The sequence below is a fragment of the Dicentrarchus labrax genome, unplaced genomic scaffold (genome assembly GCF_905237075.1).
Source record: "Dicentrarchus labrax unplaced genomic scaffold, dlabrax2021, whole genome shotgun sequence".
Taxonomy (NCBI): Eukaryota; Metazoa; Chordata; class Actinopteri; family Moronidae; genus Dicentrarchus; species Dicentrarchus labrax.
Genome location: NW_026136720.1, coordinates 4,602,059 through 5,129,047, shown reverse-complemented (window position 1 = coordinate 5,129,047; position 526,989 = coordinate 4,602,059). Strand labels below are relative to the sequence as shown.

At 40.3% G+C, this 526,989-nt stretch overlaps 5 protein-coding genes across 8 annotated transcripts; 2 read left to right on the top strand and 3 right to left on the bottom strand.

Moving 5' to 3' along the window:
- Positions 1 to 24,711: 24,711 nt before the first annotated feature.
- si:dkey-246g23.2 (solute carrier family 66 member 2) lies at positions 24,712 to 71,285 on the bottom strand. The gene is made up of 5 exons (XM_051381589.1): positions 71,112 to 71,285; positions 66,502 to 66,758; positions 65,850 to 65,983; positions 42,063 to 42,279; positions 24,712 to 28,537 (listed from the first exon to the last, which is right to left on the bottom strand). Exons 2-5 carry the CDS (start codon positions 66,708 to 66,710, stop codon positions 28,363 to 28,365), a joined length of 735 nt encoding a protein of 244 aa, XP_051237549.1. The 5' UTR covers positions 66,711 to 66,758; positions 71,112 to 71,285; the 3' UTR covers positions 24,712 to 28,362.
- Positions 71,286 to 71,576: 291 nt separating this feature from the next.
- On the top strand, positions 71,577 to 74,014 carry hsbp1b (heat shock factor binding protein 1b). Its single transcript, XM_051381595.1, has 4 exons — positions 71,577 to 71,778; positions 72,835 to 72,901; positions 73,133 to 73,259; positions 73,503 to 74,014. Exons 1-3 carry the CDS (start codon positions 71,734 to 71,736, stop codon positions 73,252 to 73,254), a joined length of 234 nt encoding a protein of 77 aa, XP_051237555.1. The 5' UTR covers positions 71,577 to 71,733; the 3' UTR covers positions 73,255 to 73,259; positions 73,503 to 74,014.
- Positions 74,015 to 74,376: 362 nt separating this feature from the next.
- Positions 74,377 to 106,544, bottom strand: zgc:173742 (DNA topoisomerase I, mitochondrial). Of its 4 annotated transcripts, none has more exons than XM_051381553.1 (20): positions 106,423 to 106,544; positions 101,211 to 101,351; positions 99,834 to 99,891; positions 99,158 to 99,204; positions 95,985 to 96,101; positions 95,747 to 95,834; positions 95,491 to 95,618; positions 95,213 to 95,328; positions 94,175 to 94,296; positions 91,921 to 92,043; positions 91,606 to 91,793; positions 90,975 to 91,119; positions 88,930 to 89,073; positions 88,239 to 88,424; positions 83,856 to 83,924; positions 77,786 to 77,900; positions 76,909 to 77,036; positions 76,610 to 76,710; positions 75,520 to 75,669; positions 74,377 to 74,761 (listed from the first exon to the last, which is right to left on the bottom strand). In XM_051381553.1, exons 2-20 carry the CDS (start codon positions 101,324 to 101,326, stop codon positions 74,659 to 74,661), a joined length of 2,244 nt encoding a protein of 747 aa, XP_051237513.1. In that variant the 5' UTR covers positions 101,327 to 101,351; positions 106,423 to 106,544; the 3' UTR covers positions 74,377 to 74,658. The 4 variants fall into 4 exon arrangements, with proteins under 4 accessions (XP_051237513.1, XP_051237512.1, XP_051237515.1 ...); XM_051381552.1 differs by lacking the exon at positions 106,423 to 106,544 and adding an exon at positions 101,620 to 101,835; XM_051381555.1 differs by lacking the exon at positions 106,423 to 106,544 and adding an exon at positions 101,711 to 101,729.
- mlycd (malonyl-CoA decarboxylase) lies at positions 106,445 to 118,664 on the top strand. Its single transcript, XM_051381578.1, has 5 exons — positions 106,445 to 107,076; positions 111,224 to 111,336; positions 112,359 to 112,515; positions 112,929 to 113,081; positions 117,530 to 118,664. Exons 1-5 carry the CDS (start codon positions 106,531 to 106,533, stop codon positions 118,073 to 118,075), a joined length of 1,515 nt encoding a protein of 504 aa, XP_051237538.1. The 5' UTR covers positions 106,445 to 106,530; the 3' UTR covers positions 118,076 to 118,664.
- A 62,139-nt stretch (positions 118,665 to 180,803) lies between these two features.
- cdh13 (cadherin 13, H-cadherin (heart)) lies at positions 180,804 to 499,200 on the bottom strand. The gene is made up of 15 exons (XM_051381597.1): positions 498,941 to 499,200; positions 420,275 to 420,395; positions 394,916 to 395,127; positions 383,027 to 383,140; positions 368,516 to 368,521; positions 367,730 to 367,882; positions 347,963 to 348,107; positions 311,718 to 311,896; positions 271,374 to 271,514; positions 256,857 to 257,039; positions 256,518 to 256,771; positions 236,670 to 236,812; positions 217,766 to 217,999; positions 213,617 to 213,838; positions 180,804 to 181,393 (listed from the first exon to the last, which is right to left on the bottom strand). Exons 1-15 carry the CDS (start codon positions 498,983 to 498,985, stop codon positions 181,362 to 181,364), a joined length of 2,184 nt encoding a protein of 727 aa, XP_051237557.1. The 5' UTR covers positions 498,986 to 499,200; the 3' UTR covers positions 180,804 to 181,361.
- Positions 499,201 to 526,989: the final 27,789 nt, after the last annotated feature.

The following is a 526,989-nucleotide window of genomic DNA, read 5'->3' as shown; positions in this document are numbered from 1 at the left end:
GGTATTGAGATGGATATCAGTTGCATGTCTGTGTGTCCTATGCACATGTCCACATAATGAACTAAACTTTTATTAAACTAAATTTGAAATTATCTTAGATTGACTAACTACTTTTCTTACAGCTTAACCCCAAAATCACAAATCTGGGTCAAAATGTTTTATGGTTCAGGTATATGTCTTCTTCTATGAATTTCTTAATACAAAAACTGGCAAATTCCCTCCAAAGCTAAAATGGAATACAAGACAAGTTTAACCCAAATCTGATGGAGGAAGCCTGCTGACTCAAGCAGTAGACTCATCGCTCGCACTCATCCCACACTCATTTACTGGCTTTGAAAGGTTAATGTTGGAATCTTTTGTAATAGCTTAGCCGGCAGTTACTGTTCTTCTTTACTTAATCACTTACTTTAACTATTCACACTAAAAACCTCTAAAAGCCACAGTCGCATTTTAATCCTTGCCTCAGTATTAGTATTAGTTTTGCATCTTATTTTTTTGTATGCAAGACTCTTAAAAAAGGTTTACCCTAAAGAAAAACTAATTTATTAAAGGGGTACTCCAGTGATTTAGTATTGCACTTCCATAAAGTTTTGGAGTTTATGAGAGACAGATTATTTTGTAAAATGGCCAAATCATCGCAGAAGAGGGAAAGATTTTCTGACTTTTTATATCCGGTATGAGTCAAGTTCCAAACTTACTAGAGCCTACATTTCCTATAATGCAACTCAACAGCATCTTTCAAATCATACATTTTGTAGCACAGGTGCACAACTTTTCTGTTCAGTACATATCTTAACATACTGTTCAAGATGATATACCTCTGATAGCATCATCAACTACTAATGCTTGTTCCATTATGTTTTGCCTTCATACGGTATAGTGATAAATAACTCTGGATTTCACGAGTCAGCCTTTCATTATACCATTGAGCAACCTATTATCCTACATTTGCTTACACTGACTAACTGTTAGCTACAGCTATTAGTTAGCCATCTAATTGATCTGATCCAGCAAACTGGAAAAAACAAGAAAGAAATTTCAATATTTGGCCGCCACTGTGCTGGAAAAACGAATTAAAAAACCTTAGCCTTGGACAAAATCCTGGGTTTGCAACATTATCCAGCACTTATGTTTTAATCTGGAGAGTGGGTCAGCTGTTTCTGTGTTCAAACTGGACAAAACTGCATGAAGGGCTGGAGCTACAATAGCAGCATTCTGATAAATAATCATCAGTCTCCTCAGTTTTTATAATGATGAACGAATGCTGATTTACAGAATCCAAATGGCTACTGTTAACGTAAAAATATTCAGGACTGCACACCCTTCAATGAGTTATATCAGCTCCAAATGAGTCAGCGTCATATACGCTGCTCAGGGTGAAATAATTCATATTCAAAGCAGGTTCACAGCGTATCAACAAGGCTCCCTACTGACTTCAAAATCCCTTTCAGCATAAAAGGAATCCTATACAGCAGGCTGCAGGCTACCAGGTGGGCAGCACTGACTGCTGTCTCAGTCTTCTCAGTTTGTCCATTCCTGTCATTCATTTGAATTTCTTCTTTTCATCCTAGTATGATCCCATCTATTTCAAGATTAAAGTTTAACATACTTAAATCTCTCTTCTTCTGGACTCCGCCCATACCATGCATACATACTTTAAGTTCCTCTCCACTCAAAAAGTCTGTTTTCCTACAGTTCAATGTTTGAGCTTCACTGTGCAGAATGATGTATGTGCAGTTTGACACTAAAAAGATCTTTTCACATCTCATCTGCTGAAAGATTCTCTGTGCTCATTAAAAATGAGATTTTAGGGAGCAAGGCCTATGAGCAAGTATTTTGGAATAGTTTGGAAGCCAATCCTGGTCCAGTATGCAACTTATACAAGTGTAATGTAGGAACTCGAAGCCACCGATGCACATACACTAAGAATGAACTTCACAGTGAAGTAGGAGACATCTTGTGTCCAGCAGGAAAACTTTAGAAATGAACACAATTAGCATATTCTTAGATTCTGGAGTAGTTGTCTCTTTAAGGATTTTAAGGTGGAAATTATTCTTATTTTTGCAGAAATGCATTAGACACACATTATTGCTTCAAGCAGACTCTGTATAAATGTCTTAATAGACGTCTGGAGGGGATCTTTAAATTTAGTAAAACAATTTGCTTTGTGAAAGCATTCAGATTCAAACTTGCTGATACGAACTGGAGGGTGGTGCTGACTGTCCTATTTCAGTTCACTTAAAGAAATAAATGGAAATAAAATGAGCAGTCCACCCTCTGCTCCCCTCTCTATCCATCTCAGAGGTCAGGTATCTTTAAGAGGACTGGTCCAAAACTATCAAGCAACCACTGGAAAAACACTCAACACTCAATTTGTGTCTCAGCTTTTGGCTGAAAGCTTTACTGCTGCATTTTATACAAGCCTAAAGATGTGAGAAGCTCTTTACTGAGGCAGGAATAAAGGGAGCTGCCATCACCCAAAAGAGGAGATATAAAAATATATAAATATAAAAAGTTTCTCTACTTCGCCAAGTGAGATTAATGATCTCAGTCTGGAGAGATTCCTCAGCTAAAGAAGGCAAAGTTGAGAAAATACTCTTCATCAAGTCTTGGATTACATTACAATATTACAACTAAATTCCAGACTTCTCAGATCCTAACAAATCACACAAGAGTTATTGCGAACCCAAAGTCAGTCCCACCCAAAGGTGCCTGGATTAAAAGCACTGTTGAAGTACTGTACACATAATCTAAGGGCTTCAATAGATGTTTAGTCAGAGGTTACTTGGAGCGTTTTTCCTCCACACTGCCCTGATTTGATTGTGTAAGTTTCTTTTCTATAACAAGACAAAGGAAACTCAAGCCGGACAACTAGAAAAACGATCCTTGCTGACTCTCATTACACTCTCAAGTTCTCACTCAGGTATGCTTCTCTCCTTCTCTATCTCATTACAGGTAACAGAATACACAGTTTCGTGCCCTGGGATCAAAATAGAGCTCTTGATAGAGTGATAATATCGCTGGCGAGAAGAAGAAGAACCTAATCTCACCAGGTGATCAGCAGTGGCAACCAATTTATCAGCATTACATTAATTGGATAGATATTGATTCTCTTGATTGAGCAGGCTGCATTCATTGGTTTCACTCTGCAGGGCAGCTTGCTGTGGTTCTTACTTAACATTCCCATGCATTTGATTTTCTCGGAGTGCGACTGTGTGTGTGTGTGTGTGTGTGTGTGTGTGTGTGTGTGTGTGTGTGTGTGTGTGTGTGTGTGTGTGTGTGTGTGTGTGTGTTCAGGCACATGTGTGTAAGATGATTTGGTATCGGTGTATATACACAGTCGACAATGCAGATTAATTTGTAACGATACAGTACATTGTGAATCCATACAATTCAATTCAGCTGCAATTCTTTTTCCCTTTTAATTAATAGTAAAAATGTGACAGAAATGTATTTTTATTTATTTTTCCTTTCCAATTCTCAATCAGAAACATCCTCCAAATAAATATGTAATCTGCAACATGACTAATAGTAAACCAGAGCAGTAGTACAGTGGATAACATTATAGTCAGTCCTTTTAGCAGGGGGAAAACACATTAGGGGTGGCTGGAAGTAGCACCAGCATTACTGGCCTTGTGGTGAGCAATGGTGCTCCTGTCAGTAACTTTACTGTCGGTTTTTTAAGGGTGTTTTCGCCTTTATTGGCTGAAGATAGACAGGAAAACATGGAGAGAGAACGGGGATGACACGCAGCAAAGGGCCACAGGTCAGACTCAAACACATGGCCGCTGCAGCTCAAGGCCTCAGCCTTGGTTTAATGCGGCCCCAGCTCTACTACATGAGCTACCCACCACCGTATTTTTGGTTTGTGTAGAAGACACAATTATCCTGTTGATAGTGGATAGCTAGAAGCTGGTTAGGCTATCCATTCAGCACTCAGTATGCTACTCTGTGATTTGGTCACAATCACAAACCTAGAGGAAAAGGCAAAAACTTATTTTTTTTTTTTTTGAATGAGATCACAAACATTCCAGCCTTGAAAGCAAAACATTGTTTTAATTTCCACCTACACTGCATCGCTGTAGAAAATGTAAAATTAATAAATTAACTGCCACACTAAAATCAAATCACAACATTCACAAAAAAGTTAATGGGTGTATTGCATTTCAGTGTTGTCCAGCAGAGGGCAGAATACCTGACCTGACTGCCATTAGTTTCAATGAGGAGATGAGAGGGAGCTTTTTCATTTTTAGACAGACAGGCATCATCAATGGCAAAATTAAAAACAATTAACTATCCAATCACAGCACTGCTGTGCTTTGAAGCTAATTTGACATAGTGGTCAAAGTGTGTCACTACAACTCTGTCATGTAATGCACACCGCACAGAATAAATATATAATAATTTTTAAGCATCGCAGTTTGAAAAGTCTAGAAGAGCTGCACTACTAAATCATTTTATCCTCATTCAGGTTACATCGGAGGGCTAAACCAGAAGTCAACCGAAAGTCTCTCCTATGCGGCGGCACACTCTGGCACTGGGGCCCATTGTACCCGCGCAGTATGCATTCATCCAGGTAATTTCTGTAGGAAATGGCTTTTTTTGGCTTTATGCGCCACTGAGTGGTGGCCGAAGCACGGAGGAACATTCTGAGTGCTCAGGCGACAAATGGGGCGACACACAGGTTTGTGTATGCCACAGACGGAGAGACAGAGAGACTTGAGAGATCGATTTCTGACGGCCATATAGATATCTTTTCTACATTCATGCAGACTTTGGAACCAGTGGTTGTGAATTGATGAGTCAAACCTTTAACCGTTGTAGCGTCTTTTTCAAAACATATGGTTTGAGCTTCACACCACTAGTTTAAAATTCCATCTCTTTTTTCCTTTGAATGTGAAATGTCCATGCATAAACATCCCTCTGTCTGCACATGTTGCGTTATGCTAATATGCCAGCATGTTAGCCAGTGGCTGTGGTGCGTGCCGCTGTGTCTTGCCAGTGTTTGCACTTTTCCCTGTTTAATCTGGGCAGTCTGGTGTGTGAGAGTCAGCTGCCCTCATTGTTAATCAGAGCATCCCCTCCAAACATGTCAGCATGCTATAATGCATGTCGAGTGGTCATTCTTTACCCTAAATGCCCCTGGGTTTCTGGGTGGTGGGGGAGTGCAGCAATGCTTTCACTGCCAGAGGTATGCAGCCAATCAGTCTCTATGACAGAAGGAGAAATAGAGAAGGAGTGAGGGCACTGAGAATGTGCTAACAGGAGGTGAGGGCAGAGGCAATTTGGCCTTATTGAATCTCTCTATCACTACAGGCTGGCCTACAATAGAGAGCATATGCCCATGGCTGGTTAGTATGACAGTGATCACACACACTGGCCTGTTAGTTCTCACTCATTTGATGTTTCAGTCACCACTGAAATGGATTAGCTGGCCTGCAGTCTGCCTCGCTGTGACAACAATGACTCGGCCAGTATGTCGTCTACCTTATCAGTCTGTGGCTCTGCTGCTGCCCATTTCTCTTTTCATCTGCTCAAACACAATACCTTAAAATGAAAACAGGTGATTTGCAAACAACCTGTCTCTAACACTTTTGGTGTATTTTCATTTGATAGTGTTGAACGCCTACATCATCTCAGGACGCAAAAAAAGATAAAGTAAGTGAGTCATCAGAAACACCAACGCCACCAGCATCTCTGTTATCATCATCATGATGATGGGGACGATGCTCAGTTACAGCCACCACTGTAATATCTATAACCGTTTTTAGTGTTGTGTAAAAGTACTATTTAAAGAAAAGAAGGGGAGAAAATATTTCCAAAGAAGCAATTTTGAGCTTGTTCCTCTCATATTTTGGAGGCTTGGCAGAGTTGTAGCTTGTACGCTCATTGCTCATTTGGACTCATCCTGGACTGCTTGCTGCTTGTTAGTCTGGAGCACAGGTGCTTGGGTGACAACAGAAACAACTGGAGCCTCAGCAGGGTGACGGAAAGACTGTGACGAAAGTGGGGTGTGAAGGAAAAAGGAAAGGCATAGAAACGTACAACTCTAAACCTCTAAACGCTAAATCTCAAATATACTGTAAGAACTATACAAAATACAAAGCTTGTAGACTGAGCCTCATGGAACGTCACAGAAGCTCAGTGTTGAGTATGATTATCACACTGTAGCTGCTCTCATAGGACGGCAGAAAGCAGTGAAGCAGCGAATACAAATACACCTTTTGAGAACTCAGCGAGAGAGGAAAATGTCACAAAAGTGGCACAATTTATGTCTAACTGCTGCATTTGCTGCTGCGCTGAATGAAGGAATATTTGGAGCTGTGCTTAATATCTAAAGCAGGGATTTTCAAAGTCTGAGACTGCGGGCACCCCCTCAGACAAAACTGAGACAACAGCTTAATTACATTAAATACATTTTTAATTATGGACTTTCTTTGTCTATATGTCCACAGGTTTTCTACACCGGAAAAATAAGTGTATGAGAATAGATATTGGAGAGAACATGATTAACATTGTTCTGATATTCCTGGCACACTACGTACAGTTCCCACACTTTTAGGGCTTTGGGGGATGTAAACAGGAGGTATAATGTTGCCAATTAGTTAGCTGCAGGCAGGTACGGATCTGGAGAAATATTCATGAGTGGCCAGAGGGTGGCATGGAGACTTTAAGAGGTGGTAGAAATATATGCAGAATTTTCAAACATAGCCCTTATCAATATTTGCTTGGAAAAGCCCCCAGAAACATTATGTTTTTGTGGCACATCAGTAAAGGATTATTTTCAAATCTGTCACTGAGTTTAAAATGTAGCCATAACAGATCATTTAATTACATGTGTTAATTTTCTTATTAATATGTTATTTTGAAAATTAATGTAAAAATGTGGTAAATTTGATAGCAATCAAACTGGGTGGCAATTGGGGTGACCCCTCTAGATTCGCCCCTGGCTGTAGGCTACAACTGTGGGCTACAGCAAATTGGCATAATTAAAAATATTTTGAATAAGCTAGTAGCACTTCCTCTTTGAAATATACCCATGGATGTACAGACAAGTATTACTGCATCATTTGTTGTTAAAAGGACTATATTTTTTCCATGACTGCTAAGCAGATTTATGAACATTTGTTTTGAATGGACAAATGGACAGAATCATAAAATATGCGTATCATGTCTGTGTGTTATGACTCAGTGAAGGAATATACATTTTGATGCAAACCGCACCCCCCTCCGACTCTCCCACGACCCCCTGGGGATGCATGCTTCACAGTTTGAAAAATAATTTTTGGGAAATATGTTTGGGAAATGTGTAAATGTTTCTTGCCAGGAATTAGATGAGAAGATTGACACCACTCTCATGTAGTTGGAGCCAGAAGCCGCTTAGCTTAGCTTAGCATAGCATAAAGACTGGAAACAAGGGGAAACAGCTAGCCCGGCTCTGTCCGAAGGTAACTAAAATACACATAACAGCACCTCTGAATCTCATTAATTAACAGCTTCAAATTGCCATACAGATGTGAGAGTGGTTTCGTCCTTCTAATCTAACCTTCAGCAAGATAAGCGTGTTTCCTAAAATGTTCTTTAAAGTCGAGGCAAAGAATTAAGAGAAGATTAAGAGAGTGGCTATTAGATTAATTAAAGGTGAGTCTGAACATTTCAGGGGGAGTTTGACCCAAGGTAAGGCTCAGATTTTCCATCACACGCACACACACACACACACACACACAAACACACACACACACACACACACACACACACACACACACAGAGTCTCCAGAGTCTACTAAGTGAAGGTGTGTGTGTTTGCTGGCTAAAGAACACACACACACACACACACACACACACACACATGCACCCATCCACATCATACATTCTCATCAAATCCCTCTCCACATCCCCAGCTCCCTCTCCAGCCTCACTCCCGACCCGAGCTCAAACAGCAGCACTACTTAATTCCCACCCTAGAACACGACACGAGGAGTGGAGTGGAGTGAGGGGGGGGGCAGCGTCAGCCGCAAGCAGAATAATAAGAAGCGAGGGAAAAAAAACATGAAATTGGCATTCTCTCCATCATTCTTGCACTTTCTTTGTGGCCCTGATGGCCTCTCACACAAACTGTCATCAGTCGGATAAGCTGCGGCTTTGACAATGTGGACAACAATTAACCCTTTGCAATACAAGCAATGTTCATTCAATACAGCAGGCTTCTCTTTGAGTGAACTGCAGGAGGTCCCTCATGAACTACCCATCAATAATGTATCATACCTTGCATCTATAGCTCTGTTTCCCAATTGATTCAGATTAATGGAGCAAACAGAAAACCATGAGAGGAAACTGGAGAGCGGAAACCATTGATCCCTGTGTTGTCTATATAGAGAATCTACCTGAGCAAGCAGGTTTTTCCTCTATGTTCCTCAGCTGTACTGTATGGTTCTGTACTGCACTGTATATATTTTCATGTAGGTGTTTGAAATTTTGGAAAATATGTTTATTTGCTTTCTTGCGGAGAGTTAGATGAAGCAGCAACCAACAAATGAAGCCACCACAGAAGTGCTTAAAGCTGCAGTTCCTCTAAGGGCCATTTGAGGCTGGCTACAGAAGTGAGTCAATCACCATGAGGCCCCAACTGTACAAGGGGTGAATTTGTATATTACTCACCCGTTTTTGGATTGGCCGTGAACTCACATAAGATCTTCAGGAACCTATGGGGGACTTCTTGGGGACTAAGTCTTAACCCTTTTTAATTGTACAGTCTATGAGTTTGATTAAAACAAATCGACACCACTCTCATGTCTGCACTGTAAATTTGAAGATACCGCCAGTTTCCAGTTTAGCATAAGACTATTACCTTTGGACAGAGCTAGCTGTCAAAACAGGTTTAGAGGTGTTGGTAGGCAGATTTTGTCACCTACGGACTCAGCTAAGCTAAAAAGCTGCTGGCTTGTAGCTTCAAATTTAGTGTACAGACATGAGAGTGACATTGATCTTCTCAACTAAACCTCAACAAGAGAGTGAATGAACATATTTCCTACAATGTCAAACTATTCTGTAATGAGCTATGTGGTGACTGGTTATTCATTTTCCTGGACAGTGAAATTCATGCACAAAAGCTCAGTTGAAAAACAACAGATTCTATTCTTTTACATGGATATCCACCTGGTTGTGTGTTTATGCATCACAGTAGCATGAATAAGTGAAGGGGACAATCATTGTTGTTGTTTGAAGTGTGCTCTTCTGACCTCAGGCTCTGGAATCTGTTCAAAGCTAGCCAGAGCTGTTTGACAGAGAAAAAAGTGTGTGCTTGCATGCATGTGTCTGAGAGAGCGCGAGCGAGTGATGAAACATGACTTGAATTTATTAAGGGCCCAAAGGAAAGCCTACAGAAAAATATACCGTGGTGAGATCCCACTCCATCCTTTCATCAGTCTTTCTTCTTTAATGTCATCCCAACACGTCTACCTTCTTTCTTCTCTTGCTTTCCAGGTTTCTTTTCTCTCTTTGACCACCTCTCGCTCACTCCGCTCTTGTTCTCATACTCAATTAGTGTGCACACAACAATGAAGGGGGCATATTAAATAGCCATTAACCTACAATCATTGTTCACTGTTGAATGGTGCAGAGATGTTGTGTGGTGCATCAACATATGGATGGGCAGAGCTGTTCTGGGAGGCAGAAAAGGCCAACTGTTCTCTCTAATTGTCACGCAAGACTCTTAACAAGGGAACACAGTGCTGCAGGCAAGCTAGCTGGTTCATGAGAGAAAGGGAGGACATACTGTACTGTAACGCAATGAGTTTAGAAAGAAAGATAGAAAAGGAAACGGAAGAGCGTTTTAATAAGTCATTGACTTTCACCAGCTTTCTGATTTTTTTTTCAGCCAGCCGCTTTCCATAATTTCCCATCCCTTCATTCTTATTCATAAAACAAATAAGCTCTTTTTCTTATTCAAAACACATAAAGTAAACAATATCTCAGAGTTAATCTTGCAGACCACAGTAATTGGCTCATTTGTAACTTTCTGGTTTACATCTTTGTTCTTGTGCCTTGTGTTTGTGTTGTTTGCAACCCTCTGGAATACAGTTATTACCATCTCACAAATTAAAGTGTAATATTGCTGTACTCTAATCGGCAGACTAGCTCTTTTTAGTTTTCTCAGCTGTTATGTTTGAGGACATTATATAAATGATAAACAAGCTGGCTAAAAGCCATGTTTGTGTGCCAGTGTATTTCCCATCAATGTGCGATTCGCAACTTTTCACTTTGAGGAAGAAGGTATATTTAGTCCTGCCCTCCTCCCCCTCAGATGGTCAAGTTTCTGCCCCAGCGTTTGTCACTCATCATGATGAGCTGTCTACCTTGAATAAGCATCTAGCCTGAGGCAGAAGTAACGGGCGTCCCTTGGGAACAACAAAAGAAATGAAGCACAAACACAGGGAATGAGTAATTTGAAAAAGAAAAAAAAAGAGCATTTTTGAGGTCTTGTCTCCTACATCTTTAACCACATCTGCATGAAATGGTATGCATCCATCACAGAAACATCACAGAAAACTGAGCATTTGAGGCAACAAGATCTTAGTAGGCTTACAAAAACCATGTAGTTCATATACAGACAGGTGACAAATTAAAGAACTAACCTTCATAAATGAGTGGAGAAACATTCCACACTGCATGGTACAATTAAGAAGATAACATCCAATCATTCTCTGTGGCATATATAAAATGGATATTATAATATGGTTGCAGTGCATAAACCACTCATTACAAAGATGAAAGCATATTTGAGAGTTCAGTGGTGCAAAAACCATACAGGTCTACAGAGATGTGGAAAAAAGTGTTATGGTGATGAGTCATCCTTCACCAGCTGGGCAAGTGCATGTGTGGATTGCTTGATCCCTACAGCGAGGGGATCCAATAGCTCTGTTATGCTGTGGGGGACATTTTGCTGGCATGGTTTAGGTCCACTTGCCCTCTTAGAAGAAATATTCACTGGAAATCAATACAAAGTTGTTCTGAGTGATCACCTTTATCCTACGATAAAACCTTTCTATCCTGATGGGAGTGCTCTCTTCCAGCATCACAATGCCCCCCATCCATAGGGCACGAGGGGTGACGAGGTTTGATGAGTACGAAAATGACATGAACCATATGATATGGCCTTTGCAGTCACCAGATCTCAACCCAGTTAAACACTTTCAGCCCCAGTAAGCCATGACAGTGTGACAGTGAGCCAACATGAACAATAACACCCAGAAACTGAAACGGCTCAAAGGAATTCATTCATTTCATCATTTACACCTATGATTTTCCTGTTGTGACATGTCATAATGTCTTCCATGATGAAGGTCTATTGTTTTCTACAAAGACAACATATAAAACAAATATCAATGAAAAATATCTTTGTAAAAACAGTCAGCAACATGTGGCAATAAAGCTAAAATCTAAAAGAACAACTGTATTAAAATTCATATTATTCATGTTATTGCAACCACGGTTGCTCTCGGCTTCCATACAGCCATGCAGATATTTTTTATTTTATGTGCCCAGGTTTTTCCATGTCCATGAGAATTCAGCATCCAGCCCTCAACAATGGAGGTGACCATAATTTTGCTTGTGGTGCTCACTACAATGATATGAGTGTAAACTAAAATGTCACTTTTTCCACAGAACATGCTGTCATCAGTTTTTTTAGGGCCTATTTTTTTCTTTAGGAAGTTGTGAATTCACTTCCATTGTAATGGAGTCTGGTATATCAAAACCTCGGCACATACAGTAAAAACCAAAGTGACCATTCTTAAGCAGAACCAGCCAACTTGCCTATTATTGTCTGTGAGTCATGTCTATATCCAGCCCCTCTCCTTGATTATTCAAGGCTATCAGTGAACAGACAAAGGAGTCACATATCACACGCTTGAAATGATACGTTGAAAGGAACTGGGGATCCATAATAATAGGATGATCAAATGATTTCCGCTCTCTGACTCACAGGCTCGCTGTGACATACAGTAAATGCAGCGTTTGCACTTTATGGCCACGGTTCATGGAGGCTCGATGGAGCTGTCTCTTCTTGTCTTACAAGCTGATGTCTTCACACTGTCAGTTCCTTGCATGCATTTCAGGAATATAATGTCATACATACAACCTGCGCTATCGTTCCTTTGCCGGAAGCTGGATTTTTAGTCACGTTCAAGACATTTTGGGACATTTGCTGTGGTCGCAGTGAGCAAAGAGCTGGGTTTTGATACATCCATCCCTAAGAAGTCAGAGCTAAAACAGCATGACAGAAGCTGTAAAGAAGATCAGAAACCCACTCAACCTATTCCTCAGCATGTCGAGTGTCTGGTGCTGGAAGAGCTTAAAGAAACCAGAGACTAAAGCTTTAAATCAGTGTAACACAAGCACACGAACACACACGTGCAAGGGAGCACACACGCACACCTGCCAGAATTCTCATTGATTTTTGTCTCTTGTATCAGCTAGCATTAGGGTTCGTCTTACACACCATTCATTATTGACAGCAAAAGTAGAGAAAGATGCTACTGTGTAGTTTATGAGCAGACAGTAATGGAGCAGACAACTCTGTGCAGATTTTCCACAAGTGTTTGCGTGGCTGGCTAGGAAGTGAGAGGGAAGCGCTGCTAAAAACAAAAGTGAAGTTCTCTTCTTTTAAGCTGAGTGTTCGAGAGCTGCTCTCCTCTCCACTAGCCTGTCTGGGCTTGTGGAGCTATAGTTAATAATTCACACTGGGAATGAGAGGTCCATAAAGGCTTGCAATGATACAGGAGAGAAGAGGAGAGGAGCCTGTTTTAGAAAGCTAGGTGTGTGGGAGGAGAAAAGTCTACTCTCTACAGCTCACTCACCCTCTCTTTCTTTCTCTGCCATGTATCTGAAAGCAACAGAGACAGTAAGAGAGAGAAGACAAAGACTGTTTCTGTGTGCATGTGTGTGTGTGTGTGTGTGTGTGTGTGTGTGTGTGTGTGTGTGTTGCACACATGATGCAACCATGCTAGCTCTCCATGTGGGCAGATAAGTCACACAGAGGATGTGAGAGTGGAAAAAGGTCGAGGAGTTGTTTGCCAGCAGAGAGGAGATGCAGTGGGCATCCCCTGTGTGATGGTGTGTGTGTAGCCTTGTTTATGTACTGTGACTAAGTGTGCATTTGTGTTTGTCTGTGTCACATTGTTCTGCACGTATATGATATGAATGTAGTATCAGTGAGTTGGTATGCTCTGATGAAGGTCAGATAGATTGAAAAGCTTGCTAAATAAAGTGATACATTGCATTGATCTAAGTGTGCAGAAATCTTTATTTGAAGACATAAAATACACGTGAAAATCTGTTTAAAGCAACTCTATCAACAATGTCAGTATTTTACCATTCTGCAAAACCTTATATTGTGCTCTTTTTTTGGCCAACTTTTACAAAATTCTTGCTTTCTAGAGTACAACATTGGCATATAGAAACTAAGATGTGGTTAAGGCTCAATATAAGATGTAATATCTTATTATAAGATTATCTTTCTAATGCAAAACATGGTTGACAAGTTTATTTACTACCAGAAACAAGGCTTTTTTACTTTCTTGAGATTCCTTATTCACAGTGCATTTACCACCCAATCCTCCAGCCTTTCTTTCTGCCCCTCTACACATAAGTCACACTATTTCCTGCACTGGCACTGTCCTTTGGTTTTGGCATAAATTGTGAGGTGTAGATTTATGTCATTTGCACACATACTGGGCTAATTTAGACAGTTTACATACAATACCATATTCATGACTCTACATTTTCCGTGCAAATCTACTGATGATAACAACATCCTCTCTCCCTGAGGAGACTCTTTTTTTCTTTGCTACTGTTCTAACTCATTGAGAGCATCCTGGTTAGCACAAGCACAAAGCCACTTTGCTGTGCTCATCACGCCAATCAAGGTAATGGTATGGTCAATGGAGAACAAGGCTTTGCTAACAGCTTTTCAGTGTAGTCATATTTTACCTTCCTGCTGCCAGTCTTCTCAACACAAGACTGCGTGTTGTAGTTAGTAAAACTGTCAGTGACAGTAAAATGTGAAATTCACTATTCCCTGGTGTATAATTTATTGTAAGTGCTCCATTATTTGACTATTTTAAATCCCTTACCCTTCTATGTTGGTTTTTGTTTCACTTCTTTATTAAACGCTTCTGCAAGATACTTGTTACAGATATACGTAAATGTTATAAACCTGCTTGCTATTCTACTATTTTCTGCCTCAGCTTGGTTTTGTTATCACACATTACATAGTTTCAAACAAAAGGGATTCACTGCAGGGTACAGAACTCTTTTTCACCACCACTGTTCATACACCAAAACTGACAGAAGCAAAGTAATTGAAATGCTTTAGATCTCTTCTTACCATTTCCTCTCAGTGTTGATCTGACTGCCTTTCATTGCCTTCTTTCTCTCTATCCTTTTGTCGACGTAATCCATTCTCTTTCTTGCTTCTCCTTCAGCTTTGTTGTCTCTTTTAAACTCTCATGTCGTTGTTACCAATAGAAGCATTCTGAGCTTACCTTCCCTTACATTGTCATGTCTCAGAGAAGGTATCTAATGAGGTGGGAAAATTGTGTAGAGATTAGATCCATTTAGGCAGTCCAACTCTCACAGAGGTGAGAGGCATCCAGGTCATTCAGAAATGCAGAATGTGCATGTAAATGTTGCATTTATGAGGATAAAAGTAGTAAAAGTTGTTTGTTTTCTGTTTTTCTGTTTTCATATGGTCAGGTAAGTCCATTATAAATGTTTGTTATGAGCCTACGTTAGCCCAAAGGCTTTATTTTTATCTCTTGTCACTAGCTATGTATATTTCAATACATTCAAAAGCATTACAGGATGAGTCAAAGGCAAACTGATGTAGCAATAATTCATCTGTGTTTTGGGCTTTTTGTTTGCTGATGAGATTGTGCAGTTAAGGCTGCACCATTATTTTCTTACAGTAAAACCCCCAAAATATCTTAAATCTTAAACCTGCATCAAATGACTTTTCAGCAACTTGGAGGCAGTGCAGCAAGCTGGTGGATGTGTTAGCAAACAGTTAGCATTCATTTTGTGTTGTGTCTCAACTGATGCATCTAAGTCCAATGTTTACTCTCCTTTCAACAGTTTTTGGGCCCCATCTACTCCTGAGGGAAATATCTGGCTCTTTCTCTTTATCTGCTCCACTCTTGTCACCAGCTAGTTGCTAACTTTGTCTGGCTGCCGTTTGGTGCTGGGCAGGTATTATCTATTGGAATTTTTTAGAACTATATTGCTGAAAATGAGATTTGATGACAGCTTTGAGACAGAACCAACACTTTGGTTTGGATTTGATATTGATAGATAGTGGCACCCCTCCCATGGATGTATGATGGGAAGACCTCCCCCAGTAAACAACATAAGAAACCATCCAACGACTGTCATCATACTTTGATCCAAATGGTGCATGAAGGTATGTAACAACACATTATGTAATAAATCCGCATTATGTAACAACTCGACAAAATGTGATATATTTTCTCTTCATTTGCATTTTGTAATAAATATCAGGAGTGCAATATGTAATACATTTCCCCACGTTTTGTTAGAAATTATTGCATATTGTGGTGGTTATTCCAAAATGCAGGAGTTGCTGAAGGATGATGTAATGTAATGTAATATGGTGCATTATGTAATAACCAACCAAATGTATGCCTTCATCTGTACATATATTCTATTTTTTACAATTAACTTTAATTTAACTTCAATATTAAATTAGACTCATATGACCTGTGTTTCCCCCCTTTGGCATTATAGTTCACTCTGAATAGTCACATAGCCAATAGCTTGTTAATACAAATACAGGCAAACTCAGGGACTTAATGTTAAATGCCGACCGTGACAATCTCTTACCTGCTTTTATTTCTAGCAGGGTTTACTACTGTAATGGTCTTTTACCAGGGCTCCCCAAACAGACCATCAGAAAGCTTTTTCAAAATGTAGTGCAAAGAAAAAGTGCAACTCTCACATTGTTACATAATGAAGTGAAAATGTATTACATGTTTTAAATGACATCATCTTTTTACAACTGCGCCCTTTCAAACCAGTAAGAAGAGCAAAGACAAAAACAAAGGAATCTTTCATGTGAAATAACCAAAACTTTGTAAGAAAATGCTGCGTTGGTGTAGCACTACATTCCTCATAGAAAGAAGCTGAGAGAGAAAATTGCTTTTCAGGGCCTTTTAAATCCTTTCCCCTCCTCTCTCTATTTTCTTCCCTCTTTCACCCTTTTCACCACTCCACAGCGCACCCAAGGTCAATCAGCGAGCGTCCGTATTGTCCGCGGATCACACAAAACTCCTTTCAGCCAACCACAGGGTGTGCTGTGGACACAAAGCACTGATGGACTGAGTTGAACTGCTCAGAAATAATGCAGAAACTGACATTTGAGCACTAATGAGAAATATACAAATACATTACATTTCCAACACTGTAAATGGTCACAGACTGTGATACATACAGTGCAGAGTGGAAGTGACTTCCTGACAGACGTAAACTGTTAACATAAACTGTGACAGCTGTACAAACTTCCACGTCAGCTATGTACGAAAGAAAAGTGTGATTCGGCATGAAACCGCAGTATTAAAGGCTTCACACACTGCACAGCTGCTATATACAAGGCTTAAGTTATTCTGTCCTCATATTGCCAGAATAAGCATTTACTGTGATGGAAAGGCCGTTATCGCCAGCAGACTTCCATCACCTTTTCTTACATCCCAGCACACTCTGAGGAATAATTAGAAGGCAGCACGCATGCTAAATATCCTTATACTCCTCTTCATAGCCTTTAAACTCTCATTCTTTTCATCATCTTTTCCATCCTCCCATCCCTGTCACGCAACCTCTCCTAAGTCTTTTTCTTCACAGTCAAAATCCCCCATCCTCTCCCCATGTCTTTCCTCATCCTCCTCCTCCTCTTCCTCCCTTCTCATCTCCTCGTCTGTCCTCTCACCCTCCAGCCATCAGTTATCTCCCTCCGGGTGAGGGAGGGGATGACACCGCTGCCCTTGGATCTCAACAGCACTGCCAACATCTGTGCCTGGATTTTTAACTTTCCCACAGAGGAAGGTGACACACAGCAAACTCACTGCACTGTGAAACATTGCAAAACACTGAGCCCCCAAAACGGTCAGTTTCAGGAATTTTTCAGTACATGTTACGTTTTTGGTGGTGTAAGTTATTTATGGTGCAGGTCTGTTGATTTATAATTTGTGTAGCCACATATGAAATATAGTAGTATTGCTGGGCAAGATAATAGGTAAGGCTACTTTGCAATGCTAGCATTACCATGTAATGTATGTAAGATAGGCAAATTTGATAACCTTAGTCTCATCTGCCATAGTGGTGTGCGGATGTTATATTAACTACCTCCTTTATGGCGGTTATGGCACAAATGATGGGTTTAAACTAGCCTGTGTGGGCAGCTTACGCTATAAATGTTAATTTTGTTAACCATTCAAATGGAGTTGAGTGGTTGTCAGCAGCGAAAAAATAACTTAACTCGATTGACTTTACAGGATTAAAGGCTTTGTCACTGCGTTGCCTCTCCTGAGACACTTGTCCGAGGATCTGATATTTAGCATTCAGCACTTAATGAGCTTTGCAGTAACATTTTTCTGCTGATATTCACCGTCTCTCCTCGTTATCCAGAGAGTACCTCATGAAGTTCAGTTTAATGAGCTTGTTGTGTATCTACGTTCTTTTCCAGCTTGTAACTAACGACAATCTACGCTGTAGAAGTTGATGTTGTCTTGGCATGCACATCACACAGATGACCTTTGGTTATTTCCCCATCAGCCACATGCTCTGAGTTGTGCTTTAAAGCCTGAGCTCATCAAGTTAATGCAGTACCATAACATGCAAATGACCCCTGGTTCAATACCTGTTAGTAGTCAGGAATGGTGCGTAGACCCTATGGGCTGTGAAAGATTGCGGATGGAGGTTCTGCCTTCTACTCCTGAGGTAATTGTGGGAGGAAATGGGTTTGCCGCCGATGGCAATGAGGGTTATGGCCCATATTATCATCTTCATCATGATAGTGTTTGTCATTGTCTGCATCATCATCATTAGCCCCTCCTGCTCACATCACCTGTCCAATAGATCGTCTGGGGCATGGTGATGGTGTTCAGTGGTACGTGCAGCCCCTTTGTGTCATAAACTTCTTTCCATAAAAAAGACATTATAATTACCTCACCTGAGAGCAGAAAATAGCTTCCACCAGGAGATTAATAGTCCAAGAAGCTACAATAGAGTCCCAGTGTTCACTTTAACTGCCAGATTAGAGGTTTAATTTGAATCTAAACTGAGGCGTAAAAAAAGAAGGAGGAAGGTGAAAAAGAAACTTGCTTCACAGAGAAAGGAATTGGAATTGATTAAAATGTTACACAAAATGGGAACGCAATGGAGTTGATATAATCCTGAGCTAATTACTGAGGGAGTGGAGGAATTGGATGTGTGAGACCGTGAAAAGGATTGTAAAAAAGTCGTTTCGCAGTCTAACCCTAACTGGTGCCTGTGCAAGGGCAGAGGACTTTACCTTAAACATGCCGCTGAGGTTTTCAGTGAGCTTTCCTGTCGGCTGCTTTTGCTGCAGCAGTTTGTCTTAGTGCGGAGAAAACAGCTGGTGTGTGTGTGTGTGTGTGTGTGTGTGTGTGTGTGTGTGTGTGTGTGTGTGTGTGTGTATGTGTCTGTGTGTGTGTGAATTATGTGTGTGTGGGTGGATGAGTAGATCTGTTTATATGAGTGTGCTGTGTGCGTGACCTTACATGCCAACGAGTGAACAGAGGAGAGAAAGCAGCAGAGTGCTGCTGAGGCAAATATGAGGCAAAAGGGGATGTGGACTGAAAACACACACACACACACACACACACACACACACACACACACACACACACACACACACACACACTGTTTTGAGCCACAGAACATATGGGCAAACAACACAAAATTCTGGCTATTCTGTTTCAATTTATGGACCAGCTGTGGCACAGTGACAAGTATTTTACTCTTGGACTGCACTCCCCTGTATTGAACCAACTTATGGAGTCATTTACCGTCACTGATGAGAGGGGATCTGCAGAGAAAGAGAGAAAATGTGAAAATAAGTGAAACAAGAAGCAGTCATGATGAGTGTTTGGGTGTATGAGCCTTGTACAGCTCTTTAACTGGCTTTTAGATGCCTGATAATGATGAGGTCATTCATAGCTACAGCTTTGACTAACGATTATTTTCATTATCAATTCATATTTTTTTTATGATTTTATGATTATGTTTTAATAACTGAGTAATCTTTTGGTCTATAAAATGTCAGAAAATAGTGAAAATGCCCATCACTAGTCTTCACATTGCTAGTTTGGTCCAACTAACAGACGAAAACCAACAGATATACAATAATATAAACAGAACAAATTTAAAGACAAGGATGTTGATATTGGATAATTCTGCACAGCCCAGGTTTACGTTCAATGACAATGATCGCGGTTATGGCAAATAAACAACGGTTAAAAGAGTACTCCGCTGATTTAACAAACATTTTTTACATCCAGAGTTTTTAAAAAAACTTGCTTTCTACGTTGGCAGCCGCTACATGGTTACGGTTAGGAAAGGGTTGGGGTTATGGTAAATAAACATAACCAACGTTATCAATCATACAAAATAGCACTCATCCTTAATAAGGGATTAAATAAATAACATTGGGAATAACTAACCTTCAGTAAATACCCCCTTTTTCCCTTTCCCCAACCATTCACTCCCACTGAGTCTCACTCTCACCAGAACAATTAGTCCTTTTTATTTGACTCCCTCAATTTTATGTTGTTTTGAGCTGTTGCAGCTCTGTTTAGGTTCATGAATCACTGTTTTGTGGGAAGTGTGAAGCTTCCAGTATAACAATAAAATGAAATGAAACTCAGAGGAATGTATATTAAAGTCAATGTCATACACTTTCTCTTTGAGAGACATTGTTGTTATGTGCATTGGTCTTATGCAGTAAACCCCACTGAGCTGATATTCTCTGCAAGTTGAATTCTCTCCACTGTTCTAGCTGGTGTAGACTTCTCCTGTCATCTTCCCTTGCCCGAAGTTCGATCTTTGTCACTGCTTATCTGTTTACTGGCCGGCTGGCATGTCGTCTGGCTCCACTGTAACAACAGCAGCTAATGTCATCCTTCCAGGTAACATGACACTTGCTGTGCTGCATTCTCCGTCATGACAGACAGCATGTAAACACCCACGCACATACAAGCAGCAGTCTATATGAGCAGATACACAGTGTGTGGTTGACAGTTGCACACGCTCCAAACAGAAAATTTGGCATCACAGATTGAAGAACCTGTCCCCCTTTCTCAGAACTAATGCTTCCAAACCTGAGCCAGAACAACATGATGCAAAAAGAGCTATTTGGCCATCTGTGGACTTGATCTTCAGATAGAGAAATGTCAGTGAAAGCAAAGGAAAACATGCACTCCACAGGGGAGCAGTTGGTGAAATAAGGGCATCCTCAAGGAGACTTGGAAAACGTTCCTGTTCCTCTACAGTTACAGCGACTGCAGGAGGCTCAAACAAACGTTGTGTTGCAGATTTACTGCAGCAGCGTCCCGTCTGTAGAACACCTCATTCTGATGTCAGAACGTATAGCTTCATTTATAAATTGTCTCAGCTGTTATGCGTGTCCTTTACGTTTAGCCTGTGTTGTGATGTATGACCTGTGATGGTCTGCTCTGATCTCTGATGGTTGGAGTTGTAGGCCAGATGAGACCATCCATCAGAGGGGTTTGATCTTCATCCTGCTGGGTCGTTCCCTCCTCTTCATGCTGCGTGAAGCTGCACTGAGCCTCTACACCATCTGCCCCCTTCAGGCCTGGTTCACTCCTTCCACAGTCATTAAGCATTGCTTAAAGAGGAAAATAATTACCTAAATGAAAAGTCTTCTGTAGCTTTTTTGCTTGCTTGGTTCTAAAAACTTTATAGCTTTCCCACTATGGCAAACAGTGTTTTTTTTTTTATGTCTTTCTTCCCAGGAAACGCACCTACTGATGGATATGAGTAATCTTAGCTATGGCTTAGGAAAATTAGGGCTGCAACTAACGATTGTTTTCATTTTTGATTAATCTTTTGGTCTATAAAATGACACTGAATGTTGGGCATTTTTGGCAGCTCCACTATGTTCCCCAGCTTTGTCTGGCTGCCACTTGGTGCTGGACAGGTAGCGTACAGTGGGTTTATCAAAGCTTTCCACTGAAAACAACTGCCGCTGGAAGCAAGGCTGATGAGAGCCATGAGACTGAACCAAAGCTGTAAAATGTCCATAAAACCAAAACAATGAGCTGAAAAAGGCTGAAAAGCTCAGTAAAGCTGAGGGGGAATTTGATTATAATTCTCTGTGGGATCAGTGACTCGTTTCACATCACATATTATTTGATCCATTGTTGATATTAAAATATTGAATAGAGCAGCTTTAAACATATTTGCTGAAACTACAATCTGAAGTGGAAATGATCAAGCAAAGAACAGGAACAACAATGATCACTGCCTCTGCTATGTTAGGTAGAGAGAAAGCTGCTGAGGTGTGCAGAATGAGTCTCTCTTTGATGGATTCTCTGCATTCATAAAACAGCAAACGCCCTTGTCCATACAGTGCATTTCCTATTCCCTATACAGCCCCTATACATGATGGATGCACAAGGTGTCTACATCCAGAAGCTTCGGGACTGTAATAGAAAACCATGTAAAGCAATGTGACTTCATGCTTGTTATGTAAAATGCTGAAGTGAAGGCTTCAAATGAGACGTTTTGCACAATAGTTCAGCAACCGACCACAGTGAAGCTATGACACGGTTTAAAAGTGCACCGTGGTCAAATTGGAAACGTGTCCTTTTTGCCCTTATTCTCAAACATCTGAATTTTTAAAGATACCTGAGTCTTCCTTACACTACACTCCCTCTGGGCACTTTGTCCTTCTCCTCCTCCCTGCACCTCTTTGTTCTCTGCAGTCTGTGACCTAGGAAAGAACTCATCCATCTTGAGAGTTTGATCCTGTCCCGCTGTGCCCGGCCTGTCACTACATGCCTGGGGGAGGTGGGAGTGGGGGGGTGTTGACTGTCCTGGACTGTGGGACCATGAGACCGCTCTAAGCCCAGAGCCATCTGGTTACGCTACATTTCCCAAAAGCATACAGTTTGAGTTGCACTTTGTCTTTCCCTCTGGTGCCCGTTTGTGTTGTGCTTTCATTGTTAACCCTTTCACCCCCACACTAACACTGGCATTTATTGTAATAATATAAGCTGCATAGTTCTGCACCTTCTTTTCTACATTATGTCTCCCTGGCTCCTCTCCTGCTTTCTCCCTCTTCATTTGGGAGCTCCAACTTATGCTTGCGAGGCTACAGAACATCACTGGATCGGAAGACCATCTGGTTGTCAAATTCCCAAAACACAAGTAGTTTTTTTTCCTCTGTTTGTCCTCCCTTCTGTCACCAGAGCATCTCCTCTCCTCCTCCCTGTGCTCTAGCATCCACTTTTTGTTGAAAAGGTTGAAAGGTCCATTTTAGAAGAGGTTCCTACTAGAAATGAGCAGTAAAATGTTTTTATTAGTTTTTATGACAAGATAAGAGATCAATTTCTTTCACGTTCTCCAGCTGAAGAGCTTTTAGAGTGGCTCTGCTGCTTACCTGGGCCCATTAATATAAGACCATCTGTCTGCTTCGGGCCTGGATTCCCAAATATAAAATGAGTTTGATCTCTCTTTCTATCTCTCTCCGGCGCTCAGTTTTTCCTTTTATTAGTGGTGATTCTGCCTCCATTAAAGGAGGAAAATGGATGGCCATATGTCTACTTTAATAACTAAAGTGTTGGTAAAATAAAAAGTTCCCACGAACTGTAGCTATTGGTGGAAACATGAGTAAGAGATGGATGAGGTCCATTTTCCAAGTTGCCCTTATAGGGATTAAGGTGAATTGATGTTAGACTGATTTTTCAAACGATACACATGTACAAGGTTATACAATGGGATGAACTGTTTTTGGAAAGAAGTCATTAATACAACTGAAGGCAATTTGGAAGCAAATCAGGTTTAATTTTTCACTAAAGCTGTATTACATCGGCCACAGTTGAGGAAGCAGCAAAGTGCTGTGGTCAACTGTTAAACATGTGAGCTCTGTTTAGGTTGCGTTCGATTACAGTGTGACAGACAATAAAGTTTTACAAGCTATCAAACAATTGCGCTGTGATTTATAAGTGTTTATAGCTGTGTTGGGCAGGTTGTCAGAGCTGCTCCTGAGATAAAAGTTGCAGCCTTTTGAGAGACTGCTAATATCGTGTTTTGGAACTTTTGGAATGTGTGGAGGAAAGACTATTATAATAAATAATTAACAAATTGTGCACGGAAATATGTGACAACCAAGGACATGAACACCAATTGAAATAACGAAAACTTAAGGTGTGTTCATGACCCCATAGCTCACTGTAAGAAGCTGATTTCATGCCCTTAAAGATCTGACAGTCTATTGTTTATAAAAGAATAAAGAGGCTCAGTGTCTGTGTCTAAAATTGGTTTGCTTATGAACTGAAGTTTGGAACACTCAACGGGGATGAAAAGTGAACATTACTGTCTTTCACAGCATGACGACACACTATCATTAATAAATGGAGCAGGACAAGAGGACAGGCCAGTACAGCTTCACAGTGCAGGTGGACTATTTTAACCCATCTCATCTATCATTAAAACACGGTATGGACAGACATGTGGGATGATCACCTGCTGGATGGATGGACAGAATACTATGGAATACGATGAAAAATTCACAGGCAAAGTCTTGTGTCTTTGGCTTTGGCTGAACAAAAGCAAACTGTACAGCTGCGGCTACGACATATTACCATCAGATACACAGACAGGCTCCAGTCTGACTTGTAGTCAGCTTATTATTAATGGATGTACAGGCCGGGAAAGGAGATGAGTACAGTAAAGGCACCAACAGGTGCAGCACACAGTTTGTCCTTGTCCATCTCATCTATAAACCATAAAGAGCCTCCCATTATCTACTGTATCCATTTTAATATTTTACAATCTATGATGAAGTGCTCCTCGGTACTGCTGACTATCAGTGGTCTTACCCTGAGATGATGTGTGCATTGCATCTGTGTGTGATGATGCGTTAGCCAGAGGGGATTAAATCCTTGAAGCAATACGCACCTTAATTAACCCCCACTCATTAATTTCCCTTTCATGTGTCCAGCAGCAAGCACAGTCCGGCTCGGCCTCAATCTTTCTCATAATTTATTTGGTGCATAGGTCGTAATCTTTTCAAACTATATTCATTTTCCCAGGACGACTTGCAGACAGTTGCTATAACACAGCTCTGTGTGATAGCTGCTGTGGGGATTGCTTTACAGAAAGGATTTATATACAGAGGTATACAAGCATGGTTTTATCCTTTTGTGATTTAGGTCTGATATTCCTGGTTGAGCTTGCTCAAACTCAAAGGGTTCACATGAGGGTTCAGATCAGATTTTAGGTAAAAAGAAATCTAAATCCAGGTGTAAATCACAGTAGCAACCTGCTGGGCTCGGATCCGATTTTTTTTGTTTTCTTTTTCAAAGTCAGTGTCAAACTTGCTCTAAGACATGTATTTATTTCAAAACACACAGCCAGTAACAACACAAGACCACATGCTGAAATATAAATAGTTTATATTTGAGAAAATAACATGATACATATTTCACATACATACAATTTCCATGAAACTATTTGGACAGTAACATTTTGGAGTATGGAGTATAATGTCACTAGTGTATATTATCACTTATCACTTCTGGTAGCCATCATAGTGTTGAGATTATGACTAATAATGAGCAGTTTGTTCAGGTAAAATACTTTAAAGGCAACTATTACTTTTGGTTTCGCAGAACGAGGGTAAATACATTACCTGAGGAAACATCAGTGAACATTAAAACAGTAACTCAAATTCATGGGAATCCTTTTAAAGGACCAGTGTGTGAGATTTGGTGGCATCTAGTGGTGAAGTTTCAAACGGCAACTAACTGAACACCTGTGAACATCTGTATTTAACCACCCGAGAATGAGAACGAGCTGTGAAGTGTGTAGGACAATCTTTGGTTTGTCCATTCTGGGCTACTGTAGAAACATGGCAGTTCAACATGGAGTCGTCTGTAGATAAAAACTATGGTAATAAAAACTATTCTTATTTCCAGGTGATTACACACTAATGAAGTTAGTTATAGTATTATATTCTGTTCCTGAAAATAGATCCACCTAACTGTAACACACTGGACCTTTAAGGCTTCTCTTTCTTGTTGCAACTGATAATTAATGAATGGTTTCATGATACACATATATACCTCAAAAGTAATGTCATTTCCCTCCACAGAAATGACAAACCATCTATTTCTTATCAGTGCTGTAGTGGTAAGGCAACAGTACGTTTACCATAATGTGAACCTGGTTGAGGTATTATTATCACAACCAGGCAGTTTGTTTGCTAATCTGTCCTACTGCCCTTCAGCAGAAAAGGCTACAGGGAGCCCAAATGTTAAATTAAATCCAGCAAAGGTGTAGTTCTGAGCCTCTGCTGAGAGAAACAATATAAAGATACACATCTGGTGATAAGAGCATATAGAATACAAAAATAATGCAATTGCAATCCAGCTGTGGTGTGCAGGGTGCAGACGATAAGCCACATTCGTCTTACAATATGGTAACAGATGTAATGTAAGATAACTGGAAGTGAAGAATGCATGTATACCCAACATTGCATACCCACAATAGAAGGTCACAGAACAACAAAGCTGACAGCCTGCAGTATTAGCTGGACATCAGAAACGTTTGTCAGCAACCCTCGATAAATGTCATTGTGACCAATCCCAAAAATATTTGGCGTGTATTACAGCACCAGCAGAGACGCTTTAACGGATGCATAGACTCATACATGATGTGGCAAAGTGAGGCGCATCCATCAACACATAATGCCGAGATATTCCAACATTCGTTTGTTGTTTTCATATGTACACATACACATATACATGACATAAACTGACACAGAAAACAGAAGGAAGTGCTTCTCCTTTGGCCTGTGACCTTATAATGCCTGTAAAGACTGATAATATAATATATTTCTGAAGGATACATGAGAGGACTGATACCACTCTCATGTTTGTACAGTGAATATGAAGCTCCAGCCAGCAGGCCGTTAGCTTAGCTTAGCATAAAGACTGGAAACGGGGGAAGCAGCCAGCTTGCACTGCAGTGTGTAGTTTAAACGAGATGTTTACTGGAGAGAAACTAAAGACAGACAGGTATTGATTAAGAGACGGACACAAATTGGCTGCTAAGTAAAAAGGTGACTGAAAGACTTCGTAAGCAGGTACAGTGGCTGTATTACTTAATTAAATCATGGCTAAGGAGAGGAAAAAAGAAACCTGTGCGGACTACTGATCAGCTGCTGCTGCTGTGTTTTAGCCTGCAGTGCTTTGGTAAGACGGAACTATCAAGAAACGGGTGAAACTACTTTCCATGAGACTATATTGGTAGATTAGTGTTTCGATTATAAACAGAACTTCTTAATAAAATATTTGTTCATTTTGGAAGGCTGGAATGGATAAATAAGGTTTTAATGTTTCTGTAATGGCATGCATTACATAAACTGTCCTCTGTTTAATGGGGCATTTTGGGGTGAATGAAGACATTTCAAAGTTTGTTTACTACTTTAGATGGCCTGTCTAGGAATGACTAAACATGCAATGAAAGGGAAACTAAATATTCTAATCTAAAGGCACCGTCTGAGAATTGATTTGGGGAAAAGGGGAGGGTACTTTTTCTTTTGGCTAATTGGAGGAGTAGTTTCTTCTCTTGACTGGAATATTTAATATTTTGTGCCATAAATTTGGCACTTCCACTTCAAATGTGTGTGTGTGGGAGGCTAAAGCATAGTTACATAAATATATTAAGGTTTAAATTGCGGTACACACTTTAACAAGTTGCACCAAATCAATATCGTTCAATATTATTTTTCAGATATTGGGATATTGTTACAGATGTCTTTTAATTCAAGGAGAAAGAAAATATTAATAATGTGGAACATAAGATTTAGAGCCCTCTGGATGGCAATAACTTTTATAAAGTCCCTAAAAGTAAGTTAAAGTTTTTTTTAGCACTTTTTTTTAATTTAACCTTTATTTAACCAGGAAGTCCCTTGAGATTTAAATCTCTTCTGTAAAACTAAACCAAGTCTCACTTGGTTGACTTTTCATTCATACGTTTTCTACACATTCAAGTCTTTTCCTGTTTAGTTGAGTGTTAACACTAAATGTGTTCAATAACTGAAGGTAAAATACAGCCTACTGTAATATTCCTGCTCAGCATGTTGATTTAACCATCGCTTATCGACCATGCTTATGACTGGTTCTTTGAGACCATTTGGAAGAGCAAAAAGACGTCAAAGAATCAGCAGACGATGGGACACTAGAGAACGCCACAAATATTCCATAACACTGTTAATTAGTTACATAGTTTGACCTTAAGTCTGACGTGTTCTTTGGTGTATACAAAAGATTCTGTGACTGAGGTACAGTGCAAAGCATTGCAGCATGGCCACATTTCTTCATGGTTTTCACACACCCCGTGGAAGACTTGCATTTCAATTAAACCACAAAGTAGAGTCATAACACACAGATTGATGTTCTTAGTAGTTACCATTACTTGGTGTACATTCTGTGGCCTTGGCTTGGCGCTGGCTGCCAACGGCAAAAATCAATTTCAGCTGCACAGACACACCAGCAAGCGTGTCACTCTCACACACACACACACACACACACACACACACACACACACACACACTCTCTCTCTGTGTATCATGAGAACAGTCCAGTGACGTGTGGAGTGTGAAGAGGGAGACTCATCAGTCAGGCAGTAGATTCCAGTGCAGGGCTACCAGTGTAGGACTGGCTGTTACAGCTGCCATTACAGCAGCACACACCTTCTGTTAGTGAGCTGCCAACGTGAGTAATGTTTCCCTCTTACAGTTTCTATGTCCACTACGCTTCAGGATCCAAGTTACGTTCAACACAGAACAAATAAATAGTATAAAATGCACCAAACTACTTCTTTATCTCACTAACAATTTAAAGTAAAATGTGTTTTGTTATTTGTAATTTGTTCAAGGTTATAAATGTTTGCTTAATTGCACTTTTAAAATGTTTGGCTCTGCATGATACCCACGATACTTTGGCTGAAGGCTGAACACAAAAAAAAAAAAAAAAGATTAGACTCATTGAAATTCACACAGAAGCCCTGATTTTTACGTCACGTTCAACCTAGCTTGACCCGTGTGTCTTGGCTGTAGAAAAGGACCTGCAGCAGGATGGCCACGTCGATTAGGATCTGGACCAAACCGCAAACCCAGAACTGAGCCGGGCTTTCGTTCATCACGAAGTAGGTGGTCTTGAAGATGTCACCGGCTGTCCACAGCAGCACCATCTTCACACTAGAGCAAAGAGAGACACAGAGAGACACGGTGAGAATTAAGGAGTTTTCTCTTTCAAGAATATTTTGACATTTGGGAAATACACTTAGCATAATGACTGGAAACAGCAACAGCTTGACTCTGTCCAAAAGCAAGAGGGTTAGGAGCTATTTCTTAGCCTGGACCAGCGTCCAAGCGACCAGCTGAGATGGAGCCAGGCTATCCAGTTTCCCCCTGTTTCAAGTCTATGCTATACTAAGCTAATAGTCTACTGGCTTCAGCTAAATACTTCTCAGGAAAGAGGCAAATTAATTAGTAAATTTTGCAAAATGTCAAACTATTCTTTTACATATTTTATCTTTTTTACAAAGAACACATAGTAAAAAAACTGGAGTAAAAGAAAAATATCAGCAGTCTGCTCCCTTTCCGCCTTACAATTGCAAACCTTTAACTGGTTTTGAAAGTGTTCTGGTCTTGATTTTGTTCCTGCTGTATAAGAAACAGCAGGGAGACAGTTAAAAAGTCAATGAAGAGGGTGAAGTAAACTACCAATTGATCACACCAATTAAGAGACGGTGATGAAAAGAGACATTGAGGCTGAGAAGAAAGACCTTGAAGAAGATACGAGTCTTACCATGCCAATCCACCCCTCACCCCCATACTTTTACGTTTACGGCCCCTGCCATCACTCCTACTCCAGCGACTCTCTGCTCCCTCTTCTATCCCCTATCTGGACAGTGTCCCATAGGTATGAATGTAATATGAGTTTATTATTTTTATTGGGGATCAGTGGGCCTGGGGACGGAGCAGGACCATCAGTCATCAATGAGACATACTGTAAGGGTCAGAGTGGTGAGGGAGAAAGGAAAGGAGAGAGACAGAGACAGAGAGCCTGCAGAGGACAGCATTTATCTAGCATACAGTAAGAGAGACAGGGCTAAGACAACAAAACCACCAGAGAGAAAGAGAGGGACCTCTGTGAATGGGGAGAAGACCTCTGTGAGAAAGATATGGATGATGAGTGCATATGGGGGTAGAGGCAGCCTAATGACTATAGGGAAAGATGTCCTGTACTATCCTTGAGCTCCCCTTGCAGAGTCATGTCAAACTCCTAACTCTCCCCTGGGCTCTCACCAGGCCCTGATGAGGAACCGAAACAATCCTGTCCTGGCATGGAAATAAGGACATTCTTATTCAGCCTACCTGGGAATGTACTAAATCTAGACACTGCATTGCAGTATTGAAATGTGATTAATAACCCAAAATGATGCAGGCTGCCAACATGGGCTGTGCTGGAGAGCTACAGGATGTGTAATGATGGAAGTTAAACTCACAGCTGTTACTATACAGTGCAGTCAGGCTGCACATCTGGACACTTTTATATGCAATCATATGTGGATTCATTACCTGTAATCCAATAGACTGATCATCACCGTAGGGGAAGTTGTTCAATATATTCAAGTTGTATTTTTTTGATTGGTCCAATATCTGTAAGGTGGGACATCATCAGATGTTAGTTGTGATTTGAGCACTTCATACATTATTCTGTGGCTCCGTACACTATTACTCCATGGTGCGATTCCACGGGGTAAGAGTATCTGATCACAGGACGCATTTGCTGTCACTGCAACTGGACCTAAGAAAGAAAGACAGCTTAAGCCAGGTACTACACCCACTTAGTATAATGTGGGACAAAAACAACAGTGTGTGTGCAGATGCTGCCAATGACTCAGCAGGTGTTGAAATAAAACGAATAACGTGACATTAAGTGGGAATCAGTGCTAATGCTAGCAAGCTAGGCCATAAGCTGCATAAACTGAGTGGACTGTCAGATGTCAGTCAGCCGTTTGCTTTTGAGAAATGAAGAAATGTACGCAACAGCTACACTTTTAAAAGAAGAAACGACATTCTTCCTCTTTTGCTGCTTACTTGGTGCCAAAGTGTTTTCCCCTCGATGGCCTACTCTGCCTCTGATTGGCTAGTACTTGTTGCCTTCGTTGGTTGGGTGAGTGAGCGCCAGGAGCTTATTGAGGCTTATCTACTTGGGCTGGCGTGACACTTTATTTTATTATTTACCCATATCCTGTAATTGTCTCTTGTGCCTATAGTGGCCCATGTTCAGAAAAATATTGCATACTCTTGTTTTTAATCGATTTATTTCAATCCAAAGCCAGAATAGACATAACCTGAATGTGAGATGGAAAGAAAAATCTGCTTCAGACAACATAGCTCCCTATCTCTTCACTCTTTGGTCCAACTGCTCTTCCCACCTTCAATTTAACCATCTCAGGCTTTAGTATGAATCAGGCTATTTCCACCTCTCCCAAAGGCTGGCCAAGGAGTGCTTGTTAAGAGCAAACCGGAGTCTCAATGATGTGTTCTGCTCCCCTAACAATTCAAACTTTTGGGGTAAACACTCCAGGGTTTTATTGAACTGCTCCAAAAATAAGTGTGTTAAAGAATTTTAAATCGTCGTGCTTTTCCTTCTTTCTCTCTAAGCTGCCAGTATTCCTCAAGGAAAATACTTGCTTTTTAGTCCAATGAAGTTTTTTTTTCCTCAGAGAGTATCCTTCGCTGAACTTCAGAATTCTTGTTTCATCTCTCGCCTTATCTTTTCCTTTCACTGCGTCACTTTCTTCTTTTCTCTGTTGTCCCGCTCAACTGTCATCTTTACTTTTATGGCCTCTATCTTTGCCTTTACTTTGCGTCTCGCTTCTCTATAAAAGGGAATAAAGTTAGTGACTTTTATCAGCTCCTACCAGGAGTCAAATAATTGTTGCATTTTACAGCACAGTAAGCTAGCTTGTTGAAACAAATCCTCCACAAAACAAATGCTGAAGAGCATTTAAGATAAATAAATAAAAATAATAGTGTCGTTTTTTTTATTCAAAATTCAAGCTACCATTTAAACATGTCCAATTTTTACACATTGGACATGTGTTGTTGTCAAAAATCTTTGCAGAGCACAGCCTCTGTCCCTGTTGGAAATATTGGCTTTTCTCTGCGTGATGTCGGACTTGTGCTTTTGGTGTGAAAGCACTGATAGTTCGAACATGATTTCTTGAAAGAGTGACACCCCTGATACTTGTTGGTCGTTTTCTTACTGAACTTTTTCAACAAAACAACTCTTGTAACAAATATTGAGTGAATGTAGCCATATGCCGTCTGTTATAGGGCTATGGGACAGAAATTGAAAAAAGATAGGCAGAAATTGTAGCACACAGCTACCCTATAAAGCACATTAATCATATTTTCATACTTGGGGTCAGTTTTCACCATATAACCATATCAATCTCAGTAGTAGTAGAAGAAGTAGATTAGTGTATACATGCACACAAAGCTGGTTTGAGTTGCAAATCAGTGAATAATGATGAAGAGGAGGAAGAAAAAGCAGAAAAATAGAACTCTACAAAGAGAAAATCCCCTTTGCTGGTCAAAATGTCAAAGCTACAAAATCCCTTTAAATTCGCACTTGACTTATTTTTTAACATTATCTCCTCTGTCCTTCTCCGCAGCCCTGACCTTCACTTATTGCTCATCGTCCTCTCAGCCTCTGTCTGTCTCTGCTATCCTCTCTGCCTAATCTTCCCTCCCTTACTTCGCCCTCCCTCCCTCACCCTCTCAAATTCTCCGCTCCAACCTTTGGCTAATTTCTTTGCTCAAGAGACGGCAAACATCATTAACGAGGATGAGTCATTAACAGTGTAATTAAGGAGGGCGGGTCATCTGTACAAAAGCAGTCTCTACAGCAGTGCAGCGGAATGGAGACAAAAACATCGGTTTGAGGTCGTTCATCTCTGGCAGGCACACGCGCGTGCGCACACACACACACACACACACACACACACACGTAGCTCTATCTGGCAGTGATACCGTTAATCAGGGGACTGGTGGCTCAGTTGACAGGTGATGAAAGACACATAGAACAAACAATTGAACTTGGTCCTCGGTGGGGCTTTGAGTGTCCACAGGGAGAAGGAGTTATTACGGTATTGATTGAGAATATTGACTGACTGACTACCAGCCAAACACACAGCCACACACACACACACACACACACACACACACACACACACACTACCCAGCATGTGTGCAATCTTGCTTTTTTTGCACAAAAACACACAGAAATACAGAGAAACACCATAAGATTGCTCGACTGCTTCATGTTCTCACCAAAGCATGCACACACACACACACACACACACACACACACACACACACACACACTGACGCACACGCATGCACTTACGGTGACTCAGTGCAGGCTCTCATTGATTACTACTGACCTGCCACCTTCATCTGAGCCAAGTGGCAAGAGGTGAGAGAGAGGAAAGGGTGATATGGTGAACTGCGTACTTCGGGGACTGAAAGGAAAAGGCGAGAGCTAGGAGATAGATGAAGGGGGGTGGAGGTAAAAGGAAAATGATGAGAGACCGATGACAATGTCCCTGGGCAGGGGGGATGATAAATCTAGAGAGGGGTGAGAAACGAAGCCACCCTGATAGTTGTTGGAGAATGACAGGACAGGAGAGAGTGGTGGAGAAAGTGAGAGGGGGGTCTGATTGCACGGTGTGATGGCTGTGCCGTATGTGGGCCAGGCAGTAATTGTGCGATGTATTGAATGAGTGCTGTCAGGCTGGCTATTAGCTACTCTCAGTGGCTGGAGTGGACGAGTGGAACACTACTACAGGAAACAGGGCTGAGTGACATTTAGAAAGAGAGAGGGAGACATGTGAGAGGCAGAGAAAGAGAGAGAGAGAGAGAGAGAGAGAGAGAGAGAGAGAGAGAGAGGTGGTGTGTGTGCAATTTTGTGATTTCACGTCCCAAATATTTGCAAAGTTGCGTGATGCATCTTTAAAAAGAGCATCTTATAGCAGGTCTAGAACTATACTATAAACTATAACAACAAACCCTCTTGTAAACCTTTGCTTTATCCCTTCAATAACTTCAATTACACAAGCCGTGCATTACATTATATCATGACAGACACTTGTTTTTCCTCAGATAATGTTCAAGGACGATGTTTTTAAATGGCCTATGCAAAAATTATTTATCCCTCCAAAGTTAGCACATCTAGTATGGTTAGATTTAGGCAACTTAAAGGTACTCAGCTGACTTCCTGCAGTGGAGCAGTGCTATGGAGCAATGTTTTTATGAGTTGGTCTTTGCTTCGCTTGTATCGATTCCTCACACAAGCACAAGGCCAACGCAATACACATTCCTGAGACATAACTTTGTATGTTTACAAGAAAACTCCACGGGGACCTTTAAAAGCTTGGTTGGGGAGAGATCATGTTCATTGTAAAAACAGCAGCATATTTCTTTTCTGACTTCCAGAGCCAAGCATTGACCACACACGTAGATCCTCATTTTTTTATTCTAGTCAAGTTCCTGAGGTTTCTTTAGTAGCCCAATATCTCCATCTGGATAGCAAGGATGTGAAACGTTGCACAAAACAACTAGCAAGTTCCATTAAACATTTCCAATTGCTGTTGTGGAAGTAAGTAGGCAGCTGATCATGAATTAAACCTAGTGCAGGCTTTAATCTTTATGAGGGGAATCACACTTTGTATATGAGATTTAAAGAGTCTCCAAAGGAGCATTAGACAGTCCTCGTAATTGCTTGATAATACTAATACACATCTCCATGGGAAGAGACACACTTGAGCAGCAGGGGTTGATGTTTAAAGCTTCAAAGAGCTTCAATCACACTTTTCTATCTCTATTTCAGCACTATGTGTGCGTCCGCACTTGCAAATTTTGGTATGTATGTGCGCCCACACATGAGGGTGTGTGTGTGTGCGTGAGGTGATTTAGCAGCAGGGCTGTAGCTCTACCCAAGGGGGGCAGATAGAGAGACGAAAATCAAAGGGCCCAGCTAGAGAGAAGCCGAGCTGCTCTTAACCCACTAACTATGAATTATGCATGTTGATCGATTGCACACAGGCAAACAATGAAAAGTTCCCAACCTGCCAGAAAAAGATGGATTCTGCTTCACCAAACGAAGCGGAGGGGAGGTGAGGAGAGAAACGAGTACCACACAGAGTTTGCCTAAGGATATTTTAGATGCTTTTTTGGGGAATGTAAACAAGCCAGAGTAGATGAGATGGCCTGTTGGTGATGGCTATTTCAGTATATTTATTACATCTATAATCTTATGTAATCTAAAACATCTCTGTATATGCTCCTAGAAAACCAAATAAAAGCATATTACACAAGGTTTCACAGTCTTCTAAAACTTCAAAAAGGTATTTCAATAAGCCAATATGAAATTAAATTCCCCTCAGACTTTTAATTCCTGACAGGAACATTTCAGGCAGGACCGTTCTTCAGCGTGTAGTGGTTTCCAGTAGTGGTTGAAAACTGACTTACTACTGAAATTGAACCAGTGCGTAGGATTTTGTAGCATCTAGCAGTGAAGTTGCAGATTGCAACTAAATGCACACCGCTCATGTCTGTATTTGATGACATGGGAATGAGAATGGGCTGTGAAGTGTGTAGGAGAAACTATGGTGGCTGTGAAACTAAAATCATAGCAGTTCAAAACGGTATTCTGCATGGAAGGCGACCTGCGGTGTCTGTAGCAAAAAACGTCTCATTCTAAGGTCACCAAAACACAATTCCTATATTCAGGTGATTAAACACTAATGAAAACAATGAGAAACAGAATATAATATTCATAGGTATATGGTATAGGTATTCATTAATATATAATAATCACCTGAAAATAACATTTTTTGTTACCTTAGAATGAGCTTCTTTTATTTACAGAGGGAGCAGGTCCTCTTCTACGGAGTCGGCCATGTCGAACCGCCATGTTTCTACAGAAGCCCAGAATGGACAAACCAAACACTGGCTCTAGATAGGGTAGTTTGTCCTACATGCTTGGAACGGGAGGGTAAGCCAGGCTGTTACAATAAGCACCTACACTGAATAACAACAACAATAGAACAAAAGTTGTACTGCGTGGTTTTTGTTGTTGTTTTCTGCTGCCTTAAGTCTAAACCTAACCCTGCCACAATATAAAAATAATAGAAAGCAAATAAAGAGAATCTGCAGAGTAGCCTTCTGTTCAGGGCTTTTTGTGTGTTATTTCACTTGATTTCCCTTCATAAAGAGTGACTGTATGGCTATTTTACTTTATCTCTGAAAAGCCTGGGCTGTGGGTTGACGGGGGCCAGATTTTTCTTTACCTCAACAATAAGTTTCTCACACAACAATAAGTGTCTGGACAAAAATACTGAAAATAATGGGCATAGATGTCACCAGTGCGCTTCAGGCTTTTCATAGCTCCGCTTCAGTTTTGCCCTGAGTAGGTACAACAGGGCCTTGACATTTAAAATAAGTTTGTAGCCTTTGTGGAAAAGAACATGTTATTGGAAGAGTGATTACTTGTGTAAATGTGCTTCCAAATGCACCCATATTTTGCATGATTTCTTACCTTACTTGTTTATTCAAAATATGAGAAGTACAACCACAAGACTACATAGCAAAAACACACAGAACTGCTCCTGTCCAAACCCCTACACTATAAAAATAAAAGAAAATGTGAGGATAACACAATCTCCTGTGTGGTCTTGCCCCAGGACAGACAGGACTCTAATGTAACAGTGAGAGCTACTGCACTGCCTTACACAATGGATTTGATTGTATTAACTATACTCTAGCAAACACTATTATGTGTGCTTTCCTTACACAGTATACTATGTAAGCATGGGATGCATGCACACAGACATGCATACATACACATATCTCAGACAGACACAAATACAATCAAAGGGCTAATCCCTGAATATACACTGGAGAAGAAATCATTTGCTAATGTCAGTGATGGAGGTAGATGGTTCATAGAGAAAATCCAATGATCTTGTCAAATTGTATTTATATGATTAAGCTTCTCCACTGTACATCTATCACACTTCATGTTCTCAGCTCCTGTAAAGACTTGGTTTCATTTATATGCACAGTAACATGTCAGAAATACTCAGGATCTTTGAGTACTGCACTCGCGAAATGCCGCATATAAACACCACCTTTAATAGGATCAAAATATGGCTGCAATTAAGGATAATTACCTATCAAATGTATAGGCTAACCATTTAATTACAGTGTTTATGGTTTAGTCTAAAAAATATGGAACATTTTGTGAAAATACCCACAAAGAGTCCATCACGACTTCCCAGAGCTCAAGGTGAAATCTCCAGATTGCTTGTTTTATTTGACCAACAGCTCAAAACCCAAGATATTGAATATACAATGACACAAAAAGCAACAAACTCTCACAATGAAGGAGTGAATGTTATTAATAAACCATTATAAAAACTGTTACAATGTTACAACAAACTGGAACAAAGCACTTGGAGTTATTATATTATACTGACACATACAACGTATAGGTGGCTTCTGTATGTGAATCTGAATGATGTCGCCTCTGAGTTGCCAGTTTTAAAAGGGTCATTTCGAGGTTATCACGGTGTCTGCACGATATTTTCCAGGGGCCAGACTGTAAAGGTACTGGCCCTTTGTCCGAAATGGCCCGTGAGGTAATGGCTGCCTCAAGAGAAATGTGAAACCACCATTACGCTGCTATTGAAAGGACATGGCAATAGAGCCACCATTAGTGCTCGAAGGGTGTTACACAGAACTGAGAGAAAGGAACAAGCTGCTAGTTGTGAAGGTGTGAGCGAAACAGAGTAACAAGGAGCAGAATGTGCAGCCGACACACAATAATGTGACAGGCGTTTACTCTCTTTGCTGGACTCAATTGTATGTACGTAGCTTGACTCTTGTCACATTCATGACAATAAAGAACAATAAATTGTATTGAAAAAGACAAAGAGGAAGGACAGAGAAGAACAGCAGAGGAGCTGTCTAAGGAAAGGAAACTAACAGAGATATGTATCCATTGACACGCTGTATTTGTCTGCATACTTTTTAGTCAGTGTGGCAGACAGACTGCCACCGTCAGTGTCCCCTCCACTGTCACTGAGTGACATTGTGAAGGTTGGACGCGTTGGTGCAGAGCTGAGAGAGGAAAACTGGAGAGGAGGCAAAATAGATAAAGTTTAATGAGAGGGAAGAGGAAAACAGGCGTGCTCCCCAGGCAGCCGAGCAGAGAGCGCTGAGCAATCACTCACACACAAAAAACACATTGTGGCTCAAATAAACAAATCACAACTTTAGCATTCAACTGTAGGCTCCACCTGAGTAATCAGTGCTTTCAAATGCTGTCAGATGAAAGCCTGGCATCTCCATAAAGTCAGTGTTTAATGAATCGCTAAAAACAGCTTTATTCTGACTGAACAGTGTGTGATACTCTAAGTAGTGTATGTTTTTGGAATAATATGAGGTTATGGAAATTAGCTGGAGGGCTAAATGTGCAAAATAGTAAATTCATTCAGTTTCACACCTGTAGTTTGGCTCACTCAGTCCACAACAAAGAAGCTCTGATTTGCTTTATGTTGGTAAGTGTCATCCTGCATTATCAGTGATACATCAACCCGTGGGGGACAATCAAACCCAGTTTACTCAGTCGAATGACAGCTAACTCATGCTGCACTTTACTGCGCCTATGCTTTTATCTTCTGGTGGTCACAAAGCTCACAGAGAAATGATCGATTATGAGTTCATTTTTTAATCCTTTTATATATTCAGGGATGTTTCACCGAGAGTAATACTTATGCAGGAATGCACTGTTCACACTCACACAGTAGCACACATTCACATTTGGAAGCTGCCACAGCGATCCGATGGAGCAAAATGGAGCATTTGGGGTTTTGGGCTTTGCTCAAGGGCACCTCAGCTGTGGCAATGAGGGAGAGACAACCGCTGCTTTTCCACTTTCCCCACCCAAGTTCAGGGGCCGGCAACTTTCTGGTCACAGACCCAAACTGATGACAGGGAGGTATAAACAGGGACAGATATTAGGTGTACCTGTACTACTGGGGGATTGCTGCTGCATGATTGCTTATTCAGTAACAGTCAAAGTACATGGAGAACACAAGCTCAACACATCTCACACATCTTTTTCACTTGATATATGAGGGGAAATACCTGCACTTTGATACTGATCCGCATATGTGTTACCATGGTTACTAAGTTATCTAGCAATAAAACATGAAAATTTCAAATGTTTAATTTGGAAATGTTTTCATTTATCATTGTTGTAAGCCTAAAGTGATTCTTACATTCTCCAATTGTTAAAACCTCTACAGCAGTGGCTAGTAGTCTTGAGTCTCCCTTCAAAAAATAAAAGTCTCTAGCTATGGACTCCAAATCCAAAAAAATAAAAGTCCTGGAGGAAAATAGAGAATTTCTGTGCTGCTGGCTTACTGGTAAACTTAATTTGCAGTGAGAAATTAGCATTAGAAGACTCAAATATGTTTTGCGGCTCCAGACACATTTTGTTTTTCCCTTGGCCAAAAATGTCTCTTTTGACAGAAAAAGTTGCCGACCCCAGATCTAGCATAATCCTATTTATTGCTTAGGAGATTGTTTCCTTCACGGTTTGAGTGACAGAATTTACACCATCTGAACAAACCAAACAAACCAGAGTTTGTTTGAGCCACACCACACAGCTTAGGTGTGAAAGCACCCTGAAGTACAAGTACAGAAAGGAGGCTAGAAATAAGGGAGCTCATTTTCAGATAGGACTTCTCTACATTCTTGCATTTACTTCCTTTTCTATCACACCCTTCTTGCCTCTCTAGCTCTCTCTCACACTATCCCTTTTATTGCATTTTTCCATTACCACTCAGTCCCTTCCTCGGTTTCCCAGGAGTAGTGGTATGAGTGTGAATGTGTGTGCACACACATGCACACATACAACGTGTCAATAATGACCAGGAAGCATAATTACACTGAGTACACTGTCTCTCTGGTTTTTCCACAACATGCGTCCATTTGGGTGACCAGGAAAAGGTGAGCCGTCCTTGATGAAATGCATCCACACACTCATAATCACATCTCAGTAATAGGACTCCGGGGGAATCTGACTGAACAACAACTAGTTTCACATGGGATGATATGAGAGGAAGTGCAGACAACATGCTGCATCATCATATCTGGAAAACAGTTTGCTCAAGCTTAAATGAACAAATGGAAGAATCTTAAGTACATGTGATCAGGGTCAAATGATCTGAAACATGTTATATACGTAGAGACAGAAGTGCTGAATGGGCTGTTTCGATCCTCAGGGTCATTCGTCCAATTAGGCTGCAGAGATCGATAGTGAGGTTGGAAAATATTCATGTTGAAATTACAGTATTCCCTAAGACAAAGAGTCACTGAGTATTAAGAAGTATTTTCCAGCAGCTGTATTGTTTTTTGGTGGCTTGTATTATATTATTACATTACTGAGTATGCAGGGACTTTGCCACAGATCTGAGTTTAGTGTATTGATGTTTCTAACTCATTCATCAGTCAGCCTGGAGACCTAATGTAGTGTTATTGTGTATTTAATCTTTGGCGTGATATTCACTGGAAGTGCTAGCCCAGATGTATATCCTGAGGACACTTTATGTGAAATGGGGCATATTATCAAGGAAGGACGTCTTGCCATTCAAACAGTAAATCAACTATATTGCAGCATATTTACATACACTACTACATTACTTATTTCTTGTGTTTATGGGTGCACGTGTGGCAAAATATGAGCCAGCTTGACTGAGCAGCATAAAATGTACTGTGACAGTTAATCCAAAGAAAACACGGAGTGGGACTTGAAGAAGAATAGTGGATATACAGTGAAGACTGCTGCATGTGGATAATCTATACAGTAGATGCCACCTCTGTCACCTCTGCTGTGAAAAGAATTGTCTCTCATAGGGAATAACACACACACCACCATCATGAATCTTCTCACCTCCTCTTTTTCCTGTGTGTATGATATTTCTATGGTATTCTTATACTTTGGGGAATCAACAAAAAAGTAAACATAATATAGCAAACAATAGCAAAAAAAAAAAAACCCACCAGCAACAACAGCCTGGCTCTAGGGATAGCAATGTCAGACTTCCTCACTGTCCACCACTTTGGTCCAGGCTGAAATATCTCAACAGCTACTGAATGGATTTCCCTAAAAACATTGACAGTCATGTCAAGGTCAGGATGAACTGATGAACTGAACAACTGAAAAACTCTAACTTTTTATCTACCAAATAAAAAATTCCTTAAGAATTCTAGCATTGTCATTGTGAGTATGTTAACATGCATAAAGCTCAAAGAACCACTGTGCCCAGAGTCCAGCCTCACAGAGCTGCTAGCATTAATATAGACTCTTAATCTTGTTCAAGCTAAAATAGTAAACACTCCCAAGTTGGAGGATTTGAAGCTAATCTGTGTTATATGACAGTAAACTGAAAATCTTAAGGCTGCTTGGAAAAAATAATATACAATTTAATATAGACCAAATGATAACTTGATCATAAAAAAAAAAATAATGATGAAAATAATCGATAGTTGCAGCACTTAGTCACATATATTTTGTGATTGTGCATTTGTGTATGAAGGAATTGTGAGTCGAGAACTGGGAAACAAAACCACCCCCAATCCCAGGGAGGACTGCTGAATCCATCTAACGTCACTGCTCCATGTTTTTAGGATCATGATATTTGCCTGCTGTGCACGTTAATTTAGGTCTGACCTGTATACTTGCTGGATATCTACTGAAAACAAACGGCGGTGGTTGTGTCCTCGAAAAAAAGAAAAAGTCAAATGTTTTGTTTTGTCTCTACGGGCTTTTTGCAGATGACCGACCAGCAAAGCATGTGACAACACTACACACACGGACGCTGCACGCATGGATTTTGCACTGATGACAGACAAGACACATAATGAGGAAATAATGATCATAATTAGTATGAGGTTCTGTGCCATTAGGGGTGTAATTGATCTTACATTCCTCTACCTGAGAGGCTAATCAGTATACACATCGACCTTCTTACACTTTGACATAATCTTAACAAGAAAAACATTTTTAATGCAAGCTAAGCTTTTTGTTTGTCCCCCCTTCCTGCCACTCTCTACTCCCTACTGACCTTGAATTTAACGTGGGTACCTCAGGAATTACCTTAAAATGTGGCATGTGTTGACAGTATTGAGAACATTTCTTAGAGGAGGATATGCTGATTCTTTCAAATCATTTTAGATGGCATATTACAGTATTATCATCAGTTTTTTCTACTGAGACCTGAAAGAAGGGATTGTATGGAAAATCCATCTTTAAGATGAATTAGTGTATCACTATTCATCATAAAACATTGACCGTCAATGAAACAGATAGATAACTGCTAGATAATTGTTTAAGATTCAGTTTGGGTTCATCCAAAACTTCATGTTGCCTCCAATGATTATAAATGGCCTTATTAGCATATTTTGTTCATGAGAATATAAATTACTGGCACTCCCTCAACCTTAAGGTTAATGAGAGTAGTTTCCATGTGGTGTTAGTAGCACTATTTAAGTCCTGTGGGAGTGTGCCGCTGTATGCCAGTGTGAGTACAGTGAGTTATGAGCTTTCTCCGCTTGACCTCAAAGTGTGCTGTACCTCATGCCTTTGGTGGAGCGGTTGTGGAAGTTTTGCAGCAGCTGCGGGAGACCCAGCATGGCCTCAAACATCACGGCCAGGGAACCCAGTGTCTCCACAAACACAGCAGAGTCCAGCAGCAGCAAGGTGACAACTGCACACAGCACAGTGAAGCCGAAGCAGAAGAGCAGGTAGTCCTCGAACACGCTCCACTTCCAGAAGTAGCGAAAGTCCAAGTCTGGAGGGGGGAGAAAATAAAAGAGATACAGCGAAACAATTTAACTTTGGCTCAGTAGTTGCCATCAGTAGTTTACAGTGTGGAAAAGCTCAATTGAATAGATTTGACAGGTAGAGGAGAGAGGAAACCTGGAGAAAAGTGAAGATTGGGAAAAAGCGTGGGAGAACTTAAAGGAAAGAAAGCAGACAGAAGAGCCTGTAGAGATGATCGAATAAAGAAGCAGAGTTAGAGCCAGGAAGGGTGTGTGTGTGTGTGTGTGTGTGTGTGTGTGTGTGTGTGTGTAGTGCTGGAGAGTGAAAAGGTGCTCACAGTATGTGAAGATGGAAACAGAAGAGCAATAGTGACAGGCAGAGATTGAAAGAGCGATATACAGTGGTGGGGAAAAAGACAGGAGGAGGAAAGAGCAGGAATAAGAGCGTTTCATTAGAGGATGCATAGAAATTCTGCAAAGACAGCACTCTTAAATCAATAGTGTGCACATGCATAAGTGAATGGAACAAAGATAAATGAGATACTCCAAAGCTTTTACATTTCTATTACTTTGGAATAACATGGTCTTTGGTGAGGCCAGGCTATACATTTAGAAAGTTTATTACCTTTGGTATAAAGCTATCCTTCCACTGACACAACTCTATTTATCATGTGTGCCTTTTACAATTCACTAATAAATAGAAAGAACACCTCTATCTAAAGCCATTTACTACTCAACCTGAATGGGTGGGGTGGCACACACCAGGGACTGACTTAAAAATTTAGAGTGTGATTTTGAATCATTATAATAGTCACAGTGGTCCAGCAACCTAAAACAATGCCTCTCCCATCGGCTTCAGAGGGACACAGCTCGGAGGCTGGTCCAGGAGCTGCCAAGGAAAGCTTATAGCTTGTGAGGGGAAACATTAGATATACTACATCTACTTCCCGTCACCATCAGCCATTTCCTCAATGGACCATAATGTGAGATGATCGACAAGCTCTCATTGCTTATGTATGGCCATGGAGCTGTGGAAAGCAGCTGACATCAGCTAAAGAGGATTGATGGCTAAATAAGAGCACATTAGCTAGTGTGGGGACTCAAGTGTGACACTGCGTACTGCGAGGCACCTGACTTCAACATGTGCTGCTGTTACCTTTCACACTGACTGAACAGTCTAAATCGTGTGGACTGTGCATTTGCATGTGTGTGTATGTGTGTCCTTGAATTTCTATACAGATGAGAGACAAATGTTGACAGCAAAGACTAATGATACATCTTTTTAGGGGCGTTTTCTCTATTCATTTATCAATACATTTTTATTATTAACCATTTAAAATGTTATACAATGGGGAATCCTTGTGGACCACACGCATACGATGCAATCGCAACATTCCAACTGAGCCCGTTGTTGCATGTCATCCCTCTTTTTCTCTCCCTACATTTCCTGTCCTGTATTCACTGTCAACTTTTGAATAAAGTTAAATTAAAAAAATAATTAAAAAAGTCAAGAGCTCCAGAGCCCAAGGTGATTCTACAAATCCATTTAAGTCCAAAAAGTCAGATGATTCAAAATGACAAAATTGAGGAATGCACATTCTTATATTGAAAAGGTGGAACCAGAGAATGTTTTGCATTTTTGGTGATAAATCCCTTAAATGACTGTGGAGGTGGGCCATGTGTTTAACATTCAGCTGCAGGACGGAGAGAGGTGTGGAGATGGCTTTGGAGAACAGCGCCAGGTGAGTTGATTGTCCCAGCTGGCGCTCAGTGATCACTCTCATTTCAAACGCATTAGCGTGCCAGACCTCTGACAGCTGCTGGACACACACGGACGAACTGGGGGACTTAAGAGATGCCCGCTGGAGAAGTTGAGTCTAAAAAGGAGCTGAGTATTTGTGTTAAAGTAAGTGTGTGTGTGTGTGTGTGTGTGTGTGTGTGTGTGTGTGTGTGTGTGTGTGCAGCGAATCTGGTTGCAAATCAATATTAAGTTGCATCCGGTCCTCAACGCATTTACCACCTATTGGAGATGGACCGATGTTAGACAGTGCTCTCCACTATCGTCAATAAATGAAGGAATATCTTTTGTAAGAACGGTGTTCATCCCTCCAGTTGAGTTCTGGAGACTTGTAGAATCAATGCCAAGGTGCACTGAAGCTGTTGTGGTGGCATGTGGTGGCCCGACACCTTACTAAGACACCATGTTGGTTTTTACTTTTTACTTTGTCACGCAAAATATTCAGTAAGCACACACACACACGCCCAACACCAGGCTGGGACGTTTCCATTTCCACTCCAGTGAGCTGCATCTTCTGCTGCATCCTGGGACAGACAGAGTGAGACATCTTGCAGTGAGTGGTAAACAGAGAATGTGATTAATGGCTTTATCAAACGGGGCCGCTGAAGACACATCGCCCACAGCTGACAACAGACATGCGAGGTGGGAAAGGAGAGCAACACAAGACAAACACGCTTCATACCTCTCTCTCTCACACACACACACACACACACACACACACACACACACACACACACACACACACACACACACACACACACACACAAAGACTCTCAAAGTTTGACTTATGTCTGCAAACTATGACACTGACAGAACCTAAAGAGCTGAAGAGAGACAGAGCCTGGCACACTCCAGCACTTATTCCCAAGTCCCATCTTACTCCTGATGCCCCTTTACTTCAAACCTGAGTCATTGCAGCCACTGGCGGCTGGCAGAGGGAGACTGGAGCGTCAGGAGAGGCTGCCCTTTATCAGCAACATAAAAGCCCTTTCATTTCCGTTTGAATGAGGCCAAGGTGGTGAAGTATAAACATGCTGACAGCAGCAACAATGAGAGTAGTGGTATTTCAAAACTACTGTCAACGTTTCAGTGTATAAAGCCTCCCGCTGAGCCTTACCTCTCCATTCTTAATTCGGCTCCCCCTCCCTCTCTCCCGCTTATCGGCAGCACACACACACACACAAACACACACAGGCAGACTCAGACAACACTCTTCTCTTGTCCTCTTACCAGGCAATCCAATCTATTTTCATGCATAAAGCAACACACCCACTTCCCCCCCTCTAATCCCCGCTCCCTCTCTATCGCTCTATCCCATTTCATCTCTCACTTATACAGCCTTGCATGTTTACCTGCATAATCAAATTGCCCGGAAGAGCATAATGAAGAGAGAAAGCTATGCATCATTCATGGAGTCATCCCTTTTATTTGTCCTCCTCTCATATCATGCATCATCCCTGGCTTCCTTTCCCTGACCAGCTCACTTCTTTGCTCTTACTGTTTCAGTCGTTTTTGTTTTTTTCCACCCACCTCGCTGACTAAAAAAGTTCACTTCATTTCACACACACACACACACACACACACACACACACACACACACACACACACACACACACACACACACACACACACACAAACACCTCCTTTGTGGCTGCTGTACTGTCACCCCAGGACAGGACAGGTGGCCTGGCCTTTTCCAAACAACATCCTCCTGTCTGGTGCGTCGAGGCCAGGGCCGCACTTCAAAGACCCCAGAGGCTCCGGAGTGCCAGGATGAAGCGAGACACTCTTTCTTCACACAGTCTCTTTGTTAACACAAAGCCCATTCAGGATCAAACAATTCAATTACTAAAACGGAGCGAGGAAGCAACCCCAAGGAAGTCAATACCTGTGTATGAAGTTATTCTGGGAGGATGAGAAGTTGCTTGGGCAGGATAAGGCAGTCAGTGTATGTATGTGTGCGTACAGCCTTTAGTGGGTCTATCTGGGATGTGGCATTATCAAGACTTCGTTTCGGTGCTGTCAGACCTTAACTCACGCAAGCTGCACAGAAGAGGGAATGATTAGAGATGGAAAAAGGGATGAAGGGTTAGCGAGTCAGAAAGAGAAGCAGAGTAGCCTTGAGGCAGTCAAGTAGATATATGGAGGTTACTTTCAATGTTTCCCCATCAGGCCGAGCAGAGAAAGCACAGTGCGGAGCTGAGAGTCAGAGACTCTGAGACAGAGACAAGGATGGACACTGACAGCTAGAGAGCTTGGAGATGTGCTGACTCAGCACTGTCAGTCTGCGAGCAGAACGACTCAGCTCTGTGGAGTCTGCTCTGTGTATTTTAAGATGTGTGAAAGTTGCTGTTTGACATCTCTTGTAGGCTGTCTGTTGCTGTCTGTTACTCGGCTCACTGGTCAAATCTGCGAATAGGTACAGCTATTTATGAGACATGCAGGATCTAATGGACTTTTCAGATTATTCTAACGGGTAAAAAAAACACATCCCTATTTTCATTTTTGAGTATGCCCACAGATCAACAAGAAAGGACCCAGAAACTGGTCAAGGGCGATCTCTCACGATCTGAGCTGAACTTGCAGACTCGCTGCGCTTTTTCACACATTGACAGCACAGACACACCCGAAAAATCCTGATACCTTCTCGACAAGCTTTAACAGGGACACCACAGCTCTACAATCACTCAGACGTACAGAAACTCTCTCCCTGACCAAAAAAAGGGTGGGCTTGTTTCTGCAGCAGATACATAAGTTGGTTCACCAGTGAGTGAAGACAGATAGGAAAGGGTCCATTGCTCTCTGTGTCTCACTCTTCCTCTGTCAGCTCTCTGAATAATACAAAAGCTTCAAAAATAATGTCCACTCATTAAGTTACTGTGGGAATGTAACACACAGAAGCACACACAAGAACAAATTGCCCTCCCTGTGGATTTCCTCTCTTGAACTAGTTCATATTTAACTTGGGGAGTGGAGGAACTTCATTACAAAACTGCATTTTCTGGTAAAACATTTGGTTAAATTATTAAGACAAACATGAGTAGTTTTGACTAAGAGTTTTAACTACTTCTCCCTGAAACTTTGTATAAACTTCTGATTGCAAAAATCATCAGAACACTCAATTATTAATGATATTCAACAGGACCAGTCAACACAAACCTAATTAAGTAGACCAAGAAAAGGGAAAAGAAAAAAGAAAAAACGCTGACAAGAACCATCTAGTTACGATTCCAGAAATATCCCTGATTGATTTGCGTCTACCACCCCTTCACCGCAACTGCTTCCCAGTGGAGACACATTTTTAGAGGGGATGTTTCCCAATGTCAGACTGGACCAGCAGTGTGTGGAGAGCGGACGGCTCACGTCCATCCATGCGTTAGAGGGGTTATTTGTGGTAACAAGGTCTGCTATTTCTGCCCAAATTCACTCATGCATAGCTGTCAACTTTCGAGTCACGTTCTTGAGAGCTTCGAGCTCAGTCAACAGCTACTGCATGTCTTCATCACACAGAAAAGGGACCATCTGACTCGCAAGAAAGGGCACCTCATTGGTCTATTCAACTGCCATAAAAAAAACTCTAAACACGCTCTCACCTAAAGTAGCCCAGACTTTGACTTTGTCAAGAGGGTCTCGACAAAGTAATTAATGGCTCATTTACCTGAAAACTTAAATACAAAATAACTGAAAATGTGCTAGACAGTGATAAGAAATGAAAGTGCAAAGAAAAAGTAAAAAAAAGACAATGCAGTTAAGGTCATTTTCACCGAGGAAAACAGGATTAAGATAATACTTGGCCTCGCTGTATACTTCAGGCCTTTTTTGTGCATTTTGCTAAGAAAGGAACATTTCTGATCTTGAGGATGCAAAATGTAAAAATGCCTGTCCACACACACAAACATGTGAGGCACACACACACACACACACACACACACACACACACACACACACACACACACACACACACACACACACAGGGGAATAACAATGTCCGGTGCAATTACTGTAACTCTTCAATATCCGGCTTTTGTGTTGTGTTTGCCACACAACAGTGCACAATGCATATTCCAATAGGCCGTAGCCCACATTATGCATCTGAGTTTTGAATTGTTTCTCTTGCATTATCTTTTCAGCTTACATGTTTAATCCAGTTTTTGGATTTGTTGCTTCACTGCCCAGTCTGCTGAAAGTACATCCTCTAATTTTATCTTTCATGTGCAGTAAATTAACAAAATAAATTAAGTTGTAACATTGTTTTAGTCTCTGACAGCCCTGCAATGGTCTCTCTGAGCTCTGGTCACATCCGGCAAAACATAAAAACCTGTCTGCATCGTCTAATGTGTATCTATTTACAGAGACAACTGGCACATTCATTTGCATAATATTTTGTGTATTACAAAAGTCATCCATGCAGAAACATCCAAGTAATACATTCACAAGTCAACAGTTTTATAGTTGCTTGCCTGAATGCCTAATGACGAGGCATTGTGTGCCTTTTTAATAGAGGTCTCCTACTGGCAACTACAAACAGCGGACTATAAACTGCAAGCTGAAAGGTAAGATGAATGTTATATAGCAATCAGCACAATTACTGGTAAAAAGAGATAAGTATACCTTCTTCAGCTCTCCAACGTTTTCCAACTTATAACATATACCATTAACAGCATCAATGTTAGCATTTTTATTACATAATCCTCCTCTTCTGCCTCCACAACTGCTGTCAGATTTAGCCTAATAGCTCCACTTAACTAAAACAAAAAATACCATAGTAAATCAGCCAACTGCTGCTGTAAATACAATGCACAGGAACAATAGGTATGGAAACATGTGATTTCATTTTGGTCAGGGGAGCATTGGAAGGCCAAAAACTGAAATGTAAAATGGGTCCATGGGCTATAAACAAACACCTATTGTTAAGATGCAAAATGCATACTGTGATTCCAACTTCTCTTAATTGACTGACTCCCTGTGCAATGTGTCACTCTGCCCTCCATGCTCAGATTATGAGAAATCCTATGTACATCCCTCTGTGCGACTCTTTTAGACTTTCCAAATGTTGTCGGACTGAATGAATCAAATTCTGATGTGTGAAATTGTCTTCAAAGCCCAGCGTTCTTCCTGGGGGCTTGGCTACAGCTGATAGACTACAACTGGTGCACTGCCAAACCTTTACAGGTAAAGCTCAAGCTCTTGAATTTCTGTTCTGTGGGTGCAAGTAGTCGACATGAATAATTTTGACAATTTTGAGTGTAATTTTCACAGGGCATACCGGACCGAGGAAGTCACATACTGAACTGAACAGGACAAATACGCATTATAGCCTTACTGATAACCTTGGTAGTACACAGGAGTATATTCAAGGTTTTATTACCTAATTTATGTCATCTCTTGTTTACTGTATGTTTTGACAGCTAATTAAAAACTATGACAAAAGAGAGAAACATTAAATCATAACACTATGATCTTAGAGAGCGAGGGAGAGAGAAATTGCTTCCTGGTCTGGTCCACTTTCAGCAAATAATCTTTAGTCAAGAACACTCTTTCCTTGGAGTTTCTGCTGCAGTAGCTCTTTTGAAAGTGGGCAGGTCTGACCTTGCGAGTGAACCATGACTGTGTTTTTCCACGACTGATTGCTTCCTCACAGGGTGTATGTGTGTGTTCCTTCTAGCCTCTTGACCCAGACGAGGCTTAACTAATGAGCTCTATTGGCATTAAAGACCCACAACAACAATTCTGTAAACGCTTGACCTCTGTTGTGCACTAATGGATTCCACATTCGTAGCCCTTACATAGAAGAATAACTTTGTGATCCCAAACAGCTCCATATCCATCAGAATATACACTTCACTGACAGGGACTGAACAACCTTTGCATTATACACATGAAAGACGCCACTTCTGTGTGATACTCCTGTTAATGGACAGAGAGAGAGACAGAAAGAAACGGTGTACTCAAACATTTTTAAAAACCTGCCGGCTTCACGACGGGATGATTGATGGCCCATCCTTGTGCTTGTTTGTGTGCATCCTGACAGAATACCATATATCCATCAGTACAGTCGCTAGATGATGTGTCCACACCTAACATTATTTTCTCTTTCAGCTTCAGGTCCACTGGCAATTCTGGCATAATGACAAACCCACACATCCAACACCACCATCCAATCTACCTCTTAACATTTATTCTCGCTCTAGCGCCTCCGTCCACTTTCGTCCCAAAAAGTCATTGGCTGGCGCCTGCAGCTCTGAGATAAATGAGAGTCAGTCAGCTTTCTGCCAGTTTGCTTTTGTGTTTGGATTTGAGTGTGTGTCGTTTAGTGGCAGGGGAATAATTCAAATTATTGTTTATTGAATTTGAGGGTAATCGCATTGTGACTATATGATCAGTTCATGGTATTTTATTGTTATTAAGGTAACTCTAATTAAAAATTGACTAAATGAGTTTTTGTTTGTGTGTGAAGAATCGTGTCTGTAATTACATTACAGCAGATTAGAACACTAATGCACACTAATACATTAACAGCACTGGACATAAGTTAATTATTTTATATACTTTTGTATATTATAATATACAGTATGTACACAGATCAGCCATAACATTATGAGCGCTGACAGGTGAAGTGAGTAACACTGATTATCTGGTTATCATGGCTCCTGTCAGTGGGGGGGATATATCAGGCAGCAAATAAACATTTTGTCTTCAAAGTTGACGTGTTAGAAGCAGGTACAATGGGCAGCGTGAGGATTTGAGCGACTTTGACAAGAGCTACATTGTGATGGCTAGATGACCAGATGTTCCCGGTCTGCAGTGGTCAGTACCTATCAAAAGTGCTCCAAAGAAGAAAATAGGGTGAACCGGAGACAGGGTCACGGGTGGCCAAGGCCGCAAGTCGGGAGTGAAGGCTGGCTCGTGTGGTTCTGATCCAACAGACGAACTACTGTAGCTCAAACTGCTGAAACAGTTAATGCTGGTTCTGATAGAAAGAAAATCTAAATATTTTATGTACCAACTGGAACAGTGGCAGTAAATGTCATTGCACTTCATACTTCACGCAAGCTACCTCAACTTAAAAACGTCTCCTGTGGTTATTAAATTATTAAAATGCACCACACTCCATTTAAGCATTAGACATACTGACACACAGACCTGCAACACTCAACAACACAATGGGACCATCAAATCAGATTAAACTGAATATAATGTGGAACCAGCCTTGACTCAGGTCCTGGTCTTGGGTCCTGTTCTCAGTTACTAGGGTCAAAGAGGACCCAAGAAGACCTCTACTCTCTACCTCTTTCAGAGTTTTATCTTGCTGTCCTCCTATAATTTCTTTTCCTCTTCTTCTGTTGCATCTATCCAGTACGTTCCAGTAAGCAGAGAAAATCAGAGATAAAAAAGAGCCCCTCACTGGCATTGTCCTTCATTTATCCTGATAGCATGCCTATAAGCCTCTGTATCTTGCCTTGCATGCCAGCTAAACCCGTAAATGTCCCAAATCTTTTCGAGATCACACAAGATTGGGTGTCTGCAGGTGCTTTGGCCTTAAGAAGCTCCCGCGTTCTCTTTTTGAAGTACATTGCTTGTCTAGGATTTGCTGTCTACAGCAAAATGAAAGTTTGACGCTGATTAAAAAAATTGCTGTTCTTCTTCTGTTTCATGTGTTCTTCAAAGGTTATCCAGCATGATGAGTGAGCAGATATGTTTTCTTATTGTGGTTGTTAGTTGATGAGCTGTTATATCCCAAACACTGAGGCTATTTTTATCTTCGCCATCAATGACATAACAAGACACTTAATCACAGCACTATAGTTTCTCCAAATCCTCCATTTTAACTGTAATTATGTTCTCAGAAACTTTAAAGACTCATTGATAAGACACACCAGCAGTAGAATAATGGCTGAATGAATATCCAGAGATTCAGATGAGGCAAAAACATCTCTGGCCTAACTTTCATTTTTTCTATTGCAAACTAGCTCTTTCAAACCAGTGTTGGCAGCTCATGCTGTCAGACTCAGGTTGTGAATGCTTGTTTGAAAGGAGAACATGTGAGCAGTGCACTGAGCTGACAGTGAGCTGACAGTGAGCAGGAAAGTCCATCTTTTTAGGCTGTGATTGCACCCGTAATTCTTACTACATACAATGTGGCCGCTCGGTTTGTGAACAGTGACACATTTTTATCGTTCTGGCTCTACACCAGCTTGTTGGATTACAAATAAAACAATAACTATGAGATTAAAGTGCCGGCTTTAAGCTTTAAAGGGTAACTTTCGTATTTTTCAACCTGGGCCTAATTTCCCTGTGTTTTGTGTCAAAGTGATTAATGCGGACAACAATTCTTGAATTTGAGTTTTGAGTGAGAGAGCAGCAAACGGGCTGAGACGTAAGCCTTGCGGGCAATTACACACTGTCAAAATACATCCATTAAAAGTGCTTGTTTTTGCCACTGACTGGCTGAGATTGTTAGGGTCATAGTGTTAGATATTCACATCAATATTGGGTTAACAATGTTGGACTCAAACGTGTTTTTTACACAGTCCTGCAATTTTAGGATTTCAGGAACGAGACAATGAGATTCTTGGCTGTCGGAGTCTCATTCCAAGGGTGTCAAATACAGAGGCTTTGAGACCCTGGGAATGAGACTCAACAATCGGTTATTTTCAAGCTTCCAACCCAAAGAGTCTTTCTATCTTTCTCGGCTCAGTTAAAATTTCAGCAATAATGACAAAAAGTTATTTTTAGAAAATTGACATACTGCAGCTTTAAGCAAAAAAACAAGTGATTTTTTGTATTGTACTTGCATGTGCCACTTAAGAACAAATCTGTTGCTTGGGTATATTTTTTGGCTACTTTGATTATAGACGACATATAAGGGCTCTGACAGGCTGAAGTGGTGGGCTGCAGTGCTGTGTCTTACGGATGATAACTGGACAGAATGGTGAAGTCACAGTGCTGAGATGCAGTGACCTTGGTGCTGAGGATGGTGGAGTGGAGTGGACTGAATTGAGGAGGTGAGACAGGAGAGGAGACAATCAAATTAACTACACTTGAGCTCTCTTATTCTTGACTCATTCTGTCTCGCTCATACACTCTCTAACAGACACAAATACATGTCAGTGATGTGAGTATAAATACAGTACACTACCTCATAATGTGCATACAGAAAAAAGAAGCTCTCTTTCTCCCCCTGCTTTAAGCCGTGTGTGAAGGTGAGTTGGTCTGATAATAATCAGCTGTTGACCAGATGGAAGAGTCGGGAGGTCCAGATAAGGACACAACACCTCAGGGGACCAAAAGGGTCCAAACTGTTTATTAGTGTCTAGAAGGTGAGACGCATTATCAATGGGAAGCTTTGTTCCTATGTAGATAAGCAGGTGTAAATAAAAGATAATTGTTTCCAGATCAAACAATGTGACCTTCACAGCAGAGATTATAGTTTGTGCTGCAACATGTCCGTGGTGCTAAAAGAAGAGTTCACATTTGACATAGATTTTGTTTGTGTGTTTTTTATGGTCTAAAAATATTGATGGTTCAATGTAAGCCAACATTGACAAATGAATACAGCCTGAGTACCTGAAATGCTCCTCTGACATACACCGCATTGTTGCAGTTTATTAGGAGCATTATAAGGTAATGAGTCCCCAGAGCTTGGGAAAATAACATTATATATATATATATATATATATATATATTATAAAAAAAAACACACACATACATAATGGGCAGTGTCTATAAACCCTATTGCTCCCTTCAATCTCATCACTCAACACTGGTGATCCATCCCACTAATATGTACCATGCACGCTCTACACTCTGGATGAGTGTGTTTGCAGATACAATCTGAAACAGAGTGAAATATATGAGGCAATATGAGATGACAGCATAGAAACATCATGGTAAACCTCTTGTTTGACCAAGTTTAAATTTGTATAAATAACGCATGAATACTTGTGATTTGTCTCTCTTTAATATTTTAACAGGCCTTCACATCTCCTGCTTAGCCACAGTGCTGGGAATGACTCCTTCTGCCTCTAGCACCAACTTACAACAATAATAATAATATTCTGGAATTAAGTAAGTGCTTAAATGAGAAGTGTTAGTCACAAAAGGCAAACACTTGATAAAAGTAATAAGAGGAACCAGTTTTATGAATTGTGGCTGATTTCATAGTCCATGTATTTATACCACAATAACAATATGAACATACGACATAAAGCCTAGAGGACGGTAGTCGACAATGACACCGATTGATGTTACACACTGTCACAAATATGTCTAAATAACAGGCACTATGGATGGTCAGTAGCTCACCACTTGTCCCAGACATCTGCCCTCGCTTTCAGTGCTTGTTTTGATGCAGATGTTCTTGCTGAAGGTTGCATCAGTACTGCTACTCTGTAGCAGTAGTAAACGAATGTAGTTTAAGAATGACGAAGAGCGGGAGGAGCAGAGAAATCTCTTTCTCTGGAGATGTTTCTGCTGCTTCTCTGAGAACCTCCCAAGGCGTTGATGGGACTCGTTTATTCAGATTAGAAAAACACATTTCTAGGCAAAACTCAGTGCCAACGTGCTGTGAGAAGGTTGGTGTCCTTCCCATCCACATCAAATATGCCTGATATTTGTAAAATCTTGCTGAGAGCTGACAATAAATTTGAAAGATACCAGTACTTAAAATCTTAATGTGTCTGCTACCAGAGTGTTACTGAGAGTTTTGCATCTTGCGGTGTGCTTCCATGTGACATTAGCTTATTATTCAGTGTGCCCAGTGTTCCAGTGTCAAGGTGTTAATTGCATTGGGGAAATGGGACGTGTTTTTCAACAATGCCTCTCCTAGTCAGAGCGAGACATGAATAGAGTCATCTGTGGAGCAGTGGAGTAGCAAAGCTTGGTGACTGTTGGTTTATTAAAGGGCTAAATACTGCAAACTCAAATTAATCTGTGCACCCAGATTATTTATTGCTCTGATAGTGATTGATCATGTTATGCTATGAAACAGAAAGGATGTGTTAGGATGTAAAACAGAACTACAGCTGCTTCCAACGTGAGCTTTTTAGGAGGGTAAGAAGAGTATTGCGATATTGTTTGATATATTTTGCAATACTGCAGAGGTTTTTTAAAAATGCTGTATTGATTTCTAATTAGTGATTTACACATGCAATTCATTTTGTGTTTAAACCTAGTTGGCAGCATCGTTCTTCCGCCAGCAAAAGGAAGAAGTAACCGTCTACTAGCATGGCTGAATGCAAACAAATTAGACCGGTACCCGTGCTGTACAGAGCTGAAGTGTAGGCTCATTCTGACTTCCACAATGAAGAAGGCACAATATTTATCATAAAAATAAAGTTTCAAACATAAAATATTGCAAGTATTGTGGGGTCAAGAGTCAGTCAAAATATAGGCACCTGTGTTAAGTAAGTCATGTTAAATTGGCTCAGTTAGGATTAATCTAAGCAGCCGAAACAGCCTTCCAGACAGACCCAATCATCTGGTTGCCTGTTCTGTATAATATCACGTTTCTTTTTTTAGCTAAATTTGGCAATTTTGTTATGGTCTGACTTTAGGTGTGTGTGTGTGTGTGTGTGTGTGTGTGTGTGTGTGTGTGTGTGTGTGTGTGTGTGTGTGTGTGTGGTAGTCCTGCAGGCACTGATGTTCTCAGGAAGCGCAGTGTGACATGTTGGAGACAAGTCAGGAAAGTCTGCGCAAGTCTAGTGTCTCATGGCTGGCACAATGCCCAGGGCACAGCATCACCTTTCCAATTAGGACAGTGGGAAAGCAGGTGCCCTGCTACTGTACACACAGCTGTGAGTTCCTGTTCCTCTGCAAAGTGAATTTTTGTTAAGGTTTGTCAAAGTTAAAAACTTTCTATGAGAGGATGTGTTTTTATTTCATAGCAAGTTTGAGTGTCTCAAAATCATGAGTGCCTCATGAACTTAGTGATGCTTGGATACCCTAGATAATGTATACTTGGCCAGTTTTAGTGTGCATATTTTCTTTAAGGGGTATTTGTGTCTCTAGGTCTGCGTGTGAGACACAGAAAAAGTTATCTTAATGAGCAAGCCAGAGGGGTTTGACTCTATCGCACGCCCTATGATAAGGTCTAACCAGAGCACAACACACTGAGCAATGAAGGCGGGAGAGAGAGAAGGGAGGAAGGCTGAAGCTTATCTCATTTCAGTGTCTGTGTTTACCATGGCATCTCCTTGACATTGTGGAGTAAAGTAATAATATCCATTAACCCTTGCACAAGTCACTGGACATTTTCCCTTCGCTAGTGGAATTTTATAGAGATTTCTATGTGGTAAAATTAGACCCTCTACAGTCTAGAAAAAGGTACAGCAGCAGTTTTGTTGTGAAATACTTAATGCATTTAAGTCTTAGTCATCATTTGTCTTTGTGGTGTGATTCCCTAACCCTGCATGGCAGGTGGATTCGCAAGATCACGCAAGAATCTGTCTTACCAGGCTTCAAGCTTGTGTCCAGCCACAGTGGTACTGGACCAATCAGCATCCTATAGGGAACTACTGGCAGCTACTGCGTGAGCTACGGGTTTGGTTTAACGCTAGGTGTGTGCGACAAAGCGTGAGAAGTGACTTCCCTGAAAACAACAACGGCACCTGCTGAAGGCTTTTCTCGATGGAAAATCAATTATGTAAGACATTGATGGTTCACTGATGTGATTGGTTGAAGTTCGCCTGTGATAGACAGATGATTCATTAAATCACCAGCCAAGTCTTTTTGGAAAGTGCCCGGCCTTTCAGTTTCCAACAATAAGTTCCCTGATGGTTCTGTGTAACAAACCATTGGACGCAGTCAGGTTAGTGATTCCCTTCTGTTTCAACAGCTGTCCTCAAAGAAACGCTGCAAACCTCCAAAACTAACAGATGTTTGGTTCCTTACTGGAGATAAGCATGCACTGATGACAGGAAGAGACCAGGCAATTCAAGAGAAGATGAGAAATAATATTGCAAAATTGTGAGAAAGAGAGAGCAGGGAAAAGCGGTCATAGTCGAGATACTGAAGACAAACTGGAAACATTTAACTAAAGGGACTGTAACGTCAAAATGTAGTAAGACAATTAGCTAGCTAGGAGCTGAGTGACCTTTTCAGCTGCTGCAGGCTGCCACGAGACACCACCACGGCCCTGACTAGGAAAGGCTTTGGGAATTTGTATTTAATATGGTGTGTAGCTTTACTAATCCAGCCAACAAGGCCACAATGCACCTGATCAGGCTGCAGGTTGCTTCTACAGTGTACCAATGGCTGGCAAAAACAAAGAGCTCATCAACTGTGAGGAAAGTGAGTCCAAAGAGAACAAAGCGACAATGATTTCATTTTACCCTTCACATGTGAGAAAACTGCTGACACTGCAGGTCAAACAATGTTAATGCAGGTGGCTTAAACAACGTTTACACAAAAATGATACCATTGCAAATTATACCTTCAGCCAGGGCAGTCCGGGACAGGGAGTTAATCTCCTGCATCACCTGAAAAGCTGTCATCCCAGCGAGTGCACAGAGCTCATGGAAGTGCAGGCTCATGCAGGTGTCATTAAAACCACAAATAGAGTCCAATGTGCTAATAGTTAGCAATACTTGAGCTTGTTTACGTATAAACTAACATGGATATTTTAAGTAATTTGTTGAAAAACAGTTCAAAAACGTGTCTATTAACGATTACTCATTTAGCAGAAAGAAATTGTGATTGAGTCATTCATTGTGCTGTTTTATGTCATTGTAAATTTAATATTTATGGATTTGGACTGTTGGTTGGACAAAACAGTATTTTCTGACATTTATTGACAACATGATTCATGTTTTGATGAACTGATAATGAAAATAATCTAGGTTGTAGCATAGTCATGTTGGCACAGTTAAATGTTTATTCTCAGCAGATGTTTTTATTTGTAGTAACTTAAACTATAGTGTAAATAAACCTTCTGGTTGCTTCGAGCTTTAGTCAGTATCAGAATACTTTCAAATACAACAGCAGCCTTATTTATAGTGATAAATATTGATATCAACCATAAAAGAACATTTACACATCAGACACCTCTACCACACTAAACTAGCTGAGGATTTATTATTGACTGGCACTCAGAAAGAATTGACTTTGTGTTCAAATAGCAGACATCTGGCCGGCCTGATACAGTATATGGATGTCTTTATCGACACATTAGATACACACAACACACACACATACACGCGCAACATGCTCTGAGATTCCCTCCCTCACACAAACTCAAATATAGTGCACACACATAACAGATGGGTAAACGTACCCTAACAGCCAGTCTCTCTCTCTCTCTCTCTCTCTCTCTCTCTCTCTCTCTCTCTCTCTCACACACACACACACACACACACACACACACACACCTGTCGGGTTATATGGCGGAGAGATGGATGCTGATAGATGGTGTCTGTTTGTCAGGTCGTCTCTCTAGTGCTGGTCTAATGAGCTGACTGTCCTGACTGACACAACCAGTTCAGCAGGGTCAAAAACAAGTTCATGAATTACTAACCCACATCCATAAATAACCGCAAGGTATCAGGACAGACCCTCAGAGAGACGCTGAGAAATCTACTCAATATCAAAAGGTCCATTAGAGCGAGTTTTTATTCTGTTTGATGTGACCTTTACTCGACCAGTTAGGTCAATTAAAAGCACATTCGGATTCACACTTGAAACGTGTCATAAAAAGTCTACAACACATAGAGCAGGACACTGGTGTTTTGCATATATTCAGTCTTACAATATGTCATATTCCTTTAACAAAGCATTATTTCTTTATCTATATTGATCAATGCTTTTTTCACACCTAACAGGCACCTTTCAGTTTCTTACAGTACTTTTTAAAGTCCCTGCACACTCACATGATTGCTTTCCCTTATTTTGCCTGATCAGCTCAGGTTGAAGCCGGGCGTGGTGCGAACTGTCCCGCCCTATCAGGTGCAACAAAGCTAACAGAAGAGCGGAGAGAGATGTTAATCAAGCACAGTCAGTACAAACCCACACAGTCCTGAGAAGAGGTCTAACCAGGAAAAAGTGAAAACACCTGTGTGGGTGTACAGTGGGTGTGAAAGGGCTTGAAACTTTCATGAAGGTTTTTCTTTTCAGTCAAAACTTATATATTACGAAAAGTCCTTTGATCGAGCGTTTATGTGCTTGCGGGAAGGTTAGTCATTTGAGATTTGAGAGTAGGCAGCAAAAAAAAAAAAAACACTGACTATACAAGCTGAATGGTCATAAATCAGACCGTTACACAAAAGTGACCACAGTGGCCAAGGTAAATTAAATAAATGGAGGTAGATGAGAAAATGAATTATGTCCTGTGTAGACAGAGGTAATACTGTACAATGGAGCACAACACCAGGACAAACAGGTCTTTTTCACAGCGGACATTTTTTACTTGTCGTAGTACGAGAAGCACAGGTGTTACTAATAACATTAATGATGCCTCCATACTATTTAAATGTCAGAGTAAGCTATGACAGTAAGCCAGCATGCACAATATAAGGACAGGATACCAGTGATCAGTTTGAATGTAAACGGGGTCTTAAATAAAATGAAACCCCTTAAAATAATTCCCCACTGTGTGTTATCGCCATGTTGCAGAGACCCACCGTAAGAGATCAAATCGCTAAAATGAAAGCAAAGCAGGTATATTCTGCACCGGGAAATGGAGCATCAAGAGGCACAAGCATCCTGCTATTAAAGAAATATCTTCCCAGCTTACAGAATGAATCGCTGATAAAGACAATCTTCTGGACAATATCCACCAACATGGCCTCGCTCCTACTGCCAAATGTATCATACAGCAGGCAAAACAAAGCCAGGGGGAAAACAGTTTCCTACATCCAAAAGGTAATTACAAGGCTTATCTTTGGTTTAGGAAAATACATTTTTTTTACATTGAAGCTCTCCTGTGAGCTTCTGTGAAAGCTTACAAGCAAAAATATTATCTTCACAAATACTCCCTCTGAGGCATGTTATTTTATTTCCATTTTTTAAACATTCTGCCCAAGTAATCCAATATGCTCCACTGCTAATAAAGCACCTCTCACCTACCTGACTTCATTTGACTTGCTAATTCAACTTTGCTGTTATCTGGGGTTTAATTAAACACACTTGACGTTAAAAGTAAGCAGAACACTTTTGTGTGTGTTACACGATATGTAAATGCAATTGGTTGGGTAGCACAGGGTCCGTCTTTGAGTCAGTGTGAGTGTGCGTCTGTGTGCGTGCTTTGTTTGTTACACCTGATTCGTCCCACTGCAGTGCTGCCAGGGAGGTGCAGATAAGGGTGAGTGGCAGACTCATCATATTCTGCACTGCACCATTCAGTAATTATCTTACTGTGACAGTATATTGGGTCAAAGTCAGAAATAAATGTAACACACATGCATGCAAGTGTAAAAGACTCGCCTTTCTAGCCTATTAGACACAAGGAAACCAACAAACACAGAGACAAGGCACTTAGCCCAGAATCAGAGGAAAAGCAACTCACTAATTCTGTACAGGGAATCCCAAGAAGCAGCCTTAAGAGTGGAAAGTTAGAGATTCAGGTTTGGGTTGAGCCTGACACAAATATGTGAGTTAAAACCATGCAGTCACACACACACACACACACACACACACACACACACACTTGAACTCCAAAAAATCTAGCCTCCTAGGGCGAAAACTGTCAATCACCAAAGGGTGGCAAAATTTTGGCGAACTGACAGTGTGAGCTATAGAGCAGCTGGTTGTAGCTAGAAAGTCAAATGTTAAGCTTTCCTTCACCACCAAGTTGTCTTTGAGAAAAAAGCAGTGAGACCTCAGCAGTAGTTATGTGTCTATTGATTTAGTAATTTATTTAAAAGGTATACTCAAAATCAATGACTCCTCCATGAATTTTCAGCTGTAGGACAGCCTAAATGACTCCAGTTAGTCACCACTGCTCAGTGCAGAGAACTGCTGTGAATTTATGAGGCAATAAGTTGCTAGAAAATAGCATTTGTGGTCACTTGTTCTCGCCTGGGTGTAAAAGTAGAATGAAAGTTCATTTTGCCACATTACAGACAATGAATTAGCCACTGACTGAGCACACATTCTATTTAAACAATTCCTATCACGCCTTCAGTGTCTGCTCTGTCTAACCTCTCCCAAAGAGGTTATCTGGAGCAAATTGAAATTGCTTTCACCACTTGAGTGCTAACGGTTTTAAGGATGACCGCGGGGTCAACAGCAGCTATCAAGAGTACCATCTCTTCCTCTGTTTATGGTCTGGTAAGCCCTCGCTGGCTTCCATAAACAGGATGTTAAAAAACCAATTGAGGCTATTTAGGCGACTCACAAAGCAGTGTTTAAGCAAGATCTGAGAGCGTTGGCTGGTTAAATGTAAATGTGGAAAAGTAATTATATAATGCCTTTACAGGTTACAAATAAAAAAATACCTTTAGAGCTGAGATCAAATGTGTTGAAGTAGTCAGGTTGTGCTTTACCCGATCTAACCAGTAGAGGAGGATGTTGATCCACTCTTTACAGGCTCTAAAATGAATTTCTAGTGGCTCAAATCAACTCTAAATTCTGTTAATGTTTGACACTTAAATAATTCAGAGAATACTGTATTTAAGTGAAAAGAATTTCCTCATTTTCCCACTTTATGCACTTTCTACTTTCACTTGTTCAAAGTTACTCCACACTTTCATTGCACCAAGCCTGACACTTAGCCCAAGGTCACATTTGCCTTTGAATGTATTCTTTCCCCTCGCCCCCCTATCAGCCTCCCAATCCCTGTATCATACGGCCAGGACTGTTAATGTGGCACCAGGGGGCAGCCACTGGAAGTCACTGCAAAGTCATAACTCTGAGTCAGCTCAGTGTAGAGACCATTACAAAGACTCAGACGAACCAGTTGTATATTGTGTATAAGTCACCAAGATTTTACTTTCATTTAATTTGTGATCCAAAAGATTTTTTCTTCTTTAGAGAAGTGGGTCAGCCGATCTCTATTGTATCAGCGTATATGTCATCCAAAATGCGCCAAAGTAAACTGTTTTTGTGTTGTACTGCAGAAAAAATGCACTATACCGCTGTCAATGCAAAGTTTATCCAGCATTAAATTTCCTAGTGCCGCGCGCATCCCAGCAACAGAAAAACTAAGACTAAACTTCCTTTTCAAAGTAAAAGCACTGTAGTAATATTTTATTTAACACAATTTAAATTCTCTCTCTCTCTCTCTCTTTCTGTGTCTCTATTGGGTTAACAAACCATGTGACAGCCTTCTGGTTACCATTCTTCACATTTACATTTAAATGGCATTGTAAATTAAATGACATGAAATAGGATTATACAAAGGAAAGTGTATGGGGAACCATAGGCCTGGCAGCAGCAGCTCCGCAGCTGACATGCTCTCTGTGTGAACGCCGCACGCATGTCAGGCACAGCCGTCACGGGCCGTAGACGCCACGAGCTGCTCAGGCGGCCTACGTGAACGAGCCATAAAAGCGAAGAAGCTGCTCTCAGCAATGTCGATAATTGGTTGTATATGTTAAATTATTAAACATGTTCAAGAATATTTCACTTGAATATTCTTTCATTTATTCGTTTAAGAAAGCAGCCTTCTGAGGACCTTTAGATGTGTATGACTGAACACACACACACACACACACACACATAAAAAAACCTTTAATTTGCCCAGTCCTTGCTTGCTCATTAATGATAATGAAGGTGACCCAGCTAGAAAATTCAATTCCTGTCTAATTATGTTGATTCTCTCTCGACTTCCACTTAAATGAAAAGGCGACGCTTGAAAAGGGAATAAATCTGCACTTTCAGTGTGTTTGTGTCAGCAGATATTTGCCCTATGGGTAGTCTGTGCACGTGCTTCCTTAGAAAAGTGCTCAAAATTTTATACCAAGAGAAGAAAAACGGATGTGCATAATCTGCAATGTTAGACCACCTCAGCTATGTATGGTACATATATATGTGTGTGTGTGTGTGTGTGTGTGTGTGTGTTTAAAGGTACATTAAAGGTAATGTGTTAGTTAGAATACAATACTTGCACAGGAAGAAAATTCTTGTTCACATGCAATGATACCATCATCACTGCTTTTCCTTCAGAAAACAGTAGAGATAAAATACTTCACTGATACATAATACAAAGTGACATAACGAGCCCAATGTGATGCAACACATTTCTTTACTCGGAGGTCTGTGGAAGAGGGGCGCTTCTTGTTTGTTTCTTTGTGGACCGCACTCCTTTCAGTCGCACTAACATAGCTCCACTCATACATTGTTCTCCACTTTCTCTACGTACATTAGCAAGGGATCCAGCATTGTTTGCTGGCAACTCTGATTGTGGATGAAAGCATTACGTAAACCATTGATGGGAACAACAGTAAACAAGTATGAAAGCAGACCAGCAGGTTTGGGGACAATCAAACTTAGGCTGGGACTCAAACAAACAAACCCACTTTGACACAAGTTGCTTAAAAGGATCATATTTAGGCCTTTTCAAAAACATGTAGGAACAGTGCACCAATGCACAGCCAGCTGTATTTAACAGAAGCCGTGTGGTTGCAGGCAACATGAATCAAAGCAGCATGTCTGCAGCACATTGCACCTTTAGGTGATATACAGAGCAGAATTCAGCAGATGTATATTACTAAAATATGGAAAACACCTACAGTAATACACACGACAAGAGATGCCTTCACAAGTAGGGAAAAAGGAAACCAGAACAGGTGGAGGATGGGATAAATCAACACAACTGGCAACAACACAATGTAAATCAGATAAGTGACGAGTGATTCTCAATTTCACCGTGTTTGTGTTTTTTCCTCTGTGTGTGTGTGTGTGTGTGTGTTCGTGCATGTGTCTTTAGGAACTAGAAAATGAGGTCAGTAAGTAGGGAACAGGTGTTGGCAGGCGGGCTAGGATCATCGGATGGCCCTGGTATGGGACACGTGGACTTCAGTCTCAGATGTCCCGTCTGAAAAGAGAAGTTAGGGGATGGAAGACGAGGAGGAGAAGAGGTGGGAGTGGATGAAACAGCGACAGAAGGACAGGAAGAAGAGAGAGGACAGTGGAGGAAGGTGGGAAAAAAGGAGGGGGGTGGAAGTAGAGAAAGATAAAGAGCAGAGAAGGGTGCTGGGTGGGTAGCAGAGGAATGACAGGAAAGAGCTCAGCATGAAAGATCATCACCAGTTAGAAACTGTGCCAACGTGCATCTTGGGGAGAAGAAACTACTCTGCATAGAGATGACCCTGATCTGTTGGAAAGACTTAGCGATGGAGGGATGGAAGGAGGAGTGGACAGTTGAAAGGCTGTTCTGATCTATTTTTGGGCTGACCCCACCATCCCCCATCGTACCGGCGCTCCGTGAAACCGGACCTCAGGCCCGTCCCTCAGAGAGGGAGGGTGGGCTTGATGTGAGAGGGCGGTCGCGCTGAGTTTTAGTAACAGGGGTCATAACGGACAAACTCACTGTGTGAAGATTTGATCCTGAGCTGCATCACCGGTTTGCAGGCAGACTCATTCTCCAATGTATGTGCAACATGTGTACAGATGCTGCACACAGGATGATATACAGCCACAGAAAATCATCCACCCGCAGAGAAAAACAAGCAGTCCACCACTAGTGGTCATAAATTATTATATTCGCCATGAAAAAGTTCAAACGTGGGCCTTAATAAAATAAAAAAAAGGGCTCACGATGAGTAATACACCGGCTCTTTGCTGAGACAAGAGAAGCACAGATGCCTATGATAAAGATGATCATTACACTCATGTCCAAACACATGCAGGCTCTCTGCCACTGACAGGGACACAGATTCTGTTGTTCTTAATAAAAAAAACATTCTCTTCCTCACAAATCAGTCAACACTTCTCATAATCTACGTCTTTAATAAACGCATCCTGCTCTGCATGATCAGACTATTACAAGATTCCATCAATCAGTTTTACTCCATAGGCTGTTATCTCATAAAAAACTGTGCTTAGATTGAATGTCTGTCAGCCCATTTGCAAAAGCAATCAACTTGAGCGTCTGTAAAAAAAAACAAAAAAACAATTGCCCATAAAAGAAAGCACCCTATAAAGAGTGACCCTGAAAATAATCCTGGACGGGCTCACTCTCTCTGCAGACAACACACACACACAATGAACAGTGGATGCTGATATTGTTCTGCTTAATCTTAGCCCTCTCCTATTCTGCCTTTGCACCCACGCCTCGTCTACTTACTCCTCCCACACAAACACACACACACACACACACACACACACACACACACACACACACACACACACACACACAGAGTCGTGCCCAGAATAGACTAATCTTATGTGTGACAGTACAGTAACTAATACATCCATACAGGACATTTGTGCTTTGCCTTGCACTTTCTTACATACTGTGTCTTAATATCTGTGACACCTTTATTTACATTACCCCGTGGGCTTCACCGTTACCAGTGTGCAGCGGCATCTGTGTTAACGTCTTAACACAAGGAGCCTAAAGTAACTGTTCAATAAGGCAATAAATATTAGATTAGTGGTGAGTAAGTGGAATGTCAGAGGGAAGGCATTTTGAAAACAGCAGCCATGCCATCAAAGCTTTTCCAATGGCCCCCTCTTTTGGCAAGAAGTAGAAGTTGAAGCACCTGGCACCTAAACTGCTGACACAGACAGAGAGGTGGTATGCTGGATATGTAGTTTACCACCCTGAAATGACTTGCAATTACTGTATATACGTGACACTGCTTATGTTTTGTTGTTAGTTATGATTGTTGTCAGTAGAGACTGTTTTGGCTTCAAGCTGGTTACCTGAAAGTCGGTGTTGCTTGGTGCTCACTCGGTTGGTGTTTTGGACCGTGCAGCAGAGGTGGAGCATGGCGAACATGGTGATGATCATCACCACACTCTGGAGCAGCAGGGTGAGCTCAAACTGCTTCCCTATCCTGCCAGGACGCAACCAAAACACCAATCACATTCCAGAGAGAACCTACAGAGTGCAATCTAAAAATACGGCACAGAAGACAAATGAATATGCAATAATAATAATAATAATAATAACAAATAAACAGGACTGTTCTATCCTATTCTATGGGTTTTATTACAGAACATGTCACATAGGCCAAAAGCAGCACAGAAAAAAATATATATATATAAATAAATAAAGAATCTATATAAAGAATCTATTCAATTCCCTATTTTTGTCCCTGCAGTCAGAACAATGACCTGTGCTCACTGATGCGTATAACAATTTGAGAAGACGCCTCAAAGTGAACAGTTCATGGCTCAGATTATATAATCAGTCTCATTTTACTGTGTTCCTATTCCATTAATTTCTGACACCAAGACTGATCTGAGGAATGACCTTGGAAATGTGCCTGTGCCTTTAGCTGGGAAAAAAAGAAGAAAGCAACAAAGTAGACAGAAAATATCCAGAACACAGTCCTCCGCCTGTCTTCCTCACCAGAAGAAGATGCGCAGGATGTTGGCTATGAGCAGCACCAGGCAGACTCTGGTGGAGAAGCCCTCGCTGTTGCTGCTCCTCTGGATCTCCTGGTACTGTGGCACATAGGGCAGGGCTCCCCCGAACACCATGAGGCAGGACGCCAGCCAGGACAGTAAAGTCCACGACCCCTCCATGTCCTCCTCCTGCAGAACCACCTCTGCATCCATCACACTGAGAGACGCTCAGGGGTGTCCAGGGGGGTCGAGAGGTTGCACCTGGGAGGCATAAAAATGACAGGTCGCAGTCAAAATAAGTTCAGAAGAGTTATGACTTTTGCTTTTAGATGTTTGGAGGTAATCAGAGGTCAGTAACAGAGGCTGAAATTAACATTCCCGACAGAGCCCGACAGCAGTAAAACATATTAAGCTGGTAACATTTAAATGTCTGAGTTATGTATGGACCAGTTTGTTTTAAATAACTGTCCCTGCTGACTGCACAATGCGCTCTCTCACCACAAAAAATCTAATGAAAGCAAGACAATGGCTCTGGCCTAATGGCCAAACTTATGCAAACTTAAACACAGAAGAACTAAATGTATATGCAACATTAGACCAATAAGCTTATCACTGTAGGAAAAGTACAGATGTAAAAAAAAAAAAATACAATTACTGATGGCTGAACTACAACTAGCTGCTTCAGCATCAGGGTCTGGGTATTGTGCATTAATGCTTTTAGTACTGCTGTTCCTGATATTACAGGTGAGAATGTGTGCTGGTAAAAAGACCAGTTTGTTTAGGTCATTATTTCTCAAACCTTTTACACCACACACCACCTCGCCAAATATTAGGCTCTCCAGGTACCACCATTATGACCGATGTTAAAATACAGTAGTGCAGGCCGACCGTAGGACAGAGGGACGGTTTATTCCTAATAAGAACATTATTTATTGTTGACTGTTGTCAGCCACAATCACGCATACAAAGGGGTAGCACTAGAACTGGCACTCAAACTCTTCCACATAACTCTCATACAATACACAAAGTGTAACTAATCACAGATGTATCCGAGTTCAGTTGTAGTAGCAGGCTCATATGGAAACAAAAATATCACAGGAAAGGAAGGTTAAGTATTTTCATTCAGAATTTTGTAGTATATTGATAGTATATGTTTTTTTAATTCATTTATTTAATTAATCCACCACATCCCACCAGTGGTGTGCCTACCATATTTTAAGAACCAGTGTAGTTTGGCACACATTAGTTTTGAGGTTATTCCTACTAGAGCATGTACTGTACATATTCTTATTAATCTTTCATATGCACAGCAGCAACAATACCATATACAGGTTTCAGCCATTGACCATGTATTGGTCTTTCTACAGTGCACATTAAAGACTGTCTGACTAAGTCAACATCTTTTATGTTTTTAGGTTGAACACGCCTGCATTACCCTTGCCCGACATTTTATTATTAAGGTTGCCAGCCCTTGGCAAATCAGTCAGAAAATAGAAAGTCACTTACTGACTGATAGTGTGTCAAAACAGATAAAATTCATTATATTTTTAATTGTTAATGATTTTCTTTGACCGATGCACGTTTTCCAATGGCCGATGTCAAAATATAATTCTATTATTCCATGCACATTACAATCTAATAATATACATGATTATCTTAAACAGTAACATATCCATCAGGATGATACTTAATTAGAACAGATTAATACAGAGCCAAACCCAAGACATTTAATTTTTTTTATCATTAAATTACACAGAGGCAATGTCTAGACCCAAATAGCTTGTAATGACCAGATATGTCAAAATATAGTTTTTTATGCTGGAACAGATGTCATATGTGCCGAAAAACATGATTTTAAACCAACATTAAATAGCTCATTAAATGAAAATGAAAAAAAGACCATTACCAGCTATTTATTCAAGGAATCCATTTATCGAGGTATCTCACAATAAAAGTGAATATTCAATCCAGAGTAAATTCTGAGTACATGTCCAATGTTCAGCAACTGCTACTAAATGTTTGTGTCTTTTTTTCCATCAATACAGCAGTTACCACCAAAAAAAAAAATCAACATATTTGGACATGATATGTGAACTTTTGCAACCATACCTTTTGCTTCATGGTAATGAAGAGCCTGGAATTTATACACATAAAAAAACTCAAAAGGGCCACCTGGATAGCTCACCTGGTAGAGCTGGCACCCCACATACCAAGTCTGAGTCCTCGCCCAGGGTTCAAGTCCGACCTGTGGCCCTTTGCTATGTGTCATCCCCTCTCTCTCCCCGCCCCCCCTCCTGTCACTCTTCAGCTGTCACTATCTGTTAAAGGCAATAAAAGCTCCAAAGAATATAAAAGAAATACCTGACCAAGCACTCCAGATGGATACAAATTTTCAGTGAAGTCTTGATTATTATTATTTTTATTCAAGCACTTTCAAGTACTTTCCAGACCCGTGGCAACCCTGACGTGGTTATCATAGCCAGTGACACGTTTGAGATGGAATTTCTATTAATTAATGAAACTGAAATAGAAATATATACTGGGTTATGCAGTAGATTTCAGATCTTGACTGGTATCTAAGGAGAGAGTGAGAAATGTCAGAAGTGACACATTTCTCTAACGCTACCCAGTAGGATTGGATTTGCTAGGATTTCATTTGGATGGGAGAAACACGTTAACATTTAGAAAAGATGATAGTGAAGAAATCTAGTCGAACGTTTACAGCTGGGTGGATGAGAGTGAGAGTAAGGGGCAAAGAAACTAACTCTCTGAACACCTTCCCAAAACTGAACACGCTAACATTGTTCCACAGATTATTATTAGGGCGGCACAATTCATTAAAATATCATCAAAGTCACACTATGTCAAGTGCAATATACAAATCACATAAGCTGCGATTTTTGGATAAAATGTGCCACAGCAGCATCATAATGAAGTACAGTAGTGCTGCAGAGATGCCCTGACCTACAAACCCTGTTTTCAAGATGTAAGAAGACATGTTTATTTGGTACAGACCCCAACAAATCTCACATCATCGTGATTTTAATCGGGTTTTTTTTCAGTAAAAATTAAAATTGAGATGCAAAAATGATGTTTCCCACTAATTGTGAATCATATTGAAATCACAATATGTGTTAAAATAACCACAATATGCAGCCCTATTTACCACACATATTATATATTAGTATTATTATTATCTTATAGACATACAGTAAACCAATATCTCCACCTCTCTGTTACAGGCAATGCTCTTTCTCCAGAGCAGCCTACAGAACAAATAAAGTGGTTCATTACATTTCAGACAATGTGATTTTCTATTACTGATAAACCTTGGAAAAGGTAATGGCATGTGGGCATTTTATGTAAGAGGCAGTATGTTGCTGTGTACACAAAACCGTGACCTAGAAATTCTGAGCAAATAGTGACACGTACAGGAAATTGGTGTGGCGTGGTTCTTGGGTGAATGTATGATTCTTCTTGTGGCTGTGTAAACAACAACAGTGAGATTTTCATTATCAAATCTGAAACACATGGCTGAAGTCATACGTTCCCATACATGTTTAGTGTCAGCTGACAAGTCACTCAGTATAGCTTAGAGAGCTAATCAACACTGAGTCTATACTACACACACTAAGAAGCTCTTCAGCCATGACAAAATAAAAAAAACCTCACCAACAGGTTCTCTGGCACTTTGTATCACACCCTGGGTATGATTGCTGCTAATAGGCTGTTTGAACACAACAGCAAATGCAGCTGCACTTGCAGCACAGAAAGTCACCCAGAAGATGAACGGGGGTCTGATTACTCATTAGACATCTGTTATTCCACATAACTCAGCTGTAAGTGAGGATATAAGGACGCCAGTAACCCAGCCAAGCCCTGGCTGCTCTGAGGGATAGTGCCAGGCGGATGGATCTGCCAAAGCAGGAGCCAATTCTCAAGTTATTTACACCTCAGTGTATGTCTCTCTGTTTATTCCTATAGAGCATTTTAAAAGGCAAAAGTAATGTAAAACTGCAGAGAAGCCTTTGAACTCATTCCCATAAAAGTATTGTTTTTTTTACAGGTTTACTTCTGTTAAACATTACTCTGAGATTTAACAATCCAAGGTGTCTTCAGCTATTTCCTTCCTCTTTCCCTGGCGGTGTGTCGCCTAAATGTGCTGTGGGACTCTTCGAGTAACAGAACAAGCCCTCTTGTGTGAGCAAAGCATAGCTTCCTGGGGTTGGGTCACTAACATGCCTAAACATATACAGATATCAAATCTGAGCTACTGGGCAACTACAGTTCAGTATAGTAACGTTATAGCTGACGAAGAAGCTGCTATTACACCGTGTGGTTACATTGTTATACAATTATATCAGCCCGCTGAGTGGGTTTAACGCGTGTAATGTCCAATTATTTTCACTATGAGCAAAACATCTCCCCCAAAAAACCCCCAAAAACAAGCGTCCTCTGGGGAAAAGTCTGCGTCTTTGTCCTGAAAGAGTCATTTTGGCTTTAAAAGGCGCGCTCACAAACACCCACCGCTCATCACGTATCGCTCCTGATACTGACTGCATTCCCCGCAAACTGTTGGTAGGTAAACCGTGGGTCACTTCCAACTTAACTTACCTTCATCCACGTTTCCTTTTCACCTTCTCAAAAACACCAACCCCCGCACACTGACTGGCACGAATGGTTTTTTTTTTTTTTTCAGCGTCCCAAAAAAAAAACTTGTGTGTTGCTCCCCAGCAGCAGCTCCAAGTTTCATATCTAACTCGCGCACAAGAGAGGAGGAGATAGGCGCGCGCGCACACACACACACACACACACACACACACACAACACACACACACACACACACACACACACACATGCAAACCGTTGTTCTGTATTATTTATCAGACTTACCAAATTCCAGCATTAAACAAAGTATGGGCGCTAAACAGGATAAAGCCTAACTCTAATAAACAAATACCACGAATGAATGAGGCTTCTTGAGGACATATAAGGTAAACAAAAAAAAAAAAAACTACAATATTCTCCCCATTAAAAACTCAATATTCCACATTCCTTAGAGCCGCGGCGCAAATCTCGCGAGATTTCCTGGATGTTGTGGAACAGCTGACCGGGCGGTGCGAGGGACTACTATCTGTTTGGAACAGTTACAGAAAACCTGGCTAGCACAAACAGTCGGCTGACACAGCTCTGTGAATTGTTTTCAGCACCGCCTGATAATCACTCACACCACAACATGGCCGAGACGGACCCCAAGTCGGTGCAGGACCTGACCAATGTGGTGAGTCGAGGCGGCGAGCTAACGTTAGCCACCGTAGCCTGACGACGGAAGGCTACCGGTTAGCATGGCCAAATGTGAGCCAGAGGAAAGCGTTTTAAACTGTGGTTATGTTTGTGTTGTTTGTGTGTTCCGTGCGTTTAAAAAAAATAGGTTTAATTCGCTTTATGGGTGTTGGGGTTTGTTTACTGAAAGCGTCCTGTTTGTCTCCATCGCGTTATGTAACTATTATGGTCATGACATCACCAAATCACAACCGAGTAACCCGCATAGCATTATATATATATATAAATATAAATATATAAATATACACTAACCGAAGTGTAACGTTACTTCTGCTCTCTCTTGTAAGTCATCTTTAAATTACTAACATTTTCCGTCATATTAAATATAAATAATGTGCAGTTGTTCTCAGCTCACTGACCTTATTCTGTTATACGGTGTTTCTGAGTGTTGTCATGGAGATAAGCATGTTAACAATCCTCTTTGGTAGTTTTTAAGTCCTATATTCTTATTTTTTTCTATGTGCTTTTGTGTTCACATAAGTCTTCGAGAAAACCTTTTAAAACATCTCCAGACCTTTTCCTTCCAGGGAGTCCCATATAAAATATTTGTTCATTTGTATTTTTAATTCACTTTAATTTTCCTGCCTCAGTACATTTGGGGAAGTTTTAAAAAGTGTTGCTCAGTGTCTTTGGGGGCCACAGACACCGCTCTGGAAACCCCAGTGATAGAGCCACTGACAGAAAACGCATCAATGTAGAATAGTATGAATTTATGGTGCATTCATTGTTCTGCACAGATGCTTGCCACAGTGAATTAATCATCTCCCCTGGTTACTGAGCTTTTACATTGTTGTCAAGGAAACTAGATACTCTTGTTATCACTGCCCTGCTGCTTTTTATTTTTTATTTTTTAAATCATTCATACACCACAGGCATGGTGCATTAGAGTAGGTGTGCAGATGTTTTTAATGTGGGTTTTTGTTAGTCATGAATAGTCCACTCACAGTTATGTCATCCTCAGATTAAACTGGTAAATGTGATGTGTGTTTCACAGGTTCAGACTCTGCTGCAACAGATGCAGGACAAGTTCCAGACCATGTCGGACCAGATCATCGGGAGGAATATCCTAACTAACAGTTTAAAATGATTAAATGTATTATAAGGTTCAGAATTTGAATCTGATCTAATAATAGATTGATGTCTCAGTGGTGATTTCCTGCATCCTCATGTCTTTCACTTCCTCTACAGTCTCCTTTCGTAGTCTCAGTGCAGGCTGACAGACATTATTTTTCCCATTTAAAAGCAACTCTGTGAGAATTTACGTTATTTATATGCCTTAACTGCTTCTCCACTTGATGAGATGAGCACGCGCATCGATGACTTGGAGAAGAACATCGCCGACCTGATGACCCAGGCCGGCGTGGAAGAGATTGAAGCAACGCCGGAAAAGGCTAAGGAGGGTCAAGGGTCATAATGAAGGTAAGAAGGAAATGCCAGTGTACCCTGATATCTTCTATTCATGCCCTATATTTTTGCTGAGCGGCCTGGTTGTGTCCCTCTTTCTGTGGACTTTGGATGACATTTAAAGCATTTATTTTAATCCTTGAATATCCATAAAGTGTAAAAACAGTCCATTAAGTTTGATATCATCTCTTATGAATGAATTCTCCTTCGTCTTTGAAGCAGTTTGCTACATGATGATTTGTTTTGTCTGTCCCACAGGTTCTTCAGTAACATGGCGTGAAGTCGGTCCTATATTCAGGAGCAGCAGACTTTTCCATTCTGAAAATGACTTCTATTGATTTGGTGTGTCGTAGTGTGAAATGCTTTTTTATATATTGAATATTGTGATAAACGGTTACAGTTATGTAATGACTTGAAAACATTATTTGTAAGCTAGAATAGTGAGATATGTCCTTCAGAACCTAAAATGCTTGTGTACAGGAATGCAAACTTACTGATTTTGTGGACCGACCTGGAGGTTATTTCGCTGCCATCATGTATCATAGTTAATTAAATCCCACGAGGTGATGGCCGTTGGGGACAGTTTTGCCGTAGCCTGTGCAGAGTACAACCCACAGGCTAACGGGCCAGTAGAGCCTCCATCCCTACCAACATGGGAAATGGGCGCAGTGAACATCTGAAGCCTGCAGTGTTTTACAAACAGCTTTTACTACCAAGCTGTGGTATGCATTCCAATTCTGATTTTCTTCTATTAAAGTTATTTAATACAATGCTGTTTGTCATGTATTACATATTAGGCAAGGTGCTGTGTAAATTTCAAAAAATATAATTAACTCTGAGGTGCTCAGTGTTTTTCTGTTTTTATTTTTTCAAGCCAGAGTTGTACTTTATAATGCAAATTATCTGGAACGTCTCAGTGTTGCATGTTTTTTGGTCTACATTGTTTATAATGTACTGAAATCATATGTTAGTATTACACTTAATGATTAACTAAGCTGAGTAATTTGGAATGTATCTTCTATAATGATCAATAAGATGTTTTTAAACTATGTAGTGTGTATGGAATTAGAGGCATTTGCAACTATGTCCACACAAAAGCATTTAGACTAATTGTAACCACAACCTTTGTCACTTCACTGCATAGAAGGAACCTTTATTCAAATTAATGCAACACAAAATGTATGAACAAAACAAACGAACCAACAGCAATCTTCAAAATAAAGTGCAAAACCCATCAAATAGAAATGAAAAGCAGTAAACAAAACGCATCACAAAATCTCATGAAGTACAACATCAGTAGTCTATGAACCTATTGTAAATGCAATATTAAAGTACTGTATGTATTATAAAGTGAATGGTTCCCCAATTGCGTCTTAGTATCAGGTAATGGGACTGAAGTTCTACAAGGTAAAAGTTAGAACTCAAAGTCTGCTTCCGTCATGTCGATGGCCCAGGCGAACTTGTCTCTTTGGCTCTTATTGTAGATTTTTTCTACAGGTACCTCCACATTCTTACTCCTGGGGAAACATAGGATTGTTAAGGATACACTGCACAATATTCTCTTTAATCCACCAGTCAATCGTCTTATAGATTTCAAAATCTTCCCTCTTAAGAACAAGCACAGAGGGATCCAGATGAAGGATATAAGCACACTGCTAGAATAACAAAAAAAAGTAATGGGCAATGTGAGTGTGATGAAATTATTTACAGGCCATGACTGACGGATTACTGACAGTGGCAGTATATTTTACTGGAAACTAAGCTATCCTACAGCAGATATGTTTTTATGTAGTGTTCTGGATTATTGACAGCTTACTGTTTGTAAGAATCTGTTTTAAAGCCAGAGTAGACAAACGGCTGTACTACAAACCTTCCTTATATCTCTTATTAAATGATCATAGAATGCAAAGTGAGTCTGATGATCTGTAAACTCATTGCTTTAACTGTGTTATTATCATACTGTGACTGCAATAGTGCTGTCCATTTGGCTATGTAACTCAGGTTACTATGGTGATTTACACTTATTAAAAGTGAACCAACTACACAAAACTGGAAATCAGGAATTAAGCACAAAATTAGCAGGCTGACTCTGTAATCTTGCTTTGTGATACAGGCCCCAGATGGAGGTCGTCCAGGTAGTTCTATTTGAAAAGAAGTTTGTTTGTGTGCTCTCACATAGGCACTCAGGTGCATTCTTAAGGCAGAAAGTATGCTGAGGTGTTTTCACTAAGGCATCAAGGTTGTTTTCCAATGTTAACAGAAAGTATTCACTCACCACGCCACGCTAATGCGTGGGTCCAGGTAGTTGAGCTTGGAGGTACCCAGTGCAATCTGTTTGTTTTCTTCTCGGTCAGTTGCCTGGACCTCCATCTTCAGCAGCTGCTCCTCACAGCGCTTCACTGCTGCCTTCTTCCTCTCCACCAGCCTGACAGAACATGTATACAAAGGCAGGTGCAACAGAGTCAGACACCTCTGCTAGAAATATTGTAGAAATAAGATTCGTATATTGGAGGGGCGTATTCTATCCACATGAGAGTGCATTTTTCTGAGAACTAGGGGTGATAGACGGGTAAACAGCCATGGTGGTTTCGTACTGAGTCCTTATTGTTTTCACAAATTATTATTTTATTCTTTTTTAGCCCTTCTATTGCCTTTATTGGATAGTGACAGCCGAAGACAGACAGGAAAGGGGGGCAGAGAGAGGGGGGATGACACGCAGCAAAGGGCCGCAGGTCGCTCCGTACATGGGTCGCCAGCTCTACCAACTGAGCTACCCGGGCGCCCCACAAATTATTTTTTTAATTATTAAATTTCTCATTGAAAAATCTCATGTAATATCCAGCAGAACCAAGTTTTCATTTTACATGCATTGCAAAATACTACATAATGTTCTCTGAAGTCTAGTCCACTGAATAGATTTTCAATCGTGAATTAGAGACAATACACACAGAAAAGCTGTAATCCATATGTGGATGTCTCACCGCACCGTAATGTTCAACTAACAATGTCTGTAATTGCCTTTTGGCTCTAGGCACAAAGACTGGAGAAAAAAAAAAAAGAACAGCAGGGAAGTTCATCTCTGTGTGTTAACAGCGGGGCTACCAACGCAGCTAACGTGGTTTCAAGCTCAAGATCTTACATTTCCTATAGCATTACACCACAGCTCATTATTCACAGTGAAGCAGTTATCCGTATTGTTTGAAAGCACTTACAACTGCAGGGTAACGTTCTATTGCTACTTGTGTGTGCGGCTTGTGATTCAGTCTTCACTGAAGAGGCGCTTGTGCTTTAGGACTGCTGTCAATCATTTTTAATTGTTTTAATGTCCACAGCTTGCTTGTTGGTTTCTTTGTTGGAACACTTACGTCTGCAGCTTGGGGTCTGAGCTGCCTTTGGCCTTGGCCTCCTTCTTGGCCTGTTTCAGCTCTGTCTTTGCTAGCGCCAGGTGTTCCTTTCGAGCATCAATCTGGCCAGGGCACATAAGGACGTAGGCATGTTTTTATATATGGAATACTGTGAGCTGAAAAATGGCATTGATCGGGCTGGAAAGGTTGTCTCTTGAATTCTTCAAAACTGTTGGAGTGACAGCAACGCCCTCCATTCTTAGGTAAATGTTAATGTGATAAGCGACTGTATGCAATAAACCAAGTAAAGCAGTTCTTACCTTGGCCTGAAGGTTAGCCATTGACTGATCAAAGGTCTTTGGCGGCGCCCGCTGGTGGTTACACAGAATAGCAACTGCTCTGTTAGCCCTGTTGTAGGACAGCAGTTTCTCTGCCACATTGTCCGACTCTTTGGAGGGTGAAAGAACAGTAATGTGTATTTAAACAGGAAAACCCCACTGAGAACACATATCTGATCAGAATTATGCACAGAAATTAAAAAAGATAAAACCCTGCTGGTGTCCCTCATGTTATTATTTCCCACCCACCATCTGCACCACAAATCTCAACCATGAACACACACACACACACACAGACACACACACACACACACACACACAGACACACACAGACACACTTACAGGTTGCTACTGTTTCATTTCATTTATTCAGATCCCTATTAGCTTCATTTATTCTTCCTGGAGTCCACACAACACACACACACACACACACACTATAACCACATGTCAACCTGCAGATTGGCTCTCAGTGGCAATCCAGAAATGAGAAGAGAGTGTGACACTTCTATCTCTGAATGAGAAACTGTGGCAGAAGCAGCCAATGGGACCCTGATAAGAGCGAGGCAGAGACACACAGCACTGGGTATAGTGATAATGTACTCCTGCCATGGCTGGAAAAGCTGGCTGATGTCAGGGTATCTTAAATCAAGCAAGCTAATAATAAAAAGTTTTATCATGGGACTCCGTGACATAAGCAGCCAGGTAATAAGATGATGATAAGAGCCAGACTGATAAAAGACTACAGTATTAAAGCTGCTGGTACTTGTCCAACTGCTGAGGAATACGAGCCAGTGCTTTAAAAGGCTATTTATGTAATGTTAGACTGCTTTATAGTAATCTGTCTGTGTGTGTGACGTACTGTTTGTGAGCTCTTTGAGCTGCTGCTGTAAAGTGATAGAGGCGTTGTATGTCCTGAAGACCTTCGCAGTCAGACCTGGCATGAGAGAACTCAGGTGCTTGTTCAGCATGTTTGTCTGAAATGGGAAATGGGAGGGAGCGGGACAAAGAGAAACAGACAAAGAACAACACATTCACATCCGCGCTGTGCAGAAGAAACACACTGTCATCACAAAACCATTGCACTGACTGAATCAAAACTCTACCACTAGGTGGCACTGTGGCATTGTGCCACTGCTGGCTTTAAAACGTCTGTAATATACCATAACAAACAAAACACATAAAATATCAGCTCAGCCTTCATTATCATCATCATCCATTAGAGCAGGAAGATTAAAAAAGATCACAGTATGATTTCCCCTTTGACATTTCTGTAGGTATTATAACAAGTTAGAGCTGTCATAGCCGGTGGTTAGATAGCCATTAGCCCCTGTCAAATGGCTGCAGCTTCAACAGAACAGCAAAAGAGATGAAACAGAGTGTAAGGGCATAGCACTGGTGTGGAAGCAAAACAAACACCAGTGTTCACTGCACACACACTGATACGAGGCACAAACATGTGGACTTGAGAGACAGATAACACACAGATTTCTAAACATAGATGAAAGCACACAGACGTGAAAACAAATGTCCACATGAGCTTGCTGGTGAGCCCACGGCTGTGGCCAAAGAAGAAATAATTCCACTGATTCTGATGAAGATTAAAATAATAATGTGATTGGTTTAATCAGAGCGGGGTCAGGACCCGGCTGACTGGGGCCACCGACTTGTATGAATGCGTGAGTCTCGCTGCAGGAGACTATTAGAAACAGGATGAGGGAGGGTTTTCATGTATACAATACAATGTTCATGCAGGTACACACATCTGTACACACACACACACACACACACACACACACACACACGATTGCCGTCGTGCCCGCTAACGAGCTACCCAACTCTGCCCCTGCAATGCTAATGAAGGTGAGGGGCAAGTAGGATAGCTCTCACCCACCAACTCACTTGGCGTGATGCACTGTGTGTGTGCACAAATGTGTGTGTGTGTTTGTGTATGTCAAGGCATTATCACAACTCGTCATTACTGCAGTTGTAATTTCCTATCTAGAATACAGGCTGCTATGCGCTGGACTTCCTCATTAACATACTGCTAGTCAGTTTGTGGTGATGGTAACTCAAATATGTTTCCATTCTAAACTAGCTATGATGATCTTATTTTCAGTCCAATTTGTGTATTTTCTGCATCAGTTCCCTATAAAAAAAAAAAATCCCTGCTAGTAGATGGTGGAAGCAATACAATGGAGGGAAAATAATGAAATGTGCCAAAATAAAGCATCTCATAGGAACTACACTGCACTGCAGGTAGTAATTTAATTTATTTGACTAAAATCTAGTTAAAGAAGTCCCACTGAGGTTACAGTTAAGCTGAAACTGCAGACAGTGAGTGTACTGTAGCTATAATGATGTAGACTCTGGAGATAAGGCTTCCAGACAAACCTGACAAACGCCTGCATTTCCAGCTCATATCAGGCACTCAGACCTCAACCTGGTGTGTGTGTGTGTGTGTGTGTGTGTGTGTGTGTGTGTGTGTGTGCATGCTCAGAAAAACCACAATCACCGTGGCTGAGCATTTTGGAATCTATTACTGAGGAGCACCTCTTTGTCTCTCTCTATCATTTGTTACAATTAAATGTTTGCAACATTGAATGCTTTCAGATATTAGAAAGCACTGGCCAAATTAACCAAATATTCCAAACTGCATTATTAACTCCAGGGTACATTACGTTACGTATTTCTGAAAAAATGCTGTTCAGTTCAGCATTTTGTGCGGGTAAACAGAGACAAGACATAGGGAAAAAGCCTTGTGCCAGACCTGAAGCCAGGATGTTACACCTAAACAATCCGCAGCTTAAAGAAAAAAAAAAAAAAAAAACTTCCCAAGGTCTGTCTCGATAGGCCTTTTTCATTTCCTAGATTGTACAGCCTTGATCCCTCTCCTCTCTTCGCATCTGAGTCACTCCCACCAGAGATGTGAGCGGAGGATGTGAGGAAAGACAGAGGAGAGAGACAACATACATTTAACAAAAGCAATGTCCTTGCTTCAGACTCAGCAACTGCACAGCTGTATCATCTGCCTAATGTTTTCTTATAGACCACAGCTGTATTTTATTATCTGTCAGATAAGCATGTTCATAAAAATTATTATACATTTACTTTTAATTCAATTGACAACGTGGTATAATGTGACAAGAACGTAGTCTATGGATGTAATACATTTATATTTTAATAATGACCAATAAAGCTGCTCTTTCACTATAAATCTCAGTTTATTGCACTATTGTATATGATTTCATTACGTTCTGTACTTTAAGGGAATATATTGCACCAAACTCCCTTTAAGAAATATCGCATTTAAACAATGCGTTACGTATCCTTAACAACACGCAGCTCTAGAAGCACAAGATAAAGGGCATCATATGTCCATAGTCTACTTGTCAATTCGGCATCAGTATGATCCATAAAGATAAACTTTTCGACAATTTAATTGCCTCAACTCGCTACAGTCTCCGTAGGAGAAGACTGTGGGAATGAGAGGCTCACTCACTCAAATAAGCGCTGGCTGGTGAATTAAATATATGCCGAATTAAACACAGACTCGTAACACTGTTAATTCTCTATAAGTCTCTTATTATGTGTGTGACGGTAGTTTAAGAGTTTCTTTGGCCGTTACCATGGTAACTACCTGTATGAAGGTAAAGTGTCATGAAGGAATGTGGTTGGAACAGTAAAGGGCAGAAAGTTTGATCAACTTCAGCAACTAATATAACTCATCAATACAGAGCACCCCCGCCGTGGTTCGTATATACCAGCAGTGTGCCACGCCTCTTTTATACGTCCGTAAAGGATGCACCTGTGTAGCCCTGCTCATAGCTCCTCCAGCAAGCCTCCTCTATCCTCCCTCCTCCAGATGCAATTCAGGAATTGAAACATCTTTCAACATGGCGCACTGAGATTGATTCCCGGGTCACAGGCAGGAGGACGGAGGAGAGAGGAGACGAGGACGCACAAATCAGATAAATGAGAAAAGCCCTGTGTGTTACTTCTTCAGTAATGTTGGTAAATGCCAGAAATCTGTCATACGTGACAATGTTCATACAGCAGAATCCTTCCCTTTTTCCTTTTAAACTGTTTTAATACATATTCTAATGTGTCCTCTAAAACCTTAAAATATTTCTGATGGCTCCTCTTGAAGTCAGGGAAGGTTGTAGGATAAATTCTAATGGCCACTTTTGAGCAATCCAGTACTGATTAAAATCCATCTCGTAACTGTTCTTCACCCACGTATTCCTTTTCACTCAAAAATACGTCACACTGCTGAAAATAAAGACGCAATCTTCCATTTCCAGGTAAAGGTATGGAGGTGAAGTGTGCTTGTTTTGGATGGACGAATAGCATCTTTTCTGTCCTAAGAATCGGGGGACTGCATCTAGGGTTGCAGCAGTAGGAGATTTTCAAGATACGATAACCAGCTCAGGGACATCGTGTGTTTAAAGGTTTTATTTTATTTTTTAATTTATTTTTAACAGTGGATGCCCTTGGACTTTAAATAGCCTATAATTAATAACAAATGAGTCCGGGTGGGGAAGGGTGAAGGCGCACCGCCGTAAAGGAAAGGTATGTGAAACGTAATAAAGTGGGGAAGGGGGATCAGAGCATTGGGTACTATTAACAGGCACAAAATGCGTCAGTAATATTACCGTAGCACAAATCAAAGATGTTTTCCCTCCCGGTGTTAATGTCCACATACTGTTAAAATGATGGCAGTCTGTGACTTATAATCGTTCGAGATAAACACCAGCGCTCCGGAATACTTTGCCAATATAACGTAACCTGCTCAACTACCAGCTCTGCTGCTGCCTTGGCGTTAACATCTGGGGAAATATAAACACAGCTGACAACAACAAGAAATCCCTGGGGAGATAGTAAGTACATGGGCACAGCGCTAAAACGAAGTGTGGAGATAGGTCGAAGAGGACTAAGAGACAAGGTCAGCATCTCCAGGCGGACACTGCTTCTCCGCACCGCCCTCTGCTCAGCTGTGGAGCCTAGGTTACTCGGCCACACACTGCAGGTAGTGCTGAGAGACGGCTTCAGCTCCTATCGTGACGGAGTAGTTTTTAAGTTTGCTATTGTATGTTCCAAAATGCAAACGCTACTGTCTGTTAGTGTTTGTAATGAGTGTGTTCACAACGTAGTGGTTTTTGTTGGAAATTGTCATTTCTGTGCTGGTTTAACCATTATTGAGGTGCCTTTTAAATGTCTTGACCTCAGCTGTAGTTTTAATTTTTTGTTCAGGGAGTCTGTCCTACGTTTAAAACAATTAACACCATGCTCACCAGGCAAGCTGGGTTAGCTCCACACATCAGAGAAGGTGTTAATTGAATATGGATGAGTCACTTAACTCTTTGACTCTCTTCTTCCTGTTTTCTTATTTCGCTTTGGGTCCCATTTTTCCACTTTCATATTTCATCAATGTCTTCAACAAGCTCTCTACATGAGACCAGCAGAGGATAACAGCACTCATCCTCCATCCCATTTCCACATCTTCCTCTTCCTCATCTCAGCCTTACAGCTGCTTCCTCCCTCCCTCTTTCCCTCTCCTTGCACCTCCTACCTGTTCCCAGCTATCGTCCACCTTCTCCCTCCTAACCTCCCCTCACCTGGACCAGCTGTCACTTTCCTACCTCCCCCCCACCCTCTCAGTGGCCTGGCCTTTCTGGGTGTCGATCAGGCCTGCCCACAGCAGCCATTACCATTCCACCTCCAACAAACCCTGACATTTCCTGACGCACTAGAGGGCAGAGAGCAGAGGCACCGCACTCCTTCCTTCAATTGCTCCATCTCTTCATTCCACCCTCTCACTTCTGTCCTGTCTCGTATCTTCCTACTTCCTACCTGTCAATCTTTATATACCAACACGTGGCTGGCTCTCAAACCTTACTCATGCACCTGTTTCATTAAAGCCCTCTCCACCAATGTGACCGTTCATCTGTTGCATATGTTCCCACCTACATCCCCGTCTCTCTTCAGCGTATCTCAAGACAAATTATTTCTCAGCAATGAGAGAACTTAACCCAAGGTCACCAGTGAGCGAGTGTAGCAGTAGCCTGGTTTTCCACTCCAGAAAACCTGTGTATTGAGTGTTTCTGAATATGTTTCCTCGACGATGGCAATGTGTTAGCCTGGGGTGTAGTCTCAAATAGACAAATAATGCCGCTGATCTTGTTTTGTAAAGACTGAGTGCACCCTAAGAAGCCCTGCATCTCCCCTGCGGTGGACCGACCATGTGTATAACTGCTGCATTCTGTGTGGCCTTGCTGCCTGCAGCCACACGAAGAGGTTGAGAAGACGCCAGATTTTTATGTGTGGAAATTCATCCGCCTAGCATGTTCACTTTCAATTTCCACTTGCGCAGTTTCATTTTTATCTGGCAGAGTCCATCCCCTCTCTCTTTTGAAACTCCTTTTCTGCTTTCAGCCTCCCCGCTTCCAATATCCTTCTCCTTCTCCTCACCTACCGATTCCTCACTTTACTCCTTTCATCTCTCCACACCAATGGCTCATCCTCATTCAATCTCATCTCTTACACTTTACAATTTAGTCCCTGCTTTTCCTTTACTGCAGCCTTCTGTCTCCAGAAAACATAAAAAAAATAAATAAAAAAAATCTAATTCTATTTTGCTTTCCCAATCTGTTTCTACCTTTTCTTCAGATATTACACACCTCGGGGAGTTTCTCACATATTTCACACAACCCCGAACAAATTCAGGTACTCTTTTACACATTTAGCAATTACTCAAAGCATTTGTGAGCGGTTTTCACTTCTACTTTTTTTTCCATTTACTAATTATTTACTTTTAACACCAACATGTTAACTGGCAATGTTTCCCAAAACTAAATATCTGGGGTGACTAGAATCACTGAATACATGTAAAACTACTAAAAGGAAATAAATGTAGTTTGTGAGACACTCACATTAAGGCGGTCAAAGAGGTCATCTCCAGGTTGCTTGTTCTCCATGAACAGTTTAAGATTCTTAAAAACCTGAAAAGATATACAGACAAATTTGATCAAGGGACAAACAACATAAGAAACATTCACTTCTAGTATGTCTCAACCCAACCTGAGTTTACCTACTTTACTTACTAACCACTGAAACTGGGAATCGAAATTGGGTTTTGCGCTGATGATCATGAAGTTTGTGTTTCATTAGAGGACTACTAGAAAGAGTGTTTGTGTATCCGTATTATAAGAACCGGGGAACAATAAACACAGTGTGGACATCAGCCGGCATCAGCTTCACTCAACCCTGCACTCATACGCCAGTAGACAGCATGCAAGTACAAATTTTCTACTTTCTAAGTGTTAGGTGTATTGTCAGACATTGCTCAGTTGTAGCTTCACCATCATGTCAACGTTACACCAAAATGAAACACACATCGCCTACACAACATGCGCACCTGTGTAACCATTGTAAGTCAATGGAATTGTTAATGTCAGAGGTTGGTCAGGTCACAAGGGTTTTGTCAGGCTATAGTGAGGCATTTGAAATACCGGTGTCCATGAATATTGATATGTTCCACACCTCATATTACAATGCACGTTAGACACAAGAACTGTGGTGTGTGTGTGTGTGTGTGTGTGTGTGTGTGTGTGTGTGATATCTGGAGCCTGACTTCATTTGTCCATCTCAGAGCAGAGCCAGAGGAGTAAAACCGGCACAATTACATCTGACATTTCCAGCGACTCTGTGGGTTGCACAGATGCACCATTTGCCTAATAAACTAGTAAAATATGCAAGACACCAATTAATAGCAGCAGATGTGTTGCTTTATAAAACACACTGACATATTCACTTGCTGATTTGTGTGGCAATGTTGTTCCCCTTGGCAAATGAACTGAAAATATAAAAAGTAAAGTGCTAGTGCTTTTGGGATGAAAATGTAAATCAGTGTCTGTCTAAAAGTCTCAGAGAAGCAGAGACACCAAAGTGAGCCCGTCTAATTGGTTTAGTGATGTGTTTGGGTGCGTGTGTGTTTTAAGAATGGAAATAATCATTTAGAAAATAAATAAATGCTCAACAGGCTGAACATACCCAACACAATAGTTTATGCATCTGCAGGTGTCCCCACACTCCAGGGCTATTTGATAGAGTCATTCAGCTTTTTAACTGGTGTTCAAATTGAGTAATAAGTAGGTACTGGTTTTTTGAACAACAAACAGATGCACTGAGGTGCTGATCAGTCATTGCCTGAGCAATCATGGTTGGGAGAGGCACATAAGTGTTCATGTGTATGGCTTAAATGGTATCGTAAGGTATTTTTCAACCTGGACCTTTTTTTAAAGTGCTTGTTTTTGCTACTGACTGCTCAGGTTGTTATAAAGAAACAACCCCATAGGTACATTTTACGTTTTCAGTGCCCTTTAGTTGATTCGGTTGATAAAATCTCCTTTGTGGGTACAGCACCCACAGGAACAGCACCAGTCTTCTGAGCTTCACAGCCTAGCATCAGCTGGTTTACGTTCCTCTGCCTGTTGCGTGTCTCTCTCTCTCTCTCTCTCTCTCCTTGTTCTCGCTTCAATTTGTAGTCTTATCTGTGTAATAACTACAGGAAGCTATCAAATTCAAAAGGCCTCATCCAAATCAGTTTAATATTCAGCCACGGCGTTGAAAGTCTTTTACATAACACTAAGCTACGCTTTCTGTACTCCACTGCGACACTTAGACACACAGCGGATTAAGCAAAAGGTACAGAAATGTTGTATATTCAATAGGGTCGTGTTGTCAAGACACTTATAACAATCTGAGCTAGTAAGTGGCAAAATTAAGCACTTTTACACTCACTCAATACTGGACCAAATTCAAGAATGTGTATCCCATTTAGTAACTTTTTTTTTAATTTCCATTAAAGGACCAGCTTGTGACATATAGGAGGTTCTATTGGCAGAAATGGAATCTGATATTGATATATGTGTATATTAGTTTTCAGGTATGTTTTCATTAGTGTATAATCATCTTAAAATAAGGATAGTTGTGTTTATGTTACCTTAGAATGAGACTTTTTTATCTACAGACACCGCAGGTAAGTTTCGATGGAGGCCGCCACGTTGAACCACCATGTTCCTACAGTAGCCCAAAACAGACAAACCAAAGATTGGCCCTAGATAGGGCCGTTTGCGTGTTTTGCGGCCACAGTACTTTGTGCTTGGAAGAGTAGGGTGAAGCGAGGGAGTTGCAATCTGCAACTACACTGCTAGATGCCACTAAATCCTACACTCTAGTCTTTTAAATTACATAAGGGACATACAGTATTGGCGGTCCATGTCAATTGTTCATTCATTCCCTGTGGAGCCCCATGTTCTCTGCAGGCAGATTTGTTTTGCAGAGGCAGCAGATTGCATATTCAGTATATAAAAGACAAATATATATAAGCTCAAGTATTAGATTAAATGATTCAACTCCCTCCAGAGGTTAAAAATGAAAATTCCTTCCTTCCATCCTTGTTCCATTTTATTCCAAATGACATTTAGCAGCAATCTCACTGATTTCTCTGGGAATTGACGATGCTAAAATATGCAAGGGACTAATTAATTCTAGCTAATGTGTTGCTTTTCAATGCGCTCATTTGAATAATTATACGTTCTGCCAAGAAACAAAACACTTTGGCTGTCAGGTGCTAACATTTCTTTTTCCATCTCTGGAATAGAAGATAGCATGGGCTGACACCAGAGGAGGGGTTTGAAATTTACATATGCACACACACACACACACACACACACACACACACACACACACACACACACACACACACACACACACACACACACACACACACACACACACACACACACAAATGAGACAGCTGTTTGACAGATTGCAGACAGCTACACAAGATTAAAAAAACAAACTTTCCAGACACATTTTGTTTTCTTGTATTGTGGCATTGGCTAACCTGCTCATTACAGGAGTACGCATAACTATTTACTGTTATCAGATAAACTAAAGATTGTCAAGAGTTTCTGCAATACTCAATTGGTTTTTCTTTTCTCATGTTGTCAGTTTGGGCTTCACAGAAACCTGAGTTACAAGCTGGAGGTGTTGACTGAGAATTGGACATTTAGAAGGCAGGTTGGAGGTCTAATGAAAGATGCTATTGGAGACATCTAGTGGTGAAGTTGTAGATTGCAACCATCTGAAGACAGCCCAGCCTCCCAAGCTTCTAGGAGAAACTACGATGGACATTCTGAAAGGCCCTATTTAGAGACAGTGTTTGGTTTGGCCGTTCTGGGCTTCTGTAGAAACATGGTGGTTCGATATAAGTAGAAGAGGACCTGTTGATAAAACACGTACTAAAGGTAATAAAACGTGGTTATATGCTCATGAAAATATACCTTTGAATATTATATTCTATTTCTGCCAACAGATCCTCTTAAATGTTACACTCTGGACCTTTATGGGAAATGTAGGATCCAGTGTTTCCTGTGTTATAATACACAGATGGAATAGTTGGATCTGTAAATACCTGAGGACAAGAACCTACCCGAACAAAGAGTTAACCATGCAATACTGTCTGTTACTAAAACTAATGTGCATGAGATCCCTCTTAATCACAAGGCTGTCTAATCTTCATTAGGATACAGCAGACTGTGTGTTGCCACACTGATTAATTACTTTGAAGGTAATGCAAGCATGGTGAAACTCCAGTAAAGCTGTTGTTAAGGATCAGTTTGTCGACATGAGACCATCAATGAAAAACCTAAAATCTATGCAACGCTATAAAACAGATAATAATGATACATTTCAAAGAAAAGGATTATACCTTATTATAAGATTTGACAAACTGTTGTAATAATTGTGCCATTAAAGTTGTAACATAGTGAATAAAAGGGGGAAAAAAATCATGATTCCTGTAGTACTCTTAAGTTCTACTTATGGAGTATAAATTTGACCAGAATATTCAAACCACGCTATGATGCATGTACATGAACAGGGGCAGTTCTAACAGACAGACAAATTAAACCACCACAACCTCAGGAATCCAATCTACAACAGTGCCCCGAGGACATTTCTCAGTTCCCTCTCTGCCTCGGGCTGTGTGCATATCGATATGTTCGTGAGTGACCTTCTCTGCAGGGACTTCTGCCAAAACCCAAAGGGCAAGACCTAGATTATTATAATGAAATACATTGGTCTTGTATTGCAATGAACAGCCCAGCCAATGTTCATTTCTTGGCTGTATTCTTCAACTTCCAGATCCAAGCAAACACATAAAAGCAGGAATGAACGTGTGTGTGTGTGTGTGTGTGTGTGTGTGTGTGTGTGTGTGTGTGTTTTTGTGCCTTTTTCAGTTCCTTTACCTTTCTGATGACAGGGACCTTATTGTAGTAGCGGATGGAGTCTTTACCCAGGAAGTCGAACTCCACCACACACTCGCTGCCGTCCAGTTGCTCGTGGAGGGTGATGTGCTCGACACGTAGCGAGCAGCAGCCCACTGTGTCTGCCGTCTCTCCCTCCTCCTTCTCATTACCAGCTCTCAGTGCCAGCTTTTTTGGGGTCACAAGACACAGATAAATACCCATCAAAATCTCTACATACCCTCCCAGCACTATCACCACCACCCCTTCCGTTCACAGTGTCAATCAGATGACTATTAAATATATACACATACACACTCAACGTGAAGAAGAAATAAACAAAACAAAGCCGAATCAGAATTTAAATAGTCTTTGGCATGAGCCAAAAGCAATCACACACTCGATCTATCATTTCACTCAATGCAGAATAAGATAATTAGCTTAGGGTCACTGGAAGAAAATGGCTACACTTTTTTTCTCCTAGCAAGAGATCTTCCATTCAGCTATGTGAGCAAAGGCAATCAAGACTTATTACATTGATTTCCAATATGTTCACATGGCTCTTGGTATCAGACCTAATCACAAAGGGGAATCTCTGAAAGTGACAGCAGTTCATAGCACCGGTGTGTAAACTGGGTATCCCAATTGCTGCATTTTTACTTCAGAGGTTTTCCTCTCCAGCTCCGAACCAGACCTTGTCTATGAAGTAGAGAGCCACAGCTCTTTGCCGCGTGCCCATCTGTTTCGATTTGAGATCCTGGTGGTACTGGTTACGAATATCGTCCACGCACGACTTCAGTTTCCGAGCAACCTCGTATTTCTCCCAGTCCTTCTCTCCCTGCATTAATAGGACAAAAAGTAGGAAAGAAGGACGAAGAGGGGTGTAGACAAAGAGAAAAGCAACAATGAGCAGGATGGGAAAAGGAGAGAAAAGGGAGACAGTGAGAAGGAGGGATAAAGATAAGGGAGCAGCAGAGAGAGGTCACAACTTAAAACAAAGAACTTAAGCAACAAACTGGCAGCATTAAGTCATTTTCCTTCATAAGCCTCAAATCAAAGACATTATTCAACATGCTAATAGTGATGTGACTATAAAGACACACAACTACACAACTTTAATAACTAAATTATCTTTGCCTGCTGTTTGCTGCTGGTTTTATATTGCAACCAAGAGACAATTAAACCCGCCATCAGTGAGCACACACACACATATTGTCATAGAGGCGAACAGTGGAATAACTTAACCTTTACATAAGAAAGATGGAAGAGGAAGAGGAAGAGTGAGCAAATGGAAGAGTGCAGGGAAAGAAATGAGAGAAGGGGAAAGAATAATGAGACATCGCGCACGTGTCTTTTTGAACACACACACATTATAACTCAAAGAAGTTGCCATTTAGCCTCGCAAACAAAACCAATATAGAATTTAAATGCTAAATAAAAAGCATTAGGATACTTGCATGCAAATTTCCTACACAAACAGTTTGGCCCTCATTCAACACAACAGGGATGCATGCTAGGTTTTTTTTTATAAATTGCTGTGGAAATGTTTACACCGTGTGAGTTTGTTTTTTGTCATTTTGTTTTGGGAAGACATAGTAATGACAAATGCTGACCAAATGCCTTGAATGGCCTTAAAATAGTACAAGAATTTAGCATTGCATGCTCCTAACATTGACCCATAATGGACACACATTCTGGGGCCTAAATTACTCACAATTCAACGTGCCTGAGATTCAGGCTGCGTTATGCTACAGTAGCATAGCCCTCTTTTCATTTTCAAACTTGTAGTCTTCGGCACCAACTGACATTGACTCACTAAAGTGATGATGCAATTTTTTTCACTGAGCGCACCTCCCTCTGGAGGACACTGCACGCACATGTGCAGTAGTACTCCTAAGACCTGTAAACAGACTTTGGTGTGTAAAATTGGTGGAGTTCCCCTTTAAATCTTCTGTTTACAGTAGCATTTGACACACCACTAACTCTACAGCCAAAGCCATTTGATGGCTCATATGTTTTCTGCCTTCCTAATCTAGAAAACATCACTAAGCATCAACTAAAAAACTAGACTACCCTTTTCACAACATTGGGAACCTCATTAAACTGTCTTATATGTTAGGAACACAATTTATATTAAAAAAATGGAAACAGGGACTGTGAAATTTAGATTTGTTTTTCCTTTTTATTGGTGCTGTCAGTGTTTTGCTTGCTTATGGAGTAAGACATGAAAAGGCAAAGGTTAAAAAAAAAAAGCTTAATAGCTTGTTTAAAAAACACCCTAAATTTTGGGTGCTGTATTGTAAATACAACTCTATTTTCCAAGGCAGGTTTTGATTGATGAAGGTGTATTTTTCACCCTTTCAGGCAGTGATTGGTTTCCATTCATGTCAGTGTTTGAAATTAAATCTACTTTAAGACTTGTAAAACCTGAGACGCATAATCCATGGCGGTGAAAAACATGACATCTGTCATTCTTGTCAAAACATTTTTTTTTTTGAATGGCAAGCTGTTAAATGCCGAGGTGCTATGGCAACACTTGACTGGTGATGCATTTAGGTGCTTGTGGGGAGTATTGGGTAGATGTATTGATTAACTGAAAACCCAATGTAAAAACCAAAGGTGTTGAATCAAATTTGAGTTATCAAACCATACACCGTTGCCTGCCTGTCCCTGAACTACAACAATAAAACTGGTTAAGCTAACCAGTTAATTAATCTAGGAGTGTTCTTTGTCCTGTACCTTGAGTTTTGAGTTGGCATTGAGCATGATGTATTTAATGGAGCCTTGGATGTTCTCAGTCCAGCTGGCCAGCCATGTCACAGTGTTGTCATGTCGGACCTCCTTCCAGTGGTGACCAGCAGGTGGCACAGGGATACTGGCTTCTCTGTCAATGAAAGAGAGAGCAAGAAAGAATATATGTGTGTAAGCAGTCACAGCACTGGAGTACAAGCTACAGACTCCTACAGAGGCTCAAGCCTTCTAACCATAAATGTATGACACCAAAGTGAATAAGTGATGCAAAACTATAATTACTGAGAGATTTTACATTAACATTCCCAAAATTACCTAAAGAAAACACATTCACTTGGTCAAAATCCAAACACCGCAGCATCTGTAGCAGTTTTTATGCCTGTGCAGACATGGTAATGTATAGTACTTATTTAAAAAGATTGAAATGATTTAAAGCTTTTCAACACTTTGTGCACTGAGGTCTTCTTTCCTGTGCACCCAGTTAGGTCACACCAAGAGGAGTGACAACTGGGGTTTTAACAGCTAGGGTGATGTTTTTCGTCAGACCACCCTTTACTTATGCATCACTACGAGGTCACACATCTCCGTATGCAGTTTGATCCCTCTGCCCCACTCTCACTTGCTGCAGTTGATGATGACATCCTCTGGTTGGATCCTTTTCTTCAGCATGCCCTGTTTGGGATGCTCGCCTCGACCCCGGAACAGTCCTGGAGGCTCAATCTTGAAGTTGCCAATACGCTCTTTGTGGTGGTCCAGCAGACAGAAGCCATACTCATCCACTATCTTCTGGTTGGCTTCTTTCACAGCCTACAACAGAAATAAAATGGACACAAATAATTATTATCCAGAGCATAAATGAGCCACACTGGCACTAAAAAGAAAAGAGGGCACTGTAAGTTATAAAAACAACAGAAGAAAAAAGCCAGAACCTTACCAGTTTCTCCTCCTTGGTCATGTTTTTCCTGGCCTCCACCTTGGCTTTATGCATAGCATGGATCTCTCCAAAGTCACATTTGTCAAGATTTTTAATGAGTGACCTTTCTTCATGGGTCATTTCCTAAACAAACACAAAAACTCAAGTATGATGAGTTAGAAAATGAATCAACAATTTTGATAATCGATAAATCTTTTCAGTCATTATTAATCCCGTAAAAATAGAAAATGCTTCTGGGAAACAGTGACATTTTATACACAAGACAATTAATCATTCATCGATCCATTTTCCACTGCTTATCCTGGACCGGGTTATAATTAATCAAATATATATAAAAAAATAATCTGATTAATTTATAATGAAAATAATCATTAGTTGCCGTCCAAGTATCTTGTAATGCCAGAATAACTGCATCAATGATGGCAATATCATACAGCATTTTATCCACAGTTCATAAAGTATGAAAAGCTCCAGCCAGAGCTGGGAAATACTGATGAAACCAAATGCATTTTTAACTCAGAACCTCAACGCTGGTCACAGAAAGTATGCATATCCAAACACTTCTTCTGTGGCATGTCAAGTCAAGTCAATTTTATTTCTATAGCCCAGAATGACAAATCACATTTTGCCTTGAGGGGCTTTGCAATCTGTACGGCAGACGGTACCCTCTGTCCTGAAACCCTCAATGTGCAAAGTCAAAATGTTGAACTTAGTGAAGAAAAAGACAAAGAATCTGCACCCAGTGCCGCTTTATTCAATTTACTGGGGGCCATTAATAAAGAGCACTAAACCTTTGTCTGTCAAATAGGGCATTACAACAATAATGTATCATAAAAACCAAATAAGATGAGCATGATCAAAGCAGATCAGTGACCTTTCGTTTAATTACTCATCTTTATGGAGGCGGAGCAGACAGAAAGAGAATTAAGTGGTATCGTTATGAAAGGCCAGATTATAGACACAGCAGCAAGCTGAAGGCAGCAGTAGCAGTTTCAACTATAATTGTTAACTTCCTGAAGTTATTGCACAAGGGGGTCAGCCCATCAAAGAGGTCACTAACAGGGCAGCAATACAGAGCAATTCAGTTGGAGCTTTATAGTTCATCTCAGAGGTTTTCTGTGGCAAAAGGTCATAATGACAACATGACTGGCTTAAAAAAGGGCTTCCTGCTGTCAGGCAAGAAAGCTACTGCAGCAGGAACTACAGATCAACACTTCGTGCCTAGGGAGCGCAAAAATCCCTTTTTAGATGACTATTTTTTAGGTCATATTGGTCTCGAGTGGCCGAATGCAACAGTTCACACTGAACGGGGCTTTTAATGAGCAACACAGCTTGATCCTATTGTCTTCACCCATCACAGTGCTCATCAAAAACAGTCATAATAGCCATCATGCACTATATCGTAATATAAGACTTGGTTAACCATTTGACAAAATGGCATCTAACCTGATAAGGATAAAGGAAACATACCTCTAGATCAGCGCACACACACACACACACACACACACACACACACACACACACACACACACACACACACACACACACACACACACACACACACACACACACACACACACACACACACACACACACACACACACACACCTCTCTCTAGGATCACTCTAGCAGTATGGACACGCAGTCAGTCTGCGTATCTAAGCATGACTGACACCCGACAGTGGGCGGGCACTGAGGGCAGTGGAGCGAGGAGAGTTTTTTCCGGCTATAATAAAACAGTTTAATTGGATTTGTTCATATGCAGGGGAGCTACTTGTATGGATTAGCATATCAATGCCTTCACACAAATCGTATTTTCAAGTGCATTGAGCACTAAGCAGCGCAAAATTAATTCTGCATGATATGCCTTGGGGCTTGGCACTGTGTTTTCTCTATACAGAGGACACCCTGACAGACACCGGCGCGCAGGTAGCAGTCACAGTCACACACGTACTCTAACACAAAGCTGGAACAGACAACTAATTCTGTATGTGGGATGTTATCAAGAGAAGGTTTCTGGAGCTCACATTATGAGAAGCGGACACTGCATTACTCCCCTGTATTAAGAGTTTGTACAGGTAAGACAAAGTGCTCATGTACACAAAACAAATTGATAAAGCTCACACTGACAGGCATCGTAGCAGCATCAAGGGAAATGTTGCTGGTCAAAACCACAATGGTTCATCAGAAATCTGACAAAAGCCTTGTTTCAATTTCAGTCAGACAAGATCTCAGACTTTCTTTCTTGCTTTACCTTCCTCCAATCTTTAAAGTAGTTCTCCCGGAACACTTTCTTGGTGGTGTATTCATGGTCCAACATCTGGGCAAAGAACAACGCCACCTCCTCAGCGGCAAGGCTCAACTTCACCTTCTTACCTACACACAAACAAAGCAAACACACCATTTCAATTCAACAAACAAAACAACTGACACATTTAGACGCTCAGATCAATATCCAACATGCTATAACAGCCACCTCAGCTCCTCTAGAGTCCTGTCAGGGTAATTCATGACTTTATAGACTTACGCTCAGAGACAGGGACAAAGATCTCCATTCAGAGTGAGCTACAAACAAGCACATGTAAGCACAGGAATTAACAGATCAAACCAACTCCCTGTTGGATGCCGTGGTGGCTAGACTGCTAAACGAAGCAAAAACAATTACAGTCATCAATCAGTGTTTGACCCAATACACCTTTAGCTTCCTAAACATCCAGTTGGGGCGTGTCTTGTGTTTGTGTGTCTCTACGCTGGCATCCACAGATCTGCCCACTTCTAAGAACTCTTGTTTTATACTTTGTCCAAGATTTAAAAAAAAATTAAAAACACGATTTAAAGCAATTAAAATGTTGCTTTGATGCATATTTATTCTCAACTGTCAACTCTCAATATGGTTTGTTTTACTCGTTGACTTAGTTAAACAAAATGACAAATTCACATGTATGTAAATTGATTTACTGCATATAGTTTTATGTGTATTTTTTATGTACAGTGCAGCTGTCTATTTTTGTCTCTTTTTGATTATTTGTTGTTATATTTTTTTTTGTCTCACTACCTCTGCCTCCCCATTTCTCTAATTCTTGTGAAGCACAAGTTTTAAAAAAAAGAAAAAGACAAAGAATCCCAGAAAATCATCAAAAAGTGAAGTTATTCTGTAGTGCACCAGTGAGGTTATTTTAAATTACTGTCATGAGTAAAAGTATGCCGTGTGTGTCAAATATAACGTGTAAAGCCTTTTCAGCCCTGTTTCAATCACCCTTTCTGACACATTCATCTTCCATGCTGAACTGACCGTCGTAGTAGAAGTGAACGTTGTCTGGCAAAGGCTGGTAGTCAGGAGGGAAGTAGGGTCCATTGTGTTCGAGGAACCTCCATTTCACCCCATCTTCATACTTCTTTTCCTCCCACCTGGCAGGAGGCAAGACGATGAAAAAAATAAGGGGTAGATTTGAGAAAGTGAAAATGGCTGCTCTCCACTTTTCCCCATATAGTTTATGTTTGATTGCGTGTATGTGTGTGGTGGGGGTGGGTTCAGGTCAATGCAAGATGAAAAGAGCAGCATTTCCCAACCATCTCCAGCGACTCTGCTCCTCCTCCTCCTTCTTTTTTATCTTCAACTGTTTTGCCTCCTCAATCTCCTCCTTTGTCCTCTTAGGCTTTTTGGAGACTGGATGCTCTCCTTCCTCTTTCTTTACCGTCTGTACCGAGAAAAACACTTAAGATGAGAATTCAAACACTCCCATCATGGACTGCATTTCCGGCAAACTTCATATAGTGGGAGTGTTATTGATGGCAGACAGAACAGCTCGCAAGGACAGAGGTTTACCTTGTCTGTTCTCTTCTTTGATTTCTTTTTCTGAGCCTCCCCGTCACTTTCGTCTTCCTGTCCATGTTGCTTATTTCTTTTCTTTGAGCTGCATGTAACACGAAGTCAGACAGAATACTAATAGCTTACACAATTCTGAAAAACATGAAGGGTGCGAGTTCACCATCTACCAAATCTAAATATTAAATCAAGTTTGCGTTATAGATGCCAGCAAAACCAGAGACCTGGTCAGACATACGTAGGTGTAGACGAGGAATGTGAAGGACCTTCCATGGGCTCATCCTTAATTCTTTTCCTTTTCAACCCTTTCTTTGCAGTAAAGTCATCGTCCATTGGCTCCTGTTTCACTGACTTGCTAAACCACAAAAAGAAGAAAGGACAGACATTGTTCACATGTATTTTGAAGCTGAGAAAACTTGTCATCTTAATACTGTTAACCTTTTTTTTTCCAATCAAAAGTCTGCTTTGTAATCTCATTCAGTAACAATTATTTTCATATTTCTAAAACACACAGCAGACGGTAGACAGGCAGCTTTGAAGTTGAGCACAATAAAAATGACAATCATCCCTCTTTGACTCCTCTTAAACCGTTCAAGGTAATGGTAGTTTAATTTTTTAAACCAAATTTCTTATTAAGTGTTCATCTTTTTCTTAATTTTGTCCTCGAAAATCTGACTTGAACTGTTGATTCTGAATTAGCTCCCACTTAACGAGCTAATACCAAGGCACAATAAAAGCTTAATGGCTCTTTTTCACTGCTGTCTGCCACACTGCTGGCTACAGTTAGAACAAAATTACCTTCCATGCAGAATAGAGGGGGAAAAAATCCAATGATGACACACTGACCACAAGAAATCACACATAATTATGGTAATTATGAAACATTATTGAAACAGTAATGATAATGACATAATTACAGCAATTAGAAATTAAAAAAATAATAATTACACAACTGTAAGCTTAAATTTCCCTGCAGAGGGAGGAATTGGGGGTTAGGGAAATAGCCCAAATTAGGAAATTAACAAAACACCACTGCTAATAAACGGCTAATAAATAACAGCGTTCTCCTTTCCTTCACATTTAGTTAAGGGGGAAATGAGAAGAATGTAAAGCACTGTAGCACATAATTGTCAAACTGGCTTACTGAATCCCAATTACAAGCCACTGTGGTAGCAACTACCTGGTACACATTGTATGAACCTAATGCACTCTCTCTGCACTTCTACAGTATGACCCCTGCTGTCTTCTGATTGAGAGTAATGAGCCTTCTCTCAGGTTCTCCGGCCTCTGACTCCATCTGGACTTTGCTGCAAATGCTGTGCATACTCAAGTTCACACGAAAAATCCGACAATATGGGAACTTTAGTTTTACTTTAGAGAAAACACGTTCTGGACTTTAATAAAAGGAAAAAAATTGTATTGTTTCAGTTCTTAAAATAAGATAAAAGACGCAGATGCAACACGGTTGTAATGTAAAGGTCACTGTAGGAAAAGCACAGGTATAAATAATAAAATGATTGATGAGCTGAATTCTATTAGCTGCTTCAGGTTCAGTGTGCTGGTATTGTGCATCCTGACTCACTGTCACAGCTTATTGCCCCCATCATTTGTACAAACTGTAAGTTAGAAGAAAACAGAACAAGGTGACTGTTGGGGGTCACCACCTCCTCGTCTTTTTCTTAATTAATACAATACTTTTTCTTCCAGTGACTGCTCACAGGAGGATTGCAATTTCATGACATAATCATAATCATCATAATCAGGAACCACAGCCCTAATTACACTTACACAATACAAAATCCAGTACGTACATAAAAGGGACAGGGTGTAGGATTTAGTGGCATCTAGCAGTAAAGTTGCAGATGGCAACCAACTAAAACCTTGACTCAACCAAGGACGAAGGAGAAACTATGGTGGCTGAGAAAACCCAATTAAAGCCCGTGTTTGGTTTGTCTGTTCTGGGCTACTGTAGAAACATGGCGGTTCAACATGGCAGACTCTCTGTAGATAAAAACGACTCATTCTAAGGTAACGGTGATTATCCTTAAATGAAAATATAGCTATGAATATTAAGTTCCACTTCTGCCAATAGATCCTCCTAAATGTTACACACGGGACATTTAAAGTGCTTATTTCAACTTGCATGACATTCTTCATGAAGACGTCATGCTGACAGAAATGCCAGAACAGTACAGGGGAATCTGGGCCAAATACAGCCACTTTGACTAAATGAGCTCAAACTGGTTCTCTTTGCATAAAGCTTTATGTGTCAGCTCCAATCAGTGATGGACGGATTGTTAATATGACAGGTAAATGCAGAGCCCCCACTGCCTGCCTACAGGTGTCACAATGTGTCACACTGATAATGACACATGAATGTTCTGAATTTCTGCAGTAGGCAAACTACTTGTGAGCCAAACTCTTTTAATTCAAAGCCACTTACAATAAGTGCATTCAACCATGTGGATATAACCCAAAGAAAGTCCAAGAACTGCATTTGGAAACAATTTAAATAAAGATTAAAAATAATTATAGTTTGTTCCACCACTGTGACATTACACATATACACAGAAGGAGCCTTTATCTAACCTTCTCCCAGTTCTCTTTTTAGTATTCTTTTCAAACCTACATGTATGCTGTGGCCAAGCTGCTCAGTTAAACTGCTGTAGAAATGGTCTTTTGTTTGGTACACTGCATCGCTGGGCAAAATCCATAAAAAGCTATACAAAGAAGGGTGGGTCACTGTGTCCATTGACATTTACAGTGTGTGCTTCTAATAGCCTTATGTTTCTTCCCTAACTCTTGTATGAGGGCCTTTTTTTCCCCTCACTGCATGAAACCCACTCAACTAGCGCAGTTAACACCTGAGCTTTGCTGGACGAATAAAAACTTTAAAGGAAATATTATAAGCCAGAATTTAGCTTCAGTATGTCCAACTGACATCTCCTTTGAAATGTCACTCCTCGTATTGGGTTGGGCTAAGTCCACGTCTGGGACACAATCCATTAACAACTCTGTAGAAACACTGCTGTGAGACAGATTCGACGCAGCAGGCCTTCGGCCAAAGTCTGCCATCCCGGAAACACCCCGCTGAGCATCCAACTACTCAAACCATGCATTCTCATTTATTACTTTCACGACAAGCCACAGATATTTGTTTTCACCGCAGAGTAAAATTAATTTGCTGCGAGACAGCTTAACACATTGTATAAAATGGAAATGGCTTCTGTCCAGGGCTCTTAAACATCAAAAAACTAAATTTAATTTTCATCACCTCGGGAGGGAGGAGGGAGGAGGGAAGGGAAGAAAAGAAGAGCATAGATTTCTGGCACAATCACCCCATAGTAGCTTGTCATCTTATTATCGTTGTCTTTAATAAGAAGTCTACTGGTATTTTGACTTCATCCCTACCTCGGACTGCTGGCTGACTCCGGGGTCTCTGTCTTAGGCGCCTTAACCTGAGGGGAGGACACGCATTAAGTATTCACAGAGAATAAGGGCAGTGCAAGAACATCCACAGCGCTGTGTTCATGCTTACATTAACAAATGTATGCATGAAGTGTTCAAACATTCATAGGGCCACACAAGGTCAAGTCATATCTCCCAGAACTCCTGGTGAGCACGTTTACACACAGCTGTTGCATATCATATTTTCACCCTTGGAACATGTGTAATACTTTATCTGAGGCTTCAGAGTTTCTTAATTTATTGGGGCAATTTTTTAGGGGTTAACAGAATTACTTCCACTGGTCTGGGTTCTGCTATGTCTATAAATACCCTGCCAATCATGTAGGAATCAAATAGCCTAAGCTAACCCACTAGGACAACCTTTGGCACACATGAGCTGGGGTCACTGGGTAACAGGGGCTGGAATTTACACCATGGTATTCGACGTGCTAATTCCAAACAGGGCAAGCGTTATGGATGGAATCACATGACCATCACAATCCCTCCCCCCACCCCGGTCAAGATGACACTGGATTTCCATTCAGATGTTCTACACTGGGGGTCGAACTACATAGGTCAAATCTTAGCCATATCTCGCCACGTGCAGTTCAGGCAGACAAGAAGAGAATGAGTGATTTACCTTCTTGTGAGACTTTCCATTATGCGTTCTCTCTGTAGATTTGGCAGATTTGGCACCGCTATTCAGGATGTCAAGACGGGACAGGGGCGAAAACGAAAAAGGAGGAAGGTCTTGTTAGTGATGCATCATTTGTGACACATGAGCAGTTACAGACATACTGTAGAACGACGAGGAGAAAGCTGCTCTTTCCCTTTCACTGCGACATGACTGAATAGGCCTGTAAGAGACAGTTGTGCAGCTGTACTTCTATCAAGCCTCGGCTTAAAGTGAGTGCATATTAAACTGATGTTAAATTCACGTCTTTGACTGGTTAGTATCACTCTAGGCAGACAACGCTATAAAATGCCACCAATCCGACAAGCGACGTCTTAGAGGATCCCCCTACAGCTTCTAAACACGTACCCTTTCAGCTCGACCTTTCCAACCTTTAGAGCTCGATGTAACATGAAATTGGGCTGCTGTACTATGGTAATTTTTTTTTTTTTTTTATTCAGAATTCTCAATTTTGATCACCAGACTAAAGGCAGTACAGCATTTAAAGCAGGAAGCCCTTTCATGCTCAGGAAAATTAGCTTCCGCGAGGGTTGAAGCTGATGAGGATACGTTGATCCTTAATCAGTAATTCAGTCAGTGTGCCATGAAATAACAGGCGGCTAGCTGTCACAGAAAGCTGCCTGCTCCACTTCCAGCCGCGCTTACAGGTGTCTATTCATCTCCCTGCTCTCATCAATTACACAAGCCAATGACAGATCACTCCACATTCATTTGTCTGCTCACATATGCATGGTAATAAACGCATCAGATATCAAGGTAAATTAATTTATTCATATGAAGATGGAGTACCTCACTGTACTCAGTGAAATGAATGCGTGCACTCAATGCCACCAGCCTGCATAGCATTCTCCTAATAACACTTCTTTGTGTCGGTCCCTTTTTCGGAGCACACACATACTGCCATATGGCTCTCGCTCTCACCTGATTTATCACCACTGCAACTATTAATTTCTATCCAAATGAATTTGTCTCCACATTTCAATGACATGAAAGGCACTGCTATTTACAGGATCCATGCAAAAAAGGGAAAAAAAAAATAAATAAAAATACTGCTTTGATGTGTGTACTGTGCAGATACTGAACAGATGCTGGATATGCTGCAGTCAAACCACATGCATATGTTACTAGGGGGAGCTGCTCTAACTTGGCAATTATGACAGGGAGTCACACAGGTAGCTTATTTGATAATGGCCCTGGACTTTGCTCTTGATGGAATAATGATGAAGTGCTTGCTAAACTGTGCGTGTCAGCAAATCATTTCTTCTCTATTCATCTTTTACTTTACACACACACACACACACACACACACACACACACACTCACCTGTTCCTGATCGTATCTCCCCCGGCTCCAGCGCTTTCATTATCACTCAGCCTTTTCAGCTTCGTCGCTTTATGCTTTGTCTTCCCTTCTCCTTTAGCGTCCTTCTCTCTTCCCATCTCTCATATGTAAGCGAAGTTAGTTCTGCAGAGCACAGTGAACATTAAGCACATACACCGACAGGTGAAAAAAATAAACAAAAAATAAAATGATTAAAAACAGTTAAAAATACAGAATTTAAAAACCCCGCCCTTGAACGCTTTGACTTTTCCAAATTAGCCAATTACCGAACTAACGTTGGCTAAGTTAGCCACCTGTAGCTATGGCGAGCAGAAAACTACCGTTAACTTTTAACATCAGCTTTTAAAAAAACGTTGATTTTTGTTCGGTTTGCCAACGTTCGTGGACTCACTTTGCAATATCGATTAATTCTGGACCGTGAAAAAACAAAAAAACACACACACAAACTTGGATCTACAGGTGGATAAATTCGCTTCACGGACACAATCGGCGCGACACCGAGTTCGGCTAGCGTCGAGCTGCAGGGCGGACGTTGATTCCCGCTGAGTTCTGATTGGCTGAGGAAGTTCGGCGAGTCGCCATGTTGGGTGGTGTTACACCGAGTTCTGTAACCCGTCTGATTCTGTGTCTCTGGACAGGATGATGATGTCTTGTGTTGGTTTCCCCCCATTAACTGTGTATATATATAAGGTTTTCTCATGGCTTTAGGGCTCGGGTGTGGTGTAGATTAGTGAGACCCAACCTTTTTCCTTCCTTTTCTCTCATTTAGTAAACTGACGACCCCCTTAGTGACATATTTTATGGATGTTCCATATTATATTCAAAACTGTACAATGAATCCAGGGTTTACTCAATTACTGCAAAAGGTTAGAGAGTTTTTATACAGTTCTCGGTCTTTATTGTGTATTTTTATTAACAATCATGCATACAAATTCTCTGTTTTCTTGTCCCTGACACTTGGCCATTGTTCTATTAGACAATTTCCTTCCACTTTACTTAACTTTACATTTATATTTCTTCACAGAAGTGAACCAAATGTTGAGATATAGGCCAAGTGTGTATATTTCTTAAGTTTTCTTACAATCAAGAAGGCCTCGTGACCTCCCATGAAGCTTTGGCGACCCCCAGGTTGGGGACCACTGGTATGTAGATGGTTGGGGTTTCCATAACTCTTGACATATCTGTGACCTAATTGGTCTGACAAAACCTGAAAGGATGAGATGCAGCATCACCGTGTTTAGGAATTTAAATTATGATATGGATTGGTGTGTAAAGTCAATGGGTACAGAATCAGTTCCATTTTTATGTAAGTTGGATAGATGAGGCATCTTGGCAAAGCCTGTATCATCATTTGTTTTGCCTTACACCGGACAGTAGCCTATTATTGTTTATAGAGGGAAATGTTTTGTGAACTGATGTGATAAAACACAGTGTGAGAAGTGGAGAAGATTGGATAGGTGATAAATAATAGAGTAAGAAATTGTCACAGTCACTGGAGGTGCAAAGTTGCAAGCAAGCAAGTCTCAAGGACCACTTGACTTAGTGGCCTCAGTTTTGCTCCTGATTAACCTCTTGACACAAGTGTATTTGGTTTGCATTACGGCAGTGTCATCACATTGCCTCTTCAGGTCCGCAGTGTTTGTTCTTGCCTTCTCTGCCATTTGTAGAGAGAAATCTACATCTAGTCTTTGTGCTCTTTTCAGCCCACCCTTTACTGAGGCAATGATTTATTTCCATCACTTCATCCCAGAAGGATACAGCATAGGTCATACTGTTGCTTGAAATTTCTGGAAAGGTGCAATCACTGTAAATGGGTTTTTGACAGACAATACCATCACTGCACACAAGCTTTAAATAACAATTATTATTACTTTAGACTGAATTGAAATTCCAAATTATAGCCCACATTTTATTATTTTTATACTTTAATTCTAAAGCCTCTAAATCAGCAGTATAACTTTTACAAAGTTCCTTGTTAAAAAAGAAAATTATTCAATTTGTTATAGTTATTGTCCCCTTGTGACCTAAACTATGGGAAATGATAACAGATGTTGAAATTATTTATTCATTAAAAAAAAAAAAAACTCACTTAACAAAACACTGAAACGTCAAAAGAGCACAAAAGGTCATTGCACCTCATACAGACTTTTTATACTGCAGTTGTATAACAAAATTGCAGTGGATGACATGATTGAGTGGCCCACAGTAAGTATTGATACATCACTCTATAGGGAGACAGTTCAAACATTGTCAAGCAACAGAGAGCAGATGATTGATGCTTCTACACTGAATGGATGATTTCAATAGAGGAGGAGGCCTTGACTTCATGGAAAATGCTGTAGACAGAAGCAATAATGAACGGTATGCACCAGCAAGGTGGAATTCAGACAGTTACCAGTGCAGTTTTTCTCCACAGAACTTATTGTATTTTCACAGACAGAAAGATACATAAAAGAGGCCAATATAAAAAAATCATATAATAATAATTATTATTAATTAATAATAATTTGATGGGGAGCAAACCTGGAGCTCTGTGCCTCCACCAAAACATCAGATTAATACAATATAAACTTTAGCTGCCATTGCAGGATGTCTGATGCTGGACGCAATGGTTACAATGGAGCAGCATGGAGGTTTATAATATGTAATCAATAAATCATTTATGCTGGTTCCAAATAATTTGTAATCTGAAAAAGATTGTAGCCAATAAATGAATATTGCAAATGATGATTGCGGTGGTGTATATAACTCAGTCAGTCTGTCACCATGCAGCTCTTTGCAATCAAATACTGGTGAAACAAATCAATAGTATTCAGCAATATACATATAAATATAATGATGACGAGGCCTCGTAGTGGTGGATGCATCATAATCGTTTTTCTTGTTTTCCCTCTATTCATGTATCTAGTGAGTGATTGGCATTCAGCAAATGCATAATAATAAGTCTCATTCTAGTCCAGGTTACCCGTTACTCAAATGTTAGACAATAAACAGAATGCATCAATGAGCACGAGCAACAACAGAGAAATAGAAATAGAAATACTTTATTGATCCCCGAGGCGAAATTTGTTCGTTACTGCTGCTCAAGGTGCTCACACGACATTAAGAATAGAAATAATAATTATATTAGAATATCTAACAATATATATAGAAATAAAAATAGGAATGAATATTGGTATACACACATAAAATAAAAATAGATATAGAAAATAATAAAACATGTCTAAGTATGTACATTTATAATACAACATATGGCAATATATAGAGAAGTAAGATCTGTAGAATTGACTGTCTTTCTAAAATATTGCTTACTGCCAGCAGTGTTGAGTAATCCTTTACCCATCATCCCATCTGTTAATATTGTTCAACGAAACATATCGCAATACAAGTGCTGTCATTCACATGTGTTCATGTTCTGACAGCTGCCATAAAAACAAAATGAGTCTTGGTATGTCAATGAGAACGTGTTGCTTAATTGTGAAATCAGAAAGGAATATTCATGACAAGCTGTTGGCCAAATCTAAGAATAGATCTTTCTTTACTTAATACATGAAATAAGGTGTAGTTGACAATCCTTGGACAGTCCTGTCTGACTCCATCCAGTTCTGTCAGGGATGCAGACAGAAATCTGCTTCCCAAAATGTGTAAAAAGAAGTTAGAATCTGCGGGTTGTTGAGGACGTGGTAAGCAAAAGGAAAGTGTTTGCTCTGCAATATACCCTTGATCCTGCAAAATTACCCCTTATTGTGCTGCTTGGCCATTTTTCAACCATGCAGAGCAACAAAATGCTATTGAAGAGAAAGAGAATAGGCTGAGACACAGAGTTGTATATATTGTTGTGTACATTGCTTTTGTGGTACACCAACAGTTCCAAAATAGCTCTTAAGAAAATACGTATTATTTTGTTCATTTCCTTCTTTTTTTACTTATATGACATGATGTCCACATAATGCATCCAATAAGTTGATTTAATTCTGTCAAACAGACATTTCTAAGTTACAGATTATTATAAAAACTCAACAACGATCCTCTCTGGATTCACTTCTTATGGATGCTGTATATCTAACTCATTAAACAGTCACTGGTTACTCATAGGCTGTGTGCAGACCTTTAGGTTTCCATATTATGGTGACTAAATTGTTATTTGTTGTAGAATACAAAACATCCAAATGACAACATAAACATGAACAAATAAGTATTGTACAACATCCCATCAAATTACTGTAATGGACACCCTGTCAGGCATTATCCCTTACTTTCAATCAACTCTGTTTTCAGTATGAGAAGATGAAAATAAAACCATGTATTGAGAAAATTACATGAATTTGCTGAACACAAAATAATAACAAAGTAAACAACCCAAAATAGATTTTAGATTCTCATTTAAATTTGAATTCTCATTTTAACAAGGTAACAAAAACACCCTTTTTTCAGTTTAGGAATATTGCCTAATTTGAAGTCCATTAAGTTTTAAGTCAGAAAGATGCTGAAATACTCACTCACGCTATTATTACCAGTCGTTTGAATAACTGTAATTCTTTTTTTACGGGATTACCTAAAATGTCCAAATGAAAGCTACAGGTAGTCAGAAACTAGGATCACATCAGTCCACTGCTGAAGACACTGCACTGGCTGTCTGTATCTTTTCTTATTTATTTTAACGTTATTTTTTGTAAAGCTTTAAATGAACTTGCTCCTCCATACATAATACCCTTTCTTTGATTTAATGTTCCAGCCAGATCACTAAGGTCCTCCACTGCTTTTCTTTTAAATGTCAATGGAGTAATGTTATAGCCTAGGTTTTAAGGTTTTAATCTTTGGTTTCTACATTATTTGTCTCCGTGGCGTTTATTTTCACATGGACATTTATTTCTATTGATTATTTTTTATGTTTTACATTTTATTATTTTTTATTGTATTCACTTTCAGCCTATTTATGGTGGTTCATTTAGGTTTTTTGTGTTGTTTTAATTTGCTACGTAAAGCACTTTGGCCTGTATGTTTGTATGAAAGGTGCTTTTTTAATAAAAAAATAATAATAATAAATAAATAAAAAAAAGGTGTGATTGAATCCATTTCAGATTTACAAAATGAATATAAAACACAAATATATTCCTATATATTTGTGAATATATTACATGGCTGTATTATAGTAAGAACACACCTGTCATTGACCTGCAGTCTAACTCCTAACCTGTTGCCATGACAGCTGTACTGTCTCTTTAAGAGGCCCGGAAGCGGTTCCGTGCTGGGTGTTCACTGGTCTCGGGTTCCGAACAGACAGCGGAGCTCCCTCCCGGCGATGATATCCCACCCTGTTATCTGGGCTTTCCGCGTCAGTACGAGGTGCTGGCGACACCGAGCTGTCCTCAAAGCGGCTCTCGGGGCCTCGGACGTCGGCGTTTGGCGCTGGTACTCGACCCCAATTCGTGGCGCTGTCGCGGGCATGGAGGAGATACTAGCGAGGGTCGTTGCACCTTTACCCACATACGAAACGAGAGACAAGTCCCCTCCTCCTCCAGAATCAAACAGCCTGGAGTTCATGCACTTCTACAGCAGCCTCGACAAGGAAGACAAACTCGGCTTCCTGACGAAGCTGTCGCAAGACTTCGGAGTCGACCACAGAAGCGTTTCGGAGCTCGCCGTGAAGCTCTTGGACACTCAGCTCCGGGACGTGGCGACCATTTTGCAGGTGGAAGACCGACTCCGTTACAGCCTGACTCCCCATTATAAACAGCTGCTGAATCACATCAGCAGGGTCGAGGGGGGAGTGAAGTTTCTGGTGGATCTGCGAGCCGATGTGCTTGAAATAATCTCATCCAAAGCTAGCGAGAGCCCGCACATCAGGGTAAAGCGTTTGTTTACTTTTCCTACGGGTGCTCGCATGAGTCAAACGGTGTCTTTTTTTTTTTGCCGTTTAGGCGCTCTGCTGCCTGAGTAGGCCTGTATCTTTAGGAATGTGGGTGCATTTATTTGTATGTGGTATATAACAGCATCATCTGATAGCTGCTCACATAACCCCCCCCCCACTGACTGAGGCATAAACTGCACCCTTTGCTTTGCCCCTCATCACATGGGTCACATTTCATCACAGCTCAAGTGGCATTTACCTTTGCCCCAGTTTACCCTCCTTGCCAAACTAGAGGAACAGAGCTAGATGTCTGTCTGTTTCCTCATATGTTAGGTGCTTTCTGCAGATCGGTTAGACAGGTATTATTTTATTTTCTGAAACTCTTGTCTAAAAAAAAAAAAGCCCCAATAACAAAGTTTCATTGTATACACGAAGCGGCAAGAGCTACTCTGCTGCATTAAGGTGAAAGAGTGGTTTATAAATCAATAATAAAATAATCCTCGCCCACTTAATGGCACATTTTTGCCCTTTCCAGTCTCATTTACCTCATTGTTCAGTCATTCATCTTCAGTCGCTTATAATCACAATTTTAAATTCATTCAGCAATGCAGTGTAGAAGAGTGGAATATCTTTCAGACAGAAAGCTTCCTGTTCCCTTCGTGTTAATTCCATGCACGCAAATTCAAATGAATCCTATTTTCCCAGTCAAGTTTCTGAGGCCACAATGAGCACACACGTGTAGAACATATTAAATGTACCGTAAATGTTTTGATATTAATACATGCTCACCCCTTCAGTGCAAAGAGGGTAATTTGACAGGCTAATTCTTTTTAACTAACGTGCTTTAAGAGTTCTAATTAAAATGCACCAACGGTTGCATCAACTAAATACTGTGCAGATAAATGTTCCACTAGTTCTTTTTTCGCCATATCTATAGGAGCTAATAGTGGAGCTAAAGAAGAACTACTTAATTGAGATGATTATTTTCCATCATCGGTTCGCCTGCCAATTATTTTCCTGATTGATCGGTTAATTCTTGGGTCTATAAAATGTTTGAAAGCAGGACAAAATGTGCAGTTTCCTGAAGCCCAAGATTAAGACATGAAATTGCTTTGTTTATTTCCAACCAACACCACAAAAAAAACTCAAAGTTTACTATCATATAAGGAAAAATCCATCAAGAAAACCTTCAGCAATTAATAATTTATATAAAAAAAAAATACATGCCATTATTTTTCTGTCATTGTTTCAGCTCTAGTGTTATTGGTGGAAGCAGGGCCTGCCTCCAGTACAGCTAAATAGAAACAAACTGCTCCTCAGTGCGGGCAAGCATTATTCAATCTGTAGCAGAATTGAGTTGTTTATGTTGAATCAACTCATTTTTAAGCTTGACAGAGGGAACAGAACTGTCGAAGTCTGTGTTTAACCATCAGTTTGGCTTGTATTCCCTATGTTGGCTCTGTCTCTAAGTTGGAGTCATGCTGAGATGACGTGAAGCTGCATTTATAAACTGGCCAGTGGCTTTACTCCAGCAGGCTGGAGAATTGCTATTTGTGTATCACAGGCCACCAGTAGCTCTATAAGCAGAATGCCTCATATGTAGACGTAATCCAAAGAAAGTAGCCATCAAGAAGGATGCTTTGGTTTAGTAGTGGGATTTAGTGGCCTAGACTAAAGCCTCTAAATCTAAAATACACTAGAGGAAATGCACGCTGAGGCGCAATAAACTAGATGACAAAATTGATGTGTGTGCCATCAAAAGCTGTAATGGGCAAACTCAAACTGCCCTGCTTGAGATCATGTGGGGCCAAAAAAGTTTTCTATCATCTTTGTGATCAGTTTTTATGTTTTGTTTGTGCTTTGGAGTAGAGCTTAATATGATCCTGACTGCACTGTCGCCTGTGGACTTCTATCCTCTTCTCTCCCGCTCAAAATCTATTTTATTCCTGCTGCGAGGTGGTTTAGATGCATTTAATCTCAATAACCAAGGCCCACTGAGACCTTTTGTAGCTTAAAAAGGTCTAAGCTACCTACAGAGTACTCATTTGTACTGAGTGCTGACCACCTTGGTCTGGGGGGGGCGCAGAGCAATCTTTTCTTGTTGTTATTGCCAGAATTGATTGAGCTAAAACTGAGAAAAGGTCATGGTAAATATGAAGCTTTTTACTACATGTATTGATAGCATGTGCATACCAAGGGAGAGAAAAACTTTCAGATAATGAAAGTAGCACCGAAACATGGAGGGGAAAATATAAATGACTAAAGTTTGGATTTCACAACCCTGCAATGACTGTGAGTGTTGCTTTGAATTTTATGCTAGATTAGTCTATCTTGGTTGGGTCATTGATTTTTGATGTTCCTCCTCACTCCTCCTACCTCCAGGCCTTTCATTCGTATGCACCTGTCCACAGACTCAGTGGATGAAAGATATAAAACCAAGTCTGAGATGTCATTTTAGCTTGGCTCTTGCGATTTCCCAAAGTATCAGTGAGGCTATTTTTTCCCCCCCACAGAAAGACTTTCCAGGCTGATGAGTGGCAGGCAGCCTACTGGAGTAAAGGTATTGGAAACACTCACTCAGTCTTGACCTGTAAACACTTTGGCAGTCCGTGGCACATTTGGCCTTGGGGAGACAGACTGTTTCTTCCAGCCACTGCAGTCTCCATTGCTCTGTATAATCACAATAAAAGCTGCAGCTCAAGGTAGGAGAGGCTGCATCAGCTCACAACATCACTCCCTCGCCACATTGATACAGCGCCGGTGTCAAAAAGTGTGTTGGATTTCCTTCTTTTCCCTTCCCTCCTTTCCTCCGTCTTCCTCCTAACCTCAGGCTTCAAATGCGTTTGCCCCTTCCATTTCAAAAGACTTCATCTTCGGCTAGGTCAATGGCATACACATCTCAGCTTGGCCTTTCTTTTGTGTGGGTGAGAATTGGCTACCGAAGGCTGCACTCTCTCGGGTTGTTGAAGTGCTGTGTTCTTCCACAGAAATGCCGGGCTGGGATTATCAGCCATCATAGATTATTTTTTCCTTGGGCAGCTTGTGAAGCTAGAACAACACAAATACACATACAGTGAATATACACGCACACAAGCCGCGATGGAAGTTTTGCTGAACTTTTCTTTTCTTTCTCCGAGGGTTACTTTTGATTTGATCCTCACTCAACAGAATTTTCCAGTGTGAAACCTCTCAAGCATAGAGCTGAATAATGCAGAGTCTGATGCATATATGTGGGGAAGAATTTCAAATGTTGTTAGTTTTGGTTTTGATAGTGGCTCGCAGTGAAGTTCAGCCAGTGGCTTTTGTACCATGACTGTATTTGAGCTTGTTTGTATTAGCTATTATTATGACTGACAAGCCGGCATTAAAGTAAGCCTGAAGTGAAGTCATCCTATGGAACAGCCAATATAAGCTGTATTTATGTCTTTGAGTGTGTTTGCGTGCGTGCACCGTGTGCGCTTGTTTGTGTGTTTGCAGGAGATTTGCTTTAAATGAAGTCTGACCTTTGCAGGAGGACGCGCCTGCTTTGAAATGGCAAGTTGTTTATTGAAGTGCCTCCTCTACACCCATTGCAAGCTCAAACAAATCACTACTCATAATGTGAAAACATTCAAACAGCATACAGACACCCAGGGGGCCGTGGACCCCGCGCAGTGTGTAAGATACCGGTATGGAATTGTTTATAGCCTCCAGACAAACTTAAGCAACTTCGCTGTCAGTCAATAAGGTAGAGCTTGTGAGTTCTCTCAATAAAAGGTTGTGTGGTTGTAAAGACTGTGTGTTTATCCACTTCTTTAATAGTCATATAAAAGCTGCAATTTCTAGGGTATACTTTTATGGTGTTTCTTCCTTACAAGATGTAAAAAAACTGACAAAAAAGGTACAGTGAAAGGACGTTTCTTACAGGGCTCAGATAAAGTAGACACCTTGACCTCTTTTTTCCTTTTCATGTGCATATATGATTTACAGGCATACTAGTGTTTATTTCTATAATATGTAGTCCCTGCTGTATTATGAAATACAAATGCAAGATTCTGCTTTTATTTTCCCTACAGACTGCCTGCCAAGGGAAAGAATGTGGTGAATTTTCTATTATCAGCTGGACGTGGAAAATTCTAAACCCTTACCTTTCTTTCTCTCCCAGGACCTGAATGGCACTCTGAAGAGCTTGCTGTCTGAGTGGTTCTCGATAGGTCTGCTCCGACTGGAGAGAATCACCTGGCAGTCCCCCTGCGAGATCCTGCAGAAGATCAGCCAGTAAGGGCATTCATGCTCCCTCACAAGCCTTTTTTTCTCACCTTTTCCTTTCACCGCACTCTCTTTTCTTACATACAAATGACACATAACAGGTATGAAAACTGACTGTTCTCTTAACCCCTCCCCCCCATCATGGCTTTGTAACTGTGACTAGAATTGTGGAGCTGTAAATCGAACTGTTTACAAACAGCTTTTTAGCATGCTATCATGTGTAGCTATCAAGTGCATATTTAAGACACATTTTACAGGGTTTTTGTTTCAAAACAAGTCAGCTGGAAACAATAAAAGGCCACCTTTTAATGGTCTAAACCAACTCCCGGAACTAATTTACTACAGTGAATGAAATCTGCCAGCGACAGTTGTTTCAGGAGCAAAATGAGAAAATGAAAATCCTGCTTTTGTCTACCTCCGTCTGAAATCAGTGAGTTGATGTTTCAAAAAAAAATAACTAAGAATGGAAAGCTTGACAGTTGTAGCAACAGTAGCTAAGGAGGGTGGGGCTTAGCAAACAGTTAAAGCTGCAGCAGGTAATCTTTATAAAGAAAATTGTTTTTAACTATCACTATATCCTAAAAGTATATGAGGCAGATAATCTGTTAAAAATACAGGTTCCTCTGGCTCCTCCTAGTGCTCCTAATGGCATTTGCAAAAATCCACTGGCCCTGAACGACCAATCAGAGCTGAGAGAGATACAAAGACACTTTGGGTTGAAAGCTTGAAGATTCCCAGAGTCCCAAAGTGTATTAGTAGTACGCCCTCTAATGAGACTCAACAATCAACTATCTTCCTTGACTGTGATTGGTTGTTGTCGTGCAGCCCCAGTGAATTCAGAGCGCTAACACGAACCAGAGGAACCTGATTTTGTTTCACAGATTATCTGTCTCCATTACCCCAGGACTATCCTCAGGATACAGTGAAAGTTTCAGCAAATATAACAAAACATTTTAAAAAAAAATCTCTTTTTATAAAAATTACCTGCAGCTTTAATTGAGAACTGAAATACTAACTATGTTCTCTGCCAGGTATGAGGCAGTGCACCCTGTAAGGAACTGGACTGACCTGAAGCGCAGAGTGGGGCCGTACCGCCGTTGTTATGCCTTTACCCACGCTGCCATGCCAGGAGAACCCCTGGTTGTACTACACGTGGCTCTCACTGAGGACATCTCTGATAACATTCAGGTTAGAAACAATAGCTGCGGCCTCACTTTATCACACCTTGGAGGATAGTTAAACATCAGGGATTTATTATTTTGTTCCTCCTTTCAGCTGACAAATGGATTATTGCTGTGTGAAAAAACAATACCAAGACCTTTAAACTGCGTATCCCTCTGGGAGCAACCTCTACAGTGCTGACTTTTTTTTCTTGCCGTTTACAGTGAGGAAAAAAGTGGTTTTGACAACACTGAAATATTCCATGGTTTGAAATATTGCAGCGATATCCACAGTTTTGCTCCAGAAGCTCTGAAATATGTGTAAAATTCCTGCCTTGGCTGCAGCTGTCTAGCTAAGAACACAGAGAGTGGGCATGTGTTTGGAAGAGTAACGCAGAATCTTTCTTTGTGACTGTGCAAAAATGTGTGTTTTTCTTTTAGAGTATCGTCCGTGAGTTTGCCACTCTTGACTCTGAGGAGGATGTGAATAAGATAAATGCAGCCATCTTCTATTCCATCTCCTCCACCCAGGCTGGCCTACAAGGGGTGGAGCTGGGCAACTATCTCATTAAGAGGGTGGTCAGAGAACTACAGGTGAGTGCGGGTGGGATGCAAGATGGTGTGTATTACATTTATCATAAAAATGTTGGTCTAAGAACTATGGATGTTGATGCTAGGAAATTTACATTTATTTGAATTAATTCATATTTATAGCAGGAGCTGGAGAAATTATCACTCCCACCACATATTTTACAGTAGTCTATGTTTACTTTGGCTCACATTTTGCAACAGAAACTCTTAATACAAAGAACCAGACTGACTTCTTGGTACCCTTAAACATAAAATTCTGTGTTAACATACAAAGTGCAAAACATTAAATCACATGCTCCTCCAAATAATCATTTGGTTACTCTCAATGTCAGAGTATCCGGTGTTTGTTACAGTAGTTTTAATTGCAGTATAATGCCACATGCTTTCCAGCATTATAATATTGCTCGCTGGCTGTATTTGAAATCATTTAACTTTAAAGTATAGTTAATGTTATTTATATGGCTACCAATTACGAACCATACATTGACTGACTAACTGAAAGATCAAAGGTCTTGAATAAACGAGAGGTGGTAGACACATAACAGAAAATGTTAACTAATTCACTGAAGTACGTTCACAAACATAATGTATAATTTGCTGTGTGGTAAAGTCAGTCTTCATGATCTATATTTGAAGTCAAACAGCATATTTAATAAATCAAATTAAATTTTTCAAAGGGCATTATTACTCTACATCAATTCAAATACTGGCTTCTGCATAAATTGCATATTTATTCTCATTTCTATTCCTATAGTCTTAGAAAATTAGCAGTTTTTGTTTTTGTGAAATTGGTACAGTGGCCAAAGCCATTGCAAAAGGAAAATGATTTGAATCCATTCTGTTTGAATTCCCATAAGGTCTTGGCTTGGGTAAAGGCGAGTTAAGGTATAAGGTCACAGAAGAGGCAAGGTTATGTATCTAAATACAGTAACCATAAAGCGTCCTGTCAGTAAAGCTTTTAAAGCATCCTGTCTCATTATAGCTGGATAATAACACCTTATCTTGACAGTTCACATAACACAATACATGGCACAGACACAGCTGTTAACTCCTGCAACGCTCCTCAGCTCCTCCCCTGTTGTGCAGGAGCAAAAGGTGTTCTCCTCCCAATGAACAACAACACGTTTCACTCTGTATGACTCATGCTGAATTCCATTAAAAGACTACACCGTAGCCTTCAGGTGTTGCCCAGCTGGCGCAGTTATCCCAGCGAGAAATATCGCAGTAACAGGAAAAAAAATTTTGTTTGATTGCGTTGCCAAAGTTTTCATTTTTCTTTTCATTTCAGTGCTGAACCATAAATCTCCCACTCGTCTTAGCACTTGCTGAATGCATCCACACATAAACAGAGCAGTAGTCAGCAGACAGACAGTAATGAAATCTCATCTATCCCTCTCAATAAGCGCAGAAGAGCCCTCCATGTCGGGCCACTCCAGCTAGCACTTGTTAAATGATTGGAACACTGAATGGAACATCAAAAGCCACTCTACCCAACAGATGGGAAATAGCTCTTTATAGTGTATCCTCATAAAAATCGGGTTCCAGAGCTTTAAGCTTCTTTCACTTTTAGTTCTTCATACAATGAGACTGTTTTGACTGCTGCAAGCTTTTCACTTATTGGCATTGGTATTAATGGAAACATACGTTTCTGTGAGCTCAGCACATGTTGTTTTTGTGCTTTAGCATTAGGGCTGTTTGTGTCAGAGTTTTGGAAAGTAGGTTATATTGCACCGCGGCGTAAAAGCCTTACAGATGGTGAATGTCGTCTTCATCAAGAGGTCTGCTTGCTTTGCATGTCAGCATCTTCTCCTGTCATCTTTGTTGTCTTTCTAATGCAAAAATAATAATCTAAAAAAAGAGGTGTGCTACTTTTTAGCTTCTCTATACTTCTCTACAGAAGCACACAGCAGTACTACAAATCAGTGTTGAGGAAAACTGGAATTTGAGTTTTTCAAGGTCTCTTAAACTCACCACATTGAATAAATTGAACTAGAGTCAAAAGCTGAGATGAAAGTTAGTTTCTCTGCTAATCTAGTTAGTCACATTAGCTTTAGGAGGAGTTTAGCCGGTGGGGTCACCATTAGTGTAGAGTATAGCTTAATGTAAATTTTTCAATTACAGTTAACAGCTAGAGAAAAAGTACATTTAGTTTAAGCTAAGGCTAGAGGTGGCTATCCCACTAGCTAACTCTTTTGCTTTAGCTGTCTAATTGGCTTTCTGTGGTGGAGAGCACAGTTAAGTGACCACGGCTTCTAGAGCAGATTAGCAAGCAAAGATGTATGGTATTTAATGTTGCAAAACAGACTCCAAAATGTCCCATTCTGGTTTTAACACCATTTTGATTGATTTGCATTTTGGGTTTGTAGGGCAGTATAAAGTACTGCTTGGAAATTTTCATTTCCAATTTTTTAAATTTGACTTTCATACCCTTGTCTGGATGCTTTTATCCAAAGAAACCTCATGAGTGCATTCATTTTTCACTCTAGTGGGAATCCAACTCCTGACCCACAGTGTATAAGTGCAATACCCTTGAGGCTACACAAAACCACAACACAGTTGTATTCCGCAGAGGCCCTGGCTTACTGACAGGGCTTTACTTTACGTAAAGGTGAGGAGAAGAGCAGCGCAGCCACAGAGGGACCACTGTGATGATGGATAGATGATAGAGTGGAAAAGAAAAGGTCACAGTCGTGATTTAAGGTGAAGGGAGGAGGTCTTGCTTGTCTTTGGAGATTGGACCCTGGAGTAAAGTTCTGGCACCGCTCTTCTTTTTTCTCTATATCCTTTCCTCCCCCTTCCTTTTTCACCTCTCCTGCTGCCTCTGCCCTTATTTCCACCGCCTCCTTGCTTTGTTAACCCTGCCCACTCTCAACATAAAGAGCACCCGGTAGTTCAATGTGGAGTGAAGAGGGCGAGATCATGATACAGTATTGTGAGAAGAAACACCGAGGGACATGGAGAGTGAGAAGGCTGTATTTTGAAGTGAAAGGAGGTGAAGCAATCAAGGAGGAAGCAAGGAAAACAATGTTGCAGAGCGAGGCAGACAGACAGCAGCGTGTCCCTGCAGGGGTTGTCTGACACTTCCACTTTCATCTGCAGCCTTTCACTCCTCTGCCTGCCACATCGCTCCGTCACTTATCAACCCAGACGCCGGGGCAAAAATATGGGCAGGGAAGAAGGGGAGGATTTTGGCGAGAGGAGAGGGTAGCGGGGTGGAAGAAAACTCATGAGATGTGGTGGGTGGGTGGGCGTGTTGTGTGTGTGGTCGAGACAGAGACATGGGGGAGAGGTAAGTGAGAAAAGAGGACTTAAAGGTGAGAGTGCAAGGGACTGAGGAGGAGGAGGCTAGAATAAGAAGGAGGGAAGGAGAGAGAGGATCATCCATCTCCATCAGCGGGGCAGGATCGTGAAGCGATGGAGTTGATTTGTAATGCAGTCCCTGTCTGAGGAATTGAAGGCCTGAGCACAAACAAGAAGATTTAGTTTTGTGTTTTGAAACCGAGGTTGAGTGTTTATCTCCCTTATTTCCGCTTTTGCCCTTTGCATTCTGGTGGGGATCAAATCTCTGCTGCCTCGTATCCGTTTTCTTTATACCCTTACCTTGTTTTCTCATCCCCGTCCCTTTCCTAGATCCCCCCCCCTTTCCTTCAAGCTGGCTACGGCAGGTTGAGGCAATTCCGCACTGAGCTGTCTCTGCATGCATGCAGATTATGATGCATTTTTGTGTTTCAAAATAGATGATTCAAAACTTTTGTAACCCTTACTGCCTTTCCAAACATTCCTGCGCACAGTTCGGTCTTTAGTTCCATATTAAACACAGACAAAATAACACCGCTTCTGCACTTTTCAAACATAGACATTAAACATAGGAATATAGTATTAACAACAATAAACCCTTATTTACTTATTTTTTGGACACTTTTATAGACACCAAAAATAATTTAAACAACTTTTTATATATTATGTGTGTGTATATTGTGTTCCAAATACAAGTCAGCACAGTAAGCACAAATCAGTTACTATCTGGTGGTAATTGCAACATGGTTATGCACACTGCACGCACCACTCTGCAGTTTTGCCTGTAAAGCTCATGACCTCTGAGCTAACATTCTCACATTCATGCTCCAGTTCTGCTTCTGAGTTATCTGACTGATCATTTTGCATAGTAATGCAATCCCCACCTTCATTTGCTTTAGACACGTCTTCATTTTCAGACCTGTTAAAAATACACTCCAGGTCTCTAAAGACCCGAAACCTTGTTGAAAAAAACCTTAGAAAAACAAAGTGTTGGCAGTTTTGGCATTCTTAAACCAGAGAAAGTTTGACGAATGGAAGGCAGTTGAAGTCAGTTAATTAGACAGGGTGTAAAATGGCCCTGGGTCTCTAAAGACAATGAAATATGTGTTTTAAGGGTAAACTCTACCTCCCCCCTCTCTCCTTATGTCTTCCAGAGTGAGTTCCCTCACATGGCCCAGTTCTCCAGCCTGTCTCCAATCCCAGGCTTCTCCTCCTGGCTCCAAGGCCTGCTCAGCCAGTACAGGAAAGAAGGCCGGGGCTCTGACCTCCTCTCTGAGCAGGAGTGGAAGGAGGTAGAACAGGCCACTGACTCAGCCACGGGGGCCCCAGCCACCGAGGCCCTCCGCAAGCTGATCGGCACCAGCGAGTGGATGCACTCTGAGCGGCTGTGCCGTGTCCTGGAGCCCGCCTTGATGCGTCTCTGTGCCTGGTACCTCTACGGGGAAAAGAGGCGAGGCTACGCTCTCAACCCGGTGGCCAACTTTCATCTGCAAAATGGCGCCACCATGTGGCGGCTCAACTGGCGCGCCGACACCAGCCCGAGAGGTGTGGCGAACTCCTGCGGCATCATGGTGAACTATCGTTACTTCCTGACCGAGACGTCTAAAAACAGCGGACTTTACCTGCACAATAAGGTCATCACGACATCAGAGCAGGTGCTGGGACTGGTGTCCCAATTTCAGAAGAACAGCAAACTGTGAGAAAGAGACAAGGATACACCCATGAATACACCTCTGCACTTGATGTCACTAATATATTGACTTGAAACTTGACATTTATTTAATTTGCTTTCAGTATGTGACATGTTTCATATAAATAAGAAGCTGCATTGAATGGACATCAGCTGAAATTGTTTTTTAATTGAAATGAGAACATTTCTCACATGATGTTCTTCTGTATGCTAGGTTAGGCTTTTTGCCTCATTGGGTTTCTGGTTGAAGCTGTTTGATATTGTGTAAGTGATTCCCAGGCTGAGAGACTGTAGCTAATGAAGCACGAGGCATCTATCAATGCTTTACCATGTTCCTGGATAACAGTGTGTGTAATGGTGAAGCAGGAGCAACAGGGGAGTGCAGCTACTGGAGTAAATGATGTTTTAGGTTCTTTCATTTGGCTGAACTGTCTCACTGCAGACATGCTGAATATTGGATTTCATCTTTTAGTTTTTTTCTTGGTTCAGGTTTATGCACACCTGCTGTTAAACTGATTATTCCCACTAAAGCGCAATACACAAAGGCATGAAATCACTAACTGGAAATATTATTTCATATTAAATAACTGTAAACAAAACTGGAATTTTTTCTGCTGTATATCATGACTACTCACATTTTACGGTCGACTGTGCTCACTCTGATCCACTGGGCTGGACCCTCCTGGTACCTCCATTCAGGTGTTTTTTTTTCTCGTAATTGTGCACATACACACACACACACACACACACACCACCAACCCTCCAGAGAGCCATCGCTGATGTTCTAACTGTTCTGTACAGGTGCCAACCAGGGCTCATATCAGCCCACACCCCATTGTTGTGAAATAATATATCACAGCAAGTTGACTGTGAAATTACATTTTATCTCTCCAAGGAGCCAAACTTTCTTTTCGTTTTTTTCACATTCTCTATCTCCCTCTCCCACCCCCTTTTCTCTCCCTGTGCCGCTCTGTGTCCTAGAAACTAATGGAGTGAGAAATAAAGTTAAAGTAAATGGCTAGATTGATGGTGTTCAGTTGTGAAGACGGGGGGAGGAGAATAAAGAAGCATAAAAAGGACAGTTGTTTAAAGGATGCCCTTGACAGTGTGAGTGTCTCTGCAGATATTGGAGACAGCAAGAGACCCATACCTCCCTGTGCACAGATCTGCGTGGGGGACACGGAAAAAAGAGCGACATCGTCACACCATCCCACAATGGAGGACGGTGCAGGCTGTGGTATGGGTTGCCATGGAAACAACAATGACATATTCCACACCTGCTGCTGGCAGCCAGGGCTTGTTTTGTGTCACCTTTGTTCAGAAATGGCCGATGTTAGTGACCACAGAGCGGTTTGGGTTAAAAGTCCAGCAGCTTTTAATTATGAACTTTTAAAAAAATATATTATGTTATACCGTGAAAGTAATGACTTTTTTTTAAAGTAGCCAGTCAGGTATTTCCCATTGGACTAAGAAGACAAATTGCTCACACAGCGAGCGGTTGCAGCACTGAAATCTGATTTATGGACACATCGGGTCCCATTAAATGAAATGATACAAACCTCCTCAGTGGAGGCTTAAGAGGACGAGTCAGTCCCTGCGGCACATCTATCTGATGGGAAGGGTTTTAATTGTTTTAAACCTGCTAGGTAAAGCATTAATCAAGTCCACTTTTCACATGTTAAATGGAGTTAATTTAATAAAATGGCTGTTTAAATGAATTGAATCTGAACATGTAATTAGTTAAAATATCATTGTAACAAAGGCAGCATTTGATTATATCAAACACCTCTGATCAAATGGCAGTACAGCTATGTTAGAGCTTTTTGTCGGCAAAAGTATTCTGATCACTGACAATTTCCACATTGGCGCAGTGTGTACTTAGACCAGTCTTCATTTGTATCTAATCCGATTGCAGTTTTGTCACATTTCCAGCCCAGCACATGCTGATAATGGATTCACAGCCAAGTTCAATATTGTACTGCTCCGTTGTCTGACACGTCTTAGATCCAATACTTTACAAAAAGCAGCAAAAGACCTGATTAAAATTGATTAGAAACTGTCTGCTGTGGAAATTCATGCCTCATCTAAAAATAATTCAGTAATTCACACAATCCTTTTTTTTTTTGAAGATGGCGAGTGCATGTGTGCGTGGCGGCTGTGTTTTTCATTTCTTGTCCCTCGTTCGGAGGAAATTGCCTTACAAATGAAGCTAATCCATTTTTTACAGTTCACAGTGGGCAGAAAAGTCAGAGAGTGATGGTAGAGTGGTGGCCGTGGCATTTTCATGTACTAATTCATTCTGATAAGGTCTGAGATATAAAAGCCTTTTGTCTTCATCTGTACAGCGACTTTAAAGGGACAGCAATTGAAATAAGTGCCAGATTGTATCAATGATAAACTCTGATATGTTGTAATTTATAATATGTTGGAATGAACTGAACAAAAACAAAAAATGCTGGCTTCAAAAGGGAAATAACAAAATGAAATACTGGCATGCGTTTTGATTGGAAAGGGTTTCCATAGTTTTCATAATATCACATAAATCAAAATATTCATCCAAACACTGGTAGTGTCTTTCCCCCAAATGAAATGTTTCATTATCATTTCATGTCATTGAAGCGCTTCATTATAATAAATGGTATAGAGTATAAACATAGGCACACAACACAAGCAAACCCTTTCCAACTCAGCTCAGTCCAATATTTCTTGGATCACTGTGCCACTGAGGAAAACATGGAGCGTACAAACATTCCAAGGCAGATTCAATCCACTAGTGGCATACTGAAAGGCAAGTATAGCTTAAAAAATGTCCTAAAGAAGAGCAAAATATGAAAATGTAATTAAATTTGAGATGCAAACATGATGGAAAAACTTTTCCATGTCAGCTCTTTTGGAACCATCAAATTGTTGTCCCAGCCCCTATACAGTGAACTCTGACCTTTGGCAAATACTGAGAAATTGCTTTTTAAAGCCGCTTTTGAATACACTACAACATCTACTGAACTCCAGCCAAGGTTAAAGGCCCTAAAAACGTGGTTTTAAATATTATTTATTTCACTGTAATGTAATTTATATATTTGACAAACAGCCTACTAACTGTAATCAGATTTAATCTTAATTAAAGGTCCAGTGTGTAACATTCAGAAGAATCTGTTGGCAGAAAGGAAATACAATTTTCATCAGTGTATAATCACCTGAAAAAAACTATGTGACGTCACCTTTTTCCACCTTGCCCACTTCAAACCACTAAGAAAGGCAGGAAAAAAACTGCATAGCAACCATTCATGTAAAACAAACAAAGCTCAGAGTAAGGTGCTTACGGACTGGTTGCACAGCAGACATTCTGACTTGTCGTAGCAGAAAAATAACTGGTAGATTGTTATTAAGTGTCCCAGTAAACGTGACAGTGAACCTGGTTGCATAATGGCAAGACCTCCACTAAGTGGAACGGAGCAATTGTTCACCCGTCCTGCTATGACATGCCAAAATGTCTGCTATGCAACCATTGGAGAAAAAACTTTAACTAGCAACACACTTTTCAGTAAAGTGTATCTGCTGTGGTGTAAACTTTCTGATGTTTTTTTAGGGCATCGGGTTGAAGAATGTCTCCTCTCTGGAACTTTATAGTGTGTGGCATTTCAACACTTCTGACATTTGAGGGAAATTTTGCACACTTTTGCACACGTTCCAAATGTCATTGTGTGGTCTATTCACAGCTGCATTTGCGGGTAAGTGATGATGTGACGAGAGTGGGATTTTCAGTTAAAACTGAGATGGAGCGAAAACCTTCCCAAAGGCTGGCTTTACCTGCAGGCTATTGACTTTCCTGTGTGTGTGTGTGTGTGTGTGTGTGTGTGTGTGTGTGTGTGTGTGTGTGTGAGGGGAGGGTTCATCCAAGTGTGTTAATCCATTCTTCCTGGTTGCTGTTGCTGGCCCTCCTTCATGCTTCTCACCTCACATCATCACCATTCTCCTCCTTCTCCACCCCCTGGTAACCCGACCCTGCACCCACAGCTCATCCAATCCCTTGGTCTGTCTTCAAAGGGCTTCACGGTTTTGCGAGCAATCAGGACACTCACGTCCCACATGTGCATAGCCACACACAGTCGCAGGGATACTCGATGCCTTTTGGATCTGCCCATATTTTGCAGGATGGAACCTTTAGAGGGCAGCAGAGTTTCACTCAGAGTGACTTGTTAGACACTGTGCATGCAGTTTTGAACAATGCTTCTCTGATGGGTTGGCTAACCAAACACCCTCTTTCCTTCTCTTCTTCCTTTCTTCTTGCACACCTCTCTTTCTCTCCTTCCCCTCCCTTTGGGTCCGTGCTGTTTTTCCTTTCAGCCCACTCACCCCCTCTGTCCCAGTTGCAGAGTGACTTGGAGATTGACAGATCTGCTATATCTGGTTATAGGCTGTAATTAAAACTAATTCGGCTTGCTGATGGCATTTTCCACCCCCCTTCATCCGTTGCAATTAGTCAGTATTAGTTGACCTGACGTCTTGTATCAGATTGGGATATTGAATGAAAAAGAAGTAAACAGGCAGATGTAGTGGTTGCACCACCCTAGGGTGACAGCCAGTTGCCAGACAGATTGAAATGAGTGTGAGAAAACTCTCTCTCCTTGTCTCTCTCACACATGCACACACACACTAAGACTTTGTCCATTGATTCCTCCAGTTTTGCCCCCAGACAGTTTTTCAGAAATAGCTGAACAGAAGTTAAACATTCTATAAAGAGCAACAGTATGCACATATGCGTACAACACACACATACATAGTTGACTCTGTTACAGAGTTTATTGATCAGGCAAACAGTCGGAGGCCCAGAGGTGATGATCACTCACAAATCGCTCTCCATTTGTCCTTTCCTCTTTTCATCTTTTGCCCTCGATATCTGGACCACCTGGAAAAACCTGGAAACACCTTTCTGTCCCTCTGGCTGCTAATATAAAGTGTGTCCTATTGTGCATGAGTCATATTTCCCAAACTTTTGACAGTCGGGAAACAAACCAGATGTTGCGAAATTCAGCAAAACAGATGTTCTGACACACATTGTTTTCACCTGCTCTATTTCATCCCTCAGCTAAGTTTTGAAAAGTGACAGTGCAGAATCTTTCTTCCTCTGAGTTGAAAAACTTCTTGAAGGAACAAAGATGTGCAGCAATATATTGTAACATATTTGCAACTTATGACACAGTAGTGCCAGTAATTCATTGGTCAGCTTTTCATCGTGCAGAAATGTTGTCAAACTTCAGTTGATATCCCACAATGTGTAGATGCATAATGTAGGCAGAAATGATTACATGATAAAGGTTTACTCCAGAGACTCCAGTATTACACTGCAATATAGCTGGAGGGCCCACAAGAGCCTAGAGCCGTGCTAGTGGCTCTGTGAGGCTGTACTAGTTGAGTTGGAACATGCTAACGTTTAGCAGGTATGAGTTTCAGTATGTTAACCATTTTATTTTGGTGGCTAGCCTCCTAATGAGGCTGATGGAAATGCCTTTAGTTTTGCAGGTATTTTATAGTATCGGACAAGCTAAAACCTGTTTAAAATATTTTTTGGGTCTTTTCATTGACTTTTTAATGGATAGTGACAGGAAAGAGGTAGAGAGAAGGGATGCCACACAGCAAAGGGCCACAGGTTGGACTCGAATCCTCGGCTGCTGCATCAGGCACTCAGCTTTAGCACATCCAGCTTCACCAGGTGAGCTATCCGGGTGCCTTGGACAAGCTAAAACTTTGAGCAGATGATGACACTTGATTAATTATTAAGGGATCACCAATGTTATTTCAGTACACTCTGAGGGATACCAATTTATGCGACAGTCCATCCAATAGTTAAACATTTCACCCATGATCACAAATGTCAACCTGATGATGGTGCTAGATGAAAAGTCACGAATTACAGTCATTAGGAATGATCCTTGGGAATGAATGTCTGTACAAAATGTAATATTTTTGAAGATATTTCCATGGAAATGGTCAAAATCAAAGCAGAAGAGGCACAGATATCCTAGCTTTTTGTCCCTAGTAGGGTTCAAGCTCCAAAAAGTTTAATCCTACACTTCCAATGTTGCAACCAACAGACTAGTGCTGCCCCCACCTTGTGATTTTCCTAGTCGACTAATAGTCATTAGTTAAAGCCATTAGTCAAAGCACATTTATGATATTAGTTTAATTATTTATATATAGTTAAGTGCTACAGCAGGTGCAGTAATGATTCTGAATGAGTTGGAACAACCAGCAAGGAGACTGAATATTTAGTCAAATTATTTCAACGCAGTATCACACAATTTGTGCTCTTCAAAACACAGGAATTGATCAATTCCATCTTCACAAAAACAAATACTGGCAAACTTAACAACATGATGGATGATGTATAACTTTTACTTACAAAATAACTGGCTACAAACTCGCCTCTCTCCCGGAGAGAGAGGTCAGCAAATAGGACCGCCAAAAAGCTTCAAAGCATCAAAGTAGTTATTTTATTTCACAACTTTTATTGTCTAAAATACGGCTGACCTCAATGGTGGGTACAGCTATGTTCACCAGAGGTGGTGGTACTCAGTTCTGGTAAGTACTTTTATTTATGATGTCTTATTTATTCTCCTGTACAGCACTTTGGTCAACTTTGGTTGTTTTAAAGTGCTTAACAAATAAAGTTGGATTGGATTGGATTGGATTGCTAATGGCAGCTAGTATAGTTAGCGCATGCCACAGTGCAGTGTTACAAGAGCAAAGGTCCGTATTGTAACAGATACTTGATACTTGATACTTTCCCGATGACAAAGCGCAGCTCCCAAATGGAGTTTGACCTTGTTATTGTGCATCTATCTGACCAATAAAAAAAAATTTCAGTTTCCGGTTTGTTACGCAAGCTTTTAAGCTTAAATAATTAGCTTTACTGACATAATCTGGGGTATTTTCTCAGACTTAACAAAGCTCCTCCACGTCCACAGCAGACATATACACCGATCAGCCTTAACATTATGACCGCCTGGGCACCCTGGTGGTCAGAATGTTATACAGCCCCACACGCATATGTGTTCTGACACCTTTCTATCAGAACCAGCATACATTTTTTCAGCAGTTTGAGCTACAGTAGCTCCTCTGTCGCCAGAGCCTTCACTCTCCATGTGCATCAGTGAGCCTTGGCACTGTTGCCGGTTCACCGCTTTTCCTTCCTTGGACCCCTTTTGATAGGTACTGACCCCTGCAGACCGGGAACACCCCACAAGAGCTGCAGTTTTGGAGCTTCTCTGACCCAGTCGTCTAGCTATCACAATGTGACCCTTGTCAAAGTCGCTCAAATCCTCACGCTGCCTGTTTATCCTGCTTTTAACACATCAACGATGATAACCAGATAATCAGTGTTAGTCACTTCATCCGTCAGTGGTCATGATGTTACGGCTGATCAGTGTACTGTACACCTGATTTCACATGATGAACACTATTCCCCAAGACCTTTATATGTAAAATAGTTTGAAGAAGTCTCTTGAAAGCCAAAAAAAAAAGCCTTATTTGTAATAGAATATTTTAGATGCTAGTAATTAATATTTCATTAATAGCTTACAGGTGTGTCATTCATACCCCATCTAATGTCGAAACCTCCTCATAGTACTAGAGACAAGCATTTTTAATGAATTTCAGCTTGCTTCTTCAAAAGATTCCTTTATCTGATGAAATATATAACACATGCAGTGAGAGAGAGTGTTTTCTTCTTACTTTTCCACTCTTCCACAGACACACTGTGTAATGAGTCAATGGCTTTTCCTGTCAACATGGTTTGTTTTTTTACAGTCACTGCGTGCATCCCAGCGACCCATTAGAGCTATAGACCTCCTCCACACTTTCAATCTCGCCCATGCATCCGCAGAGTTATCTTCAAAAAATCGGTTTACCCTGTTCCTCTACCTCAGATCAGCTCACACTGCACTCTCTGCGTCTCTCTCGGTCTCAACTCTGTGTCTACCTCCCTTCATCCAGACATGCACAGCGGTTGCAGAGCTGCATATTGAAAGGATACGCGGTCTCACTTCATGAAGCTGTGAGTCTCATTTAAATAGATGCAGCAGCTGGGCTGACACGCAAGCCTCGCCTCGTGAATCCATGCTCCTCTTGCAACAGGAGGGAGGGGAGCGCGGAAGCCGACAATGGTGTGACAAATTGCGTTTCTTATTTTTCATTCTGCTGATTTATTCCTTCCCTCTTCTGCACTACCGCCCATCAACACCCCACAACCCGCACCCACACCCCTCAGACACTCCCCCATCCTGTTTCCCATCTCATTCTGTCCTTTGGAGCGGAAGGCCTATAGCAGTGGTAATGAGGGAGGTTAATTGGCCTTGCTGTGTCTTTAGGAGGTTGGATAGGGACGACGACAGTGGTAAGATAGGGGGTGACAATTTTCTCAATTTTCTCTCGATGCCCACCTGCTTACCCTCTGCTGTTTTAACATAATCGGAAATCTTCCCCACTGAGAGTCTTCTATTTATGCAGCGTGCAGATAAAAGAAAGCCTTTACACATGGAAACTTTCATACAGACACTGACACCTTTCACGCTATTCAATTACTCCAGGGGTCACATTCTGATACTGCATGCCATCACAAAGTTGACTCGATTTGCATTTCCGGGGTAAGTTGGACAAAAATAAAGGAGATGAATTGTTAACTGTGATGGATTGCCTGTCTCAAGCAATTTTCAAGGCTCTGCAAGTTGATTTTCATAGTGAAATGAATGGAAATCATAGAGTACGTTTACATGCACACAAGTATTCTAGGTTTGGATTATATTTGAATTGCTGTATGAGGTTTATTTGGAAGGTATACTAAAAAAATTCATGGACTTGAATATGTATATTTATGGGGCTTTTTGCCTTTATATGATAGGACAGCTTAAGATGGACAGGAGAGGAGAAGGGATTGAGAGAGGGGATGACTTTAACCCAGGTTGCTGCAGTAAGGACTCAACCTTGGTACATGGGTTGGGAGCTCTACCAGGTGAGCTACAAGGGAGCCCCTGTATATGTTATTCTAACAGTACACTGGTTTCTGATTGTCTGCGTCATTGCAGGCATGTCTTACTCCTCCATATCTAGCAGTCGGTTTAGATGCCTGGTCTCTGCCTCATTTACCCCTCTGCTGGATTTGGTCTCTGCATCTGATCAACAGTAATTGACACGAGTGAGAAAGCCATATGAACACTGAAACTGGTGGCTGTAATCACTCCTCCTGTTACTGGCCATTAAGGCATCTCTTCCTAATGAGCTTCTAATGTACAGTAAGAGATGGAGGGGGAAAAAATGCACAGGTCTCGTTCTAGCCAAAGCTAATATGAGGCTTCGATCATCTGAATTAGCCCAATAATGTGAGTATCTTTTACAAAAGATTGTTGGACTTGAACCACTGTTCGTTTCCTGTTTCTTATTCCAACAGTTAATATTGGTTTCTTTTAACCATGACAGCAGTCATTCCCTAACCGTAACCATGTGTTTAGTACTGTAACCATTCATTTTAAAAGTCTCTTTACAGCCAGTATGAACAGTAGGGATGTTGTACATATACTGTACATGTAGGCATAGTCTAATGATTGAAATAATCTGAACCTATCCTTTAAGATGTATCCGAGTTTTGACTGCTGACATATTCAGGTTTCTGAAAGCCTGAAGAAGCTTAACCATCACAGCGTGTAACCAGGATTGTCCAATCACAACCTGTGTGTGCATGTTAACATTCGCTGGCTTGAAGATTGGAGGTCAGTTTGAAAGTCAAGCACGTGCACAGACATTTTAGGGGGCAGGTGCTCAAGTGAAACAAAATGGCACCCATGTCATAATAATTTATAAAAAGTTACATATAGCAGCGTATCTTTTATTTACTTACATATTTATATCAATACCCATGCACACACACAGATGTTTAATAGTCAACAAATTTCTACAAAATTACCAATTCTTCTTTATTTATCAAAAACGGGCAAAAACAAAGAAAATGATTCCAAATTGTACATGCATCATTCAAAATCAACCACACTACAAAGTAGGCCTATATTCAGTAGCAACAATTAGGCAAAGTGTGTTCCCCTCTCCTCATTTGCTTCTCCTCTCCTTTCTTTTTTTTTTAAAACTAATATTTATTTAGTTAAATATATACAAAGGCAAATAAGACATTTTTAATGTATACGCCTACTATATATAAAATCTCCTCTCCACACATCTCCCCGGGACACCTCCTCAGGCTTCTCACATCCCCCCTGAACACTGCTGCTATGTTCTCCCTCCTTCCATCTCCCTCACACAAACACCTGCCTCAAATATACACGGAGTGAACACCATGCATATTTATTTACACAAACAGTCAAATACTGCCCGCAGTGCGCACACACTACAGTCGCTCTTTCTCCCCAATTGAAGGGAGAATGATCATTCTCCAGCTTTACAGAAGCATTCTCCTCGGGTCCTTTTTAGGCTGGCTGTATTGATATCTTTTAATAGTGGTTTAATCTCACAACAGTGACAAACAATGCAGGGGCTTAGGGCAAACACCCTTACCTGTCACCAATGAGAACAGGTCAGGCAGACGTGGGTCATGCTGCTCTGCAGGGTTCTGCGTAGGCCATGGTGGCTGTGACAAGGGAGGTTGAAGAGGGAGGGGCAGGGGCTTGCGCGGTCTTGCAGAATTAGAACTCAAATGCAGTTATTGGGTAATACAACACACTTTTAATTGAGAATTGATGCCATGGGCTAAATGTAAAAACTGAAATAGAAAAATAGAAAAAGAAATAGAACAAAATAATTGGCTCTTATGTAGTCAGAGGCCAAAAGGACAGCCGGGGGTCTATCTGTACACGTGCCTGGTGAAAAGCTAATGGTGAAAGCTAATCATATGCATTGGAAAATGGTCAGCATTAATTTTAAATACACACAATTTGCAGTCACAGTAATGGATTCAAACAAGTGTCCCTTAAGTGGTGGCACTTTAAATATTAGGTTTAACCCTGATTTGCTTCTGATGCTGTACCATAGGGGTGTGTGTGTGTGTGTGTGTGTGTGTGTGTGTGTGTGTGTGTGAATGGGATTAGTTTCTGATGAGCAGTTCATGCTGTATATACATATATGTATACATCTAGGAAATAATTCTATAGTCTCAAACTCAAAGTCTGCTGCTCTTTAATCCAATTGCCACACTTTCCTTTTCCAATGACTGTATTTCTGTCAGGTAATACGTGTTTCAGCAATCACAGCTTGAAGTTTGAAGGAGCTAACCTATTGGCCACAGCATCTTGATGGGCAGCCATCACCATTGTCAAAAATCTCCTGATCGAGTCGCAATAAGTCACAATAAAACCGAAAAAAACAGATTAAAATTAAAATGTAGGAAGTTTGAGGGAGCTACCGGCTGCTTCATCTACGTGTGCAGCCGTTGCCATAGCATAGAGAGGTGCTATATAAGTGGAGTCCAGCTTCACACCAGGCATGAGCACAAAGAAACACTGAACTAGCCTGGTCAGAAAATTGCGCGAGTTAATTAACAGTGTCTTTGTGCACTTTGTTGATTGGGCCTAGGTAGCTGTAAGGATACTGTGATTATATAATGAATAAAATGATTCTGATCTTGTCCATGCATGGCTAGTGGCTTGGCAACTGTTTGATAATTTTAGCTGAAAGTGAAATGACTTGTAATAGCAGTATTTTTGTGTTATTTCCCAGAGCAGATAACTCAGTGTCTGTAGAAAGGGGTTGTGAGGTCAACGCGATCCATTATTCCTCATCTGTCTCTTTCTTTCTCTTTCTCTCCACTCACCCTCACTTTCATCAGCACAGACACTTCCTTCCTTTCTATTTCCACTCCATCTCCGCCACTCCCTTCTTTTCCCATTCTAGTCCCTTCATCCATCTCTATGCTGCGGTCAGTTAGGCCACTCCAGGTGACCGATGAGCAGAGCCATTGATCTCTATAAAGTCAGCCTTTATACTTAATGAAATCCCAGTTCGCTCACTCCACACATGCAAAGTGCCTGGAGGAGCTCCACCAACACATAGACACACACACACACACACACACACACACACACACACACACACACACACACACACACACACACACACACACACACACACAAACATGCAAGTCGAGTGTTGGTGGGAACTTGATTAAATCAATATAAGTAGGGAGAGATGTCATGGAGAAGCATGCAGAAGGATGGATTCAGCACAGCATATTCATGTGGTATTCGACACTGATGCTGCTTATTCACCATCAGACATCTGTTACTTTTTCTTCTGCCTCTCTGCATATTTCTGTGCCTGGCGTGTATGCATTGTATGAAGGAGGCTTGTTTTTTGTCATGAGGTGTTCGGGCACATCTTGTCAGACTGGCACTGTGTCAAAATTAATTTACAGTACACAGTCTCTGATCACGAGCATGTCTCAACAATGTCGATCCACACCGAAAGCACAACTTAAATCACTGCAGGTCGGAGCCAACTGTTGCTGAGAGTCTGTGGCAACTTGTATAAAACCTTTGTTGCTCTTTTTTATGATAACAATTTTTATTTCAATTCTGCATTTTATACACTGAAAATAGAACAACAACACTAACAAAATAACTGTGTGTGTGTGTCAGTCAACATGAACAAATGCTATGCACAAATATATCCACATGCTCTAAAGAAATACAACTATGTGCATTGTGTTGTATTGTATAGAGAAAGAAATGCAATGCACAATGCACACACACACACACACACACACACACACACACACACAACAAAAAAAAATTAGCTTACTGGAATGGATAATAATAGATAAAATGCGAAGGACATAAAGAAAGTTCTCCCCTGGTTCAACGAGCCAAGCTGAAAGCTTACAATATACCATTGAAACCATTGCACATATTGCACGGATATTGCAGCATAGAACAACAACAAAAAATTTACTGTCATATATCTTAGGCTTTAGTGGTAGATGTTAATTTATACTGTGTGTCAAACCAATTTTTATGTTTGGAAGAGGATGTCTTCGACCCAGTCCTCTCATCTTGATAAATGCTTTGCATCATGTTGTAGATAGTCAGTATTGAGTGCTTTGTCGACTATTTGCAAGGAATATGGGCTGATCCAATCTGAACCCCAACTTTACTTTTTACATGCGTGGAAAAATGAAATTGCAACACATTTTGCTATGAATAACCCATTTTTAAAATTTTAAACCAATCTGTTCCTGTATTTTCATGAGACCACTCTTGCTCAAGAGGGATCTGGTGGAAAGCCCATCTTCCTCCATGACCACTCCAGCTGTAGCTAGCATCCGTCCATGTGTATGTTTATTGGCTGCATAGAAACAAATCTAAATTTCAAATTGAAGGAAAATGCTGCACTAATTATGTGGACTTCAAGTCTGTGCTGGTGGAGGATTTTGGAGGCGAGAGCAGAAGGCTTTAGCTTCCATCCAGCAGCTGTCCCCCACTGCGTGCTAATATGCAACTCAGGTAGTGAAGAGCAGCGGCACTTGTATGCTTCTCCAGACTTGTTTGGGCAAGAAAAGGAGGAATTCAAGCTTCACACATGGTAAAAGTACACAGTATGTGCCAACATTTATCAGTAAGTGGCAGCCCACAATAAATAATAATGTTACAGATGTGGATAGAAAATGTGGCAGTTTCTTGTGGCCCATTTCAAACACTAATGATCTCTTGACAACATGAAGGTGAAAACTGGCACACCAGATCTATCTTTCAGCTGTGAACTGTAACCAGCATCTAAGATGGCAAAAACCCAAATCTGTTTACGTGATGCACTTACTGCTGTATTAAGAGGAAAACTGGAAGAGCCAACTATGAGTGCGACCCAGACAGGAGCAGATCCTGTCAGAACGCTCTGCAGGAGGGTGCCTGAGCTTGCCCCAGCGGGGAGTCCTGAATCATCTTGTGATGGAGGTGCAGGTGACGCAGGGTGGTGGATGCCTGCGAGATGAGTGACACTGAGAATGAGGAAAAAGGTTAATTTATGAGTGGGCAGAGGCATGATACCAGGAGAGGGGAGGGTGGAGTAGATAGAATGTATCCTTGGCTCAGACTGGGGTTGGGCCATGTGTCAAAATGTTCTAATCGGCAACAGTCAGTCAAACAATTGCAGATTGCCATTATATTCCCCCGCCCGATCCCCCCTTATCACCGCCCCCGGTAGTTTTAGCGGCGGGTTTGCTACATGCAATGAGTTCTAATGACAAATGACAAGAAAAGAAAAGGAAAAAGACCTGTTATCCTCATTAAACAGAAAAAAATTCAAGTTTCTCACAACTAAGACCTTGTTAATTAATCTTTAAAACCCACTTGAACAAAATAAAACTCACCAAACCGTCTTTATTAGTCTTTACGCTGTTCCACCCCAATGAGTTAGAGAAAAATCTGGTCTTCGAGCCCCACCCCCCGCCCCAACCCAGCCGACCATCGAACCAGAAACCAACACACACACACACACACACACACACACACCACACACACACACACACACACACACACACACACACACACACACACACACACACACACACACACACAACACACACACACACACACACACCACACACACACACACACACACACACACACACACACACACACCACATCTCCTTGGGTGGATGTCGCTGGCGGACCGTTTTAAAGACAGGGACACACATCCGCGGGCGAGCAGGAGGAAAGTGATTTTATTATATTAGATTAGTGATTAGTGTTTACACAGATGGCCTGATTAGTTTGGAACAGAAGGACGAGGGTAGCATTGCAGTGTAGCATCAGTGCTAAATGGTGCCTGAACAGAGCATGGCTTGCAACTGGATTTCCTAGATGCCACAATAGAATAACTGGTGACCACAGCTGAGGTGCATATGTGAGGTCTGTTTGTATGATGGTAATGTCTGTCAGAAAGCCAAAAGATATTAGCAATGGCACTATTGCTTGTTTTTTCTCTCACGCAAATCACCTTACAGATACACTGTTTTAACAAATTAAGTTTATTAGTTAACTTAGGTTCACGCCTCAACCACACCTCTAATCACCTGTCAAGCTACTTATACCTATATACCTTTTAACCACATCCTCTGTTGCCTTCCTATTCAGTCGGTGCATACCGCTCCCACATCTCATTCTAGGTACCGTCTGGGGGACTGTAAGCAACTCAGGTGGAAAAATGCCTGAGTCTCCCTCTGCCCAGCCTTCAGCATGTCCTCCGAGATCAACCTAAGAGATGACATCCTTCTTCTACCTTCTCTTCTCCACATCCGCATCAGATCATCTATCCTTAACAACAAAACCTCCTGAATTTCCATTAAACCTTTACAGGAAATATTGTTGCCTCGTGGTCCTTGCTAGTGAACATTTTGTCATCTTGTGCAGAGATCACAAAGACATTTTGGTGTGTGTTGGTCTCTTAAATCAGTTCAATGGGATAAGAAAATGCTTGCTCATGCTACAGAGGTGTATAAGAAGGTATAGTTTCACATACACATTCTCTCACACTCTTCAGGATTTATTTTATTTGCCTTACAGTTACCAGCTATTCCTACACCAGGAGCTTTTTCATTGATTATGCTGTGCGCTCACGTCCCTGTTGAGTTCATACAACATATTAAGTGCCGGTTCAGTTAAACCATTACTCAGCATGTTTGATTAGGCACTAAATAAATGGTGTAATGTAGTATAAATTGATGATAAAATGAGCTCTTTAATAAAATATGAATTTCAGTCAATCACCTCAGCTACACAGCATCATCACAGTACACAAACAGTGAAGCATCTGAATAATATTCCTGCTCTCTTTGACCTCAGAGAAAAGTAAAAGACTGCATGAGCGGCAGGAGCAGTTACCCACAGTGTGGGTAGTAGTGGCAGTAGATTCAGTAGGGGGTGTCGGACGATGTAGTGGAGACTTGCTGTTTCTTTGATTTGGTGTTGACAAACCACAGTGGTCAGCAGGTCTGACCTAAAACAGTCCGGCTCCTCCACAGCGAGTGTGCCAAGTATTTCTCTCTGACCTTACCCTGAGCAGACAGGACCTTCAGGTGGCCTGATAGTCCACTGCTGTCAGAGAAGTGTCAAATTATTCATGATTCTGCCGCCACACACCCAATGCAATCGAACTGATGCTACTATGTTTTTCTTATAAAAAAGATGGGAAAGCTTTCCTGTACGTCTTTACCATAAACGCCCTGTCAAACACTTTACTTTACTGAACATGTTAATGTTGATTTAGAACTATTAAGACATCTTGGTAGATTTTACACCAGAATTTTAATTAATTATTAATCACAATACATAACACACACACATTCAATGTAACTTTTTAGCATTTTCTCTCTACATTTCCTAGAAAGACAAAACACAGCCACAAGGAGCCACATAGAGCTATACACACACACACACAAACACACACACACTGTTTGTGCAGCCTTGAAATTGAAGAGCAAAGGAACATTAATGGATCTATCAAGCCTCTCGCTGTCCTCCTTCGAACCATGAGACATCACAAACAAGCTTGTTGCCACTCTGCCACGGACAGCTTAACCAATCTAAGGCAAAGCAGAGGAATAAACAAGTCTGCAGAAGAGAGGAGAGGAGACGAGGCGAGAGCAATGGGGAGAGGAATAGAGGATGAAAGGAAAATTATGAAAGAAATAAGATAAATCGAGAGAATGTTTGTCTGCAGCTTTGTGGTAAATATGCAATATTATAAAAGTTTTTTTCTATTCAACCTCACAAGCCGACACAGAGCACTTCCTCTCAGAAGACCTCTGCTCTCACTGTCCAGCAAGTCAGACTGACCCGACACGTGCTCTGCATGAACTGAGCATTTCGCTAAACAACAATTGTCCTTGTCACAGTGTAAAAGCCGCAACTAGGCCGGACAAGGTTTGGTTTTCTCCATGCTGAAGAGGTGTGCATGGGGCTGTGGAGAGTTTTTTCTTTCCAAAACCTCAAAATATAAGAGCAAGGGAGGAATGGATGAAACTGTGTGTTTGTGTGCTCTAATGCACAAGAGGCTACATTAGTTTGTGGGGTTACTAGGCTATGTTAAAAAAAAAAAAGTGCATGCTCACCCATATTCCTTTGGGTGGAAGCTTGTCCTGTCTGCTATCAGAGTTTAGGGTAACATTAGTAGCTGTCCTATTCTTTACTTATTTACGCTCTAGAAACTCCAGCCAACTATTATTGTTGTTACTGTCACGTTACACATCGTCGAAAAGAGCTCACAAAACATTTGGCTGCCCGCTCAGCCACCTTCCAACCACACGATTTGTCCTGTCCAGCCATTGGCTCCCGCACCCATATCACTGTACCTGTCTCCAGTCAACATAACCCTCAGACAAGGTCATCAGCAGTGGTCCGAACTCAATATTGTCTAAGACTGCAGCAGACATATTCAGCTGTACTGTGTGCTGTCAGGCAGTTTATGCAGGGGAGAGAGCATGCATACGGGTTGATATGAGGCCCAGATATTTCCATGGGTGGGCCTATTTGCCAGGTATTAAGCAGCTTGTACGGACCCTACTTACTCACTCTCACCTGCAGCTTTGTATTTTGTATTTTCCATTTAATCTCACAGTGCAAACTGACTCAGTATCCTTATCCCTGCTGTCATTTACATTTGTATTATGTAGTTGTCACTTTTACAGTATTCAGAATGACTGACAAATAATTTAAAAACAGTATGGAGCTTTAAGAGCTTTGTTGGTTTTCAAAGAAAGCACTGGTAAGGAATTTTTCAGTAAAGATAATTTTTGAGGTCACTGTGGTGTGTTTTTATTTAATGTGTGGCAGGGAACAGGCATTGTCACTCAATAAATGCACTGCTTAGTTTAGTTTTTAAAGTCCTTGCACACTCACACAGAGGTTTAGATTTTATTCTGGCTGATTAGACCTATGCTCAGGTTAACAGTTTGGCAGAGCTATGCTGGGAAAAGTCACCAAATCAATAATCAAGAAATCAAAAAGCAAGTTGCCCCACCTGTGTGTGTTTCCCACCTATCAAGTTTTCTAATTAAACTGAAAGTATTAAATTAACTTCTGTCTTGTGTAAACATTAAACATAGTTGTACAGTGTAAACATTATCCTTGGGTTTTTCTACTAAACTTTTGTGAGAAAGCCACCAGTTCCTAGATTTTTTCCAAATGGGTGTGAAAATAATCCTTTTTAAGATTACAATAATTGTCAAGTTTAATATATATATTATTTATATAATTTATTCTTATATCTTTTGCACAGAAATATATCTGCAGAAAATTGGCCAAGAAAGATGCAAAGAGGAAAGGAGAAAGTGGGCATTTTTATGTACCATGCGAGCCAATCATAACAGTTGGCATTCCTTAACAGTGGAACACCCCGCTGCGACTGCAATCAGACTCTACTGGGGAGGAAGAGTTTAAACAGAATTTGATTTGTTGGTGACAGTATTTTGACCCAACACAAGAAGCAAATCTTAGCTTAATTTCTTATTTAGCTACAGCTGAAAAAGCCAGCCTCAGTTGTCATTTCCGCCAACAAAATTGACAGTCATCTGCTATAAATGCGACTACTTTGTCTCCCACCGTCTGAAGTCAAGGACCCATTTTGCAGAAAATTCCTACAAGTTTTGCAGGTAAATCTGCCATTGTTAAAACTATGCCACCCACAAACAGATAGCTCAAGCATAGCAACAGTAACTAAGGGGGTAAGGGCTCAAGGGCAGTTATCTTGAGGACAGACGGACAGATAGCAGTAGATTGTATTTGACGATTACCACCGTCCACTTAAGTGTAAGTACTTTATAAATTTTTAAGATGCATGTCAAATTTCATACACTGTATGTATACATAAACATCTCCATGTCTAATTACCATACAAACCTTTCCACTGTGCTACTTAAACCATGCACCTTTATATAGCCAATGATCATGTGTGGTATAATCTGTAAGTGGAGTTGGAGGGAGGCAAAAATGTTGCCATCATGGGCCAGAGTAACATAAAATCACATTACAAATGAAGCTGTTTCTTTCTGATCTCTGAAACATGACAGAACACATAAATATTTTCACATTAGCTATTCCATTGATTTTTCTTGTTGTTCATAAGCAAGACCACATTGTACACCCTGACGGTGTTGATTGGTTTAACACTGGTTGCATCTTCGTCTTTCCCTTATGGAAACACTTGAGAGGGTTTTAGTCTTATCCTGCATCTGATGGTGACTGACCGACAGACAGAGAGACAGAAAGACAGACAGAGAGACAGACAGAGAGACAGACAGACAGAGAGACAGACAGATGCACTTTACCAGGGATGTGGGCAGCCAGGGTACCTCCAAAATGAATTCAATAGCCAATAATGGATGATGGAAGTCAGAGAGAGACAAAGGAGGAGATAAAACAGAAATCCGTCTCTGAACAAGAGGTTGCAACTCCATTTCCAAAAGGAGGCGGAGAGATGATTATGCCACTCAGAGCTCTGCCTCTCCTTTCCTCAGTCAGACAGCCATGACACTAGGCAATAAGCTCAAAGCTCTTTGGTCTTCTATGTATATGTTTGAATATCAACTCACCTTCTGTGACTCTAGGCCTTGTCTTTCTTTCTGTCCAGCCCCTTCTATCTAGTTAGTTACTGTATCTATCTATCTATCCTTCTATTCCTCCATCTCTCCATATTGCACTTACTTTACATCATACAGCCTTCCCCTATGCATCTGCCGATCTCTTTCTGTCTTTATCTCATTTCCTCATGCCCAGTGTGCCTTGATGGCTTTGCATCTGATTGAGAATCCAGTTCTATTAGATGTAGATTAAATTGGTATTAGATAAACATTGCTTACAAAGCCCAGAGGGAACAGTCTGATTTTAATACTTGTATGCTAGCTATCAAGATATGCCCAGTTATCTGCAATATCTCACTTTCACATCAAACTTGATCGTAGTGCTGATGCTGATGACAGTACTGCAAAAATCAGCTAGTCCATGTTATACCAAGGAATGATGTTTGCATGTTAATGAAACAGACAGGTACTTGATATTTCCAAATGCCAATCTTTCTCTTACCTCTCATTGTGCTTTAAGTAATTTACTTTACTAATTGTTTTTGCAATAATTATACTACATTTTTAAAGCTAAATACGCCACGATTATGGCGTTGCCATATGCAACAAGAAATGTAGTATTATTAAGTGAACAATTACAATCATAACAGCAGAAACATTTCCTAGTAAATTGTACAATTACCCTTTGACACTATGCAGCATGTCACAGCATAGTGGCTACGGGTTAAACAAAGACAATAATACATGGAAAGAGGGTAGATGGTAGTTGCTGAAAGTGTATTTATAGCCATGGATATGTAGTGAGTGAATGTTAACGTACATAGACTACAAGCAATTCATTAACCTGCTGCATTAACATTGCAGGCACTAGGGTAAAGACATTCACAATACCATTTTCATCAGGCCCAAGTACACATTTTTTTGTGCTTGTGCCAAGTTTCAGAAAAGACCCATATGTATAATTATGTCTAATTACAGTAATCATATTACACATCCAGCATTACGCCTAAACTCACTGTGATTAGTGTCTCCAGCAACATTGTACTTTGATGATAAATCCTGATAAATTAAGTTGCATAATTGAATATAATGTTAGGTATCTATTTCTGTTTCAACACACTGTACAGTAATCCAGTGGTTTCACTTTATATTAGTAGTTTGTAGACTAATGAAGTCATATTTTTTATTGGCCTCCTGGTCTACGGAGTACACGTTTCATTGAGTTTACAACAAAGCAGAGAGCAACCAGCCACATTTTAGCTCTATGACATAATTATTTATAAAGGTAAAGCAGGACTTTGACATTGCCGGCTGGGAGGCTGAGGACCATTGATTCCTAATTAATTCTGACGACTGCTGTTGAACTCATTTGACTGCTTAGGGCCTTTCTTGAAATCAAGGTGCAGGCCTATAGCACCTGGGCACAACTAGCATATTTTTAAAATGACCAGAGGCAAGGTCCTACAAAATTGTCCTTATCAAAGTCTGCATAAAATCAGTGTGGAAAAAAATCTAAAGACAAATCATATCTAAGCTCAGGCATTTGCAGGACCAGCTGTCAAATCAAACTAATTATTGTACTTCATATCCTAGGGTTAAAGGAATGTAGGCACACAGACTCACACACACACACTTTATGTGACAATGTGTTATTACTGCATTCACTTGTATTTGTTTAAGTTAGAAGTGCTGCCTTAGAGGCATTTCAATTGTTACTGCCCTCTTTATCTCATTACAGTAGCCTATATTTATCTAAATATAAAACAGAATAAAATATAACTTGACCTTTTCTTCTGTTATTTATTAACTTATCTTGCTTTCTCTCCCTGCTTGTGTAATACTTCCAATAAACGCATCTTTTTATCTGCCTCTGCCTTCTTTCCAACCAACTTATCACATAGTCCTTATACTTCTGTATAACGTACAGTTTAACATAAAAAACAAAAAACAAAAATTCTGTCTATGGCGAGATCTCTTTATTATATTGAGTAATCCTGACGTTGCTTCTGGAAAAAGACACTTGTAGACTCATCCTTGAGGTGCTACTTTAGGGAAACATGATGGACAGGAAACGTTGCAATTTGGTCAGAGATATGACTCCATCTATCAATCTGTCTCCACCTGGAATTTTCAACAGGGAAAAATACCAAATGGGAATCATACTGTAGTCTACTCCCGTAAAGTATGCGACAGATTCAGTTAGTCAATGGTAAATCCATGTATGATGAGTTAAGGGAGACAGGAAAAATCCTTGTCCTCTGGATGTACCAGCAGTGTCAATAGAAATGGGAGAAGTCAAGCGCTAAATGACTCATTATGATGTCCATGCATGACATCCGGCATTAGCATATCAAATCATGCTAGTGCTGAGCTGCCCTTGAGTTGAAGGCAAGAGGGAGCATGTGCATATTTGCATGTCAGAATTAGAAGAGGAAAGCAGAATACACACACGTGTAGACGACACGCCTCAATCATTCTCTCCTCTCTTTCCAACACCAGCAAAGCCATTAGCAAACTGTTGAGCTGTTACAAAATGGCAAAATCATAATGGTATCAAATCAAGCTCCGGAAACAATGTTTGTGCTGGTACTGATTCTTTCCATCTGTTTTCATTAAAATTAAAATGAGACAGTTCATCCATCTTTCTGCCAAAATGATATGATGAAAAATATGCCTGTATCTAGGGGACAAGGACTGTGGAAGCATTCGATATCTAATATCCATTCAAATGACTAAGCAACCTGTATATACGGTATGTATTTCAATGAATTAACCATGGCTGTGGTTAGGAAACTGCACATTTCTCGTGAAATTTGGATATCAATTTCAAAAGCTTTGTGGCCTTGAGAAATAAATTGTAACAATGATTGTGGAAGTCTTTCAGATAATTCAATTAGTACAATTCACAGAGTCAAACCAATGGGAAGAACGGGGAAACAAAGTCAAAGTCGACACAAATTTGGAGCATTTATGCAATATTCTATAATGCTTAACTGCACAGAGCCCAGTAGCGACACCATATTTTAAGTAACCACATTAGCTGTTTGTAATTTCTTATAGCATATTTGTAGCCCTTTGTTAAAGTAAGAGTGATTAAGAATTCATTGCAATGATTGTATCAGTGCTCTGATTGGACTTTATTGACATTAAAACAACAAAAGGTGCTAGTTTTTAGCTATTTTGTTTGTTGAATTATTTCCACCATATTGACAATTATTCATATACTATAAATATAACAACTAAATAGTATCCATTTATTCCTGATATATGACACCTACAATGTGAAACTGCCTGTTCACTGCTGTAAATGAATGCACTAAAATAAATGAAATGAAAAATGTCTTATTTGAGTGTAGTCCTTCAGCGCCTCGTCCTCTGAACACCACAGGTTGGCGACCGTAACTGTTCTACTCGTTCAACTCGGTCCTGTGAGTGGTTCATAAAAATCTTGATATTGGTTTGGGGACAGTGACATGGCTAGCTAGATAGTCTTGTTATTTTTACTGTTTGTCAACCACACAAAATGTTATTGACTTTGAATCTTGCAAACACAATGTTAGCTTTTTGACTCATAGCTGAGCCAAAGGGCTCTATGACGGTTCTGGCCTCCGAGCCGTCCGTTAATTCCTGGTAACAGGCCCCTCGTCTGGTATTGTCCCTTTGTGTGAAAGGGTGAATGTGGCATGTACTGTAAAAGCGCTTTGAGCGGTGGGAAGACTAGAAAGGTGCTACAAGTCCATTTACTATTTACCATTTACATATTTAACATCAGGATTCATGATTACGACGATTACACAGATGTGAACAGTTTGACCCAGTTTGTGTGCTGCTGCGTCTGTATGTTAGGTGATGTGAGGCATTTGGCATACAATTCAATCATTCCCTTTATACTTAAAGCTGGGGTAGGTTGTATTTTTTGCATCATTGATAGAATAACCTTTCACTCTACTGTAATTCAGAGGGCGTTCCTATTGACTTTTGTACTTTAAATGCGGAACGCCTGATTTAATAGCGGAAGAAAATCCAGCCTCTTGTGAGAGATTTCCGGTACCTTCTTTTGGCTACAATGGGATATAGTACAAAACACACACGTTTGTCCCTGCTTCACACTGAGCTTTGGGCTCATTACGTTCAATGCAATGGTGCTCGGATCTAAGAGTGGCAAAGAGGAATTATGGCAAACAGTGGGGAATAGCTTTTGAGGGCGGGCAGTGATGTGTGTGTGGCGTATTAGCCTCTCATCCTGCTGTTAGACGGCGTCACAACTGCCTCTGTAGCCCGAGGCGCTCTGCCCTGAGGCCACGAAGTCTTTGAGAAAACTAGTCCCAGTGAGAGGGACTAGGGACTTCATGTTCACGCCGTGGAGAGCGGGCCCTACACAGCATAGGACTCCACATGGCAATGGACTCCTGCTGCCTTTTAACTTGTAACTTGGTTTGGCGGGAGGGGATTAGCGGAGTGATACGAGGGAGCAGAGAGAAATGTGGAAGGTTTACATAAGTTTACACAGGTTTCCTACTGCAGTTTTAAGTTTTCAACTTTTCTGTTGCATGCTGGTTATCTTTTGGCTCCTAGAGGAGCTCTGTGAAGCTTCAACCCCCATTGTAGCCTAGCATTTAGGTGTAGTTAGCTGATGATGTGCTAACTGTTTGCCTTATGTTAATGTCATGTGTCATTGGTTTTGTAAAGGCGATAAAAAAATACATGCCCTTCAAAATTCTAGCTGCTGAGTATCACACTTAATGGATGTGGAGAAATCCTAAGGGTGATAGACCTGTTGTGCCTAGTTATAATTGCTAAGCTATGATGGACAATCCCTGTTTGGGGGAAGGGTTTAGTGAACATATACAGATATTAACAGACCACAACCATCCATGGTTATGTTTATGGATAATAAAATAAAGCACATGAGGAGTTATGGCGCTGGACGGCAGACAGGGAGGGAACAGTTGTAGGGGAAGATTGGCTGGGTGATAGGAGTGCATTTTCAGGCAGGCCCAGAACAAGTTGGAGTAACAAGCAGTTTGAATCCAGTGAGATATTATTACAAAGCACAATGTTTAGCTGAGGCAGAATATAGGCCTTAAATCTAATCTACCTCTTCTGCAAATCACCCATACATTTAGCACATTTGCTTTCCTGGATGATACGCCTAATTGTGAGAGTCTCCCTTTTTAATGTGGCCTTGCTGAAGAGGTTCTCACCTCTTCCAGCTAGCTTTTCAGCCATTTTTCCTCTACCTCCTTGAGCTTGGTGGTTGGCATCCTCTCTCGTAAACTCCACTTTGCCACTCAGCCATGATCACTGTTAAGTATTTTTCAGAGGCAGTTCTGATATTGTTGCTGTCGTCTTTCCAAGCAGCTGAGCCTGTCATTGATCTCCTACTGAGCAAGGAAGGAGATCTCCATTCCTTTGTCTCCTTTGTTTCCTCTTCCTCCTACATGTGTTTTATTGGTCTTGTTTGCATTCTCAATGTTTTTGGCATCTGTTTTAGGTAAACAACTGTATCAATGTTCTCTACAGACTCTTATTTTAATTCACCAGTTTTATCCTCTTAGATGAGGCACTTTGTAGTTAAGTACCACTCTCCTCCCTCGGGGATTTGTGTTTTGGAGATTCTTATAGCCAAATAAAGGGCTTGTCTAAGTTTTGTGTGACCAAGACTGGGAACCTGTAATTATGTATTATTTATTATATCAGTATATATTTCTGAAGATCTATATTGAATGGGATGTGTATTTGGGAGAAGTGCCACACATCTGTGCTCACAGTTGCTGTTTTTGACATTTCCACAAGCAATTTCTAACTCATTCCCAAAATAGCTTTGGGAGTTCTATTCTACAGAGAATGTTGAATGGTCTGTAGGCATTTCCAAAGCTTGGGTAGCATAGGTTTTTGTTCTGTCTTTCGCATGTGATAACATGGTTGATGAGGATAATATTCCTGTGAGATGGATATCAATTGAGAAGAGCTCTGCAAGAAGACTGCAAGTTGTAAAATACCGTCACCTTCAGACCCAGATGTGAAGTTTACGCCTTTTGAATTAGACTATTTTCCGAGCGATGTCATCAGGGATATTTGTGCACACGAGTTGGGTAGCAAACAACCCAAATTGACTAAAAGCTTATGAGAACATCAACAAAAAAAAAGTTGTCAGAAGTCTTCTTACCTTGTGCAGACTGATCCTGATGTGGATGTGTCCTCTTCCACCTTGCTATTCAAAAATGGTTTGCAAGTGACCTCTTGTCATCTCAAGTAATCTCAAAACAGCTGGAGAGAATTGAGAGAGAAGACTTAGAAACGACTGTGCACCTGATTGGGATTACACACTCAAATTTGATCCAATCTCAAATGTTTACTTCAGCGGTGTAACATCTTTGTGATTGGCCCCGGTGCAAATGTTTTTCTTATTATTTCGTATAGACACACAATGACTCCACACAATTGCAAACCTTTGATCAGCACCACGGACAGCAGACAAAGAGCCAAATCTATCAGCACAAATCTACCAGCCTGACCTGGACTCAAACCACCACAGCTTGCTGTCTCCGACTATCAAACAAATCAAACGATATAGCTTTAGCCAGCCTGCCAACCTACAGTAACAAATCAACACAAAGTAGCTTACAGTATGTCAACAACCATAGAACAAATAATAATCACGAAAAGCACAGCAGCTCATTATAGGCCTACACTGTATGAATGAATGGATGATGCCATCTGATCATACATTTACTAACATAAACAATATATTAATCATCATTCATCATCAATGGCACAGTGCCCAAATGTTCTCACAGACACAGATTACAGTAAATACGCATTTTCTAACATTTGAGAGGGAATTTCAATCCCTGATCCCACTCCATAACAAAGAGACACGTGACTCACCCACTCGCTTCATCCTACGGGCCTTTGTCTCAGCAAAGTCATTAACAACACTGCTCGAGTCCAAATTTCTCTCTCTGCTGTTCTCTATAGAGAGTATAGCCAATCCTCTGAGTCTTTCTTGTCCCATGCTGCTCGCACTATTAGTCACTGCTGAACATGGTATGTGAAGGCGTAAACAGCCCACTCACGGACACTAGGTAATTGTTGCTGTCCTTACAATCAGCTGGCTGCACTGGCGGTACTTATGCCACTGGTTTACTTGCAGAAGTAGTCCTCAGAATTTGTTTTGTGATTTCTCAAAATTCTCTCCAATTGCAAAGTGTTTTTTTCCTTTTGTGAAATATATATTTTTAGTTTTTGCCTGCATTAGCAAGTGTACAGTGGAGAGTCACAGGCAAACGACAAGGGGAAAGAGGGATTACTTGGCCAGTTATTCAGACGGACATCACGCTTAGATGGTAGATGAGCCTTAAGGTGAGTTCATATTGGGCATAAAGCAAATTCAAGTGGTATGTACACAGTTAAAGGAAACATGTGAGACTGGGTTCACTGACAGACATTTTTACTGATAATAGAGGTTGAATTTATGTTCGATCTGTCAGGACTTCTGCTGCAGGAATGTGCTTATTTATTTCATGGGCACAGTGTGGATTCATGGACACTCAGACTTAAATATGGTAGATGTTATTTAATATCTCTCGAGCTGACTACAGCCAATCCAGACGATACCTGTGATTCCACCAGAAGTGCCACAGTGTGTCCCAGAAGCGGCTGTCCACCCTGCAGGTCTGTTTGTGACAGAAGCTGCTGCCTGCCCATTCCAATCCATTTCGTGAATATTCTCACATCTAACTTTGTGGTTTAAGGGTTTATTTTGACCTAACCAGCAGATGTGATTGTTGGAAAGATTTTTAATTATCGGTTTTGTCTATGGAGTTTGGTGAGCCATACAGATGCTGTGTCTTGTGTTCGTGCCCTTTAAAGCATATTCATAGCCAGTGTAAGATAGGTGTTGCCAGAGTAGGTCAAAAGTAGGAGGCAGACTCAGGACGTTGTGGTAGAAGTCCCTTTGTGTGGGCATTTATTCGAGTGCTTCCCAAAAATGTGAAAAGCAACAAAAAAACAACTAAACATATTTACAAAAAAACTGAGGACAAATCAACTCATACTAGATTTGAAATTAACAGCACTTGTCTCCACCGCAATTTATGTCTCCCCACCTCTCTCGCTTTCCCCGAGAGAACTGACCCTTATAGACATGGATTAAACCATCCTCACTTCAGGTGGCATTTATTTACAGATATCTTTTAGCAAGACACACACTTCAATAAACATTACCCATAATATCACTCACATTTCCTATCGCGTTTGAATGTAACACCCACTCAATATACCCCACCATTCATAAAATGAAAACGAAACAGAATTAAATATACAACTTATTCCCCCGTTAACATGGTATGCCCCTGACGTAATTGGTGACGTCATCATATTCATTTAACCAGCACATTGCGGGGCGGCCCCCTCCCACACAGCGGCTTTCGGCGTCAGGTAAGATACCTAGTAAAATAAATACCCGTTATATGTGCTAAATCATTTTATATGAACAAATAAAATGACTGGAAAAAAACAACCTTTGCCTGCCATTATTGTTGTAACCTTGATGGATGTTAAAGATTATAACGAAATAACGCTGCACACAAAACAGACCCGGGATAGTAATGTGCACATGCGTTACCAGCTGAAATTAATTTATGGTTAATGTAAATGAATAAACAAAAACGTGTACAAATGAAACAACAAATAACCTAACAAGTAAATACCTAAATATATAAGTGACAAATGACAGAGATGAGTCTACTTTGTCACAGCCAGGAAAGTTAACTTCACATCATATGATCACACTTCAATGTGAATATAGATGTTCCCTGTGCTGCCACTTTAGCACCTGCTTCCCATGGAGCTGAGGCAGCATTAGAGAGGTGCTAGAAGGCATTAACGTCTTTCTTTCTTTCTTTTTCTTAAAACCATATCATGGAAACAACCATGGTTTTACTAGTGTTTTATATGCATATATCACATCACCCTGAGAATATCCTTATGCTTGAGCGTATGCATAGACATAACTGTAATTTTTACATGTAAATACAACTTCCACTCTTCAGCCCACAAGGATACCACATTAATTGTCCAATATTAAAAGTGCAAATAATGCACGCTTTTGCATTTGCATTTGCATTTGAGTTCAGTCTGAGGTTCTTGAAGATTACATGATGTCTTACATGATGAGTCATGACAAATTATGGAAGTTAAATTGCTTTGTTTTATGCTCTGTCTCAGCAAATCATAGTGGTCACAGTATTAAAAACAGGTCTCACAGCAGCAGCTGGCCATTAAACAATTACACGCAAATTAATGAACAAATAAACAACATGATCAATCAATAAATCCATTAAGTGGACCAATCTCTTGGGACTCTCGTGGTCTGTTATATAACCAACCAAATGAACGAAAAAACAGAGGACAGTCGGTAACAAAGCTAATTGGCTCTTAGCTGACATCTTAAATTAATATATGGGTTGGAAATCAATTTAACAGATAGCTTCTTCACCATCAAATTACCCTTTTACATCTTCTCCTCTTCAAAGATTCTAGCTATTTAGCACACAACGCACGTTGTGATACTCAAGCTGAAAAGCTGATTCACATTCAGTTCTTCAGATGTTTAAATCAACTTCAAAATAATGGACATAAATTGCGTTCATAACAAAACTCCAGCAGGAATTGAACAATTAGCTCTCAGTCTTCACCCTGCTGGCCTGGTCTCACAGTTTGGTCAATCAGCTTCAATCAGATTGGAATTATTAATTGCTGGGCTCAGAACAGGACTGATTTCAACAATTATGACATGTAGTGTCACAGTGTGGAGTGCACCGTGTCTTTATCTTCTGTCTTTAAGAGCATTAAACCTCTGAAAACTGCTCTCAACGACCCCGCTGTCTTTGGCAACATCTTGCCTCTCTGTCTATCAAGTTTTAATTCCCCTGTTATTCTTGTTTAATTTTTGCTCGCCCTCTCAGTGTCAAGACTTTTAATAATTGGACAAAGTGCAGAGCTCTGGGCATGTATTCAGATCACTTTAAAAAAAAAAAAAAAAAACTTGATCCCCCACAGACACGAGACGTCATATAATGCCTCTTTAATTGTTTAATTTATTAATGACTGGCTTTATAATGTAAAAGCTGTGACGGTCCCTGTCTAACATGTTGATGTGCTGATGTGGTGGATCAGTTATTGTTTTTCCTGTGTGTCCTTGAAGGTACCATCAGCAGCGTACAGATTTGGAGCACCTGGGTCAGGCGCTCCTAAAGGATAAAAACCCTGTCCCAGGTTTGCTCTGGTCTCTCTCATTTGGCTGCATCCCTGCCAGCAGCAGCAGCACGTTCTCTGCTTTTGTTTGATTTCTGCTTTGTTTTCACTTGACAACATTTGCACCTCATATTGCTCACGTATCCACATTTACATAACTGATGTTACTGATGGACACACTTCACATTTGTATTTATTTGTATTAAGTTGTTGAAGTTAATATAATTAATTCACAAATTTCTGGCCATCTATTGTTTCCTATGCCATATTTGTCATGGCCTAGAAGCTGGGTTATGACAAAGCATTTCATCAAAATCACTTTAAGATAAACTACATTATACCCTCCCTGCAGTGTCCAACAAATAACATCATTCAGTCAAGACCCCTTTTGTTAAAAGAAAACTTTATTTCCAAATGCAGAATACTATATTTGGTGATTTGGCTCAGTGCTGGGACCTCCATGCCCTTCCACGTGCATATGTGGAAAACCTAAGGCAGGGAGAGCACAACTCCCTTGTCTTTCACTTTATGCACATGGAAGGGGCTTAAGACAGGGAGAAAAGCAGCAAAGACCCCCCAGGGTACAGAACAGAGCAAGCGTCAATGGCAACAGAAATTACAACAAATTGATTAAATCAGATACAGCATAAAAGAAGGAGCTGGTGTGGAGGTGGGTTGCAAAGCGGCTTGCAAAGGAAGCAGCAAAGGTAGGCAGGCTAAAGCAGCTTAAATAAGGCACACTGAATGACATTTGCCAATTGGATGCTTGAATGGAATCAGCTGAGCCATCAGCTGATGTAGCTGGAACTGAGAGCTGAGCTTGATTTCAAAGCCTGCCTGAACTATCACTGGGCTCAATTTGTTCAAATCATTGTGAAGTAGGGCTGCAGCTATTGATTATTTATTTATAAACCAAGTATTCTACAGATTATTCCATTGGTTAATCGAGTAATCGGATAAGAAATACTGTTGCTTTATTAAGGAGCAATATACAAAAGTGAAGATAAGATAAGAGAGGTCTCTTAAAAAAACTAAATTCAGCAATGAAGGGAAAGGCTTCTGTTGTTCCCCCACTATACTTGTAGTGGAGTATTTGGAGTAACTTTTGCTTAAGTAAAGGGATCTGATCCTTCCTTTACCTCTTGGTTACATCCACAGCCCAACTGCACCTATGTAAACAAATTCTTGTACATTAACGCTCAAGTTACTCATGAAATCGTTTCAACCCTGTAGTCAAATGTGTGACTGACAAATTGTGTTGACAGCAGTTATATAGTATGAAGCAGATATGGTAATATATTCATAATTATGCATTAAATGACATTCCACTCAGTCTGTATTTTGACTATTAAACACCCACCCCAACACCGACTTTTAAATAGTGTAGCGTCCGCCAGGACGTGTTGAAAAGATGACGAAGTGTTATTCAGCAACATTTATTGCTAGAACAGTACAGTTCACTGTCGGCCGTAACCACGCCAAAACAACCAAAACATAAAGTTAGCCGTAACTCTCTAACTGTGTCCTTCGCGCTCATCCCAGACTCGCTCACACACACGCACGCGCGCCCGTACAGCCCTCATCCCCGTCACACTTTCACCCCGCCCCCCTACCTACTCATTCAATCCCAAACATGTCATTAACTCACAGAACATTTGACATTATAACAGAACATTACTGCAGGGTCGCTACAATAGTTTTTATGAAAAATGTTGTCCGTGTTCAGCTTAATGCCTGTTACAATGAGTGAATGAATATATTCTAATATAATAAAAGTATGAACCATTACAGCCACATGTGCCCATCCACAAGCTGAGATCCACCAACCTACAGTATAACAACATACTACTTTTGGCAGAGCTTTGCAGCATCAAGGGGGGCAATAGTCATACACAGTGTATTTATCCTGATTTTGGCAAAACGATAACTCTACATTTGCAATTTGCTCATTTGGTGCCCATTGTGCTAAGCAGCTCGGGAGAGCTCTGTGGTGCTCCCCTGTGTACCCAGATGTGTCTAACCTAACAATTTCACAAAATTTGATGTACATGTTGGTCTGATTCAAGCTATAAAGTGTAGTTTATGAAAATGTAATGTTGTGAATGTGCTGTCAGGTTTGCTTTTCTGTGAAACATACATTGTTGCACAGACAGTGATTGGTGTTATTTGTCTGTACAACAGCAATAGCAGTTTTCTTCACATACACAGAAAAGGCACATGGCAGCATGTAAGCAGCAATAGTGACCATGTTGTTGTGCATCGCCCCAAACCCTTTGGGATTTGAACCCTAATGATGCCAGTGTTGGCTACACTATGTAATTACTTGGAGCACTGGTCAGTTCAGAAAACACCAGAGAAATGATCAAGTAATGTGACAAAAGCAGCAGACTTTTCATTTCAGGAGGAATTTTCTCATTTATTTCATGGCCACTTACATGATTAACTTACATTCTGATGAAATATTTAAAATATGATTTTCTACAATGTCCATGACACAGAAACAGAGAGGAATATTACAAAAAAAACAGATGATAGTAACAGAGTCACAGTATCCAACAACCCCTTAATCCTAGACAAACATCACTCTTTTAAGTTTTTGATTTCTTCATAGCTTTTTGTTAACCTATTTGTATTCTTTTTCCACATTGCTTTAGATATAAAAACAAACATGTATGAATGCATGACCATGACTGAGGTGCTCCTTCTCTTTCTTCTCCTTCACAGACACACAAATGTTGGAAGGAAATATTCTGATTTGCTGTGGCAGTTGGCTACTCAAGCCCAGATGTTCTTCCCTCCCGTCACGCCCCCCAGCTCTTCTGGGGGCAGCCCAAGGCGTTACCAGGCCAGATGGGATATGTAATCCCTCCAGCATGTTTTGGGTCTGCCTTGGGGTCTCCTCTCAGATGTGCCCAGAGTGCCTCCACCGGGAGGTGACCAGGAGGCATTCTGATCAGTTGACTGAACCAGCTCACCTGCGCTGCTATTTAGAGCTCCTTCCAGATATCAAAGCTCCCCAACCTCCAAAATGGTGAACTCAGACAGCGAACTTATTTTAGCTGCTTAAATCTGTAGTGCAAAACACTTATTTACACACCCAGCAGACAGGGAGCAGCATTAGCATTCATTTGGAGCTGTTTTTCTGGCCACCTAATCAATATCCAAAATCAACCCTCCTTTGAGTTCTATTTTGCTCTTCACAAACTCTTGACAGTATTTTTAGCAGCAAAAAAATAAAAACTTTGTCTGCAGTTAAATGCTTGACAGGTGTACAGTCGGGTTTTAGGCCTGCTGCCTGCTGCGACTGAAAATTTATGGTAATGAGAGTGGTGAGAAAACAGTAAAATGATGGGCTGAGAAAGCGCTCTGTAGGGCTGAGGGAAGTTACGAGTTAAAATCTATTGATCACAATTGATTGAACACAAGTCAGCCATTTAGAGGCCATCATCTCCATTGTTATTTAAAGGAAGAGGGGTGAAGCCTGTTACTAACAAGAGCTCCTCCCACTTGGGAACAGTAAGAAGATATGCATTACTTGTGATAGCAGAGGAAGAGCAACCTGTCAAACAAATTCTATAATGCTAAATGCATCATCTCTTTCTTTCTGATTATCTGGTACTAGACAATGTCTAGCTGAGCGAGTTGCTGCTAATTGCATGCACTGATAACAGCATGATACTGTCATCTACCAGAAAACAACATATGCGTAATGCTGCTTAAAAAGGTGTCTGCCTTTGTAAGAAAGGCTCCTCGCCTGTCAGTCAAACAGGGAGTGCGTCTCCTGGTGCTACGAAGTTGCTGCTCCTGTCAGTACCGACCCAGTAGAGCACCAGTGAAGTCAACAGAAGCAGTTGCTAGTTGCAGTATGCAGACTGTATCTCCAGTTTGAGAGACTGATAAGAGACTGAAAGAACCATGTTCACAATGTGTGCGTCTTTGACTTTAAGTAAGGGACCAACGTCACACTGTGGCGGCCAAGACGGTGATCAGACCGGAAGGTGCCCATGGGAAGAGAGGAAAAAGAACCTTGTTTGGCATGTAGCACTGTATCATTTTGCTGTTTACAGAACAACTGATACCATGGAAGAGAGACTGATTGCTGCCGCGATGCTCTTCCTGAGCTGTACAACCTTGCCACGAGGGGGTTAGAAGTGTTGTCACTCTTCAAGTTGGCATTTGACACAGATTGCGAAACAGACAGGGGACTGCAATGTTAAATGCTACATTTATATGTTAATTTATTTGCAAAGGGTATTGGGTTTTATATTTATACAAGGGGGTGTCTTTTGTTATATTTTTGGCGGGCAATATTTAAGTTCAGTACATTCTGGTATTACATTTCTCATCATTTATACCTGCCCTTTGGGAAGAAGCAGAGGATGTCCTCCGTCAGATCCCATCGCATTAAATTGTGCAGAATGCAAGCGAACTCGCCAACTCTGGCTCAACGCCCATCACCTAGTGAAACACATGGAACTGTTTGGCAAGTATGCTGTAGTCACACTCCACAAGGCTCCCAGCATGTGACAGCCGGTAGTTGTACAGGCGGTGCTTTCTTGGCAGGTTTCGTCCTGGATATGGCCTCATGAGGTTCCTGGTCAAACAGCCACCACCATGAAGGTCTTGAATGAATCAGGTTGCTGCTATTATGCACGTTGGCGAAAAGTTATATATGGTATCCATTTTCTGTACATAGACAAGTTTGTGAACAGTTCTGTTGCAGCTGGCTGTCTACACGCCCACAACAGCACAGTAGAGAACAGTATAGCAAAAAAACTAATTTTCTCATCATTAATTTATCACCACTAATAGCCTACAGAACAGGAAAATGTTGCATCAATCTCATAATCCCTCAAGCGGCTGGTACGGTACATGAAATGACTGTTGTCATCTTATCTGTGCCTTTGTCCCTTTTGGCAGCGGGGATTTCTATCTTTTTCATCCACGGACACTCAATATGCGATTTCACACTGTTCCCATCATTTTCAACCGGGTGTCTTGGCTCCCATCAAAATAAAACAAATGAAAAGTGTGTTGCGGAGTGACAATTTTCCCTGAAAAGTCTTATGGTGGCAATGAGTTGGCGGGAGCATAATAGCCACAGTGGAGTGGTCACTGTGATCAGGCATTCATCTCCCTGCATGCTCCCTGATAAAGGAGCAGCCTGTATTTTCAGTCTCGCCTGGGAGAGGGCAGTCGCACATGAGGCTATGCCGTTCATACACTCATATGACACATAACCCAAGTGTGTGTGTTTGCATGTGTGGTGATGGAGCCAGCTTGTAGGACATCAGCCTGTTGTGGGGAATTTGTTGAAGGGTGTCCAATGCCAACTGAGCGTCTCCTGTTTTACTGCTTCGTTAGACACACTTAAACACACATACACACACGCGCACACAATGATGGCACCCCTCAGTCCGACTATATACACAGCCATTATTGTAAATTGCAGGGGGCAGATTAGCATGTTTAATTCACTTGTTGAAGAGGCACTAGGGTGAACAACGTTGTAGCCATATTAACCAAAGGCATTACACAGAATGCTTCCTAATGTACGCTGTGTGGGAAATGTCTCATTTCAGCATGTCACTGTCATCTCTGGACAGTTCTACCAACCCCTGTGGTGCTCATTTAGTTGGCTTTTCCTGTCTTTATTTTAGTCAGTCAACGTTGTTAGCCTTACCCCCCTCCCCTTCTCTCTGTCTCTCTCTTTCTTGATCTCTTCCTCTCTCTCTCTCTATCTTTCTCTCTCAGGCAAAGTGCACACGCAAAGTCAAGTTGTTCGGAACAGCGGTGTCTCTTGATGAAAACCCAGGGGAAATGTTCTGGGAATTGCTTTCATTTTGTTAAAGACGGGGCCATTCTTTTCTTTTGTGTTCAGCACGACCAGGCACAGCTGTTTGCACAATTCAATACCAACTGCCTTGCAAATGGATTTTCCTCCTCTGTTTTTCCTCAACCTCTTCTTCCCTTACAGCTTTGTTGGGACAATCTGCACACTTGTAATTTGTTTGCTCTGGTTTATCTGAATGAATGGAATGGAAATATTGAAACAGGTAGATGTAATATTATTATTTCTATTTTATTAAGGACAAATTCAGAGTGAAACTACTACTACTACTACTACTATTACTACTACTATTATTCTACTACTACTACTGCATTAAACAGATTATTTTTGGACCAGTTATGTCAAACCTGGTTAAGGAGAAACTACACAGAACAATCACCTTGGTCACTAGCAAGCTGGTTATTAGTAAATGCACTGCTGTTTTGTGGATACCTCTAAAGCCTGAATGAAATATTCATCAAAGGTAGTACCCTGACTAAACATGGCAGCATGGAGACTGTTCTGTAATTGAGAGCACAGGGGATCTAGGTTAGTCCAACATGACAGGAGAGAGGGGCTCATAGCAGCAGTCACTGAGCTGTTTATGTGGATAAATGTTTCAGCCAATTTTGGCTGATCAAAATCACATTCACTAATGCAGTACAACATTTTATTTTGCTTTAGAATTCCCCCTTTATGTTATACATATTCTACATTGGTTTTTGTCAGTTGGTTATCAATAATTGCCCTAGCCTCGATTCAAAACCACCAAATCAGAATATCTTGTTGTGTGAAAAACAAGGTTTACCTTTATTTCATTTATTCAGTTTTTGATTTAATTTTTGCCAGGGCTGCATATTGTTTAAAAGTTATGATACCATACCAACACCAGTACCCTTAACGAGAGAGAGACAACAATAGAGTAGGCCTACATTTGATACATCTTTATTTGTCTTGCAAACACATTGTAGCTGTCCACCCTGAAGGTTTCTCTTTTCTGACCTATTCAGGTGAGTTTCACTGAGAGCAATGCTCTCTTTTCAGGAACACCCTCATCACATTCACACAGTTACACATTCAGACCTGGAAGCTGCCCAGTACAACCACAGCCTAATCTGCTGGCCACAGAGCAGCTCCACTGGAGTCTCTTTTACAATATTGTATGGGAAAAATGTTGGCTGCAAGGGATTTTCAGTTTGCTGCTAGAGGTCACTGGAAAAAATTGGAAGCAAGGCTGAGTGGTAGAGGGTGACATGGGAGTGGATTTTCACTGCTGTCTCCATTCCACTTGCACAAAAATACTTCTGGCCCATCCTAGCCATGTCAGAACTGAAAAACAGAAATCCTGTCTCGTACCAGTCCCGGACTCTTCATACAATACAGTGATATAAACACAACACAGAGCGTAGTTAGTGCTCAATACAAAACCCATAGTTCAATTAACAACAATGGGTCCTTATCTCAACAAAAAACTTGTTTGGGATGACAGGAAGCAAGCAAAAATATAACACTCAGTACTCTGTGACTCTATACCACTGTTGGCTTAAGAAAATAAAGTAATGCCTCTTAGTGATTCTCCGACAACTCCGGTGTCTGCTTCCGTAGTCCAGCCAGTGTGCTGCAGTCTCCAGGGAATAGCCAGCCTGGGAGCTTGGCGGTTTGATGGTGGGTCCATGGAGTAATTAGAGGTTAGAGTTGCAGAATAATTTGATTCTGTACAACGGGTAAACTGAGTTTCTGGCTCATTGCCAGGGATTGGCAAGCTGATCGACTTGATCACTCTCAGGACGGACTGGGCCTCTTCCACTGGTGTGAGATGCACCCTTTTTCGTTTAAAATGCTGGCATATTTTGTGAATTGATTGGTGTGTGTGTGTGTGTGTGTGTGTGTGTGTGTGTGTGTGTGTGTGTGTGTGTGTGTGTGTGTGTGTGTGTGTGTGTGTGTGTGTGTGTGTTATATCGCAAATTAACAAAATGGACTTACTGTTATTACGATTCCCGTCCTGCCTGCATCCATATTTTTTTCTGCAGTGCCATATCCAGTTCTTATTATTCATCCATGCACAGAACACTCTCATCAACAGAGGGGTATCTGATGGAACGTTGTGTTGGGATGAAGGGGACTTCTGCAGGGTGATTGGTAAGCTCGTAAGGACTAAAAACATAGTATTCTAGTTGAAAGATGAAACGCTTGATCAGTGGCAGACACAACAACATGTCTAGTGTGTCATCACTGTGAGGACAGTCATTAATGTAGTCTACTGTCTGATGCAGATAAAACTGAAACTGTTTCAACATGGAGATTCCAGGAAATCCCAATTCCCACAAATTGGGAGGGGACATCATTTTCGGAAGGTGTTCAAAACAACATGCTATGTGAACATCAGATAAATTAGTCACAAAGGATGGCCTATGCCTCAGGACTTAGTGTTGCTGTCAGAAAGATCTGCTCTATACTACCTTCCTCTGCGCAGGCTTCTAATTGGCTGCCCTGCCAGTGCTGGTTTCCTCTCAGCTTCCACAAACGAGAAGCAGTCACACCTTATCCCTTACTGGATTGACAGGCTGCTTGATTTGGCTTGATCTTTATTCTCTCAGACCATCAGCTCATCAACCTCTTCAGTAATCACAAGCTGCAGTTTGGTGGATGCTCATCAGGTCATCCTTGTAGCTTCTTAGTGTCTGGCCTGATAAAGTCTACACCTACCATCTGCTCTGCTGCAATCAGTAGGACATCAAAGGCTGTTACAAACAGCACTGGGGAGATGAAATATCCCTTTGCTATTCCAGCTTACATCTGTTTCCACCCGGTTATGAAATCTTGTAAAGCTGCAGGTCGCTGAAGTACTGTGTGATCAGCCTCTTTATGCAGTCTCGGACATGGAAGAACTCCAGTGTGAAGCTGATGAGCTCAAGCAGAACCAACCCAAAAGTGTCTGGCTGGAAAACATGGAAGTCTTATTTTAAAATAGAGATGTTGAAAGAAACTCTTAAAGGCACGTTTAACTCCTGAACCACAAGGTAGAGAAGCAACATTATATTTTTTTCAGATCTGAAAATGAATAAAATTCAGCCTGATGCCAAGCACACTCTGTGTTATTTGCTTTCTGGCTGACAGTTTACTACGGCCACTAAGAGATGATTAGGTTAGCTTAGCATAAAGACTGCTAAACAGCTATCTTGGCTCTTTCAAGACATAAAACAATTTTAAAGCTGACCAATTAATACTTTATGTCCCATTTGTGGTTTCACAGGGAGTTACGTGATGGAAATATTTCTCGCGCAGCAACTCCCTGTAACAGACAGTTACAGTTAGTGGGGTTTGAATTTCTCTTTCAAGCTCTCTTTTTTTCATTCTTTACACCACTATTTCTGACATTTTATATGTACAACCGAGGGCACCACCATGAATGTCTTCAGGGAAACAGTCTGTGTGCCCTTAATGCCTGGAAACACCAAGAGATGTTGAAATTTCACGATGAAATCAGTTTATTCCAATAGAATTGCCAAGATCACTTTAGCCTTGTAATTGTAATTGCATGCGTACAAACTTGCAGACTGAACCCTTTATAGTATGTCTCAACATAGTTGCTGTATCCCAACCATAAAACTACACATCAAGAACTGCAACTGGTCTACATTAGCCGCTCTGTTTTTTTCCTACTGTATATATTGACTTTATCTGTAACAAGGTGGCTGGGAAAATGTAAACATTACTTTCAGAATATAGTATAGAATATATAGTGTGGTGTCAGTGATAATTTATGGGTAAATCTCACACTGAGCTATAAATTAATCCTCACAGCATATGCATCTGAAGAGTAAACACTAAAGAGGTGAGAGTTACACCTCCACCTACAGCTTCAGTACCGTTGTGTTTGTGAGATAATCGCTCATTTTCCATAGGATCAGTTGATTTTTTGGGGGTTATTCATAGACGTGTTGAGCGGATGTTCCCGTTGTTAATCACTCCTTGTATTTGAGCGCAGGAGAAATCATAGGTGATGGCTTTCATTTCCATTATAAAACATTTTCCTTTTTGTAATTTTCCAGCAAGTGATTAATAAACAATTTCATTATTGTGATGTTATGCTGCGCATGCAGACAGCCATTGTAATTTCGGACATATGGCTTTACTTATCATAAAAAAACAGCCCTAGAAGAAAGTCTCATTCCACTGCATTACTGCTTCAATTTGTTCTCTTCCCATTATAAACACCATATGTTTCCATGATGCTCGCAAATATTGCATTATGAATATGAATTTGGAAGAAGCCATTACAAACACTGTGACATTCAGTATTTTAAATTAAAGAATAACAAAAAGCACAGCCGTCCCAAATACTTCTCCAGGACTAAGTCAGATGTGTTGTTGATGTGTTGTGATTTTTACTGTACCCAGCAGCCCTCTATCTTTTGGATAGGTTTACTGCAGAAGACCAGCTCAGCAGTCCGACCAAGGACAACAAGAGGTTATTAAGTAAATCTACTCTCAGCAATTGTTGCCTTCCGCTTGGCTCCCCCTCAGTCTCTGCCAGGGGCCCTCTGTGTGATATGGATTGTTTTCAAGTAACAGGCGGTGAAAATGGCCATCTCATTATTTTTAATGGGTGTTTGAGATGGGCTCCATTGCAGTGGTGTGCTGTCATTTAGATGCCTGGGCAGAGAGTGGGATGAAAAGGAAAAATGGATGAGGTGCACAGGGAAGAGACTTCTCCATTGTGGTAGAGGTATGCTCTAACTATTGTTGCAGTCATGAGAATGTCTTAATGTGTGTTTACTTTGATCAGAGTCGTGCTGACAGAGAGGGAAAGGAGGGGCGAAGAACGATAGAGAAAGGTAAGAAATAGAAAGAAAATGGTGCTTTGTCCACCGAAACATAACTGTGTTTGCAGCTGGCTGTAACCCAGGCGGCCACAGCACATGCTAATTGTGATCATTTTTCAATCTACATTAGTCAGTTGGCTACTGAGCTCATCCTTAAGCCCCCACCCCACCAACACTGTGATTAGGTACACATATCTTCTATAACCCTGGAGCTGCCAGCAGCCCGAACAAAATGGCATTTTTTCATCGTGTTTTCCATCTAGATGAGTTTTAATTAAGTCTCCTCGCTGTGTTCCCCTGTGGCTGCTCTAATCAGACCACGGGAGCGTTGCCTCTTTCTCGCTTGTTTAGTAAGGGATCCCATGGCATCTGTTGGGCCCCCCTGTCTCACTGTAACACCCTCTCTGTCAGTCTGTCTGCACACTGGGAGAGACACAAAAACATGGGCACTGGGGTGAGCATTTCGATACAGCAGAAGACAATCAGTGGGTGGTTGTCGTATCATTGATTAAGATTGGTGAGGTTATTACACTGCATGGATATGCACAGATGCTCACTGATGAAGGCCAGGCTGAAACTCGCTGGACTACTAATTTATTAAAGTAGACATGCGTAAAAAAAAAGAAGCTTGCTTTAATGTCACTCTTTAATAAAAGTTTTTTGTTGTGTTTTTCTGCTCTGCAATCGTTTGCATATCTGGCAAACTAGCTTACTACCAACATGTATTAGCCTAACCCAGCATTTTTTCAAGGCCAAGGAGCATTTCATTACACCATTTTGGGGTTTTACATTTTACATGTGAAAAAAGTGCGTACTGTGTAGTATTTCCCCACTGTGTGGGAGCCGGCCCAGGTGCTACTAAATCAGAGTGTACGGTAACATTAGCAGCTCTGTCCTTTTTATTGGATTTACAAACCTTAGGTAAACTCGTTAACACTTAGTAAATTCTGGGTATCCCCTCAAATATTGCAGAATTTCTACAATTCTCTGCACGATTAAGAGCGTCCTGACAGTGAACATCACTGCCTAGCACGGAAACAACACCAATCAAGACTGCAAGGCCCTGCATAAAGTGGTTTGTTTGACTGAACAAATAGGCAATGCTCTACCTGCCCAAATTATATTTATATACGACATTCTTTCCCTGCTGCGGTCAGGAAGAAGGTACCAGATATAGCAGGCCTGCACTGAGAGGCTCAGGAAGAGCTTCTAATTTCAAGCCATTTCCTAAATGTGGACACTGCCTAAGACATCCCCCCACCATAAATCATACACATATATTTATCACTAATCTTATACTTACTCCTTTTTTAATGCTCAAATTGAACATTACATGTCACTGTGTATTATATGCATTATATATATCTGACAGGAAATTACTACCCATGTGACATTGCAATTAACACGTAAAAACAGCCACCAACGCTGTGAGTTTGAGACATGGCTCACCATGTTTCCCTGAGAATATCAGTTTATATTTGAAAATGTGATATTCTTTTGCATGTCTAATTGTAACTTAATTAACACTCACACAGTGGCACCAGAAATAAGATCCAAGGCAGAGGTGTGAGATTATTGTTTATTGTAAGTCTGGTACTTTATTGTTCAAGAAATTAGTCAAATCATAAGTCACTAAAACAGTGTTTGATCTGAGCTTTCAAAGAGACAGCGTAGCTCTTTGATCAATTACCCCTCAACACGGTAATCGTCTATGCCATCCACATAAGTTAATTCCCAGATGTGTAACTGCAACTGTGTGTCTTTTTGCATTTCTGTGTATTTGTCTGTGTTTGTCCAAGGGCTGAGGAGCTGTGTAATAATCATCCAGAGTGCAGGACAAAATGTGCTTTACTCCTCCAATTACATGACTGTTTTGTTTGGAACTTCCAATGTGATGAAATGAAATTTGGAGTTGGGGAGTGTTCAGTTTCTAGAAGAAAGGGCATTGTCTTCTCATAATTGTGTTCTTTCTTCCTATTCAAAAGGATTAGACAAAAAATCCAATTGGAGACGGTTGGTAGGTTTGACGCCTTATCATCGTTCATTTCTCCATGCATCAAATTTGCTGCTTGATATCCACATTGTTCTCCAGTTATTTATGGGTCGGATCTAAATGAAATAATCCTTGATTTTCTCACCACCCTTCTCGCTGTCTTTGCAGAACAATGAGCATAGTTGCAAATTAAAATGTGATTAAAATTTGTCACATTTATTATCACTGATTCTTACTTGGTTAAGGTACAATAATACTTAAACACTTAAAGATGATAACAAGTTACACAGGCATCATTGTGTGTGTGTGTATTTGTGTGTGTAAGCTTTACGTTGAGCAGGAAAATAAAACATTGCTCCTTTTAATAGGAGACAGCAACTTGCTTTCATTCGGTTTGCCTGAATGAACATTAACTGTTTAAACTTCTCCATACTTAATCCTTTTTATTTTCTAGTCCAGCAGCTTGGCCAGCACATGCAAAAAGTATCATGAGAGGTGTGCCATGACTTTTGTTAGGAATTTGCCTAACCGTTTTCACATGTGCAAACTTTTGGCCTAATTGTACGCTTATGGATGGGATTTTCTTCTTTCATCTTTAGAGAAGCTGTAAAAACTAATGGAAAATGTTCAACTCTCTCTTCAACATGCTCTCATTCAACAGATTTTCCTCTTCAGACATAAATTGTGCATTGTTTTTCAAAATAAAGACCCCAATGGCTCCTTAACAGGAGGCAAGGGATACACCTATTTTTTCAAAATAAAATCACAATAAAGTTAATGTATTTTAACTGGAAACTGAGGATGAGGCTGTTCTTTCAAAATGAAGTCCCCATATAATAACTATATACTAGGTTTCACAAAATAAATTCCCAATCAGTAACTGCATCTTCTCTCTCGGGATACACAGCAAGCGTTCAGGCACACAGAAATCTTATAGTTCAACGTTAAAGTCTAAGCTGTGTTTCACGCTCATTATTTTCCTAAAAGCAAGAACCCTTTGTGAATACGTGTGTCTTATTCCTTTGTGGTGTCATCATTAGCCGCAGAAAAAGGTGGTGAGATGAGATGACGAGTCCCGACTTTAAATCACGTCAGTTTAAGAGAAGTTTCACAGAGACCTCAAGAGAGTGTTTATTTAGCAAACACCCACACTTAAGGTATGTGTTGGTGTTTCCTACATAAAGGTCTGTATTAACTGTGGCATATTAAGGACTGTTTTCATCTTCTACAACCTCTGGGTGGGTCACATACGCAGCATGCTTTGCTGGGAACATGTCCTTGATACTAATGTGGCAACCAGGATATTTGGTTGCGACCTGTAATAACATGGTCATCCTTGTTAATGTGTGCAATACAAGAGAGCAGGGCAACGTTACGCATGCAAAAAAATAAAGTGAACGTTTGATTTTTTTCAATTGATCTGCAGTTTCTGGCATAAAAAAATACTGCATTACTTTACTTAATTACTCCCTGTAGACAGTAACTAGTGACATTACTCCTTATGTTACTTTTGCGTTACTTTGCAACATTGCCTGAGATGCATTGTCATGTAATATGAACTGCATTTAACAGGGAAAACGCACTAAAACAAACTCTCTCGGGTAGCTTGCTCATCAAACTTTGGCCATATAGTCTATTGGAGCCTATTTGATTTGTTACACGCAGTGGTAGTTCAGGGTCTCCACCTCTGACCCCAGCTTCAAATATTCAATGACTTCAGTGTCAGAGTTGAACAGAGCTGTATCCTGCTTGTTGAAAGCAAATAAGTCCCTCAAGTGATGTGATGTGTCTGGAACACAGACATGCATGTTTGATTTTAATTTGCGCATATTCACAAACCCTTTTATCTGAGGTTTAATTCGTGCTTAAGAGTAATGTCCACCGTCAGCAGCAGCTAAATTGATTAAAGTTTTCCTTTTTAAACTTAGATTCAAAAACATGAATCATAACAGGCAGCGAGCTGAAATCTCTGACTGTACATTAAGTTGAATACTTACAGTATTTCTTTGTATGGCTTACAGCATTTACACTGTTTAATATACAGCACGGCGCACAGAGAGACACGCAGTGCATGTTAAAGTGTCTTCAGCACCCTCTTCAGCACCAAAGGCAGTCGATACTAAACAGTTTTGGGAGTGCGCATATGCCAACACAACACACGATCAATAGCTTGGACCTCAAGCCATTTCAAAATTTCCATTTTAATTTCACAACCCAATCGCCAACAACTACTACAACACTGACAGCCTGATCATTAAAACCAATGTGACAGATGATCATTTGTTCATTCACCCTTCATGCTATAAATCTTTGTTCTGTGAGGAAACTGTATGAAGCCGCTCTTATCTGTGTTTGTAATTTTGCCATTTAAATTGTGGAGCCCAGAAAACCTCCACCCTGCTTCTCAGATGCTTCGATCTGCACGTATTTGCTTTGCTAGTGTCCCCTTCCATTTTTATTTATTTGCTGAGTTTACTGATAAGTCAATAGGGCAAGCAATGGATCAAGCTTATAGTGAATTTTAGAAACACCCTCTGCTGTACCACAAGGCAAACTTCTTCAAACCGCCTGTTTCATGTTATTGCAGTAACATACGTGAACATTAACCATTGCACTGATTTTCATTAGATGTGTATGTTCTGATACATGGATCTCCATCTCCTTGTTTGTATTATATTTTTGCAATAGTATGTAAAAATCTATAAAACCAAGAATCTGACGAAATTCCACAGAGTCCTACACAATGATATGAAACTGGGAAAACCTAAAAAAAGTAAGCAATTATTAATTTGGCTATTAGATAATAATAATGAAAAGTAATAATAATTGGCTAGCAGAGGTCTGCTCTCAGTCAGATGATTTGGTTGGAAATGGGGTAAAAGTATTAAAAACATAGTAAAAGTTCAATCAGGAAGACAACTTTTCCTGCATTTGCACTAAGCTTCATGTCTCGCCACATGCAGGTGGGGTCTTTTCACTCCAAACCTTAACAATTAGTGGATTACAGGGTTGTGCTTGTCAACAGTGAATGGAACCATACTGCTCGCAAATGATGTTGGGGATTCCTAACTCTCTAATCACCTTAGAAACAGGAGCAGCGTCAATACAGCAGCAGTGAAAATAATGCAGCAGCAGAGCTTTCGCACACATCTGTGTGTAAATCATAAAGCACCGACATACTGTCCACATTTTTATTACTTGTGCCAGAGATAGGGAGAAATTTAGTAAAGAGCAATGTGCATTTTTCAGACAAACACACACACACACACACACACACACACACACACACACACACACACACACACACACACACAGGAAAAGCACTTTTGTTTTTCCCGATCTGTATTATCAACATGATGATGATGTCCTGCTTCCCATTAAAATTCAAAACAACAGAAAAATGCCTCTCAGGGATAAACTCAATTGAGAAAGAATTGGCAATTTCCTCAGCTGTGGGATAACAGCATATGTTATATTTCTTTTCAGGAGTGCATATCAGTAATTTTTTGAGGATTTATCAGTTTTTTTATGGCATTAATATTTAGAAATTTCTGTTAAACTGGAAGAGGAGAGAGATAGAAAGACTGAGATAGCATGGAAGCTAAAACAGAACAGAAAAGAGGGAGGAGTAGGGAGGCAGCAAGGGATGAATAAGGATGATGAAGGACCAGGGCCTGGGCAAAGTTTATCCCCAGGGCTTGTACTGTGGCTCTGTTCCTCCAGTCTGCAGGCCCCTTTAGGAGTTTAGGGTCAGGCTGCAGCCCAAATCGATGGGCTGAGAAGGGACTGAGAGGCTCCATGCTAATACCTGCTCCATGATAATAGCGCCTGCTGAATCCCTGCTGGGTAATGTCATCCATCACCCTGCTCTTGCCACCAGCACAGATAGAGGAGGAGGAAGAGAGACACAGTATTGTACAGATAGATAGATGGCTGTGGATTGCTCTTGCGTTTGCTGTATATCCCAGAGCTGATTTTAATAAATGTGGTAATAGGGCGGCAGGAAGTCCCTGCATGGTGTCTCTGGCCCTTCAGACAGAGAGATAAATGCTGGGTCTTGCAGGTCTAGTGGGACAGAAAGATGTTAATCCATATATTACATATTACTTGCCCTAGCCTCAGCGTCACAGTGCTAATACATCATAGTAGCTATTGATTGGTCCCTATCCTGACAAGGGCTTCTAAATGAGATATTTCAACCTCAAGAGGGAAGCCCACTGTATTCATTTTCTAAGCAGAGGCCCACTGCCCGAGCAGTGTTGTTTTGCCTCAAGTTTAATTTAGTTTCATGAAAGGTTTAGTTTTTTCTGCAGAACAATGTCTGAAATTATGCTCCATCTCTAGAGAGAGTAAATTCTTTGTTAGAGGCTCATAGTGGAAACGCTGCACTCTGCCCTCATACATCTTAAAGGCATTAAGCCATTTCAAACTCTGTTACAACCTTTTGAAGATGCAGGAACACATTTTGTACTTTTGCTTGGTGAAATGTGGTCTTCATATTGATTGTTTCCTGATTTATTTGTGCTTATTAGCAGTACAACTTTCGAATAATGAGGAAGACAAAATAAATAAAAAAAGCACAAGAATAAGATGCACCAACATTTAAAAAACAACAACTCTAGAGCAAAAGGGTAACTAGATATGTGTGGTACTACAGCGTTGTTTAGGGTTCACAAATTTGCATCCTTCGACCAAATGTCATCTGTGCTGACTTTTGAGGGAATGACCTGCTACACCAATAACCTTCCAGCATCAGTTTTGCGAGTACAGCCAATGAATTTCCACTGTCCTACTCTCTGGTGTGATCAGACACTAATTATACTCTCTATCTCCAGCCAAAAGTATATTTATGGTGAAAACACTACGCTCTGCCTTTGTACACCTTAGTGGGCGTTCAGACTGAAAATATACTGTGTTAAACTAAAGACAGAAGAGTCTGTGTTGGAGTGGAGGTTGTTGCCTAAGTAATAAATCAATTAATTTAGTGAATCGATTAGTCAACACATGCCAAAGCAATGCAGCAGCAGGAGAAGCACAGGTGTAAATTATACAAATAATGATGGCTGAATTGGAGTTAGCTGCTTTCAGTTTCAGGACCCTGGTATTCTGCACATTGGCTCATTGTCATGACTTACTGGGGCACTAGAAAATAAGTGTTATAATAGATTTTTGCACTGTAGATGTCAAAATATCTGCATGGAAAATGGCCTATTAAACAATCTCCTGCGACAACCGTTTCAATGTTTGTACAACTTCAGAAGCAGAGAAGCATTTTGTATGTTTTTAACCCCTCATAATAACTAGATTCTGTGCTTGTGTACAGGAGTAGTTCAGCTTTTTTAATAATGAAGCAGTGAAAGGATATGACAGAACATTACCAATACTAATCATGTGATGCTTCATTTCTCACCCTGCTCTACTCTCCATGACTCCGTGACAAGTTGGCTTGACACACACAAGCCGCGGTTTGGAGCTGAGCTTTAGTAATGGCTTTATTTAACGCATTAGTTATCCAAAGTGTTTATTTTTATAAGTTTGACCACAACCTTTGGATCAGTGTCTTTGCTTTGTTCCACTAGAGATAAGAGCATGCTGTGGGTGTCAGTAAATTTACAGTCACTATCTCTCTGACGAGCAGTGCTTTAACTGTTGCCCCTCTTATCAGTAGTGTCCTCCTTCACCAAATACACACTGAACATTTATACCGACCCGACGCACCGATAGAATCGCTCTTGCTCTTTTCCTCTTTCTCCATCCGTCTTTTCTTTTTCCTCAGAAAAGGGCATTTGAGGTGAGAAATGCACTCCTCGATGTATGATGCCTGATGACGGAGTGTTTTTTTCCCCTTTTATTCCACTCACCGTGCTCTGTGTTAAAAGGTGTCAGTATGAAAAGATAAATGTAGTGTGGGGTATCTGTGGAGGCCAGCAGGAAGAGTGAGGGAGAGAGGCTATAAAGGCAAACATTCATTCTCATTAGCTTTCACTTGAATTACTTAGCCAGTTGACTTCCTGTATCTCCCAACTGCACTGCTAATCACTGAGCTGCCCTTCAGCCATCTTCTAAGGCCACTGAAGACATTCTGTCTTACTTTCCTCCTTTTCTACCTTCCCTGCTCAGACACACTCATAAATGGGCGCTCGTATAACAGAACTAAAGTTTTGAATCATATCTGCATTTGTTTCCAGAGATACATGGAGCAAAGGCACACCTTCTTCATCTTTGTCTTTGGAATTGATTCATTATTTTTCTTCCTCCAGTGACAAATGTGATTATGGGAATGATAAATGGGGGGTTGAAAAGAAAGAGGGATGATGCAGCTTCTGCAATGGTTCTGGACTTAACTATGACGCTGCATACACTATATGGTACTCACCATAGTTCCATTTAGGGGAAATCTTAGGTCACAACACACAGCTGTTTTCAGACTGGATAATGAAAATAAAAGAAAAATTGTTGAGGTGGGAAGTAACAAAAACAAATACTTTGTTACTGTACTTAAGTAGTTTTTCAAGTATCTGCACCTTATAATAACAATTATAACAATACAACAATTAACAATAATAATGAAATATTTATTTTTCTTTTACACATTTTTAGACAAATATCTGTGCTTTCTTCTTCTTTCTACATGCACATTACTTTAGTTTGAATGCATGTGAGGGGAATTATAGATTATTATTATAAATATTTTATTTTTGCACGATTGCAAGGCGGAGAAACCCTGTGAGTACTTTTTTACTTTTACTTAAGTTGAACTCGCTACTTTTACCATAGACTTTATCTCTATTTCTACTACTACAGTAGAAGCACAACACAGTCTGTTTGAACTCCTCTTTACGTTCTGATTGATCAGGGAAAATCCTTACACTCGCCTGATGATGCGTATATGTGTTACCATGGTTACCTAACAGATTTGCATATGTGTTTCTTATAAGATTGACTCAGTTAACAGTTTTGAATCTTTGTTTAAAACGCTATAAAATTCTGTCTGCTTGGAAGATTCACTTTTTCAGGAGGTTCAGTTGTTTAGTCAGTATCAGAGTTTGATTGATGGCTTTTCCCACTATAGGCTAAACAAACTGAACTAAATGGGAAAGAGTTTGTTTCAAGAGAAACCAAATTGCATCTGAGTGTAATGTTCAGATGTCCACATTCTTTGCTTGGGTGTCCACAATGCATTTTCACTGTTTGGTAGGGATGAGTTTTCCTCTCTCCCTTTCTCTCTATCATTGTTAATCTGTTTACCAAAAAAACAACAACTTCTGATCGTTTACTAGAATTTCTCCTGGGGCAGAGACAGTGAAACCCACTTCAGTCACACACATGCAAATTACACACACGCAAATTACAGGGAATCTGTGAGAATAGTGTTTTGTTTTAAATCACTAGCAGGCTTCAGGCTGGCGGATTAATTAGTGATATTACAGATTAACCCACTGTTCCTTTGCCACATATCCTTCACATAGCCAACCACAGAGGCTTCGCGTGGACCCAGATACTGTAGATCATATGACATTTGCTTCTTTCTTATGTCTTAATGAACAAAGCCAATACCATTTGGTGTTGTATATAGACTGTTTGGCAACAGGCTTGTGTGGTTATCAGAGGACTTTGTAATGTTGGTAATGGGCTGAATGGGCTAAATGCCAGAGATAATCCTATGGTAATTAAATGCACCACTACCAGTACAAAAAAAGAGAGTCAGAGTCACTCTGAGTCTCTTTTCTCTTTTTCTTTTCTCTTCTCTCATCCTCTCCTATCCTTCTAGCTCATGAGGTGGAAGATTAGGAGAGGATGAGAGAAGTGATCTGCTGTTGATTTTTCTGTCTGTGTAGTTAGATGGCGATCTGTCTTCCACTGGCAAGATCAATATACGTCAATGATACAATAGTTAATCATAAGACACACATACATTTGTATGTAAAGCACATGCACACACACGCACGCACACCCATGTGATTACAACAGGCCGTAAAAATTACATACGTAATTATGCAGATTTAAAACAGTGTTTGAGCTGACACCAGAGCTTATCTGTCACCAGAGCTGAGCAGAACTGAAAAAGAAAATGTTTAATTCACTTGCAGTGTATCTGCGTTAACCTGCCAGAAACCTGTAAGTGTTAACACCTCTAATAGCTTTTAATATTCAGGAAAAAGTGCTGTAATTTCAAATCTGTCCATAACCACGAGACACATTTCAGCACCTGTGTGGCTAAGGTATATGTTTGATCCCCAGTCACTGCCAGTGTGTCACTATTAGCTGTTCCTGTTAAATGCAGGGTAAAATATTAGTCCTTCATATCACCTGTTTAACAGTTTTAATAATGGCTATGTTACTTTATGTTAATTATGGCAGGTTGACAACCAAATTGCCCTCTGGTGTAGATTCGGTATTCATATGCACTGAAGGTGTGACACAGTCCTCAAAGTAAAATGAATTCTGTCTTCCACACAGTTGGTTGAGCCTTGGTTTTTGTATCCTAATGTTAATTTGAACATTTTGTCTATGTGTGATGGAGAATTTTGCTGTGCCCACTGATGCAGAGAATCAATTTAAAGGCCCTGTGGTCCACTCACACAGGTGTTTTCACTTATCCTGATCTCTATGACCCTCCTATTTGTTTTGTTGCACCTGTAGGGTGGGAGAGTAACACCTCAATAATTCTTATCACTCTGGTGACCTTACACAATTCCAGCATAGCTCCACCAAATTCAGCCTGCATGGAGGCTCTAATTAGCCAGAATAACTGAAAACACCTGTGTGGGTTCACAGTGTCTTTAATAATTACAAAGGCACCTTAAAAGCTGCATTAATTCACTCAAATTATCACATTTAACACATAAAGTCGATGAGGAAGAATCCTGCTACGGCCAGAACCAAGGCTGATTAGAGAAGTTCCACCAATCACATTCCACATAGATTGTCATTTAGCCAATTGTTCATATAAGAAATGAATTAGTGCAGCTTTAATTTAAAAATAACATCTAAAAGCGTTCATGGTACTTTGCATCGTGCCTCTTGAAAAATTACCAAAAACAATTAACTCCGATTACAACACCTTTTCATGCCCCCATCTAGGGGAGTAGGAGCGCAAAATAAAGGTTAAAAGGTCATTCCCCTCCCTTAAAGTGAAACACTTTATCACTACAAAACATGACATTTTTATAATAAATTGAAGCAATATAATTCAGGGTGAACCGAGGCCAATATAACAAACAACCCTGAATTAATTGACTTTATCAGAAAATTTGTGTGGAAACCTGTTGCCTTAAACCATTTCAGTTTTTTGTACACAAGGTGAAACTGAACACACATTAAACACAGAACATTAATTAGATACAGCAGACATACTTCATTTACATTAGTCGTTTTTACTCAAAATAATTAGTTCATATAAATATAGAATTTTTAGTTTCTTTATCACTACCTAAAATTATTTCTTTAATCTTTTCTTCTAATTCAATTAATCATACGTAAAGTACGTACATAATTAGCGCTTAATACAGTGTTTAAAAACAATACACTTACATGTTTCAACATCTTTTATTGTTGTCAAAATTTTGAATGGTAACACTTTAAATGATTTTTGCAACAATAATAATAAAAGAAACAAGTATTAAAACTGCTTTCTAACTTCTAAGAATTCAAAGACTCGGCGTAGGTGAGATGCAGTGCAAGATACAAGTCCAAACTGAATGCATGCAGCTTTTGGCAGGTCTTGAATGTTGTCCTTCATGATCTCTCTGTCAATGATGATGGACTGAGACACAGGGAAGATGAGAGCACAGCATCTTTATGCTCAATGAGAAGGATCCCAGTGTCAGTGTGGCGGAACAAGTCATTGTCCTCATCATCATCAGAGTCCCTAATAAGCAATTTAAACAACAAGAGCACAATCATGAAATTTTCCATTAAATAACCATCAATAATGTTTGGCAATGTAGCCTTGTTACAGGAGAGTCAGACACCTGAGGGAAGGTGTGCATTGGTTATGACTGCTGGAATAAATTAAACAAACAGATCACCCAAAAGACCACCAATCCAGCATCGCTGTGTCCGGCTGCTGAGAGATAGGAGAGATTGTGGCGGACACCAAATTACACAGAAACTGGATGGACACAGTGATAAGTGAAGTCTAACAGTGTCTTATTCTAAACTGTGCTCTCAGGCTTTATGAAAGGCAGGAACTATCAAAGAATGGTAAAAAATTAAGATCGCACTGTCATGGTCCTTTTAGATAGTCCTTGAGAAAGTAAGAGGTTACTTATAAAGCCTGCTTTGTAGAGGTCTGTGGGGTTGTCACCAAGGGTAACAAGAAGCCCTCTGAGCACCAGTGTTCAAATATTAGTTGGCTCTGTGGTCTTCTGGGGGGTAAAACGACAACTCAAGTTACAAAGCTAGAACGACAAGAAATAAATGGTCTATAAGAAAGCTGAACCAAGAACAAATTTGAATGTGTTATATGAGGGGTGGAAGTAAAAAAAAGGATGGAGGTGATGAAAACACAATTGAATTGAAAATTAGTTGTAAGAGTGAATGTGAAATGAAAAAAAAAAAGTATTTTCATTCATTTAAAGCTGATATGATGAAAACAGTTGGGATCTGTTGAAAACACAGCCATGTTTTATCATTATACCCCTTTTTCTCTGACATAAACTAACTAATACTTCCACTGCATCTTCACACGAACCTGTAAAAACAGAACACAAGCAAACTGAAAAGAAACATTGAAGTATCAACTCTACTGCAATAAGTTAACCAACCTCTGCTAATAACCAGCGAATAATCTCATATATTTAAAAGTTCACTAAGGTACTGCTAGACATGCAACAAATCATTCATGTGCAGCCTTAATAGACACCGTTTTGAATCGCAACATTAGCATATCAAACTACCAAACAGTTGAGCATGCGAGTGTAGCAGTATACATGTGCTATCTGTCATTCAGTGCTGCTGTTGTGTATTTAGCGCCACAGGTGGCCGTTATGAGGTGGGCTAGTATAAAAGCCACCACCCTTCACTGGCTATTCCTTTTGCGCCTCTGTCGTCACTGGTGCGTCACTTCCGGGTCATAGGTTGTTGACCCGACAGGTATGGCTGCCCGCTGTTTTACCACACTGGTCGCTCGGCCCTTTCTTTGTGCTCACGACATTTGTGTCTGTTTGTAGGGCAGCTGCTCCGTGTGTCCCGTATGTGCAGCATAGTTTGTGCGTGGTAAGTGTCCTCCCTTTCTTGCCATTGTAGCTGATGCTGTCTCAGGGCGTTAGTGTGGTCACAGGTAAATGCCAGCAGTGGCCGGTCTTCTCTCTCCCTCCCTCCTCCGGTGTGAATGGGTGGGTGTCCCTAAACAGGTATGTGTGTCAGTATAGAAATCAACCGCAGTATTTACGGTTAAACGTAGTGACGCTAATGGTATGTATTCTATCAGGTGTAACGTGCGACCAGCTGATTGGGAGCCCCAGAGAAGCTCTGTCAGACTCACGCCTGTGTGTTTTAACTGGGCCTGGCCTTCATGTGTGCGTGTGTGAATGAGTGTTGGGTTATTTGAGTAATTTCGTTATTTTGGATTGATTACTTATTTAAATTTGTTTTGTTGTCTTTAGTTTATTTTCCTTTTCTTAAGGTAGGCAGTTATTGATATTGGTTAAGATTATTTGCCCTTTTGTTTTGTGATTGGCCCATTAATTTATTTATTTCTCTTTAGTTGCTGGAGACTGGTGGTGGTATCCCCTTCTGTCTGCTGTGTCTGGGGAAGCGGGTTTCACTTCACTGAGTGTGTCACGTATGTCGGGTGTTTTTGAGTTGATTTCTTATTCCCCCCCCTCGCTCTAAGCCCCTGTCCATACACTCGGCTCCAGCCCCCTCCTTTTTGTTTGATTTCCCTGTTTACTGGAAATCTGAAAAACTGAAATCTTTTTAACTAAATATTTAACAATAAAATTGTATATTTTTCTATAAATACCTGAACCACGTCTCATGCCTTACTGAGTCAACTTACCTGTGTGCTTTCCAAATTAATTCTCTGGGTGAAATTCCCAGGGTGGCGTTGTCGGTTCCCTTCCCTAATTTGGTTGTTAGTTAATTTTAATTATTAGGTTTATTTTCACTTTATCCTCTCCACAACACAAACACACGTTCTGATGTCATGAACTCTGAACCCCTACCCTCTCTTGATGTGACAAAGTAAGTTATATCTGCTTAACACAAGTATTGAACTGAGATTTCAGCTGAATGCTACTAACAACTTATTTAATTTAGTAATGAGCCTGTATTTTCACAAAACATGACAGAATAATTAGTGATCACTGGAAGTTTAATTAAAATCAGATCTGGGTTTACAGTGGAGAAGCTATCTCCTCAAAGGGTGCTGTCTAACCATAGATGAAACTAACATGGACAGTTTTTACTAAACTAAAACAGTGGAAAGAAAATGCAGCTTACTTTAGTGCTATCTACGAAGAACTGAGGAGCTGCTGCCATTCTACTGCCACTGAAAACACTGGAAACTGGGCCTTGAGCAGACAATCCCGAGGCCGAACCCTACCTGGGTCTCAGCCAGTCTCAAAGAGACACCTATAGGTTGACAATCGAAGATCCTTACAGGAACAAAGTGCACACTCTGACACAAATACAGCCACCCAAAACAGTTCACAAAATATGTTCCAAGGCCATTCCATGTCTGCTCTGGTTTAGCTCTGCTGTGGTTACCGTCTGTGGTTACTTTCAATGGTGGACTGGGGCTGAATAAACTCACACAGGTCAGAAAATATGGCCAAGGCCATTACATGTCTGATCCAACTACACAGTTTATGTTGCTGCCGTCTGTGGTTACTGTCAGGGGTGGACTGGGGCTAAATTGTCCTTGGACTTCAACCAATACTGGCCCACAACAAACAGCAAACAGATCCTCCTGCTGTTGGGGGGCAATATGGCCTGAAGGACTTCTACTTCATACTGTTTACATCTATAAAACCCTCTTAGTATTTTACAAGCCATCATTTTCCTTTTATACAAGCTCACAGCTCTACATTAGAAGCACCTCCCTTAACTGACTTGAAATCTTGCCATGTTTTTCTTATTTTGAGTTATCAGGAGCATCTTTTGTCTGTAGGAATTTTGTTATTGTTGTCACAACCTTTTATTTCTTTAGAACCTTTGAGATTACTTTGACATGCACTGCAGTTTATAAGTTAGCTGACCCTGACAAACTCTGTCATAAGAACATCAATGTACAAAGCCTGGTCTGGCTTTCTTAAAGAGCTGGAGATCTTCAAGGCTACATCTTTGTGTCTGTTCATAAGTGGAAAAGCATTTGTGTTCAGGTTCTTGGCTTTTATGCTCCCACACATTCACACTATGAATTATCCTTAGACGGGATGTCTGCAAGAATACAGAAATGTCATTAGCAAGACAGAAAAGGGCCCCACTGGAAATGGCCTCTTGATTCAGGCCTTCACCCATTACATCACCTGCACTTGAGCCGTAACATTACTGATGCAGCAACTGATGTCAAATTTAAAGTTTTCCATTACATCTGGTAAACAAAATACTGGCTTGAACCCTTTAGTCTTTACCAACACAGGAAGAGTTTCCTCGATTATAACAACCTTTAAAGTAAAACAGCATTTCTTTGGGGATGCAATGATCTGAGTTGTAACAATTTTCAAAGAAAATCCTCCTATAGCCTGTGAGGTATAAACTCTTTTTTTTACAATTTATTTTCTTTGCACTCGATAGAGAAGTTCTTTCAAATGAAGTCTGTATTTATCAAGAAGAAAAGTTTCCATGGTCTGTGCTGTTATCCTCCAGAACGTGTGCTGCCTCAGACTGCATTCCTCTGTAGCTGTGTGCCTCTCTTTGCCAGTGAATTTCACAGAAATCAACAACATGTTCCAACACCTGCCGTATCATTGGTACCTGATCTCTGTGGGCTGATATTTGAGAACCATGCAGCAGGTTGACTATCTCTGCCTTAGTGCTCTGGTACAAACCCCACATTTGTATCGTGCACTGCATGAAAACCGAGATTGTCGGCACGATAATGCCTGGCAATCCCTGCAAATCTCCATGATTGTCAGCAGTTACCAGTAGTTCACTGCGAACTTCGCCTGTGTTGATTACGTCCAGCAACATACTGGCGGGGGGCGCGGGGAGTGGGCGCGCGCACCCCCTGCTAGGTGTGAATTGCCTTAATTAGCATTTCAATGTCGCGATCGTCTGGCCTGCCTGAGTGAAACTAACAACCATGTGATGAAACCACAGACAGCTCAGAAGTAAAATCACCTGTGATTGGACAGCAAATCCCTCACTCATTGGTCACCTTTGGGACATAGGGTCATTTGCCCCTCCCATTTTAATTATACTAATAATATAAATATCAATAATAATATAAATATTAATTATACTAATAGAATTAGAATACTAATTATAGAATTAGAATACTAATTATTATTATTGCTATTATTATTTAGTGAGAACTACACGTCACAATAGCAGTTTATTGAGAATAAGAGACATAGGAAGGAACATATTGAATGAAGAGCTTTATTAAAAAAAATAAAAAACAAACATTACACACACACACGCTTTGCACACATTAAAACAAATCAAATCAAATCATTGATTCAAAATCAAATGTTTTTTGGCCGCTTCAGGATCATAATAGGGTGGAGCAGGTCTTTCAGAGGGTGGCCCATGATGTAGCCTTTTGTGGTGGGTTGCACAGTATCTGGGGTCTTTCTCCAGTCTCTTCTGTAGAAGAGAACACAGGGCAGACAGTTCACGGCTCCTGAAGGATGGGGGCCGAACTAGCCACCCAGCTTCCCCATCAGCTGTGGCATCCTCCTCATCGGACATCATGTCCACGGTGGTGCCCCTCCAGAAGTCCATCTCTTTTGGAGCTAAAACAGCCCTCCTCGCTTCCAGCAGCTGGAAACACAAGCAGTATAATTAGTGCTGTTCTATGGTGTTAACACAAGATAATATTACTATTATCAGACCTTCAGATGCTCTGTGCAATGCTTGTAAAGCTGAATGCTATCCTTAAAAAAATCTTACCCTTTTTCTTCCCTGTCTGGTCCGGGTTGCACCTTTCATGGCTGCTGCTTGGGCCGAAAGGTCTGGTTGACTATATCTGAAGTTCTTCCGGACAGTTTCATAGGAAAAAGAGGGGCAATGGGCATAAATATTTAAAATAACAACACCACAAACAACAAAACAGATTTTTTTCAGATTTTTTTTAAGTTTAAGTTTAAACTTACATATAAAGACTCCAGTGGCCACACCACACATGTTTGGACTTGCAGAGAGAGTTTCCACCAAATAACAAGTCACAGCCGAATTGTGGGGCGAGCTCAGTCTGTCACAACAAATAAAAAATAGCGTCAGGTCAGATACATTTACATTTACTTATACTCAGCATCGTACACAAGTTTTTTTTCTTAAAATCTTACCCTTGTTTGGGGTCATAACGGCTGTCGTTTCCCTCAGAGTTATGAAGACGCTGCACGGTTCCCTATAAAAAACAAACACATAAAAGTTCATTAATATATACAGATAGGCCTGTATCCAGGCTGAAGCAGCAGGGATAGACATTCACTTTAAAAAGAAATCTATTTACCGCCATTTTGGTATTGTGTGCCCTTCGTCTCTTAAAAGTCAGAGTTTGATGCTCTGGAGTCAGCAACTGCTTCCTCCATGTCTGCCATTCTGGTCCCCATGGCCACCATTCTTGCATCCATGGCCACAATTTTTGTATCTATGGACGCCAGCTGCCGAGAAAATCCACTTATGGCAACCAGCAGCATCTTTTCAGACTGTGATACGGGACTGCCTGTAGGTTCTGCAGCACTTCTTCAAACTGGAGTTTCGCCAGGGGAAAAGTTTAGCCGCCGTCCAGACATCGTTTGAAATTTGAAATTCGCGGAGGAGAAGGAAGGAAATAGATTCAAAGTGTTGTAAAGAGCATGCTGTGTTTGTTTATATGTTTTATTTATTGTTTATACGCCCCTGCGGCCATGACCTCCCATGTGATTGGATAACCCCTTTGACGCGATGGCGAAACGCGATGACGTAAGTGACGTATTTAATGACTTGGGCTGTCTGCATATATGACTGGCTTTCATTCTCTTTACTAATGCATTTGTATTTTATACATGCATAGGATGACGATGTGGCTGAGGATGACAAAGAGGAGGAATATCTTGCAGAAGAGCAAAGTGAAACCCATCCTAGCATGTGTGAACCAGTATCAGAAAAAACAGAAAACTTACTGATGAAAGTTCTGGCCATGGTGATTCTGTCATGGCAGACTTAAACAAAGAGCCTTGATGGACTGCAAGCAAGGGTGGAAAATGTCAAAGTACCACATGAGATTGGAAGAATTCCCTTATGGATTTCATCTGGCTTTACAGGTTTCACAGCAGATCAATGGAAAAACTGGACAACCATTTACGCCTTGTTTTGTCTGAAGGGGCTTATCAACAAAGGACACTATGACATGTGGTTTGAATTTGTGCAGGCCTGTATCATACTCTGCTCCAGAGTTATATCCATCCAAAGACTGGAAGTAGCTGATAGACACTTACAGACATTTCTGGCAAAAATTTGTTGAACTGTTTGGCCCATTGCACTGCACTCCTAACTACATCTTCATTTAAAGGAGTGTATTTTGAACTATGGACCAGTTTATTCTTTTTGGTGTTTTTCATTTGAGCGTTTCAATGGATTATTGGGAAAGTTCAATAACAACAATAGGTCAATTGAAGTCCAGATTATGAGTAAATTTCAACAGAGTCAGCAGTTTAGCATGCCATGGACATGTGGATATGGAGCTGAATTTGCTAGTATTTTGGGGGGTCAAATGGTCGGCACTTTTTCACGTGATGACATAACTGATGTGCTTTATGTGAAGCACAATGTTTTGGTGTCAGCAGAAAGACTTCTCTTGGAAAACTGTACTGTTGTGCCACTTTCTCCATTCCACCAGATTATCTTGGATGAACATGACAGACATGCAATGTTGACAATGTATCATCAGATGTACCCTGATAACTATATTAAGGTTGACCGTTTTGGCATTACATGTAAAAGGGTAACATACCTGAATGTAACTTACTCCATAGAAGGTTCTAGAGCAGAAAGATCAGCATATGTATATGCTAAGTGGTGTGCGAACACTAACAGCTTTGAGGAGCCCATCATTGACCCTCTATCTGAACCAAGACCAGCTGTTATAAAGCAGTTTTTGGTTGTTAATGTCATGTCCAAAGCTACTGCATTCAAACATGTCCTCGCTAAAGTTTCTTGGCTTCATCTCCATCCGGACAGACATTTTTATGGAAAGCCAGTAGAAGTTTGGAGTTTGCAGGGAACAGACACATCACACCCAGCATTGTTTCTCCCTGTTGAATGCATTGCTGGAAGATGTGTTGTAAACACATCCACTGTGCAGTTAAGCAGTACAAGAGAAAAGGTGACAGTAGTCATACCACTCTGCACGCTGGCTGAAATTTAGACCTTCTCAGATGTGAAATGTTTTGGAGGCTGTTGATATAGATATTGTTATACTATATAAAACATGTACACTGTTTGTAACTGTCAGGCACCATTAAAGATTTTTTTTTAAAGTGAATTTTATGTTTTCTTATCATTCATAGTAAACAATGAACAGGTGAATACGGTGTGGTGGTACAGTCCAGTTTCCAAACACATAATAAAAGTAAAGAAAAGAGAAAGACATAATGCCTCTTCAAAATGTATGCTGAAATTACTTCTACAAGGAAACAAAATAATTACTAAACTTACATCTAACTCAATGGCTCCCAGAGACTTGTGTATCTTTTTTGGTGGAGACACACACACACTCCTAATTTGCATTTGTATAGATGACAGCATGGTCATTTACATGTGAAAACCTTACCCAGTCCTAGGAGCTGGGGGGTGACTTTCTCACCTTATACTGTGTGTTATGGGCAATTCCTGGCAGTTATCTGTAGCTGACTGAAATATCCAGTTGACTGGGAATCATCAGCAATTCACAGTGGTGACAACTGCCAGGAATTCCACTTTTCATGCAGTGGTGTGTGAAAACAAAATTTGGACTATTTAAGCAAAACGATGACTAAATCAATCAATTAAGTTGCTGTCTGCAGTCATTAAGTGGGCGAGTTACAGTGTAGAACCAAAATGCAAATATCTAGGCTGCAGCTCAACTATTCATTGCAAAATCCGCATATAATTCTTGCTGGAGGAGCAGCAATTGGCCATATATAAGAGCAAGAGACCAAACCAGAAGGAGACACAGAACAACTACAGATGACACAGCCTTTGTTGTTTGTAGTCATGTGTCTTTATAGTTGTCTCTTTGTGGTAATTTTGTGTCTCTTTGCAGTCATCTGTGTCTCTTGGTTGTTTTTTTTGTGTCTTTATGGTCGTTTTGAATCTTTTTCTAGCTTCTTGAATAGCTTTCCAACAAGACATTTTGACAGTCACTTCAAACAGAGACTTGTGCCTGGTAGGCCTGTGCATATGTAGATACCTCGCCTTCAAACAATACCAATATACTGTATGTTCTAATTATATTATGCTGATTTAATGAATAATTACTTTGCATATGTGGCAAGATGGACAATGAAGAAGAAGTGGATTATACTATAGTAGTGCTTACAGACAGACAGACAGAGTTTCTATCATTGCCTTGAAATTATGTGCGGTGAAAGTTTGTCAGTGTTGGAACTCATTGTATTGCATTGTTCAATAGGAAAGTCAATTGAATGTGTGAAGCTCTTGGCAGCTGCCTCTGTTGCCTGTAAGAATTGCCAACAATGGAGATGGCATTATATTTTCTTCTTTATCATTAACAAAAACTCTTGCACTCTTAATTTGTGCTTGACACAGACAGACAAGTGTAAAAGTGCAGTTTGGGTCAATAATGTAAACAGAGTGTTGTTGAAAACTTAGAGTGTGAAGAATGTTTAATTACTTCCTCGTAGACAGCAATTAAAAATGGTAAAGCAACATGTAAAACTCTCTCAATGTGACCTTGATGAAGACTGTGTTGGTGCTGGCATGTGCTGCCTTGGTTTTTTAACTTTTATTCCACAGTCAGTTAAAAAGAAGAAAAGCTTAATCTTTTCTCTGAGCTTTTTGCAATTTGCTTTCACCACATTGCCAAGGAATCAAGGAATTATCTCTTTTTGTTCTCTTGTTTTTGTGTTGCTTTTCTTATTTATCTCCCATATCCCTTCAGGGAAGACAGGAAAGTGCTTGCAATAAAGGCTTCTCAGACAGAACCAAGCAAAATATGACAATAACTCTGTATAATACGATAAGTAGCTTAGCTAACCACTTTGCTGACACACAACCTCTAAACTGGTCTCCCAAATCCTCAGCTTCAACTTCAGGGCTCCTTGTGTCAAATCAAATTCAGGCATTAACAGGCAGAGGTTTGATATTAAAGCCCCTAGGTGATGCAAGATTAGGTTTGAAAAATTGTTGCAATTAGTGTGCACAAAGTTTATTTTCCAATTGGTAGTCATGTGTTGGTCTTGTAATTCAGTACAGTGCCTAATTTAATACAATGAGGCCACCTTCAGTATTGGCCAAATACTTTTGACTTTACCTACCCTTCAGTGCATCACTGACAACAGCATCACGGCTTATCAACACAAGAGCCTGTGTAAGTGTTGCTAAAGGGTAGAATAAGAATGAACCATGAAGTCTAGTTCTTTATCAAACACTTTATCAAATCACTGTACAACAACATTATGACCACCTGGGCACCCTGGCTGACCCAGTCGTCTAGCCATCACAATTTGGCCCTTGTCAAAGTCACTTACATCCTTAAACTGCCCAACACCTCAACTTGAGGACACAATGTTCACTTGCAGGTGCAATGATAATAACCAGATAATAAGTGTTAATCACTTCACCTGTCAGTGGTCATAATGTTGTGGCTGATCGATGTGTAACATGCTAACAAGGCATTCTATCAGGAATGAATGCTTGCAGACAGGGTGCTTTTCATTACGCTCACTTCCTCCTGTGACCCAGAAATTGTTCCCCCTCTTCCATCATGAAGGATCTTCCAGTCCCTTAAATGCACCTTGAGGAGACCAGGAGAGAGGAGAGAAGAGAGAGGAGGCTTCTGGAGGACCTGACAGTAAGGAAACACAGGTGTATCCTACATCTAAAATACTAAAAATACAGCACATCCACATATGGGAAGTCCTATTTGTATGTTAGACAATATTCAAACAAAATCCAGTGATTCTTTATTCACACAGTTTATTCTCACAGCATGTTCTTTGTAGTGTGTGTACAGGGATCTACAGATAATATAATAGAACACAGTTGCATGGTGAGATTCGCCTTCATGCATAAATCTAACACACAATTTTATTTAAAGTGTTGTGGCATCATTTTGTTTGTTTTTATTTTACAATACAATTGACATACACACATTTGTATGTGGTGTATTATTGTGTAAATAACAATAATGCAGTAAAAAAAACAAAGTCATCATAACAAATAACACTGATCCATACATAAATTAGAAGATTTTAAAGAAATATTATATCATCATTACAATCAGCAACAGTAATAATACTACTAAACACTATTCTACATTTTACATACCTAAATGAACAGTGTAAAGGTTTGAAATTGTTCTTAAATAAGGGGTTCTATGGACATTTGTAGCAGTTGATTTGACAGGTGGTAAAGCAGTAACGTCTAAGGACTGGCTATGGACCCAAGGATTTTTCATTTGGCAGCCTTGGCTCCGCCGTCCTCGTTTCTCTTCCTCTCTTCCTCTCATCTCTCTCTCACATCCTCGCTGGGAGGAGCTGGGAATGAAGTAAGCGAGGGAAGCAAGGAGACACAGATTAATGAAAAGCACCCAAAGCCAACACAGAGTTGGCTGACAATAGGTTTTATGGATGGATGGGTGACTGTGTTTATATGTGTTAGATAAAGGTCATATGGAGTAGGAGTAGACAGACAAAAATTGGAAATGTGATCAACATGTGGACCCATTCAGAAATGTTAGTCACATTTAATTACTTAGAGTTTTATTAGATTACATAATTAAACACATTTGAGATAGATAAGAGATGAAAAAAGGACGTTGGAGGAATTGTTGGATGAAACAACGATGGCAGGGAGGGAGTTAGAGCTGCACCAATCAATATTTTTAAATTAACAATGGATCAAATGACTTTGTGTAATGTGAAAGGGGTCAACAAGTACAAATCCACAGTCTCCCTCATCTCTACAGAGGATTTTAGCATCTTTCAACTAATTGTTTTGTTTTATATAACCTATAATTTATACTTGGCTCAGTCTCACCGCTGTCATTAGCATTGTTTCCAACAGCAAGGATCTGCCTATTGTGCCTGTTAGAATTGCCAATTGCCATTATATTTTCCTCTTTTTCATTAACAAAAACTCTTTATTTGTACTTGACACAGACTCAAGTGTAGAAGTACAAGAAGTCTTCAAGGAAGGATGACACCAAACACTCAGAGCTCTATGACCAACACAATACGTTTTATAAAGATCTCAGAAAAAAAGAAAAGGCATGGGAAGCAGTTGCCACAGCTGTTTATGCAGAGGGTACGTTTATATGAGCTATATTTTTGTGATACATGACATGCAGTCTTTCCCTCCCACTTGTTGTATCCCTTCGTAGTAAATCTTTGAGACAAGATAGGGCATTTTTATTGTCTATCCTGTAAGTGTCTATACTTGGTTAATTAATAGCTGTTTTCTGCACTGAGATATTTAAAAGACCATTTCACTGTCATGACCGTCTTTGTTAAAGGGCCCCATTTTCATACCCCTTCCCCACCTTCTCAAAGCCAAGCACCATCCTTCACACTTGAAAGTTTGCCTAGGTCCCTTTATCCTAAAATTGAGACCTCTAGTTTTGTTTGTTAGAATCAAAGTACTGGAATATTTCCAGCTGCTGAATGTTTCCATCTTCCAAACTAGTTTCCTCCACAATTACAAAAATTAGAAATCAGTAGAGGGTGACGTAATTTATTGAAGAGTAACTGTAATATTATTACTGAAATGTATTAGTAATTAGGTACTAGTTACTAGAAAAAGTTATATTATTACTAGTAATTAATTACTGCCCAACATTGCATATCACTGTAAGCAATAACAATTGGACCTACAGTTCAAATGCAATTTATTTAAAGCTTTCAGACCCATTTTTACATGACATTAAAAACACACATTTAAGCTGGTCAACATTCAAATTAACTGCACGAAAAAAGAAAAATGCATCCAACATTTGTTGTTTAATGACATTGCCATAGGGAATCACTCTTGATGACTTCATTTACATTCACATTGTTGTGCAATAGCTGGGTAATGACTCCTAGACCATTCTGTCCTGGCATGATACTTGGCCCTCAGGGGAGGTGAAACATGTGCTTAGCTTCTCCCACACATTGTAGGGGTCACTGCCGCCCCTGTTTCTGTCCAGGTTCAAAACTGGTGGAGACCCATTCCTCTCTCCTCTGCCTCATCCAGCCACCTTTGGTTTTCAGATGGATTTGTCAGGTAGTTATGGAGGTCGACGCTTGTCATGACCACAGAGCCCAATTGTTCAGGCTTCAAGTTAAATTGCGTGTGTAGTACCCTCCATTGTGCTGACAGAGTGCCCAAAGCACTCCACCATCATCATGGCGGGAGACAGTCTGCAATTAAAGATCTTCCTCCTACCCCTGGATGTTTGTACCGGGAAATGGCTTCATTAGATCGCTCTTCAAGGGGAATGCAGCATCCCCCACCACAGTGTATGGCACAGGACCGTGCCCTCCCGAGCCCAGTAAAGGGCTGTCTGCAGGCACATCTAGTGGTTTTGCCTCCATGCCTCTTCCAAGCAGAGACTTGAAGTACACACACCCACCACATCCAAAGTCCCTAACCTGGACAAATGTGAAACAGCAGTCTGCACCAACCAGGGCAAGAAGAACAATAGAGAAAGTCTTGTTGTAGTTTAAGTAAAGGCTTCCTGAATTTGTTGGTGCTTCAGTGGTGACATTTTCCCCGTCTATGGCACTTATGCAGTTTGGAAAGTTCCATTTTGACCAGAACTTTCAGGCAGCTATCTTTATCTGTTGGCCCAAGACAAAGCCCACCACAGCAGACTCACACACCCACAGGATTTTGCACATAATCCATCCACATCATATTACTAGCAGGGCCAGGCCCATCAACAGACACCTCCTCCCCCAAATGCAAACACACAGCAACAGTTGACCCAGATGCCAATTCTGGACGATTTGGAAGACCCATCGATACCAGTGTGAATACAGTTATTACTACTGGCCATCCAACCACACAACCTCAGTTCATTATTTTCAATAAGTTGTACGTAGGTTCTTTTTTTGTCAGATTTTACAGGCTTCAATTAGTAGTAACTTTTTTCTGTGTGTGAAGGCTACTAATGTACAGACCTGTTTAGAGAATTTAAATACTTTGTACAGTGTACTTATTTTGTATTTTCTAAAGTGGTGTCTAGAAATGCTCTGTTTATTTAGTGTTTCAGTAAAAACACTTAAACTACAATGTCTATTTTACTCTGATCTTCCACAATGAATGCTCTTCAAATGTTAAATAATTATAGTTACGTCAGTGTAACAGCAAGCTGCCGCCTGGTCAGGTCTGTTCCAACAAGGGACAGAAGATGATCTGCAGTCATTCTGAAATATTTCAGGTGCGCAGCTTTGCAGCCAGATGGTGGAAAGCTCCAAGTTGCCTCCTCCTTTGATTAACCCGTGTTCTTCACCCTTTTCTCCTTTTTTTGTGCAAGAGATAAAGCTTAATAGCGCTAAAGAATTTAAAATAATTACTGAATTACTGAGATAGTGTAAATATTTTGAATTAACAAATAACAGAGTATGCTACACTTCCTATGCTGAATAAATCTCAAAATTGTCCGAAGACACAGTGGAAAGTCAAAAGCACAGCAAAGGAGGGACTTCTTCTGTTGTGATTCAAGCACACAATGAACCAAGCAGCTGCTTATATTGTTGGTTTGGTGCCTATAATGTCAATGAAGGTCCAGATGGTCAATTTGGTAGAAACCTGTGAAGAGGGATTACTGTATGTGTACTGTGGGTTCTTATTTTTTAATGTGTATATGGCATTAAAAATTAAATAACATTTAAATTTTTCATGGACATTATACAAGGTAAACTGACAGCTGACACGCCCTCAGTGTAAATGCCTTGTGCGTGCCAGACGGAGCAGTTCAGCGCCATAGACGCCATGTGCTGCAAATCAACAGCTAGAAAGCAAGATTTCTCCCTCAAGAGTTGGTGGGAAGCAAAAAAGGGCTAAAAGGAGACTGAATGTTGGACTTAGATTACAAACTTCTGTGTCTGCTAGATGTGTGATGAGGTGACCATTTGCTAACATTTACAGCAGTGCAGTCATTGGTGTACAGAGATAACAGATATGAGAGGAGAGGACACAGCCTTGTGCAGCATCGGTGTTGGTGGTTAGGGGAACAGACAGGTGGCTGCTAGGACGCACCTGTTGCTTCCTGTTGGTCAGGAAGGTTTTGATCCAGATGGGGGTAACAGCAACTGTAGTAGCTTGGTATGTAGACAGTCAGGGAGGATGGTATGAAAAGCTCAGCTGAAGTCCACAAACAGCCCTGACATACATGCTGGGCGTGTCCAGGTGTGATACTGTACGGTCGAGGCTGAGGTTAACAGCATTGTCCACAGAGTGGTGGCTCTGTAGGCGAACTGTAAGGGGTCCAATAAAGGGTCTGTGATTAGTTGGAGGAAGTGTTTCAAAGCACTTAATGATTACAGATGTCAGAGCAACGGGTCTGTAGTCATTCATGCATAATTCTGTCTTTCTTCCTACCCTCAGTGTTTGATAGGGGACCTTTTAAACCAGGTATAAAATGTGCCAGACAGGGGGATGGGGTTGATTGAACTGAATGTGACCACTAACAGAGAGGAAATTATTCCATTCAATTTTCAAAATGGGATCACCTTAAGAAATATTACCCAGCATCCACAACCCATATTTATCATTGCTATAATGGTATACAAAATGCTGTGATTCGAAACCGTTAATTTTAAATTTTCTGATCTGATTGAGGCACTACAGCTCATTTCTAAATGCCACATTGTTAGCATTCATTTCCTCCATAGGAACCCAATCCAGTGGACTATAAAGTCAAAAGGAACTGATTGGACTGGAGCAAAGTGCAAGGCAGAGGACAAAATGTGTGCGAGGCATTGTCCCAGTCAGTCAGTTCAGTGGCTTCTGAAAAAGTAAATTACCTGAATTAGACCATGACCACACTAAGTGCAGTGTGTAACATTTAGGAGGTTATATTAGTAGAAATGGAATATATTATATTCACTCATTATTTCCATTAGTATATAATCACCTGAATAAAGGAATCGTTTAGGGCTGCCTTTTAATAGTTAACTTAATTATTAGACTCTGAGAAGAGACTTAGTCAATCCACATTTCATTAGTCGCAGAAAAACAAAAACAACGTCAAACTCCATTTGGGTGCTGTGCCTTGTCACTGGGAATTATCAGGGGATTGTTGTAACACAGAACTTTTCTCTTGTAGCACAAGGAGTCACTCATGGCTTGTTCCCACCGCATGTTATCATCGTCTACGTGGCCGAACATCTTGATTTTTATTTCGGTGCCTATGTTGACAGAGTAGAGTGGTCACACAGTTTAAACTTCCTTCTCAAAGTAAAAGCACTGGAGCAATCTTCTGCCAGCCCTATGTTTCCCAATACACTTTTCCCTGTATAATGTCCATGGAAAATCTATGTACTGCCCTTCAGCTGGCAAGTGAAGCCGCTCTGCAGCAGCCACGCAGCTGACACATTCAAATTCATTACTGCTTTTAAAATATATTTACTATTAGTTTTAATTTATTAAATTCATATAAATGTGCCACCACTAGTTGACTATTGGCTTTATTTTACGACTACCAGTCAACTAGGAAAGTATCTGGTTGGGGGCAGCCCTAGAATCGTTTGAGCAAAATGAGAACATTTCATGCGCAGTCTAACAGTTAATAACCCCCCATTTTTTCCCAGGCCTTGGTCCATATTCAGAAGCCAGAACTCGGTCTCCTCTGGCCCTCTGTTATCACTTATTTAGTGTGTCAATATACAATCAATGTGCAATCACACAGTGCAGGCACTCCACTCACTTAAAATGATGCAGGAACTGCAGCCTTGGTTACTCTGTTGCATTTCACAAAAGTAGTGACTGGGCATGTAGAATGTCAGACTCTCACATAGCAGACAAGGGTCCGACTCCTGTCACAGATCTGTACTTAACATTTGCTTTTTTAATTAAACCTAACCGTGGTCTTTCCTTTTTTTTGCCTTACCCTACCCATACCTAATTTAATTGCCATAATAATGATCTTTCTCTTATCTTAACAGATAAGTTGCAATGATATCGCAGGAAGCAAGAAATTAAGAAAAATGCAAGGATTAAACGTAATCTGGGGTTTTGCTGAATAGTACAATACTGAGGTTCCTGTTGGGGTTGGATTGATTTAATGATCTGGAAGAGTTTAGAAAACAAGACTGTCAGCAGCAGCAAAAGCCCCAAAACGTTCAAGTCAGAAACCCATCACAAAATCAACATGAAACACCTTAAAAAGTGAAAGACACTATACATTTTAACACTGACAATATGGTAGCTTCAAAAGAGCAGCTTAAAACTATACATTTATTTTTTCTATGTTACAGGGATCAGTGGCAGTTTTTAAAAGCACAGACAAATGAAAACATTGGGTCTTTTTAAAGGGTAATTACATATGGCGCTCTTGTTGTTTCATTTGGAGGACTTATTGTGTAAAATGCTCAGTCTATTCAACCACACTTTCCTGTGAGTACTTCATTTTGTTTGCTGCCAATCACCATTAAGCAGAGGACAAGATTTGACCAATTTAAGTTGTTTTGATTGCAGAAAAAAAAAAAAAAAATGCGGAAAAGAAAGCCTTTTTCAACGTTTTATTTTTAAGCTTTTGTTTTATTCAAATTGAAGTTGCCACTCTATTTGAAGCCTTTTGAGCCTTTGGTTGTAATTAAAAAAACATGCATGTAAAATCAAGCTGATCCCCAAAGTAAGTGGACACCAGCAAGTTGGAAAGTCTGGCATCCTACTAGACTTAACTTGTTCAAAGCTATTACATCTAGTGTGGTCGGAATCTTGTTGTGGATCCAAATAGTATTTTCAGATATAGTGAACAAAAATGGCCTCAGGTTCCCTCTGGGCTTAGACGGCCTGCTTACTGTTCAATTCCAGGAAAGCAAAGTGATGGAGACCTGGAAAGGCCAGAGTCGTTTTAATTGACTTTGTCTCCACAGTTAATAAGGTAAGAGACTAAAGGATAGACAGCAACAGCTATTAGTGACACTGCTGAACATATAGAGTTCCTTTTGACTCAATAAAGTATCTGAGTTATCTCTGTTTGTCAGTAGGTCATGAAGGGTGAATGGAAAAAAGGCATTAAGGAAGCTGGGAAAGTGAACTTCTCTCTCACTTTATTTATTCATTTATATATAAATATCTGTCACTGCTAATAATCTACAAGTGTAATGCAAGGACTTTATTCTGTAATTTCCTACCGGAGTGATTTCGCGGCTAATAAGAGAGGAAATTCATCCCTGGGTGCCGTTAATCTCCAAGCAAATTCCTTTAATTGTAATGCAAATTGACTTTATTTGTACAACATTACTGCAAATCCTCGGTAAATGGCACTAATGCTGTTAGATGATCTACATACTTACAAGCACGAGCGTTGCGTTGCAGAGTTGTTTATTCCATAAAAAAATCCTACAACCACGTCATGGACACTTCACTGACAGCTTTTCAGCTTTCACAACATGTTTCTCTTATTATTTCGCGTAGAGAAGCTGAAATTGTCTGATGTATTGTCAGGACTATGCTGTTTTTAAATCCAACTCAATTAAAAGTTTGACCTTCACTTTCACAGGTTTTTATTTTCTCAAATAAATATGAGAGAGCTGCTGATGCCAGAATTGTGGATAATATAATATGATTATTCAGTGTCTAATCACATGAAAAGGCAAATGGATGACTCATGTGAGAGCAGAGAAACAGGGACCTGAAGTCCATAGTCCATAAATCTGCACATACATTTGCCCCCACTGTGTTCCTGTGACCACCTAAACCCCCATTGACTTGCATTAGTGTAAATCAACCCTGGGAGTAAATGTGCTGAGTCCATCTGGGGGCTCCTCATAGTTATCAGCAGGAAAATCACAGGCATCCGACCGCAAAGAGACACAATGAGCACAACAGTGAAAACAAATTGGTACTCTGGAGAGCTCTGATGCCTCCTTTTTCCTACCGAGTTTGTTGAGGACGACATAATAAAATACTTTAGCTGCTGCGATGATGTCTGTTGGAACTGTAAACAATAAGACAGCCATCAGTGTGCATGTTAAGCCCGTGTGGAGAAAGCATGCTGAGCTGCTTATGTCTGATATTGTGTGGTTACGAACATGCAAAGGTCAAGCTGATATGCGTCATGCTAATATAAATCCTTATGTTGAGCCTGTTTACAACACGAGTAAAACATCTTGTTTCTATTCCCTGTTGATTTCATGGGTTGTTCTCTACTTGTATTCATTATCCCCTGGGGACATTGAATTGCATTATACACTGTATGGTGCGTTTAAGCACACAGACAGATGTGCTGCATTCACAAGATGTTCCCACCCCCAACAACCATCAATTTTTCATTCTTTTGTTTGTTTAGCAACGCCTGTGAATGTTTTTTTGTGAAATTAACCAGCCCGCAGTTAAGACACGTTACATCTCAAGGCTATAATAAAATACTATATATGACTTATGACTTTTATTTTATAAGACCACAGGGTCTGAAATGGGTCCCCGAGCAACTGGCATTAAAGCTAGTATGACATATTGCCAATGCTTCCTAAACCCAACTATGTAAAGGAGCTTAATGATAAGTCCTCTGAGGCAGCACATTATCAGCCCACCAGCCAAACTATCTGAAAGACTAACAGACAAAAGCGAAGTTTAGTTAAGATGTTTTAAACATGGTACCAGGGAAGCACAGCAAATCTCACGCTCACCCTCACTCTCTGCAAAAGGTATGGGGACAGTTGATAAATGCAGTTTTCTCCACAGGGATTCTGTTTAATTTAGCCTGTTATATGACAGACTATCACATGAAGGCAGATGCTGTGTTGTTGGCATCATATACTGACATCCACAACCTCCATCTCTCTTTTATTGCCTCATTTGCATATCAAGGCCTCCTGTTTAGCACCTTTGTTTGTGTGTAAGTCAACACAGAAAATGGGAGAGTGATGTGTTATCGACCTTGAAATGTATCAGTGACTGAGAGGAGTAGAAATTGCTAAAAAGAGACTTCATATGGTGTTTTGTGTTCTTACTTTGACTTTACAAAATGGATATTTGCTTCGGAGAGGCTATTAAGTGCAATGGTTACAGCACATTAGCTGTGCACCTTTGCATTTAATGAAGGAAGCTGTTCTTTCTTAGTGTTCTTTGTAGCTTCACTCTGACTCTTTTAAGATGTCCTGCTAATGAGGCAGGGAATGCTTAATAAGGTAAAGAGCTACAATTTCTATGCACTGCTGTTTAGCTCAAGCCAAAGTCATTACAATTAGATGACACAGAATATCCAGAGCGACCTCCAAAAACAAATCAAAGATTGATTTACTCTGTAACTGAGCAAGTACTCTGTAACTGAGCAAGTTCTGGGAAATGCACTAGGTCTATGGTTAGAAAAGAGGATAGATACCAAATTCAGGTTTATGCACTAACCATGGCGCCAGGGCCAGGAGGCAGTTACCTTAGCTTAGTAAAAAGACTGTAAGCAAGGGAAAACAGCTAGCATGACACAATGTCCCAGCACGTAACTGCGTTGTCACTCTTTACATTTCTTTTGTACGGTTTGGACAAACGTTTTTTAAAGCTTTGGACAGAGCCTGGTTGCTGTTTGTCCCTGCTGCCGGGCCTTGTGCTAAGTGACGCTAATTATCCCCTGGCTCTAGCTCTATGTTTAACAGAAATTACAGCAGTGGCATTGATCTTTTCACCAGTCTGCAAGAAAGAACATACTTTTATTTCCCAAAATGTTGATATATTCCTTTAAGAAAAGTAAAAGAGAGACTGACAGAACAACTGAATAATTTAATAACTCAGAAGCTTCAGCAGATGCATATGCCCCCCCTGTTAAAGCAAGGGTATTTAAAAATTGTCATGAATCTTTTATTCTCACAAGAAAATAGATAAAGTGTCCAAACAAGAATAACAAAATCTGCATAAAGCTCTCTTGCAGCATTTCATTCCTGTCTGATGTTTTTATCCCTGAATTTTTCATTTCATATCCACAATACTCCCAAACCTTTTTGCAAGTGGTGCTTCATTCCACAAGAGACAGTGGTTTGTTGTTCAGAATAGGAGACAGACAGACAAATAAGTCACAAATATAGCTCAAGAGGGTCCATTGTCACTGATTGTTAACCAGTTGCCAGGCAAAGTTCGGTTTTAGTTGTTAAATAACCCTGGTGTCTACTCAAGACGTGATGAAATGAAATATCAGGGACCATGTTTTTACATTATGCTATTTGGAAGGAAAGACCTTGAGAACAAAAAACATTTCTTATTGCATACGCTTAATCAAAACACATTAGAGATACAAGCTGGAGGAGGGTACCCTCATCTCAGAGCAGATCAAGGTCGATGTTGGCTCTTTCTCTCTTTTTGCCTCTTTCATCTGGAGCATGTAGTACAGCTTGATATGCATATACATGCCCTTGAGAAGGACATCCCTGCTGTGTCAAGGTTGATTATACAGTTGGGATTATTAGTAAAGAACATATTTTGTGTATACAAGACTGATTAGAGTTGAGAGTAGAGAGCTTCCATTTACATTTTATTTTATGGCAAAAAAGAACCAAAACAAACAAATCAATCTGACACACAAGGATTCAATTTGACAAATGTTAAAGCAAAACTAAGAGTTCACAGACACACTAGCAGATCTGTGCCACTGTATTTGGGTACAGCAGGGCTTTGAGCTAAATGCTGACATGCCTACAATGCCAATTTACTGACGTTCAGCAGGTTACTATGTTTACCATATAAGTTATGCATATTAGCATCCAAACATGAATAATAAGCACAAAACATAAGTACAGCTGAGGCTGATGGATTTCAAGGTATTGGACAATTTGGACAAAGTTAAAGTCATTACAGTTCATCCCGAAAGGAACCATGAACATCTCTACCAAATTCTATGGCAATCCATCAAATAGTTGTTGAGATATTTCAGGCTGGATCAAAGTGGTGGACTGACAGACATTGTCATTTGTAGATCATGGGATTCCTAACGTGGCTAAAAAGTAGGGCTTAGTTAACCAACTTTTCATTAGTCTGATAGTTGCAGAACAACAAAAACAATGTTGGTGAGCTGCGCCTAGTCACTGGAATGAAAGTATCAGAGGATTGTTGCAAAATGTACCTTTTCTCTTGTAACACACAAAGTCATGAACTGTGCACTAGCAAGTTAGCAGTCCTTTTAGCTGACTGTACCTTGACTGTGAGCTTGAAGCACTTTTTACACCACTAGAATAGCAGGTTTGGACTGCTGTGAAGAGCAGGCCTTCAGGCCTGGGGCCAAGGACCCAACAGACAACCCTGCAAGGGAGCGGGACCGGAATAGGCACCAGAGCTGTGTGAGTGGGCAAGTGAGAGAAGAGCAAATTTGTCAGTCAGGGACAGCCAGGCTAAAAAGCATCAGTGCCATTATAAGTAAGCATTTTAGAGATGCTTAGATATAGCCAGCATGTACCAGCAATCTGCCAGATTTGTAAACTTTATCGGATAGAACTAGTGTATATGCACGAGTGGTAGTATTGGTGATAGGGGGGTCACTGGATGCTTTCAAGGATCATGGCCAGCAGATTGTGGCAGGTGATGCTACATTATCAGAAAAGATGAGGGAGGGAAAATAACAGTTGATGGATGAAGGAGAGAATATAGAGATCCTTTAGGCCTGGTTGAATATATTGCTCCTCTAATTACCACCAATATCTGCCAATGGCCCATTCAACGTTTGTCACAGGTTCAGGGCGTTACTTAACCTTGCTAAGCCTAAGTAGAATGAGAGTGAAAATGATAATTGAGTGGTCATTACAGATGAGGATCTTGTGTTAATAGGTGCTAAATGATCATCTAGGAGGGAATAAATGAGTCTGAATGGCTGAGTGGGAGATGGCGGATGGAGGATATTAGTATCATTATTATTGGATAGTATCGTTGCTGTTGGCATTTCTAGAATTAAAGTTATAGGGAGCTGTGAGGAGGAAATCCTCCATGCTGGCAAAGCTATAAGCTGTAATTAGTGAAATTAAAGTGCTCAACCAATGGATGGTTTTGTTATAAAGCCACAGAGAGGCGGAGGAAAAGTCACCCTGCCTATCCTCTTGAATGTTTTTCTGCTGTTTAAAAACTGATGAAGTTGTTTTTAACTTGGGAGCCGCTTTGTAACCATTAAAGATCCTGTTTGTCCTTCCTTTCAGTACTCACCTTGTCTTACTTAGTCATCTCTTGCATCTCATAGAATATTTCTCTTAGCTGTTTTTTTTACTGTGTATGATATGAAAAACAAGAATGGAACATGACACATGAATCAACTGAGCCTAAACCGACAAGTATATTGCATTACACAATATTTTACATGGGAGGGTGGCTATACATGAACTAGAAACTGCTGTTGTTATGTATTGTTAATGTAAAGTGCACCCATCATTTCCTCATTAAAATCCAGCAAAGGTTAATGAGCAGTTACTTCTGAGTGCTTGCACATGTGCAGGTGCAAAGATAGCAGAATGCATTTGTCTACAGCAACATTAGACTGAGAATGAACCCTGTTTTTATACAGTTAACTCAGCTGCCAAAAGAAGGTTTCATTTGATCCAAAAGTTTGTCTCCATCCGTTGTAATAAGTCTGACAAATGCAAAAATCCAATACAGTATAGTGCAAATAATAGGTTATCTACAGTGGAATAAGCACAGATTAACTAAGACAGCTTGACTGTGAAGTGTTCACATCTATACATGTGAAAGTCAGAGATCACATATTTGTAATAGTAAATAGACTGCATTTATGTTGCATTTTTCTAGTCTATCGACCGACCACTCGCACCGCTTTACAACACATGCCAACATTCACCCATTGAAACACATGTTCACTGATGGCAGAGGCTACCATGCAAAGTGCCACTCTGCTCATCAGTGTTAAGATTCAGTGTCTTGCTTAAGGACATTTTTACACTCCCTCTGGAGGAGCTGATTACAACCAGATTACAAGATGACAACTCTCCCTCCTGAGCCATGTCATAATAATTGATGGCAATAACAGAATTCCAACAGATATAAACTAAATTCAGCTGAGAAGTAATGCACAAGTAACAAAGGAGAACAACAGGGTTTTAAGACTCACTGCTTGTTAAAAAATAGCACGGAAATGTGTTAGGACTTTTTGATGAAAGCTGATTACATTCATTAAAGTTGACAGGTAGCTGAAATCAACATGCAATCCGGACTTCACATCTGGTGTTATATCTCTGTCTAAAAAAGAGTATATTAAAAAAAGTCATGAATAAATAAAGTTGACTTTTGATTTTAAGTTTTACATCCAACTGAAGTTGGCTTTTATTGTGGCACTTAAGAGTCACTGCATGAACCACATATAAAATGCCCATTATCATAACTGCTATGGGCTGTAACTATTATCTTTAACTATGACTTTTATCCCAGCTGGTGGCATACATCAGTTGAAACACCCACTTTTAACCTTTGTGAGCGAAAATCATTTTGTTTTCTCTATGGCAAACACCTGTCGATGAAAGAATAGAAAACATAGCAATGTTGTAGAAAATGGTCTGTCTTGCAGTGTCACTCTCACTCTCTTTAATTCCTTTTTCTTGGTTGCTTGCATATTCACTTCCCCCTTTTACCTATTCTCCTTGAAGACAGAAATCAGAGGGTAAGCTGGAGACTTTCTGTACGATCAGGAAAGATGAAATGTATCATTTGATGAGTTACACTCATTCACAGCCAATATATAATTTACACTGAGAACCCTTTAATGGGTCCTATAGATCAGTCACTCATACCCAAGGACTTGTACAAGGCCGGGCTAAGGTAAAGGTAAAAAACAGCCCATATGCCCCCTTTTGCTTTGCTGCCCCTCTGGAGGAAAAATTCTGATCTACAAGTAGCCCATAGCCTAATTAACCTGACTGCGCCAGATGATTTGTTAAACAAAGCCATCTTGGAAGTTGTCATTGGAAACTGTCTGGAAAGGACAGGCACTTTGAAAAAATAAACTGGATGAACCATCCGTCTGTCATCCTCTATCGCAAGGGAATTTCAACCAATCAAATCAATGAACCATATAACATTGACAAACTCTTACTGTAGCCAGTTGGGAGAAGAGCAGAATCCTCTATTCGATCGAGAAAAGTCTTCAGCCTTCAGTTCTTTGCAATTCTTTCAATAAAGAAATACTTTTCAGTTCTGATGGAACAGCGTACGGTATGCTAACCTCTATGGGAGCTGCCATTGTTGTTAAATGAACGGTAATTAGTTTAAATGAACTTCCTCAAGGGATGCGGATTGGTCCACTACCACTGAACCGGCCACAAACACATAGATTGAGGCCTTGCAAGATGGATACGTGCGTGATCTTGTGAGTAACACTATTGGTTTCCACCTTGACCGAGATGACAAGAAGAAACAATGAAAGGTCTTCCATCACCGTCCTGGACAAACTCAAATTTGTCCTTGATGCTTTAACGGGCAAGAACAAAATGGATATGAAGACCGACAGACCTTCCATGGGAGACATAATAAATGCTGCGGCTTGCTTCCCTGCCCTGGCCAGACCTCACTACTGCATATGGGGCCCTAGATAATAGCTTTGGCTACAAAACACTTCATTTCCACAGCTCAGATCAATGTGTTGAAACAAAATGGCTTGATCTTTTACGTGTAAAAGGCCCCATGTGTGCATGGCTAGGCTAAACTCTTGGGGCCCAGCTGGTATTTCTTTCCTGCATGATTGCTTAAAGTGCACCATCTACCTATAACTACTGTCTTAGTTCACCTTTCTCACTATAAAGAGGGAGCTGTTGTCAACTTCACCTACAGTACCTATATTATACCTCTAATAACCTCCATTGGGTTAACAACAAGACCATCCATACAATTGCCACTTTCCCTGAGTCATCTTAGGCAGTGATTACACTGGACGTATTAACAGCTGTGGAGTGCCCTTTTGTAAATGTGACAGTGAAACAGAAACAGACTTAACAAATAAATCACAATGTGCACGAAGCACCAAAATGTCCACCGAAGCTTCAGCTCCATTGAAAAGACAAAATATTTTTGGCATATGGGCGCCCGGTTGGCTCGCTGGGTGGAGCTGGTGGCCCGTGTTTCCCGGGGCTGGGTCCTTGCTGCGGCGGCCCGGGGTTCGGGTCCGGCCTGCGGCCCCTTGCTGCGTGTCATCCCCCCTCTCTCTCTGCCCGCCTTTCCTGTCTGTCTTCAGCTGTCCTATCAAATGAAGGCAATAAAAGCCAAAAAAAATACTTTAAAAATATTTGTGGCATATGAAACATCAGATCTGTGTAGCGTGATGAGGCGACTGTAACATTCGTCAAATGAATACAAGAAACAAAAATAAAAATAACTGATCACATTTTCGACATGGTTTTCATTGTTTGAGGTTTCACTGGTGCACTTTTAATTACATAATCTAGTTCCGCCCCCTTCTGCATTAATTTAATGGCACCGGGCTGGAGAATTAGCACCACTCACAAACTGTAGTGGAAAGAAACGGAAATTAATTCATATTTTCTTTTGCATACATTTTCAAAATTCAGTTTAAAGTTTTGCTACATTTGGATGGACACTTTACTCATGAGAAGATATGTGTGGTACATTACTGTTGTTATTCTATCGCACCCAATTGGAAAGAGTGGAAGGGCCAGGTGGACTGTTAGAAGGCCAATTTACCTATCATCAAAAATGGAGAACAGATCTTCTTGTTGCTGAGCACATAGAGAAATTTGATCTCAAAGATAGAGAACAATAACAACATCACCACCTTGGGTTTAAGATATTCGGTGGGAACCATCTTAAAGATATCAAGTAGGCTAAACTCCATCGGATAGGACATCATACCCTCACTCAGGGAGATGTTCCTAGAGAGTCTCGTGCTCATAGAAATCTATTGTCATAAATGATGTCCTACTACATGAAGGGATAGGCAGCGGCGTCTATCTTCATAAATTATTATGACTTTGGTGGAAATTTCTCTAATAAAAGGACTCACAAACCAGAGAGTGTCTTTTCTGAAGTTTTATTATAACACCTGCAAGTGGGCCAACAGCCTTCCAGAAGGTGCATCAGGCTGAGAGCACTTCCTCATCTCTGTCTCTATTTATACATTCAGTGCAGTTGAACAGACATAGATGCTTTGTGTTCACTCTTGACACACAAATACACAAAAAGCCTTCCATATCATAGAATGCAGGTTCTATAGTACAACACCATGAATGGTAAACCTAAGTACTCAGTTGCACATCTAATAACATTAGGTCAAAGTGAGGTCAACTATAACTCAACACAAGTACTTTTCCATTGAATTCAATATTTTTCCACTACACATACCATATATTGTACCTTCATTTCCTGTCACCTCCTTAGTAAATGTATAGAATTGCCCACAAACAACCCTGCCACTATGAACAGACTGGCTCCTTCTTGAATCTCACATTAGCCTTCTTTCTCTGATGTGGCAAGGGCCGGCACACTCCTTGACAAACTGCTTCATCCCTCTCCAGCTAGAATAGATTTGCTGATAAAAGGAATAGAAGACTAAATAGTAAAATGTCTTCCCCTCCTCCGGTGACCAAAGGACACAAAGAACGTCTGACGCCCCTTAACAGGTTCTTTTGGACACAACTCACCATGGGTTATGTCTGTGTTAGGCAGTTAGACATTCTTGAAGAATACATTGTATCTAGGGTACTTGTTCTGTCTGCTATGCCTGCCGTTCCAAGGCTTGCACCCGTGTTTCTGATAGTTCTCAATTCTCATCTGAAGGAACCTTTCACACTCTTAACCAGATCACTGGTTTATGCCGTAATCCAGACCTGTGCATCAACAAGCTTTGTTAGGTATGAGAATAAAAACATTGTGTGCCTCTCAAGGTAATCAATGCTGCCTGCTTATTTGTGGCAACCACCATGGCACCTCAAACAGAAGTCATCCTTCATTCCTTACAACATCAATTTCCTTTTGGTTTTGTATTATGGATGATATCCCTGAAGTCTGTGGACCCAGACAAAGCCCTCTAACCTCGATACCCTGCCACTCCATGGTCACCGAAGATTAATAGATGCAGAGGTGAATTTTGACAGCCTACTTTAAACCAACAAAGGTTTGGTATAGCTCGCACTGACTTTCACATATTAATTTCAGGGTAGTATATTCATTATTTTATCTTGTGTGGATAAAACCTGTCAAAGCCCATTTGTCAGCTCTCTTGACAGTCTGTCTGCTTTAGTGTCTTTTATCTTTTAAATACCAAAAAATACAATGATAAAGAATAATAGGATCAGTATACTATTACACTAAAGGTCTGACAACCTGCTGTTTCCAATTACACCTAAAAATCTATGGTTGCATGTCCGTTTGTTTCTGCAGATCAAACATTTTGGAAATTCAAGCACTAATATCACAGCCTTCAGCTTATCCATGCATTTATTTTCTATAAGTCTCTTAACTGTGTCAAAACTGCTCTTTGCCATTGCTGCTTATTTAAAATGTTGCCAAGGAGGTTCTCTCATCGTATCTGCTCAATTTTGAGTGTCTCTGCACTGGTTTCAGAAAGGCTAAAAGTGCCTTTTAGAATCAGTGTTGAGATCTTATTGATTACCTTAAAAACACACATCAACGTGACTGACCTTTTAAATCTCTGAGCAATAACTTCACCCTGAGGTGTTTGGGCAGAAAATTGGTCTTAGTTTGTAACAGGGACTTCTAGACTATGTTTCTGAATTTCTCGATAGGCTTCATAATTATTCAGTTAATTACATAATAACCCAGTTGCTCATGTCACACCATGCTGACTTAACCTTTAACCAATAGAGAAAGGCTTTTCTAACATCCATTGCAAGAATGGTCTTTCCCAGTAATCTCTCATTTCTCTGTGGGAGAGGAGTTGTGTCCTGCAGCAACAGCAGTTTGTTTGAAACAAAATGAAGAGAGAATAGAAAAAAGATCTGTGTCTGAACAAGTTAAAATTGCAATGTTTGTTTGTTTTGGCCAAAGAAGACAAGCAGTAAACATGACATCGAAATATTATCACCTTATAAAGTTGATTTAAGCAGTTTCTTATTTTCACATCCAAAAACAAACATTCACATTCACTGAGGGCTGTGTGTCCCTTCAGGATTTCGTAGGCCTAAAATGTCTGATTTCAGGGCAGACTTTTCCAAAAAACTGCAATGCATTTTTTTGCAGTGACATCGCAGGTGAATGTGAGACGTTTGCATTGCATGTTTGCTTGGTCTGCATGTTCACAACAAGTAGGTGAGTTTGGAGATGTATAGCTCAATGTCTACTACTAGACAACTACAATGATTGGTCAAATTTCCTGAAAAAAATGTGGTGATCAGAGAAAATTTCATGGTAGCACAGAATTCACAGGAATTAGTTGAATTTGCATTATTGCAACATCGCAGCTTCCTGGAGGGACTGGATATTCACTCTCCTTTGAGGTCCTTTTACACCTGAGAGAAAGATCTGGATCTTCAGATCTTTAGTGACAAATCTCTGTGGCTTGTGTTTATTTCATGTCATGCATGCTCATTTCATCTATATAAAAATATTGATTAGAGCAACTTTAGGGAAAAAAAGTCTGTGTCACCACTGAAAATCCAAGAAAAATCAGATGGCATTGTTTAATTCCTAAATGATCATAGGCAATGCAGTACAAGAACATTACAAGTAATAAAGTTACATGTAAGTTACATCTAATCATTAGCTGATCAAACAAAACAAATCGATCTGGCAACCTTTTTTGGAAAGGTTTGACATTGTGGGAAATATGTTTTCTTTTCTTTATTGCAAGAGATGGAAGCATTGATACCACTCATGTATGTCTATTTAGTATGACCCTACATAGATAGATAGTTATCTAAGTCTAGGAAAAACAATTAAACGTATAAGAAATGAATGGGCTATGCCCTGTTATGCTTATATAACCAGTAGCTCCTCCTACCCCAGCAAATAACAATTAGTAAGTCAATTAACTTACAGCAGGAATTTATCCAATACCCAATAGATTACTTTTATAAGTTAACAGTGGAAAAACATTACTAAACATGTTAAAAGAGAAAACTCAAACTGCTCAATATCAGCATATCTTCCAAACATACCCCCCCATCCATACCACACTTGGCACATTCCCCCCAGGAACTTAACCATAAAAGGAATCCAAATGGGCTGGGACTGGTTTGGCATTCATCAGAGGATGGCCGAGTGCAGTTGAGAGGAGAGATGCAAAACACAAAAATGATATTAAAACACTAGTATTTTGTCAGGCTTTTCTTCAAGATCTCATGTATCTGTGCTCTATTGACTCTGGCCCCAATGCACAACATAACACAATTACAACTGACAGGTTTCAACCTTTAATCTGTACTCATTACCAAACAGTCGGCTAAAAGGCATATAAAAGTGACTGTGGTGGACGAGCACTATATGTTGTGACTTATTTAAGTTAGAGGTTATGGGGAATCCCTGTGACAAGAGGGAAACAGCTAGCCTGCCTCTAAGGATTAAGAAATTGTGACTAGCAGCACGTCTAAAGCTCCATAATTAATACTTTATATCTAAATGTTTAAATCTGTACAAAAACGTAGAAAAGTAGTGGGCTTTACAGGGAGTTATGTGCCAGGCTGTTTCCCAGCAGGGAGCGGTGATTTCTTGGATTCTTGTTGTTATCATGACTTTACAGCTTTAAGCTGAGTCCCTGAATTAGGCACCCTTCACCAGCAGAGAACAGACAGAGGAGAAATGGATTGGAGCATCATCAGGATCAAAGTCTGATTAACCTGTGAGAATAAAAAATGTATGATACTAGTTAGCAAAGCTTGCTATAATAATTGTTTTTAACAGACAAATACTGGAGTGGTATCTACTCATCTAACTTGTGGCGAGAATACGCATATTTTTGTGTCAAACTGTTTCTTAAGTGTGATCAACTAAGATTCAGGAATGGGATCGAATGTAAATGGAATTTAGACATACTCACACTGGTGGCAAATGTGTGTGCAACTCTTTTCGCTAGAGATCAAATGACCTTTCAGTGAACACACAATCTGCAAAACAGCATTGTGGGAATTTTCAGTAACGGCTTTATTAAATTAGTGCAAAAGACAGACATAACTCATTCAAAATGTCATCTTTTTCTTTAAGGTGGTCTTCCACACAAACCCACACACGCTACGTTCTTTTGATGAGCACAAGAGAAAAAAGCGAAACTATCCACCAAAACCACAGCCTTTGTTTTCTTCTTACACGTCTTCTTGTGACTTGTTTATGACAGATGGAGAGAGAACAGGAGAGGGCAGAAATGACTGGAGACAAAATCGAACCTAAACACATGGCAGTCATCAAAGCAAGACTCCTGATTCTGCAATTTATCACAGATCTCAAAAATAATAATAAAAAAAATGAACAAAACCAAAAAAAAGATGTTACAATAAAATAGTCAACACATCAATAGCATTAGAAATAGTGCCTAAAATCCACAGAAAAAAGGTTTCCTCTTTTTTATTTACTCACTGTGTGGGTGACCAAAAAACTTGCAATCAAAGTACATAAGTTAATCAATACTGTATATTTATACAATGGTAAAAAATAAAATATTTATATAATAGTACTTTTTTTTTAAGGTTTACACCGTTACTATAAAGATATACTGTTTTCCACTCCATGACAACTAATGCAATAAAAACAGAAGCAAATCGAAGAAAGGACTCCAGAGAGTTTCTGACTTTGAAGGCTTATGGCTACCACCTTGCCCTAAAAGACCACAACCACTGCAGACAAAGAAACAGGCTTTGTTCTCTCCACTTAAAGAGGGAAACAAGATCAAACACAGTCTGTGACGAGAAAAGAAAGGAACACATCAAAAAGTCAATGCTCTTCCCCGACCAGGACAGTAGCTCAGCCTTCGCAGTGTTCACTGGCCCACCAAGAGACAGAGAGAGGTCGATAAGATAGAAGGGGGGACAGGGGAGGAGAGGCAGATAGATAGTGGGACAATGTCTATGCAAGGGGACGGTGAAAGAGGGGAAAAGACAACAGAGGAATAGAGGTAGCTATGATAAGAAAGAGGAAAAGGGGAGGAAAGGAATGCTGCAGATTGAGTGAGAGGTTCAGATGAACTGAGGGAAAGGACCAAAGGATTGAGGTGAGATCCAAGATGAAATTGATTTATAGCTTTTGTTTTCTTACAATATCAATATACATGTTTCAAGTATCTCCTACGGATGTGGCATGTTGCCATGAACTCTGCTAACACCCAGTGTTTGTCTGCCAGTGTAATGGTGCGGTGCCAAAATGGAATACAATGAAAAGTGCAAAGAAACAAATGGAATAATTGATGACGGTGGAGGAAGTGTACAGGGGAGAGGAAAGATAGAGAAAAAAGTCAAAGAGAGTCAAATAGAGTTGGGAGAACATGAGGAGATGAGATGAGAGAGGACTGGAGTGAGGCAGGACAGATGCAGCATGGAAAGTAAAGATGAAGAGAAGGAGACGAGAGTGGCAAGAGAGATAAGTGAGAAACTTTACAAAAAAACGCTGAGTGGTGTTGTGCCGGTGGGGATTGTGTGTATTTTCTTCTTTGATTTGTGTTGGTGAGAAGGCTTCTTCTCGCTTCTTCATCTTCTTTTTCGTCTTCTTCTTCTTCTTCTTCTTCTCTCCTAAGCCTGGGTTGCGTGGGGGAGATAAGTCGTTGCTTTTCAGTGTTGCAAAAAGGACTACGGGAGGTTTCAGCAGAATCTACAGGCCTGGCGGGAGAGGAGATGAAAGGAGAGGGGAAGACAGCAGAGGAAGGGGAAAAGAGGAGAGGAGGGAGTGTGTGGGGAAGAAAAGAGAAAAGATAGGAGATACTGTAAAGCCAAGGTCATCACTGAACCAGATCAATTGCAATCAATTACACAGGACAGGTGATGGTATCGCATCATTAAAGATTCAGTAAGGACAGAACAGAGAAGTTATAATTGTTCACTCTTAGTCCACCTTTAGGCAGTAGCAACTAACTAATTGGCTTTAATGTGAGTCCACCCTGAAACTGTGTCAGCGTATACCTCCCTCAACATCCTGGACGGTTCAATCAATATGGCTGAACACAAGAAGCTCTCTCCAAACTTGGAGCCCAGAGAAGTGCACCACACTTTTGATTTATCATGCCATCAAGAGACATTTCCTAGAGTGGCTACAGTGAAGATTAATTGGCTACTGACGTGTACTTGCAGAATACTTAAATTTTTACTTCAGAATGAGTTCAGTTTATGGTACAGAGGACAGCTCTGAAGCAGAAAATATGGCCGTGTGTTCAACAAATTAGCCTGGACTGAACTGAGAGGAGAATCTGTTTCAATCCACAAAACATAATCTTTACGAGAGCCTATGAACTTTAAAGCATCACAGAACATATGTTAATTTGTACTGATGCTGTGTTTTCCCTGGTGATACAGAGGTTTGAATGGGCCGAGGGTGTTCGCCGGGAATGTGACAGTTTGTCTCTTCAATCTGGTAGAATTGCTTACAACGAGCTGGTTCGAAAATTTGATATAACAAACACAGACGCAGTCACATAAATACAGACGCCAGACACATGTATACACACACACACACACACACACACACCTGCAGTATGAAATGTGAGAGTTTATTGATTGCCTCTCTGCCAGTCATCTCCTCCAAGTCTGCTCCCTATTTCTGACATGTTTGGAGATGGCTGAGCATTCGACAGAAACCCTCCTCACTCTTGCTCGCCATTTGCTCATTCTCTCCCCTCTTTTTCTTTCACTCAATTCCCTGTTACCTTTTTTATTCGTTTTCTGATGACGGGATTGGATAGGTAAACTGTGCAATGGGACAGAGTTAAGCGGTCAAACTAAATTTTAAGATATTTAAATTGTTACACAGATTCAGGTTCAGTTGCTACGAAACGTTTTACGGCGAGTTCAGGAAAAGGTTACTTTGCTTCTACTAAATCAAAATTGCACTGTGGATATGAGCGCTTCACTACATTTACTACATACTTCACATGGGCACTCTGGAGATCAAATCCAGGCCATTCATACCGGCTCCTCTGTCGAACACAGAGCACAAATTCTCTACAGAATTATTTTTCGATTGAGCATTACCTTCCATGGACCAAAGTAACTGAAATTGCCAATTTTTGTAATAACAATAATTCATTTTTTATATTGTAGCTACCACTTCCACCAAGTGTGTCATTCAGTATGTTGTTTAAGCCATTAATTGATGTGTTTTGAATGGTTGTAAGCTAACACTGTACAGTGGGTTGCTCATGTTCTTCAGAGGCTCCAGGTAGCAGATTTAGTAAATGGTTGCAGAAGCTTTGTTAGCTCAAACTTCGCCCAACATTTGGTCTGTGGTGGCAGTGGCCAAATTTGAAATGGGTATGACTGGAAAGCTGATACGCATACTTCATGCCACCCCTGCATAAGTCAATGCCCCTCTTGTGTCACCCGAGTCAAAGCAGTTCTGACACGCACCTGCAAGTGATTGGCAGCTAAGGTTAAGATATTGTTGCCCCCCTAAAACTTTCATTTTTGGAAGTTAAGTTACAGCTTCATATTGATTACTTTTAATTGGACAGTGCTCCAAATGTTTGTTGGTGCAAACTGACTAAATAAATGACTGGTTAAAACTAGCATTTAAGAACTTAGACTGGTCTTTATTCATCCTACAAACTTAGTAATGGATTTATGAATAGCTGGTCGAGCACAATCCAGGATTGATACATTTTTCAATTCAAATTTCAATAAGCCTGTAGTTATTTAGGACTGTATATCGTTATCGCAATGTGCTATGGAATTGTACAAAATCTCCATGTCACTATGCATGTGTTAGATATCTACAAAGTTCAGCAGGTTTTAGAGGATGAAAGTTGCAAGACACATGTAACGTGCAATTTACAGTAAAGTGTGTGCTTCACTATCCGGTATACGCTTCTGATGACTGAACACTGTAAGTACAACTCCTCAGTTCACGGGTGGTTACTGAGAGGAACAGATCAGGTGTACCATAAGCATTCTGCCTTACTTAACAGGCTTACCTTTAAGCCTTGCCTTTTACTGCTAATCTAGCAAAATACATGCAGCAAAATGTGGTGTAAAACAACCAATTTGGAGGTGGCAATTTGTCATAGCTAGTGATTGTTTGTAAAGGGTTTGCTGTTGCATTATGCTTTCTGCATTTCTATTGTGAGCAGATGAGTGGGTTGCACTGTTGGTGGTCACAGCTCTTGTGTGCTTTGTTTAATAAGTTGGCAGTCAGTATCAGTCAGACGAACTCATCATGCGTTTTGACTGTTGACATGCCAATATGTCTTTTTTCCTGTCTTTATCCTCCCCCATCTCTGCCTCTCCTTTTCTCTTTCTCTGCATCTCCCTTTCTCTCAATGAGATAAGGGAGCGTTCTTGAAGAATGTGAACTATAATTTTCCCAGACACTCTGAAACGAATTGGACAGTACACTTCAAAAAAATTCTGAAGCGATCGAAACATGCCTGAATGGGTGAATATCTGATCGGGTGGGGGGCATGGAACAGGTGCGGGTGGGGCCGATTGATTTTTCTTTCTCTATTGTTTTTCTTCCAATGCCCCCCTTTCATTTCGCTCAGGCCTAAGTGTTCCCCCGAAAAAAGGAAATAAAAGTCAAGAAACACTCGGAGGCACTCGAGCCTCAGATATTGGTTTTTGCAAATCTAATGAGACTCTGGCAGCCCTGTTTCACCTCACATGAAGAACTGGATATAAAAGAGGCAATTCTCCCCCTCTGGCTAAAAAGTCAAGGCCCTGACATGAAAATACATCGCCGAATCAATTCACCTCAGGTCCAGTGCAGACACAGTCTATGAACTTATAGGTCAGGAACAGATGAAAGAGAGAACGAGGTAGGAGGAAGAGGAAGCAAGAAAGAGAGGGATGAAAAGAATATAATCACCATACCTGGATAGGTTGGGTTATGAATGAGTCACTTTATGTTACAGCTAGTGAAATTAGCTACAGTACCACGCTGCGCTCCTCTCGAGACTCACAGAGGGAAGTTCTTATAATGATTTCGGTGACATTACAATTTTTCTTGATGTATGTTTGTTGCTGTGGTTGTTGATCTATATAAAACTCTCAAACATGGACAAAAACACATATATACATATGAATATATGGTACAAGTATAACATTTATTACACCATAATGCTCTCACATCTTTCTACTGCTTGGAAAAGGTCCCATATATATATATATATATATAGACACACATATATAGTATAAACAACCTCCTTTGTTGCTCTCCTGTTCCAACACCACTTAAAAAAAGGCTACCTGTGCCAGAAAATTAAGCATTTCCACACCAGACAGAGAGGAATAAAATTTGACTCAAACCTTTTTGTATATATATGTATATGAATGACCAGCGATTCACTGATGTTGACTTATCTTACCGTCTCCACTTACTGTAAGTCGCTCTGGGTGAAAGTGGCAGCTTAATGCGTAAAATGTAAATTTAACAAGCTGCGGGAGGCGAGGAAGAATCAAACGGGACACTGGAGGGAACAGTAACCATTTTTCAGCCTTTCTAATTGCTGAGAGGAGAGGAGTGTGACACTTGATTAGCCCAGGTATGTCACGGCTGCTAGACAAAAACAGTGGCATTGCAGCATGAAGAGAAAACATTACAGAGGAAGACAGAAAATCCGTCAAGGTAAGACTGGCTATAATGAAAGTTAATAAGCCCACCAACCAAAAATGTAATGATGAATGAGTTGACTATACAAAAAATATTTTTTCAAATGAATTTGTAAGAGAATAGGTGACTTAAAATTGGATCATACACTACATTGTTACGTCTTTTGATAGGTACTGACCACTGCAGACCAGGAACAACCCACAAGAGCTGCGGTGTTGGAGATGATCTGACCCAGTCGTCTAGCCATCACAATTTGGCCCTTGTCAGAGTGGCTCAAATCCTCACGCTGCCCATTTTTCCTGCTTCTAACACATCAACTATGAGGACAAAATGTTTACTTGCTGTCTAATATATCCCACCCGCTGACATAACAAGATAATCATTGTTATTCACTTCACCTGTCAGTGCTCATAATGTTATGGCTGACCGGTTTATATAATCAGAAAAGTATTTTGAAACAACGCCAACGGCAAGCAGGACGGGATTCTAATCTTAACATTTATTGTCATTGCATTGTTGGAATGTGCAGAACTGGACGACAAACATTAGTAGAGTTTAATTATTATTAACTTTTTTAGTAGACATTTTGATGTGATGATCCAAACTGCACATTTATGATGGCATTAATGATGTCAGCATGTGTGTAGTTAGTTAGTTTGTTACACTTGTATTTGACAAGTCTAAATATCAGCTGTGAGAAATGTCTTTATTCAAAGGCTCCAAGGGCTGGTATTTATTCAGAACTGAGCCAGACTGCATACAGAAAGCAGATACTTGGTACTGTTGTTCGCATATATCACCTCATTGGAAAAACACTGCTTATACATCTTTTTTAGACTTTCATTTCTCTCAGGCTCAAAAGTCCCTGAATATCCCTGTTTCACAGATGTACCAGCAAATGTACCAACAAATCATTCATAAAACATGAGTGAAACATTAGTGCAGTCTGGTGCAACATCTATAAACACACACACACAAGTTATAAACAATTTATAATGCCTCTAAACATCACTTGATAATGATCAACAAATATGTCATATATCTTCAGAGCAAGTATGATGACTTTTTTGGGTTCTTAAAGAGGTCAAATGTACATATTAACATGAGGTAATGTTCACTATATATGCTAGCAATGGAACCCTACATTCATGAATCAGATCAAAAGCCTTACTCTGTGTTTACTAGTGGAATAAGTAACTTGGTTATAGTCTTTTGTCTTGAGAAACAACAATGTTCATATCTCAGTTCAAAGATCAAAAACCCTTCACAGCTTGATCGGAAGGCAGAATCAACCCTCGCACCATATACATCACTCTGGCACGACGTCTCTTCAAAGGAAGCTGTGAAAAAGCCACATTTTTACAAGAGTAAATAAGCCCCTAAACATCCTGTCTCTATAGCTGGGAGGGGATTAGTGTAGAGCTGAAGAAGGAAGAGGAAAAGTGGCTGTCAGAGCGAAGCGAGGGATCAGAGAGGAGGAATAGTGTGGACTAAAACCCCGGGAGGATGGAGGTAAATTAGTGGCATCTGGGCTGGGAGTTGTTTGTTGTGTTTAATGGTAAATGCTTTGTTTTTACTCCGCCCTCTCACTTTCTCCCTCTCCCCCTTTACTCTTTGACTTACATTATTACTGTTGCTGAAATTGCAGAGAAACACACAGAGAAGCAGCCCTCTGCAGTGCATTACAACTGCAGACAAATCTGCAGCTGAAGCCTGTAATCCTGCATGGAAAAGATTTTAGTATGCAGTTAGAGCTTGTAGACCTTCCTTAACTGAGCACATACGGAGTGAATTGGTGCAGTGTAGGGTGAAATGGGTGTGCATGTGTGTGTGCGTGTGTGTGTATATATGTGAGAGAAGAAGTAGGAATATGGGTAAGAGCCTCAGCATCCGCTCCCCCAGAGATTTTAACTTTATCGCCTTATTTCACATCCCTCATAAGCCAAATTCACACACAGGGCAAAAACATATTAATCTCCAGGGCCCACATCACCTCTACATGTAAAATGCACATTATTTACATACTGTCCAACCTTGCCAACTTATGACCTCCAGGCGCCCATCATCCACTTCGAGAATTTCATTTTGAGCAACAGTAAGGCTGCTGCAAAGAGATAGTGCATGTACTGCACAGCACATCAGTACACTTGTGCACTGATAGGGGGCAGTGTGGTCATCTGTGTTGGTGTGCCACCTGTGAGCAGTAAAACCAGCTTAAGCAGAGCATTCCTGCTTGTAATCACTTCTAAAATTAGGATTCATTCTTATGAGTGGCCGTCCTTTTTGTGTGCACCAGCAGCCTATGGGAGCACGTATTGACTGCACTTAGTTTGCCCAATTAGGAAGTCTTATCTCAGGTGAACAATGGATGCTTTCACATGGACATTTAACACCGCGGATCTAAGTGTGTATGTGTGTTGGTCTTTATATATCGCTAGCATTTCCCTCTACAGGACTGCAGGATAATACCATAATTGTTCCCTACTTTATGCTAATCTGTGTGTGTATGTGTGTATTGGATGTGTGTGAGAGTCTATGGCACATTGATCACAAAAGAAAGGCTTACAATGGAGGGGAGTGAAAGTAGGCCCATGCAAAGCCCTGGGATTTAGCTGCCAATCCAGCAACAGCAACAAAGGTCTCATAAGCATTAGAAGACACAGTATATGTAGGCATACTGCACACACAGGCACTCGCTTGCCCTCCCTCTGTGTCCTGCAGGTTTACATACATTATTTAAGGGTCTGAAAAGCAACCCCAGTGGAGTGTTATATGGCTGAGAGCTAGGACAGAAAGCCAGGCTCTACTTTTGGCAGTGTTGCTACGCTGAACGCTGCTGAAGGAATCTTGGAGGTTTCAGGTACAGATGGAAGGGTGAGATCGGTCCCAGGCCGCTGACAGCAGCAGTGCAGTTCTCCACCATGTTAACAAGCAAGCTTCACAACCCACACATCATTTCAATTCCTTTGGATTCCAGTAGATCCACACAACAAGAGACAATCTGTCAGTGGGCGAGAGATCATCTTTCCCTTCAACCAAAATCAGCTTGATTCGTCAATTCTCTTGATTCAAGTGTCATTTTATGGAGACTAAGAGATTAATCTTCCTCTTTTTGTCTTGTTTGTGTTTGTAGGAAATATAAGTGCAAATCACTGCATTTGTTTTTAAGGAAATGTGATTTTTCAGATGGGATATGGAACTGAGGCATTTTCTGTTTACAGTCATTTTCTCTCTCTTCTCTCGAACACTCAGATACACAGAAATACATCACCCACAGTCCACACACACACATACACACAAAATCCTTACTGCTACTGACAGAGGGCTAGAGTTCTTGTCTTGTGTTACATAACTATATGTTTCAGACACAAAACACACAACAACCCTGTCTCATATAAAATATATTCATACTGTGTACTTAATTTAACTTTGATGAATTCACTGGAAATCTCTCGCTTTTACCATCCAGGAAGTGTGGCATCCTTATTCTGGAGAGCAATCACATGGACTTGAAGACGGGGGTTCACATCCTGCATGTTAAGTTCAGGTTTCTTCTCCTGGTTTGAGTTTACTTGGTACCATTGCCACATGTGATACCTTTTCCCTGTAGATGAGGCATTCTAGCGTGTGACAGTTTGCGTCTATCCACAGAAAGCCATATGCTAAGAAGCCTGCACATTATAATCTGATTTCAGATCTCTTGGGGTTCGGTTCTATGGCTCGGTCATCTCAGATGAGGTGTAACAGCATTTGTTCGAGCTCCATTTACAATGACAAATCTTTCCACACTGTTTACTGTTTACTTTAAACTGCTGTGCACCTGGAATTTGCAGAGAAGTGTGTTGTGCTACTATGACAACCAGAAACTGTGATCTCTCACATCATAAAGCTGCATATTAACATTGTTTGTAATAGGTAATTTATGTGTTTATTGCTTATTTTTTCCAGTTTAATATGTTGAAAATGTAATATACAGTAAAGATGTAATCAATGTCAATGAGTCTTTTGTTTATTTTATGCGGTGAAATCTTATTGAAAATGTACTACCTCCAGAGATGTATTCTAGCCACATACTGAAAAGACACATATATAATCTTTATCCTTCCCAAAGTGTAACTATGTCAATAAACAGTCTGTGGAAATAGCCTCTCACTGTCTGTTTGTCTTAACACATCCATGGTCTGTCTCCTCTGTCCTTGTGATAACAGCGGCTACAGTTACACTAACATCACACTAAATGCAACAAGACAAAACAGCTCCAGCCATTTCTATACATACAATCTCATGCACCGAGCTGCTGTTTATCTGATTACAGATCAGTTCAACCACTGAATGATCTGTATGAGCTCATGGGAGACTAAGACACTTGAAATCACAAGTGTAGATATAGCTTAAGGCACCCCAAGGGAACCACTGGTTTGAGCTACTAGAATGTCTGGTTAAGGTTAGAGAAGCACCCCAGTTTTGGTTATGGTTATGTTTAGCATAACCTTGAAAACAGTTGCAAGAAGCTGTCAGGAAGAATTAGTTGCTCTTAGAAAAATGATTTGTTTTTGCTAATTATTTGTTGTAATTTTGTTTTTGGTAGACATGGTTGGGGCATAAATAGAGGGGCAGGATAGATAGGAGAGATACAGATGCAATGAGCCAGAGAAATGAAGGAAACTGTTACTGCAGCGTGGCCATGCATACGCCTGTAGCCCGGTGGGCAAAAACAGAACAAAGCAGAAGAGTTTAATCTTCACACCTTTATTCTTGTCTCCTTTCCCTATCCTTCCCCTCTGGCTCTTTCCATTTTTCTTCCCCTCATCTCCCTCCTGCAGGGTCAGAGTTCAGCTTGGAGATAAGGGAATTGAAACAGGATCCTCTCTGCCTCTCTGTCAGACTATCTGACTATACACTGCAGTGATCAGTCCCCTCTATCTGTCCCCCAGCACAGGTCTCTGTGATGAGCTCGAGCAGGAGTCATCTCTCTGGGCGCCAGTGTGTTTGTGTGTGTGTGTGTGTGTGTGTGTGTGTGTGTGTGTGTGTGTAGAGAGAGAGAGATGTTCTGCATCTGAATTGGTGGAACCTGTGTTGCTCAGCTGTAATATTCCCAATACAAACACACATGCACACACTGTTCTTGTTTCCTCTCTCTCTCTGTAATCTCCATCCTCCAGCTCCAGGGTAACGCCACTCACTGTTACGCCTGTTTTGACTACGCAAACATGCCTCGGTCCAAATGAATGGACATGTACGTGCGCACAGGACCAGACAGCCCAAGAATCTGTCATCTGGAGGCGCTATTTGGTTAATGAATGCCACTGTCTGTCACTGCACGGTTTACAGTAGAGTAATGAATGCTACTGTCGTTCAGAGCAAAAGGACATCTGCAGAGAAGACTCTCCTAATGTCATCTTGGCATGTCAACCAATTATGCTTTCTAGTTCAGACACTGCAGGCTGCTACCATGGCAACCGCTGGTAACAAAATATTTCCAAAAAGGAGAGCATGAAAAGCTAACTGACTGTTCCAGCTGGGACACTCTCAGGATCGCTGCCATGAAACTTTCCGAGGGGTGGCTGCTCGCCCGTGAATGCTGACACAGCATCAGCTTACGCTCATGATTAGTGTGTTGCTGTGAAACCGTGACTAATAGTCTATCATCGCGGGAGTGCTTTTGCTGTTGCTTGCTACGCGTTGTCAGTTTATTTTAATACTTGGTGTCCTGCGAATCAGGAGTTTTTAACAGAAGTTGCAGGTAAAGTGCTCTTACTGCATCATGAGAGAACAAGATGAGTTCTTCACGTTTCAAACAAGGCCTTCCCATACACAACACAGTCATCTGCTATGAATGAGTGCTTGGAGAAAAGATATGCAGCAATAGACAGATTGATCCATACCCAGAGGAAGATCGATGGGTCATGCTAGATGCTGTGATTCACAGATACTGAGAGAAAATGAGAAGATGAGATGCAGAGGTTCTGCCTGTAAGCAAAGGATTATGGGGAGAGTGCGGATGATTGCTAAATAGAGAGAACGCAGAAGAGCAGGAGAAGCTGTGCAGGGGAGGGGAGGAAAAACAAGACAGAATACGCAAGTGGGAGTGATCAACGGGACATGTGAGAGAAGGAGAAAAATATGTTATGATCAATAGATATTAAAAAAAGGAGAGAGCTGGGAAGAGGAAAGCAGACATTTTTCTGATCATCTTCAATGAAACATTTTGCAGTCAAACACAAGTCAGCCAGAGAAAAAAGAGCTGATATAATTACTACCAAACCATTTTTAGGCCCAAAATTGCATTCCTTTTTTGTCTTCTCCTCTTTCCCCACTCTCCCTACCATCCCTCCCGCTATACCCCGCCTTCGGCGTACAGCGAGCCCAACTATAAACTACAGAGAACAAGCCCAGACAGGAGAACAGGATCTGGGGGCCTTAAAGTTGCAAATGATTTTTCTTCGCACCAAAGTAACTGTTGGACGTCCCCCATTACGTTTGTGTTGTCAATGGAGCAGGCTGAATTATTCATGCTATCGCTAATGGCTTAAATGAGATATTCAGAGTAAATTCAAGTTTGACTTCCCAGAGAGTGCCCTAGGCAGGGTGGCAAAAAATCTCAATGTGAAATACACAAGACATAGTTTTGGAAAATGGATGCAAGAAAAAAACAATTGCATGAATGCAAGCGATGCAAACATGTGTATCAGTACATGTCACACCCACACACACACACACACACACAGACATTCACAAACACTTGTATAACCGTAGTACAATATATTGTTTACCTTCTAAACAAAGTATTGATTTCTCACCAAATGATAAATTGGAAGCAAAATACCATATTACTTTGGCATTAATCCACATTTAAACGAGGATACAAGCAAATAAAACATCACCTCAAGTTCTCATTGTTTCCGTGTTGTGGTTTTGATACTTACAGAGTAGGGCGAGCAGGAGTGTCGCGAGCAGCACGAGAAGGCTGGCGCGGTGGGAGTGCGCAGAGCTGCAGTCCATCTTCTTGTTCTTCTTACAGATGCACACTTGAACTTTGACCTCTGTGCTGTTGGACAAAGGCGGCACCCCTGAGTCAGTGATGAGCAACGGGAGCTGGTAGTTGGCTTTCTTCAGACTGTGCAAAAGCATGATTTGGGAGTGTGTGGCTGTGGGGGACACACAGAGGAAGAGGGAGGTTTAATAAAGAGGGCACACAATAATCCTCTGCCCTGCATTGTGTTGTCCGTCTATTCTGCATTCACTGCTGCTCAATTTGCAAAGCAGAACTAAATGATTGTATTATAACGCAAAACTTATATGCCTCAAGTAACTGTTTGCAAAGCCATCCCTGACAACTGAAGCGACAAAAATTGGCACCACATAAGTTGCATAAGATTGTTACATTTTGTTGCATCACACTTTAAAATTCCTTAAGAGACACGAGAGAAAGTGCTGGAGCCAGTTCACGTCATGCTGGCACAATATGCAAAGCTGCACATTTTACTTGTCTGCCACGGCTGTTAACTCCAGGTAAGGTGACTTTTAGTTTTGTCTTTAATTCGAAAATTTACATTGTCAAACTGCATGCTCGAAACAATGTTGCAAGGCAACAGTAAGCAACAGTAAACATTTCAGAAATGCAAAGGCCCTTCTTTGTACGAGTCACCCCCACCTCTCTGGCTCATCAGTGTATTTTGATGCAGAGTGCAGTATGGAAAGTTTCTACAAAGCCAGATCAACGTGTGACAAATGAACAAACAGCTGTCAGTACCATCAGTACAATCAGACAGAATCTTCTATGGGTAGTTGGTTTTATACAAACATTCTGTACTCTGGAATTGAGTTATCATGTTACACACGCACTTTTAAACCCAGAGTGATAACACATATGGATGGGTGTCAAATTAATGGAAAACGCAACATGAAGTGTCTTAATCAGGTGTTATTCCACCACAAGCCCTCAGAACAGCTTCAGCGCTCCTTTGCATAGATTACTGAAGTCTCTGGAAATCTACTGGAGGAATGAACATTATTTAGTCTCATACTGTAGGTCAATTGGGATGAGACTGCCGTTTGTTTCACATCATGTTTCTTTACTCCTTTATTCACATTTATCTTTTGAAGGAACAGTTTGGCATTTTGAGTTCAATGAGAAGATTGATACCAATCTCATATCTGTCCATTAAATATACAGCTACAGCCAGGAGCCAGTCGTTTTTACTCTTCGTTTTTTGTACATTCTGTCTCGTTTGTATTAAACAATCATTAAATAGGGAGCTTTAGAGATTTTGTTACTGACCGCTACAGGCTAGGTGTTTGCACATTTCCTGTATTCATGCTAATTTAAGCTCACCAGCTGCTGGTGGTACCTTCATATTTATCCTACAGAGAGTGTTATCAGTTTTCTCATCTAAACTCTTGGCAACAAAGTGAGTAAGCATAGTTCCCAAAATGTCAAACTATATCTTTAATCTTTCACCCATCTGTATGTTAAAACTGACTAGCTTTAATATTTTAACACAGCAGCCAGTGTGAACAGTCTAGATTCATTCACTGATTTGAGTTAAGATTTCATCTGAAAACAAAATTGAATAGCATGCACACATACATGTTCACAAACCAGTTCATGAACAATCTGTAGTAAGAGGGATTAAAACTAGTTGTATGTCAATACGCGCAAGTTATTTTTATAGAGCAATATACTGTCAAGGCATAACCACCCGCTCTCCTACCTCTGGTTCCACACACAGACACAAACACACACATGCACACGCAGCCGAGACGAGCACAGTGCCAGTCCATTTCACTGGGAGCTGGCTCTTTCTCTGCTGGCCCTATCTGTCTCTTCCAGCGGGGGTGATTGAGGAGTGTCTGTACCTCCCTCTCCCGCTGTCAGTCACAGCTAATACCTCTGGGCAGGTTTTAGCTCTGCTCTGTCACTCAAACACACACACAGACAGCACTGTCGGTCATGCAACCCTGAATCAATGTCTTGGTTGTCTGTCTATCCTCCTCCTCCCTTCCATCCTTGTATCATTTCACTCTTCATCTTTATCATGTGATCCGTACCAGCATCTGCAATTAATGGACCAGTATGTAGTGTGTAGGATTTAGTGGCATCTAGCTGTATAGTTGCCGATTGCTACCCTCGCTTATCCCTCCCCTTCCAAGAGTGAAGGAGAAAATAGTTTGGCTGTGAAATGTGTTCTGGGCCACTGTAGAAACATGGTAGTTCAACATGGCAGCCTCAATGGAAGGCAAAACCCGCTCATTTTAAGGTGACAAAAACATAACTAATTGATCTAATAATTAATACGGGGGTCACTACCTCCACCTTAATAAGTTACATTCTATTGGTTTAAATCAAAATGCTCTACTCTGGTTTAATGCCTGCCTTCATAATATACATCATTATGTTGTCTTTCAAAGTTCAACTATTTAATTGTTGACAAGGGTGTTCCACAAGGTGTCACCTTGGGACCACTTCTTTTTCCCATTTTCATCAATGATCTATCTAAAAAGCGTTTAAATTGAGCTGTTCATCTTTATGCTGATGACACTGTTATTTACTATTCTAACGCTGATATATTTCAAAACCATAATTCTCGACAGTTTGATTTTAGCTTGATCCAAAACTGGGTTCATAATAACAAACTTGTATTGAATAAGAAGTAGCTTGTTGTTTGGTATGCAACATAGTCATTCAAATTCCAGAAATTTCAATATTATTTTTGATGACGGGTCACCCCTTGTTAAAATTGATTCACTTACATATTTTGGACTTTGGATTGTCCCTGAACTCCTCTTTAAGCCATACATTGATTTTATTATAAAAAGAAAATATGGTTGCATGGGTTCAATATCTGTCTACTAACTGCTTTGCATTTCAGGTCATTAAAAGAATCATTTCTCAGTTGATACTACTTATTGCTACCTATTTTGTCTATCAAAACACTACAGATACCTATCTCAAGCCACTTAATACTATATATATCTCTTTATATAGATTTATTTTGGGGTATTTATATAGAACACACCAATGTTCAATGTGTGAATCACTGGACTGATTTGAGGCCAAATCTAGAAGGCAATTTCACTGTGTTCAATGCGTTTATTTTAAATGCCCCCCCTATCTGAAACAGTTGTTAATCCCATGTAGAGCTTCATATCCAATTAGACACATGCAATAACTTTTTTCTTTGTTCCCAGAAATTTCAAATAAATTGGATGCAGGTCATTTCAATTTAAAGCTCCATCTGACTGGAATAATCGTATACTTTTTTTTAGATCCATTAACTCGTTCCGTTGTTTAAGGACGTCTTTATTTTCTCATCTGAAAACAAGGTGTTGTTTATGTTTTTAATTTTTCTTTACTTAATAAGCTTCAGTCCTTTTGATTTATTATCCAGGTCACTGTTTATAATTTTTTTTTCTGTTTATCAACTGAGAGCAGGGAGAGTGGGTGGGAAAGGATGAGCGAGCTGTCTGTATCTGTGTATTTGAAGTGAATGACTGTTATGTAATGCTGTTCTTTGTTCATATGTGTTTTGTTTAATATTTATGTCTTTAGGACCACATCGAAAAATGAGATGCTGCATCTCCTTATTTTCAGGTGATTATACACTAATGAATAATAGACCAATAGATCCACCTAAATGTTACACACTCAACCTTGAAGACTTCTCTGCTTTGTATTCAGCATGGACTCAGCATGTTAACAATGTGTGAAAGGATAAAAAAATGACACTGACTTGACCCTTGAATCTTTTGCAACTTTCTCTAACTCTTCTTTTTATTTTAAGTCCTACATTCCCCAGGGTGCCTTTTGACGAACCCGTGAAAATGGGCTCAAAGCTCTTGATGAAAAGAAAAATAGTGAGGGCAAAGTAATAGGAAAGAAAAAGTGACTCACAGTTTTGTCATGTGGTCTATGAAAGTTGTTGGTGAACAAATGGGCCTTTTTTCCTTTTGTATGAAAGATTTGATTTCTGAATCTGAAACATTCAACGTTATTAAACTCCATTATTATGTCTAAACTGTTCAATTCAGTTCAAGAGCAAGAAAAAAATCTAATTTCAAAATAAAATACTCACAGTTGACTCTGGTAACCTGCCATGTTTTATCAAGGCCTGGCTGTTTTCCCAGTTCTATCTTAAATGGTGCAGAGTTGGGTGGCAGGTCCTTGTCCCGTCCCCCAACTATAGCCACATTCATGTCATGGGCGTCTTCGCACACTTGTGCTACTGATGGTACCACATAGGGGGCATTGTCATTGTAGTCTTCCAGGTAAATGACCAGTGTGCCGGTACCTGTGGCTAGTGGGTTGCCTGCAAACACACAAAATACACACACATTAGGAGAGGGAGAAAGAGGTGTTCATTGATTCATTCTGCAAAATGTAGCGCTACTGTTGGCCTGGACACTCATCATTGTGAGGAGAATATGAACACTAATGATCCAGGGAGATGTAAAAAAGCAACAATGCAATGTGGCAGCAGTAAAACATGGTATATTTATGATCATTCTGAAGTCAGTTTTGCTTTAAATGTTTTTCATTCTGCAATACCAAAATGGTTTCAGCTGAAATCCAGGAACAAAGCAAGACCTGATGCTTTTTAAAAACCTAAATGCCAATAAACGTATCCTGCTCTTTTCTAGTCAGCTGACCTGATTCAACCCAAACAAAACAAAACCGTGTGTCATTTTAATGTCGGAGGAGCATGAATCACAGAGGCTCATGTTTTGCAAAAGAGCATTCTGACTTGGCACACGACCGGCTTCTGTGTTTGTATGAGATTACACCTTATTGAAGGATGCAGGGTTAAAAAGCAGCGTGGCTCTTCTCTATTACTGCTCTCTGTTTCACTGCGATTAGAGGTTATTAAAAAATCCACACGGCATTCACAACAGCTCCAGAGGTCAGTCAGCAATTAACACCTTAAGACAAGATCTGTAATTGGAAAATAGGTCTCCTCCACCTCTTCGAGGTAAAAAAAAATATTTGCAGACAATTTAGGGCAGAGTCGGGGGGAAAAAACAAGTCAAGATATAATATGTGCTATAAATGTCAAGTGATGGTGGAATTAACTTCAGGGTTTTTACGGTGCCGTTGAAGAAAGCTGCACACACTGAGCAGAAAACATTCGAGCCATAAAATGCTGATTAGGTGAAAGTTAACTTTTTTGGACAAACATAAAATAAACACAAACTAATGAGGCAAAAAGACTACAATGTTTTTAAGTTCAAATATGACACAACTTATTTATTTCTTGGTTTATTTAGCAGGGACAGTGCAAATTGATAAACGATTGCTGTAAATGTGCCAAAGTTAGCCAAGAGGCTATTTTATTGCTGATATAAATCTTTTCCAGTTTCATAACAGGAAGGTTTGCTAAGACAGACTAAGAGCATAAATAAATAGGAGAAGTTCAACAAAAAAGACATAGAGAAATATGTACATTTACACATTTATATAAACAAACCAAAAACAATAACATTTGAGTAGAGAGTAGTAGATATGTCTGCCGAATATGAATAAATAAGGTTTTGTAATCCGTCACTGAATGTATGCGGTTTACAATGATGTGCCACTCAAAATTCTTAAGACATTTTGAAACAGTGGTTTGACCAGCTATGGCTAGCTAGCTAATTAAGCTAAAGTTAACTCCATGCATTGGTTTTAAAATGCTGTCTCCGGTTGACTTTTGCAAAAAGGCTATAACATTTACGCTGCGTTGCTACATACATGATATGATGAAAGGGTTTAGTCCAAAACTGCATATCTCAGGCAGAGATATCTCATGGAAGACATGGAAAGTATTGTTCTTGTTCTGCAGCGTAGAGCTAGTCAGTCAAGAATGAGGAAAATGTCTGATACATTCTAACACAACCTTCTTGGCTGCTTAGTTTACATGTTCACATTTTCAAACTATATGTTCTCCCAAACAAAAAAGGCTTTTGCGAAGAGAACTAACTACGATGTTTGACAAACGTAATGCTATCTTGAGTTACATTGGTGGGGGTTGCTGGAGTATAAACTTACATATAGTTATGACGCTTTTCAGATGTAGTAACACTTGGTTTCTTTTTGAGCTTATTAGCTGGACATGTTAACAATTGCAGCTTATGTTAGAGCAGATAAACATACTGCCCATTACTTACAGTTTTGCTGTTGTGCTTTTGGAAAAGCTAAAAACAGACCATCCTCCAGACTCTTTATCAAAATGTTTTTCATTTGAATGCCCTATACACATAGTGTAAACATGCACTGGAAAAGCCTCTCTCTGTACATATTCAGGAAACTGCTTACTATGAAAAATACCCCCGGCTTCATAATAGAAATGTCAAATATACCTGAAAGTAATTCAGATGGAAAATTTCCATTTCCATCCATTTCTCCATGCTAAGGCTTTTTATTTGCGCACAACCTCTCAAACAGGAACAACATAAAGTGTTGCCCGGGCTGTTAAATCTCCCTGGCAGGGCGATGGAGGCAAGTATCCAGTGCTAAATATTTACTATTTGTGTAACTGCATGAACGTACTGTATGTCAAGTGTAGTGGAAACCTTAAAGGCATGTGTAGGTGCTGATTCTTTGGGATAATGGCAGTAATCCAACTTCATCTATACAGACACCTACCCACACACACAAGTGGCTACTCTTCCTCCCCTTCATTCCCACCAACCCACATGCACTGGGTCAATTACAAAGCTGAAATACGCTCACTGTACCAGAGCAAAAGCAGTAGAGATAACAGTAAGTAAATACACTTCCTTTAGATTATTTAACTCCCTCTAAACATCATTTGGATTCGCAACACAAGATTTTAAGCACAGAAAACACAAGAGAGATGAGTGATGGATGACAGAGGCAGACTGTCCTATATTCACCTGCAAAGCATTTTCTGCTTCATAACAGTCTGCAGAAAAATCATATATACAACTTGTGAGTGTTTAGCAGATAATCATTATGATCTGTTTGTTTGCTGTGCTTCAAACTTTAATTTCATTCTCAGCTGTAAAGCCACCAGTAGACTGTGATTGTGAGAGATAGGGAGAAATCAAATATAATGGTATTCAGTTTGGCATTTCTACTGTATCATACTCGTGAAATGACTGCTATCTCAGCACTCTTTGTTTTTTCTGTATGCAGTCAAGGAATGAAACAAAACAGCAAACAGCCCTTATATACTGTGGATAAGTGCGGCTGTGACAATATCAGCAGCCCATCAAGAGCAGAGAGGAATTACCTCGGCAAAAGCAGACAGAAAATGTGTTCAAAAGCAAATCAAAGACAGTAGCTCTTCAGGCGAGACCCTAGATAATCTATTATCACTTGAGAGGTGAGACCAAGAGAGAGAGGATGGGGCTCGGATCCCCCGTCAGCGAAAAGATGCAAATTTCAACCCATTTGTTGTGGGAGAGGCCGTCTCTGTGCTTGGCTAGCTTTAAATGAAGCTGTTTGTCTTCCTAAATGAATACTCCCCACACCTAATCACTCTATTTTTCTGCTTCTCTCTTCTCCTACTCCTCCTTATCCTCCATTGCATCATGCCTGAGTCATCATCAGCCTGCCTCAGCATCAATGGAGCTTGTCTGCTGGCCTCTACTTCACACCGCTTTGTCACAAAAGTTCTGATTAAACACACTGCAAGTTTCTAAAGGAGACAGGCAATTCATGGGTCTTTGCTGCTACAACGTGTCTACCCATCTCTGCATGTTAGGCACTAAAAAGAACATCAAAAGTAAAGTAGGCAATATTTAAGAAAGAAGGGACATGGAGGGATTTTCTGTGATGCCAAGAGAAGATAGTGATTTTCAGGATGATAAAACCTCTAAGTGTAAAAGCCTCTCATTGTCTTCTTGTAGTTGTTTGCGAATGCATTCATTGCGGCATCAAGCTGTCAAACTGTCAGCAGAGAGTTCCTGTCTAATTAAAAGAGGTCTCAATCTCCATGTACATTTCTTGCAAAAATAATATCAGTGCAAAATTCTGAGCCCAGAGAACATAGGGCACAGATTGGTTTAAATTATTGTAAAATAAGATTAAAATGAGGATAAACATTTTGCTCAGTGCCTCTCAGGAAGTGTGTGTGAAATCCTGAAGTGCTGTGTTTGTGTGTCGTCTAATGCTCTTCCTCTAGTACCTCAGATAAGAATTGTGCTCAGAGTGACTTACTCCATTATTTTGTTGTACATTCCAAATGCAAATTGTCAGTCTTAACAGCCATGTTTTTGGGTATAAAGTAATGAAACAACTAATGCTTACAGCAGTTTAGTATAACGCTGTTCTATTTTTCCTTTCAAAATGCTCTGTGAGTAAAACTCAGAGGTGTATGTTTATGAACCTGTTAAGTGTTCTAATGGTTCAGTGTTATTCTATGGCACTGATTTAAGATTTGTTTATCTTCTCTGCTTCTTTTAGGGTATCAGAGACTTGAAGGAATTATTCATTTGGCTGGCAGACGATTTAATGGCAACAAAAAGTCCACAAGCATATTGTGACCGTTGGGCCTTTTCCTCCAACAGAAAACCGTCTCCGTTCTGCTTCACGTACCTAGTTTTGAACTGTTCTGAACTTTTCAACCATGAATACATTTGTTCAGAGCCCAAAGCATTTGTTCCAATCTGAAACACAAAAATAGCAGGTTTTTCTTTGGAACCAGAGTGGGCTTGTATTCAGGTCATTGAATCCTATATTGTAATAGTTCTGCTCAAAATTGGTTTGCTAGTTAGTGCCAAGGTTCCAAGAATCTTGAATGAATGCCAACGTCCACATTCTACATGCTCACAGTGAAAATGCTAATGGGTGTTTAGCAGGTTTAATATTTACTGTTATTTACCACCATTAGTTTCAGTATTTGGTCATAAACCAGATGGAGAGTTGAGGGATCACTAAAATGATTACAGGTCTGTACCAAACGTCATGGCATTTCACTATACAACAGAAATGTCAACTTCACGGTGGTGGTAGAAAATGAATAATGTACAAAATAGCTGTTGAGAGTACCGACGAGCTGACATTGCCATCCCTAGAGCCATGCTGCTAATATGTCTAAAGATTTCCAGCACCATACCCGTTTGCATACATTAGGAGACATCTTCTTCTGCATAATCACTCCCTCCTTGTCTTTATTGCAGTCCTTCTTCACTTAGCAGTGGTTGACCCTGGGCATTGCAATGTATTTTGCCCGCAAGTAAGTTAGGTTTGTCAAACCTCACCTTTGAGGCTCTGACATTTTGCATTTTGCTAACAAGTTAAATTAACACAACTGAAGATGGAAATTCCTGCACTGTTTTAGCCCTCGTTTTTTCACAGACTGCTCTCTTTTATTTAGGGTTTAATTAGGTTGCAGGGATGCAGCTAGGAAGTTTTAAAACTTGCATAAGCTAAATAACCTCTTTATTCAAGTGAGTCAGTGTTTTTGTACAAATGAGATAATGAATGATATATTATTTTCACAGAAAAATTTAACAGTCCAATGCTAAAATTAACTTTACACAAGTGGGGATTGATTCTGATAAATTGGTTTCAGAGCACGAATTACACTAATTAACGAGTGAGATTAGGTTTAATTGTCTCCATAAAAGTCCCTCTTCAATATTAAAAAGAATGAAGCATGTGAGCCAGTTCAGGCAGACAACTCCACAAACTCAACTCACTGCATCACATATAATATTTACAACGCACCCTATGCAATACGGCGACCATTTTAAGATGATTTTGGTGGGATATGCTGCTGCACTATAACCTGACTGCGCCAAGTGGTTTGTTACACGGAGCCATTTGGGAAGCTGTTGTTGGAAACGATTTGGAAAAAGACAGGAACCTAAAAAAAATCTATCAATGTTTATCATGGGCAAACTGCATAATGTTATCTAACTGTAACCTCTTCAGCAGCCTCCATTATTGTGTTTTAGCAAACAGTCACTTCTCACACACGTTGTCACACACACCTAGCATTAAACTACACCTGCAGCTCATGCTGTTTGCTGCCAGTAGTTCCACATAGGACAGTGACTGGTCTAAACCAGTGTAGCTGGAGACAAGTGCATAGTGAAGGGTTAGCTGCCTCGTAGGGTTAGCTGCACTACTCATTTGAAAAATATTTCTGATGTTTCTGTCGCTCAGACAGAACATGGTCAAATGCTAGACACCAAATGCAAACTCTGAGCATGTAAATACTCACACAAAATGTCCAGCTTGGAGATAATAAATATGATTCCTGCAACACACCACTGACATACCATCACCCTTTAAATTGAAATTAGAAACTTGCTTATTTATCAGATGGAGCAATATTAGCATTCATTCGTTCATTTGTTCGAGTTTCTGGCCACCTGATAACTCCAATATTTGCTCCCTTTTATATATTTTTCAATATATAGAAATATTGATAATATCAACTTTAAAGGACAAGTGTAATATTTTATCTGGCCAGTTGTGATATAATAAAAAGTCAAGCACATCTCACTCAAAATAGCATTACATTTAAAACTCCTGGCGAACATTTAATTTGATCCTATTTTAAACTCAGTAATCTGTTGAAGAACACACATGTGCACACACAGAAAGGGCTAGTACTGCATGATGATGGAAAAACATTAATTACTTGAATATTAGGTTTTAGAATTTACATAATGTCCACTGGCAACACACACACACACACACACACACACACACACACACACACACACAATAAAATTAAACAATTATAAAAACTAAAATTATGGATGGATAGTAAATTATTCCCTGCAGTGTTAATCCACAGCATAATGAGTGGAAGTGTTTATTTCCAATAACTTTCCTATAAAATTGTGAGCACAGATTTTGTATTTGCACTAATGACATATTTAGAGAGCATTTTTAGGTTCCAGGTATTATATAGTCCAAGTATTGTGGTACACAATATTTGTGGGTTGAATGCAGCAAAGCTGTAAGTCAGAGAAATTCTCCAAAGGCAAACTTTATCACCTCCAACCTCTTTCTTTAGGCTTTGCCCTCCTGCTCCATCTCCATAGTCCAGCACTACTCCCGACACCTTCACCTGCCCCTGGCTGGCAGTCAGACAGCCCTGTTATTCTTCCATCTGCCCAGAGATGAGAGGAGCAAGCAGACTGATTGACTCCTGGGGCCGTCAGGTCTAATCCACAGCTACAGGCTACAAACTGAGCTTTCTTTTTCTCTCTTTGCTGCTTTCTCTTTATATCTCTCTATCTACCCCCCCAACACTCTTTTGCTCCCAACACTGGCTTAAGGCTAATGCTCTCTTTCTGTCTGACTGTCACTTTATGTTGTTATCGCTTCATTTTTTCTTTCTGTTGTCTGACTTTTTCTCTCACTGCTTTAGAAGAGGAAGGAAAGACAAGGTTTTGACCAGCAGCGGTTTGAAATGTACCAATTTCTGCCCCTGCATGGCGTGGCAAGAATAAAATCCATGATCTGTTTGGCCTTGGTTTTCCCTCTTGGGGGAAAATGTGTTGTAGCAGTGAAGTTTTATGAGAGGTGGCGATGGAGGAAGCACAGCAAATTTGAAGGGGAAAAGTACAGCCAGTTCAATTTTCATTTTTGGCAAAGTCATACATTTGATCAGTTTTTCTTACTGTGAAATAAGGCTGGCAAGTACTCCGACCACCAGTGAATTCCCAGGATTAAAAAAGGTCCACTTGTGGAGTTTGTCACCAAGGACAAAGCTGAAACAAGACTATTCTTATCTGGCTACATTTATTTTTCTCATTAAAATAACCATTAAATACCAGGACAGCTTTGGTACAAACAACCACTGGATGATGCCCTTATATTCAGCATTGTTATTGCTATGATTATTTTCCTCAGTCACATAAAAGTAGATTATGAAGGAAATGAAATAACAGCAAGCAGGGACTAGAGGAAACCAGAGCTTGCGTATGAGGAATGGTTCATTGGGAAATGTCACAATACATCATGGTGCAGCTAAACAGTCAGCAAGATTAATTCACAGGTGGACTACAGCAAGGTAATAGAGGAGAATGAGAAAAGATAAATGAAGGCAAAATCTAAAATGAAAAAGGGAGGAGATGAGCGCAGGACAAAAGGAGCTTTGAAGGGGAGTGATTTTGGAAATGATATGAACATATGAAGTGTCTGCCATGCCAAATTTGACTGAAATCTAGTTAAACCTCTTCCCCATTGCTTTAGTATCTTCCAGCCAGCTAGGAAAAAAACATTATCCTTATCACCCCCTACACATACAGTAACATCCCAATACTGAGCCATAATACACAAGGTAGCACATGCTGAATCACTGCTGAATGTCTGTACTTGTTAAAACTATTACACGCGTCCATTCAAGCTCATCCAGTCGCAGCATGGACCACAATGGGTACACATTATGTTGAGATCTGTTCACTATCACACTGGGATACTTATTTTTCCTTTGCTATGTGTTGAACAGCATTGTACTGTATAGTTCTCAGTTGAGATGTGTTTCCACAGCCAGTGCAGACTAGCATTACGCAGCTAGAAGAGGAAGCACAGAAAATACTCACTACACACACCAAACAACATAAAAACACCCAGGAAACAGACGAGAACTATATACAGATGTATGTGTTTTGCAGGGAAAAGGTAAATGTCATTGTAAAGATGTGGAATAATCAGAAAGTATTAACTCTTTGAAACAGGTTCAAAAATACTGTCAAGGCTCATCTTTTGCAAATTGTCTTTTGCAGTAAGCAAAAGACAATTTAAAGATGTTAAATTCTACGTAATCATTCTAAAATATCTCAATATTCATAAATGCCTAATTAGGCAGATTTCATTGGAAGTAAAATAGGAAATAAAATCAGCATTTCATGACTATATTGTATTCACAACTTAATCTAAGGAAGCAAAACAACTTGTACAAAGAAAATCATTCCAAAGTCCTTGTGGAAGTTTCAGAAATTTTTTAAGCAACATGTTCTGACTCTCAAGTCGTCAAATGCTGCCGTTTGGTCAGTTGTCCTTCAAAGTATGACGCCGTAGGTAACCTTCTTGGGTAAGTTCTGTACATGCAGGACTCTGTGGTCATATTAGCAAGAACAAAAATACGTAAAGTCCAGTTTGTTTTATTCCTGGTGTAAACTTGTGGATGTTATTTGAAATAACTTGTTTAATTTTGGTTTCCCATGGGACGGACAGTGATCACATGGGGCATACATCCACCCCACCACCCCATATGCAGACGTTCTGGCTCTATACATCACCTGACTTAGACAGCAGGCGCATCCAGAAATATTGTTAGAGGCATACCTGCAAAGTCTTATTTTGAAGAGGTCGGCCACTAGCCAAGCGGCAGTATTTAAAAACTTGGAGGTGATCCCAGGTTGTTTTTAAGAGTGAATCTTGCTGAAATATTGACTTTTTAAGATAAGCACATTATATCAGATTTCTTGTTTTTTCCCTCTTACAGTCCACAGGAAGTCAAGTCCTTAACAGCTTAAAGTCCAGTCAAAAAAAAATAAATACTGAAGATAACAGACTCCAGATTACAGTCAAACACAAAGTCACTCTGCCTCAAGATAAAAACTACTCTTACTTCATGGATTATGAATGGATTTAAATAAAGTCAGCATTTCATAATTTTGTGCACTCACTGTAATGCTGGAGGATATGGTATCCTATCTGGTTTCTTATTTTCTAGTTCCTCTCTATCTGTCTTGCCACTGTATAAGTCCCAGACCTTGTTAAAACTCCCTTCAGATAACCCACATCTTTCTGTCCCATCACTCATCAGTCTCCTCAGGGCTTCGGCAAACACTATCACATGACACCCTGCTAATCTGACTGGCTGATCAGAACTGTAAATGAAACCAGCCTGAGCCAATTACAATAGGCACAAGTCATTAAGAGAGATGACTTCAGGGAGAGAAGCGATGCCGGGGACAGGTGCATCGCTGCTAGTCTGGCAAATTACTTTTAGAATAGAGTTTGGGTTATCAGTTGGTGGCTATTTTACCAAGTGATGGGAGAAGAGGGGTATTGATACGGCTTAAAGTAGGCTTTCACTGCAAGCTCTTTTTGTACTAATTAAACACCAAAATTGCCTTCCTTGGGAGATTTCTTGTTGTGGTCTGCTCGGGGAGCCTGCTACAGGATTTTTACTGTGATAAGGTGTCGGATCAAAATAAAAAAAAGTGTCTACACATTCAAGTGAAACAACTTTAATTAGTAAGTTTCTTAAACTCATGCTATTCACAGCATTTAAGCAAGATCTCAATTGTATTTTATTGTGGTTTTCTTTCTAGGTACTGTGCAAACAGCAATAAACCTAAATTAATTACACATTCAAAAATGATTAAAGACCTTATACAGGCACCTGTTCTTCCCAGCCTACACACCTGCTCCTCATTCCAAGAATTTCTGTAGGCCTTTTTCACAGAAGACATTTTCACATGTCACAGTCGACAAAGCACAGGTATAAATAACAAATATTAATGAAGGCGGAATTCCATTTAGCTGCTTTGGTTTCAAGGCCCTGGTGATGTGCATACTGGCTCACTGTCACACAATCATGGTTTACTGGGACAATTATACAGAACAGAACCATTGTTAATGTAATTAGTAACACCTGTGCGGCTGCTACGATGACAAGTGACACTATTCCAATTCCCTTCATTTCATCCACGTTACCCTCCCTTGCATCTTTTCCATCCATTTGCATCGATCTTAGTCCCTCCCACTGAAGATTCGAGGGGAGATAAGATGAGAGAGGAATCGAGGAAACACGTTTTTAGAGAAATGAGATGTCCTTTCCTCTTAACCCTCATTTCAAGTGACAAGCATTTCTGATAACAGCACAGCTGGATCAGCTGTCAGTCGGCTTTAACAGCGCTGTTGCGACTTTTGATGTTTCGGAGTTTGTGTTTGCACATTCTGGCTACACTGTCCGAATAATAACATTTGCCAAAAACCTGCATTTTTTACTTCACTGCTCTTTTCTACTGGCAACAGCACGTGTTTAGTAAAATAATTATTGGCCTTGATTCTGATACTAGTGTGTTTGTCATCACTCATCCTCCTCGCTCTTTAGGGCACAAATTGGACGGCCTTCGTGATGGCGGACTGAAATGAGTTCTGGGTCAAACAGGGAGAACGATCAAATAAGGAAAATGGGATGTGAAAAAAGCCTAAGCCCATTTAGAACTGGCTTTAATATATATTCTATATCTGGACATCCTCACTAGATAAGGAAAAAAACACGTATTAATCTATGCCGAATGCATTGCGATCAGATCAGCCAGACCACAGGGATGGGATCTCAGCCAGGTATAAATGCAGTCCATACAGCAGGACGTTTTAATAATAAAATTACCTGTAAGGGTAAAGGTCACTTAACTTGTCCTGCTTGCTTAACCAAGCTTAGAAAAAGCAACTGGTAGTCACAGTCTCTAGAAAGTATTCCCTCACAAAAAGAGATTAATAAATGTCAGCCAAGCTAGGAGCTCTGTCAGGCTGTACTTATGAACAGCAGTGCTTTGAACTAAATTCTAACACCAGCATGCTAAGATGCTCACAATGATGAAGCCAAAATAGCATGTACACCATCTTATTGTAGCGTTTTAGCATGCTAACATTTCTTAATAAGCTCTACACACAAAGTATTTTTGTCATGGACATTCATCCAATTTTTGTTGGGACATATGAAATATTTTTCAAAACCACAAATGTGAACCTCATAGTGGTGTAGAGAATAAGTCAAGGATCAACCAATTCGCTACAATTCATCCTCCGAGTACCTTGAATGTGACAACGTTTCACTGCTGTCTGGACCACCTACTGACAGACCTATAATGCCTATAGCCATGCCACAAGCATAGCAAAAAAATGAATGAAACACGTCCATACCATCGCTTTCCTTGGTGTCTGGGACGTTGACAAACCGCCTGCCCTGTCTAACTAATTTTCATATTGAGATCTGATCACAATGTGGGCAGAAGCAAATACAAAGGCCCCTGGATCACTTGTCATAATTAAGATAATGTATCCAGATAAATGTGTTTTAATGTGTTTGTTATGTATGTCAATACAGTGTAAATGGGACCTTTGGCTTTCACCAGCCTGCTTCCAAGGAAAAGCTACCGTTACCTTATGAACTACTTATGTGGGTATATGTGCAGTTCTGTGCCGATTCTAACAGGAAAGGTGTTAATTAAAGAGCCTTTACAGCAACTTCAAAACTGTGAGGCTGTGTAATTAAAACACCCCCCAAGCCCCACACACCACACTCCCACCACTGCCACCATGCAGCCCAGATAGATAAACACACACACTGTCATACACAGATGGTGCCTTCAACTCTTCATCAGGAACTAAGCCTCTGACAGATTTCCTATGTTGGTCTAATGACATACTTTGTAGATAAACTGAAGGAGATCTTCCATCATGTTTGCCTGATCCCATCATCTGACTTCATCTTTCATTATCTATCGCCCTCCATCTCCACTACCCACTCATCTCATTTCATTTGGATCCCTGTCATTAAAACTACACCCAAAGCTGTTCATATCTACACAGATGAAGCCCTTGTGGAAAATCCTGATAGAGATGTGCCGGTTGAGGGGATGGTGGTCAATTTTAACCGTATTGAATACTCAATTTCCACATAACCAGTTTAATTTTTTTTACAGAAAAAGAATCCTTGTATCACTGCTCTCAGACAGAAGCTCTCGTGCTGAGTGGGCAGAGGCGTGTTTGTTTTAGTGTGCCAGGCGCAGCGATAACTTCTGATCTCTGGATGAATCAGTATTCCAAGGACACAAGAGAGGCAGGGTTTGTTAACAGCCGACGACAGAGAGAGAGACGTTCCTTCTCTGGCAAAGCTGAACAAAGGTATTCTTTAATCACGGACGTAACGTGAGCCTGTTTACAAGGTGGCGACTTACCCAAGAGGTTCCGCTACTAGTCGAGAAATGAAAGACAGAGGCAGTCAGAGTGGGACAGGAAGAGAGAGACAGAGGTTGGGGAGGTGGTGCTTAACTGCTAAAGTGAGAAAGACACAGTGTGTTTTGAGGGTTAATGAGGCAGTGCTGCAAGGCAGGGGAGGCAACAGAAGCCAAGACAGCGTCGAGCTGTGATCTTATGCGCTTTCTAGAGCATATCCTATTACACTGCCATTACGCTGGGTCAAGATGCCTTGATTCCCTACCCTGAACCTTTCCCTCACGCTGTCGTCACCTCTGCCTACTGCTACACAGGGTCATAATTGATTGGTTGGGCAAGAACACATTTCATCACGGTAGTTAACCTGCTTGCCTCTGTGGCTGTCTCCATAAAGGGATTGACAAGAGAGAGATATATAAATGAAGTGAAAGCAACCTTAAGATGAGAAGGGGGAGAGTAAACACCTCCAGAACATAACCCTGTTTTGGGCAGATGTTCTCTGCCTGAGCCTGAGCCTGAGCCTGAGGTCTCATTTTCCTTCCAAATTCGTTTCATTTCTTTGTCCTGTCATTTTTTTAATTTTCACCTCTCCCTCCCCACCTTGTCACTTGAGCTTGTCTCATCTCCTTTCATGTTTCTCTTTTGTCTCCTTGACACTGAGCCACGGGTTACTATATTTACCATCTATTAGACACAGTCTGTTCTTTAGCTCTTACTCTCTTGGATCTAGTATAATGGATTCTTTGAAAAGTTATGGAGGGCAGTCACGGCTGATTTCTAGCATTCACTATGCCTTTATCTGCTAACAGCTCAGTCCCAAATCTCCTATTAATCAAACATTGATTCATCAATAACTAAATCAGGGTTTAGTGGAGTTTCATTATACATTTAAAAGCTGGAGCTAGAGAAGTAAAAGACTCAGCTATCCGTAAACACTTGCATTTCACAAATGTGGGAGACCACTATTTTCTACTCTCTTCTATTCTTGGCCCGAGGACTTCAGCGCATTGGGCTGACACACTGGCTCATCATGCTTTATTATTTCACTGCTGTAGTTTGAGGCAGCCTGATCACAGCTGGCTAAAGACACAACATGAGTCTATCTATCTGCATTTAGCCTGCCAGGCTGCCTCACTGTGCACTGGTGACATGACAGACACTTAGCAGTGAAACCATTGTTTCTGGGCTGGCCTGAAACAGGGAAATTACTCAGCCCATTACAGCAATGAGCGGCACACTGGTTCCCAGCACTTAGTATGGCAATGAGGCAGCACAGTGGGAGACATCACACACGAAGATGGACACATGTAGAGACACACACACACACACACACACACACACACACACACACTTACACACACACAAATCAAGGGTATCTCTGCTACTGACAGCTGGCTACCACTGTCAGTCTTTCTCCCTTTTTTGAGAGAAGAGATGATGAACCTATTATATGGACCTGTCACAGAGAGATGGACATATAGACACATACTGCATGCACACACACACACACACACACACACACACACACACACACACACACACACACACACACACACACACACATGCACACACAGTCTGATTTAATTTTACATCCATCTGCGCACCAAAGAGTTTTGTTCTGTGACCCATTAGAATTCAGCATCCCCTCTCTCATTTTGCCTCCTGCTTTTGATTTAAACCAGAGGGGATGTGATCTGACTGTGATGAATGCTGAGACTTATCACACTGCTCAGTCTGAGAGCATGTATGTGTATGTAATACTTAATATTCCTGTAATTAACAAAGCTCTTTCGGACTGTGTGAAGGTTGTCTTATTGTGATATAGATATAGCACACACACACACACACCTTCATTTCTTAGTCTAAATGGAGGTCCCTCCTCTGTATGTCCACGTGTTCAAAGCAAAAACTGCTTGGCTCTTTCGTGCATAACTTCAGAGATTTTAATAGGAGGTTCGGTGGCAGCAGATACCTAAGATTGCATGTGTGTGAGTATGTGTGTGTGTGTGCACCGCCGTGTTTGAGACGACTGGGGCTTTGATAATGTATTCATGCCTCCCAATGACAAATGGCTCCCACCAGGAGGCGGTTTAACATTTAAATGAGGAGCAGGAGAAAACACTGAACCACAACACACAGCAGCGAGTGGATACGCAGGGCCAGGCTAGAGAGGCACTGCGTGTACCAGGACAAAGACATTAAAAACCGGGATGAACATACAACTTCAATCCACCCACACACAAACACACACATCCACAAACACTGAATACAAAAACCAATGTGAAGGAGGGAGAAGGGGGTAAGATGCGGGAACAGCTGGCATCCCGGCGGGGAATCAGAGAGCAGAAGAGAATTTGTTGGCGTGCAAAACCAGCAGCTACTGCTGAGAGTTTATATAAACAGCCCATCAAGCCCTCTGCTCAGGTTGGAACAATATCTCCTCAAACAATATCGCTCCGCCGACCTGCCAGGTGCCGCTGCCCAGGCAAAACTGGATTGTGGATTTTCGGTCATTAACTCAGAAACAGAAACACATGATGAAAAGAGGGAGACAATGTGCAGTACAGATGCAGGGATGAATGTGAGCACCAGTGCATGCAAATAAACAGATAGATTTACACTCAGGCATGCACATGCATGTACGTGCACACGCAGGGACAGTCACACATTCATTCAACCCTATGTTACGGATCATGGAGTGACAAATGGCTCGGCCTGCCTCTCCTACAAGGGCAGTTGATTGCTATGGCAACACAGTGTAACCTCCAGACTCCAGGCTCACTGCTGCAAATTCTCCAGCTGAGATGACCCCTGACCCTGACATTGCCATTATCATTACTTTACTACCTTGTTAAACCCCCAGATCCTGTGTTCTTCTCTTCTCTTTTCAATTTGTTGGCCTACTTCTGTCTACCAACTTAGCCTCTCTTCCTTGATCCTGAATTCCTTCCTTCCCTGTAGTATGTTCGCTCCATCGTTCACCATCTGTTGCTGCCTGGAGGGCTGCTCCAGCTGACCTGCCCTCATGCTGTTTACCAGGAGCTACAGTCAATCTGTTGCTAACCATGCAAAACATTCACCAAGAGTATACTCCCTGTTTCAAGCTAGCACACAAGGTCAAGTTGGCTTAAACTGACCACAGGATGGCCCGTGAAAATGGCCCGTGAAAACCCCTGACTACTGGCGGCATGATTTCTTTTTGGGAAATATTCAGTAGGTAAACATCTAATTACATGGTTGATATATAGTAGATAGTGGATAAACAGAATGTAAGACCTCTCTTTAACCTCCCTTACTCTCTGTTGCTTTCCATTGATTTTTCTTCTATTCCAGAATATGTTTTCCCAATTGCCTTTTGTGTACAGTTACTTCTCATATATCCGTCTCCTCTAACATCTCCCCTTTCTGTTTGACTCGAGTCTATTTCTCCTCTCCCCCTTACCCTCCTCCTTTCCAGTGCAGTGCATGTACGTATTCATCGGAGGTATCCACATAAAGTTAAAGATGAAGGTGTAAGATCAATCGATATCCTGTTGGTAGTCCACATAGGTGGGTTGTCATACAATCATTGCACAGATTGCTGTGGGAAAGGAGCAAATTTGTCCTGTCAATGACAGAGTGTGCAGTAAAAGAGGCGAGACAAGGGTCCAGCAGATATCAGTATTCTGCTCACATTTCAACCACATGCACGCACCACATGCACGCAAGCATCGATACAGTAGGTTGTTAAAGGTCCGGGAGCAGGGTGTTTTTATGGCTCTCCTTGCTTATATCTGTGTAGGTAGAGTAGTGGCTTAAAAGCATGGACAGAAGTGCATCTAATCTATCTCTTCTCTTACATCTTAGACATAAATAGGATGGTGTACAGATTGAATTTTATAGTTTGGCTCAAGGGATGGAATGGATGTCCACCACTTTGGTCCAGTATGAAATATCTCAGCATTCATTTGATGGATTACCTAAACATTTATGCTGAATCCTACTGACTTCGCTGATCTCCTGACTTTTATTCCAGCACTACCAAATTCTGACATCTTTGATTTATGGTAAAATGTCTCGCAAGCATTGGATGCATTGTCGTGAGATTTTGTACAGACATTCTTGGTTCACAGTTGATCCATCTAACTTTGGTGATCCCCTGACTTTTTCTCTGGAACCACCATGAAGTTGACATTTGTGGTTTTGAGTGTAATGTCTCTATAACTATTGACTGGATTGACATGAAGCTACATACCGACATTCATGTCCCCCTTCAGGATAAAATGAAATAACTTTGGTGATCCTAACTTTTCATTAGGTCAGAACTGTCTAGTACTTTATGACCAAGTACCTGCATAACGTTCCCATCAGCCTCTAGAAAATGTTGGAATTCTAACCTGCTGAACTAAGATGGTGAACATCAGGATGTTAGCATTGTGACTGTAAGCAAGTTAGCACACTAAAAGTTTTGGCTCAAAGCAGAGCAACTCTTAGACTTGTTTTGTTAGTGCCAATATGATGCCTATTTCAAGTACCAAAATAGAAACATATTTTTGTTGATATCCTTTGAGGAATGGAAATAGAGGTTAACAGCGACACACAATGTGTCAGTTTTACACTTTGATTTTTGATTAAACCAAGGAGATAGAGAGAGTTTTAGAGATGTTAGTCGACAGATTTGTATCTTCTGACAGAATCAGGCTATTTTTTCCTGATGACTTGTGCTAAGCTAAGCTAACTGGCTGCTCCATTAGAATGATCTTAATCTTCTTATATCTCTCAGCAAGAAAATTAATGTGTATTTACCAAAATGTTAAACAATTTCTTTTATGCCTTGGTGTTGCAATCAGTATCTCAAAAACTATAAAAATATCGAGCTGTACGGTACGCTATCTTCTGGCTCCAACAGTAATCTTTGCCTTGTCCACTCATAATCTTCACCATTTCTCTTCTTCTCCACCTATTCCTTACCCACTTCCCCAACTTTATATCTTTTTTCCTGTTATCTCCTCTTATGTCTCTTCCTTTCTCTTCTTCCACTGACCCTTCCACTTCCTCCACCTTCTCCCCCTGCCCCATCATTACTCCTCTTTCAACACTCATCTTTCTAAGGCTGCCAAATTCCCCAGCACAACAGTGCTATTCTGCTGCCTACTAATAGAATCTCTCAGTTCCTCTAATGGATCTGTCAGAATCTTCCTGGGCACAGGAGACCAGATAGATTGATAGGAAGAGTGAGAGAAACAGAGAGAGAGAGAGGGACAAAGGGACAAAGAGACACAGGGACACATGAAGAGAGAAGCAAAGAGAAATGGGAGAGATGCGTTGGGGCTCTCAACACTTTCATCTGTGCCATGGAAAGTCTCAGAGCAGCAGCTCCACTGACACTGCCAACCAGCGACCATATGGTCCGACAGAAGCAGTGCCACTTAAGGCCAACCCATTGTCACCACGGGATAAAGTCAGTTTCACTATGGTTAGGTGAAAGTAACAGACAGGGTGAGTCTTTTCCAAGAGTGTACTGTACTTATATGCACAGGCAGGGTTTCTACTTTTTCGTGTTTGCTTCAATGATTCTGCACTGGCACTCACCCAGGAAGAATTCTTTGTAAAATGCAAATGAGAATAAATGGTGGGAAACCTTGTGGGCTCGCTGCCACGGCATAAAGTAGAATCTTTATCACACTAATACACTTAAAACACATTTAACACCCTAAATAGGTTATAAAAAATTGTTTTGAGTAGTAGATAAAGTGAACTTTGTGTAAATATATTACGTTGACACTTCTGGTGCTGTGGTGGGTTTACGCTTTGAATTAAACAATGTTTTTTTTTTATCCACCAGGACCATTGCTATCCATTCCAACAATCCAATCATTAATTTCTTTGTCCCAAACAACCTTTTCAAGTTTTTCCTGTGAAATATCTACCAGGCACAAGTTTTGGAAGTCTTTTAATTAATTACTACTAATTACGGGTGCATTAAATTAAATTAAAAGTAGCAAAATGGACATGTGTTTATCTCAAGGTTTTACAGATTATTTAAAATACATCACATACTGCGTATGTCTAATTATCTTCTTTCAATGATGTACAGTGGGGTATCTGACACTCACCGTTGTCTGTGGCGATGAAGACAGCTGTGTATTTATTGTCATGGACATAAGGAGACTCGCGGTCCAAAGAGGCCGACGTGTTGACAGTTCCTCTGACTGGGTTCACACTCAGCCAGCCTGCTGGGTCTTGCAGAACAGCATACCTGGGAGAAAGTAAATAACATAAGTAAGAAGTTGTGACCATATAAGCACCAGAACATCAACTATGGTCTATCTCTCAGAAAAGGTGTCTTTACAGTTTATTTTGGTCTTATATTTTTAGGTTACAGGCATCTCACAGACAGACAGCTCCATATACAACAGCAACAGACACAACAGGCATTTTAACTCTCTCTGTACACTCCATACTTGTCCTGTACACTGTATAACAAATAAGAATTCCTGACTCTAGCTTAAAAAATATTCCTATTTGGAAAAATTGTGCAGCAAAGGTTTTTAAATTATATTATAAAGCAACAAGATAAGTTGTTGTAAGACTACTATATACATGAAAAGAAAAACAAGGGTGAAAAGAAATGTGAAACAAGGCTGTTTCTTACACAATCTAAGGGACCTCGTTGAGATGGCACATTGTTCACATTTTATATATCTGCCCTTTTAAAGAGCAGCTCTTAGAGTTACCTTGGACACCTACTACTGCGAATGATTAAAACAGTGTAGGTGAGACCTCTTTACAAACAATAAGTATAAAACCTAGTAGTTTCAGTGAAGATGCTACAATACTACATAAGGGATGGCTAGAATCAAATTAAAACAAAAGCTAGAATCAAACTGCAGTTTGATGAAGTTTTATCATCTGAAGCTAGATACTGTACAGTTTATGTAATGTGTTTATGTACAGCATAACATGTGACAGTACGGCTTAAAGGCGACAGAAGAAAATAATGAACACAACATTTCAGCTAAGAGCTTGCCTAAGATTTGTTAAGTGAAAGAAAGTTGTAAGTTGTGCAGTTTGTTATAGATGTGATAAAGGTGCTGAGTGAACGTTGTGGAAATGTGCCCAGAGTTACTTCCTGTGCATAAGCTCTGTCCCTAAGTGCATGTGTGTGTAGGTGACTGCTGCAGCAGCTCCTGCAGGGCTGAGGTTTGAAGATGATGGAGGACCTCTCCAGAAATCTTGTGGGCGAACGGCCAAGCCGACATCGCCTTGAAAACGAGCAGAAGAGCAGATCATGACCCTGCTAATGTGGCCACTCAGCCGGCCACTGATGGCGAGTGGATGGTGATTGGAAGGGGCTTGCATCTGTGTTAATGTCAAAAGTGATTGATTTCGAAAGTCTGGTGCACCATTTTTTTTACCATGTATACACAAATGTGCAGGCACGTACATACATATCTTTAAGCAGATACTTATAAATGGGCCTACATGTATATAAGTTGTATTTGTGCATAGATGCACAAAAGGCACAAATAGGCAGCAAGAAATGTCTCAGATACACACACACAGACACACAAGACGACAGACTTTCTTCACCACAAGGCCGCTCTTTGCCAAAGTGCTCAGCAGTAGACAAATTGTCTTTGAAATGGAACTCTTCAGCTAACAGAGCGCGACAAAGCCTTGGGAAATGGCTTTGCAATCAACCTCTGCTCACACCTTTCCCCCCTCGCTCTGACTCACACGCACTTTCCTTGCCAGTGATCGCTACTGTTAACCAACACATATGTTTACCTGTAACAAAAGAGGCACTGCTGTGAGGTTAAATGCACTATGAATAATGACACATATATCATTGTACATGTTCTCCTTCTTCACGTCTCTCTCTGCTTCTTACACGAACACACGGAGCACCCATATGATTCATGAGGCCAACTCAGCCAGTAAAACAGAGCTAGACTCACAGGTTATTAACCTCCATATGTCTCACTCCTCCCATCACTGACTATACTATCAGACATTCACTCTCATCTCTGTGTTGCATATTACATTACATGTAAGACCTACTAAATATGTACTACAAACTTACAAAATTGCAGTCAAGAAAATACCAAAGTCATGTATGAGGTCATTTAGAAACAGTCTCTATCTTCTCTTTATTTTTTAACTGTAATATGTACTGCTCATCAAACTGTATCTTGGTCACAAGTTTGATATTTTTGGAAATATGTTTATTCGCATTAGCTGAGTCCAAAGACAGAAAACAGGAGAAAACAGCCAGCCTAGCTGTGTCCAAAGGTAAGAAGAAAAAAGCTCACTAATTAGTACACATTAATTATCTTGCTTGTTTTGAAGTGTAATAATGACATGTTGTGGTTTTATGAGGGGTTATTTCCTGGACAATCTGCCTGCCAGTGTTATGATGATGTCAAGACTGTTTCCAGTCTTTGTGCTAAGCTAAACTAATCAGCTGTTAGCTGTAGCTTCATATTTTGCACACAGGCATGAAAGTGGTATCAACTTTTCAAAAAATGCTTAACTATTTCTTAAATGGCAAATTTTACTGTCTGGAATACTTATCAGAGATGTTTGTGAAAAGTTTTCAGATTCATTTTTTTCCTCAAAAATCCAGTTACAGTAGAGTTACAGTAAATCCAGACATCAACAGAAACTACAATCCAAAAAAGGTGCTATGTAATATACATTTCGACACTGATGCCCTGCTAAATCTTTCAGAGTAAAGCAAAAATCCCTCTGCATTAACCAGGGATTGAAGTCTGGAAATCAGCAGAGCAGCCTGACCATCATGTATCCCTGAAATCTTCCCTTAAATGTTCATTTTGATCCCATATAAAACTCACATTCACTCTAAAAGCTCAAACCCTGGGAACCTCTTTCAGACACGCTGACAGCCAAATACAACGGAGCTACGTGGACTGTTGAATTAAATATCAGGGTTTCTACCAACAGTAGAAGTTCCGAAGACGTGTAATGCTTCTGTCTGTTTAAGTGCAGGCTCAAAGGTAACCACTAAATGAGTCAGATCCACTGTTCCTCCCCTCTGTGAAAACATGGGGACAGTCCATTAGAGCCCTTTAAAGGGCAAATTAGAAAGACATTAAAAAACCATTAGGAATATTCATATCTGGTTATACGTGGTTATCTCCAAAAGCAGAGAAGGCCCAAACAAATCAGTCAACAAATGAGACAGCGCACAAACACACTGATCACGCATGTCCCCATTTAGCTGCAAATACACACACCCGCTTTAAACATGCACACACTCAAGCAAAAAGTAAAACGTGCAAGTTAAAGCAAAAAAAAAAAAAAAAAAGCCTGTGTATTCTGCTTGCACTGTGAAATAATTCTCAAGACAGCGAGGTGATTTGTCCAGATTTTTGCTTGAGTGGCAGAAAGTGCCAGATCGCAAGCAAACACTGTGACCCCAATGTTGGAGGGAGCAGGCCGTTATATTGCTCTTTCCGTTGCACTGCAGAGCTACACCCTTAGGGGCTACTCTGAGCTGCTATAGCTGCCATCAGAGCCCAGTCAGGGTGTGTGTGTGTGTGTGTGTGTGTGTGTGTGTGTGTGTGTGTGTGTGTGTGTGTGTATGCATGTATGTGTATAAGTGTGTATGTTTTGGTAAGGGATTGCCCTGAGCTGTAAGAGGACACAGAGGAGCCTGGCTGGGGCTGGCAGGAGTCTAGTGCATCTGTCTGACTGACTCATTAGGTGCAATTTAAAAAAGAAGAAGAAGCCATCCTTTCAATGTTTATCAAAAACAAAGGGTTGGTTTAAATTATGAGTAAAAATGTAAATGATCTGCTTTTAAGTTGAAAATACTATAATTTGAGAAAATTGCAGGCACTTGGTAATTTTTGTTGTTGTAGTTGAAAACATATAATTCTGCAGCGGGTATGCTATTTTACAACATTCAATAAGAAAGCTGTGCAGAAAAACCTAAAACGATTTTATTTGAACACTGAAATAACCTGGCACAAAATTATGCTTAATAAAACTATAAAGGGAACAATACATATTGAGGATGTATTCAGAAGTATTTATCTGGGAGCAGAGTGTTACTGTGGCTCTTGTTGATGTGTTGAGGCAGATGTGGTCTTTCTAAGTCTAATCTAAGCCTTGTTCTTCAGTGCTTTCAGACAACTCAAAGGGATCTGGGAGCAGAAGGGAGAAAGACACTTGCCTCCCACTTGTAATCCAGTTACATCGGGAGCAAAATGCTGGCATACATTGTGTACATCTGTGTGTATTTTTTTGTCAGTAGCAGGTGTGGGTGGGATACACAGAATAAGACAATTTGTGGTAAGAGCTCATTTAGAGAGAATATAAAAGCTGAGTAGTGAGCACCATAGAGCTCTTTGCATAAATGATGATTATTGCTCTGGTTTGTTTTTTCTTGGTAAGATATGTTGCTGGCACCACTTCTAAGTAGTAGTGTGGTTATTTGTGCAGTTTCTTCTTTTTAAATGCACATAGGTTTGCTATGAACTAATAGTGAAGGTGGATCTCTGATGAGCTTGGAGTCTCACAACATGCTTTTCTAATAAAAAGGTTGAACACTGAAGTGCTTTTCAATTTGTTTAATTTGATTTCCATCATACCGTAGCCATATTGCTTGTTGCACGTCTTGTTCGAACATCATGTTTGTGTCGAGAAACTAAAAATAAAAAAATAAAAAAATAAAAAGTAATGATCTTAAATGGATGGTTAAATAATCTTAACTGACTTACACTTTTCTTGCATCATCTAGTGCAGTATTAAACGTATTGAAATGCAAATGTTAATAAAATGTAGCAGATAAGTTTTCAGGCATTAGTGAACACTGAGACTGTCCTCAAACATGCAAATGAGTGATTCAGTTATTTATTATTGCACTGTCAAAACGTTTTAGAACTCACAAAAGACTGATTTTGACCATTCTTTTTAAAAACTTAGCATTAGAGGCTCAGATATCCTGACTTTTAGTCCCTGGTATAGGTCAAGCTTCAAAAACACTAGATCCTACATTTCCCATGATGCAACTCAGTAGCATCTTTCATTAGACCAGGGCTTCTAAAATTGTGTTGTGGGCCCCATTGGTGGCTCATAGAGCCACTACAAGTTGAGGCGTGGATGACCAAGGAAAAATATTAAGTGGAACTAAGATGAATGAATGTGATTTATGTAGGTGAAATAAAGAGTTTGCTGACACTATTGTGAAATTCAACTTGGATTAGTTTTGGTTCCCCTATCATTGTTACTGATTGCTAAAAAATTGTAGCGAGTTAACTTTTTTCGGCTTCTTAAGGGGGGCATGCCAGAAAAAGTTTGAGAACCTCTAGATGCTGCCTCCTAAAACCCCAACAGACCTTTTTCACAGCAGCCATTTTGACATAATAGTAGGGTAAACAAGGTGTTACCAATAATACAATTTAAGGTTCTGTTCCATTTAGCCTTTCCAGTGAGCCAACATGCACAATATAGCAGTACCCTCACTGTGTTTGACCTGAACGGAACACAACCTTAATTAAGGTCATTGGTAACACCTGTGATTAGCCTATTATTACATGGTAAGATGGCTGTGAAAAAGGTTTGTTCTTTCAAACTCCCAACTCCAGGTTGTAATGGGGGTTTCTGTTAACAAACCTAACTCAAGATAATCCTGATGACATCTCAAAGCAAAAATCTCCCTGCAGAGGGGACATCATACAACTGTTTTCACTGGTTGTACAGGTACCTGCTGCTGCTGGTCACAGAATGAGACCACTGAGACTGAACCAAAGGTTGAAGGCAATGAGATGAAAGATGTTAAAATGTTCAATGGAGCAGAGTTAATCATAATTCTCTTCACAATGAGCAACTCATTTTACATAGCCATTGCACCAATTGTTCATATAAACAAATATTGATTAGTGCAGGTTTCACCCGTAGAGGTAATATACCAGAAAACATTTGCAAGTCCTTTTTGGAACATTCATATGGGTCATTTTAGAAGACAAACAATGCTATTGAGATATTAGGACTTTCTCTGAACTGTAGCAAACCTATTATGTCTACAACATCACAATCTTTTAAACTAACACAGTATATTTTACGCATTTTAGACACATCAGTGAGAAAACCTACCCAAAGTGTGAGTGTTTGACATTATTCCTTATTTTCCTTTTTTTCCTTATATTCAAGGCAAATTGCACAGTTGGAGTCGCCCTTCGCCACAGACAGACAGACAGACACACACACACACACAAACACACACACACACACACACACACACACACACACAGGCTCACAGGCATGCACCAACTGTTCACAGCTCAGTGGAACATCCAGAGCTACAGAGCAGGTTAGAGTCCACATGAAACTCCCAAAGCATACGCTGAATTCATCCATCTATCCCTTAAAGCTGAGCTTGTTTTTCTGCTTAGCCCATGTGGCTTTCCAGGGGGTTGATGGATATTCATGCCCTCACCTCCCTCTCCGAATGTGCATCATTAAGTTTTACAAAACAGCCATAACAATCTAGGACGACGGGTCAGGTCATACTGACTTTAAGAGGTAAATTGGTTTGGGGTAGTGAAGCATTGGTTCTCCACCTCAGGTTCTGGACCCCTTCCAGGGAGCTGTGAGATGATTTTGTGAGTCAAAGGGAGATTTACTTAACATAGAATATATGCAAAGAATATACCAGTGCTTATGTATTTATATTGCTGTTTTACTTTTAAACCATGTTTAATAATTTGAGTTTGCTTTTGGGCTTACTTCAATAATCAAATAAAATTGTGTGAAAAACATCCTTTGTTTTAGTGACAAAGTCCATTACCCACACACCTATATCAGGGTTTTGCAGGCATCATTTTATTTTCAGGGGGTTGAGATATTCAAAGGTATATAATGAACACAGGTAGGGGCACCGGGGAAGCTAGAAACTAGACTACTGTTTGGCTGATTAAAATGCCCAGGAGTAAGGTGGAGATAGTATTGCATAATGAGACAAAGATCAGTGTCAAACAACACTGGCGCAACATGTGATTCCCAGGTGTTTCTACGCGGCTTTGAAGAATAATGATTTGAACTGTCTAAGGCAAAGGGAAATGCATCCAATTTGAATATATCTAAATGGATGTAAGTATTTGTATATGAAGAGAATCAAAGGTCATATACCTCTGCTCTGTTTGGTCACTTGATAAGCTGACCATTTTGTACTCTGTGAATCTGTTTTATAAAACTTAATTCAATTTGCACAAACTCTACCTTCTCTCACTCATACTCCCCTTTACAGACACACCACCAGCACCACTTAAGAACTTAGTCTTACTATTTTAAGTGTCAGTGTTCCCCATTTTCAGTTTTCTGCAGTGCACTGCAACTTCGACAAGTGTACACTCATACACTTGGATGGCAATGACAGTATATTACAGGAAAATCTATTATGCATTTCTTCCACTACCCCCTACTCATCCCCATTTCTCTGACTTTCTCTCTTGTTCTTTCTGTCCCCACTCTCTGTTGGCTCTTACTTTATCTTACTGTCTTTATCTGTCTCTCTATCACTTTCTTCTCTCTCTCCTGCCAGCAAGATCTTCCAGTGATTGGAGTCTAACTTACTAAGAGAGAGGAGACGGCACAGAGCCAATGCTAATAGTGTGTTTCTATCCGAGAGCTGCTGAGTGTGTGTGAGCAATAGATATGAGGACATCAATCAAGGGACGCACAGTAAAAAGTAGAGGGGTAGTACGGGCCGACTTGTGTTTGGCCGTAACAACTGTACACTTCATCCAAACTCGGGGCTAGTAAAGCAAGAGGAGGAGAAAAGGAAAAGGGAGGGGGCAGAGCAGGGAGAGCGAGATAAGGAGACGGATCGAGAGTGGAGATAAGACAGGGACGCGTGAGCCTGGAACTGTGAATAAATGTGTAATAAAAACAAATTCTCTCCTCTCTCCATCACCGACTCCTCCCCATTTCCTCTTGGTTCCGCTTCTTCTCTGGTGGCGTCATCTGAGGTATCAGTCCTGCAGGGATCCAGTTCTGGGAACCTGGAACCACCTCACACCCACACAGGGTAATGCCAGACAAAATCTGACCCACTTACAAAAGACAAGTGACCTAATTTGCCCTGTATATAAATGAGCTTAGAGGTCCTAATTATGGGTCAACCATTAAAGCGGATATGAGGAATATTTTTATGTTAACAACGGGTTACATATCTTCTTGTATGTGACAGGGGTCGTGATTTATCATCTGACTCCGCAGTTCTACAAAACATTATAGCATCTTTCAGCTCATTGTTTTGGGGACTGCAGTTTTATTATCGCCCCAAAATCCACATTACACTACCTGTTCAGCATCCAGCAGCAAACAGACAACGTTAATGAAAGACTGGTGAACATAATGGAAGATTTAGCTGCTAAAGACTTGATGGAAACCAAAAGCAGAGCTTAAAGGAGAGTAAACTAAATACTGGACATTCATCACACACAGCTATATCAACTTAAAAGGTGATATGTCAGTGTTGTGTTGACAACTTGTTTCCACTGCCCTCAAGTGGCCAAAAAAGTCAGTTACAGAAGTCCTCTGCAAACAGTTACTTGAACTTCTGTGCTTTTCCACACACCGCTAAATTGTTTCAAAAGCTGACACAGTGACATCATTTGGAGTATAGCAACCAACTTTTAGTTCTAAGTCTCCAAACCCCATATGGAGATTTAAGTGGCCAGACAACTGGCAATGATGCTAATTAATTTATGCTTTTAATGTTCCTTTTATTTTACCTGCAGACCACCCGCATCTAATTCATCTTCTCCAAAAGTAGCATGAACCAGAAGTTACCTAACTCATTGCAGGACTCCAGAACCAGATGTTCAGTCTGCATGGGGCCTTGACAAGTCCTTCCATTGAGGTATTTACTGTCAGAAGTCAGAGGGCAGAAACATTTGCATTTCTTTTGATTTGTGATAATAAACCTTGAGGCATATTAAAAAAAAAAAAAAGTATTATTCTTTTTTCTGAGAAACAGAGAGAGTGGATTTTGCTTTGCAGTCATTGTGCTTGAAAAATATGGGACCCCTTCGGGGTTGCCTTTAGAGACCTAGGTCAGCTGCTCTGGGCTGGATTTCAACTTTAAACTAAGCTGAGCTGCCCAGTTTTGGCCAATCAATGCTCCAGGCCATGTGGACAAATTACCCACGTCACACCTGTTCATATTTCTGCTCTGTATCAGCACAGTGCAGCAGGTCTATACACGGGAAATAAATGTGACAGCGCTGAGAAAGGAGAAAGCAAACGCTGGTGCATGTCGCATCAATCATCTGTCAGAGAGATTCAGTTGAGGTTTGTCTTTGTGTAAGTGCCAGTGAGCCAAGTATGGGAACTTAAAAAGTGGAAAAGAAGACATGAACAGGAACGTGTGATGGCATTTCAAACAAGAAAAGCATCACATTTACATGCGTCTATAGCATATAGGAAGCTGTCTCTTGGCAGAGAATAGCTTGCAGGAACACATGAAAACAGCTAAAGTGGAACACTAGCCTACAGCCTTAGCCACTGATAAGTTATGCAAAAAGAAACAAGTGCATTAGGTGTTATATGTGTGAATTAAAATGGAAAGGGAAAAACTAAGAAAAGTGACTCAGTGGAAAGGTACGACTGGTGGTTACAGAATTTCCTCCTTTTGTGTCTCCATGGGTGGCAGCATCGGAGAAGACAGTCTCTTTGCTCTGCCTGTCTGCTTTATACAGTTACTGATCCAGTGTCCCATCCTAGCTTGAATCAAATCTGGGCAAGAGTGTGACTGAATATGGACTCAACCCACGTTTGATTACACAAACCCAAAAAACCCTCAAAGGTTCTCTTTGCTCTTTTCAGCCTGTTGACTATTGTTTGCTGTATGCCAGGTAAAGTCTAGAGGAGGCTCTCTGCCAACTCCCCTCAACAACTGCAGACGCTCCGCTGAGTACAGCGAACAAAGACCAACTGTGTCGGCTTAACAGTGGAGTGAGCGTGGGGGACAGCAGGCTGAAAATCAAAGATGAAAATGAAAGGTTTGCACCGTCAATATTTGGCAAGGAACAGAGAGGAGTATGCAAGGACACTGCTTTGACACATGAATGCACAAAGAAGGCACATCAGCTATGTACAAGAGTGTATCTACACATACACATAGAGACACCAGGGTGTCGTCCTCATTGAGTGTAGCATCATTTTCATAAATTAGCAAGCTTGAGTAACACAACACAGAACAAAAAAGTTATTATCATAATAAGGTGCAAAATAGCACCTCTTTGCATCAGTTGAAAACCATAACCCTGTAATTAACAGGAAGAAAAGCAATTTACTCCTGCTCCACAGTACAGCATCCCTCTCTCCCTGTTCCTCTTGGCATCTTTTAGGATTGTTTTAATTATTTCCTGGCATACTGACTGTATGACTAAAGCCTCTCCCTGCCCCCACTCTTCCTCGCTGTCTGTCTCTTGCTCTCTCTCTCTCTCTCTCTCTCTCTCTCCCCACAAACACTCACTCGCTCACTCTTCCCTCTTGTACCACGCATTTTGGCATGCCTTTACTCGGCTGCTTGAAATAAGAAATACATCTAAACATCTGATTAGCCTGTAAACAGCCCCTTAACATCCCAGAAGGACAGAGGAAAGGAAGAGATGAAAATGGAAGACACTGTATGACTCAGCCTGTTTTGCTCTGCGGGGTGACATTAGAATGAAAAACCTGCAACTTGTATCCTTGAAATTTTGTCTAAGACAGTCCATCTTCTGCGTTTGGGTGATGCAATGCTGCCTAAAACGTTAGCATAGCCCTGTCCCATATTGGATGAAAGCTTGATAGAGGTTTTGGGGAAGTATGCAGAGTATCTGGGGCAACTTTACACTGCTGGCAAATGTCAGTTTGATTCTATTTTAACATCATTCAGTAAGACACCACTGCACACTGAAAACCAACTCAAATGATTATTATTTAGACACTCTCCCCTACCAGCCACTAAATTGAGGCTAAATTATGTTCTGTATACTGTTTTCTGATGACAAAGGACAAGATTTGGGAGCTGGTTCCAAATTTCAAACCCGCTTTCTGACAACTGCTTCCCCATGACACCACAGATTTTGCTGATTGACGGCTATTTATTGCAAACAGTGATGAACACCTACAGCAGCGGGCTCTCCAGTAAACATGCTCCCCTTGTTTATTTTAATGTTAGACCTGCACCATGGCAGAGAGAAAATATATTTGAATGTGTGGCTGCATTTTACTAAATTAGATAAAAATGGCAGAAGAAAAATACTTATAAAACATTGTTTTTAAAGTGTGGCCACTGACACCAATATTTAGAGGTATTAAGAGGTAATTAATTTCAACAATGTGATATTTTTACGCATGAGACCTGCTATTCAAAGCATTCTCTTTTATCTGCACCATTTACGATACGTTTGGTTTTATAGGCAATTTTATGTATTCTATTATTAGCTTAAAAATGCAACTAAACAGAAATTGTAATTTAATTTGTAATGTTCGCAATGTGTGTGCCTGCCGCTCTCTTTATTATATGAATTTAAAAAAAGTACAGATGGACATCTCAGCAACACAATTTGATATGCTGCCTAATGTTTAAAACTGGTGACTGATGGCTTACCTTGGTTACTGATTACAATCTGTAAATTCTATATATTGATGCGGACTGACAAGGAATGATGAGGAAAAAAGCTTCATACACAGTGTTCAAGGTAATTACTGCAAAAACAGCCGGAAATGCTGCCCTGAAAGCAAAACAGTACGCTGTAAAACCTAATGAGTTAGTTCAACTCATACTGTTTGAGGAAATTGACTGCCCTAAACAGTTAAAAAACAGTTTGCATCTTCATTCTTCATGTAACTTCATATTGCCACTTAAATATTTAAATTAAACTTTTTTTGAAGAATCTTTTTCTTTTTTGCAGCAGTAGTAGATTCATTTCCAAATGTGGTGATGATACTGGAGTCTCCAAATGTCCGCCATGTCGCACCATGTCAAAACGAGTGAAGTCAGGGTAAGGACATTGGTGTCTGACACTTTACCTTTATTATTGGTATGGGGGTTGAACTGAGCTACTTACTATGATCTAATGTAAAATGTCACACTTGCAAAAAAAAAAAAAAAAAAGAAAAATGGATTGGATTGAAAAATGGTTGTGTGTAGTTTTTCATAATGTTTCATAGATTGTTGGTGATGACTGATGAGCTATTATGATGTTCAGTATATAGAGTGGATGAATGCTGCATACTCCTTCCTGTTGACCTGATTATTTAGCCTACACACAAAATTTGTCAAGTTATATAACTAGCCCTGTTACTGGGTCTGCTGCTTTGGGGCGTTTGCAGGGTTAATTTTTAATGTGATGTGTTGAGAGAACAGAGGGACAGAGGGAGAGGTTGTAGGCAAAATCCATTTAGCTGTATGTCACTTCTTTGTGGCAAACTTCTGGCCAAATAAATGTGCTCTGCTGCTGTGTGTGTGCACGGCCACTTTGAACTTTGGGCTAACTTTTGGAATTAGTTAGCAAAAGTTCAGCAAGCGTATTATTGATTTCCTCTTTACTTTACTTTCCCGTTTCATCCCCATTACTTTGGGCTTTGTGCACTTCGCAGTGACCAGAACATTTAACTGGCCCAGCACATCCAAGCTGGACACATTTGCAGGCCAGTCGCAGCCAATCAAATCTTCATTAATGACAACCTACATATTATAAAAACTCCTCGCTGGCTCCATGCCAACATAAATCCTCATCAGTGTGCTCTCTTGGTATGTCTTTCTGTCATCTTTCTCTTATGTCCTGCATCCTCTGTATCTCTCTCTATCTTCTTCTGTTGGTTATCCCACGCAGACAGGGACCATTTCAGGCAGATCTGAAGGTGATCACGCTGTCTGACCCCTCAGAGGTCAGCCTTTGTAGGATTCCACACCCCTCTCCTTCACACAAACTCTGTCATCCTCACAGTCTGTCTGTCTGTCCGTAGATCTCTCTCACTCTCTCACTCTCTTTCCTCATCTCTTCCCTTACCGCGGCTCTCAAAGCTACCTGCCAGTTTTCATGGCTGACATTCCAGCTCCCCATCCCTCTTCTTTTAAGTGCCATCCCTTTTAACTTGAATATGACCAGAGTGAGAAGTGAAAGTAGACAGGTAGCTGCTGAATAATGGATGACCCAACAGTTTGAGATTCTCTCCATTTTCAAAAGCAAGGAGAAAAAAATAACTTAACCGAGGATAAGTCCTGGTGAAGAGGTGGCTAAGTTTGAGGGCCTCCGAGTGTTAGCTAAACTGGCATATATAGTGGAATCAAAATAAATAATTTTAGAAACACATTCGGAATGTTTTTATCTTTCTTGCTAATGCCAGTTTTTTTCCTCCGTTCAGCTTGTCTGTCCAACTGTTGTTCTAGGCATTCTGTTTTATCTGTCTACAGCTTCTCCATGCAGTGGAAAATCTTTGGAAACGGCTGGTACATTTTGACCTGTTGTCTTGTTTCAGTGGAGAAAAGCTGCAAATATTTACTCTGATCACTTGAGAGAGAGAGAGAGAGAAAAAAAAAAAAAAACTAACCACACACACTAGACCAAAAAATATCAAGAAAACAAATGGAAGAAAAAGGACAATTTTCTTGTCTCTGCAATGTTAGTATCAACTTTGCACAGATGTTATCCTCCATGATTCACTGCTGCACGCTGTGTTCCAACTACGGCCATGAGTTCAGTTAAGGTACTTTTTGTTGAAAACACAGTCTCCTTTTCCCATCAAGCATCACTTACTTCAGTGTAAATAGTTGTTCGACAACTGATGAGAGTCCTGTCACTGGAAATGAGACCTAATTAAATTAGCCAAACTTTCTTAATGACACATTAGATTATTTGCTCCCCTCTTCACAGCCTACCGCATTGGCACCGGAGCAGAATGAAGAATCAAGTTTGAGAAAATAAACTTTCTGGCTAAACTTTCTTCCAAATTTCAGGGTACAAATCTACCCTGAAGTGTTACATACCGTATATCTTCAATGTCAAGTGCCCACGCATCAAGCTAAACTCTGCCGTAGTTAGAGGTTTACCAGAGATACATTTTTGTCAAAAGCCAGAAGTCCAACTGTCTCCGTCTCCCATCTACGCTGTCTGATGTTGCTTTCTTCTTCAGCACTCTCATAAAACCATTCTGCTCGACTAATGCCCTAAACCAGTCAAGAGGGCTAGAAAACTTCTTCAGCAGAAACATGAGACAAATCCCCCCAGAGCCTAATAGTTTGGCCTAAATACTGTATGGGATTAAAACGACTCATATTTGCTGTAATTATGTAACTTGTCCGTTTATGAGGACAGAATGACAGTATGGGCTATTTGAGGTCAGTTTGAGGGAAAGTTCTGTATCTAGCGATGCATGGGGAAATTGTTGGGTTGTTTTTAATCATTATTTTCACCACTGTGCCAAATAAGGTAAATTAAAATATGAAGCCTTTCTGCCCTGGGTGATATTTTAATTAATTCTATTTTACATAAAATAAATCTATTAATAGTTAAATCATGTGATACATCTCCTCCAGCTTCACATCGTCAACATAAATGAAACAGAAGAAGACCAGCAGTGAGATCTTTGGTGACTGCAAGACTATTTGGGGATCATCAGAGCTCATCTGGGCAACTTCAAGGTGTTTGTGGTCGAAGTGTAACAGATTTAATCTATTCATTTGATGAAATGTTACACCCTCGCAAGCAAATACCATGTTTCTCAACAGCATCAAAAAAAAAAAAAAAAAGTGGAGAAGAGCTGTCTAATAACCTGGATAATGAGATAGCTCCTATTAACCCTTCTGGGTTCTGCTTGGCTGTGGGCTAGAAACCAGGCTAATGAGAGGCTTCACAGCACAGCCTGTTCCTTTACTATACGGCTTTTGAAGCATATTCCTGCAGTCACCCACTTCAAGTAGAATCAATAATTGTCCTAATTTGAGTGATTAGACCTCCAATTAAGATTACCATTAATGTTGACGTTGTAAGTTGTCTTAAGGCTTGATCTTAATTCTGCCTTCCTGTGTCAAACACATATGAAGGCTGAAACTGCACTCATTAGGTAGTTCAATCTTAGTGACTCCCGTTTCGCCACTTTCTCCCTTTTTGTTCGTGCACATGCCCTCTAGATGTCCTCATTGAGCCTCCTGCCGCTGTGTGTCACCTGATTGCTGCTGTGACCACCACCTGCCTGCACCCCTGTCTTACATCACCTAATTAGCATTTCAGTACAAACAACAACATCATTCTCACATCATCTGACATTTTGTTCCTAGTATTCAAGTTGCCTTCCCTGTTTGTTATTGCCTGTCATATGCCTTCTTCACACCTTTTTCACAGCAGCCATTTTGACATGAAATAGTAGGGTAAACACAGGTAACTAAGGCTCTGGTCCATTTAGTGTGAGCCTTTTCAGTGAGCCCACATGCACAACAGCATCATGGCTTTGTTTGACCGAAATGTAACCTTAATTCGTATCATTGGTAACACCCGTGTTTACCCTACTATTTCATGTCAAAATGACTGCTGTGAAAAAGGCCTATTATGATGCTGACTCCTTGACCTTTTGTATGGTAGGCAATTTGACTCTTGATAGCAGGAAAAGGTGTAACAGACAACATTAACGGTGGCCCTGCTCCATTTAGGAGTGTTTAAATATCTATGATTTAAATCAGTTATAAACCAAGGACACAAAAAAGTAAATGTTTTACAGTTGACTTTGCTGCTTTACAGACTAAATGAGGCAATACACTTTGTAGTCTTTGCTGGCAGTGCTTAAAATATGAGTGAATATTTGTTGCTAACTTGACAAAATGGTCTTTGCTAATCACATCCCTGTTTGTATCTACAAACAAAGTCAGATTTTCTGAATAGCGCCAATTTATCTCTATCCTTAAAGGAGTAGTTTTACATTTAATAATAACAACAATAACAAACATATTTGATTTCTTGCAGAGATTTAGAACAATATCTGTTCAATATGAAGCTACAGCCAACAGCTGGTTAACTTACCTTAGCATAAAGACTGAAAACAATGAAACAGCTAGCCTAGCTGTGTCCATAGGTAACAAAAGCCGCCTACCAGCACATTGTAGCTAACTAATTAGCAGGTTATCCCTGTTTAATTTGAGGTTTTGTCCATTAAAATTCCTCCCTTTTGTCTTCCTTTAAAATGCAAAAATATTATTAAAATGTTTGCTTTTACAACTTTTTCTAGTCATGCCGCCATATTCACCAAGCCATGCCCCTTATGTAACTGTGGCCCTTCCATACATTGTCTTGCACTAGAAAAAAAACATCCACAGAAAACTGTGGTGATGCAAATTGTGGATCTCTTAGTGTATCTGTGTTTGTGTGAGAAGACCTGCATTTCCTTTTACGGAGTTTAATTTTCTGTAGAATATCTGAGAAACCACCTCCTATAATTTCACATTGGCTAAAATGCCACCTGCAGCAGAGAAAATATTTTATTACCCATCTCCCATTGGAATTCTAATCCTTCCTGAATAGGGGCCTTGTTCGCCTTTGGGTCGAGCTGCTGTCCAGAAATGTCACACATGGCAGATTTGCACAGGTTTAAGGACACAGATGACCTCTGCAATTATTATAAATCACAGAGGACCCCAAGTAACAATAGTACTGTGGAAATAGGGCTTAACTGCTCAATGTAATGCAAATGTTTCATAAATTGAGTTGCTTAAACAAATCTGCTGGCTACTTTGTGTCCTCTTGCTCCTCCACATGCTGTTTCTTGCTGAAAAGTGCACAGACCAGACTGTTATGTAAAATGTAAAGTAGGCATGTGCATTATTCCTCCCAATGTCAACATTTTGGTCCACAAGTTAATGGTGAAAGAACTGATGTAGTCCTCACAAATATACACATACAATCATCCGCGTGTGTGCTGGGCACTGTGTGCTACTGACTCTGAGCAGCGAGTCACACCGATTGTGTTCCATGTCAAATGCATTTGACCTACGCATCCCAGGGGGCAGATACACTGACACACACACACACACACACACACACACACACACACACACACACACACACACAAAACAAACAAACCTGCACAGTTCTGCAGAGAGAGACAGGGAAGGAGAGAGGAAGGTAAACAGATCTCTTCTTTTTTTTCATTCTGTGCATGCTCTCTCCCTATTTCCACCTCTCCAACTGTCTGTCTTTCACAATGTCCTCAACCTGTCTGCAGCTTACAGTCATGACACTTTAAAGTCACTGTTACTGGCAACATGTCAGAGGATGAAATGACAACACACACTGGCGCCATGAAATAAATACAGAAGTGTATGCAGAAGATGAGAGAAGCAGAGCAGGAAGGATAAAGTTAGAAAGATGTAGATATATGCCCGGGAAGATCAGTCAAAGATGCAAAGAAGATGTCAAAAACACAGGCCTTAGATAGATGAAACACTACCAAAATCTTTGCAGATGGCTTTTCAGTGATTAATATAGCTTAAAAATCCAGTTGTTTAAAAATGATGTGTTTGTACAAAGTATTTAACCTTCTCTAACCTCAAATGTATGCTGTTCATTGACAACATAACATTGAAACCTGAGTTTTGCGTCAGCGGGGAGTTCTTATGAGCAACAGTAAACGGGTTACTGAAGACCATGCTGCTGAAGGACAAGCAGATAAAAGGCAGTGACGACTAAATGTAGAGAAAGAAGAAAACAGTGTCTTTTACTTCATATCTGGTTTGGTGAAAACCTTGTTTGCTGAGGTTTCCGTCACTCAGTTGACTGAATTATATCAATTTAAAATTAAGCTATGTTTCTACTGATCTATGATCCCTAAGCCTACAGCATTTTTAGTCAAGTGTGCAATATGGCTTTAAGGATGGAAATGCCAGTGTAACACATCTACAACCATTGCATGGATTGCCATGAAATTTGGTAAAGATATCATATCTGTAATGCACAGAGGATGAATCCTAATTACTTTTTTCTGATCTACCAACTTTACCCCCATCGCCACTGTGGTTTCTGGTGTATAGAGTTAAATGAATCCACTGTTGACTAGCACCAACTATTGCATGGATTGCCATTACACCTGGTACACACAGTAATGTTGCCCTCAAAAGTATACATTGTAAACTGTAATAACTTTGGTGATGCCTGGAATGGTAACTACTGTATTTTTCAACCTGGACCCTATTTTCCATTATTTTTGTGTCCGAACGACTAATGGGGACAACAGTTTTTGACATTGGTCCAGCATTGAGTGAAAGCACAGCATCGGGGCAGCTGCAATGTAATCGTTATGGACAATTGTGCACCATCAATGTACGTCCACTAAAAGTGCTTGTTTTTGCCACTGGTAGGATTAGATTGTAGTCAGAAGTGTCTGACAACATTATGGAAAGGACCTTTTGTGAAAGGATAAGATCCTTTTTGTTTCACCTGAAACAACAGTTATATCGCTGTGTTCAAAGCCACTAGGCTACATTGACAAAAACAATAATTCTACCTTGTAACATTGTAACACTTCATTCAAACAAAAAGAAAAGAAAACTCACCAAAACCTGAGTTATTCTTTCCACTGTTGTCCACTCTGGTTTGGCCCAAACAAACCCTTAATTACCAAGTTAGTTGTGAAAATATTGGAAGAGGAGCTAGAGGGAGGTCGTGATCAGAACAGCGTGTAGAGCCGGAATAATTTCACAACTGGAGAACAATTCACTATTGTAATTAGGCTCCAGCCGTCAGATAGTCGTTACCCATCTCTCAGATAAGTGTGATTTTTGGGAAAATCATGAAATGCTACATAGTTGCAGTTGGTTTGCCATTATCTGTGCTATTGTTTACTTCCACTTTACAAAACTGAAAATTAACTAAGTTATCTAGTAGCATCTTCGTATTACTGATCAAAATGTATACAAATTTAGAAGTCATGTCATAAACTGGTCATGTGACCTGACTGGTGAGTTCAGACCACCACTGATGAAAGCTTTATGAGCATAGGTCCTGACTCCTACATAACATTCGGTGGAACAACTCCACGCTACGTAGAATTACTGACACAGTGACTACGTTTTACAGCACATAAAGCAGCATCAATAATTTGAGCAGTTAAGTCACGATCTGGTGAGTTTTATTTCCCTGAGTCATTATTATCCCCATGTGTTTACTTAACACTACTTTTTACATGATATATAACTCCAAGGGAGCAGAAAAAGAGCAATCTAAATTGAGTATAAATTAGGCCTGAAAGCCAATAAATGCAATGATGAGTTTTCCATCTTGTAAAAGGAAGTGCAGCACACTATGGGGCTCCCTCTGGCAGCAAGAGGAATATTTTTTTATTGTAGCACATAGTGAAACTAATAGCCTTCCTGTTATGATGATGGTGATATGGGGAGGGCTTTTTCTGTAACAGACTTAAAGTTAATGAGCTGCCCCACTCTGTGACTTTTCAGCTGACTGGGGTGAATGGTTTGACCTGTGCCAGTAAATTGCAGATTGTCCGGACAATATCTTTCGTCTGTTTACACAACAAAGACAGATAAAGCATCCTAACAGGCAGAGATAACATTGGAGTTAGGGAATGGAAGAGATGTGAATCAGATGAGAGGGATAAAAAGATGGAGTGATGAGGGCTCACAAACACGAGAGAGGTGAGAAGGTGCCCTTATATGAAAGAAAACTTCAACCGCTGCTCAAAGAGTCCTATTAACAAACGATACTTGATTATGTTGCTCAACTGAACAGAGTGAAACTGAATGAAATGAATATCAGAAAGCTCATTACTGACAATTCTGAGCCGCGGGCTATAGCAGATGACATTCATTCAGCTCTCTCCCATTCTTTTTATCTTCCCGTTTTCTTATACACAAGACAAGCACAGTTTTGCAGCTCGATTTCAATTATTCGTACTTTGACTCTCTTTTCCACATAATTTTACCCAAAGCTCCTTACCTGATGCTCTGTGTCTGTTTGATGTCTGGATCCGTAGCATTGAGTGAGGCCACGAAGCTGCCCAAAGGAATGTTTTCCATCCGGGTGACTTTCAGTGGGTCGGGAAAGAAGACAGGGCCCTCGTTGATGTCGAGGATTTTGACGTGGACAGTGGCTGTAGAGCTGGGGCCATAGCCAACATCAGGAACCAGAGGATCCTCGTTCTCTACTTTGATGAATAGTGTGTGGAGTGACATGGCCTCATAGTCCAGAGGCTGAATGGGAAAAATGAATGGGCAGGTAAGAGAAGGGACTATGTTACCTACTGCAGTATATGAATGCATGTGGCATATACTTTACCTTGACAACAGAGAGCATTCCCTCGTTATTATCTGGGTTGGTCTGGATCTCAAAGCTCTGTGTGGGATCACCGTCAATTATAGAGTAGATAGCTCTCCCCGCTCCCGTGTCTGGGTCGTCTCTGTCGTCTACTGTCAGGTTGACCACCACACCCGTCGAGCCCTCATTCACATATGCCTCAAACTGAAGAGACAGACAGACAAATTACCATTAGTGAACAAGAAGAACTGAGGACACAGAACAAATCAGACTGGACTCAGACAGAGAGGAGACAGAGAGGCAGACATAGATGAAGACTTTCCATTAGGAGCTGATTTTGCTAACTCTGAAGGTGTGTTCAGACTGAATGTGAAGTGAATTTCAGAGGCAATCCCTTTAGAGGCATATTCAGTCGATAGAGAGACACCAATCAGACATGAATTAAGGCAAAGGTGTCTGCCTGGGATTGTAATGTTTAAACCTTAAGTTAAAAATATTTCATAAGGTGCGTGACTCTATTTCATGAACGTACAGAGACAAGAGGAAGTTCCTGGTGAGTTTTGTAGTCAAACAGTGCCTTTTAGTTTCCCCACGGATGCACACAGATTTACACCGATCAGCCATAATATTATGACCACTGACAGATGAAGTTAATAACACTGATTATCTCTGATTTATCATGGCACCTGTCAGTGGGTGGGATATATTAGGCAGCAAGTGCACATTTTCATCCTCAAGTTGATGTGTTAGAAATAGGCAGCGAGAGGATATGAGCGATTTTGACAAGGGCCAAATTGTGATGGCTAGACGACTGGGTCAGAGCATCTCCAAAACTCCAGCTCGTGTGGGTTGTTCCCGGTCTGCAGTGGTCAGTACCTATCAAAAATCCTCCAAGGAAGGAAAAGCTGTGAACAGGAGACCGGGTCATGGGCGGCCAAGTCTCACTAATGCACAAGGCTGGCCTGTGTGGTCCGATCCAACAGACGAGCTACTGTAGCTCAAACTGCTGAAAAGGTTAATGCTGGTTCTGATAGAAAGGTGTCAGAACACACAGTGCATCGCAGTTTGTTGCGTATGGCCACTCTGGTGGTCATAATGTTGTGGCTGATTGGTGTACTTTATACATGTACACTGTTGGTGTGTACATTGCTTACAAAGTTAAAATCAGTACAACACATGATATGTTTAGGGTGAATAAACACAGACTGCACAAACAATCCTGTAGGAAAAATTGTGCAAACAAAGTAAAGGCAAAAGCTTGCTTTGTATTCAATCAGATTGCAAATTTAAAGGTATCCTGTGGAATTTTTCACCACTAGTAGCACAAAGGATTAATGTTTTTACAGGTGGTTTTGTTTGCATTGGGCAGATGCGTGAGCACGTGGGCAATTTGACACACATCCTTGCTAATGGTTTCTTGCTATTCCACCAGTGACAGAAACACACAAAGAAGCTTAGTAATGTGCCAACAGACAAGTTAGAAGAAGACTTCAAGACTTGGATGCAGCTCTGCAGATGTTTTATGGAGGAAGGAAATGCATCCATCATGTCTGTTAAACATAAAGGCTACATACAGACCACGCTGAATGTTAATATACCTGTAGTTTGTTCTTCTTCCTCTTTATACATCTCTGCTTGGTCCTGGCCTTTTGCTATCTTTGCATAAAATTAAAAAGTAAAGCTTCCTATTTTTTTTGTCCTCATGTTTGTCCTTTTCTTAATTTTATGCTCACAGTAATACATTTATAAACTCATTCTGTACTCTGAAACTACAGGTAAAAAGAGGCGAGAGAATAACTGAAAATAAAGACAGGAAGAAAAAGAAAAAAGAAAAAGAGAAAAATCATGCTTAAAAATGTGACTCTTGAGTCAGTTAATCTGCAGTAAAATAAAAAAAAGTATTTGCCTAGACATTCATTCACAGGAATAACAAACAAATGAATGCATGGACAAACAGAAGAAACACCTCTGTCATCGATTCCTCACAGTGCATCTCATTTATTTTTCAGTGTCAATCACGCCCCACCTCTCTTCTCATTGTTGGCAGCAGGCCTCAATCAGATTCCTATCGATGCGTCCTGCCAGCAAGGCTCCTACTAAAGGCTACATTGTGAATAGGGGTACCCTTACAGAAGCTTCAGGCAGGCAGAAGCAATTCTGTGAGTGTGTGTGTATGTGTGTCAGGACCATTATGGTGTCAGAGCTTATAGTGTAATCTTTCAGACACAGAACACTCTGTTTAAGGATAGTGCTGGTCCAGCCTAGATTACTGCGTCTCCTGTCAGCCCACGGTATTGTTGTTTCACAGATTACCCTCTTACCGCCTTACACTGCCTGGCTCCATGCATTTATCTGAAGAGAGACAAACATTGATTTCTTCTCTTTCCTTTCTTTTCGTCTTTTTTTATTCATCCAAAGCTTGTTTAAAAAAAAACATGTTGAACCATTCACAGTCATTTAGGGCACAGAGGATAGAAACACAATGTTCTTTAAAGGAGGAGGTTATGTTTGTACCCACATGGGCATTGTTGGTCCTTTTGTCCTGCAAGCCTGCGGCAGTCTGGTACAAAGGCATAATGTGAAATATAGGAGGATCCGGTACTCATTTTTTAAAGTGGGATGCACTGGAATTCAAATGTGAACGGCGACTGCCACAGCTTTAGCCAGGAACTTTGAAGCAGTGAAAGCCTTTTTACAGAATCTACCTACATGCCCCCACTGCACACACTCAAACACACTGCGATCAGAAACAAATGCACGTCAGTGGAATTCTTCATCATCCTCCTCTGGACTCAAATGTAACATTTGCAAGCTCTCTCTCTCTCTCTTTCTCTCCCTCCTTCCCTCACACATACACATACACACACACACACACACACACACACACACACACACACACACACACACACACACACACACACACACACACACACACCACACGAATACAGTACAGACACACAGACAACAGCCGGTCAGATTGGGTTTAATCATGTGAGGCAGTCATGCGGTTGGAGGAAATGCTGTATTCTGTGTGATGTGGCCACTGGGCTCCTGCCCTGCCGCTGATAAGGCCCCAATTCCACCTGGAGCACAAAGCAACCAGTCACCTGAAAGACTAGAAGGAAATGACTAACTATGTGGCAGAACTTCTGGCCTGAAATGACTTAAACACATTAAGAGAGAGAGGGGAGAGATGGCGAAAGAGGGAAAAAAAGGTTTGCCTTTAACTTTTATCCCTCTGTGTGTGTGTGTGTGTGTGTGTGTTGGGCTGTTTTCTATCTAAGACTTCCAGCCACAGACAGAGAGCCAATTACAGTAGTGGCTCTTGCTCGCTCCATTCTCAGAAAAAGCTGACCACATGACCAGGGCAGTCTCACACACACACACACACACACACACACACACACACACACAGAGAGACACTGTAGACTGGGAGCTTAAAGAATGAAAACATAACAACACACAGACATTAAGATGTACACCTGTCCACAGACAGACAGACAGACAGATAGATAGATAGATATTGTTGGCAGTGGCCATAAATCAATGAGCCCTACGGTACACTTCAGACATTTAAGATGTGGCATTGATTTTCTTTTTCCCCCATCTCCTTCCCCCGTCCCATGAATCTCCAAGGTAATGTCATGCTGCCAAAAGATAATTGGGTGATAGTCATTTGACGCAAAACAGAACAATTTAAAAAGAAAAGAAAAATAAATGGATAATGTCAAGTTTCAGGCGACAGCTTCAGCGCTGTACTTTTTGAGGCTATTTATAGCCGTGACTGTGGTGCTGGATTTTGTTTGTTTGTAATTACAGTTTGTTACATGTCATATTTGTACTAGCATGACCTCACTCCATTTTGAATGTGAACCTGCTGTAAGGACATGATGCTACAGCTTGGTGTGCTGACCCACTCATTTCTCAAAGTACGTTCTGCGTGTTTTAGTCTTAAAACTTAAAGTTAAAACAATTTTGCAAGACCTGCTGCTGTGGTTTAAGCAGCCAGGGTGCCCATGTGGTCATAATGTTATGGCTGATCGGTGTATATCAAACAAGGAGAGAACTGCATCTCAAAGATCATATCATGCATTCAAAAATGATTTAAGTTTTAATTCAGATTTATATTTTAATCCCTAGTGTTTACTAGGAATTTGAGATGTGATTATTGTATTAATTATTGTACTTTTTATATAATAAAAAAACATAATATAGACACAGTAATTACACCTGATAGTTAATAAAATGTAGCATTTACAAGGTCTGAGATGACAATTTAGTTAGCCATGCTAATGGTATAGTGCTATGGATGGCAGCGTCAGTCTGTAGGTTGCTAAGTCGCTCTCTACCACTTTGGTCCAGACTGAAACCTTTCTATCACTACTGGATGGATTGCCACAAAATTTGATATAGATATTCATGGTGCCCAAACAATAGATCCTAATGAATTTAATACACTTCTTACTTTTCCTCTAGCGCCTGCAACTTGACTTGTGGTTTTGAGTTAATGTCGTGACAGTAATTTGATTGATTGCTATGAAATTTAGCTCCCACATACATGTTGATGAATTGTAATAACTTGGTCATCCCTTAACTGTTTAGTTTGTGTCTGTTTTCCCTTCCCTTGCCTCCCTCGTGTCTCTTGTCTGTCTGTGTGGGTGTGGGGATCTGCACTCTCCCTCCCCGGGCTCCCAGTCTGCTAATCAAGCACACCTGAACCTCAGCACCTCATCTACATCGCAGTATATCTACACCGGCTCTTCACCCACTCATCGTCAGATTGTTCAGTCAGCTGCTGTGGTAGTGTGCGCTCAGGCCGCTTTAAATGTTATGTAGAAGTATCTCTTTGCTTGGTTCCTTGTGGGTTTTATCTGCCTAACCCTGGTCTCCTTGTGCTCCAGGACCATGCTCAAAAGCCTGCCTGCCCACTGTCAGCCTGCCTCTTCAAGCCAGCTATAGTCAGCCACGCTTGGTCTCCTTCAGCCACTGCTCACTGCCCTCTGCCTTACCCTGTGACTCCTCAGCTCCTTCCATCTCCATCTCAAATGCCCTGCTCCCTTTTTTCAATAAATACTCTTTTATTTTTCAACAACATAAACATGACAGTGCCATCAGGTGTAGTTCTGATACTTTGGTTAACAACACTCGGAAAATCTAACGACCAATAATTCCAATAGCCTTAGCTATACTTTAGTGCTAATTAGGATATGTAAAATAAGGGTAAATGGTCAATATAAAGCATTGTCATGTGAACATTCAAGCACGCTGACATGACAGGATGTTTTCGGAATGGTGAGAACTAATCCTGCCACCATTTGCCAAATGTGGTCACCCAATCACTTGCTCCCTCGTGACACTGAGTGGGTGCTGTGTGACAATGCTCAACCCAAAAGTGGTTTTCTTTCAACTTCAGCTTTCTTTAAGGGGACTCTGAACCCAAGGTAAACATCTGTAAACCAAAACAGCGGGTTGATTTCTGAAAACATAATTCCACAAAACCTTCATCTCGACACTGCCAACAGCGTTCATTGTACCTCTTCTCCAACAGATGGAGGTGCAAAGGAAGCCTGGAATTCTGGCAAGGGGCCCAAGAAAGAGATGTGAAACCTTGGAAGAGTATACACATCTGTCAGCTTTACCGAGTAACACTAAATGCTCACTGCCTCATTAACACTACTATGGAAATTGCCTCCTATTTCTTATACAGGCTTTTAATTTGTCTTTCATTGCCAGCTGGCATTGTTTGCTTGTTACGAACCAGTGACCAAGACCTTTTTGGTTTATTCTGAGTGTTGTGTGCAGAGCTATGTCCTCAAATAAGAGACAGACAAAAAATAAGTCAGCTTTAAGACTTAAGTTGTTTTGAGTGTGATATGGCTGCTATAAATTGTCAAATGTATCAATCTGACTTTTCCAACTTGTTCTCCCTCTCACAGAAATACACAAATATACACACAGACACATGCACGTAATTACAGTCAAGTAAACACACATATGCTCACCATATTCTTACAGAGTACACAGCACCATACGCACAAATACGCACACAAACGTGTGTGGACGGAGCTGAAATTATTTTATTGCTGGATGTCTGTCAGAATGTGTTATGAATACAGATAGCAGTTGGGGCTGCACTGACAGGCAGCCAGACGGACAGTTGAGCAGCTGTTCATTCGCCCTAATGGAAGGTACTTTGTGACACGTCCCCGCTGCCCCAAAGATTTTCTCTGAAAGGGAACACACATAACAGTGTGCCCATCACATTAAACCCCCCGAGACAGGCAGAGAGTAGCATTTGCTCCGTTGCCACGTCACAGCGGGGAGGCGCTGCAACAGAGGCATTTGAAGTTTCTTCTTCCTGAACGTGTTGGTTACTTTTCCTGCAGCTTTTTCACTTTTCTCAACTGCCTTGAAGCACATCTCTTTTTTTTCTCACTACATTTTCAATCCTCCCAAGACGGTTCTGAGCAGAGAGTAAACTGTCTACTGTAAGTGGATAAATCCTAACACAAATAATACAAAAAGAAATGACATACACAAATTTTAAAATGATGTGGCTTCTTGAAGATGACATCTCATAAAACATTTAAAAGTTTTAAAACTTCGCATGAAGGAGCCACATACTAATTTAGTATTTAGACCACTTTGAAATAATAAAATACCAAGGTAGACGTCACATAGGTAAAAGTCAAATTTAGAAAGAAATCCCTTACTTAAACTGGAACTCATGTACATTTTCAAGCAGCACTTGTCTTTCCTTTATCTGCCTTCAAAAGCAGCTTAACTCTCAGCTGAAGGAAGTGTAGACAGACTGCAAATCTGTAAAAAGGCACAATTTTCATTGTACCAGCATGAAGCTGAAACGAAACCAAGTGCACATGATCACATCATCTTCCCACACAATCCTATACACAGTGTCTGTGTATAGGATTGGCAACTTACCTCTCTGTGTAACCCCCCCTTCGCTTTTTACCCTTCCCCCTAGTTTTAATCCTAGCATACAGTAAGTGTGCCTGGAGAGTTAATGAGCTTACCTGTGTCTTTATTAAATTTGAACAGCCTCTGCTCAGGCTGTTTCCAAAGATAGATTTTCGATGAATCTGACATTCAGCAAAGCAGCTTTTCTACCTTTGCAGAACATGACAGCTCTCATATTTGTCAATGTAACTGGGTTTTGAAGGGGAAAAAAAATCCTCATGGAATACAGGCACACATTAAAAAATCACATGCTTAAAAAAACACCAACAGCCATTCAATTGTTACAACTGATGCATTACAGTGGTTTGTTGGAGAGTCCCTCTACAATGGTCAGACTAGTGTAAACCTATTGTGGCATTATGGTTGTCACCATGACAGTTTGTCGGGGCCAGCAGAGGTGACTTACTGCGAGTTGAGCTGCGCTCATTGGCTGCACAGTTTCGATATGTGCGTAGCAGGAAACAATGGCAGCTCGCCTGGGCACACACGATCTCGTATTACAGTAGGCTCAAATATCTTTCTAAAATGATTATAGTTGTAAAACAGGCAATGCGGTAACATAATATTCATCCATATTTGATCAGCACTGCCTAGTTTAGTTTAGTTAAGTTTTGTTTGGTGCGCTGGATGGACTCACTGAGAATGACTTGTCAATCACAAGGTAATGTTAAAAACATACCCTGCTTTATCATCTGTATGGAAGAAGACTTGAAACTAGAAATTGAGACCATAAACTCATTACGAAACTGTTTACTGAGCCAATACATCAAGTGAGAAGTCGGGTGAGTTATAGTTTTTTTTTATTGCAGCCAATGGCGCTCCCCCTGCTGGCCATTATATATAATGTTAATGGTTCTGTCTCCAGGAGTTTTGTAACTTTCCAAAACCAGCAATCAGTCAGCCCACACCCACTTGCAGCTGCATTTCATCCATGTGCTACCAAATAGTTCCCACCATGGTTCATTTCAGTATTGTACATCTACCACCAAACAGACTAACTCTGATGTATGGCGCCACAACCACCCAGAAGGAGTCACTATTGCAGCGACAAGGACATGATCCCTACCTGGCTCCCCACCCACAAGACATGGCCAATTGTGTTTGTCCCAACAGACAACTAAGTAGGAGGCGGTGCTGCAGGAACCTGAACCCCAGGTCTCTGTGGTGGTGTGTGAGAATTTTGCTTCATCTGTGTCTGACATGGTTGGATGATGCATCATACAAATTCATTAACTTGAAGCATGCATAATTATTACAGCAAATGTCTATTAAGGTGTCCATTGAAGCGTTACAAGCAGTCATTGTTTTTGACTTGCAAAATAAAACTCTATGCATGACTCAGATATCCACTAGAAATTCACACTGCAGCAGTAAATAGATAAATAATTGAAAGATAAAATATAAGAACAAAACATATTTTGTTTTGGAATATAAGACCATAAGACATTACTTACTCCTTTCTCTCCATTTACTATAGTAAACTTAATATGTGCAATGGCAAGTAGATTGGTTAATTATACATTTTATGTCAGTGCCAATCAACCAGTGGCATCGGTCACAGGTTGATTGACTGTTAAGCAAAGCTGCATTCAGCAACCTATCTCAGGAATCGCACAAGGGACAGAGTAATACTAATCCCACACCATAATCAAATTAATATTAAATCTAATATAGACATATATTTTGCACCGGAAAACAGTGGCCAGTTCCTTTGAGAAAATAGAAAACTATGAAGAGCTAAAAAGCTTGCAGCAGCCTTTTCAGATGAGCCTATTGTGTGCTTGTGTGGAGACTTTTTCATTCCAAACACATTAAGATTCTTCTGAGCCAACTTTACAATTGAAGGACAACATGCCTGTTGCTATTTCAAGTGGTCTTTCATACTTCTTACTAATGCTTCTTCACCATTTACTGAAGAGACTGGGGATGTCAAGAAGCACCACACTATTCAGCACATCTGAATATAATTACCTTGTAATACCCTTCATGGATCACCTGTTTTATGCCGCATGCTTGCTTGACATATAGTAACAAAAATGGCTTCATTTTTGCACAATGATCAAATACCCAATGACGGAATAACTGAGCAAATGTAGAATGAAATATAATTGCAAATTTGTGCAAATACGATCTAATGTGCCTCTGACGTGCGAGGACCCTTTTTTTATTCTCAACATTTTAATCCTGACGACAAAGAAAGCTGAAAAGCCGACCAACAGAATTAGATCTAAAATCGCAAAAGTTTCAAGGACACACTATCTCTTCACATCTTACTCTTAGCTGATCTGTTTGTGCATTATGTGTCACTAACACATACGTACTTTTGCCCTTCTTAAAGTTCCTCTAACCTAACTTACAGTGCCCAAATCCTTTTCCCTCCCTTCCTCTTTGTGACAGAGATTTCTGGCCAACCACGCTACCGAATCACCCGGGGTAAGCGCCGTGTGTATCTCTGAGCTACTGAAGCAATCATGCAAAGCCCGGACTAATCCGTGACACCGGTTAGCCATCCCCCAAGACAGACCAGCTCTGACAAGGCCCTGCTGCCCTGTGCCTGGTGCTACACCCATCACCGCTAACGTCTTTATCAGCGGGACAGATGGATTGCAGGTGAGCATATTCTCCTGGTCATCATAGAGAAAAGAGGGGAGGAAAAAAAGAGAGAAGGAACGGGGAGGCAGAGAGAAAGACAGACAGGCACAGAGAAAGAACGTGAAATTGAGTGAGGAAAAAAAAATACAGAGACTGGCTGTCAGGCAGTTTGAGTGACAGGAGTGATAAGGTCCATCATGGTCTTGTTATGAGCAGCAGGGGGAAATAGGCCCAGTCAGACATGGCGTGGAATTAGCAGAGCCAGAGAGGAGAGGAGGCGAGACGAGGAGTGCAAGCGCAGAGGAAGAGAATGAAGGGAGGATCAGGATATTGGTGGACAGGGAGGAATGAAATAACAGGGAAGGAAAGAGACGTGAAGGGCAAAAGGTGCTCGAAGACAAGCATGTCAGCTTCTGCTCCGATACTAGCATCAACTGCTACAAAAGTTTAACAATATCCACAAAAGTTCCCTAGTACAGTGTGAGCAAAGCAATGTGATATCAAATTCAACAGAGCAGTAAACACAAGGATATAACACTAGCAGCGATTGGTAGATAACATTTATCAGGAGAAATATTCACCTTTGTTACATACTGTACATAATGACACAGCTACCAAGGGATTCCATATCATTTTTTCTTGTTTCCTCTCCTCATAAAAACAGGATTAGACCCTCGCTATAAAATTAATCAGGTCAGAGCCCAATCCCCTACAGAAGCACAATGTAATACAATTCCTAGTACTGTCGGGAAGGATACCTTAGCTTATGATTTTAAGGGATGTAAGATAGATTTCACTGAATTATCCATCCTTAAAAAGAACTTACTATGGGGAAAAGAAATGGCAGTTTGGCAGGCTGTTCAGTCAATTCTTAGATGCTTAATCAAAGGTTTGAAGCATTGTCTTTCAGCATTACATCAGTGATTATCAGAGCAGGTTGTATTGCAACATTTAAAGGTATATGAGATTTAAAACAATATGGCAGCTTCCATTGCCTTTATTATATAGTAGCAGTGCAAGAGTGACAGCAAAGTGGGAATGCTTTATCCCTACTGTAGTGTTCTAACTGACTATGATGGCAGTGATTTAATTGGTCCAATTGGTCTAATTGCCAGTTTATCCACTTTCTCAAAGGTTTTGCCAATGTTTAGGACCCCCCCCTGTTTTTTTAATTTTTTTTTTTCAAAAAAGCACTTTGTGGCACATCCAGTGACTTTTTTAGTCAGGCGTTTATGCAGCTTGCAACCTGGAGCACAGAAGTGCGACATTTGAGCTCCCCGCCCTGAGCGTAACTAGCTTCCTGTTTAATATTGTAAACAGACAGATGTCCATTTACACAACGCTGTGTGCTTGTTGATGGAAGAGAGAAAAAAATGGATGCTAACAATGCGTCCCCTAGCAAGACTGGCTCTTAAATGTCAGTCAGCTTATGTCCAGGAAAATGCCCATCCAGAAGCCCTGAAGCTCAAACAAACAGAAAGTAATGCACAACAGCTGCTGTATCATTGTAGTTTATATATCCTTACACAAAAAGGAGAATTAGAATTTAAGTGTGAATTTAGGATGCAAAGCCGTTAATGACGGCGTCCTTCAAAGATGTTGTCCTGCGTGGATGTTTTCATACTGCTATGGCTCTACGATACAAGGATAATAACACAAAAAATAACACAAAGAAAATGAGAAAGCAGGGCAATAGGAGCAACAACTAATACCTACCGTTCAGGAGATGATTATTATTCCACTTCAAATCAAACAACCGCTGCTTGTAATTCTTTCACATGAAGTATAACTTCAACAACTTCAATGCAGACACATGAATTAAGTAGGAAAGGGGAAAAGATTTCCTGCTGGCTGATCTGAGGATGTAAGCAGAAGTGGAGTGGTGGTCTGAGGCAAAGACTTCACAAACTATGAATAGCTGTCTCCGTATGCATAGAGCTGTGGTAGGTAGGTCTGAAGAAAAACAGAGGCACCCTATGTGTGGATTATGTTTGCCGAATTCAAACAAAATGTCAACTTATAAAACCCAGGTACACTGGATTTAATGAATAATTACAGGAAGAAAACACATCTCTTGAACATTCATTTCTTCTACTTCCTCTCTGTATCCTTCTATGTTGGACTCTTTCTACTCATCTTTTCACCCCTCTCTCTATCTTTCTCTGCTTGAGTTCTGCTCACAAGTTGTAAGATGGGCTTTTAAGTTTACATCTGGTCTGCAGGAGGTGGTGTCTTCAGAAAAGACTACTCAAGATTCTTCTGAAGGAAGGGATTTTGGAAAAGTTCTATGAAATGACTAGAGAATATTTAGTTTAATAATTCATACGATGAAAGTTTGAGAGTTTCCACTGACACAAACCCTGCACAAACACTCACAATACGATGGTGGTTATCTGAGAGGTCATAGATGATTCATGGGCATGTTGGAAGCGGTCAGGGAGAGTGGAGGTTAGACGATTTATACAGGGAGCTAAGCGCCTTCAAACACTTGTTTTTTAAAAGCTCCATTTCTCCGTGCCGTTAAACGGATCTCTTCCAGTGAGAAATGAGAACATTAACTGGGACGCGGACATGGTGCACTCTGCACGGCCCTGCCGAGCCCTCTGAGCTGTAACATTTCACATCTGAGCTGCGCTCCTTACAAGCTCCCCTGACACCCCAATGCATCATGGGAGGGCTGTAGGGGAAGTTTGGTTGAGGCAAAGCGTGATGTGTCTCAAAACCTGACAACAGCTGCGAGCGTTTCCATTAAGAACAACACAACTGAGTGTTACAACTGCACCTTAAGGCGCAGGTAGGGTCTTTTTCTACAGGACCTCATTCATTTTTTTTTCTGTTTTCTCACCTGCAGAGGTGAGAAGGGGGGTGAAAAGGGAAAAGAAAACAGCCATGGTAGCAGCTTTTGACAAATCCATCATGAGGTGGCACAAGGTGCGATTTATTGTGGGCTATTTTCTATTTTTTTGTAAATGTACATTTCATTTTATAGTGTGACTGGCAGGCACCGGTTTAGTTAGCATTCGACAAATGCCTTAAGGCATTGCTGACTAAACAAACCATCACTGAACCACAACACGTCTACTCCCACTCCTGCTCACAGATTCCCTTATCTTGCCTCTGCACCCATATCCCCCAGTTACACTGATGTGTTATTACGTGTCACATATGTTCTTTGCACACACACCTTGTGATCTATGCATTCTGTAGCAGCAGACAAGGACACAAATATATTTTAGATGAGAGAGCTAAAGGTCACACTGAGTTGGATGAGTCCTTGAGTGGGTGAAAACACACATGCACATGAAATGTGTGGGTGAGGGAATGTGTGAGGGCAATTGAGCGTGGTGCAGGTGACTCAACTCCAAAAAGGTTAGCTGTGTGGCTTCGCATCTGTCAAGCAGTCCCTGCATAAGCCATTACTACAGTATGAAGATTAAAGTCTGATTACATTAATAATATGCATTCATTCTAACCCTGTATGACTGTAAATTCTCAAATACCTTAATGGAAAAGAGAACCAGGCCTTTATTCATAATCAAAAGAGCTCTCCAGTGTTTCTCCTAGAATTTTTTTCGACAGCGAATAGTGACCCTTGTTCATGCGTGTTGGAGTAGCTTAAAACGTTTGTGGTTTGTGAAAGACTTAGGTGCACATCTTTGCTGGGGGGTTTAAGGGTTCGCCTCCAAGATAAGATGGTTTTGCTCTTCTCCTGACTGGCTTCAGTAAGAGTTTGACTACTATGGTTCACTGATCTGATTGGTTGAAGTTACATTAAGGTACTTTTTAAAAGATCCTGCCACTTTTCAAACAGTTTCCAATGACGACTCCCCAGATGGGTCTGTGTAACAAACTATCTGGTGCAGTCAGGTAATATGAAATATGCAATTTAACATCAGTTTGGACCATTATTCTTACCACATCTGTGTACAAACATTGGGAAAACGAGAGCAGATAATAAAATAACAACACCCAAAAGGCTTAAAGACAAAACTATTAAATAGAACTATTAGATTAGTTTTGAAGCTCTCCACATTGATTTTATATTCATTGTGCTGGGGTGCTGCACCTAAGCCTTATAATGGCAGAAAAAACCTTGTTAAAAAAAAATCATTATAGATTATTCAGGATTATTCTTGTTTGCCCTTGGTGTCTTAGTTGACTTAATTTACAGCTTTTGACATTAATATCAAAATATGAAATGCCACAACACAGAGAAAATCACTTAAACCTTTTACAGAAAATAAGTAAATAGTTTTAAAAAGAAAGTGACTCAGAACTGAGTTCCATTTTCTCATGATAAAATTCAATGACAGGCTAAATCCTGATAGTGAGCATTTCATTTTTATAGGCCTTTGGTAGAAGCGCTCCAGGGCTCTTCTGCAGGGGAATTCAAGGCAAATCAAGGAGTAACAAAAATAATCACTGGTCAATTATAATAGACATAGCAATAGAGCATTTTCATAAGGTACTGGGGGTTCCTGAAAGTGGCTTAACGCTGACTCAAATAATGACAAAGTGAATTAAAACAGTATTTCTGTTAAATATAGTAACTCAGAGCAGCAGATTGGTGAGTATGACATGACTGTGTTGTTGTAATGGTGGACAGTGGAAATGTACATTATTCTAAATATAGTATATAAGCCATTACTGTGCAGGTAACACGGCCCCACAATACCTGGTCCAACACATGGCTATTATTCTGGCTATTTTTTGAGGATGGGGAATTTATGGTAATTATTATCATATATCTCTGTTAGGGCAGTGATTGTAATGTAAGTATGCCACCAAGGAACAGGAACCATCCACTGTAATGTCAACCTGACCCTGACCTGTGACCTTCTTGGAGGGCTAAACAAACACAATTTTCTCACATAATGTCCGTAGAAGCTGCAGGCAAGTGACAAGGGGTTTAAAAGGAAAGTGCACCATTCAAAAGACGTAGAGAGGAAAAAACGTGATGCTTCTCACCAGCGGATGTGTGAACTCAGGGGCATGGTCGTTCTTGTCTGTGATGGTAATGGTAGCCGTGGCTGTTCCTGTTAGGCCCACCTCACTTCCTGCCATGTCCTTGGCCACAATCTCTAGCTCGTATGTTGTGGTTGGCAGTGTCTGTAAAATAATTAAAAACAGTGGTGCAGAGTTTAAAAGGAGAGATATAGTCATGTACACGGAGGATACAAGAAAATGTAAATTAAAAAGCATAGCGTGATGAATGGAGAGAAAGCAAGAATAGTGAAGAAAGGACTTTACCAAGAATGCTACCAAGAAGAAAGCAGGTAGACAGAAAAAGTAGAGTCCCTTTGATAGAATTAAAGACAAACTTCTGCATCGGGGGGACTAACACACAAGCACACACATCTTTAGAAAAGAAGTCAAAGTGTTACAGTGAAACATCCTCTGTGATTAGCAAAATCTGTGAATATCAGATAATCTATTTGAGAGGTGAATCATGGAAAAATCATTATTAGATGAATGATTAGCCATGTAAGTGATTAAATTAATCTACCTAAAGCAACAGCGAACACTTATCGCCATGTTATACATTACTGTAAGACTCTTTAACAAGGCTTAAAAGCTCGTATAATAGTCCACTAGAGGCTTGAACCTACCATTAAAATGACTGGATAACAGCTGAAAAAAATCCCAATAGTGTAAATATGCACCCTCATGCTCACATACCAGTGTTAAAAGCTCCAGTAAACACTCCACATCTCTAGGGGAAAGGTTAGAATCCACATTTTGAAATTCATACATGTAAGAACAGAGAGGGCGGTAAAAGAGAGAGAAAAAAGGGTCCCTAAAGCTATGCACTACAGGATCAAAGTATAAGCATACTATGTAAGGTTTGTGCTCATCCATTTTAAAAATCCCCAAGGACTCAGAGCTGGATTTTATACACATCTTCCACAATGCTTTGGGGTATAGAAGATCAAGGTTTCTATGCCCTGTCTGAAAATATACAAACTATTTTCCTCAGCATAATCTGTACAATCACATTAATCATATAGGGACTTTGAGATTTTGTGGCCTTTTAGAATCATCACACCTATTTTTAGATATTTTTGTTGTTGATTCGATTGTAGGAGATAAAAAAAAATTGTGCTCAGGATTAATTAAAGACAATTCTGAACCCATGCCATTTATGCTCACAGCACAAATGAAGTCTTATGATTCTACATTCCTATACAGGCCAGGGAGAGGGATCTGTCCTTGATTACAAAGTAGCTTTCCCAAAGCAAAAATCTCCAAATTAGATATGTAATTCATTTACTGGCCTGCCAGCATCTGTAATCTATATAACAATTGGAGAAACATAGCTCCATATACACGGAGAGGATGGCATTCATAATGATCACAGCAGCAATAATCATTTGTTGCCATAATTCATGCGTAATAGAAATGTTGACTCTGGTGTATAAATAACAGGAGGTGGGGGATGGTAAAGCCAACATTTATTTATCCGCTGCAGCGTTTCCTCTCTACTGGGGGTGTTAACTGTCACATGCTTAATAAACTTCATCCATCTGTCTCACTGAAAATGCTGCTGGAGCTCTCCCCTGCATTGTAGATTCACCTCTGAGTGCATGTATATACTCCTCTCATCGACCCCTGGTACAAAACACAAATACATACTCTGGAACACACATAGAAAAAAAAAAAAAAAAAAACCTGCTGCAATTTGCTATAAAAAACGACAAAACATCCAAAAATTTTATTTTATGTAACAGATAATCACAGGAATTCCTTCGCTTGTTTTAATTAAGCCCCTGTTTAACACACTACCTAAAATGCCTATAGGAGGGCATTTATGGGCCAGCTGATGGCCACTAAGGTCCCGCTCCAGCTGAGCCTCTTTAACAGTGTAGTTACACTGTAGACAACTGTTCAAGCTCCCTGTAAAAGTGCTTTGTTAGCGAGTGAAAGATTAATTTCAATTTCAGTTTTACAGCATTGCACAGTGGGATTAAGCAGTAGTAAAATAGTATTAGTGATGTACTATTTGTGATTTCATGTTTATTTTTCTTCTTTTCATTCATGGCAGCTCATGGTCGACAATAATAAAAGCCAGTTTATAACTGTTTCGAATATTAATCTCCTTTGAGTGCATTTACATTGCAGTTAACTGCTATACCCACTGTGTTTGCATCATTTTCTCTGCCTCATCATGTCCCTGATCTTTATACCCATAGACAGTCAACCTGATTATTGTCGATGATATTGTTTACTGACAAAGAGCCGTGACCCAATATCCCCTCGCGCTGTACACAAATCCTCTGCTCTACTCAGTGTCAAACTGAGCAGTGGAGGCAGTTGTCAGTATGTTCTACTTTTGCCTGCTCTCATCATAGATAGCGCTCTAATCAATCTAATCTGAGGCAGGCAGGAGGAGATCAAACGATCAATGGCTAGACACCTTGAAGCTGGTTTTAATTATCACATCAAGTAGAACTTAGACACAGTGCAATGCTATTCATTGAAACGACATATTGAGGTCAGGAGCAACATAACATATGGAAGACTTGGGGTCAAAATCTTAAGTATACAGACTAAATATTCATTTTAAAAACACTATGCTCAAGAGTGGACCTAAATGGAAAATAGGTTAGCGTCCTTTCATCATTCACACAGAACCCAGCATGTCAAATTAAATGTATCAATACATAAAATATCTTGAACACCAAATGAAGTAAAGACAGAAGGCAATTTGAATGCTTTTAACTTTGCTCTGTTTTTATTTACAACTTTATGTACCAGCGCAGTGGCTAGTGCCGCCTCCTGTCATAAACCCCATCCATTCAAGCAGCTGCTCTACAGGAGATTGTGGGAAGAGTAATACCATAAACAGGTGTTTCTATCAATAGTGTGTCACACATAGTGGGTGACAGGGGTGTCCCTCACAACCAGCTCCTGCTCGATCAAACACTGTGCAGGCAGATGGTGCTCGGTGGACCTGTGAGTTTATTAAACCCATGCACACAATCACACATGAATACACACACATGCTGACTCTAAAGCACACACACACACCTGCACACAGACATACACTTTAGCCCTCCAGCTGGAGAAGGGAAGGGCTCTGGGATACCTGCAGTCTCAGTGGTGTCTAAACACATTGAGCGTGGCCTCCTCTGGCGACTGACAACGTCTTAATGAGTATTTCCTGAGTCTCAACTCAATTATAAACTCCCTGGCAGTACCTGGCCAAGAAAAGATGTTCAAATTCACTCCGGGCGAGAGTTACAGCAAAAGGGAATTTTCCCTCCAGTTGTCAGAAAACTTCTACTGGCATACTGTTGACTGAAATACTCCTCTCAGTCAGCCCCTTCATTTTTCAGTTCCTTGTTACATAGTCTGGAAACACTTGATTAAACTTTTGTGAGCAGCAGTAGTGTTATAGTCAAGTAACATTTTAGGCATTTCTCTTGTGGGCTAGTACTGAATCAAATGAATGGTAGCATGAGCATTAGTGGTCAACCTATAGTAATACTCTCTTCTTGTATCTATATTCTGTCTTTCCATACTGTCGTTTTTTTAAGACTAGTAGAGTAGTCGAGCACGGGATCACGTCATAATCAGTGGTATTGTGATTGTGATCAAATTGTGTTATTATGTTATAAAATAGTTGACTGCAAATGAGGGGTTTAAAGCAAGTTGTAATGGAAATCTAATAAAATTACGTAAATGAGTTACTGAAGTGCTTGTTGTACATGCATGAACAGTTTTGTCAGATGTATTGCATAACAGAGCAGCACAGTAAAATGCATTAAACATCAGTTTGATTACTTTGTATGTGTTGCATATATTTGCCATACTGATTTACATATGGAAACAAGGTTAAGGGTCTAAGAACCTTTATCAGGCTGTACTTAGGCACAGCAGTGCTTTGAGTTAAATGCTAATGTCAGCATGCTCACAATGTCAACGCTAACATGCTGATGTTTAGCAAGTATAATGTTTACCATGTTCACCATCTAGTGTGTTAGCATATCCTAATTGGCACTACACACAAAAGTACAGCTTAGGCGGATGAGAATGTCATTTGTTCTAGAAACTGCATCATTAAAAATGGACAAAGTCTCTGTCACGTGATCCATAGGTCTCTGAAGAGCTGTTGTGAAGCGTGTGGTCAGCTCTGGCCGTTGTCGTCTTGGCAGCCCTGACTCCACCAGCTCCCGACTAATCTTTGAGGGTGGAGCTGAGGAGGGCCAAATGAAGTCTGGTTACTGAAAACCGCCGCCTGTGACGGCACCCAGCTCAAAGCAGCCATGCCCTTAATTATGCATAACTTAAAGCCTTAATACAAACCTAACTGAGTTAAATTATATACAATTCTAGCTGTACATTTTAATATGGGGCCTTATGGAGATTGACTTACTTCTGGAGCCAGTATCAAGTGGCTGTTCATGGAAGTTCAGGTTTTATGGAATTTGGTTATGTTTGACAAATTATAGTTTTTGAGATATTTTACTCAAAACCACAAATGCTAGAGAAAGAATCAAGAGATCACTAAACCATTGTATTTGATTTCTCTGGGGACCATGAATAACTGTATACAATTTCCATGACAATCCATGTAATAGTTGTTGAGATATTTCAGTCTGGACTATAGTAATGGACCAACCAACATGTCATGCATAACTAAAATCCTTCTTATTTATTCTTCCCTATTCTCTTAAAGTAGGACAAATGTGACCTTTGGTGAATTCTTGAAATATCAGAAGCCTTCAGAAGAATATTGGAGTGAAAGAAATCACCGTATCTACTTGAAGAACAGCCCTGCTTTCTTTTCAATGCACAGAATAATTTTCTTTGTAAAACATAAGTGAGAGAAAAACTAGGAAGCCACAAGTGATTCCACTGAGCGATTGTGTTTGTGAGAGCTGATGTGAGACAGAACAAAGAGCTAATGAAGTTGAGCGTACCAAATGATATGACAGGCCTTGTTTCAGAGACATCTGATCGGAGAATGACATTTCAGACCGTCACATTCTGCCTTGAAAGGATTTCATCAAAGCCCCTTGAGTAAGGGCTGATCCCCGGCACAAAGCAGAGAGAAAGGAGAGTAAGAGAGAGAGAGAGAGGGGAATGGAGAGGGATAAGTGGGGAAAGGAAGAGAACAGAGTAAGAGAAAAAGAGAGCAGCCTGACATCTGAGACACCACATTAACTCTCTGAATAGGTGTGATATTATAATCAAATTGGCAGTGGGTTCTTTGTTCTCTTCTGGCCCTTCACTAGTGCTCGCTCCCAGCACCAAACCACTGGCTATTCTTCAGGCCTCTTTTCAAATGCTTAGAGAAATGATGACAGACATAAAAACGCTTCAGAAAAAAAAAAGAAAATCCAACTACCACTAGTGACAGTATTTCTTCAAGAGCAACATTATTCCTCTCACCTTTATGCCTTCATCTGCTTCATCTTTCTTCCATTTTTCTACCAGTGGGGAGCTCTCTATTGATAAAACTTATACATTTTCTTTTGTCCTTAACATTGAAATCTATCATTATGTGACTACTAAACTGTATGTTTGGAGGCTTCCAAGGTGTGTTTTTTTCTGCCTTTTATTCTTGGTAGACTTTTGTTTGAGGATAATAAAACAAATACATATAAAAGTATGAGTTTTAAGGAAAGCAAGGTTCACTTATGAATCTCTAGAAATTGTTTCTTCTAGCGTTTCCATCCATCATTGTCAAAACCCATTCATACTCATTTCCTCTATATCCCTGCGAGGTATGGGGCTGGGGGTTTTTGACTAAAAGCTTTAACTGGCCTCTTCTCATCACTTACAGGACAGGTTGACGTTTTATCAAGATCCACATTCCTTGTTCCATACAAAAATGTATTCAGAAGTATATCTGGCATCAGTATAAGGCTGAAGCAGTCTGAGTTAATCCACTTGAAATGACTTCATATGTCAGAAAATGTAACTTGATTAATATAACTTGTTAGAATGTACCTAGGCATAGGGCTGGGTATTGGCAAGAATTTAGCGATACGTATTACAACACAGGGGTTAAGATTCAATATAGTGCGATAAATTGCAAACCGTAATTATATTAAGGAAAACTGTCATAGTATAAAGAACACACCAAAATCTGAGTTAAAAAAGTTTATATCAAAGTTCCTGTAACATCCAACATCATAGTCCTCAGTTTGCATTAACGTTCAGCTAAATGTTCAAATGCTCACTAACATCCACGCTGCATGCCAACATTCTCACAACGCTAACTTGCTGATGTTTAGCAGGTATAACGTTAACCATGTTTGCTATCCTAGTTTAGCGTGTGAGTATGCTAACATTTGCTAATTAGCGCCAAACAAAAAGTACTGCTGAGGATGATGGGAATGTCATTAGCTTTGCACGTATTTGGTCATAAAATTAAATGAAATGCAAAAAGGAACCTGAAGATGCTAAATTCATCTTGAGGGACACCAAATTCCGCGGTGTTCTATGCAAAAGTTGTCGAGACATTTCACCCAAAACCACAAATGTTGAGCTCATGCTGGTCAGGGGATCACCAAAATAGTACCTGTACCAAATGTTGTGCCAGTATACGTTGAGATTCAGAAGACCTGCTGGTGATGCTAGAAGTTTCCCCCAAAGTTATTAAGATTCATCCACTGGTCCCCGTGAATGTCTGTACAAAATGTCTGTCCATCCAATAGTAGTATTTCAGTCTGGATCACAGTGGTTGACTCACTGACTGACAGGCCAGTTGGAAAACAGATCGACATTGAACGACAAAAAGATCTTCATATCCCTCATGAAATTAATATTGCATCGAACAGCTTTACTACTTTTTTCATTTCACCTCTTTGGTCTTAAACATACCCATCCTTTTTCCAAATGCTCAGAACCTGTAGTGGGGGGCATTTCTGGACAGCTCATTAGGTAATAGCATGCTGCCTGCAGCTGGCTATGTTGCTGTGCTCAGTGGGGTGCTGGCCAGATTGTAGAAAGTCAGCAAGACACAGATCACACATCTAAAGTAAAACCTACAGTAACAAACTTCAGTTCAACTTCAAAGTGTCAAGTGCAGGGGCTCGAGTCTGGTCCACAGCAGGTGTGTTTGAATGTGTGTGTTGTTGACTGACGAGCTTTAGTAACTCAGGTATTCAAGTAATAGTATCTGATTGTTTAACAGACATGTTTCAAATGCAAGTGACACTTTATGTTTAGTTTAGTAAATCTATTTGTCTTCAGCATAGGTAGTAATGTACTGTTTTTTACTAATTGTGTAATTAGATTCCAAACTTTTTCTCTCTCTCAAACATTTTAGCTCCAGTTCATCTCACAGGTCGCTGGCAGCCTCCTGCACTCCACCTCTACAGACATATGATTAATCACTTTGACAGTAGTTAATTACAGTAGGATGGCAGCCACGTGAGGCCCTTATCTGGGCCACTGCAACCTACGCAAGTGATCTATTTCTTTCATGAGCCGCTTAAGCATGGCTAGTGTTCACGCAGAGGAGAGCATAAGAGACACATGAGGGTGGAAGCTGAAGGGTGACACATTGATAACAATTTTTTAATTTTAAGTTATTTTCCTCCTATGCTTCCTTCTCTCAACACAGAAATATTGATAGCTCCTACATTGTGACAAATCAAAACACCTCCGTGGGCTGAGTTAATCTAAATGAAGAAAAATAAACTTTGTACTGATTCAACTTTGACCTTTAGCAGAATTAATATAGTTTATATTGTTTTTTTCAAATACTTTTTAAGGAATTCATATAGTGAAGTAACATTAAAGAGTAAGATCAAAATGTGTAATAATAATAATAATAATAATTGTAATTAATCAGTTAAAGCATTTAAAAAAAAGAGTTAGTCCAACTGAATACCAGTGCAAGTCTTAAAGGTCCAGTGTGTTGTATTTAGGAGGATCTATTGGCAGAAATGGAATATTATATTCATGACTATGTTTTCATGTTTATGTGTATTTGTCACCTTAGAGTGACCCTTTTAAATCTACAGATGCCCCAGGTTACTTTCCATGGAGTCCGCCATGTTGAACCGCTGTGTTTCTACAGTAGCCCAGAAGAGACAACCAAACAATGGCACTAGTTAGGGGTATTAGCATTTTCTGTACACTTTACGTCCATCTTAGTTTCTCCTTCGCGCTTGGAAGCGATGGAGTTGAAATCTGGAACTAAACTGCTAGGTGCCACTAAACCCTACACAATGGACCTTTTAAAGACATATTACAGGGTTTAACCATTCAAATTAAAATGAATCATAGGACATTAATTATTCTTTTGTCTTACACGTGCAGAACGGGGGGGGGATGATGTAAAAGGTTATCGACTGTGAAATGCCCAAAGATCCCCGTCTACACCTAACAATAAAAGATCATTTTCTATGTGTAATGACTAATATATTTTATGCACATCTCTCAAAGGCCCCCAACACTTTCAGTTAGTCTACATTTTGAAATGGATTAATTGATTTTAAGTTTTTATTTATTTATTTATTTATCTTTTTAATGATCTGCATTTCAATTCTTTTCACACCCAGCTTTCAAGTAGCCTCAGGCATGTCCCTCCACACTGATTATGTCTCTGCTGACTATGATGCAGCATTTTGCTTTGAAGAGATCAATATTATACGTAAATTATTATTCTGTGTAGTGAGATGTTCTGTAATTATACAATGGAGAGACTACACCTGTGCTATATCAGTTTAATAAACATGTGGGCTAACATGCTTAGCATACAGATTTTACAACTACACCATTTACTGCACAGGGTTTACTTGACATCTTGTAGGTAGACTTCAAAGGCTATTATCTTGACTTCAGCCTCCATCATTTAGAACTAACCTTACCGCATACAAATGAGAGAACAGTTAATCGACCATAAGAATGAGCCTTGCAGATCTCAGCCTCGATGCTGAACACACTGATACAGCATTAAATGTAAGGTGTGAATCACTGCTGCCTGATTCAGTTTTCTTGGCTCTACAGAAAGCATTTTTCATACTGTGTCCATCAGAACCAGAGATATTCCATCTTCCCCTCGGGGGACATCACTGTGCCAAAAAGACTGATACATGAGAGAGGACTGGTCAAGCTTTTCCCCCCTAGGTCCTTCTTTGCAATTTGTGGACTATCACTGGCAGAATGGGGTGATAAAAACTGACAAATCCTGCAACAACTTCCTTGCTGATACTGTATAACACTGTCTGCACAGGAGGCATAGTGTTAGCAGAATGTTAGAAGAGTAGCTCCAATCTTCCATCTGAAGATGTATTGAGGCACAGTATTGATTGTAGGTCACCTGCATTTTGGCTGCACTCAGAGTCTAACACACAATCACTGTAGTACTGTCGCTCGGAGACAGAAAACTGAAAAACGCAGCTGAAACACTTCCTGTTTAGACACATTTTAAATGTTATGCGTCAAAGTGATGCCCCAACCTTGTGTGGAAGCTGGACTCACAAGATCACCACAGTAGGGAGTCACAGTATCATCTTCTACCATTCACCTACAGTGACTAAAAAGTACTACAATAATAGATTATGTGCATAAAAAAGTTACTGTGTGGAAGATTAAATATGTAAATGGGCCAAGATCCAAAATGACTAAAACATAATTTCATGGATTTGACAGAAGTGCAATTTCTAATATTCACCCAGGAAAGGAGCCCAAGGCTTAAAGACACAAGTTAATCATCTTGAATGCCTTTCAAATTTTGTCGAGCAGTGCTGTAAAACTACCAAAAGCTACAAATCCTCCGGCCCGTTATCTCCTGTAGCTCCTGATATTCAGTTAGATTTCTCTGAATGAGGCACTGTCCACAAATCAGTGCAGTGACACAAACAGGCAGGTTTGGAGACTGCTGCCAATTACATCACGTTAATTACAAAGAAGGCCACACTACGGTACGGCAGCAGCAGTCTCACTAACACCACTATAATTATATGACATAGGACTGTTTGGCACAATTTGAAAACACAATGATTTTAAAGCATTCACTTGGTTGATGTTTGTACTCTCGGTCTAATGGAAGCATCCTGTCCTGTCCAGTTTACTTCAAGCATCCTGCAGTATGTTTCTAGCACACCTGGGCCTGTGTGGTTCACAGCCTTGGTTCTTTGCAACAAGCAGCCTTGCTCCCTTGGTCATCTCTTTTAATAAAAACCCAGCTCAGAAAAAATCATTGGGGCCAAGGGACTCTCTCCATACGAGACCTCTGGTGCAGACACTGACAGTCAGACTTGTTATAGTTCTCCCCTTCTCCACAGATTGTACAGATGCCTGTCTTGCTGTCCGCTTCTGATTCTGGTACTGCTCTTTGGCTTGGCTCTCTGCTTCAGGCTGAAATTTAACAGTGTATTTGGAGTGTCTGCAATACACTCCAAAACAATGTGGTTATCCATTATCTTGTTCTACGGAGATATCAGAGGAAGCACTCACTGTTTGCCTTCATAAAATCAGTCTTCCCCAAGTTTTATTCTTTACTCAAAGCCCACTTTTCAAAATGACCTCCTTGAGCACATGTGGGTAGGAGGCTTGAAAACACAAAAAAGTGCTCCAGTCTCTTCTTGCAGTTTGTAAAACAACACCTTGGGTAATTTGGCTCAACAGTTGGCTCAGCCTCCTCACTCTGCAGTCAGTGCAGAACTATATTGAGATGGTTCATTTTCATGTCCAACACTTTGCCATGTTATGGGAGGATTAAAGTGTTGAACAGGGCCAACATTGTTCTGACTGACAAAAAAGATTTATGTCTGTCTTTACACTGAGTACTGTTTATGCAGGGACTGAAAAAGCCCTGCTTTTGACTGTTTTTTTTTTTTTTTTGAGCTGTTCATTCTTCAGAACTAAATGAAAGGAAAGATTGTATCCCAAGAGGAATTATTAAAATTACATTGAAATGATGGAATTTTAAGATACAGTTTTGGCATTTCAAGTCATCATTTGAGTGCCTTTAATGTACGATATGGTCAACATGTCAAATGTGTGTTCATTGAAGAGCTTTAGATGCTTTTTCAATTTCTTTTAGTAGAGCTGCATTTGTTCGTTAGTTGTTAGTTTTGTTTTTGGAAAAAATTCTTTCAGCAAATGTCTGGTATATAGCATAGTTCGCAGAATTCCCCTCCAGTGGGTTACACTGTAGCTGATTTAGTTTGCGTATGGCCACACAACACACAGCATCACACACAACATAAAAAAGAAATTTAATGAGCCATTGTGACAGGATTACAGTGTGCCTGCCTTACTTATACAACAGAAGGTCTCTACACACAGTAAATACTACTTTGGAAGTATGGACTTGACAAGTGCAAGTGTCAGGCTACCATGATTCCAGCTCTTCTATACAGAGAACAAAATGAATAGTTCAAATGATTCGGCTGGAGAGGGACCGTACAAAAGAGAGAGCAATTCAACATGCATTCAAGTGAAACAAGTCACAATTTTCCCCCACGGCTGATGCTCAAAGGACTGTCAAGTGGGCTCTGTAGTTTTATATTTCTCTCTTTCGTGTCCTTTCTACTATCCTCTCATTTCATCCCTTCCCCTCCTTTGTGCACACTTTTCTAACCTAAGCTTTTATGACTACAGTTGAAAGGATTTCATTAAAACAATTTCTTTTTTTTGTCATATTATGTCTTTTTTTCTTTCTCTTTGTGTTTGGTTTATTTTGCATACATATGTGATTAGATTTCCTTTTACCCTGAGAACAGCAGGGGGTTCTTCAAGGGCATGTTTTGAACAGGGTGCCAGAAATGCTCACCAGGATTATGACCCAGTTATGATTCAGTTATACCATTAACACCGGTTCATGTAGATTTTGCACTGCAAGCTGCCAACACAGGCTATTGTACAAGTCCTGGATGTTGCAATGACCTGGGTACATGTTAATCTCACAAACAGGGTCTGGGCAGGGTTTTTATCTCATTAGTATCCTGCAACATACAGTAAATGCCCTGCGATAATGGCAACTTGTCTGGAGTATTTCTTTCTGTCTGAGGCCAAATGTATATGCTGGGATGGTCTCCAGTCCCTTGAGACCCTGACAAGGACAAAGCAGGTATAAAGACTAGATGGATGGATGGATAGTTTCAGGAATTCTAGCAGCATAGGAGAAATCATCTAGAAACATATGGCATACAGCCACGTTTTCACTTATGCTGAGAATGAAACCTGTGTGGATTGAATAACTAAATGCATGATTGCCCATTTTGTTAATATGTTGCGGATCTGCTTTGCACAAGCAATGTAATGCATAGATACTGTCTGTGTCTGTATTTGTATCAGTAGTTGGATTTATACCAGAAGTTGTTGGTTGATGTTAAATTGTTGCATGATTTGTAGGTGAAGCCCACCTTAAAAAAAAAGCCTAAGCTGAGTCTAAATGAAAGCTTTGTAATGGTCGGGGTGGAAACAGAACATAAGGTTTTAACAGCTGGAAAATACAAATCAGAATTTCATGAGCTCTCTTGGCCATTTTGCCTGCCTTTTTGAGACAGCCCAAGGAAGACTTTCCTTCGGCTTATCATATCCCCTACATTGTCACACCGTGCAAAGTGCCAGGCTTCAATATGGATTGTAAGGTGAAAATAACACCTGTGCAACATCAGTCAAGCTTTATCCTGTGCTCTACAACGGATATGGTGAAGACTGATAAGAAGTTACTCTCTGAATTAAAACTATTGACAGCGTGTAGTTTGTTTCCATTTAGGCAAATCTGCATCACGGATAGTCTTGCTTGTCTGTTTACACTGTACAGACAACTATCACCTGGATTTGTCAAATACGGAATTAAAACACCAGATCTGATCATTATTATCCAATTTGGATGGTTGTCCTCAATGGACAGTGTAAAGAGTGGGATCCACTGATTGTTGTGAGGTGTGGACGATGTCTGTGTGTTTTGATATGTATGTATACAATATAATTATATTTGTTTGTACCCCAACTTTAAACACACTCTTTGAACACTCTTACTGTATGTAGTGGCAACTTTCAGAATCATAGTTTTTTAGATGCTCCTGGCAACTCATTTGGCCGTTGATTAAACAGAAATTTAAATTGAAGTCGAATATTTTAAAAGTAAAAATTAAGCACAGTTTCTAGACACACAAACTGCGTGCACTGACGTGAAGTGACTGAAGTTATTCGGTAAGAGAACCCAGTATATGGTGTTACATGCATGTGACGCAGGGGCAGTTTGTTACATTATCAGGATTTAAATGTCTGTAAACACGTTGGGATATTACTGGAATGAGCAACATGGACAGAAAATGACTGTTCGTGTTATTAGATGAAGAGAGAGATGGCAGCTTCATCATTGTGAAATGACTTACATACAGGGTGCCTTTCAAGTTTTTTTTTGATTTTAGATTTTTTCCACCGCTGGCTGGAATAACTTTGTGATGTGAAAGACAAAATGTAGATGACATGGAACTGCCAATGATGTGAAGTTACAGAGGATAATGTTACAGCTTTCAGGGAGCAGATACGCTTATGCAACGTTGTCAGCTAAGCATCGTGTTTATAATGTGATTGCTAGTTAAGTGTCTAACCTCATCGTAATTTACCAAACCAAGATTTGGTAGAAAACCCTTACATTTCATTAAACTTTGACCAGCAGCAGCTTTTACTGTCGACAAATCGACAGGATTTCTCTTCATACATAAAAGTTTAAGCCTAACTGCAACTCTTCAGCGAGTCACAACAGAAACAAGGATCTGACCTTGTGCTTCTTTTCTTCTTTACTTACTAAGATGTGACTATTGTGACATGTAACCAAAGTAAATAGCGCTCGTACTTTTGTTAATGTGCTTACTCCTGTTCTATTAACTTGCTCTGTTTTGACAGGAGTTGGAATTTCATCTGCTGTTGGCCATCTGCTTCAGCACTGGATGAGTTGTGTTGTCTTAGACACAGTGGAGAATTACATCTGAGCTGTTGTCATCCAACTGTCTTGAATGAATCTTGTCTTTATCCTTCTCTCATCAATTTTATTCTCAGGACTGCAGCTTGTTTATTTCATAAATCTTGGTAAACAATAGAAGCTGTAAACCACCTGATTGTGAGATGCGGTAACTGACATGTTTTGCACTAACAATCAAGTAACTTCAATTGTAGTTGAACATTATACATTTAGTGGAACACTTGAACCAGAACCTCTGAAGCTTATCTGAATGCTTCATACAAATCCTTTATTTAGATCTCACTCTGTGTCTGTTGCAGTGAGTTGTTTGTACGAAGGGAGCTCTTCAGCCACTGTTGTATCTTCTTCTAACCTTTGCATGCAGGAGACAAATATGATGTGGGTCTACAGAACCCACTGGACCCAAATGAAACTACCACAAGTTAATATCTGGTTATCCACCTAACGGCAGCTTTAAAGCTTTCGTATGTACAGGGGTGGCCATGAAGCTGGCTGTTTCCCATTTCCAGTCTTTCTTGCTGAGCTAAGCTAACCAGCTGCTCCAGCTTCATAGTTACCATACAGACATGAGCGTGGTATTAATCTTCGCATCTCACTCTCTGCAAGAAAACAAATAAGCTATTTCCCAAAATGTCGGACCATTCCTTTAATGCAAAAGCCTCACTGAAGTCCGAAAGCATGTGCCCTCCTGTTCTACCCAGGACAGAATGACAGACATGAGGTCAGTTGGCTGAGGAATCTTTGCCCATGATCAACCACCAGCACCAAAATGAACCCATGCCTCTGAGTCGTTCTGACTGGGGGGAATATTTAATACCCTTTTATTGTTTAAAATAAACCATAAAGTGCTGAATAAACTGGACTGATTATTGTTTAGTGTGACTGATACATAAAAAGAAAACAGTAAAACTGCACATCTGTCCTCTCTCTCTAACCACCTCTCTGCTCCTTTCTCTCGTTCCCTTTTTTTTTTTTAATTTTTACAGCGTGCATATTGATTGGAGGAGATTGCAACGTTGACCATATTTATCCCGCCTCATCAGGCCAATTAGTAGCAGGATGATAAGCTGCTGCAGCACCGGTGTCCCTAAGCTCTCGCTGATGAATGTGGGGCTAATTGGGGTCAAGGTTGGGTTTAAGGCTGCGGTGAGTTGGAGCAGAAAGCGCAAGCCAGGGCTAATCTAATCAGGTGCACCGTCAGACCGCAGTCTAATCGTGTCATTTAGCAAGCAGTTAGATGTATATTGGGGACTGAAATAGTCCCCTATTACCACATACCCCCCACTCTAAAAGCGGAACATACATTATGTGCATGTGTGTGTGCAGCAGTGTTTGAGTGTCACTATGTGTGTCTGTGAGAGTGAGAGAGTGTTTGAGTTAAGTGCAATCATCATCCTGCGCCCGCCACCATCAGAGCTATCAAAGACCCATCTGGGAAGCATGCGTGCGCATGTGCGTGTGTATTCGTTTGTGCATGTGTTTACGTGTGTGCACGACAACAGCCACAGATCCTTCAGTGAAGAGCCCAGGTGTTCCTGTTAAAGTGTTAATTAGATTAGTGCAGATCAAACGGGGGTGGCATTCGCTGGGGAGTAAAGGTGGCGGGGCCATCCCACTGGGGCGCCAGTTCCAAATACTGCTCCTCATCCACCAATTAGGATGAATTAATCATTCAATGGAGTCATTTGATTGGTCCCCCTGAACTGCATGGTGACCCAATAAGGGGTCTATTCAGATTTCTGCAGAGGAGTGTAGCGAGTGGTATATAGTAAGAGGACAAGATACTATAGACTTGTTGGAGGTTTGAACTTACATAAGGAGTGGGTGGGCAGTTGTTTCTATATTAATGCACATCTGTCCAGTGTCCTGTGTTTCCAATTACATTACAGAGCAACATTACTACAGTAATCTTATTTGACATCATTACTCTATCTGGCAATAAAAAAATCACTCCGTTTGAAAATGTCCTAAATGAAGAAAGTAGGATTCAGAGATGAGGAAATAAACTAAATTCAATCAGCTTTGACAAAGCCAGTATTAGGTTCAACAGTGTAATGGGAACAATGTCATACTGCATATTTTTACAGCATAAATGTGCCACATAGACATTACAAACATCCTCAGTTTCCTCAGAGCTGAAAATCAATGCACCTAAAATGCACATTACAATTATTAAGAGAGTTATATTGATTATATTTTATTGTGTACATATATAGTTTATCTGTGGACCACATGTGTGCACAACTGCAGTAAGATAGGTGTTAGAAACTTGAAACCAGTAGTACCTTGGTAAAAGCAAATGGCTGTTGCAAGTGGACGATCTTTTTGTTGCCAAACATGGTTTAAGCGGTTTCTTGTTTAAGACCTGTCTGCCCACTCAAGTAGCTGCCCCGTGCAAACTTTTGAACTGTGTTTGGAGACCCTGCAACCTATGAAGCTGGTGAATACAAAGTGTATTCCAAATGATAGCAATGATTAGAAAACTCCAAAAATATGACCCCGGTTGAAAAACATAAACAAACAAACAAAATACACATACAGTCCCAGTTCACCCAACAGCCAAGAAAAAATTGATGAAGCCCACACAAAGCCTGAAAGTTCGGAAGAAAACTAATAAATCTCATCCTCACTGTTATACCTAGTACATAAAAAAAAAAAAAAAAACATAGCGTGTTGCCCTCCTTATCAACATCCACGTTTTTGTTTCAAAACATAAATTCTCATCAGTCTAGTATTAAAACAAATCTAGCTCAGCTCTATTACTTGGCATAGAGAACTGCATGCAGAACTTAATGCACAGACATAATTTAAGTAAACCCATTAGAAGTGCTTCAGGCAAAGTATGTCTCAGATATAGACACAGACACACACACACACACACAAACACCCACACCCACAGTTAATCTCGGTGGGCTGCCTTTTTCTTTATCCAAGTCCAGAAACATTTCACAAACAAACCTGGCTAAGTGTGGCTGTGTTCCCACAGAGCCATCGGGACTGAGGACCAGGAACAGGAAAACACATCAGTGGTAGTACACATCAATTCCGCATCAAGTAGCAGCGACTGATATGGATTTGTCTGTAGTGCACAACAGGGAACGGCGACAGATGTTTGCTCAAACTCTTGAAATGTTTGTATGTTCTTGCTTCTTCACCGATAACTAACATGGTGACATTACAGTGTGGAGAGACACTCACTGGTAGTAATGCGCAGGGTTTGTTGCTGGAACACTGTGGTTGTGTGACTACCAGTGAGAAACCTTCGCCCCTGCGCAGCAATGAACAGTCCTGGCAAACAGAAAGATGGAACCTCAGGATACGATTACAGTGACTTTGGAAAATGTTGAATTTCCACAGGGACATCCCTATCTGCTTCTTTCTACTTGTTGGGAAGATATGAACTACAATGATCGCTCAAGGACTGCAAAGAGCTTCCTTCACTATGGTTATTTAGTGCTATATTGCAGGGTGGACATAAAATAACTGAATCAATAAATAAAAGAAATAAATCCACTTGAGCAAGTCAACGGAAGAGTTACAATTAATTTCATGGATATATAGAAACCTTTACACAAAACTATAGCAAATCCTGACCTTCCTATTCACATCTACTCACTTCATAATGGCAATATTTCTGTACATTCTGTTTCTGGAAGTGTTTCAATGTAGAGAAATTGTCTGACTTTACCAATAGCCTGTTAATTTTTATGTATCACTATCAACTCACTACATATTTTTGGTTTTAGCCAGAGCTGTGAAATAGGCACAGCTACCAAACACATCCCAAAACATACAATATTTCAGCCAAAACATCCCCCTAATTGATCAATGATTTTAACACACACAAGACACATATTAGAGACTCCGACATCTCAGGTTGATGAAAGGATTTGAGTAAGACTTGACTGATAAGACTGATGCTATGCAGACACTATAAGCTTACTGGCAATTTGCACCAAAATGAAATGTTGCCGTCACAATTGTTCATTTACCACACACGCTCTGTTTGATAGGTTCATATTGACAGACTGACACCCAATCAAACAGATATTTATGTAGTGCACTTCAAGCTGCACTTGAGGCAGGTACACTTGGCAATGTCTACACATTCCTGCCATCCTAAAACTCTGACCAATCTGGAGTACTTACTGCATGCATTATATACTCCTGAATAATTTAAAGTGCTTATGTAGACAAAGCAGTGCAATTTTCCTTGCTGCCTGGGACTGCAGCAGACTATACTCATTTGCTAGAAACATTACAACTCACCAAAGTCTTGAGATGTTCGCTAACTTCCGGTGAAAGAAAATTAGATTTTGTAATTCACAAAGTGAAATGGGAAGATGATGCAGGAGTGGCCATTAGGGGAAAAGCAGTTTAAGTAACTTTTTGCATTACCTTCCTCACTCATTAGTTGTCATCACTTGGAACAAAAATGACCTACTATTACAGTATGCTGCTGGTTATTTTCCAGCCAAGGCCATACACACCACACACAAGCAATTACTCTGTCAATAAATGTCTAAAACAGCCCATTAATTCAGGGATCATGACATAATGCCAGAGGCTGCTGCAATAATCTCTGTTATGACCTTAAAACATGCATTATGATTGATTGATTGACTGACAAATACACAAATATTCAAGGGTTTAAAAATACAGAATCCTGCCCTCCTCTGGTAATCAACACTTTGTAAGTCAGTTTTAACCTTGACTAACCTCCTACATACATGTGGAATACATTTGGTTAAAAGACATGTACTGTCAACATGTACTGTGGCATGTAGCTGTTGTTTTACCAGCATTTTGACAACTACAGCTCAGTGTATAGTATGGAACCCCATCCATTATCTATAACCACTTATCCTTTGCAGGGTTGTGGAGGGTTGGAACCAATCCCAGCTGACATTGGACAAGAGCCGGGCTACACCCTGGACAGGTCGGCAGTTCATCACCGGGCTGACATATAGACAGGGCTGACACATACAGACAAACAACCATTCACACATAATTAGAGTCACCAACTAACCTATTAACCTGCATGTCTTTTGACTGTGGGAGGAAATCGGAGCACCCAGTGGGAACCCACAAACACAGAGGGAGAACATGCAGACTCCACGCATAAAAGCCCCAGCCACAGCCACTGATGGGCCCAGAACCCGGTACCTGCACCACCTGCCGCCTGTGTGAAGGAACTGCTTTACAATAACATACTGTACTGTAAATGCCGCTGAAATATCTAAAATCATGTAACATTTCAAGTTTGAATCTAAAAAACCCATGCCAGGGTTTGGTAGATTTGGGGTGGGTTGTGCAAATAAGAGCATGCTGACTTTGCTCTTAAACAGTAAATCTGAGATGGCTGATCTTGTGTAACCAACATTATCAAGGTCTTAAAAGGGACTGAGGGGACAAATAATGGATGTTTAAAGAAACTCAGACATTGAGTGACAGTTTCTGCACACTGTTTTCTAACAGTCAATGCTTTTCAGCATCTGTCTTGAATGTGTCTCCAACCGCCAAACCGATTTCAATCAGATTTATCTGTCATGAAAAATACTTGGATGCACTTAACTTTTTTGAGTTTGGACAGTCTGACATGAAGTGACTACGTGTAAATGGGAGTCTAAATATGTGTTCACTTCAGGTCACACCAACCTGGGAAAAATCTGTGTCTAATTCCTGTGAGAACACAGTAACAACAGTGATGTCACCACTGCACTTGGCATCCAATCAGAACCAAAAAACAACTTTCAGTTTACTTGAAATAAGTTGGGAAAATCAGGGAAATCACAATATACAACCAATGCACAGATGCACTATCAGTGACTTGATGGATCACTGATCATTAAGTATCTTACTATTCAATTTGTAGAGAAACTTCAGTTTGATAGATCACCACACAGTCACAACTGTAGACTTTGTGAAGATTTCTCTGTGGCGTTCTTTGGTTTTATTCTCTAAGCAGTAAGGCAGTAATGAGTTTTCTGTTCCAAAAAAGGAAGGGAGTTCAAACTGCCACAAATCTCAGCATATGACCAGCTGTAGATATCAGCAACAAACCTTTAACAAACCTGAGCATGTGTATATCATTCTGTGCTCTGGGACATTATACACATACCACTGTATTGTATTAAAACATAGTTGTGCAACACTTTCCTTTAAATTCCTCCGAAACCACCACAGAAATAATGCATATAACATTGGAGCCAACTTGCATCACAAAAGAGAGAAGCCTTTAATGTGCAGCCCAGCATCTAGGGAGCCCACTATTTGTTTTTTGTCTTCTCCTCACTACTGAAGCACTCTTTCATTAGGGAAGAAGGAATACAGTGGCAGGACCACATACTGAGAGCTTAAGTCTGTCTTTTGACTGAAGTCTGTTTCACCACATCTCTCCAAGGAGGTTGTTTTCAATGGGGGAAAAGACCCCAAAAAAGTATAAATACACACCAACGCAACATGTATGCATAAGCAGGGCAGTATATGCAGAACAGTAGAGTAACTATACATAGATATTGAACATACTTAAATTGTGTAGTATTTGTTTCATTGAGTGAGTTCCTGAGACATTTCTGATTGATTTTAGCTTTTGATTACTGACCGCGACTGACTCCTTAACTCTTCTTTTTATTCTCTTATTCTCTATATTACTTTTCTTTCCTTCTACTTCTCTTCCTCTGTGTATTAAATCACCCCTCCGTAAGTTAGCACTTCCTTTTAAAAGCAATTTTGTAGACACTAGTTTAATCCCATTATGTACTAATTCATGGAAACTTATTCCATGAATTATATATATGAATATGATATAAGGACTACTAAAGGTAAGGAAATAGGAAAAAGAGGAAAACTGTAAATGGAAAAAATCTAAACATAATGGAAAAAAGTTAATTTACTTCTTTACAAGTGAATAATTACTTTGGTTACTTGATTGACCTGTGCCCCTACTACTACAAATAAATTGCTTTCTGCACTTCTTTCCCAGGAACCCCTTGGCATTTTTAAATCAATTCCATCACTTGATCTATTTTAGTAACAATAACACAACGTCTTTTGAGGAAATTTCATATGAAATTAGCAGTGACGTGCCAACTATTTTCAGACAAATCCTTTAAAAATAATGACCCATTCCACATTGTAAACATTATGTGTCCCATCTTTTCTCATATGAAATGTCGGTATCTCTCATGGGAGTGATATGTTGTCAGAGCGGCACTTGGGAGCAAATGGAGTGATCCGTCTCCAGCTCCTGCTGAAACGGGGACAGCTTGCTTATAATTGCTGGGAAATGTCACCACAGTTGATTACCAGTGATTTGTACTACTGCAAAGGGAATCCAAATAAAAAGTAGAGTTGATGAGTGCATATTTAATGAGGCTCATGCATACTAATGCAGGCATCTCATTCCGCTCTATTTCCTCACATAAACACATGCAAATTCATGGTACAAGTGAGTGAAAACACAGGAAGTCATCCTAATGAATGAAATACAGTGATTATCTCAACTAAGTGGTCAATGTGGAATTATGTCAGTTTAGTAATACCAGCTGTCAAAAAATGCCCATAGCAGATATGCATGCCTTAAAACTAAAGTCTTATTACATTTATGCAATGAATGAATGAATTTAAAATTTAAAATTACCTTGACACGCAGACGCTGAATGTACAACCAATAGAAGGTTTAAATGTAAATAAAAATAGGTAATACATTATAGTTGTGTTTTGTGCACTGCATTGCAAACAAGTAAAGGTCACTTTGGTATTTGGTTGAAGTAATTAAATCAATGCAAAAAAGGCACATTTATTGCATTAACATTATCTTGAAGCAACTAAATGAATTACACTGTAGTAATTCCTTACACTAAGATTTTTAATTCTAGGGAGAAATTGCCAAATAGAAGGCCACTCGACTCTTGCTGAACAGTCATGAAGCTTCCTGGTAATTAAGCAAGTAAATGATGAGTACATTAGTGGTTCCAAATCTTGGAAGGGAGGATAAAAATGGAGCTCAATTTGCATGCTAGTGTTCGCACTGAGTCTTTGTCGGCCCAGCTGTATGGGACCAGGACCCCTTCTGAGAGTCTAATGAAACAGCTACTTTCTTTGAGACACACACAAACAAGTCAAGTTAGGACAAAACCTGCTTTGCCTGCATAGTGTGGGACACACACACAACGTCACCTGCTAGAAGCAGACAAAATGCTTCTGCTTAAAGCCTGTATCGTACTTGAGCAAAACATGTGAACATATGCACACACACACTGACATCGCCTGGCAGGCAGTAATCAATGTTATGGAGCCTGCATTGGTTTCAGGCTTATAACAATGTTGGACGGTGGACACACATACTCGATGCTGTAATCTAATGTACAGAGCCCGAGTTGGTCGTCCATTTCCTTGATACTTGTCCCTCTAAGCACAATGTTGTCTACAACAAGCTGTTGACCTGCCATGCTTTATTTCACATGCACCTGTTTGGATTCACCAATATGTAAATCTAGACCAATTCTGAGGGTCCATCAGCATCTGCTGGGTGCCAGGCAGGGAATACAGATGCAGTCAGATAGATATTTAGGAAGGCTTCTCACGTCCGCCTACTGAGAAGCAGCACAACGACTTGGCCACAGCCACAGCAGCTCCGACACTCCCATTCTTCAACTGGATTGATTCTCACCAACCACTGGCAATCTGACTCATCAATATTCAGAATCACACTGCTCTAAAATAGCTTCAGCCTCCGGATTTTAACCCTTTAAGAGGAATCCCGTGATTATGATCAAGAATAAGGAATACAGACCATCTATTGGCTGTACTGTCGAAAGAGGACAATCAAAGTCATTTCAGATTTTTGGCTTTTTCTGTCATATTGATCACATTGTGATTACACTAGTATGACTAGGCACAGCATTATGCAATCCTTTTTTTAAACCCTGGATTGCTGAGTGTCTTGCAGCTGCAAGGTTCCACAAAAAACAAACAAGGAGTGGAGTCCTGAGAGCGTGGGATGATGCAAGGCGGAAACTGATGGGCTGAACCGAAAGTATGGAAAACAAAGTTTGAATTCCCTAAAATATCTGGTTGAGTACAAGTAAGTTGGTAGGTCAGCCAAAGCGCACTAGGAGCAAATCAGAGAAGCTGAATTGTTTGGACTTGAGTACACTTGGGATGGTATTATTTCTAGTTTATTGTCGATGTATTGGGTTTAAGATTCCTTTTGTTTTATTTTGACTAGTTTATGAAGATTTAACCCTGCTGCTGTTTGTCTTTAGGACAATATTTTTTGGGCTGTCTTGTAACAGTAAATTGATTGTAATCTGTTTCTGAAGCACATCAACTACAACTACAAATCCAAAACACAGTTTTTTGCCTTGTGCTCCCTTCATTCTCGACCTGTGGCTGCACATTTGCTTCCCACGCTGATGTCACACACTGAGGTCACTAAAATCGCCATCTAGCACTCTACCAAAATCCATAAAAACAATCTGGACAATGCAATGTTTTCTCTTGAGTTGGAGGGATCCACACAAAGGGATCCTGCCTTCCTATCTTCAACTCAAGTTTTGAGTGATATACTACAGTGCAGAGGAAATAAAAAACATTTTCTGTTTTTTGGGTTTCTGTTTGGGTTGAGTGCATACAATGAGGCTTGTCTTTTTCTTAATTACAGGGACTGCAGCCAACACCACATCCTGCTGCAGCCTTAATTTGACCATTAAGTGTCTAAGACAGTCGCCAAATTGTTTGGCATAGTCACACTTGTATAAGGATCAATGACAATCTTGTGTGCAATGACTCCAATTGATTGTATTTGTTGTAATTACTAACTTTATAATGAGTACTCTGAGTATCTAGATTTTAGCAAGACAGTGATTCCTTTTGCTATAGTGTTTCGCAATCGACCTTCTAAGTGCTGATGTCCAAAGTTCTAGGTTGAACCACTTTTACTTGTGCAGTTTATTGAAGAACATGTTCCTGACAATGAACATTTTTGTTTTTTAAGATTATTTTCCAAGGAACCTTGCCTGCATTAATGCCTTCACTTCAGAACCTCGGTAGAACTGCTGTTGCCTATATAAGCTGATGGTCCAGTGTGAAACTTTCAGAAGGATCTATTTGCAGTAATTGATTATAATATTCATATGTATGTTTTCATTGGTGTATAATCACTTGAAAATAAGAATTGTTGTGTTTTTATCTACAGATGCCATGGGTTGCCTTCCATTGAGGCAGCGATATTGAGCCGCCATGTTTCTACAGTAGTCCAGAACGGACAAACCCAACAATGGTTCTAGATAGGGCTAGATAGATGTTTCGTGCGTTTCACAGCCACTGTAGTTTCTCCGTCATGCTTGGAAAGGGAGGGTGGAGCGAGTGAGTTGCCATCTGCAACAGTGTAGTTGACTGAATCCTGTATTAGGGCCTTTAACAATTAGGCTTTGGGAGTGGTGCATCTACCTGCCTCATACCTCAGGCTGGAGTCCAAAGTTCTCACTGCTCATCAAAGATAACCTACATACTGTACTGACAGCTCAGCATTCGTTTACAATTACTGAAACAGCATCTACATGTGTATAATATAGTTCAAATGAGAAATGTTGTAAGTTTCTTTTTTCTCTTTGAGGGATTTATATCAAAGTCAAATTGGGCAACGCATCATCCACAAAGAGTATGTAAGCTTTTGAATAGGATCTGCTCAAATCTCCATAATCCTTGACACCAAAATTAAACTGCACTGTTTGATCGTTGAAGACACACTCCCCTCGAGCCTCTCCTCCCACTTCAGTAAAACAGACAGACACGCACAAGGAAAAAAAAAAGCCACTATGCCGGAGTTAAACCATGCCAGTTTTTTTTTTTTTTTTGTCACAGACCAGATACTTTTGAGAGATGTAGCCTACAATATTTCCAGCTAGACGTGTCTACACTCCCTCCTTCATATGCATATTTTAACATCAGTGACTAAAAGAGATCCGTTTTTGTCACATAGCATCTTTCCTCTGTAGACTAAGCAGTACACCGTACACAAGTCACGGTATGGCTGTTGGAAATCATTGCTATAATCAATTATTGAAAGGGAAGTGAAGTCTTCTTTGCACAAGTTTTCTCGGAGACAGGTGCACTCATGGCCTCATCCTTCATAGTCTTGTAGCCGTACTTTATGTCAGGATCGATCATATATTATCACATATTTCTGTAAGATATAGTCGCTTTTTGTTGAATGGAACTCATTCCATATTGTACAACACTCACCTGGATGAATGTGAAGCTGGTAGATAAGGAATTATCACAGCTACACAGTATGTATCTCATTTCCTAGGAAGTTAGGTACATTATTCCCACAGAGAAATTCATTTTCCCTGTGGCCTAGTTTTCATAGATATGTGCAAGTAAGAGACAGTTAAACAACATAGTCATTGTTCAGGTCATTTGATACAGGAATGGAGTGATTAATACATCATTTATTTTTCTAAAATTAGAAACGGAAGGGGTGCACAGCATGATCCCTAATCCTTCTTGTTGACAAGGCAATCAGTGTGGTGAGAATCTACTACAGTGTTGTGTATTGTTTGTGTCATTGTAGTTGTCTTCAGAAAGTGAAAAGAAAAGTCTCGTATTCGATTTTGACCAGATAATATGAGCTTTTCAATCAGATAATTGAAAAGATGATAACAGGGTTATGTCTTTTAAATAATATATCTAAAATGTAAGTGATGGCGCTGTCAGCTTGGTGCATAATTATTTTTTTTTTCACTTTTTTAAAATGTGAAGCTTTAGGGCTGTAAACATCCATTAATATTCATTGTAAAACTCTTATTTTAGGACTCTCACATACTCACAGAATAATATGCTTTATTGTTTTTAAGGCCTGATTAAATCAGCATTTAAAACTTTTGAAATCAATGAATTCCTCTAGAATGACCACAATCAGAGGATTCTCTCTTATTATTATTCTCGCAAATACATCTGTTTGAAGTTTCAGTGCCCAGTTCAACTTTGGTGAACTTATTTGTGCCGTTAACCAACAGAGAGCCACCTTGAAAGGGCCTTTACAAAAGGTAAAGCCAGAGAGTCTGAAATGGGGAAGGCTAGATACTTAGATATATAGAAAGATAGATGGATAGATACTTTATTAATCCCCTTGGGGAAATTCAGGTAATTACAGAGCTACACAGATCTGCTGCTATCCTCTCAGTACAGTGCATGTGCTTTTTAGTTGTTATGTGCCCCATCCGTTTTCATAACCATCCTCTGTTGCAGTAAAGCGCTCCACAGAAGACAAATAGTTTGGAGACAGGAGTTGATTGGACAAATGCATCTTTTGAATATACTGTGAACTTAGTGTGCCGTTAGCGACTAGCTAACGGGTCGCTCAGTTATCTGTGTACTCTCTCTTTGTGGAGCGCTCTCTCCTGATTGGATAAAGTGGGAATAGGATACCAGGAAAAGTATTCTGTTTATTGCAGAAAGGAGGGACTGGGAGTTAATGACTGAACACTATATATCAGTGAAGGTTGTCAGAATATGGAGCTATTTAACATTTAGTTTAACAAAAAAGCACCTTTAAGTACCATGATCAGTGATGACACGGAAATACATCACATCTGTCCCACAAGCTCAGGGGCAAAAAGGTGGCTACAGGTGTTCATAGAGGTGATTATATGTTGTGTTTGTGTGTGTGTGTGTGTGTGTGTGTGTGTGTGTGTGTGTGTGGTGTTTGTTTGTGTGTGTATTTTGGTAGACCATCAATTTGTACATGGTGAGTTTGTAAGTGACTTGCGTTCTTTTTTTCTCTGTCAGGGTGCCGCTCTTATCTTTGTGGCCCAGAGGCCACAGGATTTATCAGGCATACATTCATCCATGCAGGTCACTGCCAGAACCCAGAGACACTCCCTGACAGCTGGGCTACGTCTTCCATACAAACCTCAGTCCCCAGGTTTCTACTTCGAAAAAAAAAAAAGTCAAATATTGACTCCATTCCACTGAACAAACTTCAGAGGAAGTTTCTGTGGCGACTGTCTAACAGTGCTGCTGCTGCTGTGTAGCTCCACAAGCTTACCGAGCCACGGGATACTGTATCTCCTGCTTTCAGAGAGACGTGGAAGTCTCTCTTGCTCTGTGCCTCTGGCCTCACTTGCCCTTTGAACAGATGCCATTATTTTCACAATTTTCAGAATGCCTTGGTTCTGTGCAAAGGTAACGAAATCTGCCTACCAGCACCTCTAAAACTCACTAATTAACACGTTGCATCTTGTTTGTTTAATCCATGAATACAACGTGTAAAAACAGCAATTCCCTGTTTTACTCATGTGTGAAGTATTTCTTGGCCGGGAGCCCGATGCCAGGAAACCAAGCTCCTGGCCACAAAACAGTTGTTGTTTTTACACAGTTTCTGTGTAAATGAATGAAATATAACATGTTAATTAGTGAGCTTTAGAGGTGCCGGTGGGTGGTTTTGTTACTTTGGGAGAGAGCTAGGCTAGCTGTTTCCCCCTGTTTCCAGTCTTTATGCTAAGGTAAGCTAACTGGCTGCTGGCAGTAGCTGCATATTTACTATACAGACATGAGAGTGGTTCTGATCTTCTCATCTAACTCCCGGCAACACATTAAGCCACATATGGAGGAGCTTAACGAGGCTGGATGATATTAACATAGGCCTCATGTGAATGCAAATGAAAGTCAAATATGTAAAGCTTGTTTGATTATCTTCATAGTTATATCCCAAACAACAGGTATGGGCATTGCCTTAGCCTCAGTGAAACAAAGAATATTACAATGGGGTTAGTTAGAATAGAGAGGGCCAAAATAAAAACTGCATCAACATAGCTGACAGTCAATATTGATCTTTCTCAATATTCACATCTATTTATGTTGCACACTCACTGTTACTGTGGTCTTATTCCCTAGTCGTCTTCAGTTTCCTGTGGGATCCTGCTGAAAACATTGCACGCTGATATTTAAGACAGAAAAATAAACCAATGATTTCTTTGATTTTATGTCCGAGGAGAATCGTGCCTCTGAAACCGGAGAGAGACACACACAGCGAACAGATGATGCTGGTTTGAGTGCATTCAATCCAACTCTGACTCAGACTGGCTACAAATAGATTAAGCAGAAAGTGGAAAGACAAATCGTTTAACTCCCTATTTGACAGTCAGTGGGCAGTGGGTTTAACAAAATAAAAGCCAATTTACAGAATCCCACTGCTGGGCTCCACAAGATGAGTTACTGTATGACCTCTGTACATAATGCCACAATTTGTGTCAACGCCAACCTCCTCTTCTCATTTCCTCTTTTACACCAGCATAAAATATCAACATACATCCTCGCTGCAGACAGATGATCTGTGTCTCTACTGAAGGAAAGGGTGCAGATGGCTATTTAAGTTATAGTCAAGTTATACTTTATTGATCCCCATTGGGAAATTCATCTTCTGCCTTTGAACCATCCAAGCGTTAGGAGCAGTGGGCAGCCTCTGCAGCACCCTGGGGACCAGCTCCAGTTCTAAGCCAGTGCCTATGTCCAGGGCACTGACAGGAGAATTAACTTCACATGCATGGTTTTGATTGCAGGGGAAACCAGCGTACCCACGCAAACACTGGGAGAACATACCAGGGTTTACAAACCCAAGACTCTCTTGTTGTGCAATCATGCTAATAGGGAGGTATCCACACACAGAGGCTGTTAAAGATAGTCACCCAAAGAGAGATACAGGCCTGCATTGTGTCTGCTTTAGCCAAGGCAATGAACCGAGCTGAATTTCATCAGCCACAAGAAAGTGGCATGGGAAAGGGAACAATAAAAAAAAAGTACGGAGCACACACAACAACAAACTTTTCCAATCAATGCACTTTCTCATGGAGACAGGGTGAAATTAATTCTCGCCTGAAGGGCTATTGTAGGGGGGAGGTTCACTGGAGAGTAAGAGCTGTTGACAAATACTCTTTATCCTCAGGTCAATGAGGATGGGGAAAAAAAGGGAATGTAAGAGAAGGATTGAGGGAGGAAAGCAGTGGGAAGGCTCATGAAGACAGCAGGACAGAGTGAGAGGACAGACACAGAGGGAAAGAGCCATCAAGAGGGAGGTGTTGAGTGTTGAAGCTCTCTCTAAGCCTAATGACAGTGTAGCGTCACCAGGACCTCCCTGACATTACTCAAGCCCTCACTTCCACTTAGCATAGACGTTTCCCTCCTAGCAGCAAGCAGTTGTCTCACCCTAATTATTCCGCCCCTGCACCTGCATGCCTCACTCTGCTTGTCGCTCTCCTTCATCTCTATATTCTCAGGTCTCACCCTCCTGTCCTTCCCTCCCTCCTTCTCTCCGCTGCCCTTTCAATACCTCCTTAGGACACGGGAAAAGTCAGAACTCTCCACTCTCGTAGATTACTTCTGAATTTTAAAAAGGTCTTGTGTTTTTTTTCCTCTGTGCATAGTAATTTCCATGAGCCAATATTTGAGCTCCACTAATATTTTGCATCTATTGCCACTTTAACTTTGTTTGTTTTAGGCAACTTATGCATTTTTAAATCTCCAAAAGCAGGCAAGGCTAACACCCCAAGGGGCAGAATACATACAAAGGATTATCATTATGGATTATTTTTTATGGAATCTTCCTATATTCTTATTATATTCTTTCGTTTCTTTATAATTAACATATTTTTTATTAGCATTATTCATGCCAGACTCTCTGTGCGTAATGGTAGAAAGGGGCTGGAGCAGAAACACAAGGTCTTTACTTTCAGTGAAAATCATCCGCATCCTGCCAGTTCCCAAGTGAAACAGAATGGCCTCATGATATGAGCCAACCTTTTGGTTAGCAGAACTAAAAGGTTGTGAACTCAAGCAAGAAACTTGGAAAATAGTATAGGAAAGAAGTTAAGAGAGGAGAGTAGAAGATTAAAGGAGTACTCCAGCAATTTAGTATTACACATCCATAAAATTGGGGGTCTCACAAGAGGAATTGTCAAAATGGAAGCAACAGAGGCCGAGATATCCCAGATTTTGGTATGGATCAAGTTCCCAAAATACGACATTTTCCATAATGCAACCAATCTTTTTGCCAAACCCCCACATCTTTCAATCTCCACATCCCCACTGTGTAATGTAGGCTTTAAAGCCCATGTCATAGACGGCATTATACAACCTTTTTCACGGATGTCATCCTACCTCTCATTGTGAATAAATTAAATTATAAATTGGTGCAGTGCCCCTTTAAGGAGATGATGTTACAATTTCTGTGTATTTGTCAGCACAGCCTTTAAAATTTCATTTCATCGTCTCAGACCTAATTCTTTAATCACAGCTTGATGAGAGGCAATTTGGTTGACAGTCAAAACTTTTCCATCATCTGTCAGCTTCTCAAGTTTTAGACTTTGAACAGATTGTGTTGCTGCAGTGTTTCTACCCCTGTGCCACATGGACATAAATAATGGATGTCGGAAAAGTCATTAAAGCACTCTGGGATGCCAAGCAGGTTACTGAATGTACACAGCAGAGACTCATTGTGCGTTTGCAAACCAGAGTGGAGAGAGATGACTAAGCTGTCATTTTATTTACTCATGAGAAAAAAATTAACAACTTTATTTTGCCTTTGTCTTCAGCCAGGAAAATGTAAAAAAAAACGAAAATGGAAGAAGCCATTTGGTTGAATTTTGAATGTTCAAAGTAATTATTCTGATTAACCTGTGTTATAGAGACAGGTGGGGAATGAAAAGTGATCTTTTTCACATAAAGCAGTCAACCAAACATGTCAAGCATTTTATTTCATTACTCTCTTACAGGCTTATCCAATTGGCAACAATTAAATTGAGCATCAAGACTTTCATAACTCATAAGTCAAGTCAATCATTACATTTGGAATAGTAATCACATTATTTTAATACGGAATAATTTGTCTCTGAGTGACTCCCACTTCTCTCTTTGTTTTTAACTCTATTACTAAAATTTTCCTGTTTTATTCCTCTCCGTTGTTCCATCATCTTAGCGTCTTAATGATCACATTTTTCACCGTCATCCCTCTCATTTCCATTTTCCCTCACTCGTCTCCTCCAACAGAGCGTCTCGTCTCTGCTCTTCTGGTGAATATAATTCTCTACCTTGTTGTTCTCTCTGGTCCCAGGCTTTCATTGACTACTGTCGGTGAGACTCAATTAAAGCAAGGGGGGGAAAAATAAGATTAACACACACTTTTACCCACAATGCCCAGGGGGCTCAATTTATCTTGAGGAATGCTCAGCCTAAAAACAGTGTGATTGACACCTCTAACCTTCATTGGGATGTAATCTTCATCTTTAGCACTCAGAGATCTAATTAATTAGGGGAATCTCATTTCCTCACTAATGCAACTGGACAGAGGCATGATAGAGGAGGGAGAGAAGGGAGGAGGAGGATGCTGAGGAGAGGAACGATCAAGATGGAGGGGGAAAGGAGGGGTGCCGTATTTCATCAATGCCTGTGAACGGTGTCCACCTTGTTCATTTCAGGGGAAGAACAAGAGAGCGTGAGGTGGTTGGGTTCACACCAACTACACTGTATTGATTACAGCTGCCAGAACTCTGGCAACTAGCCATCACATAAGGAGACACTGCAGTAACATTCTTTATAATGGGATCTCTTGGTAATGTACTCCAGTGTTTCTCTATCTTTCCTGGACTTCTTTTTCTGCATTAAGGCCATCATCTATGTGCGAGGACGTCTCATCTGATTCTTATTGGTTTTGTCTTCTTGCCACATTACAAACAGAGTGCGTAAATTTAACTCCTTTACAAGTCATTCACACTAATGTTGAGTGACTAAAAACAGTTGAATAAGTTGGAACGTACGGCTGTGGATGCATGTATTTATGTTATTGATGAGTTTAGTTCACAACTGATTTAACCAAGATTAAAGTTAACTTGTTGCTTTACTGTAGCAAATGTGACTGTCACGGCAGCCTCAAGTCTGTGAACATAAATAAAAACCAGTGTCAGAGAAAGTTCTGTTCTTGAGAGCAGGGCCAGAGCGGGGTTTCTGGGGCTCCAGCTTCCAGTGTTTTCTCAAAATCCCCAAATCTTTTATGCTTTCTAAAACAACTTAAACTTTGTGTCATTTCCCCTCAGTCTCTCTGACTAGACCGGAAATATTGCCATCTGTTACAGTGTTATGGCATGTGGATTTACATGTAGCAGATTTGTCAGCTAAACATTAATTCTGTGAACTCTACTCATAGGTAGAGGTTTCAAGATTAATACTGTTGTTTATGCAAAATTCCTACCCTACCTATATTATGTATCTTTTAAAATAGTAACTTTCCAGTGGCAGAAGTGAAAATTAGTCATCCTTAGCATTTGTTGTGTTATGGTTTCGGAACAATGAAGACATTTAGAGAACAATTAGATACAAAACAGGATATAGGCTCTACAGGACGAGTTTTTTCTTTGGCAAATATTGTGTTTTTCCCCAATGACGTACAGATATGTAGGCCCCTGCTTGAGATAGCTTTACCTTAACAGATATTTACTGAACAGTACTAATCAAATCTGGGTCATGGCTATGCCTAAGACAGGGGCTTGTATTTAACATTAGCCACTGCAAAGTACTGGCCACAAGATGCTGACTATATTGTTCATCATAGGAATGTATAAATGAATGAATATTTGTATTAAGTGTAATACACATAGGTGCTCATTACATACAGAGGAAAGAAAAAAGCAAAGGAAAGGAGGCAAACACATTTCCAGTGCACATCCACTGAAAAATGACTTTACAGTGAAGTATGAGACATACTGTGTCACTCAGTTACACTTTTGAAATGCCAAATAATAACATATTCATAAATTCTGGATTTCTCTATGAGGGAGAAGGACTAGATGTAATTTTGAGAATTTTTAACAAGGTACCATATCAGAAAAGTACTTTAAAATCTCTTAAAACATGTCTGGAGGGGATCTTTAACAAATTAAATATGCCTATAACAAAAATAAGAACATGCTAAATACTATAAATTCATCTGTGATTTCATTCCATAGTAATCTACAACTAACATGCCTCAATTTCACAATAAAAGTCAATTTTTCTTTGCATAATTTATTATTCTGAACCTTTCAGTCTTCTACATAATCTCTATTGTTCACATAGTCCCTATCTGAATTAATTTTAGCAGCCAGTGAGAAATATTTCAGATACTGAGGGCAGTGGAGACCAACAACACACACACACACACACACACACACACACACACACACACACACACAAAAAACACACATACTGTATGGGCTTGCTAAATTGAAACAGACACATAAATCACTCTAAACGATCACTGTGTTAATGATTGTGGTGGCAATTTGTTTAACAAAGCATACAAAGTGTGATCTTGTCTTTTTGTAAGGTTTTTTTCCGAAAGAGCTCCGATTGGAAGAAGCAGTAGGGTTTTATCCCTGTTGGAGCACACAGTTACGCATTCCTAAGTTCTGGGACAGTAAACAGACAGATAGTGTGGTGAGATGATCATGTCCTTGGCTTCTTAGTGAAGTCTCAACATCCCGCTGTTTACTGGGACATAGAGTGTAGTTAGAAACAGGGTTCAAGGTTATATGCATACAATAGCCTCTTTAACAGTTGCGTATGGTTTTACAATTACCAGGTCAAAGGGTTGTATAGATTCTTAAAAATTGCCATTACATGATCATCAAAAATATCAATTTAAGGAGTGAAAACCAGCTAACACATTCCCCTTTCTACATGCACATAAGGCTTAAAGAATGATAAAACCTCACAGCGCCAGCCACTTCATACAGGCCACAACAGGGTATAGAATAAATATTCTGTATTGACTATTTTTGAAGGGTAAAAAGAACTATGAATATATTTCACAGTACTTGTAGTCCACGCTGACTTCAGTCCATTCATATACACTGGCTGTAGTTCATGTATATACTGTAGGTCTTGATTCTCTCAGTTCTTGCAGATATACACTTCTGTATCTTTAAATTACTTCCACACAACTGTGAAGCTCATGGCTACAGATACGGTTGAAAAAAAAAAAACATCTCGCTGGGCGGTGAATACAAAGTGCTTTGGCGTCTTTGTTGTTGCTATGAATAAAATCACTATATGCTGTTGCTAAAAATGTTCTGCACCATGCCGCTGTCGCTGCACCCACAAACCTTCCCACTTCTCCATTAAGCTGGAGACTGGAGACTGTGTCTCTTAGCAGATATCGAACCGGCACTTCACTCGCTCTCTGATCATTCGTCCTTGTTGTCGGCCACCTCACAGGCTGTACTGAACCTCTTCACATTGACTCCAGGACCTGGTCTTCCATGCCTCTTTATCCACCCTGAGGGCCTCTGTCCACACTTGCCTGCATCTCTCTCCACCCAGCTCATCTACTTGCACCATTCCAATCTCCAGATCATAATAGGGGAATGAAAGGGAGTTTATAAAGTGAAGTGCACATCAGATCTGCTGTAATGAAATCTTATCAATGTGTTCCCTGTGCTGTATTATTTGCATATAAATGACATAATATAATAACTCTCTCCTGCCTCTACCTGGGTGGAGTAAATATTTCTCTGTCTGCTTTGTCTCGTCGCTGTGACACGAGGAAACGAGACGCTAATTGAAGAGAGGAAAGCATCTTTATGTGACGACTGACATTCAATTATGTTTGGGGGATCAGATTAGGTGGTGGCCCCAGAAATGTTTGAAAACAACATTTTGCAGAGCGGCAACTCTGAAGGCAGCCGAGGATGTAATTTGAATGGCTGTTTGAGGGCCCGCGCTGAATGGCGCTGCTCTGAATGGAATCACTATGCTATGACCTGCGAGTAATTGGATGTCCACAGTGAAGTGTTGACAGCGAAGGGGAGGCGAGGCACAGAAACAAAAAAGAGATAGACAGTGAGGCGAGGAGACAAAAAGAGAAAATAACACCAAATGAAAATAAGCAAGAAAACAATGTGATGAACAGAAACGATGAGGAGGGTGGGGTGGGGGGATACCGCAACGCTGAAAGTGGAGAAAATGAATGTAGTTTTCCTGAAGAGTGGGACCTGCCAAAGCCTCAGTTGTCATTCATCACAGCCACACAGGCATGTAGCCACTCTGGCCACCGAGCCAAATAAGCCATTAGACAGAATAAGCTTTCTTATCAGCCAAATACTGTGAGGAAGCACACTGCCAAGGTCGCACCAAACAAACAGCGGGTCACTTTACTTACAGCCACCATTACGCACTATACTGCAAATCAGGGATAATTGTGTACATTCATCCATCTACCTGTCACTCTGGGTTTGTATTAGTTAAGCGTAACGGAACAGATAATGTAAGGTAAACACATTTACAGTGCAGGAAAAAGGAAAGTAAGGCCTTAATATACACAACACACAGCCAACGATCATTTACTGACAGACAATGCGTGTGCTTCAACATGTAACCCATGCTGTCAACAGAGAATGTATGTGTATACAGTCCGACAAGCTTCATACTGCTCAACTCACTCAGACTGAAGAATAGTGCTTTTGTTGGACTGTCCTTTTCAGGTGCAAATCTTTTTCCAATAGTGATTGTTAAGCACTGCTTTTCCATCTCAAAGTCACCTTCGGGTAAAAATAAAACATGTTGTTGTACTGTATTGGTTGTTAAGAAGTGCTTTCTGTCTGACAGAAAAAAAAATAGATTTAACAAGCACTCACAACACACCTCTAAAGATGGAGATGGAGGGGGGGGAAGAACAAAACTCAAAATGAGAGAAACATGCAGTTTTATGTACCTGAAAATAAACATCACAATTCAACAATACACACACACACACACACACACACACACACACACACACACACACACACACACACACACACACACACACACACACACACACCAGCATCCATTTTATCTCCATGTAATTCACCTTTGTAGAACATGGAAGGGGATGGAGGGGTCGGCCGACTTCATCGATTGGCTATCCTTAGCAGTGACAGCTCCCAGATTGGCCAGAGAGCATTAGAGAGTCAGAAAGTCACACTGCCATTAGCAGTCTGTCCTCTCTGGTTACAGCCTGCCTGCGCACGGACACTCCATAGACTGAAATAGATCACAGTGATTGGTGTGTGTGTGTGTGTGTGTGTGGCACGACAGATGTCCGTGTCCATGTGCATGTCTAGGAAACGTGATCACTCTATCGCTGTATATATTCTGCATGAAGTTCAAGCCAATAACCTTAGCACTCCTCTTTCATTTTTCTTCTTTAGTGTGTCTTATTACCTCTCAGGACGCCCCCCTCCTTCTCTCTGCAACAAGGCAAACTTTCCACATCTTTCTGTGCGTGTTGACTGTTAGATTAATATTCATCATGCCTTAATATAAATCAGAATATAAGAATGGAATACGTATACATGCGTGCACATGCTTGTTAAAAGTTACTTTACAGTGTAGCTTACTGCAAATGAATAACATGAGTAGACCTGAGCACACTGAGTGGAGCCTTGTTATTTTATACAGTAGACTAGAAGGAAATTTACCGTGCCTGCCTGCCTGCCTGCCTCCATCTTCCCAGCTCTCCCCGATTCTTTTCTGAGTCACATCTCCAGCTCCTCCAGTTCACAAGCCCCTGAAAAGGATGTACTGCGGTCGGGCTGTGACAATGGGAGGTGGTGCATGAAAGCACAGTTGACTGAAGAAACTAGGGTTTGACTGATAAATCAGCCGGCTGATACTGGGATTAAGTTTTCTGTGTTCAGCGGGATCAGCAGGGCGGTCTTCAGCCTCAATGATGGAAGCTGCTCCCTGACTAACATCTGTGATATTTTCTCAGAGAAACTGATTTATTAATTTAAGCGCAGACAAGTTATTCTCACCAACACACACTCACAGATACGCAAGCTTATCACACACAGGAGCAGAACATAATTCCTTTCCATCTTTCAGAAAGATAACATAACACCTCACACACTGCCTCTGTCAAGCTGCCATACGCTTGTCTTCACATAGGCCAAAGAGGGTGGAAGACGCTTATTAATACTGGAGAGAGACTTCAGCCCTTTTTCCTTCACATTACCAGTCAAATTTATTCCCTGTTAGACTTAATCAGATTTAAATTCCAGTGTGTGCAGTATGAGTAAGTGTTTACATGAGGTAGCTACACTGCACAGCCTCAGCTCATAAGTAGAAATTTTCAGATGTTCTCATAAAACAGGTTAAGACGGACAGTTTTGTAAAGCAGATTGATTTCTTCTAACAGAGTACTGATGATTAAGAGAGATTTCCACGTGTATCCAGTGAGAGATACGAACACTCCTCCATCTTTTCAGACTTATGAAAATGGCCTCATACCCCCAGCAATATTAGCTGTCAAAAATTACAGCCTGCCATTGATCCAACCGCGTCGCGTGTCAGAATAATATAAGACAGTGAGCAGAGACGTGTGTCTAAAGTAAAGTGAGGAGAAAAACACAGAGCGGTGGAATAAATGTGCATATCAAGACAGGATTTTACGCCTCAGAGAAAGCACTAGAGGGAAAATCAAACTGATTTCAATGTCACAAAATTGATTGTCCAATTTTTTCCGGATTGCTTTCTGCTTCCCCAGGGTGGGTGAGGTGTCTATCCAAATAGACTTGAAGCTCCACCTGAATTATGTCTGAGAAATTTGGAGAACGAGGGGCAAAGTTTGGCTGTCTCTCGCTTTTCCTTTCTTTTGGTGTGTAAACCACCCTTTTCTCTCTCTCTCTCTTATTCTGTCACAAACACAGTGCACACACATATGCTGGACATGCTGTCTTCAAAAACTATAGTCTGGATGGCAGATGGAATCGATGGGTGTCATGCCGGAGCCATATTTATGAGAATGTGCTGAAGTGGCTGGGTTTAAATCTCTCCAGACCTGGAGGAGGACAGTTTAAAACTTATGCCTTCTGCACTTCCATCTGGCTCTGCTGACTGACTGTGCTTTCAAGAAGTCTCACTTTTTTTTCCTTTTACAGAGATGCTGCACTGCGGCTGGACTATTGCTAAACCCCCTTAAGACGTATTTGCGAAATCCAGCACACTAATAAATTATGTTGGTGTGGGGATGAGGGGGAATAGATACTTGTAGATACAACATAAAGACAATCATACATGGCGCTCCAGGCTTATACAGCTTTTCAGTGGCCACATCTGCAATCATATTAATACCAGTGAGGGCTGGTATCACAGACTTGGATTAGTCATAGCTATTTTCCTGTTTGGGAGAAGAAAAAAACACCCCATTGGATTTCACTTCTTTGGCTTTGACCGGATTTGAAAAGAAAGAGATTTTAGGGACTTCCACAACAATAGCTTGTTTGCACATGACGTCACATCACTGTGTTCCTGTGGCATGGACTGCAGATGGAGGGCAGGAAGGGATTTTCTACATTGGAAGCACTGTCACAAACACTCACAATGCCTGTTTTGCATTGTTGCTCTAATTTTTCAAACCAAGAAACCACAGGGAGCTTTTTATTGAGTACCAAAAGTTATAGTGTATAAGGGGGTAAAATGCAAGAAATTGACCAAAAAATGGCTCGCGAGTACTTTAGTGAATGTGGCAGCAGCAAAGCATAGCTTTTAAAAAAAATCTATGTCAGGTTAAGTGTACACTATATTTAGAATATTTTCATCACTTTATCTTGGTGTCAGACAGCCCTTTCCAACAGGTAACTGAAGCTGTTATATCCATCTATCCTCTCTTCAAAGTCACCAGACATACTTTGGTGTTAACTCGTTAGTTTGGATCACCGCAGTCACACTATAACACAAACAAACCAGTGGACTGAGGCAGCAGTAGACCAGGAACCGTATTCTGCAAGGTAAAATTGCTGTTTTTATCAAAGGAGTCTGGTGGCTTTGAAGAGAGCAATGTAACGACTTCAGTTCCCCGTCAGAGAGGGCAAGTCTTTCAATTCAGTTGAAAATTGCTCCTCTTCATAACATAAGAATCACGTCCAACATATGCTAGGATTTGCTGTTTCTCTGTCTCTCGTAATATTGTTTAAACCAGCACAGCATGAACTTTTCTCCACCTCCATCTCCATTTTGCTTTTCACTTCCTGTCCTCCATCTGTATGTGATCGGAATGACGTGACTGCAAACAACCTTTCAAACATTAGTGACCCACTACCACCACAACAAGTACAGCCTGTGTCCATGCAGGTCTCAACAAACTTAAAAAATTTCGACAAACAATAACAACAATCTCTCCATGTCCTGTACATCACAGGTGGAAATCTGACAGGAACAGGTGTGTAATCAGCCCTGTCCAGACAGCTCCCATTGAAAATTAACTGAAAATAATGTGTCCGGACAAACCCAGTGCAGCCGCCACCTAAGGTGCTCATTAAATCAGCAGCGTAAGTGAAATAATCAAACATGACTCCAATGTAATTCTACCAAACACATAGAGACAACTGACTGGAGTCTCAGATCTTGGTGACTTTGAAGGACTTACTAATAACTTCAAGCGTATATTGCCTTTGGAGAAAAAAAGTGATAGAAAGAATCTGCTTTTTTCAGAGATTTATTGAGGCCACAAACAGGCTGACAATTTGGCAATGTGCCATCTTCAAAGGCATTCAACTGCATATTCTAACACCAGCCTGTTAGTGGTTGTAATAAATCTTGGCTGCGTGCGGGTGGAAGAGTATTGCTACCGTTTTTTTTTCTCCTCGTGGAGTGTTATTTTTTGAAATATCCTGAAAGTGATATGCTTCAAAAGTCTCACATTTCGGTCACTGAGGCCAAACCTCAAAGACCAACACACATCGGCTGAAACATTCAATCTCTCAATCACTTCACAAAAACCAGCACCAACAGTTCTTACTTCATTGATTACATCTCATTTCACCGTACTTTTAATCAATTACGCCTCTATTAAACAGTTTACAGTAGCTCGGGGAGCTGCTCATCAGGGCGGTTAGCCGCCATGGTTTCAGCAGTTCCGGATGGGAGGTTTTCAGCCAGGCTTGTTGGACACCACCAGAGCCAGCGGATGAGTGTGTATCACCTCAATTAAACTATGCGCTAAGTGTCTGACAACAGCTAATATTCCTCTTCCACCAGCGAACCCAATCGATGTTCTGGCATTCGTCACACTGCTGAAAAAGCAATCATCCCGTTGTCTCGCTCCGGTTAGACGGGGAAATGGAGAGACACTCATCTGGCTTCTGCGTCTGCATGCGGGAATACACCAGCACTCATTCTCACAAAGACACACACAAGAACATATAGGTTGCATATGGCGCACGCACATACTGTATATACACAGTTTCTTCATTCTGCTCACTGGCAGCATTAGTGACATGTAAGTGACATGCATTGTAAGGCTTGTGACAAGAACCTGTCCAGCAACAACTCACACTCTGTTCCACTTGAAAAAAGGACCACACACATACACATTTGTTAAGTCAACTCACCTCTCTGTCGAGCAAGGCAGGGGGAATGGCGGTGACAATGTCGCCTCTTTCAGCATCAATGGAGAACATGTTCAAGACAGGATTGTTTGGTGACTGCCTGACAATGTTGTAGCGCAGTGCTGCGTTATCCGTAGCTGGGTCATCGGCGTCGAACGCCATCATTGTCATCACTGTGGTTCCTGGAGAAGACAGTGGACAGACAGGGTTAAGTATGAACTCAAGCGCCAAATGATGTCATATTTTTACAAGAATAAAAGATCCTCCTGGATACAGCAGGAGTTGCTTTATTACTCTGGAGATCGATGCGTTAACAGTAAAACAGATTGGATTCAATTCAGTCTTAATGGTTGCATTTTTCATTGAGTAAACAAAAAGGAGGAAAAAGGCACCTGAAATAAATCTCAAAAATTGAACTAATGAAACATATGGAACAGGTACACCTTTCAGACGCCTGTAAAAAAAATGATCCAAACTAAAGGTTATAAATGCCTGTTTTAAGCTCGCGAAGACATTAAAATAATTTCCAGAACATATGTTCATCCTGACACAGTTTAACCAGTTTCTCAAAGTGAGTGTAGCTTGTTGTCTATGTGATATTTCTCACAGATTACAATATACATTGTGTTTGTATTTGCATTCCTAAAATTAGAGCAATCATAGCAGCAGGTGTATGAAAAGCGCAATTTCAAACTACTTCTGCCCAGACAGCCACTTAAAAAGTTAGCCTTTCCTATTAATGTGTTTTCTCCCTCATGTCAGCTCTAACAGCATGGTGCATTTTATTTGTTAATGGGAACAAAAATGGAAATCCTGCCCGCTGCAGCTGAGCAGAAATAGGAGGCAATCCTTGACACACCCTCAACCCTCAATCTCTGTCTCTTTGCAATGATGAGATATACTAGCACAGATTTAGCAGGAAAGACAACTCAATCCACATATGCTTCCCTGCACACACACACTCACGCACACACACACACACACACACACACACACACACACACACACACACACACACACACACATATAGACCGTGTTAGGTTGTGTGTGTTCTGAGTAGTGTTTTCCATCCAGAGCTGTCAATAAACTGTATTCTCCATCCAGTGCTTCATGTTCTTGCTGTCATCAGCTTGCAGTCAGACACATCTGGTTAAATTATCATCAGCTGAATACCTCTTCAATTCGTTTAAGCTCTAAGTTTGACTCATTCTTTGAGAGATGCGTGACTGCATTCTGATGAGACAGTGTGTGTGGGACACAGATGGATACTTCTGATAAGCGTGGAAGTTTGACACACTCTGATATGCAGGATGGATGATTGTGCATGTGGAATTTGAATTTAAATGGCAGGATGTCATTCTTTACTATAAACAGCAGAGAACTATATTCCGTAGATTGTGGTCCTAATAATACACCATAATTCTAAAATGACACAACAAATCGACGTGGATGATGATATGATTCTGCTTCTGCTTTCAGCTTATAAAAAATATGGGAGCAGGCAAAAGCATTTCTTGTATGAATCCTGTCTGGGTTACCTTAAGGTTATTCTTTTCTTAAATGATTATACCCACTGAAGTTTAATGTGTTGTCTGGCAAGAAACCTCTTGTGATTCTTTCTTGACCCACATACTTAACAAAACATTCTCCTAAAAATCAAATAGCAGCCCTGCGTAGCATGGCTCATAAACATCGATCTGTTTTCATGCTTCTCCCTAATACCCAACAGTACTTTGCCACAGGGCATTAGCTAAACTATTCAAATAAGACACAAAAGGGTTACTGGAAAATATGCAAAGTCTACATTAAATAACGGTGGCTTAGAGCCAAGCGTCTTTAGTCCAGTTGAAGTTAATGAGGGGCAGAGAGGTGTGAGTTTTTATCCCCTTGGCATTTGCACTTCAAGGTGAACCATTAATGGTTAAGTAAACCAGTAATCCTTCCTCTGCAGAATAATTACACAGTCCCATCTCCTTCATTACCTATACGCTGTTCCACTTCACACCTCGAAAGCCACTGCTAAAGATGGCTCGGTGAGCGTGCGCATAAACACACACAGACACACTAACTGGCAGCAAATTAGGGTGTTAAAAACGATGACTAAATTGGTTATCTTGAACAGATCTCAGTGAATTATGATCTCATTCCACTGGCGAACCGAGGTCTCCCGGACGCATCACAATCATATTACATGTTTTATGTGATATCAGAGTCAAGCTGACCCTCTCAATCCTCACTGTCTTCATCAGATACCATAATTCTACTCGCAAATGAGTATCATGTAGCCAATAAGTATTCGTCAGTCCGAAATACAACGCACTATCAGCATCAATCAACTTACATGATAAACATCTAGCATTCCGTAATGGGACAATGGGGCTGGGTATAACTCTAGCATTGATGTCTGTTGTGTTTAATCATAACATGATATCATGTGGGTGGCCTCACTGAAGACTCATTGCCCTCTTTTATCAGCTTCATCCTCTGGCAGGAGCCAAGGCTCAATCAATCTTAACTGCGTCCGATGGTTATATGGAGGGATGGATGTGAATGCGCAGGACCGCCATTACCTCGCTATCACTTGGACCCATCTGCTGTGCTGCTGGATGACACCAGCTCAGACAGGATGAAGGGGAAAATGATATAATAAAGATGGCGACAGCAGAGAGAGTCTGTAAACACAGCGTATGTCTATCAAGTTACTGACATAATGAGTTGTACATACAGTATGTGTGGTGCTCCCAAAAAAAAAAAGAGAAAAGAAACAGAGTGTGACTATGAGGTAAAACACAAAGATTGACAGAGAAAGAGAAAGTGCACACAGATACACATGTTGTGGATTGATTTCATCAAACAGGCTGGTGGGACACGGTGCTGTTGCCTACAGCTAACTCCCTATATCTTTCTCAAACACCAAGGGAAATCAGTGGGGGCCGGCAGATCTGTGGGTGCCACCAGGGAACTGACACAGTGTGAAAAGCCAAGATGAAGCAAGAGAACATAGACTAGATAGAAAAAAGGGTAAATGTGGTGCCAGTATGTGTTTGAGTCTACTGTGTAGTGTGTGCACACACAGACACACACAGTTTACGTATCACAAATGTATCTGCATGAGTGTGATTGGAATTTCCTTTTAAATTATTCAACAAGTACAATAGATATTCCAAAACCTGAAATGGGATTTATATTAATCAGACTCAAGTGAGTGAAAAAGAGTGAGAGCTGACCCATTCTATTCTCAGGTGTGAATGAGATCACAGCAAGTTCAAAGATGAATCATCTTATCCAATACCAATACTGTGGAGATACATGACAATGAATTACAAGCACATATTCATAAGGAGCAGAATGCAGTCGAGAGGTGGTGAAAATGTTTGAGTGAAATCCACGAGGTGAGAGACAGAAAGGGAGGCATGGAGGCAGGAAATACAAAGTTTAGTAGAAGAATAGTAGAAGGAAAACATTAAAGTAGGAACTTCACATTAAGTAAACCTGATTGATTTCCAACACTTTTTCTGGACTCTTAACAGTCACATTGAGTATGTTCGAAATCCTAGCCTTCTCCATGCTCAATCAGTATGTATGGCATACTGTGTATTAATTTAATGATTACTGTAAGTATGCCGACTGTTCACATTGAAGTATACCTCTTCTCTGTATACCATGACCGTATCAGTCACAATAAGAGCTGACACAGTGCTGTGGGTCTGGCTATGCGAGATTTATCACATTTAAATATTCTGCTTAATTAGTGTTAGTGTTAACTTAATGCAATACTTTGTGACCCTGATGCTAATTTTAAGTAAAGCAAATAATTCCCTTTGCAAACTGGAATTTACTGTTCCGATGTCACAAATGCTAGGATAATAGTAACACCAAAACACAAAATAACCAAAACTACAACAGCCTGATGGTTCTCAATATAGGGATCAGGACACCCAACGTCACATAAAAAATTAAAGTTGGACATGGTAGCATCTGCTACAGACATTGCATGTACTTGCTTTTTTGTGAAGTTTGACTGACGCCTTGTCAGAAACATGTCACAGTAGGTAATGGCAGGTGTAATTAAATAATAAAATGAATGATGGCTGGATTCCATTTAGCTGCTTCAGTTTCAGGGTCCTGGTATTGTCATGACTTACTTGCACTTGAATAGAACGTAGCAATTGTTGTATCAGTTAACCTGTGCTTTTCTTAATATGACAAGTGAAAATGCCTGCTGTGAAAAAAGATCTGAGAAGGGAACATCGGTTTTATTGAAATGCTCACAACCAGTATATGTAGACGGCAATTAACGAGAGCTCATGGGTAGGGTCACAGGCCATAAAAACTCTGGTCAAAAGGCATATTTTCACTTAAATCAGGTTGATTATTTTTCAGAAATCTTTCTAACAAACAGAACAAAACTGATGAGAGTGGACATTTAAACAAAACAGAATTAAATAATGTTTGCTGAGACAACAATGCTCGTTTCATCACAATGCATTTTTGATAAAAACAACTATTGCAGTGGACAGGTACAGAAGCAGAATGTGATTCTGTGGTTTTCATTCTTTGTCCTGCCATTTATTCCAATTCATGTCTAAAATGTGTCTCCTGTTAGGCTGCAAATACATGCATCCATGTCTGTTAAGTTTTAAGGTGATAGTGCAGCTTTCAGCAGCTATCTGTTTGACTGAATGCTGCATTGTACTGTACACTGTTCGCCTGCCTATCATTACCGCTACAATGCTCTAAGGTGCTTGGATGTGTCCTGTCTGTTTGCCTGTGTCTTTTGTTAAAGTTGTCATTTCAAAGAGATTATTCTAAAGATCTGATTTTCTTTAGTTCAAATCACTCCGTGCTCACAGAAAAGCTTTTATGTGTAGTCTGCAGTAGTATTCTTCAAGACTTTTATTATCCCGACTTTCTACATTTTGCTTTAATACACAATAAAGCTTGTGTCAAACAACATGGTGCTAAAGTCACGATGTGGGCTTGGGCACTTTTTAAAATCTGATTTGAAAGACTTAACGGCAGTGTGGAAAAGGTATATTTTTGTGTGACATGTCTTTGAATGTCTCTTTGATTTATTAAATGGTAAGACTGAGGATTGGTTTATGTCTGTCTCGGTCGCTGCTGTGAATATGTGTCAGTCCGGAAGCGTTTATTTGTATGTACTGTTGGTCTAATCTAAACATCTAGTATTCCTTACCTTAGTGTTAACCTGTTCTTTCCTTACATTTCTCTATCCCAATAAACTGTTTGTATATAACCCAAACTCATAAGGCACTATCAGCATATGGACCACTGTTTACCAGCTTATTCATTCCATTGGGCTTAACCTGTTTGCCTGCTTACCTTATCTGCCTCGAACACTTCCATCTGCACTATCCTACATGACTGTACCAAAAACCTCTCCAGGGGGTCTCCTGTCAAGGCTGTACACATGCTGTGGCTCATTCTTAAATGCCAAAATAAAGATTTGACAATATGGGGAAGAGAAAAAGAAAAGACAAGTGAACAATTTTAGTTACAGTACTAACAACAAATAAACCACCTGTCTGGTTACATTTCCTCTCAGCTTTAAGAAAAAAAAATGTAGTCATGATGTCACTCGCATAGGCATATGTCCTCAGAATGTATCAACTATAAAATATAAGACCACTTATGCCCACACTACCCAAGACTGCCATCTGTAGATAAAAAATAGGTCATTATTGAATATGACCATATTTTATTAGAGTTTAGTTGTTATTTTTGGTTTCCCATCAACAAAATAGTTTTCTATGTCTAGAAGAACCTTATAAACTATATAAAAACCTTGGTAGTGAGTAATACATATATTGTGTATATAATGTTTCAGCTAACATATATATATATATATATATATATATATATATATATATATATTCCATTCATCGGTTTTATAGGGGCATTAAGTGGCTTTTCTTCAAAATGATTGAGTGTTAAATATAACTGCCTGTTCATTATTTAAACAGATTGAACAATGTATAATTTAACAAAATTAATTTCATTACTTTAGCTGAAGGATTTGATTTTAATGGAAAGTTGTATTATGTATGTTGACTTAGAAAGAAACCACCACAAAGAATATGAAGAAGGAAACAACGAATCTACTAGATGATCAATATTGGTCAAGAAATCCATCCCATCCAACCGAGTTCCTAACCGGTCATGAAACATGACATACAAGTGTCATGTTTCTACAGTAGCCCTGAAAAGATCAACTGAATACTGGATAGGGCTTTTCTCATTTTTCACAAGTTTCACAGCCACTTTAGATTTTCTTTCGGGAGTGAAGGGGTTTCAGTCAGTTGGTTGCAATCTCTAACCTCACCACTACATGCCACTAAATCCTGCACACTGTTCTTTCAAAGAACTAGGTCCGTGTATCTTTTGGTCATTGGATTTTCCTTTGTGTTTCATTGCATATTTGACCATATTTGAGGTACTGTAAAAACATATTGCTCAGTGTTTCCTGGCTACTGATGGTATATTTGACTTTTACACATATGAGATTACAAGCATACTTAATATCAAGCATTTTTACTGTACCAATTTGGAGAAATTCAACAATAAAAGTCCTGTATTTGTACCTCCAGATTCCATATTTTCTTATATTTGAGCTACTGTAAAAACATATTGCTCAATATTCCCAGGCTATGGGTGAAGCATTTTCATTATACTTCAATAATGATGCCGTAATCATGACAAAATTTCACACAAATGTTTAATAACATCTTATAAAAAAATGATAATATAAAGACTAAACACTAAACATGATTAAAACACCATTGTACCTACTGTCTCTTCCTCATATATTATTTTTGATTATTATTATTATTTGATGATTGATTTGATAATTACTAAGATGTGTAGAAGTAAGATATTCCATCCATAGCCAGGAAACACTGAGCAATATGTTTTTACAGTACCTCAAATATGGTCAAATATGCAATGAAACACTTTAATGTAACATATTTTATTTTAAATGTAGGTTCGCATTATAGCTTACTGTTCTAAATACCTTTATTTTGAAAACTGGAAGTAAATACGCTGTTTCTCCGCATTTACCATAATGCTGAGAATACTTTCCTCCAAATTTAAGTGCGGCTGATTTGACCACGGAGATCAGACTCACGGCTGGATTGACCGCAGTCTACTAGTCTACTGTTTCTTCTCCACAGCACCATCCTGTAAATGACAACATCCGGTCTCAGAATATGAAAAAACAGGCCTTTTTTCCGTTTCTGTTTTCTAGTGATTTTATTTTTTGTTATATGAAATAGAAAATGAAAATCGAATATTTTTTTTAATTTCGCTCATCCCTTTCTGACCATGAAAAAGAAAAACGCCTTGTATTTCAATTTTAATTTTTGTATTTTAAAACGAAAATCAAATAACCACTCGTTTTCTGTTTTTTAATACCCGTTTCTGAAAGGAAAATCCAATGACCAAAAGATACACGGACCGAACTAATGGTTGACTTTACATTTACCATTTTAGAATGGCATTCCAGCACATTCTGGTTAGTTTTCAGCAAAGTGTGTGTATCTTTATACATTGTTCCCAGATCGATCGGCAACTTGATTCTAATTTTGATATTTTTCATTTGCAACATAAATGTTGATATGAATCTTTATATTTACAGCAATGAAGTGAAGCAACTGTTGTTTGGTAAAAAGTTTCTCCATTCACTGAGTTGTAAAACTTTTCTAAATGAATTAATTTAGATGCAACACTAGCGGTGGATGTGGAAGGCTGTTGTTGAGCTCTGTGCTGAAACTAAATATGAAATAATGAGCCCCGAGCTGACAGTCAAGTGAATGGAGTGAAATACAGTCCAGCTGCCCTTTCCTGCCTCCTCCACAAAGCAGTTTCTCCATTCTATCTTCTTAGCCAGTGCCTGCTCCGGCCGCAGCTGGACCATTGGCAAAAGCTAGATAATAAACAATTTATGCTGGATATAACCCAATTTAATCTGCAAAGAAACAAGAACAAAATATAGTCATTCAGCATCTTATGGGGACACAAAATTCCTGTGATAGGCAAAATTAGTATATGGATTGAATAGTAACAGAAAATATTAATGAACACTGATGCTATATGATAAAAAAGAAATTTGTGCGAGCGGTTGTGCTTCAGACATGATTGACAGAGGGGACAGAAGGACACTTATTGCTTTCATCACAGCATATCATTGACATATTTGCTAATGAGAATATAAATAACTGTCTAATGAGAATATAAATAACACACAAGCTAATGAACAGAGGAACCTGGCAAACAACTCCAGCGTAAACAATGACAATAAAAGCTGGATAATGAAATCACTTGGTAACTTGATAATTGAAAAAATAAATGAATTTTATTAAGTAATTTGAAAGGAAAAAATAGATTGGTAGAGGAGTGTACAGAGGAATCAGAATGAATACCATAAACGCCTGAGATTCATATTCAACAAATGTTGCATATGCCACATGGGCCATACGTTTATGTGAATTTAAGTCAAAAATAGCTCAACCCAGTAAAACTAACACCAGAACTCTTCATGTGTTATTTTATCAGAATGAAATGTAATGTTCCACAATGGACCACTTCAAATGGTTCAAATCAGGGGTACTTGACATGAATTAAAAGTTACTTCCAGTGGCTCCAATTCTTTCTAATATGTCTTATGAAAAGATTTACAATACAATATATGTAATATGCTCCTCTTTGTTTTTTGATCAATCCCACTGATTTGGTTGGATCTCACACTAGAAAATGTATTCATGATTATGGACAGTTCTAAATCTTGTATTTCAGGGAGCATTGCTAATTTAAACACACAATGCAGGTACTCAGTTTATGTTCTTATTCACATGTCATTTGTCAGTTATTTAGATACAGTTGTCAATGTCCATTAAGTTGGTTTGACTAATGATAGCTGATGCCAACACTGGCCGAAACCATTAAAAAACTGTGCTGAAATAGTTTTGGTCTCCAGGAATGTTGAATGAACCGCCAAAAGGCATACAAATACCATTTGCATTTTCTGTTTTGTTCAGATTTTTCACCTCGCCTCCAGTAATACCTACAGTAATTCCAGTTCTACTCCTTTAAGCTAAACAATCATTCATTAGTCAATGTATTTCTTTGACTAACGTATTCCAATTCACAGTCATAGTGGACTGGAGGTATGCACAGACTGCTTTTGAGCAATTTAGTGTCAATCATACCGACTGAGCTGAAGGTCTTTATGTAACCTGTAACCTAATGTAAATTGTGCACAAATTGTGCACACGGAGACGAAAAACATGCAAACCCCAAAAACTGAGCAATCATACTGTTTTAAATCTGAAAAATAGTAAAACATAGTACCATTCAGAACTATCAGATTAGATGTAGAGCTTGTCTTTGTTCCTGTATCACTATTATGCTCAAGGTCTAGTCGATTTTTTGGCTGAGACACCAGTTACTTACGTGTGCACATGCACATACTACACGACTATTTAATTTGGGATTTTAATCAGGTTTTCCCTTTTGTGGCTAACTTCACTCTCTCCTGTATTTGCATATCTCTGCATGTCCCCTCCTGCTCCCTCTGGCATAATGAATGCTACAAGTCCCATTGTGGAGCCAAATGTCAGACCCTGAGGCTGGCAGACAGTCCACGGAGCATAATGACCAGCTGAACCACCTCCTCTCATGACCCCAAGGAGAGCAAAGAGGGGGGGAGAGGAGAAAAAAGTCAAAAGATGAACAAAAGTAGGGAATTAAGACAAGAACAGAACATACAGTAAAAAGACATAGAGAGACATAGAAAAGTAGAAGAGTTGAAGGACCTAATTAGATACCAAAAAAACAGACAGGGAGGAAACAAGATGGACAACTGTTCAAAAAAGGTGTGATGGGAACGGTAGAGGAAGCGAAACACTGATCAAGAAACGAAAAGATGGAGAAGTGGGTGGTTCAGGGTTAATGCAATGGGATATTTTCAGAATACATCAAAGCTGTTGACTCAGCTGTGCATAGTACACAGTTGCAACAGTAATCAGCAAACTCAATAACAACCTAGGGTGTATTGATTAAGGGAAAACTTCAGCAGCCACACCACATGATCCCATCATCATTAAAGAAAATCTAATTACCCTGTAGCTGTGATGGCACCAGACATGTCCAAATGTTTCACGCTTTTAATGTCCCCCCCCCCCCCCCCCGCCCCCCGGCCCCAGTGGATATAGAAAAAAAAAAGGTCATTAATCTGACGAGGCTGTATTGGAAGTGACAGAATATTGCTTCTGTTTTCTTAAGCTTAATTAATCATCTCGGTGTGTGCACAATTAGACAGCAGATCATGTCTGATGCCGCTCAGCACGCTTATCCACCTGAAGCTCCTGTGGAGAAACATTGGATGGATCCACAAAGTTGATCTCACCCGGGACTGACAGAGACTCTGGAGGAGCAGAGGATATTTCCACTGGGGCAGGTGGGACAAATGACAGATACCGTAGTCAGGGGGTGGATGGATAATGGGAGCTCGAAATGGAGCGGGCAGTCATATGAAAAACACGTAGCCTACCAATCTGTCCATTTTCTATACTTCCTTGTTAAGCGTGCACTGGCCGAGATGCAGGGGTCACGTTCACATTAGCAATTTAAGTGCCTGAAAATAATTTGGTGTGTCCTATGCAATTTACCTCTGACTGTCTCCCTCCCTGTTTCACACTTGGCTTTAAGGGTGAGTTTCTGTGCCAAGGTTGAATCGTAAGGTGAGACTTCCATCTTAACTAGACTTTAGAATATGGACTGAAGGCTCAAGGCAACTCATTAGAATGCAAGACCCTAGGGAGCTATTTGAATGAAAGATCGCAACCTCTCACACAGGATTTTATGCAGGAAGTATGCCAACTATTGAGAAAGATTACAAAAAATAGCAAGACAATGTGCAGAAAGCAAGGCACGATTTCATGGAGCTTTGAAAAATTCAATAAAGAAGATTATTTCATACTTTCGCCCCCACTCACTATAAGCCACACCTCTTGGCTTTTATCTATTATATTTTCACACTTCCTTTGGTCATTTGTCAGCTTAAAATATAAATAGCCACTTGGTCCTGGTTCAAACCATGCCATTAAGTGGACCAATCATATCAGCATCCTTTTTATTGATCCATAAACGTATAGATGGATGGAAAATTCAAGGAAAAATCTGAATAAATGAATGAAGACACATAAGATGCTTCAGTACACGGTATTAGTGGACACTGAATGGTTTGATGAGTATGATAAAAATGTAAATCATACACCATGGCCTTCATAGCCACAACCGGACTACAGGAGATTTTGGAGGGACAGCTTTCTCCATGAACACACTAAATGAGGGAATACCTTTTGGAAGAAGGGTGTTTGTCTCTCCAGTAACAGAGATTTGGAGAAACTATGTCTAAGACACTCACTGTTTATTCTTTTCATTTGTCACCCACATATACAGTACCCATTGTGCAATACTGCCAATTCCTGACATTAAAGTCACCTTTACGTATGTTAATGTACATTCAAAACCTAATAATTTGCTAATTCTTCTACAGCTACACTTAATGACAGCTAACAACACTGAGCGGTTATTCTCCTTACTTGATTTACTCCATGAAAGACTTGTGCCAGAGGAGAAAAGGGGGCAGGTGAGTCAAGAACATTTTGAAATTGGATGGGGTTGTGGTGTTTCACAGTTTACAGTCCATCCCAGGATAGTGTCACTGTTCCTTCCACCTTCCTCTCCATTTCTCAACCCCGTAGAGGAATTATTTTTCCTCACAGAGGCGGAAAATGTATGACCACACATGATCAGATGTCCCTCTTGGGTACAATGGATGTCTAGACATATCTGCAGAGGATTGCCAGGGATGGATCACACATGCAAAAAGATTCTTTCGCAGGTGGATTTGTAAGAGAGGACAAAGTCTGGGTGAAAAGTTGTGTCCAAATGAAGAAGACAGGTTTGACTGGCACTGTCACATTTCTATATCTTTAGCATTAAGTATGTATAGTGGATATGTTTAGCTTTGAAACATATTAGTAATGTTCATTTCTGTTACATATTTTGGTTTGTTAAATAGATAAATAAATATGCTCCAAAGACAGTAATGATTCATGTTAGAAGGTAATTTTTACTTGAAGTGTTACTTTTCAAGAGTTGTGTATGAAGTATTTTTGTTGCATCATTGCATTTAGGATGTGAGATTATTGTAACTGTTGAGCTGCATGTCAGTTAAGAGAACTGTCTGAACAGTTTTGAAAAACCGAAGTGAACATGTTTTGATGAAAATTTAATTCAAAGGGCTTTTTTATGTAACAGGATTAAGTTATTACATAGTATTTTTCAAGTTTTATTTTTCAAGTTTCAGTGAGAGGTTTCTGCTGTCTGTACACTTGAGACATTTGTGAGCAGATTTGTCACAATCCATTCAAATCATTTTACAAAAGTAAGAAAGTAGCCTATAGCCTATGATGTTTTTTGGACAGATCACATATTACAGTCATGCAATTTTGTATTGTAAGCGTGTTTGTGTGTGTCTAGGTGTGTCAGTCTGATTGAGCACTGAGCTGTGAGGGCTGCAGCCACTGGTCTGTGGCGATGAGAGGATGCTGCTGGCTCCCAGCTTGCAGGGCAGTCTGAACAGGGATTGTAACTGCAGGGAGAAATAACATCTGCAGTACAACTCATCCTTCCCACCGTGACACCTCTGTGTTAAACCCACATGCCAAAACAAACGTATACCTGCACACATGCAGACAGGCGTGAAAAAAACACAGGTAAAAAGATGTACAAAATGCAGTCCCACAGTCACAGATACTTGCATGCATACTCTAGGTAACAGAAAAACACAGCTTGTGACAGGTCTGTGTTACATCTGCCCCTGTGTGGGCAGCTTTGCTTCCCTAGACAATGAACAGATATAATGCAGTCAACGTATAATGTTGGATGGGAAGATATAGCTGTAGATAAATTATATCATCATATCAATGTGCATCTCCTCTGGATATGTCAGATTAACAATAATGTTCCATGCAGGGATGATAACCTATACAACCTATACAAAAAAACCCGATACAATTCTCAAAACGGCCCCAGTAACTCAGCTGGGAATGTGTGATTCACCAATCCATAATCTCTCTGCTCCTCCACCATTGAGGCTTCAGCTAATGACTCCACTCACTAAATCAAGACAAAAGATAGTTCCCCTTTAAAAGGACACTTCAATTAATTACCCCCGGAAAATCCCTCTAATTCTGTACCAGGGGCTCAGTGAATAAAACTGAAAACCTATTAGTGGGCATTCATCTGATCTCACCCAGGAAAAGGAGGCAATCAGCACAGAGCAGCTAGCCACTGTACAGCCGAGCACAGGGACAAGAAGGAGAGGATGCTGGGCTTCAAAGTGAGTCATAGCACCAAAGCTGCTGTGAAGGTACAAGAGGCTTCATCTTTGTTGTTCAAGTTGCCCAATTCTTAAGACTTCATTCTGCAGTGGAAATCTCTTCCACATACACAGCCCATTAGCTGTGACTTTTCAATGAAAGACCATGGAACAAATTAAAGGGGAGGTATTCTGCTTTATATATATAAAGTTAACATTGTAACTTTATATGTTGATAATAAACTGGGCTGTTGAAAGTTGAAGCAGAAGGAAGACTATTTATATTTTCTCCATAAAATATAACCACAGTTTCACTGAAATCAGTATATGAAGTTATAACAGTCCGCTCCCATGGCGTCTATCATTTTTGCAATCTAATTCTCATCTAATTTGTGGTCTGATAAAAAGCATATTCATTAAATTCAGAGCTCCATCGCTATTGTTCAAGCTAAGTTACTGAAGCTGTCATGCTGTGTCGAGAGCACACAGCGGGGCCTTCAGCTAAATGCTAACATCATCACTCTAACATGGTCGCAGTGACAATGCTAATATGCTTACGTTTAGCAAGTTTAATGTTACCATTTTCCCTGCGTTAGTTTAACATGTTAGCATGCAAATTAACGCTAAACACGAAGTACAGCTGAAGCCAAAGCTTTGACCTGATGATGGCGCAAGACAAGACAATTGATGAGTCAATCAATTCAGTCAGTTAATCCCAAGGGAAGTATAGATGGCTTTACCAACTTTTCATGGCAATCAATTTAAGAGGAGAGAGAGAGAGCAGACAATGCAGGGAGGGGATGATGTTGTCAGTTGAAGCCTATATAGGCTACTGTAAGAGGGTTACAGCTCTGCAGGGGATTATAAGGCAAATGAGGCAAAGGAAACCAACAGTGGAAGACAAAGATAATGCCACCACCAGGTCCAATATACACTGTACAGAGTGGAGAAAACAAGTGGAAGAAACTTGGATCTTACTGTATTGTTTTTCACCCAAAATGCACTTGCTAAAGGTAAAAATGTGTGATGTGACCATAAAGTTAGTAGCCTACTGAGACAGTTTTACTATATACATATATTATATATATTATATATATACTGATATGTATATATATAGATATAGCCTATGTCAATAAAAACTTTACGTGAATCTTATTGTCGTAACATACTTCAACAGAGTTTTCCACATGCAGCAAATATTTTTGAAAAGAGAGGAAATGTACAAGGGCAGAAATGCACAAACAAAATTAAGCTGCCTGGACAAAATAGAAAAACACTCACAAGATCGGCCCATTTTTATTAAAAGTAAACTTTAAAAGAGAAAGGGGGAGACACAATGGGTGACTAAGCAAAAGTAGGACAAACTCACAAATTTAAGTGGCTGGGTTTTGTTTTTTCTCCCATTGTTCTTGATTTATAACTGGTAACAGCACAGTCAATTACATCGAAACAATCAAAATTTGATGAAACCTTTTTATGTTTTTGTCAAGAGGAAAGTCTTGTTGTTTACTGCAAGCCAAATCTATCACACAGGTACAAATAAAGTAACCAAACCTAACCTGTAGACATTCCGTAGATTTATACTCTCTCCTGCTTGTTGTGTGTCCTTGGATCTATTAGTCATCTTCACTCTTTCAAGTACTTACACAAGCAGTTGCTGGCTACAGGTAAAAGATAAGTGCTCCATTGCCATTTGTTTGTCATTCACTTGGAAGGTTAGGCTCATGACCATTCACCGTATTCAGAGAGTTTGTTCAAGTATAGGATGTTAGAGGACAAAACTCTGACAGTGACCAGAGGATAATATAGCAGGCTATCAGAAAAAACTGTTTTTTACCCTACAAAAACAGTGAGCATGCTTAGTAGGAACCTGAAACAAAAGCCATTTTGCATTTAATTAAAAATCTAACTCAAAAGGTATTTGGTACTAGGTACTACAACCTTAGTATACAAAATAAGAAAACAGTGCATCTGTCCTTCTTGCCACCACTGACTGTATTTTATTCAATAAAACTGATATAAATAAGAAATATGCTGTAAGCAGTTTTCTGTTCATGGACTACTGTATTATATGCCCACATTACAATGACAGATCATTGATCTTTTTGAGCCTGCATTGGGAGGAGGTCGGGTAGGATGGGTGGATCAACAAAGTTGCCACAGGATTCTGCTATTCATTTCCGATTCCTATTGACAGTTAGCGATGCTTTCAAAGATGACCACGATCATTCCTTAACCATTACCAAGAGGTATTACTCTCCTAACTTTAACAAAGTAGTAATTTCAACCCAATCCATGATCTTTCCTTAACTCTAACCAAGTCATGTTTGTGCCTAAACACTAATCTGTAAAGGTTCTGGAGTGCAGTATATGTATGGGTGTCAAATGAGAAAACGTCTAATTTGGAAGACTGTGTAGAGCTTTTTGGAGTGTGGCTGGCTGTATGTAAAGGCCATACTGGCTACAGTTGTGTTGGGTATTTGACAGTAATATGCTTGATTTTAGTGAAAAAACACTAATAATAGAGGGAAAGAGGGAATAAAGTTAGAAACATTTTCATGACTAACTCAATTTGGTTAGAAACAGTGCTGTTAGTAGTATCGGTTATATTTCATACTGTGTTTAAGAGAAAGCTGATCAGTTTTTAGTTGCTACATGTTACATTGTCACTCTATTACACATTATTACTGTAGCAAAAGACACCTAATGTGAGAGTAAGTCTTTACTAAAGTATGAAGGAAGTTTTATAGAATTTGCCATACCCATCTTGCATCATTTTTAATACTTACTTTATAATGTACATGTAATACATTGATACAAGCATGAGAAAATCACTACAAAGCAGACAGAGACTGGAAAAGAGAGGGGAGTTAAATCACTTCAACGTGGAGATAAGAAAGGTGCAAAACAATTACATTAATCCAAAAATCTTAAAGAGGTTGAAATAGACTTTTTATAAAAGTTTTCCTTTTGGGATACTGTTGTAAAAAAAGAGAAACTATAGGAAACACTGACTGATCTTCAAAAATATGACTAGAGGGCATGAGTCAGGGCAGAAATATTTCAGTCTGACCTTTAACTTGTCAGAGATGAACCATATTGCACTGATGGATGCTCTGATTTCTTCAAACCGAGGTATTGCTCATGGCTACAGAGTGGTGTATGATACACAATGCTTTATTTATCCCTGTGCGTCACAGAAGAACAATGCAGTGAAAAAGGAGCCTTTGAAGTGTGTGGGACATGGTTGAATCAATTTCCATTCAAACTATTTATTTAGAGCAGGGCTCTCACACAACTTGGATTCCATCAATGATCAAAGAAGACAAATAGAGGTCTGTTATCATCCAGCTACTGACTAACAATGCATTGTGTTCATGCAGAATAGAATAGTGCAGTCTATTTGAAAGTGGATCACATATGTTATATGATCAAACATTACTTCAAGTTTTCCTTGAAAAATACAGTGTATGTCTAAAGAAGAATTAAATTATTTATGAACAGTAAAACGAATCCCTCCATGTTGTGTGATTTGGTTGCACTTAAGCTGATTGCACACCAAACTATGTTATCTGCACAGTGCAAAATAGTGGAGAACTGAAACATTTGACCAGGAGTTCGTGGATCAAACTAGGGCTAGGAGGCAAGTATGAATAAGACTTACAAGTCAACATACGGTAACGCCTACATCAGAATGCTGTTTGCTGATTTCAGTGCAGCATTCAACACAATCTCCCTGTGAAACTGAAGAGTCTGGGCACTTCACTCTGCAACTGGATATTGTACTTCTTCAGAAAGAGCCCCAAGACAGTTCGGATTGGTGGTCACACCTCCTCCACTGTAATGCTCAACACCGGAACCCCTCAGGGTTGTGTGCTCAGCCCCCTCATGTTCACGCATGTTTACTACATATTGGATAAAGGATTTTAACTGCTTTTGCTAAAAAAAAAAAAAAAAAAGTATTAAAAAGTAGTATAATATTTGAATAAAGATTATAATCTAAGAAAATTCAACATTTCAAATTTTGTCCAGTTTTAATATATGGCTTAATGTCCTCTCACATACAAATCACCAAAAGCACACTGTGCTGTTATCAGTGGCTTAATGCTAACAACAGACCGGCCAGCGGATATAGATTTACATCTATAGCTTGGAAAAATAAAAAATAAATAAAAATAACACCAAAGATTTAAGAATTAATAACTTTCACATTCACACATTCACACAAACTACCAACCTGCAATTAATGTTCATGTTTTTGGTAACCAAAACAATTATTTTCCCCTAACTTTAACCAAGTGTTTATGTTTGTGGTTCAGAATGTTGCAATATACACACACACACACACACACAAACAAATAGGTGTTGTAGCTGTGACTTTGTATGCTTGGGCAATCATAAAAAATTCAAAATTTAAGTGAATACACAAAACAACGCAGACCAAATTTTGTAGGTAGGACGTACGTAACTCTCTGTAATTTTATTAGGAGAAGTCAATAATTTTGATCTCCAGTCTTGGCAGTGCGATGTAGCAAACCTCACATAAGTGGACGGCTGTTTCTGGGCTTTTTTTCTCACAGGAATACACAGGCTGACAGCCCAGCATATTACTCAGTTACTAAATGTTGATATCAGATAACTCTAGCCAGAGAGGAAACTCTGTTGGAGACACTGTTGGCAACGTAATGTACAGCATAATACTTTCACAGTCCACACTAAAGCCATGTGGAGCACAACACAGGGCGGAGGAGATTTTACAGCGGAGGCAAGAAACAACTGCTGCCTGGAGTTAAATAGCAGCACTGTGGGAGAGTCTCATGGATGGACAGCTGGGCTGGAGAGGCTCAGGCTGACAGTGATGGGTGATGAATGCTGCACAGCCACAGAGCCCACAGAGATTGGGGGTATTTGTTACAACAAATGGGATTGCGCACATTTTCTACTGTAATCCGTGACTGAAACCGAGGAACAGGGGTCATTGTGTGTTACTGGACATCAAAAGTGTTGGTACTCACACAGACAGTGGGGTCTTACTGTCCTCCACACAACAAAAGGATAAACTGGCAACAGACAAACATAATGAATAGGCAGTAGAATTCCCATCACATAAACTATGCTGAATCAAACACAGAATATGCATTGGCAGTAAATGCAGTATCAGTTTATGGACCACGTATATTCTTCAGTGTGCATGGACCATGGGATTCTTTACATTTTGCTTTGTTTCTGAAACAATTTGCTCCAGGCCACATACAGTCTTTTGTTCCATTTTCTCTTTTTATTTACTGTATCTATATCTCTTTCAAACTACTGTAGCTAAGCTAAGCAAAACATTTTTTCTCTGCTTTTCCTGGGTTGGTTTGACATGCCACTTTTGAAATAGCTGCAATGATGCAACACCATTGGTAGGTGGGAGTCTGGTGTGCAGTGTAGTGCAAAATATACTGAAAAAACGGAATCTGGCTGTTTTGTTTCTCTCAGTTTCCTCCCATGCCATTTTCTATCAATAGAATCAGATTGTTTTTTTTTTTATGGAATATAAGGCCTGATTAACTTGCTCATCTCCATTATTCTTCTACAATGTTTATTAAAAAGTGTGGTAATGTAAAGCTTTATTACTAATTGATTGCTATTCATAATCCACAGATGACTGCACCACTTCTTCTCCGGGATACATATATATTTTTGCTTCGGAAGAACACTGTGAACCCCCGCTGCCTTCATCTAACAGAAAATCTAAACAGCGTTATAGGAAGCGGAGGCTGTAAGATCTTCAGTGGCAGAGATAAGAGCTCGTTTTGAGAATACAGATCTATATCAAAAAAATGTAATCTCAGAATACCTGCTGTATTAAAGTGAATGTTGCATCAAAGCCAGCTAAATCTAAAAACACAATAACCTGTTATGTGAAATGTGAAGATCCAAGCTCCTCTCCTGCACTCCCCCTTTCTGCTTTCACTTCTGATGCAACCAGAAGCAAGACCAAAGTGCATGCTTAATATAGTGGCCGGTACACACTCACATTCATTTGGTCTCTGGCTGTGTTTGAGATATAAACTAGGCATTAATGTGTGGTTCTGTGAGGGCACTCACAGTGTGTCCACTAAATACCAGCAGGGCAGTAATCACATTACAACCACAGACATGTAAAACAGTCAGGAACTGATTTAATTTGATTTCATGCACTTTGGGAAGAGGATGAGTTTGAACTTTGAAATTATTTGCACAATTCATATTGTTGAGAGCTAATTGTATGGATTTTACATTACTTTCTTAAAGTATGTAATTCATTTGGTCTATAAATCTATAATTTCCTTGGCTGGTAATAATCTTGATTAATGGTCATATTGGTCTTCTAAAAACTTGTTTTTCACCTTCCTGACTTGAGTAATCGACCTGAAGGAGGTATTAGTGGGACAATCTTGCAAGTGTCATAAGCCTCCTTAGTCCAGTCAGCAGTCCAAGGTCAGCAGAGGTCCCGCCTCCTTTGGGCTGTAAGCCTTCACTGTCAGAAACAAATTGTTTGATAGGGGCTCTTTTTCCACTTAATCGCAGCCACCACAGACACCCACATACACTGATGTGCACACACACACCAATGAAGGACAGAAATCTCATTAAGATCAACGAGATTGCTGAGATAAAATGTCACTCAAAAATATATCAGCCATGGCGGACTGAATCTCCAGGTCCATCAAAAATACAGCACAACCCCCTCTACCCATGAGCCTTTCTCAATTGTTTACATGCATGTCAACGAAAAGAAAAAAATATAGAAATATATTGCATTCACAGTGGACAAACGGATGGTGGATTATTCATAACTCAGGTAAGAATGCAATACCCGATAGAAAAGGTCTAATCTGAATTGCTATCATTACCATAATTTCATTACAGGTTTGAAGTCATTGTTCCTCTGGGTGGAGATGAAAGTGAATGAGGCAACTCGGTGTAATCTACCTCTCTGACGAGGTCACTCAGCACTGTGATTAGTGGGACAGGGATGTCCAACCAGGAGAGACAAAAATGCTTCTTGACATCACAGCACAGAAAGACACATACACATACATTCATAATACTGTTCACACAAATCTCAAAACAACATAAAGTTTATAAATTGTGGCGCACAGACACTGTCACAAGGACTTAACTGACTGCTAGACTGGCATACTGTATATATATTCATCAAACATGATGGGAATGTCCAAAAATTACTCAACTACAAATAGCCATCTGTCATCTTCACAACTGACTAAAATCAGCTTTTTTTATAAAGTAAATTTGTCTCCAGCGATCTCTAACAAAATATGCAAATCAAACACAGTCAGTCGAATTAATGGAAGACCTTTATAGCTAAAATCACGTCACTGAAGTTGGTCAATGTTTTTAATGTGTGTGTGTGTGTGTGTGTGTGTGTGTGAAAGAGACTGAGAGAGAGAAGTAACAACAACTGGTACATTAGCAGCAGTTTAAAGGTAGCTGACAAACACTGTTAATTGTTGTCAACCTGGTGTGAAACAACTATTATGCAGTTTTTATGGTGATTTAGGTCATTCACAGCTCTAGTTCTTTTTTAAGTATGTTGTTACTTAGTCCACCTCCTAGATGTGTGTGTGTGTGTGTGTGTGTGTGTGTGTGTGTGTGTGTGTGTGCTGTACTGTAGCTACCTGTGTATGTGCTTCCTACTCTTCAACTTTCCTCTGGCAAATTTAGCTAGAGGTCTCTTGAAGTCATTTCTGTGTCAGCATTATAAATACTTATACACTATGTTGAATGTCAAGTCTGAAGTTGCTGACATTTTTTTTTTTTTTTTGCTCTGCACTCTTCGGTTTCTGTCACGAGGACTTGAGTGGAAAAGTAAAGAGTACAGAGTTCAGCAGGAAGACACATCCTTGAGGACACAATTATGGTGCACTTACTAGGAAAAAGGCAAACGAGGTTAGAGGAGTTAGTAAGGCGACCTCTTTGTCAGAATCACTGTAACGTGCATTGTTGCAGCAATTGTTTTCTATTAATAACTTTAAATTGTACTGTAATTGTATGGTTGCTTTCTAAGAGTAATTTTCGGTTATTTCATAATTTCCATCATGAATTGGAAGATATGCACAACATTGTACAACATGCACATTCATCGGGTGAATATGAATACATGGCAGACATGATCAACCTCATGATCCAAACTTGTTGTTAGAACCGAATTACCCAAAAAATCATGCAGTGTAGCTGTCACTTTACACGGATGATTCAAAACCTGAAGGAGGAAGATATGTACAGTACATAGCCTTAAACAGGAAAACAAGCTGTGTGAGAAAGATAAACCATCAATAAACCATTGATAGATTATGAGACAATTAGTTCTTCTGGGCATTTAGAAGTGTGCCACCAATAGAAGTCAGGAGAAGAACACGCAAAAACAAAAATACAGTGAGAATGTCTGTCAATAAAAGTCAAGCACTACTATTCTTTCAAAGAAAGTGATACCTTATTTTACAACTTCCTTTCTCACCAAGACACTAGTAGGAATACTTTGTCACTGAATAACACAGACACATTTGAACAGCTTTACTATTAGGAATAAGACTAACTATAATTGGGCATAGCGGTGCTTTGAGCCAAATGTTTACATCAGCATGCTTATAATGACAATGCTAACATGCTGATGTAAATTAGGTCTAAAGTTTACCATGATGCTTTCTCAATTCATTGTGTTAGCATGCTAACATTTGCTATTTTCTGATGTGAGTGTCATTAGTTTTGCATGTAGGCCTATTAACCCATGAACCCAGGTATTGGACAAAGTGAAATTTTGACCTGATTATGGTGCTAGATTAAAGGTTAAAAAGCAAATACAATTAATCTGTACGGAAACATGATTGTCTAATTGAATTTCACAGCAATCCCTCCAATAACTGTTAACATATTTCACAGAAAACCAGAAACGTGAAACTCATAGTGGCAGAGTGCCAAGGGGAAAAGTCATTACGATACATTATCTGCAAATTATGAATGTCTGTTCAAGATCTTTTGATCAATCCATCACGTAGATGTCAGGGGAAAGTCAGGGGTCAGTGTGATTCATCCTCTGCGGGACATGAATTTCAATTTCACTGCAATCCATCCGATAGTTGTTGAGATATTGTAGTCTGAACCAAAGTGGTTGACTGACCAACAGACAGAATGACTTTTCCATCAATCAAGCCATAATGTTATCATGGCTAAAAATATCTTTTTCCACAGCCATCTCCCCAATAGCAACCAAAACAATCATATCTAACATTTGAGGAAATAGGGTTTAAATGATTGTTTTAGCTGTCAGAGTGCATTCTATCAAATGCAGGTAAGTTATGAGATCTGAGATTGTATAATATACAGTTGTTCCCAGCACCAATAATATATCATCTTTATTTGATTATATTGCTTATCAAAAAGCCGCTTTAATGTTATTATAATGATAAGTTTGTTATGAGAGCACAGAGGGAGGACAGCTTTTGAATTAAAACGTCTGAATCCAGGATGAGATGAAATGGGTTGTGTGTTTCGTAACATCCATTGTTAAATAAGATAATACAAAAAAGCAATATCAATACTGTATATGATCTTTACCTGTCAATAATTATAAATAAAATATTCTGGGTTCAGTGGAGATGATGTTTCAGCCAATTGCTGCCTTAGTCTTTCGGGACTCGATTCAGATCCCAAAATTACCTCCAGTGCTCAAAACCATAAAAGCATTCATGGAGGCAATTAGAAGGTTCTCTGTTGTGTGTCTAGAACATAAATACTGCACCGTCTTTCCTCATGGGACTAAACAAACCAGTGCATTTCTTGATAAATGAATGCAGAAAAAGCAATTTTTATAAAGCTTCAGGGAAATACGACTCTGACAGCATTCTATTTTTATCAAGCGCTATATGTTTTATTTTCATCGCTAAACCATTTTTCAAGCTGTCAGAGAGAAAATAAAAATAAATGAAGAGAAGAAAAGAAACACACCCAAATCCATCTCGCCATCACTTCACATGGCTACACCCATCTCAAACCTCTCATCAATATAGCCATCCCTCTATAACAGGTAGTTACTGCTGCGTGAGCTTCTCTCAAGCACTTGTCTTTCACATTGTCCCACTCTTATTGATTTCTGTCCACGTCCTCGTTACTCAGTGGTAAAATGTCATACGAAACACAAATTCCTTTGCTTACAGGTGATGTGATATGATATTGAGGGTTTGACAATTCCATTACTGTTGCTACCGTACAGCATGTACTTTGACAAGATTGGTGACCACATGATAACAACTCACCACAGTGGTGACAAGACCATGTAATTCCTGACTGATGGATACATCTCTTTGCCCTGCAGAGCTGATTACAGCAGAAAATGCACAGCAGGCCGCTGCCTTGTTCTCATGTGTGAACGTTGTCATCTCTGCTTGTCTGACAATCCCAGATCAATACTCAATCAAAGAGTTTTTTGCTTTCGGCTGATCTGTTGCTCCTCGGCGTGAAAGCCCAGGAACCAAGCGGTGGACCGCTTGCTGTCAGATAGAAAAATAAAAGACAGAACTGTTGCAGAAGATGAGAGAGGAAGGGAGAGCAAGACTAGGCAGAGGAGATTCTCAGTGACCGTGTACAGTACAGCTCCCCTCAAACACAGCGGGATGCAGCAGTAATTTGGAATAAGTAGGAGATAGTGCAGAGGGAGAGTGACAGGCCGACTAGATGGAGGAGGCTGTCTCTTCCAATCATATTCCCATCAGTACGCTGTGCCCAGATCAGTGTCTTAATGAAGGAACTGAAGTGCCATACTGCTTAGAAGAAGAAGAGAATAAAGCTCTTTGTGAGACAGCTTCTACGCTAGTTCAAACACCGCGATATCATTGCTGGCTCATTTAGGTCAGTCAGGGTGATGGATATATATAATTATGAGCCTATTTGGAATCCTTTTGACATTTCTACATTCAGTGAAAAGACAAAACCTTAGGTCCCCATTTCTTCTTCTTTAGAGATGTCCTTAGAGTAAACAAGCTATAAATACACAGTTCTTTCATTTTCCATTTGCTCCAAAGCTTCACTCTTGTAGTAATTATCAACAATATGGTGAAAGATGAGAAAGACACCAGGATATCAAATGGAGATATGCAGTAATGATAGGGAGTAAGACTCCATTTTTATGACCTATAGGCTATCTAGATGTCTATTAGTGAAGCTGTATGGAGCACTTACCCAGGATCAGTTTCAGTTTTGTGGTTACGGCAGATTGAATTATGGAGGAAGCGTCTGCACTATGAGGGTTCATAACAAAAGATCTGGATACACTGATCCTCGGCCAAGTCTTTGGTCTTTTTTTATTTGAAACAACAAGACTCAGAGTCTCTCAGAGAGTTGAGCTAACAGCATGCTAACATGCTCAAAGCATGCTGATGTTTAGCAGGTATATTGTACATGTCAGGATGCCAACATTTACTTAGATTTGTAACATTTTGTTTTGTCTGTAGATGCCTTTTCATCTGATAGGGCAGCTCTAGGTGGACATATGCAAAAAAACGGCCACAAGATGGATTCAAACCCATGGGGCACCAGCTCTACCAGGTGATCTACCAGTGTGTCCCTTCTGTGGATGTTTAACAGATTAGCCATTAAGTACAATATGTAACAGTTAAACCCTTGCCCTAAGATAATATAAGTATTGAATTAATTGAAATTTTGACCTGGTGATAGCGCAGGATGAAAAGTCAGAAGATCATCAAATTGATTGCAATTCATTCTGAGGGGGACATACATGTGTGTACCGAATTCCACAGCAATCCATCCAACAGTTGTTGAGACATTTCACTCAAAAACAAAAAATGTGAACCTGCTGTTGGCACAAGATCAGGCCATCACCAAGACAGAGGTTGTTTCGGTACGATGGATATGTGTACAACATTTCATGTCAATCTGTCCAGTAGTGGTTGAGATATTTGAGTCCAGAGCAAAGTGGTAGACAGACTGACCAATCAACTGGGAAAATCAAAAGAAGGGAACTTTGTACTTTTAAAAAGCTGTAACCTTAGTAAAACCCCGCTTGATTTAACTCTTTAATTGTGTCCTTCAGGGTCAGTATTGACCGGAGGGACAATTAAAGTGACCAAAAACTCTATGTACACATGGGGCATGCAAGTATTATCCTAAGACAGACTTGAAAAAATGTAAACCATTCTTTTACTTACACAAAGTAAAGTGATAAAAAGTGCTAAATCACAACCAGAAAACTGCACATTTCATAATTCACTATCTGATGAGAAAGTCTCCCCTTGGAAACCCTTTAAAAAGCTGACTTTTGGGGAACTAGTTTCTGATAAAGAAGGGCTATGATGGCTGGGATCGGTCTTGTGAAACAAAGAGGGGAGATAATCTAAATTGGAGAACCTGAAATGCAATGGGGGTTTTGGAAGGGGCAACGGCTGTCTTTCCTTGTCAGGGAGGGGGAAAGGAAATAGGGCGATGGGGAAAGATTGGTTTGTCTGTTTGACTCTGAGGGGTTTGGGAGTGTGTGTGTGTGTGTGTGTGTGTGTGTGTGTGTGTGTGTGTGTGTGTGTGTGTGTGTGTGTGTGTGTGTGTGTGTGTGTGTGTGTGTGTGTGTGAATGAGAGGAGCAGGTCCCTGCCGAGCCGGAGAGAGGGACAGATAATCAAGCCTGAGTTGATATGGGACTTTGTGTAGGGGCAAAGGAGAATAGAAACTATTTAATAGATTAGCAGCACTCAAGTAGTGGAACGGCCACCAGGGAAGCCAAGAGTTGAGCCATTGTCACACCTTAAATTCCCAATCCTCTATACACCTTTATACAACTATACTTTTGGGGCTTCACATTCTGCTTTTGGGCAAGTCTCTCTTGCTGAAATTAGGAATAAATTCTCATCTACATAACACTTGTGCATGACAAGGAGAAGAGAGAGAGGCGGAGGGAGAAAAAGTGTGACAGAAGGCTGAGAGAGAGAAAGATGGACGTTGATGCTATTTAGCTTTGGAATGACGCAGGGAATCACATAATGCCCACAAGGGAGCAAAATAATTTACTCCACCCCACAGAAATGTATTCAAATAAAGTTCTATTCACATATATTCAGATCAAATCACTGTTGAAAATATAGCCCATTTAGAATGCAATTTTTTCCTCTCAGTGGTGTAATGCATATCGCTCCCTATGGTAATTCAAAAGAAGATAGCTCAGTTAAGAAGGCTCAGGAAAATCAATGATGCCTTACTGGAGAAAAGAGACAGATGCATATAAATGAGTGAGTTTCTCACTGGATTGAAGCATGAATTTCTATCCACTGGCCATAAGGACTAGATTATGTTTCACTGATATGTTCACAATGCAAATCCTCTCACTTTCAATCACTTATTCAGCATACAAAGTTTAATTTGAAAATGTCACTGGCACACCATCTAATAACTTTCAGTTTCGACACTGCAACTCACCGAGACTAAACATGAGTCACCAAGTAATTAGAGGAAAATAAAAGTTGACCAGGTGGGCTTATTACTTCACTGAACCAAATAGCATCATGTACATACACATACATAAGTGCAAGGGGGTGGGGGGGAACTCATTTATCCTAACACAACAATGCCCTGGAGTTAATTGGGAGGCAGCCTCAGTAGATACCTTGGACATTAATTTGCCAGGCTTTCTCAGTCTGACAAGCTGATAATGAGGAATTGTGGGACATTGGTTCACCTGTTGGACAGACTGTTATCCAGCTAACAAAGGGAGGGAGAGAGAGAGAGAGAGAGAAAGAGATGGAGAGAGAGGAAGTTAAAGGCAGAGACAGAGACCATAATGGGACAAATGGGCACCATCATGCTACAAATTACCTGCCAGTTTTGGTGTAATCTCTCAGTTGAATCATTATCTATCTCCTGAATCAATCTCTTCCTTGCCTTCTCTGCACCCACTGACTACTGTTGGCATCAAACCAACCCTCTGCCTCAACATCTTCCACTAGCCCTTCCCAAACCTACTCCAGGTATCAGTGCTAACAATTATCTATTGATGTTGTTTAACTTTTTTTTGCTGAGGATTTTCTTTGGCATGCTGACAGGTGCAGACAAGTGATGGGTGCTTCTAGACAAGTGTCTTCCCACAGAATGTCCTCCTTAGACCCCATTTTTGTGATGGCATATGTTGTTGTTTTTTTGGTGAATTGACTGTGCCAGTGTGGGAGGAGCACTGGAAGGTGTGTCAGTCGCATTGACTGCAATTTATATGTCAAGGATGACTGAGGGTTATTTTTATGCCTCTGGCCTGTTTGGAACAGGTGGCAGATGGTGAAATCCTGTTTTGTTCAGGTGTAACTAATAACAATAAGGATGATTCTGCTCCATTTAAGTGTCCCAGTAAGCCATTTTAGTAAGCCAGCATGCACAATGTCAGGACCCTAGAAATAGCTCACCAAAATGCCTTCACTAATTATACTAGTGCTTTTAATATGGCAAGCATTTACTGTATCATGATAAAATTACATGTGATGTGATGGAAGTTTTTATCAACATTTACCAGCCCTAAGCTGTATTCATCCAGCCTGTGTGTGTGTGTGTGTGTGTGTGTGTGTGTGTGTGTGTGTGTGTGTGTGTATGTGTATGTATATGTGTGTATGTGCGTGTGTGAGAGCAGAGAGCAGAGCAGAACAGCAGACCAGATCCATCCCTCTCTCCCTTCACAGCAGGAACTCAGGCCTTAATTACCTCTGATATAAACACAAATTAGTCTGGAACACAAACAGAGACTCAGCAATGAGTAATATCTTCATTTATACCCCATCATGTCCAATTACATAAGATATATCACCTAGATGCTAGGTTTAACTTGTCTGCATGACGTTGGTAGAGGAAAGATAAACATAAATTGCCAAAAACATGACAGCCTAACACAGTCATTTTCCAGCAGCACACCATTCCATCCCTAAAATTTAGATCAAACGATTCTCTCTCTGCGGATCCACTGACAATATGCATGACTTTTAGTGATGTTACTGTTTTGTTGATGTTGCCACAATTACTCCCAAGTGACTCTCAAAACAAATGGAGGAGTGAAAAGAGGTATGTGACATGGTGGAAACAGTTTACCATGCCTACGCAGGGATGAGAAATAACTTGTTCTCTCGATTAGGAGTAGTTTAGATAGTTTCACCTGTCCTGAAGTGATACTCTAAAATACATCTTATCTGACAGGACAGGTGATTTTGGATGTTTCAGCCCAAACTACAAATTATGAACACAGTCCTGTTTACCATATTGCAGCCCACTCGACTTTTGTTTCCGTCCATCGTGACTTAAAAATGAACTGACACTTGCTTAAATTATGTAATTATGTTACAGTGAGAGGCAACTCTGCAGCATTAACATCACATTCATTTTTTCAAATTAATCTGCACCAAACTGTATTATCATACAAAGAATGACATTAACATTAATTGCATTATTTTTTTCAATGTCATGGATTTTACTTTAACTTAAACAGCTCAGTTCACCAATACAACTCAAACTGTATGTATTAGCGAGTGTCTCACATGAAATATTCAGTTGATTTTAATGTGGAAAAATGCTAATGTAATACAGGAAAGAGAATCCCACCAATGAGCCACACAGTTGCTGTGGTGACATGTTTCCTTTATTATAATGAACATAGCACTGGCACTATAGGTTATTTTAAGGTCGGTCCCCCGTACATAGTCTTGCTGCTGTTAATACTCACTAGAGCACAAAATATATTCATTTTTCACTGAAACTAGCCCCCCCCCCACCAAAGAAAAGATTTTATTCTTCAGTGGAAATGATTGAGTTTGGGCCTGTGTGCAACAGACACGGATGGGAAATTGTAAAGTACTGACAGATAGGCTAACGCGTTTTTGGTTTTGGCCAATTCATGGTGTTTGTTACCATGAAGAAAATATAAAATAACACCGGCCTTGTTCTTGCAGTTGTTGTCAGTTGGGATGTTTTCTTATTCATGACATATTCAGAGAGAATAAATGAAGCATTGTCAACAAAACACAGATATCATTGCAAGTCATCAACTCTCTGGTCCAAACTTGATTTGAAAAAGTTATGATGTGGTCCAGCCCCTGGTGAGGTGGGGGCGAAAGCAAGTCAATACCCATAGTTATGAAAAAGTAAGTTGACAGGGCAAAGATGGAGAGAATAGCAAAACAGCAAATATGGGGGAGTAAGGAGAAAAAGGGAGTTGGATAGCGTGTACACAAAGCCCAAGGGAATGCAGGGCATGAAGGAAAAAGAGAACGGGAGAGATAAAGAGGGATAGAGAAAAAAAATGAAGAGTGGAGGAGTAAACAGAGAGGAAGGAGAGGGCTTGCCAGGAGACTCAGGCTTTGGCTGCCTTTGTTATCAGTTTGCACAGAAATGTCAGAGCACTGTGACATTCTCCCCTACAGCTTCCCCTGCTGCCCATCCACTACTGTATAACACACACACTGCGCTGCAACAGATCTCTCTCATGCACACACACACACACACACACACACACACACACACACACACACACACACACACACATTGTGGAAGAGCACATATTCTCTCAAAAAAGCGTGAACACATACAACACACACGACATACAATTTAACTTAATTTATACACTCATGCATGCTTTAAAGGGCTGTATAGAGTTTTTGTTTTTTGAAGACAGCATTGGTTGAAGGTTTTGTAGCCATAAGAGAGAGAGAGGCAGGGAGACACAACAAAAAATAAAATGACACTTCAAAATAAGAGTTCTTTCAGAAAACAGGTATTCCCATAACTTGCATAATTTAACTGTGAAAAAAACACGAGTTAGACAAAGTAAAAAATCTTCAGTTAGTTAAATATGTTAATAAATGTTAAAACCCAAACAAGATCTGAAACAGAAAAAAGAAAAAAAAGTTTGTGATACATTTTGCTGTAGTAAAAGGCGAGTCAAAAGTTCAACAATTAATTTTGGTGAACTCTCAATACAGTTTGGTCTCTTGGACCTTGGAGATAAGGATATCCGCAGACTACAACATTAGCTGCAAGGAAATCATTTTTTAACACAGGGATTTATGAAACAGGATTTTTTTTTCTCTTTTCTGTGGTGAAAGAGGAGCACTCCCTTTTCTCTGGTGGGCAACCCTTCACTCCTTTGGGTCTTGCTCACGTGGTTCTAGCTGTCTTTACCTGGCTTGCCTTCCAGGGATTTATTATTATGCACACAATCCCTTGATTTGAAACAAAGCCAAGTTAAGAAATGTGACTATATTTTTTAAACATATGCTCCATGTTCCATAGGTGAATATAGTGGGAGGGAACAAGGTCACCCTCATCTAGTATAACTTTATAGACAGCTTCCACACGTTTTTTTTAAACAATGTCTCTAACTGCATGTTTGTGCCAGGGGTTGTTCATAGTCTTGAACCCACAGAGAATTATGGAAATTTATGGAGTTTTATAGCAAGTTTAAGCCAAGTAGAAACCTCCGTGGCTGGCATGAAACCAATATAGAATTGCCAAAAACTGCAGTTCCTCAAATGGCCACAAGGCTGGCTGCAGACGTGATCAATCTCTATAAGGCCCCATATTACAATGCCCAACTTTACAGCAGAAATAAAGTTGCTTATTGTTTACTGGTACAAAAAGCTATAGCTAAATCCCCTGTTCATGACAACTGTACATGGGTAGAATTTTTTATATAGCTCACCTGTTTAAATTATATTAAGGCTTAAAGTTATGCATAATTAACAGCGTGGCTGCTTTTAATGACAGGTGAGTGCAGTCACAGGCGGTTGGTTTCAGTAACCAGGCTTCATTTAGCCTGCCTCAGCTACACCGACACAAGATTGCCAACATGGCAACGGCCAGAGCCACCACACTGAGGGGCTGTCAGCAGGGTGACCTCACAGAGGCCAGGTCTGTTTTTAATTATACAGTCTATGGTTTCAGCGTATTGTCTATCACAGAGCCAGATATTTCCCTCAGAGCTGAAACCAGGGAGAACATTGGACTTAGATTTACCAGGTAGCCAGAAACATGACTCCAAATGAATGATAATGTTATTCTGTATCTGCTGAATGTGTAAATATAGGCAACTGTTCACCATATCGAGCTGAAGGTGTACATAACTATCTGACTTTGTTGTCGGTTTGTTTGTTTACAAGGCATTGCATTACTTAGTGGACCATTTCAAATATGACATATCCCTTTGTTGCTGGTTGCTTTATATAATAACCATGAACATTGCTGACAGCAAGCATGGGTAGATGGCTGCCTATCTGTGCATCTATGTATAATCTACTACTTTTGACCAGGAAACCTAATGGGAACTGACAGGGTGTTAAATATAATTTGAATGATTGATTTATTGCTAGACAGATCATTGAAGCTGAACTGACATGTTGGCTAAGTAGACTATTTAGTACACAGATTTGCAGGCATATGCAAGAAACACAGTCTTCAGAGCATGCATCCTTCATCTTATCTCTGAGCTCAATTAGATCTGGCATCCATGGCAACTAAAGTGCCAAGGAGCTGTCAGATGATACCATACTGAGAATAAAATCAAACTTCAGTTCATTTTGTTTTGCTCACTTTGGTTTATTCAACAAGGCTATAATCCACTCAGGAAGATGGCAGCTTACAGGAAGCTCGGGGTTATAAGAGCATTTACTGAGTGTCTTTGATACTGATATATATAAAAAAATAAAATAAAATAAAGGAAACAGTATCAAATAATTGCATATAAAGCCAAATTCAATTCTATCACGTCAAGCAAGAAGGTCTCTGGTGGATGATATCAGATCTAGCCCAGTAATGTAAAATGAGTTTTTTTAAAAATGTATTGGTGCTGAGCTTGCAGAAGTCAGAGTTAACTTGTCTACTAAACAGAGTTAGGGCTAAAAACTACTATGATGATTCAGGCGTTTTGTGAGGTCTGGCCCTCACTTGGGCCAAACCAATAAGAGATTTTCCTGCTGGGGATTTGTCATATTTCCGATTGGCTCCCATTGGGCTTCTTTTCTGGCTTATGTGGTTAAAAACACTATGTAAGCAGGTAAGGCTGCATGGGCTCTATGATTGTGAGTGCTAAACTGTAGACAGTTACAGTAAAAACACACAATCTCTGAATTAGGTCAGAAACCCACATAATCAAAATCATATATGTAAGCATGGAATGAACAGCCAATTGCCTGACAATTGAATTCTGTTATTTCAGTTCTCTCACCGCAGGATCAAAACATCACGTTGCACTTTCTATCTTGACTGTATTATGCTGACAAGATTCAACTGTGCAAGTTTGTCAGCCTATTATCCTGTTCTGTATAGCCAGTAATGACATGCTGTTGCTTACCTAATACATACCATCGCATAAGCAATGTCTGCATTAGCAATTCATAACACAAGTTCAGCATGAAGTTGACAACCGCTCAAAATGTCTCTATGGGAAGCTGTCGGTGTTTGAGTATGTGTGTGTGTGTGTGTGTGTGTGTGTGTTTGTTTGTCTTTACTCTGCCTGCCTGTTGACTGATCCCTCTTATCTGTGAAGCTCTGTTGGTGATTATGTTTATTTTATTTAAGAAGGGACAATGCACATTAATTAACATGAGCACTTGGGTCCATCATGGATATATGCCAGATTTAGCCATACAAGCTAATTTTCATCTGCAGTCCCTGAAGTCCATTTTACAGTTTTTGTCTGTTGGCCTTTTTTTTTTGTGCTAATGATGTGAGAACAAACATAGTGAGGGCTGTGGTAGAAATCTGCAGTAGTTTTTTTATTTTCCAGTCCGTGATATCTACCTCTAACCACCTGACTGGGACCTACATTCAACAGAGGTTTTTCTCCAAACAATCCGTATGCTGCAACATGTTTGCCCTTAAGACACTTGACAGCTAGACCTGAGGGTCTCTTTTTTCCAGTGAATCAGTGGAACACAGTTCAAGGTGAACAGCAGGAGCACACAGGGCGAAGCAACTGATTTTCGCTAATGTCGTCATGAGCACCATGTGGTGCAACTATGGAAACCTTGTGGGATGAAGAAGAGTAATTTCAGTAGGTGTGGTAGGAACTGGCAGTAATAGAAAAAGCAAATCAAATCACCACCTCCTTCCTTCAAAAGGCAGTGCAGTCTCTCTTAAATGTCCAGAGCAGGTATACCACAGAACCCCATCAATAAAGAAACCAATTTAATATTGTAGGTGCAGAAATGTAAATCCAGATCCATCAGCTTATGTAGGAATCTATTCAACAATAAGAGCCTAAGAGAATTTGGCAGTGAACAGCAACACACAGTTTGTCCAGGATGCAACCACCTACATATTTCGCACCCAAGCATCATGTCACATATAACCATTGTATGGTGGATGACAGTCATTCACACCACAGTTGAATTTTCATTTCCCCTGCTTTAAAGACTGCATCGTCGGGACACACAACTCAGCTTGTCTAAAGGTGGCATTAGGTTAGAAAAGTAGAACTTTCCTGAAATAGAAACACTGTACATTCAAACAGCATTTATTTATATCTCAGCCCAGTGAGGGCACACCTGTCACATTAAAATAACAGAGCAGTGACAGCAGTGACAACAGCTCAGAGAACCAAGAAAGAAGCTACGGTGACAAAGTGACAAATGCATCTAAGAGAACGTTAAGATTTAAACTAAAAGCCAGAGGTGAAGAGTCTTCTCAAAGGCTCTGCCAGCTTTGCCTCAGAATGATTCATTTTGAAGTACTTGACCATGAGATGGGATGCGGAGGAAAGTACAGTGCAGAGCCTCCTACCATAGTCCATAAAGTAACAATCTGTCAGTATATATCTATCATCAGAATCAGGTAACTGTCAAACAACTTGGCAATCGATTATATAAATGGTATTTTGCTTTCAAATTCCTTCTTCCAGAGAAGAGGAGAGGAGAGAAGGAGAAAAGGAAGTGAATGTTTTCTGTTCCTCTTCTCTTATTTCATAAATGTAGGAAAGACATTTTACTCAAGCATGTCTTTGTTGACCAATACATGTAAAAAAAAATCAGGCAATATTAGTATTAAAGTGAGGTGTGAAAAAGCACAAGAAAAATTATATGTTTCAAAATAAAAGCTTTTAAGGTGGATTTCCTCAGTGAGCTCTGGCTGATCTTTCCTCCTCTGATTAGACCAATTTCAGCTCATGCACTGAAACTACCAGTGGTCCTACACCTTACAGTTTCATGAGTATTTTATTCTTTATTTTATTTGTCAGGCTGATCCATAATTTGTAGCCACAATGACAAACTGTGTAGATTTGAAAAGGACATTAGAAGGCAACCTAAAATTGGTCATCCAGTAAAGCAACAACACCTCCAGGAATTCATTGTGTTGTAGTTGTAACATCACACACTTGAAGTTAAAGGCATGCTGACAACGCCTTGCTGAACACTGAAATGACAACCATATGACTGCAGGGACTCACAATCAGCCGATTGGCACAGTTAAATCTGTATCTACTGGATTCAGATTGAAGGATCCTGGCTGCCTTGTTGTAATGTCGTCAGGTACAAGTGTATACGCTAAAACACAGCTCCACACTTTTGGTAAGAAACACTTCTACTGGTATGATCAATCTTTTTTGTAATTTATTCTAGTGTGAGAGAGAGTGAGAGAAGGGAAGGGTGAAAAGGGGGTGTAGTAGGTGTTATAAGAGGGTATTTACTGCCAATGTGAGCATAGCATCTTTCAGGTTATTTTGATGTCATAAGATTTTGTGTGTAGAAAAATGGGACAATGTCAGTAAAAAGAAGAAATAGTTTTGTGGCTTTCAGCCCCTTCATGGCAGCACTATACAAAGGATCCATGAAGGGTAAGTAGTGGCGTGTAATGCTCTCTATCACAATGGCACAATATCTTCTCTGATAACACTTGGGAAATGCCAAAGTCATTTTCAATTTTCACAAAGTTTCTTAGAGTTACACCAACCTAACATTACTACAATTAACATCAACAACAAATTGTTACATGTTTCTTGTACAAAATGCTGTTATCAGATTCATGTTAGGGCTGTTGCGATATACTGGCATTGATTTTAGAAAATGAAATATTGATATCATGTTGGTCCAGAACCTCTTAAATAATTTCTGTTTCTTTCCATGTCCCCTTTGTGGTTACACAATTAGTGTAATTGTTCTGTTTGTATGCGTGTGTACAATTTTGATTACAGACTCTCTTATATTCAAGTGTAATTGATTTGCCAAAAAAAGAGACGAAATGCACAATAAAAATTTAATATAATAATTTGACTTATAGCATTATTCTTTTTAAAATTTTATATAGAATAATAATAAATAATCTTTAATAACTAGTGAAAATGTAAACGAAGCAAAAATATAACAAAATGTGTGCATGATGTTTGTGTTTGTGTTTTGTGTTAAAGGCTTAAATATGAATATGAATTGAATCTAATATTCATTATATACAGCCGAACAATAAGGTTGATCCTCGAGAGAAGCCGTTTGTCAGCTTGCCATTGAAACGTGTACACCCATGTGATTGGTGTCCTGAAATGATAAATATGTGGCCTCGAGATATATTGTAGGTCAGGTGCCTCTGCAACTTGAGAAGTTCAGTGCTCTCATGTTTATTTTATTATTAAGCCATGTACAATGAGCTTTTTACTTAATCCCCACAACAAGACATACAAACCCCTGGGCTCAGGACACAAATGTAGACATCATCATCAACACAACTGCACCTACGATCAGAGGACATCTCAGGTGCAGCAATCACAGCGTGTGTGATATTGCTGTCCAGCTAAATCCAATAACAGCCTCTCCTGGGTCCTTCAATTTAACAATGTCACCTACCTGTAGGGGATCCCTCAAGCACTTCTCCTGTGTAGCGTGTCTCTTTGAAGATGGGCCGGTTGTCATTTTGGTCAATGACAGTGATCACTAGTTGGGCCGGTCCCTCGACAACGTTTCCAGCTATGTCTGTGGTTGAAACTTCCAGCTGTGTGGATGAAAAGATAAAGGAGTTATATTCCAGATGAAGATGGTCTCCTGGGGGTAAGTCTTATTTGCAGTAATCTTCCTAAAACTGTAAGTGGCTGCTTCAAAATCTGCGCTGTTCTGCATCCGTCTACAAAAACATCCCACCTGTCCTTGAAAGAAAATACAGCCACAGTTAAAAAACGGACTTCATCTGAGCTCCAAACATCACGGCAAGTTGTCATCTAACTCTGCAAATGACAATGATGATTAAAAGCTGAATTTTTAACATTTGTCTTAAGACAGATAAACACAGTTGCAATTAGTCCATCTTTTTGCCAGTGAGTATCAATAATGAAATGATTTATTCCTGTATGCTTATAATAATTATATACAGCCGAACAATAAGGTTGATCCTCGAAAGAAGCCGTTTGAAATGATTTATTCCTGTATGCCTATAAAGTACCTGAGCATTTAATATTGGCTATACCATAACATTTGCTCTTAGATACCAATTTTTGTAGTTTTAACACCGGCCATGCAATCACTCAACCTCAAACATCCATAGAGCAGAAAGGAATGTGTTTGTGATTATCTGGTGGACTGTTTTCTTATTTCTCCTTAAACCTGACAGAATCGTGTCCTTGCATATGTATCCAGATTCCAGACTTCAGATTCCTTTACAGGCACCTACAGATGTACAGATAAAACCTGCAGTCAAGCCTATTAAGATTACTCATCTTCTCCTCCTCCTCCTCTCCACCTCTTTCACCTCGGCTATACCTCTACCAAGGGATCCTCCATCGGCCCACATCATATATTTATGCATTCAGCTTCTCCCTACTCTGCAGTATTGCAAGTCATCCCACCGGTTCACCTAGGGGACCGTGCAAGCTTAATAGAGTACAGTTAAAATATGCAAAATATCAATTCAGCAAACAAGCAGATTTTAATCCAGAGTGTTTAGTCAGCCTGCCTATTTCTCTGCTCTATTTAATTGATTTATACCTGCCCAAAACTTTGGAGTAAGGGCCTTCTTGTTGGGTTTTAACATGGACAATGGGCAGTAAAGATGTCTGCACCAAAAAGCTGTGAATGACGATTATCATCATAATGCCAAAATATTGTAAAAGAGGTGAATCTTGAAAACACTCAAAAACTAATAAGCTCATTCAGTATTTTTTTTTGTGCAACCTATTAGATGGCAAATGGAGCTTATAGATGGAAACTCACAACTCTCATTTCTCTAACACAATTTAAATAAACTGTCACACTGACACCATTCCTCAGACTTCTGACTGCCTCGGCTTAAACAATGATAAAAGGAAATGTCATTGCGGGGCAGTGATGTGCAGATTAATGGATGTATTTAATTTTAAAAGGACATGTGTTTTTAATGAGTGATGTTAAATCAATTGATGTCCTATACCATGAGAACGGATGTGATAATGATAATATCTGGAGACTGAACAGTGCCATATAAAATCTGCTTAAGCCATGCTAGTTATTCTGTGAGACTGAATTTAGGCACATTGGTGCTTTGAGCTAAATGCTATTGACAGCATGTTAACATGCTCGCAACGACAATGTTACCATGCGGGTGTTTATTGCTTACCATGTTCACCATTTGTTAATTAGCATTAAACAAAAAATAAAACTGATCATGAATGAATGTCACTGAATCACTGAATGTCATTGGTTTTGCAGGTACAGTATTGGACTAATGAAATCACCAAAGTCATGAGTGTCTGAACCAAAATTTCATGGCAATCTATTTAATAGTAGACATGTCACTACAAATGTCAACTGCATGGTGGTACTAGAGGAAAAGTCATGGGATCATCCTCTGCTGACCACAAATGTCTACACAAAAATTTAAGGCAATCCATCCAGGCAATAGTTTCTGAGATATTTCAGTCTGGACCAAACTGGTGGACCGACTGACCAACCTTATCATCTGCAAGCACAGCTGAAAATGTAAAGTGACACTTAAATCCCTATAGTTGAAGTATACCGGGATAAAAGATGCTCTCTGTATCATGGGTCTTATGTGCTGCGTCGTTGTTCAGTTGTTATGTTCTGTATAATAATACTAACACCAATATTGTGTTGACACAATTTTGAAACAATTGAAAAAAAGAAACAGTTTCAGGTTCAGCACAACTTTTTTTTTACACAGCGTTCACAATGCATAATGTTGGCTAAAAAAGTTACAGCTTGACTTCAAGCAGAACAATGGTGCTTTCCTGACTGATGCTGGCAGAATCCAAGACATGACTTGCTGCCTGTATTCTTAAAATAAAGTAGAATTCAAAACTTGCAGGAAAGCTTTTCCTTTAAGATGCTACATGTACTCATAGTAAAAAAAAAATAATTAGAAAAAAAAAAATTAAATACCCCTGACAAATTAGTAGACATTTTTTGGGTGTTACCAATGACACTAATTAAGGTTCTGTTCCATTTAGTGTCCGTTTCATCAGTCTTAATTAGTACCATTGCTAACACCTGTGTTTACCCTATTATTTAATGTCAAAATGTCTGCAGTAAAAAAAGGTCTACTGGGATGGCTTTATGTGATTACCATAAAAAAATGAAACCATAGTTGTCTGTTTTATTTACTGTAATTATACAAATGAAGGTCTCAGGAAGAATATGGCATTGATTGTAAAGCGTCATGTGTAGTACATTTGGGTACAATTAATGAACTGAGGCTACAGACTGGGAAAATACAGTACGCATTCGAAACTGTGCTTCAGCTTGCTAGTGAACAGACACATAATAGCCGCCTGTATGTTCCCACGCTAATTGGCACACGACTGGGATTGCCTCTGATATAATCTAAGCATATATGCTTCTAGAAATCCTATCTGCAGATGAGGCTACGCACTCCATGAAGTCAGCGATCTGTATCCTATAAAGACACCGTATGTAATGACATTACCTCCATTTTAATCTTAATCTGTGGCTAAAGAGATCACTTCACTTCCTTTATTAGCACTGGAGCAGGGCTGTAGAGATTCATCAGAGAAAGACAGCGAGCGAGAGAGGTTCCTACTTTATCTGTAGCATCACATTACCAGCCTTTCCTCTTCCTATCAGTAATGCATGACATCACGCAACCTCTCTATCACATGGGTCATCCCACTCCTCTCCTCCTATCTCACTCCTCTGTCTTCCACTTCCTTTGTCCTCCTATCTGTCCGTTACCATGGAGCCTGGAGCATATAGTGTAATGGTAGTAATGGCACACATGCAGCTGAACTAAGTGTTTTAGGTGTTAGGAGCCTAATGGTTTCATATATCATCTCATCCCTCTCTCTCTCTCTCTCTCTCTCTCTCTCTCTCTCTCTCTCTGCCTTGAGAATATACCATGGGAAGCTTTTCATGATAGAGACCATTCCCCCCTCTGTCTCCATTCAGCAGAACTGCTGACTCTCAACTAATGGTGTTCTCAACCCAATATGTATTTTCATCCAATCCACTGAACAGCTCTCACACACACACACACACACACACACACACACACACACACACACACAGGCTCACATACGCTAAGAGGCATACTATATGGTTGAAATATGCACAGTGATCTGCATGGAAAAATAATTACTGTCATATGCCAACAAGCATATGTACGCATGACTTACACTTACTCACACAAATCCCAACACACATTAATACATGCACACAGTCGAGCTTTTCTTCTCAGCATGTCTGAGCTGTAATGAGAGCATTAGCTGTGAGGTGCCTAGCATCAGATCATTTGAATGGGGGATCACACCAACAGCACAGCAATAACCTGTTTGGCAGATGGAGGGAATACATAATCAAACACATATGGTCTCATAGAAAAGAAAATGGTGTGATCTTTTAAACAAAGCCAGCCGTGAACAGCTTTGATTTGCACGACTTTCTTGGAGCTTCACGAGATAACATGCAAATATCTCCCCCCCGATTCCATACTACTTACAGTACATGTTGTAACTGGGTTTTCAGTGCATTCATGATGAAAATGTGAAATAATTTAGTATGCTCAAAGATATGCAGAGTAAATTGGCTTGGGTTTCGAGCGTGTGTTGATGGAAGCTATTGTACTATAATGTAATGCACGAGTAAAAGAAACTTGCAGTTCAAAAAAACTTGCAAATGGTGGTGAGACAGAAGTTCTATAATAAATGAAAAATATTTTTTTTTAAAAGAATGCTCTTTGTTAATTGTATTAGAGTGGTTCCAGAAATATTTAGTAAAATCCTGTTCCAACTGCTGATATTCTCAATGTTCTTCAACACAGAAACGATAATGTCACATTGCTTTATTTTTAGTTCACGACCATCGTTTTTAGTCATTTCAACTTTGTTTGGAGAAATTTATTTCATCAATTTGGTACAGTGAATCGCTCTGAATACTATACTAATAGCCTTGGCTGTTGCTGTGGAGAAAAAGCGAGCCCAAATTTTGAAGTTCTGTGCCCATCACCGAAAAATGTCTCTGTAGAAAATGAATGGGACTTTTACTTAGAGAACCAAAGGCTCCCTACCTCTCAGTTACTAAACAAATATTTAATAGAAAATAATAATCATGACTCTACTTACACTAGCTGAGCCAAAAACACAGAGAAGCAAAACAGACATTTTGCCTGAAGTGTATAAAAATGGTGTTAAATGGCTATCATATATATTTTTATACCTTATCTTAAAACCAAAATCTTTTACAAAGAACACTTTTCTTACCCTGAAGGCTTTATGAGAAAGAGGGTGTCTGATTAAACAGCTGTCCGTGCAACAATGGGAATATTGTTCAAATAGAACTTGGTAGAAGCAGTGTCTGTCCCCTCTTTACACTCATCTTGGCCTTGGTCTCCTCTAATAACTCTATTTGTACTTTTTGTATAAAGAAGCCTCATTGGTCCTCGTTGGATGGACATAAATCCTCACCTGTGCACCCTTCCTCTCCTCTTAGAGAGCTTTGCATAATGAAGGACTGCAGATAATATGTGTATGTGATTTTGTCTGTGCATGAATGACATAAAAAGGGTGAAAGAAAAAGCAAGTTTTTCAGGACATATACTGGCATTGTCTATTAGCATGTGGGGATATGTGAAATAAGGTCTTCTGAGACCCAATCAGCCTCCAGCATACCACACATATAAGTTATACTGCACATACTGCACACACCACCATCATCAGTCACTTCTACCTCTTGGGAACATCCAGCTCCTGAGAATCTAACAAAGTAAGGGAGAAGTCTCAAATGAATATGAGAAGATATATAAAGTATATAGTTATATCTTGTTTGGTTGTAAAATTTGCCTTAAATTTAAGTTAATGACCCTTTCTGCATCAATGTGCAAAGACAATGATCCAATCACGACGAGAGTGAGTGTGTGTTTGTGTGTATGTGGTTGGTTAGTGAGGGAAGTTTAAGTCAGACCCGGGGCACTGCATTCCTCACACGGCTCATCACTTGCCTGTTAGCAAAATGAGGAAGCTATTTTGCCTCGATCACGGATCATAGCGAAATATTTTCTCAAGTTGAAAATTAGCCTCTATGTGGCAGTGATTTCATTTGGAGGGAAAATTGCTTATTAAAGGCAGGGAGAATTGGAGAAGATGGGCCCTGCTCGAGCCAGATCAACGGCAGTCGGTCACAGGGGAGATGATAAACTCTGTGACCATTAGCTCTGTGTTTATTGGCTGACCTGGCCCCACCTTCAGCATGTACATCTGCGACTACGAGCCATCTTGTCTGTGAACATTACAGTTCTCAGTGAACACATCTCTCTCCTGCGGATTCTCTTTCCTCTCACTTTCCTTTTTGCCCTGAGACTGTGTCGGAGAAGCTTGAGCAGGGCAATTTTCTTTCAGAGCTGAGATCATTATCACACTGAGACATTGACACTTCTCCATGGTGTAGAGGTCACAGTTTATTTTACGGCGAGCTTTCATTCTAAATAAAGGCTGTGCTTAATCATTGTTCACGTGCTGCTCAAATAATTACTTATCATGACTGCACCATTTATTAATTATAATAAATTCCAGATGGATGCTATCTGGCTTCTACTGGTGCTGCTACAAAAGCATTTCCTCTAATTGACAAGTATTTCTATAGTCCAGACCTCATTCATAGATGTCTTTGGTGCAAGATAACTGTGGCTTGATCCTCTTCAGTGATCATTATTCAACACATGGTATGGTGATACATAAAAACACATACATGCTGACACACAGGCCAACATTGACAAGGGTGTGCAACTGTAACTGAACTGTTCAAGGGTGCATAAGCAACACTTTATTCTGCAATCCTTTGGCTTGCTTCAATTTAAATGTATAGTAGAACCAAACATGTCTTCTCCTTTCCTCGCCTCTCCTCTTCCTTCCTCTCCTCTTCCCTCCTCTCCTCTCCTCTGTCTCCAAGGATACCTCCAATTTTTGAGTTTTGAAAGGCCTTTGTGTCCAGATGAGACGCTGGGTTGATTACAGAGGAGGGATGCACTGTAGGCAGAGGTGTGAGCTGAAACCCCAGTCAATTGGGTGCTTGGCTTATTGTGGCAGAAGTAGAGGCAAAGGTAGCTGAGCTGGGGCGGCTTTATCACAGCTTTAAACACGTACAAGAATAGGAAGAGTGAAAGGGGAAGTAGAGAAAAGAGGCAGAGTCATGCATATGGAGGCGTCTCTGTTGCCTTCCACTGCCATCGCCTCATTTCACATTCACTCAGCATGCAGCTCCTCCTGAGCCATTCAAGTGGTCCTCCCTTTGCTGGGGTGGTGAATTCAAAGGGGCTCTGCCTGCCTGCCGTTTTCTTAAGATCCCAGTGAAACTGCTCTGCGGTAGCTCCAAGGTGAATAGTGCCCTGCACCTACCAAACACTCCTGTGGCTCAGCCTTTATCAGCAGGCTGCTCTCCACCTCACAGAACCCCGGTCCTGCCCTAACACAGTTCAGACAGTCCCCAGGAGGGAGAGCTTTCCCTCCCTCAAACTCTCCTCAGTGCTCCCCTGCGACACAGTAAGGGGGCATAATCTGATCACCGTGAAATTTGCTGAACTGCTTTACTGTGCAGCTCTAGCAAAGTGAGTTTGATTGGACAGATCAGTATGGAACCCGAGGGTGGGGCAGAAGCATCAAAGACTTTTATACAAAGACGTATATAAGTAAATCTTGACAACCTAATGATGGTGGGGAAGTTGGCAGTGCCATTGACCATTATAACTTAAACAGGGATCATGAAATATATGCTATTGAAAATGGCATTGTGTTTCTAGGAGTTTCTTGGTACAATATTTTTTTATTGAGCTAAAGACATCACAGAGAAACAGCTTAATTGCAGTTATTTTATTATGTTGCACCCACAGCCTGTATACTTGTGAAGAAACCTTTGTACGCCTCCTTCCGCAGTATAGCAGGGCGCGATAAAAGAGATATTCTCCCCATACTTTCCCAAAAGAATTTCTGCTCAAGGCATTAACTTCCCTTAGAAACACCCACTGGGACATATCCTTGTGTTAATCCACCGATCTTGTACACACCTGCTACATCCACCTTCAAACACTTGAATAATTCTATACCGATGAAATTAAGCCATGAAGCAAGCTGTCAAGAGGGAAGCAGAGCTAACAAGTGTGTTTCATGCTCTCACCATAGCTCTCTCTGTCTCCGTGGACATGGAAATACCAACTGGGATTTGTTTTCTGCTTTGGTGAAACATTTGTAGCCATGCTAGCGGCAACTCTCTAATGGTGAGTTCCCACCAAATGCGGATAAAATTATTAAAAGCGAGTAGATGAAATACAAAGTCAATGCAAAAGATTGCAAATTCATGTCCCCAGACAATGCATCCTAATAACTTTGTTGATCCACTGACCTTTCTTTTCTAATATTTTGTGCATCCCATTTCTATCAATGAGGGTAGGCTAAATAACAGAAACACCTCTATTATTCAACAGCACAACAAACTACATCACGCAAAATGATCATAAAGTTGAATCAGCACCTCACCTTTATTTTTATATAAGCACAACAGAAGGCAAATAATCCATATCATACACAATGGGGTACAAGGACAAGGTGTGCGTTTTACATTCACCTGCTAAAACCTGGCTACAGTCTAAAAATACATAATACATTTATCAAAATCTCCACAGCTAAAACCACATTATTTGACCCTTCTATCACTGTTGCAGTGATACATGCATTTGTTGTACAGTTGTATTTTTTTGGTACAAGATGTTCAGCTCAGTAAGTAATTTGTTTCAATTTGGCACACCCCATGACTCAAATAATTATCATATTCTATTACACTCTAATATGATCATAATAAGATTCCAAGTACTGGCTTGTTGCTAAGATATGAATATGGCCCTCCCTACATACAAAACTTTATATTAATGGAGAGTTTTGTTGAAACGGAAATCTCAGCATAGCTCTTCAAGTAATCAATGTTCGAGCAAGGAGCCCTAAATCTTTAAATGGATATGTGTATGCCTTGGTGGTTTAATTTGTAGTTAAGCCAGTGCTAATGATTTTAAAACCTGTATTACTCAACAGCATGAACATTTCCGAAAAAATTATTAAGATTATTTGAAAGAAATGTTAATGTGTTCTCCTGCAAACAAAACTGCTGTTGGGATACTGGATTGTGTTAGGTGTGGATTTATTTTTCTGTCTCTTATTCCAGAGTCACTGATCTGAAATGTTCCTCATTACATCAAAAGAAAAGAAGCCCTTGGAATGTCAAAGAAGATATAAATAGATGGTCTATGGAGGGAGAGAGATTGAACAAAAGATGGAAGGTGAAAAAGAGTGGGGGAGTTAAAAGTATAGAGAAGATAGAAAATGATAGAAAAGATCTTTCATTCAGCTGGCCGTCTGGCAAGATAAAAAATAATCCTGCTTCTGAAAGGCGTTGAAAGAGTCACAAAGGCTTTCCCTGGTGTATCACAGTACAAAATAGCCCCCCTCCTCTCCTAAGGTATAATTCAATCTCCTTTTGTCTGGCACAGGGTACTGTTTGGAGGGTCGGTGGAAAACTAGGCTTACCTGTCTGCTACTGTCTCCGTCACTTCTTTTGTAATGTTTTATATTGCCCTTACAGAAAGCCTAGATATAAAGCACTCAAGACAGAACTATTCAATGAACAGGCAATTACTGTACAGGATTAAATTTGTCTCTTTCAATGAAAACTCTGTTTACAAAGATATGTGGGAAGAGACGATATGACTATCCTATATTTACCTCCTTTCTGTGACATCGAATTAAGACAAATATAACCACATAACTTTACATTTCGTGCAGTGTGGCCATTTCACATAATTAACAACATTATTATCAAGGACATGTGTCATTATATCTATGTGTATCATTACAGTTTATTCATGCTACACATAGAAAAAAGGTAATTAAATTCATACAGTAACATACACCCAGGTATATAGTACTGGCCGCAGTGCACACTATATGGTTTTCAAGAACTGTGGTTTATTTTGTGTGCATTTTAAAATTAAAGGGTGAGTTTCAACCGATGTAATGATTACTGAATTAGTTGAATTTGAACAATTTATATTTATACTATTGGGTCCCCTATCCCGGATCAGGGCTGGTCCGGGCATATTTTGGACTACGCTGTCTGACACAAACCTGATCAAACTTCTGATCCTTTCTTTACTCTACCTTCTGTTTTTTGTCCATCTCAGCCAGCTACTGTTGCAAAGCTTTCTCTCAGCATTTTGCTCACTTATGAATTAGAGCGTACTAATGTAAAAATGCTAAATACACAGATTCACTACGCACTGTTATTGAACCCAGTCTGTTATTGAATGTTATAATATAATATTATTCCTCCTCCCTTTTTATTAGCAAAGACATTCGGTATCAGCTTCTCATTTTTACCCATTATTAGTTTCTACTCTGCCAAAGATCATTTGTGAGGGAAAAAATTCCACTCTGTTACCCACACATGGCTGTATTAAGGGAAAACTGATACAGCTGGAGGTGGGGCTCCATTATTCTTACGGATGCAAAAAAAGTTTTCCTGGTATAAAATTACCCGGATCTTCCGCATTATGGGGCCCTTGGAGACTTCTGTCGGCCAAGTTCCAACTTCCACTTTAGCCCTCAGCTAACTTAAATGAGGATAAATTGATTTAATTGGGCAGCTCTTCTGGGCTTTCCAAATGTTATTGGACCGTATGGATCTAAGTCTTTCGCGGGGGTTATGACGCTCAAAAATGTTTTATCCAAAATGTAGTCTTTCTGGGCCAGCGTGCATCAGTAACTACACTGCTTGGTGCATTAGGCTCTATTTTGTGTCATTTCCAGGTTGTAGCATGAGCATGCACTGGGCAGCTGTGTCATTTAGGTAAACAGAAGTATCAGATTGAACAGGATAGACTAAATAATATATGTGTTAGGCCTATCATTCCCAGCAATGAATTAGTCTCTTCTTACTGTATTTACTTGTGTACTCCCCTCAGGATAGCTTCTAATAATCCAGTGACCCATTTCTGTCCATTTCCCGTCTTTGTGGTCAGTGTCAGCCATTTTAGTAGATAATAGAGTATCTGTCTCCTGTCTCTACAGCTGAAAGTGGAGCTGCCCTAGTGCTAAGGCAGAGTGCATTAGGGGTTGTGCCATGCGCCTCTGCAGGCGGCGGATAGGCTGAATTAGCAGCGGTAACTCATCGTTTAATCAGGTTATCTGGGAGTAGGGGCACGGCAGTATGTCTGCAGGGGTTTAAGGGGGTTCTGGAAGGACAGCAGGATAGTGACACAACTCTCAGAGTTAAAAGATCCTGGCCTGAAGGAAGGCTTAAAATTGTTTTTTTTTTTTAAAAACTTCTCTGAGCTGCACTGTAGAAAGAGCATCAAAGAAAGTCTTATTTTCATTCAGTTTATTTGAAGTTTGCTTACATTTGACGATGTCTTTAGAAAACCGAATACCTGTTTGAGAAACTAAACAAAAGTTGCAAAATTCAGTTTTCTGGGTCTCTGACAAAGGAAGAGAGAGTTGCAAACATAGATAACTAGACAATTATGCATGTGAAATAACAAATTATAGCCCACAGGCATTATCGTTGGAGCGCAGTGGTGTGTGACCCTGTGGCATGACGGTATTGTGGTTATATTTCTTAAAGGTAAGAGCTATTATGGTGTCTAGGGGTATGTTTGCTTCGGGAGGTGGTGGTGTTGTTGTTGTTAATGGTGTGTGTATGTGTGTCCTTTATCTCTTGCCCACATACAGGGACTAAGTGCACATCAGGGCTGTTTTCCTGTGTGCAGGGCAGCGTATCCTGCTCTCCAAAGCCCAGGAAATTACAGTCCAGCCAAGCAGAAAACAGGAGTGGGATTTGGACAACAGGCTTCACCTGTCTCAGGCCTCGGGCTCATAAAGTAACACCTACTGTAAATGAGGAAGGCATTAGATCGTTCTATGAAACAGGAGTGTATGTCTGTGGAAGTGTGTAGGCGTGTGTGTGCACATTATGGTACAGAGCACACAATACTTATTCTTTATTTTTATTTCTTTATATCATTTTATTATTCATATTTTATTCTTCTTATTGTTCTCCTATCTCATCTGCCTTTTCTCACTTCCCTATGGTGTAATCTTGTTTTTTCGCTGGTCCTCCTACCGCAGTCTCCTCTCTTTCTTAGGCAAACTGCACCCAAATTATTCATTACATTTGGCTGTTTTGTTAGCACATGGAAAAAGTGTGTTAATTTACTTCAACAGCATGGACCACACTCCCAGTGGCAAGCCCTTCAGAGGCCCAGCGTTGTCAGAGAGTCGTGATGTGAACAGTGCCTTCTGATGTATGCCTTTCTCTTACCATGGTTACAGAAAATAATTGTTTCTGATGTTAGGCTGAAATCATATAAAACCTTAAACATGCATAACATCAGAAAATAAGCCCGAAATGAAGTACCTTACATCTCTTCCCTGCTCTCCTTCCCTTACATTGTTATCTTGCTCGTCTCTTATGTGTGTACTTTATCACATAAATGCTGTTTGAGTGTCAACCAACAGAAATTCTCATTCCTAACAAAGACACATGTTAAAAGCCAAGCACTGTCTAACATGCATTCAACCCTAGCTGGAAGGATGTCACATAAGGCAGACTGACTCAGGCACAGGCATCTGAAAGAGGTAATGCCTCCACTCGGGGGGATTTAGGTTGATACTTTCCATAGGACAATGAGTAATTCTTGGTAATTAATAAGCATTGAGTGTGGCAGGGGTGTGAGATGATTGCTGATTGTTCCTTTAAATACATCTGAATGTCTCTTAATCCAATTCTTCAAAGATTTAAGGCCAGAACATTTCACTTGCCAAATGGCTTCATTCTCATTCTATATATTCTGGACTTAACGTAAGGTTAAGCCCTGTGGGCTATATATGAGTATCTATAAAGATATACTTATATATGAGCACAGATAGACAAATAGCCAAATAAACATACAAAGGGTATGTAACCTCCAGAAGGGTCAAATGTTTGCATTTTCACCTATAGTCACTGTTCTTCCACCTCAGCAACATGACGGATTAATCAAAAAACCTCTCTCTCTCCGACACCTAAGCAGAAGAAAACAGCCACAGTGGAGCAGGTATAAGCCATAAGGACAGATAGGAAGGGGAGCAGTGACTGTAAAATTTGATTAAACAACAAAACCCTGTAGGCATCCATGAGATCTGTGCCTTGTGCTGAAAGGTATGAGGATGAAATCCTGCAAAGTCACCAAATTAGCAAATTGTGGGAATTATGTGTTCTGTACGTCTGCAAAAATGAAAAGCCTGGAGCAATTTAATGCTTACATTGTTGGGAATGTTAATACATATCTGTGAGAGCCTGGTCTGAAGTGCTTTAACTAGCATTTTTGCACTGTGTGTGTACTGTGTGTAAAGAGAGGATTAGTATATATTCTCTGTTATTCTTAGATTTAATGTATAGGGAACTGGAGTAACAGTGGAGCATACTAGTAGTGGGAGAGTAAATGTCTGGGGTTTTAAGGACAGAGGAGACCAGAAGGCTGTGAGCAGATCACACACTAAGAACTCATGTAGGACAAAAATGACTGACAGTTCTTGCCATTGTGCTTGGGTCAGCTGAAGGTGAGTCTGCTGTGCTTGAAATGAACTCTCTCTGTTCAAACGTTATTCATGCAGGTACAATTCCTGTACGTTTGAATAGACTGCAGTATGTATGTGCAAAGATGATTACATTGAACTAAATGTATTTGCATGCCACAGCTGGTTGCAGCCATCTATTTCATCGCCATTTTGCTGCTGAATCATGGGGCAGACTTCTGTTTGTGTCAAACCTTTTCACAGCTTGCAATTCTAATACAATGAAATCGGCCTCCAAGTCAGTGATAGAAAACTACCTGCCGGTCGCTTCAGCCTCGATCGATATGCTTATTCCTATACATTTAAATGCATAATTAAACAACCAATTGTTTTAGCGTGTTCCTGCGGCAAAATAAAACCTAAAAAAATATGTAAAAGAAATGTCACTGTAAAGAGAGTCGTGGTCAAAAGCCACAGCCAGTCATTTCCATGGGACTGATCTGTCAAAGGATGCCACCGTTTGATGTCTACTCTGTCAAAAATAGGTAAATATAGGTAAAAAAAAGTTTTTATTTATTTATACAGTTTGACAACCTAACAAAACACATTTTGAGGGGACAGCTTTTCACCGTTTTTGAAAGCTGAGATAGTTAAAAATCTAAAATTCAAACCAGCTGTCAATTCACAGCTTGGCCTTTAAAGCCTGAGATAGGTCCATATGGTTTTTCAGTGAGCCCTTCCTTTGTCACTGTGTACTGTGGCTTGACAGGCAGAATATAGGGAGCAGGGTATGGTGCCTTTTAGATCTGCTGTCAAAGGACATCACAAGAGTGGATGCTACTTTCTACTGCAAGAAACAAGCTGCAACACCAGGCTCTGAGGAACAAAACCTAACCAACACCAAACAATGGGAGTAAGAATATTTTGAGTGTGATTTGAGGTAATATTCTATTATTTTAAAGAATAAACTGTAGTATCAAAATCAGCAACCACAGACCCTTTTATTCGTATTCTGATTACAGAGAAAATCACAAAGAAACAGAGAAATTTGAACTTGAAAATAATGGCCACAGCTCTATTTGTTGCTGTATGCTTTTTGTCTACCTAAAATTTCCGCATCTCCAAGGCAAGCACGTACAAAGGACTCAACACACTTATTGTTGTGATGACCTGCATTACTGAGGGTCATCCCTCTACCTGTGTAAACAAGACTGTTATTTATCACTTCACGTTCTATCTTTCCTCTGTTCTAAGCCAATTAGAGTTCTTCCCCGTCACTCTCGACCCGACCCAAGCTTGTCACAACCGCAGCGATAAGCCCTGTACTCCTCCCCGCACCCCCTCTCCCTTCCTCTCCATTTTCCATCTCATTAACATTCATTTTCACCCTAATTGAGCTTAATAAGAAAATAATGTTTGACATTAAATCCGTGTGAACATGTGGCCCAGCTGATCGCTGTGTCTGTTTGTTCTTCCACAGCAAATGTTTACTTTGTCTGGGGTTTGTTTGTTTGCCTTGCTTGTGGTTCCTGTAATAGCCTATTTAGAATTCCCAGTTTCCATCTGTCTTGAGCTGACCCCTTGCTGTTGTTATGCTGAAGTTAGACCGTGCTTTTCTTTAATGTGTTTCCCAAGTTTTGCTTAGTTTGTACTTTCACTTGCAACAGTGTCTGCATCTATATATTTCAAGCTGAGCCTCCAAAACTCTGACCACTGCATTTAGAAACCAGGCAAGTCAACTTTATCGATTTCATTTTTTCTAAGCCTGTGGTGATATTATTATTTTGATATACAATGACCTTGTGGGGAGGGTGAAGCATTTCTTTGCCAATATCAATCATTCATCATTATGCCTTAAAATAAGGAGGAGAAGGGAAGAAGGGGGTGGAAGGAAGTGGAGGGTCCGTTCAATACAACCTTGGTACATTGAGAGATTGCTGTGTATTGACAACGGCACCTAAGGAAGAGTGCATGCCTTAAATGTACAGGGAGGTAAGAAGACTACCAGGGGGGTCTGTGGTGAATAGGAGCCGGTTGCACAGACATTGAGTTCGACATATAACCCTGAACGTGAGGAGCCACACTGAGGAGAGAAAGATGTAATCTACATCCAAAACAACATCCACTGTATATCTTAAAGAAATGCCCCCACAGCGAACATGATGGGGTTCTTTTATGTCTCTTCATGGATAAACTTGACATTTACTGACATTTGCTCTCAAATGTTACTTCAAAAAACATGTATTGGAGATTTATATCATCATCTTACATGTTTGTGCCTCAGTGTGACCAATCAGTGAAACTGTTAAATAACATGCCAGAAATCAAAAGACTTTACCTGTAAAGCACTTATGTGTGAACAAACAGTTTATCTAAGCCTGCAATTACTTATTTAATTCAGCCAGAAAACAATTCTGCAAACACAACAATGACACACTGTATCACTGTGCAGAGTTGTTATATGGCTCACCAGCTAATCGCTAACTTAGTCTGTTTGCCATTTGGTGCTGGGTGGGTTGTTTACAGTGGAGGCTTCAGAGGTTTCTTAGTGAAAACAACTGCGGCCCCATAAGAGCAGAGAAACTGAACCAAACACCATTAAAGTTGCAGCCCAGAAAACCAAATCAATTAGTTAGAAGACACTAAAACGTTTTGTGGAAGTGAGAAGAACTGCAGAGTCAGATGATGTATGTCTTGGACTGGACCCTTTCACATACAAGTAGTCATGTGATCCAATGTTAATAAAAAAATATTGATTGTAGCAGCTTTAACAGATACATCTAATATGTTTAAAAAGGCTTTGGCATATAATAGTGAAAGACCCTGAGCTACTCGTTTCACTTTGCCTTTAAAATGCCTTTAGAGTAATGGTGATTTTAATCTACCTCTGAATATTTCATGTTACATCCCCACACAAGCCATTAGCTACAGTGGGGAAAGGAGACACCCCTAATGAATGGACAGCCTGCAAGGACCACTGGGCACTATAAAGTGATACAGTCTTCATTCTGCACACAGTGTTGGACCATCGATAAAAAGGCGAAGCTGCATTTGATAGGAGACCCTTGTTCTGAGTTATGACTGGGACACAGACTTACTATCTCCCTATGATAAGAGGGGAGAGAGAGAAAGATATCAGGCAGGCCTGCTTCGGAAAAGATAAAAAAGCAGAGGGAGAAGCCTGTGTGTACAACGTGTGGGCTAGTGCATAATGTACATGTACAGTGCAGCATGTGCACAGGGAGGCGTAGCAGCGTGCCTTCAGGGATTACATCAGTTTGGAAATAATGATGATCATTAGTGATGGCATAATTGGTGTTAGAAGCTTATTCACTCCAGGCCATTGAAACAATGGCATATTAGACTGATCCAGGTTTTTCAATATGATGGAATTATTTAGCCATTGATGAAAGCCTTCAATTAAATCTCTGGGCTTTTATGGTCAGACTATGAAGGCAAAATCAGAGGGCGTTTTTGGAAGCAGACTAATTTTAATCTAGAGTAAGCAGGCAGATCCAAAAACAAAAAAAAGGTAGAAAGAAAACTGAAACTGAAATTCTTTTTTCAGCTTGAAACAATAATGTCGGTTTAATACGTTTTTTCAATTCTTAAAAGGTAATCTACTCCTTCTTCCTTATTAAAAATTCCACAATCTGTGAATAATGCAAGTTTGACTGCTGGATACAAGATGTCTCCTACTTCACTGTATTCTCGGAATTGGACCCGCCCCTTAAAATCAGATTTTTACTGAGCACAGAGAAACTTTCCACTTCCAGCTGATGAATGTGAAAACATCCTTCTAGTGTCAAACTCTGCACACATCATTCTGCACAGTGAAGCTCAAACATCCCACTGTAGGAACAAGATAAGAACATATTCTTGAGTGGAGGGGGGCTTTAAGTTATCTGCATGGTGGACTGTGGTTAGATGTTGAGACAAGTTGAATATATTAAATCTCTTTTCTCTTGCTCGTAGCTGGCTACGTCTCTGACTGACAGTTTCAATAAAGTCTGCTTCTGTTTAAACCAGAGCCGATACACTCGAGGAGTGACGTGTTTTCCAGCGCCCTTGTACTGTAGTGTCACAAACCAACAGCAAAATGCAAAAAAAGGACTGGATAGCCATTTTTGAAAAAGCTAATTCCAAAAAATAACACAATCTTCCATGTAAAAATGAAGCATTATCAAACACAATTAAATGTCCAATCGCTACCTTTGGCAGGTAATATACTCAATAATAATAAAGTCTACAGAAGCTGTTCTCATAAATCATTCTTATCTTGCCTGATGTATATATATTTTGATAATGTTGTTGTTGTTGTTAAGGTCATGAGCTCCTGTATGATGATAAATCAGTGACAATCCAACAGCTTGACATTGTATTAATTACTAAATAATGTTATTCAGAAAATCTATGTATGTTAGGTCTGACTGTGTTTTGTGCTCTCCACATCTCTCCTATTTCTCTTCCACAGTTTGTCTTCTTTTTTCTCTTAATCTCACTCCCTTTCGTTTGATTCAGCTCAATCACTGTGTCATTAAATATCTCTGTGCTGAGCTAAACTTTTCCATACTGAACACAATAAAATCTTTATGGAGAAGGTCCCCAGACCCCTATTCTCTGCTCTTCACTCTTCTTCGCTGTCCTCTTTTCCAATTTTCTCTTTGTCTTCTTCCCCAGAGCTTTGCGTACCAACTTTTGTTATAGCCAACAAGGACAGAAAAACTTTTTTTTTTACTATTTTACTGAGCTGTCACTTCACTTCTGAGGATATTATAAAAACTATTAGATAAGCACATTTGCGTATGGCATTTGACTCTGAACGCGCTAGAAATGCCAGATATGGGGAGCTGCTTCAAAATATTCTCGCCAAGTTTGATGTTTGACCCTGTTTTCTTCTGTTCTTGTTTGATTATCTCATTGCAAGGATGTTTGAAGTTCCCATTAAGTACAGACCTTGTCACATTTGTATTCATGTTATTTAATTCAATTTATATAGTTTCTGTACTTCAATGATGTCTGTGACTAAAATACTTTACATACTCTCTTAGACTCTACATAAGGACAAACTTAAGCAATAGTAGGCTATTACTACAAAATAAAAAAAGATGAAAAAAGCTTTATAATAACAGAAATCAGTGCACTTGAAATGCCTCTTTATCCTTCCTCCCTTCGCATTCAAGACCAGATGAGAACTAACATAGTAGTAACTACTAATGTAGTTAGTTAATGATGTGCTCCTTAGCCTTGGAAACAATGCTTGGTTACTACTGGAGTTTGCAGCTTACAGTAGAGCAGATAAACATACTGTTTGACCCATTCCTTACACTTTTTTAACACTTTAAATGCAGTGTAACTCTTAATACAGGCTCATCCATACGGCTCCGGCATGTGGAGACATCCAAAGCTTGGCTGTTCTGGTTTTGGTTTAATGAACGCATGTGTCAAAACTCAGAATTACCACATTTAGCTCATACTCATGTTGTAAGGGTTAATGTGGCATGTAAACATGTTCCTCACGCTGTTATTGGCACAGTGTGGTGTCAACAGAGGATCATCCTTTCTTTCCATATTCAGAGTAACATATTGTTCATTTATAAAGGGAGGCTGCAGCTGATGTCCTGTCGTTCTAGCAGACCATTCTATCTGTCAAACGGATTATTCAGGAGATGGGATGCTTAGTTATTGGGTGTCAAAGGTGCTTGTAAACAATCAGAATCAGACCGTAACCACAGAAAGCCAATGTCCTGGTTACACCATGCATGTAATAGTAAGCAATGATACTAGAGCAGGAAAAACTAAAGACATTTGGTGAATATGTGTTTGCTCCTCTCAGCTTTCCTCTCTGTTCTTCTCCTGCCTGTTTTTTCCTCTCACATCTGTTGGTATTTACAGAGTGAATCATTTCTGAGTTTTTACAAAAGCCAGTTAGCTTATCAACAGCTTGCATCCGGCTGAACGCCCGCACTCACGTCTGGTTTCAGAAAACAGGATAAGATCAATTGACTTACTTAAAAAGTAGATTTTCTCTGCCCCTCTCTCTCTCTTTCTCTCTCTCTCTCTCTCTCTCCCTTTCTGTTCTGGGGGAAATGGTTTCGTCAGGCAGGCAACCCAGAGGGCACCAAACCCAGCAAACACCTCAAACAGGCTCTAGTGTTCTTTTATCACAGAGGAAACCACCAACTTACAACTGATAATTCAGCCTAGACGAAGCCCATCCCGTCCTAAACAACATTACCAACATACTGTATGTATGTTGGGTTACAAAATCAAAGCGCTCTTTCACCACCCAAATCCTATGTTCAGTTTTTTGCCACATATGCCACTATGTTGAACATAGGTTTAAACTGATAAATAAATTGTGTTTGAACTACAGATTCTAATGAATAACTGGGCCGAGTTGAAAAGGAAATGTTCAGTAAACAAAACAGGAACTGAACTACACAAACAATGAAACTGACAAGGAAACAATAAAAAGGATTCCGACAGAGATAGAGTGTCCTGGTGGCTAGAAAGGAGAGAAAAGGAAGTACACACAAACACAATAAGCACCAGATTTAACAAAGGCACACTCACACACACTGACCTGGTAGGATTCAATGGCCTCTCGGTCCAGTGAGCGGCTGACTGACACGTCTCCTGTGTCTATGTCAATGGTGAAGAGACCTTTGGGATCCTGGTCAGCACCGGGGCCTGTCAGTCGGAAGATATGGTTCCCTGACTTCTCTGTTGAAATCACCTGCAGACAGACACGCAGACATCAACAACTCGAACAATTGTATTATTCTTTTCCCCTTTCATTCTGACTCAGCCAATTTCCTGAAGCAAAGAATTACTGTATTACTGCTTCTATTTTATTCCTTTTTTTTGAAGAGCAGCATACTGAAAAACACTTTTTATTCGAATCTGTTGACATACATTTCAGCAAAAGGAGCTTACTGCGCCTTGAATGGTGATGCAAATCCCTGATAGCTACCAATTAAAAATGTATAATCACACAAGACTTTGATTTGAATTTCATCAGTTGGCAAATTCAACTCGTGTAAAATACGAAAGTTAGCATCATCTCCCTGAGCACTGGAGTCTTGCTGTGACCACTTGTTAAGGGATAGTTGGATTCCTTTTAGATTAGGAAACTGGAACAGTTAAATAAATATAAAACTCCCTTCCTTAATAATTAACTGTGAATGTTCTGTAGATTATCGTTTTCGTTGTTAAGCCATGTGAGGAAGATTTAGAACCAAACCTTGTGAAATGGCCTTGTACAGTAGTTATGTCTTTGAGGAGTGCTGCCAAGTTAGTTGGCTGACAATTCTATTCTCTCACACAGGAGTGATCTGACCCAGGGACTTTCTTGGATAGATATACTCACATGAGACTGCCGTAGCCAGCAGCATCCGCAGGTACCACAGCAACGGGAAGGTTATAAAAAGAAACACACAGAAAGCACAGCATGTTAGATTAACGTAGCACAACAAAAACAGCAACAAGAGCCGCAGACCTGGTAGAGGTTGCAGATCCTGAGTTCATGGCAGATGTTACAGAGGAAAACATGATCAAATAATAAACCAAAATAGCCAAAACTTGATGTGTAGACATACTTGACAAAGTTGTGTACTTAACAGCAACTTGCCTAGATAATTCACAGCATAGACCTTTTGTGCTTTTGTTGCTATGACTATGAAATGTCTGCTGTGATAAAGGTTTATTGACAAATCCACCGAAACACTCCTTGATTTTCTGCAGAATGACAAAGGGTTAAGTGGCTCAGGGGAACACAATGTACAATATTTGATAAACTAATGTTTTCTAGCTTAGCTTGGGTAAAAGGTAAGAAAAACAGCATCTCCAAAGCTTAGTAATTACCACGTTGTTTAATTCATACAAAAATGTTTTGTCACAGGTGTTTTTCTGTTGTATGTGCTGGATTATTTCAGGGTCATGTACAGACAGTGTGGTAAAGGGTCTCAATTAAAAGGTTTTTGATGTTTCCCAGCTAAAAGTGGACACCCTCAAATTAGAGCTGAAAGTCAACATTTTAACCTCGTAATCATCATTTCCATCATCAAATGTGCTGGAGTACATAGCCAACAGCACAGTTATGTGTCACTGTCTAAATCTTCCCAGACTGTCTAAATGCCAGTGTATTCCGCACCCACAAAAACAGACACAGGGTTGTCACCATCACATCCTTCTGGTCCTCAGCATTGTTGCTGTGTGTCAAGGATCTAAACGGTCCCCCCGCGCTGTGTCTCATGATCAGAGGGGTGCCATGAGGTCACCTTTAATGAGAGCGCACTTCCATGGGACGGCAACTAAAATGAAGGCCTTTCTACTCCCCACTTGAAAGAGCATGGGAGATGAGACTGCAGTGTTACAAGCTCAAGTCCTTATAGCCTCTCCAAAGCTCTCTGCTATTTATCTCCATGTCCCGCTTCATCTTTTCCCTCCATACCCTCTTGGTCTCGCGCCCCGCTTGTTACTTTGTCCAGCCTTGCTCTTCCACTAAGCATCCATGTCTCATTCTTCATTCATCATTTTCCACTTGTCTGCGCTGCATCCTTCTGCGCTGACTCCCTCTGCTCTTTTTGTTTGTCATACCGAATGATGAGAGCGAGAAATGTCAAAACTGCATATTATATGTGGATGATACCCTTATGCCTAAAACAAATCTCCTCTCTTCTGTCCTCTCCTGCGTCTTTCCTCTTCCCCCGTTTTGACTACTCACCCTGCTCTCCATCTTTCTTAGCCTTGTTCTTTGCTTTGTAATCTGCAAGATTTTTGCAGCAGTAATATCGGAAGTACTTTCTCTTATTATGACTTGTGTTAGACATCCCTAATCATACAGGGCAGTATGTTCATCGTTGTGTATTTTCTTCATCTCTCTGAACACACAAACACTGATATACAAAACCCACTTATGCACACGCAAGCGCACACACACACACACACACACTCTCGCACTCACACTCACACAGGTGTAATAGCTGTCATTCAGGACAGAGATATTTCTGAGAAGTAATCACAGTGGCAGCCGGCACCTGCTGAGAGTGACAAACTGGGTCAGATGAAGAAAACCAAAGAAAGAAAGAGGTGCGACATTAGTTGGATTCACAGATGGCACTGCGTCAAACTTGAATAGACGCGGACGTTCGGGGGGGGGGAGAATGCAGAAGTGAGAAGGGAGGAAGTAGAGTGCGGTAGAGGGAGAAATCGCTGATAAAGACACAGTAACTTCAGCTGAAGAGTAACTGAAGTGTCAGGAGAAGTTTAGTGTGATTAGGAGATGTCTCTATGGGGAAGAAGTGTGATAATCTGCACTGCGCATACACACACACACACTCCGACTTCCAACTTCCAAGCATGCTGGCATAGAAACGTGCACCCAGTGGCTTTGTCTCAGCTGAGTCTGTCTCCCTCTGTGTGTGTGGGAGGACTGATGGGAGACTCTCACCTCTTTCTATCAGCTCTCATTACCAGCCGAGCAGACATGAAAGACTGTGGGGCTCGTGATACTGCGGGAAGATGACAGGAGGTGTGGCGCAGCTCCGCAACACCAAACACCTCCGAAGCACACTGAGAAAATGAGCACCAGGAACAATGGATCGGCACCCGAATGTGTGTGTTTGTGTGTATTTAAACCTTGATAACACCTCCTGCTGTCTGTGCTCCTGTCAGGTGTGAGGAGGGCAACAAACAAAAACCTGTGGAAGGCAACACAGGTATGTACAAATATATACACACACAGACATCTTCTCACGAAACTTATGTAACTTGTAAAAATGCACTTTTTTCTGTGTATGTGAGTGTCAGAAATCAAGAGAAGAATATGCTGTGCGAAGCAGAGTGTGCCTTCGAACGTATAAGTTGGTCCAAAGAAAACATCACTTTGAATCATTATCATGCAAATTCTGTACACACACACACACACACACACACACACACACACACACACACTTCAGACCAACAGACACTCTCCCAATGTCCTTGTATTTTTGGAGGGAGGATTTCAGCCGCAGTGTCTGTGTGCGTCTGTGAGAGTGTGTGTGTGTGTGTGTGTGTGTGTGTGTGTGTGTGTGTGAAGAGAGAGTATGCAGTAGCATCCCTCAGTGGTGCTTCTGTTATCCCTATCAAGGTCATACAGCCAGCTGCGAATGACAATCACTGGCCATGAAAGGACTCCTGGGACCAGGCCCAGCGGGTGTATGTGTGTGTTTGTGTGCGTGAAAGAGGTGGAAAGAGAGAGAGAGCGAGAGCAAGAGAGCAAGAGAGGAGGCACTGAAGTGACGGACTGATTGTGCCTGTGAATGTGAGTGCATTATTGTGCGTGAGACCCTGAGTGTAGAAGAATGTGCACATTTACTGTGTGTGTGTGTGTGTGTGTGTGTGTGTGTGTGTGTGCAAGCATGCCAGACTTGGACCAGCGCTCTGCCTGATTGTACTGACACTTAAGCCCGCTAATGACAGGGACGAGGCGAGATGGAAAGGCCTGCTGAAGACACAGACGGGCAGCGAGTCCTCAATACGGGATGGTGGGAAAGCAACGGCGCTAATTTACTTGCTTTGATTGGTTAGCCAGGCCTCCGCTAATCATTACCCATCAGCCACTGTGTCCTGAGTCAATCATAACAAGCCTGAAAGGGGCAATAATCAAGAGGGACCCCTGTTGAAAAGAGTGTCATTAAGCATCAAGAAGGTCAACAGGCACTGTTGCAGTGTGAATTTTTGCTTTTGAAAAGAAGCTTCACTTCACACACTCACACTTGTCCATGCCTGCTCATATGTGTTAATCATTTTTTCTTTCTTTTTTTTTAGCTTTGATTCAAGGCAACATTTAAACAGTATTTTAATTTACACAGCCCAAAAAAAAGTTTTAAAAATTGCTGACCTTTTAAGGAATATATAAAGTATATTTTAACACTTTTTAGCAAAAGAACAGGGCTATGGGTGCCTGTCTGTGCTTGCTCAGGCACCAGGATGAGCAATCAGTCAGTCTTGCTTAAGCTCACGTAAGGACAGCATCTCTTGGGCAGTTCAGTTCCAACAAATCTGTTTTTTATTGCTTCTCTCGTTTTTTTAAGCTCCTCTCATCAAAATGGATTTCACATCTGCTCGATGTGTCTGGGGGTCCAGGCAGGAATTGGAATTTGCGTCAGATGGTTTTAACTCACCGCCGGCGAGCATCCGCCACAAACGGGCATGATTAACACGCTGAAAGACAGACGGGGAGAAAAAGGCAGGAACTTTCTGGTCTTCCTACGACAATTAAGAGAATCAATTAGACTAAATGACGAGGCCCGCAGGCTGCCTGCTTTCTAATGTTGTAGCATCTCGGAACGCGCCTCACTTCCTGCTCGGAAGCTCAGTGTCGGTTTTGGTGAGAGGAGGAGCGACGAAAAGAGACAAAGACAGATAAGAAAGACAGAGAGAAATAAAGGAAGAAAAAGAAACATGCAACAGCTGACAGACACCAGGTGGAGGGCACCAAGACCGAGGAAGGACAGACTAACAGGCAGAGCGAATCAGGATGCACTCTGCACTGGAACAATAGTACAAAGGTGCCAGACACATCTATTCTCCTTACTATATTAGCTGGGGCTACAGCCAAACCAGGCCCTCATTCCTCTCACTAAAAGTACTTTATTGGAGCTGTCATGTCAAGTCAGACACGTTGTGTTGATTTGTGAGCTGGACCCTGGGGTATAGAAGGATAAACACAGGTTGAATAACTGACAGTTCCTGTGCAACACGGTAAGTTAAGGTGGCTTTACAGATTGATATGTTTTAGATTTCATGCTGATACATCTGAGGTGTTCATTTGTTATCAAATGAGGCTGCAGGTGTGTGGTTTTTTTTTTAGCGTGTGCATTTGCATCTTTGCCTGTGGGAATTAGCAAATCTAAGTTACTGGCTATTGGAGCTAGTAAGCATCCAATGGTGACACAAAATGAGCTTTATTTAAGACATGTTCTGCACTTATGACCCAGAACCCATCCGTCCATTTCTTTTTTAAATATGGCCGGTTGGAGCCTATTTAAGCATGCACTGGGTGATTGGTGGGTCAGCAGTCCTTCACAAGGGCTAACAAATAGTGACAGACAAATATTTATACCAATGGGCAATTAAGAACTTCCAATAATAATTTCCAGTAATCTGTGCTTTCAACGGAACAAACCCACACAGACATGAGGAGAACATACAAACTTAAGACAGAAAAGATCCTGCAGGTTTTGAGGTGTAGAACCCAGTACCTTCTCACTGAGAGGAGACAATGCTACCACGGAGCCACCACACGTAGAAACTGCAAAATCCAAAGTGACACCGGATATAGTGTGTTTTATCACTTCACTTTGCACTTCATTTGAGTGTTTTGATTGCATCTAGTTTCAGATACAAAGTATCTGAATTTACAGGTCTTAAAAGGCCTTAAAGGACCAGTGTGTAGAATTTAGTAGCATCTAGCAGTGTAGTTGCAGATTGCAACTCCCTCGTTCACCCAATTCTTCTAAGCATGAAGGAGAAACTACGGTGGCCATAGAGCGCAACGATCAAGAGCCAGTGTTCTAAAAACATGACAGCCTGCAGAAGGCAAATTGTAGCATCTGTAGATATAAAAGGCCCATTCTAAGGTATTAATTCATAATTAAACAATTCTTATTTTCAGATGACTATACACTGATATGCATAATATATTACATTTCTGTCAATAGATCCTCCTAAATGTTACACATTGGACCTTTAAGATGCACAGTCAGAATCTAAAAGACATCTGTTCTAAATTTACTTTACATCTACTGCTCTTATGGATTATTACTTTTATACTAAGTCTAAAGGAAGAAATGACATTTTGAGATATAAGTGCAACTCGTTCTATGACCAACTTTGTCTATGTCACTCTGAAGCACACTGCTATTCTCTATTTAATCTTTTGACCATCCCCTGTACTGCTACCGCTTGCAAGATTCTGGGCTTGCTGTGCTCCATTAGCCAAGTTTGCCATTTATCAAAAATCCACTCCTACTTACTTTACAGTATCCTTTATACATATACTGTATTTTTCAGTTGCAGTCTGACTTGTGCTGTGCATCTGCACCCAGGCTAAACAAAACATGTCAACAAACACAAACATATTCATCACATAAAGAGGCACTGACAGCTGTCTGTCAAACCAACAGACTTTGGTCATCACCTGTGATTGGCCTGCCACAAGACTTAATAGAACTCCTAGTTTTCTTGACATTAGGAGAATTGCAATTTGAAACCTCCATGAGATGAAGAGAAAACTGTTCAAAACTTGAGCCAGATGATGGGTTGTCACTGGACAATCAAAGAGATGCCAGAGAACACTGACATTATTACAAAAAAGCATGTCAAGTCGTAACTTTCCACAAGATGAATGATCCAGTCAGTTATTTTGCTAAAAGGAATTTGAGATTACCTCCTACACTCTTAGCTCAGGAAACTAAACAGCTAACTCGCTGCCACACTAAATGGAGGTAAATACATGCTTACATAATCCCTGGTGGACAAGATGGGTATTTTCTTTGAAAACAAGTGTAATGGAAACAAAGTAAAATGAACTTTTTTTTGAGAATCACACCCTTAAAGTTCCAGTATGTGGGATTCAGTGGCATCAAGTGGTGTAGTTGCAAATTGCAACTAACTAAACCCCGCTCGCATCTGTATTTGACAACCTGCGTATGGGAAAGCGGTGTAAAGTGTGTAGGAAAAGCTTTGGCGGCTGCAACACTCACAAAAAATGAGTCAGTGTTTGGTTTGTCCATTCTAGGTTACTGTAGAAACATGGCGTTCATGCCATTTTGTGCAGGAAGCCAATAGGAAATCAGACGGCACAGCCAGAGGAGATCTCTAACGTGCATGCTCTAATCCAGCTTCGCCAGAGAAGGGTGCTTCCTTCTCTTGAGGAAGCCTGAAAAATTTCACTGGAACGAATGGGATGGTATCTTGTGACATGGTGTCCAGTTCTCTTACTACATCTGTGGTACAAGCAGACTATTAGGGAAAATGTGCATTTCCCTTTGATTATATGGAATCACTGAACAGTACTGTACTGAAAAGGACAAATTATTTTCCGTTGAACACTGAGGTTACCCAGCCTCCTATTCCCACTGAGAATAACACCTGACCCACACATAATCCCAGACATGGGCAAAAAGGTTTCAGGAATTAACATTTAAACTACTTGAGCTGTGATTGATTTATCTCCCTTAATACTTGAGCAGTCCAAAAAAAATGGTCATATCAGCAGTGACTGAAGTACTAGAAGAAACATTTAAGCATATCAATTTCATTGCACGCTCCAGCTGCTGTGTGAGTTGTTGTGAGCTGTTTATGGGCCCCCAAGGGAGGGCAGGGGAGAGACCTCTGTATCAAAACAATTCCACAGCCAGCAGGAGGTGTGACATAAACAACAAGGTTCTTACCCTTCCCCTGTGAGTCCCGCTGACAGCCAGTCCACCCTCACCCCTCCAGCAGCACCCACCCCTCACATGTGCATGCACGCGCACAGTCATACATGTCATATCGTAACCCTCGCAATCTCACCTCTCCCCTTCTTCCTACTGCTTATCTCCAAGAGAGAAGGAGGGAGCATAAAAAATGAATGGCTGCCATATGGAAGTGGTGGGTTGCGTAAGAAGAGGAAAGCTATTGGTGTGGAAAATCAATTTCGCCAAGTTGCAGAGACACAGCTTCTATTGGGTAAAATAGCCCACATTAGCCTGCCTTCTCATGCAAAGCTGTGGAGGTAGGAGAGAAGGATGGAGGGATACAGGGATGAGAGGAGGATGGATCTGCGACTGAAAAGTGGAGGTAAGAAGAGTTTGGAAAAGAGGGGGATTGTTAAAGGAAAGACCAAAACTAATTCATGTCACGTATGCGTCCAATTCCTCACTTGAATGTGTAAAAGTATGTGGCTATATTTGTTCGCTGACACTACAGCTCAATCCACAGAAGCTCAATACAGCATACTGTAGAGATAATTTGTGTGCCCTACGGACCGACTCTGCGGTTCACCGTGGGAGAAATTTGCACTACTCCGTGTGGACTACAGTCGTTCCTCAAAACATATCACCTACAACTACCAACATGGTATCTTCAGGCCTTCGAGTTCCTTCACAGGGACCCTATTGCGTACAATGCTATGATGATGCTAGGCATGAGCTGCAGGCCTTGGCTCTGTGCTGTGGTGGTATTCTCCAGGGTACAATTATCTATTATGTGCAGGGCTCAGTATGGTATATCTTTTTATTTTAGTCCCTGCAGGCATTGAGAGATGTGGTTGATCTCTTACTGCCCAGTCTTATCTAGAACAAAGCTGCTTGACGCGTAGAGATATATCAAAGCTTGCTTAACATAGGCTGAGATAAATGTAGAGCCTTGCAAAAAAGCCAAAAAGTATGGTTTTTGGTTTGCCATTTTTTCTAAGACTACACAGGTGATGTGATTTACCTGCTGCACAGATGTCTCGCCATTGAACATTAAACAATGCAGAGAGGAAATTAACTAAAGAGCTGCTAGAGGAGTTCCATGCATTATGTACCGACACACAACTCATAATCTGCCACATAAATAGTGAGATGTGTCACATCATCTTTGGCCTCAGGGGTCGAGCTGGACACGTAAAATCCTTCATCAGTGACAAAACCATGAATAAATCCTTGCAATAGAAGTGCATGCTTTGGAGAATATGTCTTGCAGAAAATAACCTTGAACTAAAACTAATCTAGCATAATGATATCTAAAAATATACAGAACAGAGATTCACACCTTTTGCAGTAATGGGAGCAGTAATGTCACAGTTTTCATCGTCCACCGGAGTCCTAATGACAGCAGGGCTGATAAAACTTACAGCAATGCTATAGATTGTTACAGTTATATATTCCCTTTTCAGACTTTAATATGGTAACCTGAGAGTATAGTTGTGTCTCCATTAGGAACTTTTATTTTCATCCACTAACACAGGTTCGATCCCCACCTCCTCATGTCCACATGTCAAAGTCTAAAGTGAGCGGCAAAAACCTTGTAAAGTGCTTTGGATAAAAGAGCCATATAAATAAAGACATTAACCATTTAACACAGCTTTTTTTTTTACAAACATGAAAGCTTTTAATTCAATCTGCCCGGTTAATTTTAATATACTCTTTATTGCATTCCGTATGCCAGATATTCATTTAGAACAAAATATTTTGTATTTATAAAGCTTTTCATTATGAGAAAGGGTCACAAGAGATAAAGAGATGACAAGAAAATCAACAAAACACAGATAAGATTTGGTAACTTAGCAGGTATAAAACAAAACTATGAAAAAGTCAGTTTTTAAGACGATACAGATTTTGTCATCCCAGCCTATCACACTTACTGTGATGAGTGGAAGTTTATTCGGTGTTCCTGATATTTCACAGTCTGAATATTAATAAAACATTGCTGTGCATGTGTGACATACACGTTTCATCATCCATATCCTCCAACAAGACATTAAACATTAACAACGTATTATCATTTAACACAACCGCTATAAATGTCTCAATTATTTTTGCATGTGCTTTGTTTTTGCCAAGATTTTGTAAGGCCTATAATAGTAAAATATTATTTAACAGAGAAAGTGAGAAAATAACTGGATGCAACACAGGCCACAACTAGTCAAAGTTAAGTAAATTTTATTCATATAGGCAAAAATATGAATTTGTGTCAGGGGGCTTCACAATCTGTACAGCGTTCAAAACCATCTGACTTTAGACCAGGGGTCACAAACTCAAATTGTCTTGGGGCCAGTGCTGGAATTATCATCTCATAGGAAGCCCGCTTCAACGCTCGAGCAAGCAAAATGTTCTGAAAAAATATTTCGATCATACTTAACAACGAAAAACAGCAGTTTCTATCCTTTTGAATATCATCTTTGTTATTCACAGCCAAACAACAAAGGAAGGCCTGAAATCTACTCTCTTCTTATCAACCATATGTACGCATTTGCAGGGACCTTTTATATATGCCATTATTTTTTTCCCCAAATGAAACACATTCTTAAAATATAGTTATATGTTTTCATGTTAATTGTGTATGAAAGGGTAGTTTAAATTGATATGAAACAACTAGGGGAGGACTGAGGGAGATGGAGGAATTGAAAAAGCCCCAGACCGGCGGAAAGTCCTCCAAAAAAAGGAAAAAATAGAAGAAACCTCAAGAAGAGGCACAGAGGAGGGATCCCTCTACCAGGACAGACACACATGCAACAGATGTCGAGTGTATTGAACAAACCAACAAAATCACATTATACACAATTTCTGATACATGAAGATTCTAAAACATATGAGAAGAAACTGAACAGAAAGCTGTGGCCAGACTCTTACATATGCAGATGGGAAAAAAGGGGAAAATATTAGACCTACGTTACCATCCTTTACTTTTACTGGCTCTACTTCCGGTATCGAATCCACTCTTTTGTGTATGAATCTCTGCATAGTCTCGCTCTGAGCTATATCACTGAACTCATATCCCCACACAGTACAGCTAGACCCTAAAGATTGAGAGCTGTTAGCCATCCCTCAATCCCGTCGAAAACATTTAAGAGACAGGGCCCTCTCAGGAGCTGCATTAATGCTCTGGAATAGTCTCCCTGAAAACATAAAAACAGCAATCCCTCTCCTCTTTTAAGCCTCAAGACCCACTTGCCTACTCCTGCAATGACTCCTGACATGATTTGCACTTTTGCTTTAACGGATGTAATGTGCGTATGTATGAGTATTTAACCATGTATTAAAGTACTTACCGCACTTTGGTTCAAACCCGGTTTGTTTTTGAAATCGCATACCACCAATTTCATAAATATAAATAATAAAGTAATTTTTTTATTTTTTATTTTGCCACTTCAATTTAATGGTCATATAACATTCAGCCTTGTCAAAAAAAAATAATTTTGGCTGAAAATGAAAATCTCTAAAAAGTCAAAATATGTTTTACCTACTGTATGCTTTCTTGAGATACTTTGTGAAAGCCAATCACTTGATGCTATGCCTCAGGAAATATATGCTTCTGCCTTTAGTCATCTGCAATGCCCTTCCTGGAGTTGAACTTGGATGTTTGATTTGAGAATAAAATATGGAAATCTATGCCTGTGTTCATCGTAATATTCAGAGCGCAGGATCTGACTTAATGTTTCTGACCGTGGCCTCGTTTCCCAATAATGATTTCTCTTAGATGTGAAGTGTTCCTATAAAAGATAGGTGTGTTCCTATGAGAGTTCATTTATTACGTATTTTTGAAAGCAGCAGATTGAGGATTTTTTGGTGTAGCTGTCTCTCCTTCAATATTGCCATACCATAGAAATATGCTAATTTTGGTGTCATATTAAAGCATCTAAACTAATCGGAAAAGCACAATATTAGGTCCAAACTGAAATTTCTTTACAACATTAAGCAATAAGATGTCACTGAGAAGAAACTATTTATGTTAGCATATATATTTCACATATATGAACAATTAGTAATCATTGCATTGTGCTGCTGTTGTCCCCTTTAAAAATGGGCACTGCAAATGATTCTTGAAAGATCTCTCATAGTATCTAAATTATACATACTAACGCATTACTTAAAGCTTAAGTAGAGTCAACTGTTACTTGAAGCACACAGTGTGTGTTTAATGTGACCGGAGGCTCATTGTCAGTGATTTTGCTGCTGCATGAGTTACTTGCCCTTAAGCAAAAAACTAACCTCAGATTTGCAAAAGTTGATTGTTATTATATGCTCCCTAAACAACGGAGCAGTTAAACTCAACATTTTAAAATCATCTCACCTATCCGAAATACCACAGGATCTCAGTGCCTAATTCAAAATATGTTACATTTCAAATGCATTTCAGTCTGCTTTTACCACCACATGCTGCCACTCTAGTGTTGACTTAATGACAACATTTCAGCTCCTGACAAAAACAACATGTGGCTCTATTTGTAGGCTTAAGCAAAGCATTTGATTCTGGATCATACTTTCTTCTTCATATATTTATTCAATTTTTCTTGATGACTCAGCTGTTTCGATCTATTTTAAAAGTTCCTAACTGGCCAGCTGACTTCCAAAGAATAAAAAGGTACCTCTGGGAGGATTCTTTCATTCAGTCAGGCAACCATAATTCAATTGTATATGACTATGTTAATATTTATAGGCAAGCCACACCATCTATACTGCAGTCATTAGATGTTTTATATCACAGGACTCTTAGATTTATAACCAGTGACAGCTAAGCAAACCATCATTGTGACTTAAACAGGAGAAAACACACTACTTCACTTGGTTTAAAGATCGTCTTGTTTTGCAGGTTCACAATTTAAAAGCTGTGCTTTAGAAAAGCTCCATTCAAATGGAAAAAAAAAACTGCAGCAGGATCAAAATTGGATCACTTAGGTTTATTGTGAAGTATTTATCGAATCCTCCATCTATTATAAGTACCTGCAATTTTGACTCTTTTCTTCTCGCTAGTTCATTGCCAAAAAAAAACTAATAAATATATATTATATTTAGGAGGAAAATACATTCTGTAATATTGAATGGTATTGTGCAGGGGGCTGCCACCCATTGTGGCATCCTGAATGCAAACAAGAGGCATTCAAGAAGTTAAACACAAACCAAGACAAACAGCAGCAATAATGTCAAATTGCTGTCTATTTGGGACGGAACTCTTGTCCTTGTGTTAAGTGGCCAAAAATGGATGCTTTCACTATGTTTTAGTCATCACAGTAAAACAGAGGTAGGAAGTACAAATACTAAGTTAATGTACTTAAGTCTTTTTTTTCAGGTATTTGTAGTTTACTTGAGTATTTCACTTTACAACCCACATTTTTAAACAAAGATCTGCACGGTCTAAAAACAACAAAAACCATGTGAGAGACAAGAGAGGGACACTCAACCATCCTTATAGTTTCAGTTAGCTTTGTACAGAAACCGCCTGTAGAAATGTCTTTCAGAGAAGTTTATTTTTATACTTATATTGCAGAGCCAGTGCTTTTACTTGAGTAAAGAAGATTAATCAGTACTTCTAATTTAAAGTTATTCTTTTGGCCTTTATGCCTTTATTTGGCATGACTTTATTTGCCTTTTATTGAGACAGCTGAAGACAGACAGGAAAGGTGGGTAGAGAGAAAGGGGATGACACGCAGGAAAGGGCCACAGATCGGATTCGAACCCGAGCCCTCTACTTGTTGTTTTTGAATGTATGTTTGAGAATGGGTGCTTCAAGCTAAATAATGTGTGTACTTTTGCAAAGCTCTGCAGTAAAATAATGCCCAGGAAACAAACACAACACTCCAACAGGTCTTCACTCTATTATGAGACTTTTTGAGGCATACTGTCAATTCAGCTCCTTTTTTTATCTTAAGAAATCATTAAAGCAAACAATAATGCAAGGACTTCCATTTTCAGTTAGTATAACCGTCAGAGCATTGCTGATAGTTACATCCACACACTATCTGTGTCGTTTTGGTGCTTGATAGAAATATTAATAATGGTAATCATTCACTTACATATACACCTATACACACATCATCATCACCATCACCACCAACAAGTCAACAACAACAGCAAGTTAAATGTTATTGCTGTGTTTCCATTAGCCTGGTCATGAGTTCTGTGAATGATATGTACTCTGGGACAGCAGAGTAAAGTATCTTCTCTATCGATTAGTCCTTGGCCATTGTGTATTAGCCGACAGCAGCTGTCAGATGAAAAAATATGCTAAACTGTGGCCACTGAACTTTTTGTTCAAGCAAGAGCAAGGCAGCAGGAGTCTGACTGTGTGAAAAATGTATATGGCTACAAGTTAATGGAGTTTGGTAGAAATTCAGCCGCAGCCTCTGATGGAAATGTCCCTGTTTCTTATCGTAGTCTGACACAGGGGCTGATCTAGAGTTTGGTGTCAAATGCTATCAAATTCAACACATTAATTTAGATTGATTTTAAAAAACTTACGTGTTAAAAACAAAAATTAATGCATATAATTTAGTGATCTGTTATGGAAAACATTTAGACTAAGTGATCAGCTGAAGTTCAATGAAAAAGAGACAGAAAAGACAGAAAAATGTCGTAAGGTTTCCAAAAAATATATTGATTTCTAATGTCACCTTTAGGTTTTTCCATTTTAATGCTTTACTCTGAGTTTTACCCTTAGGTTTGAGCTAACATGTTCAGTGTTGGCCCTTAGTGGGTTTGCATCTTATCATGGTGTCCAAGAGATATAAGCTCAACTGAAAGTTGTAAGTAAGTAAGTAAAAGTTCATTTAAATAACATGATTATAAGCTTGCCAGAATGGTGGGATATGAAAGGAAAAGGAATGCTTCCTATATTTGAAATGTATTTCATATCTGTAAAATAGTCAATGCAAATCAACTTTGTGAACACTAGATCAATAAAATAAGAAAATATTCAGTGAAGGCAAATCACTTTCCATTTGATTGCATAACAGTGGTTAGGAATTACTTCAGGGACCCATCTCATGCTTGTCTGTGAGTTGATGTGAAATCATAATCACAGAACCATCACTCCTCTTCTCTTTTCACATTCTTATATTTCTCCACTTAGCTACAGTCACTATTTACCCATGAATTATCCATAGATCTGCATAACATATTAGGGAGCACACCATATTCCTCTCTGTTTTGGGATAAATAAGAACAGAGTGAAAAAAAATAGCATAAAAATCTAATTTTCAAAAGCTTTAAATTATGCACAAATTGAATTGATCGTCCTGTACGTTGGGAGATGTTCTCTCCGAGGTGAGAACTTAGATTTTTTTTTCTTGTTATGTCCAATGTGAGACTTGGATGCTGTTGGGAAATCAAGCCCACCTGAGTCTATGATACGACCATGTGTTTCTTACCTTGCCAATGATCCTGGGGAAGGGAGCTCTCTGGTTCTCAGTTATGATCATAGGAGGGACCAGCAGGGATCTCTTAGATCTGTATGGCAGCGTCTGGCCAAGACCCAGGATATCCTAAAACACAAAGAAGAGAAACCATATTGTTAAACTTTGAAATAACAGTACCCCATGTAGTGACGCACTTTGTCATTCTTACACCAGCCCATCCTCGCCCAAAATTACTTGTTAGCATCTTGTTATCAATTAACATAAATCCCACCGATGACGCATAAACTCACACATGGCAAGCAGTCAACGATGCATTTTGAAATGTTGAGATGAATGTTTAAACAAACTACTCTTGAACTGATTCCCAATTTTGATGGCAGAGTGCTATGTACTGTATAAGTGGGAATGCAAAGAGGCTGAGCACCTGCATCTGGCAGGCAGCATATGTATGTGCTTTACACATTTGGAAAGAAGAAGAGAAGAGAGGAGAGGATATTCTCTAGGCAAATATGAAATAGCTGCTGCTTGCCCTGCAATTTAATTTATATTTTGTAATTCTTTATTCAGCTTGAATGTTAAATAAGTACAGGAGCGAGAAATAGATAAAAACTAATAATTTAAGCAAGGGCAACATAGATACAGAGACATGGTGAAGATGAAGAAATGAGAGATGACAAGGTTTAGGTGAAGCAATTGCATTGTTCATGCACATGAAGCCAATCTGAAATGTTATTTTTGCTCTTGAGAACACAATAGCTTCATCTTATTTCATCTCCCACCCTCCTGTAAACAAAGATGTGGTTGTTACTGTGCAATATAGAGAGAGATTCCCCCCCCCCTCTCTTCTCCAGCTTGATTTCACTGATACAGTTATGGCCGCTCTGCTCTGGATGTTGACGAAAATGATGTCTGTCACTGACACTATGAACAGGAAGCTGGAATCCTGGCTGCAACCTAGAGGTGATGACCTACAGGGGAGGAAAGTCTGCTGACTGTCTGCACACCTGGACCCCAGCCAAGGACAGACGACAAATACACACACCCATACACACACCACTGCCATACCCATACAAATATGTGTTTTATTAGACATACGTATTATGTTATAATTATTAAGGAAACAGAAACATTATATTGGACTATACACATATCTGTGTGATATAGGGATAAGCTATTCGTGCTGAAAGGTTCAAACTATTTCATATAATCCATTTAAATCTAAATTTAGCATACATTTAAATACACTATCTTTATTCCTTGCCCTCAGACTGGCTGTGTTTATGTCTTTAAAGAATAACTGAGAAACGATTAGCTTCCCAAGCAGCGTGGCACTGTTCAGTGATGCATCCTGATCTCCCAAAATAATCATAAGTCGGCTCAGAGGGAAAGCGATGACCTGCATAGAGAGCTAATCTACGACCTGTTTCCAAAAGGTAACCCAAGGACAATACTAGAATTGTGTCTATGAGATTCACTTTTTTGGCACCAAAGCTACACAGATCTGCCAGCTTCCATAGATAAAGCCCAGTTTTCTTGGCTACAGTGTTTCACAGATGGCAGTAATACGTAGAAAGTGGTACAAGCTAATGATAATGAGGAACTTCCACATCATAAAGACTACAACAGGTAATTCAAGTCATATAACATTCGGCCTCTTATTTGCTAAAAACATGTTAACGCAGTTAAAAGTAAGAATTACCTGCAGTGGGAGACGCTAGGTCGTAAAATATGCATCATCAGCGATAAGCCCCTGTTGCATTTCTTCTATTGCTTGTAGTGCGATTGAAGCAGCAGTTAATAGTCAGTCGCTTATATTGTGTCTCTGCTTTATAGTCTGAGCAGAGAACTCCTCATTAATAGCACAAGGCTTCTTTTAGAGCATCCACCCCTCAACCTAAATCAAGAGCATACATAGCATACATTTGGCGTGTCTTGGGCGAAGTAAAAGTCCCATTCATTTGACACATGGCAACATATCTATGAATATTATATTCCATTTATGCCAATAGATCCACCTAAATGTTACACACTGGACCTGTGACAACGACTAAGGTGGATTTTCGGCAAAGAACTTCCGACCGTCATTTTAGTCTGTTCAGATGCCAGTGGGGCCCTCACTGTTCATTAACACTGCTAACAACACAAGGGGACTCTGTACACTCTGGCGAGCGACAGTTTCCTGAGTGAATTTATTTATTTTGCCTCTTTTTCCTACCGGCACTCAGCCTGCCAGCTGCTGTCAATCAAACACAGGCTCTGACACGCCCCTCAAGAGCTTTTAGACTATATTCATAGAAAAACATTCTTCCATGATAATACAAAATCTGAGAATAACAATTAGAAACCACTTTTGACATTATTTTTTACATCAAAAACGAGATGACTAAATGTTATTTTGGTTGAACAATAAACCCTCTTAACACTAATCTGATCTGCCCCATGCAACCACAGTCCTGACTGTCCACACAATGGCAGTGACTGCTTAAATGTTGAGCAAAATGACAGAACAATGACAGTGAAAGAAACAACACAGCAACAGTCCCAGTCACTGAGCCATGGTTAAAATGACAATACAGTTTCAATATGAAAAGGAAAATACCGGGCTGAGGTTTTTGTGTTATCATTTGCAATGCAAATAGTCTCTTTTGTCCTTCATCTTTTATAGCCTACTTTACAACACTTTAGTGACAATGTGTGCTGCACACAGATGTGGCTGTGTGTGTGTGTGTGTGTGTGTGTGTGTGTGTGTGCTGTTTGTGTGTTTACTGTTCACACTGCTGTTCTTGGCTGACAGGGACTCTGGCATCACTCTCACCCCTGTCAGAATGACGGAAAGAGAACAGGTAAGAGGGAAAAACTGAGCCATTTGTTTACAGCGCAGTCCCGACACCCAGCCAGAGAGGGCAACGCCAAACACTCACAGCACTAACTGCCTCTCTCCCCCGCCCCCTTTCGAGCTACAAAGGTCAGAGAGAACACAATGAAACAGTAATCATAAACACAACCCGACCAGAACAAACCAAAGACACACTGAGCAGTCTCTGAAATGGCCACTCTTATCGAACCCACTGGGGGATGACCTTCCAAATGTCAAAGACAGAAATCTAAAACTGGACCTGAAGCGGTTAAACAGAACACTGAGCAAAAAAAACACTGTGAGAGATTTTATGACCTATTTTGAGTCTTAAGAGCACAGCCAGTGGTGTGTGTGTGTGTGTGTGTGTGTGTGTATGTGACCAGTTCACAGGCCGGTTGATGGACTTTTAAGAGCTGCCTGTAAAAATCCGGCCTGAGTCTGAAGCCCAGGGACGAGCGCAACAATCCCATCATGCACAGGTCTCAGCTGAGTGGTATTTGTAAAGGAGAGGAAGAAGAGCTGGGAGGCAAACAGGCACCATGAGGTAATTTTAGTGTGGAGGGTAGTAACAGGAGTTAGGGCTAAGACAGACCATGCTGTCAAATCCACGTCTTCACTGAGCTGAGATGTGCTTTAAAAACCTGCGTTCTGCAGGTGGATCAGGACGCGCTTACAAAAGCGTTCAGCTGGATACAGATGTTGGTCCTGCTCTTCGAAGATGGCTCACCACAGGGTATTATGGGAAAGACTTGCAGCCCTACTTTCGTCCGTCTCACCTTTTTACCTTCCACTTTGCAGCTCTCCCTCATTCCTTCCTCTCACTTAGCAACAGCTTTTCTTCACACTTTCTCTCTTTGCAGTCTGCATGTGTGATGAATAGTGTTCGTACAGCTCGGTGACATCGTAAGAGAAGGAAGCCATGAATCTTTAATGTGTCCTGTTCATAAATTACTGCTGCACCATCAACCCTGATCCAGCCTTAATACATTAGCTTGTCTCTCTCTGTCTCTGTCTCTCAAATGATCATTAGGGCATCTCAGTGCACTGAGTTGCAAGTGTCATAAAAAGAAAAAAAAAAGTCTGTTAAGAAGATTTGAATATTAATCAGAGTCAGATATGCCTATATGTTTACATGCATATTGTACTATATTATGTGTGTATGGTTGTGTGTGTGTGTGTGTGTCCCTGCGTGTGAGGGAGAGAAAGATGGAGCCTTTGTCATTGTCATCTGAGCGCAGAGTTACTGTGGCAGTAAAGTCACGTCCTTGTCTATTCTGCCTTTTTTACTCTCAATGCTATATTGAGAAGTGTCATTATTCATTTGTGACAATGTGTTGGAGACCTGGTGAGAAATGGATCATATCAAGGCCAACATCGGCCAGTGGTGACAGGGATGTACAGCTATTCTATGTGGGATAAACTCTTGGATATGCAGTCAGGTCAGGCAATCAGTCTGTTCTCCTAATACCGAGTTAAGCTCACTTATGTTAGTGTCAGCCGTGTGTATATGTATGAAACAATGCATTCAAACATCGCCTTATAACACGTCCCTCGAGGTGGCTGTTGACAGCACAATGTTTCACACTTTGTTAAAATATAATCAATGAAGCATAAACACGTTTTGTCTTAGTCATGCGGAATATAGCGAGATGCTGATGACTAATGCTTATTTCAAGTATTCAATTATCTGAATTAATTAATACTGTGCCAAAGTGATTATGTGTGTGTAAAATCTCACCTGCAGATAGTGGTATGGGCCATGTTCTGACAGAACTAATGCTTTTTTTTTTTTTTTTTTTTTTTAATCGATAGTGACAGCTGAAGAGTGACAGGAAAGGGGGAGAGAGAGAGGGGATGACACGCAGGTCGGATGCAGCAAGGACTCAGCCTTTGTATACGGGACATCAGCTCTGCCAGGTGTTCTCTAATTTGTCTTCATACTATATGGTTCATGTGTTAGAGCACGTTAAAGGACTGCACGCAATGTCATTCTGCAAATTACATGTTGTGTTTAAATGCACTTCAGCACCGTCTCTGAATCTTCACCTCCAGCAGAAGAAACCCCCAGCATTGTGGAGGGACATTTAATCTGTATTTATAAACCTTACTCATTCCTCGCCCCTCAGGAATAATATATTAGCTGTTTTAAATATAAAGAAACGTTTCCTATTTCCTCTTCTTGAAACCCACTTCTAAAATAATGTCTTTGTTATCCTCTGCTGACCTGAAAAAGTCAAACATGTGATGATCCATGTTTCCCTTGACTTCTGTCAGAGTCAGACTTTTCTGTCATCTGTAGCTGATACAGCACTCAGAAGGGAGGCTTTTAACTAAATCTAAGACACCTGAGCATCAGTTTTATAATCTAATTTTAGCTCCTTCATTTCTGTCGCCACCTAAGTTTAGGATTTATTCCAAAATTCATAACAATAATACTTGCAGTATATCCTTGACCTTTAAAACTCCTGTAATCCAAATTGCACAAATGTATGGGCTGGGCTCGAAAATGGTGTGAAAGTGATACTTAGTTATCTGAAAAATGATCACCAGTTGAAAAATGATGAGCTTCTCGGTTATCCTTTTCAGTCATGATAATGAAAACACCATTAGGTGGAGGGTGATTTTAGTATTTCACCTGATATGAGACGAAGCAATTTTTACAATTAGCACAGCTTTTTTTAATTATGCACATCAATAATTTGAAGGTGAAGGTTTGCTGTGCTGCTGTTGTAAATTAACATGACGTTAAGCCTTTTGGTTTCCTCTAGAGTACTGACTCCCACGCATAAAAGCTGACAAAAAATGTGTAAGTTAGCAGACGTATTAAATCATTTCAGCAACAAGATGGAGGGTTACAAGGAACCAATGTAAAAAAAAAAAAAAAAAAAACAGACAATAGACAAAGGCAGTAAACAGAATTAACAAATGACAGCTACAGAACAAGCTAAGGAGAGATAGTGTGAGTGGGATGGAGACAGAGAGAGGAAGATTATTTGTGTTGTGCTGTATAATGTGAGACGTTGTGCTGTGGTTGCAAGATGTCACATCTTAGTCATCCCCAGAAAGCCTTACTGAACATTGAAAGCTTGGTTAGAGAAAATCTATTTGCCGTTGCAGGATGAGGATTTTGCTCTGGATGCAATATTACATTTCATTCAGTACGCAAAAATGGATGAAACATAACAAAAGCAAAATAAATAGGCTTTTGGACTCAGATTATTTTGCCTCTTATCAGTTGTTACATTTGAATGGTGCCTCTAAATGCCCCCCTGAAGGTAAGCAAATGTTCTGCATAACTGTTGTTCTGCACAACACAACAAAAATAACACGTAATAATACACACAAAAAAGTCCATATCTTGGAGCCTGCATTTGTTAAATTGAAATGCATTCTTCCGTTAATTCACATATTGATCGGTTGAAAAAAAAAGGGGGGGAATAAATTACTCTTTGAATTCAGAGTTTTGCTCATAATAGGAATCATTCATCAGCCGCCCCTCTCCCTCTGGGCCTGTGTTACAGCAAACTAACAGCTCGCGCAGAGGAATTAAAAACTGATTCTCTCCACCTTAGCTCACAGCGTTATCAATTATCACCAGCCAATATTTTCTGCTACAATACCATTAGTAGTGCCAATAAATTCACCATGGATTGTTTCCGTTCTGTGTTAGGAAGGAAACAAAGGTAGGTTTGGGCAAATACAAAACCTAACTTTGACAGGAACACAATAAAGAGGTTTCATTACTAAAACACCATTTCAAAATGCAGCCTGCTGTGTGGAATAATTGAAAGAGAGGGCAAGGTAGCTTGAGTAACATGTGTTATTTCTCAGGTTGGAGATATAAAGCTCAGCATCCCAGTGTATGTCGGTGTTGTCAGCAGAGTCATTCCACAAGTTAAATCCCTGGCTTGAAACAAGCTTTAAAATATGCCACGAGTTAGTTACAGATTCTTTAGAAGCTGCTACCGTTTGATGGGCCACTTGGGACAGTGCAAAGGCACAGCGTTGGGGAGTGTGTGGGGGGACTACAAGATATGGACAGAGAAAGGGACAATAGATTTTCTGACGATATGAGTCCCAGAGCTTGAGGAGCTTCAGCAGATTAATTGATAGTGAAATAATGAGAGCTTTTAACCACTCTGCCTCACTAGAGGACTCCTTCTCTCTCATATGCTTCTATTAGCTTCAGGATGTCTCTTTCTCTCTACCCTGCTCCGCCAATGATCTTTTTTCTTTATTCGTCTTGATTTCTCTCTCTACCCTTTGCCTAATTCATGCACTTTGTGACTGTGAGTGCTCTGCAATTAACATTGGAGTAAATCTACTCTAGGATAGACATTCAAGTATTTGTGCACAGGAAAGATAAAATACTTAATCTGAGATGACAAAAAAGACAAAGACAAAAAGAGAAAATGGTGAAAACTGTGGGGATAATGTGTTGTATATTCTATCAATGCTTTCTGTTATTCTTGAGTAACCTGTTGTACCACCCCTTGTGGATAATTAGAGTTAACATGGGTCTTTTTTTTTGTAGTTTTGGACTTATCCTGCGCCATAATTTGTCCTTGGTAATAAGGTTTCCTTGCTCTGCCAGACTCCATTGTTGCGATGTCACCATGTTCCCAGTAGGCCTGCATCATATGAAGAAAATCGATGTGCGATAACACTGTTCAATTGTGCAATGATGATATGAATGAATATGAAATAAACAAATATTGAAGCGTACTTTGGCTATACAATTCATATGTCAGCTTAGTTGTCTTTAAATTCAGAACTAGATTAGAATTGAATACTTTAAATATAACAATGTGGTTTCTAGAGGTTTACAACAGCAAATTCACTATATGAACAGAATAATATCTTACTGGAAACAAATCTAAAATGTCAATAAAATAAATCATATTCCTGACATCACAACACTGAGTGAAGTTTATAAAGAATGAAGAACACAGTCAGTCAGTATCAGTCATTCATCCTGTTCTTTGTCCTCCTCTGATGTGATTCACTGCCTGCAGGTAACACTGGGGAGAGAGGAGGGGCTGGTTTGTCTCAGCCAGCAGCTACGTTTAAAACAAGAATTTGCCAGATTTAAAGATAGATGGCAAACTACATATAGACAGCTTCCATTTTAGCTTCTTTAACAATTTGGTATTAGCAGAGTTAGCACACTGTGCTTGTGTTAATAATAGCGGAGGTGGATAAGAGACCAGATATCGCTTCTTTGCATGGTTACACTTGTTGAATAGGTGTATTGATAAAGCATTGCATTTATTTTGCATGTACTTCCAATAACAAGCAAAGCTGTCGCCAACTCGAGTCATTTTCAAGTTTACTTTGTTCACTCCTCTCTCGACCGCAGACTCTCTAATCTGGTCTGTCCACTGATTTATCTGTGTGTGTGTGTGTGTGTGTGTGTGTGTGTGTGTGTGTGTGTGTGTGTGTGTGTGGGGCAAGCTGCAGCCCCGACATTGAGCAGATGATAAATACTATGGTCTTAAGCACTGGGGCCTGTTTAATGCTGTGTTTCTGTACTTTTCCCTAAATAGTTTTTCTTATTCAATGCAACAGGCAGAATGCTAACATTTGCTAATTAGCACTAAACACAAAGTATATATCAGGGTGAATATTATTAGTTTTTCAGGTATTTAGTTGTAAACGAAAATATTGGACCAACTAAAATGTTGACCTCATGGTAACGCTAGATGAAAAGTCAGAGGATCGCCAAAGGTACGACGATTACCTTGAGGCGGACATAAATGTGTATGCCAAATTTTATGGCAATCCTTTAACAAGTTGTTGAGACATTTCACTTAAAAAAGCCCAAATGTAAGCTTCATGGTAGCGCCACAGGGAAAGCCCGGGGCATCACCAAAGAACACAAATGTCTGCACAAAATTTCAGGGAAATCTATTTAATACTGGTAGAGATATTCCAGTCTGAACCAAAGTGGTCGCTTGGCCTAGAGCTATGCCTCATGCATGGTTAAAAAATGTAACTCCTATTCTCCTGGTAAAAATAAATGCACAACAACATGAAATGCCACAAATTCACTCACACAGATGACAGACCATATGGTCACATTAGTCACTAGAAACTTCACTTCCCACACATATCTTGCCAAAAGACTAATTCACTTATATCCTCAATGACTTGCCAAGGTAACACCCATAGACTGGCTAACCAAATAAACGATGGTGAGAAGCACAAACAAATGAGAGCCACATCATGCCGAAAGGAATGGAGACATTCATTAAGCTAAGGGCTGGAGGAATGGTAGCAGCAGGGCTCCGAGCACTGCAGCAGGAAGACAGATGATCTCTGAGAAAATGAAGGGAACACCAACTGTACCTGCAGTCCCTGGAAACTTTTCCTAATCAACTTAGTGTATTTGGACTAAACAGAGTGTGAATTGAGGTATATGCAGGATATGAATGAGAGACAATGGTGCTTATTCAGGTGGACAGAGTTTTATAAGGCAGTCAATTTACTGGCTACAGAAACACATTTCTGTAGATTACACAAACAAAAGGACACACTTGCAGAGAAACAAAGCTCAGTGTTGGGGTGCAGGCTTACGGGCCAAATTCCCATATAATTGGAATTGGCCAGTGTAACCCTGGTGCATAAACATTACAGCTGTTTATGTTCCCCTGTTCTCCTCTCCTCCACTCCATGTGACCTCATGCATGAATAATGATTAAAAACATGAACAGAGGGGAATATGTGCACATTTGGGTACTCATCAAAGTTAAAGTGTATCCGTTTTATTCTTTTATTCAAGAATTCCACCACACTCGCTCGGAGCATGTGTAAAGCATATGTGCAACCCGCAGTGGACCCGTTTACAAGTCTTTCACTTTCGCTGGGGCATTCCAAAGTGTTAAATGTCAGTAATCTGGATCAATAATCCAGACTGTCTAATCAAACACTAAATCCAATGGCCTGCAGACAGATTTAGTAATGAGCTCAGTTGTTGTTGCCATGTGCAACAGTGGTAGAAACTGACACATCTCTGGTGATGGCTACGATATGCTCGTAGGCTTGGCAGAGCACAGCAGCAGCTGTTCTCATGGCCTCCTCCAGCGGCTTTCACATGGTCTTCTTTAGTAAATCAAAACTCTTTCTTTTAACTTCTTATATGGTTCTCTTGGTGAACATAACATCAGTCACCTTCTTTGTGCTCTCCCTCCGTGTCATTTTTTACTGAGGCTGTAATGTCTCAGCTTGTTTTAAAAAAGAAGGCTATTTTTCTTTAAATGATGTATAAAGTATTACCTAAATATCTGCATCACTTAAGTTATTTTTCATCTCTTCTTTTAAAGTCCAATTGGTTTCAAGGCTTATAGATGTGGGTGTTTCCTAACTGCCTAATATGGCATCTCTGAGGTGATGCAATTATGGTAATTGATGATAATTAAGGTTGCATGAGCGTGCCTCACATTTATGAGTGATTATAATTCATCAACATATGCATGAATATGACTGACAACAGATGCCTCTGAACATTTGATGAATTTGGTTTATAATGTGTCTAATTTGCAATTACGATTATTAATGTACGAATGTTTTGTGAATAACACCCAGTGTCTGTGCTTACACCTTCTAACAAGCTTCCTATGCTAAACCCTCCATCATGTGTCTTCATTTAAAGGAATAGTGACATTTTGAAAAAGATTTGCTTTCTTGCCAGGAGTTAGATGAGAGGATTGACGGCACTCTCACGTCTGTACAGGAAACCAAAATGGGGCGTTGGGTCAAGACGCGGAGATTGGACGTGGGTTTATAAAACTTTGCTGAAGGCCTAAGGAGTTAAGTACATGGGCACAAATAGCTTAGAGTCTTTTAAACATATTCATCTGTCAGCCACACGGCAGGGGGGTGGCAGCATTTGTGTTCTTAAGACTGGAGGGTAATCCAGTCACACAAGCTGAATAAGTCTCTCATCAAAAATATGTGTGTGTGTGTGATATGTGGACTAGCAACTTCCATACAGTTTAATTATGAACACTTAACAAAGTCATAGTTTATATCAGCATAATTGAGGTAATCTAGGTAACTGAAAGGAATAAGCAATGAGGGCTAACTTAACACAAACTATTTCTTTAACATAACGTCACATAGTCTCTACAATTTCCAATATATTGTGTTTACTTGGGTAAAGTTCTTTCACAGGAGAGTATCTGCAGCACAGGGAGAATTCTGTTGCCTGTCTGCACTGGCGTTGCAATGGCGATAATAACTGGCTCAACAACAAGCACACTGTCGTTATTTTCTACAGCTACTGTTAGCTTCGCACAAAGATTCGAAACAGCTAATCTAGCTCTGTTGAAGGGTAACAAAATCCACCTACAAGCATTTCAGGTTAATTCATTTTATATTTTTTATTTTACCTTTGTTTTACCAGGCAAGACAGAAAGAACAATTTCTTATTTGCAATGATGTAGACGTTAAACATTAAAATATTTATTGGCTGGGTGCAGTAACTTGCGTTAGTTGTCAATGTAAGTTTTACAGGCAACCGAGTAAAGACATACCGCCCCTGGCCAAGAAATAGTCCTGCACTTAACCCCCCAAAATACTGCAATGTGTTGTGTTTACAATTTATTTATGTACAGATCAAACAAAAAAGATACAAGATACTAATTAGTGAGTTTTAGAGGCGCTGGTAGGCAGATTTTGTCACCTTCGGGTGGAGCCAGGCTCGCCGTTTCCCTGTTTTAAGTCTTGGTGTTCAGCTAACCTGCTGCTGGCTGTAGATTCATATTTGCAGTACAGGCATAAGTGGTATCAACCAAGCAAATAAGTGTGTTTCCTAAAACATCAAACTAAAAAACAACTCATAAATCCTCTTATTCACCCAGGGACATTGTTATTTGATCACTGGTACATTATGTCCAGTTATACTACGTTAGTAACCTTTTCAGTCTTTAATTAAGTGTAACCTTTTCAATTGTGATGAAGTGTAAATAAAGAAACAAATAAAGAAATAACACATACACCACTCACAAAAAACCACACATGCACCAGCAGAAATGTCTACTAACCCTGAGATTGTGCGGCGACTGAATTGGCAGTCCACTGACTTCCACCTGTGCCATGTCATCTGCATGTGCGCTGAGCCCGTGGATGAACATGACTGGACTGGTATACTGGACATCTCGCTGAGGAGCCAGATTCAGATCTCCGTCCACGTGAAAGCTGGGGTCCGACACCTCAAACTTCACGTCCTCATTCCCCGCACAGTCATCAAACTCGACTGGAAGAAACACACAGAATTGGGTTCAGAATTGTTATGCCCTATCTCCGAACAAATAAGAAAAAACTGATATGTCAAGAAAAATCTGCCATATGAATCACAGTCACTGAGGTAAACAGGTAAAACTCAGATATAAATGGATACCCTGAAGATAAACAGATACCCCGAAGAAAGAGTGGGATGTTCTGAAAGGCTCTGTCAGGTAGGTTACAATAAAAGTCACTGATCTCTATTCACAAGCCTACTGCAATATTTATGGCCCATTGCACAATATGCTACGCATTGTAGACTTATTAATGTGTCTGACTTACTTTTGGAGAGCTGTTGCATTTACTACAGAGAATGCAGTGGCACCCAGCTGCAAGAGCGGATGAGAAGAAGGGATTTAAGGTACAGGAGAAGAAAAGTGTCACCTCTGAGTTATGTGCATGTGACGCGTGCACATGTGAGCTTGTCTTGTCTGACTGAGGGAGATACCGCCAAGGACTCCGCCAGGCTTTATCCTTTCTGATCATGTTCATCCTCTCTTTATCTCTCTCACACACTCCACTTGGTGTCACGACATGATCCCTCCCCACCCTTCATCCTCAGTCCTGAAAATCCTCCCCTACCTCATCCTTCATCTCCTCTTTACCTCGGCCTCCCGTGATGCTTTCTTTCTGTTTTGGTTCGAGGAGGGAAGGGTCCCAGAGGAAGTCTGCATGCGTGGATGTGTACACGTGTTGTTGATCAGTAAAGCAGGTGCAACAGCAATCACATGGTACTGTACAAATCTCAGTGTGGGTTTGAAAGTGCAGAGAAATTTCAAACTTCAGACGAGCCTGCTGCAAACATATGGTAGCTTATAAGTCTTTATTATTTCTTTTTAAATTCTGTTTCATATCAGAAACTGCCTGCAATTTAAAACATGGCATATAGGATATTCCATATGGCTATCATTAATAATGCAGCCACATGTTTCTGAGTCTGAATTTTACAAGTCTACGAGTCTACAAAAACTACTAGTAAGTTCATCGCAAAAACAAGGAAAAACTAGTTGATTTTATTTGGCCACTCCACTGTGAATATCTCTATATCCTGACTCATCAATTATGGATGCGATTCTTTCGGCTTAACATAACACAGAAAACTCTGGTAGCTCATGACCAGCTGAAGGAAATTGTTCATAAAAGATCTGGAAAGCTCTCATCAGTGTGATCTGTTCACATTGGGGACTAGGAGGCCATCTTTCTTTTGAGGAAGAAATGGGTTCAGTTTTGAGCCCATATTTATCAAGTTTCTCGGAGCAGCTTGTGGATCGGTGGTGCCTCTCTGAAGATAAAGCACAATTCCCAGTGCAAGAGGCTGTAGACTTTCTCTACTGAACCAGCTCATTAAAAGTTGAAACCAATATATATATATACTGGAAATTGCAGTTTTCAAATAAAAATGAAGGATCAGTAATAGAAGGTGTCAGGTAAATTTGCATTTTCAAAATGTATCAATTGAGCTGTCATTTTTAATGTACTGCTTTCAGGCACTACTTTTCTTTAGGCTGTATGTTCTTTAAAGTCACAAACAAGATTTTCATAAAATCAAACCCAATGTCTTATACTTCTATGGTTGGCATTGTTTCAACAATAGTCATTCTACATGTACATTCTATAACAACTTCTATATACAGTAGTTTCATGGGAGTCCACCATTCCCATGCAGGATTCAAACTACCTACGTATTTACACAGAAGGGACTAACAAGAAAAGCAAGCATGTAATCCAGTGTTACTGTTTTCAATTGTATCTAAAATCAGTCTCACTATTGTTGTTTACTCCCAGTATCAGAGCTATATTAAGTTATTGCTAATATAAATCCTACCTATCCTATCACTACCTTCACATTAAAAAGCACTGAGCGGCTATAAGAAGTGGTGGCTTTTATGGTGAAGAAGCTACAAAAATGCATGCAAAACAAGACCTGGTAATTTTGTGCATTTTTTGACAGCAGATCAGTTTTAAGTATTGCAGCGACTAATGAAGAAGGATCAGCCATATTGAGCTGTTAAATGAAGAGGTGCAGGTGACAGGCTACACACCTCCAACTTTTCAGCAAGGTAATCACCTTTACTCATCCTTGTTGTGAAACTACTTGCAAAATGTGTGCGAGAAAACTGATCCCGGTTGCTCATGGCATGATAGAAAAAGCTGTACACAGCTGTACCAGTTGCTCTTTGATTGTATTTCTGACAAAGTAGCTGCCCAGGACTATTGTTTGTCCATCCAGCTCTTAATTTCAGGAATAATGTGTTGACTAAGACAACCATCACTGTTTTTAAATCTAAATAACTGATAATCCAAATGCATACAGATTACCACACAGGAGGTGAAAGGCTGTTGTTCAGTTCGAGCACAATGGCAACCCACTGTTGTAACACACACATATTGTTCTCCTGCTAAGAGCGCTGTAACTGCTATTGTTCATAGCAACGTTTTACCTTGTAGAAACAATGACTGTGCATCTGACTTAAACTCATCAACCCGTACACGTCTATATGCCATCAAGCCAGCAGCAAGTGAAATGGAAAAAGTCTATGGTTAGCACTGCCTGGCTATAAAATCAATAGACTGAAGTCTATCAAAGCACTCATTTAGTACACTTAACCTTTGTGACTGTTTAGTCTTGCTTCTTTTATCTCTCTCGCTGCAGACATTTTTAAATCTTCCCTCTGGACAGAATCATTTTCTGCCATCTGGATGAGGGTAAGAAGAAAATACCAGAGTGAAGAATAGAGAAGAGGAGAGAAGAAGGGAAATGAGAAAAAAAAAAGAAAATGACAGGAAAGGCGAGGCTTCAATGGACACTGAGGGAGAGCTACAAAGTCAACAACCTACTCTCGAGGGAAACAAGGCTCCATCTCAATATTCAACTCTCACTTCTAAGCCAAAGCATGAAAGATGTGTTCATTTCCATTCCCATTACAAGCCACAGATTTATTTCAATAACATCGGCGCGCTCTTTAGAGCCTGCAAATTGCAGCGCCAAACAGTGTCAGTGGCATTTCAAAGGCAGCCAGAGAGTGTTTGATGGTATTCTAATGTTGTCAGGTTTGGGGGGATTTCAGAAGAGAGCATGGTGAGCTGGCGGCTTTGAAGTCAGGCAACAATGACAGAACGCAACTTACCCCGCTCACCACCAGCACCACCACGCACCCACTCTCTTTCTTCAGAGTGCTGGCTCAGGGTTGAAATAACTGTGCACAACATGGATTAGGGTCGCCAAAATCCCTCACTGATGACTCAAGAGGAGAAGGAGGGTGGGTGGGTTGGGGAAGGGGGGCGGTTCTCAAGTTTTTCCTCAAGTTTGACATTCAAGTTCCTTTCAGGCCAACCTCCCGTGGAGCCTGTGAGAGGCAAATGTTCCAGAAAGTCAGTCACCTTGGGCCATGGTTACTATTCCATTAGCTCTTTTGGCACCAAAAAACACCACTTCAGAGTTCTCATTTAAGCATTTAGAGAGGAACACTACATTCTTCAGGATTTGTAGTATATTCAGAGAAGTCAGACACCTAATTGAATAATTTAATTTCAATAACAAACAAACAGAGCAAATTACATGTAAATATTGTCTTATTCAGAAACTGAACATGAAATTCCTCCATGAAGTTATATAACTGTCTCTGTATATTCAAAAAAATAAATATAGGTTTTGGTCAATCATCATGTCATCTTCTAAGAGATCAAACATGATAACTACTCGAAAAACTGCGATCTAGATTTTCTGCCTCTCAATGATGAAGCAACATATTTTGACATCCAACATTATCCAGGCATATTCATTGGCTCCACTCTCTTTGTCAGCCACACAAATTGGATTTTCTTTCCTCCTCTGTCAGGTACTAAAGTTTTCCTTTGAGGTGTTTTGAAGACAATTTTCTGTCTTGTAACTAAATGTCAAGTCTCCATGATGGGAGAGATGGGAATCAGAGGAGTAATCTCAAAAGTGGCAGCACGGGTGTGTTTGAGCTGATAGCTGCCGTGTCTAACCAGACAGAGTGTGCTCAGTCTCATAAAAAAGGCTCAGGAGAACACCATTCTCAAATAATCACCTGGCATTAGAGAGGGAGCTGCTTTTGAAAATGTATTTACACCCTGAATTGCATTTTACCCCAGAGTTTCCTATCACCAAGCATTGTGTAAGACCCATTATTGGGATTCAGTAGTAACAAGACTTGAGCTTTTCAGCTACAAAGATAACGGTTTGACGAATTTTGCCAACTAAGGGGGTCCTGACGGCATAATCTTTCATCTTGAGTTTAACAGATGATTAAGATCCCCCACATCCATCTTCACTTTTGCCACTACAGCCAATTCCATCATGTCAGATGTGGGATTGCTAATCATCGGGTAAAGCAGGAAAGTGTGTAAGATCCAAGTTGTTAGCAAATCACATGCCATTTTTCATGTCACTCACAGCAGGGGAATTATATCCTGAGTTTGTCAGTGTAAGAGTGGTTTTAGTGCCCTTGATCATGCTTTGATGTATGGCACTGTCCATCGCACTGGTAAAGCCAATTAAAGTACAGTTACTGTCTGATCTGAGTTCACGCAGGACTGTTAAAGATCAGCCAAGCATGTTTCAACTTATGTGCATGTTTTAGTTTTGAGTGGAATATGCAGGTGTTCCAATATCAAAATGGTTTTAAAGAAAAAACTAAGTGAGCCACCAAAACTCAAAACACATGACTGGAACATGCAATAAATTCAATACATTCTTTCATTTCTTGTCAAAGGCTTTGATCTGCTGTTTTTTTTATGCTGTTAAGGGATTGTTTACACCAGTAAACAGAGCAGTTATAAAAGTCAGTATTTTAAATTATAGTCAGATGAGAATAAAAAACCCCAAATAATTTAAGTGTTGTGTCCCCAGTGTTACCCTCATGTATATATGTACACAACTGCTCTAACCGGGTTATGTTTAAAACTGGAATTATGCTAATTAGGCAGTGGATTTAATTGGCTTTAAGAGGTATCTAGTTTCCTGCTACTTAGGTTCGCCCAAACTGTAAGAGAAAATAGAGAAAATTATGTTGGATCAACCAAGCAGCTTGCTTCACGTGATGGTCCGCTCTATGTTGAGATGTGGAGGTGGCTCCTCTGCAAGCCACTGCAACTTCTCTGTGCAGGTTCACAAGAATGTTCACATGCATTTGCACAAAAGCAGAATTCCAGTGTAAATTGCAACAGAAAATATGGTTTGATAGAAATGTATTGCTGGACGGATTGCAGTTTTTATGAGAAAATCTTGTTCATGAACGTATCTGCAAAATGCTGCCACTGAACATATTCACTGAACAACATATTTCACTTGTTTTCCTCCGGTATACATTCTTGCAGGAGAATATCTGCTCATAGCAAATAAAACATGAACTTTTATAAGGTTCTGTTTGGGCACTCACAGCTCTTGCTTATAGAACGATCACGATCTTGGCAAAACATTTAAGCAGTCAGTAGTGACTTTGAGCATGAGATACAACATGCTTACTTTACTAACATGTAACAGAAACCACAGTCTTTCCCTAGCCCTACCCTCAGAATGTAAACCACCACTTTGTATGATCAATAAATACAAATTATTGTGTGTGTGTGAAGGGGAGAATGTGGTATGTAGTGTAAAAGTGCTTTGAGTGGTCGGAAGACTAGAAAGGCACTATACAAGTACAGTCCATTTACCATAGTAATTAAAAATGGATGTAGTCTCCTTGATGTCACCCAAGAGCATTGTGAAGCTCAGTGTGGCCAGCTCTGGCAGTGTGTGGCCATCTTGACAGTCCTGACTCAACCAGCCACTCTCCCGTCTTATCCAAGAATAGGCAAAGGCGTGGACCTAAGGTGGGTCCATTGACGTCTGTTTACTGAAAACAGCCATCCATAAGGGGAATCCAGCTGTCGCTCAAAGTGGCCCCTCCCTTAATTAGGCATAACTTTAATTTAAATGGGCGAGTTATATAAAGATTCAACCCCTGTACAGTTTGTATGAACAGGGAAATTAGCCATAGAGATTAAAATTGAGTTTTGTACCAGGCTGTAAACATGTTTATTTCTGCTGTAGAGTTGGGCATTTTAATATTGAGCCTTACAGAAATTGACTCACTTCTGTAGCCGGCCTCAAGTGGCCGTTCGAAGAACTTGAGCAAACACAGAAAGATCTGACAAAACAGTAAATATTTCCAGCATTAGTAGGGCAAGCTGTATCTCTATCAGAATCCAGATGGACACTCATGTTGTAATAATATGGGAATATGGGTTAATTACTGTGTCACACAAAAACAGCTGTGCAGAATAACAGCTTTTTAAATGTAACTTTGATGGTATTGTCCGATCAAACGGAAGCGTCTGCATTTAAATCTTACAAAAGAAAAGTATTTAATATGCACATTTAACTTTTTATGACAGCACTAAAGGTTGTTTATTTTGGGAAGGCAGTCCCTTATTATTATCAGTTGACATTCATTGTTTTTTAAGTTGTCCTCGATGTCATGATGTACAATGTTTTCCAGCTGACAGAAAAAAAACTAGCTAATTATAACACCCTGAGCCCTCTGAGTGTTCTTACAAATAACAGGGCTATAAAATGTCACTGTCAAGTTATGTCCTCAAAAAATATATTTATTGTTAGTGGGGTTTTTTTTATTTAAGGCTACAATAAAACTGTCAAAACAGTAGAGAAGTTACACTGTGCAGCACTGACATTATTAAAATTATTTACTCGAGGTTCAGAGATTGGGTTGAATCACCAGCTTAGAAATGTGCAAAAGCTGATTATGATAAGCTGGCACTTACAAAATAGATCAGTCACTAACAGCTTAGCAGCTGAGTTGAAGTCATTCTACAAACTGTGCACAGTTGAAACTATCTGGTACCACAGCATTCTCATTTGAATCAAAAATCACAATCTGGTTTCGTTTACTAAATGCGACTGGTTTGGTAGTGATCTGATGGTTTGGTTGTTACACTGATCTGTGAGGCTCCCTGCTGTCGCAGTCAACAACCAGAGGAGGGTTCATTCTCGGCTGCTTTGGTCTGCTGTCTGTTTCCATAGGTAAACTGAGGTTTCTGTTTGTCTCTTTCTGCTACTGTAAATCAGTAAAGAAAGGAAAAAGAAGAGAAATGAGACAGTGAGCTGGGGAGAAAGAGTAATTATGGTGAAATAATGAGGGCCAGCTCAGTGCTCAGGGTGATCCTCTCCTTGTTATCGCCCTGAGTTACAGCACGTCCACCTTACCAGGACAGGAATGCCAGGACACTGCCACTAGGCAACACACACACACACACACACACACACACACACACACAGACACACACACACACAGCTTCCACAAGATAATGAACCTAATACTACTCTCATACTATTTTATCGGAGTCTCATTTAAAGCCACCAGACACCAGAGGTCTTATTAGGCATAACTGATGCCCAATCAGCTTCACATGAACTGACAAATGGTCACATACAGTTAAGTCCAGTGCTTAGTGTTAGATTTGTATCAAATTCACATTGTAACCAGTGCTACACATCTTAATTCTCTTGTCATTATGTAGCATTTAAGGGACCAGTATGTAGTATTTTGAGGCATCTAATGGAGAAGTTCAGATTGCAACAGTTTGAATACAGCTCAACCTTCCAAGCATGTATGAGAAACTATGGTGGCCCGTGAAACTCGCAAAGAAACGCAAACAGCCCTATCTACAGTCCGTGTTTGGTTTGTCTGTGGGCAACTGTAGAAGCACGATAGTTCATAGTGAACACCATAGCAGAGGACCCACTCTCTTTGTAGATAAAAACATCTTATTCAAAAGTAACAAAAACGCAATACTTCCTCATTTCAGGTGGTTACACACTAATGAAAACATACCTTTGAATATTATATTACATTTCTGCCAATAGAGCCTCTTAAATGTTACACTCTGGACCTGGACACAAGAGTGAGAGTAAATAGCCACACTAGCAGCTCTTGAAATTATTGAAAACTTAACTAGATGGAAAGTCATTCCAATTTAATCCGAGGGGGATTTGAATGTCTGTACAAATTCAACCTCGGGGATCACAAAAGTCATCATGATTCATCCTGTGGGACGCATAAGTGTCTGGACAACATGTTGTGCCAATCCATCTATGTAGACATTTCACAGAATAACTAAAAACTTAAACCTGCAACAGAAAAAGTCAAGGGATCACCAGCTCAGGATAATTAATTCTCTGGAGACTATGAATGTCTGTACAAAATTTCATGCTAGTTTTTGCGATAGTTGATATATTATTTCAGGCTACACCAAACAGACCTCCACTGCTATCCATATGTATATGTATAAAAATGCCCAAACCACAGTGAGGGAATATAAGATAGACAGAAAAGTAGTCTCCTCAGTGGGCAGCAGCCACAGATGCATACAATAAGCCCCTAAAGCCTGAACCCTGCTTTTATATTTAGCCAGAAGTTATGATGCATGTAAAGTGCAGGTGGATTTGCAGCTGCATCAAAATAGCAGGGCTGAATAAAATCAGCATTGCTCCAGATGCTGTGGCTTCACTGTCGGTGCCAGGCCATGCTAAATTGCTGTAGATAATTTCTAAACAGTATACATTTGCAATCATAACAGTTGCTGCTCTTTAACTGCATTCGGCATTAAATTACTGCAGTGTAATTCATCCACCTGACAGAAGGAGGAGAATGGAAAATTACACTTAACTATCTGTTTATGTACCGTATCTATCTGTTTTTGGTTTTCTCCCACTTTTATTTAATTTGGATATTTGCGATCATAATATTCAGCCTTGACAACACAGGGCCAACATGAAGGAACCTTGAGGCTTATTAGATTTTAACAAGGTTTTCTGAGCATCCTTTCTCTGCCATAATTACAATGTGTATTTCCCCTGACGGGATGCAGCACTTTTGTTTATAATCACCCGCGTTCATCAGGATGCAAAATAAGTCAGAGACACACTCCTCTCCTCTCCATCGCTCACTCACAGTCACAAACTCAAACAAAAGACAAAACCCACAAAATCAGGCACCATTACTACCAGCAGTGCTTCATAAAGAGGTCTGAGGCAGATAATGAAAGGAAAATGCACATCCCCCATTTCTGACAAGAACAGTACGCACAGTATCTTACATATGCCTTGATATAAGTGCTGCATCTTTTCCAGTGCGTGATTTAAGTGAGTGAACCTGTCAGCGCTGCTCGCTCGACTGCTGTAAAACAGGAAGGTAAACATAAGCAAACTACATTGGCTTTAATCTAAGCAATTAATGTATGCATTCCATCAGTGAGCTAGTAAGCCCATAAGCGAAAATATATACTATTCAAAGATTATCAAAGTAAATAATGCATATATAACACTGACAGCAACAGTAAACATCCTGCTGTCTCCAATGCAAGCTGGAAATGTTTAGGCCTACAGGCTTGGACTTTGAAGTTGTCTGTTTCAAGGTTACACCTGCTTAAATATGAATGAATTTAAATTCCTATTTCAAAACCCGTCATTGCACTCCTCACCCTATTTTTATGTGAAAATATAAATGAAAATGTATCAGCGCATCTACGTGATTGAGAACCCCTGAAGCCTAGCTTGACAAGGTTAACCACAGCAACAGATCTGAAGGGGAGGGTGAGGTTTATTTCGAGCACCATAACAAACTTCAATCAGCCTGAGTTTGTTTGTTAGTGGCAGGGCAAAGCGTTTCATCAAAGAGGGCCGCGGCAGGGATGGATGCCAGCAGATGACAGTAAGATAGCCTGGCAGAAGGGAGACACGCACATCAAATGTTCAATCAGTTGCAGAGCTGTGTAGCAACTGTACATCCCTGTATACAACCGTCATTAGAGAAGCAGATATTAAGAGATAATATTCAGTGCAACAGGCACTCAGCAAATAAGACAACTGATGATTAGTCTGCCTGCTGGTGCAGATGAATTACTGAGATAACTTCAAACTATTCTGTCACACTTCTGAAGAGACTTTCAGTCCTCTCAGCCACAGCTGACGACTATACCATTAATGTTTAAGCAAGCCAGCCAGACAACCAGTCACTTTTAGGCTCACAAAACGATGATGGATATCTGAATATGTCAACTGATCAATAAACCACAGATAAACTACCAATCCGAGAGATCAAGCTATGACAAAAGGATTGCAGAACTACATGTGAAAACAGGGCGTTGTTCGTCACCCTGCTGGAAAATGAGCCTTAATTTGTTTTGCCACTGAGTTCAAAATAATTATTTAAGCTTTAAATAATAATTTTGAACTCAGTGCCAAAAATAATTCTAGAGGTCAAAAGCCATTTCATATCCTTTCAAACATATGATTACAATTGACTGACCATCTGGCGCTACAGGAGCAACAGAGGAAGCGCTGGGTCATAAGAGTGCCAGTTGACTCCTGCAACAGTGCTGTGCTCTTAGTTGACTTCAGAATGTACTGTAGCCATAAACATTATATTTTGTTTCTGCTTCTTCCACATGCTGAGCACAGGAAGCCCCCTTTACCTGAATCTGTATTCAAACTTGTTTGGGATTACTGTCTGATCAGAGTTTAGGGCTGATTCCCATGTTAAGCCATGTGTGCATGAATGATGCATGACTACAGCCCATGCCCAATGTTCACACTTTTAGACCATGACACACTCCCCCAGAAAGTCCAGGAGGGCTCAGGGCTGTCCTGCTGTGAAAGAGCTTGAGGGCTGCCTCTTGGACCTTTTTATACTTTCCTCAAGTCTGCAGTGCTCCAGACTTTGCTTGAGGGACTTACCTAATGTACATTTTATGGTGTCCTTATGTTAAAACTGGAATGACAAAATAAAAAAATAAATGAAAAAAATAATAATTTACTTAACTGTAGCAAGAAGGTTTACACACACATAGAAGCAAGCACAGGTTTGTTGTTTTATCAAGACATATTATCATGATGATTTGTTTTCAGCTGGTTTGATCAAACTACAGCACTAACCATACACGTTTATAGGCTGTTATCATATTCAGTAAAAATGAGGGAAAAAGCACTACACATATAAAAGCAATCATAAAAACCATCCACAGATAAGCCTCTGCCCCAGGATAACGTGTTTTCATTGTGCTTTCACATTCCTTATTTTGGGCAATCACACGCTTACATGTGTTAAGTGCTGAGCAAATTGGAACTGGTTATTTAACTCTGCTAGGCTTCAATGCTCGGGGCTAATGCTCACAGTATATTACAGTTGTAGTTACAGTTACAGACACACACTCATAGCCAATATGGAAAGGTGTGATGAAAAACAAACAAATAAAAAAAAATTGGGGTTTTTAAGTTTGATCAAGCTTTCACTTCAATTCTGTTGTACAATGTTGTTGACCCCAATGAACCAACACCCGCAATTAGTTTGCATTTTTAAAAAGTGAGCTTGAAACACGATTTTACGGTCAACCTGTTGTTTATGCTGTATTGTTTTTGACAGTGGCTATACAGACCAATGTGACACCAAGATGAAAGCAAACCATTCTCTGATTGTTGTGTTTTACTTTGCACATCCTCAAATTCATTCACAGCCTCCCAAAAAGCATTGCATGTGGTACGGTAATTGCAATTTTCAAAATCTGGCAAACTTAAGTGTAACCATCAGGTTAATTATCTCATATAGGCTGAGTTATGAATTATGATAACGTGCTTTCTTTTTTCTACATTTTGGGTTTCAATTATTTTATCTACTTTTTGACAAGGGAGGACAGACCCTCCGTCGCAGTGAGTATAGAAACAATCCCATCCACTGCTGTGTACTGTACAACAGCCCTTAAGAGCATTCCAACTTTGATTTTAGAATAAGTTTATGGAGCCCTAAGAGTGCATAATGGGACCAGGAGTATGAATATGAGTCTTAGGTGTTTGGATGCAGGTCCCCAACAATGCTGTAATCTGTATGTTCTGTGAGTGCGGCTGTGTGCTTCTGAATGAATAGAAGAATGCACAGGATTAGATGGGATGCCAGATGGCACTGATATTTGACATGTGATCATGTATATATTTGTTGTGGCTTCATGCCTTTCCAATAATACATACCCCCTGAGGAGGTAAAATGACCAGTGCACCTGTAGCATACAGTGGGTGCATATACTGTACGTTCACGGCTGTCTCTAAAGGTCTATTCTAGCCAAAGCAGAGGAGGGAGTGTTTGCCAATCCACTTAACAGCGAAGCAGAAAAAAAATCTGAAAACTTCCTGCCAACTGCAGTTACACCCAAACCTGTCAATCAAACAACTGTAGGCTACGCACACACACTGGAAAACACAGACACACATGAGCATAAGCAAACGTAATTTCACACAAGCCGACATCCCGCAACGCGCAGGCACCCAGCAACGCATTCAAGCATTCAGGCAGATCGATAGGCTTTCAGGAAGCCAGTAACACCCAGGTTGAGCCCCTGAGGCTCTAACCAAGTTACTCAGCACTTTCCCCGGCCACTCAAGAGGAGCCATGCTGGGCTCAGGGCCAAGAGCCAAAGACAGGAAAGTAGCATACGGGTGAGAACAAAACTTTTGACACAAAGTAATTCTGTCACTTCTGTGACAGCAGCCATCATTATCTCCTTGGTAAGTGAGTTCACAGTTCACTTGAAAAGATCTTGTTGAGGTGTGGCCTTTGTTGGTGCAGCCAAAAGTGCACTGTCAAGTATTTGGGGGTTTGAAATATTACTTTTATGGCATTTATCTGGGTTGCTTTTCACGCATTACAGCATCTACACACAGACAGTGTATTTTAAAATGCTGTGGTTTTCTGTTCCATTTAATTGTTTTTTTTTCTGTTATGCCCTTGTTAAATGTCATACCAGTGCCTGAATTTAGACCTCTCATAGGACCAAATAGTGTTTCAGACTCTGATTTGATGAGAGAAACCGAAAGGAATGTCTCACAAATGAAAACATCAAAATGAAACCTCCAGGGACAATCCTGAAGCTCCATTCTGGAAAGCACACATAAAGTGTTTCAGACATGTGTTTCTTTTCATTAGATGTTGAGCATTATTTGGATATACCAATATGGCCATAGCAGACACTGAAAATAGCCTTCTTTATAATGCAGGAGCAGGAGAGGAGAGAGAACAGACAGAAATGGAGATGAAGGGAGGGATAGAGATTGGGGAAATTTTTGCTTGTTGTGGGAATACTCTTATTTGATAGGCTATTCCCTCCGGGGGCTTCGGATTTTTACTTATACCAGAATATGACTCATGAAGAAGGAAAAACTGTCTGTAAAAATAGACTGAAACATTATGAAAAACAAGAACATTTATTCTTTATGAATGCCTTTTCACTTCACTTTTGGTGGTAACTTGACATGTGTTTTAATAGAGCATCGAAAATAACCTATTTAACATTATTTTTAATAAATCACTGTAATATGGTGTTGTTATATTTCACCGAGATGCAAAAACATTGTTACCATGGTTTCAAAGAAACTGACAAATTGGCTGATTTCTAGTATTCTAGACTACACTGTTCTCAGTTTAAACCCCCGCTAACTTCTAAATGTATCTTGATACAAATACAAAAACAGATGAGGATAAACACAGGGTATTGACAAAATGTGTCACCCTATACACAGCTTGGAAAACAAATCTCAAAATTATGTCTCAACGTGATGTCACATTAAGTATGCTGGAGTGCGATTATTAAGCAGTTCATTTTAGGTTTGACCCAAAGATAGAGCATGAAAATGTCAAATAAACTAGACAGCAGTTCCAATTCTGAATGACACCTGTATTCTATTTGAAAATGGAAAACTCAGGGATTGGCTGGGTGCACATGTTTGTGGTCTTATCACGAAGGAACAGGTATTCTAAAATAACACGAAACGGCTGCCTATGTGTTGTCACTAAAGCTAAACTTTCTTCATAATTAGGGTAATACTTTTTGTAGTGCACGGGAGTAAAATATACAAGGAGGAATGCATGGAGAGGGGGCTATAAAATAATGAGGTGCAGATACTCCTGTGGATGGTTTGTTTGTGACAATGAAAGAAAGAGGAGTATGTGGCTCGTTTGATGGCTGTCCTCTGCAGGTGCTACAGAGAAAACCCTTGTTTATAGTCTATAAACATAACTCCAGATGGAAGAAACCGCATTCAACCACACACACACACACCTCGTTTTACAATTGTAAACCCACACACAAACACACATTTTCGCTTCCTACAACAGACCATGTGTAAATATAGAGAACATTTGGTGTTGGTGATAAAATGACAACCCTAATTATCAGATGAAATAATCCTTTGATAAAGTATATGGCATATTTACATCACTTTAAGAATGTAGTGACATCCCAATAAGCTCATCAAATTGAGTAAGAAAGGTCTTTCTTTACCACTGTACACAAAACATCCTTCTAAACAGTGAAATTACCACAGCTATAAGTTTTCTATTAATTTTATATTGGGGACTTCCAATAGTGTTCAAAACACACACCATATAACTGAACAATAAAAACATAATAAAACAAAATGTTTGATCTTCTTCCAATTAACAGGTTTTATAACAAACAACCAAAGTTACGAGTCAGGAAGAATGTCTTACTGTATTTGAAGCCTACTTGTTCCATAGAGAATACCCATTTAACAGAAATAATATTAATTATGATAAATATTGTGATTTGCCAACTCTCTAAATACCTAAGAGAAATCAATGCAAACTTTTTTCTTCATTAAAAGAAAGAAAGAAACCATTGCAATCTTGCTAATGCTTATAGAAATGGAACCATATCTGGTTGGCAGGGTTTCTCAAACTATCACACCAGGAAAGTACTATTGATGTGGTATCCAGTTGTTCGAAACATTTTTATAAGAACTCAGTGAAGCTATATGGCCAAATTGATCCCCTGAGTGCAGGACATGAAAAGCTAATGTAATGTTTCCAAGAGGGCAGTACAAAGGTTATTTCCTTCCAAGAGTAGACCGTGCAGACCTAAAATGACCACATGCTCTTTTAGACCAGTCTATCAAACTAACAAGTGTATATAGGACAGAAAAGCATCCATGTATAAGAGAATGCTGCACTGAAAATAATTTTAAACATTAAGTGTTGTCCAAACAATATCAACACTTCAGCCATTAAGACCAGAATAAAGTCCTGTTTACAGATTAATCAAAGTTTAAACACAAAAATCAGCTGTAGATGACAAGCCAGTCTCGCCTTAAATCTCCGTTTAAACATTGTGGGCGGAAAAAATTCAACCGTGGGAGTGTTGCACATGACCAAAGACGACTTTATTCTGCAGACCCATGCCACCCCTTCTGACTCATCCTCACACGGGACAATTATCATGCGCATTTGAAGTCTGACAGTCACACACAAGACCCTATCAAATATGTTTCACCACAGTGCTCAAATAATGCAGATTCTCAAAAAAAAAAAAAAAAAAAAAAAAAAAAGTAAATTGAATGGGAACACAATAAATGGCTGGTTCAGTCAGAAACACTTAGAGTACGTCAATGAATTCAACATTACATGCAAATGGATATTGATTGAAATTTGGCAGAGGATGCTCTGCTCTCTGAGGACGCTCTCAAAGAATCTTAGCAGTAATGAGGATTCTGATGGCAGAACTAATTCCTAAAAACTTTTGCGACATGCATGAACATTACATTTAACATGAGTTAAATCTGATGTAGAACTATCAAAAGCTAAGAGACAAGGAGGAGGAAGGTTCATCAGCAAAGTAATAGTGAGAAGTAGTTCGATTGCAAAAGCCAAAGTGAATGTGATTGGATGTTTCTAGTCAGCTGGTATCCAAGCAGCTGATGAATATGCCACTAATGATGTAGCATGAATGGAGCAGCAGATTCAAATCAGCTAATGCAAGCTCCACTTGGGTGTTTTGCCTGAGCAACGCTGCATTTTTGAGTCCTGTCCCCACAGGAGCAGATACGTATTAAAGGCAAATGATAAACGTAACAATGATTCAAACGCAATAGTGCATAGAACGATAGCTGGCAGTGCTTTAACATTCTGTGCATTATACTGCGCATCCACATCCACAATCGACTCATTATCAGTCCTAAACATTTGTCAAGCACACTCCTTCCCACTCATCATACAACCACCTCGTCACCAACAAGGCAAAACATGATGACTACAAATGCAAGCAAAGTAAAATAAGCAAGTATTTTAAACAACAAATCTTCAAGATGTTCCTAAGCAGGTTTCCAACTGGTGCAAACTGTTCTGACTGCGTTCTCTGATTATTTCAGGCAATCGCTTTCTTTCAGAATCAAGATGTGTCGACGTCTGGACAGAATAATGTAATATTAATCATGATAGTTCATATCTGCTTGCCAAAAGATCTCAAGAGCTGCAATTAAAAACATCATGTTACTAATTGATGAACACCCTGTTAGTGAACAGCCTGCATTGAATTAAACATGTGGAGTTTATTTTTCATTCTGGGAATGCTGTGAATAATGTCTGTTAGACCTACAAGCAGATAAACTACGTTTTGAATCCAAAATGTAAACTCGTTCCCTGTTAGGTTTGTTGTGCAGAAACGACAAGAGTAAAGGAAGGAAGCAGGAGTGATCTTCAGGGGTCTAAGAAGCTAAGAGAAACTGTGAGAGACAGAGGACAGACACACAAGAGGCCACGAGAGAGAGACGCAGTATATCAAATGATTGCCAACTGCACCATGATTGCAGATGGGGTCTTGGCATATCTGTCCCTGTGCCCCTGATGCCCTGTGATTGCAGCCTCTACAGGCAGCCTCTCAGGGCCAGTTAAACTGATGCCAGTTTGTGTGCCAGTGGACCAAGACGCCAATTCACAGCCAGCAGCAGATGTGCTGACAGAAAGGTGAGATATCCATCTGAATGTCATACCGGATGAAAATGAATACTATAAGTATCATAGAATAAATACCTTTTAGCATCAATAAAGTCACCTTATGTAGTTTAACTTGTCAGATTGACAGCACCTAACTCAAACAAGGCACCACGCCTTTTTTTCCTCATGAGAATTTGCCTATTCAAAAGTGGCTATTATCAATATTTAATTATGGATGGAATGAGGTTTATGAAAGATGTCACTCATAGAGGTGAACGCACAGAGAATTAACACCAATTATTTCCAGACTCTACAGTTTCCCTCAGCACTAGTGTCTTTCAAGCTCATTCTTTTTGTTTTCCTGTTTTGATTCACTCTCACTGCTCTCATCTCTGTCTTCTTCGGCTGAAGCAGGCTGTGTCTTGTAAATCCCAAAGCCATAATTCCCACCTCATGGAACTTGTTTTAACCACATCAAATGAAATTGAAATAAAGTATTTTTAAAGTCCTCCTTCACTCAAACATCTGTTTTTCTTCTTGTTCCTACAGTTGGATGTTTGAGCTTCACTGTGCAGAATGATGTATGTGCAGAGTTTGACACTAGAAGGATGTTTTCACATTCATCTCCTGAAAGTGGAAGGTTTGTCTGTGCTCATGGAACATCTGATTTTAAGGGGCCGGGCCTGTGAGCATGATTTGAGACAAACCTTAGAAATGAACACAATTAGCATAGAATTCATGGAATTTTAATGAGGTAGAAGATGCCTTTTTAATTATTTAAATGTGGAAATTAAACTTTCTTTTCAAAAAATAAAAAATAAAATGAAAATATCAAACACATTTTTGTTCCAAACTGACTATATGTATATGTCACAACATGTCTGGAGGGGATTTTTAAACAATTCAGTCCTACATTGTTTTACAATGTTTTAGCTCATAATAACTCGTCGTTGCTCGACTTCGCATTTTTCAAGTAATACATTTTTTAGAGAGTTTTTAGGGAAGTTGGTCACATTTTAGCTATAATATTTTGAATTAGCCCATAGATGTTGTTAAATAATTCATAAATTCTGATGCATGATATCACCATAAGTCCTGCATTAAAAAGTCATACAGCAGCCCGTGTTAGAAGTAATTGTTTGTTATCCTAGTCAAGAATTCTCATGGCTTTTTCTTCTGTCACTGATGATTTGCAATGTGCCATAAAAAGGATTTGCTGCCACTTCAGCTTTACATTCCACTCTCTCTTTTTTCCTCTCCTGTACCTCCTGTCTCCTCTTTCTGCAACATCATTATTCCCTCAGCCTTCCATCCCAGCCCCTCTAACTACCATCTAGCAGCAGCCTCCAGTCACAAGTTGACCCAAATAAGGTTCACTCTAAGTCCACCAGGGACCCACAAGGATTCTTTCTTTATCTTGGTTCACTCTTTAACCACACTATCACCTGTTACAAATACCATGCTCGCAGTACAAATATCGTACATACAATGCTCAGAGTCACAAACATAGAGCATTGTATGTAGAAACACCCACCCACACACTACCAGTACACACATACACACATGCATGCCCATACCAGTAATGGCCTTTGCTGTAATTATAGTCATTTGTCAAAAGCACACCTTGATTTATGGTCAAATTAAAAATACACCAGAAAGGAAGCTGCAGGTCCTGGTGACTCTGGCTACAGAGGGTGATTAATGCTACGCCATTACAGGCGAGAGTGGCATGATCAGGATATGCACCCTGCCATGCAGACACAAGCGAGGGAGAACATCAATCCACGCATCCACAGTCTCTGGATGACCTAGTAGCTGCAGTACATTGGTACTTGGGGTGCCATTGAGTGAGGTTTTGGTGGGTTGAGGGTAGCGTAGGGCAGGTTATATTGCCAAAATTAGAAAGTAGGGCAACAATGTGTGGGACACAGCTGTTCTTAACTCACAGTAAAGCTTCACTGTTTGTTGCTTTGCTCCATCTCCAAGCAAGGAATCTCCTTCATAATTGACTCTTTGCTTCACTTTATGCAAATACCACAAGACAAAAATAAATTTGGCTATGGGTCTGAAACATGGTGGTATTTAAGTGAGCAACACCAATAAACAGATGGGTAAAGTATGCTCTTACTATGCTAATTGATAAATATAACACGCATATTTCTCCTCTTTTACTGGGGAACATCTGACAGTTGTTCGTCTAAAGTAACAGTGGTGAAATAATGAGGTACTCAGTGACATTGGAAAAGGGCTGAAGGGATGTGCTGGTTGAACAGCATAATGCGGTGAGTAACACATTTAGTGGGCTGACTAGAGAAGAAAAAGCATGTATCTGCATGACCAACCGATACATTTGACTGAAGTGTAGCCGAGAAAAGCAACCTTTAAACAGCAAATAAATCACAAGACTCATCTTTCATATGCTGCATGATGGAGAATTTGATGAAAGATGAGAGAGTGTGTGAAGTGCGTGTGCATACGTGTGTGTTTGTGGGGTAACAAATAATTCCCTGAACAACATTATTGTGTGCTCTGAGCAGGAAGGACAGCAAACTTTATCACCTCGACTTAGAAAGCAGAGCCGAATAAGAGAGAAGCAAAAATAAAACAGATGAGAGAGCTGTTCCATTTGTCCAATTTATCTAGGCTATATCAGAATTCAAGTACTTTTAAATTGCCTCGATGATAAAGTCGGAGGGAACACAAGCGAGAGACAAGAATTGTGCCAGTGACGAGGTCTTTGGAGCTCAATGCAGTTAATATGCCTTGGGCCCCGTGCCAGCCAGGAGAGCTCCACATCCACAGACATGCTGCCGAGCATGAAGTGGAAGTCTTACTGCCAGCAATGCCAAGCCCGGAGAGGACCTCCTCCTTTAGGTACATTTTTTTGTACAATTTAATCTTAAGGATTGCTAAATTAAGGGATGTGAGTGATGCTATAAAGAATGCTAAAGGCTACCATGTTTTTAAGAGTAATCATGTTTGGTGGTGGGATTGTAGAAAAGCACAGAGCCATGGTCTTGCTCTGCAGGATACAGATAAGGTGGCTCTCCTCATTTCTTCTCCACATTTTATTGGCTGTCAGCGTGGTATGCCCTATAGCTTCCCAGCACACCATAAAATCAAAAACCACATTTCCGCCTAAGGTTTGCATAAATTAACAAAACATAATGTCTTCTTATGATGGCCTCTTGAAAAAAGCATACCAGGAATTATGGTACTTCATAAGATCAGTAATGCTGTCACACAGTTGTGATATTATGGAGTGCTATTATTTCTGTCAGCCTGCCAGGTTGGTGACAGAAAACTGCATCAACTTTAAGGCCACCTCTGAGGAGGCAGCAGCAAGGCAAGAAACAAACAGCTTGCAAAACTAAGGTGAGCTATAAGACCATCTCAAAATCAATAGACCTCATTGCTGTATTTCTCTGCGTTGTGGCACAACCCACTGAGAGAAAGAACGAATAAAAGTACTTTTCAGAACTGAGAACCTAATCTATCCTTCAGTAAATGTCATTCACTGCCTGGCTTGCCTAATGCATCTCGACCCTGTGGAGATGTTGTTTGGTATTGTTTGGAATACACTTCTTTTGTAAAATGTAGGTGAAGAATTCCACATTCAAATTTCAATATAAAGGCATGGGTCTTTCTGAAAAATAGTTTCCTTTCTGTGCATCTTTAGAATGTTCACTCTGTTGCAGTGAAACAGAAAACGCCTCAATTGAATTGGCAGCATAGCACTTAGCGTAGCGAATAAAGGATCAATTCTGTTAATCACAGTTATATCATCATATATTTTTTTTGTCCATTCTTCATTTTATTCATTTTTCAGCGGAAATGGCATTCCTCGCCATTGGGTCAAATAACTTATACCTGCATAAACTCAACTCCTTGGTAAGAAGCAATTTCCAAGTTTTTCTATTAAGCCTTATATATTTAGAAATTATTTTCAGCTTTTCTTCGTAATGGCTTTCGAATTGAGCTGTGGGCTGTAGGCAGTGTGAGGTTAATTGTGTAACATTTTAATCTAGCAGTGCAGATGTACAGATTTTATGTTTTAGGACACCACTGGCGACGTCACCGATGACATAGATAGAGTCTGTGGGGGGTTTAATTTGTGAAACAATAGAAGCAACTGTACCCAAAACCAAAAAACATGGAATATGAGAACCATCCAGGATGGCGTAGACACAGCAGTCCACAACTTAAGGTTTGGAAACATGGACAATTATAGCAGCAGTCTTCAATCTAAGAAGAGAAGTAAAGGAGGCAAAAAGTGTCTACGGGACAACAATTCCAGGAAGGCATTCAGAGGCGCATGTGGCAAGCTCTATGAACTATGACAGATTACTGACTCAGTGGTGAGAAAGGCATGGTGAGACTTTTTCACCTCAGAGGTTTGAGGATATTCTGGGTATACTTTTAAATACTGAAGAATTTCTGCTCCTGTACCATCGAGAGCCAATGGTATGGAATAAGCACGGCCCGCAAGGCCTTGCAAAGACTGGTTTACTCGCCGGAACATACAGTGGTACTGTACCTGCCTACCAGGTGCTGTAAGAATAGGAATAGGACCCAACCACCCAGATAACGGCCTGAGATCAGGAAGAAGGTACCAGATACAACAGGTCAGCACTATATGATTTATGAGTGTAACAGCTCTGAAACTGCGACTGAAACCATGACTTAATACCATGGATGTTTGTGTCTTGGTGCCTTTATCCAGCATGGCGATGACAGCTGTACTCGCAGACACGGAACAGAAAGTCTAGAGCAGTTTTACATGAGTTCTTGTGTATCTGTAGTGTCTCTGGTTAACTCTAGGGAAGTGAGTTACTTCAAATATCCCGATATAGGATGAAAATAACTTTACAAGACAAACTTCGGCAGTTTCAGTAGCAAAATAAGAAGTGGACAAATGGTTGTGCATTAAAGATGACACCACTGACACGACACAGTAAAATCACCTAATCTAGCAGAGGTGGAGCACACCATTTCACATGAAGGGCATCTTACACATGCTTTCTGTGAATGAAAACACTCTGCACACTGTCCTATGAGGAGAGAAAGAGAGTTGTTATTGATGCCATTCCCGAGCGACCCATCTCCATTTGCTTATACGTTTTTATTTTGACATGCATCCATTTTTCATGTAAGCAGTGACCAGCTGAGTAAGAGGAGAAGGATAGGAGGAGTGAATGGAGGACAAACAAAACAGAAGGACAAGTAGCAAAACATAGAGCCAGGAGCCAGGAAATGTACGATATTAGTGATGGAGTGACAGACAGAACAGGCGTAGCACCAAGCAATGGGAGAGAGAGAGAGAAAGAATGAATGTACACTGTACTATGTGTATGCGTTTGTGTTTCAGATATGGCCATTAGCCGAGATGGATGTCCTTGAACCCGGGTCTGCGCCAACAGGTATCTCTCGCTAACAGACCGCCCCTCCACTGGTAATTACACAGGGAGGTCTACAGCAGGTGGCACAGGGCTGAACAGAATTTACATAAATCTGCATGTGTCACTGGGCCTGGCTGCAGCCTCTGGCACTCTGTATGAATCACGCTCACGCTCAGCAGACAATTTGTTCAAAATTTAACAAAATGGATGGGGGGAGGTAAAAAAGTATCAATGCTCTCTCTGAAATCCATACATACTGGTGAATGCACTGCATAATTTGTGCTACAATATGGCTTTCCCTTCCACTTTTCTTTGAAAACCAAAGGAAAAATAGCTGTATACCTTGTATCAGCTAATGGGGATCCAAGAATAAAGAAAAAAAGAATAAATCACACACATGCACGCTGTGAACAAAAACAGACACACTGACATTATTTCACTTTTATCACTTTTATGAAACTGCACACTTCTGCATCTGATCTATCCATCCGAGTTGAATGCAGAAATCATGTGCCTTATTTGCTTCCTTTGTAGTTTTCATATGTTGTTTTTCATCATGGTTTTATTGTTTTTCCGACATGCTGTTCAGCTTCAGTACCTGCTGAGGCATTGTGTTTGTGCAAGTGCTTTGAATCTTTAAACAATGTAGCACGTCTGTTGTGCAGATATGTGTAGCTATAAATCAAACACACATACATATTTATGTGCTTATTTATGTACTCTATGTGCATGTGTGTGTAAGTGCATGCGTGTCAGTACTGGCATGCTTCTGTCCATAACATGTGAGCAGTGGGACCCCCCATGGTGAGAGGTGTTTCTGCTGACAAGAGCATATTCAAGGTAATAGAACCACTCTGTCGTCCCAGAGCAGAGCACTAAAGCAGAACTGAGTTCTGTCTCCTACTATACGCACCACTGAACCTCCAGATGACAAAATGCCTCACTGGCTGACCAAATGAAATACAATAAAGCCGAAAAAGAAGAAAAAGAAGATTGAAGGAAAAAATGCTCAGATTTGTCATATTTTGCCAGCTAGGTAGGAAAGTATGTGTTTTCAGTTGCAAAATCTGTCTGTCAGTGGAGTGCCACTTCCAAAAAAGTTTGTGCTTAAGAACACCTATACAGTGGTGGAGCCATTCTTCATAGGGGTAACCCAGCAGTGGCAGGTGGAGTGCCAATTTTTTTGTATGGCATACTGCTGTAAAGAGGTTTGATTATGATGTTTGCTTATGACCAAAATGTATCTAAAATAAGCCCCTGGTAGTCTAATGTATGTGGAGGCAATAAGAGAGGAATAGCACCATTTTATTTACTTATCACCATCTTTCACGACTTTTGTAGTTTGTACTTGAATTGGTTCCTCTGTTTCTGTTGTTACTTTCATCAACAGCTGATTTTCACATCACTGTCCGAATTTGCTTCCCATTCGTTTCTATGTGGAGAAAAACTCAGCTAAAGCACCCTAGCCATAAAAGAGGAAAATGTGTTTATAGTGTATATAGATAAAGCACATGATGTGCATGTCACTAAAGCAGGTAATGAAATTCTACCAGTGTACCCTTGTAATGTGGAGAGCACGAGGGATGATGAAATAAATAAAGAAGTTGCTGAATAATGAGAAGGGAATGAAAACAAGTTCCACAATAAATGACAGATTGCATTAACAAACTATAAATTATTCCTATTTGAATTTACATATTTCCATTGTATTTCATCATATTGTACAAGCAAAACAAGTCAGTGCAGAAGTGAATGTATTGTTGAGCAAATGAATTAGTGAAAACTTCCTTGGCTTTGTAGAAAAACTACCTTTAGCTAACGTCACCATGTCGATCTCTGCGGATAGACATGCCGGCAGCAATAACTCACAGCCCCGGAGAAGCAGACTGCTAGCCGGCAGTCATTATTGCTGATCTCTGTGGAGACGTAGTGGAGTTGTGCAGGTAGGCATTGCTGGATGGTCCCAGAGGAGCATGCTGGACCGATAAGTTGTGGCAGCAATATGGAGCTGAGAGTTGAGAGTCTGTGGGGAATCTGACTGGCCACTGCAGTAACAAAAGGGTGATGAGGTTGCCTCCCGACTGGCTCTTAGATGGACTCCATGAGAACGACCACTTTCTAGTGAACTCAGCGCCCTTCTTCTCAACTCCCTCTCAAATGTTTTGATTAAACCGGCTGAGATCAAACATACATTCCTGCATAAAAAGGAAAATACGACTCAAAGGCTGTTAAGGACCAACTTCTCCGGAAGGCTAAGTTGACCCCGCAGTGCATTGGGACTGGAGAGCTCCAGCAGAATATTCACAAGGAGCAGACACATGCATATGAGCACAAAGCACACACACTGTTAACTGAGCAGCCCAAAACTGTCTTCAGGGGAGGAACAAAAAAAGAGGGAAAAAAAGACTTTTGTAAATATCATCCAATCAAGGAGAATAATTCATTTGCAGACACAAATTATGTTGTTGTTGTTGTTGTTGTTGTTACAGTTCTGTCTCCTGTTTGTAAAAAGAATTCACATGAATTCTAATGAATGCAAAGAACAAAACAACCAACACACACACACACACACACACACACACACACACACACACACACACACACACACACCATCACCTTGACCTGGAGGGAGCCTGGTTTTGCTCTGCTCAGCTCCCCTGGAAATGCTGCTATTCAAATCCTCAGGAGCCAGACAGGCAGGTTGAGGTTTTATACAGTGTGTGTGTGTGTGTGTGTGTGTGTTTTGTTGTGCTACGCTATGTGTCTGCACTCCCACATGCAGACTTGTGTTGCTGAACACCAGAATTTAGAAGAGAGAGAGAGACAGAAAGAAAGAGAGACAGGGGGAGAAACTAACAAAAATAAGCAAAAAAAAAAAAAAAAGTTTGATTTTAAATTTGAACCTCTGAACATTTTTACTGACCTTGTAGAAGCGCCTGACCTTTCTGGAAAGGTCCACTGTACACCACTTGGTAGTGTTTGACCTGGAAGCCAGGTACACAGCCCTCATGGCCTCCATCCTCTTGACCACCCACATGGGCAACCTGCAACACACAGAACAAAGGACAGGTCAGAATAATATGAATAAACTCTTGGTTTCTGTGGAGATAAACCTGACAGACACAGACAGGTGGACAGAATAATTTAAGACATATGTTTCCCTTTTAAAGACATAATCCTTGTTAATCCTGAATAAACAACATAAGGCTGGAGCAGATATATAAATATGCAGTCACAAAGAAAAATCAATACTTCTACTGGTAAAAGGTTCCTTAAATATTAAAAGAGTACTACCACGCCGATTTAGTTCAGTCCATAAAATGTCAGAAAACGGTGAACAATGGTTATCACTGTTTCCCAAAGCCCAAGGTGTCATCCCCAAATATCTTGTTTTTTCCACAACCCAAAGATATATAGTTTACTGTCACAGAGGACTAAAGAAACCAGAAAATATTCACATTTGATTGGCTAAAAAATCAGAGAATTTTGACATGAATGAATTAGTAATCAATTATCAAAATAGTTGGTTAATTTAATAATTAATTTAATTGTTAATTACTGATCAATTAATCGGGTGATCGTTGCAGCTGTAGACTTAATACTTACATACATGTAATTGAAAACAATAACAAAGGAAGATGTTTTTCAGAGTCAAAAGCAAGACTGAGTCTTTGGTATTTAGCCCTATAATTTTGTTTGGTGACCAGGCTTGTGCTGTTTTTAATTTAACTATGACTTAATCCATGGTTTTATTAAAAAAGATTATGTTCAATAGCTTCTCATTTTTTTCTTTTCTCTTAACACTGTGAAGAGAAGGTCAATTTGTAATTGGGTTGTTAAGTAATTTTTTACAATTCAAATTAAAACTGACTACAAACTCTATGGAATTGCCTTCTTTGACTTTCTACTGACCAATCTTCTCTGCAAATCACAGTTTTTCAATTTGAAAATTATACCGGAAAAAAAGCACTTTAACCCCTCTTTAGAAAAACAACATTGTTTTAAAGGGTGGGCGGAAATGGATTTAAAGTGCTGTTTTCAGACAGAGACCAAACATACTGCATTCATTCAGAGATATGTGCCGCATGCCATTTTTTTATTCACCATTTTACAGCAGTGACCGATTTAAAAATGCAGTTGAGTTAAGCCTGTTATTGTAAATAATTCATGTTCAACAGGAAAATAACTAATTAAAGAATAAACGTACGCTATTACTGTGCATTTTTCATAGAGCTTTCTCCCAGATCTTAAGTTAGAGGTTGAACTGGCAAAGATACTGACACTATGGCGACTTCTTAAGCTAATTTACAAAACATTCAAACGTAGAGCTTACATTGTCAGTCAGACTAAGTTCTGGTCAAAAATACTGAAACTTCAGTCCTGGTCGGAGCTGCTGGTTACTGACTACAGGTAGTGATTCACAGAACTTGGAAAAAAATAGATCTGACTCATATGTCAGAAAAAAAATATATGTATATGTAAATATATGTTAACAATTATTAAAAGTAACACATTTCTATGTATCTACCTAAGGTGAGAGCATTACCACTAACAGTTGAGACCACAGGGTTTGGGTAAACCTATATAACTCACCATCTGCCTAACCCCCAAAAAACTCCAATCTCAGGTCTGGACTCCTGTGTCCTGTGACTCAAGCTGAGCTTAATCTATTTTACATTAAATAATCTCTATTGGAGGCCAGCTTACTCACTCAAGTTGCATGCACTCTTATAACTATGGAGGTTTTCACAATAAGCATCATGTTGTCTTTCATCATGATACTAGCTAAACAAGTTAGCCTCTCACTGAAAGCTGGATCTCTTAATTTGGCACAATACGGTACGGTATTTTTAGTTTTGTATCCAGTGACCCTGTCTGTCTCACCAAAACAACTTAATTTGCATGAAGTAAAGAGGATGTGGCCTCTTCTTGAATGATGAGTGGCACTGTATCCTTTACCTAATCCTTTTCATAGTAATGTGCGTGGCTTTGCCTTAACACAAGCCTCACGACTCCCAGCCAGTGTTGGCTGGAGAAATGATATAGAGGCTTCTGAGGAGAGCGTTTCCCATAGTGAGGAGCCTCAATCATGATATCAGAGGACAGGGTTCAAGAAATAAGCAACCTCACTCTCTTTATGTATTGGCACTTGCTGCTATTTGGCATCATTATACAATTTAAAGAACCACTTTAGAAGCAGAATTGCACGTTTTGTAAAAATTGACAGACATGCTGCAGATACTCCTGCTCTGAAACAGCGAAGCTTGATGATTTTAGCATACACACCAAATCCAAATGTTTTTTTTTTTTCTGGAAACACCCCCGTCTCTTCAGTATGTAGGTCATCTTAGCATTGTGTGCTGAAATATGATTACTCTAAGGAAGGAGAGATGAAGGAGGTGAAGGGACCCATTGATCATTAATAGATCCACCACCATTGTGAACGTATTTCCATATTTGACTGAAATCACACTGTAAAGGCTACTACACAGTGAGGAAAGAGGGGGGAGATGCCAGATTGAGGGACTTAATGCCTCAGTAGGTAAAGTGGTCACAGTAAAATTCCTGCCACCATATTGCCCTCTCATACTTTTTTGTAATGTGAAAAGACAATCTGTGAAATTGGTTGATTATCCAGACGCAGTGGGTGCTGTAATTAGACACACCATACAGTATGGCATACGTGATATGCATCTGCCAAACTGGGCCATCTGTCACCAGTGTCAACCAGTGACATCCCACCTGCTCATCCTCATATCTCTTGACCCCTCCTCTTGTAACTCCCACAGAGACATCAAAAGTGCTTTGACAAGAGAAATAATAATTGGATGCTGTCTATCACCGTGTTTATATATTTTCCATCCAGACAAGAGAAAGCAACGTTTCAAGGAATATTACCAAGATCAATATAGGACACATCAATTATACACAGTACAGTTGTAATAGTAGCAGTGTGAAACTCACTCAAAGCTGTATTCTTTGTGAATGGGCTGTTTCAGTGCAATACAAAGGGAAACTTGCTAAGGCCACTTTATGTCACTTGTCTATCCTTACATGGTCATTGTCATTATGTCAATATCACTTGAGTATATATTTAAAAACATATTAACAACTAAATAACAATGAGTGATGTCTATTTCACTTCATTTTATGAGCAACTAATGGAACCTTAAACATTTACCAGAGTTAATGGGAAAAATCTAAATTACAGACAGCGTGAAATATTTCATTGGGTTTGGAATGACAGTTATATGACACATCACGCAAGTTACAAGACTTTCACACAGCGGCGTCTAGGCTGTCTATGGAGATCTGTCTGCATGATGAACAAGCTTTGGCAGACGTTCAGCCATAGAGGTCATTACATGTAATGTCCCTGCAAAGTAATCACTGCACCCAGGGGACTTAGTGCTTTTCCTGCAGGTGTCAAAATGGTGATTCAATTCCATCACAAGGCTTCCTGACATGGTGGGATACAATGCTTGTTGGTCCATAAACTCAATCAAGTTGATTTGAAGGGCCAGAGGCCTGTCAACATAGCAAGGGTACATGGGACACACATGAAAATGCAGAAAAAGACATTATCATATGCACACACACACACACACACACACACACACACACACACACAGCGATAAGTGCACACAAGCGAGTGGATACCTGCAAACACACCAAATGCTATGCACATCCCTCAGCAGGATTTAACAACATGAACACCCATTTTAATGTTCATTAAGGGGGAAATATTACACTGTAGCCCCAGTGACTCACAGTAGGACAGCGGAAGCATTAAGGCAATGCATTGCTAATGACAATGTTGTTAGCAAGGGGGATTATTATTGTGGGCAATATTCTCATCAGAAAACCATTTAAGAATGCTCTGGACATGTGAAGGTTATATTATTCAAGCCTCGCAGACTGAATTGAGGCATTTTATCAACAATGTCAATCTTTTCACTGCTCTGAAAAAGAAGAATTTATTAAAAATATAATCTCAAAGGACGGCGAGACATGTTGTGTGGACATTATTTTACAGAAGGAAATCCATATCAGGGCTTTCTTTAAGCCTTTGTATTTGTGCCTGACTGTATGCAACACACATAAAAGGATCTGATTCATATATGTGTTTAAGCTTGTCGACTGTTTTGGGATTTAAGTTATCACAGGGACGCAAAGGTACACACAGGGATTAGTGTGTGAATACAAACATGTGAAGGACACGTCTTCCTCAGCATCAACTAATGTTTTCTCCTGAGGTGTTCAATGAGAGACATTAATTGATTTCTGTGTGTTCCAGCTTCAGTATCTTGCCCGTTTGATGTCTCTGTGAAGGCATCATTGTTCTGCAGTGATTGGCTCGATGTGACTTTGCCGGAGCAGAGCACCACATAGAGGGATTACTAGGGTCCGGTCTAGGGGAAACAAAGAGCCTCGGTTGCATGAAAACAATATCTATCCAGCAGGAACAATTATCGTGCTCAAGCAATCCTGAAAATTGTGTATTGTGTACCAGCTCAATGAGATGATCGACACAGAGCCAAAGAGATAAATAAATCTGCAAGCATTTAGCAGCGTGTGTGGGCAAAGTGAGAGAGAGAGAGAGAGAGAGAGAGAGAGAGAGAAAAAGATACAGCAGTTGGGCAAACTGCAAATAGACCAGTAATCCAGAAGATAAGTGTCAGAGAGCAGGATCACTGGAATCTGGACCATTTGGATCCAATACTGTCAGACATAAATAAACTTCCAGCACACATGTCCACCTGGCTTCATATTGCGACCATAATGTATTATTTATGACTATGGTGTGCCCGATATGATACAGATATAAGGTAGTTACCATCATTTCTTGATACAATTGAACTGTTGCTGTTTAAGTTGGTTTAGGTTTGTGCTGCTACTGCTATTCATCCATTACATTCAGCTATATATCATTTTTCCATTAGCCTACTATCTGTTATCTTTTTCAACAATTAATACATTTAGCTATGTATTTCAAGCATTTATCCATTCATTTTAATTAATTGTGTGAGCTATCTAAGCTCTAAGCTATCTATTTCAATCAACTTAGCAAACTTTTTTAACACGCATACACACACTGCTCAGGTGTTATATCTGACTCAGTCAGTAAATGTATTTCATCAAATTGTAAACTCCTTTTTTTGAGCTACTCCACAATATTTCCATGCATCCCCTGGCATCTGCCGAACTACACGTACCCTTGCTTAGGAATTACCAACCTAGATCACAAAACAACAATATTCTATTTAAATATAGAGGGTAAATAAATAAATAAAAGGACCCCCAAAGGAAGGAGAGGAAGGTGTGGGGGTTGGATTGGTTTCATATAGATCAGTTTGCATGGGGGAGAAATAAATACAGCTATCTATTGACAACCACTTGGAGTGCAGATCTTTAGGTTTGTGTTAGCTCTCTAAGTGCAACCAAGGAATGCTCAATCAGGAGAAAAGATCCATAAACTTTACCTCCAGCATTTAGATCATGCCGTCCCACTATAAGATCCATTCCCAGCAACAAAGTAAAAATATACCACGAAACATACCAAGACATTAAAAGAGCTTTGTTTTACTTAGCTATAGGGAAAACAATGTACACTACCATCATCACAAGATCTGTGCTTTGCAATGTGGAAAAAAGGTAAATGAACAGCTGGCTGTACAGAAATGTGTAGACAGCAGTATTGATTAGAACGAGAGAGGCGGATGACTAGAAGACATGTCTGAGTGGCTTCTGCTCGCTGTTGTTGCTGTTGTAGCTGTTGTAGCTATGATGTCGGTCAACTCATATTCACACGGGAGCAGCAATAACAGGTCAGCTCATCGCTTGAGAGTTTGACATCTGATTCAGTTCAAGTGTGAAGGACCAGTCAGGTGATTAAGGCAATGACTTGGCAGAGCGCACAATAAATGTCACCTCTGGTGGAAATCGATACTGCCTCAGGAATCCACAACACATCTGATAGATAGAGATGGAGAGACCCAATATGCCTGATATTTGTTGAAGAGGGTAAGGGGGAGAGAGGCTGCAATAGCTGTTGGAAGTGTTGTGTGAGTATATGTATACGCAGTTTGTGTATGTGTGAATAAACTCGATCGGACAGTGAAAGAAAGAAGAAAGGTAGATTGAGAGAGACAACATTTTTTTTGTGTCTTTCACACATTCTGATGCCTTTATTATTTAGATTTATTTCAGTCAGTTCTTTTTTACTGAGCTGTACATGGTAAATAGATGCCTGAAGTCCCAAACATAGGACAGTCCATCTATTTGGATTAAATTTGAAAGTATAAACTGCTTGTGTCTGATTACTCTGCAGCTGTCTCTCCTTTATGATGACCAATAAAATGTTATTTAATAAAGGAAATTGTAATGTACAGTTTGAGATATATCTGTAATTTGTGAAAAATTGTTTTCTATGGAACTGAATAAGAATAACTGTGACTTTAATATTGTACCTACTAACACTAACTAACTAAGTGTTTCTAGGTAATGTTAGTGTTGTACTGTTATACACTGCATGTGTTCCTCCACAATATTGTTGGTGCATGTGGGTGTCTTTAGAGTGTGCACATTCACAGTATGTGTGTATCAGTATATACTATACATCTGCATGTATGGATTTTCCAATGATCCAGCTAGCCACCCGGCAAGCATGCATTTTAGTTTTTTTTTCAGTGTGTGTGTGTGTGTGTGTGTGTGTGTGTTTGCATAATGTATGTCTGTGTCTCTGCATGCATGCCGGACAGTTTGCCAACGATCCAGCCATTCATCCAGACAGCCTGCCAGTAGCCTGACATTTCGTCCAGCCACCATCTCTCCTTCCCCACTCTACATTTCCCTCTCCCCCTCAATCTTGCATTGCCTCTGTCTCCATCAAGGTAAATGTCAGTGCACACACCTCGGTATAGGTCTGGCTGACCCATCCAGGCCTGGCTACATCCACAGCCCAAGATGAAGCCAGAAAGCCAGGAGAGAGAGAGAGAGAATCAATCAGGCTGGGCCTCAGACACCTGCAGCTGGCAGGTTAGCCAGGCATGGAGCACCTGAGTCATGAAACCATCTGGTTCCCGGCCCGGGCTGCCGAACCCTGGCCACACCTGCTGGGCCTGTAAAACAACACTGGAAACAGTAAACACACAGCCACGCCATAGAGGAGGAGCAGCCGAGCAAGGATGGAGAGGAGAAAAAAAAGGACCTTTGCTGCTGGTGGGTAGTTGTTGTCATTGTGTGAATGCAACATTTAGAGAGTAATAAAGGAGAAGGCTAAGAAACAAGGGAAATGCAGTGACAGTGACATAAGCACAAAGAAATAAAGAATGCAGAGGTAGATATACAAGGGGAAGTGGGCTGCAAAAATACTGTACTGTAGGTACTGTGAAAGACTGTATTCATTGCTAAGCCATCGTTAAACTTGGGTCATTGAAAGTTCAGTTACCCAAAGCATTAGTAAAAGGATAACCCATGAGATGAGTTGGATGTCTGATGTAATAATGCTCAAGTATTTACCAAATATTACATTACAATCTACTAAACAACCCACTTATCTCACTAAAAGCATAATTTGGAACTTAAGCACCATTATTTTTTTAAATTCCGTCGTGTATGAATATAGCAGGCATTATGTGACATTTCTGCGGTACTGATAACAAAGTGTACATACAGTTGTGTGTCTTGCTATTAAATTGATTGGGAAACACTGCTATAAGGTATTTAGGTATGTGCATATGGTCTACACTCACAATATGTTGCATGGGCATCAAAACCCTCCCTCCTGAGTCCTAACTCTGCTGGAACCATCAGTCAGCATGGGAATTTAGGTGCGGCATCCCATTGGAAAATGTAGCTTGAGATATGGTGGTGACACAGCATGGGTTCTGGATTTTAACTAGTACAGTACATCTGGCATAAGTACCCATTAGTAACCTAAGGGTACCCTATCTACATCTTCATGAATAACATGTACTTTATGTATATAAATTAATGGCGCATAGAGGTTGTTATTTAGCTATTTTAAAAGGAAAAAAAAACCATTGTATATATTACGGTTATTATGATTAATGACCATTAGGCTGTTTTGGTGGAGCCCCCTCAGCACTTGGTGCACTATGCATGTGTGTGATGGGGCGGCGCTACTTCAGAGGAAAGGATGTCTCAATTTTTGTAATAACATATTTACTAGTTTTCTTTCTCCTTGGATAGTTTCTTTGCGTCTCTCCATGCATTCCCACGCAAGGAAAAGATGCAAGTGTGGGAGGGGGGACTTACAGTTTTTTTCAATTGCTAAAACACAATCTTGCAAACTAGGCTGGCTTTATCAAAATGCTTAACACAATTCACAAAACCACACACCCAAACTGTAAAATACCTCATATATCCTGCAAAATGAAGCACTGCAACCAAAACTACATATAGCATTATCAAAATCAAACTTTTGCACCAAATGGCACACACTTCATTCATATTACCAGATTTTTGTCTAACCAACTACACACTGTTGGGTGTAATGAAAAGCACTCTCATCTTTGTATGCTTTGCTCTAATACTAAAATAGTTCAAATTGTAGAAAATGCTTCAGATTGTTCACATGCACAGAAATATTTGCAGATACACACAAATGCTGTTGAAACATTTATTTTTTTATTTTTCACCAAACATCAGTGCAACATATGCACAGCAGGTATATTTACATTGGAGTGAACAAAAATATGCTCACAAAAAACAGTAAACTGAAAAAGCAAATTGCAGAATAAATGTGCAGGAAAAAAAAGACCTGTGGTCTTTTTCTAGTGCTTACTTCCTGATTGAAGTGGTAACAATTAACCATTGAGGTGTTTGGCCAGGTGGCACATCTATTGGCCAATTAGCTCATGTCGTGTCATTTTGAATGGCAGTGTTTTGAAATGGCAAACATGTGACTTTATGTCAGATTGTTGTGTCTTATGCAGAGAACCGCCTCCAGTGCATTTAAAAAGTGCCATTTTTGATTGCAAAATGTGTTTAAAGCAGAAAATGTGTTTAGAGTTTTGGAGACTTGAGAAGAGGTTTTGCTCTCTGTGTGTCAGTTTAAATAATTGTGCTATGCATCTCATTTTAGTGTGTTAGTTGTCTTACTGTTTTTTTATACTGTTTTTTCTCTATCCACCTTGCTGCTGCAACATTGGAATTTCCCCATTGTGGGACAAATAAAGGAATATCTTATCTTATCTAGCAATTGGAAAAAAACTGTAATGGGAGTTCGTCCGGTCAGTAATGATCCTTGTGATAGCAGGGACCTACCTTTTGGGTAAGATGTTTTCCCCAGTGTGATTTCTGATTTGTTGTTGTGTTTTGTTATTTTCTGTTGTGTTTTCCTATTTGCCGATTTTTGCACTTCAAGGCCACCGTATTTTAGTTCTGAGAAATAAACATTTTAAATTCATCAATTGAAAAAAATATACCGTGCGAAATTACACAGTACATTTCAATCAATTGATCCTGAGGTTAAACAATTTCACTTGAGTGCAAGAAGAGTGGGGTCTCAAAAAAATGCATGAGCATAAAACCAAGCGTGTATTTACTAAACATTTTCTATTCATAGACGCCCGACTGAGAGCTAAGCTGAGCAAACAACAAGCACACTTTCCTGGCACATCAAAAACCTGCCTCTTGAAGAGCAGGGGACAACAGCAAATCAGCCTGGTGACTCATTCAAAGCATCTGATGCACTTTCTGGCACTGGCTACCACATACAGAGGACTCTCGCACCACTTTAAGACTGATTTGACTTTGAAACTTTTCGGGTTGCATTTTATTCAAACAGACAGGTCCCACTGCGATGCAAATCCAGCATTCCTGGCTGGGGGGGGTTGTAGAGTTGCGTGGTAAGTGAGCTGGTGTAACCCTGACAGTATCATGTCCTCACCGTCAGTCTGCTCAAATCCCTTTTCTAGTTGGCAAGCTTGTCAATACTTCCACCTCGCACACCTCTCACTTCACCGCACAGGAACGGGGAGAGAGGTGTGAAGTGAGGGATTGAAAAACAACAAGAGAGTCAGCTGCAGGCACCAGCTGCTATCCGGCAGAATTCATTTGAATGCACTTTATTTCTCCCCTGTTGGGATTTGGCATGTCAATCTGAGCACGTTCAGCGTTATCTAGATGGCATGTTCATTCACCTTGAAAGCGGTGTTTTGTCTAATAGCCTCAGTAAGTAAACTTGAAAAAGAGTGCTTTTATAAATATACTAGTGACTTTCTCCTGTCTTTGTTTGAGTTTTTTTGTGTCTAAACAACAGCCACAGCAAAGTTTTCCCAATTAACCTCCTGGCTTTGGCAGTGACAGATGGAAACCCAATGCAATACACAGGTAGTTGAAGCTCAAAGGGCACCACATTGACAGGGAGGTTACACCTTTTTAGGTGTTGTCAGTGAGAGTCAACTTAAGAATGGTGACGCTATCACAGTTTGCTTTCAAAGACTGCAAATTGCAATACAATTCAAGTTTGAATGTCTCTAATCAGGAGCTCACTCCTAAACACAAGCCTATCGGAGGCTGGCATCAGTCGGTGATGCACTGGGGTGAACTTGAAGAGATAAAGAATGGGGAAGTGTATGGACGAAGATTTGCAAAGCCTGTGTTATCACTCCGCCCGTGTCTAAAGCTATTGTTGGGCGGCTGGTGGGCTGCACACACATATTGGTCGGGGTGGTCGTTAGAAGTAAAGGATTGAGGTCTGTGTTTGTTTCTCCTCTCGGTTTATCTGTCGTTATCTGCTTACCTTTCTCCTCCCGAGCTGACCTCCATTCATCAAAAGTAACAGGCTGCTGCTGATACTCTCTCTTCAAGCCCTCCTCCCTCCACCTTGAATTGACCCGCACCTTTCTTCCTAGTTTCTGAGCCAAAGCAAGACTTTTGCTTCCTTCTATCACTCATCTCTGATAGAATTTCAGTCTCTTCTCTGTGCGGTCTCTCACTTATGTAACTTGTGTATGATTCAGTAAGACAGCTTACTAATCATGCCTATCTTCAACAGCCCAGCGAGGTTAATCAGTACCTCAATTAAAACTTGTTTTGATTACAACCCACTGGAAGAGGCTGAGACAATCAGCACACCAGTCACCTGTGGAATATGTTTAAAAGCAAACGGGCCTCAGGCAGGAACATTTTTGTATTCTTATCCTACAATACTCTTTTTTTCTGTGAGGGTTGCTCATATATATGTTCCAAGTCCCATTTACAGGTACGCCTGCACCATGTTTGGACAACTCGAAGATGTTGTTTGTATGTTAAATCGTTTGTACTCGCAACTTAGTAAACTGTGTGTCATAATAATAATAATAATAATAATAATAATAATAATAAGTATGCACTGAATCAAAGCTAAGTTTTTTTTTCCCACCAGTGTTGAACACAATCATAACTGAGGGGTACTTTAAAATATCAGCATCAATGAGAGCATCCTGAGTAAGCCATTAATAAAGAAACCGAACTGACACTACAAAGGGCACTATGCAGTATACAAATGCATACTTCTCATTATGTTCTCACATCTTTCTGTTTGATCTCCCACTCTCTCCCTCTTCCTTTTCTGTTCTACTCTCTTCCTATGCCTCATTCTCTTTACCCATCGTTCACTCTTTTTGTACAAAAAAAATACAATACAAGAATACAAAAGCCACAACACAAATACAAAAGCTACAACGGAAGTGAACGGTAACAGATTTTTTATTTTTAATACTACGGAGCCTCTAAAGGTACATGGGGAAAAAAAGCAATCAGAGATACAGGCGCAGCCTTAAGGTGGACACTCATTTGTCCTTCTGAGAAAATAACAAAAAATCCGCCTTTTGACACATTACCTTGTTAGTTTAATACTTACTGGCTAAAAATGTGTGTCAAAATAAGTCATAAGTAATTAGTTAAATTTTCCTGTGACCTATCAACACATGGCTAATTTTAATATTCAAATGAGCCATGTGTTGATTCCCACAACACTCTCCACCAGGCTGTCAATCAAGCTCTCACCTTGTTGGTTGGACAAATATTGGCTTTTATTGTTGAATTTCTACAAATTGGTGCCGTTAAAATGCTTGATATTAAGTATGTTTTTTATTCATCATGGTCGCATGAAACACTTAATGTAACATATTTTATTTTAAATGTAGGTTTGAATTATAGCTTACTGTTCTTAATACCTTTATTTTGAAAACCGGAAGTGAATACACTGTTTCTCCGCAATTACCATAATGCTGAGAATATATTATATTTAATAATTATTGTATTCTATAATTTGCAGAAATTCAACAATAAAAGTCCATATTTGTACAACCAACAACCGACCAACGTTACGTTCTCTGTAGCATATGGATTTTGCTGCAGGGGTAGTTTGAGAAGTTTCTCTGGATGATTTTATTCTTTATTTTCCTACCTTGAAAACTTGTTGACAGTGGAATCCATTGTAACTGACATCGGTCCAAACTGACCACAAGCACAGAGCCCAGCAGTAAAACTGTGTTATTTGGTTTACATCTATTCCAGATTGTAAAATCATTACAATTTTTGTATCAATATTTGCCCAAAATGCTTCTCTATTCTCTGCAAAGAACTCCTTGTAAAAATGTGTAAGACATTGATTCCCTGATAAAAGAATGTTCAAAAAGACAGAAGTGTTACATTAGCATACACAAAAACATTTTTCTTCTCTCTGCACCTGAGGGATTTCATCTCATCTCCATTTTCCTGGTGAACTTAATAAGCCCTGAACATTCTGACATTATGAAGGATTGTATCACAGAGATGTGTTAGTTTTACCTCTTGTCTTGCGAACAAAAAAGCAAAGAAACAATCTAGCATAATTATCAGCAACAGACAGAGAAAACGCTCAGGGAGAAGCAGTGCGGGACACGTATCTTAGAAGAGATATGGAAAAGACAGACAATTCAAGACTGTTGACACATTCAAAGGGATGTATGTATACTTCTGTATTTTCAGCTTTGGGAGCGAAACATAGCACAAACACAAGCTGCATCTATAAAACTGAATTTGCTCCAATAATCTACTTCCTTTTAAAAAATAAATCCAAAGACGTCAGGCCTCATAAGTCTACAAGAATGGACATTGTGCTCTCACAAAGTCAATTTAAAAACATTTCCTAGACACAGTGGTGGAATTTGATTCCTTTGATAGAACGTCAGAGGGGGAGCTCCTAACCTGATTTGAGGAGGTATAGGAAAGTACATTTTCAAATTCAGCCATACATCCAATCCCATTTGATCCTGACAAAAGTACACCATAAATTGGGAATCATATTCAATGCTGCCTCCCAGCTGTGGGCTCACACTCAGCTCCGATGCAGAAGTGTATAGATTATTCTCAAGCAGACAACGCTGTCTGGCCCCATTGCCCTTGGAAGACATAAAACAATATGGATAAATATGCTATGCCGGGTCTCATGCTGCTCTGTTTGCCGCTGCTGCTGAGTGACTACACTTTCACTCAGTTGAGGAGACAGAGATATTTGACTCGGGAGAGACACTATAGCAGGCTAGTATTAAAGCTAATGTTTCTGCTTTTAATTTGAGCCTGTAAAAGGATTTCTTGCATTTAACAGTAAAAGTTGAAGGTAAACAATGTGATTTGAATGTTAAAAAAAGATAAAATGGTTGTTTAGGGGGCTAACTGAACTGCCCATTAAACTTTTTTTTACGGTAAGGGAGTTTCAGTTTTACAGCATGTTGGCGTGTCACTATGTGCTGCGTAAATGCTTGTGCAGTGTGAGCTTTGATGAAGTGACTTGAGGCCGATGGTCATCTATATCTGACTTCGATAGGAGAGCTGCGTTATTATAGACCCACAGCACAGTTTTCCATCACATCCCCGTCCCTCAGTGCTACTCCCCCTCTCCCTCTATCTGTGTTTTTGCTCCTCTTTAGAGGACACGAGACACAATCAGTGCTCTCCACTCACTGCTCTTGATCACACAGAGCTGGCAGGTATTGTCACATCCCTGCAGCCATTGATCCAGTCCCCCCCCCGGCTCTCTGTCTTCCTGCCTTTCATCTGCAAGCACTTAAGTGATTTAGTCGCTTTGACTATATTACCCTCACATCATCAATGAAAACAACTGATTTTGTTTTAACTGGGCTAAGGGAAATGAATGATCATGTTTTAAAAGACCTAGTCAACAGTAACCTCAATAAACCAGCATGCATTGCAGCCACAACACCTGTTGCATATTTTTCTTTCTTTGCCACAACACTTGTTCATGTTTTTTTTATTACATAGCAAGAGAGAGTTTTTCTTTACATGCAAAGAAACTTAGTTAGAAGTTACTTGGTATATCATCTGGATATTTGGTATTTGTTACCTTCTTCCTGTGTGGCAAAATAAGTAAAAAACAAAAGATCTATTTCATTGAGGGGAGAATCTGATACCTTTTTCTTGATCTCGCTTTCCATTTCAGCATTTAAATTTAACGGCCCATCAGTTTTTACTGTCTTAGTTATTAAAGGAGTATGTGATTTAGTATTTATGCTTCCTTCTACTTATCATACCTTGGTTCTTAACACAGGCTTTCTGTTATATGTTTTTAAGGAGACAACCTGACAGCAGGGTTATTTTCTTGGACTTCAGAAAGCTCACTTGAGAGAAGACATTACACAATTGTTTTCACATGCTGAAGAGTACTCCTCATTACAAGTAAACTGACATTCATGCGTAAAAGTCCCCCTTTCATAAACACGTTGGGAAAAGTAGGCATGTTGAGAACAACGTGCCAAAACAAAATCACTCAATATCTCTGAATGCTGTCTGATGATATTCAATGATGAAATCTTTAAGAATTGGCCCCAGTTGATGAGCTGACTGCCAACATTACAGTAGCAATGGATCAGTGGATTCAATGAATGATACCTCCACTCCAGCCACAGCTTTTCTTTTCAGGCCTTTTTCACAAGATTTTGCTTCTACTTACACTATATCTCTCATTTCTCAAAATTATATGTGTTCAATTAAGAGTTTTCCACTTTGGTTAAGGGGCTACAAAAACCAACTGTTAAACAGATGTTTAGCAGTGTAGAAACACATCATTTATAATTCATGGGTAAAACGTGAGCCTAGTTGATTAAACATGTATTAACCCAATTAACATTTTGGTAATGATATTCTGGCAAAATTATTCCTCACTTGTGAATCACATATGGAATTTTAACTGTTACAAATGAATCCCTGCAGAGTATTATATGTTAATCAACTTATTCATGTCACTCATATAGGTTTGCAGTGGCTATGACTTTCTATTATTCATTCATGTTAACTGTACGTACAATATGTGATTCAGATGCAAAAATTCATACTGAATTCTTCATACAGACCTCTGGATTGAGCATTATCATGCAGGATTCTCATGCTCTGGTATTAGGTAAAATATAATTTAGTTACTGTATTTGGTGTCAATAGGCTGCACTAATTGCTTGTTAGTCCTTTCTCCCTTGTGTTATGACTATCTTTAATCAGATGGTGTAATGGATAAAAATATCCTTGCAACACATCAAGGAGACTACTACAATATCTTTTTTATGTTATGTTCCCTTTTCATTTCAGAAGCACTCAAGACCAATTAGGTATAGCACCAGACACGGCTATATAGATGATTAGATTATGCAATTAGCCCTGCAGGCAAAATGATGGAAATTATTTCATATAAAATGAAAAGAGGCAGCAACTTCTTTCTGTGCATGTGGACATGTAAGAATATGGGTAAAAACACTTTGTATTAACAAGTAATGTAATCTTACATTCAGCATTATCGCCTAACTGAGTGAAGTGCACTGATTCAATTAGTCTGTTTGGAGTGCGGTTTTAATAAAAAGTAAAATTCATTTTTAAATCATGTCACATGAGTCAGGGTAACTATAGGGTATTTAAGAAAACAATTTACTCTCATATTGCTGTAACCACCACAGTAATTATGTCACTGCATTGGCTGATTTATCAGAAATTGCACTTTTTCTTTTTTTTTTAAACATTCTACAATTTTTCAATTATTGCTCCATAGGAAAGAAAACAAATTCTCTGAAGTATTTACAGGATGAATGTGTTCTATTCTCTGAAGTGGAGCCTGCAAACTCTGTTGAGTGTTTACGAAGTGGTCTCTAGATTCACTGCCAAAAGGTTCAGAGGTGGCACTTTGTAAATGTCCTCAGTTTGCTACTTTTTAATGAATAATCCATAAGTGTTTGATTTAATGATAACTCATGAGCTTTTTAGAATTTGTCTTTTGCTGATGACAGGGCTATGCCAATAAATATGACTGAGCATTAATGAATGCTGTAGTTCTCCCAATTGAGCTCCAACTAGAGAGGAGGGAAGCTTTCATGAGTGTCGCCCACTCATCTTCCAATTTGCCACTGAATAAGTTGTTGTATTAACAAAGTATGATGAATGCACAACTGTTTAAATATTCATGTCCTACATAATATGCTCTATTACTCTATCCCTCTGTGCTAGTACGTACACAGCTCTACTGTACTGAGCCAGGACTAAAAGTGTGTTAGAGATCACAGAACTAAACAGAAAACTGAATATTTCTCTACCCAGTAGGGAATGTCTCCATAATCTTACATTATGTAGCTTCTCTTATGTGTACTGCAATTTAATGCAGAAAATAGGTGGGGGTAGGAGAGAGATTTGACTGTTTTTCATTCTTAATCACTCATAATAATCCCATAAAAGTCTCATGAATGCAATGAGGAGTTTACTTTTTAGGATGATTTTCTGCCTGTGTGTAATGTTCTGGATAATCATCACAACCACAATCATCACTCCAGTGGTAAGTGTTATTTTCATCCCACTGTACCTGTATTAACACAGCATAAAGTTCAAACATAAATAGCAGTATTTCTACATCCCTTTTCCAGAGGATCAAGGCAATAAATGTTATTGCAGTCCACATCCCTCTTACACAGTAGTAAATATTGAATATGCTGGATATACTGCAGTGCTGCTGTATGGAAATAATTGTAACAGAGTAGTAAATGTTTCCTCGGCCCCCTCCCACCCCGCTGACCTTCCCGGTGTCTCTGGCCCTGAGATGGGATGTTAATGCCTGTGTCTGGACGGCTGCCACGCTGCAGCCTGCGCTCTAATGGATTGATAAAAAAGCTCTGAGCACAGAATCAATCATGATATAAACCTGGAGTGAAGCTTGTTAAACTCTAAGGAAAGTTCCTCTACCCTAATGCCCCTAATCTTCAGCCATTTGCTGTCCAACAGAAAGATTGCGGTTGTTACCCTCCTCCTGCCGTGCATTAGGAGGCCAGAACCATTTCAGGTGATGGACCTAAGTTGTATCTGAAGTAGGGAGTTTGTTCGACATGTTCCCTGAGTTTCAGGTATATTCTGATGAAAAACAGACTGCACTAGTATGATAATATATTAGTGACATCTAGTAGTGAAGTTACAGATTGCAACCAAATGAATACAGCTCAGCCTTCCAAGTGCGTTGGACAAACTGAGGTGGCAGCGGAAACAAACAACGTGAAAGGCTCTATTCAGAGCCGGTGTTTGGTTTGTCTTCTTGTGGGATACCGTAGAAACATGGCAGTTCAACATGGCGGACTCTGTGGAAGAGGACCTGCTCTCTCTGAAAAAATGACTAATTTTAAGGTAACAAAAACACAGTAATTCTTATTTTCAGGTTCATTATACACGAATGAAAACATACTGATGAATATTTTATTAACTTTCTGACAGCTCATCCTCCTAAATGTTACACATTAAAGCAAGTAATGAGCAAGTAATGTATGCAATGCATTTTCAATTAATAATATGTAGGGCCTAATGAGTAACAGATTACAGTTGCGTTTACAACAAGTTTACAACTTGCGCAACACTGTCTAAATCTTAAGCGTAATAACTTTATCTATATGTGGAGTCAATGCAGCTGACAGGTAAAAGGTTCTCTGCTTCGGCAGTGACATGAATACCAACCAGTAAAAGCAAAGAAACAGTGTGGATGTTCTGCAGCTTGAAAATGTGCCGCAGAGGGATGGGAACTCCCCCCCTTCACACACACACACACACACACACACACACACACACACACACACACAGTAAATAATGAAAATGTTGCATCCGTGTGTAACATCATGTGTGTAACATATGTATGCAAGTGGACACAACCTGGAAGGCAGTGTCCTCATCAGCTGCTGGTAAGGCCACTCGTAGTTCAAGGCTTATATATTTTTCATTATGAATGTCAACCAGGTTTGGTCAAGGCTGAGGCCGCTGCATATGAAAGTTATCATGATCATGATCATGGATTAAATTTTCATCATCTGACTCAGGAAAGACAATTTCCCCGAGACCCAGCCTGCATGAAATATGTTAAATGGTGGAGAAATGAAATGAATGAGCACTACCTGGACTGGATTACGCTAAAAGCACATAATAAGATATTGCTCTTCATTGAAGTATACAGCTTTAAGATCTAATAGCTTGAGAGAAGTCAAGCTTACAAAGACATTCAAAATCCAAACCCTCTATTTCTCCAGCACCCTATTATTTTTAAGGTTATATAATTACTTCTCAATCTCTTCCAACTGGCTTACACTGTGACCACTGTCTGCATCTCCCATTTCAGTCAAGCAATTCCCCTTAAACATCCTTTCAAAATTCACATCCCAATGACTGGGTCAAATAGTCGTGCTGATATTCTGCCTCTATAAGCCTTCAGCCCTTCCTGTAGTTATTCCAGTGCTCTGCCTTTTAAGCAGCACGCTCACTGACCCTAATTCCATACCACTCTGGTGTCATTCTGAAAACTGAATGTAACCAATTCCAGGGAGCAAATTGAGGGGCTATCAATTGTATTGGAGGGGCGTTTTGTCACTACGGGCATGTCAGCGTGGAGATGGAGTGAGGGCAAGCGTAGGAGACAGGGAGGGGGCTGAGGTTTATGGCTCGAGGGGTTAGTTTGGCAACATTTCCGCGGGTCAGACGCTATTCTATTGCTTGACAATAAATCTGATTTAATATCTATTGTGCTGCAGGTTCTGCTCGGGTGCGAGTCGGTACGGAGAGCAAAAGAGAGAAGGAAAAGAGGGAGGGAGGCGGAGTGGTATAAATAAAAAGTGAAAGGAGAGGAAGCAGAATGGGATATTGGGGGCATTGTTGTATTAAATCAGAATAATAAAGCTGTGCATGCCCAAACAGTATCTAATAGAGACGTCTGGGAGCCGGAGAGCCACAGTTCCCCACCAAATGGTATCGGCAGTCCACAGCGATGCTGACACAAGGACACAGCTGCAGCAGCCAGTTTTAATCAACACATAGCAATGCAACTCCCACTCAGAGAGTAATGTGGCTTATACCGTAAAAAGCCGCTCTGCTTCTGCGGGTGCAGAGGCTTAAAGCGTTGCTGTGAAATAACGAGCTCCACCACTGGTTTAAAGTGTCTTGTAACCTGTTGTAATGGTGTCAAACTCCCTACAGCAAGCTTGTCAAGGAGTAGCAAACAGCTTGGTTGCTGCCTATGCTAATCGCTGCCATCGCAAACGCTCTGCGAGGTTTATATTACTGCTTTAAGCCACATATCCTCAGCTCCATAACAAATTGTGTGCTTAGATAATTTACCGCTAGATGATAAAGTGTAATAGCCTCATTGCATTTTGGAGAAAGAAGAGAAGACATATAAACAAGCGCTATTAGCTCCCATCACTGAACACACGTACACCTAAACACAGCCAAAGCAGTGCTATATTATTAGGACTGTGCTGAAAGCTCACTGGATCCGCCCTTATACAGCATCCTCTTTCACATCGCAGCAGAGACATCGCAGCAGGACTTCTGCATTCATTATACTGACAGTTTGCCATAAGTCATATGAATGGGGGTATGCATGCTAATTTGTTGTCAAAATAATTGCCCACAGAAGAGCAAATTATGAGTTTTTCAAGTTATTTTGTTGTTCTCTACATGTACAGTACATCATCCATGTAAAGAGATTAGTGCAGATTCCTAATGCGACAAGCTTGGTATCAGATAGAGGGACACTTCTGGTAGGTCCCCAAAAGAGCCAAGAGTACAGATATCTTTGTTTGGAGCTGGATTCCAGTGCAGCAGAATACAAATCTTATTTAGAACCCAAGCTGTAAAGGTTTAAGAGCTCCTGGGTAAGGGAATTGGTTAAGACAGCTCTGAAAGGATTGTAGGAGTAAACTGGAATAGGGCTCTCCTCTCAATGGAAAAACAGCCCAGGAAACAGGAACAGTTGAGGACCTTGTCAAGGGCAAATACAGCCTTGCATAGACCATTATAGTTTGTGTGGTGGACCATCATGAAGTCATAGTGAAGTCATGATGAGGAATATTGAAACCTGTCTTTTTTATACCCACCCTAAGATGGGAAAATGTGATTAGAATAAAGTAATACAGACTGTTTCTGAATCCCAGTTGTAAAGGACTGACGGGTTGAATGGCCTGATTATCATGCTAAAGCTTCATACAGAATTTACAAGCTAAGATGGATTCACCTCATTATTTTCCATATCATGTTGTCCATGTTGTTTTCATTGAAAACATGTCATTGTTATATCCAGTGTGTCCACATGACTTGCATCAGGTAACAGTTAACAGTGTAATATGAGATGGCCTATAGTCTATGTGATTAGAAATGCATAAAATTGCTCTTTTTATCCAGTTCTCAAAATATAAAATACATTCTATATTACTATACCAAAATTAGTATGATGTTACAATATCTAAAATGTATCCAGTACATTTACAAACCATAGCTACAATACAGTATTAATGCTTTACCATGCACGTTATAGCCATTCAGACAGTCGCAACATCAAAGAGGCCGAATCAATAGTTGAAAAAAAGTTACTCTTTCATTGCAGTTCGCCATCAGTGCCTGATCACTTGTCTTCCTTTGCTCATTATGGCCACTCAGATGGCTACTGTGCATCTGCCAGCCCCTTGTCATTATAGATAAAAATGTCGCTTGCTCAGAAACCTCTCCCCCCCTTCTCCCATGACAGCAGAGTATCATTGCTTGACCGCATGTCCCTTCCTCATTATGGCCACTCAGGCAGAGTTACATCAGCTGGCCAGCGTCCAGCTCGTCAGCTCTATTTCTGATGAAATGACACATTGGAGATGTGAGGTCAGCGATGAGATAGCTGCCGCTTGTAAATGTATGGCAGTACACAAAGGTCACTGAGTATATTTGTACGTGTGGCGCACTTGATGTTTATGTCACTGGATCGAGCTTGATTCACAATAAATGTGCACTAACAAATGGTATCCAAACCCAGAGGATAATCCTAATAGATTCAAGCTAAAAGAAAGCCCCTTGAATGTATTACTGCAGTAATGAGGCAATACTGAATATTGACATTCAATCTTCAAAAGAGGCAGATTCAGTCATTCTCTCACTCTCTCAACTAAAAAGTAAACTTCACTGAAACACAATGTTTGCTGAATGCATAATGCCACACATATCCCGTAGGCAGTCTTAAATAAATGCCCTTGGTTTGAGAAACACAACAATAGTTTCTTAATAAGCATATATTTGTTAAAAAGATGTTCTTCAGGATTTCAGAGGAAGTCATTACATATAAATAAAGGAAAACCTCCTCCCTGACTATTTTTTAATCTGAAGGCTGGGGGGGAGAAGTTGAGTTGTGTTATTTAGTAACTGGCGTATCTCATTATTTACATACTGTTGCAGTTTTTGAGAGAATAATCACGCAGCCAGCTTTACATTCAGCGAGACTTTGCTAGCACATTCACATTATCTCTCTAGCCTGCACACATTCCACTCTGCACCTTCAAAGCATCCAAAAATAGCCCTCACTGTTTATTATTGCGCTACTGCGCTACCTAATGCATGGTATGTGCTCTGTGCAGCTGAGGTTACAACTACATGGGCCTAAATCTCAAACTTTGTTCACTGCAATAATTAAAGTGAATTTGTCAAATTGATTCTGGTCAGTCATGTGGCCCACTTTACAACACCGTGGAACAGATTAGCAGCATTAGTGCTGGAGTGCAGTACTGATCCCGCAATGCAAAGCCATTCCCTTCTGTGTGTGTATGTGTGTTAGAGCTAGAGGAGCATTTCTTTGCTCGCTCTTGCTCACTAAGGTGCTATGGTGTTGTTTGATTTCAAAATCAGCGCTCTCTAATCGAACAAGGAACAGCTTCGCGCTGCCTGGCTGGAGATAAATGAATTGCATGCGGGACAGCAGCCGAGGTTGAGCTGGGGTCAAGCACCATTCTGCCAGACAGCCCAGGAGACTGCACTACCTGTCACAACACAGATACCCCAAGAGAAGGATGGAATAAGAGAGACTGCTAGCTAGGGAGGGAGAGAGGCAACAAGAAAACCCAGTTGGAAAGGAGAACCGAGGTAGAGAGCACGACTTGGAGAACTAAGCAGAGGTGGAGATGCAACTGTGTTGGTGAGGTATAGTGGTGCAGGGGGGATAGAGGGGGCAGATTTATCTCTAAGTCTCCCTGGTAAAAGCTGCTCAGTAGTGCTGTGTCCAGCCTCAACCCCATTCAGCCAATGGGGGTTAGAGCCACCACTCATTTGTCTTACTGGAGGTAGGGATGGGAGGAGTGGGGAGGGGAGAAGTAAGTGCAGTAAATTTTGGGTCAGCGGAGAACAGGAGGGTAGTAGTGTTATCTCTTTGTCCACTGCCAAGGCGGCAGTCACGAGCGGGGCTACCCATTATATAGCCCCTGTGGGGTGTGCGGTGAGGTTGGAGTGGGGCGGTGCACCTTCAAGCCCTTGCTCCGCTGACAACCGTGTTATTGAAGGGTGGGGACGTAATTAGAGGGCGCGCCAGTGAGTACAGAATGTGGAACATCATTAACAAGCTCACATTGTTGAAGTGGGGAGTGTAATTAAAGGGTTCCCACAGCAGTGGGAGAGGGCTTTGATTGGATGAGTAGAGGGACAAAGTGATTTCGCTCATCTACCACTAGTGGCTGTTGTGACCTTCACACCAATTGGCAGTAGACAGTGTGCGTAGATGATGTGCATGTGTTTTCTAACTGTGTGTGTGTATGTGTGACCACTGTATGTGCTTGTCTGCGTGCATGTGTATGTATTTTGACTTGATGAGGAAGATACAAGGTCAATTAGACACTGGAGTCTACAGTGTCTGACATTGTTCATCGGAATAGGAAAGACACATTTGGGATCAGTGATGGAACAACCCATTCACTGTTCTCTATGAGGAACAAAGGTCAGAGGAGAAAATGTACAATAAAAGAGCAGGGACGAAAGGCACAAGGCTGAACAGCGAATTCTTTGCCTGTCCCCTGTGGAGGCTTTTGTTACTACTGAATTGCATGCAAAGTGATTTACTATAGTCCATTTCCTGCTGCCTTGTAACTGTTTAACTTGTAGCACGGACATTTGTGGATTTCTCGCCTTAGACAGTCATTCAGTTCTCCAGACATCCCCGGATCTTTTGGGGGTTAAGAGTCAGTCTGTAATTCGTACATAGTTTTCTCTGCCTGTGAAACAAGCATCTCTGTCTGTATCAGAAGCTTGACCCAGTGCTCCAAAGACCAAGAACAACACGATGAGTCACCCAGCAGATATCCAGGGTCAGAGTTATAACTCTGGATGTCTGGCCGGTTTTGTTTTCCCCGGAGGAGTTTTGGAAATCCGAGCCATGTTACTGCCTTGTACTGCTGGTAGAAGAACTTAACAAAACATTTTATTTAAAAAAATTCAAAAAAAAATCTTGTCAAAATACATCACTGTTAGAGAGGAATGAACACAAATATCATGATCTTGCAAAGGTCTCTCATGCAATATTTGCAAAACTAGGGTTGAGGACTTATAGCAACTTGGATACACAAGATTTTCTGGATGCTAAATTATAAAGGGAACAAAGGTCTAATCACTGTCTTGTCCTCATAATCCCATTCAGAATCATTGTTACAACCTTTGGTCAAATAAAAATCTGCCTCGACAAGCCAACTTCCTTGCAAAAGAAATTGCCATTCTTTTCCCTGAGGCAGATTTCCCAGGGTGCTCTTAACTCCAGCATCAATTAACTGTGTTTTGCCCTCAACAAGCTCAACCAATTTTATTTAATATATGGAACTTGATAGGATATAGAGGAGATGTGGTCTGGGAATAAAGACTACTGATAGACTTAACTCAGGGTGAAAAATACCCCAAAGAATATTCAGCCCCCTGGATAGTTCTGTGCACAAACAACCAGCTGCTGACTTATTCAGGAACACTTATAACATATTGTAATTATCTGTGATTGACTACTAACTCACAGATTTCCCAATTTCAGATAGCAGTGCAAGCTTCAGGTTAATGAAATCCATTGCACACATTATGCTGTGTGTACTGCCCCTTCTATCCACCTAAACTCCACACATGTATGAGCAGAAGTGCAAATACAGCAGGGAGGCAGAAATGGTGGCTGTGAATGCTTCGTTCTCTGGCTACATAGTTAGAAAAATGGTCACGCTCCTCAATGAGATTTCTCTCTCTGACCGAGCTGGACTGAAGGGAAAGAGTCAGGCTGTGTGTTTGTGTGTGTGTGTGTGTTTGTGTGTGTGTGTGTGTGTGTGTGTGTGTGTGTGTGTGTCCTTCTGTTGGAGTGTGCGGTGAGAGAGAAAGTTTTGGCCCTTTCAAAAGCCTTTTTCTGTCATCTGACAATAGATGACAGAAAAATGCTGTTCACATATATACTGTTGTGTGGCTGTTTTCACCATTCACCTCTAGCCATAAGCAAAGCACAAACGGAAAGATACAACGAAAGACTTATTGCCAACGTTATGGTTGTTGACACAAAAAGATAATACCATGACACACAAAGACATCAAAGCCCTTCAGCCCAACACAAGGTCCATTAACAATGCCATTAGAAAGGAACCATTTATTTACCTGCAAAGCCCAACGCAAAATATCAGCCAGAACAACCACCACAACCTGTACACATGCTGCTATCGGGCATCAAAGAGCAATTTGACAGGTATTGATGGTGGAAGCAATTTTGTAGACAATGAGTTCTCACACATTTATCTCAGAAACTGTGAAAAATGTGTTTACAAATTACAAAAAAATGATGCATATCACTCCCCCGTTCCTGCGCTCTTCTATGAAGGAGTTGATGGGCCTGGTGAAGCAAATAGATAGAAACGAAGCAAACAGCAACCATGTTAAAAGAGAATGCTTCAACAATCATTATTGACAGTATTTAGAGACGGTGCATCCCTTCATTGAAATTTCGTCCTGTTTCATCTACAAATTTGCCAGTAGCACAAGAGGATGTTGTGTCAATGTCACATTTTGCCTCACCTATGAGTGAAAAGTGCCAACAGGGGGCAATATGTAGTTCTATAGTGAGACAGTCCAGATGGATGGGTCAAACACAGGACTTACACCCAAGAGACTGCTGTTTGTGTCCCGTGGGAAACCAAAAGCCAAAGCTGACTTATCTTAACTTAACTAGGCCATGCACGTAGCATAATTTAACTTACAATAATTTAGGTAACTAACATGGACTACTAATTTGAACTCAAACCATAATCTTTTCCTAAATTCAACCTAGTAGTTTTGGTGCCTATAAACCTAACCAAACTGTGACAGTCAAATGTTCCCCAGCAAGCTTTATTTTGAAAGTGTAACAAAAAATGAAGGAACAAGGACAGGAAGGGAGGTACTGTCTATCTTTGCACTTTGAAACAAAAAAGGTTTAATACCAGAAGCGCTTGACAGCAGGTATAGGAAAACTGACTAAATGTAATCAGATAGTGTCACTGGCGGACACATAGTATGACATTGTGTGCTGCTCTGCCTGCTGTGGCGTAAGGGCAAGCTGCATTTCAGATGAATAGGAAGAGATTTGAGTTAAAAACTCATATCTGGACAGCCAGTTGATAAACTGGTTTTTCTGTTGCTGTTTTCTTTATTTTCTGTCTTTATATTTCCTTTCACTTCCTCCGAAACATGCTCTAAAGTCAAACAAGTCTGTCTGTTCTACAGTGAAGGCTAAGTGTAGACTACTGCACCTGGTTATTCATGCATCAATGTATCCCCTCTACTTCCCACATTTTCACTATTCCTCAATCACTCCATCTCACAACCTATCATTCTCCCCACTGCCTCTTTTTCTTGCACCAATCTATTCACTGTCAAAGCCAATGTGAGCCATTTTGCAGACATGACAATCAATGCACACTCGGATAAGCACAACCTTGCGTCTTGAATGTAAACTGTGGTGGCGACTTTCAGTTTGTGGTGCTGTAACTCCATGAACTGGCGCTGTCCCAATGTGACACAGTTAATACCATGCTCTACCTATCAACTTAAAGTCATGTACAGCTTTTACATGCACACACGCAGCTTTTACCTGCACACACGCAACTTTTACATGCTGACAAAAGTATGTGGTATTACTGTATATAGAATTTTTGTAGGCCTGGCTCTTCATGAACGTCTAAGTAAAGATGATGCAGGTAGGTGTGCCAGAAGGAGAGATGCAGTGTCCTGCCTGTCTTGGCCAGGTCTTTGTTTTCCATTAGTCAGAGTTATAGCCCCTAAGGCACTCTGTGAGAGCACTTAAGGGTGGTGATAAATACACACAGCCACTAAAACAAAGCTGACTGACAATTCAGGGACAACACACACCTACATCCTCCTTGAATCATCAGTCCAGGGCTCCATTGCAGCACCTATCTTCTCATAAGCTCTCACCGACTTCATAGTAATGGTCTTAGTATCACCTTTCATTTTTTTTTGCTGTGGCAAATCAAGGGACAGATTTCCAGCATGAAGGTCCCTGAATTAAAAGTTGAGCTTTCATTACAGCAAAGGATGACTGATGATTTTATATGGACAAATCAACCACCTGCGGAGCCATGATGTCGCCTGTAAAGCTTCCCCCTGGATGATGGGGAATCAATGGTACCAAATGGACGTAAATATACACTCAAATAAGCAGACGAGACCTGGGTCAAATTACTATTTGAAAAGTCTTCAATTATTTTTCAGGGTGATTGATATTTCCTGGCACGTATGTGTGGACCTCATTTAATCTGGTTCTGCAGGCAGGCTCAGTCAAACACTCAACTGGGCAACACATTGGAGAGTCGAGTCTGAGTTGATGCCAACAGTCATGTTGGACTCTTTTCAGTGATACTGTTAGTAGATTGGTTAATTAATGAGTATTTTTAAGGCAGTAACGCTGAAAAGTAATGAGCTCTGTTGTCATGTATATGTATATATATATGCCAAAATAACCATAGCCACTGCCTATCAAGCCCGTTTCATAAAATGAAGAACAATGACACTTTGTTTGACTCGAGATAAATGCAGTATGACTCTCAGTTTGTACTCCCACTCTGTCACCAAGTCATCAAAAAAGAAGCAATGAACATTTAGTTCAGTGTTGAAATATGTAATATTACATCACAATGCCGTCTTTTTTACTCAGACGCCGAAGTACCAACCTCTTACAGAGTCACAAAAAGAGAAAAACATATTCGGGAAAGGGTGGAAATGCCTTTGACGATGTAGTAAATCACATCAAATTAAATCTTTCACTGCTCAATGGATTGGATGTGAGAGATGAGAGCTGTGATATGTGTTTAGCATTCACCAGGTGAGACCTGCTGCTGTAAATGAGGGACAAAGGTAGCAATGGAAAACCATGAATGAAACAGAAAGAGAGAGGATCAGTAAAGGCTGATATTCATTTATTCTGGCGAGGGAGCCTTTAGGTAACAGCACTTCAGTGAACAAGCAATCACATGGTGAAAAACACAGCCTCATTGTTGACATAAATCATAATTATACCGAAGCCTTACACTGCAATTCTTGATATAAGAGCAATTGCAATAAGGGAAATTAAACAAGCACTGTTGTGATGGAGTACTGTATAATCATAGGTTATAACTGATGATGATCTGAGTGGCTCATTTTAAATATATACACCAGGTTAGTTTTGGTGTGTGATTGTGCATGTGTGTACCTCTGTGTGCAGTGCAATGCAGTGAATGGACTTTTGACTTTGGTATAGGTCTATTAACAGAAATAAGCCAAGGGGGAAATCCACAGATTGATCCTCTTATTCTGTTACATAATGAGTATACTGTGTCTGTTTACTGCATTCCAGCTTGCTGATGTTTTTTGTTAATATAAATAAAAAGCTATATAGAGCTACAGCTATTGTAACTGGATGTAAATGAGCTCAGCCAGACACAGCTGAAACAGGGTGGTTAAGCAAACCCTTGACTGTGTGTTGTACAAACACAGACACAACAAGTTATTTACCAGCTTTCATGTCATATGACCAATTTGGCACTGTAAAATGCATTACATCCAATCACACACTATGCAGACTAACAGTTAAGACTAACAGTTACTGTTTTTAATTTCATTATCAAATAATCTGTTCATTGATTACTCAGTTTGTCTATAAAATGTCAGAAAGAAGTGAAAAATTAGAAATTGTGGAATCTCCTCACATAGCTTGTTTTATCCGACCGACACAACCCAAAGATATTCAATTTAAAGTACAATAGAAGCAGCAAATCCTCACATTTGAGAGGCTGAAACCAATCAGGCATTTTTCCTTTGTAAATGACTCACACAAGTGATTGATTATTAAAATGGTTGTTGATTAAATTTTCTGTTGATGGAATAATTACTCGACTCATCGTTTCAGCACTAGAAAACAATAAATAAATCACACATTATCCATTTCATCACATTAGTGTTATCTTAGTCAGAGCAATAATGCAAGGGATTTTCTTCCTGTGTGAGACATGCCTCTTACACATAATCTTGTGTCTGCATTATATTCTGGTCTACTTAAGCTACTGTCACAGAAGACATTTTCTATGCACAGAGAAGTTCTTTTTGATCCAGAGTCTTATACTGAGTCTTAACAGAGGAACAGAGGAAGAGGAAATATGTCAGAGTAGCCAGAGGCTGGCTGGCAGCATACAGATTGTAAACATTAACTACGTCTTCACATGAGTGACCACAGATCATTTGAAACACAGCTCGCTGTATCCCACTGCTTCACAGCGAGCAGACTTCACAGGACGTCTATTGAGATGTGATTGAAATTTAGGACAAAAGTGTTCGTTTCATTATAGGATGAAAGGGTCACCATCCACGACCTGAAGTGATCTCCTCTGAAGCATCTCTAGCAAAATAAAGCACCTTTCAAAAAAAAGAGAGAGAAAGAGAGACTGAGCAGTTACAACAACTGTCACCTCATCACCTGGGGACCATTCATCAGATCGCAGTGATAGACCGAATGAGGGACATTGAGAGGAGGAGGAGGAGAAGGAGGAGGAGAGAGCTGACAGGTTGGTGCGGTGGCAGGGGAGTAACAGGCCCAGAAGGTCTGAAAAGCAGTGAGCATCACTGAGCCGGATACACTCACAAATGGGCTGCACCCAAAACACACACCACACGCACAGCAGTGCAGTCAAGCTGTGCCCACAATGCATATAACTGCGTGTACACACACTCAAGCAAACAAACTTTCCATGCATGTATGTGAGGCTTTGTTGGACTGATGTAAGTGGTGCAGTCCCTGATTGAGAGCTTTTACAGCTGAAATTGAAGCTGCACTACATTTTCTTTTGTTTTTATATAAAACGTGGGAGCGGGGCATGGTGGATGAATCTCTCTCCATCCATCATGGCTGTGTGTACACTCATTCATTCATCAAACTGAACAGCACAGATACTACTGAAGGGAGGCTGTGTAGGACGTCATGTTTTCAGTTAGCTGGTCTGGTTTGGATTTGAATGTGGGAGAGAAAGAGAGAGAGAGAAAGTCAGTAATTGGGGGGAGTGAGGTCATGTTTTCCAGATTTTATTCAAGCTTAAAGCATCTTTTTCCGCAGACATGTGGTGTCATCAGTCAGTGGCGAAATTAGAGGTGAAAATTTGTAACATCCACTTGGCTCTTTCTTGTCCCTTCAGTACCACTCATTTTAATCTATTTCAGCATTTGGATTAACTTTCTTCTTTTTTTTCATGATGAATATTGATGAAAAACTCAACTATTAAACTATTAACTATTATAATTCTTAGCCAAAGCTGAAAGAACATAATAGTTGTAATGGTAAATTTCATTTGCATTTAAAACTAAATTTGTGGCACCATTTAGTGACAAGATGATGATGAACTAGTGTAATTTGTAGAGATTTTCCCTGGAAAGCAGGGCATAAAGAATGGTGCTGTGCCTGCTACTGTACTGACAAGACATTTCACACAAGAAATTGGCATAAACACAAACTGTCCTCTGTGGCAGTGAATTGGATCTGTCATTCTCTCAATGGAGTAGGATTGGAAATATAATACAGAAATCACTCAAAATCCTTGTAATTACACACACAGGCACTTAGACATGCATAGAGGCACGCACACACAGAATATCCTCTGTGACTGTACAGTGTTTTCTTTCACAGCCACTAGTGTGCTACTCCAGGATGCCAGAAAATAAAGCTAAAATAATGCAGAAGAAAAAGATTCCGCTTGATTCTTTGTTGATTCGAGAGGTCAAATATTCATTCTGTCCTCCAGAAACGTGCAGTGCATGTCAAAGCAAGTGGAGAGAAATTCAGGAGAGCATATCTTCAGTTACATGCAGAAATGTGAGTTCTGCACATAAAGTCATATAGATCTTGACATGCAGAAGCACACACACACACACACACACACACACACACACACACACACAATATGCCTGCAGCCTCTACTGTTCATCTCCATTTTGTCTGTAATTAGGTTTTTAATTGGATACATTGAATGTAATTTCACATAAAATGTAGCTTAAATTTAAAGCTAAAAATACACACAGAGTATCGAGAGTAAACCTGTTATGTCACTGACAGTTTAGCCATTACAATCCATTTGTGTGTGTGTTGGACAATTTTGTTAAAGCTCAGAGAATACTTCTGGAGCTTCTGGAAGTAAAGGTCCCTACTGAACCACTTTTGCAATCCTCTCTCCTGTTATACGATTCTGTTCTCTGAGCAAGTGTGTGTTCGTGTACATGGTTGTGAGTCTTAACCATACTAGACATGTCCATTTTAAGGTTGCATGGTTTGTTTTTGACACGTGTTACAGGGTGCTGTCTGATTCAATTCAACACACCTCGGAATATTTCCTCCTCCTGGTATTAGACTAATTTTCCTGTGGATGTGTGCGTGTGTGTGTTAAAAAGTTACATAATGTGTGCTTTATGTATGCAATACCAATGAAGTAAAAACGGAGTAGATACTGAGCTGCAGGAGATTCATCGACAGACGGAGCAAGGCATCCTCTTGCTCCAGCGAGCACCTCAGTGTCAGTCTGTGTTACACTATGTTGATCCAAGTTGGCATGTGCTATGCATCGATAGGGCTCAGTTTTAATCTAGGGAAAAGCATGTGATCATTTTAAAACCTTTTATCACCTCAGGGTAAAACTGAGTATTTGTATTTTTTCCTCCTCATCTTTCCTGGCTTCCTGTCTTGCAGCTTTTTCCTGCCAAAGGATTTTTGGAACAATAAGACATAGTGAGAAATCTTGAATTTTAAATTTGGTTGCTGATGTGTTGTACTGCCTGATCACATGGTTTGTAGGATTTTGTACTAAAAGCGGTGAACGGTAGTTAGTTGTGCTGTGTGAAAATATTGGAATATAAGAATTTCCCACACAGATGGTGTTTGGCAGCAGAGTTTTCATTTCCCTGACCTTTAACCATACTCAAATAACGTTTTTGTATTCATGCAGTTTTTGTCACTGCATAAATATAGTTTTATATTATATTATATATTTATTTACTGTTATATTTGCTCATTGTTTTGTTTTTACCTCACTATAAAGGTGCTATATGACATAGTTGTGGACACAAACACATTGTATGTAAATGTAGAGAAGAAACGAAATACACAACAGATTACATGCATCAACATCTAAATGAAGGATGATGATGATGGTGATGGTGATGATGGTGATGATAATGATGATGATGATGATAACTAACTAGCTCTCTTTGGTCTACACAACAACCAATTTAGGCAAAGCCATTACCATAACTTGGCTATGCTTTGGTCCTGGATGCCATCTGCTTAACAAAAATAAAAAATCACCAACAGCAAATTTAGGAAAAGGTGCATGTTTGTGATTTAGAGAGAGCAGCTCACATGGTCACATGTGGTCAAAAATGTGTGTTACAGAGCAACTCAGGAGTGCAAAGGTCATGGCCATGGAGTATTTGTTGTCGATGTGTAGAGCATGTAGAGTCAGATCCAGACAGATATTACAGATATTGGCACTGTAGAGTTCCGCTCCCTGTATCTTGGTTCAGAGCAGATGGCCACAGATCCATTCAGCCAAGGCCTTAATAGAGCCACAGCTGCTGGCAGACAAAGTGAATCTCCCTCCATATGCACTTCCTTGGAAAACACAGCACTGCTCTGTTTGCTCTGCTGTGTGTGACACAGTCCACAAGCTATGACTCACACCACTGATACTTCTCCGTTGGTACCAGTCCACACAGGGCAATTTGTTCAAATTTAACAAAGGCTGACAGTGGACAGGTACGCCCTTGTCTCCTGCTCACAATCGGCCGTAAAGCTGGCATTAACAAGGTGGCAGCGAGTTCAATATTCTCACCTAACTAGAGCCGATCCATCTACTACAATTTCCATTTGTGAGATATACAGCTGTGACTGGAGTTCCAGATGCCCTTATTGAACTCATTAATACAGAAGTCAATGCAATTCTCCTTAATGAAAGCGCAAGTACTCTGTGTGACTTTATAGTGCTGCAGGTATTTCATATCATCACTATCACAGTGTGAACTGCCATTGTTGTTATTCTGGTACACAACTTATTCTAATGTATTTACAAAAGTGCTTATTGCTGTGATAATACTAAATTTCAATAAGAGCCCATCTGAAAATTTAAATTAGAGTAAAGCATCAGTCTCGACAGGAGATGCTTTGATTTAAATCTACTGCTTTTTATATAATCAGAGAGGTAGACGCATCTCTGCAAACAATCTCTGCAATTTATATTTATCTCTTTATAATGCCCTGGTCCCTACTGTGTGGAGTTCTCCCTGTGCATGCACAGGTTTCTGCATCCGCTTGATCACAAAAAATTGGTTCCTTCCCACGGTTTAACCAGTAAAAGGGAACTGGTTTGAAGAACCTGAATTGTCCACATAATTTGAATGCGGGTGAGTGTGTGTCAGCCCTATGGGCATTGCAGTGTGGCTCTCTCTGCCTTGTGCCCAGTGTGTGCTGGCATGAGCTTCAGGCATCCTCCTGACCCTGACAAGGATTAGGAGAGTGCAGAAAATGAATGAGTTGGCTCCAGCAGGCCAATTTTTGCAATTCTATGTTATGAATATGAAGTGTGACCGCCATTATCACTATCCGGACACAGGGGAGTTGAATGTACAGTGCAGGTGTTAAGAGGGTGAAGTACTGGTTAGAGCAAGATTGCAGTCAGAGAGGAGATCTGTAGATTAAAAAGCACACAATCTCGAGAAATATAAAGGCAGGTCAGCCAGGGAAATACACTGACGGTAAAGAGAGGAGAGATTTTCAACTCACTCAGGTGAGGGACAATAAACGCTAAGCAACAGGTTTGACATTTCTAATTAATATTAATTGAATCACTTGAGTGCTTTGTTTACTGAGTGGGGGCGACCATGGATTGACAGTCCCAGCTGATGCGAGGGGGGAATCACAAACATCGCAATTACAAAAATGAATGTACACACACACTGACTGCACACGTGTGTTGATCTACAGGAGGCAACTCATTAAAGTTGCTACGATGTGTTTGTGGGAAAGAACGTGTGGAGAGCAAGTTATCACCAAACTTCCGTTTCTACATCAAAGTCCAAACATACAGTCCATACAATGTTCATCTGTATTGGCACACAGCAACCACAACTACAGAGCCAGCCTGTACTCAGTTACAGAAACATTCATTTATATGTTGTTGTGTAGCTTTCTGCAGCAGACTTATCGCAGGTGCCCCATGGTGGGTGAGTGCCCACTAATGGCTGCACTCCTTCAAAGCTGTTCCTGTGAGCTTCTTGGGAATGTTTGTGTTCAGAAATATATGTGTGTGTGTGTGTGTGTGTGTGTGTGTGTGTGTGTGTGTGTGTGTGTGTGTGTGTGTGTGTTTGGAGGGAGGAGAGTACATAGTACATAGTGCAAAAAGAAAAGATCGAAGACGTAAAGGAGGAGTTGTGAGAAGAATGAGAAGATCATGGGATCAGTGACTCATAACAAGTAAAAAAAAAAAAAACTGATGTGGGTGGTGTACACAAGTACAGAACCAAGAGGGGAGCATATAGAGAATGCAGTGATGTGGGTAAAAGACTTTATCACATGTGACTTGTGATACCTCTTGTCTGTTCTTTTCCATTAATATACTGATTCAGGGGAATAATCTCTAAAACAAAAAAGGTGAAGTGGGTTGAAAAGGAGGCAAAAGAAAGTAAGTTGTGCTGAGGAGTAGGTAAAGGAGTTCGTAAAGTATTGTGAAGTAGTAGAGAAGAGATGACACGAGGTGTGTGTGCAGTGATGATGACTGAGAGGCAATCATGTGAATGGTCTGACATTTACTGAGGGTCGTAGAAAGCGGTTTGTAGTGGCTGCGGTCAGGTGAGGAGGATATCAACTGGGCTGGATAGTTTGTCGAAAAAGATGAGCTGGAGGAAACGGTGTGAGGAAGACCGGAGGGTGCTTGAAATCAATAAAGTGATTTTGTGGAGAGGGGACTTTGAGGGGTGCAGAATGGGGAGGATATGGCACTAAGGACAGATGGTGTTTAAACACCCTCAATGCTGAGAGAGCTGGGGAGTGTGTCAAAAAAAAAAATTAAAATCAACAACGAGAGCATTGGTGTCCAACTTCTGCCATACCCATGCCAACTGGAGTATGGCGGCACCCCATGGCACCAGTTTGGACAGGCTACACCATCTGAACAGCATGAGCAATCTAACTATTCATCTAGGCATGCTAGAGTAAACACAAACATACACACACACACACGCACACACTCACACAAATACATTTATTAAAGTAGTGTTTCTGTCGGCAAATTACACAGTCATGTTGCTCTACTTTAAACCACCAAACAGGGCCCAGAAAGTCTATTTTCCCCTCAAAGAAAAATAACACACATACAAAGGAAAAAAATCACGACCTGTTGTTCAATCAAAGAGTCCGCTGAATACACAAACACGACATACAGAAACTAAAAGCGAAAACTAGGACAGTCACAATCCCCGTCGATCTCTCATTCAGTCACACCTTCAAGTCATTCCCACAACATCAGCCACACAGCAGGACCCTCTGCAGCTCACTGCTGCCGTGACAGTGATGATTACCGACCTCTTTAACAGAGAGACATGCATCAACAGCACGCCAGTTCATAAAGCGCTCTGGAACAGAACTGTCCTCCGAATAATACGAATCACGACAGCAGTCAACCTCTGCCTAGATGTACAGTATGTGGTCTTCCTACTGAGCAGCCGTCTCCTCAGAGGGAAATTTCAGTGTGATATTTCAGTATAACACAGTCTTATTTTTGGTATTAATAATATTGTAGTCACGCAGTCTGAGAGTCAAGACACATAAGTAGTCAGGTGATCATACAGGTTAAAAAAAGACCTTGAGGTTAACAAAACTTATATGGATGCAAAAAACAAAGGCCACCAAGGGTAAAATGACACTCACAGTTTCCCCTTGGTGCTGAGTTAGCTGGCTGCTGGTGGAGATTTTACATTTAGCATACAGACATGTGAGCGGTATCAATCTTCTTATCCAACTCTCGGCAAGAAAGGAAATAACCAAATTCCCCAAATTGTTCAACCTTTCCCTTAGGCACACTTGCACAAAAACAAACTATTTGATTGGATAATAAACACAGGTGGAGCATACTGAGTAAATGTCGCAAATGAAGTGGAAAAACTCCAGTTCATCAGTAAACCAGCGATGAGTACCTCCATGTAGAAAAATACTTTCTTAGAGTGGTTTTAGGTTGGTTTTTGTAGTTTCCACCAGACATGCACGTCCTCAAAATGCATATGAAATGATTATGCTAACAGTTTGGTATAAACCCAATACTGAGATGTTGGATGTGAGGCATTTCATCAAATTATCTGACTGCAACCATTCCTCTAAACAACCCGCTGGGAGGCTTTACCCTCTGATCAAGGTCTCTCACCTGGGAAGGCTCAGAGCACATCAGGCTGACTGAATTGAATATAGATATGGGTAAATGAATTCTGAATTATGAATGGGCATCAATCCAAAATATGAAAAAGCAATAGCTTTTCAAATTAAAATGGATTTTGTAACCATCAGAGAAAGTGATAACCCTTGGAAACTTTACACAGATAGCAAAGTCCTACAGATGGGCACACACATAGAGATGCTGAAGTGAAAACTGAACTATTTGCATCTTTTTAGGTCACCACAACTGTATGATATATAACAGTGCAAACCTTGGGGCTGTATTTGTAGAGCCCAAGCAGTGACTGCTGCAAAGAAATTCATATTCTTGGGCCAAATTAATTTTATTCTTGCTAACGGTGCTTGAAAATTCAAGAAATGCGACACAAATGTCAGTGGTCACCTTCCAAATGGGTCTTGCGCATATGTGTGGCAAAATAAATAGCAGTCCCCCTCATATGTACGAAAATTGGCAGGCACATGTATCATATTGAGACATACAAAAAAATCTCTTGTACCCTAAGCCCAAACCCAAGAAGAAGTCAGCCATTTTGAATTCAGTGGTCATTGCAATCTAAAGACCTTCACCAGGAAAAGTTGTGCAAATCTGCAAAATTGAACGACACACCTTGGTTCCAAATGGGTGTTGAAACATTTCAAAGATTTCAAAGAAGCAAATTACTCACTAGGTAAAGATGTGTGTTTGTGTGTTGGATGATAGTGGCGAAGAGGCTTCACATGCAGTGAAAGCCTGTGGGTGCACGTGTGTGTGGGAAGCTGGGGAGCAATATGACACACGCACACACAGCCCAACAATTCTGCTATGTGTCAGAGCTATTCCCATGTAGGGACAGCTGAAGTTGATCTCATTAACTTGCCCTTCATTCAAACTGCTAATTACACACAGACACACAATCACAGCCTTCACAGCACAATCAAGTCCTGACAGAGGGAGAGAAAGAAAGACGGAGGGGGGTAGAAGTGAGAGAGAGAGAGAGAGTCTGCAACAAACACAAAGAAGGACATACTGGGAAAGAAGGCAGAGCACAGGAAACAAAGTGAAAGAGAAAAGGGAAAGAGAGTGGAGGCTTCATTACTTCTATGCCTTCAACAAGTATTTTCCTTGAGTGTAAGCTGATTTTCCCTCTCACATACAGCAGTGGATTGGCTCCAAGTCAGAAGCTTTCTGAAAAGCTATTTGTTTCCAGTATCCCTAATAAAGGAATTAATGTTATGTTAATGACTTTTCAGCCTATTACAGCACTGCTGATGGATCCATCTGTACTTGAAAATGTCTTTTCCTCCAGAACCCTGCCGCATGGTTATTTGTGTCACAGTCTTTGTCAGGTAATTTATGGGAGGACATTAAGCCGTTAATACATTGTGTTACAAAAAAGACGACAGTTTAATGGCATTGCGTAGATGAGCAAACTAGCCATCAATAATGCCGTATAATGAAGCCTGTTGAAGGCCTATTGGGAATGGAAAACAGTGGCTGCTGAAACTTAAAAGAGAATACTAAGAGTTTGTGCATGCGTGTGCGTGCGTGTGTATGTGTGTGCAGATGCTACTTTATGTGTATATGTTTGTGTACTTAACTCAAGGAAGTTGGAGCAGGAAAGAAGTTGGTGGAAAAGACGGGTTCCCTTTTGGATCCACTTCCAGGTTAATAAAACATACATACTGAGCTCAGAGGTGAACAAATATCTTATCAACCCACTCTAATATTCATAAAACATTATTCAGGTTTTTACGAGCCCAAGGCTAAATTAAACTTGGCTTTGTTCTTGTTAATAAGCTCCTTGAGAATAAAAAAGGTAATTACAGATCTTGACTAAATCTTCAACTGTATTACTTTTATACATATGTAAAAAGGGGGATATGAAAGGATTTAAGTGCATTTGTTACTCAAGTCATATTCTAGTTGTGCAAAGTTCAGTCTCTCATCTGGTTTTATTTTATTAAAATTTTCTTAATTATATATTATATATATATATATATATATATATATATATATATATATATCTTAGTATAATAACTAAGAAATCAATAGTTGCATATAAAAACAACTCTACAACACTCTTGGGTGACTATTGGAAACTGCATGTGCATTGGAGGAAGCAGGTGGTAAGGTCCCGTGGTAGTAAGCAGAAAGGCACGGTGCATTGGATGTTCCAAATTGAGAGAAATAGGGAAAAATTGCCAAAATTGCAAAGAATGGAAAAAAAGGAGAAGGTAAGTGAAGAACAAAATAAAATGCAAAATAAAGAGAGGAGAAGACATGACAAAAATGGATTATGAAAGAGTAAGAGTCCGGTCAGGGAAGTATTTATTGCTGACGTCATCCGCCCAACCTCTCCTGCTTGCTTTTTTCACCATCACCTTCTTCTCCTTTCATCTCTCTCCTTCTGTCCTGACTCGCACTCTGTCTGAGTCTGAGGAGTGCTGCTGTTATGAAACATTTCTCTTTGGTGTAGACTACAAGTCTGAAAATCTACAGTTGGTTCTCCGTTTCTGCCTTCTTTGTGTTTCTTCATCTCTGACTGCTTCTGTCCCTTTCTGTCTCTGCATTGTTGGCTGTCTATTTCAGTCAGACAGCCAAGCATGTTTGACAGTTAGCTCCTTTGACTCTTAAAGTAAGGTCAGTTCTGGCTGTGTCGTGCAGGAAGCGCATCAGCAGCACAGCACCCACTTCACTCCAATCAGTGTCCACAGTGGTTCTGCTCAGTCACCATCACATGCCCACTGTTTTTTTTTTTTTTTGCTCTGTTTCACAGATGTTTCAGTTTCCACTTCCAGTGAACTCACACTTAAAACAAAACACAGTACTTTTTAAAAAATGGCATTGCATTAAAATAGATAGGCAGCAGGCTTTAAAAGGCACATTAGACATGCAAGTAAAAACAAGACTTGAAGCGTGAAAAGACACACCAGATCACAGTGACAGGTTTGACTGAGTTGGATCTCGCGCATTCCTCCTCGCCTGCATGGAGCGTGAACGACAATCAAAACATTGTTGCTGAGTTATGTTTGGTGAAGACAAGGGATAACTTTTCTACAGCTGCCATCCTCACTGTGATGTCTGCTGTACAGTGACAACAGACAATTCAAAACACAGACACATACTGTACAGTAGTTTAAGACTTCTTCATCCAACTGCAGAATGTAAAAGCTCAGTTGAATGGCTTGAGCAGGAGACGCTTTTTTTTATTGAAATCACTGATCATGTTATTTGACATTTCAATAGGCCTGGGGGGGATTTAATCCCCATACAGGCATACGTGTCATACTATGGAGCCGAGCTACACTCCTCTCTTCGATAGCAGCCTCAGCTCTGTCTGTACCAACCCTGCCCTGCAGTCACTCAGACAACTGGGAATTAAATGAGCTAAGTAGCAGAAGATTAAGACGGATTAAAGGGTATAGTAAACCATCTGAATGCTGTCACACTATGGAGAGGAGGGCTTTATGTATTTATGCCATGCTAAGTTTGTATGAACAGTTGAGCATTTATCATGGAAACTGACTCAAATATTGTGAGGAAGTATGCAACATGCTCATAAGAAGTTGTATGGAAAACAAAAGTGCTACATCAGTGCATACAGGCTAACACTGTATACTGTAAGGAATGTTTAAGAGAGTAGTGAATTACAATGGATTCTTCAACTCCACCAGTTTATTGTAATGGCCACACTCACATCCCTACATGGCAAACTACATGTTAAATCATGTTCCAAGTTGAACATAAGAAGGAAAATAAAAATAGACATAATTTGAAAATGAATTGTTATTTAGATGCATGTGTAGGATGTTTGGACTAACACAATATCTTGAAATTGTTTTAGGTACAAAGCACCTGAGCAGCTGCTACTGGTGGCTGACAGCTGTGAACTTTAGTTTAAAAAGTATGGAGGTGTATAGATGCATATTACATCTTCATTGCAGTGTCTGGATGAAGCCTTTTTTAGGTTTCTGTGTTATATGCCAACCCTCATCGTGTTTGTTGACTAGCAGGGTAAAAAGTACCATTTTGCAAACAGCTTGGTCAAAAGTATCTTGAAATCTCTTTTTTCTTTCTTGTAGAAAGTTTTCCTTTTCCTTTAGTTCTTGTTTTCTCATGTTCTCTCTGTCTTCATCTCTTAGTTTCTCATTCATCACGTTTCGGGGGCGACAAGGATCCTATACGAAGGTACTGGAATAAATGGCCCTATGCCCTGCTATCGACAGGCTCCACTCAATTGAATTTAATGCTTGGCTGCCCTTGTGTTTTCTTTCTCAGTCTCACAAACAAACTCATTTATTCTAATTTTGTGATGTCTCCATTTGCATCTGCAAGCTCTAACATCAACCCCACCCTCTTGTGAGGCTGTGCTTGACGAGGGTGGCATCCCTTAATTAACCACTTAATCAGAACCAATTAATGTAATAATGCATGGCTTGATTAACAAAATTGCTATAGGCATTTCAAAACAAGGTATCCAATATCTAACACAAATAGGTTGGGAAATGGCAACTAATTATTCCCTGCCATGTTAAGTGAATATCGATGGATAACAAAGTGGCAATGTGGCTGTATAGAGTTTGAGTAGAAGGGATCAGAGTTTACGCTAGTGTTTTGTTTTAATGGCTAATATGAGCCGTTAATATTCCAGAATTCTGGCAATGTAGAACAATTAGCAGACATATGTTTTAAACCCATGTAACTGCCTCAACAACATTTAGCTCTTCGGCTGAGAGCCCCGGCCACTTAAAAGGAAGTTTTACCTCGCCACCGTCGCCAAGTGCTTGCTCATGGTGGGAAATGTTATACTGTAGTTACATGTCTGTTTATTTGTGGCTCGGCTTGTGCAAAGTTGAAGTCATCCTTGGCACAATCAGACATTTTGACCAATGATATTTTCATCTTTCAACTACACGTGATAGTGGCAAAAAGCCGACATAACCTTGGAAGGCAGACTATTACTTTGTCAGTGCAAAGGCAAAAAAAGTACTGTCTCTATTATGTTAACAGGAAATGACTGCAGGAAAACTGCACACTGAATAAAGCTGTGTTATTTCCGCACACAAATTTCACTGGGTATGTGGCTAAGCAGCTTGCTTCAGTTTTAATTTTTCTCTGATATATCTATGACTTGCCAGTGTCAAAGACGGTGAGGCGATCCAAAGTTTTGGAGCTCACTGGCAAGCTTCAGGCTTTGGCCTAAATCAGCTCAGCATGTACAGATACATCTCTTTTCTGACAGAAGGACGGGAGACTCCTCTCTCAATCCAGGCCATCACTTCATCGCTATTTTTTCATTTGTCCTCTATTATATGGTCCAGTATTAAAAAGTGCCATTTTCCAGACAAAATACACATGGGAAGAAAAGGCTTTCTCAGCTAATCCTTTCGTCTTAGTTATGAGAAAGCATCCTTTCAGTCTGAGCACACCAGTGGGTGACCATTCCCTCTGTCTTCATCTCATCCCTTCCTGCAGAGTCCGGCAGTGTGCCTCAGAGGAAGAGGGCAGAAGATCTACCAAAGATCGATTGATGTCATCACCTCTGTCTGGGACACAAGCTAGCTGGTTCATACAAATATAGAGAAACACACACACACACATGCTCACACACACCCTCTACAGTGGAACTCAAGACTTTCCATCCCAATCTCACCCAGAACATTGCACTCAATAACGGCAAAACCAGAGCAGCAGAACAGAGTACAAACGAGCAAAAGAAAATCCCAGAATCTGAGAGCTCAGTGTGCTGTTGCGAATTTTCTGCCTTCCTGGATCACCGCGTCTGAGCATTCAGCCAGGCTAACACACAGCCACACTCACACACACAGACATGGGAGAACACACACAGAGCACACACACACACACACACACACACACACACACACACACAGCAGCTGTCAGTCATTCAGCTAAGCTCGCTCGGATACTCAGAACGAGCAGCCGCTCAGTCACACTTAAAAAACTTGTTTCGCCGCCCCATAAGGAGCTACAGGCGCCGAGTTTAAAACTACCTTGGAACATATGAACTATTGATCAGATCAATCAAAGTGCTGTTCTAGACACACAAACACCTCTGATTTGCCCTCAAGAGAAGGGAGATGGGGCAGGAACGATGACTGAGTCAGCACTCCAATATCAAGAGTGACAAAATCAAATATTAATTATGAATAAATATTTTGATGTAATGTTAAGAGAGGTTTAATCAGTACAAATAATTAATTTTTCTAGGTGAGTTTTTCTTTAAAAGATTATACTATATAGTTTAGATTTATATTTATATACATATAGCAACAAACAAATTGAATAATGGTGTCCTGAGCAGAGAACGATATCACACTAAATATATATGTATATATACATATATATCCTTTAATACATAGATGGAAATAGGTTAATTAAAACACATTACATAGCATCAATGTATAGTCACTGTTTACTGCTTTCATTAGTGAATTGTCTGTTGGAACCATCAATTAATACACAGCCTGCATGTGACAGCTTAACATGAGTTAAAATGCATTCTGAAACTGCAAATCATCACACATTATTTTCCAATGACGAGCATGCTTCAAAAATCAACAAAATCATAATCTGTTTATTTGACCTCTGCTTATCTTGTTGTTTTATTTCATTAATTCAAAACCATTCTACTGTGTAATTGTAGAGTCTGAGAGACTTGCTAAAGTAATCATAAAAAAATTTGCTTTTTGATTAGCTCATGAAAACACTGTGGTGGCCATTGTAATATAAAGCTGAGCACCAAAAAATATGATGCGCCTGATCAGATGAGAAGTAGATCATGGCTGTCGAAATCCTCCTCTAGCACATCAACCATAAAATTAATAAAATACTTACGTTACAATACCTCACAACTGCTTTTTTTTACTTCGAGGTCACAAATATGCCTCACATCATTGTGATCTTACAAATAAACAAAAGGAAACAAAACAAAACTACGGGGCATAAAAATAAAACTCCAACTCTCACATAAAAAATCTGCTAGAAATTTCTCAAGTAACCATAACAGCTCCACAGTGACCTTCAACCATAAACCTTATCATGGCACTCACCATTATGACATCTAACCTTCGACAGTGTCAGTCTAATTTAGGCTGAGGAGCCTACCATCCACTGCACATGCAATAGGATGGTAGACTCCTCAGCCTAAATTATGCTGATCTCCAGAATGGGGGATTCAAGCAAAGGCTGCTTCATCAATAAGTCATAGAGCAGCTCATTTCACCTTACTAGCGAGCAACCTCCGTGCCTTGCAGGCACTTCCTGCAAAGCGTGAAACAATACGGTGCCAGGGAGGCACTGTTCAAAATATATTATCTCAAGAGACGGAGCTCTCATTCAAAAATACATAAGCAGGTGCGTTTTTCATTGGTGCCTGTGTTCATGAATGCATGTATGTATGTTCACCAGTGCATGCATTTATAAATGTGTGCATGTGGATATTGTGTTGATCTAGTTTTACTCCCCTGCAGGTTCTAGCCACCAAAATAGTCCATGCCACATACAGTATATCACAACAGTGAAGGGGCCAGATAACGATGTGGGTCCTGTCATGTTTCATGCATTCTGATAAGGCAGCAGACACAGGGAGAAAAGCTACGAACAAGGTGAGTGGCCCACATGGATGACAGGCTGCAACTACCAGTGAACCATGTTGGTACACAGCCTTCCTCTTAACACATTCACTGTACCACAGTACAACTCACAGCTCATAATGTGGCTACACAGACACGACAGGTGAACATTTTGAGTGTGAAAGAGACAGTGTTGCTGTGTCTTGAAGCAAGGATTTTTTGGAAAAATCTTGTCCGTATGGGAAGCCAGGAAGAAAAATTTTCTGTCAAGGGACTTCTCATGGGTGGCTGTGTGCATCATTTCTGAATGAAATGCACCAATAATTCCACTTTATTAGTCTTTATTTTAAAGATAAATATAGGTTTGGCAAGGAGTCACTACAAAAATACAGTGGATATTAAGGGGTGTAAATGATGGGAGAGGACCCCTGTTCTGACAGATAGCATGACTCAGTGATGCAGACCACTGAACCATCAATTTGTCCATCTGTTTCTTGCTCTGTAGTATCTCTTTCATTCACACCCCTACACTCTTTATTTCAGCTAATCGCCCCCCTCTATCGCATTTCTCATTTCTCTTTTGATTTGGCTCTCATCTCTCTCAATCATCTTGTCTCTCAGACTCCTGTACGCCATTTCTATTTCTCAATCACTGAGGCTGAAGTGAGAAATAATACGTAATATCACAGTGCAGTGCACTTCACTAATGAAAAGGGGGGCTTATGTAGGAATGTTAGTGGAGTCAGGGTGTATAGGCGGTTTCTTTCTTTCCTACTTCTTCTCTTGTTTCTGTCCTCTTTCCTTGTTCCTTGCTTCCTTCACACACCATTTTTCTCTCTTGCCTCTGTCATCAGTACCTGGTGCTGCAGACAACGCGTTTATTATTCACTAAGTGCAGTGGAGCAGCTTGTCTGTGTATCACTGACTGGTCGCATCCCCAAGACCCTGCATGTTTCATCTGCTCGTTGGTTAAGTGGCTGTTTCTTTGTAAGCCGCCAGCTGAGCTTGAGGTTTTAAGCACACAACACGTTCTCTGGAGTTCAGGGAAGTTGTTGCGCACCCACCCTGCCCTGTTCAACCCCATTGTGACGACCAAGATGACTCTGACTGAGCTGTCTTCAATAATTCATTCGGAATCAAAGCGAGACTAAATGGATTGCAGCAAAAGACATTACTTTCCACTTGGAGGGAAACATAGTTGAAATTCAAAGCTGGAAGTCTTTTACATGAGGTGGGAGTTCAGCGAACAGTTAATAGGGTATAGTGCTGTGAATACAAGCTGATATCTGAGCAATGAATGTGTTCTGTGCACTGTGACTCTTAATGGGAGTTACATACTCATGTCTAGTATATGTATTGTGAATAATGCAATGGCCTGCTGTTATACAGAAGTTATATTATTGAAAGTTAAATTAAACAGCTACAATTTTATGCAATTTTTCCTAATTTTATTTTGTAGGACTGTATTGTAATTTGAAAACTGAAAGTGTGCATAGATGTTGCGTGAGTGTGAGTGGCTCTCCTGTACAGTCCTGTGCTCCCCTTTCATCTCCTTACCCCCTACCTCTAAGCCCCGCAGCGGCCCAGCTTGGCGGTGCCAGCACTCTCGTTAATCACATAGTGTCAGGCCTTTAATAAGTCCTTGACGGGGGTTTCGCCGTGAACGACACTCTTTATCAAAGGTTTACACTGCCAGTGTGTCCTGGCGAATGATTGATCCCACCACGCTCAAGTCTGCCCTTCATGCTGACTGACGGAGCGACACCCACTCAGCTAGCGGTATACACCGATGGCAGAGGTGCATGGACATGTGTGGGACTCGAAATGTGTGTCTTCGTGTGAGGGCGAGAGTGTGTTTGGGTGGCAGGAGCGCTGTGCTGGCACTGGCAGGTACGCCTATGTGATGGATACTTCTGCTCATTCCATTTCTCTCCCTACCAACCAACCCTACATGATCCTGCATCCCCAAATGCAAAATACTCCCCATTATAGATGCTGTGATAAAGTGGTGTTTTAACCTTGCCTGCCTCCGGCTGGAAAGGAAGCACCCAATCCACTTAACAAATGAAGTAATATCAGCAATCGGTTGGCCTTGTCGCTTTACTTATGGACATAATGCTGTGTGTGAAGCATTATCAGAGCTCTGCTGGCCTTGTCTTGAGAAATCTTGGAGCCTGAAATCTGAATGAATTAGATGAATAGTAAATCCATCAAACCCCAACTTATCCTGACACATCCTTAAATATGCAAATAAATAAATAAATAAAAAAGGAAACTTAAATTTGTTTCAATGCAGGATATTATTCCATTTAGATCAGATTAAGTGTGGAGAGTGAAATAACAATTCAGTGCCACGCAATTATAAAATGGAAAGACGATTTAAATGGTATTTTAAAAGGACTAGTGCAGTGCCCGTGGGAAGTATGTGTTGCTATAGAGAAGTGGGAGGTTAAGTAGCTTTTTCATGGATGGCCAAATGAGGTTGTGTTTGAAGGTGTGGCAGCTAGCTACAGACGAACATCCACAGATTCCGATTCCAGTTTGTTGTCCTCGCGTATCCGGATCTCCTCAGACCCAAACAGACTCGGTCCGTTCTCGTTCAGTCTCAGTCAGTTTAGATGCACAGAACGAGACCGAACAGCCGGCAAAATCCGCTGCAGGTATAAAGCCGCTGGCGCCGCTGCAGGTATAGATCAGTGATTGGCTCTGGTGCGCTTGTGGCTATGGTGGCTATGGTTGACAATGCTAGTGGAATTCGTAAATCATTTATGAAATCATTTATTAACGGTATCTTTGTAGTCCAAACAAAGCCGACGTTGCACACCCTTAAACCAGAGCAGCCAGACAGACAGACAGAGATTTCTTGCTTTTATAGAGATGTGTAATTCCTGGCCACACGCTTCAAAAGAAAATGGAGGGCAGCATTTCACCTTCTCCCACCGGCGATGCCAAGACACTGACACAAGATTGCTTACAGATAGACATGTAGTAAACCTTGCAGTGTCCTCAAAAATGTATAGTGAACTTTCCAAACTCACATAAGTAATGTAATGTAGTGCTTACAGCATCATTTTTGCCATTGAAAGTGACCAATCATAAGTGCGCTAGTACCTTTCTTGGTTTCTGCCCCAAAATTGTGAAAAGTAAGGTCGATTTGCATGAGCAGAATTTAACTTCAACCAGCGCTCACCAAGCAGAAAGTCAGTTGCTGATTAGTTACTCACATGTCCCATTTTTTGCCTTTCTCTATGTTTTATTTCTTACTTTTTCATGTCGTATCACGATTGCAACATATGACTTAAATCTGACACCATACTAATAACACAGAAAAACACAATCAGCAGAAAAAAAAAAGAAAAAGTCTCTGGCATTATGCCATGGCTCTGAAAAGAGAACTCACATAATGGTTGAGGATATCAGTGCCAATTGTACTAGCAGAGCTGTTTGTAAATGGCAGTGCGGGGACATGAATGGCTCCGGGAAGTTCTCTGAATGAAACCTAAAGAGAACAATTTGGTATTCCCTGGGAAGACACCGCAGGCAACGCAGCCACTGTGAGGGCCTACAATCCAACTCTGCACTGTTTTTCTGACCTTCACGTACTCTCACTCTCTCTCAGTTACACATACACTCTCACACACATACAAAACAAAACACCTCTTCCATGAGGTGGTAGACGCACCATCTGGTGGAATGAGCAGGGAGACACACAGAGAGGCTGAGAAGGAGGGCCTTTCAACAAGTGTTTTTTTGCCTGCTTTGTCCACGTGTGGTTTCTTGGCTGTGAAGTCTGTCCATGTTCCCAGCAGCGTCCCCTCCCTCAGCCCTTACAGGTCGCTGCCACTCGGTCTCTGCAGACATGTCGCCCAGATAGCCATGCTTTTTGTTCCAGGGAACAAAAAAAACAGTAGCTGTTCACAGTGGACTTGCATATCGTTCTTCCAGACCTTTTAGCCAAGATGCGCCTCTGTAATCATCTACAGTAACAGTAACAATCGAGAATCGTAGTATTATTTTGTCCCCTGACCAGAGCTACAGCTATTGGTTCTGGGACACATGTGGTTGCAGGAAAACGAACACACACAATCTAAAATGACTGGTATCCCTCTGCCTAACACTAGAGCAACATAGAGTGAAAAGTGGAGGTGCAGTGTAAGGAAATAAATGTAACCCACTATAACCTTCTCGTAATAGAACAGTCCCTGATCAAACAACTGCTATTATGCCTTTTCAGCTACACGGCCACATAAACTGAGATCTGTCCATTGTGTGCAGGAGTATAGATCGAGTAATGCACATATTGAGTAACAGATGGAAGCCGAAAATGAAATGGCAGCCGTGATTAAAAGCAGCTTCTAAAGGTAAAATAACACAAGTCTCCCTCTCACAAAGCTGCCATATAGGCCACAGAGTGCCTGCAAAAGTGAGGGTGTTTATCTGATCTGAATCTCTGTTATATACAGTAGCTCTCATACAGGCCATATAGAAATTGCATTAAGTTTGTTGGTATTCATATAAAAGTAGTAGAGATGCAGCTGCCTATAATTGCTGGCTGCTATGACAGTCTCGTGTTTATCTGAATGGAATGAATGGTCAAAAATTCTGAGTGGCTGTTACAGTAAAAGAGGCAGTCAGCAGATGAGAAAAGTAGGAGATGAGGGAAAAGGACAGCTACAATGCTAAATGTTTGATCTACTTTCACTGTTTTGTATTTACATGTGGAGGTAAATGCAAAATGATTTGGAATAACAAAGAGCACACAAATGTGATGTTTTGATGCTGCAGGGTTACATCCCATAGTTCCTCCATTTCTGTTTTGTATCCTCGAGCTTTTGGCTCCTTTGTTTGTACATTCAGATTTTGATACTGCACTGTCAACTTGTTTTTCAAGAAAGAAAAAAGAAAAAAGTAGAGAAAGGAACATATTGCAACCAAGTCTGCAGCCTGTATTTAGCTTTGCTGCATAAAAGAACAAAACTGTTTTCTACCATACCCCCTTCAAATCAAAGGCAACAGAAACATCCTTTGACGATCTCTAAGAATGTTTTAAATTCTACCCTGGGGGATGCAGGCTCCACAATGAGAGACATTCATGCGTGAGGTCATACTGTACATAACCATCCATTCAAAGTACTCCAAAAATCTTTAACTTCCTGTATCCAACAACAGTTGGTCAAAATGGGTCTGCCAAAGGTTTCTGCCAGACAGTGGCTCTGTTCACTGGCGTTACTATACTTGAGATGAATAAACGCATTTACACCTAAAGGCAAATTCCAGCTTGGCTTCTGACTCATTTCTCTCTACTTGTCACGCTCTCACTCAATATATTGTCGTGTCCTGTCTTGGCAGACAGTTGTCATGCATTCTCACATTTACTGGGCCACTTTACCTCCAATGGAGCAGTTCTGCTGGCATTGGTATCGGTTCTTTTTCCTCTCAATATCATTTGCTTTTCACATGCATATAAAATGGTCTTTCTACACTGCATGTACTTGAACTGACTCTTACAGACTAGCCTTTATGCCGAGGCTAACCGAGCATTTGCTTTATAATTAAATCAAGTTTTCAGGATACAGTACATGCTCCAACAAAATGGGTTTAATTAAGTTTAGGATTTTGAATGCTGATAAATCTAGTAGTCGCTATATCATATGAAATGCAGATGTAAATGTACACAGCAGCAATTATTCAAGGTTAAATTTTGTGTTTACGTGGAGACACAAAATATTGTTGCACAAACCTTTAGGACAACCATACAATGAGATCTAATTGACTTTATATTGGCAATTTCCGCCTTGCATTGGATGCATTCTAACTTTAACCCAAACCTCTTCCGCACAATAATGATCACTGGCATTCCTTACTCAATTTCACAGCCAGATGCCACCCACTGATCACGTCTCCGACCTCTGCTGAACATCTTCCACATGCTGTATTCATGGCCAATATGCAGCTAGAACCCAGTTTGGTAGACGTCTTTTTACCACCATTAACACCGGGGCTTGTCAGCCCATCACCCCAACTACCCGTCACCCATATCAACTTTAGGCCCCTTTTTTGACAGCAGCCATGACAGCAGATAGTAATAGCTAATTCAATGCCTTCGGCGCTTGTCATGCGATAAAGATCGATGGTCACCTGTCACACAATTCCAGTGAAATAATAGATGAAAATGACAGTTTCTTGTTGATGATCAAACACGCCTTTAGCCAAAGCCACGTTCCATTTTCACACTGTTAATCTAATGCTTGACCTAGTCATCAGTTAGCTCATGTATGTAGCAGCTGTTAATGGCTGTTCCTGAGATCTTAGCATGTCAAGCGCCAACCGTACCCGGAGCCGTGGGCTGTCACACTGCCACATGTCAAAACCCTTGATGTACGAGCCACTTTCTCTCTGCTTTAATGCATTTAAATGGAGCTGTGAGTCCGGCAGGACCGGCCCAATTTCAGAACCAGCGGTAAAGGCTCAATCTCATCTACTGCCCTGGTGGACGGAGCGTGTACATAGGAAATGAAATTGAAAATCCATCAGGCGCACCCACATGTACACACACACACATACACCAGGCTTTCCCTTTGACAAACTCCCTCTGTTACACACACACACACACATCCACACACACACAGCCACACACTCACAGAGGGTCATATCTCACATTTCATAGCGTTATAATAATAACGGATGTGTGATGAGCTGCTGCCTGATGTAGAAAGCTAATCCAAGCAAAAAAATAGATTTACTAGAGTAATTGAACTACAGTCAAAGAATTATGTGAGTGAAAGAGCTCCAGACTGCACTCAGTGTAAAGGTATTCTAACCTTGAATTTAATTAAAATCCTTTCTTTTTCTACCATAGACTCCTCATCGCACATGTGCTTTAAATCATAAAGTCAGCTTTACTTACTTAACTTACAAAGCATTCATCAGCTTTTTTTAATAAACGTGCCGTTGATACGAGCGCCTTATATGAAAATCACCACTGAACATAAGCATATGCATTAAAATGCAAATGGGATAGGGCATTTCGTTATAATCTATCATATATCTAAGTAAAAGTACTCAGATTAATGTAGAAATATGCACAGTTCCTGTTACAGAAACATTGAAAGTATAAGGTAATATTATATATTGAGTTACGTGTTCATGAAGTGTCTCAAATGTTGTCAAAAGACAGCTAAACTTGGAGGCAAGATCACATATATTTGCTTACAAATACACAAAGTCCTTGTACAGCTACCCACAGGCCTTATACCCATAGTATATCCAACACCAACCATCAATTGTACCCATGAAAGCTGAAGCAAGACCCAAGAAAAAAGAGAGATGAAATATTTTACCCTCCCTGTTTTCAGCTGATAACAAATGGCAGACAACAGAGCTGTGAGACACTGGTGCATGTATGTATAGGTGTGTGTGTGTGTGTGTGTGTGTTTATGTGCCCTTTGAATGCACACTGAGAACATCTGCTTTCATTGAAGGACACAAACATTTGAGAACCTGTCCCCATCCTGCCAACACCTGCCTTCCTGAGTGAAGCAGCCGACACATCCACAATGGACGTGAAGGAGGAGAGGGAGACATTAAGAGCCAGTGACATGTTGGTTTGGCTCACTGTCATTGAGGAAATGTCAGCCAAACACACCACTGGTTCCCAGTTAGGTAAATGTCTTTCAGGCAGGGTGATTGGGTGAATGTTTGAATGCTTGGTTGACCCTGCCTCTGTAAGCCGTGCCTTGGAATGTAATTTTGGTTGTAGTGCACTGCTTAGAGGCCAAGGTTAGGGCTGATTCAACTGAGTCAACCCAGAGATTCAAATAAAATGCTTATTTCAACATGTTTGTGTTACAGAAGGAAGCTTTTGCTTTATTTCTTGGGTACGCCTAGGGCATCGCTCCAAAGCATACTACAAGAAGTCATGTTTGAAGTCGTGTTTGTGAGACTAGCAACAGCATCTTTCGTGGCCTAACAAAATGAACTATGCTGCATCATGATAATGCTTCAAACATTCCACGCAATTCTACTTTATATCATAAGATATATAGATATATTTAAACTTACATGGAAATTGGTCTTGCATCACATGCTCCAACAATCCTCAATCATTCCTGCTTTGCCATATCCCTGTTTCATGTGGGAAAACTGATCTTTATGCCATAAATCCATATAAAATCACACCAGAGGGCCAAATTATCTTTCCTGAGAATTAAAAGTAAAATGAAAAGTATTTAATACAATGCTCTTGTGGTGTAGGCAACTTCTTTTTTTTGCTATTTTCATTCTTCAAAAGTCTTCTAAAACACATATTTTTCATATCAACTAATGGCAACAAACACTGGCTTTTATTTTAATTCCATGCAAAAATCCTAAAGACAGAAAGTCAAGAGCAGTGTTAAAGCAGAAGGTACTTGCTGCAAAGGTCAAGACCAAAATCACAACTAACTCCTACTTATGAGATTATACGTTTTATTTAGAAGTTAGGACACATGTCTCCTGAATGTAAATCAATATTAAGAATCTTCCTGGCCATCAGGTCTCACAAAGGTGGATATGAATTCACTATCTACGCAGAGTGTTTTTAAAGTAATGAGTGTACTCACATAATGGGAATGGTCCGCTTGAGACAATAGGTTTTTTTCACAGCAGACATTTTGACATGTTATAGAAGGAGAAGCCCCGATGCAATCAATAATAATCAATAATAGCTAGATCCCACTTCAGCTTTCAGGTTTGGGCCCTTGGTACTGTGAATGCTGGCACAGCTTACTGCACACACAGAGCTAATGTTATTGGTTACACCAGTGCTTTTCCTGCTATACCCAGTCAAAACATCAGGTGTGATAAAGGCTTGGTTCATCCACCTGTTTCCATTTTACATCCTGTTCCAAGGTGTAAAGTACTCAACATGCTCCAAAGCAAACAAATATTTTATCAATTGTTCCCCTTTCTCATCTTTTTGTTCCCAAACACTAACATACAACACATTCAGTTAACAGGAGTCCCATTTTTAGCTGGAAACATCACTTTATTTTGACAGGTCGCAGTAGAAAAAGCACAGGTGTAAAAAACTAAATTAATGATGGTTGAACTGCATTTAGCTGCTTCAGTTTCAGGGTCCAGGTTTTGAGCATTCTGGTTCACTGTCACACTGGTATGACTTACTGGGACACTTATACAACACAGCCATTGTTAATGTTATATGTAACACCTGTGCTTTTCCTACTAACATTACAATACAATGAAGTCAAAATGTCTGATGTTTGTGTAATGGTGGTTTGACGTTACAGTATGACAAGTCAAAATGTAAGCTGTGACGAAGGTCTGCGGGACTTTTACGATTAAAATAACTACTGTTGCCGACAAACCAGCAGCTGTAGCTAATTCACATCAGCTACTTGCAAGTCAAGGACAAAAAAATAATATTAAATCTGCTGTTGAGTTTTTTAATGTAATTTTTCAGTGTTGTTTGCACGAGTAAATACTTCTCTGGAAATAAATGCTTACTTGTTAATTGTATGTCACAACATCTTTCTACACTGCGGTGCAATAAAAAGGGATCAGCTGCGGTGTTGTTTGATATGTTCTGATTCAGGCATAATCCCATGTATTGATCATAGTATGACTGCTGTGAATGCAATCATGGAATCAGAATTGGCTGTTCAAGTGCACTTCTGGTTATCTGCTCAGCGAGCTATGCAGCTGTGGGCCACTGACCAAAGCTGACGAGACCATTCCTTCTTGTGCGCTTTAAACTTTCCCCAGAGAGCAAGCCTTCGCTTCCTTAAACAGGGTAAATTGAATTAGGACATTCTAGCAGCTGGCAAGTGTGAAATTGAGTTGAAGTGTACCCCGAGGTTAGGCGTGTGAGATGCAGGATTTAAACACCCCAACAGTACGGAGCGGGATCAAACTTTGTCTGCAAGCTGAATTCTAAACAAGAAACAAGAAGAGAGATAAGGGACAGCTGGAGTTCACTCAGTTAGGGCAGTAAGGAGGTTTGTGTTTGTCTGTGGGTGGGTGCGCATGCATGTGTGCAAGAGTGCGTTCAAGTGTGCACATGTTTGTCGATGTGCACTGGGATTATATCACCACAGGGACAATAAAGTCAGTCGAGTGATATGCAAGCTATCTGGAGAGAATTTCTCAGCAGAAGCCTTAATCTCATTCCTGTTGCAGCTTACAGTGCCTAAAAACACAAAATCGGAGCCTCAGCTGTTTGGAAAAACACAAACATGGAGAGAAACGATAACATACTCTGTTGGCGTAAATTTTTCATCACAAACAGGATGGGTATTCATCTGTCAGTCACAGCTAATGCACCCTGTTTGCTCAATTCAGCTTGTCTGTTTCACTCAAACCAAACTAGATGCGTGCACAAATCTAGGACCCTCAAGGTGTGAAGATGAAAAACCTCAATAAAGCTGCAGCAAATCTATAAAAATACAACTAACAATACCAAACTCAATGAATTAATAGAGGATTTTCTCACTCTGGCTGATCGAGCTCTACTTGCTGACTTGGTGTTGGCTGAAGAGAACCATACAAATTTTTTAGGGCATACTGCAGAATGGTTTTGATGTTTCTCCTTAGCGTGAATCCTAGTGCATATTTCTTTCTGCTGGCATGAATTTCCATCCACTTAAATGAACAGAAGAATCTTGCATCCATCCGTCCAGTGTGTGGTCTAAATCATCTGCGTGAATGTGCCCTGGCCTCACACAATGCCGCTATCCATCACAGCACTGCTGTGGCCTTCCTCTGCAAATCAAAACACTGCATACAAACGTCCTCTAAACCCACAGCTTCCATCTCCTGCTTATCGCCTTCCTTTTCCTCTTAACTAGCATTTCCTTGCTCATCACTTTCCTTTCCCCTCTCCCTTCTCTTATTCCCTTTTCTTTGTTCTTGTTGTAAAACTTTTCTCTTTGCTCTTTTTCCCTTTCCCTTGTGTTCCAACAACAAACCACCTTGTTTCCCTCGTTCCCTTTGACCCCTGTAGCCAAAGCTTGCCCCCTCCATCTCTCACATAGCATTATTTCCAGCCTTGATGCCAAGTGTCTGCCTTATCAATCACATTTTCTCATCCATTCTTTCCCTCTAGCAACGTATACTGTTCCATCAGTCACTGCTCAACACCCCAGTTCAACCCCTCTCACCCCGTCGTTGTGATGGTTAATTCCATCAGTCACACGCCTCGCACACACCCTCACCAAGCCCAGCCACTTCCATCAGAGCGTTAATCCATTTAAGAGAGAGAGTGGCTTCCTGCTCTGCTGGTGTGACTGCGAGGTGAGGCCACAGCGAGAGGGGAGGAGAGAAAAAGGGAGGCTTTGTCCAAACAGAGATAAATGCCACGCCACAAAGCAACGACAGTAATTAGTATTTTATTGTCAAGCTGAGAGGAGTATCAGTTGGAACTGAGCCTGAAAGTCAATCTTGAACTGGGGTTGAGGCTGGGACCGACAGCAGGGAGGGTAGGGATGGAGCTGGAGGCACAGCGTTTATGAACAGCTGAAGGCCTTGGGCAAAGTTAAGAAGGTATGGGCCAAGACCCTGATTAAAGCTAGAACTGTGCTGCTTGAGTAAAGCAATTGGTGTCATTCAATCATACTGCTTGAGCTCGTATAGGTCTTTTTACTCCTAATGGACTGGCACATGTAGCTACAGCTGGCTTCTCACACTGATTCAACACGTGAGGCTGCATGTGTACCATGTTCAACGTCTTAGTTCAGTTTGTTAGCGTTCGGACATTTTATAATTAGCACTGAACTCAGAGCGCAGCTGAGGCTGTTGGGGAATGTTAGTTTTGTCTTAAAAGTGTTTAAAAATTCAAATTACAACTGGATCGTGGCTCTGGATAAAAAGTAAGTAGATCAACAAAGTTATTATAACTCATCCTGAGGGGGGGCAGGACCATCTGTACCAAATTTTTATGACAACACAACACAACACGAATCATCAACACGCTAACGATGATTCATTTCAATAAAATGCTTTTGATAGAAATCCATGCAAAATATCCCGCAGTCATACCCTCACCACTGTAAGTTGTTGGTACAAAGCCAATGTTTCACACCCTGTTGAAGTAACATTAGCTCTGCCAGTAAATCACTGTATGATGTATATTAATGTATGATTGCCATCTTTGGCATCTCCGCGTATTCATGCTGCAATCAGCACCTCTTAAACATTCAACACCATGCTTCCTCCATCTTTCATTCCAGTCACATGCAACATATTTTAAAATTACAACTCACAGTCTAATACAAAGCACTTAGTCCTTGTGTTATTAAATAACGTATGGTGTCTGAATATCAATGTGTGCAAATGCTGATATTAACACACCTGGAGAGTGAACACAGCTAAAAGCCAGTTGGGGTCCGTTACACTGGCCACAAAAAAACGGGTAATGAATCTGAGCTGTACTGGAGCTGAGGTGAGATGATGTGGGGCTCCAGAATGTATCCTGGTTGGAGAGGTGCATTTTAACCCTGCTGTAATTCTCCGCCTTCCTGTGTGCTCAGGAGAACTTCAGCAGCCTCGTATAGTCTCGTCTCCGAGGGCCCCTGTGGGGGAAGGAAACGCTCACCAGGCTCCATGGCCAGGGACCCACATGGGGAAAATAATAATTACAATGGAGGGGTGGTGATGGAATGGGGCAGAGAGAAATGAAACGGAAGACCAGAGATAATGAACAGGGGGCAGGAGGGAGAGCCTTTTTTTCCCATTAACTAAAACATGAATACGAGTTATTTGTCATCATTTCACTCTCAGTTGTCATCATCTCTGATGCAGTGTATTCATTTTGTTTTAATTCTGCTTTAATCTGATCAGCAGCTGTTCTGCTGTTGTTCTCTCTTTACTTCATTATAGGCTTTCCATCATTACAGCGCTCTCATTATCTTCTCCGTATGAGTGTTGATTCTTTCATTGTTATTGTGATTTTCCGAATATCACTGGAAGGTGGTATTATGTGCCTGATCTAATGAGTTGTGTACTTTAAAACAATCTAAAATATTCTCCTTCATATATTTACTATTCGCTTTCCCCTGCCTCCCCGCTTTTCATCTCTCCGTTCCTCTCTTGTGATTTTCTGACAGCATCCATCTCGCTTTATTTTTCTTTCTGTCTCTCACAGTCAGACTCTGCCAGTTGAACTCTGCAGCTGCCTCACACATTATTTAACGTCCTATTAGCCCGTCTCTTTCTTTTCATGCCAACCCATTTTATGAGGTTTTTAATCATCTCATCTTCGCTCCCTCCTACCGCTCTCAGCTCCCCTCCACCTCCAACTTTATTTCACTGTCACCCACACTTGGCTGCCTCTCTCACCTCAGTTGACCTTTTCAGAGAAAGAGACAAAGACAGAAAAAGAAACTCCGGAGAGATACAGAAACCTCAGACACACCCATTGAAAGGTCCTTTTCTGCCACCCGTTATTCCTCAGCATTCTTCTCATGTACCTAAAATCGTGTCACCCCTCTGAGAGTGAAAGTGTGTGTGTGTTTGTGTAATTTCCATAAGTTGAGAGTCTGTCTCAAGCGGCTGGCCTGGGGGCTGATGATCAGTAGCACTTCCATCCTCCCTCTGTTGCCAGCCTCGAGGGGACCACACAAACACACATGCATTTAGAGACACAGTTTCACACACATACATGCACACTCACACAGTCGCACTCAAACACACGTGGATACGTGCACACCACCGCTCCTGGGACAGTCGGTGCCTCAGGCTTGTCTCTGTCTCCCTTCCTGTTAGTCGGTCTGAGTCTTCATAAGCTAGATTTCTCTCTCCCCCAGCATGCGATTTATTCTGACAGCATGCAGTCTGTGAAAAGCCACGAGACAAAGTCTAGCCGCTCGATGAAAACAAATATACAGCAGCGCAGTGCGAATCAAAACGTGTTTTTCTTACAAAAGGCTGACAAAGTGTGGGTACTGAGACAAAACACTGATTCCTCAGTCATTTAGAGCTCTCTGCTGCAACAGATAGACATTCAAACAAGAGAATGAAGACACATGCACACCATACCAAAGCTTTGTTCTGGTTTTCTGCCTCATTCCCAACTGAGACCCATTATTTCCCACCCTCTGAATGCTCCATCAACCTCCTTCCCTCGTTCCTTTTTCCTCTTTCTTCCTCTATCTGCCTTGGTCTTGTGGATGCTGCTGTAAAACAAGTGTGATTTGTTATTCCCAGTGGCGTGGCCTGCTATCAGGCAGCCCTGTTACTGTGATAAAACTCAGAGGAGAAAGAACAATATCAAGGGATGGGTTGGGAGGGGGTTTCAATAGAGCGCCCGACTTTAATCTCTTGCCTTCCAAAAAGACCAAATATAAATAAAAGTACTTGCCCATCCTCATCTTTCCCTTCCTCCTTCTCTATTTTTTCTCTTTCTCCATCATATTGAAATCCCATGACTCATTCAAAGAAAGGACCTTATTGGATTCGACAGGTTATATACGTTGGACAGTTGTTTCATTTCAAGGATATGGTGTGGAAGGGCCAGGTGAGAGTTGGAATCCCTCTGAGAAGAAAAGATACAAGTAGCAGCTCTGCAACCAACGATAACGCCTCCCATTTCAGCTGTGCTTCTTGTGATTGTCTCATCACTGCACTTCAAGCGAGAGTTTGTCTTCTGCCTGTGGACACCATATTAACTAGGAACTGGGGCTGCAACAAACAGCTATTTACTTTATCTCAAGATGAATTTCCTATTTCCACAACTGATTAGTCATTTAGTCTAGAAAATGTAAGAAAAGAGTGAAAAATGCCTACCACAATTTCTCACAGCCCAAGATGATGTCTTCAAATTGCTTCCTTTGCCTGACCAACAGTCCAATAAGCAAATCGATTTACAACAACATGATAAAAAAAAGAGAATAAAGCAGCAAAGTGACACTTTTCTTAACCCTATCATTCCCAACATTCCCAATGTTGTCCTTCCACGCACTGTTTAAGTGAACCCATTGGCGTATCTCACTATTAGTCATCATATAAACAGCTTTGGTCCTTATGAACAAACTGGCCAATCACCCTATAGTGATCCAAAGAGCATTTGCAAGTTATGGTTGTGACCCATTCTCTTTGATGGGGGAAGAGGCAGCACACAGTTAACATAATACTAGGGGTGTAACTGAATATGATACATTATTCAAATATGCACAGATATTGCGCTCTTAAAAAATACAAAGTAACATCTGAATTTCACATCCCACCAATCCAGGGGTTTGCTGTACAATGCAAAGAGAAAATGCAAGTAGCCAAAGCAGCAGGACTTCTCGTGAAACAGATGTGTATGTTTAACCTATGTACTTAGGTTTATGTTCAATACTCTAATATTTTGCAAGCTTTAGTCTCAATAACTTATTTTCACCACATTCCTTGTGTAGTGCGAAATAGAGCTCAACTGATTTTGCAGTAGGTGTTATTTTTACTGAGTGATCTAATATTTAAAGCCATTGCAGCATGCCAGACTTGAGAGAAGACAGGAAACTGAGGACCTCAAGTTAGAGACCTTTCCAAAAGTGCATGCTAATGAGCAAAGTGAGCATTTCAGATTTTTGTCATTAGCTTTCTCATTTTCTTGAACAGACATTGCAAACTTCCTCCCACTACACACATAGTCTCTCTTTCTCTTCTTTCTCTTTTTTTACTCATGCAATAGAGCCCTGTCAGCTATAAAATCTTTTGTCAAAAACACTTTTTCACATTTATCTGAGCTTGCTACCATCACAGGCACAGCACTGGTTTTGAAGAAAAACATGCAATATGGCTAAATGCAATTCTGACTTGTATTTTTCCACTAACCTCCCGTTCTATATTCACTATTGATTTCCACACAGACCATTAGCAGTTACACAGCTTTTATTTACGCTCAGAGGAGGTGGGGGTTCAATACAAATTATGTTCTTTTATTAGAATAATTCAGTTACACGGATAAAATATTATATCACCTTATTGATCCCTGAACGTATGGATATAAGTGTGAGAAGTATAAATGCAGAAAATGAAGCAGACAATGTTTAACAATCTGCATAGAGATACGAATACAGATATTTTTTAGACATAAACAAATGCACATACTGTAAAGAAAGCAGCTTTGTGTAACACCCCAATGTCGTCAGAAAGGTTAGTGACTGCTTTGACTCGAGTTGAACCTGAGTAATGTCACTTTAAAACGTGTGTTATTTAACTGTTATTAATGTTTCTCTTATTTGTTGGTAATGATGCTGTCAGTTTCACTAGAAAACTCTAATGACTTTGAATTTCTCTATGGACCCCACTTATTTTCTTGAAAGCAATTATTGACATCAGAAATGTCCAATACATCCACAATTTCAGGTAAAGAAAGAGTCTGGCAGATCAAAGACCTACCTGACTAACTAAGTCAGTCACTAACAGACAAGAGTGTTTGAGCATAACTTGAAAAACTGCATTAGGTAAAGAGCTGTAAGGTGACATATGTTAACGGGTCAAAATGAACAGCAACATAGTGACAATAAAGGAGACTAAATTTGTCATTAAATAACACACATACAGTATGGTGTTAATACAAAGTATACTGGTGTCATTAAACCAAGTAAGTGAACAGCAGGAGTCCTTTCAGTGCAGTTATCAATGTGCAGATAAGGCCAAGGTGAGAGGAAAAGGGCAGCCTGGAGGAGCTGCCGAGTGATGTGCGATGGTGTGAGTTAATCTCTTTCTTTCTCTTATTGCACACGCGCACACACACACACACACACACACACCAGCTCAACCTGTTTCCCAGTTGTCTGCTATTGCCAGCTACAAAAGGCAGGCCTTAATTCCCTCCAATCACAACTACAAAGCTCAATCTCTCCACCCAGAGAGAGATCCAGCAGGATAAAAAAGATTGCCTCAAACCATTCTCTTTCCACACTCACCACTCACCATAATAGCACAACCATGGCCACGTGTAAAGCCTCTGCTCGCTAGCTGACCAAAAAATGAGAAATAGGAACCCACCCACACTTGCAAACACATACACACGCCAGTTTATTGTTTGTCAGTTTTTATATCCTTCCTTGTTTACTCTCCCTGTAACACAAGAGTGAAAATTAAATAATGGCAAACAAGGCTCCACTTTATTTGTTATTTCTCTCCCTTCTTCTTTAAAGTTATTGAAAACTTGTTCTTGTCACCATTGTTTACCAATCGGCCTATGGGAAAATTGCATCCATACTTTTCTCCTCCAAATCTGTTCTGTTTTCTCTGGGAGTAATAGAGCAAGAAGTCAGAAAGCCCCTGTGCAGTAAATGCAACAGAAGCCAGAAAGCTGCATGAACAATATTCATGACCTTTACTTTAAGTGTATATAACCTTTTAATAACAACCCTTCAGATGTCTTACTTAATGAGTGAAACATTAGGGCTGATGGTATTAGATTTGACAGACATATCACCTTTCGAGTGCTTCCCTGGCTTAAAAAAGAGACATGGAGACATTGGTGCCACAGATGAATGTAAAGAAATGGCGCTATAAAAAGCAGAGCCAGTGAAAGCATCAAAATAATGAGCTGGATGGATTTTTTTTTCCTCAATTCCTTGCTGGAAGCTCTGCCTTCAACACTTCAGCTCCGGTGCGGTGTTCAGCCAGCCTGCAGCACCCTGGCTAATGCCTGTATACAGACAGATGATCCAACCTGAATCCAAATCTCTCCCCAAATCTCTGCAGCCATGGCTGGTAATGTGATAATAAAAGCGTGTTTAGAGAACACAATGGCTGCTACTAGAGCGCAACTGAGACTGGGATAATGATAGAGGAAAATGTTTGAGCTTCAGGAACGAAGCCACATTTGTACACCAAAATCATGTACAAGAGATTTTGACTCCAGCATTTACAGGTTTCTATTTGACCATACAGGGACAGGGAGGATCAGTCAGATTTGTTTAGCAAGGACATTCATGTAGGGGTATGGCATTCCTTCCATATTGGGTAATGGAGGATTGTTATGCGGGAAAATTGGATGTCAGACAGCAGATTGTGTATGTGGGTAGATATGATGAGAAGAGATAAAATTAGGATATTTATGTGAAGTAACAAATCTACCAGTACAGACTGAGACCAAGTCACACAGACCACTTTACTTTATTTCATGTGACCTGTAGTTAAACTGTATCCTGATATTGTTTAAACCTATACTATCACAACAGCGGGTCAAATTACAATCCGTAATGTGTGAGTATTCAATGCAATTCAATTCAATTCAATTCAATTCAGTTTTATTTGTATAGCGCCAATTCATAACAGAAGTTATCTCAGGACACTTTTCAAATAGAGCAGGTCTAGACCAAACTCTTTATAACATTATTTACAGAGACCCAACAGTACCACCATGAGCAAGACCTTGGCGACAAGGGCAAGGAAAAACTGCCTGTTAAAAGGCGGAAACCTAGGACAGATCCTTCGGTTCTAGGTGGGTGGTCGTCTGTCTCGACCAGTTGGGGGTAGCGAGAGAGAGAGAGAGAGAGAGAGAGCAGACAGACAGACAGAGACAGAGAGAGAGACAAACAGACAGACAGTTGCACAGCAACAACCCACAGAGATTTATTACCCGACTCATTTTGCATTGTATTTTATATTCTCCGCAACTTTATTGTTTTGATCGCAGGATGGTTTTATCAGCAAAGCTTAAGGCTGCAAATGGCAGCTGTTTTCAGAAAAAATAAACCATTCTCATAAACCATGTATGCAACCTGACAAGCACCAGACAGTAGACAGAAAAAGCTAGCAACTGGCTGGTGAACATAGTGGAGCTTTTCGCTGCTGAAGAGACAGATATTTACCTTAGCAGTTGATGGAGACCGAAACACAGCTAAAAGGAGAAAGAATATTGGCCTTTATCAAGTTGTCTGAAGTACACTGAACACAAAATTAATTGTATCTGCAATTTCCCATACAGGATTGTTGGCCTCTACAAGGGGTTAATAAAATAAAATCTACAGTAACAATGGTGGAGCATTCAGATTTGAGAAATTATTTCTCTTCACTACTGTGGGTATTATCAGTAGTTATCTAGCTGACTGAAAATGTCCTTGACCACAAGGTAAATGTCTTGGATAATTTATTTGCTACAGCGATGATGTTACAGTGTGAGATTCTGCTATACAAAAGTAAGGTTATATTTATAACACCTCTTGTGTGACTGCTCTGCTTTGAATAAACTTCATTGGCGCTATAAACTAGAAAAGTAGTGAGCCACAACACAGAGACCCACTAAATCCGGCACGATACAGAGTTCAGCCCTTTTCAGTTTCCATGGGGCATCTCAAAGCATTGTGGGATAGGAGGCATTGCAGGACTGGCCAGTGACATGACAAATGGGAGGGGTTAAAAGTTGAAAAATCGTAACTTTGTGCAAATCAGGGTAAACTTTGAGTAATAATTTGCAGAAAGACTGCCAAAGAACAGTGATACAGTTCTGTGCAATAGGTAGCAGATAAATGATCTAATGCAAATTAATAATGTTGAGAAGAAAACAAAGCCGATTTTGACTTCAGTGACCCACAGGTGTACTCCAGGACCCTGTGACATCACTGTTGGGTGTGGTTGCAGCAAAGCAAACTTCTGACCAGACCAACTGCTGGCCTTGAAACATTCAATCAGAGAGGGAAGCAGAACGCTGCTTTTCAGCAAGACCTCTTTAATGTCCAGCTTTAAACACATTGCATTTACACTGTGATTGCTATTTCACACACACAAAAAAACAAATCCATCATCTGACAACCAATATCCTGTGTTTTTAGTCCTCATGAAAGATGGTAGCTCCTTTCAAATTTGTAGTTGCCATGTGTGGCAATTAACGTCAAGCAAAAAAAGCGCTCATACAGAAGCAACAATGACCACATTCATAAAAAACACTGCAATCGAAACATGCATGCCTGCTTGTGTGTGAGGTTGATTATTGATCCTCATGACATGATGTTATGCACTGAGAGGATCTATGGATGCATACCAGCCTTTTTTACTTAATAATAGTATTAATCCATATTAGAACACTTACAAACAGGCCCATAGATGAGATGAAAGACAGTCGCAGGTGGGAAGGGGTGAAGAAATAGATGGGAATAGAATATAGGTAGGTGACCACAATTTGTCATTCCATGCAGCAGCCTGTGAACGCTTTCACCAAATAAATATTCATGGCAAGAAAGGGTCGTTCACTCTCATCCTCCCACCATTTGAAAAGAGCCTGGGTAAATCTCCACGTGAGAAATGACTCTGTCAGGACCCATTTCAGAGCCACAACTCAGCGACCCTGTCCACCCACCGTCCACACATCAGTGCTGCCACAGGGCCTCCATCTTCCGTAATTCCTCTATCTCGTTCCTTTCTCCCAACCTGCTTTCACTTTCCCTCCACTCTCCACCTGCCTCACCTTCTCTACGACTCCACCATCATTACATCCACTCTCCAGTCCTCTCTTAGTCTCTTTCTCTTTTCTTCACTCTTCATCTGTCCTTTTCACATCTTTAAGCACATTGAGCCCGAAGCAGGAAAGGTCCTGGATGGACTGGTAATCTTGTGTGGTAAATGCAGAGCAGCTCCATGGTATGCAATATTACTTCTTGTAAGGTTATTGATCTTTTGTACAGGAGAGCAAGAGAAAGATGTTTTAGGTCTTTTTGCATTGAGACAGAAGAGTTTAGAGGGAGAAAGAGAGAAACACAAAAACAGAGAATGACAGCAAGGGAGAAAATGACAAGATAAAGATAATGTCAGCAAACTGAACAGCTGAATGAGATAGAGAGAAAGGCGGAGAATGGGATGCCTGGAGGACTTATGACATTTCCAAGGCAGAGTTGGGGTATCAGGGATTAAGTCCAACCTGACAACTGAAAGCCAAACTGAGTTCAACTGAGCTGAGTTGAATGAGGAGTAGCCTGTAGTGTTAAATAAGGGACCTAGAATCATTTAAGTCTTTGCAGTATAACTCCAGCACACATTAACGAACAAGTAAAAATAAATGGAAGCAAATAGCATAACACACTCTTCTTCAAAAAATTATTAGTCATTATTTGGTTAGTCCATAAAATGCTTATAATTAAATATGTTTAAAAGATGTGGATCTTTGCATTCTTTTATTGCTTGCTGACTTTCATGATCTAATACAGTAAATGATACATAGAATACATAGAATGGTTGTCTGAGGGTGTAAAAACGTGCATATAGTGTTCTGAACCTGTGCAGCTGAAACATGGTTCGCCCCAGCTGTCAGTTCTTTGAGTGGAGCAGGAGAACAGCGTCCACAGACACTCATTACTTCCTACAGACGTGAGTGTGTGTGTGTATCTGTGTGTGTGCGAGCGCATTTAAGAAAGCGTGTGATGTGATGTGTGAATGCATGTGTGAAAATGTGTATGTGTCCTTGAGTGGGGAGTGTGGGACGAGAACAAATGAGGTGTATGTCTGAGTGTCTGTTACCTCTTCTGATCGGCAACTGATTAAAAAAAAAATTTACATCATGTGTAACCCAAATGTGTGTGATATAGCATCCTGTGGATCCTATTAGGGCTCTGTGGGGGCAATTAAAATGGTGGTGGATCCAGATGAACACACTCATACAAACACACACCATGGCACATAAAGCCCAGATGTAGTGTTTCAGTGTGTTAAACCAGAGATTGTCATGAGTCACAAAATGCCAAATCTTCCATTTAAAGTCAAGGTATCAACATCAAGCCTCAAGTCTCTGGGGGACAAATTAAAGTCAGGTCTGACATTATTAATACAGCATCATGGTTCAGATAACATTACGGCCATTTCTAGAAAATTCACTGTCAAATATTATATATCCTAAAAGAAAAGCAACATAGGCCAACTTGTTTGTGAGACAATCATTGACAACAGCTGGAGAATCGAACAAAATTATTGTTGGTTTCTGTTCTTGCTTAGCCTCTCGAATGCATGTCATGTGTAACAACATAACAACAGCTGACAGTTTTATCAGACTTATGACTGCTTGCAGTAAGGTGGCCAATAAACAGCAGCAGAATCATATTTTTAACCAACAATGCTTGTATATACGTCAGAAGCAGAAGCTCCAGGATCTTTTGACTGCAGTGGCTTTGTTGTCTGGAGGACTGCCAGAAGCCTATATCCTTTGAGATTTAAAGGTCCAGTGTGTAACATCTAGAAGGATCTATTGGCAGAAATGAAATATAATGTACATATGAAAAATAATCTGTGTTTTTATTACCTTAGAATGAGCTGATTATATCTACAGAGGGAGCGAGTCCTCTTCCATGGAGTCTGCCATATTGAACCGCCATGTTTCTACAGCAGCCCAGAAGGGACAAACCAAACATTTTTTGCCCTTCCATGAGTCTGACAAGGTTATAGGTGTCCAATGTTAAATCAGTGTACTCTTTTAAGAGCTGCAATTTACTTCTAAACTTAATTTATTTGCACTTGAAGTTTGCCTTGAGTATAAATCGGCAGGTGTTCATCTCTGAGATTAAAAAAAGGAGAAGCTGTAGTACTGAATTATCCCTGGTGTGACGGGTTGATGTGCAGTCCATCCAGTAACTGGAACTCTAAACGTGTAGCGACCCATTTGTCTTTACTCCACTGATTTTGATAGAACAATCAGATTTGTGTGATGGTATCCACTCAAAGTTCTCATTCTCGTGAAATTAAAAAATGGGATTAAAACCTCAAACTACAGCGTATACTTTCTCATTTTGGCAACATCACTGTAAAGTCTGCTCTCCCACGCAGTCATTATCACTTCTTGGCTAAGTCAAGTTACTTTCCAACTTGAGCATAGAACAGCTTCCATCCGCCCACTGCAAAAACAAAGTTAAGTGCTGGAGCCTCTTCACATTCAGATTAGGAGAGAGAATAAATTGTCTGTGCTTTTGATGTTGAGAGGCACCAAGAAGCACCCGTGGTGGAGTCAAATACTTGACATGTGCATTAGCTTTTTAAAGTGTTTTGGTTCGTGAATGTTTAAAATAAAAGTAAGTATTGGTGGTAAAAGCTGTAGTCCTGTTATTAACGATAAATTATTTGAGCATTCCTGTGGCTGACTCCTCAGCCTCAGTGAGTCACACTATTAAAGCTCAAGTGCAATGTTTTGTTTGTCGTAGTGTCTGGGAAGCCAAATGTTCAGGCGAGAAAGAGAACCTCAGAGGTGTTTGAATAAAACAGTACACACAAAAACAGTACACAAAATATTGAGCTGATAATGATCACCCGCCCCATTTTTCTCAAATTACTTTGTTCACTTGCAGCTGCTAATTCCCTTTGCTAACTGCTAACTGACTGGACACTGTAGCTGAATTACAAGCTGAAAATATACCATGCCAATGGCCACTGCTGCATTACAAGCACTGATCCTCCTATGTTTGTCTTACATTATTATGTTGCATTACAAGCTGACTCGACTGTATGCCAGGCATTTGAGCTGAGGAAACCAGTTCCCTCATCATTCTGTTCCTCTCCCCACCATGCTTTGAGAACTCTGTCTATCCTTATCCTGACTTAACTTTACCACAGTCTTTGTTTTAATGGCGACCTCAGATATCCTAACCTAGATGTCTTTAAAGAAATAGTTGAACATATTGGGAAATCTTTTCATTTGATACCACTCTGAAGACTGCATGGTAAACACACGAATCTGCAGCCTGAGATGGTTTGCCTAGTTTAGCACAAAGACTGAAAACAGTGGGAAACAGCTTGCCTGGCTCAGATAACAAATACATCTACTGTACCAGCTTTCCTAAAGCTCACTTGTTAACATCTTGTTTGTTCAATCGGTAGAAATACCTATCTGTAAAAACAAAAAGTGTTATGCATTGGAGTTAGTCTTGTCCAGGGGCAGTCGTTTGTTTGTTGTACAGTTTGGTTTTTGTTCATATTGAAGAAACAAGATAATTAATCTTGTTAATGATAAAGGTGCTTATAGGTGGATTGTTTTGCTTTGGACAGAGCCAGACAAGCCATTTCCCCCTGCTTCCAGTCTTTATGCTAAGCTAAGCTAACCATCTCCTGGCTATAGCTCCATTTTTGATGTACAGACACAAGAGTGGTATCCATTTTCTCATCTAGGTCTCGGCAAGGAAGTAAATATGCGTTTTCACAAAATCTCAAATTACTCTCTGAACTGACACAATTCAGTAAACAAATCAGCGTTAAACAATCATTTATCTATGTCAATCTAGGCAGCATAACAGTTTTCTATACGATCTATAGTTTTGAACTCCATTCACTCTTTCCCTGCTGGAATATTTTGTTTAACCCTCCCTATTATATACTTTATTTTAGACTTTAGTTTGACAGGTATGGTTACTTTAACTGGAGCCATCACAACAAATTCAGAAGAGATTTACACCATAATTAGCATTTCATCATGAGAATGTTTTAAAAAATGGGTAGGCTATGTGAGCATGGTGACACACTGTAAGTGTAGAGAGAGACGGTCTGCACTGTAAGGGAGCCATACTAGGCCAAGGCAGAATATCATAAATCACAGGTAGAGCCATTTTAATTTAAGCCCATGTCCTCTGTTGGTAGGAACACACTGCAGCTGTAATAAATGTGCATGTTCCTGTCCTGAATACCCAAACATGAGATGCTGTGAAGCTCTGGAGATAAAGACACTCACGCGCAAGGTAAGGCACAACTTAAACTGGAAATCTTTATTTATAGTATTAGCAATTATAAAAAATCTAAATAAGTCATCCTGATTATTTATCATTTTAAAGATGAAATCCAAGTCGTCGAATATGGACGCTTTACGAATGAGACTCAATTTTGGCCATCAATTTTGTTCAGATTTGACGGATTCTTGAAAATTATAAAAAAGGATCTGTCTCATGTACTACAGTCAGGAAAGTTCAGCGAATATGACAAAACGTAATTTTTTATAAAAGTTACCTATTGCAGCTTTAAGAAAACATCTGGGTTTCATAATTTATTGACACATTATGTAAAGATTTTCAGCAAATTTGCCAGATTTGGCTCCAATTAACACAAGTGGGCAGTCCTCTCACTGGCGGTTAATTAAATCCCAAAGAAAGAAATCATAGTCAAATACTCTAGGAGCCATGTGTACACACACACTCTAGCTATGGCTGAAAAGGACACTCTCCTTTCTCTTCTGGCTCCATTAGAAATAATTATCCCCCATCGATCTTTCAAACCCTCTGTGGAGCAGTAACATCAGCTTGTACTGTCTCAGCCTTCAACTGTCTGTCAACAGCGCGTGTGTGCGTGAGGATGTGTGTGACCTGCACATCCCAGGTCTGTGCAGTACACTATTTGACTTGTGACAGCCTGCTAGAGTTCCTGTAATTCTGTAGGTGGCTTGTCCCAGCACGGCAGCGGAGCGTGTCTCCTAGTGGGACTCTAGGTAAGGCAGAAAAGCCCTCTTTGAGCAGGTCAACCACACAGGGCCCTGTAATGGTGAATGCACTGATAACCGGCCACCCGGTGTGACTCTACTGCGGCGTGAAAAACCAAGCCGTCAGTATGGGGCCCACCACAGCGGAAAATTGTGTCCAGTAAAGCGTGCAAGGTGGGGAGAGGATGTGACAGTGAAGACATGCAATCCTAATGAAAATCAAATCCAGTCAGCTCACTCCTCAGAGGATCTCTGCGGCAGGAAGCCTATAGCATGGCTGCAAGTCCCCTATAGCTGATAAGAAAGGTGAAGTTCAGATAATGAGGGGGCGGAGGCCAACTCTATAATATGGGTGCATATCACTGTGAAAAGGTGAAAACTTTGCATATAATCCTTTCATGGAGTAAAAAACAGCATTCCTTTTATTGACAACCCTGCGTATTTCATTTGTTTGAATTAGTCACAGCATGTGTGTTAGGGGGTGGATGAGGCATCTCTATGGAAATCACTGCGCTCACCTGGCCTCAGCCAAAGCCACAGTCTCATCTTTAACTTCTTTACTGCTGCCTCAGCCTTCCCATGAGCTTCACAGCACAACCAACTTCACCAAAAGCCCTTAAGTGTACTTGCAAATAGCTATCCAAGCACTTATCCAAATGGATTGAGAGCTCCGTCCCCTAAACTCTATGTTTTAATTACTTCAGGTCTGCAGGACAAAGTCCTGCATGGATCACCCAATGCAAGAGCTCAGTGATGCGGTCTCAGTCCTTTTTGGAAGAGTCTCTTTAGATCAAAGTGTACGCATATTGAACGCACAGATGAGTATGGATACAAATGAACAACACTGGAAGCTAATGGGCAGCTTATACTCCACATGGAGGTTACGGTGGTACGGCGGGGACTGTGAGTGTGAACTGGATTTAGAAAAAAAACACAAGACAGGGAGATCAAAGAGAGTTCTGTCTTATCTCAAAACCCGTCACATCATGTCTTTCAAGCCCCCAACAATGTTTTATTTACCCCAGAAATAGCCTATGGCCTCTTAGTGACTAACACTCTACTCACAAGCAGAGCTTTTGTCTATGGCATCAGAGCAACGGTAAGACGTAGCTTTGAGAAGGAGAATCCTTTAATTTCAAATGAAGAAAGCTCTTCACTGTGTATACATATGAAACTGGAATACATTGAAAGTGTCAAATATAGCAGCTCTACAACGTTCCCTGACCTAAATATTGCATAAAAGTAACATCAAAGTGAGGATCATCGGGACACCAGTTTCAAACAGCTCCAAAATATCGTAAAACCAGTACATAAGAATGTCACGGGTGAGGGCATTACCAATCCAATGGCATCCTTCTGGGCTTTTTTTTCCCACTTAATTCTTTTTGCCCCATCATTTAATTCATTTGTAAGCTCAAAGCCTTGGACCTGCCTGCATTAATATGAGATAAACCTCTGAATGGACGACGACATTAATTGTGGCTAAAGGAATTCAACTGAAGTGGCAGCTCTCTCTGTCAGTGGCATGGCTCTCTCATTCCCCCACACGCTGACATCAAAAGCAATAAGTGGGAAGAGCCATTCTAATTGCCTTGAAGCGACCTTCCTGCGTAGGCACCAATATAGTGCTTTGTGTGCTTCAAATGAGTCCTCCAATTCCTGTCTGTTTCTTGACAGTCAGGTTCTGGGGTTTAAATGGCCACTCTACCTCTACAAAGCACCTTTGCAAAACACTCTTAGACCAAGCTGGTCTAAGAATGATACACAGATATACACCAACACATTCACTCACACGCAGTTTAAACTCTAAGTGTATCTGAGTGGCAATTATCCTTGACAACCCTTCAAAGAATATCTGGCATTTTGTCGCCATCTAGGCAGCAGGGGCGGTACTGCGTGCATCTGTGCAGACAAAAACATTGATTTCTTCTTACGGGTCAAAAATTTCTCCTGCAACACTGAAGAAGGGATCATGTGGGGTGGGAGCTCACTGACAAGGAATGAAAGGGTAAAAATTTGATGTAAATGCTGTCTTGTGAGAATTACCTACCGGCTGAAAAGAAAAGAAAAAGGCCATACACATCCAGGAGAGAAACTAAGGAAAGGGAAGTGAGTGATGAAAAAGAAAAATGGGTGAAGAAGCGCCGTGGAGCAGTAAAGAGAAAAAAGGATAAAGTAAGTAAGCTGGAGTAATTTCTTGTAAAAGTCAAGAAGACCTTCCCTGCTATCAGTTCCGTTCAACGGCAGCGGGGGATTTGATTACTTCAAAGACGCTTGCTGAACACGGAGTGAAGTGAGAAACCCCAGAGTCATGTTGGGAGAGAATGAAAAAGTAGGGCCGATGCCTTCAAACAATCACATCACGTGCTCCGAGAGTAGAACGGCACATGAGAGAACCTGTTTCCACCCGAGCTTTAAAAACAATGTTAAAGTCAAGGTGATGATACATCTTATACGATTATTAGCTTTAAAACCATATGTAGAATTCTCAGCTACCTTGATATTTGCAACAAAGGGGCAGCTCGGTATATCTTCTACAGTAACAGAGCATTTGATGTGTTTTTTTTAACACTAACCTTGAGATCAGGTCCGAATCAAACGGAAAATGGCACATTCAAAACAAGTGTCAACACAGAATTATTATGGGGAAGAATTTAACAATCACAGTGGATTAGGAAGTGAGAAATGAGAGGCTTTACAAAGTGAGCTGGTCAGCAGAAATACTTGTGTGTCTGCGTGTTTGTGTGCATAAAGAATGCAGTCCAAACAGCATTCATGATTAATCAGCATGACGCAAGTCTCTGCCACCAACTAATCTTCTATTCTGTTAGACATCTTCGCTCATCGAATTTGTCCATTGTAGCATATGACATATAGACACAAATGTACACTTACAGTGCAGTGCAATCTAAATGCAACACTTGAATCAACACCTTTCTGTGACAGGCTCAGCAGAATGAAAGAATATGATGAGCTTCATGAAGCTGGGATTTATTTTAGGGCTCATATGCAGGATTGCATTAGACTGTACGGGTGTTCCTATTTTGGGGTTTTCAAGCATACATTTTCATCACCATACTGTAACAAGTATTGGTTTGGTTTGAGCAAGGAGGGAAATCAATATTACTATGGACAAACCCATAGGGGACAGTGCAAAGTAAGCATACCAGGTAGGCCATGAATCACATACTCTTGGTTGAGTGTTCAGATATATACTTCAGAATTTTTAGACCTCATTAAACCCTATCCTGAAAAAAAAATCTATGTTGAGGATCTTTCCGAGAAACAGGACCTCCAAAAAAAAAGGTGTTCTTTTAGGTGTTCATCTAAATCTGTAGCACAGCCTAATTGGGGATAGGTCAGGTTGAAACCTAGTGTGCTAATCTACCCCGAGGTACTTATTACAGCGCAGTGGGTAGCTGTTAGGATTTGGAATTTTCCTCCCCAGTGCTCCATTTAGTTTGATAAGTGCGAGTAAATATGAGGGCAAGAAAAAAGCCCATTTTGTTTTGCTTCTTCCTCTTGAATAAGAACATGCAGACAAGAACACCACGTCTTTGATTTATAACTATTTCAGCACTTGTTACCTACCAATTTAACTACCTTGTGGCCCGAGATGCACCGCTATAGCAGGAGCTATCTATCTGCTGGAACACCACTAGGGAGAAACTTACCTACCGATACACTCATGAAAAATAGATCAAGTCCAGCTGGTAGAAATCTCCATCACCATCTTTTGACCCTGTGGCTACAATTAGCAATGCAGTCAGTGATGAAAAGCTAGCTATTCAGCGACCTATGTTAAGTGGCTCTTATTCATGACTCAAGAATGGTCCACAACACATCTATTACCTTAACTAAATCAAAGTGCAAACCAAAAATGGGACACTACTCGCTGAAAGGCTAATGCAACTTACAGTATCATCGCCTCCTACTATCATCAGCAAAACTACTCTTGTGGAAGAAATGGGACCCCGCAGTACCAGCCCTTTTACATGAATACACCCACTGTGCCGCTGGCGGCTTCGCACACTTCGTGGCACTAGAGAGGAGTCATTGCAATCACGCTGAAAAAAGAAACTTGTGCCTCCTGCCAAACATAGGCTCGAGCGTGTGTGTGTGTGTGTGTGTGTGTGTGTGTCTGTGTGTGTGTGCATGAGTGACAGAAAAAGAAAGGGGAGGACATATCTGGATGTTTGTGAGTGTGGCAAAGAGACAGACAAACAGAGTGGGTGAATAACTCATGAATATCTGTAATGTGTTACAGAGAGTGTTTGTCAGAGCGGATGGAGGAGGAGGAGGAGGAGGAGGAGGCAGGGAGACGGAGAAAGTGAGATACAAGGGTTGTGAACCATGTCTCTCTGCCTCACACACACACACTTTAGTTTGGGTCATCAGGGGATTGCTTTTTTAGGGGGGCCGTTATCTCTGCTTGGGTATCTATATGGCTCTTTGTCTGTGTGACGCCCATTTTATCTGTGTGCTTGTTCATCTGCTCGTCTGACCACAAAATTGACAAGAGGAGAACAAACTGAGATGAAAGCGTGATCAACTGGAGGGACAGCATCGCATTGTACTGCTGTGTCCTTCACACATGGTTACTGAGGCCTTTTGTGTGTGTGCGTGCGTGTGTGTGTCTGTCTGTCTCTTCTCGGCTTTCTCTAACCACTAAAAGTCATCCACACTCACAAATAAGCCATTAATCCACTCTCCTAGGACGCAGGGTTTTCTATCACTTTTTTTTATTCACTTGGCGCATTTCACGATTACACCACGCAATGTCCATTGCCGTTTTGCATAATTAGGCCACTTATATCAAATACAGGCAGATTCTAATGGAGCACTAAGGGTACATATTTACTTTAATTGCTACTCTCACTCTCTCTCCGTCATCCTCCCTCGCTACGTCCTCCTCTTATCCACTCCCTTCCTCAGGGGAGGGTGGTGGCGACGTCGAGGGAAAGAAGATTGAAGAAGACTGTGTTTCCTTCAAAGGTCACACCCTCCCACAGCGGAGTTAAGACAGCATTTGACCTTATAGCCCATTACAGCGCAGTACTGCTCAACCACAGTCACAGGGGAACACACGGATAAATAAGAAAGTCTCAGTGTTTCAGACTCTCCCCTTTAAAGAGAAAAATCAGTGTGAGTGCACAGGTGTCAACATGTACACGTGTGAGTGTGTTTGTGCATGTATGTCCCTCAGAGTCCATTTGGGTTCAAACTTGTGTGTCGGTCAGTGTGCATGCTTGCATGTCTGTGTGTGTTCATTTACAGGAAGCTTTTAGAGTTAGATGTTTTCTTTCAACAACAGCGGATTAAAAAAAAACTCCAAAAAGCCCTGTAGTAGCATACACTACAGTTAGCTGTGAGCATTCATACAGGAAAGAGCACAGATAAGTGGAATGGGAAGGAGACTGAAACCTCAAAGCCCCACACTTGAAAGCCTATTTGCTGGCCGATTGTTAAACCCACTGTAACACCAGGGTACATTTAGACAGCAAAATCTAGATTGATATTGGGCTGCTTTCACTTGAGCCATTTCACGCTCTTTTTATTCAGAGTGTTTGTGTGTCTCTGTGGGCTGTTAAATTGCAAACTTCTCTGCAGTTTTTTGAAGCTTTAACCCTTTATTCCAACTGCTTGACTATGGGAGCTGAAAGACCTCGCGGCATGGCGAGGGGAGAATGAGAAGAGAGCAAGAACGTCTGAGGGAGACAGACAGGGGAACAGGAGACGGAAAGAAAGAAATCACCCTGTCTTAATGACTGGCATTCCTCATTAGTGTCACCATTAGCCTTTGTAGCATGTCATACTGTTGCTCCTTAAACAGACTCCATTATAAAAAGCCCATCGCCGGAACAGCACGCGCTAACGGAGGGGTGGCGGGTCTGAAAAGGACACTTCATACATAAGCCTTCTGGGGAGAAACAAGAGGTTAGCTGGGGGTCTGCTCTGAAAGGATGATTCATTGTTACCAGTGATGGACATAACATGGCTTCATCTGTACAGTTCATGACGAAACCACAGGGATGTGCAGGGGGGTATGTATACACAGAGGATCCTTCATTATCCTCTTTGACATGACTGAACAAAAAACCTTTTGCTATGTATGATAAGAAATCACTCAGCCTAGAGTATATTGCTGAACACAGCATGGACCTCTATTGAATATGTGCTTTCATATCTCAAACTTGTTGCTGCACTCAATAATAAATGGCGTTGACATACCAGGAATGGTCAATGAACTACCTCTAGGGCCGAGGGAGCGTGAGACCAAACGGGGGGGTGGAGGGGGTCAGAAAGATGGATAAAGGTGTGGATGTTTGTGTCAGGCATCTCTGGGCTTGTATGCGTATGGAAACATGAAGGTCAGCTGTGTCTATGAGTAACAGGACACCATGGCAACTGTCTGTCTTCAGCTCCCCACTTTAAACGCTTTCTTTCCTGGAGACCATGACCTCCCTCCTCTATCTGTGTCTATCTCGGAGCCTGCAGCGGCTTAAACAAGAACTTTAACAGTCTGTTGGCCACCGTGCCCATAAACGTCTATGACAGCAAATCTTCATCGCAGACACGCCCAGGTGCCAGCCCAGAATTTAAACTGTGAGTATAACTGTCATCCGCCGTCTACTGGTGGAAGAGAGCAAGATGTGGAGAAGAGGAAACATCAAGAGAGCGAGTGAAGGGAGAAAATGGCGCTGAGCATTTTGAGGAAATAAAAGGAGGATTAAGGTTGGTAAATCACATTAATTAAAGTAAAAGACTAGTTTCACAGGATGGGAGGAAGGAAAAGCTGAGGGGGGGAAACAACATATACCAGACAGACAAAGAGGAGGAATCAAAGTGGGAAAAGGAGAAAAAAGAAGGGGATACAAATCCTTGCACCTGCAGCTCCCAGCTGTGCTGTGCTTATTCTGAATCATTGCTCCACCCGGAGAGACTGCTTAGCGTTTCATTTGGAAAACAGGGATTTATTGCCAAGGAGGGGGCTGCTGGCGTGTGTGTGTGTGTGTGTGTGTGTGTGGGTGTGTGTGTGCGCCCATATGTGGGTGTGGGTGTGTGGTAGGAGGAAGGTAGGAGTGCATGGCAGTTTATTGTGGAGAGGAACTTGGCTCCCTACCTGAGCATCTATAAATATGAGTGCCTCGTTCAATCCCACACTCTTTAACATGGTGAGGTTTGCACGTTCCTGTCATTCTGAGAGGGGAGATGACAGTTTATACATTCTTGTGGATGATGAGTCAGGTGGAGTAAGTATGCGTTGAATACAAATGTGTATGTATTTTGTGTGTGTCTCTCGCTGGGGAAAGCTGGTATATGTTTATCAGCGGTTTGCATGAATCTCTGTTTTATTGGCTTTGTGTACTCATTTACATTTGGGGCATTCAAAACATTTACAGCTACCGCTTCTGGTGGGCACAGCCAGAGGACAGAGATGCCCTCATGGGGCTGGGTCAGCATGTAAATCAGCTCCATACAGCTAACCTCCTGGAGATCTGGCACTTTGCATGAGTGAGTGTGTGATTTTGAGTGAACTTCCACAGCAGTGAGTACTTGCATGGAAACATATTACAAAAACAATCTCTAGGTTCAGAGGGTATTTTATCAGTTTCTTCCTAGGGTTAGTGAATGAATCTAGTCAATGGAAAAGCCTCCTCACAAATTTAGTAATACACCTGTGTGCGTGGGGGGGGGTACAGAGTGAAATAATTTCTTTGTAGGAACTATTAGCCTGAATCATGATCGCCTCGCATCAGAAGATCGAACTACAATGTGGAAATGAACCGATGGCTTATCCAATTAAAAATGAATAATACACAGCGGAAAGTGTGCACTAAGCCTACACAGGTCAAACAAGAAAAACCAAATGAGCTGTGTTGTCTTTGGCCTCTCAATCCATCCAGGAGGAGAAAGAGCAGAGATAGAGAGAGGAAATGAGGAGAGAGAGAGAGAGAGAGAGAGAGATAGCACAACAACACAGAGTTTCCCAAATGAGCTGTTTGCCTGCCACGCTTCGGGGCTCTCCCATTGTTGCTGTGTTTAGAAATAGTCTCTGCTAGGTTATTTTAAAATTAGCTGCCACTTAAACCTTTGCAGCACGCCACGAGAAGAGCCGCTGCCATTAGAGCGAGCACACAGTGGTGACTTTAATGGTGATTCCTGCTGATCTTAGAGTGAGGGAATGTGTGCTTTTTTCTGTCTGCGTGAGGAGGTCAAAGGTCAGAGGAGAGCAGCAGCTCTGCACTTGGATTGCTCAAGGGAACTTCAGCAGGGCAGACCGCAAGCACCCCCCCCCCACACACACACACACACACACACACACACACACACACAAACCCACACACAAAAGGAGTGGACACAAGTGTTAAGAGATGTCACAATTGAGCATCATTAGAGCTGCTGCCCCTTCTCCATTTAAACACTTGACTGGCAGAAACAGCTGTTCCCAGTTACCTCTCTCTCTCTCTCTCTCTCTCTCTCTCTCTCTCTCCCCATATTAAAGTCAGATGAAACGGGCGAGTGGCTCTATCACAGTGGGGAATTAAGGCTTTATTAAATATCCCGAGAGAATCCACGTCCATGGAGAGCAATAGACTGAGTAAAATACCCAGAGAGACGCCACAAATAACACGGAAGAGCGGCCAAGTTAGTTCCCTGCCTCTCTTTCTGTCTCTCTCACACCCCCCGCCGCCTCTCTCTCTCTCTGCCTCTCTCTCCTCCACTCCTCTCCTCCATCCGCCTGTGTGCTTCCCACACACACACACACACACACACACTCACACACACACACTCACAAGCCGAAAAGAAACGCTCAAGTTGGTGGCTGAGCGGAATATAGATGCGACTGGAGACAAGAGCCGGAGCCGTAATTTGCACATAGACATAAGATAGCCTACACCCTGCGCCCCCCCCCCCACCTCCGTCCTCTCTTCTCCCCCTTCATCTCTTTCTGTCTATCTCTTCTTGACAAAATGTAAAAGGCATTCTTAAAGTGAGCGAGCACTGCAGATCGCCAGACCCGACACCCCTCTGCCCCCCAAACTCGGTGCCACGAATGCCAGCCATGCGCACAGAGAGGCTGACTGAACGGGGATAAACTTGTGCTCCGGCACGGCACGGACTGGTCTGGCAGTGCAGGTTGACTGCTGGATGTGACTGTGTGTTATGTGCAGACTCGGGACAAACTTGGCAAGCCGATCTATTTGCGCCAAGAACACAAGAGTACCCCAAGCGAGACCAGACGGATGCTCCAGAGTCGGATCGCTCTGCGTCTCAGTGAAATTCTCCCCGAATCCAACACACACACACTCTCTCTCTCTCTCTCTCACACACACACACACACACACACACACAACTCTCTCCTGTCTTACCTGAGGGACGAGGAAAGCCAAGAGGATGCGGACTCCAATGTCCATGGTCGGTTCAATTTCTCTCGGTGTGAAACAGAAACGGATTCAAGACAGGGTGATAGAGGCTGGGTCAGCTCTGCTCATAATTCCACTGTCCAAGCGCCGGAGAGAGAGGAAAGCCTTACGCCGTGAGCCGCCAGCTGCCAACTTCCCCCAAATACAACTGCAGTCTGATCAGCAAAGCACTGGATAGTGGAGCCGAGACCACAACCAATAGATTTATGAGGAGGACAGAGAGTGGGGAGGGAGGAGGTGAGATAGAGGGAGTGGTGATGGGGTGAGGAGGGGGGGGTGTCGGTCTTTATCTAAGTGGAGGGTCAGCGTCGCTAATATTTTCTGTGGACAAATTTAGACACCCAATTATTTTTAGGGAGTTTGGATGATCTCCGGGCGCAGCGGCGGCAGGTTTCTAGGATCCATCAACATCACACCTATCATGAGCCGGGTTTTTTTTTTTTTTTTCCCCTCCTCAGACAGGTTTATAGCCCTTATACCAGCATCCATAATCCATCCCCCCTTTTAAAGGTGATTTACGGTCTCTATCATCTTATATTCAATGCAAGAGTGAGAGCGCTCTGGAAGCTTCCATTAATGCACCCTGTGTGTGAACGCACACATAGCGGCGGTGCCTGCGGGGCACCCAGAGAGAAAGCAACTTCAGTGTTGATAGCTACATTTTAGGATTGTGTAATATTACAATAAAACTACTGTATAAACCGCCCACACAATGGCTCCAAAAGAGTAAGGCTGTTAACAAGACTATAGGTGACAATCTTCTGAATAATTCCCGACTTTAATATTCTGAAACCATCATAGGCAGCTTTCATTTTTCATTATGAGCTCCGTTTGCCTTGCTCCTAGCTCTATAATGAATTGTTAATTTGTGTGGGGAATTTTGTTTGGTTGTTTGTCAGAAGGAGCGTTTCAAAGTCGGTGTGCGCACCTCAGCCTAAGGGCATCTCTCTCTCTGTCTCTCTCTCTGGATTAAGTCAAACTTTCTCTACATCCTACATGCAAGATTTATGGTCTTACATAAAATAAGATCTAGTGAAATGACAATGCAACTAATTATTATTTTTAGTGTCAATTTGTCTTGTCATGGTATTCTCCATTCATATTTTGGTCTGTAAAATGTCACATATTTGATAAAAGTCTATAAAATGCTGGGTTTTGAAAACCAGTGAATTTGGGGATTTTTTTCTTTTTTTTGCTTTAAAAAGTTCCTAAATTGCTCAAATAATTACCAGAATTGCTCCAATTTTTCTTTTTCCATCAAATAATTTGACTAATCAACTAAAGTGCATCCGAAATTTGGCGCACTGGGTGACATGTTCCTAAATTATGGTGAATTTGATCAGGAAATAAAAAATAGGAAACAGTCCCAAACAAACATAATTACTCTTGTTTATGTAACGTTTGATAAAAACGACCAACTCAACAACAAATAAGCTTAGGTCTGAGAGCCACAAACACTTTTGAGAAGTTGCAAAGTATTGAGAGACAGACTAATATGCTGTTGGCTTTATTCTTGTTGGCAATATGAAACACATCAACATATTACCAGCCTATTCCTTATAAGTTATACACAGCGGGTTCTTCACTCAGGTGTCCTTCAGCAAAACACTCAATAGCTACAGTCATGCTGTAACTGACTGTGTCCTCTGAGTTTCCTGTTGGAAATAATCAATTAACTACCACATAATTATTAAAGTGGAGGAAGGCTCATTTGAATTCAACCCTGTGGCTGATTAGAGCCCTGATGGTGTGCATCATATTTCCACATGCATACAGTTAGTGGTTTCATCAAGTCAAATAAGGTCTCCTATCACCAGTATTCGGACTGTTGAAAGGTTGATGTGGAGCAAAGCAGAAAGGCCTTTGCTCGTCTAGGTTCAAAGGTTGTCACAAGATTTTTGAGAACGGGAAATTAGAAGAGTTTCATCATGTTTTCATTACAACAACTCTCCAAATTTTTCAGGATTTTATTCACTTTTGCTCTTCTTTCAATACTTTTCAATACAGTGAAAAAAATCTGCTGTGAACAAGAGAACCAGAGAGTTTTATTCAATGAGCACACAAACTTTTTCTCATTCTGGCCCCAAAGGTCAGATGTCTATTAAAGGAGCCGATCTGTCTTTCTTAGGGGGCAGAGCTGTCAAAGAGCACACTTAATCTTCATGCAAAGTACCCTTAACCTCCAACACACAGACAAATCATAGCATAGTGAAACAGACGGATGAGTCCGCTGTGCAGAGGAAGAGCAAAGGAACTTTGTGATAATGGAAACATTCAGAGCTTCCCTGTGTCTTCCTCCCTCTCTGTCTGTTTCTCACACACACAAACACGTCCGTAAGGGTGTATGTAATGCAAAGACAGATTTCTGCATATATCCATCTTGAGTAGGGGAAAAGAAAAAGGTTAGCTTCACATAAAAGTCAGGTGGGGGTCTCAGTATATCTCTCAGTGCAGGAAAAGCAGTCAAATTCTACCCCTCTTTCTCAATGGATGTGAAAAATGAGGGCAGGAATTGTTGTGACGCCTGAGGAATTGCTTTTCCTAGACAATTTTTCTGCCATATGCATTTATCAGTAAAGTGAAGGCATTGGGAACACATCACCAGTGACTGCCTGGTTCAAAGCACACAAGTTCATCTGTAAAGGAACCAATGCACTAAGTCTGAAGAAGTAGATGACTGAAATAATCAATTAAAATAACATGGATGGATGAAGACAAAAATCTCAAACATTTCCTGTCAGATATTTGTAAATCATCATCCCTAGATATATTAGTTTCTGGGAATCATAGGAAGAAAGCCATGTTCAGTTTGTAAGCCTGAGTGGAATCAACAAATCATGACAGAAACGTCTGTTGGGTGGCACAGCAAGAGAGAGGCTGGCTCAATACGTTTGACAGCTTTTAGGCTAAACTTCATTAGTCCAAAATGCTCATGACTCAGCTTTGCAAACACAAAAACAGAGGGAATCTTAATTGCAGTGTTTTAACAGATTTTCTTTCCTGAAATTGTAATTGTAATGTTTTTCTGTCTATTAAAAAGGGGTTCCATGTGTCAGTGTCACACCTTGCACTGTGGTTCTTAATCTGCATGCAGTCTAGGAAATGGTCCGACTGAGATAACAAGACTGTGATGATTGTTAAGCGAGTAAAAGATAATTATGAATGGCCATCGAAAGAGCATGAAACAGAGGTAGGATGCATCATTAAAGGTCCAGTGTGTAAGATTTAGTGCCAGATTGCAGATTTCTTCAACCCTCCCCTTCCACCGCGAAGGAGAAACTATGATGGCCGCAAACTGAGCGATGCCCTATCTGGAGCTAGTTTGTCCATTCTGGGCTACTGTGGTTTAACGTAGCGCCTTGTGGCATTTCTAGAAATAAAATAAAGTGAAACATAGCGATTATTATTTTCAGATGGAGGGGTGGCTTTAGAGGGGTGGCAGCCCCCTAAAATATTCCTGCCACCCTGGTATGTTGTCAAATGCTGTCAAACTGAACACATTAAATTAATTAAAAAAATTAAAAACAGAATTTAATTTAATGTTCTGTCATGGCCACATTTTGGAGTAAGAGAGGCTTCATCTATTTGGAAATATGTCTAAAGATTTGGGAATAAAATACTTTATTAATTTCTAATGCCACCTTGAGATTTATCTATTTAATGCTTTACCTATGAGCCACAATAATGTAATGTACTTGAGTTCAAATATCTTAATTTCTGGGCTTTTTCCAAGCAAATATTGATTGATTGATTGATTGATTGATTGATTGATTGATTGATTGATTGATTGATTGATTGATTTGTGATTGCGATTAAATCAGCATATATTTCTAGTACCACCCATTAAAGTCTCCATGCCACCCTCATGCCCTCTTTCATTATTTTGATTAAAAAAGTCAAAAGGTAGACATCCTGTTTCTCAGTGGCTACCTTCTTTCTGGTTTAACTTTCTTTTTCTTTTCTGGTCCATGGCAGCAACATTTGAAAGGTTATGGTCACAAATCAAAGCAGCAAAGCGATGGTACAGCAAATGGGCAGAGAATCATTGGAAATAATATGGAGCACCAAGTGAAACAAGATGTTGCATCATGATTGCTGGGCCCAAGACATCATTTCCTTCATTTGATCCAGTAGAGCAATAGTTCTCAAACCTTTTTGGTGTCAAAACCCCCAAATTGATACGTATCAAGCTGTGTCAACCTGTATTCAATAAGGTATAGTCTCAGGGATCAGATGAGAATGATTTATTCCATAACTGTCTATACTGTAGAATGGCAGATTAACAGTGAAGAGCGTGAAACTTGAACATAATATTCATTCTTATACATTCTCTCTACTATTAGCCCAATTAAATTAATTTAAATAACGAAATTTAGTGTGTTTCCTATTTTTCATTCTGTTTCCAATGGTACTGGAACCCCTTCAATGACCCCTTGGGGTCCCCAGACCACAGGTTGATAATTACTGCTGTAGAAAACATTCTTGACTATAAAACTAACTACGACTCTGACCGGGATAAGTTACTTAAAACGTAATGTAGAATTATTTTTTTACTTGCATACAAATCATTAAAAGTATATCATCTACTGCACACCTACATCAAAGATACTTGGTTGTTGGCAATGCAGAAAAAAACATGAAGAAAAACAGCTTGAAGTATAAAAAGGGTTTACAATAACAGCTTGAAGTACAGAAGGGGTTTACAACAATAGCCATTTATGTAATATATAATTAACTGTCCAGCATATACTTCTAACTGTACTTTCCCACAACAGCATCTACACAATACAAATTCTCTATGGTCCTGAAACCTTGAACTGTACTACAATATAACCATGTATGCATGTTTCCAATTATTCAGATTCATTAGGCTAATCATCCGTAACAACAACATGAACACACAGGGGACATGGGGAGGCAATTAGCTCCGTTTATCTGATTTAAGCCACAGACCTGCTCTCTCTCCCTCTCTCTCTCTCTCTCTCTCTCTCTCTCTCTCTCTCTCTCTCTCTCTCTCTCGCATTGAGGTAAACAACATGGTTTTCTCAGCGTTTTAGTATGATGAGAGTATGTGTTCATTTCCCAGAAGAATGCAGTTTACAAGGAAGTCCAGCATGTGAATTCGAGCAGGTATCTAACTTGTGTGTCAGCGTAATCCCCTTGTCACACAGTATATTGTACGTTTTTGAGAATGAGCTCTCCCTCCCTGAGAAATACTGCCACTAGATGGGGTAAAAGTGTTCATACCAGGCAGAAAGAGAGGAAGAAAAACAAAGCTAGTGCTCTTCACTTTTCCTCCCTCTTTTTGCAATAGGGGAGAGACTACTCTTCTTTCTAAAACAACCTCTACAAGTGGAAGCCACAGTTAAGAGCCCCGGGCCTGAGCTCTCTTCTGTCTCCAGAGGCCTACACTGGGAACCCACCGTCTTCCCTGTGGATCAAACTGTGTATGTGAGGATATTCCTTGCGCATCTCCCCGTATAAATGTTCTTCCCCCATTCTGTCTCGCTTTAAACACAACAGACGTGACCGACAGAGGGAAGCGAGGCAGACGCTATGTTTCCCTGCGAGAAAGACAGCTGGATCACTGAACCTGACATCAGATGCCACACAACAATTCTTTTTGCCCGGGGAAAACAGGAGTTGAAACTACAAGCTTTGAACCGTAGGCAACATAACAAACCAAAGGAATCCATGTGTTCTATAACATCTGGGAATAAAACAAGTGAAAATAACAGACTCATGAAGTGAATGTAACATATTCACTAATGTGTATACTAACTTGTATTAGGGAAATATGGTTGGGAACCTGTCAGACTAGCTGTGTCTATTGTTAGATCAAATAAATAACCAAACCTAAAGTTTTTATGGATATTTTTCAAGATGATCTGGTTTAGTGTTCTTTAGCATACACACAAGGAAAAGGACAGAAGGCAGTTAGACTATACTGCAAAAAATCTGAACTGTCCAGTTAACACACTTTTGTTCTGAGGCTGTTTCATAGTTTGTTTTAGGCTAATTTGTTCTAATTAAGGGAAATTTTAATGCTACAACATACGATTATATTTTAGACAAGAGTAATAGTGTGCTTCCAACATTGTTCCAGTGCCGCTGTACAAACACAAAAAAAGGCTTTGGAAGTTTTGTGTTAAAAAAAAGTTGACTAACCCTGTCTTACAGAAATTATATGTATACACTACTGGTTTGCAACTGCAAATATGTGCAATTGCAAAATGTCCATTCTGATTGTATCTGCAAAACTTTGACTGGCAACATATTTAATTTGTTTTCCCTAAAATATTCACCTGCAGCAATAAAATATCCACTTCTAGCAACTAAATAATTTAAGTTTTTACATTTGTGTTGAAGCACTCAAAGAATGATGTTGATGTCATTAGTTTTGCAGTAAGGATGCTCAATATTGGATTTTTGCCAATATTCAGTATACATATATTTTCCAGTTGACTTTGGCTGATTGTCGATGCCGATATGTGCATACTGTATAACCTTATTTCAGAGAACATCAAGTCTCTCCTGTGGTGTAATTAACATATTATTATGCGTACTCTTATCGTGATCCTACTTCAGTAGACTGAGTGATGCTCTCCCTGAGACAACCCAGACAACAACCAGGGCGAATTTAACCTATTTCACAAGTTGCAAAACAAGTAAATAAATGTAATCTCTGTCCATAGGGATCATGTGGAAGTACATCCTACAACTGTACAGCAATTAAAGCCAACTGAAAGAACATTGATAGACACAGTGTACTCTTTTTCACACTGTTGAAAAATTAAATCAAATTAAATTAAATAGTAGGCCATCTATACTTTACAGACTGTTGCTTAAACTCAATGATAAATTAACTGAATAAAACAGGCTGACAACTTATGACTCAGGTAAGGCTACGCCTGAAAAATACCTTCGACTTGGCATCAGTAGTGTGTGGCTCAATGTAGTCCACAAATCCCGACATCTTCAACGAATGCAAACCTCAGGTTGTCCAGAGCAACACACTCAACAATACACTGAGTTTCTGATTACGGCTTTTAGCCCCGGGGTTGTACGGGTCGTATTTTTTGGCTTTGTTTAAAGCTGCCTATAGGTAACTCTTATAAAACTTACTGACTTAAGATATTTCCTGAAACTATACTACTATATGTACTATGCACTATATCCTGACAGTAATACATGGGATAGATAATCTGGCTCCTCCTTATTTTCTTGATGGCATTTGCAGAAATCTGCATGCCTTAACGAAAACAGCCAATCAGAGCTAAAAAAGCTAGTTGATTGTTGAGGCTCATTCGCAGGTCATCAAATATCGACACTTTGGGTTGGTTGATTGAAGATAGCTGATGAGTCTCGTTCCCTGGGAGTGTCGGTAAGTACCCCATTTTCCAAATGTTCTATATGTGGTGGCATTGTTTCTGCCATCTGAGAAGAAATATGTAAGTACTGAGTGGCTCTGCGTGTTGCAGCAAAGAATAAAGAGACATTTCCACAGTGGAAAAACGGTTTTAGATATATATTTATGTACAGCAGCATACTTATAGAGTCCATTATTACACTTTTGCACCACATTACCAACAATGAAAGGATTGTTGAAGTGTTACAGCTGAACCAAGAAGCTAAAGGAGACTCTATGGCTTGTAAACGCTTGTCTTTTCTCTTGAGAACATTGTGTTCACTTAAATAAATTTACCTTTTATATTTCTCACACCAGATCCCAAAATAAAACTACCCCAGGCACTTTACTGAAGATATTTACAACCATCGATCCCAAGCTGGCCCGAGGAACTGGAGCAGATGGTAAGTAGCCAACGAGTCACTGAGCATGGCCTCGTTGCGATAAACTATTGTTATAGTCCAGAATAAATTAGGTTTATAACCATAAAGCATTCAGAATGGGGTAGATAAATCAAAGCAACTTGGGCTGATTAGACATCCATTCATAAAGTCTCACCTTTGCACAGTTTTGCATGCATGGCCACAACTCTTTGTTTACTGTCACATTTCACATTATCCCACATCTCACTGACACAAACATCACAGACTCCACAATCACAACACTCCAATCATATGATTTTTTATTCATTTTCAAGTGTCTAAATAAGCGCTCGATGCAGCAGTCAGAGCGGGGAAAGATGAAGAAAGGAGAGGAGATGAAATGAGTAAAGGTGTGTTTTCCGACATGCTGTTGTCTGAAGGCTGTGCCGTGTCAAAGTGATATTTATTTCTATTTTTATTTTAACTTTAAGTTACCTAGTCTCAGTCACTCACACACACAATCACACCAGGGAGCTGCAAAAATCAACCACAGTATTATACTGCTGGTCACTGAACATCTCCACTGGTGCAGTTGGGTGTTAAGTACATTTCTTAAGGGCACTTCAGTGGTTGTGTCAAGGGAGGTGCAAGCATTAGTCATTCACTTCTCTGTTCAGATTGTTCCTGTCTCTAACTTTTACACCCCAGCTCCCCCTGATTAAAAGCGCTATATAACCTTAAGTCTCTGACCTCAAAGAGACGGAAGTGTGTGATTTTGATGCCTGTAAGATATTTTGTGCATATGTTATAGCTAGAAAATAACTGTAATTTCAAGAATTGAGTGAACTGAGCACATAATTGGTTGCTTCGGTAATGTACAGCTACTGTAACTCACAATGGGCAATGACTGCAGTCGCTTGTATACATCAGGGATCAGAGATAGGTGCATGTGTAAAGACCAATTCACTGCCAGTTAAATAATTATATAGAATAAAACTTTTGAGGGACAGTCTGATTTCATGTTAAGCTCACGATGCAGTCCATACACTACCTTAAGTGTATGTGAGGGAATGACAATAGTCACTGATAATATCATTTCTGAGGTGGTTATTTCAAGCAAAATCCCACTATTTAGAGTTCTCTGTATCATTAGACAAGAGTTGAACTCAGCACAGCATCAGCCAGTTCTTAATTTTTGAATATTCTTTCCTGCTTGTCTCTTTGCCAAATCACTAGCTCACCTCTCATTCTCCATCCAACCGGCAGTAGCCCTCTGTGTGTTTACGCCAGTGGAACCACCACTAGAATTAATAAAAACATAATTAGTGTCCTAGTATACAGTGTATATCATGTCCACCTTTGACAGATTCTCTATGGAGGCGTCCTAGCATTGAAGCCTTGTTTCCTACTCAGTCTGTTTTTTGTGGGACTTTTGCCTCCTACATTATGTCCCTTTAGACACTTTTGCCCCCAGTTTAACCTTATGATTCTGTATGTAGTTTATTTTTTCTTTTCACTTTTGAGCCTGCCTCCCAATAGGAAGTTGTCAATCAATTTCAAAAAGTCCAGACTAAAAGGGTCAGTATGCTTCAACAAAAGTGCTTGGTTGAAAAGCATCTGAACCCTTTTCCGCCCACACGTTTCTGACTTCGTCCAACAGTTGGTGGCAGGGGAGAAAATACTCTACTTCATAATTTTTTCTATGCACAAATAAGTGCAACCCTATGACTCTCTAAGTCTGTACCCTTTTCCCCCTATGTGAATGATTATCACCTTTATATATGATGACAGGCTTTTCACCCCACCTTTGATTGTGGCTGTTGTACACAGCTATAAAAATGTTAGATGTGATCAAAAGACATGTTGTACAAACTTATTTTAGCATAATCTATTGGTATACTTACTGTTATCATTCAACAACAACTGCTGTTGAAAATAGAGAAAATTACACCTTTGCTCCACCATCAATAACAATTGCATCACTGGATGCAAATTCATAAATTTAAAATGTTGCTCTCCTATTCACTTACAGGTTGTAAAACCTACAAATGGAGCATATATAGAGTGATAGTGTGACAATGAATGTGATGTTTTTCATGCCAGGCTAATTCTGTCCACCTATCTAAAGGTGTGATGTAGCTATGGTATCCTGCCATTTGCCATGTTTTGATGTTAAGAGTCTTTTACTATAACACTCCATGCAATAGGGTTGATTTACAGTTGGCCGATCCTTTATTTGGTCCAGAGCCAACTATTGGCCGGATTTTTATGAAATGTGTTATGGGTATTCGTGATAGCCAGAGGATAATATCTGATTTACAGTGGAAACGAATGGTCTTCAGAAGATAAATCCTGATGTTTTTAAATAGGATTTAGTTTACAATAGAACGACTTTAAGAAAAGCCAAATCATCAGTTGTTTTGCCAACATTTTTGTACTCTGTGATGTTAATCACACAGATGAGATGTTTGTGTGGCTTTACATCTTTGGTTGGAAAGGGTATTGATCTTTTCCACTCATTAAGAAGCTTCTTCTAGAATAATTTCTACTTTCCAACCCTTACTGCACTGGACTTCTAATTTGAGTGTTTGTTTGTGGTGTATTGTGTACCAAGATGGCAGAAATATATACAGTTGAACATATTCTGTTAACATTCAGACGTCTACACGCACACAAATGCACAAACCCTCTCATTAATTTGAAAGCAAGACAAATCATGTTTTTCATGATTTACTTGTGCATTATTTATGTACATTTGTCTTGGGAAGTATGTGTACGTGTAATTGCAGTGATGTACTGTGCAGAGATCGTAAAGGCATACAGACAGGCTTACAATATACTGGCTTTGCTTTTTTTTTACAAAGTATCTTAACGTTAATGAAATTACCACTTTCCTATTGAGTTTAAGCCACTTAAGACACAAAATGGATTATGCTAATTTGTGTGTTTATATACTTTGTCAAAATTACATTTGCAATATTTCATAGCCATTGTGTCATTGTGAATGTTACAAGTCAGACGAGTCAAAGCAGAATAAGAGATGGAGACAGGCAGTGCTTCCCAAAATGAAGCAAATCAATTGGACTCACCATGCTGTGCACCTGCCAGGATGCTGCCATGGAGAGTACCTCTCTCATGAAACACACTCTGAATGATGGCATCTTACAGGAGGAGACAAAAACCCAACCCAAAATATTTTTCTCTCTGTCATACACTAACCAAGTTTGCAGTGACCGTAGATGTGACTGACAGTCCAGTTTAAACACAATGGTATCCCTGTGTACGAAGCACACACGCTCACCTCCATCAAGCCAGAAGTCTGTAGGGAGACGGTTGCTCATTTACTGGCTGGGTTGTCATTCAGAGCAGTGGTGTAGAAGGATCAATTGTCCTAATCAGTGAATTAATAAGCCTCTCACATTTCAGTTTTCATGCAGGGTTGTCAGAAGAGAAAAGAGAGAGTGTGATGCTTTTTGTGAACATCCTTCTACTCTCCCTTTACATCAGACACAATAAGCACGGAATCTTTACGAAGCTCAGGCTCTCTGTTAATGAGCCAGAGCTCCCATCAGAAGAATTGATTATGTTTATTCATATTCCAGTGAAAATTACACATTACTGCTGGCCATGTAAACATCATTTATCAGTATTTCTGCGCTGCTCTTAATTTCTGAAATTTGCATCCTGTCTGTGTTAGTTTACTGGTCAGAGTGTGATGATGTGGGTGGACGTATCCATGGATCTCTATAAAGTGCTCATACTCAAGCATGGTCAGGAATTTGAATGCCCTATAATAATATATAATAATAATAATAATATAATAATAATCAGCAAACAGAGCAGAAATATTATTACCCAAAGCAAAAGGTATGGTTCTACTCAATGTACCTGCACAAACCAAACATAAATAACCTCATTTTTATTCCCTTTCACCCTGATATGATTTATTTACAAAAATATGCACAATGGCTTCACTACATCTGTTGCCGGGCAATGATGTGGTCACTACTGTATCAGACTCTGATAAATTTGTAGACATGGAATTTCCCACAACGCTTGAATACCCAAATCCATTTGGAGCATCTGAAGATGAAACATTTAACCTATTAAACATTTAAATCAGGTGGGTATTCTGGAGCAGTGGACATAAGAGAGTTACAACTGCTTCAACACGTTTTCTTTGTGTAGATTTGTCCTTCGAATTATACCCAACATAACACTGATTAAAATGAATGCATTCTTTCTCAGCAGCACTGTGGCTCACGATAAGCCTCAAGATGTTGTGTGTGCAGAAGTCAACTTAACGTTGTATCTTTTTCTTTTTCTTTTAGATTTCCTCTTCAACTTCTCGTCCAGTTCAACTACTGACATATTGTAGTAAGTAAGGAACAGAAACACAACTGTAATTGAGTAAGTGTCTCACTTGAGACACAACACACCTTCTGCATTTCAGACTACTGAGACTACTGTTCATCTATAAATTGCTTTGAATTTCTTATGAGGATAACAATTATCTAACATAAGGTGTGAGAATGAAAATAGTAAAGAGTAAAAGGCGGACATTGAAGGTTACCTGGAAGCGGGTTGTTTTGGGGCCTGCCTGGAGTCGGCATCATCAGCTAAAGCAGAGGCCCCATCGACGGATGTCTAAGATGTTCTTGTGGAAGGTGTGTTGTTTGTGGTTGATCCAAAGGAAGCAAATCTAAAGGTGGTTGGCTTAACAGCAAAATGCTTGTAGGCAAACAGGTGTAGGCTGTGTCTCATTCCTACAGCAGCTGAACAAAGTCGGAACTCAGCCCTGCAACACATGAGTAGACCATCCACTACAAAAAGAAGAACAGTGTTAGAGCGTTATCACACATACACAAAATCACCACTGGCTAAAAATTGCCATCCAGTTAACTTCCATTCTATGCAAGTTATATTCTATTGGCCTACAGATTCAACATTGGTAAACGTTGACCGGCGAAATTGAAGCTTCAACCAATAGCAGATACATATGTGTGGTTAACCCCTCAAGCGGGCTACAAACCAGCAAGCTGATTTGTGTGTGCTGCACGTCCTGCACGGCTCACATTTCACCTTGCATGACCGTACGTGTAGCCTAATAATATGAACCTACTACTCAGCCTAACACATATTTCTGTCTCTCACAAACATTAAAGAATAACACCAAAAATGAGAATACGCAACCTTTTTTGTTCAATTGTAATTTGCATTTTGGTGTTCACTAACTTGATTTATGGTGAGAAATCTCAGTGTTCTGGACAATCCTGCCAGTGTGGCTAATGAAAGGACGTGAGTCACACTTCCTAAGTAATAGGCTGGCTGATGTAAATGGTAATGTAAAAGTAATAATATGGGAAGAAACAGAGATGCGAGAGAAAGAAAGAGAAGGACAGTGTGATTAAGAATAGTTGCATCATGACAGCAATCATGATCTACAGGACAATCTAGGATGACATTTAGCTGAACATATGGAGACAGATTCTGCAATATGTTTGTTTCAAAATAATTTAAGGGAATGAAAGAACGGCTAAAGAGATATTGGAGATTCTTTTTAATCGACTTAAAAACCTTTTTGTTGTATAATTGTATGATTGTAGATTTAAAATTCAAATTTTTATGCCGCACTTACCTGATGCAAAATGTGTGACTATACCATCATCCTTGCCAGCCTAACGGTACACTGTGTTCTTTGACATTTCTGATCGTGCTGCATAAGGGCGAACGGATGAATACACGCAAAGACGGAGAGACAGAGAGGGAGAGCACAGGTGGGAAACTGCTGCACCCGGCTGTCAGTCTGTTTCAACAATTGTGACGAGACTAATAGATCAAAAAACAGAACAGAGTGCCACAGGATCACATAACTGTCTGACAAGAAACAAGAAGTATTCTTTCTTTGCATCATTACAATTTCCTCTCCCTTATCTTCTCCTACTCTATCTTTTCTATGTGTAAATAGTTTTGCTCTTTCTTCCATTTATAAAGAACACACTGACCAGACGATGTTTAAAAATGACCATAAGATATCAAAGAGGGAACAGAAAGAACTATTGCTAAGACAGGGGAGGACACAGAAATCCTTGTAAAGTATCAGTCGCACCAGCTACATGCAATCATGAAATAATGGTTTCAAAAAACATTACTTTTTTTTTTTTTCCATTTCATCTTTGTCCTCTGTATGTCTTACTGCCTCTTTCTCTCAGCTCTGTGTATGGGAAGTGAAGCCTGTACTGGGTGCCAGCCTGTCTCCCACGCTCTTTTCTCATTGTGGAAGAAAAATAGCAGAGAAAAATCCAACAAAAAAAATATATTCACAGTGTAACATAATGGCCCATTAAGGTCTCCCTTTGCATTCAGTTTAGTGGCAGTATTGGCTGTGGAGCCCCATCTCAAAATCAATTCATTAGGCTCGGAAATGGCATTGCTTGCCATTAACAACTATATAATGACGAAATTAATAAAACAATGATGTTTTATCACCATTGCGGATAAAAACGGCAGTCGTTAGCTCATTGGCACGGGGGAGATTTGAACTTTATTATGTATACTTATTTGACAATGCTGACAACACAGCATTACAGAGCTCATATGTTATCCATGTAAACAGAGGCCAGTGAGAAGGAAATTATATTCCTGTGAGTGCAAACCAGTAGTCGTAGCAGTATGTGATGCCTATGATTCATTTTTATAATCAATCGCCCCACGTGATTACTTCTCCCTGAGCTAATTGCTGTATATTTTTAGCGTTATTCAAACTGTTGGTGTATGCAGAACAAAGGGTGGTTAACCAGGAAAGCCTGGAAGTGGGTCAGTCTCTCTGTTCTTGTGCACAACCCCGAAAACAATGTAGCACCATACTCCCAGTCCTTGAGATAATTGCGATGCAATGAAGTTATACATAAGATGACAGAAATGATGATGAATGGGTGGCTGCGCTAATAGAAAAGACCTCTCTGAGCGATATAGAAATGATTGACAGTGAGAAATAAAAGCTGGGACAATCAATGGCTATTGATTGATTTCACAGAGACAGAGTTCAGAGAGAGAGAGGCAGTCACCGCGCAGGGGAAAAAAGGGAAAGGAAGATTATCAAAAATGTGCTGTAATACCGTAATTAGAAGTTATAAATGGGGTTATGAATCATACCCTGTGATTCATTATTATTCTGGTACGTAACAATGCATATAAGCATTTTAAACAAAAAGTGGTACCTTGGTTGAGACTGTGATCAGGCACCGACTGTGAGTACAGACATATTAGACCACTGTCATACACACTGATAATCAGGGCTGGATGGATAGTAATCTTTGGTATAAGTGAGATTATCAGCTTGTTTACACATGCTGTTGATATGAGGATATGTCGCCAGTCTTTTTTTTCCTATGAGTTTTTGTTTTTTTGTTCTTTTGTTTTTCATTCCTTGTTCTGGACTCAGGATATTAGTCAGATGAGCAGTATAGCACACCGCCTGCTGAGTTTCTGTTCCTGTTCATCAGATTGCTTACAGTCTGGCTGAAAAACACTGCAGAGCCGGGAAATGATTATGATGCACTCTGCATTACACACAGTGAATCCAGTTGGAGTCATATTGGCCTATCAAAGAGATAAATGTATGCATATCACCAAATGGGGTCTGCCATTCATTGTCTCCAAATAAAAGCATGAATACAGTGTGTTGTTTGGTTAGATAAAGGAACTGGTTCATGCAAATAATCAAATCCACAAGGAATCTACCTTGTCACATCACAGAGCTCTCCTACAGTGTAACCTGCACCCTCTTTCACTCACACTTCCCACACGCACACATTTTCCAACTGCATTTCCGGATGTTGAAAACGCATTACCAACCACTCTTTGCGGTGTTGTTTTATTGTCGGATTTCCAGTCAATACCTCTGCATTTAAATTGCAATCATGGTATTTTGTGTGTCGCGTAGCTGCTGTAAGGTTGCAATTAACTTACTTAAAATTGGCAATACAGTACATTCACCACTGCAACCTTCTCTAAATTGCACAATTAACTTGATAATGGCATGCTGCGACTGAATAGTTCAGGGCCAAACAGCCTGAGCAAAAGAAACGATAAGAAGCATATCCTTATCTTAAAGACTTTGCCTGACTGGATAAACACAAAGCACCCACAAGCAGAGTTCAATAATTAGATCAATTAAGCCAGTGGGTAATCAGATGCAGAAAGAGCCCACTCACAAAAGCTTCCTTTCAGGGTGTGAAATGAAGGGGCCAAGTGAACCTGCAGCTCACATTGTGCTGATTGGCAGCTTAATATGGACTCATTTGTGGGCCACACAGTACACACATACACTATTTTTTAAGGTGCTTAGTTGGAGACCAGTACCATCTTGTTTGTCTGGTGAGAAAATCACAACTAAAAGCCTCGACTAGTCATTAGACCCCTTTGCACTGATGATCACACTCTGAGAAAGTCAATCAGCCTTTTCATTTACACCCATTTCCTGCTCTTATTAGTCAGCGAAGCCAGGCTCTATAATAACACAGCCCTCATTCACCTGCCTTGTCTTTATCTCAATCCATTTTGTCTTCGAGTCTTTGTCTGCATGTCTCCCCTCCAGCCACATTATTTGGACATGTGGCCTGAATTTTAGGGGAAGAAACAGACCTGAGAGCACAGAGGCCTCATTAAGGCATTTACTAAAAAAACTGCCTGTCTTGAGGCTGACATGAATCTTCGTCCTAAAAGGAGGGCTAAAGGAAAGATCATTACTGCTCAAGATGTTAACCTTACCAAGCCTATATTTTGTGTCCCTTTTCTCCTCCCACTAAAACACTTTTGCAGACAAGGCGCTCAATACCACAAAGTGTAACTTATATAATATGCTCTGTTTTCTACAGCTGGATGTTATTCCTTGGCATCTTCCACTTACAGGCATTCTGTTCCTTTTTGATCTCTCTCAAGATGGAAAGAATAAGCTGAGCAGGATCTCTCCATGGTGCTGAACTATTTCCAGCTGAACAGCTGCCCTCAGGCCGCGGCAACCAGAAATATGCGCCGACAGTATGAGACAGTGCTATCCACACTGCAACAACATTGCATAGACACCAAGAGCTGGCACAAGCTAAACTCCCTTTGGAGTACCACTGTAGATGTTAGTGAGATGGCTCAGTTTATTCATTATTTTTTCATTGGGGAAAGAAGACTATTGCAGCTGATTTTAATCTTAAATCTGGATTTGTTCAAATTATTGTGCCTCCCCCTGTGGTCTCTGAAACTGCTCGTGCTCGTGTAGGGCTGCAGTTACCCCAACAATTTAATTGTAAATGTATTCTAAGTCATCTACTGGAAACACTTTGAAAACCAAATGAAAGTCATGTGTCTGTGCATGTTCCAGCTGTGGCATCAACCAAGGTTATTCTGTCCTCAGAGCGCTGGTCAGAGCCACGTGTGTGAAAACTTTGAAGAGGCTACAAGGCCACATCCCATTATCATCTTGAAATTGAAACCTGTTATTCAAGTGTGACACACTGAAGTGAACTTTATTTTACATTCGTTGTCTTCAGTGCTCATGTTTTGTAATGTAGACGGAGAATAAATCAGTGCCACTGTGCAGGATTCATGCACACATACATTGACATCACCGTTTTTTTGTTGCTGGTTTCCTTACACACAGCGTTTGTCCTTTTAACTGCAGATTAGAGTCCAAGCCGGTGCCCACTTTTGTTTGTTTGTGTATAACTATTATGCATGGGAAAATGAAAGACAGAAAGGGAGAATAAACAGATTGCCTCATTGATTTCATCACAGGGTTAATGAGACTTTAGAAGGAAATACATTAACTAGAGAATATTCAGGGGTCAGTGGGTGTCAAGAAATTGAGATGCAAACATTAACATTCCCACTGACAGCATTAGGCACACAAAATAAACTCATTTGCACATGCACATACAGTACATCCACAAAGAAAGTTTGTGCTTGTAGACAGGGCGATGCACACACAAACACGTGTTACATAGCCGAGCTGATCACAGCAGGAGGCAAGTTACATTTCACACCCAATTAAGAGGACTATTGAATGGGAGTCCAGAACGCTGTCCATTTGTGTGTGTGTTTATGTGTTTCTGTGAATGTGCAGCTGAGTGTGTGGGACAGGAAGGACAACTCTACTGCTGCCAGGAATTTTTAAGCACAGTGTTTAATTACAAAACCATTAGAAAGTCTGCATGATCCATTTTGTCAGACATCCTTCCGCCCTCTTTCATTTCAACCAAAGACATATTATTGCAATGTATGCTTCATTTCATAATTAGACCTATTGCATAATAACCTCATCACTATCATTTTATATGAAAATGTCCTCAAAATAGACAGTTATCTTGCTTTCATGCCTTTAACAACAATTAGGCCACTCAAAAGCACATTAACAACTGAAATTTGCAGTGAAATAAATCCCTCCTGAAAGCAGACTGAATGAATACAGACATAATTATGATCATGGAAAATTATATAAGAGCTGCTTTAAAAATGAGTATTTACATATTAGCATCACACATTACATGACAGCTCTCAGGACTGAACAACGAGAAGCCCATTCTCAGACAAAAATGTGGCAAGTGCAAGGATTACAGAGTTGAGATTCAAACTGAGCTAAGCAGAGAAGCTGCACATGCTTAAATACTGGACTGCTTAATCTACTGTAACCAGCTCTGCACCATGCTCATTAGTTTCCTATGAAGCGCATGTGCTTGCGTAGTATTAGAAAAAGTTACACTTCTTAAAAAGGGTAATTAGAGAGAAAAGGGGTAAAACATAATTTCACACATAGCCCGAGTGTGAAGAATGAGAGAGGACATGCTGCATCAAAAGAGAAAGAAATATTTAATTGCAAGATATCAGACAATAATTTGAAACTGCCAATAGATTGTAGTTGTGAGGTACAGTTCCCCTGTCCTCTATTTTTTTTTTTTACCATCTTTTAGCTCATTGTTTTAGCGTAACGACCCGTAACTTTACTATTTTGTTTCAGTAAAGTTTGGCTGCACAGACAGCTGTTTTCATCTGTGCGCTACCTGCTCAGCCTAAAAGCGTTCACAGACAGATTTTGCAACTAGCAGGTGAACATATAGTGGAGCATTTAATAACTAAAAACCCAGATGTTTCCCTCAGTAGTTGATGGGGACCAAAACAGAACTAAAAGGGGGGTGAGTTTTAGACTGATAAAGTTGTAGGTTATTGTTGTATTTACAGCTCTTTTCCACTGCCACCAAGTGGCCTAATATTATGTTATTGCAGGTTCAAAGTCAAATGTCCTTCACCAGGCTGTTGAAAGGCTGAAATTCTGTACCAAATCCTTGCCCTTTGGAGAGCACACTGTCTACATGACCTGCCAAGAACTGTGGATTAAAGGGCCACCAACTGTTTTTCAGGAGAAATTGGTTGCCGAAAGTAAAATGTTGAGAGAGAACAGACCAGATTGATGTTATTTCTGCAAATGACAAAGATCTCAGAATGAAAGAGAGGGGACAGCTAGATGAGAGAGGAAGTAGTCGTAGGGGGAGACTGTCCAGAAGACTGGTGGTCATTCAAAAGAAGAAACAAAATATTATTCTGCAGTAATCATATACTTGCAATTTGTGGCATTTAGAGTTCTCTGCTTTCAGCGATATGTCCAACTGTATGCTGTTAACCTATGCTGTTTAGTACATTCCAGGGGTATCAATGAAATAAAAATTGAATTTTCTTTCGTATGCCTCATCTATCTCTACATCTGCTGGTGATTTCTTTTGTATACTATTGCTGTTGCTCTTTCCACCAACACAATGAGTGCAACAGTGATAGCAAGAGAATTTATTTAGTTATAATAAAGCACAAGTTGCAGCATCATTGACGTGATATACTGGTGCTATTGTTGTTGAAAATGTTACGAGTAATCTGTGATAGATTTTTGACTGCTGATACAAAGTCCAGACAGAAGGACTAAATCAACATTAATGTTAAGCATTGATCTTGCAGATAATATTCTCTGTGCAACCGCCGATAGGGTTGTGCTATCAAGCTTCATTGTACCTGGACTCAAAACACCTTGACATCACATCATTTTGAGTGCTTTTGCTGACGATAATAATGGAGTAGATATGAAAGAGGGACAAAAAAGGTGGCATTGTTAGGCCTGAGGCTACGGTCCTAAATGTTTTATGAATATGCCCTATTTTTTGCGATATTGGTTGGCGTGTTCAAATAATTGGTTATGTCTATGTATAAAGTGATGAATAACTTCTTTATGATCATCATATCAAAAAATATATGCTGATTGAATCCTGTTTTTGAGCTGGACAGGTGAGAGGAGAGGAGATGTAGAACAGAGTATCAGAAAGACAGATGAGACATATAGTTAATACAGTTTGTCACAGTCCAAATTTGTCAAAAGGAGCCATTGTCACACAACAGAGGGTTGGTAAATCTTCAAACTTGAAGTTTTGTCAACTTACAATCTAGCATATGACTGCTTCATCAAGGTCATGGCTCTTACTTTTTTCTCATGGTTTTATTCATGCTGCTGAACTTAATTATTATTAAGTTGAATGTGAACTGACCAGAACCTTTTGGTAGAGCACAGTGTCTCACATCTTCTTTTTACAGTTAACTTTGAAAATGATGCATTTATCTGGGGGGAAAAAAACAAAGATTTCTGGGCTGGGGTTAGGGTTAGGGTTAGGCTAAGCCCCCAAAGCTCTAATAACGCCTCCGAACAGAAAGGCAAGATACATTACGTAGATTTTGTTTTTTAGGGTTCAATTTTCCTTTGAAGTCCATCCAAAACAATTCAACACAAAATGCCTAGTCCACCTTGAAATCATAAACTTAATACCAGTCTAAAAAGAAGGGTTTTTACTGTCCTCTCTTGTTGAAAGTTTCCATTCTGCCGCACATCTGACACTGGAGTTCACATCTACATCACTGCAGCAAGAGGAGACTTTAAAACACTGGAGGTCAAATTGGTCTTTGTCATATTTAAAAAGTGCTTGGACTTTCTGACTTTTTTGAATTTTTCTATCTATAAGCGATAGACAACTGATATATTTTAGCTATTAGCTTGTTTTCATACTGGGCATGAAGCTGAAACATGGCAAAACAATGGCAGCCCCAAGGCCAAGTGACAACAATGACTGTTGCCTTGAATTATATCCCCTCCTCTGCCTATGACACCCTCCTTTAGGGCGTCTGTTGTCAGGGAAGACATTCATAGTATTAATTCCACTTGTTTTTTCCAGTTTTTCACAATGCTCAGAAACATAGTGTACTTCATACACACTACATATGAGCATGTGGATTCTCTGATAAACAAGCAGTTCAATCACAAACACACAGTAAGTAAGTACATACTGTATAGTATATAATTATATCAGACTACGCTGATTGGTCTTATGCATGCTGCTCACACTGGATCCACCAAAATATTGATCGATCCTTTAGCTCTCTTTGCGACTCTCTGGTTATGTTTGTTTTCATCTCTATCAGGGCCTATTAAGAAAAAAAGCTGGAGCTTCTCTGCTGTTACTTCCCTTTTAGCAGGCAGGGGAATATTGAAAGCAGCTCAGGACTCTTTCTGCTTTGAAATCCAGAAGGCAGGATGATTGGATAAGTATTCACTGCACATCGGCGTCCCTGAATGGCCTTGTCTACCTTCGCTCTCAGCACTCTGCACTCACTCGCTGATATCCATGCACATTATCCACGTCTCTAATGGATGCAGTAGAGTCAGTAAAGAGTGAGGGGAAGACAGAGAGGTTGGTAGCTCATAAGGGTGAGGGTACATGTGTCGAACTTGGACCTAAATGAAACGTTAAATACAGCCCATGTTGCATCTGTTGCACATTGACATGATGGCACGAAAATTCCTGGGACAAATTCCAGCTCTTATTTTCCTCAACCGCCTCTGTTCTCCCAGCCTCTCTCATACCCATTGCACCACCTTTCACATCATCCAAATGGGCACCAATTTAACCACTGCACAATGCACCAGGGAATTAAATTTTGGAATCCACCGTGTTCAGTAATCACCATAATAAATTTACAGAATCCAATTAAATCTACAGTATGCCTCCCATCAGTGTGTGAATGGCTGTGGAGGAACAGACGGGCTTTAGCTTCAGGTATACAGAACTGGTGGAAGGCTTCTCACAGCTGACAAACAAAATGCAGGAGAATTATGAGAGGCAAGGAAGGAGAAAAGCACACAAAGAATAAAGGATAAGTGTGTATATGTGTGTGTTTGTGTGGGTGTATGATTATGTGAGCGAGAGAAGATGTAGGGGGCCATATGGACTGTGACTTCCGTGCAACCCAGCAGGAGGTGTCCATGGAGCTGTCTAGCAGTGCGTTAATCTGGCATGTTTTAATGGCAAAGGCAGGCAACAGCCAACAGCTTCGTACTCCCACAGCAATTCCACAAGTGCAGGCCTCTCCAGCAGCCAAATGGACCGTGGCTAAAAGCTAGAGGAGCCTTTGTGTTTGTGTGCATGTATTTCTATAGTTATAACCACCTCATGTCCCTCAGAAAATAAAAGACAAGGAAAATCATCCGCAGTGAAGTCATTTTGCAAATCCCTTCCAAAGCCTCTATTTTTCACAGGGCTACTTTTCAGGCCACAATTTTATTGTTATTCTCATGGTTAGAATTTATGGCTACAGTTAGAATAATCATTAGGTCAGCTATGGCTGCTCCCCAGTACCAAGCAACAATAAAATAAACAACACTGGAGCCAGCAGTGTGCTCGGCACGCTTGCATCTTTACTGAGTATCTTTAAGATTATAGGACAGGATAAATGTAATAAAGTAAGCCACTGATAAAAATAATAAGGGTATCTGAATAACTACTCTGAAAGAAGTTTTATCTGCATACTGTTTTCCTTGCTAGAATAGATTAATATCCTTGTTCAAAACAAGTGTTACCGAGTAAGCTTAGGGAATTTGAATGCCTATTATGCAAGGTCATTCATTATACTATAATAGAGAACCAGGCCTAGCACAAGTGAACTTCCTTCTCCTCTTGTTTATTTTCAATTACATAACAATATAAAGTCATCTCTTTGTGTTGAACCATGGATTTTCTGGACCCTATTAATTTGTGTCCCTCTACTATAGTTTAGGATTAGGATTTATGGTAAAATATGAAATCAGGGATAAGGGTAGGATTACGGTTCATGGAATGAATGACGTTCCTAATGTATAGCAATACAAAGATGTGTATGTGTGTACTGTACTTCCTTCCCTGGCTACATTGCCAACTGTGTGCACCAGCTTGTACTTTGTAAGTGTTTGTGAGAGACAGAGAATGAGAAAAGCCACATAAACAAACAGGCAACACACAGAGTTACTCACATTACTGTCTCAACACAATTGCATTTGCGCACACACAATAACCACAAACAACTACACAGAGAGATACATACACACACAAGACTTAAGTGCTCCCAGTATTTCTGAACAGTTCCCTTCCGAGCCAACCTGCTGAAGTAATCAGAACTATACAATAAATACCATTAGGAATGCACAATAATGGTACAAAGCAAAAACATTTTTCAATTAGCAATCTTATCACCCCTCTGGGGTGTGGGGCCACTGCAGAGCAAAGACAATAGAAACACACAATGCATTCCCATTCACAGCAATCTGCCTCCACAGAGCATACCTTCTCTAAACAACAGGCTGGCTCTGTGGATGTAAAACATTCTCTAATTAGTGTTTTCCCTTATTTGCCTGTGTTCATTGATTGGCCATTGTACTAAACACAAAGGTGGAAATTATACACTTTTGTGTCCGCAGTCAATGTCAAATTGCTTTCATTAATGTGTGCGTCAATCCAGACTTAATTAAGATTACAATGCATCAAGCGTGTATTTCCTTAAAAGGTGGCCGGTATGTGAGGAAAGTATACACATAATGTAAATGAGCATTTTTTAACTCATTCCATATTATTATACATTCCATATATAATAACAAATGTTTCCTTCATATTTATTTACACAGTCAAGAGACATAGGAAAGGGAGGGGGAGAGAGAGAGGGGATGACATGCAGCAGTGGGCCAAGGGCCGGACTTAAACCCGGGCTGCTACAGTTTGCAATGAATTCAGCCTTGACACCTGGTTTGTGCTTTACCAGGTGAGCTGCCAGAGTGTCCCACATATTTGTTCAATTCTGATGATATATTTCATACTCCATATGGCATATTTGACACCAACTGTATGCTTGATAACAATTCTATCATTGCTGCATTCTCTTTTGCATCTTTAAACCTTACTGGCAACATGCCTGTAGGGATGGCAATGTTGATCTATCGGTCTGTTAGTGTATCAGTTGGTCAGTCAGTCTGTCGGTCCATCACTTTCAGACTGAAATACCTCAGCAACTACTGTATGTCTTGAGATTGGATGGATTGCCATTGAATTTGGGACATATCCAAGGTGTATCCTAATTACCTTAGCGGAGCCCTGACATTTTCTGAAGCACAACCAGTAGGTCAAAGTTTTAGCTCTGAAATTTCTCAGCATCTAACTATTGGATTGATTTCCATGAAATTTGGTACACACATTAATCTGCTGAGGGACTTTTCTGTCAGGGGTCAGTCCTTCCTAGCACTGCAGACTTTACCATAAGCATAAGATATTATATATTATCAATATTATCTATCTAATACCATGTTCTTGTTGGACCATGTTGTTTTACTCATAATCTGTGCATATCAACCTTTGCTAAAAGAGTATAGTAAGAGTAAGAATAATTGGAGTAATAATCAGTCAACAAACACAAGAATTTGGCCAAAGGATGCAGTTTCAATGCTCAGGACTACTTATTTGATTGGAACATATTCAGGGAGGCTGCACATGTACAGTTTACACAGACCTAGAGGAATGTGCATCATCTGTCACTGGCAACATCAGCAAGTATGTGGATGGTGGTGTGATCACAGAAATGACACCAGCCAATCAAAGGCCCTGGCTGGATGCCGAAAGTTTGTTCCCTGCACAAAACCTGGAATGCCACATCGACATATGTTGATAAAGCAGTATTAGGAACAACCTTTCCAGCTACATCAAGGCTGCTTTTAGAGTCAAGGAAATAGAGGAAATCTTCTTGAAAGAAGATACATATGGCATGGCATGCAAAGCCTTACTTATACAGCCTAAACAACTTCTACCCTTGGGCTGAATCGTCTAACAAGAAGCAAACTGTGGCAGCCACACCCCGCAGGTGAATGCAAAGAGCTGTGTATGACTGCAGACAAGGTGAGAAAAACTCTGCAGAGGGTCAGCCTTTGCAAAGTGACCGGTCCAGACAGCATTGCATAAAATGTGTGCAAGTAACCCAGGCAATGCCCCTTCTGTGGAAGACCATAGTACAGTTTCAAATTATTGCGTGTGTACATCACAGACAACCTCTTCAGGTCCAGAGCATCTCCTAATAGTATAGATAGAATCATTAATGGTTCTATTTCATGAGGAGACTAAAGAAAGCTGCTTATACTAAGTGATCATGACAGGTTCCACAGTCTGGTTCGGAAACTGAACTGCTTCAAACAGAAAGGTCTTAGAGTGGATAGCGAAACCTTCTCCGCTCAATACAGGAGCTAGCACAGAGCAGAGTATAAGGAAGTGTCCTAGCCAATCCTGTCATGTTTTTTCCCACTTCTGTTCGAAAGAAGGTGACAGATCATACCACGACTTTCATGGTTCAAGAACACTTAGCCTACTTCTCACAAGACATCCAACAAATCAAGAACTATGCTGTGGCTGTGGGTCTGCTCAAGTTGTCTCTGTCTATTGTAAAAGATGCATCTTTGGCACTAAAATACATTTTCTCTGCCTGTCTGTTTGTTTTGAGGTTTTATTATTTTCATTTTCTTCTCATCATTCAGTCTTAAATTATGTTCCCCCCAACAAAAGAAAGTCTAGATCCAGTTGCTGTAGTACTGTAGATGTTGCGACGAGTGATTATTTTCTAGTCATCTAGACATCACCAGACCACTGAAATAAATGAAGATGTGGGTGGCACTTTTGGAACCAGGCAAAATTAAGCTTGGATAGATTTCCATCTCGGCTGTGGTTTTAATTTTCTCCTATTTGCTTTCAGTGGCAAGCTATACCGAGAAACATTTTCCCATGCACCATCCCTCATCACATCACCATCAATTTCACTGGCTTTGAATTGTCTTTACCTCAGTTTTTACCTTTGGGAATGATACAGAGAGCACATCCCAGCTAATAATGGGCAGTAATGCAGTTTTAATTGCAGATTGATTGAAATGTCTGCTCTGCATTAGCACACAACAGTGACAAAAAGCAGGAAGACAAGATGCTGACAGAAATGGATTATCTATTGCAAGCAAGTCTGCAAGATTTCTGTGCTGCAAAGAAAAGAATGGAAAACCAGCTTGAAAAGAATAGTCTATACAACAATATAAAGCACATTATGCTTTGAAAAGTGGTTGGTAGTAATGCAAGGTATACTGTGTGTGATATGGCTTAAATTAGCTAAAATATGCATAAAAATGTATGCAAAAGGTGTCCCACGTAAAGATTCTATCATCTTATTCCTTGAAAATTGTCTTTACTGTCATGTTAGATCATAAATGTGATATACATGTTTTAACCTCCTAACTTTCTTTAAAATATATGCCTAAATAATAAAGCTTTCTTCATTCACTTCTTTTTTGGACTGAAGAGGAAATTGGTTTTGATAATTGAAACATTGACTTTTTTGACAGAAGCAGCCAGCAATGAAGGATTATTGAAAGCACTACTCATCTGTGTGATCAGTAATAATTCAGGGACTGACTTAGAGTTAAGAACAGAGCAAGCACTTAAATACATTTATGACTTCCTGCCAGAATTACATGTCACCACAAATGACAGTAGTTAATATTTAATGTAATGACATAACCATTAGAGAAAGGTTGTATCTCCCTTACCCTTTCATCTGCTCAAATATTTTGTTGGCTTATCGAAATTATAACATTAGTTAAGTAGCTCTGTCCTTGATTGTGAAAACCTTTAAATGGACTTTGATCTTTATGGATGATCAAAAGTGTAAACTAAGCATTGCACTAACGTGCAAATACAAATTATTCATAATAGCAGAGATGCTGTTTTCAGGTAACAGAAATGCTTTGTTTTTTGTTTTTTGTTTTTCTTTATATGAACCTTTCAAAGGACAAATTAATTCATATATGACTTTTTCATATGTTTTTTGTTTGTGAGCCATCCTCGTTTAGGAGAACCTCATGCCTGCATTTGGATTTGAAAAATGAAGGTCTTAAGATGGCTGTGGTCAGGAAAGTGGTACATCAAACTTTCTTTCCTCATGCTTAACTCAATAATAGGTTTAATGGTAATGGGCTCAGTGATTCAAGGGAGGAGAAGAAAAACACAGGGAAACAAAATAATTGAAAGAACAAAGAACAGATGAAAAGTGAGACCGGAGACATGCCGGAAAAATATTTGTATAATGAAAAAAATATATTTATTGCAGAAAAGCTTCAATGTGGCTTGCCATGCTGTAGACTGTAGTCTCTGGAACTCTGGTGGATGGATGAACACCATTTTTTCCAACAGATGTTGCTTCATTTAGTGTTTTGATGGGGGTGTGCTGTCCACCATGTCACTCCCACCATGTCAGCCCCACCACTCCCCGCATCCTACATCGATATGACTTTATTACTTTACTATTAATTTCAAAAACGTATTTCAAATTTTTGAAATGGGCATGGTAAAAACTCAAAAAAATTTGCAATAAAATGAAGATTAAAAATGGTCTACGTTGTCGAAAGTTATTGATGAGTTATGTATTTCCACCTGAAACTGCAGTCTTAATAAGGAATGATACTGATTTACACACCGCCAAGCACTGGGTCGCAGTAGAGAGCAAGTGGCTTGTGATGCATCAGATGTGTCAGAATGAGTTAGAGAGCAGCGTGGTGCAACAGATGAAGAGTGTCACTTAGCTAGCTCAAATGGAGACAGACAGTTCAGTTAAGTCAATAAAAATAACGCCTTCTAAGGACATTACATGAGAAGCTCAGAGTCAAAGAGCCTGGACCTGATCAGCCTGACATAATAATTATTCTAATAATAATTGTCTTAATAAAGACAGAGGAAGACAACATAGTCTCTGCAGAGAACATAGTGGCAGTGTATCTCAGCAGCAGCTGGGCAAGACATACCACACTGGGCCCAGAGTGTAGT

Excerpts from the sequence above, each read along its gene's own strand:
- si:dkey-246g23.2 (XM_051381589.1), bottom strand. The coding sequence starts at position 66,710 with ATGGATGCAGAGGTGGTTCTGCAGGAGGAGGACATGGAGGGGTCGTGG. Across the intron at positions 42,280-65,849 it reads CAAGCAACACCGACTTTCAG|ACTTGGACTTTCGCTACTTC; the intron begins GTAACCAGCTTG and ends TCCCCCCTCCAG. Across the intron at positions 28,538-42,062 it reads CGCTCCACCAAAGGCATGAG|TGTGAAGATGGTGCTGCTGT; the intron begins GTACAGCACACT and ends TCTTTGCTCTAG.
- hsbp1b (XM_051381595.1), top strand. The coding sequence starts at position 71,734 with ATGGCCGAGACGGACCCCAAGTCGGTGCAGGACCTGACCAATGTG. Across the intron at positions 71,779-72,834 it reads TGCAGGACCTGACCAATGTG|GTTCAGACTCTGCTGCAACA; the intron begins GTGAGTCGAGGC and ends TGTGTTTCACAG. Across the intron at positions 72,902-73,132 it reads GGACCAGATCATCGGGAGGA|TTGATGAGATGAGCACGCGC; the intron begins ATATCCTAACTA and ends CTGCTTCTCCAC.
- zgc:173742 (XM_051381553.1), bottom strand. The coding sequence starts at position 101,326 with ATGGGAAGAGAGAAGGACGCTAAAGGAGAAGGGAAGACAAAGCATAAA. Across the intron at positions 99,205-99,833 it reads ATGGAAAGTCTCACAAGAAG|GTTAAGGCGCCTAAGACAGA; the intron begins GTAAATCACTCA and ends TCCTCCCCTCAG. Across the intron at positions 95,329-95,490 it reads GAGCAGAGTCGCTGGAGATG|GTGGGAGGAAAAGAAGTATG; the intron begins GTTGGGAAATGC and ends GCCTCCTGCCAG.
- mlycd (XM_051381578.1), top strand. The coding sequence starts at position 106,531 with ATGATATCCCACCCTGTTATCTGGGCTTTCCGCGTCAGTACGAGGTGC. Across the intron at positions 111,337-112,358 it reads ATCCTGCAGAAGATCAGCCA|GTATGAGGCAGTGCACCCTG; the intron begins GTAAGGGCATTC and ends GTTCTCTGCCAG. Across the intron at positions 113,082-117,529 it reads GGGTGGTCAGAGAACTACAG|AGTGAGTTCCCTCACATGGC; the intron begins GTGAGTGCGGGT and ends TATGTCTTCCAG.
- cdh13 (XM_051381597.1), bottom strand. The coding sequence starts at position 498,985 with ATGGACATTGGAGTCCGCATCCTCTTGGCTTTCCTCGTCCCTCAG. Across the intron at positions 383,141-394,915 it reads AGTCGCCGCACAATCTCAGG|GATATCCTGGGTCTTGGCCA; the intron begins GTTAGTAGACAT and ends TTTGTGTTTTAG. Across the intron at positions 311,897-347,962 it reads GCTTGAGGGATCCCCTACAG|GAACCACAGTGATGACAATG; the intron begins GTAGGTGACATT and ends TGTCTTCTCCAG.